At 40.9% G+C, this 550,000-nt stretch overlaps 12 protein-coding genes, 1 long non-coding RNA gene and 2 gene segments (V, D, J or C); 9 read left to right on the top strand and 6 right to left on the bottom strand.

Annotated features, from left to right (window-relative positions):
- The window catches only part of LOC120571546 (ectonucleotide pyrophosphatase/phosphodiesterase family member 2-like), an 84,702-nt gene extending 52,108 nt beyond the window's left edge, over positions 1-32,594 (top strand). The window contains exons 24-25 of the mRNA XM_039820549.1: positions 1-51; positions 31,928-32,594. The exon at positions 1-51 is cut by the window's left edge and continues 103 nt beyond it. Of these exons, the coding sequence (XP_039676483.1) occupies positions 1-51; positions 31,928-32,098 (222 nt within the window). The 3' untranslated portion in view covers positions 32,099-32,594. The remainder of the gene's footprint in view (positions 52-31,927) is intronic.
- An 11,074-nt stretch (positions 32,595-43,668) lies between these two features.
- On the top strand, positions 43,669-93,710 carry LOC120571122 (venom phosphodiesterase 1). Of its 2 annotated transcripts, XM_039819816.1 has the most exons (26): positions 43,669-43,755; positions 43,952-44,013; positions 46,489-46,576; positions 51,072-51,206; positions 52,121-52,246; positions 55,612-55,672; positions 56,429-56,526; positions 57,351-57,430; positions 58,250-58,369; positions 59,055-59,164; positions 61,507-61,572; positions 61,695-61,767; positions 69,568-69,676; positions 70,807-70,929; positions 72,437-72,468; positions 72,741-72,868; positions 73,505-73,574; positions 73,985-74,072; positions 75,221-75,393; positions 78,317-78,362; positions 78,707-78,861; positions 82,270-82,405; positions 88,240-88,317; positions 88,408-88,540; positions 90,762-90,918; positions 92,646-93,710. In XM_039819816.1, exons 2-26 carry the CDS (start codon positions 43,975-43,977, stop codon positions 92,817-92,819), a joined length of 2,598 nt encoding a protein of 865 aa, XP_039675750.1. In that variant the 5' UTR covers positions 43,669-43,755; positions 43,952-43,974; the 3' UTR covers positions 92,820-93,710. The 2 variants fall into 2 exon arrangements, with proteins under 2 accessions (XP_039675750.1, XP_039675749.1); XM_039819815.1 differs by lacking the exon at positions 43,669-43,755 and having other exon boundaries at positions 43,778-44,013.
- Positions 93,711-116,954: 23,244 nt separating this feature from the next.
- Positions 116,955-122,785, top strand: LOC120571123 (tumor necrosis factor receptor superfamily member 6B-like). 2 transcript variants are annotated; one of them, XM_039819817.1, is made up of 4 exons: positions 116,955-117,069; positions 117,502-117,898; positions 119,557-119,739; positions 120,935-122,785. In XM_039819817.1, exons 1-4 carry the CDS (start codon positions 117,058-117,060, stop codon positions 121,267-121,269), a joined length of 927 nt encoding a protein of 308 aa, XP_039675751.1. In that variant the 5' UTR covers positions 116,955-117,057; the 3' UTR covers positions 121,270-122,785. The 2 variants fall into 2 exon arrangements, with proteins under 2 accessions (XP_039675751.1, XP_039675752.1); XM_039819818.1 differs by having other exon boundaries at positions 117,029-117,175.
- Positions 122,786-208,246: 85,461 nt separating this feature from the next.
- LOC120571568 (F-actin-uncapping protein LRRC16A) lies at positions 208,247-271,576 on the top strand. The gene is made up of 39 exons (XM_039820584.1): positions 208,247-208,655; positions 217,392-217,489; positions 224,553-224,603; positions 231,888-231,947; positions 232,745-232,866; positions 234,732-234,829; positions 234,923-234,993; positions 236,367-236,440; positions 236,964-237,039; positions 237,624-237,712; positions 238,678-238,772; positions 240,077-240,163; positions 242,509-242,612; positions 242,755-242,832; positions 243,952-244,028; positions 246,262-246,366; positions 246,805-246,874; positions 249,143-249,224; positions 249,330-249,429; positions 250,815-250,869; positions 251,412-251,584; positions 254,154-254,222; positions 254,318-254,400; positions 255,276-255,286; positions 255,452-255,550; positions 257,046-257,174; positions 257,393-257,515; positions 257,681-257,856; positions 260,152-260,239; positions 260,332-260,481; positions 260,775-260,841; positions 261,906-262,156; positions 262,713-262,828; positions 263,042-263,567; positions 263,990-264,032; positions 264,314-264,511; positions 265,248-265,385; positions 269,171-269,326; positions 270,489-271,576. Exons 1-39 carry the CDS (start codon positions 208,619-208,621, stop codon positions 270,620-270,622), a joined length of 4,359 nt encoding a protein of 1,452 aa, XP_039676518.1. The 5' UTR covers positions 208,247-208,618; the 3' UTR covers positions 270,623-271,576.
- A 4,284-nt stretch (positions 271,577-275,860) lies between these two features.
- LOC120571638 (secretagogin-like) lies at positions 275,861-290,343 on the top strand. The gene is made up of 11 exons (XM_039820695.1): positions 275,861-275,930; positions 279,200-279,270; positions 280,525-280,620; positions 282,358-282,447; positions 284,540-284,596; positions 286,580-286,657; positions 286,753-286,808; positions 287,004-287,049; positions 288,191-288,250; positions 288,599-288,667; positions 289,747-290,343. Exons 1-11 carry the CDS (start codon positions 275,861-275,863, stop codon positions 289,870-289,872), a joined length of 819 nt encoding a protein of 272 aa, XP_039676629.1. The 3' UTR covers positions 289,873-290,343.
- Positions 290,344-299,116: 8,773 nt separating this feature from the next.
- LOC120571213 (protein MTSS 1-like) lies at positions 299,117-396,834 on the top strand. 5 transcript variants are annotated; one of them, XM_039820008.1, is made up of 16 exons: positions 299,117-299,568; positions 316,741-316,802; positions 321,339-321,412; positions 360,989-361,073; positions 361,708-361,799; positions 362,011-362,085; positions 363,697-363,708; positions 368,689-368,846; positions 371,075-371,182; positions 372,364-372,461; positions 373,518-373,743; positions 376,125-376,211; positions 378,418-378,672; positions 379,505-379,672; positions 380,235-380,391; positions 390,350-396,834. In XM_039820008.1, the coding sequence occupies exons 1-16, from the start codon at positions 299,497-299,499 to the stop codon at positions 391,003-391,005; spliced, it is 2,385 nt and encodes a 794-aa protein (XP_039675942.1). In that variant the 5' UTR covers positions 299,117-299,496; the 3' UTR covers positions 391,006-396,834. The 5 variants fall into 5 exon arrangements, with proteins under 5 accessions (XP_039675942.1, XP_039675944.1, XP_039675945.1 ...); XM_039820010.1 differs by lacking the exon at positions 363,697-363,708; XM_039820011.1 differs by lacking the exon at positions 376,125-376,211.
- Positions 396,835-402,868: 6,034 nt separating this feature from the next.
- On the bottom strand, positions 402,869-447,369 carry tmem65 (transmembrane protein 65). The gene is made up of 7 exons (XM_039820007.1): positions 446,721-447,369; positions 414,889-414,933; positions 414,103-414,170; positions 413,830-413,884; positions 407,647-407,689; positions 406,449-406,554; positions 402,869-404,278 (listed from the first exon to the last, which is right to left on the bottom strand). The coding sequence occupies exons 1-7, from the start codon at positions 446,974-446,976 to the stop codon at positions 404,153-404,155; spliced, it is 699 nt and encodes a 232-aa protein (XP_039675941.1). The 5' UTR covers positions 446,977-447,369; the 3' UTR covers positions 402,869-404,152.
- Positions 447,370-450,905: 3,536 nt separating this feature from the next.
- rnf139 (ring finger protein 139) lies at positions 450,906-467,379 on the bottom strand. Its single transcript, XM_039820702.1, is given in 7 exon segments — positions 450,906-452,135; positions 452,138-452,657; positions 454,780-455,031; positions 457,610-457,716; positions 457,830-457,977; positions 459,974-460,629; positions 466,842-467,379. Coding segments are annotated over 7 exon segments (2,103 nt in total). The 5' UTR covers positions 467,005-467,379; the 3' UTR covers positions 450,906-451,878.
- A 1,937-nt stretch (positions 467,380-469,316) lies between these two features.
- Positions 469,317-483,550, bottom strand: tatdn1 (TatD DNase domain containing 1). The gene is made up of 12 exons (XM_039820929.1): positions 483,446-483,550; positions 482,079-482,144; positions 479,550-479,599; positions 476,839-476,902; positions 474,470-474,613; positions 474,182-474,224; positions 473,227-473,312; positions 473,095-473,135; positions 472,229-472,305; positions 470,154-470,224; positions 469,695-469,821; positions 469,317-469,530 (listed from the first exon to the last, which is right to left on the bottom strand). Exons 1-12 carry the CDS (start codon positions 483,522-483,524, stop codon positions 469,428-469,430), a joined length of 951 nt encoding a protein of 316 aa, XP_039676863.1. The 5' UTR covers positions 483,525-483,550; the 3' UTR covers positions 469,317-469,427.
- Positions 483,551-483,780: 230 nt separating this feature from the next.
- Positions 483,781-489,611, top strand: ndufb9 (NADH:ubiquinone oxidoreductase subunit B9). The gene is made up of 4 exons (XM_039820930.1): positions 483,781-483,924; positions 486,073-486,265; positions 488,139-488,252; positions 489,193-489,611. The coding sequence occupies exons 1-4, from the start codon at positions 483,836-483,838 to the stop codon at positions 489,322-489,324; spliced, it is 528 nt and encodes a 175-aa protein (XP_039676864.1). The 5' UTR covers positions 483,781-483,835; the 3' UTR covers positions 489,325-489,611.
- On the bottom strand, positions 485,139-487,936 carry LOC120571837. 2 transcript variants are annotated; one of them, XR_005641309.1, is made up of 2 exons: positions 487,918-487,936; positions 485,139-485,362 (listed from the first exon to the last, which is right to left on the bottom strand). It is a non-coding gene; the product is annotated as an uncharacterized LOC120571837 (long non-coding RNA). The 2 variants fall into 2 exon arrangements; XR_005641308.1 differs by having other exon boundaries at positions 487,922-487,935.
- Positions 489,612-490,014: 403 nt separating the features above from the next.
- Positions 490,015-502,490, bottom strand: LOC120570731 (fibrinogen C domain-containing protein 1-like). 2 transcript variants are annotated; one of them, XM_039819221.1, is made up of 7 exons: positions 502,374-502,490; positions 500,984-501,496; positions 497,247-497,475; positions 496,065-496,199; positions 493,739-493,955; positions 490,796-490,991; positions 490,015-490,631 (listed from the first exon to the last, which is right to left on the bottom strand). In XM_039819221.1, exons 1-7 carry the CDS (start codon positions 502,434-502,436, stop codon positions 490,485-490,487), a joined length of 1,500 nt encoding a protein of 499 aa, XP_039675155.1. In that variant the 5' UTR covers positions 502,437-502,490; the 3' UTR covers positions 490,015-490,484. The 2 variants fall into 2 exon arrangements, with proteins under 2 accessions (XP_039675155.1, XP_039675154.1); XM_039819220.1 differs by having other exon boundaries at positions 500,984-502,055; positions 502,374-502,484.
- Positions 502,491-508,779: 6,289 nt separating this feature from the next.
- On the top strand, positions 508,780-514,994 carry LOC120570796 (pro-opiomelanocortin-like). The gene is made up of 3 exons (XM_039819349.1): positions 508,780-508,882; positions 511,263-511,383; positions 512,793-514,994. Exons 2-3 carry the CDS (start codon positions 511,267-511,269, stop codon positions 513,354-513,356), a joined length of 681 nt encoding a protein of 226 aa, XP_039675283.1. The 5' UTR covers positions 508,780-508,882; positions 511,263-511,266; the 3' UTR covers positions 513,357-514,994.
- A 5,957-nt stretch (positions 514,995-520,951) lies between these two features.
- LOC120570927 lies at positions 520,952-522,284 on the bottom strand (the record flags this gene model as incomplete). The annotated part of the segment is given in 2 exon segments: positions 520,952-521,456; positions 522,224-522,284. Coding segments are annotated over 2 exon segments (384 nt in total), but the record flags the coding sequence as incomplete, so codon positions are not given.
- A 16,735-nt stretch (positions 522,285-539,019) lies between these two features.
- Positions 539,020-539,536, top strand: LOC120571958. The segment is given in 2 exon segments: positions 539,020-539,071; positions 539,179-539,536. Coding segments are annotated over 2 exon segments (372 nt in total).
- The last annotated feature ends 10,464 nt before the right edge of the window (positions 539,537-550,000 follow it).

Here is a 550,000-nt window from a genome sequence, read left to right as displayed (position 1 = left end):
GTCTTTTCCTATCTGCTTCCACACAGACCGGACAACAGTGAGGCCTGCAACGTGAGTTCAAACCGTCCCCAGCAGGGGGCAGCGCTGTCCCAGCTGTCACTGCAGCTGGCTGCATGAATCGGTTCAGATCAGTCAGTGACTTAGGTACTTTAGGAATTAGGTACTTTAACCCTTGTGTTGTCCTTGGGTCAAATTTGACCCATTTCTATATGAGAATGATGGGTTTCTTTGAACTAAATTGCCCCAAAATAACATGAATGCGTGGCTGTTGCGTGCTTATGGAAGCCATGTAACATTCTTGGCAGGTAAAATTAATTAATTATTACAAATTAATTATTCATTCATTCATTCATTCATTGAATTGTGGGGGTGTTTTTATTTATTTTTTTTATTTTATAGCATTTGAAATAAACTGTGATCCACTCAACATCCTCTGATCTTAACTAGCAGTCAAAATAATCCACAATTTCAGTTTTTTTTAAACAAAAAATATAGGCATTATGTCATTTAAATTATGTTTATTGACCATGTATTTAAAAAAGCGTCGAAAAAAGTGACTAAAACGTTTCAAAAAGCGTCAAAAACGTTGGAAATAGCCCAAAAAAAGTTCAATACTTGAGTAAATGTACTTAGTTACATTCCACCACTGGTCTGTGATAAAATAAGATGAGCAAGAGGGGACACTGTGAGATGATCTCTGTCACATGTGGAAAGTAACTGTAAATACTGTAACTAACATCGCGTTTAAGGTACTTGTACTTTTCGTAGTACTACATTTCCGGGAGGCTCGGAATGAAGATCTTTTAAAATATGATGCATTTCATTTGAAATATGAAACTACTAACTGTATGTGAATGTCGGTTCGTCCATCAGTCAGTTATCAGAAAATGTATCTGCAACCCTTGCAACTTGATGACTGATTATTGATTTGAAGTGCATTAGGAAGGGATCTCGTAATGGCTGGTCTAAACAAGAGCGATAAAGACAGCAATCAGTATTCATATGCTCCTCTAACTACTTGAAAAATTGTCCTTTGACTCATTTTTCATGCAAACATTTCATGATTTCAGATCGTCAAATATGGGAGTTTGTCTGCTTTTCGTGGTCTTAAACTAAAGTAAACTTGATGGTTTGGAAGATCTGGACTGTTGGTTGGAAAAAAAAAACACTAGAAGGTTTCACTTTATGCTCTCTGTAATTTTATGTCGGTAATTTTATCGACATTTCTCGCAATGTTCACGTGTTTCACAAACAAAGCAATCCATGGTCAACAGTCAACTCCTGCTACATTAATGCGTGAGTAATAATAATCTAATGCTACAGTATAAGAGTCACACGGGACACTTTTCGGCATTAAATATTTGGTTACACTTTACTACTACAGAGTGACATGACACTGTTGTGAACGTGTCATAAACATTATAAACAAGTCCTAAACCTTTATGACATAACGCTTCTTTTAGTAAGTGTTATTGGGTTTTTGTCATGACAAGTTATGGTTAGAGTTAGGGTTAGGGTTAGAGTTCATGTGTCATGACAGTGTCATGTGTTCATGATAGTGTTATGTCACTCTTATGTAGATGCCTTCAAGTAAAGTGTCACCAAATATTTTGACTTTTGACCATGCCATTCAACTTCTAGGACTATTTCCAATGCAGGACTTTCACTTGTAACAAAGTCTATTCTCAGTGTTGTATCAGTACTTTTATTGAAGTAAAGGAACTGAATACTGCGCCCACCACTGATCTCTAGGAATATTAAACTCTGACAGCTGGTAAAATGTGTCTGAGGCGTGTTTCCTGTGAAAGTGGAAATTCATTGTGTCGCAGTAAAAAGGCTTTGATGTCAATAGTAATAAAAACAGGTCAAGGTCATGTTTTATTTTTGGTGAGGCGGTCGTTGGCAACTCAGCGGCTTGTGGTTAGAGACACCTTACCACTGTTTTCTTCTTTGAGTCAGATTTAAGCCTTGTGTTGTCTTCCATTGGATCATGCATCGTCCTCCCGGGTCAAAACTAAAAATCACTTTTACTAACGTTTTTGTCTCTTTTGGTGCTTTTTTTCAACGTCTTTTGGCAATTTTTGGACGTTATTATAGGAAATTATGCCTATTATACCTTTTTTAGACTAAAATTAAAGGAAGGATAATCACAGAATGGCATATGTCATTCAGTCAGGATACTGTTTTGAAAAATTTCAATTATTTTTTCAAATGCTAAAAAATTCAACAAAACACACAAAATTCAATGAAAGTATAGATTTTTGTTGTACTTGCGAAGCGCGTTGTATGGATTGATCCATGTTATTTTTGGGGTAATCAAAATTAGGTAGTTAAAAAGAAACCCATATTTTTGATATAGACATTTAAACAATGGGTCAGATTTGACCCCGAAGACAACACAAGGGTTGAAGATCACTGTAAGGCAAGGCAAGGCAGCTTTATTTAAATTATCATTAATGAAATGTCTTCAGCCTTGATTTAAAAGAGCTGAGAGTAAGGCCCCCGTACAGTTTACGACCAGTTGGTCTTTCAGTTCCAAGGTTTTTCAGTACATTCAGGAATCGTTGCATTATTGACATAATTTTTTGACATTTTAGTGGATTCTTTTGATGAGCACTGACAAAATGGACTTTTAAGCCAGGGTTGTTGGTCAACTGTCATAGTCTGTGTGTGAAAGTACATTTCCAGGATAAAGCCTGACATCCAGATGTTCAGTTTGGCCCCCCATATTCCGCTCTGTCCGTGTGTTGCCGTTCCCAAACTCCGTTCACTTCGGGAAACAACAACAAACTTGGAACCTAGCAAGCTGCACGCCAAAAATGTCAAGTTTTGAAGAAAATGTGGCCCGTGCAACTAGGCGGTCCTGCTTGGTTTTTTCGGGGAATGATTGTAAAGATCGACGGAGAATATGTTCACGGCATTTACTCTCGGGGAGATTTGTGTTGAAAGAAGTTCCCGCGCGCGATATTACTCTAACCATGTATCCTGCTCATTTAAATAGCTCACGTTACTGTCTTGTGTGAAGAGTTAACTTCATTTAATGTTGTATGTGGCGTTTTCTTTGGCGGGGTGCAAATGCTCCTCCCCGAGACGATTCAGCAGAGCCACCGTCGCGGCGTCCGGAGCTTAGCGCCGCCCCAAGACAATTGCGATTGGTTTAAAGAAATGCAAGCAACGCGTGCGTTGTTTTCTTCTATCCCAGAATGCACCTGTGGTGTAGCCACTCCACAGCGCTGTGGGCAGTGTGAGACTCTTGAAGCCAAAACATCTGGATCGCACCCTGGTGGCTGGCTGCAGTATGGGTCATAAACCCCGCCCCCTCCATTTTAGTGGATAGGACATGGGCCATGGGCCATGGGTTTATTACGGGGAGTGAGGCTTTCCTTGTGTAGAAAAGTACCGTAAGCGGCAGCTGCCGCTGACACAGTGATGCACATACTTTTCCATGGGTAGCGAAGCTACAGTAGTCAGTGTTTGATGTTCGCTGCAAAGACAAACTAAATCACCTGATTAATGCAACTTAATCACGGCGTCTCCCGGCCATTTTTCACCGCAGAAAGCTGCTACCAGCCAGGCTAAAGCTAATATAGTTAGCCTAAAGAAACAAAGGGTCTGTCCCAACCAACGTTACGGTTTGGAGCCGCGACGCTGGAAACGTAACGCTAATCTACAGGGATCATACGTTTTGAAAAAACTGGAAAAGTTATGGAATTTGAAAAATGCAAATTCCAGGCCTGGAAAGGTTTTGGAAACATAAAAAGACCCAGAAAGTTTTGGAAAAGTCATGGAATTTTTTTTTAACACAGCGTAATAATATGTCATTAATAAATGTATTTTCACGTCGTCTTAACCTCAACATTCTATTCGGGGAGCGATATTATGAATCCCACTATGAACCACATAAATTGTAATTCATTTTATAGTTAAACCTCTGAGGGTAAACTTTAACACAGATTTGTATTTTTGTATACTGTATGTTGACTGACATTTTCAGGAACACATAGTCATGGAAATTTGCCAAAAGTCGAGTCATGAAAATGTCATGGAAAAGTATTGCTTAAAATGCGTATGAACCCTGAATCTACAGCAGCAGTCTGTGTCTTACATAACGTCATTTACACTGATTTAAGTGTTCTTTCACAGTTTGTTGCTAGTGCGTGACATGCAGGCTCTGCATGCACAGCCAACCACCAATCACGATCGCTGTTAATCAATTTATCAAAACAACCAAAGCAGGCCCAGCTAATTAGGCCGCAACCTGAAAATTTAGAGGAAGCAGCATACGCATTTAGGGCTGTGCGCGATTGAAGAAATTCTTAGTCGACTAACACTCATTCAATTGTATCGACTAATCGATTAGTTGATTTCATCAACAGATCTGTAAATCTGAGTTTCATGCAAGAGTCATGCAAAAGCACCACTTTAATTCTTGTGTTTACCAGAGATGTGCTCATACGTTTCTTGGAAATAAGTCATTCAGCATGAAAACAGCATCAGACATGACTAATCGACTAAAGAAATCGAAGTTGACTAAGACCAAATCGACCGATTAGTCGACTAATCGACTAAGAGGGAGCAGCCCTACATGCATTATTACTATCATTCACTTCAGCCTGGATTGATAGTATTATATGAATACAGTGGTGTCATGTCATTCAGCCAGTGTATTTAACCATCTAATGTCCCTCTCCAAAATCACTCCAGAAGAGTAGTCACGGCGCTTACTTGCTTTGGTGTTTGTAAAGCATTAAATTTCAACAAAGACTAGTTCACATAATAAAAGTTCCTTTTTCATTTTTTTATTTTCTGTGTAGATGCACTCCCCTACAAAATCACCCCAGTCTTTTTTGTGTATCGCATGAAAAAAAGAAAAAGAAAAATAGCAATGTCAGTTTGTTTTCGATTATCGTGCAGGCCTACTGTCTTGGGGTTTATCACTGAAGTGGAGCGTGTGACCGTGCCATAAACACAGTCCAAACTGACGCATGCTGTCCAAGCATTGTTATTAACGACAGATAGTAACGGGACGGCTACAGTGAGTCATAGCGGGGTTCCTACATGCGTCAAACACCATGATGCCAAAAGTCGACCAAAGAAGGAAGAATTGGATCTGCATGGTTGGAATGGTTGTAGTACATCCTCGACAACAGTGACTCATAGATCATATAACTGGATCAAACTTAGAAAAAAAAAATATGAACATCATGATGAACTCGGACCTTGTTTTTTGGGATTGTTTAGGTCCATTTATCGTTCAGAGGTTGTTGTGAGGATTTGGCAATGGCAATTTTATTTCATAGCGCACCTTTCATTACACAGAAAACAAATAAGAAGATACAGTATAGGCATTTAGACTTTTAGCTTTCTTTGATTGTTAACAGACATTTATTTTGGCTCTGAAAGGAAAACACCGAGATCCTCCCTGCTTTTTACAGAAAGTAAAAACCTTTGGAACCCTAACCCTAACACTAGTCGTTGAAGTTTCCAGTTTCTTTTTGTAGAGCCCTCCATCAGTTACAAATATACGCTGCATGTTTATACCTGCTGCAAATATATACCCATTAAAGCTGGTTACATTTTAAGTGCACCCTTACGCTTAGCAAACAGAAAAGCCAGCACAGTGTAAATGTCACCATGGGAGGAATTATTTGAACCCAAACAGCCACCATACTTGTGCTCTGTTGAGTCATTCATACCCGCCCTTGTTTATAACATAAAAACTAGCCCTTACATGCGTGTTTTTTTTCTTTCTCAATATCCGATCACCTGAAAGGTTTCAGCATTTAGTTTTACGACTGTTTATTTCGATGAAGAGCTAATTCTCGGCATCTGTCTCTAGATACGGGCATGATGTGGACTGAGGCGTTCACTGTCTAAGTTTTACAAGTGGAAACTCCTTTATACAAATATTTAATGTGAACAGGCAGCTGTCACCAGCAGACATGTGATCTTAGTGGTTTTATATCAGGTGCGTCAAACTCCGTTTCCCAGAGGGCCACACTGGAAACTGAGAATCACATCAAGGGCCAGACATGTAGAGTTTATTGTCATGGCTTTTATTTAAGAGGAAAAAGTCAAATATTTTAACTGTATTATTGCATGTCTCATATACTGTAGTCTTCTCACTTACAGTTTGGGCCTCATAAAGCCCCCAAAAAGTTGAAAAAAACGCCCAAAAAGTTGGAAAAAGGCCGAAGAAATTGTCTGAAAAAGTGGCAAAAACATCCTTAAAAGTGCCAACAACTTCAGAAAAAGTGGGAAAACATTGAGTAAAGCGTCCAAAACGTTAAAACAAAGTGCCTATAGCATTGAGAAAAAAAACCCGCATAAACGAAAAGGCATCAAAAATGACCAAAAATGTAACAAAATAAAAAAAAGCACCAGAAATGTAACAAAATAAAAAATTTAAAAGCACCAAAAACTTTGGGAAAGCGACAAAAACTAGGTGGGCCTCAATTTATTGTGAAACTAAATTGAAATGCGGGCCGGATCGTGTGTTTTATATTATCTATCAGCGTATTAATGTAGGATTTCTTTCAAGAATAAGGATGGCATTATTCTGTATTTTTCTCAATGTCAACAAATCCCATGAAATAACCCCAAAAGCATCAACGTGTTAGTCGGTCTCTGGGTTTACCTTCCATCAGGTTTTCGGGTCGGGTATCGTTTCGATTTTGACGATTCCAATTCCGAACCGGTACTTTTTTAAACCGGTTAACTTTTTTTTCGGAAAATATTTCAGTCGACACGTTAAGTGGAACCGAAATGAGGAAACCGAAATTTGCGTTCTAATCTGGTCCGATTCCTACCGGCTGGGTACCCAACCCTAGTCAGGTTTCGGCCGCTTCGTGGCAGCGTGGGAGTACATGTGTAACTAAGGAGAACTCCCTTTCTTTTATGTCAACACAGATGTTTTACTTTTCCCATTGTGGGTTGAGGATAGCTCACTCAAACACACACAGGCTGCTTCCCTATTTGCCAAAAATAGAAAAGAAAGTAGAACGTGAACTTTTTGTTTCCCCCCAAATTTTGGGAAGTGGTTCTTTTTGGAGAGGCCTTTATCATTAATTGACCTTCTTAAAGAGAATGCATCAGATTGATTCATAATCACCCTCTGAGTCATTTTTTTTTTTTTTTTAAACAAAGCCCATCTGAAAAATGTTTCTCTGATTTATGCTGAAGAAAAGCCAAAACACACTCCCTTTTTGAATATGCTCTGGAGCATTGTTTGAGCCTTCAGCCAAGCAATAAACCCAGTGTTTATAGAAACCTTGTCGAAATGAGTCAAGCCTCGTTGTCGTTGTTGTGAAGCTGCTCGAAGATGGTCACGTTTCTGTGACCTAAACCATACCCTTGTGTGGGAGGGGCTTAGGAGACGGTTTGGGCTGCAGCAGAAAGGGGGGAGGGACTGAGAAGTTGTCGATGTTCAAATTTGTTAGCAAAGTCCTGGCTCTTCACAATCTTACCTACAGCAGCTTTAATACTTAATTTCTTCAGTGTTGTCCCATTAAAAGATACAATGAAATGTTTACTAAAATGTGAGGGGTGTACTCACTTTTGTGAGATACTGTATCTTTCTGTCACTACTTCACAGATCTATATGCTGAGGCCGGGATAGGTGTGTTAATGATGACGAGATCCAACGGTCTGCGTAGACATGATGTTGTCACTGCCTTCCGGATCAGCCCATATGAGCATTTTTTTGACTGAGTCTTATTAGACAGATAGATATTTTATTGTCCCATGAGGGAGATTTGTTTTCACAGTCTGTTTCATGCACGTGGCAATATACCCGGACAAATACATAAACAGATAACATAAAGACAGGTATATACGCATAGAAACAACCATATTTAAAAAAATGTCATATATCTCATTCAAATTTGGTAAGAAAAAACAACAGCACAATGTAAAAAGTCATTAGAAGACGTGTGAAATGGGTCTACAGTGTACAGCTAACACACACACACACTCACACACACACACACACTGTTGGGTTTAAAGGAGGACATTCCCCTGACCTACAACTGGCAAAGCCAAACCGTCCTTGATGTCCCAAATACTTTGACAAAAGCTGTCTCGAGGTTTCCACAGTGTGCTCGTAACCACTGCGCCAATGCCAGATACCCTGAGGATTATTTCTGAGGATTTATTTACACACACACACACACACACACACACACACACACACACACACACACACACACACACACACACATATACACACACACACACACACACAACACATATACACACACACACACACACACACACACACACACACACAAAAACAGACACACACACACACACACACACAGAGTTCACCTGGCAAGACATTTCCAGCAATGAGGCTTACTGTAATACTACTAATACCCCTAACCCTTTTCATATGGTGTGTGTGTGTGTGTGTGTGTGTTCACCTGTTTCCCGCCTGGTTTCCAAAGAAAACCTGAGCTACCCGCCCTTCAGTCTGCACCGAGGTCTAAGTCAGATTTAAAGAGCATCAATTTAGACGAACTGGGAACCCAAAAAAAACTCATAAAACCTTAAAATAAGCATGCAGCTTAGTTCATGGGGACAATATAAAGTTACAGTTTGCAATTAGATGAACAGCCAAACCAATCCAGCAGCTGTTATGTCTGTGTGCGTGCAGTGCATGGTGTCTTGAGTTAAGTTTGCTGAAGTTCTGCTCCCGCATTAATCGGAAGACTGATCATTTCCTCTGCAAGGAGAAGTCAAATCCTTTAACCAAAATTAATTTTTGTTTTGAAAAGACGTAGGATATTGAAAATATCCCTTACAAGTCCCCTACTAAGCCCCTGCAGCCTCAATAACCCTATACTGAAACAGAGAGGGGAAAAGATGCAGGAAATGAAAGCAATCCTGTCTTTAAGAGAGCTTCTCAACTGGAATATACGTGATGTGTTGGCAGCACAGATCCTCTGAAATATGGTCTTGTCTGAACAGTAAAAGCTGGCCTAGTGATTTTGAGATGAGGTAAAGTATAGGGCGTTTTTTCTCCGATTCAGGTAAAGTGGCTGACGGTGATTACAGACGCCAGGTTTCAGCTGCACTTTGTGGATAGAATGTCCTCTTACTGTATTACGTGTCATGTTTAGCGTAATGCTCACTGGAAAACAAACTTTAAAAAAATTGCTTGTGGTTTGTTTTCCAGTCAGCATGGTTTCGGCAACAAGTCCTCCAAAACCACACAATGATAAAGGTTATTTGTTCCTAATATGACCCGTAGGGAGCATTTGATAAATTAGGGGCCCCTAAGCGGTGGCAGGAAATGCGAATATCTAAACCAGAGAACGTAAGGTCACAGTTTTAAACACGTCATTAACCTTGTGAAACGGCCGCAGTTTTGGTAAGGTTTAGGCACCAAAACTACTTAAAGGAAACGCGCGACTTATTGGGACTTCAGCGTATTCACAGTATCCCCCAGAGTTAGACAAGTCCATACATACCCTTCTCATCTCCGTGTCGTGGACTCTGTCTGAAGTACCCAACGCTAGCCTAGCTTAGCCCAGATCCTGGAGGTAACCGGCTGCATCTAGCCTACCGCTCCCAATCGTGACAAAATAACGCCAACATTTTCCTATTTACATGTTTGATTTGTATAGTCACGCGTGCACAAATAACTAGCGGTGGTACCGAACCGGTTCCTTCGCAACCAGTAAGAATCGGACCAGATTAGTACAAAAATAAACGTAAAAATAGACGTAAAAATATCACACTTTCTCTGTAGTCTACCGTTAGCTAGCTACCGGAAATGCAAGCTACTTTTAAAATGCCATATTTTCCCCTCTGGTCTCACCCAAACGGATGTGAAAGCATATTATGGCGGTTCCAACATCTATCAAAGAGCCTTTCTTTGATGTAATTTTTCAGTTTTTCAAGAATCGTGTTTAGGAATCGGAATCGTTTTAAAAATTCCCAGTTCGGCATCAGGAAACGTAAAAATCCAAACGGTACCCAACCCACTATTAATAAGGAAACATACACACAGCCATGATTAACCATACATGTGAACTATATTCTCAGAAGGTGAAGCACTGCTACTTCTGCTACTTGGGCGGAGTGATTATCACTCCAACTCTGAGCGAACTCCAGGCGAACGCTCTGAACAGCCAACCACCGGGTTTGGCGGGAACAGCAAATCACCGCCCACGTAGTAGCGTGCTTTGCCTTTCTGATAATATAGTTCCCAGTATGTAGGTATACGGTTAGAAGATGGCTGTGTCTCTGGACCTTGTTGTTTGTGTAGCGGCTGTGACTATACAAATGATGGACGGTTACCTCCAGGATCTGTGCTAAGCTAGGCTAGCGCTGGGGCGTCAGACAGAGTTACGCACGCACAGATATGAGAAGGGTATGTATGGACTTATCTATAGATGTATGGATATGGTGAAAAGACAAAGTCCCAATAAGTCGCGTGTTCCTTTTAAGTTTATAGAAAAGGTCGTGGTTTGGGTTAAAATCGGGTTAGGGGTTAGGGTTAGGTTTGGGGTTAAAAAAAACTCCCCGTTTACTTTTATTTTGAAATGGGACTCGAAATCCCAGTCTCCTGGGGAAAGTCCTGTTTCTGTTTACTCAACCTATATTCATAGGAAGATCCTTGTACTCTTATACTTTGTCACCTTACTTCCCCTTTGCCCCCGTTGTAATTACTACAGCTATTAGAGGGCAACGGTAAATAAAAAGTGTAAATATGAGTCACGGTTGCTGTTTGAACTAAAGACTGGGTGTATTTTGCGGGGAGGACAGGTCTCGGTTTCTGAGTTTCGCAAGTGGAAAAATGTCTAGACGCCAGAGGATTTCCCTGCATGGTTCAGACTTAATTTATATGCCGTCGTAACAAATGAGTAACTTGTTTGCTCTCCCAGGCGTTAACTTAACATAAATCCCACTCTTGTCTTAAAGTGAGTAATTTCGGAGAATATGGTTAAGGATTTGTATTTGCTGTCAGTAATCCAAATAGTTTATTCCCAGGTAAAATAAACAGACTAGCTAGACAGACAGACAGCACACTTAAAGTGATGGTTCAGAGTAATTCACCCTAGGATCCTTTGCACCATGACCTCGAGCCAAACACCCCCCCAGAAGCTTTTTTCACCTGGGTCTAACATTGGGAGAGTTAGCGTAGAGTAGCGTTATAAGCTGAATAGCTTAGCGCAGGGGCTAATGGACCCACGTTTGTATCTCGTAAATGACCCCACTAATAATGCCCGAAATGATACCAAACTTCAACACTAGTACAAATAGGTTATGCACTCATAAAACGATGGATTGGAAAGATTGTAAGTACCTTAGTGGTCCCCTAATACTGTACCTGAAGTCTCTTTTATATAGGCCTTAGTGGTCCCCTAATACTGTATCTGAAGTCTCTTTTATATAGGCCTTAGTGGTCCCCTAATACTGTATCTGAAGTCTCTTTTATATAGACCTTAGTGGTCCCCTAATACTGTATCTGAAGTCTCTTTTATATAGGCCTTAGTGGTCCCTAATACTGTATCTGAAGTCTCTTTTATATAGGCCTTAGTGGTCCCTAATACTGTATCTGAAGTCTCTTTTATATAGACCTTAGTGGTCCCCTAATACTGTATCTGAAGTCTCTTTTATATAGGCCTTAGTGGTCCCCTAATACTGTATCTGAAGTCTCTTTTATATAGACCTTAGTGGTCCCCTAATACTGTATCTGAAGTCTCTTTTATATAGACCTTAGTGGTCCCCTAATACTGTATTTGAAGTCTCTTTCCCGAAATTCAGCCTTGGTGCAGAATTACAGCCACTAGAGCCAGTCCCACAATGAGCTTCCTTAGGATGGGCCATTTCTGTGTCTTTAGCTATTTAGGAGGAGAGAGGGGGGGGACAAGGTGGAGGGTGGGGGTGTGGCCTTGACCAACTGCCACTTTGCTCGTTTGAAAGCCATGATGTCTCTTTCTCATGGGTGGGCCAAATTCTCTGGGCGGGCAAAGCAGAGAAAGGGGAGGTAACCTTGCTTGTTATGACCTCATAAGGAGAAGATTCCAGATCGGCCCATCTGAGCTTTCATTTTCTCAAAGGCAGAGCAGGATACCCAGGGCTCGGTTTACACCTATCACCATTTCTAGCCACTGGGGGACCATAGGCTGGCTGGGGGAATGCATATTAATGTTAAAAAAAAAACTCATAAAGTGAAATGTTCATGCCACGGGACCTTTTAAAGAGAACAAGCTTGACAGTTTTCTTCTGAGAGAAATATAAGTTCACGCGTGAACTTATATTTGGTTTGTGGTTTCCATGGAAAATCAAAACATGTTATTGCATTTGTAGCTAGAACATCAAGGGTTTTCTTGGAAACCAAACTCTGTAAAACTCCTTATTTACAGGGGTTTCCCGTCCCACGCCTTCTATGGGGGTTGGAGATGCCAAAACATCAGCACTACAGCAAGCTGTGACATGTCCACAACATAAACACAGCACTCAGGCATGACTCATTGGAAAGCAAATTTCAACCTTGACCTTATGTTTCCTATGTTTATGTGTCAAAGTGACTGATGGGAACAGCAATCTCTGACATTGGTCCAGTATTAAGTGAGATGGCTGCAGTCGGCGGCGGCGAAACAATCAACAATGTAAGCTAACAGGGCAATTGTCCAGCTTGTATTTACCTTCACAAAAGTGCTCGTTTTGCCGCTGACAGGCTCAGATTAATATTCTAAGTGTGTGACAACATTATGGAAAGGATCCCTTCAGAGACAGACTTTTAAAACCTCTTTGAGACATTTCTGTTTCACCAGAAACAGCTCTGAGGTCGCAAGTGCTAAACCCACCAGACTCCATTTAAAAAAGCAATACCTTTAGCTTGTATAGAGCCAACATATTTTCACATGTAAATCAGTAAACTATGTGTTTTATTTCAACCAAAACTAGAGTTGTGATGGTTGGAAAAGTGGAAAGATGACCCTAAACGGCTTTTCACAGTTTTATTTTGTTTCTGTCGACTTTGAATGAAGTGTATTTTTACGATGCTAAAAGTATTGTTTATTTACATGGAGTCTGGTGGGTTTAGCGAAAAACTATTTCGCGGGGGGTTTTACGTTTAAAAAAAGGATCTTACTCTTTAACAGAAAGGTCGACCTCCTTAGAAGTCATTTCCAAAATGTTGTCAGACACTTAGAATATTTATCTGAGAAATAAGCAGCAAATAAAAACAGCACTTTGTGAAGGTACATTTATTACAAGCTGGACAATTGTCCTATTAACTTACATTGTAGCTTGTTTCGACTGCAGCCATCTCGCTCAATACTGGACCAATGTCAGAGATTGTTGTTCCCATCAGTCACTTACACACAAAGGCATAGGAAAATGGGGTCCAGGTTGGAAAAAAAAAACGTAGTTAGCCTTCAATAGCTTAAGTAACAAACGCAGGCTTCCTGTATGTTGAAGTTTCTTTATGAGGTCCGCCCCACACAGGCGATTTAAAGGAATCTTTTGCATAATTTAGTTGTGAAGCCTACTCGCCCCTTGTATAATCTCATTAAGATTAGGAACTTCTATGAAAAGAATTCAGCTAAAGGAAAGGCTGTTCTTTTTGTTGCATCACTGTGTCGTCAGAAAATGGGAAAGACAAGTCTTTAACGTTGTGAAACGGTCACATTTTGGTTCTGCCTAGGCAGCAAAACTACTTAAAGTTTAGAAAAAGATCGTAGTTTGGGTTAAAATCCAATGTTTCTTTAATTCCCTGAAGGTTATGCACTTGATACGGATTTAAGTAAAAAAAAAAAAAAAAACCTGGCTGAGAGTGTGTGTTTCTTTGACCCGTCTCCGCCACTAGAAACATACATATAGGTGGTAATTGCTGCTTGTACAAACAACATCTGTGAGCGTTATTTCGGGGAAGGACAGTCTCCTTCTGAAGAAGCCTACTGGCCCCTTTTATAATCTAATCGCTTTAAACAGAAATACTCCCTCCCCCCCCGCCTCCTCAGCCATAACCACAAGCTGGCCTTCTCTGCTCTTTGTTGAGAGCTTCCTGGTATTTGTATTTTTCTCTCATAAAGATTAAAGGCTTCTATTCAAAGTATGTAGCTATAGGGAAGGTTGAGTTCTTTGTTGCATCACTGTGTCTTGACGAAGTGAGAAGGAGAAGTCCCCATGTCATTTATCCGGGCTGTTTGAGGTCTCCTAAAATGAGCAGAAGTCGGGGCTTTCCCTGAAATGATAAGGTTTAAGTGCAGCCGAATGAACGTTCACTCAATATGGGCTTCAGAACTAACTAAATGGCTTTTCTTAGATTTTTAACCTAGACTTCTTTTAGCAAGTTTTGTCTTTTAGCTTTTTGAGTGTAATGTATGTATTATCTGCCTTTAGCTTTTCCAATGTTTTAGACAGATGTGGGAATAATAATGGTCACAAATGATGCGAAATAGCCAGGGTTATTATAGGTTTGCATTAGTTTTTATTTTCTTTTGACTTTTTGTGTTCAAATTCAGTTTGAGTTTGAATTAGTTTTTAAAGCGGGTTTGCCGGTTTAGTTTGGTTTTTATTTTTTTGAAAAAGCTTAGTTTTAGTTCAGTTTTTATTCGTTTTAGTCTTAGTTAAAGATACATCACGTTATTTGCTCTGTAAAAGTCATTGACAAAGACGAAAACCAAGGACATTTACTCCATTTTATTTTATTTTAGTTATTTTTGCAAACAGACGTTACAGTTTTTTTTTGTAATGCCTCGTTTTTATTTTTATTTCAGTTAACGACATTGGGCCTCATTCACCAATATCTTCCTAAGTTTTCTCTTAAATATGTTCTTAAGAAAGTCCCTAAGAGAAGTCTACGTCAGATTCATGATGTGTTCTCAAACAGCAGAATTGTTCGCACCTGCGTTCTTAGGATTGATCCCACGTCTTCGTAATTGAAAGCGTGTGCCAGTTGTTCCTAATTAGCTTAAGAAAACGCCCCGCAAATTCCCATATAAGGACATGACACTTCCTGTGCACCTCCTGGGAAGCGCTGAGATGGTTGTCTGAGTCACAGGTGACTTATACATTGCAGTGGTGTACTGAATCTCATGTACTTAAGTAAAAGTACAAATAAGCAGAGACATATTTACTTTAGTAAAAGTAGAAGTTCCACAATGACAACCCTACTTTTTAGATTTAATTTTGTTCTTAGCTAAGGACAAATCCAAGATAAGAACACATTGGTGAATGTCAGAATCTTCGTAAAATGTGCGTAAGTGGGGTTTAAGAACACATATCTTCGTAAGAATGTTTGGTGAATGTTTTTTTCCCTCCTAGTTTTCGTTATTTCCTTTTAAACAATTATAACCTTGGAAATAGCATTTTTTAATTGAAAAACGTCACATTTTGTCAAAGGGGAGCCCCTAAAAACCACCCGACAAATACACGCACCCAAGTCTTCCACAAACCTAGGGGAAACCGCTGCAAAGCGCTGGAACCTTCCCAAAACAACCATCTGCCTCATAAAAAAGTGAAACGCTACAGGGAAACACTGTTTTCCTTTGAAATGGAAGCTGCCTGATGACTTGGAGTCTGGGAGGTGAATGTGCTGCCAGGAAGCCTGCGGGCACTCTTACATTAATGTGAGGTCAAGCACAGCGGCTTATTTCCTGCCGGGTTGCTCTCAATGCGCAACTGACGGGATGTTCTGCAAGCTTTGCCCCTGTTTGCAACCTCTGCTTGTGAAAAAGGATTAATTACATTCCAAGAAGTCAGCGAACAGTAATGTCGAGGAGCTGTTTTTCACAGGAGCGGGATGTTGACACCAGTAAAGAAGTCCACTGCCAGCAGAACGGAGCCCTGGAACCTTTACTCACTCTAGTTAAAAACACATCACGATAAAAGTTACAGTTCGATGCTCATAGAAAGGCGATACAGTTTTTTTTTAAATTTATTTTGGGTGCACTGACCCTTTAAAGACCTATTTCGTTTGCAACTTTTAATCACAAATCATGACACATAATGCAACTCAGCCGTATACTTCACACTTTTAGTAACACTAGAATACTTCTGTTTTACCCCCCACCATGTCAACAAAATTCCAACGGAGTGTGTGGGAGTTTTGGGACCTCTGACACAGTGTGTGTGTAATAATCTGTCATTGGGAACAAAGATTAAAGTGTATGAGACACTGTCCCGAGGCCCAAAAGCAGTCCAGAGGTTTTGTTGAGGTTTGGATTAGTTAAATCTGAGTAAAGGCTGATTTTAAACTGAGTAGAAGAGTAGAAGCTTTGATATTAAAAGGTACCCCTGTGGGGGGGGGGTGATGCGCACTCAAAGAGGCACCGGACTTTCACCCAGGAGACCCAGGGGTTCGTGTCCCGTTTTGAAAATTGAAGTAAAAATGCAAGTTTGTCTTTTTACTTTGTGGAAACAAACTGAATCACGTCAGACACTATTGGCGTTTTTCCATTACATGGTACCTGCTCGACTCGGCTCGGCTCGGCTCGACTCGGCTCGGCTCGGCTCATTTTTGTACCGCCTCACGCCTCAAAACACCGCTGGCTAAACTATTTAAAATTGCCGGGTTTGTTCAGGACACTCCCCCTGTCTGTCGCTAGCAATGACGACGCAGCGATCAGTGACGATCCTCTCCGACCAATCGGTAGCCTTTCATGTCACCTTTTGGTATCGCCTCAGCTCGCTTGGAACCTCGACGGAGGTGATAAAAAATAAAAAATAAAAAAAATAAAAAGTACCTCTTAGCAGTTACCGGGGACTTTTTTTTGTAATGGAAAACCAAAAAAGGCGAGTAGAGGCGAGTCGAGCAGGTACCATGTAATGAAAAAAACACCATAAGAATATTAATCTGAGCCTTCCAGCGGCAAAACAAGCTCTCGTGTGAAGGTAAATACAAGCTGGATAATTGCTCTATTAACTTACATTGTAGCTTGTTTTGCCGCTGCCGACCGCAGCGATCTCGCTTAATATTGGACCGATGTCAGAGATTGTTGTTCCCATCAGTCACTTAGATACATAAACATTGGAACATAGGCTCCAGGGTTGAAAAAAAAACCCGGTAGTTATCCTTTAATTGCTGGATGTCTGCAGGCAACGTAAATAAGGACGGTGAACAAAGACGGCTGGTTGTGCTGAACTGCGTGGCGTGATTTGATGTCAGCTCTTCCAAACTGCTCTTTAATTAAAGGACATTATAACCTGCGCTGCTTGTACTTGCAGAACAGCTGGGCAATAAAAAAAAAAGCCAACGCTCGTGACAAATCAAAAGTAAGCTGTCTCATCCAGATAGGGGCCGCTTGTAAAGATAAGTGCGTTGGCTGCTTTTTTTTTTTTTTTTTTTAAATATATCCAGAATGCTTTTCCATTCATGGTGGCGTGCAAATGTGACGGGGCCGTTGCCGTGCGTGGGTGTGGAGCTGCACCTTTTGGAAAAAAACACTTTTGGTCTAAATGTCAATCCTGTTCTTTGAGCTTTTGTCTGAGGAGTCCAAAATCAAACAAACATAAAGCCACGAAAACAGAGGCGTAGGTCACGGAAGGTTTGTGTCACTTAGTAATCCCAGCTTTACAATTGATAAAGTCTTTGTAAACGTGAATGGGAAGTGATGAAGTACACTTTACAGCTGGATGAATTGAATGCCGTTAAAAGACCAACAACAAACACAAATGGGGAATGTACATTTGTATAAACACCACAGAAATAAAAAACATAAAAAAAAAAAAAAAAAATATGGTCCTTTTGCAACCCAGAGGGCAAGTCAGACATAGTGGTTACATGTAGTATCAAAATATATATGTAAAAATATTTTATTTCTTTGTTGTTTCTTTGAACATACAAAAAACAACAACTGTTAAAGCCTTTTTGGCACTAGTCATAAAAAGTTGGAGAAAGTCCTTGAAAGTAAATAAATTTTTTTGGGGGCAAGTTATGTGAATGATGAATTTAAATCAAACATGAAATGAGTCGTTTTTTTTCTGGTCGTCTTTTTGACAACGACACTAAATTGTGTATTTGACATTTTAATCCCCAAGCAGAAAATGTCCAGAAAAATGAATCACACCCCCCAAGTGTCTTCTTGCTTGTGTTGTCCTAACGACCAGTTTTACCGTCCAACATTAGAAGGGAGAAAAGAACTGACTGTTCTATTGCACCTTTCCTGTTTCTCATTCCAAAGAACCTATTGTCTTCTCTCACTGGAACTAACGTCATGACACTGTAATATAATAGTGCCAGTAGCTGCAGTTGGAAAACCACCTCTGTGAATCGGATACTGTTGGGATTTTGAACGACTGAACAAATAGTTTTCATTTCGAACGACATAAAAAATTAAAATAAAAAAAAAAAGCAAGAATGAGCAAAATAAATACTCTTATTCATAGTTCATTTTTTTTTTTATCAAATTTGACAATGTACATAGATTAAAGCACACCGCAAGAACAGCGAAACTCACTCGATTGATTGAGACTGGTTAATAGAGGAATGTGTAACGTAGTATGCAAAAAAAAAACATCGCAGTGTACGCAATGCCAAGGCAGCATACGCAAGGCGCTTTAGTATCGCACAGTGAAGGTGAGATATGAAAAGTCGTTAAGGCACAATAAGTGGTGAAACGGAGGCGGCACGTCTGGTCCCGGAATGTCAAAGGTCACACCCAATGTGCGTATTAAGGATCAGCCATGATCATTTGAACTTTTATTACTGTACAAGCGTGGAGGTCTTTTTTTTTTTTTTTCCAAAGTTCAGATTCGACAAAACATCCCTTACACAGTGGGAGACTGATACTTCAAAAGTATCAGGCGGCGTGCAAGAAGGGGTAGTCAAGGCCACTACTTTATGGCCCCCAGCAGGTATCTGTATCCCCCTCAGAAAACAATTCCAAACAGTGATAGAAGAGGGTCTGGATCAACTGGGACTGCTAGAACTGAGGAGAGAGCCTCGAAAATATCTCTCCAATACCCCTCAATGTTGGGGAAGAGCCAGAACATATAGGGGCCATACGTGTGGATATTTGAGATAGTTTGGCTTTGGAGAGACTCACTCGCTTTAAATAGAATCAGAGAGCGTCAAGCACACATGGATGAGGAGAATATATAATTACTCTTAAATAAATACTCTACTAATACGTTTTCATTATGTGTCATTTTGGAAGGTTGACCCCAGGTTAGCATTCATCTGTTAATTATCCAGCAATTATTTTTAGCACAAAATATCAACAAGTCCTCCAAAACCAGATTGTCAAACTAGCTCGCGGGATTTTACAGGACCCTTTGCACATTCTATGTCCTGTGTTTGGAGGACGCAGACTTGGCTGCCCAGGCTGCAGGACACAGAGGAGAAGGGCAACCTTTTGTCCCCAGGGCTGTCCAGCTTCTTATTCCCCCCCCCCCAACCTCCCTGATCCAGCATCAGAGACTATTCCAGCATCCATTATTCCATCCGCCCACCCCAGACTCAAAATGAAGAACTGCAAAACAACAGCTTTTTTAAATTATGGCTTCAATTACTTTATTACTGATTAGAACTTAAGATTGCACAGCGTTATGCAATGCATTACTATGTTTTATGTGTGTGTGTGTGTGTGTGTGTGTGTGTGTGTGTGTGTGTGTGTGTGTGTGTGTGTGTGTGTGTTGTAATATTCGTATTTGTACCTTGTCTGTGAATTGTCCTTTTATGTAAAATAATTTATAAATATTAATACATTTTATTTATGGGCGCCTTTAGCACTCAAGGTCACCTTCCAGTTAAAACAAGCAAAAATACAGTTACAAAGGCAAATATAACTAGAACTGCAAGCAGTTATGAAGGGGCCCAAGCCTCCGATGCCAGTCGTCCCCGACGCCCCGGGGAGCCGCGCCAGTCGCCCCCCGATGACCCGGGAAGCTGCGCCAATGCGGGACCTGAAGCATTACGTAGGGGGGGCAAACATTGGTGAATATCGAGAGGTTTGATGCACAAGGTCTGCGGTACTCTGCCGTTGCAAATGTAGTGGTTAACAGTTCATCTCCATGCATATACAGACTACCTTTAACAATTCTCTACTATAAACAAACTTCTTAACCCCCCTGACCACAGGGGACAGCAGAGAGAAATGAGAGAGTGACTGAGAGGGTGGAGAGGGGTAGGCAGGTGTGGTGGTTGAAGGAGCAGGGGAGGTGGTCAGGTTGCTGTAAATGGTGTCATAGGCGCCGATTGATGTTTTCCTCCGTGGGTGCTCACAGGCGCACGTCGTTTTAGAAAAAAAAAAAAGTAGTCAAAAGTTGTTACACGCGGTTCCCATGCCCCCTCGGGCTTGGACCCCTAATAATAATAATAATAATTCTTAGAAAAACAATAGGGTTCCACGCTCCGCTGGAGATGTGAACCGCGTTGCCTTGCAACTCGCGGTTCCCATGCCCCCTCGGGCTTGGACCCCTAATTAAATTAAAACAAAGGAATTTAAAAGATTGAGATAGCAGTTACTCCTCTCCCTTACTCGTAGAATTCCTTGATGAAAGACTCTGACATAGAAGGAGTTATCTGGCTTTGGCCCAGTTGTTTTCTGAACAGAATGTTTGTTTATGTTGCTCTCACGGCACATTGTCCCATTGTCTCCAGATCAGGTCATCCAAGAACATTGGGTCACAGTGGGCGGACAAGTGCTTTCAGCAGCATGACTGAGATTGTTACCGTTGCTGAACCCATTGAGCTGCAGTATATGTGGGAGGGGCAGGAATGTCAGTAGGGAAAATCTGATTGCGCCTGTGGCTTTTGGATATCCTTACATCATCACAACACAGACATTTAAGTCGTATCAGATTTTGCATCCAAAGAGGCTGATTGAGCGTGCTCGCTGTAGAGAATCAAGACCATAGACAGGGTTTCCCCCAGAAACCTTGTTCAGCCCGGTGGCAGTCGAGGGCCCGGCTGGGGCCAGTCACAGATTGATGGCAGCATTAAGGTAGAGCCCAATAGTTTCTGTGATAACAGAATCGCAAAAATGAGAATTTAAATAAGCTATAAGACAGATTCTATAGGGCCCTACATTTAGTCAGTGCTAAAAGCTAACTGGAGATTTGAAAATATGTTTACGTCGACGTTTTCAATCGCCGTTAAAAAAACTAGTTTTAAAGAACATCTTAAAATACATTAAAAAAATAATTCCCAGTGAAAGGGCAACTTAGGTCCGGTGGGCCATCCTGCTTGTAATACACTGGGGGAAACCCTGATATAGTTGTTAATTTACACTGTGTATACATATTTATTTATTCATCCTTTGTGTTTCATGACCTGAAAAGTCCCCGATTTAACCCTTATAAAAAAGTTGCTAAAAAATGTCTGTGAAAACACTGCCTTAAAACTATATATTAAAATGATTTTCCACTTTCACTGAGTAAATCTTTTAACCAACTTAAGTCCTCATCATACCTACCAAAATATTTATTTATTTTCAGAATTTTGACTCTTTAAAAGCCAGTTTGTGTTCATAATGCAATTATTGTTTTTTTATGGAGGAAAAAAATAAATATTTTTGTATACTTTTTTTTATTTCTCCGCAGTCTGGGATAAGTCAATGATTTGCTACAAAATTGATTCTGATGCATTAAACACTAAAGAGCTCCATGATACAGCAGCAATTAGAGCTGGGCAATATATCGATATTATATCGATATCGTGATGAGACTAGATATCGTCTTAGATTTTGGATATCGTAATATCGTATTATGACATAAGTCTTGTCTTTTCCTGGTTTTATAGGCTGCATTACAGTAAAGTGATGTCATTTTCTGAACTTACCAGACTGTTGTAACTGTTCTATTATTTGTCATTACCCACTTAGTCATTATATCCACATTACTGAAGATTATTCATCAAAAATCTCATTGTGTAAATATTTTGTGAAAGCACCAATATTCAATACTACAATATCGTTGTGGTATTGATATCGAGGTATTTGGTCATAAATGTTGTGATATTTGATTTTCTCCATATCGGCCAGCCCTAGCAGCAACGCCCTATTTCGGCAGCAGATTAATCCACATTTGGTAAAGGAACATGTCACCTCGTGGGACAGTGTGGCTCTTTTATGGGTTTTTAATAGTTTTTGGACGACGATGGAGCTTTATGGCTCAGAGGAAAAGGATATATTGGGTTTGTTACACCGGGCTATTCATTCTTACATATACAGTAGTTAAGAAAAGTAGAACACTGTAACTCATATGTATTCCATGTATTTTTTTGCTGCAACAGAGTGACTGCTGCTGTATAAGAATGCTCTGGACTAGGGCTGGGTACCAAATTTGCAGGTACAGACTGAATTGCCTCTAAAGTATTGAGTATATAATTTATAAATGCCTCGTCATTCAATACCCAATTTCAGTACCTAAGGAGTAAAATCTCATCAGCGTCAGTGAGCCAATAAGCATGAAGTATGCTTCTACCAAGATCTAACAATGCTTGTGATTGGCTGGCTAATTTTCCACATCGCAGAGACACGCAGGAAAAACTCTACGTTTCACAGTAACCTAGTAGGGCCGTAAAGTTTAATGGTGCAATTTCTTTTTGTTTTATAAAATTGGCATCGAAAAACGTATCGTTTAGGAACCAGTATCGAAGTCACGGTATTGATATCGCGTGTTCGTTCCTCTGGAGTGTTTTAATCCAAACCACAATCTTTGTCTTTAACTTAACTATTAGTTTTTGTGCCCAAACTGAACTGTCGCTGCCATGACGCTCACTTTCTGTCGGCTAAACTCAGCTACCACGGCACCTTTACAGCGTAACTCTCGCCAAAATGCAACCTAGGGTCTTTTTGTGAAAGTACCCGAGTCAAACTTTCAGAACAACAGCTACAGTGAGTTGTTGAAAACCTTTCTTTTTAGTAAACTCAAACAATGTTGTCAATGCTTTCATTAAGGTGTAGAGCCCCTGGTGATACTTCGAGCAAATTTTCGTGTTGTGTCGAGCCTTGTTAGTGTTTTAAAAATAGTGATTTTAATGCTGTCATAAAAGTGCCCCTAGCACTCCCATTCAAAAGGCTGTTTGACCGAAAAACGAAATTACGGTAAATCTTAAAAGTGGCGATTCCGTACTAATTATGCTTTTCAACTAAAGTTTGACTCGGGTACATTCACAAAAAGGACCCTAGGTTGCATTTTGGCGAGAGTTACACTTTAAGGACTGTCATCTGATGTGAGCAGCTTTAGTGAATAAGCTTCATTTCCCCCCCCCCCAATTTTTGCAATATCCAGTGACTAATACCACAATCCAAAAAAAAGGGGGAAAGTGTAAAGCTAGAAATAATATTTCCCTGACAACTTTTAAAAGTCAGAGGAAAGGCTGAATTGTTCTGATACCAGAAGCATGACACGCTGACCTTTGGCCTTCAGAAGCTAATCTCGCTGTCACTCCATATCGTTGTTGATCTTGTGACTGGTTTGCTCACCAAAGGCCATGACCTTTTGCTCTTACTACTGTGTGAACTGTACAAACTGTCAGGAGTCCTTGTGTAGTCGTTTGACGCCGATCAAGGTTTGTTCATTGGTTCCACTTTACTTGAAGGTAGCTACATAAGAGTGACATGACACTGTGATGAACGTGTCATACACATTATAAACAAGTCACAAACGTTTATGACATAATGCTTCTTTTAGTAAGTGTCATTCGGTTTTTGTCATGACAATTTGTGGTTAGGGTTAGAGTTAGGGTTATGGTTAGGTTTTGGGGTTAAAACGTAACGTCTATCCCAGGCACTGGCACAAGGAGATATATATTGCATGAATAAAAACACTTTAAGAACGTCTTTAAAAAAAAACATGTTCGGTTAAGTAAAAAACGGTTTAAAAGAGTACCAGAAATTAAAAGTCAGTTAAAAGGACCACTGGACAGGACAGACAGCAGGAAACTAAAACTTCAAATAAAAAGTTACCTCCACACAAGCCCTGGCGTCTCTCCCGTAGACATTTATAAAATAAATAAAATATATATATATATAATTATTTAAATAAGTAGCCCGGTATCATAATACTAAAATAAATTTTGTCCCAATATTTAAAAAGAATCTGTATTAATCAACTTCAAAATAATTACATAAAAGGATAGTGATTTAATTAAATTAAAAACCCATTTAAAAGATCTAAAATACTGTCAGAATTACTTACCCTTGAGTTTTAAAAGAATATATAAACATTCACCATTTAATATTAGTAAAAGTAAGTGCTTTTAAAAGAAAGTGCTTCATAAGTAAAAAGTGCCATGAACATTTAAAGTTAAAAATACATCATTGAATAAAATCAAACTGTTACATAAAACAAATGGCATGTGTTTTATCATGTTAAAATCTCAGGTCAGTAATTCCCGTTGTATCATCTTATAGAGTTAGGGTTCATGTGTCATGACAGTGTCATGTGTTCATAACAGTGTCATGTCACTCTTATGTAGATACCTTCAAGTAAAGTGTTACCCATTCATTTAACGATCATTTAACATTTGTGTTGCATCGGTCGGGAGCAGTAACAAAAGACTTCAAATAATAAACAAATAAAATCTGAATATAGATGGCGTGGATAGTAAAGAAAGAAAAATATAGAATATCAAGCCAAATATGTGCTACCTCATATATTCTAAGTTTCTAAGTCTGTCAGGTGGTTTTCTTCTAATTCTACGGCACGTTGCAGTTCTTTAGTATTTGGGAGCCTTCTTGATGTTCACATTAGCTGACATGTTATTACATTTACAACACGGTTAACAGCGGTTCTTAGAAGTGTGGAAATTCCTCCTCACATTATCACCAAATACAGTAAACATTTATAAAGCACTTAAGAAACTGCTGCTGCAGGTGATGAATTACAATAACAGTGCAGTTTAATTCAGGGTTCTTCAGAAGTATAAAGGCCAATTATGCAGCCTAATAACAATCATTTTTTTCTTATGATCTCTGCAAACCATTCCTGGTGGAATCACGGAGTCTGGCGAATTGGAGTAATCATCTGCTGTAAAAATAAAAATAAAATTACTATAAATAAATGACTAAGGAAGACAGACTTGTTTTACTTGTTGCCAAGGGCTGGCAAGCTACGAGACATTCTCTGGACAGACACTGGTGACTTGGTTTGAAAGTGCCGGCATCCAGGCAGTCTGGCGGTGCTTCTGTGGCGCAGGGCCTGTGTGCTAAAAAAGCAGTGATTACTACAAGCTGATGTACTTGGTTGGGGTAAGGTAAACGTGGGTAAATGCCGATCCCGGATCAGCAAAAAAAATGCTAAAATCTGCTTCGATCCGATACTGTGATCGGGACATCCCTAGTTTAAATGATCTGGTTTGGTCTCCGTTAGTCTACATCCACGACGTTCATCTTCTGGGATTGCTCCGGTGCCGCAGGAAATTCCGCCGGATGTCATTCTTTTTGACCGGATGTCCATCCCCTTCCTCTTTCTTTGGGTTGCCGCTCTAACCTCTGGTGGATTTCAGAGGACTATGGTTACCTGCTCCTCAGATCTCTGCAGGGTAAATCCAGACAGCTAGCCAGACTATCTGTCCAATCTGAGTTTTCAGTCGCACGACTAAAACAACTTTTGAACGTACACAAGTTCCACCAAAACAAGTTCCTTCCCGAGGCTATTTTGCAGAAACTCCGCCCGGCGCTTAGCGGCGCCCAAGGCAATTGTAATTGGTTTAAAGAAATGCCAATAGACCAGAGCACGTTTTTCTCCCATGTGTGGACTAGTCAAACCCTCCTCCGCAGTGCGGTCTGGCAATGCGAGAATAGGTCTCCATCAACATCACACTCAAACACTTGTTCGTTTTCCAACTGGACGAGGATCAGCCTCCAAACACAGGATGTGTCAAAATTCGAGACGTGACACACCCCAAGTGAATCACATTTCCCAGTTAAGACACAAATACATCCAAATTAAATGAGCAGAGAATGACAGACGACCATGAATGTTTTGGTTTTATAATTCGGGCATTGGTTCACATGATTCATTGCATTGAGAATAAATAAATTAGTTGTTCCCAAATGCATTCTTTCCTCAAAGCTTGTTATATTTGGTTTTCATCTCAGCGGTGTAAACTAAAAATGAGCAACAGCAGGAAACTAAAATCTTATGCAGAACTTTCTGTGCTGCAGGCAACATTTCTGAGAAGAAAGGTTTGTCATGTTTTACTGGTTATCATGATCCTGTTGGTTCTGGCCTCTGGTCGATAGTGATTTGTCTCATTTTATGTAGTTTTCGTGTACAGTCACAGTGGAGCAAACCATTACCTCATGAGTCTATTTAAACAGACTTTTGGTTACGTTACGAGATGTGTGCAGTTGCGAACACAAATGAAGAATGCTGATTTGCCTCCTGGTGGAAAGTTAGATGAGGAGATTGATACCACTTTCTCATCTGTCCGTTTAAAAATGAAGCGACAGCTAGCATTAAGTTAACCTAGCTTAGCACAAAGACTGGAAACCACTAGCCTTTATGATTAGTTTGGTTTATTTACGCATTATTTAAAAGAAAGGGGAGGTTATAAGCCAAGAAAAGGCTTCGGTTACACTTTACTTGAAGGTATCTACATAAGAGTGACATGACACTGTCATGACCGTGGTAGATTGTTGCCCTGCCCAAAGGTTACAAAATCCCCTTGTGTTTTTGTTTTACCTGGGAAACTTAACGAGGAGTGAATCCACAGCTGAACTTATTGCTCAGTTCTAAATAGCCTGAGGGCAGGGTGGTTTAAATTAGAACAGATGTGTACAGTCTTGTACATCTTTGTAATTGACAATAGACTGAAGGTCAAAACACCAGGGGGCGAATAACGCAACACAACATGCAGCTGTTCTTTTTTTAAAGTTAAGAGATACAAAGAAAGCACCTTAACTACTTCCTCTTAATGTTTGCGGTGTCTGTTGTGAGCTACGTGTGCCAAATGTACGCCACGTGAATGTACAGTACAATAGCTTCTTTGTGTTGCACCTAAGGGAGCTGCCAGTTGCAGAATCTGCTAGTGGTTAACAATAGTTTAGAGTCAAGTTCACTCAGCAGTCGGTCTGTACTCCCACCAAATTAAAATGCATGTGTTCATATCATGACATCAATAGGGCCATTCTCTAGCCTGACATCGCCAGACCAAAATCACAAATGGGACAAAAATACAACTGAACCGACACGCTCTACAGATGTCTTCTGCCCAGTCTGCCCGTTGTGCGCCAATGTGACGTCAAAATGACGTAGATCTCGCCGGCGCGCCAGGTTTTTAAGTGCGCGCCTGTAGGACGACCAGATGTCAGGACTCTCAGAGTGACTGCAAGTCTCTCTTACTGGTAAACTTACTGGGTTAAGATGAGTTATTTTATGGCGAATGAAAAGGCTCGATCCGACGAAGTAGTCATCGAATCAAATCGAGGCATTGACGTCAATGCTGCTGCCAGCTCTGCCGTCGTTTACCTTTGTCTTCTTCTTCTTCTAGTCCGTAGAAAGAGCAACGTCGGTAGCCTTTGCTCATTAGCGACACCTCTGTTCAGGAGAAGACTGCAACTAGTGTCGCGACCACCACGCGCGAGTTTAGTTAACGGCGCTCCCATGACGTCAAATTTGCGAGCGACAGGTCAGCTGCGGCGAGTATACCGCACGTTTTACCCTACAGGGGTGGAGCCAGATGTTCGGGGCTCAGCCAAAACCTGGACATGCATGCTCCTTGGGGATATTATTGTTCTTCCTATTTACAGCCGCTATATGCTACTTATCAAGCCGTTTTGATACTGGAATGGCTAAGAAACCGTTCATCATTTGGGAAAAACATGATAGTTCCCGAGGAAAAACTGCATCTGATTATCATAAAGTGAGCGTGTCTGTAAAGGGGAGACTCGTGGGTACCCATAGAACCATAGAACAATATCTAGCTTCACTGTAGCTTTATAAAGGAGCCCGCTACAGCCTCTGAAAGACAGTAAAGTTGGCCTAAACGATTCAGGGCTTTTGACTCCACCCCTGCCCACGTAGAAAACAGAATTAAGACATTTTACTGTAAATACAGGGTGTATTGTTGTGAATCAATGACACAGACCGTAAACACATGTATCATTCAATAATAGGTTTTAAATTGTGACACGCATAACCAGTAAGTTTTAATCATTTGGTTGGTGCTTGTAACGCTGTCCTGTTCTGGTTTGCTTGAATGATATTGAACCTCTAAATGAGTCAGAAAAAGTGCCCCATGTCTCAAGCAACTTACCTGGAAATGTAACAGTAATGCACATTCTCATGAAATCTTACCCCTGGCTCTTCATGACACAGCACGATTGCTTATATTGTATGGTTGAACCTAATAAATTTCTTAATTATTTCCGTTACCTACAGTACAGGCCAAAAGTTTGGACACACCTTCTCATTCAATGCGTTTCCTTTTTATTTTCATGACTATTTATGTTGTAGATTCTCACTGCAGGCATCAAAACTATGAATGAACACATATGGAATTATGTACTTAACAAAAAAGTGTGAAATAACTGAAAACATGTCTTATATTTCAGATTCTTCAAAGTAGCCATCCTTTTGCTTTTTTATTAATAATGGAAAACATTCCACTAATTAACCCTGACAAAGCACACCTGTGAAGGTAAAACCATTTCAGGTGACTACCTCATGAAGCTCATTGAGAGAACACCAAGGGTTTGCAGCGTTATCAAAAAAAGCAAAGGGTGGCTACTTTGAAGAATCTAAAATGTAAGACATGTTTTCAGTTATTTCACACTTTTTTGTTAAGTACATAATTCCATATGTTTTCATTCATAGTTTTGATGCCTTCAGTGAGAATCTACAATGTACATAGTCATGAAAATAAAGAAACACATTAAATGAGAAGGTGTGTCCAAACTTTTGGCCTGTACTGTATGTTGTAAATCTGTGCACAGCAGCTTTCCAAGGTATAAACCTCAGGTTTAGTATGCAGCCTGATGCCAGTTGCATAACATTTAATGAAGGTAAACAGTGTGTGAGCCATGTGTAGTTGTGCAAACATCTGCCTTCAGTTAGCAGAACCTGTTCTGCAGTTTAAGGGTTATCACAATCATTTGCTTCTCATTACAGTCAAACCTGCAGGGATGTATATAAATTACATTTTTGACAACCCCACCCATCGTGGGACTTGTTTAGTCCTGACAAGCAGTAGAAGGTAGAATGAGAGAAGAGAAATCTCCCCCTTAGCTAAGGAGACACTTAGCTGGAACATTTTTCATTGTCTCGTTGGTCCCTGCAGCAAAAAAAAACCTGTTCTCACTCCCAAATATTCAAATACTGAGGCTTGGTCAGTGTTACTCATGGTGTGCGTCCATTGTCAGCGTCATTTACCCGCTTCCCATTCATTTCTATAGAAGCAGGAATTGAGTCGCCCGCTCCTTATTCGAACAACTTTATGCAAATGAGACGTGGCCGGCTCGGCTCAACGCCTCTCAAAAGCTAACGAAAATCTTTTAACTGACCTTTGTCGATCTAAAGCAGGGGCATCAAACTCAGTTTCCCAGAGGGCCACACTGGAAACTGAGAATCACATCAAGGGCCAGACATGTAGAGTTTATTGTCATGCTTTTATTTAAGAGGAAAAAATCAAATATTTTCACTTTATTATTGCATGTCTCATATACTGTAGTCTTCTCACTTACAGTTTGGGCCTCATAAAGCCCCAAAAAAGTTCGGCAAAAAAGTTCCTCAGCCAGCGACAAATACGTTAAAAAAACTCGCCAAAAAAGTTGGAAAAAGGCATCAAAATTGTCTGAAAAAGTGGCAAAAACATTGTAAAAAGTGCCAAAAACGTCAGAAAAATTGGCAAAACATTGAGTAAAGCGTCCAAAACGTTAAAACAAAGTGCCTAAAGCATTGAAAAAAATGCATAAACTGCCGGAAAAGGCGTCAAAAATGTCAACAAAAGCACCAAAAACTTTGGAAAAAGCGACAAAAACTAGATGGGCCTAAATTTATTGCGAGCCTAAATTGAAATGCGGGCCGCATCAAAACCTGTGAGGGGCCGGATTTGGCCCTCGGGCCTTGAGTTTGACACGTAATTTTAAAGTGAAGGCAGATTCAGCAACTGCATAGCCTATATCTCGCTTAAAATGTGTTCAGAAACACATTGCGGTGAACTGTTTTCGTAAAATAAGAGATCGTATTTCGAGCGGGCCCCCACTATGGTAGCTTTTAAAACCCGGAGCAGCCAGACCCAGGTGAGGCGTTCGTCCAATCGTCTGCAGCCAATCACGGTTGTAGGAGGGTGTAGCCGGTTTTCTTTGCTTGTCACTGGTCAGTGAAGAAAAAACTGGTGGCAAGCCCACTAGTGTGCAATGCTGGGTAGCGGGGGCGATCCCATCATAGAAAACTACGCGTACTGTATATGGACACGTACTATCGGCGTGAGATAGCAACGCAAAAATCACCCTTTAGCGTCTGTATGGAACGCACCGGTCGCTGGAAGATGACGTAGTATGAAGAGCAACAACGATAGCGAGTAGTATGACATACCAAAAATCGGCGTAAGGACGCAGGTCGGGGTGGTGGATGGGTCAAACATCGCAGGACCTTCACCCAGGAGACCGGGGCTCATGTCCCGTTCTTTTCGAGCGTGTCACTGAAGCATCCATTTTATAACCCCGCCCACCATCTTTTCCTGAACCTAACTGTCCCATTCTTGTGCCGCGTGTCAGTTAAATGTACGTCCCGACCTAAAGCGTCAAAAAGTGACGCAAAAGGGCTAGACGCTAAAGAAGAACCTTTGGCATCAGTAACAAACTGCATTATGTATTAACTGGGCATTATTACATTATTTGAGTTGAATGCGAGGCTTGTTTTGGTCTCAACGTCCGTTTTACAGCTCGGAGCTAAAATGTGGCTCCTTTTCTAATCCACTGCTTCTACACAAAGGTCCAGTTAAACTGTACATTTGCGTTGATGCAGGTTTGTGGCAAATCAAATCGCTGGAGCGTCTGGACTCCATATCCAGTTTGGGTTTGGTTCGGCCCTGGGGGTGTTTAAGGAGCTTGAACAGCCTGAATTCTACTTTTTCGACACTCGTTTACCAGAGAAATTCGCGGGGCTGCTGTTTTTATATATTAGAGAGAGAGAGAGGGAAGACATGCACTAAATCGTCACAGGTCGGATTCGAACCCTGGACCTCTGCGACGAAGGCATAACCCTCTCGGTATATGTGCGCCTGCTCTACCCACTGAGCCAACCCAGCCACGGGGCTGCTGTTTGTATTAGAGCTCAATTAGTTAGTGGATTGACAAAAAGAAAAAAATCCCCCCCTCATGTCTACGTTCATTGCTACGTGAAAACCTGCAAACGATAAACGGAAATCGGCGGTTACGTCGGCGGCAGAGCCTGCAGCGGTTTCCATAACGCTATCCATGGTTACGCTTCCTCCTCTTCTTTAGTTTCGGCGCATGTCAACAAACGGTCATTATGTCACCAACTGGAATGGAGCATGCATTAGCTCGCAATATAGGAGCAATGATTCGCCAAACTGCTCTTTGCAGTCCAAACAAATTCAGGTTACACTTTACTTGAAGGTATCTACATAAGAGCGATTTAATTATGACATTATTATTAACATTATTACAAGTCAAAAACGTTTATGACATTCGGTTTGTAGCATGAAAAGTTATGGTTAGGGGTCATGGGTCATGACTGTGTCATGTGTTCATGACAGTGTCATGTCACTCTTATGTAGATACCTTCAAGTTCAGCGTTACCCAAATTTCTTCTGATATTATTTTTGCAGTAACGAGTAACAAAGATGCTTAAGGGAAAGGTACAAAGTAAAAGTATGCATTTTATTTAGGAAATGTAGTGGAGTAAAAGTTAAAGTTTCCAGAAATATAACTAACAAAATAAAGTACAGATACGTGAAAATTCTACTTAAGCACAGCACTGAAGTATTTGTACTTTGTTACATTACAGCACTGCTCCCACAGTGAGTAACCACTTCCTGTCTGTGTCTCCGCAGAGCGTGGAGGACGAGTCGCAGTGGGTGGAGGACCTGCTGAAGCTCCACACGGCCCGAGTGCGAGACGTGGAGATCCTGACGGGCCTGGACCTCTACCGGTCCACCAACCTCACCTCCACCAGCACGCTGAGCCTCAAAACCTACCTGCACACCTTCGAGAGTGACGACTAGACGCGCAGGGAGACAGACGCACACACAGAACAGGATGTAGCCCCCTTTTGTAGAAAAGTCCCGCGTTATTTGTTACTGCATGCTCGCTGGACAGCCGGCGCATCGTTGTTCCACTCCTGAGGAACTGCCCCAGAAGTGCTTGCAAAAAAAGGGAACGCATTTTTCGTAAAATTGAAAAGATTAAAAGAATGGCTTGGCAAGCAGTAGTTTGGAAGATTACAACAGGAACATGCAATACTATCACTAAATAAAATCTAGGAAGGAATAAGCTAGCACAGGGACTTTCTCGACAGCTGCCACCACCCAATCCAGTTCATACAGTACAGGACATCATCATGCACACATAAAGGACTATATTGGGCTTTTAGTTCCATAACTATAAACAATGTATACTTTATATTCCTACTGCCCATCCGTTGCATGCTGTAGATTTGAAACATTTTTGAATGTGTCTTTTCCTACTCATAAAAGACTCTTGAACCTTGCATCACTTGTATCAGCGGATCCGTCTGTAATTCTTTCAGCCAAAGGTGTAATATCATCGGGAGGATTTATCATAGCAAACTACAGATTACATTTGTATGCTATATGGAAATAAGTAGAAGCCAATGTCTGTTTAAAAAAAAACAACTGGAAAAATACATTCAAAAATCTGAAAGTCTACAGCATGGTTTGCATAATAGTCAGCAGTGAAGTAAAGTGCAGTTAATGGGCTTTGACTTGCAGCATTGCTGGTATGGAATAGTTTGATATTTTGATATTCTCTTTGGTTAGATGAGAAGATTGGTTAGCCTAGCTTAGCATAAAGACCGAAAACAAGGGGGGAAACAGCTAGCCCGGCTCTGTCCGATGGTAACTACATCTGCCCACCACACCTCTAACCTCTAACGCTCGCTAATTAACCTGTTATATCTTGTTTGTTTAATCCAAAATGTCAAACCTTTCCTTTGAAACAACATGCGGCAACTATAGGTTTAATGCCACATACTTTTTTCGGAACTCAAAAGTTCCGAAAAGTATGCGGCATTAAACCTATAGGAAGAAAAGAAAAAACTAAACCTGAACTATTAATATCTCATGATTACTAGAAATGGTTTCCAAACAGACATTACACAAATATACTTTTGCACAAAACTTTTTTTTTTTTATGGGTTACCACTAGGGCTAGGCAATATGGGAAAAAAATCAGATATTTTATATATATATATTCTCAGCAGCGATATTGCGACAATATTGTAGGGTTGACAATTGGTTGCTTTCACAAAATATAGTTTTTACAATGAGATTTTAGACCAAAAAATCATCAGTAGCATGACTTGAAAACAGTTTCAGGTATTATTATAGAGAAAAAAAAATGTATATTTTTTTTCCACCTATATACTGACCATGTTTACGTGCGTGCACAAAAAAAATGTGATGTTAAAAAAAATCCGCAGTTCTTCAAATGATATTCCCTCAAATTGTTTCACAACAGTATGTGCTTGTTATTATCAATTTAGACAACGTAATTGTATATCACGAGATATATATATATATATATATATATATAAAATATTATCATATTGAATTATTGCCCAGCTCTAGTTACAGTACCACAGGTGCTCAATGACTTTTTTTCATGTAAACAAACCACGGCATCAATACCATAAACCAAGCATTATTGTAAAAGAAAAATAGTCTCAGGAATGGAGGGCTGGCACAGCTCCTTTCTGTTTGGTTTTATGGTCTGCTGACAGTTTTCAGCAGTGGCTAAGATAAATGAGAATGTGGCAAATGGAAGGCTTACAAATTAAAATGTAATTGCCCCTAAAAATGCAGGAGTGACTGTTGAAAAGACAAAAAAACAAGAAAAGAAATAGCAGTTAATTTCTAACCCCGGTGCACACAAGAACACACACACACACACACACCAACTGCAACAATTTTCTCTCTGTTTTCACATCCTCCCTCTCATCTCTCTTTCCCTCCCTCTGTCTCAGCTGATCATCTAGGTGTATATTTTTATACAATTTGTCTCATATTTATTGCGTAGCATCATAATGATAACAGCACCTAGTGTTACAGTATTAAGTGTCAGTGTAAAAGATCTGTCCCCGTTTCCTGTAAGGAGATCGATCGCTGATGCAGTGACAAGACTGATGCTACCTTAAAAGGGAAAAAAAAAATCCTCCTTTGAATGCAATATTAACAACACGGCTCTCATTTTCAGTTTGTTACCTCAGCTCATTATTTGACCTCCTGCATTCACACGTTTAACTCTACACAGATAAAAGCAGTCAGAGCCTGTCTTTTTTTTCATGTTTAGTCTTTACTTTGGTAACACTACACTGATTAGTTCACATAGCTGTCTATCAGGGTAATCAGTAGAACGGGGACAATAATCAATAAAACGTCGATAAGATCACTTAAAGCGCTTGCCAAACGGTAGACGAAGCCATGTTTGTTGTGTAGTCTTTCAAATAAAAGCCGTAGAGAATTGGAAAAAAAAAAACCTGACTGGAACTGACTTCTTTTTCATTTAGCTGAGCCACGGTGAGATGTCATCTGCCGTGATTGCCCAATTAACCGCCAAACGCCATTCGCACATGTGTGTTTGTCTTTCGTCAGCCGCAGTTTCGGTGGTTACTCAAAGTCAACGCTGTGTGGGGAACAAACGGTTCCCTTGCTTAGGTTCCAGTTTGAATGCAGGAGCAGCATTACCTCATCAGCAACCAATGTTTACATATCTAGCTCATCACTGCCACTCGTTTGGCTTCTTCCAGTGTTTGCATAGACAGCGTGGCATGGTTGTTGGTGCCAGACGGGCTGGTCTGAGTATTTCACAATCTGCTCAGTTACTGGGATTTTCACGCATAATCATTTCTAGGGTTTACAAAGAATGGTCTGAAAAAGGAAAAACATCCAGTATGCGGCAGTCCTCTGGGTGAAAATGCCTTGTTGATGCTAGAGTTCAGAGGAGAATGGGCCGAGTGATTCCAGCTGATAGAAGATCAACTTTGACTCAAGGTGTGCAGCAAAGCATTTGTGATGCCACAACACGCACAACCTTGAGGCGGATGGGCTACACCAGCAGAAGACCCCACCGGGTACCACTCATCTCCACTAAAAATAGGAAAATGAGGCTACAATTTCACAAGCTCACCAAAATTGGACAGTTGAAGACTGTAAAAATGTTGCCTGGTCTGAGGAGTCTCGATTTCTGTTGAGACATTCAGATGGTAGAGTCAGAAAACAGGGGGGTCTGGGGGTCCTCCGCCAAGACAACGTTTCCTATTTGAATCCCATTTTCTGCATTTCTATGTAAGTTTAGGGACTATGATGACACTTAATCCAGAAAACAAGTTGATCGTAATGATAAATTCTTCCAGGAAAAATAGTACTAAACCAGGTATATGTAAAAAACAACAACGTCTTACTATCTTTATTGTTTAAAATATGGGCCAATTAACAAGACTTAGGCTGGCTGCAATAGTTTCTATTTAGCTATGGCGTGTCAGCTGTGTGGATTTTTCGGTGTCTTTACACACCAGAAACGTGTCTGACGCGGCGCTGCTGCTAGCCTTGTCTGGACACATGGATGTTTCCCATTGATAAAATGAAATTAAACATAAATATATACTGATTTCATTACAGCAAAAACAACGTCGGCAGCATTGACGGCAAAATAGACTCCAGAATATTTTGCTCTGTATTGACAGGTGCAATATTAGAAAATCGATTTTCTTTTTTATTACATTTATATCTGCATTTATATCAAAACGTGGAGACTTTCAAACATCAACATGTCATTTATTAATATGTATTTGTGTCAAAACGACATATAAACATCTTTTCCTATTCTATTTTGCCTGGAAACACTTCCTTCGCGTGAAAAATAGGCAAAACAGGATTTTGGAAAGTGGGGGGGACGTGTCCCCAGTGGAAATTACGCCCTAGTATTATATATATACACAGTATATACAGAAGTGTGACTCTGGGTGTTAGTTGAATGACCCCTTGGTGGCATTTTTCAACGTGCAAGGTAAAACCACTTAGGGAAAAGGAAAAGATTGTGGGCGGGGGTCACAAAATGGACGTTTAAGTGGCACGCGGGACATCAACGAGACGATCCCTTGGCGAAGGTCTTGTGTCGTTTTCACCCACCCGCCAACCCAACCTGTCTCCTTATGCGGATTTTCGGCCTTTTCGTGCTACCCGCTACGGCTTTTGCTCTTTATAAGTCATTTTATAGCGCGAGCAGTGGTCGAGCTGCTGCCCTGACCGGAGCGTCCCGTACAGACGCCGAAGGGGGGGCTTTGTGCATCGGTATCTGACGCTGAGAGACACCGACCATGCGTTGCTAGTCGACGAGTTGGGAACCAGATGTTGAATAGACTTTTGGTGCCTTATAGGGCTGCGCAATTAATCGCAACTTTTCGCTGGGTGGGGCGCAATATTTGTTAATGGCTAAATATGTATCAAACCATTCGGAATGTATTGCGGTGCTGCAGAGACGTCCCGGCCTACAAATCCTATCCTACAGACTTAAAGAAAAAAAATCTTTGTTTTGGTACAGATCTGTGCAAAAATCACACTATAATAATCATTTAAAAAAATATATATTTTCAATGAAAATGCTAGAAAAATTATCATTCCCTCCAATATCCTGAATCGTATCACACTCGCTATATCAGTCAAAAATTATTGCAATTAGATATTTTCCTCATATCATGCACCACTAGTGTCTTATATTTCCAGCCAATATGCAACATTCAGAATGAAATTCATTTGAATTTTGTCTAGAATTGGACCCAGTCCTCAGAACTTTGTGGACATAATCCCCCTTTTGAAATGTCTTTCTTTCTGTTTAACAGCGTGACATGTTTGGAAGCAACATTTCACTGAGTGATGACAGTCCAAGCCTTATACGTGTAATTCTTATAATCCTTACAAAGTCAATCAATCAATAGAAAACCAAACAAAGGTAATACCTAGTAGTATTTCTATGGGAACAGATACACAAACACTGCGTGCCTGAATGCGTCTGCAAACCTGAAGGCACCTTTGGCCTTTTATTTTGAGTAAAAGAAATTCCCAATGCGATCAAAAATGCAATTATATTTATTGAACTTGGTTTTCTTCCAAGTTTCAGAGGCAAGTTTGGGAAATACCCTTTCCCGTTCAAACAAGGCATCTCATTACCTAACCGCAAGCAGACTAATTAAGTAATACGTTTTGTGTAATATGTTTACATGGATCAGTTATTTATGGGATAGGGATATCCTGGGATGCGAGGATCAAAGGACATAGAGACACACGTTTTGGATTTGTCATATTGAGCTATAAATAAATATATAAAATTCAACGTAATTGCATGTTTACGGATGCTTCATTTGCTCACAACACCACCTGTTGGACAAAGAGTGTAAACCAGTCAGATATGATGTAACCGATGATCTAGTGATCTGTGATACACTGTAGCAGAGACAGTTTGGGACAGAATTTTGCACCAGTAAAGACTTAGAAATAACAAAGATTTTTTGTATAATAATAATAATAATAATAATAATCTGTATAATAAACTGATGCGGCTATCAAACGTGTGTAAACCAATGGGGTCATAATATAATAGCAGGAGGGCCAATATTAGTAGCTATTCTTAAACTGGTACAGTATGCGGCAATGGTTTAACTGGGCAGAGGGCAGTGAATGTGAGCGTGTAGCTCATGGCTGTACTGTGTAATAAAACCGTTGGTATTCCAACCACTTCATAAACCAAACACGTGGTATACGGACGGGCAGCGAGGCTTCGTCGGGTGTCCTCAATGAAGTCGTCTGTGGGCGCCTGGGTAGCTCACCTGGTAGAGCCACGGCGCCGTCGCAAAATAGCCGCGGGAAGGGAACTTGTTTTTGGTGGAACGCGTGTACGTTCAAAAAGTTGTTTTAGTCGTGCAACAGAAAACTCCGATTGGACAGATAGTCTAGCTAGCTGTCTGGATTTCCCCTGCAGAGATCTGAGGAGCAGTTAACCATAGTCCTCAGAAATCCACTGGAGGTTAGAACGCCAACACAAAGGAAGAGGAAGGTCACGGACATCCGGCCCGAAAAGAGGAACATCTGGCGGAATTTCCGGCGGCAGCAGAGCAATCCCGGGAGTGGAACGCCGTGGATATAGACTAAGCGGGAGTAACAGTCAAGGTGATGGATGGAAGTCTACTACAGGTACTTTAAATTATTCTTTTAAACCTGAGAGCCGAGATCTTTTTCAGAGAGACCCTGCTCAAACTCACACACATGCAGGCCTGTAACAATTATTGCATAATTGTCTAATTGTCAATTTTTATATAATAATAATAATCACCGTTTATTTAACCGCAAGTAATTGCTAACATTAGTTAAGGTCTTAAGGCGTATGACTGGTAATTGTTGATTTTGTTTACATAGGCCAAATTGTAATTACATAAGTGATTATTGGTCGGATTGTATATTTGTATTATTATTTCAATTGTTAGTTGTTGGCACTTGACCCTAAACACGTTCATAGCAACAACAATTATAAGAGGTTGGGGGATACAGTTAGAAAACATGTTTTATGAGAATAAAGAGCTGTTTACTTTTTTTTTTAAATAGTAAATATTTTCAAATTTTACTGAAAGAGACAATGATACTGTTAACACAGTTATTTCTGAGATAGCTCATTGTACAGCAAAATTTGCAGCTCTAACACGCGCACATCTGGATGCTGGCAATCTGTCGGCCACCGAGCTCCAGCAGTTGGGGGGAGGGGGGTTAAGTGTCTTGTTCAAGGGCACGTCGGTGGTAAAAATGAAGATAAGATAAAACTTTGTCTGTTCACACAGAAAATGTTCTTGCATCGTCTGCTCCAACAACGATCAACAGTTAAACATCTGAATGGTCAGCCAACAAACATCTGACACACCTTTCCGTCACACACACACACACACACACACACACACACACACACACACACACACACACAGTTGGGTTTTAAAGGAGGACATTCCCCTGACCTACAACTGGCAAAGCCAATCCGCCTTGATGTCCCAAGTACTAAAGCTGCTACTAAAAAAGCTGCCTTGAGGTTTCCACAGTGTGCAATATCATGACGCCCCTGAGGATTATTTCCGTTGTACGTGATTCACATTACGACGCTGCCGTTCCGCTAAACGTGTAGGTGATGATCTCACGTTGTAAGCTGCAGGCAACTGAATGCCAATGAACACTTCCATGTGAAAGCACTTGCTGACATGATTTAAATCATCTAACTGATTGGACCAAAGGTCTTTCATCACATTTGCCAATGTGGACCTCAGTGGGAATATTATGGTGGTGATGATCTCACGTTGTAAGCTGCGGGCAACAGAGTACGTAACTGCATGGCACGAAGATGACGCATTCACTGCAAATCAAACAACCTGAACGGCTTAGGACACAGATTGTTTCCCGGTCATGACTGAATGCCAATGAACACTTCATTGTGAAAGCACTTCCTGACACGATTTAAATCATCTAACTGATTGGACCAAAGGTCTTTCATCACATTTGCCAGTGTGGACCTCAGTGGGAATATTATTTCCACAGTAACTCGTTTGAGGCAGTAAAGCTGTCTGTAACCAATTTGCCAAGAGTTGAAGACAGCCAGACAACTAGCTTAGAGTCAAATTGGACCGTTTCAGCTGTATTATACTCCAAAGTCCTGGAAATGATTTACACTGTATATGCTGTCATTTCCAGAATATAATATTTATATATAGTGATGGTAATGTGAAGCAAACCACACAGCTTGTAGTGTGAATATGTTGGAAAGCACAGGAAGGCAGGATAAAGGAGCAAGGAGAAAGTGTCACCACTCAGGGAATTAGAGGACCCAAAGGCAGAGAGCAGACGAGGAAACGTTTGATCTTGGGGATTTATTTCACAAATAAAAAAAAAATTAATAAAGTACACACCAACAAAGAGAGTCCCGACTGCCGAGGGCAAAAACTTCTTCCAGAATGTTCGGCAAACGATAACAGGGAATCCAAAAAACAAAAGTAGTCCAAAAGCCAGGAACTTGAGACAAAAGGAACTCAAGGGAGCACAGAACTTGACTCAGGCCCCGTTTACACGAAGGGAAGACGCAGATATTTTCCTGCGGTTTGGCCTCTCATTTACACGTTTACATTTTTATCACAGAAAACGATTATTTCTATAAACTCCGGCCAAAGTGGAGTTTTTGGAAAACTTTGTTTGCATGTAAACTGAGACAAACGGAGCTTTAGGCAGCCGAGAGAGAGAAAGAGAACGTGATTGGTTTCTGTTGTTGCTATTGTTGGGATTCTGATTGGCTAACGTGGGCTTGAGCTTCTCGTTACACTGCCACCTACAGGTCTGGTGTGCTCTTAGCTGCATTGACGGCATATATACACAGGTACATATAAACAAACACTTTTCTGAAAACAGAGAGGTTGAAATGTCAGTTTATGAAAATAGCCGGCCACGTGTAAACGTAACATTAAACTGGCACAAGACAAGGGGAACCCAAAGACTAAATACACCAGGTAACGAGCAAACACGGGACAGGTGACACTAGGGCTGGGGAACAGGTGGAACACATTAGACAATCACACAGGCGGGAAAACTAAAAAGACAGAAAGTAAAACTAGACATGACAAGACAGAAAACAGACTATCAAAATAAAACAGGAAACAGACACATACACAGTCACAACAGAAAGTACTTTTATCCCAAAGGTGCACTCGTATGGTGTCCTTGAGGCACATAATTAGCTTTAAGTCCTTTTTTGTTAGGCATCCTGTGAATGTCTGCACACAGCTGGAGAGTCCATTGTGTCCATTCAGAACAGTTATAAACACTTGTTTCCAAATGTGGTTAGACAACATTTCATATTAAAGGTGCAGTAGGTAAGACTTCTAAAACTAACCTTCTGTCATATTTGCTGAAACTGACCATATGTTCCAGTAGAACTACATGAAGTTGGTAATTTATAACAAAATCCGGCTCCTCTGTAGTGCGATTTGCAAAAATCCACAGCTCCCTGTTCAGATGCACCAATCAAGGCCAGGGGGGGGTTCTAACTGCGTGTCAATCACTGCTCATGCACACGCATTCATTCTCCCTTGTGGGGGGAGGGGCTTAGGAGATCGTTTTGGGCTTTAGCGGAAAGGAGGAGGGACTGAGAAGTTGTCGATGTTCACATTTGTTGGCTAAGTCCTGGATCTTCGCAATCCTACCTACAGCACCTTTAAGACTAGGGACAATAATAAGGTTCAATGAAACTAATATTCATTTATTTATTTGGCTGTAAAAAAAAAAAGAATTCCCTTTACAACTATGGTTTCTGCACAGAAAAGTCACTACATATTTAGCTATATATAAAACATATCAAGAAAAATACATATGATTGGTCTATTTATTGATATTAATCCTGCAGGGTTATTTTACACAGGTTCACAGTTAACAGACACCCTGTTCTACATAACAATTTTTAACACATTTGTCCATTGACACTGTAACGTTACCAAATGAACTACAACAGCCATTGTCTAAGTTATCTCATAGCTATAGCTATAGTCTACTGTCAATGATTTTTACAGCCTGCACAGGTGGTGACAACTGTGCTTTCTAGACAGTTTAATCACACAGCTGCTGTGGGTGATTATTCTGTCCTCACAATTGCGTGTCTGGGCAAGGCCAGACAGATAGCGAACATAAACTCCAATAAAGCGTGTTTTAGAAGATGTGTGGATTTATTGATGGCTGTTTCTGTAAAACTGAAAGATACAATACAATTCATATATCAATATACTGCACACATATGAAAAAATAATGACATCTAAATAGGTCCATGTATGAAATGACAGTTAACTTAATGCAATTAACATTATACTTGAATGCCCATGCATTTTCCAGTACATGTATTTTAACTTCTCTCCTCAGGTAACATGGAAGGCAAGTATTTTTTATCTGATCTAGCATAAGTAGACAGCATGGTAAGTAACTCAAGTAAGTATTAACATAGGATCGTACAGCTAATTTAGCACAGACCTCAATAGAAATGCTCCTTCAAGCTAGCTGCTAAGCCGAAAAGTGAAGCAAAAAATACCATGCGTATTTTATATTCATCTAGCAACCGACAACGTTCCTTTTCACAGATTAATTTCACCATGAAAATACTCGTTCTAACATTTAGCATCTTTACTTAGGCTTAAATGAAAGGAGAGCACTGTTTCACATGCACACAGTAGCTTGCTATTTGTTCAACTGAAAACAAAATGGAGAATGGAAAGCTAATCTTAAGAATACTTGAGCTAGCTCTATCTAAAATGTCCATTAGAGGTCAGTATATGCAAAGCATAAACAGGGATAACAGATTTGGGGCATGTAAACGCTATCATTGAGTGTCATAATTTAGCTAATGTTTCACTTTAAATCACAGATAACGTTAGCTAGCTAAATATTAAACTGTGTTCAGATTCTCTTGAACACGTATTGTACCTTAGGCATTTTAAACTACATGAATTGTAATTCTGGAGAGCTAGTAACATTAGCCTACTTGCTTGTTTAGCTAACAAGCAAACGGCTGGACCAGGCTAATCCATCAATCGACTTTATCAATTTGCTTTAAAATTATGTTTTTGAAAATAATAAGTTTTTAATTTTTAGTCATTTACTGTAATTAAAACCAACACAATTAATGGCAGTCGGGGACAACTGCAGTTGGAGTTTGAAAAAACAAATATCTGACACATTTTGTTGTTGTTGTATTGACTGCTAAGGATTTAAAGCAATGTAGGGCCAGACTGATTGTTTGAGTCAGTTGAGAGCATAGAGGAAAGTGTTAAGACTACACTGTATATGCTATGCTGTTATATGCTAACTTTTTCATCTTAGGGTGGATGTAAACAATAGTTGAAGGTTAATATAATGGTATTTATCTTGCTAACATTAGCTGTCATGGTAAGCACACATTTGGATATATCACACATTATAGGCCTGTATGTAGCATTCAGATTTAACATGCTAGCACGTTTAGCATACAGTTAACATGGTGGCATGGTGTTTTACATAGCGTTAGCTAAACAGCAACATACAGCCTCAGATAAGTTGCTGGTAGCAGGCTAAAATAATATTAGATAGAAATACTTTGTATTCTGCCTGTTAAACAGTGTGTTGTCTTTGTCAACCTTCAAACATACACTGTGTTCAGAAAGTATTTAGTTTCCTTCCCCTTTTTCAGATATTGTGAGTTGGACCCTTATGCTAAAATAGTTTGAACTTAAACATGATTTTTAATCTCATTAGTCTACACTCAAAACCCAATCATGAAAACTTCGACGTCAAAGCAAAACAGGATTTTAGATTTAAATTATTAAAAAGAAAAAACCTGATGTATTCAGACTCTTTGCTATGGAACTTGAAATTCTGCTCAGGTGCCTCCCGTGTCTCTTAATCAACTTTAAGATGTTCACCTTGATTGGAGTCCACCTGTGGTCACTTCATTTGATTGGACATGTTTTGGAAAGGTACACACTTTTTTATATGATGCTAGAATTGTTTTTGTTGCTCTATTGTAGGTTTCCAGGAGTGGAGTGGCCTCCATACTTTTTCAATGGAAGACGTTTGGAACCACCAGGACTCTTCCTAGAGCTTATCAGGTGAGCTTCTGGAGTAACAGGTGTCAAAAGCATCTTCATCTGTTGTTTGACGGATTGAAAACACAGAAACGTGAGGTTATGTCTGCGTTTAATCAGTTACTTATCTATTGCTCACACCTAGTCCAGAGGTTACTTCTGTGAAACTTGATCTCCCCCTTTTTCTCTTCTCTTTCTGTCTGTGTGCTGTGTCATTGAGTGACTGCAACTTCCATTGGAACCATGGGTTTTGTAAAGGAGCTGCAGAAAAAGAAGATAATTGTGAGTATCGGCTTTGGTTTCTGAATTGATGGTAATGGGGAAAGCCACGACGCACAGTCAGAGACCTTTTTGTTTTGACAGTGATCCAAGTTTAGGAGTTTAATATAATCCAGAATCTGCTTTGGTAGATATAGTTTATTTAACCTTTACTTATCTTTGGAAGTTTTGGTGAGCGCTCTGCATTGGATATTACTATATAATGCAAAATGTGGTATCATAGGCACATTTGGGAAGAACACCAAACCTTGGCAGAGTGATTATAATGGACCATTCTTTGGATTCATGTTGGATCCACACTATCATAAGGAGGGATTGAAATGGGTTTCACCAATGTAGAGAATACTTTTAAATATAATAAGATGGCTTAAGGGAAATATAGCATATTATGAGATATGTATTTGTCACTCTTTTGCACACTGAGTCTGAAATTTTTGTATGCGTTTTTTCATATCGGTCTTCCTAAGAATTCGTCACGCACAGAAACCTTGCACACTGAGTCTCATGCATATTATTTTATCTGTTGCAAAAAAATCGTATTTATTTTTTTTATGTCCGGAAATCTTGGACTCAATGTGCAAGGACCTGACTGTAGTCTCTCCAGAGCGCTGTGTCAGCACTTGCAAAAATAGATAGTAGAGATAAGGGAAGGGATATCATGTGCCAGATATCAGGCTTTATCCCAGCACCCCTGTACATCCAGTACTCTTACAGTGATATCTAATAATGGTGAGTATTACTTGCAACCATCATGATACCATAATCATACCATAATCATGATATCATTAATAATATCACTTTAGGCATTAATATCTAACCCAGTTAGTGTATCACAAAGTGACTTAAATAACTTGTTTTGGTTGTTTTAATTTAACTTGACATTTTGGACATTATAAGCTCTTCACAGTAGGAGTGGGCATTATTAAAAACAAAATCCTCTGTCATGCTATATTATATTGCAACATGGATAAACAGTTACAGTCAATTTAGAAGAAATCAACAGAACAGAAATGTCTGTTTTGGGCTAATCCAAATGAAATATCTTCCAAATCAAAGAACTTCAGCACATTAATGTAAAATCCACGTACAAATTTCATTGGCATAATAAAACGGTATGGAAGACAAACGTTAACTGCTTGATGTGCATGCTAGAAAAGTATCAATTTCATCAGCGTCTACAGATGTATTCGGTAATTGCATACAGTCCTTTGTTGTGAAATGATTATTGGGCGAGGAACCATCTGTCCACCAGATTTGTTGATTGTTGCCTTTTTAAATTATATTGATGATAAACCCCTTTGAGAAAAACACCGATGTGAAAAACATGTGCTTCCATTTCTGTTGGTAAAACTGATGAATCAAGATGTATTTATTTTGTAATTTCTCCAAACAAAGCAAAATCAACCCAAGTCCTGGAAACTCAAATTTTAATTGCTCCCAACTGTGTTTCCACAACGTTCAACAATTCAAGAAAATTTAGATTTAGATTTTTTAGACATTGAGTCTGACCAAATGTGGATCATAAGTTCAAATCAGTGGTCTCAGTAATTCCTTTTGTGGACAGCCTTTTAAAGGGTAACAACAATCTCTGACATCGGTCCAGTATTAAGCGAGATCGCCAGACTCCAGCTAAATAAACTGTAATTTTAGCATCGTAAAATACACTTCATTTACATGTGAAAATATGTTGGCTCTATACACGCTAAAAGTATTGCTTTTATAAATGGAGTCTGGTGGGTTTAGCGCTAGCGACTTCAGAGCTGGTTCTGGTTAAACAGAAAGGTCTCAAAGAGGTTTTCGAGGTCTATCTCTGAAGGGATCCTTTCCATAATGTTGTCAGACACTTAGAATATTAATCTGAGTCTGTCAGCGGCAAAACGAGCACTTTTGTGAAGGTAAATACAAGCTGGACAATTGCCCTGTTAGCTTACATTGTAGATTGTTTCGCCGCTGCCGACTGCAGCGATCTCGCTCAATACTGGACCAATGTCAGAGATTGTTGTTCCCATCAGACATTTAGACAAAAACACAGGAAAATAGGGTCCAGGTTGAAAAAAAAATGGTAGTTACCCTTTAACCGTTTTATTGACTGGATCAGCTGAAGTTGAAACAGTCCATTGCATTTTTAAAATGGTTTGCATTTGTCAGTTCTATGTAAGAGCAACACAGAACCTGTAAACTGCAGTGGTATCGTGCTCTAACAGCAAAGGAATGTGAAGGGTATGCCACGGGTTTGAACAGCAGATTCACACATCTGTTATCTAACATGTCATCAAATGATGTCACTGATGGCGAATGCTTTGGCTGCCATTCAACTATTTGTAGAAAGACAGAGATTGACCTTTTTAGCTTCGGTTTTGGTTGTGCAAAAAGAAAACCGCTCTTAGGGTTATCAAACATGTCTCGTCTTGTAAGATGAGGATTTGTTCGTGTCAACACACACGCTCAAGAGAATCTGTTTGTGTTTGTGTGCCACAGATAGGGGCGTTGGCTGTATCGGTTGTGACCCTGATCCTCGGCCTGGGACTCGGTCTCGGATTGGACTTGCAGAAATGTCGAAACAAAGGTGCTGTCAGACACACACACACATGCATGCGTGCATTTCTCTGCACTCACAAAAGCATTTCCACTGAACTGAAAAATCTGCTGTCACCTCCTTGCTCAGACTCTCATATTCCACAGTAATAATTGTTTATCTTCACTACAGCATTTGGCAACCACGTATCACCCCCCTCAGCTCTCCCCTTTCACACTTACGCCACCTAACTTTATCATTTTCATGCCACGTCTTTCAGTAACGGTCATGACTAAGCATATTGGAATTAGAAAAAAGAGTTTCATGCCTAAGGAATTCATATTTATTTAGAGAGTCTTGTAACATGGTATGATAAAAGTTTCGGTCACATTAAACGAGCTCTTTGCAAAAAATGACCACATAGCGATATGTAAGAGTTGCTGATTGAAGCCAGTTGCTTGCCGTTACCTCAGATTGTTGAGATTTCTCTGTGTGTGTTCGGGAGAAAAATTCCACACTTCCAGGATCTCTGAACAAAGGCCAAAAGGCCATCCATAACAAAAGGCCATCCATCCATAACTAATTGTTATAGGGTAAACACTGGTCAGATTTCCAGTCCACGCTCCCTTCACAATGGCAATTTAACTGTATTTATATAGTGCTTTTCTAGTCTTAACGACTACTCAAAGCACTTTAACATAGTACAGGAACCATTCACCATTCACACACATTCATACACTGTGGCCGAGGTTACCGTACAAGGTGCCACCTGCTCATCAGATAAACATTCACACACATTTACACTCCGATGGCGCAGCAACTCGGGGTTCAGTGTCTTGCCCAAGGACACTTAAGCATGGAACTTCACCACCAGGGATCGAACCACCAACCTTCCGATTGGCAGGCGACCTCTCTACCACTGAGCCACAGCCGCCAGTTAACCTAACCTGCATGTCTTTGGACTGTGGGAGGAAGCAGCAGCAGCATCAACGGCGCCACGAGGAGAACATCCAAACCTACGGGCAATTTAGGAGGAAGAAGTGGAAGAAAGTCGGAGCGCCTGCTGTGAGACAACAGTGCTAACCACCGTGGTGCCGCCGAATCACAGAAGCCGTTGTGTAATGAAGGCCTAACTAGTAAAAAATACAATACTTATAAAACTGGAAGGGCACTCAGAGGGCGCAGAATATCGCCAAATGCCCCATCTTGCATTGTTCTAAAAAGTTAGAAATATGGTTTAGTATATGCCGCGGGATTCCGACCCGTTTTTAAAAATTCAATGGCTTCCTCCGTGGCCCATGCTACACCCTGGCACCAAGTTTCACGTAAATTGGGCCAGTAGTTCTCCTGTAATCCTGCTGAAGGACAGACCAACAAACAGAACCGTAAACATACCTCATTGGTGGAGGGAATACAATATTACCATTAAAGAATATAAAAGTACATTTCAAAGACATTACACAGCGAAGCCACATTTTACTTCTATTGATCATTACAAACGTGCCGGACTTACACATGGAAAACACCTCTAACTCTGGCACGAATAGCCTACATTCTTTTTTTGTTTTGTTTCTGAGCTGTGAACAGATAAGGAGCTATTTTTAAACTTCATGAAGAACAACATTCTTCAGAGATGCCGTCACATTTAAATGGCCACCTGACATTCCAAAAAGCAAGAAAAACCCCACCAACACTTTTTTACCTCTGCATTTGATTGCATTTTCTTTTCTATTTTTCATACCATTCTCAAGACCCACATCCTCTTTTCTCATCATGCAGTCTGGTTTGTCATAATAGCAGAGAGGTGAGTGACGTGCTTAGTCATCAGCCATGCATGTGGGTCAGCAACTATTTAGTAAGCACAGTATCGGACAAGGCAGCGCATACCCTGGGGGGGGTGGGGGGTTTACATTCACCTCAAAGCTCAGTAGACCATTTGTATCCGGTGGTCTGCTCACTCCTGTGACTTTAATTGGCACAGACAGTGCTGACTCACACGAGGAACAGTCATTCTGTTTATGACAAAATTCCTGAGGTTTTGGCTTTGCATACGTTTGTGATGACTAAGCAGCATTTTTTTTGTTGATTTCACACTTTGTTATTCTTATCATCAAGAGCTCTTCCTTTTCTGCTTATAATAATCACACGAGTGTGCTGAGTCAAAAGCTGATTGACGCTTTCCACTGTGGAAGTTAACCTGTAGGACAGTTTTCATTTGGTTTGGCCATTTTTTAGGAGTGTAGGAAAAAGCCTCGAGCTTACGCAGCCAAACATGATGACGCCGTGTCGTGAATCAAGGCGCAGCGCGCCAACGCGCAGCCCGGTGCACCCGCGCGCTGCTCACCGGAGGCGGTGGTGGACATGGACGGGCCAATTTGTAGCTCAAGGCGTGTTGTGGGGCTCCGGGAGCCAATGGAAACGGGGTGGTGTCACATGTCACAGGTCATCATTGTCGGTCTGTTGGCAGCAACAAACAAACAAACAAAGAGAGAAAAAAATACATGTACGGTATCAGAAAAAAAGGCATCAAGATCCGGCAATTATCCTCGGAAGTCAACGCAGAGCAAGAATGAAATTGGATATTAGTAATATGGGCTGTAGGGATGCACCTTGTGAGGAAAATATGCGATAACGGTGTTGAGTATTGCGCTATTACTTGTGAAAAACAAAAACGGATGTTAAAGTGTACTTAGTTCTGCATGTCTGCGGGTTTCAGTATTCTGCTAAAATACGACAGAATGCCCTTTTGTATTTAAAACACACGAAAGGAACTCATTTTCAAATTCTATTTCCAACAAATTGAAAAATGAGTTGAATATAAAAGGCACCGCTTAAAAAAGAATGCCAGACTTATAGAAGTGCAGTTTTCTACTGATGCTTTCTTTTAACTAACACAAAAAAAGAGTGTCTTTCGCAATATGTCGCAGCCTTTCGCGATTTGTTTATTGCGCCAGTTGATATCGCGATGACGATAAAAAAAAATATACAATTTATTGTGCAGCCCTAATGGGCAGTGGCAGTTACAGTGATATAGAGTTTGTTGTACAGGTGTTATAGACAGGTACAGTTGATTCTGTAGTAAGAAGACTGTTGTCTTGAGGGACAGGGTCGTCCTCCCTTTACTACAAACATTTTGACCTACTTGTCATTGCCTGTTCAGTCTAAAACCAGTTGAGACATGCATGATGGCTCCAGGTCTGTGTTTTTCTTTATTTTTTTTTTATTCCACACCAGTTTCATCTCAGTTGTTAAACCTGAATGTTGAACTCGTAGAGCACGTCTTGTGCTAGTCAGTCACGGCTTAGAGAAGTTGCTTTGTCACGGCGAGCCGGCGTCCACGAGGCTTTTTCTCAGTTTTGGCGGCTCGGCAGAATCCTGCGCATGATTCACACCTGGATGTCACATGGCAGTCACCGTCACACGAGCGCTGTGTGACTCAAAATGTGACACGATGAAGTGTCCCTCGTGACGAGGCAAGAAATGACGACTATTGAAATCCAGGACCATCCGTACTGAACTCATGATGTTGAGTCAGAAGATTATAAGATTATAAGTTTCATTTGTTTTTAAAAGTCCCATTATGGGTTAGGGAGGGTGTGATAAGCTCAGGCTTCAGCCTACACACTTTCAGTCCTGCTTTGTGTCGTGTTCATAAGTATTCATACCCATGCTAAAGTTGACTAAAAAGAGGAATAAAAAAAATTATCCTTTGGAAATTGATCTTAATGCCTTAATTAAAAAAAATGAGGAAAAATCTGACCGTTTAAGGACACCAATTTTTTTTTGTGAATGAATAATGTATTGTAAATAAATAAATGTTCTTCCTTAAAATACAGGGGGCATAAGTATACACACCCCTATGTTAAATTCCCATAGAGACAGGCAGAGGTTTATTTTTAAAGGCCAGTTATTTCATGGATCCAGGATACTATGCATCCTGATAAAGTTCCCTTGGCCTTTGGAATTAAAATAGCCCCCCCACATCATCACATAACCTTCACCATACCCCCCACATCATCACATACCCTTCACCATACCTAGAGATTGGCATGGGCTACTTTCCATAAAATCATCTCTCAATGCAAATCAAACCAGCTATTAGGGTAATTTTTTTTTTTTTAAAGCATTAATGTTATGTTTATTTGTTGTTTATTACCAGTGTATTGAATGTTGTAAGTTAGAAATGACCGGATTTTTTTTTAAAATAATTTTTGTTAATAATTCAAAAAAAAAATGTTTTCACTTACAGTATATTAACAGTCATTATTTTTCTAAGCATTTAATGTCTAAGTCATCACATTATCGCACTAAGGCTGTCATCTCAATGAAGTAGTATCATAGACTAGGTTGTTTCTAGAAATAGTCTGAGCTATTTTGAGAGCCTTACATTTATGTTAAATAACAAATACTTTTTGAAAATGTAAATCATATTATTACCAGAGTAAAGTTTGTATCCACGGCCGCCATTCACATGTGGATGATCTGTAGGAGAGCTGCCAAAATAACCAGATAAAATAACCCGTGTTGTCCCGTCTTCCTCTTCCAGTCGTCCCCCACACGTCCTGCAGGCATCGATGCTACGAGCCCTATGACGACCAGATCCCCGGCTGCAGATGTGACCACAGCTGCAACGCCAGCAACAGCTGCTGCTATGACTACCATGACATCTGCACTGTGCCCAGTGAGAAACTGTTTTTTTTCCGGTAACACGTTACGTGAAGGTATCCACATAAGAGGGACATGACACTGTCATGAGACATGAACCCTAACCCTAACTCTAACTCTAACCCTAACCTGTCATGACAAAAAACGAGTGACACTTAATGACAGAAGCGTTATGTTATAAACGTTTATGACTTGTTTATAATGTTTAGGACACGTTATTTTATCATTAGTTCAGTGTTTCTACATTAAGGAAGGTAGTTACTACTTTGTCAGTGGTAAATCATTGTTTTGTCAGCCATGTATAAACATTATTTGGATGGCTATTACAATATAAAGTTGTAACTAATGCTTATAATAATAAGTTAATGGATAATAAGTGGTTTGAAAAGCATCAAGTAGCATTCATTTGGCCCCAATTAAATCTTATGTTGGGAATCTATTTGATTATTTGCACACTGATCTTAATAACGGTTACGGATGCTGTACAAAGTCTTTAACTATTAACACAGTATTATATTCATGAGATGCAACCTTATAATAGCCATCCAAATAATTGATGGTAAGTTTATGAACAATTTCTTAATCATCAACAAATGCTTACATAATATATAACATGTTATGATGTGAGCAACAATAAACTGTAAAAATAGCCTACATTATAGCATAACTAATAATAACCCATGGAAAACCCCTCTAACTTTGTCGCCAATAGCCTACGTATTTTTTTATAGATAGGAGCTATTTTTAAACTTCGTGAAGAACAACATTCTTGATGCCGTCACATTTAAATGGGCACCTGACATTCCAGAAAGCAAGAAAATCCCCACAAACACTTTTCACCTCTGCATTTGGCTACAAGCCAAAAATGATTACACCGTCCGGGTTGCATAGTACGGTGTGGTGCACTAACTCCATGATTGTTCACCGCAGCTGAGCAGTGGGAGTGCACGAAGCTGCGTTGCGGGGAGAAGAGGCTAACCCAGAGCAGATGTCACTGCTCCGATGACTGTCCGTCTGCAGGGGACTGCTGCACAAACTACAAACATGTCTGCCACGGTGAGAATGGGAACAGAGGCCAGGAAAGAGGATGAGCGAGTGAGGTGATGGATAAAGATAAGATAAGGGGGGACAAAATAAAAGCAGTTTAACCATGAGAGACTAAAAAAACAAAGTTAGTGTTACATAAACCCCTAAATGCAACATATAGGAAACTGGGTGTACTTCGATCAGATAACAACTTACATTACATGTCATTTAGCTGACGCTTTTATCCAAAGCGACTTACAATTGCTATATATGTCCGAAGCTGCACGCCTCTGGAGCAACAAGGGGTTAAAGGTCCTATGCCATGCTGCTCTTTGGATGCTTTTATATAGGCCTTAGTGGTCCCCTAATACTGTATCTGAAGTCCCTTTTATATAGGCCTTAGTGGTCCACTAATACTGTATCTGAAGTTGCTTTTATATAGACCTTAGTGGTCCCCTAATACTGTATCTGAAGTCTCTTTCCCGAAATTCAGCCTTGGTGCAGAATTACAGCCACTAGAGCCAGTCCCACAATGAGCTTTCCTTAGGATGGGCCATTTCTGTGTCTGTAGCTTTAAATGCTATTGAGGAGGAGAGCCGGGGGGAGGTGGAGGGTGGGGGTGTGGCCTTGACCAACTGCCACTTTGCTCGTTTGACAGCCATAATGAATCTCTCTCTCTCATGGGTGGGCCAAGTTCTCTGGGCGGGCAAAGCAGAAAAAGGGGAGGTAACCTTTCCCTTTATGACATCATAAGGAGGAGATTCCAGATCGGTCCATCTGAGCTTTCATTTTCTCAAAGGCAGAGCAGGATACCCAGGGCTCGGTTTACACCTATCACCATTTCTAGCCACTGGGGACCATAGGCAGGCTGGGGGAACTCATATTAATGTTAAAGGGGTGATAGAATGCAAAACAGATTTTACCTTGTCATAGTTGAATAATGACAGTTTAGTGGGTAACTAGGACATACATAGAACCTCTAAATCCCATTGACACCTCTTTTCTCTGCAAATCTCACTATTTGAAACTGCCTCTGAAAACGGGCGAATCTCAACAAGCCCCATAGTTGACGTCAACTATTGCGGCTCCTCCTCATTTGGCTTTAGTCTTTCTCTTTGTCACGCCCCAACATTTGCATAGGCTACACAACTGACCTGAGATCAGTTAGTCTTCTGAATCTAGATCGTGCAGATCTCAGAAATTGTATACATTGTTCATATGCTATTTTACCATTAAATTGGCCTGGCCTGCCTTCTTTCACAGACCCCGGCCTGCTGTGAGGTAGATGGAGCTCAGTCACGGCTGGCAACCCACGGCACTCCATACCCGCGCAAAGTCACCGTTTTGGGCTAATGGACTACGAAACGCCGCTGCTCTGACAGAGCTCCAGGGCCTCCAACTCCCCTCTTCCTGCCAGCTAAATGCCCGGTGTATGGGAGCGCGGTCAGCGAGCTTGTTACGCCAGCATTCTCTTACCACAGGTTCCAGTTACTCTTTTAATGTGTGTAATTATAACGTGTTGCGTTATTTAAACAAACGATTGGGGAAATAAACGCCGCTTGTCCCTGAGTCTCATTGATAGAGCCTGCGGCTGGATGGAGCTCTATCAATGAGAGGTAGCTAGCCTCCTCTTAGAATTCCTCTGGAATTCACAAAAATTCATTAACTTGAAATCTGACACCGTTGTTAGCTTTATAAGACATTTAGTTAGATGTTGTGTAAGTGGCGTGACGAAATTCAAACTGTAAATATACTCGAATTAAGGCGAAAAGGAAGCTAACTATCCGTGATTTGTAGCTAGGATTGAACGGACAGTCACAGCTAACGAAACACTTTGTCTTCACAAATATTCATTAACTTGAAATCGGACACCGTTGTTAGCTTTATAAGACCTTTAGTTAGATGTTGTATAAGTGGCGTGACATGTGTGTAACATGTGGTAAGAGATTGCTGGCGTAACAAGCTCGCTGACGGCGCTCTCACTCTCACACAACGGGCCATTTAGCTAGCAGGAAGAGGGGAGTTGAAGGCCCTGGAGCTCTGTCAGGGCAGCGGTGTTGGTAGTCCATGCTGTGGGCTGCCAGCCGTGACGGAGCTCAAGTACCTGCTAGCACGGGGTACTGTAAGGAAGGCGGGCCGGGGCAGGCCGGCGAGGCAGGCCCGGGCGAGGCGGCGCGGGCGGGGCAGCACCAGCGGCTGAATTCCGACACACAGTCTTACCAAATTTGCAATTAGCCATCAATTTTCGTAAAACGGCCCATATTTGAGCTTTATATAGTTGATTTCTCACTTAAAAAAGTCTCAGAAGGGAATTTAATAACGAAATAGCCCGACAAACAATGTATTACTTTCCAGTGTTTGAAATATGAGGCCTGCTGCCGAGTCTCCCATGTGTTTCTATGTAGTTTGCTCAAACCAATCAGCGCGTAGCTCATTCTGAATATTCATTAGCATACCATATTTGGAAGAAAAGCTCTTGTTCCAAATAGAGCCATATTCACAGGGTAGTTAAGGGCCTAATAAAATAGCATTTGGGCAATTTTCAGCCCAACCAATGTTACATACCCCATTAGGAGACCTTAAGGAACAGTGTAAAATACCCTATATAATCATTCTATCACCCCTTTAAAAAACTTCATAAAGTGGAATTTTCATGCCATGGGACCTTTAAGAGTCTTGCTCAGGAACACATTGGTTGACATATCGCAGTGTGAATTGAACCCAGATCTCCCACACCAAAGGCATGTGTCATATCCACTGCCCCATCACCACTCACGCAAGTGGCCTCCCAAACTTTGAGAGACAGAAAAAGACTTGTGTGGGTCTGTTGTCTTATTTTAGGCCGTTAAGACTTTGGTCATAGTTCCTTTCAGCATCTAGCCTAAGTGCATCTTGCGATTTCAAGACAGTTTGTGCTTTAACAGGATTACGCTGGACGGGGCTCAGTGAGGGATTATTTTCATTGGCACAGCCTATTTACCGCCCGATTTCATTTCTGAGGCTTGTTTTTCCTAAGATATTGCAGTCTGGCTGCAGAGCTAGGCCTACTTAAACACAACTTTTATCAGCTGCTGCTATGAACACCTCATTTGATGTTTGGTATTTTGTTCACACCATTATGCTATAAAGATCAAAACAGCTGACTCTTTCAAAAAAGGGCACACAAATATTTCTCATTAAGAAAGCGTTAAACCTTGTATTTGTTTGCTCCTTGTTTTACTCAGAACAACTTTGGGATTACTTTTAATAATGAAAAGTCCTCCACAAATAAGGTGTAATTATGAAAGCGAATTATTATTATTATTATTATTATTATTATTGGGTACAATGGTTATATTCTGAAATGTAATGTAACTGTCTTTTATGCACCGTGTATGTTTGCCACCCTGCTGTAGGAGAGAAAGAGTGGGTGGAGGACAAGTGTGAGGACCTTTCAACCCCCACATGCCCAGCAGGGTAAGAATGTCATGTGAGAGATTCATAATCAGAAACGCAACAAGATTGTAGATCAGATGAAATTAGGTTGAAGTTATCATTAGTTTGAAGTTAAAGGTGCCCTGCCATACAAAACCGTTTTTACTTGCATTTTGTGAAATATGTTAGGTCCATATGTTTTGTGTTATGTGGTGAATGTGAAATTGAACTGCTACCTCATCTGTCAGCTCTAGCTACTGAACAGAAATCAGGCCAATTACAAAAGCTGGTCACTCTGACATCATGTTGCCTGAGCTCATTACTATTCATGGGCTGGGGAAAGCATGCTGATATCCAGGCTCTCACTGGCTGGCTGTTAGCCAGTCAGATTCAAACAGCTTAGCTCGTTGAATATTAATGAGAACTGGCACAAATCGAGCTGTGTCTTCCTGCAGGCTTTCTATACCAGGCTAGAATGGCTTGAAACAAGGTAACCAATGCATTTTTTCCACAACAAATGTTACAGAGTCCATGGTAGAACTTCAGACATTACCACAAAGTAATGAAATACGTGTGGCAGGGCACCTTTAAGAGTTATGAAACGTTATTTTTCTTGCACATTCAGCAGTTTTCTTTTTTTGTTGCTTTTGAGTTATCACATTTCCATTAATCACAGAATAAAGTTAAGATAACGAGATGCGTTTCCTTGTTTGTAACAGCAAGTGGGTGCTGTATCTCATCACTGTGTGTGTTTCTTTCTGATTACATCCCCCCCCTACCCCCCTCACTCCGTTACAGCTTTACGCAGCAGCCTCTGCTCCTCGTCTCTTTGGATGGACTGCGGGCTGAGTACCTGCAGACGTGGAGCGCTCTCATCCCTGTTCTGGACAAGCTCAGTTAGTCTTAACCACATTACGCTCTGTTCCACTTTTAATCTTCATGTCCCGTGGGCAAAACCAGACAAAGGCTTTTGGAAAACTAGGACACTCCTAAGCACATAGGTCTCTGACATAGGTCTGTTCACCGTGAGGAAGCTAAGAGTTTTTAATCGAGGACGGACAACACAGTACATTCACGTTCCCCTTACAAATTCAACTTGTATTCAGGCCAGTTCTGAGCATTGCAGATTTGCTTCCTTGGAAATGAAACTTCTCAAACAGGTAATCCATCACATCACATCGACTTCATTCTGCCACGCATCGACTATAAGTGTTTCTTCACGGTGCTTTCAAAACTGCTCGGTGATCTCATGATTATGGGCTCTCCGGTGACTGGTAAGCTTCTTCATTACCAGGACCTGGATCGTTTTTGAGAAACACTGGCCTTGATGATGTGTCATGTCTTCCAGACAAAACAAGTCTAGCTAAATCATAATTTTGTCAGGATTCATCTTCTAAATACCATGCGGAGCTCATGAATCATCCCGCTCTTAAATTGACTTCCTGTAATTAACGTGTACTCAATGTGGGTGCACATGTCTGGGTAAGTAAGGATTACTATGTTTCAGTCCATGGTTCAGTAATATGATGAATTTATCCAGACCACATGTACAGATGTTGCTGGTTTTATTAGATGCACTCCCTTCCCTTTAAACTGGGTAACGCCATGTCTAGTAGGGCATATTGGGCGGGTGACGCACATGCCCTTATAATAAAGATGGAAGATGTCTTCAGTGGAAGTGGCAGCTGATGCGGTTTGTCTTCCGTTCTTCCCGTCACAGAGGAGTGTGGAACCTCGGCACCGTACATGCAGGCAGCCTTTCCCAGCAAGACGTTCCCCAATCACTACACCATTGTTACGGTAAAGACACTCATACATCATAGATACAGCGCAAACAAATGTAGATGAGCTCGTACAGTATGCACATTCCACACGCATGTGGAAGCTCTTGTGAAAAACTCCCATGTCGATTTATTTATTTTTTTTGGTGGTTTTCATGTTTTCAAGTTATAGGACTGTGGCTTAAAAAAAAAACTTTCTACCCTCTAACCCTACCTGCATCATTTGTAGCTGAATTGCAAGTAAAAACATGACCGTTATTGTCGCAGACCTGCGAAGCTCAGCCGCTTTAATTTGCCTTTGTAAGTCTTCCCAGTGTGGCTTGAGGCAGTGGTTCTCAAACTTTTTTTTTCAACAATGTACTTTTGAGTTTTGAATTTGTTGGAAGGATAGCCCCTTCAGATGTAGCGTCTCATTTTCGGGGGGAACCGTCTCCAACAACAACGTGCTCCTCTAGAGGTTGATTCATGTTGAACCTTACAAGTGTTTTTCATGGATAGACATGAAGCATATGCACAAGCTAAGAAGGGCACGCACAGATGCTGCTGGGTGTCAAACTAAAGCTGTTTGTCAGACAGACAGTCTCTGTTTTCCAGGGAAGAAACCCTCAGAGAAACAACATCTTTACTTTTATAGAGTAACAGCTTGTTCACAGCTTTTTTTTCAGTTTTTTTTTTTCTTCATTGTGACTCCGACTTCAAATCGACTTCTACAGATTACATTGAGAAACTGGTTCATATCCAAATAACGGTCACACCCTCTCCTCTCCTCTCCTCTCCCATCCTCTCCTCTCCCATCCTCTCCTCTCCTCTCCTCTCCTCTCCTCTCCCATCCTCTCAGGGTCTCTATCCAGAGTCCAACGGTTTGATTGACAACACTATGTACGACCCCGTGTTTGACGCCACCTTCAGTCTGTCCGGTCCCGAGAAAGACAACCCGAACTGGTACCTCGGACAGCCTGTGAGTCTGGTTAGCTTTGAGTCAGAACCCCACCCGCCATCTTTTTCCTAAACCTACCTGTCCCGCTCTTGCGCCGCGTGTCAGTTAAAGGGTACGTCCCGACCCAGAACGTCAAAAAGTGACGCCAAGAGTCCCGACCAAGCGCGTCTAATCTTGACACCAAAGGGCTAGACGCTAAAGGAGACCCTTTGCGTCCGTAACAAACGGGAAGCCACCTGACCAAGCGTCTCTATTTGGCAACAATTTTCATTATCGTCACCTTCCTAAAATAATTGCCTAAGTCATTTTTTAACAAAAATGATTTTGTTGCCTAAATCATCTCCTCATGGTGCAGGCCACCTCTGGTAAAATTGCCTACATCCTCAGTTGAACAGGTCATGTGATTCTACACCTTTAGTAAAATTGCCTATGTCAAGCATGTAACTTAGGCCGTTTTATTTTTTGTGTTTTCTGAAAATCCTGAAAAAATGACGTAGACAATTATTTTAGGAAGGTGACGTTATGTACTTGGACCTTATTACTCTTGCGGAAAGGGACAAATTTGGAGTTGTTATTTTGCAATGGTTTCACTGGTCCGGCCCCATTTGAGTTCAAATTGGGCTGTGCCTGGCCCCTTAAACGAAAATGACTTTGACTGTATAATGAGAGCCTGGCCTGTGTTGAGCTGTCCTGTTTGTCTTTGTAGATTTGGCACACAGCGCAGCAGCAGGGCCTGAAGTCCGGGACTTTCTTTTGGCCGGGATCAGACGTCAAAATCAACGGAAGCTTTCCCAACATCTACCGACCTTACGACGGGTAAGACCGACGCCCGTGTGTTTTCAAAAGCATTCTGGGAAGCCAGAATAGGAGATCCTGCCAGATGATTACCTGGTCTCCAAAGTTACTGGCTGTGCACCATTACCAAAGAAATGGCAGTGCAATGTCCCATACAGTATAATGTGGGAATTTTAGATCTAATTATTTCAATTATCTTTTTCTTTTTTTTGAAGTCTGAGAAATTCTTGCGTGCAATTTATATAATAAAAGATAGATACTTGGTGTCCGTGTATCGATGTACCGCATTGCGACGGAAAGTGTTGCGATTTTATGCCCTCTGCCAAAGGCCAAACTTGGTGATGTAACACTATACCCTCAGTTCATTTTAGCACACACTTCTTTTTATTTTGCCATCGCTAAATAGCTGTTTTTTGTTTCTTTGTGGTCGAATGTTTAGTAATCCATCCATGGTCTCTGTAGCTCCACAGTCAACAATGAAATCTCTTTGCTTTTCAAACAGAACATTTTTATGACTGGCTTGCTGTTGGCAAATGCGTGAGAAAAAGGCATGTGAAATGTAATATTTCCTTAGAAAAATATTACCCAATTCACTGTCATTGTGAGAACTGGTATCTTGCGACACCGATGTCTTTCCATGTTAAAGGCGGGGGTTGGTAATGTGGTAAAAGCTAGCGATATTTGAAAGTGGCATCTCCTCTGGGCTCCGAGCACCGCTGCGTCAGAGCAGAGCGGAGAAAGGTCCGCAATTGCTCTCATCAAAACGACTTCCTGTCTCATATTATCATACTGAATGTTTAAAACAACTAACGTATGATCACTGTTTGCAACGTGCATTGAGCTCAGGCTCGCACACAGGATGGGGGTAGCGTACGCGCAGCGGGGCGCGCAGGCGTTTCATTGGTTCTTTCCAAGCGGACCGAGGGTGATTGGTGGGTGTTTTTTTTACAGGGTCACAGCGGCTACAGGTGACTGATCTTTTTTTTTTGCTCCTTTTTCAGAGCCCAGAAGTTATCAGGGTGTAAAGACCATCTCAAACAATATATATATATATAAAAAAAGTGTATATTGGAAATAGTTACCAACCCTGCCCTTAAGTAAGTAAGGCAGATGTTGCAATAGTTGGTCAGTTCATGATCACATCACTAACAGTAACAAAAATGGTTCAGAAACTATTTGTTTGAACTTCTATATAATAAGGCTTTAGATGTTTCTACTGTAAATAAAGAAAAGCTGGCTATGATTTAGCGTTCATAAAAAGCTGTAAATAAATTTCTAGCACAGTGTTTAACATTTTAAACATTGGTTTCAACTTTGATCCAAGTGAGATATTGACGCAATATCAATAAAAGAGCGATTCACCGATACAGGCCTGGGGATATTACATATAGTGCTATCAAAGCAATTCTAAGTAATCCAGTCATACCTGAATCTCTGGTGATCAAGTACTACACTATGCTGATTTCGCAACACAGTGGCACACTCTAACACAGTTAGTAGAGTATGTTTTTTATCAGTGTGGGATGAGGGACGTTGGTTTCATTGGGAGTACAGATGCTCTTTATCAGCCCATGCCCTAAGGTCAGCACATTGACACTCCTTCCTGCTGTAGTATCACTCAAATAAGGCATGTTTATCACCGTCTTTGATTCCAGTAAACAGCCATTTATATTGCATTCACATTCTGGAAGTTCTGAGAGCAATCATAACCACTTGCTGACACAGAGGAAAGTCTCTTAGTCTTCCTCCAAAAGAGCCCTGTAATCATTTGTCTGGGAATGAGAACTCTTAAGGTCTTCTATACTGGTATCAAACCAGAGGAAGTCCATCATTGCCGGAGAAAGGTCAGGATCAAATATCTGTACATTCATGGCTCCCGAAACAAAACCGAGCATGTTTTGATAACATGATTTTAGGGTGGCTTGAGAAAGCCACCCTAGCCCAGAGCAGAAAAAAAAATTGGGGAAACCACTGCACTAGTGTATTCATTGGTTGTCCCGCTTCCTATGTTTCTAAGCAACCGAACCACCAAAGCAGACAGTGTAAACAGTACGATAAGAGCGAGTGCGTGGGCAGTATGTATGGAAAAAAGTCGGTGATTCAAAAGCTACTTAATACGTTCATACGACAGGCTGCCCCCGGGACATACCGGACACTTAAAAAGAGTCATTCAAAAAGATTTGTCTGTTCATTTTTGCCCATCGATACTGTTCGGTGTGAACTTAAGCAAACCACAAAAATGCTGCAAAGTCACTTTTTTTCCATTTCGTTCAGGCAAAACGATGATGCCACTCTGCTACACTGCCTTTTAAAGATACGTTCACCACTGTTGCATCTCTCTCCCTCTGTCTTGTTATTTTTAGTAAAGTGCCATTCGAAGAACGAGTGTTCACTGTGCTTAAGTGGCTACAGCTGCCAGAGAACGAAAGGTTTGTATATTCAATGAAGTGCCCAGCAATTAAGCAAATGCCATAAAGTTTAGTTTTTCTGGTGGTGTTGGTGCTAAAGTAAAAAAAAATATATATATATGTGTGTGTGTGTTTTCCTCCAGACCAGATTTCTACACGTTGTATCTGGAGGAACCTGATAAATCTGGACACAGCTACGGACCTGTGAGTGGGGGGGTAAGTTCACCTGGTCACTGATCAGATCATGACTCGAAAGCTAAGAAAAGAAATGAATCGGTGAGTTAAACGATAGATAGTTACTGGTTTTATTGTTTTTTTAATTGCTTTTAATATGGGTTGGTTTTATTGCTTATCTGATTTAAATGTGCTATACATGCTGGTTTTACTGTAAAGTGTCTTTGAGCACCATGTAAAGCGCTATATAAATATAAAATGTATTATTATACAGCTCAGATTTTTTCATTTTTCTCTCTTGTCTTTTGTAGCATCCATGAAGACAAACCCAAGCTCACATTTTTGTTTTTCATTTCAATTTTTATCCATTCTGTAAATCTTTAATCACATCTTAGTGTTCACCTCACCTGACTTCCACCTTTTTTCAATAATGCGACTAAACCGCTGAAACACCAAAATCAAAATCATAGTAGACACATTAGCCTTGTTTATGTTGTCCATTACCGACGGTTATCACAGATATGTCTCGTTATAGCTCAATTAAAAAGGTCTGAAGTCCGTTCATGTACCACAGATAAAAGATTTCCATAAAGATTTAATGATAACGCTAATAAAACATTCAGACACGTGTCAGCAGTCATACTCTTTATGAGCCTTAATGAATAGCCATGCAGTGATACGGTATAGTAAACTTGGCACGGTTTTAGCCCTGATTTCTCACTCGCCGACAGTTTTCGGAGATCGCCGACAATGGCCCCAGATCAGAGGCAAATTGGCGCTGGCTCCCGTGAGCGGAGATCGCTATGTGTGAATTTCCAAAGACGCAATCTGAGAGATGAGCCGATGCGCATGTATCCCCAATCATTCTCTCATTCATATTATTTTCGTTTTTTCGCTGCAAATTAGCACAAAAAAACAACTTGGGATAGCTATCTTCTTGCAGACATCCGTTTTTGGAGGAAATAACTCCTGTCTCATGCCTGGTATTGCATATTTTGTGTGTTTTGTCGAGACCAGGCAGACTTGTCAGGGATTCCTCGGTAACGGTGCAGATCCATCTGTCCGTGCGACGCTTCTGTCGCGTCGCGCTCCACTCTATTCCTATGGGTGACGTCAAGCGACTTCAACGTGCACGCAAAGCAGCGGCGCTACATTTGAGAAAATGTAGCGCGCCGAAAAAGCTGGCCGATGCCCAGCTTTATGCAAATGAATCCGTTGAACGCGACGCGACTATCCAATAGAAGTAGAGCGCAGAGGAGACGGGGAGAACGTGGGATCCTTTTTCTGCTAGACGTTGCAAAAATGGAGGAAAAACTGATTGTACAAATGAGGGGAGGCGTCGCAACACCACGCAAAAGTGGATCTGTACCGTAAAAGGTCTTGTAATGTGTGACGCGTCCTGGCGCCGCCGCTCGTGCAATGTGCAAACCAGTGTTGTAGCACTCAAGATCGAGTCACTTTTTGAAAGTCTCGGTCTCGTCTCCAGCACGCAGTGCGGGACTCGCTCCAGTCTGGTCTTGGCCTTGACTCGGTCTCAACCCCTCAAAGTCTCGGCCTTTTCTCCATCTCGATACTCTCTGGTCTTGGTGATGACATGGTCTCGGTTTCGGTGGTCTTGAGTGCAACACTAGTGCAACCTACAACAACTTCAAGTTACCCTAAAAACATAGAGTATGTCTTTAAAGTACATGGAGTTTAGAGACCTCTGGTTATCCCCAACGTAGCACAGTTAGAAAACAGGTCTAATCACCTCTAGAAATTGAGGTGGGTCACGTTTTGTCAAGTGGAACTCCATTGAGCCAATCAAAACCTAAGGACTAAAGATAATCTCTTTCCACCACCAACTAATTGTGCGTACATGGAAAGGAAGATGACCTCTTCATGTAATCACAACGTGGGTTAATGGCTGATTCAGACATGACATCAAATAACATTTACAGTTGGAACTAAACATGACAAACATTGTTGACTGTACTGTGAGTGTCTATTCCTCTGTTTCTTTCAGCTGGTCATTACTAATCATTACTGTCGTTAATGGATCCAATTACCCAAACAGACTATTTCCAGTAACAATGACGTCATGTGTTGTCCACGTCTACCTGCTGCAATCGTTACCATTTTTGGAATCATGCACATCCAAATTTTAAAACTGACAAAGAACACTTGAAAATGCTTGTGAGCACATAAAAAAAAAAAATGCTAATTTGGAAAGTAGTGTTGATCCAAGTTCATCACGTCACAGGAATTAAGGACAACTTAACAAACCAAAAATCTGTCAAAGATCATCTGACACACTTATAGTTGGTGTGTCATACTCATTATATATTATTATATATATTTTTGGTGTATAAGTATTCTTTAATCCTATATAACTTTGGTTCAGTTGGGCGGAGTAGTGAGGCCTCTATTAGCAACATGTCCTCATACCTAAACGACAGAATAGGTTGATTGCCAGTGACTCCCAAAACGGCATATGTGACCGTTCTATACATTTCCGGACAGAAGGTCCGGTTCTAGCCCTTTGGTTGCCCTAGGCGAGATTGAGTTTTGTGTGCCCCCCCCCCAGTCTCGCATTGCCAGATGTCCACAGCGCTGTGTCAGCGATAGAGTAGCAATGTATGTTCATTTTAGTTTCTAGCTTCCATGTATGTTAGATGGCATCAACATTTGGTCTAATTATAACTGGTCGGGCAACCGAAAGGCCAGTGTTTTGTTTCCAGATTTGTGTGCATGGTGACTTATGATGGGGGGGGGTCTGGGGGTCCACCCCCTGAAAATGTTGAGCATTAAATACTTCATTTCCTGCATTCTGGTGAATATGTATGCACTTATTTTTCTTTAACTTTTTCTGAATCAGTTTATGCTGGAAATATCTTTATCTAAAGGGAAACATAGATTACAATCCAAATATAAAACCATAATGGAATATATTGCAGTAATGCTCTCAGGCATTCTGTATTGCTTTCATCTATTTATTCTCCTTTGGATCGATGTTTCTAATTATATCTGAGTCAGCACACATGTAGTCTAGGCATCATTTACTCTTCCCACTTTTGCTTTTTGTTGAGGAAGTAACCTCCTTAAATATGCATATGACAATGAATGATTCATGAATTCATTTTAATGGGTTAATAAACCCCTGGACTGTAATATTTTAGATGTGTTTGAGCAAGATTTCTGCTCATGTTCAAAACTTTGTGCACATTCAAAATATATCCCATCTGTGTTCTCTGAGGTATTACAAGAATAAAGTCACTATATTTCAGAAAATAATCCATCTGCACCATAGTCTGCCAGACACAGAGCCCCGTTTGAGACGCTGGTCTCTGAATGAGACGGTTTAGGGAGGTGGCTGTAGGCTACGCTGCTCTACATCGGAGGTGGAAACACAAAACAGAAATAGGGACACATGTTCCGCAGCATGGCCATTATAAACCTGAAGCTGCACAGACCAGGGAAGGCGCACTGCAGCAGCTCCGTGTCTGTGCCGGTGTGTTTGAGTCTGACCCATAGACTGGAAATGTTGCGTAATGAAAGGTTGAAAAGTAAACGTGTGGCTGAGGGGGCGCCCTTGGGTGATCATGTTTAATAAACACGTTTTATTTCGCTTGTCGTTAAAATTCTATTATCAATGGGAAGTAGACCTAAGGGCGTCACGGCGCCCCCAACACATTTGATGCCCTAGGCAATCGCCTAGGTCACCTATAACAATCGCCGGCCCTGCTGGACAGTGACCGTAACACGAAGCCGCGGTGGCAGTTTTAATAATAGTAATGTGACCGATCTATTTAACATAACAGTCGCAAATTTTAAACACATAGTTAACGTTGTTGAATGGAACTAGTTTACTTTAGGCAACAAAAATGCTTAGGGTTAGGAAAAGATCAGGGATTGGCTTAAAATTAGTCGCGTAAAACTACTAAAATGAGGAAGTAACTGCGTCTTGGACTAAGGTCCGTAAAAGTCCATAAATAAACCGATGACCGATGACTTTTTGTTTTCACACAGAACATGAACCCTGGTCTCCTGGGTTAGCAGAGCTAAAAGAAGACTAATGAGGAACAGTTTTTTTTATTTGCCGTAAGTAGCTCAGCAGGGTAGTTTAACAAATGATTGTACACACACACACACACATGTCACGGACAGTCACAAACCTATAATGCAGGTTTAGATGATGCATTTCTCATGGGTGGTTCAATCATATTTTGTTTGGGATTTGTTTGTTGGAAGTTTTAGCTTTAGTTTCTATACAACATCAAATCAAAACTGAAACTTGGAACATAAAGAGCTTCGAACACTAAAATAATTGTATTAGTTTGGAGTTGATTAGTGTAGTCCCATTGCCATTTTTATAACCATGATGAGAAAAGGGGAAACACTGAATAACTGAATTTCAAGCAGCTCTTTTGGAAACATCTTGGTATCGGAGTCAGCATTTGAAGGATGGAGAAGGAAGGGAACCAACCGATTAAGTGGAGGGGAAAGCCCCTCGACTTAAAACTTCAGATCGTCTTAATCTGTCCACCATCTGTTGCTTTCATTTCAGACTTAATGTCCTTCATTGTCTGTCTGTGCTACTTATCATGTGAACCGGATCAAAGAAATCTAAATCTAAATCAAAAGAACTTTATTTTTTTCCTGTGAGGGAACTTCGTTTGTGGTCAGGCACATTCAAACACAACATACAACAATACGTAGTCCGTTTTAATCATACCAGAGAATAAATAAATGCTAAATACTAAAATAAAATAAAAACAGGGGGTAGGAGTAGAGGGGTGGGTAGGGAGAATAGGTTGAAGTCTGGATTGATCGATGGGGGTGGGTTATTGTTTGTTCAACAGTCTGATGGATGCTGGCATAAAGGTGGACAGTGGCTCATTTCGATCATAGGGGAAGGGAACGGAATCTCCTCCCTGAAGGTAACCGATGGTACTGGTTGTTGAGGTTATGGGTGGGGTCCGATATGACGATTTTACTTTTCCCGATGGACTGTTTCTCAAATATGGTTGTGAGAGTGGTCTGGGGTTTTCCAGTGATGTTCCCGCTCATTTTTATGATTCTGCTGAGGGGACATTTGTTCAACTCAGTCAGGGAACCAAACTATGTATACTGAAGGTGAGGGTGGATTGGATGAAACGGTTATGAAATGACGGCAGTGCTGACTTGTTGACCTGCAGTCGTCGTAGCTTCCGAAGACAGTACAGGTGTTGTAAAAACAACATGGATAGCTATCTTCTTGCAGACATCCGTTTTTGGAGAAAATAACTCCTGTCTCATGCCTGGTATTGCATATTTTGTGCGTTTTGTCGAGACCAGGCAGACTTGTCAGGGATTCCTCGGTAAATGTCTTGTAATGTGTGACCCGTCTTGGCGCCGCCACGACGGGTCACACATTACAAGACACTCGTGCAATGTTGACATTTCTTGAAGATGCGGTCGGTGTTACTTTTAAAAGTCAGCTTGTGGTCAATAATTAGACCAAGGTATTTCTACTCTTCCAGTCTCTCTATTGTCTGGCCATCTACCTGAAGAGCAGTGGGGGTTGGTGGAGTTGGTGGCGGAGCGGCTGAAATCTATGACCATCTCCTTTTGGTTTTTAGAGATGTTCAGGGTTAGGTGGTTATCCCTGCACCAGAGAGAGAAGTTGTCCACCACAGACTGCAGTCGCTGCGCTGAGCCGGTGGTGTCCACGACGACTGTGTCATCCGAGTACTTCGGGTATACCATGTCGGGATTCTCACTTCTGCAGTCATTGGGGTATAGGGTGAGCAAAACTGGGGAGATCACAGAACCTTGAGGACAACCTGTGGAGATGGTTCTGACTGAGCTGCAGTGGCCGTTAAAGCTCACCAGCTGCCGTCTGTCTGTGAGGAAGGAGAGGACTCACATAGTCAGGTGTGGGCTGACACCCAGTTTCTGGAGCTTTTGGCCCACCGTATTAAATGCACTTGAGAAGTCAATAAACCCCAGCCCGGGCGAAGTTCCCTGGTTCCTCCAGGTGCATGTGGACGTTGTGCAGCAGCGTCATAACTGCGTCATCAACGCCTCTGTCCTTCCTGTAGGCAAATTGAGAAGTGAAAATGAGCTACTACTGGGCTAAAGTCATTATTGCAGGTGGGGTTGCTGTTCTTGGCTACGACAGCTGATGGAAGATTTCCAGAGGGGCAGGGACGGAGTGCTGTGCTAGTGAGCGATTAAAGAGCTCACAGAAAATTCCTGAGAGTTGCCTATAACAGGTATTCAGTAGGCGACCTGATATGTTGTCAGGGCCCGGTGCTTTGCTGGAGTTAACTCTCTTGAAAGCTTTCTCTACATCCTCCCTCTGAATTACAACTGCTGCTGCGGATAATGACTTAACTCAGAGCTCGTCCATAAGTGCTTTCCTCTCTGTGGAATGGCTGCTCTGTTGAAATCTGCAGTAGAAGTAGTTGAGTTCTTCAGCAAAGTCAGTTTGCCAGTATCTTAACACCCTTCCATGCTTCCCTGGCATGACCATTCGGGAAGAGATTTTCCACCTTTTCCTTATCCTGACACAGCATAGAGCTTTCCGTGAGAAATTATCTCATTTTTGGCATCCCCTTTTTTCAAATGCCTTTCTCACATTGCCTTAGTTTCAAATGGAAACTATGTGCCTGTAGGAATCAACCTCAACTCAGCCAATCTCCCCTCAGAGTCCCAAATTAAATGAAATGTGTTTCAGGGGGGAAAGAGAGGATAAGCAGGAAGACTAAGTCATATTCCTTCTGCTATGAGGCTGCTCAACACAAAATGCTCATCCTAAATGATGGCTATCACAGAGACTATATGACTTTTTTATATTGATTTACTGTATTATTGCCTTTATTTATTGTCTCTTATGTATTGCTTTAATTTTTGTTATTGTAACCTGACCCCCGTCATGGCATGAAAAGTTCACTTTATGAGTTTTTTTTAACATTAATATGAGTTCCCCCAGCCTGCCTATGGTCCCCCAGTGGCTAGTAATGGTGATAGGTGTAAACCGAGCCCTGGGTATCCTGCTCTGCCTTTGAGAAAATGAAAGCTCAGATGGACCGATCTGGAATCTTGCTCCTTATGAGGTCATAAGGGGAAAGGTTACCTCCCCTTTCTCTGCTTTGCCCATGGCAAGTCAGTCAAGGCCACACCCCCACCCTCCACCTTGCCCCCCCTCTCTCCTCCTCAATAGCTATAGACACAGAAATGGCACATCCTAAGGAAAGCTCATTGTGGGACTGGCTCTAGTGGCTGTAATTCTGCACCAAGGCTGAATTTTGGCAAAGAGACTTCAGATACAGTATTAGGGGACCACTAAGGTCTATATAAAAGAGACTTCAGATACAGAATTAGGGGACCACTAAGGCCTATATAAAAGACACTTCAGATACAGAATTAGGGGACCACTAAGGCCTATATAAAAGAGACTTCAGATACAGTATTAGGGGACCACTAAGGCCTATATAAAAGAAACTTCAGATACAGTATTAGGGGACCACTAAGGTCTATATAAAAGAGACTTCAGATACAGTATTAGGGGACAACTAAGGTCTATATAAAAGAGACTTCAGATACAGTATTAGGGGACCACTAAGGCCTATATAAAAGCATCCAAAAAGCAGCATGTCATTGGACCTTTTAATTTTGGCATCTTTAACATTTTTAACTACTGTTTGGTGAATGTTTGTTGGAACTGACTGGTAAGCTGCAAATGGCCATTGCACATTGGGATTAATAAAGTGTCTGACGTGAACTGAACTGAAGTTAATGGGAACTTTTTGTGGAAGGAAAGTTGAGCTTTTTAGCCAGCTATTGATTGTGTGTGTTTGTTTAATTTGTTTCACACAGCTGATTGAAGCAATCCAAGGGGTGGATAAGATCATTGGTCAGCTTATGAACGGCCTCAAGCAGATTGGCCTCCACCGCTGCGTCAACATCATCATCGTGGCAGATCATGGTAACACACAATGTTTGGCTTTTTTTTTTAAACGAATGAATACAATGTAGTCATGGATCAAATACAGGTACTGGTGTAATGTGTGAGTTAGAAAATGGATGCTGTGATACAATCCACCCGATCAATGCAATGATGTGACCGATCCAGTTTCACTTCCAAGGTGTTTTTTTTATTTATAGGCTCCACTTATTCAGTCATTGCCGGCTGCTGAGGCAGATATTGGTGCCACAGCAATCCCTGGCCTCACGTTACATAAAAATGATGAAATGGCAGAACATTACAAAGAACATTTAAATAAGAAGGGTATGACTTCTGACTGCTCTGAAAATAGTAGGCTTGAAACGTTCATTACATCGGGAATCCGTACAGTGAACTAGTGGTTCCCAAACTTTTTCACGTCAAGGACCCCTAAACTGACACTAATTAGACCACGGACCTATGTGATTTGAAGATTTCATCCCAGGGTCCCCCATCTGATTGCTTTAGCTGTTTTATTACAGGAAGTGTAGGAAACCCATGACCCATATAATCATGCGTTCTGTCACTTTGTTACTTATGGACGGAATTATACTAATAATAAATAAATACATACATTAATTTATTCCCCTTTGTGCTGAGGACCCCCCTGGAACCCTCCCAAAGAGCCCTGAGGATTCCCAGACCCCACTTTGGGAACCATTGCAGTGACCAACTGGTATTTTGAAAAGTCTTCCCTCATTCAGGAAGCTTCGACAGCACAGGCTTGAGGGGTTTTCGGCTGAAAAAGCATCTCATTTTCAAAATTCTAACTTGTTTCATCAATGTCTTTAGAACAAGATGAACCATTAGCGAACCTGGATCCGGTTAAAAAGAAATGTAGTTTCATAAAGTTTACAGGTTGATACTGTATTTAGCAGCTGACTCTCCAACCTTGTTTGTCTGATATCCCACGCACACATGTTTTCCTAGAGCACAACCAATAAAACCGACTTCTGGATGGAAATCAAAAAAACAACTGCAGTGTAATGGTGGAAAAACACACGCAAGTTCATGAGATAACATGTAAAACCGCTGGTATATTCTTTTAAGTCAACAGAGTGATGGAGCAGCATAGAAGAGAGATGAATAAAACAGCTGGTTTGCTGTTGCAGGTATGGAGGACACGAGCTGCGACAGGAAGGAAGTGCTGCAGGAGCTGGTCGGAGACATCCAGAACTACTGGGTCACAGAGGGACCATTCGGACGCATCAGAGCCAAAAACAAAGACACCGTGCGTGAGTAAACATGCTGAGGCTGCCTACGCAAATGCTGCCGACTGAGCGAGAATCCAGCCGATTGCGATTCGAGTCCCAGTTAGAAGTAGAAGTCTAAAGTAAACTAACCCAAACCTAACCCTAACCCTACGTCATGTTCAGCGTCAACATAATCAAACTGCAACCATTTCACAATAATAAAAGACGTGTTTAAAATTGCGACCTTTACGTTTAAAACCGCGACCAACGTTCTCTGGTTTAGATAGGTCATATTTCTGCCACTGCTAGGGTGCTATTTCATAAAAGGATCTTGAGAGTCGTATTAGAGGGTAGGGAACAAACGACCCATATTGTCGCGTGGTTTAGAGGACTTGTTGCTTTGACCCAAGGTGTTCTACCCACTGATGGTATAAAAGGGCTTCTGGAGAAACATGTGGTTACTTAGAACAAGCAAAAACATGAAAAACCTTATCGTAACACCTGTTGATAAATGACATGCACCAGCTCCTGTTTACATTTTTTTCCACTCATTCAATAGCACATTTTCCCACAAGACCACATATGGTGTACCCGCCGCAGACAAATGAAGCCAGTCGTGCATGAAGATCTGAGATAACATACAGTACTTGCAATCAATCAGGGAATCCTTGCTTTGTCTGGCACAAAATAAGATGTCTTTCAGTGATACGAACTGAGCCGTCACAGTGACAGGGCGCTGGATAAACAGGGTAGTCCCGATGATGCTGAAGGGGAGTTCTGTTTCGCAGCCGTCTCTTGGTGCCAAATTGCTATATGCCTCCCCACAGCCTCCCCTGAATTACAGTGCTTCACTTTTCATAGCGATATATCGTGAGAATAGCCTGCACAGTTAAATCCCGAGTAATTATCCATTGCATGGTAATCATGTTGAGCTCTTCTACACACAACAACAACAACAACAACCTGAGAAGTCTGCATATAAAAGATTCACACTGGATTTCACACGTGATCTGTTGTGTGTTCTATGTGTGCGCGACTTTCTGACTTGATGTTGACCCCAAAAAAATAAAAAATAAATCACACTTAATGACGCCGTGCTGAAACATCCGCATTTCAAACAACCTTTAGGTTATATTTGCACAAAGCAGCACTTTGCTAATTAATAACACGTGTATAAATATGTCTTGTTGGATATTCACAATAGCATTAGCATTTCATGGTATCACCACCACCCGATAGCTTTATTTTTTGTCTGTCTGGCCGAAGAATATCTTTAAAAAACATCTTATGAAAAGGTGTGTGTGTGTGTGTGTGTGTGTCTGTCCCCATCCCTAACGCATGAATCATTTTCTTCTGCTGAAGTAAAAAGTTCCGTGAGAGTAGATCATTTTCTCATCTTAAATGATGACAACTGCAGAGTTGATTCTATACCTTGCATGTGTATCAACATGGTTAAGGATAGGTGTTGTGTAACATTAAATTGGATCATTATTATTTTTGGCAAAGGTTTTGGCTTTAACAGAAATGTCCTTTTATTATTGCTTTCCAGTGGACTCAGCCGGACTCGTTGCTAACATGACTGTAAGTGTTCCATGTTCTCACATGTTTAACTTTGAACTGTATAGAGTGAAGTGGGAGAGCCAAGACAAATGAGATCCTTTCTTATGAAATGATGACCACACACACTTACATGGAAGTAAAAGCTACATTGAAAAGGACTTTATTGGTTGTTGTTTTTTCTTGAAATGCTGTCAAATTTCTTTGCCAAATATAAGAAATTAAGTTTTATAAAAAAAAATTAAAAAGTGTCTATTTAAAATAAAGATATTTGTCTGTGTTTCTGGGGATTTCAGTGTAAGAAGCCAGATCAAAAGATCAAGCCGTACCTGAAGGCCAACCTGCCAAAGCGCCTCCACTTTGCCAACAGCCGCCGCATCGAAGATGTCAACGTCCTGGTGGACCCTAAATGGCTGTTTGAGAGGTATCCATGTCCGCCCTCCATCGGTTGTTTAGTTGGTTGTTATTTGCAGTTGTAGTCTGGAGCTTTCAAAAAAACAATTTGAGAGCGGCCACCAATGGTAAAAAATAAAAGGCCAGGATAAAACTCACGATAACTGAAAGTAATAAAAGGCATTGCTTTGACATGACAACAAAAAGGACTGTGGACTGTGAGAAGAATACAACTTAATTTTCATAATGGTGATACATGGAAAACACGGGTACGGGCATTAAAGCTCTGGTAGGCACTTTATTTTTGGCGTACTTGGGCATAAATTCAATGATGATCTTTCAGCATATTGTAATTCAAGTGGTCTAAGAGAAAACTAGACTTCTGCTCCTCCACTTGGCTGGACCTGGGCTGACAGAGCCTCCTCCATAGCTGCCCCCTCCCTCTGGAACTCCCTGTGAGTTGTCTTTGAGTGTTGCAAAAAGCGCTATATAAATCAAATGCGTCATTATAATTAGACTGTGGTCAATCACCGGTCACTTCAGAGAGAGAGAGGGTGGTCCTTCACCTTCCTTCCTCCAGCTCGGCACACTCGGCATTTCAGTGTTTATCAGAGACTGATATGTTTATTTTTTTTTTACTAAAAAGCTCTTGCGTGTGTCCCCACAGATATCCCGGTTCTGTCACATTCTGCTCTGGCGGGGCTCACGGCTATGACAACGACGCTGAGAGCATGCACGTGAGCACAGAGGATTCCTATATTATTCCAATAGTCAGCAGTAATGTCTCTCAACTAAAAAATCTAAAATTTTAAGAAACCATGTCTCTATCATTGCAATTAAAGGTGCTCTAAGCGATGTCGGTTAGTGCGTGGAAGCACAGAAATGAGGGGGGAGGGGCCGGGATGAGGAGGAGGGAGGGGCGAGCTAGCCTCCGTTTTGTTTGAAAATACTTTGAACGTCAACAGGAAGTGGCGTCACCCAACATCGCCTAGAGCACCTTTTAATGGCAATAAACTTCCCGTATGTAGTTCTATTGCAATTATTCCTTAAGTTGTAATATTTTTTTTAACTATCTTGAGCCTAAACATGGCCACCATTGCCACTGTAGCACTGAAATCAATGTATCTTCCTCCCTCTTTTCTTGCAGGCCATGTTTGTCAGTTATGGACCCAAGTTTCACTACAAAACGGAAATCGAACCCTTTTCCAACATCGAGCTCTACAATCTCATGTGTGGTGAGTGGACGGGCGTTTCTTGGCAAGTTCCCACTTGCAGTAAGCGTCTCGTTAAACTGCAGGAGTCATTTGTCAGGGTTTGTTGCGATTCATCCAATCGGCGCTGTCGTCTATGGTTTAAATGGCGCTCAGCTAAACGCCAAAGAGGGGAACTTGCGGACCCGTACCCGCGTTCCCATACAATACCACGGGAGCGTGTCTATGTTCCCTGGGTCCTATGTTCCCTGAATGCTATGTTCCCCTCTTTGTATGAGACTGGGGAACATAGGACCCTTTTTCAAAAATAGGGTCCTATGTTACTGTTACTTTTTCCACCATTACTGCCAAATTCCATGGCAAATAGGCCTATGTAGGCCTACGGGCTGTTTGACGCGGATATGCAAACAGGCCTAGACGAGGAAAGATTAGGTCAGGGGTGGCAAACCTGCAGGTCGAGCTGCATGCGGCTCTTTGGCTGCTCTGTTAATTATGTCACTTTATCTAACCTTATGTCACTTTATCTAACCCTATGTCACTTTATCTAACCTTATGTCACTTTATCTAACCCTATGTCACTTTATCTAACCCTATGTCACTTTATCTAACCCTATGTCACTTTATCTAACCCTATGTCACTTTATCTAACCCTATGTCACTTTATCTAACCTTATGTCACTTTATCTAACCTTATGTCACTTTATCTAACCCTATGTCACTTTATCTAACCCTATGTCACTTTATCTAACCTTATGTCACTTTATCTAACCTTATGTCACTTTATCTAACCCTATGTCACTTTATCTAACCTTATGTCACTTTATCTAACCCTATGTCACTTTATCTAACCTTATGTCACTTTATCTAACCTTATGTCACTTTATCTAACCTTATGTCACTTTATCTAACCTTATGTCACTTTATCTAACCCTATGTCACTTTATCTAACCCTAACCCTAACCCTTTTTTTTTGGGAAAAACATAGGGATGACCCCCCAATACCACCCTAGCTAGCTACAGTAAAGCACGCTAAATGCAAACGGCGATTGATTACTTTTACTGTTGTCATGCAAGATTTCAGTCTGGAAAAAAAGTGAGCTTTGGGAAATGTTTTAACTACACACACCTGCCGCAAACGGGTGGACCACTAAACTACTCATTGCTCTGTGCAGACGTGATGCAGATCTCTCCCACTAACAACAACGGGACCCACGGCAGTATGAACCACGTCCTGAGGCGGCCCTACCACACGCCAGCGGCCCCCGCAGAGCAGAGCGTTCCGGTTCAGTGTCCGATGATCAGCCTCGACCCTGCAGACGACCTGGGATGCTCCTGTCCTGCCCTGGTGGGTACCTTCCATGACACCCTCACTTACTAAACGAGAGAATGACTCCCCCATGTCATAACATCTAATTTTTTTCCTCATACTAATGACACACGTACGTCTGTTTGTGTGGAAAAGCTTTTATTAAGCAACTGGAGGAAGGCATTCAGAAATGTCAACAGATGAGCGCATCAGTTAAATGATCATAAATATCTGTCCGAACACGATATCGATCCGATATCCATCCTCTAACACACAGACGTAACTGCATCACAGAAATCATTCATTCATTTTAAAAAGGCAGCTGTTGGCTTTTAGGGTTAGGGGTTTTTACTCAAAGTGAAAGTAATTGCAGAATGATGACTACCTTAACCGGCAATTACACTCCTGTTAACATCATGATTTAATACAGTGGCCATAAAAATAATCATGGTTAGTTTCTTCACTCGGTATGGACAAATTTCAGGTCATTATTTTTCAAAAAGAGGAACAAGGTTAGTGCTAATCAGGCTCTCTGACAATGCCATCACATTTAATAAACAAGAGTCTGACCTCATCGTGAACACAGACATAACAACAGCCTCGTCCTACCTTAAAAAGAACTGTTATTCTTCAAAGAATTCAAAGAATTTGAAGAATAACAGACCTAGAGCCAGTTTCACATTCACACAACTGACCCGAGAGCAGCATTTCCATGGTAAAAAAAAAGTCTGCCAGTTGGCCAGTGGCACCGACTGGCACCGACTAGTTTCTCTTTTGAATATATCTCTAAGCATCATTTACCACATTTGTATTACTTTTCTTAAAGCTACTGTCAACTGTGGGTTGCAAAGGGGGGACTCCAGTGATTTAGTATGCACGTTATGAGTCTTTTTATCATGCAAAAAGGTTAAGACATCCTGACTTTTAGTCCGCAGTACATATGGGTCAAGCTACAAAAATGCTGGATCTTCCAATTCCCAATCCCAATCTCTTCCCAACGAAACTCAACTGTGTCTTTCATCAAGTCCTCCCTACCTAATTATTTCCACATGTCTCACACAGCTCTTTGAGTGAAGCCAAGATATCTCTGCATGACCTGACCTGGCTTATTTCAGAGTCAGAGGAGATCTTACAACTGGTTTCACCAAATGCTGTTACTGTAGTTTTTATTTTTGTCCATATTATTCCTTCCTGGTACCGCTGCTTTAATTTCCCTGTAAAAATCCCTTGCAGCGGTTGTAATCTTGGAGGTTTTCTGCCGGATTAAATGAAGCTTGGTTAACCATGTTATGGAGAAGTCTTAATTGACCCAGAAACAAAAAACAGCCAACTAGCCAATGAAAGCCAAATTCTTGTGATTGTGAAATCAGCCTCTTGAATCTGCAGCATACTTGGAATTGTGCCTTTGTCAGCACCAAGACCGACAAGACATTACACAGGTCCGTTTCCTGTTTCATCTGCCCAAAAATAACAACCCCTTAATAATGGCATCCCACGTTACAGACTTCTCCTTGACACCCAGTGTGTCACAGAATACAATTGCTCTGACTGTTGGTCTACAAATGACTAAATGCCACATTGCTGACATATTACAAACTGAAGCTGCTACTGTTGACCTCTTAGATCTTAGATCATCTGTAAATGGATTAAAAGGCTGTTATTCTGCTCTTTAGTAGCTGTTTTTTCATGCACTCGAAGGGACATTTTCCCCAACCCCATCGCCATAAAAGTACGTCCAATATGTAGAGATTATGCAAAACCCCAGATTAGGGAAATAATTTGGCTGCTGGGATCATCTCCCACTAGAGCAGGGGTGTTCAACATTGTTTAGGCCAAGGACCCCTTAACTGAGACAGAAACAGAGCAGGGACCCACTACTACATATATTGCATACAATGTAGTATAAAGGTTGCATATTAAACTGGGCCTATATAGGTGGCCTAAAGCCTTTATACATACCTTTTTATAGTGCATAGAATACCAACCTATTAAATCATTGTTTGATCATGTTTTTATTGTTAAAAATACATGTGGCACAGTTCATTTTTAGGATTAAATTGGGCCAGTAAGCCTATCGTCAATGCGTGTTTGTTTTTTTTCACAAAAAGGTAGATTTCTATTTGCTAATAATATGGTGCCCCCCCCCCCCCTGCTGTAACTCTTTTAGTACAATATGAGCTCGTATTCTGAACGGCCGCCATGACAGTCTGGCTTTGAATTTCCGGAGAAAACAAACCCATGTGACGCGTTCGTCCAATCAGCTGCCGGTTTTCATTTCTTGGGCAACATTACAGATTAGCGCCGCCTGCTGTTAGAGAGATGTATTACGTCTCGTCTCCTCTGGTCTTTTGGTCTGTTCTGTGGCAGTTTTTTGGACCTCGGGGACGCGACTGATCATATCGACGGGGTATTCTGTCAACGGTCGGCCGTCGGCTATATGTGTCTACACATTTAGGATCCCCTGGGGGGGGGGGGCTGAACCCCGCTGTTGAAGATCTCTGCACTAGAGGCTAAATGTGCGGATCCAATCAATTTAACCTGGAAAATGTAGCGAACAGCAACCGATGGAAATAACCGACACCACATCTGGCGAACAATTCAGAAATCTCAATGAATCCATTACTCAGATGTGGAAACAAATGCTCTGACAGATGGAAAAAAAAACAAAAAAAAATTGGAAACCGAACAAGTTGTTCCTGATACTTTCCATAGGGAAAAACGGAATAAAGAAGTAGTGCAGTGGTAGTGTTAGTATATAATTATATAAGAATCAAGCCTTTTAATTTTAATTAATGACTTTTATAAATAAAAGCATCAGTTTTTTTAACTTTTCGAAGCATATTATGCTGTATTTTATCCCATTTAATTATGTAACTGTGTGCTGTGCTAGATTTAAAAGATATGACTTCCACTTATTTTCGTTAATAAACATATCTTTTGCTTTTTCTCTCTCTCTCTCTAGACTGGAAACGCTATCAACGCGCGTCTGAATCTGACAGCAGAAGAAGGTGAGGAAGTTCGCAGGCCCTTTGTGCTTTCAAGAAACTTCTTCTGTCCCTAAAATGCATGTCATTTGTCATTTTTATTTTCTAGATTTTTGGATTCCATATCAGCTCCTCAAAATCTTTGCCACTATTCTTTTCAATTATTACCCGCGATATCCCAACTGAATGCCTTTGAGGAAACCGCTGCGCAGGCATTCTCATGCGTGTGTTCTTTCATGCATTTCTCCACAATATTTGAAATGATTTTTTTGCCATTTGCATGGTTACCCCCCGCTGATTTCCAGCTTTGTCAAAATGCCACTGATTGGACAAAGTAAAAGGGAAGTGCTCTTTTTGGTTGCTTTCAGAGTCCGCGGCAGAGAAGAAGCACATGCTGTTTGGTCGTCCCCGGATGCTGCAGCGTGACCAGAGCTACTGCGTCCTCCACCAGGAGGGATTCATCCTCGCCTACGGCCACAAAGCGCTGATGCCTCTGTGGAGCTCCTTCACCATGGACAAGCCAGTACGTTTTATTTTTTTATTTTATTTTTTTTTAAATCAGCCAGAATGTCTTAACCACCCGAGGTAGACCCCGAGCTCCGAAGGTTGTGAAACGAACGTTTCTGCTCCTGTAGAAGCCAGAAGTCCGTATGCAATCAACCATGTTTTAAGAAAAACGTGTTTAAATCACAATTCTACACTACCCACAATCCATAAGGCCAAAGACACGAGGGCTCAGGAACAGGTGAAACACATCAGGGCGGGGCAGACAATCACAAACGCGGGAAAACACAAGGCAGGAAGTAAGACATGACACGGGAGAAAAACAGACTACCAAAATAAAACCGGAAACTGAAACATGCACAACCATGACGACTTTTTATACAAGCATTTTATTAAACGTTATTGGAGACAACAATAAAAAAATAAAAAAATAACTTCCGGAACCAGAGCCGTTGGAAAAAGTCGGCGATCACTATGGCAAAGAAGAAATACTTTGATTTTAGTAATTCAATTAAATTTATAGTTTTAAATTGGAATCCTATGAAACTACACATGGTGATATACATGTCCATTGTTAAAGGAATATCATGATGTCAGGGCTTTGTGCAAAGGATGACTCGTGCACAATCTCAAGTTAACCCGAATCCTGATCACTGATTTATGGCTTCTTTTTTATTTTAGCTGTAGCGCCAACTTTTGGTTGAAATGACCATCACATTTTGCAGGATCACCCAGACTTGTTGTTGGCATGTGTAATCTAAATTTGGAAAGAAGTTCTGTCAGTTTATGTATAATACGCCACACCTACAAGAATTTGGCAAAAATTTAAGGAATGCAGTAAAAAACTAAACAAAAAAATCTATTATGGTAAACTAAGGAAACCTTTTAATCTACCATTTCAGATAGATAGATAGATAGATAGATAGATAGATAGATAGATAGATAGATAGATAGATAGATAACATACTAGACTAGTGGACTGCTCGTCAGATTTCTTGTGACTCATGATGATTGGATGGTTCGGTATGGGTGACATTGAGATATAACAGGTGTCTCTGTCTTTAAAATGTAGTAGTAATGAGTGTTCATGCATCAACAGTTTGCTAGTTTCTGTTTGAATCATGGGATTTGGGAATCACAGTAGAGTATGTGGTGAGGCAACAGCTATGGCTACGGCGAGGAGATTGTCGGGCAAAGACACACATCTGTCAAATAGAGGAAAGAGAATAACCAGAGAAATAGAAATGCAGTAGAAATCTGTTATATGTCGTCAGGTTTGCTGTGCATTTAATTAAACATACATTTATTTTTTTTTCAAATTCACAAATTACACAAATTCACATTATACGATATTGGGGTGCCTGTGGCTAAGGAGCAGGGTTCAAATTTTACCAGCCACTCAAAAAGTTTACCATAGGGTGTTTTTGGGCTGGTAAGTGAACTTACCAGCATTTCAATCAGGAGAGACTTCGTTGCAGATATGCAAAGATTTATTGTACATTATCATAATATAAAATGTACAGAGTCTTTGGGGATTAGACTCCATCATTAAAAATATTTGAAAGGGGTAGAGAAGCCAGACATATTCCCCCCCCCCCCCCCCCGATGGAGCCTAGACACTGGTGATGGTGGAGAGGGAACCCTGAGACCAAACCAAGGACCTGGGTTGCACGTTTGCCTGAAAACACAGCTGATGGCAAGGAGAGAAGACATTTAAAGCAGGATGTCATCCTGTGATTGGATCATGAATTTCGTGGCCAATTCTGGTGTGTTTACTGAAAAGTGAACGCCTCTTAACAGCTGAATAGTTTTAGGGAGAGATAGTGGTATTTTAGAAGTCTTCCTGAAAGAATTGGGCTGGTAAGTGGTGCTCATTTTGAACCGTGCTCAGGAGGCGGAGCAGGTCATGGCTTTGCTCACATGGTTGGCGGTTCGATCCACGGCTCCTGGTGCCCGCACGTCGAAGTGTCTTTGAGCCAAACCCTGAACCCAAAGTAGCTTCCGACGGCCAGTGCCTTGCATGCCAGCCATCACCATCGGTGCGAACTAGAGCCCGACCGATAAAGGATTTTTAAGGCTGATATCGATACAAATATTTGGTGATTGAAAAATACGATATTCCGATAATATATATATATATATATATAAAAAAAAAAAAAATCCAGAAACGCGTAACAAAACATAAACAGATTTCCCTAACATTAGTTATTTGTAGTTATTTATGAGTCCTCACTAAAATAATATGATAACTTGTTTGTTTTCTTGTCACAACAGAATAGAGGGACATCTAAATATATTAAAGTTCTGATAAATAAAATGTATAAAAATACAAACTTAAGATATGAAACTTAAAGGGTTAAACACGAGTGTTGCCACCAGGATAGGAATATATAAAAAAATGTATCTGCCATTTTAAATGCCGACACCGATAGTTTGGAAAATGCCTCATATCAGCCGATAATATCGGCCCGCCGATATATCGGTGTGAATGAGAGGCAAATTGTAAAGCGCTTTGTCTAGTAAGGTAAAAATATATAAATGCAGGCCATTATTTTAGATTAAAAAACAATATATTAATGCATTGATTGAGTAAAAGACGACCATAAGTGATGCACCTAAAAACTGGACCAATACAACAGCCAATAGATTTGGGACAGACATGGAATAACGGGAAATAAACACCTTAAAGATCAAGAATCTGCAGTATATAAATAAAATATCAGTATCACTTTACTGTAAAAAAAATAGAAGAGTGGATATAGTATCTTAGTAATGATTGTTCCCAATTTCTACAGACTATAGTCAAGGTCCAATCACTAGCTTTCTGGTGCTTAAAAGGCGTTTCACACAGTCTTCATCAGCAGATGAAGTTTTCTCACTTGTCGTGGAGCTGGATCTGTTGACCTGCAAGCCCAGTAAATGTTGTTATGATTTTATCCGAATCAGTTTTAGGACTTTATTGGTCCTTGTTGTCTTAAACGTTCAATATCATGGAACTGATTGAATCCTTTGAAACATAAATTGTGTAGCCGCCCTGTGAGTCCGCACGAAAAAACGCAATCTGTTTTTACTCAGCCTGTGCTACACCCCTCCATAAAAAAAAAAAAGTTCTTAACCCTGCTGGCAAATAGTCAAACAAATGGACCAAGCCTGACAGTTTTGCACAAACAAATGTGGTTTCATGCATGTTTTCAGGGACATAGTTTCAGGGAAAAATAGGAAAATGGATCCCAATCAAGAGACCACAGCTTCTTCATAGTTGTGGCCTCTCAAAATGTTGGCATATAAAACCAAACTATAAATAAGGATAGACCTAAAAGATCGCTGGAAATGTTATGGAGTTAAAGGGCCAACTGTTGGTGTGAAATCGCGTCTGGAGCTTATCACTGCAATTATGACTAAAGCGTAGGTTTTCCCATTCTCGTAGATGAACATGGACCCCTTGCCACTAGTGACGCCAAACTGTTTGAGGGCTGATGTCAGACTCCCAGCATCCCAGAGTCCCAGATGTGACCAGTACAACACTGCTGAGAACCTGACGCACGCCTTCCTGTACTCTCCCAGTACGCCTCATCAGCTAACACCTCACACAAAACTAACATCCAGGTCCCCCTGCTTTACGTGCACACATGCCACACGTTATGACTTCAAAAAGAATGTTTTTTGTTTTGTTTCCTCACTTCCTCAATTCCTCTGTCCATCTATCTCTGTTTTTTTTTTTTTTATTAAATTATTAATATTTTTATATTTTTAAATTTTTTTTAACGGTCTGTCAATGTTTCCAGCATGCCAACACTGTTTTTTTACACCTCCTTTCTCTCATCATGTGTTCTTCTTCTCTTCTTTCTATATCTATATATATATATGTATATATATACATATATATGTATATATATATATATGTGTGTGTGATATATATATATATATATGTATATATATACATATATATATATGTATGTGTATATATATATATATATATATATATGTATGTATGTATGTATATATGTATGTATATATATATATATATATATATATATATGTGTGTATATATATATGTGTGTGTGTGTATATATATATATATATATATATATATGTGTGTGTATATATATATATGTGTGTGTGTGTGTATATATATATATATATATATATATGTGTGTGTGTATATATATATATGTGTGTATATATGTATATGTTTTTCTTGTATTTTTAGTTTTTTGGTATTTTTTGCTGTTCATTTTTCACATTATGTTGTAGAATGTGTCACCTTTTTTATATATATATGTTTTTTTATATATTTAATTGTAAATCCCTTTCCTAAATAACACAAACAGGAAAAACGCTGTCCTTACCTGTTGTGATGTTCAAGGACTCTATATTGAGATGCAGCCGTGGTCCGATGCTGTGATGGTGCCCTGGCTTTATCGCAGCACTGTACATCTTAGTAGCAAGACTATCACTAGCTTAACCTATCTGCTGCATGCAAGGTAGGACATTGGAAAAATGCATTGGTATGGTCGATTGGATTTTGGCCAGAGTTTCTCAGGAAATTAAAAGGCCGTTGCTATCTGCCTATCTCACCACCTCCATTTACACATCTTGACTTCATCTCCTGCTGGGAGAATACACTTCCACTTTGTTACATGGACCTTATCTGCGTTTTAGCAAAATTCCACACGATTCTCTACACCAGACATTTGCACTATGGCGACAAGAAATGGTTGCCTGGGTTCAATTCAGGAAGTCACTCTGCACAGTATCTGCAAATTCTAATGAACCCATTTTCACCAGTCTCGGGGGTGTAGGCTCACAATAATTGCATCCCATTCTTATAGCTATTGCGATGCAAATGAACAGACTCTACACTCACTACTTTTGATGTATTTTCAGTTTTTTGGCTGTAGTTCAAGTTCTTCTGCAGCGTCCAATACAAAATACAAAGTCTATAGAGTGTAGTTTAAAGTGATGTTTTGTGCGATGGTAACGTTGTTGCTCACTGAATAGAGAGAAAAATCACTTTATGTAAAGGCTCTGCTGATAAACGGGTTTGTATCCAGATGCACGACTCTGACAGGCAGGTTAAAGAGCCCCTATTATACTCCTTTTCAGCGTCATATCTGTACTCTTGGGGTCCACTGCAATTGGTTAAATGCTTTGAGGTTTCTCATACTGGCAATTGCTGCAGCGCCTCTGTCTGAAACGCTCTGTCTGAGCTCTTGGCCCAGAAAGCCCAGTCGGCTCTGATTAGTCCCACTCTGTTGTAATTGATCAAATTCAAACAATGGCTGGAAGGCTAATGCATCAAGACAATACATAAGCTGACACGGAGTGGCTGGCAGTAGGCCAGTATAATATTTAATGAACTTCAGGCCTTATGATGGGAAGAGAGAATTAATGAGTTGGCTGGAGTTGTTGTGCTTTCTCTTCTCTCGAAATGACCTGGATTCCTTTGCTACATATCTCACAGTTTGACATCAAGTAGCACAGGGACACATTGTGGGGGTGTAGTCGACCTTGTAGCCTGACTGAACTAAACTAAGCACTTCAACTGGTTCTCCCTTATTATCACTTATCACCAACTGTAGTCAGTTATTGGAAGGGAACTGTTGGTTTCTACAGAACTGAGGCTCTTGTTCTCTCTCTCTCTCTCTCTCTCTCTCTCTCTCTCTCTCTCTCTCTCATTAATGTCAAAGTGACAAAATGCAGCAGGTCACAATGATTGAAACAGACCTCAATAAGTCCTTTTTATAACCATGATTAGTGTATTTTCAGTAAAAGAGATAACCTATTTACTCCAACAGATAAAAAGAGGGAATGTCTGCTTCCTGTGTTGGACACACTGATAGAGGCACATGCATCCTGGGTCATTTTTTTAGTCCGGAAGCTTTAAGTGTCTTGTTTTTAAATAGAAAATGAACTATGACACTTGAAGGCCTAAACAAACATCTTGGACGCATTGTTTCCAAGCCCAGTGAGATGATGCAGCAGAGTGCTAGGTTTCTCAAAACTGAAGTTGAGGTTTACAATTGCAAAACATTTGCATGCAGATTTGGCAGTTGGAACCCTGTCTTTTTAGCAAGACGATTGCTCATATAAAAGTCCACAGATTGAAGTATTGTACTAGGCAGATATACTCCTGAGGTGATTTGAGGGGGGATAAGGAGGTAAAGCCATCCCCCTTGTTGGCAAAATGACCAAAATGCATGCCTGTTGTTAATCTGCCCCGCTCTCCATCCCCTATTAGGAGAGAGCGTGCAGAGGCTGAGGGGTTCTTTGGATGAATAAGTCGGTCCATTCCGCCTGAGTCATTGATCCTTTATCTGACTGAAGTTACAGTGCCTTGCGAAAGTATTCGGCCCCCTTGAACTTTTCGACCTTTTGCCACATTTCAGGCCTCAAACATAAAGATATAAAACTGTAATTTTTTGTGAAGAATCAACAACAAGTGGGACACAATCATGAAGTGGAACGAAATTTATTGGATATTTCAAACCTTTTAAACAAATAAAAACTGAAATATTGGGCGGCAAAATTATTCAGCCCCTTAAGAATACTTTGACCACCTTTTGCTGGTTACAGCTGTAAGTGCTTGGGGTAGTTCTATCGTTTTGCACATCGAACTGACATTTTTGCCCATTCTCCTTGCAAAACAGCTCGAGCTCAGTGAGGTTGGATGGAGAGCGTTTGTGAACAGCAGTTTTCGTTCTTTCCACAGATTCTCGATTGGATTCAGGTCTGTTTGACTTGGCATTCTAACACCTGGATATGTTTATTTGTGAACATTCCATTGTAGATTTTACTTTATGTTTGGATCATTGTTTGTTGAAGACAAATCGTCCCAGTTCAGGTTTTTGCAGACTCCATCAGGTTCTTCGAATGGTCTTGTATTTGGCTCCATCCATCTTCCATCAATTTTAACCATCTTCTGTCCCTGCTGAGAAAAGCAGGCCAAACCATATGCTGCCACCACCATGTTTGACAGTGGGGATGGTGTGTTCAGGGTGATGAGCTGTGTTGCTTTTAGCCAAACATAACGTTTGCATTGTTGCCAAAAGTTCGATTTTGGTTTATCTGACCACAGCACCTTCTTCCACATGTTTGGTGTGTCTCCCAGGTGGCTTTTGGCAAACTTTAAACGACAATTTTATGGGATATCTTTAAGAAATGGCTTTCTTCTTGCCACTCTTCCATAAAGGCCAGATTTGTGCAGTATACACTGATTGTTGTCCTAGACAGAGTCTCCCAGCTCAGCTGTAGATCTCTGCAGTTATCCAGAGTGATCATGGGCCTCTTGGCTGCATCTCTGATCGTCTTCTCATTGTATGAGCTGAAGTTTAGAGGGACGGCGGTCTTCGTAGATTTGTAGTGGTCTGATACTCCTTCCATTTCAATATTATCGCTTGCACAGTGCTCCTTGGGATGTTTAAAGCTTGGGAAATCTTTTGTATCCAACCGGCTTTAAACTTCCCACAACAGTATCCGGACCTGCCTGGTGTGTTCCTTGTTCTTCATGATGCTCTCTCGTTTACACGGACTCTGAGACTATCACAGAGCAGGTGCATTTATAATGAGACTTTGATTACACACAGCTGGATTCTATTTATCATCATTAGTATTTAGGCAACATTGGATATTCAGAGATCCTCACTGAACTTGAGAGAGTTTGCTGCACTGGTAAGGGCTGAATAATTTTGACGCCACTTTTTCAGTTTTTATTTGTTAAAAAGTTTGAAATAGCCAATGAATTTCGTTCCACTTCATAATTGGGACCCACTTGTTGTTGATTCTTCACAAAAAATTACAGTTTTATATCTTTATGTTTGAGGCCTGAAATGTGGCAAAAGGTCGAAACGTTCAAGGGGGCCGAATACTTTCGCAAGGCACTGTATCACGGTTCATGTCGGGAAAGCAAGGCTTGGACCCAGATGCAGTGGAGTCCAGTGTTTGAACTATACCGTGGCCTTCGGGGGAGCCCTTGCGACTTACAAAGATACATAACAGCTACAAGTGAATGCACTATACATTATTTACCTTATTAAACTTTATCGACAGGAATTGATAGGTCAAACAGCAAACAGCCAGCCACAAAATAGTCTATAAACAAAGCTGCAGGCTGTCTTTGAGATTTCACATACCGTCATCGAAGAATACCATAATTCCTCCGTTCAATTAGGCCTAAGCGACGGACCCCAAGCTTCATCCTTAATAAACAGCCATGTATATCGGCTCTTCCAGTCTCTCCACTGCTGGCTGTTCCAATTTAACGGGAGAGAGAGGACCAAGAGGGGTTAGGCTGGTGACCTGCCTCTGACTAGCTGTTATACCACCACCATCTTCAGGCAGAGAGGACATTATTTCTTCAGCTTCTTCTTGCGTTGTCACCCCGGGAGGTGTGCCAGCAGGGCTTGCAGCAGCTGAATCAGTCGTGCTATTAACGTCATCCCGACACAATTTCTTAGTAAATCCAAAATCAATTAAACTGTCTTTTCTTTTTGCCATGGCTATATGATGCTAACTGCAGAATGGATTTCGAGGACTTTGCGCGCCGATTAATGGCCTCCGACGTTTATATTTTGTCTGCGAATCTTTGAGTTAACGTGTAGCCTACTAAACACGAGTGGAATTTGTACCGCAGCGCCGCCACGCCGTGATGCTCATGGCAAGAATAGCATGTATAGTTATCTTTATTGAAGTGAATCAGGTTTCAATCCCCGTCATGCATGAATTAATGGTATCTTTGCAATTTTACACATAATAATCCACGATGATCACATTACACAAAACTGAAATTGCACGTCAAGATGACACATTGTAAATATTTTTAGAGACCCCCCCCCAAAATTTCACATATCATGTCTTATTAAGGGGAGCCGAGCTCCCCCTAGCTGCCCCGTAGCACCCTGGTGGAGACGAGAGCAGATTAGCGTTTAAAGATTTAATCCGCAAAGGGCGGGGCAGAACAATCAAACAGGCGGGAAGGAAAACCAGACAAGACCAGGGAGAAAAGACAGACTTCAAAATAAGACAGGAAACCGAGCATATACAGAACACTCACAAACGTGACAGAAGTTTGTGCAAGTTAGAATCTACGGCCCCGACCACAGCTCCGAAAATTCATATAGACGCATTTGTAATCCTGTCTTTTTTTCGCCCTCCTATCAGTTTCGTCTTGGATTTATTATATTCTCTAAACTATGTACAGTAGCTAGGGCGGGTGGTATTAAAAAATACGGAACCAAAAAAGATGTTCATGGGGTGAACGAAACAAACAAATCTGCCCCCCCCCCCCTGTTAAAAATGAACACATCACCTGCTGGTTATACCTTCTGTCTTTACACGTTCAGTTAGCACGTTACCACATCTAAAAAAAAAAAAACAATCACTGTCGTTGTTCTTGCAGATCTGAATGCGACAGCCGACCAGCAGTACGATGCTCTCATAATGAGTAATGTGGTGCCAATGTACCCCGAGTTCAAGAGTAAGTTGCTGGTTAATATCACGGCAAAAACTATACTATAGCACCACTTCCCCTTTTTCTCCTTGAATTTAATCTTCTCTCCTCTTTTAGAGATCTGGGACTATTTTCACAGCACACTGTTAAAGAAATATGCCTCTATCTACAACGGCGTTAACGTGGTGACGGGCCCTGCCTTCGATTACAACCATGACGGCCAATACGACGCTCCAGAGCAGATCCAGCAGTAAGTTTCATTTTCTTGTTCGACTGATAACATTACCATTACCCCTTGCTCCGGATTTCCACTGAATGCAGAGCGTCTGCGGACCGGCTCCGCTGCGTGTCTGCTGCGTGCGCCGCCGTCCCTCAATACCCACCAGGTCCGGATTTGTTGCGGCACGGCTGCGGCCATGACTGGAAACTGCAGTCACGAGGACCCACGAGTTCTCGCGAATTCACGTAGAATAGAACCACAAAAGCAACAACAGTTAGTTTCCATCCAGAGGAGTAGAGGGGAAACTACTCCGTGCCGTGTTTTCAAGGTGTAGTGCCAACACATTCTCACACCCAACTCGTAAAATAAGGACGTTCGGTCAGGAGCCTTTCTCGTTCTTATTTGACGTTAAAAGTCTCCTTTAGCGTCTCATGTAAACGTGCTTGGTCGCCACTATTGCCGTCCCTTTTTCGTCCCTTTTGACGCGCTTGGTCGGGACGGGTGAAGCGCGACAATAATGGAATCGCGGAGGTTGGGTTTAGGAGAAAAACAACGGGGAAAGGACGCCTCGAAGGCCGGGAAACACGCCGGATATGGGGAAACCAAACGCCACCGTCCTTACGCAACAATTTCCCCTTACATACCACTCGCTAAATCTCATCCAACTGCGGCTCTCCCCAGTACGTTCCACAAATACGCCGAAGGGTGCCTTTTTCGTCGCATCAGACGCTGAAGGACACTGCCCAAACGTACTTATTTTACGAGTTCGGAATGAGAACGGGTTGGTAGTGCAGGGAAATACGATGTATTTTATTTTGAAAATGAGCCGGATGTTTTATTTTGTTTCTGTGCTCGACTTCCTGTCCCGCACTATCTGCCGTGTGCTGAATTGCTGCGGAGCTCTCCGGCGTCCGGCAAAAACAGAAGCTCTGCGTATCTGCTCCGGAGGGCTGGGGACCGCCGGAGCTGTGCCGGAGTCGGAGCGCAGCCGTTCTGCAGTCGGTGGAAATTGGGGGTTATACTGCTTCTTCGTTTTCAATACAAACAGCCTTGATTTGTGCTCCACTGTGGTATTTTTACTTCTTCCACAGGGTTTCAAACGGTAAAAGGAATGTTTTCTATTCATCCCTGGAGCCCACTCAATACATTTCCTCATGAATTCCAATCATTTATTTGCTTTAACTTTCTACACAGTTCTATGGTTACTAGTCATCAAAGTCAGGTTTTGGCTCTTATTTAGTCTGAATCTGACTGCTGGTCTGAGTCAGGGTCTGACGGACGCTCTACCACGTAGGGCTGAATCTCTCCGATGTTTCTTGCCATCGTGATGCGCACCGCTATTTCCACCGGCCAACCAAGTGCGAGCTGCGGTTCTCAATAAGGGACAATTTTATGTTACACAAAATATTAAACATAGCATAGTGTTGCTTCCCTAATAACTCTACAGCATACAGGGCTATTTTAGACTATGCTATGCTATTAACTTTGTGTCAGCAGTCTGTGTTTGGCCCCTTTCCTGTTTCAACATGACAATGAGCCACATGCACAAAATGTGTTTCCCTGTTTGGTGTGGAAGAACATGACACGCCTGTTGAGATGAACTAGACCGTGAGCAGCGGTGGAAGAAGTATTCTGATCCTCTACCTAAGTAAAAGTACCAATACCACACTGTAAAAAGACTCTACTGAAAATGTTACTTAAGTAAAAGTATGTAAGTATCATCAGGAAAATGTACTTAAAGTATTAAAAGTTAAAGTACTCGATGCAGAAAAATCCTCCCATTTTAGAAACTGGAAACGATCCAAACCGGTTGTGTGTTTAATGGTCTAATCATGTCAGGTGGGCTTGTAGGCCGCTATATTGTCGGGTAGTTTAATTTATAATAAAACATCAGATTTTATAAACTACATGTATTTTGTAAAGTCACTAAAGCTGTCAGACGAATGTAGTGGAGGAAAAAGGACAATATTTCTCTCTGGAGTGTAGCGGAGTAGAAGTAGAGAGTGGCATGAAAAGAAAAGACAAAAGTACAAGTAGCTCAAATTTGTACTTAAGTAAATTAACTTAGTTAAATTACTCCACCGGCTGCGAGCCGGACCTTATCACTTGACATCTGTGTTGGACCTCACTAATGCTCCTAATGTTGAATCGGAGCAAACCCCTGTTCAACATCTGGAGGAAAACCTGAACTCTGAAGAAATGAGGCCGTTTGGAGCAGCATAAGACTGTGTTTGTTTTTGTGCGACTCCAGGTTTGTGTCCGGAACAAACATCCCGATCCCCACGCATTACTTTGCTGTGTTAACCAGCTGCGGGGACTCGGCCCAGCCGGTGACCACCTGTGCCAGCGGGCTGCAGACCGTGTCCTTCTTGCTGCCTCACAGACACGACAACTCAGAAAGCTGCAAGGTAAGAAACCACACCGTCAGACATTTCCAATTTAAGATGACTCTTCAGTGCCCTCTCACACTGGGCCATTCATTTATTAACCTGAACCTTTTTGTATGACTGAGCATGAAACTGCCTTTCCTGGCGACTGCTCCTGAACAAAGCAGCACTGTCTGCTGTTCCCCCCTGGGTGACGATCTTCCCATTTATTGACACTCACTGACGATAACACAAGAACCGTTGTTTCTGGCAGTCCTTTGTCCATTCTTGGTTGAGACTGCATTTCCTGCTAGTGCTACACTGGACTTTCCACGTTCATTTTACCACCAGACTTAGATTTCTAGAGCCTGTGTTGCTACACGATGACGAAGTTAGAGTTAATCAAATTCAGGAGGGTTCATCCCTTTTGGCAGCATGAATGTGCTTAGTGAATTGTAAATTGAATGGCAATTGTTCACATTAAAAAACACTTAAATCTACTTATACTCCCTCACGCATAAATTGAAAATCGACAGAAGCACCGTGCAAAAAGGATAAGAGGCTGACAGCTTCTGGCAAACTCTCATAACTCAAAGCCAAGGCAAAATAAACATTTTTTTTCTGCAGGACTCAGCCTACATGGGGCGAACGCTCCTACTGGGTGAGCTAGAGGCCGCCCCAAGATAAACATTTTTTACATTAATTATCAAGGGATAGGAAAGGTAGTAAGAAACAACAAAGAAAGAAAAAAGAATCTTCACTACTGGAACATCAAAGAACCTACGGATGCCTGGACTGCCCAGTACTGTATATTTCTAGAGATGAAGCGCAAAGTTTGGTTTGATGGCGGTCCTATAAGAAAGGTCAGGAGATTACCAACAATATTGAGATAAATCATCCGGGTATTCTGGGTCTACCTACGTGGAATCATCCTCTGGGGACCAAGAATATCTATGTGAGGGTTTCTGGTAATCCGGCCAGCACTTTTTTGAACAAAGTCAACGAAATCCAGAGCTTGGTGAGATGTTTAATTGGACAAAACCAGGTGGTGAAGAGACATTAGAACTGTAACGCCAAGGTGAGATGCAGCCATAGCAGGCAGGGGCGTAGCCGTAATTTCACAAGTGAGGGGGACGGACTCATTTTTAATGAAAGAGCCTCCACCATTTGTCCCCTAGCCTACATTCTCATTTATGATTGATGGAAACACTGATGTTTCCATAAACCGTTCCATACTGTTTTACTGCCGCATCTCACCCAATGGGAGACCTGCTAACATTGAACCAGTGTAGGGGTGTCCAGGGGCATGCCTCCCCGAAGAAATTTTTGCCCGTAATATACCACATTTGGTGGCCTCTGACACACCATTCTATCATATACACTGATCTAATTATTGCATATTTAAATGAGGTTTCCTCCCTATATTTTTGTAGATATTTTTATTATATATATTTTATTATTGCCTATAGCTATATGAGTCAATCCATTGACACAACCTGAGTAACGTGCACGTTGCCTACTTATGGTGCCTTCAAATCAACTCCGATGTGTTAGGGTTAGGGTTAGGGTAAATGCGGGGGACATGTCCCCCAGTGTACCCCGTGTCCGTTTCCCCCTTGCTTGCAGGTACTATATTCCAGTTCTTTTTTTTCCGAGAACAGGAAGCAACAGAAACGTAGCCCTAACTCGGGGACACGTCATCGCAAACAATTTGTCGACCTGTCCAATTTGAAATGTTGTTTTGGTCACTTTTTATTTTGCATTGACAGAGTTCACAAGCCGAATCCCATTGGGTCGAGGATCTCATGTGGTTCCACCAATCACGAGTCCGAGACATCGAGTGGATCACAGGGTTGGATTTTTACCAGGGCAGCAGTCGGCCAATCCCGGAGCTGCTGAGAATGAAGACCCGCCCCACAGCCGCCATTCACAGAAAACAATGAAACGGCTCTTTTCCACAAGAAATCGCCGAGATGAATACTCCATATCTGTAAAAGGGTTGAGTCCGTAGTCTCAAATTGTGTTATCACTTCGCCAACACTGGACTGGAGGGATCTACAGTATTTTCCAACATAGTGACATTGTTTATTAGCTTTTTAATTTTTAAACCATTTGTAATACTATTTCTTCTTATTATATTCCTATTGTCATGATTTGTATCCTGTATTTAAGGGGTTGATTCATGCATAACCCAAATGGACAGACTGGGTATTTAAGCAGAAAACTATTTACAAATGTTTGTTGACAGTACTGGACTTTTAGAGCTGTGGTGCTTTAAATAAAGTTGTTTGATGATACACTTTTTTTTTTTTTATCGGTTTGGGAATGTATTGGATACATTTTTTAGGCTGGTTTTGTCCGTCAACAAGAATTAGAACAAACAGTTTTGTGCAATATATTTTTCATAGCTCTGACCCAGCCCTGTCTTCTAAAACTTACCTTCTATACAACTAAACTGCATTTCTCAATTATGTTTCATGGGAAACTTATTTTGTCCCGGATTATGTTTGTCTTTGACGTATCACAAACGTGTTTCTAGTCAAAGTCCGGAAGAGAGGAGGGATAGGTAAAAAAATAGTTTGTGTTGGCAAAGATTTCACAATCTTTCACAATATTCTAATTCAAGCGGCACGGTGGTTAATGACGACGACGATCCTTCTTGACCACTAACACCCTCTGATGAAAATGAGTGACGACAGCATGCTCTGTGTTTAACCCTCATGCCCTCCTCTGTCATTTTTGTACATTTTTCTCAAGTTATTTTTTTTCATTTTGTGATCATTTTTGCTGTGTTACTGCTTATGGCATTAAAGTTTTCAGCCAAATTTTTTAAATCCAGTGTTTTTTACTCTTACATGTCTTTTATACTTAAATGATTCATTTTGTACCCTTTGGACACCTTCGTGGCAAAAATGTCCACACACACAAAAACTGTTATTAAATCACACACAGACATGCATACATGCACACACACACACACACACACACACACACACACGCATACATACACACACACACACACACACACAAACACACACACGCATACATACACACACACCCACCCACACACACATACACACATATACACACACCCACACATACACACGCACACACCCACACACACACACACACACACACACACACACACAGAGCTCCATAATATAACTATAATTTCATGCGACCGGCTACAAGCGGCAAAATGGTTGAATCTGGTGAAATACTGTAAAAATGTCAAATATGACTAGTTTTCTTCCAAATGAAATGCTGATATTACAGAATGCATGGTTTTATACTGTAAAGGCAGTGAGATCAAAACATGTGGTTATAATGGAAGTCAATGGGGCCATTTTTGCCTCGAAGGTGTCCAGAGGGAGTATCTGGAACTACATAAAAAGTACTAATGCAATCAAATCAGTTTTGTTGCTTATCTTTGACATATCCAAGCCTCTAATCCCCACCAAAGCCCCATTCCCCTATGATTTATTTTATGGAAAATAATTCATGTTTTGTCGGGTTTTTCATAAATAATTGTTACTTCAAAGATTTAAAACTGGCATTTAAAGGGTTAAAATTCAGAAAATGATTAAATGTTTGGTAGTTTTGAGCAATTTAGAAGTTGTTTAAGTGATTTATGAAAAAAAAGCAGAAAAGAATATTGATATATGATGATTTAATATCAGTTTTTTGGACATGTACATTGTTGCCTCGAAGGTGTCCAAAGGGAGTATCTGGAACTATGTAAAAAATACTAATGCAATCAAATTAATTTTGTTGCTTATCTTTGACATATCCAAGCCTCTAATCCCCACCAAAGCCCCATCTACATATTATTCATTATATGGAAAAAAAATAATTTTTTGTGTTTTTTTGTAATAAAAAATGAAATACTTCAAATAAATAAACTGGCATTTAAAGGGTTAAAATCCTGAAAATGATTGAATGTTTGGTAGTTTTGATTAGGTTACAAGTTGTTTAAGTGATTTATGACAAAAAAAAGCAGAAAAAAATATTGATATATGATGATTTAATAACCGTTTTTGTGTGCGTGGACATTTTTGCCACGAAGGTGTCGAGAGTAAGTTTTTTTAAGGAGGGCATGAGGGTTAAGAGGTCTAGAGAGATGTTCCGCCATTTCCGGTTTTCATATTTATGGCGACAATACAGATTAGCGCCGCCTGCTGTTATGGAGACGTATTACGTCTCGCGCACGCGCAGAACGTACGCTCAAGTCTGCGTCGCTTTCGGTGCGTTCGGAGGCACTTTTTGGACTCTTATGGAAGTTTCCTTTGCAGCAGGGGGGGAAATTTCAGAGTTTAGTAAATTGAAACAAATAAGACAGACTGAGACTAAACACCAAGTTGGGTTTATGTATTTTATTAAAGATATATTTGCAAATATAGGAGCAACATGATTTCACAAAAGGCCGCAGCCCAGTGTGAAGTCAGTTCCTCAAATGAGTGAACAGAACACTAAGCTTATATGCATCTTCAGAGTGACAGCACACACGCACTTGGCTTATTATGACGCTACAATTCTTACAGACAATCTGATACACATGACGACAATCAAGAAATACAAGAGACATCTTGGAGCCATTTCGCCTCCTCCTCCCTGTATGACTTTCACCCCCCCAGTTCCATCTTAACTGGCATGGGAAAACTAGAGATCGTTTTAGGGTGACCTTGTAGCCCCTATCGGTTCAGACAAACAGTGCTCACATTATGTTCCAGACTGGACGTCTCAGCAGTTAAGCAGAAACTGAGATAAACTGTCTTTCAATAATGTGAGAGAATTAAAGTAGAAATAAAACACACATGACGACAATCAGAGAAATACAAGAGACATCTTGGAGCCATTTCGCCTCCTCCTCCCGGTACGACTTTCACCCCCCCCAGTTACATCTTACATCTTACATCTGTTCAGACAAACCGTGCTTAAATTATGTTCCAGACTGGACGTCTCACAAGGTAAGAATCAAAATCTGCATGTGGGAATGAGAAACTCTTTCAGCATTTGTGAGAGAATTAAAGTAGAAATAAAACTTAAAAATATAAGGAATTATGCTTAAATGTAATTTTTGCCATTACAGGACCGACGGGAGCCGAACGATCAGTCCGACGGTCGGCCATCAGGTTGGTGTGTCAGGGCCTTACGAGAAAACTAGACTTCTGCTGTGATGGGAAACTTTGGCTGAAATTCAAAACGATCAGTCATCCCACATTAAAAAAAATTTTTTTTACCTTTTTAACAAAGGAGAAGATGTTAAGAGTGTAGGGTTACATTAACAAATAAGACCTCAGCCAGATTCTTTGTTTTCAAACCCCCCCCCCACCTGCTATGATTGGGGCTTGCTACCCACACTAGCTAACGGTCAAGTGCTGTTTTATTTGGCCTCCCCCCAATCACATTTGTTTGGATAAATCAGTGTAACTGCCCGCCTTCCCCAGTGGAAGAAGACCAATGTATAAGCGGTGGTATCTGACTTGACCAATGGCATCTCACTGAAGTAAATGGATTAGGGTTGGGGGTAGTGTGACGGCCCTACCAGCCGCTCGCATTTAAAGGGGTTCTTACAAATAACCACAAACACATTTTCTTTAGATATGTTTATTCTTTTCACAAATGATGTGAACATTTCCAATCTGAGTGCACGCATTTTGGTTAATAATAGCATTCATTTGATTAGAATTGTTAGTGATTTATACCCATCTTTGGTTTCCCCACATGATGCTGCTGCTGAGCCATCTGCCAATGGGAGAGCTGGAGTTTGAAACTGCCTTTTATACTATACTACACAGGAAGTGGAAGGAACCAACTCTTGGCAGTGGGCAGGGGGACTCTGAACTACAAAATACTTAACCCTTGTGTTGTCCTTCGGGTCCCAGTGACCCAAAGGACAACACAAGGATTATGTACTTCCCTTTACTTTGTTGAGAATTGCTCTCTAAACCCTGTTTCTTGTAAAGTAAGTAAGTAAAGTTTATTTCTAGAACACATTTAAACACAGTTTAAGCTGACCAAAATGCTGTATTAACCCTTGTTTAGAGAGCAATTCTCAACAAAGTAAACGGAAGTACATAATCCTTGTGTGGTCCTTCGGGTCACTGGGACCCGAAGGACCACACAAGGGTTAACAAGACAGCAGCATGTGGATGATTTATTTGGGTTGGATTAATATTGGGTATTTAGTAGTGTTTGTTTATTTAGTAATTTCTTATGGTTGGTTGTGGGGTTTAATAGGGGGCTTGGTAATTGTAGTAAATTAAATTTTGGGGTTAGGCTAGCCTTGGTGTATATATACCCCTCTCTCCAGTCTCCCTGGAGGTTGGGTTCTGTTATGTTAAGAGGGACCTGGTGGTATTGTTATGTTGACCTCAGTTTTGTTAAAGACCCACTTTTAAGTACTTTTGTTTGAAACTTTAATGGATATGGCTGGTGAAAATAAAGCCTTAACTTTTCTGAACAACAACCGTGTGTCCATGCCTATACTGCTTGGTCCCTGACAAGTAGTCTATATATATATATATATATATATATATATATATATATAAAAAAAAAATATAAATATATCTTGACGACGTTTCATTTCCGGGATTGGCATGTCCCGTCGCCTTCTGCTTTCTTATGCGACTGCGTTCTAAACTCCGGTGGATTTTTGAGGACTATGTTTAACTGCTCCTCAGATCTCTGCAGGGAGGGATCCTCAGATCTCTGCAGGAAGAGATCAGCAGGGCAGCTTTTATACTTCCCTCCCAAACCCTACTATGTGACCCCAGCTTTTAAACTTCAGCCAATTGGCTACATGCTCTGAGAAAACATGACATTTTTCAGTGCCCTTTGCAGCCGCATTGTTTTTTAACACAACAATCTATTGAAATGTGAGACTCTTTGCAAGCGCTTATTAGAATGTTGAACATCTCAAATTGTGAAATTATGAAAAGCTACTTTAAGGGTGTAGAGTGAACATGTTGCATGCAATAAAGCCAATATGTCTAGAATTCATTGTTTCGAATATTCCTGATGGCATACATTTTAAGTTTGTGCAAAAATGAGGAAAAAACCTCAGTAACTTTTGGTGCAGTCTGTCAATTTTACCTTTAACTTAGCACATTTGCAAATATAAACATTTATTTACAATTAGTGTGTTGTATTAAGATCTCAGCGACACCTGCAGCAAGATTGGACTCGTATGACCTCTGAGTCATGCACCAAGCCAAGATAAATCCTAAAACAGGTGAGTAGTCACTCAGCAGCTATTCGGCTATTTACACCCGCCTTGAAAAAAGTGTAAATTTGTTTTGGATTTTGCAGCAAACTTGTTCATTCATGATGGATGAGACCAAGATGAAGCGAATGTACAGTGTTGATGTCTGGATATTTACGACTCTACACAGGTTTGTGTCAGTGTCTCGTCGCTGGCTGATTCACTATTTTATACGGTATATGTATATATAGGCCCGTATCTAAACAACACTGTAGGTGGTCTGATGATACCAAAGACACACTGTGGTGATGAGACAGTAATAGATTCTTGTCTTTGTCAGTTTGTTTTAATAATAAAGACTTCTCTGGAAAAGGATCCAAGCTCTGGCATTCAGGAGGGGAAAGGGGATTTTCTGCTGAATAGACTGTCACAGGACACACTTTTAGTGTATATATATGCGGTTCAGTCAGTCTGGCACGCTGGATGATCCTCCTTATTTAACCCTTGTGTGGTTTTTGGGTCTGTGGGACCCATTTTCAATGTTTGCTAAAAGAAAATGATACTATTTATTATTTATTCTAACTCCAACTCATTGGCCTTGGCTCATTTTCTGTGAAGAACATGAAAAAATAACTTATTTCCAATGACTGCCCATGGTACACCCCCCCCCCCCTACACATACACATAAATATTACATATGAGTTGTATGAGTGTATTTAAATGCACCTGCTATTCCCACACAAAGTTACAAAATTGTTACATTTCAAGCACTTTCACCTGTTCTGATTAAGTTCTAAGAAATAAGCACCAATAATGATCAAAAATGATCATATGATCATAAATGTGATCTTGTAGTGGAAGTTTCCTTTGCAGCAGGGGGGAAGTTTTCAAAGTTTAGTATAATGAAACAAATAAGACAGTCTGAGACTAGAACCAAGTTGGGTTTTTGTATTTTATTAAAGATATATTTGCAAATAGGAGCAACATGATTTCACAAAAGGCCGCAGCCCAGTGTGGAGTCAGTTCCTCAAATGAGTGAACAAGAACACCAGGCTTATATGCATCTTCAGAGTGACAGCACACACGCACTTGGCTTATTATGACGCTACAATTCTTACAGACAATCTGATACACATGACGACAATCAAGAAATACAAGAGACATCTTGGAGCCATTTCGCCTCCTCCTCCCTGTACGACTTTCACCCCCCCAGTTCCATCTTAACTGGCATGGGAAAACTAGAGATCGTTTTAGGGTGACCTTGTAGCCCCTATCGGTTCAGACAAACAGTGCTCACATTATGTTCCAGACTGGACGTCTCAGCAGTTAAGCAGAAACTGAGATAAACTGTCTTTCAATAATGTGAGAGAATTAAAGTAGAAATAAAACATAAAAATATAAGGAATTATGCTGTATCGATTTAAAAGCCTAATAATGTGGTGGGTCCACCAGACCCCGGGGAACATTGGCTGTGGGACAAAAATATGAACACCACACAAGGGTTAACCTCAAGAAGTGCAAATGTTGTCATCTTTTCAAAGATGTTGGGTGGTGATGGCGCAGTGGATATGACACATTCCACTGTGATACATCAACCAATGTGTCCCTGAGCAAGATATTTAACCCCTAGTTGCTCCAGAGGCGTGTGACCTCTGACATATATAGCAATTGTAAGTCGCTTTGGATAAAAGCGGCAGCTAGATGACATGTAATGTCATGTAATGTCATGTAATTAGAAGGAGACGCCAAGTCAAGTTGCGACAAGTGTTCTAACCAATTAAACCTGGAGTTCACCCCACATGAGTTGGGAGAGGTTACAAAACACTACTTTTACCTCAACGCATTCTCATGAACGGGTTTGTACGATATAGTATGAATTCATTAGGCTGGATGCCAGCCGAACTTAGCCCCGCCCACAATCTTTGAGGTCGGGAAGTTCAGGTCTGGACTTGGTCCGTTGTGGAGCAGCTATGCTCGAACCAGAGCTGTTCGGACCAATCAAATTGTCAGGGCGGGCTTGGACAGATGATCAACAGTAACATAATCAACAACGTCGCCAAAGAGCGCTTGGGTTGAATTTGTTTACAACAGAGACGGCTGCCGCTGGAGAAATGAGATGTGTAGATTCCTCCATCGCGTCTGATACAGAAGATATCGACAGCGCGTTCATTTTAAAAGAGGACCCGAGAACCGCCATCGAGGCATTTGTCGATCGGGAAGATGTTTTTGCCGTCCTTCCTACTGGATTCGGCAAAAGTTTAATTTATCAGCTGGCACCGATGGTCGCTAAGAACATGGGGCGCATACATCACATACTCCGTTGCTCTGATTGGTTGTAGGTCTATCCGTTGCTCTTATTGGTTGTAGGTCTATCCGTTGCTCTGATTGGTTGTAGGTCTATCCGTTGCTCTGATTGGTTGTAGGTCTATCCGTTGCTCTTATTGGTTGTAGGTCTATCCGTTGCTCTGATTGGTTGTAGGTCTATCCGTTGCTCTGATTGGTTGTAGGTCTATCCGTTGCTCTGATTGGTTGTAGGTCTATCCAATTGAGTGCAGAGGCATTTTCTTTCCTGGTTTTCGGTTGGAACACGCCCCATAATCACAGCCCAATGGAGCAGCATCAGACTCCTATTCTGACTTGAATCTGGCTATGGCTATTATTCAGGCTATGAATTCATATGGTATCCTACAAAATTAGGCGATCAGGTGATGCCGGCTACAGAGCTCCGTGAGCGTTCACTCGTATCTGCGGCCATCGCTAGTTGAGTTCGGCTGACTAAAGGGTGGCAGCGAGCCGGGTATATGCACGTCAGGTCATGCGGTGGCGACCGTTAAGTTTAGGCACCAAAACGACCAGTGAAGGAAAAACATCGTGGTTTGGATTATAATATTAAGTAGACACTTATCATGTAGTCGAAACACGGCATTTAGCCCCTCTCTTTTACACCCATTCACCCGAAACACTCAACAGCTAATCCTAATACTTGCGGTCGGAACCGCTTCAAGGGTCGGGAGATTATTACCAAGATAAATAAACAAGAAAAAAAAAACCTTCATCTTTTCAAACCTCTTAAAGTGCTCATATTATGAAAAAAAAAAAAATTTTGTGTCTCTGGTGCTTCCACACGCATACAAACTTGAGAATTTTTTTTTAACCTTCCTTTAGTCTCCGAGTGAGATGTTCAAAATCTGCAGGGCTTTCTACGTCACTAGCTGAAACGAAGGGGCTAACCGTAGCATGCTAGCGCTAGCATGCTAGCTCGTTCTCAATGGCAAAGCATTGCTACAACACACACTAGTTCACCATAATCTACAAAAGAACTACTTCCATGTCCCTGTTCTGCAGGTATTCAACGCAAAGTTGGAAGCGCGCCCTCGTTTAGAAGAAGTCTCCCGGCTAATCCTGCCTTGTAACTGACCGAAGTTGTTTAAACAGCTAGCTAGCGGATATGATCCTTACCTAGCTACTGCGCATGTGCGACTGCCAACAAAGATGTTACAGCAGTGAGATGTCTCACTCTGTAGCTGAAACAGAGACCTGAACACACAGGGTGAAAAGAGGAGCTGCAGCAATGTGCAGTACAACAAAAAATATGGTGTTTTTTTCTAAATTAAACCATGTAAACCTATTCTGGTACAACCTCAAAATACAATTATGAACCTGATAATGAGCATAATATGGGCGCTTTAAACATTTTCAAATAAAACAGCCTTCAGAAGGAAATCAACTATAATATGAATAATCTTTTCCAGACCTAACGTATAAATAAGAGTGCAGATCCTGTATTTTAAGCCCCCTCCTTTTTTTTTTTTTTTTAAAAAAAAAATTTTTTTTTTTTTTTTTTTTTTTTTTTTTAAAACCCCCAAAAAAACCGAGGCCTAAAAGGCGACACGCTGCATAATGCGGTACTATGAATGTTTTGCAGTAAATGGTGATTTCCATAGTAACCCACTGTTTTTACAGGCCCATCCGATCAGCTGCAGGGACCAATCGATACCAAAGGGACATCCGGTGAAGGGCTGTGTGCCGTTTGAAAAACAGGATACACCTGTGTGTGAGGAAGACAAACAGAGAAGAGAGGAGGAGGGAGGGGGGAGCATTATTAGGCAAATGGAAAACACCCACAGGTTTCAGGACACTTTTCACCGCAGACCTTGTTCACGGGTGTTATTGATAACACTAACGATGGCTCCATTCTATTTAAAGGCTCTGAACAACCAGCACGCGTGCTTTCAGCTAACCCTTGCGTTGTCTTCCAGTTGACCATGTACTTGTCGTCCTGAAAATCAACGCTTTTTCTGACGTTTTCGTCTCTTTTATTGACACTTTTGTCTCTTTTTTTTTTTTTTTTCAAGGTTTTTTGGCTGTTTTTTTGACGTTTTCACGCTTCTTTTCACTACCATGTATGAACACCACTAACACCAACTTGTTACCAGTTCTACATTTACTACATTTTTGGAATTCATGGTCCATAAACCTCATTTATAGAAAAGTATACCTAATTCTTGAGTTAAAAAAGCAGAAATTATGAATTATTTAGATTCATATTGAAGGAAGGATAATTACAGAAGGGTAAATGTCAATGTCTGTTTGGTTTTGAAACTTTTTTAATTCTTTTATTTTTTTCAAATGCAATTTTTATAATACAACACCCAAAAGTCAATGAAAAGTAGAGATCCTATCTTTTGTTGTACTTGCGAAGCGCGATGTGTGGAATCATCCATGTTATTTTTTGGTAATTCAAATTAGGTAGTTAAAAGGAAACTCATATTTCTGATATAGACTGAGTCTCCTGATAGCATTGTTGCACCTGTTAGGGCGGGACAAATGAAAGATGTATCATTCTAATTGGTAGAGAAGATTTGTGACCTAATTTCCTAAATTCCCCATCTAAATTCCCATCCACCTTTAACATGAGCAGAGGTATAATCAGCCAGAATTACTAAAATAACCTGTATGGGGTGTTCAGAGGCTTTAGCCCTTGTGTTGTCCTTCAGGTCCCAGTGACAACACAAGGGATAAATGAAGTTTATTGACCATAAATTCCAAAATTGTTGTAAATATAGAACTGGTAACAAGTTGGTGTTAGTGGTGTTCATACATGGTAGTGAAAAGAAGCGTGAAAACGTCAAAAAAAGAGCCAAAAAACCTTTGTGTTGTCCTTCGGGTCACCGGGGCCCGAAGGACAAGGTCACACAAGGTTTTAAGTGTTCTGGTGAGCCAGCACGCACGGCACCAGACACCGGAGGTCAAAGCAGCCAAATGGATATGTATTTGCTTACCAATTTTAAAAGGATTGTAGATCGCAGCCAGCTGTCTAAAACAAACTCCCAATGTTTGCTGTCCTGAAGGTTGCAACTGGCAACCCTTCTTTCACAGGAAACTCACTACTGCACATGAAAAGAGAAAAAAAGCCTTTTTTCATCCAGAGCCCACTTCTTCTCCTGTACAAACTGCCAGGTCTGGTTAATACCCTATATACTGTAATAAGACATGTCTGGATTGCTGTGACATTTGGTGCATATATTGATGGTGTCCAGAGGAGGAATTGTAATAACTTTAGCGATCCCCCCTCACTCTTCTTCCAGCACCACCACCAGGTTAAAATTTCTTTGGTGTATGACCAAATACCTGCAACACTAATGCCATCTCTACCAGCCTCAGCTGTACTTTGTGTTTTGGGCTAACGTGCAAATGTTGCACATTTCTTTCTGCATTGAACCAAGTCTCACACGTTATTTAACCCAGGGCCTTAACATAACCATGACAATGTTGAATAATTCTGTAGTTGTAGCAGATTTCGTGTCGCACGAACGGATATTTTGGTAGGGAAAAGACTGAAAAATATTGTAGGTGAACATTCAAAAGCAAAAATGTTCGAGTTGCCAGATCTGTTAATTAAAGCTTATAAATAAACATTTCAAGAAGACGTCTCCACAGGCAGCTGTAGGGGAATAAGATGAATCAGTTGGTGATTTCATGCATCTTGCACACGTTCAACTTATGTTACCTTATAGGTTGTCACAATGCAGTCTTAACCAATTTCGTCTCAAAGCACAGGAGGCAGTGTTTTCCCCCTGATAAATTATATATAACCTGGTATATGTAGTCAGGAAATGAGGCTCTATTTATGGGCTGACATGTCTACTCCTCGCTGCTTTACCTCTTAATGCAAATCCAGCAGTAATAATGAGAAGTGGCTTCTCCTGAGATCTGCCTTCAATAAATTATGAACTCATTCAAGCAAAATGTACAAGTCATGAATAAATCAAGCCATATGTTCCATAAATAAGCAATATTTGTGCCATAAATAAGTCATACATTCTACTATCCTCAGCAGCAGCAAACCTCCTGGTATCTCACAAGCTGATGTCCATACAGTATAATTTCCTTTATCATCTCTGCCGTGCTTTTCATCAGTTTCTCTTAGTGACCTCTCCATTTGTAAAAGGAGCTGTGGTGATTGTATTCATGTGTTTGGCCCGAGGCGAGCCGAGAGACTGGCTCAGGAACAGTTAACGGATGTTCCGTATGTAAATACAGACATCAAGCAGGTAAATCATCTCCTACACGTGGTTAGTCTAACACTAATGCCATCTCTACCAGCCTCAGCTGTACTTTGTGTTTTGGGCTAACGTGCAAATGTTGCACATTTCTTTCTGCAATGAACCAAGTCTGACACGTTATTTAACCCAGGGCTTTAACATAACCATGACAATGTTGAATAATTCTGTAGTTGTAGCAGATTTCGTGTCGCACGAACGGATATTTTGGTAGGGAAAAGACTGAAAAATATTGTCGGTGAACGTTCAAAAGCAAAAATGTTTGAGTTGCCAGATCTGTTAATTAAAGCTTATAAATAAACATTTCAAGAAGACGTCTCCAGAGGCAGCTGTAGGGGAATAAGATGAATCAGTTGGTGATTTCATGTCCTGATGGGAAATGGCGATATAGGATACGAAACCACGAAACAGTCTTGATTTTTGATTCCTAACGCCGGTGCTAAAACGATACCGCTGCCTGATCCCAAACAGAAGAGCACAAAACCACAAATCGGCGACATTAAAGCTATAGTGCGTAGTTCTGTCTCTCTCTCCTCCCCCTCCCCCCCCCATGAGGAATTCTAAGTAATGACAACAAAACTGTCGGCGCGTCCACATGATACAAGCCTTCCGTGATCGCGCACCACTTCCACCCCTCCTCCATGCAGTCTCTAGTAGCCAAGGAGGACACGGAGGATTACAACAACATGACGGACTCTTCAGAAGAGGTCATTATCTTCACTCGAGTTTCTGCGCGGGAAAGTCGCCGGCCGCCACAATCTTCTGAACATAGTCCTACTGAGAAATCCAGAGAGTTGTGTGGAGCTGATAGTCTTAATTAGCTTTGTATCATCTCATTATGGCAACAGCTTGAATGTAACGGACGTTTATTAATATCAAAAAGTTACACACTAAAGCTTTAAGGAGCTGTTTCTGCAGACAGAACAGTTAGTTCTGGATGGATACTTGCTTAAATCGCTGGTATGAACCATGGACAGATTTCTGAACGGGGCCGACCAGCTACATGCCCAGGGTCCCAAAGTGTCAGGGGCCCCCTGGCCTTTACCTGGGACGCACATCCAGACCACAAAGAGATGCAAAATGACACAAAGAAACCCAAAACAACTACAAAGAGATGAGAAAAAACTACAAACAGGGGCAAAAAGGTTCCAAAAAACACAAAGTGACCACAAAGAAACACAAAACCGCAAAAAAAAAAGCTGCATACCGACAAAGAGACACATAACATTAACAAAAAGAGGCAAAAGCAAGTCTGTGTCTTTCTCCTACGTGGTGGGGACTGTTGCATGTCTGTCCCCAGGAGCCCACGGTCTCATAATCCACCCATGCTCTGAACTTCTATTGAAGTTGACTGGGGTTTTCAAGTTTGTTTGTTTATTTATTTATTTTTTTATTTTTTTTTTTCATTTTTTTTTTTAAATTGTTTTGGGATAACATGAGAATAGACTCAGTATTTTTATATTCTTGACATACATTTTTATTTTTTTATTTTTATCTCGAGCAATCAATATAAAATTAAATTAAATTAAAACCACAAAATAAAACAATCAGAATTTACCAGAAACCAAAAAAAAAAAAAGATTAGTTCGCAGGTGGAAGCAAATAGCTTATTTGGTCCTGCCCCTACTTCACAATATAATATTATTACAAAACAAATAGATATGCAAATACAACATACAATCTTTCAGTTCTTACAATAACTTACGCAATACAACGATATACAACCGTACCTTTTTACATTACAATTACAATTCCATTCCATTCCTATGTTTTGGTCTATTCTTTTCTGTATTGGTCAAGTAATGATTTCTTGGATGTATTTTTGAACTGAATGATCTTATGGCTCGTTATGCGTTTGCATAGGGGGATTTCAGAGTTTTAAAAAAAGTCTGCCAGACGGTTTATTTTAGTCTTCCCTTGATGTACTGTATGACTTGATGGCTGCAGCTGAGTGGGTTTCCTTATCAAGTATGACCAACATTGGTACTCTCATCCCACTACCTTTTTAGGGCAGCGTGGCTCATGTCGCTCCAGTAATAATGGTCACTTCGGACAAATCTCCTCAGGAAGCTTTGTTTTGACTGTACGCCTGTGTGTAGGTGTGGGACTGAGACAGCAAGTAAAACCAAAACTGACAGATCCTCCCTGTAGAAAAAGTGATTGACATGAGTGTCGGCATTCCCCCTTTTGATAAACCGAGAGGGAAAGCAGACAGCTTGTAAAAACAGCCACAGATCTTCTCATGAGAGTCCAGCTCCTTTGCTTGTTTTGGAGAAGTGGAAGTAAAAGTAGGTTGATGTTTTGTTAGCAAAACGTACTTGAAGCAAAAGTCCTCATTATGAACAATCCCTACTTATATGGTTTTAATATGGCATACTGACATAAATTTTATATATATATATATATATATATATATATATATATATATATATATATATATATATATATCTCATATTTATCTCTGTATTTACGCCCCCACATATTTTCCCAATGTATAATTTCCCAAATTTAATTAATTTAACTGTTTATTTACTTCGTTTATTTAACTTTTTTTTTCATTTGATACGGGAAATGAATACATTTTTTGGGACAAATGTGTAGGAACATAATTAAATGAATAAATGTGATTATACATAAACAATAAACTCGAAAGCACTCGGAGAGCGCAGCCCTCCCACAACGTAATGCCCGGTCTCACAACAGCTGATTCTGATGAGAGATTTCAAATGAACTGTTTACATGGACACTAGTCATGCTTTGCCAGACCCATTATTTAAAAAAATAATGGGTCAGGCCCGTAGACAGAGGGGGGAGGGGGGGGTTGGGGGGGTTTGAAAGATCGGGCTCACTGCCAAAGGTACATAATGAGTCTTTTTTCTTTTTTTGTTGTTGTTTATTTAAAGCTTTAGTGTGTAACTTTTTGATATTAATGAACATCCGTTACATTCCAGCCGTTGCCAAATGAGTTGCTACAAAGCTAATTAAGACCATCAGCTCCACACAACTCTCTGTGTTTCTCAGTATGACTATGTTCAGAAGATTGTGGCGTCCGGTGACTTTCCCGCACAGAAACTCGAGTGAAGATAATTTCCTCTTCTGAAGAGTCCATCATGTTTTTGTTAGAAACTTCCCACTTATAGCTTTAACAAGCGTCTTTTTAAATACCGACTGCCGATGATTTGAATCCCCCCGAAATAAATAATGATCTAAACCAAACCGAAGCACTAATCTTGTTAAAAGCACCTCTTCTGTTAACTGGCATGCGACTTGAAACAATCTAACGTCTAATGTATCAACAATCCACGCAGCTTACGTTATGCACTCGTGGCAAATCTGTAAGGCCAAGGACATCAAAATGAAGTATTTGAACCTAGAATTAAATACAAAATGAGGGAAAAACTGCAAAAAGGTCCACTTTTTGAAAATAAAGACCTTCCCACCAAGTTTAATGGGAATCGGGCCCGTAGTTTTTCCGTAATCCTACTGACAGACAGACAAACCGAGCCAAAACCCCAAATCCTTGGCAAAAGGTAATAAGGGTTCTTTTTCTCTCTTTCGGCTTCCCTAAATAAGGAATTGAAAGTAGAAAATACACAACAAAAATCATGTTCTTTACTTTTTATTCGTTTTATTTAGCCTTGTTTGGATGAAAGTGCATTTATGTATTTGCTCGCCATGTCTCCTTTTGGCCTCCATATTCACAGCTGTGAAGCATCAGCATCAACTCAGACCATTTAAAGTCCCTCTGATGTTTGCGTTTAGTCGTCATCCTTTCCCGGGAAATGGATGTTATCTCATGATTTCCCCGACAGTTTACACACATTAAGGTCATGTATAAATACGTATACTGTTAGATTTTTTCCCGTTTGCACACAATTCCTTTCATTGACGACAGCAAGTGCTGTTTGCTTTGACTGTACGTTTGCCATTACCGACCCTTTTTTAGCGTGCAGCAACAATAAACTACAGTAATTATGACTTACAAACCAAATAAAACCTGGCAGACTTCATTCAATCAGAGCTATTCTTAAAGGAAGTGCAAATATTTAAAAATGCAATTCAAAATTAGATGTTATATAGCTCTAAGATTAGACAAAATAACAAAATCAAGGATTCTAACTCTAATGCTGCGTTCCAGACAACATTTTTAGCCCGTAAGTTACGACTTCAAGTCACGACGACACAACAACAATTTAGGTTAACTAACTGCACACAAGCTGCTCACGCAACATCTATGAAAACACATCGGGCCAATAGTTTTTCCATAATCCTGCTGACAGACAAAAAAAGAAACAAAGAAACTGAAACAATTGGCAAAGGTAATAAAGGTTCTTTTCGTCCCTTTTGGGCTTCCCTAAATAAATCCCTAAAATTCATTCATCCTACTTTGGATGAAAGTAATGAAGATGAAGTATCTAATGGCCAGCATCATCACACAAGCTGCTCAGGCGACATCTATAAAAGGCCCACGCCATCAGTGATTACATGCCGAGGTTGACCACAGGTTGTTGCAGTGTCAGGGATCTAGCTTACTCATCCACATTTAAACTGTTTCTAAACTCCACTTATTTGGAGATGATTTCCCCAGACAGTTTAACCACATTTAGGTCATGTATAAATACGTATACTGTTAAAAACAGCAGGTGTTGTTTGCTTTGGCTCTACGTTTGCCATTTCCGAGACTTTTCTTAGCGTGCTGCAACAGTAAACTACAGTAATTACGACTTAAAAACCAAAGAAAACCTGGCAGACTTCATTCAGTCTGAGCTATTCTTAAAGGAAGTGCAAATATTTAAAAATGCAACTCAATATTAGCTGTTGTATAGCTCTAAGATTAGAGACAAACTTAAAACTTAAAACAAAAATAACTAAATCAAGGATTCTAACTCTAAATGCAGGAGGACAAGAAATGAACTGGTTTAAATTTGTAGCCAAAATAAACTCAAATGGTCGTTCCGCCCCTTTCAACTTGATCAATCCTAATTATGTTTGGTTTTGAGTAAAATATCTCAACAATATTGGACACATTTCCATGTAATTTGGTTCAGAGACCGAGGTCTCTAGAGGATGAAGCCTACTGATGTTGGCGATCCTCGTGACTTTTCCTCGAGCGCCGCCACAAGGTTGACATTTGTGGTTTTGAGTAAAATATTTGAACAAAAAAACGAATTACCATCAAATCTGGAGCACATTTGTGTTCCAGTCCGGATAAAAAGCCTCAGCTTTAGTGAGCCTCTGACTTTTCCTTGCTATCAGGTCGAAAATGAGTCTGGATCATAAAGGCCACCTAACGGTGTCCGTCCTCATATCTGAACCAGAGAACGTGACTGTCGCGGTTTTAAACACGTCGCTATACGTTGTGAAACGGTTGCAGTTCGGTTAGGTTTAGGCACCAAAACAACTTAGTTAAGTATAGACAAATAGTGTGGTTTGGGTTAAAATGATGGACATTTGTTACGTTGATTCCGTATAGTAAAAAAAACTTGCTATTTACTTTTGATTTTTCAAACGGGACTCGAACCCGGGCCTCCTGGGGGAAAGTCCTGTGCTTGTTTAATTCCTCACCACTTTGGTTAGCTTTTACTTCATCATCTTACTTCCTGCTTTGCTCCAGTCATAATCACTACGGCGCTGCCACTAGAAACGTACTCTACATCCACGACGTTCCACTTCCGGGATTGCTCCATTGCTGCCAGAAATTCCGCTGGATTTCCCTCTTTTCGGCCGGATGTCCGTCACCTTCCACTTTCTTTGTGTTAAATCCAGACAGCTAGCTAGACTATCTGTCCAATCTGAGTTTTCTCTCGCACGACTAAAACCACTTCTGAACGTACACACGTTCCACCAAAACAAGTTCCTTCCCGAGACTATTTAGCAGAGGCACCGTGGCTCCGCTCGCCGCTTAGCACCGCCCATGATGATTGGGATTGGTTTAAAGAAATGCCGATAAACCAGAGCGGGTTTTTCTCCCATTTTCTCCCAATGCTGTGTGGACTGGCCAGACCCTCCTGTGCAGCACTGTGGAGGAAGGTCTGGCAAAGCAAGACTGCTAGAAATGTAAATATAACGACAATCGTTTTTTTCAAAAGGAGGAAAGTCTCCAGTCATTAATCTTCACCTGCATCCTCATCCTCATCCTCGTCTATGGTTAGGATTGGGCATCGAGAACCGATTGCTATTTGGAATCGTTTCAAAGATTACGATTCCAGTAGAATTGTTTCTCTGTTGGAATCGTTTGGAATCTTTTGGAGGATTTGGTTTCAAATCCGATCATCGCTTCCCAATTTAATAAGTGCACGTTTTGGTTTTCCCAAGCGGCCAGGCGCTTGTTGTGTTGCAAAAAAACTGCAAACCGCCATTGAATCAAAATAAAACGTTCCTCTTATTTGTGAAAACAGGCATGTGAGAGTCAGAATCGATAAGAACCGGAATCGAAAGGAAGAATCGCAATTGGAATCAGAATTGTTAAAATCCAAACGATGCCCAACCCTACCTATGGTTCTGCTTTTGGGTTTGAGATGGCATTCACCATTCGTCTGTCCGTCCGCCAAACGTTAATCTAGTTGACTTCACACTTGGCTGGTGTATTGCTGAGCACTTGTGAAATGTGCAGCATTGGGAGGGAAGATATTCTGACGCCCTGTATAAACAGCGGCTAAGTTGTTTACCCACAAAGCACCAGTGTTCCCTCCAGACTACCACTGCTGTCAGCCAGCCAAGGAATGAGCTGGAAGAGTACGGCACAGACGAGAAGAGGGAAAAGATCGGCGCGAGAGGAAAAGACTAGTGTCATAAATCCATAGTAAAACAAAGTAATTTGTAAACATGATCAATGAAAATAATGCTGTTACCATGGCTACAGACACAGGCTTGCCTGAAGAGCGTAATTTTACGAAAACATGTTGCGGCATATCTCACGGTTTCCTCTTCACAATGCCGGATTATTTGTTTTGCCCTAGCTGTTACCATGGCAACAGCTCCTCTTCCTACGTTCACAGACATAATGGGCACCCGAAGTAAAACTGTGAATTAGTGATTCTTCCCAATGTAAAAATGCTTTCACAACACTATAAAATATATCATTGAGCACCGAATAGAACTTGTGTGGCAGGTTATAGTCTCGTAGAGTAGGGCTATTTACTGAAAGCACAGACTGTGAATTGGTGGACAGCGCATGTGTGACGTCACCCATTGGTTTGTGGAGATCTGCCATGAGTCGCGGTGCAGCCATCCTGGTTGTGATTGTGACAATATTAGATGAGAGGGAGGAGTGAGGGAGGAGCCCTTACACTCTACGTTATGTTAAACACGTTCACTGGCAATCACATCAGAGCCACACTCTAAAACACCCCCCGCTTTAGCGCCGATTTTAACCCCTGACGCCTGAATTTATTCACAATTATATAAACAAAATATTATGTGTTTCTGGCTCCAAGCTTTGCTAAATTAAGTTGAGATTGTTAATTTGTCTATAGCATATGGAATAGATATAAATTTAGGTATGATGCAAATTAGCGACAACAGGCATTATGGTAAAATTCTTTACAAACTGGTAAAATTAATAAAACACGTAGATTTCATTCATGTCACAAAGTTGTTAGAACTTCTAAACTGTAATTGACAAATACATGGATCTTGACAACGGCAAGAAAGAAAACACTCTCCTACTCCCTAACATTGACAGTAGTTTCTTTAGGGTTAGGGGTAGGGTTAGGTTTAGGGGTAGGGTTAGGGTTAATTTCGCTTCCGTGAACTGGATGTATCTCCCACTCCGACCGGTCCTACGAGAAACCAGTGCATGCAAAAGGTTCCGAGGTATGTATCGCATGTAAACAAACCGGCATTGGGGGAATACACACGCTATCTCGCCTGCAGTCGGAATGGAAGGGGTTTGATGCAAATTAGCGACAGTCGGCGTTAAGGGGTTAAAATCAACGAGACCATAATTCAGAAAATGAACCTCATTCTGTGTTGCAGAAGACTTCAAACTAGCGATTGAGACCATAAACTCATTATGATAAATGTTTACTGAGGTAATAAATCAAGTGAGAAGTGGGTCACTTTCTCATAGACCTCTACAGAAACTGACCTCATATTGCAACCGCACGTGTCGCCCCCAGCTGGAGTTCAGATAGAATGCAGGTTTAAGGCACTTCCGCATTTGCAGCACTTCGCCGAACCGGATGCTTTGTCCGTTAATGTTTAACAGTCCAAACCTAAGAATGCACTCTGCAGCTGTATTAAATGCTAACATGCACACAATGATGATGCTTTCATGCAGAAATAATAGTTCACCATGTTCACCATCTTAGTTTGGCATGTTGGTGTGCTAAAACTGGCACTTTACTTGCTTTTCTAAACGCCTTGACTTTGATTCTGGAGATATACAGCGTGGCAGACTATCAGTGTTTTCCAAACTTTTTACAGTACCCTACCCCCAAGCCCTGCAGTCTTATATGAATTTTATTTTTTGCGTTACCCCTACTGTACATCACTTGGTGTAACCCTGGGGGGTACATGTACCCGAGTCTAGGAACCAATGCGAAAGACACATGGTTTGCTGCATTTGTTTTTTTATTGGATTGCCTTTTTGATTGCACATTTCTCGTTTGATCACTGTGAGTATGTGATCAAGATGTTTAAAACATAATTCGGTTTTATAGATGTAACATTCCCAAAACATGAATTACACAACATCAGTACATTAAAACACAATAAAACCAAAGGCAGTTTTCTGAGCAATTAGTCTTCACATATGTTATATCATAACATATCGATCACTGGTATTGATCAGCTATAAACTCAGCAACTATACATATTTTAATCATTCAAAATGGTGGTGGGCTACATATCTGGCTTGTGGCACCTTTAAAACATTGAATCTATTCACGCAAATACATTTTTTGCTATTTTATAATGAACTAAAGTTACTGTATGTGCACCCATAGAATTAAAGCAGTGATGTCTTTCATCCACAAGATGTCATCAGCCAGTTTTTTTCCAACAGACATAAACGCACCTCAGTGTGAGGTCAATGGTGACAACCACCGACAGTGATGCTGATGGAGGTCATAAGGAAAGGACGAGTCACCATTACTAATGCTGACTGTTTTTGGGACACATGAAGTCATAGTCCCAACTTTGTTAAATTTAGATTGCAGGGTGAGTATTCTAACAGTGAGCAGTGAGCGTAGCAGACTCTTTATCAACCCAGTCATGGTGCATGCAGGGCTGCTATCTCAACACGTCCATGTCTCCCAAAAAGAAATGAGAATCCTAGAATTCCTTGCGGGTGATGTCTAAAGCCCCAAAGTGGAGAAAGGGTACAATACAGCGTTTCTCCACATTAACTCCGATGACCAGTTTGTTTGCTATAAAATGAGACAACTTTAAAGTGATGGAGTCACTTTAAAACTACCACTAGGAGTTGCCAAACGATGTGGAACCAAAATTGACCCACATTAACATTAACAGTTAAACAACAGCTTGAACACACTGTACGTAATGTGAAAGCACGCAGCCTCACAATTCAATCTGTTCGAACCATTTTAAGATCCCAATTTTACTTTGTAAACAATTCCATTTTTTTCCCCAGCAAATTTGAGACCATTTTAGATCATGCAAAGAGCACACAGCATCATTATAAGAGACCCAAACTGATTTCTCATTTTAATAACAATAACTAAACGCGCTACAATTCAAAGTATTAAAATAGGACAATATGTAGGGGAAAGTGGGGGAGGTTGTGCCAGTTTTTACTCAAAATGACTTTAAAGTGAAGCCATGACAGTAATGCCTTCAACTTAAGGATGTACATAGATTTCAGGATGTGGTGCATCCCTGAGAACAATAACTTTGGATCTGAAATAAATAAATTGTTGTGAAATATAGCTTTTGGGAAAAAAATGGTCTCGTGGCACAACTCGCCCCTGATGCTGGGTAAGTTGTGCTTTTGGGGGAATCCGTTGGGGTTAATTGTGCCAGTGATTTCTGAAGTAAAACAGAACATTTTAATGTTATGAACTGTAATGCAATATGAAAGCAAGACAAATGCAATACAAAATTTCTCATTTAAGGTTTATTTAGATATTGTCACCCTATTAAACTGTTGGAATAAGTCATATTTTGTAGTTTGGGAAAACACAAAAAATGTAAATACACAATATGTGATATTTGTGAATCATTTCAGGCAAAAAGGCTTTGGCAATAGATGCCTGTTTACATACATAGAATGCCGTCTGTCAATTATGTAACATATAAGAATAAAGTAAAAATAAAGTGACTAGGCTAATTTCTAAACATCCTATTATGACTTAGGCCACTTGAAAACTTAATAGAACTTCTCTTTAATAACATAGTGCAAACTCAAAACTGAAATCAGTGTTAGCTAAATTAAACAAATGGCAGGTAGGCCTAAATTAAAAAACTTAAACTTAAAACCTTAATCATAGAAATTTTACTTTGAAAGGAAAAAAAACTAAAATGTGCTTACTTCTCATGCCATGGGTCTCCCTTCTTTGGAGGATGAGTAAAATGGATGGCTTTTCAAAATGATGTGGTCACATGACCAATTTATTCTATTGTTTTCCAAAAACAAGGGGTGGCTCTTCCCCCCTGGCACAAATCACCACACTCTCCCCTACTACAGAGTACAATTATTTGATTTAGAGTACTGTAATTCATACAGTACTACCCCTTTCGGGACCGCTGCGCGTTAATAGTGCAATAACTACTAACTACTATTAAAACTGTAGAATAATAACAACTCTAGTACATTATATATTTTTGAAATGTGAGTTTCTATTTGATAAGTAGGTAAGGTTAATGCCCCGACGAGGTGTCCATTGTCCGGTATTAATGGACGACGGCGTAGGCGGCCGGTTGTCGCCGTCACGAAGTCCATTACTACCTGACAATGGACACCTCGAAGGGCATTAACCCGCTTATACCATGGTCACTTGCCAAATAACATATTTTTAAAAACATTAGTTCATATTTTAATTAGTTTTACAATCAAAATCTAAAGTTTATCCAAACAATAACTCCGTTTGCCTGTTGCGATGGTTTGACTAATACCTGGAACAATCATTCCCATCCATCAGGTTCTTATGCAATGCAAACGTGTGTTCTCTCCACCAGGAATTAGGAAGAACCTTGGTTACGTAATTTGCCCCCTTAGCAACCGGAGATATTTATATAGTCCGCTCAGCTGATAGAACCCTTCAGTTTAGCTACGAGCCAGAAAGCTAACGCTATGCTAGCAAGATCCAAAGTCAATAACATTGTGTACAGTTGGCAATCAGTAAAAATAATTTGACATTATGTTGAACAACAAGACAAGATAGCTATCCAGCCATGTCATTGTCCCCCAAACAATATAACGACTTTTACAAAGAATTAGATCCGCGATGTGTAACGTTACTGTCGGCTGCAGCGGCGCAGCCTGAAGCAGCGACCTGAACAGTGAACGGGATGTGAGATAACGTTATTCTCTGTGAAACAAAGTCAGTCCAGAGGGCCAGCAGAACTTACTTCTTGCAGCCTGTGTGTTTTAGTGCCATCCTGTGGTGTTCAGAGGACGAGTTGGAAATAATAAATCCACATTTCCTTTTTGATTTAATGTAGCGCATTCATTTAGATCAGTAAACAGTCAGTTTCACCGAACTCCTTTAGTAGGTGTCCTATATCACTTTTTAATGGACACCCTGCAGCCAATCAGAATCGAGTATTCACCCAGACCATGGTATAACGCACTTTAATGGCCACGTGTGTTTGACTCTCGCTCCGTGGATCTTAAATAGACTCACACAGAGAACACATTTACATGAGGATACAGATACACAAATTATATATATTATTAATAATATAATAATTATATATATTATATTATAAGCTAAATAGTAGATACAGGCAACAAACTGTAACTATATATACAGAACAGATATTGTACATGCTGCCAATCAGTGGTCTTTCCATCCAACTGATCAGGAAATGTGTTTTTTTTTATGCTTAATGCTTTATTAAACAATCTTATAATAACTCAAATCTTCTGCCCGACTGACAAAAAAAACAAACAAAAAAAACCCCCATCTCTTTAGTGAGATGGATGAAGTTTGACTTTTGGACATTTGGTCAATTGGGTCCAAAATCCATCATTTTTAAAATTAAATCAGTTGTTATTTGAGAGAGCTGGGTGACGCGGGGCCGTTGTCATATCTGTCTGACACGTTGAGAAACTATGACAGCCTCCGGACAATGCATTAGATTGAAAGTGGCATTACAATAAATGGGGATGAGTCATAAATACATCTAAGGGAACTCCCAGATTTGGACGCGCGGCTTTTTATAAATAGAGCATTGGGTGTGCGGTGAGAGCACACCTTCCTGCTGCAGCCTGCAAACAGCAGACACAACATGTTTACAATGGTAGGTGGAGAGAGACGCTTCTCACTGCACACATCCGTCAGGAGCTGTTGTTGATACAAGAATGACCTGATTTCTCGGAGGATTTCAATGCGTAGGCTATTTCATGGTTAGGCTATTTAGTGTTTTGTAATTTTATTATTGTTATTATTATTATTATTGTTATTATTATTGTGTGATTCAGGGCAAATTCTGAACAGCAAGAGTGAGTGAATTAGATGGACAATTTGGATTGACTAACCTGTTCCAGGTGTGACATCAGTTTGCGCGTGTTGTATTCCCTTGTTGTTTTGCCGTATTTCTCCATGTTTTCCTTTTGTTAAACTTCGCTGCATCTCGTCGTGTCTTCACATTCCCTGTGACTCCTCGTATAACACTGTGTTTCCAGAGGATTTCCTTCTCTCATTTCCTGTCTCTCCTCCTGTGACCTTCCAGATGTTGGCGTCGCTTTTCTCGCTGGCGCTGCTGTCGGCGCACGTTGCTCTGGTCATCGGCGTCGCCGCGCCGCTCCTCACCTTCAGGGTCACGGACCCGATCACCGGCGGCTCGCTGGAGTGCGACCGATGCCCGCCCGGTACCTTCATGCGCGCATCCTGCACGGCGACGCAGAAGACCCGGTGCGCGACGTGTCCGCCGGGCTCGTTCACGGAGCTGTGGAACTACATCGGGAAGTGTCTGCGCTGCGGCGTTTGCGGCCACAACGAGGTGGAGAAGACGGTGTGCACCGCGGACAGAAACTGCCAGTGTCAGTGTAAACAGGGATACCACAATAAGTACGACATGTGCGTCCGCCACAGCGAGTGTCCGTCCGGTCAACAGCCGCTGACCAAAGGTAGGCTATATGTCTATATATATTTATTATCAGAATACAGCATAGAAAATCTGCTTAGAAATATAGGAACTATTGGATAGGATAGAACAACACAATGTGATTCTGCTAAATACAGCATCACATTCATTATTAAGTTCACTTGTTTTCATTTCGAACAAATTGTATATGCGAATAGGAAACAACATTTTCTATAGGCTCAATCTGCCACTTTTTTTTAAAGAAACTATCCCAGTGCTGGTTCCATGGTATCCGAATTTTTGCATAGTTGTCATGGAAACATGAATTGGTTGATGTGACAAGGGCTGGGCGACATGGCAGAACAGGCAGCCAAGTGACAGAACTTTGATCCAAATGGAAATCACAATTGTGAGATTGACAGCACTCAAGCCCAATAGATTGGGGGGGGGGCTGTGCCTTCAAGCCCCGCCCCTGGTGTCAAGTAGCTTGGTTGTTACGGGGTACCCTTGTATGTATAAGTAATAAGCCTAGTAATTTATGCATAATGATAATGATTCAAATTGGATTCTTCCAACTACTCGTTGTAAAAATATATCCATTGATAAAAAAGATCTATCTATCTATCTATCTATCTATCTATCTATCTATCTATCTATCTATCTATCTATCTATCTATCTATCTTATATTCCTGTTAACCCAGACAAACAGACCCTGAACCACATAAATGATGCTCTAACAATCCATTTAGGCTTCAAAGAATTGACCATATGACGCTATTAAGACTTGTCAGAGAAACACATTATTACATCTCCTTACTGTCTGTTAACTGACTGACTTGACTCCATCACCCACAGTGCATTGCAGGACTCGAGTCTAGTGTATTCGCTGCCTACTGTGGCAACTCTGATTGCTGCTTGCAACATTATTTCAATAAAACTACTTTGACTCAATAACTTCTTTAATTTAGTTGAAAACTTGCTTTTCGACCTGTTTATTTAATAAGACTTCAGGTCTATTATGTTGTTAAGTTGTCCCAAAACACTAAAAACAAGCACCAAAACCTGCACGTTTTTTTTTTATTTGAATATAACGGATTCATGGATTTTATTCGTACCAGCTCATGAGCTCCACACTGAACTGAACTAAAGCTGGCGACCACAGCGACAGCAGCGTTGTGTTAATTTTGTTATTGTTATAACCAATTAGATGAGCCGTGCTATTGATTCATGTTCATTTTAAAAGGTTTTAGGAGAAAGAGCTCAACAGCATCATACAGTATACAGCAGGATGATTTTAAGACTGGCGTTTACTGCCCCACAGAGGCAAACAGCTGTAACTAGTATTACATTTACAAAAAAACCACACACAACAACAATGATATATATAACAGACATTAAGTAAAAAAAAGGACATGCAAAGGAAACACTCAAGGGGCTTGGCACTTTGGGTTCCCTACAATTATTTGTTGTATTTAGTTTATACATTTGCAGTGTTTACAAATTCTGTCATTACATAGAGAGAAAAATCTGTGGAAAGATGCTCGTTATCAAACCCACTTATGCACCAACAACTTTAAAAAAAAGTTTTTTTATGTGTGACGCATTGCAGGATAGTTTATATGCGCTACGTTGCTGTTGTCCTGTTGGTCAAGTTGATTAACATGTACATTTCTCACATATCTATTTCTTGTCTCCTCCAGGTACACCTGATGAGGACACAGTGTGCCAGATTTGTCCCGACGGCAGCTACTCCGACACCACCTCTGCTCTGCAGAACTGCACGCTACACCGAAGCTGCAATGCCCCGGGGCTGAAGCTGGTGCTGAAGGGCTCCATCTGGCACGACAGCGTGTGCACGAGCTGCGAAGAACTCAAATCAAGAGGTAAGATAACAACAAGTCTAGGGCTGCTCCCTCTTAGTCGATTAGTCAACTAATCGGTCGTTTTGGTCTCAGTCAACTTAGATTTCTTTAGTCGATTAGTCAGGTTTTATGCTTTTTTCATGCTGAATGACTTATTTTCAAGAAACGTACGAGCACATCTCTGGTAAACACAAGAATTAAAGTGGTGCTTTTGCATGACTCTTTGCGGAGAAACTCAGATTTACAGATCTGTCGATTAAATCAACTAATCGATTAGTCGATACAATTGAATAAGTGTTTGTTTGTTAGTCGACTAAGAATTTCTTCAATCGAACACAGCCCTAAACAAGTCCTCCAAACCATACGACCATATGGGTCGTTTATTCCTAGCTTCTTATACAACCCACGGGAGCATGTTTCTGTCATATCTAAACTAGAGATGGTCCGATACTATATATTTTTTTCCTTCCCGATATTGATTCCCGATACCAGAACTTGCGTATCGGCCGATAACGAGTACTGATCCGATACTAGTGTGTCATATCTTTTACGTTTTAACAGCTGTATACCACTATCCCTATCTATTATTATCCAGTTTGACAGTCAGTCATAACGGAAAAAGAACAGTAATATAAACTACTAATTAACTACCTAAATTACGCGGTATCGGTTTGATGCATAAACTCCAGTACTCGCCAATACCGATACCAGCATTTTAGGCAGGTATCGGGGGCTTTTTTTTCGATACTGCTACCTACTGGTATCTCTAACCTAAACCGGAGGACGTTGCGGCCGTGGTTTTAACGTTGTGAGACGGTTGCAGTTTGGTTAGGTTTAGGCACAAAAACGACTTAGTTAATGCCTGTAAAAAGGTTAAATGCAGGTTTTCAATGCAAGTCCAAACTATTAGAAAACAGCACAATTCTGCAGCACAAGTTTGTCAGTCTGTAAATAAAAATGATTACAACTATAAACATCTATGGGTCCTGACTTTGGACTTAAATGTTTAAAATTCCCACACAAAGAAAGCAGAAGGTAACGGACATCCGGCTGAAATGAGGGACATCCGGCGGAATTTCCGGCGGCACCTGAACAATCCCGAAAATGAAATGTCGTCAATATAGACTAGATGAAGGACAGCAATTTATTCTGTATCGATATTTTGTCCCACCCCTATTCCTCACCAGTTGCTGATTCTCTTCTTTATTCCTTGCAGACGGCGGGGACTACCTCAAAGAAATCATCCCGGCTTTCTTCGTCCACCATAAAATGACCCTCAGGCGGCTGCGTCAGGTCGTGCACAAGCTCCCGTCCGAGGATGGCAAAAAGCAGGCAGGAGCTTCAGGACTTAACCTCTCAGAGCTCCACGCGCGGATCAACACCTGGGTCGCTTCCGCCTCGGCCAATCAGATCCGGCAGCTTCCGGAGATACTGGCCAAAACCGGAGCGAACGGCGCCAGCGAGCGGCTAAAGAGCAAGCTGCAGAGAATCGACTCGAATCTAAAGCAGCTGTGTGCTTTGGGTAATGAGGTAGATGTACTGTCATTCTAATGCCGGGAAAGGCTTAAGTAGAAAACATTTATTTATACTGTAGCAACAAAAGAGGTCCAGTGTTCATTTGAAAAGCAACGACTTTTATTTTTGTCACGTAGTTCAAGAATTGCTGCCCTATTCGAGATGCTCTGTCAGTACAATACTTGTATTTACTATTAGTTCAAAAGAGAATACCGTTCAATTAGAGGAATGGTTAATTCACTTCTATCTGCATCAAGCTGATTAACATTCCCTCATTTTTTGGGGCATTTCAGTTTTTGTTGTTGTTGTTTTCTTCTTAAAATTGGCCAAACAACCTAAACCTGTTTGTGTCACCTCGCTTGAAATGACCTGCTCTGAGTACATTCCTCAAAGGTGTACCGATTAAAGAAACTTCATGAGAACACATGTGCATACTTTTGGTATCTGATTGAACCCTTTAAAACTGTGGTAGGCAAAAAATTCCGTAACAGCCTTTCAGCATATTGTGATTCGAGTGTTCTTCTGCCCCTCCTCTTGGCTCTGTTTTCAGACTTTAGAAAATCATGGCCCGAGACGGGAGCCAAAACTACGTCATAGAGCTCAACACTGTGGTTGTGGGGGTGAAAATCCCGTTGATTTTCTCCACGCGGGTTTTGATCGTTAACCGTAATGTCTTAACCATTCAATGTAGACCGACCACGAGTTACGGGATTGTGAAAGGAAGGTTTACGCTCCGGTAGAAGTCGCGAGTCCGTACGAAATCCACTCCTAAGCGTCTTGATTCCAGGCCTAAAAAAATTACTCATTATTCAACAGTTTTGTTGTCACTACTTAGAATTCCTCACGGGGGAGATAGAAACTACGCACTATAGCTTTAATGAAACGTCAATAGAGATACTGAATGGGGCAAAATCCCTTCTGGAACCAGAGCTAGTCAAAAAGTGGGCTGCCACTGTTGATCCCTATATCAGAGAGAGAGAGAAAGAGAGCATTCCTATTGGCTGTTCTTCACACACAGACAGAGGGTAGAGGCAGAGCTGCAGGATGAGGTCTCACTCTGCTTGAAACTCTGGCAGTTTTTGTGTGCTTTGTACCTACTGCAGCTTTAACAAGGTACACATTTTCTGCAAAGATACTACTCTACGTTTCACCTGGGTCCTTACAGCCACAAGCATTGTACTCTAAAACACACAGAAAAAATCTCCTATTCTTTTTTTCTGGGGGTGAAAACAGGGAGAGAACTTGCACGAATACAGAAGATAAAGTGTTGGCATTCAGTACATCTACCTCTTTCTATGTCTGCAGTTAAACACCGACCTGGCGCCGGTTTGTCATTTTGTGTAGTGGCTCAATGTGTGAACTTAATTTATTTTGCTATTTATAGAAAACGAAGTAAGCTGCATTGTGAGAGGAACGGGGATAGAGGAGCTCTTGTGTTTGCCGTTCACGGTTGACATATAAAGCAAGCGTAGAACTGTATGCAAGTGAATCTGGAGCATGTGTCGCTGCTTTGAATGACGCTTTGAATAAAAATGATCCCAAATGTAAAAAATAGTAATCGTTTTTTTTCTATATATATATATGTGTATATATACAGTACCAGTCAAAAGTTTGGAAATGCTTTTTCATTCACATGAATGGGAAAGCGTGTCCAAACTTTTGACTGTCATTTCTTATGATTTCTATCATAAACAGAAACAAATCAGATCAAGTCATGTTAGACGGATATTATTAAATCATCTTCGCATAAGTTCTTTTATTTAATTTTTTTGAAAATGCATAATAGCATTATCGCGTGACAGCAAAAACGCGAAAGGCAGACCAGTATGTCCTGTATGTCCCTTACCGGCTAATGTATTTCAAGATGGCGCATGAATATGGAGCGTCTACCCCAGTTCATGCGAATGCAAACGCAAAATTTCAATCCAAAAGGAATACTTGGAATTGATGGTGGAGGTAAATATACATGAAAAAGGACAAGTTTGTGAACAGGGAACACAGATTTTGATAAGGAACAACTAAAAACTGGGACTTTAACCTCTACAAGTCATTTTCTAGGAAGATACTTGTACTTGTACTCAAGTATTGCTTGCAAGTACTTTATGCAAGACTGCCTCTAAGTCCCTGTTTTTTTTTTATTTGAAAAGGCATAATAGGAGTTCCTATTCCAGAAGTGATTCCTTTTCGAATGGTAGAAAACATTTTAGATAATGATAGGTTTTAAAAAGTTAAAACAATGCTGATGTTATGAAAAAACAATGTACCTTTAGTTCAGATGCATTCAGTACACATTGCAGCCATGTTAGGAAAATATGATTGCATGCAATAACTGGTAAGGTCTAACCACATCTCTTGCTAATTACAGTTGTGTACAAAATAATAGCAGTCCAACATCTCTAACCTCATTAATCCAATTTTTTGGTAGAAGTGATATTTCTACATGGCAAATAATTTACTAGTAAGTGTTGTAGAGTCATAGAAAACCAACAGACTCAACAGTCATAACATGCATGCTGCTCATTCTGTGTAATTGAATCTGTAATTGAAAGGGGCATGTTCAAAATAATAGCAGTGTTGTGTTCACTTAGTGAGGTGATTGATTCTGTGAAGACACAGGCGTCAATTATGGCCCATATTTAAGGAAGGAAGGAAGCAAATGTTGTGGATGCTGGTGTAATGGGAAAAATTACATTTAAGCATAATTCCTTATATTTTTATGTTTTATTTCTACTTTAATTCTCTCACATTATTGAAAGACAGTTTATCTCAGTTTCTGCTTAACTGCTGAGACGTCCAGTCTGGAACATAAGGTGAGCATGTAACGGGAAAATTACATTTAAGCACAATTCCTTATATTTTTATGTTTAATTCGTACTTTACTGCTCTCACAAATGCTTAAAGAGTCTATCTCATTTCCCACATGCAGATTTATATTCTAACTTTGTGAGACATGCAGTCTGGAACATTATGTGAGCACTGTTAGCCTGAACCGATAAAGGTACAAGGTCACCCTAAAACTATCATGTTTTCCCATGCCAGTTTAGCTGTAACTGGGGGGATGACAGTCGTACAGGGAGGAGGAGGTGAGATGGCTCCAAGATGTCTCTTTTATTCCTCTGATTGTCTTCATGTGTATCAGATTGCCTGTCAAAATTGTAGCGTCATAATAATCCAAGTGCGTATGTGCTGTCACCTGAAGATGCATATAAGCCTGGTGTTCTTGTTCACTCATTTGAGAAACTGACTCCACACTGGGCTGCGGCATTTTGTGAAATCATGTTGATCCTATTTGCAAATATATCTTTTTTAAAGGGGTGATAGAATGCAAAACCGATTTTACCCTGTCATAGTTGAATAACGACATAGGACATACATAGAAGAATAACGACATAGGACATACATAGAAGCTCAAAGTCCCACTGACACCCCTTTACTATGAAAATCTCATATTTTGAAACTGCCGCTGAAAACGGGCGAATCCCAACAAAGCTGAGTTGCTTACGCAAGCATCTCAAAATCCGGAACCTTAAGAGAACAGTCACGCCCCAACATTTACATAGGCTACACAACTGACCTGAGATCAGGTAGTCTTCTGAATCTAGCTAGGTCACGCAGATCTCTGCTATTCCATTACAAAATTCACTTCTGAAACTTTTTTATGCGAGAAATCAACCATATAAAGCTCAAATATGGGCCGCTTTACGAAAAAGGATGGCTAATTGCAAATTTTCTCCGACTGTGTGTCGGAGTTTAGTGCCGGTGTTGGTGCTGCCTGGGTTGCTACATCGCCGCCCTGACCGCAGTGTCGGCGAGCTTGTTACGCCCGCAATCTTTTACCGCAGCCCGCAGGTTCCAGTTAATCTTATAATGGGTATGTGTGTTGAGTTATTTAAACAAACAATCGGGGAAATAAAGCCTCTTGTCCGCGAGTCTCATTGATAGAGCCGCGGTGAGATGGAGTCCATCAATGAGAGCTAGCTAGCCTCCTCCTAACTCTGACATTGACAAAAATACATTCAATTGAAATCCGAAATCGGGCAAGTGTTAGCTAAGCTTTGTAAGACCTTGAGGAACCTGTAATATTCATGCCGTGACGAAATTCAAACTGTAAATATAATTTAGTTATGCGAAAGTTAGCAAGCTGCGATATTTCCCCATTGTAGTGAATGGGACATATAGCAAGCAGCTGCTGGTCCTACAAAGACGCCTCGCGTTCATAAAAATGCCTTAAAATCAAATCGGACACAACGGTTAGCTTTATAAGACATTGGGGAATGATGTAATATAAGTGGCGTGACGAAATTCAAACTGTAAATATAATTTAGTTATGGCGACACTGTAGCTAGCTAGCTGCGGTATTTCCCCATTGTAATGAATGGGACATATAGCAAGCAGCTGCTGGTCCTACAAAGACGCCTCGCGTTCATAAAAATGCCTTAAAATCAAATCTGACACAACGGTTAGCTTTATAAGACATTGGGGAATGATGTTGTATAAGTGGCGTGACGAAATTCAAACTGTAAATATAATTTAGTTATGGCGACAGTGTAGCTAGCTAGCTGCGGTATTTCCCCATTGTAATGAATGGGACATATTGCAAGCAGCTGCTCGTCCTACAAAAACGCCTCACGTTCATAAAAATGCCTTAAAATCAAAGTGGCGTGACAAAATTCAAACCGTAAATATATTATAGTTATGCCGGCAGCTGGCCGCGGAGCCCCGTAGTGCAGTATCCACAAAGGGTGACTTTGCCCTGGGTATGGAGCCCAGCAGGCTGACGCTTTCTCGTCAGACTGTGTGGAGCTCCTAAAGTCCGACACGTCTTACCAAATTTGCAATTAGCCATCAAATCTTGTAAAACGGCCCATATTTCAGCTTTATATAGTTGATTTCTCGCTTAAAAAAGTCTCAGAAGTGAATTTGGTAATGAAACGTTGCATTTTCAGGAATATGAGATTCTGTCGCTTCTCTAATGTATGTGTATTGGGGATTCGCTCAACCAATCAGCGCGCGTCTCTAATATGTGCGTATGGCAAGTCGCTCAACCAATCAGCGCGCAGCTCATCTAAATATTCATGACCATACCATATTTGGAAGAAAAGCCATTGTTACAAATAGGGCCAAAACACAGGGATGCATAAGGGCCAGTAAAATATCAACCAGGCCATTTTCAGCCCAACCAATGTTACATACCCCATTAGGAGACCATAAGGAACAGTGTGAAATACCCTATATAATCATTCTATCACCCCTTTAATAAAATACAAAAACCCAACTTGGTTTTAGTCTCGGTCTGTCTTATTTGTTTCAATTTACTAAACTCTGACATTTCCCCCCCTGCTGCAAAGGAAACTTCCATAACAAGCACTGTTTGTCTGAACCGATAGGGGCTACAAGGTCACCCTAAAACTATCTCTAGTTTTCCCATGCCAGTTAAGATGTAACTGGGGGGGGTGAAAGTCGTACCGGGAGGAGGAGGCGAAATGGCTCCAAGATGTCTCTTGTATTTCTCTGATTGTCGTCATGTGTATCAGATTGCCTGTAAGAATTGTAGCGTCATACTAAGCCAAGTGCGTGTGTGCTGTCACTCTGAAGATGCATATAAGCTTAGTGTTCTTGTTCACTCATTTGAGGAACTGACTCCACACTGGGCTGCGGCCTTTTGTGAAATCATGTTGCTCCTATTTGCAAATGTATCTTTAATAAAATACATAAACCCAACTTGGTTTTAGTCTCAGTCTGTCTTATTTGTTTCAATTTACTAAACTCTGAAAACCTCTTTCCCTGCTGCAAAGGAAACTTCCACTACACTGGTTATAGTGCATTTCACACTGAAATACTCAGCAAAATGGGTCATTCCAGACATTGCTCTGAGGAACAGTAGACTTTGATTAAAAAGTTGATTTGAAAGGGGAAAACATATAAAGAAGTGCAAAAAACTATAGGCTGCTCAGCCAAAATTATTTCAAATGCCTTGCAATGGCATCCAAAGCCTGAACGAGGTGGGAAAAAACGGTCAACTACAATTCAAATGGATCGAAGAATAGCCAAAGTGGCAAAGGCTCAACCAATGATCAGCTCCAGGAAAATCAAAGAAGACTTAAAGTTACCTGTGAGCACGCCCGCCGATAGGGGGGGACAAACGGGTCTGTTGTCCCGGGCCCACAGTAGGGGGGGGCCCAGAACTGGGGGCCCAGAACTGGGCCCTCATTAAATTATGGAATAATTGAAAAACATTTTTTTAAATAGGCCTATTTGTGGAAAAAAATATGTAATATTTGAGTTACATAAAAGCTTTTTATTTGTTTTCTTCCTAATTGTCCTTGAAATAGTGGTCAAGAACCCCCCCACCCCCAACACAAAAATGGTTTGGCCACTTATCAAAACTTGATGTTGTTTTCAGTAGATTTGAAGTTCAGTACGCTCAAAATGTCCGGTCAGCACAAGTCCGGTGCTCAGAAAAGGAAGGAAAAGAGAAGAAGAAAATAGAGGCCTTAGAGATTTTCTAAACAAATATTTTTAAAAAAAGGTGGTGACGGTGAAGCTGGAACTGTCAACGTAGAGCAAGGTAAGAAACAGCGCGGCACGCGTTTCGAGAGCCTTGTAACGTAAGCTAACAGGCCAGCTCTCATGTTAACGTCCATTAGCTTGTATAAAAGCCTGAGACAACACGTTCTCTTTTACAGAAAGAGTTGAGTTTGGTAGCTCCATCAGAGAGGATGAGACAGAGAGGAGAGAGATCCAGCTGCTGTCAGGTGACAGAGAGAGTGATGCGGGAGGGGCCCGCTGCCTCGCAACGGAGGGACAGAGTCAGGCTACCGGTGAGAAGAGAGAGAGAGAGAGAGAGAGATGCGTGAGGGGCCCGCTGCCCTGTCGGAGATTCCGAGCAGGATGGATCAGAGACTGATTACATTAATTTCAGTGAGAGATGTGAGGAGAGGAGAGGAAGATCAGATTAGAGGAAGATCAGAGGAGAGGAAGAGCATAGGAGAGGAAGAGCATAGAAGAGGAGCAGGAGAGGAAGAGGAGAGGAGAGGACCAGGAGAGGAAGAGCAGAGGAGAGGTACAGGAGATGAACAGGAGAGGAACAGGAGAGGAAGAGCAGGGGAGAGGAAGAGCAAGGAAAAAGGAGAGATCTGGGCGCGGGGGGCCCATCTAAGCTTATCTCGTCCCGGTCCCAGGCAAGACTGTCAGCAGGCCTGCCCGTGAGTACTGTTACGATCAGAAGAAGGCTATGTGAAGCAAAGCTATCAGCTAGAAGCCCCCACAAAGTCCCATTGCTGAAAAAAAGACATGTACTGAGGTTGAAATTTGCCAAAGGACACATTGACTGGCCAAAGGAGAATTCTGTGGACTGATGAGAGCAAAATTGTTCTTTTTGGGTCTAGAGGCCGCAGACAGTTTGTCCGATGACCCCCATGCACTGAAATAAAACCACAGTACTGTGAAAACAGTAAGGCATGGTGGTGCAAAAATCATGTTAATGGGAAGTTTCTCATACTGTGATGTTTGGCCTATTTATCGCATACCAGGGATCATATTAGTTTCAATACATAATAATACAAAATACTTGGAGAGGTCATGTTGCCTTATGCTGAAGAGGAAATGCCTTTGAAATTGGTCTTTCAACAAGACAGTGACCCAAAACACACCAGTAAGCGAGCAAAGTCTTGGTTCCAGATGAACAAGATTGATGTTATGGAGTGGCCAGCCCAATCCCCAGACCTCAATCCCATATGTGACATAAAAAATGCTGTTTCTGAGGCAAAACCCAGTAATGCAGAGGAATTGTGGAATGTAGTTCAATCGTCCTGGGCTGGAACACCTGTTCACAGGTGCCAGAAGTTGGTCGACTCCATGCAACACAGATGTGAAGCAGTTTTCAGAAATAATGGTTATGCAACTAAATATTAGTGCAGTGATTCAAAGTCAAGCAAACCTTGAGGCATTTTTCAGTTTATACAGTAAATGTTTGAGTTTGTAAAGAAAAATGCAAATACTGCTATTTTTTTGAACAGCCTAATATTCCTTTTTCTTCACATTCTGTAAAGGTATAACACAAACATGATCAATTTTGGTCATGTTTTGATTTGGAATTGAATGTGCAGTGTTCCCAATGCATTATGCATTAATGATATTATGGAATTAAAAAGCTATTCTAAGGATTTTGAGCATTATTCACTTTTTTAAACACATTGCTATTATGAGAAACCCCCAGAGTGCATGTTAGAGGTATGACCATCTCACCTAAGGAAATTAAGAAAGCCAATGAGATGTGCCCAACCCATCACCATGCCAACGATGGGCCAATGGGAATAGAATCGCCCCCGAGTGCAGGGAAATATAATTCTGAAACCTACAATGATTCGAGAGTGATTGATGTAATTCCTGAAGGGGAAGCATGTCATTCAGTCCGCTGCTTGCAGTGTTTAAGTGTTCTTGTGTTTTATTGTTTTGTCATTTTCATCATGTTGTTTATTAAACCTTTTGTTAATTTTCAATTGGACCCAAGCCTTGCTCCTTCCTCATTAACCAAAGAAACACGTCTTAGAATAACCATCCATCTAAGACCTGCAAGTGTATAAGTGAATCATTTGTCTTTTGTTCTGCCAATATTCAGAACTGTTTTTACTCAGTCACTGATTAAACATTCGGAAACCTTTTGAAAGTTTGTAATCATTTCAACCATAACAAGTACAGCTGGGATGAAACATTTGAAAACAAGACTTTTTAGACGAGGGCGTAACGAACATAACATCCCGATAAGAAACATACATACATCACGAGTGCACTTGTGCATCAAAAAACATGATTGCGGTAAGAAAAGCAAGTAATGGATCAGAAGGACTGATGCTGTGTTTATAGGTTTTAGATTATCAAAGATCTTTGCTCGGTGAAGTATAAAACAAGTAGAAGAAGAGGAAATAAAGTCAGACTCGCTGTACCATACTGAATTCCTCTATTTTCTCTTTTCATTTTGCTGTGTTTGGGTAGTTTGTTCTCATTTGTGTTTCAATGTTTTGGCTGTATTGCCTGATTCATGTTTTAAATGCATTATGTAAAGCACTTTGAGGGGCATGTAATATACCTTCACACCAATTTTATTGTTTATCTTTTTGTGAGTTTCAAAAATTAGGACATATTACTTGTTTTTTTTCTTAAATGTGCCCTGCCACACAAAACCGTTTTTACTTTGTGAAATATGTTAGGTCCATATGTGTTTGTGTTATGTCGTGAATGTGAAAATGAACTGCTACCTCCTCTGTCAGCTCTAGCCACTGAAAAGAAATAAGCAGAGAAATCAGGCCAATTACAAAAGCTGGTCAGTCTGACATCATGTTGCCTGAGCTCATTACTATTCATGAGCTCGTCCAGTTGCGCTGGGTAAAGGATGCTGAAAGCCAGGCTCTTATTGGCTAGCTGTTAACCAATCAGAGTAAAGCAGCTTAGCTCATTGAATATTAATGTGAATTGGCAGAAATTGAGCTGATTTTTCCTGTAGGCTTTCTATACCACGCTAGAATAGCTTGAAACAAGGTAACCAAGGCATTTTTCCCACAAGAAATGTTACAGAGTCCATGGTAGAACTTCAGACATTACCAGAGAGTAATGAAATGCATGTAGCAGGGCACCTTTAGGATTATTTTTTGGGCATTTTAGGCCTTTATTTGTATAGGACAGCTGAAGACATACAAGGGGAGAGAGAGAGAAAGAGGGGAAATGACATGCAGCAAAGGGCCACAGGTCGGAGTCGAACCCACGGCCGCTGCGTCGTGTAGAAAACCTCTGTATACGGGCGCTGGCTCTACCATGTGAGCTAACCAGGCGTGTAGCAAAATGACTTCTTACGTTATTTTGAATCTGTGAATAATGCAAATGTTAATAAGGAAGACATCTTTTTAAATCATTGAGAGTGAATGTATTTTCACATTCGCATTCAGTTGTGTTGGGTATTTCGTAGGTACATATTCAATTATTAGCAATTAGCAAATATATTTTATCAATGGTAATAAAGTTATGAATATGTATATTCATAACTTTTTCAAATTGACCCAATAATAAGCGGGGGCACATCACCCTGGACTCAGGGGCCAATAACTGAAAATGTGGTGTTCTCCAAAAAATACAGATATTAATGGATTTAATTCAGTTATCTAATATTTATAAAGTGTGAAGGAGTGAAATGTGAGCACTGACCTGCACAACCGTCTGATATTACAACACTTACACCAATAAACAACTGCTCTTTAAAGGTCCAATGTGTGTTTTTTGTGAATTTCTCCCATCTAGTGTTGAGATCATATATCAATATGTGCAATATCTGTATACTGTGGAATATCATTACTCCACACTGCATATCACACTGTACATAAAACCATACTTATATATTTTATTTTATTTTTTGTATATGTTATGTATATAGCACCTTATAACGGTGCACCTTACCCCCCTTTTTCTTTCTTTTTGCACTACTTATTTTATTTTATTCCATGTTGTTAAATTTCTTTTACGTACATGTTGGCACTGGAAAAAGGAGTTGCTTTTAAACTTGTTGTACATGTGTATAATGACAATAAAAGGCATTCTATTCTACTCTATATCACAATCAACTCTCTCGCGCCACGCAGTTCAAAGTACGTATTCCAGCTACGGTAGCCTTCACCCTTCAAAAAGTCTGTCTCTTTTTCTTTTTCTGGGCGAAGAAGAAGACTCCTGTTCCTTTTGGATGTAGAATACGTGTGGTTCTCCATGATTCCTTCTTCAAACTTGCCGGGGCCGGGAAGCTATGATACCCATTAGCAGCATTAGCGGCACCTGTTAGTTTATCACGTGACGCCAAAGGCGGAGCAGTATGTCCTGTATGTCCCTTACCGGCTAACGTTTTTCAAGATGGTGCATGAATATGGAGCGTCTACCCCAGCTCACGCGGATGCAAATGTAAAATTTCAAGCCAAAAGGAATACTTGGAATTGATGGTGGAGGTAAATATATTCATGAAAAAGGACAAGTTTGTGAACGGGCAACACAGATTTTGATAATGAACAACTAAACACGTTACACACTGGGACTTTGAAGTATAATGCACACATGTTGTAGATGAAGCCATTTGAGAAATCAGTTAAAGTAGATGTCATTTCGCATTCAAATTCAGTTGTAAAACTGAAAACTTAAAAAAATAAAAAGCAGAAAGATTGAGTATGTATGGTGTTGGCGGAAATGCCTCAGTCATGGGAGTGTTTGTAACCCTGTAGATAAGTAATGGGTGGAAAAGCCCTTATTGCCAGTATTGTGTTACGTATGTTTGTCTTTCTGAGGTTAACACTCTGACTGACCTCCTGATGACTGACCGCGATTTGAAAGATTGTATTGTGTAATACTAAATAACTAGTAAACATCACATGTCTTTTATGGAATGAGGTGGTTTGAGGCCATGTGTAAAGTGGAAGATTATGTACTTTTCTAGAAATTAGAATGTTCAAACACCCAAACCTAGTTGGTTTTCTACACCATAGTCAAAAAAAAATCACTACAGAAATATCTTGAAGTAAGTTTATCAGTGTAAGAAACGTATTGTAATGTCACCCAGGTTTAACTGCTTGTTTTATTGAAGCTTAAGTGCGTAACTTTTTGATATTAATGAACATCTGTTACATTCGAGCCATTGCCATATGAGTTGCTACAAAGCTAATTAAGACTACCAGCCCCACACAACTCTCTCTGGATTTCTCAGTGTGGCTGTGTTCAGAAGACTGTGGCGTCCGGCGACTTTCCCGCGCAGAAACTCGAGTGAAGATAATGACCTCTTCTGAAGAGTCCATCATGTGTCCTCCTTGGCTACTAGCAACTGCATGGAGGAGGGGTGGGGGAGCATGCCCGATCACGGAAGGCTTGTACCATGTGGACGCACCGATAGCATTGTTGTCATTACTTAGAAATCCGCATGGGTTGGACAGAAACTACGCACTGTAGCTTTTAAAGTAAGAAAATCTGATTTTAAGATTCACTTCTTCCATTCATTTTCCATGATTTTAAGATGATTAAATTAGATTTTTGTATCATCAGGCAGGCATTTTAAGGTACCACTGGCTCGACAAAAACATCTACAAGAAATCCTTCATCCCCTCTGCAATAGCCATACTGAACAGCACAAAATGAACACCACAGTCAGCTAATACCTTAACACCCCCGTGTCTTATTATTAAACGTGTAAATGTCTCTTTGTGACTGGAGCCTTGTTAAAGCCAATTTTCTGTAACCCTTGTGTAACAGACAATAAAGTATTATCTATCTATCTATCTATCTATCTGTCTATCTATCTATCTATCTATCTAAGATGAATAATCTATTATATAGTCTATTCACAAACCTATTCACAAACCTGGTAATCCCATCTGACTGCTGACATTACGCCACGCGTAAGTTTGGCCTTGTACAGTTCAGGGAACTCTGAGACACAGAAGATGAGCTTTTCGTCCATTGTTTAGCTGTTTTCTGATATCGCATATGCGTCGCTTCTGGCTACGTCACGTACAGGCATTATCTCATTGGCAGCGCTTTCGAAAGGTCAGCGGCAACTAGTTAAAATATGAATGAAATGAAATAATTTGAACTTCGAGCGCAGCATCATGCGGCAAATCCGCATTGTACTCTCCCCATAGGAAATCAATGAAACGGCCGGCGCGAAGCGTTTTTGCCGCTTATCATGTGTTGGCGGCCTTACTTCCTGCTTTGCTCCCACAAACAACTTAAAGGTCCCATGGCATGAAAATTTCACTTTATGAGTTTTTTTAACATTAATATGAGGTCCCCCAGCCTGTCTATGGTCCCCCAATGGCTAGAAATGGTGATAGGTGTAAACCGAGCCCTGGGTATCCTGCTCTGCCTTTGAGAAAATGAAAGCTCAGATGAGCCGTTTTGGAATCTGCTTGTTATGAGGTCATAACAAGCCCGCCCAGAGAATTTGGCCAACCCATGAGAGAGAGACATCATGGCTTTCAAACGAGAAAAGTGGCAGTTGGTCAAGGCCACACCCACACCCTCCACCTTGCCACTCCCACTCTCCTCCTCAATAGCTTCAGACACAGAAATGGCACATCCTAAGGAAAGCTCATTGTAGGACTGGCTCTAGTGGCTGTAGTTCTGCACCAAAGCTGAATTTCGGGAAAGAGACTTCAGATACAGTATTAGGGGACCACTAAGGTCTATGTAAAAGCATCCAAAGAGCACCATGTCATGGGACCTTTAAAGCAACACTATGTAACTTTTAGCCCTACAGGTTGTCTGTTGGAACTACAACTCGCTCGACTATTATCGCCACTGTTCATCATATCCCCAACCGGCCCGTCAGACACCGCCTACCAAGAGCCTGGGTCTGTCCGAGGTTTCTTCCCAAGGAGTTTTTCCTCGCCACTGCCGCACTGCTTGCTCTTGAGGGAATTACTGGAATTGTTGGAATTGTTGGGGCTTTGTAAATTATAGAGTGTGGTCTAGACCTACTCTATCTGTAAAGTGTCTCGAGATAACTCTTGTTATGATTTGATACTATAAATAAAATTGAATTGAATTGAATTAATTAATTAATTAAACCTGTAGGGCTGTCCCCCTACAGGTTGTCTCATTGGAACTACAGCTGCAGCTAAAAGTTACACAGTGTTGCTTTAACTGTGAGTGTTTTTCATGGAGGACAGTGATGACTGATCTTAAAACTAGGAAAGATGAGACATTTGTTGGCAGATCACTGCACTAATATAAAGAACAATCCCTTGTTATTGAAACAAGCTCCTTGTATGTAATGGAATCCCGCAGTAGAGGCCTCAGACGTAAGACTTGATTTATAGCTTATAGTGTTGGAGTTCCCCCGTTGGTATCACCACAGTGACACTAGATGGATGTGTCATGCGTTATCAAGCCGTATTGGGCTTTAATTATACGCCATGGAAAGGTTTCACTGCCGTATGAGGGATAATTGCTGCTCAAACATAAATAAGGAAGTATGCATGTGTACATTTCTTTGATTTACTGTGACAATATTGACAGTATCGAGACAGTATCGGGCTATTGTGTCAGTAAATACAAGGTTTGCAGCGGAGGTGGCTTTGCTAGATGTATGGAACTTACAAGGACAAGATGACTGAGCCTCCTTTCCTATTTCTTGATGTTGTCTTTATGATCAACAATCTCCCTGGGATCAGAAACACAAGAAGCCCAAGCTGACCAATCACAGATCTTGCGGTCTCCATTTCCAGACCACCCTTAACCAGGAAACAGCCATATAGGTTGATTGTGCAAGTAGCTTATAACGGGAGGTTGGGGTGGTGGATGGGTCAAACTAACACAGGACGTTTACCCAGGGGTGTTCATGTCCCATATGAACCCAAACGTCTGACTTTTTTAAACCTTAACCCTAACCCTGACTTTTACGAACCTTAGTCCGTGATGCAGTTACATCCTCATTTTAGTAGTTTAACCTAACTCATGTTATGTCCATCCCGGATCTTTTCCTAACCCTAAGCATTTTTGTTGCCTAAACTTAACTAGTTCCATTTCACAACATTAAATAGAACGGTCATGTGTCATGGTCACATGATTATAGCTGCCACTGTGCGGCTGTTTAATAAAACCATCTCCTATGTCTTTTTCTGGTGTGATTGGCAATGGAGACAAAAATCACTTGCGGGTAAATGTCAGGTTCGCACACATTAAATAACAATATAATACAGAAAGTGACAAAGAATTCCTGAAAAAGACGAGAAACAAAATCATGACCTTAAGAGCAGGAGGTAGACATATATATATATATATATATATATATATATATATATATATATATATATATAACACAAGTTTATTTGATATAGCACCTTTTTCAGACAAAGTCACAAAGTGCTTCACGTGATAACAATTGCTGAAAATACAGTAAGACCAAAACAGAAAATACCAATGGAAATGAAAGACTAAAAGACTTAAAAAGTTATAAACATGGGACAAAAACGAGCATAAACAAGTGAGTCTTCAGCTGCTTTTTAAAAGCACCGTGACAGTAGACAACTGGCCGTTGGTTTGAATTGCGGCGATTTGTAAAATCGGCAAACTTTGTTTATTTCTGTTGTCATTATCAGCCCTAACTGTAACATTTTGAAGATATACAGTTAAACATGGATGTCCGACCTATCTGTCGTCTCTGCTGGGCTTATTTTCTGTCCAGTGTTGCTTTGATAAACCAAATCTAGCGTTATGAACAGCAACATCTCACTGTCGGTCGGACTGACTGTTAGTTTGGTTGGTGTCATTTTGTCTATTCTGTGGCCCTGTGACATCCACCCTTCATTTCTTTCTTTTGGTTTGCATCTTCAGCACCGCCAGAGCACACATCCCAGTCATCCATGCACTGCCTTCATTGTAGATCTATACACTCCACTGTTCATTTGAGTCAATGAATGACTGATTTTGCATGTCACATTCCCTGTCAAAAGCTCTCTTGTCCTAGTGAGAAATTAGTTTGTTTAATACCAGGAAAAGTCTCTAGAGCTAAAATAATCAGCTTAAAGGGAATGTCGTTGTGCCATAGACAAAATAATGTGTCACATTAAGATTGAAGGGGGGCACTCCAGAGATTATTAATCATGGTATCTAAGTCAACTGTAAATTGTAAAAGTAAACAAGATGGTCATTGTGCTACCTATAAATAGTGTCCAATGAATGTGATACTGCAAAGTACACACTGTAACCTTTTAATAGAAAAACAAATACATTATAAACCCACGTCTTTAAACTAAAGACCGGAAGTTAAAGGTTGTGGGCGAGATGTTATTGCTGTGAAGTTTGTTTATATGTGTTTCCCACATGAAAAAAAGGAAGAATACTATCTTGGCTTCTCTGTCATTTCTGATCATGTAAAAGTTGTGGGAGTATTTGATATCTGTGCTATAAAGGTGCTGTGACCTTTGACCCTAAGTTCCTCATAATTTTTGCCGCTGAAGGCCATTTTACTTTTGCTTTGAAAAAACCCCGCACCACAGTTCATTTTTGAATCTCACTCTCGAACATTTTCGAGAGCCGACAGACAACATGTCAGTCTTTGAGAGTATATTCAGTTTGTCTGAGGCAGTAGCAGAGTGGCAATCGGGAGAGTCTGGACTTTTCCCGGTGGGCCGGTAGTGTTTTCGAGGCCGCGAGGGCCGGTCTGAGAAGAGTTATACATTGCAGGTTCTTAGCAACACCATCCGGCGGCCTGGTGTGCGGCCGCTGCCCGCTGGTCAAACTGTGCAGCCTCTGCTCAACCCGTACGGCGGGCCGCAGCAGCCTCTTATTTCAACACAAACACAGGCTGATCAGAAAGCACTAACGAAGTGCAGGTCACAACCATGTCTAGGATTTTCAGAAATATAGGGGGATCAGTGAGCGGCCCCTCCCCAAATGACATAGCCCTCGTCACCCTATGACGTAAAGCCATCGAACACCTCCCTATGAAAAGGCATTCTTGGAAACCTCAGCCTGCATTCCTGCAAACGTACGCAAATCAGGTCCTTAAATTTCACCACATAATAACTCCTGGAACTCTTGATGTTTCACACGGCAGAGTGATGCTAAGTCTGTAGTTTCCACTTACACTTTCTCACACTTCTAACCCTTTCCTACCCTTTCCTAGGTAGAACACAAGTGCAGTGACCACGTTGGAAGGAAAGTTGCCCGTCTCTAGAAAACTATCGAAACGAAATTACTTTAATTGAAGGCAAATTGAAAATATTGTCACTGCACAGGCAGGGGTTTTTACTTAAAAAGGAAAAAAAGGAAATTTAATATTAGTATTTATTTTATTCATTGGTGACCCCTCGGCAACCCGTTTTAAAGTTCTCATATTATGCTCATTTTCAGGTTCATAATTGTATTCAGAGATTATATCAGCATAGGTTTACATGATTTAATTTTCAAAAAACATAATTTTTTTTGTTGTACTGCACATTGCTGCAGCTCCTCTTTTCACCCGGTGTGTTGAGCTCTCCGTTTTAGCTACAGAGTGAGGCATCGCACTTCTGTTCTTTGTTTGGAGTCGCACATGCGCAGTACCTAGGTAAGGACTACTAGCCAGTCAGAAGCAGAGTATGAGGGCGTGCCCTGACAGTACCTAGGTAAGGACTACTAGCCAGTCAGAAGCAGAGCATGAGGGCGTGCCACGCTAGCAGCTAGGCGAGCATTATAACGTGTGTTACAAAGTGACCACGTTTGTCTCTGAAGTAAAGGCTGGACTACAATAGAGCTGTTTGGAGCAGTTTGTGAACAGTGTTTTCTGTTGGAGATGGCAAGTCCCTTTGGGGTGGACTTTGGGCTTTTTTGGCCAACGTTTATTTTGGGGCTAAAGGAAAAAGCCAAACAGCATAATATGAGCACTTTAAAGTTTCCCACGACGCAAACTCTGACAACCACTTTTTTACAGTGAGTCAATATCAACCACAGAGACTGGAGTGTTTAAGTCAACCCAGGGCTTCATGGGAGGATCCAGGCCTTGAAACCTCCAACGTTCCAGGTCAAGGTTGCAGGTCAGAAACTGCTGACAAGAAGAAAAAACAACACCACCTACAGATAGGAAAATGTGGACATAATAACAAAATGACAGAGCGTTTGACGTAAGAGCCCCAAGGCTCTGGAACACATTGCCCAAAACCTGAGTCAGGCGAGTTTAATTGTGAAGCTCTCTTCTTACCAGTGATGGTAATGGCGTGACCAACTCCCCAGACGGGAAAGTTAGATTCATCAGGAAGTAGCTGTTGATTTTCTTCTCTGTGAACTCCATGATTGACACAGTATCAGCAAACACAACAGCTCCCTGTTTGTAACAGGAAATCTGATAATCTGATGGGGAATCCACCAACCAACAACTTCCCAGCTCATGTGAGCTCACAACACACGCCACACATGAGTCAGGAACTGCTCATAAACCTTTCTATTTCTTCACACCTCTGATAATAACATTGCTACTGAATTGTAAAGCTGAGATGAAGTATGAAAAGGATGCTGGTTGCTTTCGCAGTGACGAAGCAGCTGGTGAGTTACACATCTCTCTCATCAAGACTCAAGACTCATTTTTTACGATCATTCTCCAAAAGAACCAAGCAGGCCTGCCTTGTTGCACGATTTAAATTTTCTTCATAACCTGTCATTTTCAGCATGTAGCTTGCTAGCTCGAACTTTGCTGTTGTTTCCGAAGCGAACAGAGTTTTGCAAGGCAAGGGACGTCCGGTGGAAGTTCTGGCGGCGACGGATGTTCCGTCGATTATCCACTAAATGAATTGTCGTCAATCCAGACTGGAAGAAAAAGTCATTAAGCCTTGAAGGGACAAAATGTGAGAATGTAAGTGCACAATTGTTAAAAGAATACTACATTGTGCGACAAGCTATTCAGGACATCAGCTGTCAACATGGATTCCAACAGCTCCTCAGTTTCAAGGCAAAAACGTGGCAAAATGTCCATTCAAAACTACAATTCCTGCTACAAAAGTACTATTCCACGGTCTCAGCCTGGTTCCAAACAGTCAGAATCTGTGAAATTATTAAAGATAACATGTTAAAAAGGATCTAGCTGGAGAGAAATCTACAAACTGACTATAGTTTTTGATTCCTAAAATAGGTTTTGGTGGAACCATAGGAGACGGTCAGCACCCGAACATCAGTGTAGTCTTCTGTTGCGATGAAAGTTTTTCGGGGTGTTTACAGCTACTGTCATAATTTTTCAATTCGACTTTATTTCTAGTATCAAATCATAACAAGAGTTATCTCAAGACACTTTACAGATAGAGCAGGTCTAGACCACACTCTATAATTTAAATAATAATTAGAGGGTGGTGATGGAGCAGTGGATATGACACATGCCTTTGGCGTGGGAGATCTGGGTTCAATTCCCACTGCGATACATCAACCAATGTGTCCCTGAGAAAGACACTTAACCCCTAGTTGCTCCAGAGGTGTCTAACTGACGTATGTAGTAATTGTAAGTCACTTTGGATAAAAGTGTCAGCTAAATGACATGTAAGTAAGTAATTCCCCCAAGAGCAAGCATTTAGTGCGACGGTTGCGAGGAAAAAACTCCCTTTTAGGCAGAAACCTTGGACAGACCCAGGCTCTGGTTAGATGGTGTCTGATGGTGCAGAATGGGGCTGTTTAAAGTCCTCATGATTACTTAAATTGGACTTGTCATGTGAGACTGTCATGAGACCACAGACGGTGAAACACACTCCTAAAAACGTCATGTTCCCCCACATTCAGCCATTTATAACATCCTGCAGTGTGACACTTTTAAACCATATCCTCACACGAAAAGAGGCACTTAGACTGATTTAAAACAAGTCAGGGCCAAAATACTTAAAAAACCTACACACTGGAACCTGTCTAAGCTCTATCTCTCTAGGGAAACTATTAAAAATATTAAACCGGTTTATCAAAGCTAGAATTAAAAACAGGACTAAACCAGTTTAGCATTTCGAATTATGAATGTCAGAACTTAGTGTAGTGCTATTTATTCATTTAAAGCTATGTTAAACTGGTGTGTGACTTTAAAACAAGTCCGGCGTGACTTTGAGTGGTAATTTATTTTCATGATGTTTGTGATTGTTTAAAAAAAGGCAGATTGCATTGGATGTCCCTTATTCGTTCATTCGTAGGACTCGGGCCGTGCAATTCAGCAAATCTTGATCGCAAGGTTTTGATTTTGGCTCCTAGTGATTACAAAATCAATGTAATGAAGAAAAACAACAATTTAGCACATTACGTTTGGCAGGACAACTCTTATTTTGTAAAAAAAAAAAAAAAAAGAGTTTGGGAGAAGTATTAGGGATATTTCACAGTTCGAGGAGTTGTCACTGTTGATTTGTTTAACAGTTTTGCTGTTAATTGTGCAAGGATCTTTTTCATAATCCAGCCTCCCTAGTAGGACTTGACTCAACTTTACACATAGTGGGAAGGTTGACAACCAAACCAAAGGTGTTCCAGTAACTAATTTCAATTTAATTGAAACAGATCCACCCAGTAAAACTGCCGACTACCAATGGAAACTCACCTCTAGCAACGTGGATAATAACTTGATGACATCATTACCCCTGCCCGAATTCTTCCAAACCAGAAGCAGCTGTTGTTTAAAATTGCTCAACCCTTAAACACCGTGAGGTGTCTATTACTGACAGGTAAACTGAATGAGCGAGCTGCTGAACCTGCTGCACCTGCATACATCCATTCCCGCACGTGCAGTCATGTGCACACAACATTCTCCACGAAATCAGCTGATCAGATGATAGTGGCCTCTGGCCTAGTCCATGTCCTCTGACGTTCCGCTTCAGGGATTGCTCCGTTGCCGCCGGAAAATCTTCCGGATTCATTTAGGCCGGATATCTGTTGCCTTGGGCTTCCTTTGTGTTGGCGTTCTAACCTCCGGTGGATTTCTGAGGACTATGGTTAACTGCTCCTCAGATCTCTGCAGGGTAAATCCAGACAGCTAGCTAGACTATCTGTCCAATCGGAGTTTTCTGTTGCATGACTAAAACTACTTTTAAACGCAGATGGGGGTAGGTCCCACTCCCCTCCCTCCCCTGGGTAGCTCACCTGGTTGAGCATGCGCCCCCACGTGCAGAGGCTCAGTCCTTGCTGCAGCGGCTTCAATTCCCAACCTGCGGGCCTTTTGCAGTATGTCATTCCCCCTCTCTCTTCCCCTTTTCCTGTCTTCAGCTGTCCTATGTAATTAAGGCCTAAATTGCCCTAAACTGTTACTTCACTTCCTGTGACGTATAACGTATATAACGTATAACGTGACGTAGTTCCGTTTGGTCCGTAAAGTAAAGATAAAACCGTCCGTTTCCTTCTTTTTAAACGGGACATAAACGCCCGTCTCCTGGGTCTTCTACTGTACTTCCTGCTTTGCTTCCGTCATAATGACTACAGCCAATAGAGAGTGACGGCTATTGTAATTTAAAACGTAAATATGTGTTATAATTGCCGATTGTAGAAAGAACTTATGAAGTCGGCTTTTTCGGGGAGGACAGTCAGGGTTGTCGGTGGAGGTTGTTGGGACTCTAACAACCTCTGCAAATTTTTCTGATAGAATAGAATTTTTTTTTTTTATTTGGCAGCTTATTGCCGCCACCACGACAAAAGTTGCTCGCATTATTAGCAGCTATAACAAGCCATACAAGATTAGTTATTATGGCATGCAAAAAAAGTTTTTTTACACTATTTTTTACAAGAAACTTTTATATTGTTTCCATGATTTTATTCTGCATTTTGTGGCTAGTTAAATGTATTGGTGTCACTAAAGGTAACTGTTCAATTCGTTTTATCGAGAGAAATTAAAAGAAAGGCCTGAACGGTGATGTTTCCTTATTTGTGTGCACACAGGATTGGAGATATCATTGTATAGGACTCCGGGCACTCTGGAGATCTTGACTGTATTGTAGATAATCCACCAGCAGTGATGGTAATGATTTCACCACTTCCACAAAGAAAAGGTACAGATGTGTTGTATGAGACACTAATGCCAGGATGTTCTGTTAATTATTTCCTGTTTGCACTGTGTGTCAATGCTGAAGTCTGTTTCACACACACACACACACACACACACACACACACACACACACACACACACACACACACACACACACACACACAGTTCTGTGAAGTGTTTACTAGAGAAAGAGGAAGAAGTTTGAATGCAGAAAAGCTTACACATAACATAAAATAAACTTGTAGACTTCCTGCTGAGTAAACTTTGGCTCTTCCTCAAACGCCTGTAGTTTAAATAGGTAGCTAAAAGTAATGACTTCACTGCAGAAATAGTCAGCTTAAACTTATTAAACGGCAGAAATAGTTAATGATAAACTGTAGAGACATCCAGCTTCACTCCGAGTAGTAATAGTACTATTGCTGACCAAACTAACCTAAATATTCACAATATGATCAAATTAATAGCATCCACAAATACATAATGAACAGTGTTAAACATATGGAACAGGCTACATTGGGTATTGATGACAGGGCTGTGGGGGTACCTCAGACCAAAATGGCTGGGAACCACTGGATTAAAGGTTAATAATAACAATAATAATAATAATAATAACAACAACAACAATAATAATAATAATAATAATAATAATAATAATTATTATTATTATTATTATTATTATTATTATTATAGTAATAGTAATAAAACTAATAATAATAAAATAATAATAATAACTGTATATGTGTAGGACAAAGTGCACTTACAAAGTGCTTTGACAGAGGAAACAAAAGCACATACAAATCAACAGACATATGTACACATCACATTTTAAGATGCTATCTATGAACTGTGATATAGCCAGTGTTTGGCTACATCTTATAGTTCTTTTAAAAATTACAGGCTGTGAGATGAAAAAAAATCTCTTTACTTCACCATGGAGGGAACCCCCAAACCTATTCAAATAACCCCAGTTATTCTCTGAAGTCTCTTCAGATTGACTTGCCTTGTCATTAGGCAAACAAATGACCAACTGTTACTGTCTGATTCATTCATCATGTGTCCAGTAAAGTACCTTAGCCCTTTCTTACTGTAACATTTCCTCTCAGTTGACTGTCAACTGACTTCCACAGACAGTGGCTGACGCTCTCAATTTACGTCGAATCTGAACGGGAATGACCTTTCTTTCCATTTCATTCCTATGGTCTGGACCCAAGGAATCCTGGAAAATAAAGAGAAAAGAATTTGTTTGTTGTAGTGCCACCATCTTCCCAAATTGCACCAAATTCCACACTGCACTCCCTTGGATCCTGAGCAATACCACCACCAAGGGTGACGTATATCAGATGATCAGTTCTTAAGATATGTGAAGGACATCCACACTCACACACTTACAGAGATTCCTCGCTTGACAGGTCGATAAAATGACCAGTAATATTATTTTTAATAAGTTAAGTTCTTGACTGTGGAAAAGATGGGCGATGAACTCGTGCAAACAGTTGCTCTCAAACAGAGAATTTACTCGGTAGCTTTTGTTTTCAATGTCTTTGTACCTTGTGCGTGTGATAGAGAGAGTTGTGTTCCAAGTAGAGTGTGTCTAAGGAACATTATCAATCGGCAACATGACAGGCACTGACAAATATAGGCAAATAAAGCTAAACATAGATATATAATATTTGTTTTGTAAATACAGTATTATATTGGGCTCAAACAGTACGCACAGCAGCCCAGGAAGCTGAATGGAGCCCACTGTGTAACATTCACAATTCACAAGAAGCATATTATAAACAGCATGCAAATGAATTTCCTAAAGCAGGATACATGATGCAAGCTGATATGTAAATCGAAAATGAGAGCGATTTCCTGGAAAACCACGGCACGATGGTGAAAGCACAACTCTTTCCTCGTTCTCACTTTGAATTATGATGAGGTGTCAAAAAGGCCTCGGTAGCTCACCTGGTACAGAGCATGTGCCCATATACGGAGGGCTCAGTCCTCGACGCAGCGTGCCACAATTTCGGTTCCAACCTGCTGCCCTGTCTAAAGCTGTCATGTCAATAATAAAAAGGTCTAAAAAGTCTTTATTTGCCCCAACGAACCAAACTCAAACCCAAACTAGGTTATCTATTGTGGGATAAGGGGGAAAATGCTCTGGCTCGTTTCTACGTATAGTAGTATAAACCAATCACAACCCTCCTGGGTGGCGCTAACCCCCAACAACTGAGAAAGCGAGAGGGGGGGGGGGCGAGCAGGATGTACATCTGTTGCACCATCTGCAAAATGTCCCTAAAAGACGTGCAAACCAACGACAACAAAAAAACACATGACTAAATGAACACAATGACTACAGCGTGGGTGGCTTGTTCCTACATCTTTCAAGTACATACATTATGGCTTATAGGATTCTAGGTAGACCGGGCTGCTGACATTCCAACTTCAAAAGTGCCATGACCATAAATGAAAATGGAAGTCGTTGGCGGTTGCTATTTATCTTTTCATCATAGCTTCTCCTTCTCTGGAAGGCAGCGGGTAATCAAAAAAGCTTTAAAGTGGTTTCATTTTGAATCTCCCTAAAATAAATTGCTGTGTAGGAGATGCACGAGGCTCCCACTGTAACGATCAAGCCTTTTGAACGAGTTGTACAACATTTCAAAAACCTGCCTTCGAACCGGCCCGTTTGGTTCACTCAAGTTCACGTTCTTATTGCTCTGTGCAAATCGGGGGATTCGAGAAACTCACAAAAGTCTTTTAAAAACTGACCGCTGTCGATCTAAAGAGAAGACAGATTCGTCAACTGCATAGCCTATTGCTCGCAGGGACACATTTCGGTGAACTATTCCCAGAAAATAAGAGAAAGTTTCCAAAACGAGACGCCGAGTCCAATCAGGTCCAGCCATCCAGACGTAGGAGGGTGTAATCTGTTTGACTTTGCTAGTCAGTGGTCAGTGAAGATAATTTAATAACTGCTAGTGGCGAGCTACAAGTGACGTCAAGGCTATTATCTCCTCGTGAGTTTGCTCTCACAGCTGAATGACGAATATGCATGAAAATAACCAAACGCAGGAAGTGCATTTCGATACACATTGTATTGCTTTCTGTTGTAGAGCCTGCGTGCGTGCAGACTGCATCCTCTTTCCAGCACCTGGGAGGGCCTTATCTCCATGATAAGCAACCCAAATATATTTCTAGTGTACAGTCAATGGAAAGTGTACTTTTCACTGAAGCTAATGGCCAGTTTCCTTTACCAGATACCAGGTTTGTTTATACATAACTTTCTAGCTAGTTTCACTACCCTGTCTAAAGGGATGTCAGTGTGTTGTTTTATGGTATATATCGTAAAAAATCCTATCCTGGCATTTATAGCCTGAGCTAATTTGCATGACCCTGGCTTGTTAAACTGCTAAAGGCTATTTGTTTAGAGCCAGCAAAGTGCACGCTAACGGGCTAAATATGGATGCATTTATTATTTAGAGTTGTGCAGTGATGTGTTCCTCCTCTTTGATTGATCATACAGGTTTTAAACATTTTAGCAGGTTGAGAACAAACTTGAAACATCCATCACACCTCATAGGCATAGTTGGGCCCACCTACAGGTTTTCTGTGCAATAACAGTAGCGGTTATTAGCGATGTTACGAGTCCAACCAAACGGTCAGCTTGTTCTCAACATGTTTGATTGTCTGGCCACTCGTGTTTCTTGCCCAGTTGGACATATCAGGGATGTCGTGGCTTTCCAAAATCTCTTTTCAAAATCAAACAAAGGGATTTCCGCTCTACATCTAAATGTTAGACTTTCTTACATACAAAAATGTGGCCGTAATCCAACGTTACCGAACAGGTTAGAAACAATGTCTTTTCAACATGCAGAAGGCCCTCAGCTGCAGAGACAGAAAGATAGACCATATACTAAATTGAGCTTGTGTGCTTGTGCAAAATCAAACATGCTTTCAGGTTATTTGGAACCAAATTTGGCAACTGCCTAGAGCTGCACAAAATGAATCATAGTGCCGCCCATTTACCTCGGAACGCGGAGCCAGGGAATGACGTCACGCCACAGTTCAATGCGTCCCATTTACAAGTCAAATATTTCACTGCGGGGTTAGCTCTATCTAGGTTAGCCATTGTTAGCAATACCAGTCGATAACAACGCAGCCTAGCAAAATGTCCCCAGATGGAAGTTGGACAGTACTTGTGTGTACGACACGAATAAGACAGAAGTGCTAATAACTGTACGTTTCTACAGCTTTCACAATTGTTGATGCACGAGGAAGCCACCTTGGATTTTGAGCTCAGGGTACTCTGAGGTTATCTGAGTTCAGAGCTAGGAAATCTGAAATCACAGGGAGGCATGACCTCAGAAAATCCGTACAAATGGAACGCGCTATTATTCCCGGAAGCAGGTTTTACCTGAGGTGAATTTGATTCGACAGCTGCATTGGTACAAACAGCAGCTCTGTTTAATCAGGGTCTGCACACATGCACATTTTCCCACCATCTATTCTGCAGCTCTGTAGCAACTAATGAACATCTAGGCTTTTTCCCACTGCTTACACTGGCCTTTTCTTCTTGAACATGTTTGTTGTGTTTCATACAAAAGATAGTTTCAATTTTTATGACTCAAATCTGTGGGTTGAGTAACAGAAATGACGCTTTTGCTGCAACCGCTGTTTCACATTGCTTCACTCACCGTGACAGGCAAAGCTTGATTTTAGTCAGATCCTGTCATGAAAGAGTGACGCACTTTGTGATCAGTCCCATTGGCACGGCAGCATCTGTCCATCTGCCTCACTGCCAAAGGCCCATAGCTTAAGTTTTTTTTTTTTTTGTTAATGAAGGCCAATAACTCACACAAAGCCCTAATCTTGTTAAAAGCACCGCTTCTGTTAACTGGCACGCGAGATGTAACAATCAGGCAATTTACTTTATGCACTCATGACAAAATGTTTTTGGTGTGGGCGTGCGTGCAGGCTTTTGCTTGCATGTGTGCATGCTTGCGTGCTTGTGTGCGTGCGTTTGGACTTAAAAAGGCGGTACATTATCTCGGTAAGCATTTTGACAACATTGTAATAAATATTTACAGTGCATCAAAAAGTGTGCTCGTTAAGATACCAGCCGACAAGCTAATCCAGCACAAATTAGATGCATAAAAAGTCAACAAAATGAAGTATTTGAACCTCAAAATGAAATACAAAATGAAGGAAAACCTTCAAAAAAGGTCCATATTTATTAAAAAAAAAGAAGAAAAAAAAACTAACCACCCCCTCCCACCAGGCTGACTACGGGCCTGCCGAATTAAATCCAAATTTCCAGATACTCGTATTATAGATAACAACAAAAAAGAGCCACATTTTATTTTAGGATTGTTTGCGTGAATTCTTCTGTAAAACCACTCATCTTACAGAATAACTACTATGATGATCATTGTATGATTTATAATAGGGCTGTCAAAATGAACGCGACAATAACGAGTCAACGCATATTCCTTTTAATGCCACCAATTTGTTTAACGCGCGAATAACGTTGCCTTGTGCATTTAGTCTTTGTGCCATCTTTCTTTATTGTCGGTACATTATCTTCTCTCCCTGTCATCCCCTGTGTTGCTTCTTCTGGGTAGTTTTTTTTCCATTTTGTATCTTCTGGTTTTTGGATTTTTGTTTTTTTTCCTATTTTTTCCTTTTTTTTTGTGCTTGCCTGCCTGCCTGCCTTCTTCAGGTGTGTTCATTTAAATATAAGTACACCTACATGTAGGCCTAAGAGATTGCAATAGAAGCCTATATTACTATTAAGACTATAGAATACATATGTCAAGCATGTATAAATTAAATAAACTTCAGCTGGAGTCCGATTTACTACGGCAACACTGTTGACCGCATCAGTGATCTCTTTCCATTCCGTATTCTTTCTACAGCCTTTAATACCAGTTTTCAGGCTGCCAAAAAGTACACAAGTTAGTGCAAATGAACCGTAAATATCAGGGTTTCAATCTCCAACTCTGAAAAGTGAGCAAGAGATCACCGGAAAAGTGCTTCTAATAGCCTTCACTGGTCTCCATCCAGAGCAACGGGGTCTATTGGTCCATTATATATATGTCAATTGCTCAAAACCGACAATATATTGGGGCGTGATATTTAAATTACGATCGTTTCCAGCCGCTGCATTTATCAATGTACGACCATTCTTACGCTCTGATTGGTGTGATACGAACGTTTCATGAATCACACGTGAAGCCTGTCGTAAGAGGATTTCTGCGCTCATATCTGAGCTGGTTCCTACGTTAGGTTGATAAATGAGGGCCTTTAAACAAAGTCTTTTGTTTAAAGGGGTGATAGAATGCAAAACTGATTTTACCTAGGACATACATAGAACCTCTAAATCCCATTGACACCTCTTTTCTCTGCAAATCTCACTATTTGAAGCCTCTGAAAACGGGCGAATCTCAACGAGCCCCATAGTTGACGTCAACTATTGCGGCTCCTCCTCATTTGGCTCTAGTCTTTCTCTTTGTCACGCCCCAACATTTGCATAGGCTACACAACTGACCTGAGATCAGTTAGTCTTCTGAATCTAGGTCGTGCAGATCTCAGAAATTGTATACATTGTTCATATGCTATTTTACCATTAAATTCACTTCTGAGACGTTTTTATGCGAGAAATCAACTATGTAGAGGTCAAATATGGGCCGTTTTACGAAAATTGATGTCTAATTGCAAATTTTGTCCGACTGTGTGTCGGAGTTCAGAGGCTGGTGCTGCCTGTGTTGCTGCCTCGCCGCCTGGCCTGCCTTCCTTCACAGACCCCGGCCTGCTGTGAGGTAGATGGAGCTCAGTCACGGCTGGCAACCCACGGCACTTCATACCCGCGCAAAGTCACCGTTTTGGGCTAATGGACTACGAAACGCCGCTGCTCTGACAGAGCTCCAGGGCCTCCAACTCCCCTCTTCCTGCCAGCTAAATGCCCGGTGTATGTGAGTGAAAGCGCGGTCAGCGAGCTTGTTACGCCAGCAATCTCTTACCACAGGTTCCAGTTACTCTTTTAATGTGTGTAATTATAATGTGTTGCGTTATTTAAACAAACGATTGGGGAAATAAACACCGCTTGTCCGTGAGTCTCATTGATAGAGCCTGCGGCTGGATGGAGCTCTATCAATGAGAGCTAGCTAGCCTCCTCTTAGAATTCCTCTGGAATTCACAAAAATTCATTAACTTGAAATCTGACACAGTTGTTAGCTTTATAAAACATTTAGTTAGATGTTGTATACGTGGCGTGACGAAATTCAAACTGTAAATATACTCGAATTACGCCGAAAAGGAAGCTAACTATCCATGATTTGTAGCTAGGATTGAACGGACAGTCACAGCTAACGAAACACCTAGTCTTCACAAATATTCATTAACTTGAAATCTGACACCGTTGTCAGGTTTATAAGACATTTAGTTAGATGTTGTGTAAGTGGCGTGACAAAATTCAAACTGTAAATATACTCAAATTAAGGCGAAAAGGAAGCTAACTATCCGTGATTTGTAGCTACCCAGACAGCAAAATGTATTTAGGCCAGATTTGGACCAGGTCTTCATTAGCATTTGGCGGATCAGAGACAGATCTGGGCCAGAATTGGCCCAGTACAGTTATCAATGCCATGACGTGTGGTGCGGATCTGGCCCAGACTCATATTTTACATCTGGGGCTCATCTGGCCCTGATCTGTGATTCATATTTACAAATATCCACGCAATTTGAAATTTTCAAAATAGTTTTTATTTTAAAAAGGCAAAAGAGAAAACTACAGCATGAACAATCATCTGACGTGAATCCAGATGCACAAAACGAGAAAAAGCATATGATTAAAGATCATTGTTAATTATTCAAATTACAAAAAAAAATAAAAAATACGAAACCAAGTAACCTAATGTGAACACTGCACCTACTGTAGGTATATTTACTGCTCATTAGTTGGGTGAGACCGGGCACGGCGTCCACCCCCGCAGTCGCAAGGCAGATCTGATGGCTATTGATTGATCTCCGTGTCCGTGGCTTTGTCAGACATGCGATTCTTCCTCATTGCTCCTGTAAGACGTAGCCTACAAAAAGCACACAAAGCAAAGAAACAAACAGTATGTTAGATTAAGTATTCAAAGATTATTTATTACATGACATCATAGTAAAATCCTTGCACAAATAGGCTAAATGTGACGTGGTGTGTAGCCTAGTGAGTGAATGAGTGAGAGAGTGATTAAGTAAAGACTAACAAAACTAACAAAAGACGGTTTAGCCTAGTGGGTAGCGCTAACAAACGATTTTGCAGCTAACACACAATGGACACGATATTCAGTAATTTTGGTGAATAATAAGCAAAGATCGCTGATTCAGCCTTAAAGCCTGTTCACATTAGTTGTGGATGTTTAAAAGAACCTATAGCTACTACAAGCATAGCCTAGCTATAGGTCTAGCCTACCCAGCGTATTGTCTGACACGTCTCAGGTTGTCAGAATGTCAGTGTAAACTAAGTTTGTAAACGTTTATGTTTAGCCTATACATATTTAACAGATTAACATGACATCAACAGCAGTTTACTTTTACAATTTTACTTGTATAATGCACTTACCAATAATCACAAAGACGGTGCAGCCTGCAGTCTTCCTCTCTGCATTTCAAATAGAGTTGCGGGTTTATGCCGGAAAAAAGCGGTCCGTTAGTTGTGGCGCCGTGTCGCCGCGCGCAGCTCCTGCGGATCTGGCCCACACCGCCAGGCGGACTCAATTCAGTTGTGGCGCGTCCGGTCTGCGCAACTCCCGTGGATCTGGCCCACATCATGATGTATTAGAATGGGCCCACACCCGCCGAGCGGACTCAATTCAGCTGTGGCGTGTCCGGTCTGGCCCACACCCGCTGGGTGGACTCATTTCGGTTGTGACTGCTGCGCGAATCTGCTGATTCGAAAACGGATCTGGCACAGATGTAAATGCTGTCTGGGTAGGATTGACGGGACAGTCACAGCTAACGAAACACCTAGTCTTCACAAATATTAATTAACTTGAAATCTGACACCGTTGTTAGGTTTATAAGACCTTTAGTTAGATGTTGTGTAAGTGGCGTGACTAAATTCAAACTGTAAATATACTCGAATTAAGGCGAAAAGGAAGCTAACTATCCGTGATTTGTAGCTAGGATTGAAGGGACAGTCGCAGCTAACGAAACACTTTGTCTTCACAAATATTCATTAACTTGAAATCGGACACCGTTGTTAGCTTTATAAGACCTTTAGTTAGATGTTGTATAAGTGGCGTGACATGTGTGTAACATGTGGTAAGAGATTGCTGGCGTAACAAGCTCGCTGACCGCGCTCTCACTCTCACACAACGGGCCATTTAGCTAGCAGGAAGAGGGGAGTTGAAGGCCCTGGAGCTCTGTCAGGGCAGCGGTGTTGGTAGTCCATGCTGTGGGCTGCCAGCCTTGACGGAGCTCCAAGTACCTCATAGCAGGCCGGGGTCTGTGAAGGAAGGCAGGCCGGGCGGCGAGGCAGATTAGATTCAACTTTATTGTCATTGTGCAGAGAACAAGTACAAAGACAACGAAATGCAGTTTGCGTCAAACCAGAAGTGCAAAAAAAGCAGAAAAGTGCAGTGTGATATACATATATCCATTCATTTTTATCCATCCGGCCCAGTTTAACATGCAACTTAGTTTTATATAATATATTTAGAGTAGTAGGGGGCCCTTATACTCTATACTTCTCTCTTTCAGTTAAGGGGGCCTTGGCCTAAAAAATGTTAACAATCCCTGATTTAGGCAATTACAAAGTTGGGCTAATTTGTACCACATGGGCAGATGTAAACTAAAGGAGCTTCTACACAGTGTCTATTGGGCCTTATTTTGGATATGTCCTAATAAGACACATCTATGCTTCATTTTCCAGTAATGTTACACCAGAAGCACAGAAGCAGCCCAAAGCTGCCCAAGTCAGTCTCTGGTTTGAACCAAAAATGAAACCCCTTGAACTGGATTTCTAGTTGAAGGGATTCTACCTTATAATTATTATTAATATTATTGGCTTGGCATGTGTCTCCTCGAAGCTGTAACCACACGTCAGTGCTGGGATTGCTCATCCAGCTGCATGTGTTCTCTTTTACAATTTCATGCTGTACAGAAAAGGGTATTTTTAATGGCGAGTTCAGTTTGAAAGCCTGAAGTTTGCAGTTATCCTGGAGAATATTCTTTTTTTTGTCATTGTTTTGGATTGTTGCAGTACTAATAAACATTTGCATAAAGCACGCATATTTGCTTGCTCCCATGTTGATAAAACCATTAAAAACTTGAAAAATATCTCTTTTAAAGTACATTCAGAACAGATAAAAAAATGTGTGGTTAATCGCAAGTTAGCTATGGACAATCATGCAATTCATCGCAGTTGAATATTTAAATTGACAGGCCTAATTTATATATATTTTTATATATATATATATATACTTTCAACCTCTATAAACATGATTCAAATATCATCCAAATATCTGAAACATCTGCATCACTTTGTGACTCATTCACGACATCAGCAGTAAACCATCTCACTGTGTCATTTTCGGAAGAAACTAGCTGACCGGGGGCAGAGATGGGAAGTAACAAATACTTTGTTACTGTACGTACTGTAAGTACGTACTGTAAGTAGATTTTTCAGACATTTTTACTTTCCTATTCATTTTTGTGCCGACTTTTTAATTTTACACATTTTTAACACGAATATCAGTCCTTTCTACTTTTTACATTTTACAAAATTGGCTCGTTACTTTAGTTTCAAATAATTTCAGTGGAGTTACCGTTATTATTTTTCGCGTCAATACCGAATTCAATCTAATTGGATGGGAACATTTGACGCACCGCTACAAGATAACTCGACGGATTCGGCGGCATTGATTCGCGGCAAATCATAGCGACTCGATGGCGGTAACGTTAGCACTAGTAGTATGGACGGCGACATGATTGAAGATGAAGAAAACGGAGATCCCAGAGATTCGGCAGACAAGCAGCAAGACATTCCCAATCATCCTCGGCCTTATCTGAGAGAGATGTTTGAGCTAGTACGCATCCAGAATGGCTGTTAGTTGTAACTCTAAAAGTATGGGAAACTTTTCAATTAATGTCTGTTTAGTAATTCATATTTTATCCTATATTTTCTTTCCAGAAGACATATTTGAGCACACGCACATACATGTAGATTCCTTTAAATGTTAAGGGGAAGATTAAAAAAGGGAAACCGGATCTGTGAATTCTCACAGAATCGCAACTGAATTCATATCTCGCTACTCAGTCGGAATCTTATTAACGTGGAGTCCCAGTCTCTGTCACAATAATCATATATGGGATGTTTTAGGCCTATTGGCAGACACCCATTTAAAATGTAGACAAAGGCATATAAAGAGCCTTTTTTTCCATGGCCACTGAAGTTTCTCAGCTTGTACTCTAGTAACATTTGTGTGGTCCAGGTAGCTTTGCATAAAATCATGGTTTTCATTCACAAGGCTACTTTTACTTTTATACTTTAAGTAAATTTCCAAGCCTGTACTTTGTGACTTTTACTTGAGTAAAGCAGTTAAATCAGAACTTCTACTTTTACCAGAGTATTATTTTTTCAACACAAGTATCTGTACTTTTACTTGAGTACGGGAAGTGAGTACTTTTTCCGTCTCCTGACCGCGGAGTTGTGGTCACATACCGCGGTACTGGCAGCTTCTCTCGGTCACTTTCCAGAGAAAGTGAAATTCATCTGGAATGACCTCGGAGGAAGTTGAGTTACACTTGCTGCATTGTGCCAAATGCCGTAATGATGATGGGAACCACAGATTCAATCACAGACTGAGCTGGAATGTACATCTCTTGTCTGGGAATGTATACACAGCCCACTGTTTACTGCCACACTTCTGAACTATTGCATTCACAGGCAAATGAAGACTTGGCCTGTATCCAAAAGTGTACACACATGTTAGGGCACTGTGAATATGTAATATATGTAACAGTGCAAAACCAAAGGAGCTTTTTATTTAGCCAATTTATGTATAAAATGTTTTTGAAAGTTTCTTTTTTCAGAGATTCAAATGTGTGAAAATATCCAATAATACAAATCCAACATAATATTGGAAAGATACATTGGCATGTTTGTGAAAAACAAACCCAAAAAAATATATTTGAAAAATATTTATTCTCTGTTTCCTTGTTGATTGACGTCTCATGTCTTCTGTGTGTTTGATTTGTGCTTAGCTTCCTGTTTTATTGTGTAGTCTATCTGTTCTCCCATGTCACGTCTTGTTTTACTTCCTGCCTTGTGTTTTCCCGCCTTTGCGATTGTCTGCCCCGCCCTGATGTGTTCCACCTGTTCTTCAGCCCTCGGGTCACCTGTCCCTCGTTTTCCCCCCGTTGTGTATTTAGTCTTTGTGCTTTCTTTCTTTCTTGTCGGTACGTTGTCTTCTCTTCCTGTCATCCCCTGCGTCGCTTCTTCCTGGTTCCTGGTTCCTGGTTCCATTATCTTTATTGTGACCGTTATTGCCACTGTTAGTCATTCCCCCAACCGGCCCCGTCAGACACCGGCCACCAAGAGCCTGGGTCTGTCCCAGGTTTCTCCCTAAAAGTTTTCCTCACCACCCAAGGTTTCTCCCTAAAAAGGAGTTTCTCCTTGCCACCGTCGCACTGAATGCTTGCTCTTGGGGGGAATTACTGGAATTGTTGGGTCTTTGTAAATTAGAGAGTGTGGTCTAGACCTACTCTATCTGTAAAGTGTCTTGAGATAACTATTGTTATGATTTGATACTATTAATAAAATTGAATTGAATAGGTTTTTTTCTTGTGGTTTTTGGATTTGTGGTTTTTCTGCATTTGTGCTTGCCTGCCTGCCTTCCTCAGGACACCTTATGTTGTAAGTCTTTTGTTTAATAAAATTCCTCTACTCTGCATTTTGGGTCCAAACATTGAAAAAAAACGTACTATAGGAAAATAGCCATATGGTAGCCATACAGTTAAGTTTAAGGATTCACTGTGCCTTCCCCATGTATGTTTAACATAAAAATATGATATAAAAATAAAAATAGATTAGATTCAACTTTATTGTCATTGTGCAGAGAACAAGTACAAAGACAACAAAATGCAGTTTGCATCCAACCAGAAGTGCAAAAAAAGCAGAAAAGTGCAATGTGATATACATGTATTCATTCATTTTTATCCATCCGGCCCAGTTTAACATGCAACTTAGTTTTATACAATATATTTAGAGTAGTAGGGGGCCCCTATACTCTGTCTCTCTTTCAGTTAAGGGGGCCTTGGCCTAAAAAATTTTAACAATCCCTGATTTAGGCAATTACAAAGTTGGGCTAATTTGTACCACATGGGCAGAGGTAAACTAAAGGAGTTTCTACACAGTGTCTATTGGACCTTAATTTGGATATGTCCTAATAAGACACGTCTCCGCTTCATTTTCCCCTAATGTTACACCAGAAGCACAGAAGCAGCCCAAAGCTGCCCAAGTCAGTCTCTGGTTTGAACCAAAAATGAAACCCCTTGAACTGGATTTCTAGTTGAAGTTGAATGATACCTTGTACTGTAGTAACCTTGCCGGAGGCTTGGCTTGGCATGTGTCTCCTCGAAGCTGTGACCACACATCAGGGCTGGGATTGCTCAACCGGCTGCATGTGTTTTCTTTTACAATCTCATACCGTTTGAATGACGACAACAATTCAATCAGGAGAGACTTGTTTGCAGATATGCAAAAGGTTTTAATATACCACAGCATGTAGTGTACAATGTATTGGAGATTGGACTCCATCGTTATTAATACATTTAATATATTAATAAATTAATGTAGGGGTAGTGAACCAAGATGTAAATCCCCCAATGGAATCCAGACACCGGTGGTGGCGGAGAAGCCGGAAAACCAGACCTAGGAGGCATCGGAGCGACAGCCGGAGAACCACCAGGACGGGAGGTGGAAGGGGAGGAGGAGGGACAACGTCTTCCTGAAATGACAGCTGATAGCACAGGGAGAGAAGCAGCTTTTTAAACCAGTGATGAGACGCTGTGATTGGCCTATGGGATCCTTAGCCGTTCCTGATTGGTTTATCAGAAGGTGAACGCCTCCAGCGCTGATTCGCTTTAGGAGGGACTGATTACTTGTTAGGTCTTCCTGAAAGAATTTTCGCTGAGGTACATTAATGAAGTTCAGTAATTTGCTGCTTCTCAGTGACCCACATTTTGATTGCAAATCCTTCTGCTGTCCCCAAACACTATATTAAAAACAAACAACTGGTTCATTACTTTGTAACACGGGTAATTCTTTTTCTTTACCTCATGATTGTCAAGCAGGAGGATGAAATGAATCACCATGGTAACTTTCCAGAGTTGTACAATTCTGCCTCAAGGTATTTCTGTATAAAGCCATGTCATGTTTTAGTTTCTCATGTGCCTTTATTAGTGCAGTGCGGTTTCATTCTGACGTGCCTCTAATTAACTGTAATTCTTGGCCTCTCCTCTTAGGGTGTGTACACAAAGCAGGAAATTAGAAATTAAGCTTATGTTACGTGCTCATTCTCATTCCCCTCACTTGCCCTCTTATCAGAATCAGAAATCAGAAAACGGTTTATTGCCAACGAAAGTTATACTTGTGAGGAATTTGCCTTGGTGGTTGGTGCATGCATACATGAACAAACAAATAAACAAACAAACATATTGAACATGAATATGAAAAACACAGATAAAATACAACATAATAAATGAAAAATAGAATCCCGCTTCCCCTCATCCGCTGATTAAGGGTGTTTACTCTTTTAGTTTAAACAGTCAGATTTAGCAACAATCTCTTTCAGCCAACCACATCTTTTCTGTCAATGTTTTTCAAACCCCCCCCCACACACACACACACACACACACACACACACACACACACACCCTTTAAATAGGATCCCAATCACAGGATCACAATGGGAATTTGATGACTTCACAATGTGGTACCAAAGACTTTCCTCATTCCCCGTGATTACGTTGTTTTTCCGACTGCCAGTGTTCATGTGCTTTACTGTCTGTGGTTGGGAATGCATGTTCTTCTTCTTCCGTTATATTGCCGTTTGGCATACCAACTTGTTGCATGACTGCAAGCTTATGTCAGCCTAACTCCTGACTGTTTGCACAGCACTCTTCCCCATTACAGTTGTTGCTGGTATACTGCAAAGAAATCCAAAAGACTGTAAGGAGAAATATCCATTGAGTGATATCATTAGATCCCTTTGAGGTTTAATGGCCTGGGGACAAGAGAGGGGAGACATTACCTCATGTAAAGAAGAAACAGCTGCAGATATCGGCTGCAGATGTTTCCACAGCACGGACAGATCATCTCCCACAAACAGGATTTCAACTGTTCTGAAAACCTAAATCTTCCTAAATGTTGTAATCCAGTATCTTTGTAATGAAGCGTTGAAACTCTCCAGTTTTCAGCAAGATGAGATAAGATGAGAGTTTAAGGTCACATACAGTAAATACATTTCAAAAATGTGTCATACAGGATGACACCCCAGGTCTTAGTATCAGTGAACTGCATTTTGCACAGTTTCTCTAAAACTATACATCACCATCTATTGGCTGAAGTTAAGCATTGCAACATTTCAAGACAGTCAAATGAGTGTAGGAGTCATCACACGGACTGACTAATAAAACAGGCACAAATATTTAATATATTTTATTTTTGTTTATTTAATTAATAAATATTTGAAAATATTGGTACAGTATGTAAACATTAAAAGCCCTTCACAAGAATCAGTTTCAACCTCAGTTTGTTTTCAAGTTCATTCCAGTAGTAAAACACTTTTTAATCTCATAGCATTACATTTTACTGCAGGTTTGCTGATGCCTTCTCGTTCACAGTGGTCAGTGTGATAGCTGCTGTCTTGAGTAAGAATTAAATAGCACCCAGTGGTTTAAGAGAAGTGGCAGCAACATGAGTGAAGACATGTTATCTCCATAATCCAGTGTAGACCGTAGTAAAAAATATGGATATTGTTTTATCTGTTCTTTGTTACGGTTGTTAAGTTACAATGATCTAATTGAACTTTTTGCTTTTGAGTACGATGTTTAACGTGAGTTTTGTAGGACAGACTGCTGTCTTTATCTAACCAAACTCGGAAGTATTAATGATGCTGTACTGCATCTATAAGATGTCCATTATAAGAACAGACCAGAGTAGGAACATCAAAGATCTGTGCCTCTTGTAAAATGCATATATTTTGTCATATTGGAGTTTGGTACAATGTTTAAATGAATAAGAGAGGGCTCATCAAAAGCAATAAACAACAGGGGACCTAATGCTGATCCTTGTGGGACACCTTTATCTTCAACCATTTGGGGACATGATTTTTAACCATTGGCAATAGTCTGAACTACCAAAAGATCTGATTTGAACCAGATTTAAGTTTTAAAAAACTGCAGCTGGTATTGTGCTATGACGACAGTCTAATGTCTGACTGTTGGGGCTGATAGACATTATTTTCCTCCAGAAAGGCATGTATACGTTTCATGTGGTAACTCACCATGTTACTCAGGTGTTTCCAATTAGCCTACACAGAAGGGGAAATTGTTTGTCTGGGATGCACACCCTGAAGAAGGCTGTCTGTGCCGCTACGCGTGGGTTGCATCTCCCTATGTCTTTTAAACTTTCTATTATGAAATAGCCAGTAAAATAAAGGCTTTCTAAGTCATTTTGAAGAAGAGTGCCTTGTACGTTCCTTTTTTTTCTACACTTAATTGAATTCCCAACCCCAAAGAGCACCTTCAAACATTTGACTGAAATTCCTGAGCACCCTGGACTTTATTGTCTTTCCAGGCATGTACAGTAGTTGTGAGTTGACCAGTGAAAACATACCCCAGTGTGCATATAATACAGAGTGTGTTACTGGGTCCAGTAAGACAATATGTTTGGTTCAGGACTAAATCCAGGTCCAACAAACCAGCAGCTGGTCTACTTACTGGTTAGTGTTCACAGTGACACTGATGGCTAAATGGCTCCATCTAGTGATTGAACCAGATTCACACACTGAACCTGATTCAACCAGATCAGTGATCAGGCTCCTACTTGAACAACAGTACCTAAGCTGACTCAGGGAACACAAACTGTCACCACATTAAAGCCCCTATTTGTAGGATTTGAACAAAAATTGTCTTGGGTGTAAACTGCAATCCACATCTATACAACCCGAGACCAACAATGTCTCTTGAAATTAGTAGTGAATGTACACCTGATCCATGTGAAATATAACTATACAATTTGTAGAAAGTGAATTCTGAGAAAGAGCACAAAATGTAGCCCCTTACAGATCAAAGTTGTGCAATACAGATGTTGAGGCTCATCAGCAGGTACAATAGGGCTGCATGTATTTCGACAACAGTCCAGTCAGTAAATGGGTAGCGTCAGGGCCCCAATGTTTTTCTCTTGCAACACTTCCACCGTGAGGACATTGTCTGGTGAATGACGACAGTTGGAAGGGTTTCTTCATAGTAGTCAGCTTCATCTGCAATAAATTTAAAAAATTTTGATACTGAGCACAATACAGTCTGCGTGGAGTGCTGCTTGGGTGTGTAATAAATGTGTCCTCTGATTCTCTTCAGTTTGTGGATCCCACTTGAAGGAAGACTGAGGCAACTGAGACGTAACGTTTTATTTCCTGTAATTATTGCATCGGGATTATCTTTTAAAGAACTTTTAAGACAATTCTCTGTATTGTTAGATTTTTTTAACAATATAGTTCTCAGATGACAACTTTCTAATGGATTATCAAATGATAATCCATTCCTCTCAAAGATCCCTTTATTATGCATTTTTGGATTTTAATAAATAATTGTCAATTTTCGGGTTATGGTCGGGTTAAGGTCACTATTCGGGTTTCTGAAACATTCGAAATAACCCGTTTACATGCGGTGCGGAGAGAGTTACTCCTGTATACATGGAATTTGTAATCAATTGGCAATATCCCGATCATACCTGTCAAGTATCCCGTTTTGGCCGGAAAGTCTCGAGTATTTTACTCTTCTTCCCGCCGTCCTCCCGTATTAGTATTTTCCCCGTAACTTCTCCCGTATTTTAACCTGCGTTATTAAAAACTAATAAAACCCCGGGGCCCGAGCAGAGTAAAAAAATAAAAAAAATAAAACATTCCCAATCTGAGCTCTGTCACTAGCCTCGCGATAATTGCCCACCTGCAGTACGCCTACTACCAGGTACTGTAGGTGGCAGTTGTCGCGTGATTAGTGTGAGGTCAGATGATGAGTGGGGAAAAAAAAAAAAAAACAGAGACAGATGATGGACGCTACGACAGAGACGGTGCGCTGCCAAAAACTTCTGAAGGCTTTACTATGCATTCTCCATAGCAATGCAAGTTGAGAAAGGGTGTTTAGCATGGTACGAAAGATTGTTACAGAGAATAGGAAGACGTTAGACAACAGAACTGTCTGCGCTCTACTCTCATGTAACATGAACCAGTCTGTCCCAGCCCACCAATACACTCCTTCCTAAACAGTCTTAAAGAATGCAAAGTCTGCAACAAATTTGTACAATAACTCACTAAAAGAGCAAAGAAAATGTGAAATGAAAAGAAAAACTGTAAAAGAAAAGCAATATGAAATTAAAAGAATGTGTGGAATGAAATTAAATGTAAAGACAAGCAATGTTCTAAATTGTAAATGTTTTCAGCATTCTGCATCAAGTGGTGATTTTAGCTTTCTTGTACACCTGTCTTAAAATGTAAGGGACACTGGAGCTTGGTTGGGGTGGTGGAGTTTGCTCGCAGTGGGCGCCGGAAAAATGTCCTTATTATTTTCATATTCGGGTTTTGCCGGTGTTTACATGGCCGTGCGCGACCGGGTTATTGCTAATATTCCGGTTTTGAACGGGTTATTGGCTGCATGTAAACGTAGTCACTCTGGAGCCACTCTAGGGCCTATTTCCTGCAACACACATCTGTGCACACACACACACACACACACACACACCCCTCAAGATCGCTCAAACAGAAGTCCGGCGAAGAAACTTTTATCCATGCACTTAAATTTGGAACACGAGAACACATGCACTGATTCGCATCTTCATGCAAATAAGAGGACATTTAAAAAGTGTTACATTTCAGCATGGTCACAATCCACTACTGATGGAACAAGAGCTCTCAACCGTATTAACTAGATCCCACACACACACACACACACACACACACACACACACACACACACACACCTTTGGTCAGCGCCTGTTGTCCGTAACCGAGCCCGGCGGTGATCTGGTCCGTGTCCCTCAAAGTGAGAAGCGGAGTCTGCACTCCGGTCACCAGCAACAGCAGCATGATGAAGGCAAATATCTTCTGGAGACATAATGAGATAGGCTACCATTACATAAGCACAAAACAAAGAAATACAATTAACCACCGACAGGTCTCCAAACTTAGTCTATAGTCTCGCTTTGCCAGCCCCCTCCAAAGCCTGTACGCATCTAAATCCTCTGAGAAATCTGGTCCTTCTTGTATACAAAAATAACTCCTGACGGAGTAAAATATAGTTTGCTGTCCGCGGTGCACGCCGTCTTCCACCTCGTTGTGGCCGCACACGCCGCAGCGCAGACACTTCCCGATGTAGTTCCACAGCGCCTGTGAACGAGCCCGGTGGACACGGCGCGCACCGGGTCTTCTGCGCTCGCCGTGCAGGACGCGCGTATGAAGGTGCCGGCGCGGCACCGGTCGCACTCCAGCGGCAACGCCGCCGGTGATCGGGTCCGTGACCCTGAAGGTGAGGAGCGGCGCGAGCGACGTACGATAGCAGGAAATCCAATTTGCACTTTCGGTTTAAAATCATAATTTTCGTTCAGAATTTACCCCTGAATCACATTGTTCTTTCTTTAAAAACACTAAATAGCCTAACCATGAAATAGCATACGGATTGAAATCCTCCAAGAAATCAGGTCATTCTTGTATCAACAACGCCTCTTGACGGATGTTGCGGTGAAGCGTCTCTCACCTACCATTGTAAACATGTTGTGTCTGCTTCGGGTTTGCAGGCTGGCGCAGGAAGGTGTGCTCTCACCGCACAACCAATGCGCTCTATTTTATAAAAAGCACGTCCAAATTTGGGAGTTCCCTTTAGATGTATTTATGACTCATCCCCATTTATTGTAATGCCACTTTCAATCTAATGCATTGTCCGGAGGCTGTAATAGGCCTTAGTTCCTTAACGTGTCAGACAGATATGACAACGGGCCCCCGGTCACCCAGCTCTCTCAATAAACAACTGGTTTTAAAAATGATGGATTTTGGACCAAACTTCATCCATCCCACTAAAGAGGAGATGTTTTTTTTGTCAGTCGGGCAGAGGATTTGAGTTAGGCTATTCTAAGATTGTTTAATAAAGATTAAACAGTAAGCTATGAAAAAAACTCCATTTCTCTGATCAGTTGGATGGAGGGACCACTGATCGGTGTTACGTATGCAATGAGAAAATTATACTTTCGATTTATGTGAATATTTTAAACTTTTAATTCCATCCCGTTTTACTATAATGTGACATATGACCCAAATATGACCTGTAGTAAGTAGTAGCCTGCCATTGGCAAGTACTACAGCAATCAGAATGAGAAAATGTACTTTTTGTTGATTTTGGGATTTCTTTCCTGAAAGAATCCCAGCAGTCCATGTCACCAGCCTGAGTAATGTAATTTTGTAGACGGTCCTTAACTCAGCCAACAGCCGGAACATAGATTGAAGTGCTGTTTTCGCTTTGTAAATCGGTAGCGACAACAAATACCATTGTGATTTTTTTTGACAAAAGTGTCCTAAGTTGTCCTCAACATACACACTAGTAATGTAGTGGAATTTTATTGAAGACACTGAATGGGGTAGGTCGAAAACGAATATCCCAAGTAATATCAAACCTGCGCTAACTTATACCCGCGCAGTTTGTTGTCTAGCTGCCTGGCTGTATCTACTATTTATTACAGAGCGAGAGCAAATGGAACTCACATTTCAAAAAGAGAAATGTACTAGAGTTGTTATTATTCTACAGTTAAATTGTTGTTTTTTAGATAAAAGACGAGAGCCAACCTCTGTTGTCCTGATGAAAACATCTGTCCAAGATGAGTCATGCTTTGACTGTCAGTAAAAATAAAAAATAAAAAACTCTTTCTTTGCATCCAACAAATGAAATGCACTTTGGAAATAGATATGTGAGAAATGTACATCGTTAATCTAATTGACCAACAGGACAACAGCAACATAGCGCATATAAAAACATCCTGAAATGCGTCGAACATAATTTTTTTTTTTTAAAGTTGCTGGTGCATAAGCGGGTTTTGATAACGAGCATTTTTCCACAGATTTTTTGTGTCTATGTAATGACAGAATTTGTAAACACTGCAAATGTATAAACTACAAATAATTGTAATGAAAATGTAATGAACAGCAAGTTTTCAACTAAATTAAAGAAGTTATTGAGTCGAAGTAGTTTTTTGAAATAATGTTGCAAGCAGCAGTCAGAGTTGCCATAGGTAAAGCGAATACACTGGACTCCGAGTACTGCAATGCACTGTGGGTGATGGAGTCAAGTCAGTCAGTTAACAGACAGTAAGGAGATGTAATAATGTGTTTCTCTGACAGGTCTTAATGGCGTCATATGGTCAATTCTTTGATTGTTAGAGCATCATTTATGTGGTTCAGGGTCTGTTTGTCCGGGTTATCAGGAATATAAGATAGATAGATGGATAGATAGATAGATAGATAGATAGATAGATAGATAGATAGATAGATAGATATTTTTTATCAATGGATATATTTTTACAACACAATTTAGTTGAAGCAATCCAATTTGAAGCATAAAAATTGAGATATAAATTAAAATATATGTGCACACACACACACACACACACATAAAAATAAAGGTTAGATTCAACTTTATTGTCATTGTGCAGAGAACAAGTACAAAGACAACAAAATGCAGTTTCTATACCCAAACAGAAGTGCAAAAAGCAGAAAAGTGCAATGTGATATACATGTATTCATTCATTTTTATCCATCCGGCCCAGTTTAACATGCAACTTAGTTTTATATAATATATTTAGAGTAGAAGGGGCCCCTATACATTCTACGTCTCTTCTTTCAAGTTAAGGGGGCCTTGGCTCCAAAAGTTTTAACAATCCCTGATTTAGGCAATTACAAAGTTGGCCTAATTTGTACCACATGGGCAGAGGTAAACTGAAGGGAGCTTCTACACAGTGTCTATTGGACCTTGATTTCATTTTGGATATGTCCTAATAAGACATGTCTCCGCTTCATTTTCCCCTAATGTTACACCAGAAGCACAGAAGCAGCCCAAAAGCTGCCCAAGTCAGTCTCTGGTTTGAACCAAAAAATGAAACCCCTTGAACTGGATTTTAGTTGAAGTTGAATGATACCTTGTACTGTAGTAACTCTTGCCGGAGGCTTGGCTTGGCATGTGTCTCCTCAAGCTGTGACCACACATCAAGGCTGGGATTGCTCAACCGGCTGCATGTGTTTTCTTTACAATCTCATACCGTTTGAAATGACGACAACAATTCAATCAAGAGAGACTTGTTTGCAGATATGCACAAAGGTTTTAAATACCACAGCATGTAGTGTACAATGTATTGGAGATTGGACTCCATCGTTATTAATACATTTAATATATTAATAAATTAATGTAGGGTAGTGAACCAAGATGTAACCCCAATGCACACCTCTGCGCTACCCGTGTTTAAGGATTTGTCATAAATTATAGCAGGCAGCACACGGATTCTGAAACAATGGGTCTAAAACAACTGTTACCCTGGGCTGAAAACGTATGATCTCGTGGCTCTCAAACAGCTAAAATAGGCCACCTTGGATTTATGGAAAGAAGCAATAATTCTATTGACATGGTTCAGTGAAGTATCGGGTGCACTCATAAGACAAATCTTAACACCAATTTAAAAACTGATTTGCTGATATCCTGGTATAGGTGACATAATATAGCCTATGCTACAACACAAACAATTCAAAAGGTTGGGCACAACTATTATTCAAATTTCTTTAACAGAACTTTGTATTTGTAGGAGTTTCAAATGCGTATCTAACGTCAAACATAACATTGTAGGCTATTGGAAACGTAGATGTAGGCATTTGAACCATGTCAATAGAAATATTGCTTCTTTTCATAAATCCAAGGTGGCCTATTTTAGCTGTTTGAGAGCCTCGAGATCATACGTTTTCAGGACAAAGTAACCAGTTGTTTTAGGACCCATTGTTTCACAATCTGTGTGCTGCCTTGGTAGAATTTATAACAAATCCTTGCACATAGACAGCAGATGGTTAGAGTGCACGGTATCGCTACTGCTTTTAAGCCTAAATCAAGGTAACCAGTTGTTAGAGAAAAAGTCATGTTCAGAAACATTTCATAATTGATATCATAGTGTGGTGGACCAGCGCAATGGGCTGAAATCGTTGTTGTTTTGCGGGAGGAAGGTACGAATCCAGCGACAACGGATCATCCTAATTACTTTTAAACACATTTTTCCCGCTGTAATGAATGTAGTAGTGTCGTGAAACATGACGTTGTAGGCTACTGTAAACGTAGATGTAGGTATTTAAAGCCCATGTTGCAAGTTAACCACCACTGTTGATTAATAGGTACATATAGCACTTAATATATATATATATCATTGTTAAAAATGTCTCCAAATAGTGTTAAAGGCCAGTTTTGTCAGGTTTTTGCCGTTTTTGGTATTAGTGGGGTTTTTCCGCAATGCGGTGATGACGTCACATTGGGGAGACGGTATCAGCCTGGTACTAGAACTATGGTGACTGACTGGGATGAGGAAGAGGGTTTTTACTGTCCGTGAATAGCACCAAGTGAAAGTCAACGTTTTATTTATATCTAGTGACAGTGATCCGGTCGTTAGTTCAGATAAGTACCGGTAAACGTATCTAGATCTAGAAAATACAAGGCATCATGCTAGCTATGTGCTAACTTGCCAGTCCCACCTGTGAAATCCCCGGATGGTTGTAAACACATAGGCTATATGATTGATATCATGATTAGATATCCTACGCGTTTTTTGATGGTAGCCTACTAGCTCCAGTAACAACATATTTGCCTGGTGTTTATTTATAACTTGGACGGGGATGCTGTTCAGTTTTCAAAAGTTTAGACAGCTAGCTAACGCCACCGACGTTACGAACGTTAACGAATAGCGCTAGCTAGCCGCGGCTAGGTAAATATTACAACTGCCTTCGGAGTTTCCTACGTCCCTTCCACGCTGTCAACATAAGACTTGTGGCGTTAGTGCTCCTTTGTACTTGTTGAAGTTAAAAAGTTAAAACCCGGGCTTATGTCTTGAAAACAATGTACTTGCTAGATCTAATCAAATAACTACACTGATTAGCATTGGTCTGGCTCCAACTCAAGCTTCTAAAGAATTGATTAGGTCATGTCGGTTATTTAGCATGAAAGTAGAAGCTGTAGACGACTCATTGTCCCCAAAGGAAAGGTAACTGTTACCTGTCTCTTTTGGGGAGCCATCCCCTGTTGAGCTAGACGTGATTAGAAACAAAGGAAATGCATATTACTGTAGAATCAACACTTCCATGATAAAACAACTTTAGTCTGTGACTTGAAATTCAGAGGTGTGTCCTTATCCTGAGGAACAGGAATAAATGTGACATCCTGAGACGATCTCAAGACTGTTCTTCTGTGACTCCACAAGAGGAGCATGGATTCAGTCCGCTGTCAGCTGCAGTGTATTGTTTTGTCATGTCGCATGGCTGCAACCGTGTCCCGAACAAGGGGAAGCATGTTTGCAGTCTGCTGCTGACAGTGTTTTCATGTTTTATGTTTGATTGTGTTTTGAATTGTTTTCACCGTGTTGTTTTATTAAACCTTTTGCTTAATCTTTCAATTCGACCCCAGCCTCTCTCCTTCCTCCAGAAATCAGAACGAACACGTCTTTTGTATAATCTTAACAGTACTATAACTCTATTGAATGAAACGTTAAACTTCGCTCATACGAGATGGCTTTTGTTAGTTAGTTAGTTAGCTACACACAAGCTAACTGGCTATAGTTAGCCTGTAACGTTATGCTAGCGGACATAGCTAACGTTGCATAGCCAGCAAGCAGTTTCGGCGAAGCTAACCTCGACAGCTAACACATCCATGTGTCTCCATTTCAAAACATGACTGGAAATTGACTGCTTTTAGCAGCAGAGGTTGATTGTGGGCAACATACTGTCGCGCTAGCTCGCCCAAACTACTGCCGATTGCGGGTTGCTGGCTGGCTACGCTAACGTTAGCTAATCCCGCTAGCACGTACAGGCTAACTATAGCCAGTTAGCTTTGTGTGTAATGTTACAAAAACACCTATTTCGTAGGGAGCGAAGCTAATATTTCATTCAATAAAAGTATGATACAAAAGGAGCACTAACGCCTCATGTCTTGTGTTGACAACGTGGACGCAGCTCGAAGGCAGTTGTAATACCGGGTATTTAACTAGCAGTCTAAGATAACACTGTTTGCGCTTAACGTTAAGGAAACGTCGGTCATTAGCGTTAGCTAGCGGTTTAAACTTTTGAAAAGCCGAATAGCATCGCGCGTCAAGCTGCCTTTCACTACCCCCAATATTATTATACACATAATAAAGACACATTGACTTGGTTGGGACCAAAGCCATATTTTGCCAGATCAGTGGCAGAAACCGTGACCGGACAGTGAACCGAGACGGGGCTTTCGCGTATCGTCTCTCTAACGTGACGTCATGCAAATGCATTGTGGGGAAAGACAAACCGCTGTAAAATAGTACCTACTTACTGTTCGCCTTATATTCTGTCGTGTGGCCGGAAGTGCAATGCAACATTAGCAATGAAACACTTTTACAAAGCTCGAGACAAATTATACATTTTGGAAAACAAATTTTACATTTTGGAAAACAAATTTTACATTTTGGAAAACAAATTTACATTTTGGAAAACAAAATAACATTTTAGGAAAACAAATTTACATTTTGGAAAACAAATTTACATTTTGGAAAACAAATTTACATTTTGGAAAACAAAATAACATTTTAGAAAACAAATTTACATTTTGGAAAAAAAATAACATTTTAGAAAACAAATTTACATTTTGGAAAACAAAATAACATTTTCGAAAACAAATTTACATTTTAGAAAACAAATTTACATTTTGGAAAAACAAAATCATTTTAGAAAACAAATTTACATTTTCGAAAACAAATTTACATTTTAGAAAACAAATTAACAAGATGCAAAACACTTTTAGTCCAGCGAAACAAATTTTACAAATGACAGATTCTTCACGGAAAGGGAATGTACCACATACCGGAAGTGGTGAGGTGTTGTTGGTGAGCCCAGTCAATTTGTGTTGTTGTGATTATATGGCGTGAATGAAGTTTATGGTGACTTTCACGTTGTCGGTGTTTGGAGTTTTTTATATGAGCGGACCTGACGGAACACAGGAACGTGACAGCCGCGGCGGATCGAGCTACAGCAGGGGGGCAGCTGAGTCCGTCTGCAGCTGCAGGACCTGGAGCTCACTGCCCATTCCTGGGAGCCAAAACCACCACGCAGCTGGAGACCCAGGCCGATGCGGGCCCGCTGGAGGGAAGGGAAGCCCGGGAGAATCAGATCCAGGACTGAACGGAGCGGGACTGTCACAGCCTGCTGAAGTTTAAATCACAGGTTTCCTAAAGGGAGTCTGGCGGGGACTCGGATGTGGGCGAAACACGAAACACGACTTAAAGTCTCGTTAAATAAATAAATACATGCAGAAATAAATGAATCATTAGTGTTTAAACTTCACTTTGAAGCAGAACCTCTTAGTTCAGAAGGGTGAAGTTTCCGTTTGTACTCATCTGTGAACTGATTATAATAAATATTCTTTGTATTAACACATTAATTAGTCTCTTTGTCTTTTTGTTTAAAAAAAACTAGAACATCGCGTGAGATTTTGACGATTTATAGTGATTTTATTTCCGTTAGACCTTTGCCTACATTGACGCTGATGCATTAAGGACGGCCCATAGACAGTATATAAAGGGGAGTGCCTCCCTGTTCCAAGATGGCGCTCTATTGACGCATCGATCCATAACTACCGTAGTCAAGGCGACATGTATACAACACCTCATCACTTCCGGTGTGGTACATTCCCTTTCCGAGAATGTGGTATATGTGTAAAATTTGTTTCGGGACTGGTAAAAGTGTTTTTGCATCTTGTTAATTTGTTTTCCTAAAATGTAAATTTGTTTTCTAAAATGTAAATTTGTTTTCTAAAATGTTATTTTGTTTTCCAAAATGTAAATTTTTTGTTTCTAAAATGTAAATTTGTTTTCTAAAATGTTATTTTGTTTTCCAAAATGTAAATTTGTTTTCTAAAATGTAAATTTGTTTTCAAAAATGTTATTTTGTTTTCCAAAATGATTGTTTTCTAAAATGTTATTTTGTTTTCCAAAATGTAAATTTGTTTTTCTAAAATGTTATTTTGTTTTCCAAAGTATGTAAATTTGTTTTCAAAATGTCATTTTGTTTTCCCAAAATGTAAATTTGTTTTCTAAAAATGTTATTTTGTTTTCCAAAATGTAAATTTGTTTTCTAAAATGTTATTTTTTTTTCCAAAATGTAAATTTGTTTTTCTAAAATGTTATTTTGTTTTCCAAAATGTAAATTTGTTTTCCAAAATGTAAAAGTGTTTCATTCTTTGTAATGTTGCATTGCACTTCCGGCCACCGTAGTTTTGTGATACCTAACAACATCAAATACATGAATAACAGTTTAAATGTTTATTACCAACAAGCAATTACCACAAATTTGTTGCATAAACTTGCAACATGGTAGCTATGTCGAATAGAAAAAATCGCTGATCATTTCATAAATCCAAGGAACTTGTTATTGTAGCTGTTTGAGAGCCACGAGATCATACGTTTCCAGCCCAGGGTAACAGTTGTTTTAGACCCATTGTTTCAGAATCCGTGTGCTGCCTGCTATAATTTATGACAAATCCTTAAACACGGGGTAGCGCAGAGGTGTAGCAGGAGGTTATTGTGCATGATATAGTTATGTTTTTAAGCCTAAATCAAGGTAACCTGTTTCGGATTACTCAGATAAAGTATTTAGTGGCCTACTGACTAGTGTGTATTGACGTGATAGTGTAGTGGACTTGTGTGTGTTTTATTTTTGCGGAGGAAGGTAACGAATCCAGCGGACACGGATCATCTTAATTACTTTTAAAACACTTTTTTTCCCCCGCTGTACAATGTAGTAATGTAGGGCTCAGATATTCAGTTCAGTTCAGTATATACGACGCATCTGGACAGGTTCGGAAACCAGTAGGTGGAAAAACCAGAAGGCACATAACACCGGTGTCTGGATTCCATTGGGGGGTTACATCTTTGTTCACTACCCCTACATTAATTTATTAATATATTAAATGTATTAATAACGATGGAGTCGACTGGGTAGGTTGATAGGTTTACACGGCATCTGGACAGGCTCGAGAAACCAGTAGGTGGAAAAACCACCGAAAGAGATGCAACAAAAATATTTATTAATTTAACTTATTTTTTTAAAGTAAGTGCTGTCGTATAACTAGCAGGAGACAAGTAATAATTGAGGTAAGTTTGGAGACATTACCTTATTTAATCATTGAATTAATAAATATTTTTGTTGTAACTCTTTTCGGTGTAGTAATTTGTAGACGGCCCTAAGCACTCGTCTAACTGCAGGTAGCAGCAGCAGCAACAGAGAGCTGAAGAGAGCAGGCAAGTGTTCATAAACTTCTGGTGTACTTACAAACTTTCCAATCCATCGTTTTATGAGAGCATAACTTATTTGTACTACTTGTAGACGTTTGGTATCATTTCGGGCATTATTAGTGGGGTAATTTACGAGATACAAACGTGGGTCCGTTAGCCCCTGCGCTAAGCTATTCAGCTGATAACGCTACTCTAGTTAACTCTCCCAATGTTCGACCCAGGTGAAAAAAGCTTCTGGGGGGGTGTTTGGCTCGAGGTCATGGTGCAAAGGACCCTAGGATGAAATTACTCCGAACCATCACTTTAATGAAGTTCAGTAATGTGCTGCTTCTCAGTGACCCACATTTTGATTGCAAATCCTTCTGCTGTCCCCAAACTCTATATAAAAAAAAACAACTGGTTCATTACTTTGTAACACGGGTAATTCTTTTTCTTTACCTCATGATTGTCAAGCAGGAGGATGAAATGAATCACCATGGTAACTTTCCAGAGTTGTACAATTCTGCGTCATGGTATTTCTGTATAAAGCCATGTCATGTTTTAGTTTCTTATGTGCCTTTTATTAGTGCAGTGCGGTTTCATTCTGACGTGCCTCTAATTAACTGTAATTCTTGGCCTCTCCTCTTAGGGTGTGTACACAAAGCAGGAAATTAGAAATTAAGCTTATGTTACGTGCTCATTCTCATTCCCCTCACTTTCCCTCTTCTCAGAATCAGAAATCAGAAAACGGTTTATTGCCAACGAAAGTTATACTTGTGAGGAATTTGCCTTGGTGGTTGGTGCATACATACATGAACAAACAAATAAACAAACAAACATATTGAACATGAATATGAAAAACACAGATAAAATACAACATAATAAATGAAAAATAGAATCCGCTTCCCTCATCCGGCTGATTAAGGGTGTTTACTCTTTTAGTTTAAACAGTCAGATTTAGCAACAATCTCTTTCAGCCAACCACATCTTTTCTGTCAATGTTTCTCAACCCCCACACTCCCCCCTCCCTCCACACACACACACACACACACACCCTTTAAATAGGATCCCAATTCACCTGGGTCGAACATTGGGAGATATTAGAGTAGTAAGCGTTATCAGCTGAATAGCTTAGCGCGAGGCTAATGGACCCACGTTTGTATCTTGTAAGTTACCCCAATAATAATGGCCGAAATGATACCAAACGTCTACAAGTAGTACAAATAGGTTATGCTCTCATAAAACGATGGATTGGAAAGTTTGTAAGTACACCAGAAGTTTATGAACACTTGCCTGCTGGCTTCTGCTCTCTGTTGCTGCTGCTGCTACCTGCAGTTAGACGAGTGCTTAGGGTCGTCTACAAATTACTACACCGAAAAGAGTTACAACAAAAATATTTATTAATTCAATGATTAAATAAGGTAATGTCTCCAAACTTACCTCAATTATTACTTATTATTCTTATTACTCGCTGTAGAAATAGAGACGAGCAGCGGCACAGACCACGGAGCTGCTGCAGCGCGCCTTCTCTGGTCTGTGCAGCTCCAGGTTTATAATGGGCGCGCTCTGCTGTGGCCATGCTGCGGAACATGTGTCCCTATTTCTGCGTAGTTCTGTGTTTCTACCTCCGATGTAGAGCAGCGTAGCCTACAGCCACTTCCCTAAACTGTCTCATTCAGAGACCAGCGTCTCAAACAGGGTCCAGTCTGTCAGGAGGTCTGAGATCTACCGTATCAGCAGAGCAATCACGTAATGCACAGCAGACTATGGTGCAGGTGGATTATTTTCTGAAATAGAGTGACTTTATTCTTGTAATAGTCTATTGTATTATCACTTTATTTTTCTCACAATATAACAACTCCTCCAAACCTCAGAGAACACAGATGAGATACCTACTGTATTTTGAATGTGCACAAAGTTTTGAACATGAGCAGAAATCTTGCTTTTATTAATTCATTAAAATGAATTCATGTATCATTCAGGTGAATCATTTTAATATGCACATTTAAGGAGGTTACTTCCTCAACAAAAGAAGCAAAAGTGGGAAGAGTAAATGATGCCTAGGCTACATGTGTGCTGACTCAGATATAATTAGAAACATCGATCCAAAGGAGACTAAATAGATGAAAGCAATACAGAATGCCTGAGAGCCTTACTGCAAAATATTCCATTGTTTTATATTTGGATTGTAATCTCTGTTTCCCTTTAGATAAAGATATTTCCAGCATAAATTGATTCAGAAAAAGGAAAAAAAAAAAAAATGCATAAAAACTCACCAGAATGCAGGAAATGAAGTATTTAATGCTCAAAACTCAATCTCGTCTAGGACAACCAAAGGGCTAGAACCGGCCCTGGCCCCTATTATGCATTTTTTGATTTTTCCCCACCTATAAGTGTGTTATATAGTTTGTGTATGTAATAGATGTATAAATTAAAAAAAATAAATAGACTAATTTCACTTCAAATGGAGCTCTCTGCCACAGACAGCACTTTTTATTAACTGTCTGAAAACGACTCCCCCACATTCCTGTTTGAAATTCCCTTGCAAGAGCTTGTTTGAATTTGGTTGACCAATCACAACAGAGTGGGCCAGCTGACCAATCAGAGCAGACTGGGCTTTCCGACACAATAACTTTTGTTGCTGCTATATCACTTCATATTTTATCAATATAACTTTAAAAAAAAATTTATATAGTTTGAACTGTTCAATTAATTTCATCGAGAGATTTATAAAAAAAAAAATTGTAGCAGCTCCGCTACTGCAGACCTCTGTTCACAGATACACACAAACACTTGGAGAGGAATATTTTCCATAGCTCTTTATTTAATGGCCGTATCAGCAGTGAATTGTCCCACAGTTCATCTGGAGCTCCCTCACTCCCACCTGGCCCGAGGATCTCGGTCGCGAGGGTAAGAATTAACTCTGTCCAGCTCATCCCACAGTGTCCACGTCTTCTCACACAGTCGGCCAAAGGAGTCCTGTTTTTAAAAAGGGAGAGCATGATTAGACAACTCGCTACAGCTGTGACAATCAGTCCCTCCCTGCCTGCTCACCTGAGCCACCACCTCCTCCCCACACTCTCTCTCCCCCCACACCTCCACAACAATTAAACAAATTAAAGTTTGGACCTTTAACCTCATCCACCCATTCTTTAAGCTCTGCATGTGTTTAAATAGAAAAGCTGTGGCATAGCACAATAAGATCACACATTCTACTGCGTTTACCTAATTAGTACTGTAATACAAGTAGCCTACATTATACCCTCTTCAAATGTCGAGGATCCATCACTCTTGTAGCTGCAAAGAGCCAGGACAGACAAATCAGCCACCTCTATTTCCTATTTCCCTGCAACACACATCTGTGTGCACACAAACACCTCAAGCTCGCCAAACCAAAGTCTGGCGAAGAAACTTTTATCCATGCATTAAATTTAGACACATGCACTGATTCGCATCTTCATGCAAATACGAGGACATTTAAAAAGTGTTACATTTCAGCATGGGCACAGTCCACTACTGATGGAACAAGAGCTCTCAACCGTATTAACTAGAACACACACACACACACGCGCGCGGCAGTCTACCTTCGGTCAGCGCCTGGTCCGTGTCCCTGGAAGTGACAAGGGCAGTCTGCACTCCGGTCACGAGCAACAGCAGCATGATGAAGGCAAATATCTTCTGGAGACATAATGAGATAGGCTACCATTAAATAAGCACAAAACAAAGAAATACAATGAGCCACGAGGTCTCCAAACTCGCTTTGTCAGACCCTCCTCCAAAGCATTTAAATCCTCTGAGAAATCTGGTCTGACAGTGCACGCCGTCTTCTCCACCTCGTTGTGGCCGCACACGCCGCAGCGCAGACACTTCCCGATGTAGTTCCACAGCTCCGTGAACGAGCCCGGCGGACACGGCGCGTACTGGCTCTTCTGCGTCGCCGTGCAGGACGCGCGCATGAAGGTACCGCGCGGACAGCGGTCGCACTCCAGCGAGCCGCCGGTGATCGGGTCCGTGTCCCTGAAGGTGAGGAGCGGCGCGGCGACGCATGATAGAAGGAAATCCAATTTGCAGTTTCGGGTTAAAAATCAACGTTTTTCTTCAGAATTTCCCCTGAATCACATTGTTTTCCTTTAAAAACACTAAATAGCCTAACCATGAAATAGCTTAAGCATTGAAATCCGAGATGTGTGTCTGCTGTTTGCAGGCTGCAGCAGGAAGGTGTGCTCTCACCGCACACCCAATGCTCTATTTATAAAAAGCCGCGCGTCCAAATGTGGGAGTTCCCTTAGATGTATTTATGACTCATCCCATTTATTGTAATGCCACTTTCAATCTAATGCATTGTCCGGAGGCTGTAATAGTTCCTTAACGTGTCAGACAGATATGACAACGGCCCCGCGTCACCCAGCTCTCTCAAATAACAACTGATTTAATTTAAAAATGATGGATTTTGGACCCAATTGACCAAATGTCCAAAAGTCAAACTTCATCCATCTCACTAAAGAGATGAGGTTTTTTTTTGTTTTTTTTTGTCAGTCGGGCAGAAGATTTGAGTTATTATAAGATTGTTTAATAAAGCATTAAGCATAAAAAAAACACATTTCCTGATCAGTTGGATGGAAAGACCACTGATTGGCAGCATGTACAATATCTGTTCTGTATATATAGTTACAGTTTGTTGCCTGTATCTACTATTTAGCTTATAATATAATATATATAATTATTATATTATTAATAATATATATAATTTGTGTATCTGTATCCTCATGTAAATGTGTTCTCTGTGTGAGTCTATTTAAGATCCACGGAGCGAGAGTCAAACACACGTGGCCCCATTAAAGTAAAGAGCCACCCCTTGTTTTTGGAAAACATGTGACCACATCATTTTGAAAAGCCATCCATTTTACTCATCCTCCAAAGAAGGGAGACCCATGGCATGAGAAGTAAGCACATTTCAGCTCATAAAACTGTTTTCTTTCCTTTCAAAGTGAAATTTCTATGATTAAGGTTTTTGATTGTAGTGTCCGAACAATTATAGACAAGTTTGAAAAACATTTCACACATGTTTTAGTGCGCTTTAGCAGGCTACACAATGAGTCTATAGAGTTAGCATGATGTTAGCTCTTAACTGCTGGATCTGCTGCTAGTTTCTCAAACTTGTGGGTCTGGGGTCATTTGTGCCAAAGGGCCTGGGTTAAGTTGTGCCAGTGATGAAGGAGTCATCCCTAGAGGTGATGTGCTCAAGAAACTACCCACACCCCCAAAAACTTGGTGGTACAGCCAGAAGGGAGCAGAAGTGTATATTCCCGTGCAGCATTGACAAGTGGGATGTTAAGTAGTAGGCCAGATCCAGACCACCTAGACCTACATACTCATAGGGGATAATCTGGAGAAGTGAGGAGATGGGCATGCCTTGTCAGTGTTTGATTTAGGCCTACCTGCCATTTGTTTAATTTAGCTAACACTGATTTCAGCTTTGAGTTTGCACTATGTTATTAAAGAGAAGTTCTATTAAGTTTTCAAGTGGCCTAAGTCATAATAGGATGTTTAGAAATTAGCCTAGTCACTTTATTTTTACTTTATTCTTATATGTTACATAATTGACAGACGGCATTCTATGTATGTAAACAGGCATCTATTGCCAAAGCCTTTTTGCCTGAAATGATTCACAAATATCACATATTGTGTATTTAAGTTTTTTTGTGTTTTCCCAAACTACAAAATATGACTTATTCCAACAGTTTAATAGGGTGACAATATCTAAATAAACCTTAAATGAGTAATTTTGTATTGCATTTGTCTTGCTTTCATATAGCATTACAGTTCATAACATTAAAATGTTCTGTTTTACTTCAGAAATCACTGGCACAATTAACCCCAACGGATTCCCCCAAAGGCACAACTTACCCAGCATCAGGGGCGAGTTGTGCCACGAGACCACTTTTTTCCCAAAAGCTATATTTCACAACAATGTATTTATTTCAGATCCAAAGTTATTGTTCTCAGGGATGCACCACATCCTGAAATCTATGTACATCCTTAAGTTGAAGGCATTACTGTCATGGCTTCACTTTAAAGTCACTTTGAGTAAAAACTGGCACAACCCCCCCCCACTTTCCCCTACATATTGTCCTATTTTAATACTTTGAATTGTAGCCGTGTTTTAGTTATTGTTATTAAAATGAGAAATCAGTTTGGGTCTCTTATAATGATGCTGGTGCTCTTTGCATGATCTGAAATGGTCTCAAATTTGATTTGCGGGGGAAAAAAATGGAATTGTTTACAAAGTAAAATTGGGATCTTAAAATGGTTCGAACAGATTGAATTGTGAGGCTGCGTGCTTTCACATTACGTACAGTGTGTTCAAGCTGTTGTTTAACTGTTAATGTTAATGTGGGTCAATTTTGGTTCCACATCGTTTGGCAACTCCTAGTGGTAGTTTTAAAATGACTCCATCGTCCCCTTTGTCTCATTTTATAGCAGACAAACTGGTCATCGGATTAATGTGAGAGAGGCGCTGTATTGTACCCTTTCTCCACTTTGGGGCTTTAGACATCACCGCAAGGAATTCTAGGATTCTCATTTCTTTTTGGGGAGACATGGACGTGTTGAGATAGCAGCCCTGCATGCACCATGACTGGGTTGATAAAAAGTCTGCTTAACAGCATGTACAATATCTGTTCTGTATATATAGTTACAGTTTGTTGCCTGTATCTACTATTTAGCTTATAATATAATATATATAATTATTATATTATTAATAATATATATAATATGTGTATCTGTATCCTCATGTAAATGTGTTCTCTGTGTGAGTCTATTTAAGATCCACGGAGCGAAGAGTCAAACACGTGGCCATTAAAGTGCGTTATACCATGGTCTGGGTGAATACTCCGATTCTGATTGGCTGCAGGGTGTCCATTAAAAAGTGATATAGGACACCTACTAAAGGAGTTCGTGAAACTGACTGTTTACTGTTCTAAATGAATGCGCTACATTAAATCAAAAAGGAAATGTGGATTTATTATTTCCAACTCGTCCTCTGAACACCACAGGATGGCCTAAAACCCACAGGCTGCAAAAGTAAGTTCTGCTGGCCCTCTGGACTGACTTTGTTTCACAGAGAATAACGTTATCTCACATCCCGTTCACTGTTCAGCTCGCCGCTTCCGGCGCGCCCGCTGCAGCCGACGTAACGTTACACATCGCGGATCTAATTCTTGTAAAAGTCGTTATATTGTTTGGGGGACAATGGCATGGATAGCTATCTTGTCTTGTTGTTCAATATAATGTCAAATTATTTTTACTGATTGCCAACTGTACACAATGTTATTGACTTTGGATCTTGCTAGCATAGCGTTAGCTTTCTGGCTCGTAGCTAAACTGAAGGGTTCTATCAGCTGAGCGGACTATATAAATATCTCCGGTTGCTAAGGGAGGCAAACGTGCATCTAAGGTTCTTCCTAATTCCTGGTTGAGAGAACAACGTTTGCATTGCATAAGAACCTGATGGATGGGAATGATTGTTCCAGGTATTAGTCAAACCGTCAGGCGTAACCAGGGAAACGGAGTTATTGTTTGGATAAACTTTAGATTTCGATTGTAAAACCAATTAAAATATGAACTAATGTTTTTAAAAATATGTTATTTGGCAAGTGACCATGGTATAAGTGGGTTAATGCCCCGCGGGTGTCCATTGTCAGGTAGTAATGGACCCTGGCGGGGGCGACCCGACCCGCCGCGCCTCGCCGTCGTCCATTAATACCTGACAATGGACACCTCGTCGGGCATTAACCCTTACTTATCAGCAAATGGAACTCACATTTCAAAAATATATAATGTACTAGAGTTGTTATTATTCTACAGTTTTAATAGTAGTTAGTAGTTATTGCACTATTAACACGTGGCGTCCACGAAAAGGGGTAGTACTGTATGAATTACAGTACTCTAAATCAAATAATTGTACTCTGTGGGGGGAGAGTGTGGTGATTTGTGCCAGGGGGAGTAGAGCCACCCCTTGTTTTGGAAAACAATAGAATAAATTGGTCATGTGACCACATCATTTTGAAAAGCCATCCATTTTACTCATCCTCCAAAGACGGGAGACCCATGGCATGAGAAGTAAGCACATTTTAGTTTTTTTTCCTTTCAAAGTAAAATTTCTATGATTAAGGTTTTAAGTTTAAGTTTTTTGATTTAGGCCTACCTGCCATTTGTTTAATTTAGCTAACACTGATTTCAGTTTTGAGTTTGCACTATGTTATTAAAGAGAAGTTCTATTAAGTTTTCAAGTGGCCTAAGTCATAATAGGATGTTTAGAAATTAGCCTAGTCACTTTATTTTTACTTTATTCTTATATGTTACATAATTGACAGACGGCATTCTATGTATGTAAACAGGCATCTATTGCCAAAGCCTTTTTGCCTGAAATGATTCACAAATATCACATATTGTGTATTTAAGTTTTTGTGTTTTCCCAAACTACAAAATGACTTATTCCAACAGTTTAATAGGGTGACAATATCTAAATAAACCTTAAATGAGAAATTTTGTATTGCATTTGTCTCGCTTTCATATTGCATTACAGTTCATAACATTAAAATGTTCTGTTTTACTTCAGAAATCACTGGCACAATTAACCCCAACGGATTCCCCAAAAGCACAACTTACCCAGCATCAGGGCGAGTTGTGCCCGCAGAGACCATTTTTTCCCAAAGCTATATTTCACAACAATGTATTTATTTCAGATCCAAAGTTATTGTTCTCAGGGATGCACCACATCCTGAAATCTATGTACATCCTTAAGTTGAAGGCATTACTGTCATGGCTTCACTTTAAAGTCACTTTGAGTAAAAACTGGCACAACCCCCCCCCACTTTCCCCTACATATTGTCCTATTTTAATACTTTGAATTGTAGCGCGTTTAGTTATTGTTATTAAAATGAGAAATCAGTTTGGGTCTCTTATAATGATGCTGTGTGCTCTTTGCATGATCTGAAATGGTCTCAAATTTGCTGGGGAAAAAAATTGAATTGTTTACAAAGTAAAATTGGGATCTTAAAATGGTTCGAACAGATTGAATTGTGAGGCTGCGCTTTCACATTACGTACAGTGTGTTCAAGCTGTTGTTTAACTGTTAATGTTAATGTGGGTCAATTTTGGTTCCACATCGTTTGGCAACTCCTAGTGGTAGTTTTAAAGTGACTCCATCACTTTAAAGTTGTCTCATTTTATAGCAGACAAACTGGTCATCGGAGTAATGTGAGAGACGCTGTATTGTACCCTTTCTCCACTTTGGGGCTTTAGACATCACCGCAAGGAATTCTAGGATTCTCATTTCTTTTTGGGAGACATGGACGTGTTGAGATAGCAGCCCTGCATGCACCATGACTGGGTTGATAAAAAGTCTGCTTAACAGCATGTACAATATCTGTTCTGTATATATAGTTACAGTTTGTTGCCTGTATCTACTATTTAGCTTATAATATAATATATATAATTATTATATTATTAATAATATATATAATATGTGTATCTGTATCCTCATGTAAATGTGTTCTCTGTGTGAGTCTATTTAAGATCCACGGAGCGAGAGTCAAACACACGTGGCCATTAAAGTGCGTTATACCATGGTCTGGGTGAATACTCGATTCTGATTGGCTGCAGGGTGTCCATTAAAAAGTGATATAGGACACCTACTAAAGGAGTTCGGCGAAACTGACTGTTTACTGTTCTAAATGAATGCGCTACATTAAATCAAAAAGGAAATGTGGATTTATTATTTCCAACTCGTCCTCTGAACACCACAGGATGGCGCTAAAACCCACAGGCTGCAAGAAGTAAGTTCTGCTGGCCCTCTGGACTGACTTTGTTTCACAGAGAATAACGTTATCTCACATCCCGTTCACTGTTCAGCTCGCCGCTTCAGGCTGCGCCGCTGCAGCCGACGGTAACGTTACACATCGCGGATCTAATTCTTCGTAAAAGTCGTTATATTGTTTGGGGGACAATGACATGGCTGGATAGCTATCTTGTCTTGTTGTTCAACATAATGTCAAATTATTTTTACTGATTGCCAACTGTACACAATGTTATTGACTTTGGATCTTGCTAGCATAGCGTTAGCTTTCTGGCTCGTAGCTAAACTGAAGGGTTCTATCAGCTGAGCGGACTATATAAATATCTCCGGTTGCTAAGGGAGGCAAGTCGTATCTAAGGTTCTTCCTAATTCCTGGTGGAGAGAACAACGTTTGCATTGCATAAGAACCTGATGGATGGGAATGATTGTTCCAGGTATTAGTCAAACCGTCAGGCGTAACCAGGGAAACGGAGTTATTGTTTGGATAAACTTTAGATTTCGATTGTAAAACTAATTAAAATATGAACTAATGTTTTAAAAATATGTTATTTGGCAAGTGACCATGGTATAAGAGGGTTAATGCCGCCGGGTGTCCATTGTCAGGTAGTAATGGACTTCGGTGAGGCAACCGATCCGGCCGACGCTCCGCCTCGTCCATTAATACCTGACAATGGACACCTCGACGGCATTAACCCTTACTTATCAGCAAATGGAACTCACATTTCAAAAATATATAATGTACTAGAGTTGTTATTATTCTACAGTTTTAATAGTAGTTAGTAGTTATTGCACTATTAACACGCGGTCCGTCACGAAAGGGGTAGTAACTGTATGAATTACAGTACTCTAAATCAAATAATTGTACTCTGTTAGTAGAGTAAAGTGGTGATTTGTGCCGGGGAGGGGGAGTAGAGCCACCCCTTGTTTTTGGAAAACATGTGACCACATCATTTTGAAAAGCCATCCATTTTACTCATCCTCCAAAGAAGGGAAACCCATGGCATGAGAAGTAAGCACATTTCAGCTCATAAAACTGTTTTCTTTCCTTTCAAAGTGAAATTTCTATGATTAAGGTTTTTGATTGTAGTGTCCGAACAATTATAGACAAGTTTGAAAAACATTTCACACATGTTTTAGTGCTTTAGCAGGCTACACAATGAGTCTATAGAGTTAGCATGATGTTAGCTCTTAACTGCTGGATCTGCTGCTAGTTTCTCAAACTTGTGGGTCTGGGGTGATTTGTGCCAAAGGGCCTGGGTTAAGTTGTGCCAGTGATGAAGGAGTCATCCCTAGAGGTGATGTGCTCAAAGAAACTACCCACACCCCCAAAAACTTGGTGGTACAGCCAGAAGGGAGCAGAAGTGTATATTCCCGTGCAGCATTGACAAGTGGGATGTTAAGTAGTAGGCCAGATCCAGACCACCTAGACCTACATACTCATAAGGGATAATCTGGAGAAGTGAGGAGATGGGCATGCCTTGTCAGTGTTTGATTTGGGCCTACCTGCCATTTGTTTAATTTAGCTAACACTGATTTCAGTTTTGAGTTTGCACTATGTTATTAAAGAGAAGTTCTATTAAGTTTTCAAGTGGCCTAAGTCATAATAGGATATTTAGAAATTAGCCTAGTCACTTTATTTTTACTTTATTCTTATATGTTACATAATTGCGACGCGCATTCTATGTATGTAAACAGGCATCTATTGCCAAAGCCTTTTTGCCTGAAATGATTCACAAATATCACATATTGTGTATTTAAGTTTTTTTGTGTTTTCCCAAACTACAAAATATGACTTATTCCAACAGTTTAATAGGGTGACAATATCTAAATAAACCTTAAATGAGTAATTTTGTATTGCATTTGTCTTGCTTTCATATAGCATTACAGTTCATAACATTAAAATGTTCTGTTTTACTTCAGAAATCACTGGCACAAATAACCCTAACGGATTCCCCAAAGGCACAACTTACCCAGCATCAGGGGCGAAGTTGTGCCTTGCAAGACTCACTTTTTTCCCCAAAAGCTATATTTCACAACAATGTATTTATTTCAGATCCAAAGTTATTGTTCTCAGGGATGCACCACATCCTGAAATCTATGTACATCCTTAAGTTGAAGGCATTACTGTCATGGCTTCACTTTAAAGTCACTTTGAGTAAAACTGGCACAACCCCCCACTTTCCCCTACATATTGTCCCTATTTTAATACTTTGAATTGTAGCGCGTTAGTTATTGTTATTAAAATGAGAAATCAGTTTGGGTCTCTTATAATGATGCTGTGTGCTCTTTGCATGATCTGAAATGGTCTCAAATTTGCTGGGGAAAAATGGAATTGTTTACAAAGTAAAATTGGGATCTTAAAATGGTTCGAACAGATTGAATTGTGAGGCTGAGTGCTTTCACACGTACTGTGTGTTCAAGCTGTTGTTTAACTGTTAATGTTAATGTGGGTCAATTTTGGTTCCACATCGTTTGGTAACTCCTAGTGGTAGTTTTAAAATGACTCCATGCGCCCCTTTGTCTCATTTTACAGCAGACAAACTGGTCATCGGAGTAATGTGAGAGACGCTGTATTGTACCCTTTCTCCACTTTGGGGCTTTAGACATCACCGCAAGGAATTCTAGGATTCTCATTTCTTTTGGGAGACATGGACGTGTTGAGATAGCAGCCCTGCATGCACCATGACTGGGTTGATAAAAGTCTGCTTAACAGCATGTACAATATCTGTTCTGTATATATAGTTACAGTTTGTTGCCTGTATCTACTATTTAGCTTATAATATAATATATATAATTATTATATTATTAATAATATATATAATATGTGTATCTGTATCCTCATGTAAATGTGTTCTCTGTGTGAGTCTATTTAAGATCCACGGGAGCAGAGTCAAACACGCCCACGGTTAAAGTGTCGTGTTATACCATGGTCTGGGTGAATACTCGATTCTGATTGGCTGCAGGGTGTCCATTAAAAGTGATATAGGACACCTACTAAAGGAGTTCGGCGAAACTGACTGTTTACTGTTCTAAATGAATGCGCTACATTAAATCAAAAAGGAAATGTGGATTTATTATTTCCAACTCGTCCTCTGAACACCACAGGATGGCGCTAAAACCCACAGGCTGCAAGAAGTAAGTTCTGCTGGCCCTCTGGACTGACTTTGTTTCACAGAGAATAACGTTATCTCACATCCCGTTCACTGTTCAGCTCGCCGCTTCAGGCTGCGCCGCTGCAGCCGACGGTAACGTTACACATCGCGGATCTAATTCTTCGTAAAAGTCGTTATATTGTTTGGGGGACAATGACATGGCTGGATAGCTATCTTGTCTTGTTGTTCAACATAATGTCAAATTATTTTTACTGATTGCCAACTGTACACAATATTATTGACTTTGGATCTTGCTAGCATAGCGTTAGCTTTCTGGCGTAAGCTAAACTGAAGGGTTCTATCAGCTGAGCGACTATAAATATTCCTCGTTGCTAAGGGAGGCAAGTCGTATCTAAGGTTCTTCCTAATTCCTGGTGGAGAGAACAACGTTTGCATTGTATAAGAACCTGATGGATGGGAATGATTGTTCCAGGTATTAGTCAAACCGTCAGGCAAACCAGGGAAACGGAGTTGTTGTTGGATAAACTTTAGATTTCGATTGTAAAACTAATTAAAATATGAACTAATGTTTTAAAAATTATGTTATTTGGCAAGTGACCATGGTATAAGTGGGTTAATGCCCTCGAGGTGTCCATTGTCAGGTAGTAATGGACTTCGGCGGAAAGGCAACCGTCCGACGCGCCACGGTCCATTAATACCTGACAATGGACACCTCCGTCGGGCATTAACCCTTACTTATCAGCAAATGGAACTCACATTTCAAAAATATATAATGTACTAGAGTTGTTATTATTCTACAGTTTTAATAGTAGTTAGTAGTTATTGCACTATTAACACGCGTGCCCAAGCGAAGGGGGGTAGTACTGTATGAATTACAGTACTCTAAATCAAATAATTGTACTCTGTAGTAGGGAGAGTGGGGTGATTTGTGCCAGGGGAGTAGAGCCACCCCTTGTTTTGGAAAACAATAGAATAAATTGGTCATGTGACCACATCATTTTGAAAAGCCATCCATTTTACTCATCCTCCAAAGACGGAGACCCATGGCATGAGAAGTAAGCGCACTTATTTTAGTTTTTTTTCCTTTCAAAGTAAAATTTCTATGATTAGGTTTTAAGTTTAAGTTTTGATTTAGGCCTACCTGCCATTTGTTTAATTTAGCTAACACTGATTTCAGTTTTGAGTTTGCACTATGTTATTAAAGAGAAGTTCTATTAAGTTTGCAAGTGGCCTAAGTCATAATAGGATGTTTAGAAATTAGCCTAGTCACTTTATTTTTACTTTATTCTTATATGTTACATAATTGACAGACGGCATTCTATGTATGTAAACAGGCATCTATTGCCAACGCTTTTTGCCTGAAATGATTCACAAATATCACATATTGTGTATTTAAGTTTTTGTGTTTTCCCAAACTACAAAATGACTTATTCCAACAGTTTAATAGGGTGACAATATCTAAATAAACCTTAAATGAGAATTTTGTATTGCATTTGTCTTGCTTTCATATTGCATTACAGTTCATAACATTAAAATGTTCTGTTTTACTTCAGAAATCACTGGCACAAATTAACCCCAACGGATTCCCCTAAAAAAGCACAACTTACCCAGCATCAGGGGCGAAGTTGTGCTACGGTGACCATTTTTTTTCCCAAAAGCTATATTTCACAACAATGTATTTATTTCAGATCCAAAGTTATTGTTCTCAGGGATGCACCACATCCTGAAATCTATGTACATCCTTAAGTTGAAGGCATTACTGTCATGGCTTCACTTTTAAAGTCACTTTGAGTAAAAATGGGCCCAACCCCCACTTTCCCCTACATATTGTCCTATTTTAATACTTTGAATTGTAGCTCGTTTAGTTATTGTTATTAAAATGAGAAATCAGTTTGGGTCTCTTATAATGATGCTGTGTGCTCTTTGCATGATCTGAAATGGTCTCAAATTTGCTGGGGAAAAAAATGAATTGTTTACAAAGTAAAATTGGGATCTTAAAATGGTTCGAACAGATTGAATTGTGAGGCTGCTTGCTTTCACTTAATTACGTACAGTGTTCAAGCTGTTGTTTAACTGTTAATGTTAATGTGGGTCAATTTTGGTTCCACATCGTTTGGCAACTCCTAGTGGTAGTTTTAAAGTGACTCCATCACTTTAAAGTTGTCTCATTTTATAGCAAATAAACTGGTCATCGGAGTAATGTGAGAGAGCTATATCGTTGTACGTACCCTTTCTCCACTTTGGGGCTTTAGACATCACCGCAAGGAATTCTAGGATTCTCATTTCTTTTGGGAGACATGGACGTGTTGAGATAGCAGCCCTGCATGCACCATGACTGGGTTGATAAAAAGTCTGCTTAACAGCATGTACAATATCTGTTCTGTATATATAGTTACAGTTTGTTGCCTGTATCTACTATTTAGCTTATAATATAATATATATAATTATTATATTATTAATAATATATATAATTTGTGTATCTGTATCCTCATGTAAATGTGTTCTCTGTGTGAGTCTATTTAAGATCCACGGAGCGAGAGTCAAACACACGTGGCCATTAAAGTGCGTTATACCATGGTCTGGGTGAATACTCGATTCTGATTGGCTGCAGGGTGTCCATTAAAAAGTGATATAGGACACCTACTAAAGGAGTTCGGCGAAACTGACTGTTTACTGTTCTAAATGAATGCGCTACATTAAATCAAAAAGGAAATGTGGATTTATTATTTCCAACTCGTCCTCTGAACACCACAGGATGGCGCTAAAACCCACAGGCTGCAAGAAGTAAGTTCTGCTGGCCCTCTGGACTGACTTTGTTTCACAGAGAATAACGTTATCTCACATCCCGTTCACTGTTCAGCTCGCCGCTTCAGGCTGCGGCGCTGCAGCCGACGTAACGTAACTACACATCGCGGATCTAATTCTTCGTAAAAGTCGTTATATTGTTTGGGGACAATGACATGGCTGGAAAGCTATCTTGTCTTGTTGTTCAATATAATGTCAAATTATTTTTACTGATTGCCAACTGTACACAATGTTATTGACTTTGGATCTTGCTAGCATAGCGTTAGCTTTCTGGCTCGTAGCTAAACTGAAGGGTTCTATCAGCTGAGCGGACTATATAAATATCTCCGGTGCTAAGGGGAGGCAAGTCGTATCTAAGGTTCTTCCTAATTCCTGGTGGAGAGAACAACGTTTGCATTGCATAAGAACCTGATGGATGGGAATGATTGTTCCAGGTATTAGTCAAACCGTCAGGCGTAACCAGGGAAACGGAGTTATTGTTTGGATAAACTTTAGATTTCGATTGTAAAACTAATTAAAATATGAACTAATGTTTTAAAAATATGTTATTTGGCAAGTGACCATGGTATAAGTGGGTTAATGCCCTTCGAGGTGTCCATTGTCAGGTAGTAATGGACTTCGGCGGAGGCAACCGTCCGACGCGCCTCGCCGTCGTCCATTAATACCTGACAATGGACACCTCGTCGGGCATTAACCCTTACTTATCAGCAAATGGAACTCACATTTCAAAAATATATAATGTACTAGAGTTGTTATTATTCTACAGTTTTAATAGTAGTTAGTAGTTATTGCACTATTAACACGTGGCGTCCACGAAAAGGGGTAGTACTGTATGAATTACAGTACTCTAAATCAAATAATTGTACTCTGTAGTAGGGGAGAGTGTGGTGATTTGTGCCAGGGAGTAGAGCCACCCTTGTTTTTGGAAAACAATAGAATAAATTGGTCATGTGACCACATCATTTTGAAAAGCCATCCATTTTACTCATCCTCCAAAGACGGGAGACCCATGGCATGAGAAGTAAGCACATTTTAGTTTTTTTTCCTTTCAAAGTAAAATTTCTATGATTAAGGTTTTAAGTTTAAGTTTTTTGATTTAGGCCTACCTGCCATTTGTTTAATTTAGCTAACACTGATTTCAGTTTTGAGTTTGCACTATGTTATTAAAGAGAAGTTCTATTAAGTTTTCAAGTGGCCTAAGTCATAATAGGATATTTAGAAATTAGCCTAGTCACTTTATTTTTACTTTATTCTTATATGTTACATAATTGACAGACGGCATTCTATATATGTAAACAGGCATCTATTGCCAAAGCCTTTTTGCCTGAAATGATTCACAAATATCACATATTGTGTATTTAAGTTTTTTGTGTTTTCCCAAACTACAAAATATGACTTATTCCAACAGTTTAATAGGGTGACAATATCTAAATAAACCTTAAATGAGAAATTTTGTATTGCATTTGTCTTGCTTTCATATTGCATTACAGTTCATAACATTAAAATGTTCTGTTTTACTTCAGAAATCACTGGCACAATTAACCCCAACGGATTCCCCCAAAAGCACAACTTACCCAGCATCAGGGGCGTAGCAGCGGGTGACCATTTTTTTTCCCAAAAGCTATATTTCACAACAATGTATTTATTTCAGATCCAAAGTTATTGTTCTCAGGGATGCACCACATCCTGAAATCTATGTACATCCTTAAGTTGAAGGCATTACTGTCATGGCTTCACTTTAAAGTCACTTTGAGTAAAAACTGGCACAACCCCCCCCACACTTTCCCCTACATATTGTCCTATTTTAATACTTTGAATTGTAGCTCGTTTAGTTATTGTTATTAAAATGAGAAATCAGTTTGGGTCTCTTATAATGATGCTGTGTGCTCTTTGCATGATCTGAAATGGTCTCAAATTTGCTGGGGAAAAAAATGGAATTGTTTACAAAGTAAAATTGGGATCTTAAAATGGTTCGAACAGATTGAATTGTGAGGCTGCGTGCTTTCACATTACGTACAGTGTGTTCAAGCTGTTGTTTAACTGTTAATGTTAATGTGGGTCAATTTTGGTTCCACATCGTTTGGCAACTCCTAGTGGTAGTTTTAAAGTGACTCCATCACTTTAAAGTTGTCTCATTTTATAGCAAACAAACTGGTCATCGGAGTAATGTGAGAGACGCTGTATTGTACCCTTTCTCCACTTTGGGGCTTTAGACATCACCGCAAGGAATTCTAGGATTCTCATTTCTTTTTGGGAGACATGGACGTGTTGAGATAGCAGCCCTGCATGCACCATGACTGGGTTGATAAAGAGTCTGCTTAACTGCTCACTGTTAGAACTCACCCCTGCAATCTAAATTTAACAAAGTTGGGACTATGAATTCATGTGTCCCAAAAACAGTCAGCATTAGTAATGGTGACTCGTCCTTTCTGTTATGACCTCCATCAGCATCACTGTCAGTGGTTGTCACCATTGACCTCACACTGAGGTGCGTTTATGTCTGTTGGAAAAAAACTGGCTGATGACATCTTGTGGATGAAAGACATCACTGCTTTAATTCTATGGGTGCACATACAGTAACTTTAGTTCATTATAAAATAGCAAAAAATGTATTTGCGTGAATAGATTCAATGTTTTAAAGGTGCCACAAGCCAGATATGTAGCCCCCCCCCCCCGCCACCACCATTTTGAATGATTAAAATATGTATAGTTGCTGAGTTTATAGCTGATCAATACCAGTGATCGATAGGTGAATGTGCCTCATATGTGAAGACTAATTGCTCAGAAAACTGCCTTTGGTTTTATTGTGGTTTAATGTACTGATGTTGTGTAATTCATGTTTTGGGAATGTTACATCTATAAAACCGAATTATGTTTTAAACATCTTGATCACATACTCACAGTGATCAAACGAGAAATGTGCAATCAAAAAGGCAATCCAATAAAAAAACAAATGCAGCAAACCATGTGTCTTTCGCATTGGTTCCTAGACTCGGGTACATGTACCCCCCAGGGTTACACCAAGTGATGTACAGGGGGGTGTTAACGCAAAAAATAAAATTCATATAAGACTGCAGGGCTTGGGGGTAGGGTACTGTAAAAAGTTTGGAAAACACTGATAGTCTGCCACGCTGTATATCTCCAGAATCAAAGTCAAGGCGTTTAGAAAAGCAAGTAAAGTGCCAGTTTTAGCACACCAACATGCCAAACTAAGATGGTGAACATGGTGAACTATTATTTCTGCATGAAAGCATCATCATTGTGTGCATGTTAGCATTTAATACAGCTGCAGAGTGCATTCTTAGGTTTCAGTCATAGACTGTTAAATATTAACGGACAAAGCATCCGGTTCAGCGAAGTGCTGCAAATGCAGAAGTGCCTTAAACCTGCATTCTATCCAGGGCCGGATTGGGACTCATTTTCAGCCCTGGATTTTCATGCCTTAGACCGGCCCACTTTACTTCCAAATGACTATATTAAAGAAATTTAATCAAAACCTTAGTATATAAGTCTGCAATAGCGCCCTGTCCTCTACATCCTTGTAATTCGGTGTATTTTGTAAAATATCACTATTTCCAAGTGTTGCCTCACAATGTAGATTTATTAGAAAAGTTAACATCTTAACAACAACCCAATGATGTTGAACAATATCAGAATCTGTTTCTGTGCAAATAAGTAATCACAGATTAAATAAAGAACAAGATACATTGCAGGCCCGGATTGGCTAATCGGGAGCACCGGGAGAATTCCCGGTGGGCCGGTCTGGTTGTTTGGTTGTGAGGGCCGGTGTTCAGGTGTGGCACTGGGTTGAAATCATAGTTGAATATTATGAATGCTGTCCATATGCTGCCTGCACTCACAGCCCACTTTTTGTATTTACAGTAGGCTATTTATTTTTTCTTGCAGCCCACCGTTCTCTTCATTCATGCAGCCCACTCGCTGAGTGTAGCCTGGTTAATGATGACCTATTTATGTTCGGAGTCCTCCGACGGCAGCACCTTGCTAAAAAACAACAACAAACCGTCATCGTACACAAGTCACTGGTGCTTGTTGGAGGATGCCACCGCGAGCAAAAAGAAGCTGTTTTAAACAGGTAATAGAAAGCGCAAAACGGCACTGAAAAGGCGTCAATTTAAAAAGTAGAGCTCTAGAAAGTGACGCGGCCAGATGACCTTTTTCTATTTTTAGCAAAACGCCAAATGAAGACGTTGAGACGGGTAAGCTAAGTTAGTTAGGAGAAGTGCCTGCAAACCAGCGTTTATGTTTATGAATCAAACTTGTTCTTGTAGCTCCGCAGCAGCAGCTAGTAGGCCTACTAGTCCAGTTTGCTGCTAACAGTGACAATGAAGAGCCAGTAAGGTTACCAAGCAGCAGCTATATGAGCCCAGAACTCCAGTTTGGGCAGGTAGGGTTGCTCATTGACTGAGTATTATAAGAATTAATAAGAGTGTGGTGTTGACCTGCTCTATATGAAAAATGCCCTGGGATAATTAATGATGCCAGATGATTCGGCACTACCATAATGACACTGACTTGACTTGATCAGAAAGCTTTGTACAAAGGAGAGATTTGTGCTGAGAATTATGACAATTTATAAAATGTGATATAGTGTCAGAAGCAGAGCCAGTAGTGTGCATTAGGGATAGCTGCTGTCAGTGTGGATGGCACATCTACTGTAAGCTGTTGTATCACAGTGTGTGAACAAGCAAACATGATCAGATTAGCTACAATACAATCACTTTTTATGACCAAATATTACTTGTGACCCATTATGAAGCTCAGCGCAAATTCTTTCAGGAAGACGTCATTACCCCAATCACTACTCCATTCTGAAATCAAATCAGCTGTTCAAGAAGTGACGTGTCAGTTAAACCAATCAGACTCGACCACGAGATTCAAGGGCCAATCACAGCCTTACAACTCTGCTTTAAATCTGTTCTCTCCTTGTGCTGTCAGCTGTCGTTTCAGGCAAAGCGCTCGTCCCTCCTCCTCCCCTGCCGCCTCCGGTCGTTGTGTTTCTCCCGGCTGACCGCTCCGTTGCCTCTTCGGTCCGGTCTCTGGTCTCTTCACCGCCGCCACCAGTGTCTGGACTCCATCGGGGGTTATGTTCCTATTCCCTACCCCTTTAAGAAGATTAATTCGATGGAGTCCAATCTCCAAAAGACTTTGTACATTCAATATCATACGGTTGTACGATAAATAATTTTGCATATCTGCAAACGAAGTCTCTCCTGATTGAAATGAAAGTTGTAAGAAATATTCAAAGGAAAAAATAGATTATGGTGTCATTAGAAAGTGCAATACAATGTATCTTGTTCTTTATTTAATCTGTGATTACTTATTTGCACAGAAACAGATTCTGATATTGTTCAACATCATTGGGTTGTTGTTAAGATGTTAACTTTTCTAATAAATCTACATTGTGAGGCAACACTTGGAAATAGTGATATTTTACAAAATACACAGAATTACAAGGATGTAGAGGACAGGGCGCTATTGCAGACTTATATACTAAGGTTTTGATTAAATTTCTTTAATATAGTCATTTGGAAGTAAAGTGGGCCGGTCTAAGGCATGAAAATCCAGGGCTGAAAATGAGTCCCAATCCGGCCCTGAATAAGAATAACAACATGTGATATCAACAAAAGAAATCTTGCCAGCTGCTTCATTCAGAAACTTACACAGAGCCAAAACCTCAGGCCTTTTGTCGAAAACAGAATGACTGTTCCTCATGTGAGTCAGCACTGTCTGTGCCAATTAAAGTCACAGGAGTGAGCAGACCACCGGCATTTTACCAGTTGTTTCAAAAATTAGCAACTCTTTTTCTGATTCCGATATGCTTAGTCACGACTGTTACTGTAAGACGTGGCATAAAAATGATAAAGTTAGGTGGCGTAAGTGTGAAAGGGGAGAGCTGAGGTGGGGGTGATACGTGGTTGCCAAATGTTGTAGTGAAGATAAACAATTATTACTGTGGAATATGGGAGTCTGAGCAAGGAAGTGACAGCTTGTTTTAAGACGTGGAAGAGGAAGAGGAAACCTTCATCCCTTATCAATAAGCAACTAAACCTAATTTATCAAAAAGTTGAATGTGCCTTAAATCCCTTTGGATTATTTATTTGCATAATTTGCATTTATTGCATGTTTTATCAGTCCTGGTGTAGAAAGTGTCTGTAAAACTGAATTAAATGATCATGCTAAATTTCATTTTTATACTTGTAATAATGTAATAAAGTAATAATGTCCTGCTGTATGTCAAAGATGACAAACAGGATTTTCACTTATTTTCCTAAAATGTATTCATTGCAGTTTAAGGGTGAACCTTTCAGCTTTACAGCAGAGGGGAACTCCCAAACTTAACTGTATACAAAGGACATTATCTTTCCATTCAATTGGGTTACCATCGTCTGAGTAGACACACACTTTCAAAATGTGTTTTGCAGATATTGTTATGTAGAACAGGCTGTCTGTTAACTGTGAACCTGTGTAAAACAACCCTGCAGGATTAATATCAATAAATAGACCAATCATATGTGGATAGTTGATATGTTTTATACATAGCTAAATGTAGTGGCTTTTCTGTGCAGAAACCATAGTTGTAAAGGGAATTCTATTTTTGTGTTCCCATATTACCCAAACAACCAGTTTCTGACCATTTTGATGACCCCGATATCTACTGGCGCTTCTGAAGTGATCTTTTTTTTTTTTTTTTACAGCCAAATAAATAAGGCGAATGTAACCCCCCTCCCCCAGGGTATGCGCTGCCTTGTCCGATACTGTGCTTACTAAACAGTTGCTGACCCACATGCATGGCTGATGACTAAGCACGTCACTCACCTCTCTGTTCTTATGACAAACCAGACTGCATGATGAGAAAAGAGGATGTGGGTCTTGAGAACCAAATGCAGAGGTGAAAAAGTGTTTGTGGGGATTTTCTGGCTTTTTGGAATGTCGGGTGCCCATTGAAATGTGACGGCATCTCTAAAGGAAAAAGTTAGGTGTTTTCCATGTGTAAGTCCGGCACGTTTGTAATGATCAATAGAAGTAAAATGTGGCTTCGCTGTGTAATGTCTTTGAAATGTACTTTTATATTCTTTAATGGTAATATTGTATTCCCTCCACCAATGAGGTATGTTTACGGTTCTGTTTGTTGGTCTGTCTTTCAGCAGGATTACAGGAGAACTACTGGCCCAATTTACGTGAAACTTGGTGCCAGGGTGTAGCATGGGCCACGGAGGAAGCCATTGAATTTTGAAACGGGTCGGAATCCCGCGGCATATACTAAACCATATTTCTAACTTTTTAGAACAATGCAAGATGGGGCATTTGGCGATATTCTGCGCCCTCTGAGTTCCCTTCCAGTTTTATAAGTATTGTATTTTTTACTAGTTAGGCCTTCATTACACAACGGCCGGTCCCTTCTGCGTGGCGTTTGCGTGTTCTCCCAGTGTCAGTCAGCGTGGGCGCTCCGACTTTCTTCCACTTCTTCCTCCTAAATTGCCCGTAAGTGTGAATGGGCTGTCTGTCTCTTGACAGGCGATCTGTCCAGCGTGTACAACCTCTAAGGATAAGTCCCTCCACTTTTTCAAATTTACCTCCCCCCCCCCCCAGCCTCACAGCAAGAGGTGTTCCGCGTTCGAATCCCTTCCGTGTGGAGTTTGCATGGATGCTGCTGCTTCCTCCCACAGTCCAAAGACATGCAGGTTAGGTTAACTGGCGACTCTAAATTGCCGTGAAGTGTGAAGTGAGCGTGAAAGACTGGAAATCTGTCCAGTGTTTACCCTATAACAATGAGTTATGGATGGATGGATGGATGGAGGGATTCTGTGTCCCTCCACCTTTTAAATTTACTTCCCTTTGGCCTTTGAGAAGTTCAGAGATCCAGAGATGGGAAGTAACGAAGTACAAATACTTCGTTACTGTACTTAAGTAGATTTTTCGGATATTTCTACTTTACTTTACTATTTTTTTTTGTGGCGACTTTTTACTTTTACTCCTTACATTTTAACACGAATATCGGTACTTTCTACTCCTTACATTTTAAAAATTGGCTCGTTACTTTAGTTTTGTACAAGAGGTCGTAATCCGGCTGCATGTGTTTTCTTTTACAATCTCATACCGTTTTGAGTGACGACAACAATAATGAAGTTCAGTAATGTGCTGCTTCTCAGTGACACACATTTTGATTGCAAATCCTTCTGCTGTCCCCAAATACTATATTAATCCCCAAATAATAATTAAGCTGACACAGTGAACACAAACCGTCTCCACATTAAAGCCCTTATTTGTAGGATTTGAACAAAAATTGTCTTGGGTGTAAACTGCAATCCACATCTATACAACCCCAGATCAACACTGTCTCTTAGAAATTAGTAGTGAATGTACACCTGATCCATGTGAAATCTAACTATACAATTTGTAGAAAATGAATTCCTGAGAAAGAGCACAAAATGTAGCCCTAACAAATCAAAGTTGTACAATACAGATGTTGAGGCTCCTCAGCAGGCTGTATGTCTGACAACAGTCCAGTCAGTAAATGAGAATGCGTCAGGCCCCCAATGTTTCCTCTTGCAACACGGCCGCCGTGTGGACATTTTCTGGTGAATGGCGACAGTTGGAAGGGTTTCTTTCAAGTAGTCAGCTTCATCTGCAATAAATAAAACATGATACTGAGTCACAATACATTCTGCATGGAGTGCTGCTTGGGTGTGTAAATAAATAGTGTCCCTCTGGTTCTCTTCAGATTGGGGATCCTACTAGCTTAAAAAGGTTGAAGGAAACTAAGAGCACCTGAGAGGGTAATGTTTATTTCCTGCAATTAATGCATCAGGGATTAGATTTTTTTTTTTAACAATATATAGTTCTCAGATGACAAATTTCTAATGGATTATCATTTTTATTTTAAAAAGGTTTAAAGGAAATTGAGGCACTTAGAGGGTAAAGTTTTAAAACTCAACCATTAAGGCCTTCATCAGGGCAAGTACAAAATGGTGACCCTTGGGCTGTGTGTACTTCATTGAAAAGTGATCAATATGCATAAGAAGTCACATGATCAGTGTAAACAGGGCCACGTTCAGCCGTGACAAAATGTAGCAAACCGTTTATTTAAATTGAAACAGGGGGGTGTTGAACACCCTGCTGTGTGCGCAAGCTGCACTGCCTTTTTATTCGGTCCCTCCAGAAAAACGCGATTATGCGATCACATAATTCAATGCAAAATATGCGGGGCTCGCACTATTTCAGGGGTCCGAAGTTTTCCCGCATTCAGATCAACGCTAAAGATGCCGGACGTTTGTACTGCTTAATGATGTTCGATAGAGGAAATGAAAAGAACAAACAGCAATGGATAACATTTAACAGGTGGCAATGTGTTTTATGATATACAGGCCGCCTTCGACCAGCAATCTGAGCTCCGGGACGACCTGTATGTCGATATCGGCGGGAAGTTCCACTAAGTTTGCCGGCGGCAGGCGGACGGAGAGAAGCTACAGCGGGGCAACAGAGACCGTCTGCGGCTGCAGGATCTGGAGCTCAGTGCCCGTTAAAATTACATGTAGCGCATAAATACATACAGAAATAAATAGTGGAGGAGTGAGCCTGGACATTTCGGTCTGTTTTAACTTCACTTTGAAGCAGAAACTCTTAGTTCAGAAGGGTGAAGTTTCCGTTTGGACTCAGATCTGTGAACCGATCATAATAAGTATTAACACATTAATTAGTTTCTTTGTTTTGTAGTCGATAGTTCATCTTTTAGTTTACTTAAGTGGAAGCAGTATCAAGTGGAAGAATGGGACTATAAACATAGGCTTACAGGCACTAGGCATTATATTTTGAATAAAGTAGATATTAATATCAAAAGCTTAATTTTTCTCTGGACTCGATCATGAATACATGTCTGACCTTTGGAACGAATCACAAAAACTAGAAAATCGCATTCATGACGATTTATGTTGATTTTATTTCCGTTAGCCCTTTACCTACATTGACGCTGATGCCTTAAAGAGGAGTGACTCCCCTGTTCCAAGATGGCGGCTCTGTTGACGCATTCGTTCCAATGAACTGCCGTAGTCAAGGCAACATCTTACCCTTTCATCCAGCCATGTGTTCCCAATGTGTGTTCCACTGTAGAGTTTCTGTTGCTATGGTTACTAAGTACACAAACCGAAAACAATGATCCCAGGATTCTATTTTGTACAGCGTGGTGGAAATGACAGTGACCCCAAGGGACAAGGGTTCTGCTTATGAAATTTTTTTTCATATATAGGCTATTGCGATATTTATTCATACCTATATTTTTCAGAAAAATATAGGTGTGAATAAATATCGCAATATATATGATGTATAATTGAAATAGACACTATTTTATCATTTGTACTTGAAATCTACATTATTTAAGTATTTAATTTAAAATTAAGCGAGGTTGAAGATGCAGCCCGAGCCCGTGCACGTTGTGTCCGAGCCCGGCCCGACACATTAACTGGAATTATGAGCCCGAGCCCGATTTCAACCCGACACTTTTTTAATCCGTGGGCCGTCATAACTGACGTTCAGAGTTGTTTGAACTGCAGAAATCTGTTTAAAATGATCTTAATGAATAATGCAACAAGAGCGAAGCATGTAAACTGCGTTGTTCGTTTGTTCGAAGTCGGGCGGGCTCGGGCTCGGGCAGAGAATCTAAACTCTAGCAAAGTCTGGCTTAGGGACAAAGGGAAAACAGTCAAAACCATGCATAAAAGGCCTCATATTATATAATAAAAAGAATAATTGAGCCATGATACATTTTTTATAAGTTACCGTTAGGGTGAGGTAAGTGTGACAAAAACAAAAAAGAAGAAATGTTTTTTAGTTTTTATTATTTCACCCAGGGACATGAAAAGTACCATAGTTAAAGAATCACCCATATATTTTTGTATCTTATTTGTTTAGGCCTACTTATGACTGAAAATCTGTAAATGCAATTTCATCGCATAAAATTGCATAAATATCCCGCATATTCCATGCATTTTTTAAGAAAACGTGCCGCATAATCAAGGATTTTTGCCCGCAACAATCACAAAAAAAACTTAACTAAACAATAACTTTTGTTGCTGCTATATCACTTTATATTTTATATTTTCTCAATATAACTTTTAAATAATTTCTATTCGACATGTTGTGGCTAGATAAAGTTGTTTTTATATTTTTAACTGTTCAATTCATTTCATCGAGAGATTTATAAACAATTAAAACAAATTAAAGTTTGGACCTTTAACCTCATCCACCCATTCTTTAAGCTCTGTATGCAACACACATCTGTGCGCGCACACACACAACACACACACACAACTCAAGATCGCCAAACAGAAGTCCGGCGAAGAAACTTTTATCCATGCACTTAAATTTAGACACGAGAACACATGCACTGATTCGCATCTTCATGCAAATAAGAGGACATTTAAAAAAAGGAACAAGAGCTCTCAACCGTATTAACTAGATCCTACACACACACACACACACACACACACACACACACACACACACACACACACACACACACACACACACCTTTGGTCAGCGCCTGTTGTCCGTAACCGAGCCCGGCGGTGATCTGGTCCGTGTCCCTCAAAGTGAGAAGCGGAGTCTGCACTCCGGTCACCAGCAACAGCAGCATGATGAAGGCAAATATCTTCTGGAGACATAATGAGATAGGCTACCATTACATAAGCACAAAACAAAGAAATACAATGAGCCACGAGGTCTCCAAACTCGCTTTGTCAGACCCTCCTCCAAAGCCTCCAAAGCATTTAAATCCTCTGAGAAATCTGGTCCTTCTTGTATAAAAAAAAAAACTCCTGATGGAGAAAAAAAATAGAGTTTACTGTCAGTCTCGTGGTGTGCGCGCACCGGGTCTTCTGCGTCGCCGTGCAGGACGCGCGCGCATGAAGGTGCCGGGCGGGCATCGGTCGCACTCCAGCGAGCCGCCGGTGATCGGGTCCGTAACCCTGAAGGTGAGGAGCGACGCCGACGACCAGAGATAGCGCATGATAGAAGGAAATCCAATTTGCACTTTCGGGTTAAAAATCATCATTTTCGTTCAGAATTTACCCCTGAATCACATTGTTTTCCTTTAAAAACACTAAATAGCCTAACCATGAAATAGCATACGCAGATGTCTGCAGACATCCGTCTGTTCCATTATCTTTATTATGACTATTATTGCCACTGTTCATCACACCCCTTCAGACACCGCCTATCAACAGTCTGTCGCAACAGCCACTGCTAATGCTTGCTCTTGAGGGAATTAGACCTACTGTAATTGTTTTTGGAATTTATAGAGTGTGGTCTAGACCTACTCTATCTGTATAGTGTCTCGAGATAACTCTTGATTTGATACTATAAATAAAATTGAATTGCCTGCACTGCCTCTCTCCACCTACCATTGTAAACATGTTGTGTCTGCTGTTTGCAGGCTGCAGCAGGAAGGTGTGCTCTCACCGCACGTGCTCTATTTATAAAAAGCTGCGGGTCCAAATTTGGGAGTTCCCTTAGATGTATTTATGAGTCAGTCATCCTGTGGGTAATTAATGTCCTGAATCCCGAATGCAGTATGTCAAAGATGACAAACAGGATTTTCACTTATTTTCCTAAAATGTATTCATTGCAGTTTAAGGGTGAACCTTTCAATCAGTCAACTTTTATTTATATACAGTGCCTTGCGAAAGTATTCGGCCCCCTTGAACTTTTCGACCTTTTGCCACATTTCAGGCTTCAAACATAAAGACATAAAACTGTAATTTTTTGTGAAGAATCAACAACAAGCGGGACACAATCATGAAGTGGAACGAAATTTATTGGATATTTCAAACCGTTTTAACAAAGAAGAAACTGAAATATTGGGCGTGCAAAATTATTCAGCCCCCTTAAGTTAATACTTTGTAGCGCCACCTTTACTGCGATTACAGCTGTAAGTCGCTTGGGGTATGTCTATCAGTTTTGCACATCGAGAGACTGACATTTTTGCCCATTCCTCCTTGCAAAACAGCTCGAGCTCAGTGAGGTTGGATGGAGAGCGTTTGTGAACAGCAGTTTTCAGTTCTTTCCACAGATTCTCGATTGGATTCAGGTCTGGACTTTGACTTGGCCATTCTAACACCTGGATATGTTTATTTGTGAACCATTCCATTGTAGATTTTGCTTTATGTTTTGGATCATTGTCTTGTTGGAAGACAAATCTCCGTCCCAGTCTCAGGTCTTTTGCAGACTCCATCAGGTTTTCTTCCAGAATGGTCCTGTATTTGGCTCCATCCATCTTCCCATCAATTTTAACCATCTTCCCTGTCCCTGCTGAGGAAAAGCAGGCCCAAACCATGATGCTGCCACCACCATGTTTGACAGTGGGGATGGTGTGTTCAGGGTGATGAGCTGTGTTGCTTTTACGCCAAACATATCGTTTTGCATTGTTGCCAAAAAGTTCGATTTTGGTTTCATCTGACCAGAGCACCTTCTTCCACATGTTTGGTGTGTCTCCCAGGTGGCTTGTGGCAAACTATAAACGAAACTTTTTATGGATATCTTTAAGAAATGGCTTTCTTCTTGCCACTCTTCCATAAAGGCCAGATTTGTGCAGTATACGACTGATTGTTGTCCTATGGACAGAGTCTCCCACCTCAGCTGTAGATCTCTGCAGTTCATCCAGAGTGATCATGGGCCTCTTGGCTTCATCTCTGATCAGTCTTCTCCTTGTATGAGCTGAAAGTTTAGAGGGACGGCCGGGTCTTCGTAGATTTGCAGTGGTCTGATACTCCTTCCATTTCAATATTATCGCTTGCACAGTGCTCCTTGGGATTTTTAAAGCTTGAAAATTGTCACACCACTACTATGTATTAAAAGCCTTTCTAAACAGATACGTTTTAAGTCTAGACCTAAAAAGTGCTACATCTGTAGTCGTCCGAATTTCAGGGGGTAACTTGTTCCAGAGTCTCGGGGCAGCAACTGCAAAAGCCCGATCGCCCCACCGTTTATACTTTGACCTTGGGACTTCTAAAACCAGCTGATTTGAGGACCGCAAGGACCGGTTGTGCTCACGCAGTGTTAAGATATCGGACAAATACTCCGGGGCCATGCCGTTTAAGGCCTTAAAAACAAACGATAATAATAATTCAGCTTTACAGCAGAGGGGAACTCCCAAACTTGACTGTATACAAAGGACATTATCTTTCCATTCATTTGGGTTACCATCATCTGAGTACGCACACCTTAAAAATGTGTTGGGTGGATATTGTTATGTAGTCAGAACAAGCTGTCTGTTAACTGTGAACCTGTGTAAAATAACTTAAAAACCACCACATTGGACCAGGTCCAGATCCCAAACCACAATACCTAGACTTGTCAAATCTGGACTAAATTATCCCAGAGAGGCTACAGGATCTGGACCTGGTCCAATATGAAAAAAAAACTGTAAAATCTTCCTTAATTGCATTTTCACAAATATAATAAAGCTTTCACAAATCTGAAACTGTATTTTTAAGACTCTGTAGCCTCTCTGGGATAATGTAGTCCAGATTTGACAAGTCTAGGTATTGTGGTTTTGGATCTGGACCTGGTCCAAATGTGGTCTACATGTGAAAAAGACAGTAACATCTCCTTTTATTGCATTTTCACAAATAGAATAAAGCTTTCACAAATCTGAAACAGGGTTTTTAAGACTCTTTAGCCTCTGTGGGATAATTTAGTCCAGATTTATGTGTCCAAAAAACAGTCAGCATAATGCAGCGCTGACTCATCCTGTCTGTTATGACCTGCATCAGCAACACTGTCCTTGGGCGTCACCATTGACCACACACTGAGGTGTGTTTATGTCCGTTTGAAGAAAACTGGCTGGTGACATCTTGTTGAGGAAAGACATCACTGCTTTTATTCTATGGGTGCACATACAGTAACTTTAGTTCATTATAAAATAACAAATGTATTTGTGTGAATAGATTCAATGTTCAATTTGAATGATTAAAATATATATATATTTGCTGAGTTTATAGCTGATCAATACCAGTGATCGATAGGTTAATGTGCTTCATATATGAAGACTAATTGCTCAGCAAACTGCCTTTGGTTTTATTGTGGTTTAATGTATTAATGTTATGTAATTCATGTTTTGGAAATGTTACATCTATAAAACCAAATTATGTTTTAAACATCTTGATCACATACTCGCAGTGATCAAACGAGAAATGTCAATCAAAGCAAAGAATTTCCGTAGACCGGCTGGCTTTGACGTGAGTTCATTCAGAGCCTGTCTATGGAGAGCCTGTTCACTCCCTATCTCACTCCCTATTAGCCCCATTGTACCAACCCGGAATTTTCCCAAGAGTGGAAGTTCTCCCCTTATTAGACATTCTCTGGTTCATTTCACATCAGCAATACTGGTAAGTACCAGGAGCAGGAAACATTATAGGCTGCCTTTATCCCTATCTTAGCGAATTGTATAGTCAGCTCAACATGAGTGTGCATCATGATTATGAAAATGATCGTGCCATTTAGTGCTGTCAAACTTAACGTAGGCTATTTAATAATTTCTGTTAGGTTAATTTGAAACATTAAACGCGTTAGAAATGAATCGCGGGTTGACCGCGATTTCACTCCGTTGTATATGAGAGATTATTGAGATTGATGAGAGGTATTGAGCTCAGTTTTGCTGCTATAGGATGAAGACTATGGTATTAAATTAAACTGGAAAACATCAGGCATGCATTGGTACCACTCTAAACGTGCTAACTAACAGGGAAGGGGGCTAAATAATTCACCAAATGTAACCAAAAGTTCAACCATAAAAATCCTAGCTTGCACTTTCTGTCTGTCTTCCATCAGAGTGCAGTTTTTCCTCGTCTTTCATATTTGCGTTTACTATTGTGGAACTGGCAAAGACCTGGGGGTTGGTTGTGAAAGCTTCACAGACAACATTGATAGGGCCTAGTCATTTTCATCATTTCACAGCCTTAATATGAGTTTAATATGACATTGAGAAAATATTAAATAGGTTATTCAATGCTAATAATTTAACACAAACACATTTGCATGCAACACATGTTATATACATTTATATTTGAATAGTTATAGTATATAATAACTAACACTCTCAGTGTAGTTTTGGTCTAGGCCTACATAATATCTAATCCCCATGTTCAGGTACAAGTAGCCTACTTTATCTCTGAAAGTGTTGTCAGTAATGCTCTGTACTGTTTACTGTGTAATTTGGGGTTTCTGTAGCCAGTGACATTTCATTATTTGTATTTTAATTTCAATGCAGATGTAATGAAATTGTACATTTTTAGTTTTTATTTGAAGGCTGAGGCTTCATTAATAAACACACAACCCCAGTTATCATCATTGGTTTTGAGATGTTACTTGCTGTGAATACCTTGTCTGATAGGCAGTATTGTGGCATAGTATCAGGACTCCCTGACTAGTGTCTGTCGCGCACGGCTACGGGGCGAATGGCCGGATGATGGGCCTATTTGGGAGAAAGTCCAGGGCTGTTTTTTAGCCCAAGTCCGTCCCTGGTTTTACCAAGTGAAGTACAGTAGATTGGGGGTAGGCAAAAAATAAAATTCATAAAAGACTGCAGGGCTTGGGGGTACTTAGCTGGAGTACGGGACTGTAAAAAGTTTGGGAAACACTGATAGTCTGCCACGCTGTATATCTCCAGAATCAAAGTCAAGGTGTTTAGAAAAGCAGATAAAGTGCCAGTTTTAGCACACCAACATGCCAAACTAAGATGGTGAACATGGCGAAATATTAATTCTGCATGAAAGCATTTCAATCAGGAGAGACTTTGTTTGCAGATATGCAAAAATTATTTATTGTACAACTGTATAATATGAAATGTACAAAGTCTTTTGGAGATTAGACTCCATCGAATCAATAATATATTTCAATGGGGTAGAGAACAGGAACATAACCCCCTGATGGAGTCTAGACACTGGTGGCGGCGGCGAAGAGACCAGAGACCGGACCGAAGAGGCAACAGAGGAGGGACGAGCGCTTTGCCTGAAACGACAGCTGACAGCACAGGGAGAGAACAGATTTAAAGCAGAGTGTAAGGCGTTGATTGGCCCATGAATTTCGGGGCCAAGTCTGATTGGTTTAAATGAAAGCGTCACTTCTAACAGCTGATTTGATTTAAGAATGAGTAGTGCTTGGGTTAATGACGTCTTCCTGAAAGAATTTGCGCTGAGCTTCATCATCATTGTGTGCATGTTAGCATTTAATACAGCTGCAGAGTGCATTCTTAGGTTTTCAGTAAATAGCTCTACTCTAAGAGGATATAACCTGTCACACAAGCTCAATAATATATTTGAATGACATTGGAACATACATTGGAAATGACATTTGTTCAAAAAACACCAATTTGGCTTGTAACGTTAGCGCGTTCTCTTATGGATCATCAAACTAGACTAGTTATATTTACCTGTTATTAGACTGTAACAATTTTGATTGGAACACTTTTTTTCCCCCTCAAGTTCACAAGGCCAAAAGTGCCTGTAGTTGAAGAAACACCCATTAATCACAAATTCACATTTTTACTTCGGGTTCCCATTGAGTCTGTGAATGTAGGAAGAGGAGCTGTTGCCATGGTAACAGCTTGGGCGAAACAAATAAACAAAGGTTTGAGGTTTGTGAGGTTTGTGAGGGTGGTGATGGCGCAGTGGATATGACACGTGCCTTTGGTGCGAGAGATCAGGGTTCAATTCCCACTGCGATACATCAACCAATGTGTCCCTGAGGAAGACACTTAACCCCTAGCTGCTCCAGAGGCGTGCGACCTCTGATATACATAGCAATCGTAAGTCGCTTTGGATAAAAGCGTCAGCTAAATGAAATGTAACGTAAAAGAGGAAACCGTGAGATATGCAAGGGGGTAAGACTCTCCTCGGAACGCGTAGCTTCTATGGCGCCATTCAGCCCGGTCTTATGGCAGTTTGTGATATGGTCACGTTATTGAATCTATTGAGTCGTGGACAGGACACGATAATGTTGTTTTTTTTATGTGGAATTTTAAAGCAATGTTTTTAATTGGGAAGTATATTTCGTGATCACAGAACGATGACGGTAGCGAGTAGTATTGATAAGGTGAAAGTCCGCGCTGGGAGGTCGGTCGGGGTGGTGGATGGGTCAAGACCGGGGATCGCATCCCTCGCGTGTTGCACTTCCTTTCCTTCCTAACCACAACCGTCCCGTTGTTGTCGGCGTGTCCCGCGTGTGACGGTTCCTTTCCCCGTTCTGCTTTTCCTAACAACCGTCCCGTTGTTGTGGCGTTTCGTTTCCCCGTTGTTGCGTCCCCCAGAACACGCGTTCAAAATTCGTGATGTGTACACAAAATAAACGTCAAAATCGTGACCTGTACACGTTCAAAATTCGTTGGCGTGTGCGCGAAATAAACGTCAAAATCGTGACCTGTAAACCTATCAATAAATCAAAATAACGTGACTATTTCACGACCTGGCGTGAGACCGGGTCGCGCCATTTTGATGCATCACCTCCCATTAGCATCCCATTGACTCCCATTCATTTTGGCGTCACTTTGACAGCGAATAACTTTCCATCTGAAGCGTTTAAAGACTATTTGTCCATTGTTCATTTCTAAAGAAACACAACAATGTATAAAAGGCTCCATTACCTTGTAGCTCACGTTATGGCTCCGTAGCAGACGCTTTTGTAAAAATAGGCTAACGATTGTGTCATAACCACGCGACTTACTGTCGCACAGTAGAGGAATTACCGTATAGTACAGGAGAAGCTCACAGGCAGTTTCGACTTACATTAGCTGTTTAGGTTTAATTACTAATGTTAACTAGCATGTTAGTTAGCAGTAATTAGCCTGTGCCTATGTTATCTCCTTACATATACCTACGCTCTCCTTCTCTGTAAGATTGGAAATGATTGAGATTTCTTTCGGCACAGCTACCAGAAGACTTCACACTTTCAGACAGGTTGCTCACGTCACATCGATCTACGTCTTCAAGCTCAGTTGGAAGCTGCGGAGTAACGCTCAGCCATCACCGGAAAAGTGACTTCTAATATCCTTCACTGGTCTCTGTCCAGAGCAAAGGGATCTGTTGGTCCATTTTATATATGTCAATGGAGATATGTTGCAACATGTTTTCGAAAAGATGCTCTTCAGGCAAGACTGTGTCTATAGCTATGGTAACAGCATTATTTTCATTGACCATTTTTGTTTTGTAAGATAAACATACATTATTAATAACGTGTTTATGACACTAGTCTGTTCTCTGACACTGACCTCCTCTCCCCTTCGTCTGTGCCGTACTCTTCCAGCTCATTCCTTGGCTGGCTGACAGCAGTGGTAGCCTGGAGGGAACACTGGTGCTTTGTGGGTAAACAACTTAGCCGCTGTTTATACAGGGCGTCAGAATATCTTCCCTCCCAATGCTGCACATTTCACAAGTGCTCAGCAATACACCAGCCAAGTGTGAAGTGTGAATGAATGTGTTTTTTGTGTTGTTGTTGTTTGTTGTACTTCCAACTGCAAATCAAGTTTCCCCTCAAGGGGCAATAAAGAACTCCGAACCGAACCAAACCGAACCGAACCAAGACAACTGAACATTGGAACATGTTTTAAAATTTTAAATATCACACCATTTGATGCCCAACAAATTCTAATATACAAAGATAATCTCTCAAAGGAAGTATCGGATATGAAATTAAGTAACTATCTTTCACGCTTTAGATACTGGCTGATTCAAATGAGCTGATTAAAAAAAACTTGAGTTTTTCTGAAAAAGTGTTTGTTTTCTGTTAGGAAAAAGTCCGATGTATTGATAGGGTCCTAAAATTATTTTAAAAAATGTGATACATTAATAGCTGTAACTGCTGCCATTATCATGCCTTGCCTTAGGTATTTTCTTTACTTCACTATGTTTCTACTATGAAGGCTACTTTATTTTATTTATTTATTTATGTATGTACCTTTGTACATGTGTTGTCAGCCAATGTACGATAATTTGTAATGTTTTATTTTTATTTGTACTGAATTATTTGAAATAAAGTAAAAAAATAAAAAAAAGCCTGCCTCCAAAACAACGTATCTGTGGTGTAGCTCACAACACCTTTGGGGCTAGAGAGAGGGGAAGTCCCGCCCCTTCCAGTGGACCCCATGGGACCATATATGATGTTCGTCAATTTAAAACAAAAGTTTGCAAGTGAAGAAAGGACGTGTTTTTTTTATTGACAAAAAAAAACTACACACTAATACAAAACTCTCGTAGGGGAAAGAGAAAATACATGTGTATATACAATACATACATGTGTATATACAATACAAATGTTGTCAATGTACAAGAAAGAATTACCCAAGCAAAAAAAAGGGGGAACTACTTAAAAATACACAAATCAAAGGCAAAAAGTCTAGAGAAAAGAATTATTTTATCCGGCCCGCATATCAATTTAGCTTCACAATACATTTTGGCCCAACTAAATTCTGACATTTTTGTCACTTTTTCCGACATTTTTGTTACTTTTTCCGACGTTTTTGTACTTTTTCCGACATTTTTGTCACTTTTTCCGACGTTTTTGGGCGCTTCTTTTCCTATGATGGCTGAGGAACTTTTCCCTGACTTCTTTAGGACTTTATGTGGACTGAACTGTGAGTGAGAGGACTATATGACACGTGCAATAATACAGTCAAAGATATTTGACTTTTTCGATTAAATAAACACATAATAAACTAAACATGTCTGGCCCTTGATGTGATTCTTATTTTCCAGCGTGGCCCTCTGGGAAATTGAGTTTGACACCCCTGGCCTAGAGTCTTTTTAAACGGTCTGTGATTGCCTACTAATTACAGTAAGTTGCTATACATGTAAATGCCCACCAGGGGTCGCGGTTGTCCTTTTTTTAGCAGCAAAAACAACCATTTCAACTCACGGAAAGGAGGGATCGAGGAGGGAAGTGTGTGAGTGAAAAAAAAAAAAAATGTGCCTCCCTGATTTGTTGACATGCACACGCCGACTGTCTTCACTTTTCGGATCTGCGTCTCGTACTGAAATCACCTTTTTTAATCAAAGTGTGTGCTTCTCCTGTCACTCCCAGCCAAGCGTAATGCAGAAGTTATGCGTATTTAACTTTACAGACGTTAGGAATGGATGCGGACAGTAACAGTTAGGGAAGCCAGGGTGTCGACAGGTGACCGACTCAAGAAAACGGGACTACACCTTTTGCCGTATTTTTTTTTTTTTATCCCTTTCTTCGGTTAAACCTCTCCCCCCGGTCGCAGGCGCTTCTCCTCTCGGGTTCACCCGCCTCTCCTTGTCCCTCTCCCCGCACTCCTCTTCGGTGTTTAGCCTACCTCGGCAGAAGGCATGGAGGAAAAACCGGATTTTCCCAACGAACTGCTCGGTAAGATAACGTTTAAGTTACTAACTGTCGCTGAGGTAGCCCCAATTTAACTTTTAGCTAACTGACGAATACACAGGCGTTGCTGCTGTTGTTGCTCTCAACCAAGTTAATAAGTTAGTTAAACTTGTATTGTCAGATAAAATCTTTTATTTAACAAAAAAAAATCACCGAAAACAACATTAAACTCACAAATAACTCACGTTAGGGGTATTAAAAATAGCTACATCGTAGCACGCACTACTGTAAAGCATGAATAAGTTGTCACAAACTCACTATTAAAGCCACTTATTTAGGAATAAAATGTATCATGGAGCTACAGTTACACATAAGAATTGTGTAGGAATACTGGAGGAATAAAAGCACATTGGAGGTTAAAACGCCACATCAATAATTAAACGAGATAATATCTCACTGGAGTAGCCTACTGTAGAAATGCTAAAGTGATACCACAGAAGGTAAAAAATGACATTTACATAAATACCACGGACACCACTATCCTCACTATTATAGGAGCATACTGCCGTGTTTCCCTTTTAATAAACTTGTAGGCTACAATTGCCATTGTTATTCATATGTATGTGTTTCTGTATTGTTGCATTTCAGTAACAAGTTATTTTCGTGGCTTGAGGGCAAGGCGGTACACCTGAGAGCTTCTCCTCTGCCACTTCCTTATCTGAAGTGGGGGAGAGAGAGAGAGGGGGAGAGAAAGCTTTGGGAAAGGGGTGTGTCCTGTGAAATTCCTTTGGATTGTGAGATATTATCAACACAGACTTGCCTGGATGACTGAGTGTCAAAAAGGAAAGGGGGGGGGGAGAGGGGAAGAAAACTGTAAATCACTGCAGTTTCTGCTGGAGAGAGAAGCCTTTAACTGTTGGCTTTAAGTTCAACATGGCACTCACACAGCCAGGATTTGTTAAAAATCTGCCCCTCTTAACCCTCCTGTTGTCCTCGGGTTAAATTTGACCCATTTTCAAGAAGTTTCGACTGTATATCAGAAATTTGGGTTTTCTCCCAACTACTACAAATTTTCATAAAAAGGTAACGCGGATGGTTCCCTACAACGCTCCTCACAAGTAAAATGAATGATGAGTTCATTACTTTCATTGAATTTGGGTGTTTTATTCAGTTTTATAGCATTTGGAGAAAAAAGAATTGTTGAAAAAAAGTGACAAAAGTGTAAAAAGATTTAAAAAATCTGGATCGAAAAAAGGCGCAGAAAAAAGTGACAAAAACGTGGGGGGGGAAGCGACAAAAGTGTCAAAAAGACAAGCTAAACATTGAAAAAAAAGTTTTCATTTTTTAAATTTTGACCCAGAAAAACAAAAAGTTGCATGGTCGACAACACAAGGGTTAACTAAGTTATGCGTAGAGCTGCAAACATTATTCAGTTAATCGGTTAGTTGTCAACTATTCAATTAATCACCAACTATTTTTTTTTTTTTTAACCTTTATGGTTGGGTATTCATCCCAGGTAAGTTGATTGAGAACAACCTGACATTCCTACCTGGAAGCTGCCCAGTACAACCACAGTCTGATCTGCTGAGCAGCTCCACTGGAGCGGTTGGAGGTTAAGGTTGAGTTAAGTTGCTTAAGGGCACCTCAGTGGTGGTAATGAGGGAGGGGACAAGCGCTGCTCTTTCACTTTCCCCACCCAGATTTTATCCTGTCGGGCTGGGGATTGAACCGACGACCTCCCGGTCACAAGCTCCTTTAGACCACCACTGACTGCATTTTCATACTCCATTGATCAGTTTGAGTTTGTGATGTGAGGTTCTTGAATGTGAATATGTTCTAGTTCTTCACTCCTCTGTGACAGTAAAGTGAATATCTTTGAGTTGTGGACAAAACGAGACATTTGAAAAGAAGAACGGGACGGTTGGGTTTAGGAAAAGAAGAACGGGACAGAAGAACGGGACAGTTGGGTTTAGGAAAAGAAGAACGGGACAGAAGAACGGGACGGTTGGGTTTAGGTAAAGAAGAACGGGACGGTTGGGTTTAGGAAAGAGATAGTTGGTTTGGTAAGAAGACGGAGGTTTAAAAATTAGAGGTATTTAGGATAAGGACAATTGTTTAGGAAAGAAGAACGGGACAGTTGGGTTTAGGAAAAGAAGAACGGACAGTTGGGTTTAGGAAAAGAAGAACCGGACGTTGGATTTAGGAAAAGAAGAACGGACAGTTGGGTTTAGGAAAAGAAGAACGGACGGTTGATTTAGGAAAAGAAGAACGGACAGTTGGGTTTAGGAAAAGAAGAACCCGTAGGTTATTGGATTTAGGAAAAGAAGAACGGGACGGTTGGATTTAGGAAAAGAAGAACGGGACGGTTGGATTTAGGAAAAGAAGAACGGGACGGTTGGATTTAGGAAAAGAAGAACGGGACAGTTGGGTTTAGGAAAAGAAGAACGGGACGTTTGGATTTAGGAAAAGAAGAACGGGACGGTTGGGTTTAGGAAAAGAAGAACGGACGCTTGGTTTAGGAAAAGAAGAACGGACGGTTGGATTTAGGAAAAGAAGAACGGGAAGTTGCTGGGTTTAGGAAAAGAAGAACGGACAGTTGGGTTTAGGAAAAGAAGAACGGGACGGTTGGTTTAGGAAAAGAAGAACGGACGCAGGGTTTAGGAAAAGAAGAACGGGACAGTTGGGTTTGGGAAAAGAAGAACGGACAGTTGGGTTTTAGGAAAAGAAGAGGACACAGTTGGGTTTAGGAAAAAAAAACGGATGGTTGGATTTAGGAAAAGAAGAACGGGGATTTGCTAGTTGTTAGGAAAAGAAGAACGGACGTGTTGATTTAGGAAAAGAAGAACGGACGGTTGGGTTTAGGAAAAGAAGAACGGACGCTTGGTTTAGGAAAAGAAGAAACGGACGCTTGTTTTAGGAAAAGAAGAACGGGACAGTTGGATTTAGGAAAAGAAGAACGGGACAGTTGGATTTAGGAAAAGAAGAACGGGACAGTTGGGTTTAGGAAAAGAAGAACGGACAGTTGGATTTAGGAAAAGAAGAACGGACGGTTGGGTTTAGGAAAAGAAGAACGGACGGTTGGGTTTAGGAAAAGAAGAACGGACGGTTGGGTTTAGGAAAAGAAGAACGGGACCGTTGGGTTTAGGAAAAGAAGAACGGACGTTGGGTTTAGGAAAAGAAGAACGGACGTTGGATTTAGGAAAAGAAACGGGACGGTTGGTTTAGGAAAAGAAGAACGGAGCGCTTGGTTTAGGAAAAGAAGAACGGGACGGTTAATTAGGAAAAAGAAGAACGGGACAGTATGGTTTTAGGAAAAGAAGAACGGACAGTAGGGTTTAGGAAAAGAAGAACGGGACGCTTTGGTTTAGGAAAAGAAGAACGGACCGCAAGTGGATTTAGGAAAAGAAGAACGGGACAGTTGGGTTTAGGAAAAGAAGAACGGACGGTTGTTAGGAAAAGAAGAACGGGACGGTTGGGTTTAGGAAAAGAAGAACGGACGGTTGGGTTTAGGAAAAGAAGAACGGACGGTTGGTTTAGGAAAAGAAGAACGGACGGTTGGGTTTAGGAAAAAGAAGAACGGACAGTTGGGTTTAGGAAAAGAAGAACGGGACAGTTGGGTTTAGATAAAGAAGAACGGACAGTTGGGTTTAGGAAAAAAAGAACGGGACAGTTGGGTTTAGGAAAAGAAGAACGGGACATTTGGTTTAGGAAAAGAAGAACGGACGGTTGGGTTTAGGAAAAGAAGAACGGACAGTTGGGTTTAGGAAAAGAAGAACGGACAGTTGGGTTTAGGAAAAGAAGAACGGGACATTTGGTTTAGGAAAAGAAGAACGGACGGTTGGGTTTAGGAAAAGAAGAACGGGACGGTTGGGTTTAGGAAAAGAAGAACGGGACAGTTGGGTTTAGGAAAAGAAGAACGGGACAGTTGGTTTTAGGAAAAGAAGAACGGGACATTTGGTTTAGGAAAAGAAGAACGGACGGTTGGGTTTAAAGCAAAGAAGAACGGACGGTTGGTTTAGGAAAAAGAAGAACGGGACAAAGTAGCGGTTTAGGAAAAGAAGAACGGACAGTTGGGTTTAGGAAAAGAAGAACGGGACAGTTGGGTTTAGGAAAAGAAGAACGGGACAGTTGGGTTTAGGAAAAGAAGAACGGGACGGTTGGGTTTAGGAAAAGAAGAACGGGACAGTTGGGTTTAGGAAAAGAAGAACGGGACAGTTGGGTTTAGGAAAGGTGACACGGGGGACACGATCCCCGGTCTCCTGGGTGAAAGTCCTCTGTTGTTTGACCCATCCTCCCCCCCAACCAACCTTCCTATGCGGATTTTCGGCCTTTCATACCTCTCGCTACCGTACTCGCTCTTAGTGCAACATCATCTTCAAACGGCGTGTAGCTGCTGCTCTCCCCGGTGCGTTCTACACACACGCTGAAGGGCGCTTTTTGCGTCGTTTCTGACGCTGGCAGCCACTGGCCAAACGTCCATATTTTACGAGTTCGGCGTGAGAACGGGTTGGGACAGGAGGCCGAGCCGTGGTTTTCAGACTTTTTATACACCAAATTAGGGCTGGGCAATAAATCGATATTATATCGATATCGTGATATGAGACTAGATATCGTCTTAGATTTTGGATGTCGTAGTATCGTGATATAACATAAGTGTTGTCTTTTCCTGGTTTTAAAGGCTGCATTACAGTAAAGTGATGTCATTTTCTGAACTTTCCAGACTGTTGTAACTGTTCTATTATTTGCCTTTACCCACTTAGTCATTATATCCACATTACTGATGATTATTTATCTAAAATCTCATTGTGTAAATATTTTGTGAAAGCACCAGTAGTCAACACTGCGATATCATTGCGTTATCGATATCGAGGTATTTGGTCAAAAATATCGTGATATTTGATTATCTTCATATCGCCCAGCCCTAGACCACACATCTAATCGGTTAATCGACAAAATGATCGACAAAATGAATCTACAAATAAATAATCGGTAGTCGCAACCCTGGTTAGGAGTACTTGGAGTTTGACCTACATTGACTTTTGCAGGGTGATATTTCTGGACCGAAGCGGTTGGCATCTGGTATTTTGGACCAATGGCCCAATGCCTTGATATTTGAGTAGTTAAATGGACCAAATAGCACAAATAACAAGGTAACGACAGGGAATTAACATACCTGGGTGTAACTGCTGTGTTCACATAGACTGCTCTCTCTCTCTCTCTCTCTCTCTCTCTCTCTCTCTCTCTCACCGGACTCGCTGATGAATGGGGCTTTTGTTGCTTTTCAAAAGGGCAGGCCGACCTGACGCTGCTCATCAGCAGCATTTGAAAAAAAAAAAAACCCCGAAAAGAAAGACCTTATCGAGGGTTTGTCCTTCATGTGCACAGAGGCACAGCTGGTAACGAAAAGTTACGATGGTCAGAGAGGGTGGGGTGGGGTGGGGGGAGGGGGTGCCTTTGAATCTGACCTTTGGCAGAGTGGTGAAATACTGAAAACTAGAAAATATTCATATTTAAGAAAATAACTTAAACTCCAATCAATGATCAAAATAGTTGGCGATGTAATGTAATAGTCGACAACTAATGGATTCATCTAGTATTAATGACTTAAACGTATGTCAAAGGGATTGCTTCCACACTGCTTTATAGCAGCAGGTCATCTTTACAGGACAAACACTTGTTGTATGAGAAAGCTGGCGTTGGAATCCACATTTTGTGATTTGGACAGTTCACTCGGTCAGAGTAAAAGGAAAAGGTCCCTGCGGGGTCGTGAAGCTGCTGAAGCGTCGGAGCGGTCAGCCAGACGTTTTAAATGAGACGTGTCGCGCGGTTCTTACAGGACAGTAATTAGTCGGCTGGGAACTCCTTGTTTTCTTATGCGAGCGAGTTGGACGCAGGGAGAGCTCCATGTGTTTCTGATCAGCCTGCACGCCGCTTCCTGCTCCAATGTTTTCATCCTCCACATGACCTCATCATGTGCCTGGGCACAGCGCGGAGGACGGCATGATGTCATGGAGGGCGGCCTCTCCTACTCGTTAAGTCTGTCTTTGCCGCAGCACGCACACACACACACACACTCTCTCGCACTTTTTGTGCCTCAAAGGGTCTTAAAAGTCTTCAAAATGTATTGGATTTAATATTCCAAAAGGAAGGCCTTAACCCTTTGTGTTGTCTTCTTGGTCGACCATGCAGCTTTTTGTTTTTTCTGGGTCAGAATTTGAAAATGAAGAGTTTTGTTTTTTTAGGTTGTCTTTTTCGACACTTTTGTCGCTCGACCCCCCCCGATATTTTTATCACTTTTTTATTTTGATTTTATTTATTTTTTAAGATTATTTGGGCATTTTAGACCTTTATTTATATAGGACAGCTGTAGAAATGAAAGGGGAGAGAGAGAGGGGGGAAATGACGTGCAACAAAGGGGCGCAGGTCGGAGGCGAACCTGCGGCCCGCTGCGTCGAGGAGTAAACCTCTATATATGGGCGCGCACTCTACCAGGTGAGCTACCCAGGCGCCCATTTTTATCACTTTTTTTCAACGTTTTTGGTCCCTTTTTCCAGACATTTCGAAGGTTTTTTCCCAAGTTGTTTTTTGTCACTTTTCCCGATGTTTTTGTCGGTTTTTTTCATGGATCTTTTGATGTTTTTGTGGGTTTTTTTTCCTCCACTATTTCCCCCACAATTTGACCCGACAGGACGACAGGAGGGTTAGAGGTCTTAAAATTCTGTAGAAAGTCTTAAATTTAGTTCACAAAGGTCCTAACTCCTTCATTGCTTCATCCCAAAGCGTGTATGTATTGAGTACTTCAATAAAATGTTGTATTAAATTGAATCCTTTCTGAATGCCGTAACATCCTCTATACGTTTGCCAGTATGGCCGTGAAGTTGGTGTTGAATTTCATTACTAAAAAGGTCTTGGAAAAAGTCTTAAATTGAACTTGTGGAAACCTGGTGGTACCTTGTCTACCTCCTTTCCTTCATCTCAATGCCTTCTTGTTTTTCCGTCTCTTCCTCCTTCTCCTCTCCCTCTCATGCTCGGTTTCTCTCTGTCTGTTACTTCATCTTACTTCTCCATCCTCCCCCTCTGTCTCCATCTGTTCCTGGGTTTAAAAAAACCCGAACAGCTTCACGATACATCCAGCAGACCTTTTGCTCGGAGCAAAGAGAACGCGGGAAGATTCAAATCGCTCTGTGCAGAAACACGTCATGTTTGATGTTCCGTGTCGGTGTTTGGAATGGAAAGGATACTCCCTACGATACAAGGGGTTGTAAAAATGCAGGACGCGCTAGAGACAGTAGGCGATACTTTCCGCACTGCATTCAGACTGTTTATTATAGAGGCTTTACAGTTTCATGTCAGACCACCGAGGAACCACAGCTGGCTCCATCGTGGGGATAACACCAGGATTCAAATGGGTATTTATTTCTAATGTTTAAAGGTCCCATGGCATGAACATGTCACTTTATGAGGCTTTTTTTTTAACATTAATATGAGTTCCCCCAGCCTGCCTATGGTCCCCCAGTGGCTAGAAATGGTGATAGGTGTAAACCGAGCCCTGGGTATCCTGCTCTGCCTTTGAGAAAATGAAAGCTCAGATGGACCGATCTGGAATCTTCTCCTTATGATGTCATAAGGGGAAAGGTTACCTCCCCTTTCTCTGCTCTGCCCGCCCAGAGAATTTGGCCCACCCATGAGAGAGAGAGACATCATGGCTTTCAAACGAGCAAAGTGTCAGTTTGGTCAAGGCCAAGGCCGAATGTGTCTCTAGCTTGAAACAAGATTGTAAAGACAGTAGCGTTCACGTATACAAGCAGGCGCCATCTTGGGAAAACAGTCAAGATCAGACGAACGCCGTGCTTGAGCCATGTTATTGGTTACTGGTTGTACGGCATTCTTCGTTCAACTGTTCGTGACTGAGGAACTTGTTTTTGTGGAACGTGTACGTTCAAAAGTTGCTAGTCGTGCAACAGAAAACTCCGATTGGACAGATAGTCTAGCTAGCTGTCTGGATTTCCCCTGCAGAGATCTGAGGAGCAGTTAACCATAGTCCTCACAAATCCACCGGAGGTTAGAACGCCAACACAAAGAAAGAGGAAGGTAACGGACATCCGGCCCAAATGAGTGAAATCCAGTGGAATTTCCCTCGGAAACGGAGAAATCCCGGAAGTGGAACGTCAAAGATATAGCCTAAATTTAATCAAGCATAAAATACATATACATAATATATATTTAACTGTCCTGTACCCATTCCAGGGTTTTCCCTGCCACTGTAAGGTTTAGGTCCAGCCCCCGAGCCGTTTTTGGCCAGCACCTAAGCCGTATGAATGTAACTAAAAGGCTTTTCTCAGATCAAATGATTGTATTCCAACTTCTTTAACTTTTAAGTTTTGCTGTTAAGTTCTTTGAGTGTTATTCATTTGTTATCCGCTCTAGCTTTTCCAACCTTTTAGACACAGATATGGTGATAATAAAGAGACGCAAAACTACCACAAAAAGGGACACAAACCGACTACAAAGACGGCAAATGACCACAGAGACCCAAAACAACCCCAAAGAAAAGAAAAATGACCAAAAAGAGGCACAACATGATTTCAATGAGACGCAAAAACCCACAAGGAGACACAAAATGCATTTTTGTTTTTTTTTATTGAAAATTCTAAGTCTTCCTCAGAGCTAGGGAAAACCCCTGCATTGTGTAATATGTTGCAACGTGACCCATCCAGCTGTTGTGGCGTTAACTGTCAGGTGTCGTGTAACCTTGTTCCCCCCCCCCCCCATGTGTTGTAGAGAGTGTGCGCGAGGCGGTGGGCCCAAGGGTGAAGCTGACCCTGAGGCGCAAAGTCCAGCTGGAGGTCAAAGGTGACAAGGTGGAGAACAGAGTGCTGGTAAGTGACAGATGTTGAGTTGTCTTCTAAATACCACAAATACAGTGTGAGTGTGAATACATGTGGACTCGAGTGAATCCGTTCCGCTTTCGGTTGGTGTGGGAGTTGGCGCTGAAATGCTCGGTGCGACTGTGAGCGTTAACGCCTCTTGAATAAATGTTACAGGAACAAACAAGTCTGGTTCAGAGGATCGTACAGTGAGTCCCTGAAAAAATGGCTGCCCAGCTTCCACAGGAAAGTTAGTCGGCTGGTTGATTTATTACACAAATGAATCATTTGATTGCTCCTTAAGGGGATAGAAATCCAAGAGGCTGCTTTTGCCACAGAAGTATACAGTTACAGGTGAGAAGATCAAATATTAAACCAGGAAGTGAAGGTTTATTAGACGCCAAGACTTACAGAACAGAATAAACTTCTTAGAGGCAGATTTTATTACCCTAAAGATACATACAGTCACTGATAGATAGATAGTTGTAAAACAAACCGCAATAGAGGGAACAGGCGCACATATTTTGTACTTTGCTCAGCAATTCAGGCGTTCTGGCAAAAAGTAATGAGCGATATTCAACCTATAGCTGACATCACAGTTCCACTCACACCTGGACATCTTTTGGGTATTAATACAAACCTTTAGATCAATGCTAGGGACAGATGTCAGTCCCTCCAGAAAAAACGTGGTTATGCGATTGCATCATTCAATGCATAATCAGCCAAAGTCTGCATATTTATGAGGGGGCCGAATTTTTTCAAATACGCCGCACTTTTGCCGGGTAAATTGCCGATTTCCGTGCAAAATATGCGGTGCTTGCATGATTTCATAATCCCCGCATTTTCGTGGGCAAAAAAAGTCACATATCTCTTAGCAGAAAGTTGAAAAATGTTGCGTTTACTTCACACAAGAGCAGTCATTTTCCCCTGTTGCCATGGGAACGTTACAAGGTGACGTAATTGAACATCGTCGAAAAGCAGGGTTTTTTTTCTTCTCTTTTTCATCAAACTGCAGTTTTTGCAAGTTCCCGCAATTTTTGCAAGTTCCCGCAATTTCATCGCATAAAAATGCATAAATATCTCGCATATTACATCGCATTTTTTAGGAAAACGTGCCGCATAATCAAGGATTTTTGCCCGCAACAATCACAAAAAAACTTAACGGCACTGAAGCAAGTGACCAGGCTTTTGGAAACAAGCCACATCCCCAGCTCTCAAGCATGGTACAAGGCAATAGAACAAACACTGGGAATGGAAAACCTCACTCTAACAGTCAGAAATGAAATAGAAAAATTGAATAAATTGTATCCAGAGCATATAGTTAGAAGAATAATTACACTTTCTAATAAGTGCATACTGTAGATCAGGGGGTGTCAAACTCAGTTTCCCAGAGGGCCAGACTGGAAAATGAGAATCACACCAAGGGCCAGACATGTAGAGATTATTGACATTGTGTTTATGTAAGAGAAAAAGTCAAATATTGAAATCTTATTATTGCGTGTCTCACATACTGTAGTCTTCTCGCTTACATTTTGCGCCTCATAAAGCCCCAAAAAAGTTCGTCAAAAAAGTTTCTCAGCCGGCGACGAATACTTTGAGAAAAGCGCCAAAAAAGTTGAAAAAAAGCTGAAAAAAAAGCATCAAAATTGTCTGAAAAAGTGACCAAAACATCCTAAAATGCGTCAAAAACTTCCGAAAAACTGGCAAAACCTTGAGTAAAGCGTCCTAAACGTTAAAAAAAGTGCCTAAAGCATTGAAAAAAGTGCATAAACCGCTGGAAAAAGGCGTCAAAAATGAGGGGAAAAAAGCACAAAAAATTTAAAAGAATTATAAAATAAAAGCACCAAAAACTTTGGAAAAGGCGACAAAAACTAGGTGGATCCTGCATTTTGGCACGGTGCTGTTGGTCTGAAAATAGCCTTAAGTCTTTAAGGCCGTTTTAGCACCAGCAACAGTGTGTGTGTAACAAGCATAGTGTGAGCGTGCTGTGCACGAGCCTAAACACATTTTACTAATGCGCTGTTACAATAACAATGAAATGCTGCGCTATTGACTTTAGACCAGGTTATTGTTGGTCAATGGCACGATCACTTCCCGCTGCCCAGAATGCACCTGAACACACCTCCCTGTAAGACCGGCACGCCCATGGGCGCACAGATAGGCGCAGGTGCATTTGCTATTTAACCCCTCCTGTTGTCCTCGGGTCAAATTTGACCCCTTTTAAAAAAAATGTCTATATCAGAAATATGGGTTTCTTTTTAACCAAATTACCACAAAAAAGGATGGATTCCATACAACGCTCTCTTTGCAAATACAATTGATCACTTTCATTGAGTTTCGGGTGAAAATTGAAATGGTTTCAAATCAGTAGCCTGACTAAACTCATCCACTCCACATACTGTACGTTCCTCTGATCTTAGCTGTTAGTCAAAATAATTCATAATTTCTGCTTTTTTAGCTGAAATATCAGGCATAAGTCTATATAAATGACTTGGAATTCCGGGGTTAGGTTAGGCTCCTTATTTTCGTTCCGATGTGTGGCCTGTGATTTCTGCTGAGCTAGGCACGGAGTCTTTGGTCGACCCACAGAAACGCTGCACGTGGTTGTTAAATATTTCGAATGACTGCGGCTACAGTAGCCGAGTCTGAGAGGAGCTGCTGCTGCTGCTGTGAGTCACTGTCTGATGCTCGGTGTGTGTGTGTGTGTGTGTGTGTGTGTGTGTGTGTGTGTGTGTGTGTGTGTGTGTGTGTGTGTGTGTGTGTGGGTGCGTGTCACACACCAGTGCTTCCTTGTTTTCCTCTGCAGCTGTACAGATGCAAAGCTTTACAAAACCAGCTGACTCACAGTGTCTACATTTTCATCCCTTCTTCCCCCCCCCACCCACACACACAAGATTTCGGAACCTGGCTCCCTCCCATTCATCCTCTGGCATTATTGAGCACTGACGCTGGGTGACAAAAGGGATTTGCAAGCACTGTTTTAATGCAGATCACTTCTAGCAGCAGCAGCAGCAGCAAATTGCAGAGAAAATAGTGAGTCCTACAGGACTCTTGTATGGGTCAAAAGTGTAGCATTTCTTTACTGAAACATATCAAAAAAATCTCATCCAACTATAAATTGAGGAACCTCTGTGCGTGCGTGCGTGTGTGTCCTGCCAAGACTCATCCGTTAGAATAAAAGGATGAGTATATTTTCAAGACAACGTCGCGGATACAATTGAATGCATCATTGTGTTTGTGTCTCATCTGTGAGTTGTTCAGAGACACTGGGCTTTAATGCAGCGGCACGCAGTTGGGAAAGAGGTGGGTGTTTCTGTGGTAGCGTATCTGGTTTCATGTAACTGCAGGTATGTGAACTCAGATCTCTCTGTGTGAGCGTGTGAATGACACGAAAGAGAAGAGAGGTTTCCGACTTCAACCTGAGACCTTCTGTCTGCGCTGAACCCTCCTGTCAGCCCCGGATGTGCCGTGAAACACATTCGTTGATTTCAGATTTTTCGCATTTCTTTCCTTTGACCACATACCACGGCTCTGCAGAATGGGACTGCAACTCCTGTCAGGACTTGACTGAGGCAACCCCCTCACAGCCGCAGGGTGTTGAGACACACACACACACACACACACACACACACACACACACACACACACACACACACACACACACACAGGTTTGTGGCACTATCTTTGTGGGGACCCGCCATTGACATAATGCATTCCCTAGCCCCTAGTTGCACCATCACAACTAAATGCCTAACCTTAACCCTTACCCTAACCATAACCTAATTCTATCCCTAACCCTACAACCAAGTCTTAACCCTCAAACAGTGCTTTAAAGTTGTGGGGTCCAGCATTTTGGCCCCACAAAGCTGTCGGGACCCCACAAATATAGTTAAACAAGCACACACAAACACACACACACACACACACACACACACACACACACTGGGGCGTGCGCACGCGACATTCCACAGCTGTAGACCAGCAGATTAAAAACCCATGTCATCATTTCTGAAAATGAGGCGAAACCCACTAAAACGTTTCATGGCGATGTGTCAGGCAGATTTGTTTTCATTTAGTTTTTAAAAGAAAATGAAGTACAGATTGTTTCCTGGACCGCGTCACAAGAAAAACCGAGGGAGGAAAACTGCTGAAAAGCAAAGTGTCTCGAGCTAACTCAGCGGACACCTATGTCAAATAATAAAAAAAAAAAAGCACTCCAATATGAGGAATACGGATTCATCGCGACTCGGCCCTTTTCGCCATCGTTTATTAGGCTCGGTCTGATCCAAACAGCGACCACCACACCTGAATGTTGAAGCTAGTGATGGAGCACCTTAGGCCATGATCACACCTGGTGTCTTCTCTGACAGGAAGACATCAGGGAGCGCCGCTACTGCTAATGCTATATAAAACACTAGCACAAGTCCCCTATAGTCCTCTATCGGCACCTTCTCCCTTTATTTGCTCGTTGTTATGGGGGTGGCAATAGCTCGGTCAGTAGGGAGTTGGGTTGGGAACCGGAGGGTTGCTGGTAGCTGGAGAGGTGCCAGTTCACCTCCTGGTGCTCTTGAGCAAGACACCGAACCCCCACCACCACCACCACCTGCTCAGGGCGCCTGTCCATAGGCAGCCCCCTCACTCTGTCATCTCTCCTAGTGAATGTAGAGGTACTGAGCATGTGTGTGTAATGCATGCCTGTGCGTAATGTGTATAATAATAACAACAATAAAGTGAAAACATTGTTATTTTCCTTGCGGGATTAATAATTTCTTTTTATGGAAACGACAGGTCTCACTGCTCCGCTTGTCATTGGTCAGATGTCAAAACAGCGTAGCATGTAGGGCGTTTTTGAACTCTTTCTTCAAAACGTCAGAAAGACGTCGGCGGTGGCGTTTAAAAAGCGACGTGACACGTGTTAACCCCAGCGAGGTCGCATTATTTCGTTAAGAAAAATATTTGGGGGTCATGAAATTGTATATTTCTGGCTACAATATTTGACAAAAATGATGATGAGCGGTAAACCTGAACTCCAGGCTTTCAAAAGTCCCTTCAGAAACCTAAAGTCTTATCATTACCAGTGTTTCCCACAGTATCAAAAACTGAGGAGGACACGCTGTTGGCTGCTCTCCTCCTCTCCTCCTCTCCTCCTCTCCTCCTCTCCTCCTCTTTCTTCAGTGCCTAACAAATCTATCTCTTTCTCTCTCTCTCCCCCTGTCTTTCTGCTTGAGCAGCACTGGTTGAAGCCTGAAAATATTGTAAACAAATTAATAACCTAACTTATTCCACTGGTCTGGGACTGTTGAGCTCTGTTTCAGACGGATACCTCCGGTTCAGGCTGGTCCTCATCCTCAACACACTTTTTCAGTGTAAGAGTAAAAAAGAAAATGACATAACATTATTTATAATAAGTGTATTTGATTCACAGCTGCCACATATAGTGTTTTGACCTCGACAACCCAACTGCATTTTACCGCAAACTTGCGACTAGTTAACTTTCTAAAGCGGGCGCAATCGCTGGTTTGCTAAAGGTCGGGTCGGGACTCCAACATTAACACGCTGACAACATTTTATTCAGAATATAAAATATTTTTTATAGCACTTTTTAATGTGTGATTGTGTAAAGGTGTTCACGAGATACCAACCTTTCGTGAACTTGTGAATTTCGCCAGCCGTCTTCTCTCCTTTATGGACACAGATGCTGTGTGCACGGTGGGAGGGGGGTTGTGTGTGTGTGTGTGTGTGTGTGTGTGTGTGTGTGTGTGTGTGTGTGTGTGTGTGTGTGTGTGTGTGTGTGTGTGTGTGTGTGTGTGTGTGTGTGTGTGTGTGTCTGTCTGTCTGTGTGTGTCCTATGTGAGAGAGAGACGGAGGAGAGCAGGGAAAGGAAATGCAGCTGAACGAATATGTGGTGGCCGGTGTTGATTGTGCGGCGCGCCGCCACACAATTAGTCTACGCGCGGGGAAACACCGATTCCATCGCCTGAATCGAGACAGTCGGCAGTACATCAAACGCTGCCAGCAGTGCATCGTGGTCCAGATATCTCACCGTTACGCGTCTGTTTTCGATCCCGACGTCTGCCAAAGTGGACTCAGTCCCAGCTCGCTCACACAAATCAGCCTGCACTCCCATCTGTAAGACACCTGAGCCGGGATGTTTCCAGACTTCATAAAGAACTGTAGAACTAGTTTTATACGGAGGACGGCGAGTTTTTGAAGCAATGGTGGCACGGAATTCATGTTTTGATAAAAAAGTAAAATTTTTATTTATTTACACAAGAAATGGTATATAGAATACTAAAGGTTACACATATTTATTGAATGAGCGTGAATATAGGGAATGAGTCCTAACCCCAAGTGAAGGACTTTAAATACCTTGGGGGGTCTTGTTCGCGAGTGAGTGGACAACGGAGCGGTTTGATTGGTCGGAGAATCGGCGCGGGGGGGGGGGTATTCCATTCAGTTTATCGCACCGTTGTGACGAAAAGAGAGCCGAGCCAGAAGGCAACGCTCTCGATCTACCGATCAGTTTTCGTTCCTGTACCCTCACCTATGGTCATGAAGGCTGGGTCATGACCGAAAGAACGAGATCCAGGGTACAAGCGGCCGAGATGGGTTTCCTCAGGAGGGGGGCTGGCGTCTCCCTTAGAGAGAGGGTGAGAAGCTCAGTCATCTGTGAGGACCTCGGAGTAGAGCCGCTGCTCCTTCGTGTCGAAAGAAGCCAGTTGAGGTGGTTTGGGCATCTGGTAAGGATGCCCCCCGGGGCGCCTCCCTAGGGAGGTGTTCCAGGCACGTCCAGCTTGGGAGGAGGCCTCGGGGAAGACCCAGGACTAGGTGGAGGGATTCTATCTCCAACCTGGCCTGGGAACGCCTCGGGATCCCCCAGTCGGAGCTGGTTAATGTGGCCCGGGAAAGGGAAGTTTGGGGTCCCCTGCTGGAGCTGGTCCCCCCCCCCGCCCCGTTTGTCTATCCATCGAGTTTGTCTCAAGTCTAGGGCTGTGTTGTCGATTGAGGTCATCCTTCTGTCTGTCTGTCTGCCTGTCTGTCTGTCTGTCTAATATGTGTCCTCCTCTGTCCTCAGGCCCTGGCATCACATCGAGCCTATCTGCTGACAGCACGGGTCCCTTCCAAGGTTAGTAAATCTAATCTTCGTTCTTTCCCTCCCTCCCTCCCTAACTAACTCCAGAAAGAAAAGTTCATGTTTCCTTCTCATCCAATTCCACCACATGTTTCTCTAATCTCTATATTTCTCTTCTCCTTCCTCCTCATTCCCTTCCTTTCTTCCTCTCCTCTTCTTCCTCCTTTTCTTTCTCCTCGTTGGGAATGCCTCTTTGGTCATGTCAGACATGCAGCTGCTTGTTCCTCCAGAGTCGAGTTATATATTTTTTTCTTCTTCTCTTTTCGTCTTGTTTTCTACATTACCACAACAAGTTTCCCTCCTCCCTTTGCCGACACCTAAACTCTCTTAAACGTGGAAAATCCGGTGAATAAGGTGTTTCGGCATAGGCCTAGGGTTGGCTACTGACTTTGCTGATCAGTTAATTATTACTTTTGCGCCAACATGAGTTTCATGTTTGTGGGTTTGGGTGGAATATCCCGATAGCTCTGGCTGCGTATCGGTACTGGTATCGACCGAAACAATGGAAAGTAGCAGCACGCAAAGCTGCAAATCTCGAACGGTGTATCGGGTGCACAGTAACGGCAAGGACTACAGGAAGAAAACACAGGCACTCAAATAGTCTTAGCCTATTTATTGCAGGCAATATCAAATGCATTTCAGCTAGAAGCTGTTTCTTTGATCGACCGAAATAACCCAGTACCAAGTAGCATCTTCAGTAAAAACTTTTCCAGTCAAACGATACTAATTTTTGTACCCAGATCTAGAAAAAAAACCCAATTTGTATGAGTTTTCTTTCAGCCAATCACTGCACGCGTTCTTTGATTTTAATGCAACACGTGATTGGCCCACTACTGCAGCTGCTACAACCCACCCAGTCTGTGGAGTGGTGAAGTCGAGTGCGGCGTATTTGACGGAGTTGGCCGGTCAGCGTGCCGAGAGGCTTCCATTCACAGGACAGGTGTCGAATAGTCTCGCATTGCCAGACCTTCCTCCACAGCGCTGCGGAGGAGGGTCTGGCGAGTCCACACAGCATTCCGGGATGGGAGAAAAACGTGGTTTATTGGCATTTCTTTAAACCAATCACAATCTACTTGGGGGGCGCTAAGCTAAGCGCCGGATGGAGCCGCGGTGCTGCTGCAACATAGTCTCGGCAAGGAACTTATTTTGGTGGAACGCGTGTACGTTCAAAAAGTAGTTTTACAGAAAACTCCGATTGGACAGATAGTCTAGCTAGCTGTCTGGATCTGAGGAGCAGTTAACCATAGTCCTCAGAAGTCCACCAGATTATAGAATTACAACACAAAGAAAGAGGAAGGTAACGGACATCCGGCCCTAAATTATGGACAGCCAACGGAATTTCGGGCGGCACCGGAGCAATCCCAGAAGTGGAACGTCGTGGATATAGAAAATAAATAGAGGTATCAAATGATATATATACTCTATGGCTATCGGTATCACTTTAAGAGTACTGGTATCGTCATTGTTTTTAAACGATACCCAGTAGTGCTGCACAATACATCACCGCACAATATTGTCATCGCGATGTCAACTGGCGCAATAAGCTGCTACTTTTTTGCTTCAGTTGAAAGAAAATATCAGCAGAAAAATTGCACTTTTAGTAAAATTTCCTTTCATTTGTTTTAAATTATGGTTTTTTTTTTTAAACAGAATGCTGAAAGCAGCAGAAATGCTGAACTGAGTACACTTTAATATCTGTTTATTTATCGCGATTAATCACATTAATCGTTATGGCATATCGCATATTTTCCTCACATTGTGCAGCCCCGATACCCAGACCTATCAATAACTATTGGATGGATTGCCATGAGGTTTGGTACACCCATTAAAATCCCCCCCCCAGGGTGACTTGTTATCACTTGGGTGACCCTCTGACTTCACATATAGCACCACCAGCGGGTCAACGTTTTGGTTTTCGGGTCAAAAAGGTTTGTCCGTTACTTGGGTTTGTGACCAGATAGCTGCAAAAACCGGTGTCGTTCACTTCCCCCAACTTGTGCTGTCACTTGCATTTTCATTTGAACGTATTTAGCCTTTTAACCTCCTTTCTTTTTCTTACTTTTCAGAATGCTTTTTACGCTTCATCTCTTCCTTTATCCCTGCACTTTGTAAACCCACATTGGTGCTGTGTCCGTATTTATTCCCCTACTTCTTCCTAGTTCTCCATTTGTCTGACTTAATAATGAAGTGTCTCTTTCCCCTTCTCTCTCTCTCTATCTCTCTCTCTCTCTCTCTCTCTCTCTCTCTCTCTCTCTCTCTCTCTCTCTCTCTACGTCTCTCTACCCACATGCGAAAACACATCCCACCATATGGAGACATCTGATAGTTTTACCCACAATGCAGCTGTGAGAACACAGCCTGTGGGAAAGGAAAACAGTGAGAGGAAGAAAAGTTCAACCTGGAGGGCGAGCGACCGAGACGGAGAGACAAACACGCTTGAAATAGTAAATAAATGAAGACGAGGAGGGCCCTTATAGAAACTTATAAACTCATAAAACTCAGTGTAACAGTTAATCTTTCCACACTTTCAAGGGTTAGTGAGTGGGACGATAACCCAGCTCTAGATTTCTGTGTTACAGAAGAGCTAAGAGACTAATTACAAACACCTCCGATTTAGGGGTGTAAGAAAAAAACCGATCCACTTGAGTATCGCAATATGTTATTTTGCAATACTGTAATACTTTGCAAACGATTTTCAAAAATGCAATATGGACTTTTTTGGGGGTTTTTAGTTTACATGCAAAAATATTCATGTAAGACAGTGGTTCACGTTTATGTTGTGTTTAAACCCCCTACCGCTAGATGGCTATGCTGAGACACCCCACTAGTTAGCTCACTAAGAACCTGGGAACCACAATCCCAAACTGGCAGTTAGATTTTCAGTGTACTGAATTGTTTACCTAAAGTAAACTTCTTTGACTTTTATGCACATCGTGTCTTTTTTTTAAATATTAGTTTTTCTAAAGTTATACTTTCAAAAAATCCCAATATATCACCTTAAGCACAGTATTGAAATATATTGAATCGTGACCCATGTATCGTGATACGTATCGTATCGCCAGCCCTACTCAGATTACAAGTCACAAAAAACAGCGAATACTGCAGTAAACTTCCCGGTTAAGCTTTATAAACTGCTTTATAAATGAAGTGTCATCGGAGTCCTGTGTTATTAATGGAGAAGTACACCCATGGCTAAACGCGGCTCTAAAATTACTCGCGCTGTTTGCTTTTTTTCTGAGCCTCTGTTTTTAATGGCTCTCTGGTAACCCTCCAGGTTTTTGGCGTCTGACTAATGAGTTTGTGAATCAGGCCAGACCACTTGTAAAGAAGCGTGATGCAGAATGAAACCGGGCTCTGGAGTTTGCTCATAAGGAAACTAAAGCTGTGATTAGTTTCCTTATGAGCAAACTCCACTTCTGTTGCCTCATTCACTCACTCACTATTCCCTATATAGTGTTTATTAAATAGTGAACTATACTGTCTAACAGGGGTGTCAAACTCATTTTCACTAAGGGCCACACTGGAAAAAGAGAATAGATAGATAGATAGATAGATAGATAGATAGATAGATAGATAGATAGATAGATAGATAGATAGATAGATAGATAGATAGATTTTTATTGATCCCAAAAAATGGGAAATAACGGTGTTGCAGCAGCAAAATATCAGACGCACAGCTCACATACAGAGTATACATTAAATAATAGGAAACAATATACATTAAATAATTGAATACTACACGAGCAATATTTAAAATATATACAATTTGTAAGTAAAATGTACAACTGTTTGTACAACTGTTTCCCTAGTAACACTAAGGGCCAGACATGTAGAGTTTATTGACGTGCTTTTGTCACTTTTTTTTGTTCCGACTTTTTTTGTGGCTCTCTCAGACATTTGTCACCTTTTTTGTAAATTTGTTGCTTTTTGTCGCATTTTTGTTGACATGAAGCCCTACAAAAGTCATCAAAAGAGTTCCTCGGCCATCATAGAATTTAGCAAATCAAGCAAAACAATGATACATTTATTACATCAACAACAACAACCTGTTTCACAGCCTGAATATGAAAACTCTCTGCTTCTGCAGGAATTTCGGAGTCATATTCTGCTTTGAATGTCCATTAATTGCAGTTTACAAAACTCTTGCCTGTCTTGTTGCTTTGGCGCACAACTAGGCGGGCCAAAATTTATTGTGAACCCATATTGATATACGGGCCGGATGGATTTGGCCCGCAGGCCTTGAGTTTGACACATGTGCTGTATAGGGAACGGCCAAACGAGATTACGGACGCTCACTGAACATCGTTACCTCCCCTTCCTCTGCTTTGCCCACCCAGAGAATTTGGCCCACCCATGAGAGAGAGACATCATGGCTTTCAAACAAGCAAAGTGGCAGTTGGTCGAGACCACACCCCCACCCTCCACCTTGCCCCCCCTCTCCTCCTCAATAGCTACAGACACAGAAATGGCTCATCCTAAGACTTCAGACTTCAGATACAGTATTAGGGGACCACTAAGGCCTACATAAAAGAGACTTCAGATACAGTATTAAGGGACCACTAAGGCCTACATAAAAGAGACTTCAGATACAGTATTAGGGGACCACTAAGGTCTACATAAAAGAGACTTCAGATACAGTATTAGGGGTCCACTAAGGCCTATATAAAAGAGACTTCAGATACAGTATTAGGGGACCACTAAGGTCTATATAAAAGAGACTTCAGATACAGTATTAGGGGACCACTAAGGTCTATATAAAAGAGACTTCAGATACAGTATTAGGGGACCACTAAGGTCTATATAAAAGAGACTTCAGATACAGTATTAGGGGACCACTAAGGTCTATATAAAAGAGACTTCAGATACAGTATTAGGGGACCACTAAGGTCTATATAAAAGAGACTTCAGATACAGTATTAGGGGACCACTAAGGTCTATATAAACATCCAAAGAGCACCATGTCATGGGACCTTTAAGGCAATAAAGTCTGGAAGGTTCATTACACAGAAATTAAATTTTTAAGTTAGCAAAATTATTGAATTCTAAATTCCTGCTTTATATGTCTGTACGTCTATCCATCCATTTGCTTAACTGATGTATAAAAGTTGAATTGCTTCCAGTAGTTTGTTGTTAACGAGTTGATCAAAATAACTCTTTATACTGTTAAGAAATGATTGATAGACTTTAGATAATGGCTAAAGTTTCACTGTTCCCAGATGCTAACAACCTTGCGTGTCAACGGCCTGCAGGCCTCTTACTGTGTATTTAAAAACGTTAAACGATATAATAATGAGTACAGTTCCCAACAGAAATACTCACACATGAAATTTACATAACCCCGTGGATAAAAATCTGGTAAACCTCGCTCTGCCAGCTGACCCCTGATCTGTTGTTTCAGAGTGCGCCAGCGGTTTTTCTAGTGTGTGTGCGTGTGCGTGTGCGTGCGAGAAACAGAGGGTGGTTTGTTCCTCAGTGTGTACTGTCCCGGCAGAGGGAGAAAAAAAAAAAAAAAGACAATGGAGGAATTTAACAGCTGGCAAGGAAAAGGAGGGGAGGCGGCACACTTCTCTCTCTCTGCCCTCTCGTCCTCTCTCTCTCTCTCTCTCTCTTTCTGTGTTTTCCGTGGATAAAAGTCCCCAACCATATTCCCCGTTTCTTCCTTCTCTATCTCTTCTTTTATCCCTCCTACATTTTGACTCTCTCATTTCTATCTCACAGTGTTATTCATCTTTCACTTTCTTTTTAATAACTTATTAATCTTTCACTTTCTTTTTAGTAACTCCCCCTTTTGTTGCCCCCCTCCCACTCTCCTTATCTCTTCCCGTCTCTGTTCATTTCCCGGTTTTCTTTTCTTGGCAGCGAGTTTAATAAGTTTCTTATTCTTTCTCTTTCCCCTTCTCTCTGGATTCAAAGGGAAATGCGCCCAAGGCTGTGACTCCACACATTTGTTCTGCATCTCGTGTTTTCACATTCCTATTGTCTCTGCGATTTCGTTCCTTTTCGCCAGTTCCTGTTGTCATAATATCCAGCTCCGTATCATTATACGTGTCTCTGTTTCCGACTCATTTAGTAAAAAGAATTCAGCAGCCCCGCACAGCGTTGCCTCCCGACCCACACCATTTTCTCGCGAAAGGAGCATCGGACAGATTTCTGTCTTTCCAGCAGATGTTGTAACCTGGCTGTTACCTGTAAAGTCTTATTTTCTTCCACCCAGCAACAACAGCCATTAGATAGGTCCAACACAGGTTGCACTTCCGGTATTGCTCCGGTGCCGCCAGAAATTCCCCCCGGATGTGCTTCTTTTCCGCCGGACGGACGCTACGTTCAAAGGTTGTTTTAGTCGTGCGACAGAAAACTCCGATTGGACAGATAGTCTAGCTAGCTGTCTGGATTCACCCTGCAGAGATCTGAGGAGCAGTTAACCATAGTCCTCACAAATCCACCTAGAGATTGGCATGGGGTACTTCTCATAAGATCATCTCTCAATGCAAATCAAACCAGCTATTAGGGTTACTGAAATAAAACCATGCCAATCTCTATGTATGGTGAAGGGTATGTGATGATGGGGGGGGGGCTATTTTAATTCCAAAGGCAAAGTGAACTTTATCAGGATGCATAGTATCCTGGATCCATGAAATAACTGGCCTTTCAAAATAAACATCTGCCTGCCTTTATGGGAATTTAACATAGGGGTGTCTATACTTATGCCCCCTGTATTTTAAGGAAGAACATTTATTTCGTTACGATAAATTATTCATTCACAAAGAAAATTGGTGTCCTTAAAGGTCGGATTTTTCCTCATTTTTTTAATTAAGGCATTAAGATTAATGCCTTAACATTTTTTTATTCCTCTTTTTAGTCAACTCTAGCATGGGTTCCTATACTCATAAACAGCACTGTACGACACCTGAGATCTCTCTGCATCCAGTTATTGAATGATTTGACCTGCACTCTGTCTGTGTCCGGGAGCTAAACGTTTTCCTGGGAAAATCCTCCGGTTCTCAGGAGGAGGCAAATTAACCAGTTTTAGATTATTATTTTAATCTTCCAGAGAAGTGTTCACACTGTGGAGAGCGAGTTCTCCTTTGGGACACAGAACTTTCCATTCGTAATTTGTTGAAGCAAAAATAAAAGCCAACATGCTTTCCCAGAACTCAACATTTTGCCCTGGCAAATGCCTCTGTGAATAATGTAATATGTTGAAATCCAAGATTAACTTGATATATTTACTGCTGAATTTCATAATCTGTCTCCTCCTTATTTTTTTTGCTTATTTAGGTTGAACACTCCTTCAGCTACTTGGATATCCAGGGAATCAGCAGCAACAAGCCCACTCAGGTACACAGACACGCAAACAATCATGCAACGCTTACTGTTCATTACATTTATGACATACAGACACACCTGGATCGCAGCTTAAACGTTACACAAACCCAGATAACACTGACATCTCTCAACACCGTCTATGTTCAAGGGAGGATACCGTAAGGAGGGATATTAAAGACTGACTGACTGGCTAAATTCTAGGGCTGCACAATGTATCTGGCGGATGGGTCAAACAACACAGGACTTTCACCCATGAGACTGAGGGATCGTGTCCCGCGTGTCACGTTTCCTAAACCCAACCATCCCGTTCTTCTTTTCCTAAACCCAACCATCCGAAAAGCGATTATGCGTCTTGATAACACGCCAAAATGGCATACCAATTGGCATGTCACACATCCGCCACTTATTGAGGTCAGTCCGCAACCCGTCCGCTGTATACGGCGTAGACAGACGCGCGGATAGCTCAAAATGCGTACAGATAACACCCCTAGACACCTAGACATAAACTTAAAGGCCGTAACAGACACTCAGAGATTTTTTCGGTGTTAGATGAAAGACAATATCAGTAGAAAACTGCACTTCATAATGTAACTGTCATTCTTTTTTCTTTTTTTTTTAGTGCTGCCTTTTATATTTAATTCAATGTTCAATGTGTTCAATCAAAGAATGTTGGAAATGAATTTGTTTTATTTTAGCAGAAGGCTGCAGAACGGAGTACACTACTCTTTATTTATCGCAAGTAATATCTTTATCGTGTTTTGAGTCCTTACATTTGGCGTTGCTTTGTGTGTATGTGTCGCCCCCTGCAGCTGGTGTTGGAGTATGAGCGCGGCCCATGGAGCCTCCGGTTGGGCTCGGTGGAGGAAGTGGACGAGGTGATCGCTCACATCGGCTGCTGTCTGAACCGGATCTGCCCCACCAGCTCCCCTGTGTAGGTAGCAGACAGGGAGCCCTTCAGGGGCTCCCAGAGGGCTTGGGCCGGAAAGGAAACTGTTTACGCTGTAGGTTTTACATTATATCTCGCGAGCGCGATAAAACATGCTCCACGGGCAAATTATTATTAATTTACACGCGCAGATATCTGTCTTCGCGCACCAATTCAACACCCGAGAGATGTACAGGCAGCTGTATATATGACATAATCCTGACGCCATAAGAATGTGTTTGGACTGTTGGTCAGACAAAACCACCAATTTGAAGACGTCACCTACCTTTGGCTCTGGGAACTTACGATGGCCATTTTAACAGTTTTCACGCATTTCGTAGACTTTTTAGATTCTTAATCGATCATTAAAATGAGCTTGGGTAAGTTGTCGTTTGTCAATTGCAGTCCATTGCATTTAAAGCTATAGTGCGTAGTTTCTGTCGCCCCCATGAGGAATTGTAAGTAATGACAACAAAACTGTCGGCGCGTCCACGTGATACAAGCCTTCCGTGATCGCGCACCGCCCACCCCCACCCCTCCTCCACGCAGTTGCTAGTAGCCAAGGAGGACACGGAGGATTAAAAAAACATGACGGACTCTTCAGAAGAGGTCATTATCTTCACTCGACTTTCTGCGCGGGAAAGTCGCCGGACGCCACAATCTTCGTTTATTAAAGAACAATTCCGGTGCAAAATTAACCTAGGGGTTAATAACACAGTCGACCGTTCTCTGGGATCTGTTTTCATGCTAATCAAATGCGTCTCTAGCTTTAAACAACCTACCGCAAAACCGGTGGTTAGCTGCTAACGCTAGCTTTCGGGACACTTGTTAATTTACTATTTCTACACCACTAACAAGGCTCAAAATAGCACCACACTTAAACAGTAGCATAATGAGGGTCCCTACATGTAAACCGAAGCATTGAGAACTTTGTAAGTGTACAGACAGTTTATTAAAATGATAGATTAGAAAGACTGTAGCGGAAAACAGTCATGAGCAGTCGAACCACGAACGCTGTGCAACCAGTAACCAGTAACATGGCTCAAACACAGCGTTCGTGATTCGACTGATCGTGACTGTTTTCCCAAGATGGCGCCCGCATGTAAACATGAACGCTACAGTCTTTCTAAACTATCTTTTTAATAAACTGTCTGTACACTTACAAAGTTCTCAGTGCCTCGGTTTACATGTAGGGACCCTCCTTATGCTACCGTTTAAGTGTGGTGCTATTTTGAGCCTTGTTAGTGGTATTAAATAGTGATTTACCAAGTGCCCCGAAAGCTAGCGTTAGCAGCTAACCACCGGTTTTGCGGTAGCTTGTTAAAAGCTAGAGACACATTCGATTAGCATGAAAACAGATCCCAGAGACCTCCACTCGGTACATATGTTATTAACCCCTAGGTTCATTTTGCGCCGGAATTGTCCTTTAATTTCAAAAAGTTATGCACTAAAGTTTTAATATAATTAATAATTCGCTTCTCGGACACTGATCCCCTGCTTCTTTTGTCTCTTCGGTTACACTTCACTTGCTCGGTCCCACTTTACTTGAAGGTATCTACATAAGAGTGACATGACACTGTCATGACCGTGTCATAAACATTATAAACAAGTCATAAACATTTATGACATAACGCTTCTTTTAGTAAGTGTGATTCGGTTTTTGTCATGACAAGTTATGGTTAGAGTTAGGGTTCATGTGTCATGACAGTGTCATGTCACTCTTATGTAGATACCTTCAAGTAAAGTGTTAGCCTCTCTTCTCTGTGAAACACCCAGTTTCTCTTTCGGAGATTTAAGAAGTTCTTTTTTTTTGGTGTGTGTCTTCATCCCTCTTCTTCTTCTTCTTCTTCCTCCCCCTCTCTGTAAGGAAGGAAGGTGATGAAGAAGCTGAGCCTGAAGCCTCCGGAGAGGACGGCGTCCCTCCAGGCCATCTGGGACGAACACAGCTCAGCCGATCAGGGACCGTGCGGTAAATCAGCCTCAAAGAGGAAAAAAAATACATCCTGTCAAATGTTTAAAAGTGCATTTAAGCGCTCAAAGGTGTTGTTTTGACTCTTTGCAGGCGGGTTTTCTCATCAGTACTGGTGTGTGTGTGACTACCTGGGCCTGCCGTACAGAGAGGAGGTCCAATGGGTCGGTGCTGTTGACTGAAATCATCATTTTTAATTTTTTTTTGCTGCGTCTCTTTTCTCTTAAATCTGTTCTTTATCGTCTTTATACAAGTTGTTCTGTTTTCTGCCTTTTTGTTAATAATAATAACATTTTTTTTATCTGCTGCTGTTATGGTCACTTTTTGTGGTTTTTATTCTTCTGCCTTTCTTTGCTCCTACCACTTCTTCTTTGTCTGCTAAATGTGTGCTTGTTTTTCATATAATTATTCAATATTAATATGTCATTGTTTGGCCCTCTGCTGCTTCCTCTTGATAGTCTTTCTTAATTTTGTCCTCCTGTGTTCCCTCTGCTTCTTGTTTCTTCTTCTGCTTTTTCTTTTCTCATCTGTGATGGTACGTGTCCATATACGCGTTGTTTTCACGGCACCCCCACTTCCCAGCATTGCACGCTAGTGGGCTTGCCCCCAGTTTCTCCTCACTGACCACAGACGAGCAAAGAAAACTACAGGGCCACACCCTCCTGCAACCGCGAAGGCTGCACCCGATTGGACGAACGCATCACGTGGGTCTGTCTGCTCCTGGATTTTCAAAACCGACCATAATGGCGGCTCGTTTGCAATACGATCTCTTATTTTATAAAAATAGTTCACCGAGAAATGAGCTATGCAGTTGCAACAACAAAGGTCAGTTTAAAGCTACAGTGCGTAGTTTCTGCCGCCCCCATGAGGAATTCTAAGTAATGACAACAACACTGTCGTCGCGTCCACATGATACAAGCCTGCCGTGATCGCGCACCACCCCCACCCCTCCTCCACGTAGTTGCTAGTAGCCAAGGAGGATACGGAGGATAAAAAACAAACATGATGGACTCTTCAGAAGATCTTCATTTGAGTTTCTGCGCAGGAAAGTCACCGGACGCCACAATCTTCTGAACATAGCCACACTGAGAAACACAGAGAGAGTTGTGTGGAGCTGATAGTCTTAATTAGCTTTGTAGCAACTCATTTGGCGACGGCTTGAATGTAACGGACGCTCAAAGATTTTCGTCAGCTTTTGAGAGGCGTCGAGCCGGCCGCTCCTCGTTTGCATAAAGCTGCCTGGATTCTCCAAAGTCCCCGCGTGACGCTACCAGAATGCATTGCACGGCCGCTTCCATGGAAATGAACGGGAAGCGTTGAAATGACGCTGACAGTGGACGCACACCATGACTGTTTTGATTTTATTACTGCTAAGTTGTACCCTCCTATCTTCCTCTGCTTTTCAAGCTGCATCGGTTTACCTCCATTTGCGTTTCAATTGTCTTTGTCCATCAGAACGTTTCTGTTTTGAGTTTAGCTCTGTAATGTACCTGAACACGCCGTCGTGAAAAGCATTTCCTCTCATGTTTAACCACAGGACGTAGACACCATCTATCTCACTCAGGACACCAGAGAGCTCAACCTGCAGGACTTCATTCACCTGGAGAACAGGTATGTACACTGCTATCGCCCAGAGCTCATCACGGAAAGTTTGTGGGACTCTGACTAGGCCTGCACAATATGTCGTTTATCGTCATCGCAAAATTAACTGCCGCAATAAACGTATCGCGAAAAACACGCAAGACTTATTTTTTTTATCAGTAGAAAACTGCACTTTAAAATGTAAATGACATTCCTTTTTTTTTTTAGTGGTGTTTTTTTTATTCAATTCAATGTTCACACACACAATGTGCACAATCACAGAAGGCTTGTGTCATGTGGACGCACCGACAGTTTTGTTGTCATTACTTAGAATTCCTCATGGGGGCGACAGAAACTACGCACTATACAGCTTTAACGAGAGGAAACATTTTATTAGTGATTTTAATCAGCGTTGTGTTTTATGGTTTATATTTTTATTTGTTTATGACATCACTTAGTGGCAATTTTTTGAAGAAAAATGAAGTTCATTCTTATTATCACTCCGTGACGGCTGTATCTGTAAGGTTGATTTAGTTCTGTCTTTTCTCTGCAGGGACCTGGTGGCGATCATCGCAGCTCTGGAGTACAACCAGTGGTTCACCAAACTCTGCACCAAAGACTTCAAACTGGTAACCCAAGTCCTAATCACCATTATGTTGGTCAATGTTGAAATCGCGTTAATTTAACACGATTACTCGTTGACTTTTGGAAAGATTTTGCATTTATTGAAGTTAAAAATCTGTTTATATATCCTTTGCGTTCCACTTCCGGGATTGCTGTATTATTATGTATTTTCCGTTTCCTTCCGCTTTCTTTGTTTTGGAATTTAAAATTCTGTGGATTTATGCATATATACTGTATATATATATATATATATATATATATATATATATATATGACAGAATGTAATCACTCCAACAAAAAAACACTGCCATACAAAATACGTTAAGCTAGTTTTGTTTTTGCTTCTTAAAAATCTCACTCAATTCAAATAAAATTAAAGGCCCTGGCGCCTGGGTAGCTCACCTGGTGGAGCGCGCACCCATATACAGAGGCTTAGTCCTCGACGCAGTGGCCGCAGGTTTCAGTTCCGACCTTTGCTGCATGTCATTCCCATTCTCTCTCCCCTTTCATGTCTAAGCTGTCCTGTCAAAATAAAGGCCTCAACTGCCAAAAAAATAAATAAATCTGTGTGTGTGTTTCTGCGCTCCAGGCGACAGATGTGTGCGACCAGATCCTCAGAGTGGTGGCTCGGTCCGGCCGGCTGGAGGAGCTTGTGCTCGACAACACTGGACTCAGAAGGTCAGAAGACAAATAGTCTACATCCGCGACGTTCCACTTCCGGCATTGCTCCGTTGCCACCGGAAAATCCGCCGGATTTCACTCGTTTAGGCCGGATATCCGTTGCCTTGGGCTTCCTTTTGTGTTGGCGTTCTAAACTCCGGTGGATTTGTGAGGACTATGGTTAACTGCTCCTCAGATCTCTGCAGGGGAAATCCAGACAGCTAGCTAGACTATCTGTCCAATCAGAGATTTGTGTTGCACGACTAAAACTACTTTTAAACCAACATGACATCATGACTTCGCGTAAACATACACGCCCGCTTTCTTGAGCCAAGTGGCGTGTTATCTGTAAACTAAAAAGCTAAAAAGTGAGTATGCGTCTTGATAACACGCCAATAATGGCATACAAATTGGCGTGTCATACGTACACCACTTCATGAGATCAGTCTGTTTAAACGTACACATGTTCCACCAAAACGATTTCCTTCCAAGCCTATTTTGCAGCAGCACCGTTGCTTTTCTCCGGTGCTTAGCGCCGCCCAAGACGATTGTGATTGGTGTAAATAAATGCCAATAAACCCGAGCACGTTTTCCTCCCATCCCCGAATGCTATGTGGACTAGCCAGACCCTCCTCCAGCGCGCTTTGGAAGAGGGTCTAGCGAGACTAGAGGACAAATAATAGAACCGATGTCCCGTGATTTTCAACTGATCAGCGCATACTAACGTTTGCATATTTATTTTTCCTGATTTGATTCCTACTACTCTTCGTCAAATGAGAGCAAATAAACTTTGTTTGCGACCAGGACACAAAGTCCATGTGGGATCTTGAATGCATGTGTGTTTGGTTTATCGATTGTGCGTGATGAAAGGTGAGAGGTTAGCGCGTTTTGATCACATCACATAACTCGCTAAACCCCCCCCCCCACCCCCCGGCGGTCACTGAACGTGTCACTGTGTTTCACGCTCTTTCTCTCCTCTTCAGTGATTTTGCTCAGAAACTGGCCAGCGCTCTGTCACACAACCCCGCCTGCACGCTGCACACACTCAGCCTGAGCAACAACTCACTGGAGGACAAAGGTTAGAACACATGCCCCACCCACACACACACACACACACACACATCCGGTACACTGTTTTTATTGTGTGGACAGGTTTTGGCGTGCAAATATGAGTCATATACATGTTCCTAAATAGAAACTGGGGGGATTTATTTTTCTTGATATGGCATATCATGTTTCTTCTACAATGTGTACAAAATATAATTGATTTTATTAATTGATATTTATATAAATATGAATTGATTCTCATTCACATCCTCTGTACTACAGACTGGACATCCTTCCCGTTTTATATGCTTGTAGTTGTCGCTATCCGCCAAAGGGGTGTCACAGAGCGCGCGGGCAGGAGCGCCCCCTGGTCAGTTCGGCGCTCGGTCTGGAGCCGGTGATGAGATAGACTTTATTGATCTCACACTGGGGGAAATTCCCTCGTTACACCAAAAACAAAACAAAATAAAAATCGATACAGCATAGTATCGCAATATTTTCTGTGGCAATACTGTATTGACACACAGACGTCAAGTATCGGTCTTTTATGATATACGTGTTGGTCAGTTTGTCTGCTTGACAATCTGATTTTGCAGCAATACAATTGAAGTGAGGTAATTCAAAAGGTAATGAATTGCAATGTATCGCAGAATGTTGCAATATGTTTGAAATCGCAATAATATCGTATCGTGACGTAAGTATCGTGATGATATCGTAGGCCTCTGGTGATTCCCACCCCTAATGCTCACTATCCTTATTCATATTTTTTTATAAGAACGTTATCTTAAAGCACTTTATCTTATCATATTTTACCTCTTTTAACAGCTATTTTGGATTGTAATGTATGAGTATGTGAATGTGTGAATTAGAATAGATTTTCTTTTATGAGAGACAGGAAAATGTCGTTGTGTAGGGTTAGGGGTTAGGGTTAGGGTCGTGAATATTTGGTCTAAACTGGGCGTTAAAGGGTTACTACCCTTTTTTTCAACCTGGACCCCTATGTGCCTATGTTTATGTGTCTAAGTGACTGATGGGAACAACAATCTTTGACATTGATCCAGTATTAAGCGAGATTGGTGCAGTTGGCTATCATACAAAAACCTTGAGGAAACCTTTAGGAAACGCCAGAAGGCCGAACCGAAAGGATCTAAGGATCTAGAAGTACCTAAGGATTAATTATCGTCATCGTCAGTGAGCCAATCAGCACGCAGCACGCTTCTACCAAGATCTAATCATGTCTGTCTTAACGTTAAACGTCGTAGAAAAACTCAACGTTAAGCACAGATGGTACATTGGATACCCGATACCCAGCGCTAACAGTGCTACTTTCTGCAGGTGTTGCTGCTCTGAGTGCCCAACTTGCCAAACTGCCCATGGGCCTAAAGCACCTGAACCTCTCCAGGACCTCCATGTCTCCTAAAGGTGAGCGCAGATAAAGCAAAGATGTCACAAATCGTCATCATGATACTGAATTGTTGTTTCAGGAGATTATGTTCAGGGGGTTTCCTCCCGGTGTATTGCAAGCCTGGTGGCCCACCGGGACTAAAGGCCCAAAACGCACTGGACGCGATATTTGACGCCCCCTCAATTGTGCTTCTATTGCGCACCGCGGGCATCAGATTTGAAGTGCCAACACCGCAGAACCGGCAGTGTTTTAGAAAAGGCAAATGTTTTGTACGTCACATATACACCTACCGGTGTAGGACTTAAAACGTAAAACCTCTGTCAACCCTGCACACTTTTTTATCACGAAACAGATGATTGATTTTTTTTTACAGCGCAGGTCACTAAAAACATTATAAATATGTAGTTATAATATCAATTTTGATCCGGATCACATTATTACATAGCGTGTAACTGTTGCTCTCTCCAAACATGTACTGCGGCTGCAGAAAAAAACAAAACCGCTTTGGTCACGCTGGCTCCTCATTTTGACGCTCCAAAATCGTCAATGACGCGTAAAAACGCATGCGTCAGACGCTTTCAGTGCATTTTGGGCCTTAAAGGGTAACTACCGTTTTTTTCAACCCTGTGTTCCTATGTGTTTGTGTGTAAGTGACTGATGGGAACAACAATCTCTGACATTGGTCCAGTGTTAAGCGAGATCGCTGCAGGCGGCAGCGGCGAAACAAGATACAATGTAAGTTAATAGGGCAATTGTCCAGCTTGTATTAAATATTCAAATTGTGTGACAACATTATGGAAAGGATTTCTAAGGAGGTCGACCTTTCTGTTGAAGAGTAAGATCCTTTTATTTAAACGTAAAAACATCTGCGAAATTGCGTTCGCTAAACCCACCAGACTCCATGTAAATAAACATTAATTTTAGCATCTTAAAATACACTTCATTTAAAGTCGACAGAAAAAAAATAAAACTATTAAATGCCGTTTTGGGTCATCTTTCCACTTTTCCAACCATCACAACTCTAGTTTTGATTGAAATAAACACATAGTTTACTGATTTACATGTGAAATGTTGGCTCTATACACGCTAAAGGTATCGCTTTTTTAAATGGAGTCTGGTGGGTTTAGCGCTAGTGACTTCAGAGCTGTTTCTGGTTCAACAGAAAGGTCTCAAAGAGGTTTTAAAGGTCTATCTCTGAAGGGATCCTTTCCATAATGTTGTCACACACTTAGAATATTAATCTGAGTCTGTCAGCGGCAAAACAAGCACTTTTGTGAAGGTAAATACAAGCTGGAAAATTGCTCTATTAACTTACACTGTAGCTTGTTTCGCCGATGCCGCCTGCAGCCATCTTGCTTAATACTGGACCAATGTCAGAGAATGTTGTTCCCATCATTCACTTAGATACAAAAAACATAGGAACATAGGGTTGAAAAAAACAGTAGTTACCCTTTAAGTCTCTGGGATTTTTTAAACTACAGTTACAGTGGGGCGGCCCGGTTGGACACTTAGGGCTAGATATTATTATTATTAGCGCCTGTTTCCAGGTCTAAACCAGTCGCAATCGAGTTTCCTCGTAGACCTTTATGCCGCTGGTGAAATGGCAACAGTAATTTGAGCAAGACGAAGACGTAGGCGAGACTGAAAATATTTTTAACACAAGAATCACACTTTGTCAGTGAACACAACATCATTTAGCGTTACAGATCAAGCAGCCGTGCAATATTAGAGTTACTGGAAGAAATCAAAGATGAAATTGAATCTCCCACTCAGCGTTCACATCCCATTCCAGCAGTTGTTAAACTCCTCGCTACATTACAAATATTGGCATCAGGATCATTTCAGACAGTCATAGCATCAGCAGTGGGAATATCGCAGTCTGCACTCGGCCATATCATAGCACAAGTACCGCTTTGCTACAGCGCAATTTACGGTATAGTGGGCGGAGAAAGACGCTGATTGCCTGATGGGTGTCAGGGTTGATAAATACTACGCAAAATGTGGAAGCATAGCGTGCGCTATTACTGAACTTGCATAAATAGATGCAGCGCAAACTGCGCTAGTGTTAGTAAATTAGGCCCTTAGACGTAATCATATTTTCAAATCTCCAGTTAGCTTTTAGCACTGACTTAATGTAGGGCCCTATGGAATCTGTGTTTTAGCTTTTTTTAAATTCACATTTTCGCGATTCAGTCCATGATTCTGTTATCACAGAAACTATTGGGCTCTACCTTAATGCTGCCATCAGACTGGGACTGGCCCCAGCCGGGCCCTCGTCGAAAAAAAATATTAAAAAAGACACTTGCTATGGGGCTGAACACCTTTTCTGGGGGGGAACCCTGATCTCTGTCATTTCTTGCAGGCGTGAACAGCCTCTGTCAGGCTCTGTGTGCCAACCCGGCCGTCGCCACCGCCCTCACACACCTCGACCTGTCGGGCAACTCGCTCCGAGGGGACGACATGCCGGTACGCTTTCCACCCTCCACTGCCGTCCCGTGCAACTTCAAGACAAACTCTGCAACCCCCACAGCTTATTAAAGCTTCTAACAGTACAAAACCTTCTTTTTGAAATGACAGCAGCGATGTGTTTGTGTGTTTTTTGTTTTAGAACCTGCACAGCTTCCTGAGTCACCCAAACTGCCTGGAGACTCTGGATCTGTCCAACAGCGACTGCTCTCTGGAGCAGGTACTGTAAAAGCAGCTCATACACAAAACTAGAGCTCCAAAGATAAATCGATCACTTGATTAGTTGTCAACTATTAAAAATGAAATTCGGTTTAAGTGACAATTCTCCGATTGCAGCTTTTTAAATGTGAATATTTTCTAGTTTCTTAACTCCTCTGTGACAGTAACCGGAATATATTTAAGTTGTGGACAAAACTAGTGCTGTCAGTTAAACGCGTTATTAACAGCGTTAACGCAAACCCATTTTAACGGCGTACATTGGTTTTTATCGCGAGATTAACGTTCTCTTTGGCCTAGCACACTTTGTAGTTTTTTTTCGCATGCTGTTGCAACAACTAGTAACGTTAGAAAAACTACAACACCACACCTGATCTAGCCAGACCGGAAACTAAACAACAGGCACGCCGCACAAAAGAGTAGTAGGCTAACGTTACGTTTTGAGTGGATGGCGAGCGCGGGACGCCGAAATGGATGCCAATAAGATTCTGAATGGAAAGTTTACTTTCAAAAAGTTGCCAAATGGTTCCATTGACAAGACCAAAGCGATCTGTGTGTTTTGTCGTTGGGAACTGAGCAATCGTCGCAGCACGTCCAGTCTGAAATACCACTTGATGGCCGAGCACACAGCTGATGCCAATTCTCCACCCCTCCCCCCTCGTCAAAGCCAGGCGACAAAAGCACAAAGCAAGCCGATCCACTGTTCCATGTTGATAAGAGCATTAAAATGAGAAAAAATAATGGGACAAAAAGAAATCAGGGCACATTTAGAATAGATAAAAATGTGCGATTAATTGAGATAAATTAAAATAACTATGACATTAATGCGATTAATGCGACATTTTAGAGACCGCACAACTAATCGGTGAATCCAGAAAACAATCCACAGATTAATTGACTTTGATGTTGGCTGAAGTTAAGAACTTTCAAAAATATAAAATACAATTTGCATAATACAGCCTCTTTCCAATAACCAATGCAAGTTTTCTGTGTCTGCACTTCTAACCTAGATCAGAGTAAAGTAAATAATACCGTGTTTGTATTTCTATGAATGTTTTTGTACAGTTTGTTACAGCCTTTTTATTTTTATTTTTTTGCTGAAGTTGAGTCTTCTGTTTTTCAGGTGTGTGCGTCTCTGCTCAGAGGATCTCTGAAGCATCTCTCCGTCCTTAACCTGTCAAAGTCGGTCTTCTCTCACAGGTCAGAGATTAGACATCCCGCCCATCCTTCTAACCACAGACAACTCCTGAACAGATATATTACAGACTACGTTACAGTATGTCTGATTTTGGACTGGCAGATTACTTCTCCCAACAAATGCCACTATTAAATAAGTTTAAAGGTACACCGTGTAGGAATTTCTCCCATCTAGCGGTGAAATTGTATTTTGCATTCAAACGAATAGTGCGCTCTAGCGCCTCGCTTTTTCAAATGCGTGTTGCAACTACGGTACCTTTTAATTCGCTTTTTTTAGCGACGAGGATTCCTTCTCCTGTGGCTCGGCATAAGTGCGACCCTCCGTTATGAACTGAAGTGCAGGCTTTCAAATTTGCCGGAGCGGCGACAAGCGCCACTCTCGCTGATCTCCTTCTCCGTTTCAGCTGGTTTCAGTCACGTGATGCTGGCTCTGAACCAAAACACGTCGTGGATTAGCTAGACAGGTAGGCTAGTGCTTCATGTCCCTCTCAGCCATTATTGTTTTTAGCCTTCTTTGACTTGCCCGTCCAATGTAAATACAGATAAGAAATTCTTCACTTACGAGGATAGGTCAGATCATTGGCAGAGGTCGTTTTACACCAATGAGGACATATTTATGAACGAAGACATTGATTTTAGCTACTAAAATACTTAAAAACTGCACAGTGTACCTTTAAATGTACATTTAACATCAATTACAATTTGCAATATACAGTAGTCATTGTGAACAGGGCTTGAAATTAACGCCTGCCAACCCAACCCAAGTGACTAGCCAATTTGGCCGGTGATGAATGAAAAACAAACTTCGTCAGTTTGAATCGGCCGGCTGCAGGAACGATGTGACGGGTCAGCGTTGCCCGATTAGTCTGTTTTCTGCCAAGAAATCTGGGCGGGCTTTAATCTTTATCTGGCAACACCATGTCATGACGTGTCAAACAACCATTGGCTACGTGTTTTGGGATCGATTGCGAGCTAAACGGTAAAACAGAGAAAATAAACCACGAAATAAACCAGAGGGGCTGAAATAAAGTAGTGAAGTGAGTTAGGGAAAAAAAACGAAACGAACGTGGAGTTATTTTTCGGGGGTTAAGAAACCAAAAGAGGAAGGCTGCAGACACAGGGGGCGATGAAGAGTTTTTACGCAAAGACAGAGCAGCCGACCTTTTAAGGCACGTGTGTCAAACTCAAGGCCCGAGGGCCAAATCCAGCCCCTCGCCGGTTTTGATCCCGGCCCGGGTTTCAATTTAGGTTCACAATAAATTGAGGCCCATCTAGTTTTTGTCATTTTTTCCAAGGTGCTTTTTTTGTTTGGTTACATTTTTGGTGCTTTTTTTTGACATTTTTGACGCATTTTCCGGCGGTTTATGCATTTTTTTTTCAATGCTTTAGGCACTTTGTTTTAATGTTTTGGACGCTTTATTCAATGTTTTGCCACTTTTTCAGACCATTTTTGGGCGTTTTTTTTCAACGTATTTGTCGTTGGCTGAGGAACTTTTTTGCCAAACTTTTTTGGGGCTTTATGAGGCCCAAACTGTAAGTGAGAAGACTACAGTATATGAGACATGCAATAATACAGTCAAAATATTTGACTTTTTCTTCTTAAATAAAAGCATGACAATAAACTCTACTGTCTGGCCCTTGATGTGATTCTCAGTTTCCAGTGTGTCCCTCTGGGAAACTGAGTTTGACGCCCCTGTTTTAAGGTGTTTCAACATGATTGTTTAGAAAATAAATGTTTTTTTAAACATTTTAATGTAAATCTGCCGCCCAAATAAAAACAATTTAAAGAAACATTGATGTTTAAAGATGCTGACAAAATTTGAACATCGACAACTTCTAAGTCACTCCCCCCTTTCCGCTAAAGCCCAAAACGGTCTCCTAAGCCCCTCCCCCCACAAGGGAGAATGAATGCGTGTGCATGAGCAGTGATTGACACGCAGTCAGGCACCCCCCCCTGCCCCTGATTGGTGCATCTGAACAGGGAGTTCTACTGGAACATAGTGTCAGTTTCAGCAAATATGACAGAAAGTTAGTTTTATAAGGCTTACCTACTGCACCTTTAATATGTATTTGTAATCTGTTTTATTTTCCCTGGGAAAAAAATTGTGGCTAGTGGAAAATCTGATCCGGCTGGTAACTTTGAAACTCTACTTGCCATGTCGGCCGGTTCAATTTAAAGCCCTGATTGTGAATGCATATAACTGATTTGAACACGTCTCTCCTCACATCCACACAGGAAGTGTAAAGAAATCCCATCGTCCTTTAAGCAGTTCTTCAGCAGCGCTCTGGCTCTGAGCTCAGTCAGTCTGTCGGGAACCAGGCTGCCTCTGGAGGCTCTGAAGTAAGGAAATAGCCACCGAAACCTGCAGACGTACAGCAGTTCACTTCCTGTAGTCCAACAACACAATCAGAGAAAGAGTCGGTGTGATGGATGCTGTCCTTTGCTGCATTCATAACTGGTTATATTTATAGCATGCAGATAGTACATCAGATGGCTGCTAGCAGAACATGTTCAATAGAGAGAGAGGGCTTCTTTAAGGAGTTGCCTTCTTGAATTGCGTTGTTCAAGTCTTACGTGGAGAAATCCATTAAAGACGAGGACACAGACTCATTTTTCTACTTAAGTTGGAGGAGAGAGACATGAAAAACAACGCAGCCACAGTCTGAGTAACAGGAATTACGTTTTGTTCTACCTTTTTAGTTTTTAAAAATATCAAGCTCAAGCAATGCCACTGCTTTCTGTAAGCTGCTGTTGAACTGACTTCTTTTGTGTCTGCAGAGCGTTGTTGTTGGGACTCGGCTGCAACCCGAACCTCAGTGACGTGTCTCTGGATCTCAGCTGCTGTGAGGTAGAACTGTTTTCAACCTTAAAAGGTAACTACCATTTTTTTTTTTCAACCTGGACCCTATTTTCCTATGTATTTGCGTCAGGAACACAATCTCTGACATTGGTCCAGTATTAAGCGAGATCGCTGCAGTCGGCAGCGGCGAAACAAGCTACAATGTAAGTTAACAGGGCAATTGTCCAGGTTGTAATATATTTACCTTCACAAAAGTGGTCGTTTTGCCGCTGACAGACTCAGATTAATATTCTAAGTGTGTGACAACATTATGGAAAGGATCCTTTCAGAGATAGACCTTAAAACCTCTTTGAGACCTTTCTGTTTAACCAGAAACAGCTCTGAGGTCGCTAGTGCTAAACCCACCAGACTCCATTTAAAAAAGCAATACTTTTAGCGTGTATAGAGCCAACATATTTTCACATGTAAATCAGTAAACTGTGTGTTTATTTCAACCAAAACTAGAGTTGTGATGGTTGGAAAAGTGGAAAGACGACCCAAAACTGCTTTTCACAGTTTTATTTTGTTTCTGTCGACTATGAACGAAGTGTATTTTACGATGTTAAAATTACTATTTATTTACATGGAGTCTGGTGGGTTTTTTATGTTTAAAAAAAGGATCTTACTCTTTAACAGAAAGGTCGACCTCCTTAGAAATCCTTTCCACAATGTTGTCAGACACTTAGAATATTAATCTGAGCCTGTCAGTGGCCAAACGAGCACTTTTGTGAAGGTAAATACAAGCTGGACATTGTCCTATTAACTTAACATTGTAGCTTGTTTCGCCGCTGCCGACTGCAGCCATCTCGCTTAATACTGGACCAATGTCAGAGAATGTTGTTCCCATCAGTCACTTAGACACAGAAACATAGGAACATAGTGTCCAGGTTGAAAAAAAAAGGGGTAGTAACCCTTTAACGCCCAGTTTAGACTAAAGATTTGAGACAAATTGAAACTTGCAACTACTTGGAATGCGCTGGTCTGCAATGTTCTGAAACCGGACAGTTTTACACCAATGCGAGGACACAAGACGGCGTATCATCTTCATAGAAACTTTTTTATTCTAACTGTATTATACTTTTAAGTCTTAAATATAATAGAATTATTGTCGCATTTTCCTATCTCTCATAAAAGAAAATCTGTTCTAATTCACACATTCACATACTCACACATTACAATTAGGGCTGGGCAATATATCGATATATCGTTATCGTGATATGAGACTGGATATCTTCTTAGTGTTATCTGTCCCTAGTTTTAAAGGCTGCATTACAGTAAAGTGATGTAATTTTTTGAACTTACCAGACTGTTCTAGCTTTTCTATTATTTGCCTTTACCAACTTAGTTATTATATACACATTAATGATGATTATTTATCAAAAATCTCACTGTGTAAATATTTTTTTGTAAGCACCAATTGTTAACCCTACAAGATCGACGCAATATCGATATCGAGGTATTTGGTCAACAATATTGTGATATTTGATTTTTTTCCATATCGCCCAGCTCTGATTACAATACAAAAATAGCTGTTAAAAGAGGTAAAAATATAAGATAAAGAGCTTTAAGATAAAGTTCTTATGTGAAAATATGAATAAGGATAGTGAGAGTGAGATACCTGCTACACTTTGCATCGCCAGACCTTCCCCCACAGTGCTGTGGAGGAGGGTCTGGCTAGTCCACACAGCGTTCAGGGATGGGAGAAAAACGTGCTCTGGTTTATTGGCATTTCTTTAAACCAATCATAATCGTCTTGGGCGGTGCTAAGCGCCGGACAGAGCCAAATAGTCTCGGGAAGGAACTTGTTTTTGTGAAACTTGTGTAACGTTCAAAAGTAGTTTTAGTTGTGCAACAGAAAACTCCGATTGGACAGATAGTCTAGCTAGCTGTCTGGATTTACCCTGCAGAGATCTGAGGAGCAGTTTACCATAGTCCTCACAAATCCACCGGAGGTTAGAACGCCAACACAAAGAAAGAGGAAGGTAACAGACATCCGGCCTAAAAGAGAGCATCCAGCGGGTTTTTTCGACAGCACTGGAGCAATCCCGGAAGTGGAACATCGTGGATATAGACTAAGACCGCTGCAACTTTTCCTTGCAGTGTTTTAAAACAGTTTTGTCTATTTGCAAATCTTCGGTTCTAAACTGGGCGTTACACAATTTAACCCAGTTTTTGAACACACTGTAAGTTTAAATTGGGCATGTGCCCAAACGTGCAAAACACCGACAGATTATCGAGCAGCATATTGAGATCTGACCCTTTTTTTTTTACTCTCAGCTGCGTTCAGGAGGCTCTCAGATCCTGGAGGGTTGTGTGGCTGAGATTCCCAACATCTCCAGTCTGGACATCTCTGACAACGGTGAGGACTAGTTTTACATTTGGGAACATTTACGAATGGCGCTCTGTTGACTTTGATTGCAAGCCCGTTCAACGTTTGTGTGCTGGTTCCCCCCCCCCCCCTCAGGTCTGGACATGGATCTGACCACCCTGCTGGTCTGGCTGGCCAAGAACCGCTCCATCAGACACCTTGCACTGGGCAAAAACTTCAACAACATCAAGTCCAAGTGGGTGACAAACGAACCAGGGCTGCACAACATATCGTTTATTTATCGTCATCGCGAGATCAGCTGGCCCAAAGGCTGCGATATATCGTAAAAGACACTCATAGCCCGACCCAAGCCCACGGCGTGATGCGCCTGGCGCAGGTGCGTTTAGGGGCGTGTACGAATCCACTTTTTCTAGTTTAACGGCAGAAAAAAGGGTCCGGGCGCATGGTTCAAAAGGGTTGTACTTGTGTGTAGTGTCTTAATTAATCATAGGTGTGTTTTGTGCGTAACGTGCAATAAACCAATCAGAGATCATCTCCCATTCCCTTTTAAAAGCCAGGCATGTTTGGACCATGGAGCATTGCCATTATGATGGCGGATTTGCTGAGCAGGAAGGAGAGATTTTCCGGAGAAGGAACTGATCTGCTCGTGCGTGAAATGAAAGCGCGCGAGCAGATCATATCGTAATACTATTTCACATTGTAATATTTTTATTTTTGGTCTTTTGCATGTTTGTGTGTTGCTGCCCGTCCCTGTGTGTGTAACAAGCACAGTGTGCGCACATTTTACTAATGCGCTGTTATAACAATGAATTGTTATTTCATTGTTATAACAATAACAATGAAATAACAATGAAATGCTGCGTTATTGACTTTAGACCAGGTTTTTGTTGGTCAATGGCGCGATCACTTCCCGCTGCCTCAAGATAGCAATACGCCCAGAATGCACCTGAACACACCTCCCTGAAAGACCAGCACGCCTATTTAAACAACAACATATTTAAACAACAACATATTTAAACAACAACATATTTAAACAACGTGGGCGCTGGACGGGAAATTGACTACTGTGTCGGTCTTAAACTAGCAAATGGGCTAGCTTTTTAACTAGCAAAAAAAACACCTGCGTCGGGCTTTGCGCTGCGCCGGGTGCAAGACAGGGCCATAAGAGATTGTTTGCGTTAGTTGAAAGAAAATAACAGCAGAAAACTGCACTTTATAATGTCATTCTTTTTTTTATTGATGCCAATTTTATTTTAAATTCAGTGTGCGTTTTGTTTAATAAAAGAATGTTGGAAATGATTTCATTTGTTTTAAATCCAATTTGTTGTATTTTAGCAGAATACTGAAAGCAGCAGAAATGCAGAGCTGAGCGCACTTTAATATCTGTTTGTTTATCGCGAGTAATATGGTTATCGCCGTGTTCAACAACGTTATTACATATTATCCTGATGTCGTGCAGCCCTAAAACAAAGGAACAAAAGTCTTCCAGCTTTAATGAATGACATAATCTTAATCATGCAGTCGTTTGGTGCCATATACATTTAAACATTGAATTACTCAATACATTGGTTTGTCACTTAATCACATTGTTAAGTGTCCGTTGACTATTTCTTTCTCCAGAAATGTGTCTCAGGTCCTGGACAACCTGGTTCACATGATTCAAGAGGAGGAATCAGTGAGTGAAACTTAAAAACATCCCATCATGTCAAAAAAATAAATGTCTTTTAAGGTTCTTTCTCGTAACTTTTTTTCTTTCCTACCCGTCTCTTTCCGTGTGCGTCTTCTTCCTTCTTTCACCTCTCTTACCCATGATTTCCGGGCATTTATTTTACACTGAAGCGTTCATTTGACACTTTGTTTAAAAGGATCCAATCGGCACTTCATCATATTACTATAGTCCGTTAAAACACACTTTAGGCAGGCAACAGAAGACCCGTTTTTACTCCTCAGGGCAAACCCTAATGTCTTTAAAACGCAGAACTACACACTACAGCTTTAAAAAGGAAATAAAAAAAATAACAAAACACATCTTGGAGCATCATATTTGTAGAATGCCATGGCTTTGGGAATCCTATGTTTTTCTTTTTATTTAGACTCATGTTTAACGTCTGTTTTAAATGTGGACCCCCAGGAAGAGTAATGCCAATGGTGGATCCTAAAATAAATTAAACTGAACAACCTGCCTGTAAAAAATGGTTTCCACCCCCCCCTTTGCAGCCGCTGACCTCACTGTCCCTGGCTGACGCCAAGCTGAAGACAGACCTCTCCATCGTCCTCAACGCTCTGGGCAGCAACACCTCTCTGACCAAACTGGACATCAGTGGGAATGCCATGGGAGACATGGGGGCCAAGATGCTGGCCAAAGCCCTGCAGATCAACACCAAACTCAGGTGAGCAAGGAAACAGGATTGTCTTGCACGGAAAAGTGCTCATATTATGCTTTTTGGCTTTTCCCCTTTCCTTTATAGTGTTATATATCTTTTTTGTGCATGTAATAGGCTTCCAAAGTGAGAAAGCCCAAAGTCTCCCCCAAAGGGACTTACCATCTCCAACAGAAAACACTGTTCACAAACTGCTCCAAACAGCTCTGTTGTAGTCCAGCCTTTACTTCAGAGACAAACGAGGTCACTTTGTAACACACGTTATAATGCTCGCCTAGCTGCTAGCGTGGCACGCCCTCGTACTCTGCTTCTGACTGGCTAGTAGTCCTTCATAGGTACTGTCAGGGCACGCCCTCATACTCTGCTTCTGACTGGCTAGTAGTCCTTCATAGGTACTGTCAGGACCGCCTATACACGCTTCTGACGGCTAGTAGTTTACTGTCGGGGCCGCCCTCATACTCTGCTTCTGACTGGTTAGTAGTCCTTACCTAGGTACTGTCAGGGCACTCCCTCATACTCTGCTTCTGACTGGCTAGTAGTCCTTACCTAGGTACTGTCAGGGCACGCCCTCATACTCTGCATCTGACTGGCTAGTAGTCCTTACTAGGGCTGGGCGATATGGAGAAAATCAAATATCACGATATTTTGGACCAAATACCTCGATATCGATACCACAACGATATTGTAGTGTTGACTATTGGTGCTTTCACAAAATATTTACACAATGAGATTTTTGATAAATAATCAGCAGTAATGGAGATCTAATAACTAAGTGGGGAAAGGCAAATAATATAACAGTTACAACAGTCTGGTAAGTTGAGAAAATGACTTCACTTTACTGTAATGCAGCCTTTAAAACCAGGAAAAGACAAGACTTATGCCACATTACGATATAACGATATCCAAAATCTAAGACAATATCTAGTCTCATATCACGATATCGATAGGATATTCGATATATTGCCCAGATCTAGTCCTTACCTAGGTACTGAGCATGTGCGACTCCCAACAAAGATGGAACAGAAGTGCGATGTCTCACTCTGTAGCTAAAACGGAGAGCTCAACACAGGGTGAAAAGAGGAGCTGCAGCAACGTGCAGTACAACAAAAATATGGTGTTCTGATATAACCCCTAAATATAATTATGAACCTGAAAAGGAGCGTAATATGAGCACTTTAAGAAACCTTCATTTTGGGAGATGTTAAAGCCGTGGGCCTTTCAGAGGTAACTGTTAGAAAACGTCTGCAAAGTGATCTCTGTCTGGATCTGAGACAAGTATTTACTTATGTATTCTGTTCGCTTGCAATGTCAGCATGTACTGCATGTAATTTACTTGTTGTTTCCTCTTATTTCACTACTGCTATTATTGCTCTCAACAGCGGCATGTTGTCTAATTGTTGTGCTCCGTGCTCTGTTGTTTTATCTCGTAACTTGTTCTTCTTTGTGCTACGTTTTGTTGCTAATCTTTTTGCTTCTGTGCTATGTCCTGTTGTGTGCTAAGTTTTGCTCTGCTTGTGTTGTCTTTCTTGTTGATTTATATTTGAAAAATACTTTTTTTTTAACATTTAGGCCAGGGATCTACAGATGAAAAATAGCCTTTTGGCTAATTCTGGCATTTTTAACCCTTATACATCACGCGTTTTTATTAATTTGCACTTTCCCCTTCTATGAAGAAAGTGAATCCGAACAGAAGAGAAGAAACATCGGTCCAGCTCCCTCTGGATAAAGTCCTCCATTACTGATTTTAGGGATGATGGGTAGAAAGAGGACTACAATATGCTTCTCAAGTTAATGTAGCGTGAACGGATTTCAAAATTTTAATAAATAGGAAGTGGTACAGAAAAATACTTTGCACATCTACAACGTGACACAGGTGCGTCGGAGGGGGACAAACAAAAAATGAATAAAGTTTAATAGTAGGCAATGTTTCGGTACTAGACCACGTTGCCTCTATAAAACTTTATGTATTTTTTGCAAGTTAGACAATGTGGGGAGTTTCTTTGCAATAAATAAGAAGTAAGAACGCTTAGTTTCATGGTCACTAAGCACCAAAGGGAAACATTTGAGCATGAATTTGCAGGTCAGTGACGATTTGAAAATACGTAACTATCTTTTCCTTTCTTTTAAGTTTCTGACAGATCATGCTATGAGTAACACACTAAAAGGAAAAGGGAAAAAAAGGAACAAAATGTGTCTAATTTAACCCTCCTGTTGTCCTCGGGTCAAATTTTACCCGTTCTCAAAAAGTTTCTGTATCAGAAATTTGGGTTTTCTTTCAACAAATTTGTCAAAAGAAATAACTTGGATGGTTCCTTAAAACGCTCTTCACAAGTAAATTAAATGATCAGCTCACTACTTTCATTGAATTTGGGTGTTTTAGTCAATTGTATAGCATTTGGAAAAACAATTGATAAAAGAACCAGCAAAAACATCAGAAAACGTCTAAACAGTGTCAAAAAAGACATTGAAAAAAGTTACAATTTTTACACAGAAAAGCAAAGTTGCACGGTCAACGGGAAGACAACACACGGGTTAAATGTTTTGTTTTTTTATCTCTTTGGTTTGTGCCTGTGTGCAGGACGATAGTGTGGGACAGAAACAACATCAGCCCTCAGGGTCTGCAAGACGTCGCTGCTGCTTTGGAGAAGTAAGTATGAGGCAGTCCGGTAAGGTAGCATGTCGAAGGCGGGGGTTGTTGCATGCTGACTCTGTACTATTGATTCTCATTTACCATTTTCTCAGGAACTACACCATTCGTTTCATGCCCATACCCATCATGGATGCTGCTCAGGCACTGAAGGGGGCCCAGCCCAGAGACGAAGACGGCCCTTACTAAAGGTTGTCATCCGTTTTTTTTACTGTTTTTTTTTTTGTAGTTTTCAGTCTTTCCTCCATGTTGTTTGTTTATAGTGGCATGACAAATATATCGCCAGCCACTCGGTATCCGAAATAGGGCAGGCGCACAATGTACTGTAGTTGTTGTTCAGACAGACCTGCCCCCACTGCTAAAAAAAAATCCTAAAGGAAACACCGGTACTCCATAGCCTCCACTGTATTGCATTAAAAGTAGGGCTGTCAATTGAATATAATATTTAGTTGCAACTAACTCGCACATTTTTATTTGTTCTATCTGTACTTTAAAAGGGATATTTTTCAATTTTGAAATGCTAAAGTTGTATTTGAGACTGGACATGCTCCAGTGGTAACTCCGTTCACATCGACAGTACACTTTATTCCCGTGGAGAGAACCATCTGGAAAGGCTTTGAAGCTCAACTTGCCATTCAAAAGACCCTTTCCTTTTATCCATTTCTGCTCAAGAAGGTTTCTTTTTCTTTCTTTTTTGGGGTCTTGAGCTGCTTTTTAATGATCACTGATATAAATCAAAATGTAAGTAATAAAGCCTGTTTCAGAATGGGAAGTCTGTCTTCAGATTAAGTACGTGGCCCTTAAAACAAACCGCCTTTTATTTGAGTCAGTATCAGGTTTAACCTCCAAAGCGTTCATAAAGGCGCATCATTTGTTGTTACCGCTGCGCTTATTATCAGCCTATTTTGTGCTAATTGCAATGTGAAATATTATTCAAAATCCGTTACTGAAAGTCAGTTTTGAGAGGTGTTGAGGTTTGGGGTGTTTTGGTGGGATTGCTGTCGAGGCATTTTGCCGTGATATATCTAAGTACTAACCACCTAATTTAAATAGCTCTAATTACTGTATTGTGTGAATAGTACGTACTCTTTTAATATTGTATGAGGCTCTTTCCGCTAGCAAACCTGTTCCTTCAGAAAACTTCATTTGGCGAGCGCCCCGCTGCGCTCCTGAAGCTTAGGCCCACCCACCACTGTGATTGGTTTAAAGAAATGTGTTTTGTGACACAGATGGAGCAGTACCTGCTGAGGAACCATGAGACGCGTAAATACCTCCAGGAGCAGGCGTACAGGCTGCAGCAGGGGATAGTCACCACCACCACGCAGCAGGCAGGCGCACACACACACACACACACACACACACACACACACCCCCACCACAAGGTGATAGTCACCACCACCACGGGCAGGCACGCCCCCCCCCCACACACACACACACACACACACACACACACACACACACACAGGTGATAGTCACCCCCCCACACCCCGCAGGCAGGACACAACACACACACACACACAGGAAAAGTCACCACCACCACAGGTAGCAGGCGGCTCCACACACACACGACACACAGAACACACACACACACAAGGAATAGTCACCACCACCACAACGCGAGGCAGGCGAACACATACACACACACACACACACAAAGGAATGGTAACCACCACCACGCGCGCAGACGGCACACACACACACACACACACACACACACAGATTGATAGTCACCACCACCACGCAGCCAACAGGCGACACACACACACACACACACACACACACACACACACACAGGTGATAGTCACCACCACCACGCAAGCAGCACACACACACACACACACAAAAAGGGATAGTCACCACCACCACGCAGTAGGCAGGCGCACACAACACACACACACACACACACACACACAGGGAATAGTCACCACCACCACGCAGCAGGCAGAGGCGCACACACACACACACACACACACACACACAGGGAATAGTCACCACCACCACAGAGTAGGCAGGCGCGCTCACACACACACACAGACACACACACACACACACACACACAGGGAATAGTCACCACCACCACCACGCAGCAGGCAGGCACACACACACACACACACACACACAAAGGAATAGTAACCACCACCACGCAGCAGGCAGGCACACACACACACACACACACACACCACACACAGGGAATAGTCACCACCACCACGAAACAGGCAGGCGCACTCACACACACACACACACACACACACACAGGGAATAGTCACCACCACCACGCAACAGGCAGGCGCTCTCACACACACACACACAAACACACACACACAGGGAATAGTCACCACCACCACGCAGCAGGCAGGACACACACACACACTCACACACACACACTCTCTCTCTCTCTCACTCTCTCTCTCTTCACTCTCACACTCACACACACACACACACACAGGGGATAGTCACCACCACCACGCAGCAGGCAGGCACACACACACACACACACACACACACACACACACACACACACAGGGGATAGTCACCACCACCACGCAGCAGGCAGGACACACACAACACAAGATGTACACCACGCAGCACACACACACACACGCACACACACACACAGGGGAATAGTCACCACCACCACGCAGCAGGCAGGCACACACACACTCACTCACACACATACACACAATCTCTCTCTCTCTCACTCACTCACTCACACACACACAGGGAATAGTCTCCACCACCACGCAGCAAGCAAGCGCGCACACACACAGACACACACACAGTCTTGTTGTTTGTCGGCTGACCCCTAACCTCTCTGTGACGCAGATGATGGACAGGATGTGTGTAAAGGTGCAGGACCACCTGAACTCTCTGAGGTTCACAGAGACCAGCTCCATCCAGGAGGACATGAAGGCCGCAGGGAACCTAATGAAAGACGCCAGGAACTCCAAGAGAGTAAGAAGACGTGACTCGCGGAAACGAGACCGTGTTTACAGTGGAACTTTTATGCTTTTCCGTAAATGTCACCCGGCGTCTTCTGATATAAAGTTTAAATATGCAAATTGATTTAAAGCTGAGCAAAGATTAGGCCACAAAAAATGCCTAGGATAAAAAAAAAAAGTCTTTCTCCCTTTTTCCCCCCCATTATCTCTGTACCTCACTCATCTCTCCAGCTGCTCCCCAACCTGTACCACCTGAAGAGTGGGGGCTCCAGTGGAGCGTACATCGAAGCCATTCAGGACAAACTGGAGTCGATGGCTGGAGAGGTGTCCCAGGTGATGGACGGACAGCTGCAGGTACTGAACTGAACGCACTGAGCTGCTTTTTTTACCTCGACGCTAACGGGAACGTGCAGTCTTCTGTGCAACCATTGTTTGGAGTAATCGTATACGTAGGTGCAGTCTCGATCAACGGAAGTACATTTGCAGGATACTAAACTGTACTAAATCGTCTTCCCCAAGACGATGCTGGTGTCCATGGTGGAGGCTGCTGAGAGTCTGTGTCCTCACGTGATGAAGAGGAGCAACCTTCGCCAGGAGCTGCTGAAGGCCGGAGCCGGGAGGATGACTGTTCCCCGCAGCTTCGTCACCAACACGCTGCTGGAGCAGTCCGGGGTCGACATCGTCAACAAGATCAGGTGGGGGGGTGTGTGTGTGTGTGTGTGTGTGTGTGTGTGTGTGTGTGTGTGTGTGTGTGTGTTCTTGTTTGACTTCATTCGTGGGGTCCTAAAACCGGGAATACAGTATACTTGTGGGGTCCGGACAGCTTTGTGGGACCAAAATGCTGGACCCCACAAGTTTAAAGGGCTGTTTGAGGGTTAAGACTTGGTTTTAGGATTAGGGTTAGAATTATGTTATGGTTAGGGTGAGGGTAAGGGTTAAGGTTAGGCATTTAGTTGTGATGGTTAAGGTTAGGGTAAGAGGCTAGGGAATACATTAGGTCAATGGCGGGTCCCCACAAAGATAGTGCCACAAACTTGTGTGTGTGCTTGTTTAACTATATCCATGGGGTCCAAATCCGGGAGTCCAGTATACTTTTGGGGGTCCCGACAGCTTTGTGGGGCCAAAATGCTGGACCCCACAAGTTTAAAGGGCTGTTTGAGGGTTAAGACTTGGTTGTAGGATTAGGGATAGAATTAGGTTATGGTTAGGGTGAGGGTAAGGGCAATAGCTAGAATGATAAAAATGCAGGTCTGTCAATAGGTAAAGAACCAGCTGGTGGGTACACAATTTTTGTTCTAAAAATTAAAATGATTGCTTTCACTTTCCTCCTTTAGTAAAAGCTGCCAATGCGCCCCTGAGCGAGGCACTTAACTGGTGTATGCCCCAGTGTGTAGTGATGGCAGTTTGCTGCTGAGATGGCTTATCTGCTCTCTGTCGACCTTCATGAATAAATGAGGGTTTAAAAAAGTGTGTGATGGGTCAGAAAACATAATTATGTATCTTACTGAAACCAGAAGATTTCTTTGACTGCATGAAATTTTCTTTTACAGTAGAGACCCCGGACCGCAAATGTCTGTGAAAATCAGTTTGCTGTGACGAAATTGAATTCCATCTGACTGTGTGTGTGTGTGTGTTTGTGAGCTTGTTAGCTTGTTTACCTATATTGGTCGGGTCCAAAAACCGGGAGTCCAGTATACTTGTGGGGTCCCGACAGTTTTGTGAGGCCAAAATGCTGGACCCCACGAGTTTAAAGGGCTGTTTGAGGGTTAAGACTTGGTTTTAGGATTAGGGACAGAATTAGGTTATGGTTAGGGTGAGGGTAAGGGTTAAGGTTAGGCATTTAGTTGTGATGGTTAAGGTGAGGGTAAGAGGCTAGGGAATGACGGGTCCCCACAAAGATAGTGCCACAAACCTTTTGTGTGTGTGTGTGTGTGTGTGTGTGTGTGTGTTGTGTGTTTGTTTACAGGGTTAGCTTAGTTTAACCTTCATCAAGTGTTTGGTTATTGAGTTGTAAAGTCCTTCCAGACATCTGTCATGTGCTTCCATAACAAACTGGTTTTCTGTGACGTCCCCGTGTGCTGATTACTGTGACATTACAGGAGTCAAAGATGTTATTCTCCTTTTTTTTTTTTTTTTCATGGTCCCGCTGACTCAAAACCTGCTTTTGGGTTCACACAGAACTGATCTGGGATCAGTTAGTGGCACTAATCTTTTAATCGTCGATCTAAACCTTCTTTGTTGATGTTATTTCTTGTTTTGTAAAGTTGTTGGCCTTGTGTTGTACAATCCTGCTTGTTTGAATCCTGCTTTTATTGTGAAGCAGTTTGTAACTTTGGCTAACTAAATAATCAAGCAAGCACTGTACTTGCATGCCATGTATAAGTAGGGCTGGATATCGTTCGATCCAGTGCCAATTTCGATACCTCAGTTTCGATACCGATTCCTAACGATACGTTTTTCGATACCATGTGTTTTAAAATCCATTTCAACATCAACAAAATACATTAAACACAAAGCTGTTATTTTCCACCTTAATTGTGAATCAAAACAGTTATCAAAATAAAAAAATTCTGGTAAAACTGCTCACTCAGAGTAACATTAATAAAAGTGCCTTGCCTTGCAAGCTCAGCCTGTCAGTCAGTCATCAGGGCAGAGAAACTACCGTTGTGGCTGCTTGTCTAGTAAGAGGAAGTGTAACATCAACAGCACCGCGAAATTTGGCACCGAAAGATGAAGAATTTTTCTACAGCGGTCTTGCTATACTAGACCAATTTAGACAGAATAAAATGAAAAATAGGGTCCAGGTCGAAAAAAAGTTACCCTTTAACACTGAACACTCAAGACACAGAGCACCTGTAAACGAGACTCACACAGCCGACAAGCAGACCATTATTTTGTAACATCATTTTGGTCAAATGGAGATTTTGAAAACTAAATGTGATTTTCTGTTCTGTGTTTTATTTGTGTGTGTGCGTGTGTGTGTGTAACAGTGAACTGAAGCTGAGCATGGCGTCCTTTCTGTCTGATCGCATCGTGGATGAGATCCTGGAATCTCTGTCCGGATCACAGCATACTCTGGTTGGTGTCCTCTCTGCCTGTCTGTCTGTCTTTGCTTTCTGTCTGTTTTTCGGTCCATTCATCCCTCCCTGCTTCCTCCTTTCTGTCTCCAGGGCGACCATCTGATCAGAAAGAGTCAGCCTCTGCTGCATCACGAGCCCCACATGGAGACGGAAGTTCTGGATGAGACGGTTCTGCAGCCAGAGAAACACCACCAGGAACAAAAACACAGCCAAGGGCTGGAGGATATGGACACCTGCATGGTAAGAAAACACAAAACACCACAAACTCCTTTACACCAGTCGCTGCGTATCAGCCAGGATAAAACGGGTTATGAATAGTCTTACATATATGAATAGTCCCCCTGACAAGGGTTCAGTTTGGTAAAAACAAATATATATATTATCATTGTCTTAGCAGCTTTGCAGAGTGGAGCGCACATTGATATGGAAACATCCAGAAGCACTATACAGTTGTTTTAAAAGTCTGCTGGAAAACCGATACATCTTCATGTACTTGTTTAAAAACTGAGATAACAACCTCTTTTGGTTTTTAGATGACTCCTAAATCCAAGAGGAAGAGTATAATGGTACGGATGCTGCGCCCAGTCTCTGTGGCGTTTGGTGAGTCTCTCAACATGTTATAAATTTACTTCACGTAGCTAACTATAGTGTATGCAGATGATGTGGTAATCATTTGCCCATATAATGCTGGGTTACAATAATTTTTGAAGGTTTGTTCTCAGTACAGTGTGGATTTCGATATCAAATATAATGCAAATAAGAGCAATATTATGATTGTTAGAAGTAAAGAAGACAGGAAATTAGTATTTCCTGATTTCTTTTTATCTGGTAATGCCCTTTAAAGTATGTGATGAGATTAAATATCTTGGCCAACATATTGTTAATGATTGATCAGATGATAAGGACATCAACAGACAGTGTCGCAAGATGTATGCTCAGGCTAATGTGCTTGAACGTAAATTTGGCATGCATTCTGCTAATGTTAAGGTAGCTTTATTAAAAGCATTCTGTACACCACTATACTGTATACTGCCCACTTGTGGCGGTCTTACAGAAAAAAGAACATGCAGAGACTAAATGTAGCATACAATGATGGCATGAGACTGATTCTAAAACAACCGAGATGGTGTAGTGCTAGTCAAAGGTTTGTTAGTGTTGGTGGGCCTACATGTTCTGCCTTAATAAGAAACTTTATTTATCGATACATGTGTAGAATGTCTGTCTCAGAAAGCCCTTCATCATTTCTTGCTCAAAAATCTGACATTATGGTGTCTACTGTACAGTATATATATATATATATATATATATATATATATATATATATATATATATATATATATATAAGTTATAAGTTATATATATATAAGTTACCTTACTCTCTGATGTTTACACTCATTCTACAGCTAAATGGCTGTGAAAGTTTTTTAAGTAAACCAAGTGTCTGATAAGATAATATTGCACCAAGAAATAACCTTTTCATTTGTTATTTATAAAGTCAGAAATACACAGCCACAACCACTGGTCCAGTTGGTAACAGCGGGGGAGAAACATGGATTCCATTTCCCTGTGCAAAGGCCAATGATACAGTATAGCCATGATATTTGATATTGTGGTAATTGATTGTTAACTTTCCCACATGCCTTTGCCTTCTGTTTCACTATCAGAGATGGAGTTTGACCTGGACAAGGCTCTGGAGGAGGTTCCCATCCATGTTGAGGACCCTCCTCTTCCTCCTCCTCCACAGCCATTGGACAGAATGTCAGCCTACTATGCAGACCTCCCCGCTCCCCCTACTCCGCTGGATACAAAGTCAGTCATTTTGGGCGAGCTGCCGCCTGTGGAGCACAAGATGCTGGAGCATCACACCAAACTCCGCCCAAAACCCATGAAGAGGACAAAACCCAGCCGACCACCAGTAGGTTTCCTCAGGGATTAATCTCCAAATCATCAATGATACCAATCATTCTCTTGTGTTGTCTTTTGTTTGTTTGTTGTCTTCTGTTCACCACCAGCATAGATTTATCATTTATTTATTCACATTCACTATATAATCTCTATATAATGTAACTGTGCTAACATAAGTGGTCATGGCAAAGCTGATAGAAAGTGAATTATTGTTTCAGTTATTGTGAAAAATGTATCAGTGTTTATCGATCATGAGGTTGTATTGCAGTGCTTTTCATGTTTAACCTATTAACGCTTGATTTCATTACAAATGTTGAAAAATATTTGTATCAATACTGGTGATCATGACCTTGGTAATGATGGGTAATAAAAAGACAAATCAGGGTTAGGGTCCCTTTCTCTGGAATCTATACTGTGACCCTTGTCCACAAGACATTTCAAAAACATTCAATGATAAAGATAGTACCGCTTATTCTTCTGTCATAGTCGTTAAAACCTGATAAGATTACTGACTAAATACCTCAAATATAATTGAATAACATCTCTCTGTCTCTGCCTCTGTTCAGCTCAAGGCCACCAGCAGCTCGGCGCTACATGAGGCAGAGCAGAACAGCATCATGGGAAAGCTGGACGAGGGCCTGGATGACTTCTTCTCCAAGAAAGTCATTAAACTCAGCTTCAAGTGAGAGTCAAACTTTAAACTGAAACCATTTTCTGCAAGATGTTGACTTGCACAAAACAAAAAAGTTTTCATTGAACCATCCTTTGACAATGATTTGTGTTAAAGACAACTCTGTACAGTTGTGTGTCATCAGCATAAAAAGAAACCAGATGCTTTCTGACAATGTAATTTGGGATTTGGTTGCCAAATATATTGTTTATTATTTTTCTCTAGACTTCCCACTGTGAGAGGTCCGACCTCCAGCCCGCCGGAAGCTACAGATAAGAAACGGGAATCCAGGAAGAGCGGTTTTTTTAACCTCATCAAATCCCGGACGTCCCGCTCCGAGAAGAGCCATGGAGCCCCCTCCATCACGCCACCCCACCATGCCTCCTCCAACACTGCTTCACCTTCTCAGTCTTTTACAACAGTAATTGAGGAAACGTCTCCAACACTTCCGACTCCGCCCGCGAAAAACTCTGGCACTGTGTCAGAGCCTCATCAGGAGCTCCACAGGGCTCAATCCTCGGACCACACGGATTCTAAAATGGAGGCCCCTCCGACCACTGCCGAACCTCCTAAGAAGGAGGAGAAGAAAGAGGAGAAGAAGAATGTGGAGAACAACGAGAACCTGGGGAAAAAGGAGAACCTGGAGAAGAAGGAGAACCCCCACATTCCCCGCCATATTGGGGTCCCTATGATGGGCATGGACCTGCTGGCTGAGATGAAGGCCAGACAGGGGAGAATGGCTGGAAAGAAGGTGGGTGGAGCCCAAACTGGGTCAACATTTATAATAGTATTTAATACCATCATCAACCCAATATGTTGGTATCAGTATGCTTTATTACAAGTGGGAGAACGTACAGTAGGATGAAAGAACATTTCCAACAAAAGAAAAAAAGTGTCGTCGTTGTCTGGCTAGCTATAGTTGCTGTTTTTCCAGACAGTCTAAGTTCCCATGGCAACAACCAGAAACTGGGTGTTGACAAGGGCCCATCTCAACATTTATATTTCAGATAATGAAACAGCTTTAATGTGACAATGTGTCATGATACCTTTTATAGTGAAGATGAACACTTCTTGCTGCAGTTAATACATGGAAATTGAGGATTGATGTATATGAAATCATATCAGTTAAAGTTTACATGAAGTCTTACGTTCAGTGACGTTCTCTGTTTTCAGACTGAGACGCAATCCTTGCTGGACAAGGTGGCTGATGACAAAGGTGAGTTTCGTGTAACCCGTGGACCTATGTCGGATTTTCTAGCCGAAGTTAGAAGGTTAAATGTCGCAGTTTCATTATATATACAATGCAAAGACTATGTAAAAATGTTTAAGTAACATTTCCTCAGTAATAAGTTCACAGTTCATAACCCGCAGTAATTTACACCTCAGTAGTGGGATTAATACGTCCATAGTAGCTCTTCCAAAGTGCGACCATGAACAAACCTGTCATCATAACTCTTCGTGACTCCTAAACTGTCTTTGTCTGTCATTTTCCTGTAGCCAAGTCAGACGCCCATCCCGTTGTCCCAGCAGACGCTGATGAGTCCAGACCAGAGCTGATTCCCAGGTCAAAACCACCTGGCGTCAACCTCAAACCCCCACCCCAGCCCACCAAACCCCCACTGGGGCGCCGCACCTCTGGGCCCCTCAGTCCTGCCAGTCCAACCAGTCCCAGGCCGAGCAGCACCTACAGCTTCGGTAGGCCATGATTGGCAAGGTTCCCGCAGGGTCTTAAAAGTATTAAAAAAAAGTCTTGAATTTAATAAATTTAATAAATTTTTATTTTTTTAATTAGGCTCTAAAAGTATTACATTTCAAATTTTCATAAGTCTAGGATTAAATAAATAACGTAAAGTCATGAATAACTATTTTGTGCAACATTTAAATTGTATTTATTTTGTATTTTTGGTTTCATAGTATAAGAGCTCTAAATGCGACATATATTTTGTACATTTTACGTTATAAGAGTACAAGCACACTTTACAAAAATGTTTTATTCAACTCAGGTAATGTTGGTAAATACTTAGTTTCTATGGCTTTAAATTCACACTTACTTTCCATGATATGGCCCTACAGTTGGCATTCAACGGTATCCTAGGTGGTAATAAAAAGGTCTTAAAAACCTGGAGAACCATGGGGGGGGGGGGAGACCCTGGATTGGGATCAACAGGGATTCAAAAAAATAACAAGTCAAGTCAATTTATGTATAGAGCACATTTAAAACCAACCTAGGCTGAACAAAGTGCTGTACAAAGTAACAGGGTATCAAAGACAAACACCACTAGATCAGATAGACATGAGAAGCTGTTTCAAAATATCCTAATTACCACAAGCAGAAGTAATCCCTTTTAATTCCAATAATGTGTGTATTTTATTTTTATTTTTTACTGAAAATCAATTCATGATCAATGTTTCATTGATCTCTGTTTCTCAGATGACTCTGCTGTAGCTCCAGCAGGAAGCGCTTCTGCCAAAGGACCACTTCCTGCCCCTCGCCTGAAGAGGGCGTCGTCAGAGCAGGAGAGAGGGAGCGCCAGCAGCAGCCCTGCAGGACCCCTGTCTCCACTCGACGGTTGGTATCTCCTAGAGAAAAGTTCTCAACTTGTGTCTTTTCCGACGAGGGCCCGGCTCGGCACCAGTCCCAGTCTGATGGCAGCATTAACGTGGAGCCCAATAGTTTCTGTGATAACAGAATCATAGAAGAAATTGAGAATTTAAAAAACCTATAAGACAGATTCCATAGGGCCCTACATTAAGTCAGTGCTAAATGCTAACTGGAGATTTGAGAATATGACTACGTCTAAGTTTCCAACCGAGCCATTCCACTGTAACTGTACTTTTAAAAAACATCTGAAAAAAATACATTTAAAAAAGATTCCCAGACACTTAGGCCCGATGGGCCACCGGGCTTACAATACACTGGGGAAAACCCTGTTCTTCATATGCCTTTTAAACACAAACAATATAATTTTAGTTGCTTATTTGTTGCTTATACGTTGCTGAGGATCTCTTTTTTTATTGCTTATAAGTTTTACTTTGTGTTTGTATTTTTATTATTTTTTGTATGTTCAATACATTGACTAAATAAATAAAAACATTAGTAGTGATAGTGACAGGAGTTAGACATTGAGAATATTTTGAAGAAAAAATACACTTGAAAGAATCGGATGATGACTTTTGATCAGTTTTAGCTAAAACCGGTACTTGAAGAATTTGATAGTAGTAACACTGGTCTTATATCGGTAGTATCTTATTAAAATGTGTTACATTTTGGGGCGTCCTGGTGGCGTAGTGCTTAAGATGCACGCCATACAGTAACAGAATACCCACGTCGTCTCCAGGGGGCCTTTGCATCTCCAGTGTCACTATTAAATAAAGGCAAATATCTACTAAAATCTTCACAAAAATCCTCATTTTCAATCAATCAATCAATCAAAATGTATTTATATTGCACTTTACAGCAACCAGCAGGTATCCAAAGTGCTTAACATCAGAAACCAAGAGTAAAAACACATATCATACAATAGAAAGAACGAACATAGAAAACAGTAAAATCAGAAAAGGTTACAAAGAAACGGAAGAATGAAATTCTCACACCACTGTACGTATTAAAAGCCAGACTAAACAGATACGTGTTGAGTTTGGACCTAAAAAGAGCTACATCTGTAATAGTGCGAATATCAGGGGGTAACTTGTTCCAGAGTCATTTTATGCCACTAAATGATTAAAAGTACTTACATTTTAGTGAAGAATGGACCAGACTTCTATTAAATTAACTTTTCAGATTACAAACTGATCTGAATGTTGCCCCTGTTTATTTTGGCTGCAGGGATGAACATCATGACAACTGATTGATTAGAGTCCTGATATAATAATCCGTCTCTCTGGGGCTTTTTGCAGCACGTTTAAACACGACTTAGGTCATTTTGGCGTTGCGCTTAAGTCATTGGATCTTCCATAAATATTAACTTCTGATCTGTCTTCTTTATATGTGACCGTTTGCTGTATATGTATGCAGATATGTGGTGTGTTTACTGTATATAGGCTGTGTTCTCTCGAATGCCCAAGACAAATATATCCTAAGAGAGACAATAAAGGCTTATCTTACATTCATTCCAAAAATCTGTTAAGCATTGAGCTTATTTTCACAAATTTAAGAAGATAGATCATTTCGTGAGCCAAAGCAGTTTTAGCATGCTCTGATGAAGGTCACCCTAAGACTCTGTAATATGTTTCTTTTATTTTTGCATTATTCACCTGATTAATATACAAATCATATACCCCAAAAACACTGTAGGGTTAGGCGGGATATTCCCCTCTTATATGTTCTTTCCTTAATGACGAAGGTTGCATGACTCAGCGCTCCGTGCGAGCCGGAGCATAGCTGAAAATATAACACTCGATTTAAAAGGTGACAACTTGTTTAATGAATGCTTTCAAGGCCATATTTGACGCCTCCACACACACCACACACACACGTACATAGAACATCTGAAGCTAAGGTCCTAGCCTGTACTTGGCATGTCCAAGTGTCAGTGTGCGTGTGTGATTTTGTAGTCGGACTCTCGACTTGTGTAATTAACGCTTACAGGGCCTCAGTATTTTTCCTTAAAACAGCATTTCTTCTATGTAATCAAAAAGGCGAGTCGTCTTTTGCGATTGTCGTGCAAAGGGATGTGTTTTTAAAATCAAAGAGACAAGAAGAAAAAGGTCTTTTTCACATTGTTTATTGCACACTTCACTCCGAATAGCCGTGGCTAAGTTATTTCAGTTTACAGATCGTTAAGAATATCCTACACTGCAGTTACATGGTCACATCTTCAACAGGAAACCTAACATTTTATTGGAAGAAACTGTTGGAATCAGCCTGGTCGACGGCATGGATTCTGGACTAGTTTTTTAAACCTACTTCACAATGTTGTACGTATTCATGTAACAAAATAATACAAAATGAAGGATAAACATTCAAATCGGACCACAAAAAAACATAATTTCATGATTGTAACAGACAGAAGATCCGGTCCTTATATCTTAAGACGGTCATCATTTTGTCACCCAGAGACGTCACTTGTTCTACCTTTCATTTTCTGCTTTCCATCATTTCAAGTCGGAATCTTTCCTTAATTTCGTACATAAATCCTATAACTGAATCGGTGTAAACTCTCTCTTCAACACCCGTTTTTGCATTACAACCTTTACGTAATGCACGTTTATGTATTTATTACTCTGTGTCACCTCCAACTGTGCGATATCTCATCTCTATTCGTTCGCACCTTACTCATCTGTATATCTGTGTTTATATACGGCCTGTTTCTATAAGGTTGTTTATTGTGTAAATACGGTTGTTGTATTACTATTATTAATTAATTATATTCTATTTTTCCAGTTCCAATAGTTTATGTATATTTTTTCTCCTATGTCTAATTAATGTGTATTTATGTTATTCTAATGTGTGTACATTTCTCTTTTGAGCTGCTGTAGCACAGAATCTTCCCCAGTGTGGGATTAATAAAGTCTATCTTATCTTATCATATCATATCATCACATTAATATACTTGTATGAATGTATTGTTCTGTGTTGTTTTATTACCTACTTTCTAGGGCTGCACAATATATCGATATAAATCGATATCGTGATATGAGACTAGATATCGTCTTAGATGTTGGATGTGGTAATATGACGGAAGTGTTGTCTTTTCCAGACTGTTCTAGCTGTTCTGTTATTTGCCTTTACCCACTTAATCATTATATCCCCATTACTGATGATTATTTATCACAAATCTCATTGTGTAAATATTTTGCGAAAGCACCAATTGTCAACTCAACAATATCGCCACAATATCGATATCGAGGTATTTCGTCAAAAATATTGTGATATTTGATTTTCCCCAAATCGCCCAGCCCTACTACTTTCTGACTCAAGGAAACAAAGTGATGGTTATCAGTTTAAAATAAGTGTGTGTGTGTGTGTGTGTGTGTGTGTGTGTGTGTGTTGTGTGTGTGTGTGTGTGTGTGTGTGTGTGTGTGTGTTGGATGTAAATTATCAATTACTACGTTTACATCCACATAATATTCCGTTTTTTGCCCTTATTCCGAAAAAGACGATATTCACACCAAGCTGTTTACGTGGCTAATGAAAGGGAATATTCCACTAATATTTCCGGACTTGTTGGACCGTGCGAACACGGTGTCCCTCTTTCATTCCTTCAACCGGCTTCGGGAATATCCAAACGGAACAAAACTGCTCTTTACATGACCCGTATCAAATTTGGAATATTGCCATATTCGGAATACTAGTGAAATATGGGTGTGCGTGTAAAACATACTCAAGTGTTTCCGTTTCTTCTCTCCCTGCAGTGGAGTTTCACGCGGACGGCGATGCGTTCATGCCGCCGAGTCCAGCTGTTGAACCCGGCGCCGGTGGCAGACAGTGGTCGTCTCTGAAGAGGTCGACCAGTCCTCCGGCGGCGACGGAGGACGAGCGAGAGCGAACCAAGTCCCTCCCCGCCTACGGTTCGACCAATCACAGTCCTGTCCATCTAATACATCCTGTTTCAAATGTAGCAAGGATTACATTTCAGAATGTCTGCTCTGCTTACTCACTTTATTTACACATTTTTATGTCAAGCTCAAAGAAATAGTTCATTATACAGGGTTTCCGCGGGGTCTTAAAAAGTCTAATATTTCAAAATCTAAATTTTAAGCCTTAAAAAGTATTAATGTTCTAGGTCTTAAATCATTTTAAACAGGTCTTAATTTCCCTACGTCCATGCAACTCCGCTACATTTCAGAGAGAAATATTGTACTTTTTATTCCACTACATTCATCTGACAGCTTTAGTTACTTTACAAATATTTTTTTCTACACACAAAACACATGTAATTTATAAAATCTGATGTTTTATTATAAATTAAACTAGCCAACAGTATAACGGCCTACAAGTCCAGCTGACATGATCAGACCATTAAACACACAACTGGTTGGATCCTTTACACTTTCTACAATAGGAGGATTTTTCCACATTGAGTACTTTTACTTTTAATACTTAAAGTACTTCTTCCACCACTGCCTGTTTTCTAATCTATATTATCTCTCTCTCTGTCTGTCTGTCTGTCTGTCTGTCTGTCGCTCTCTCTCTGTCTCTCTCTCTGTCTGTCTCTCTCTCTATCTGTCTCTGTCTTTCTCTCTCTCTCTCTCTCTGTCTGTCTCTCTCTCTCTGTCTTTCTCTCTCTCTATCTGTCTCTGTCTTTCTCTCTCTCTTGTCTGTCTGTCTGTCTCTCTATCTATCTCTCTCTGTCTGTCTGTCTGTCTCTCTATCTGTCTCTGTCTTTCTCACTCACTCTCTCTGTCTGTCTGTCTTTCTCTCTTTCTCTCTGTCTTTCTCTCTCTCCTGTCTGTCTGTCTCTCTCTATCTATCTCTCTCTCTCTCTGTCTGTCTGTCTCTCTATCTATCTCTCTGTCTTTCTCTCTCTCTCTGTCTGTCTCTCTCTCTATCTGTCTCTCTCTCAATTCAATTCAGTTCAAGGGGCTTTATTGGCATGAACGTTTTAATAACAATGTTGCCAAAGCATCAGACAAAACACAATAAACTGTTATATGTATATTAACACAATATTATAGGACGGGTTTATATCTCTCTCTCTCTCTCTCTCTCTCTCTCTCTCTCTCTCTCCAGTGAGGCCTCCCTCTCCGGCAGACTCTGATCACAGTCCAGCTGAGGAGGAGGCGGACATTCCATCTCCGACCGCTGATCTCAAGTCTGACAGCGTATCAGAGGACGAGTCCGACGACGCCGGCGCTCCAGTCTGACGCCAACCCGATGTTTACACTCTCTAAAATCCTGCTCGGCTGTCCTCTCTGCGCCGGGGAGACGTTAAGCAGCTCAATCACAAGAATACATACAGTCCAGAGCAGAGACAGTGGACACTTTTATTTTATTTTTTTTTTACAATTCCTGGAGAGGCACATGTAAGCAGAGGGGACACTGTACAGCATTTTGCACGTGTCACGCTGTTACCAGAGCAGTTTTCAGACCTTGGGTCAGTCCCAAGCTGTCCTGCCAAAACGGACACCAAAACAGCTCCATTACCGTGTCTGTCAACAGCTCTAATGGGACCATAAAGAGCAGGCCAGATGCTCTGGTTACAGAGACAATCTGGAGTTGCTTAGATAACCAGGTCCAGCTATAAAAAAAATAAATGAAAAAAAGGTCAGTTAGTCCAAAGCACTGAGAGAGAGGAGTCTGGAGTCTGAGCTTCTGAGTAGGTCCAGACTGAAGCAGGTTTTTTCTGTTCTGTTGGTGAACTATTGCTGGTGTGTCAGTGACTTCTACCAGCAGGTCTTCTGGAGATAAGACTCTAAATATAAACAAGTTCCAAAAGATTTTTTGTTTTGTTTTTATCCTGTAAACTGTCCATAAATTAGAAAATTAGGTGCAGCTGGGAGAGAGGAACAACAAGAAAGTGTCCAAAAACCAAAGATAATTCTGCTGCTAGAGCCAAATGTTTTATTTTTAGTTTTTTTTGATATCTCAGAAGCTCAAACTGACATTGAGACTGGTTAAAACTGAAACAAATGAGTCCATTTTTTTGTCTTTTGGGAATGGGAGATGACGTTTGTCTAATTTTAATGGAGCATCCGTCTTGTCCATGACTGCTAAAGCTTGATTCATGCTTCTGCGTAAAATCTACAACCCTACGCCGTAGCCTGACGTGCACCTCTCGAAAAATGAAAAAAAAAAAACGCTTGGTAGCGTTGCATTTCCCCCTCTTCTCATTTCCTGGTTCTCCTTCTCCATGAACAACATGAAATCAAGGAGGAGGGTTAACTTTTCCTGCTCCAGATTTCCCACCGTGGTCAGAAAGAACAGGGGAGACCCTTTGTTCCTCTCACTAGGACTCTAGAGTCGCTACACGCTCCGAAGCTAATCGCACACCCACAGTCCCCACACACACACACACACACACACACACACACACACACACACACACACACCCATGCCGGTCCTGCTATTAGATCGATGCGCACACCAACGCACAGGTATAAACCTCAGGCCACTTACGTAGGCTACTGCGAAAGCTCTGTGGAGCCTCCGCACGACCATAAGTCACCCTTTATGATGCTAATGATGCTAACCAGACTAGTTAAGAGCTGCTGAAGGATTTTATTCCATTTCAAGGAAACCCAGATGATGGGGAAACGTCACCTTGAACATGCATCGGAGTTGGCTATGTAAAACTACAAAAAGAAAGGCCATAGGTTTATACTAGGGGTGGGACATAATATCGATACGGCAATATATCGCTGTCCTCCTTCGTGCGATACGCGAATCGATACGCTGGCCACAAATATCAATATTTTAACGAGTAAAAGAAGGCGCTCTGAATAGATTTCCCCGCTCCCAGCGGTGCTACTTCACGGCTCCTTCGAGGTGGCGCCCGACACGTGAACGAGGGAAACTTGAACAGAAGTTAACTAGCCGTAGAGGAAGAGGTTTTCAACGGGATGGTGGACAGCAGTTTGAGGGAAATAAAAGATGCCCCAACCACGTTTAGGTCCAAAGTCTGGACCAAGAGTTGCTCTTAAGTTCTGTAATTTTAATTTACAGACTGACAATTTTTTTGCCGCAGAATTGTGCTGTTTTCTAACAGTTTGGACTTGCAGTAAGGGCTCCTGCACACTGGCTGCGTGGCGTGAGCGTGTCGGCTGCGTGGCGTGTCGGTTTTTATTTCGGCTCCCATGGTAACAGGTTAGAGCTTACACACTGCCTGCGTGGCAACGCACGTCTCAGGCGCAGAAATAGGACCGGAACGCAAGCGTGTTGGAAGCATATCCAGGCAAAATCGAATACAAAAAGATGTTTATATGTCATTTTGACACATATACATTTCATAAATGACATGTTGTTTGAAAGTCTCTAGGTTTTGACAAGAACTCCTTTTTAAATTGTATTTCAATTGGATTCTGATAAAAGAATAACATGGACTTATTATCTCAGGAAAGGGAATTGAAATTTAAAAATATACTGTATATATCGAAATATGTGCAAACAAAAATATTGAGAAAATAATTGTCATTTTATCAACGGGTGTGTACAGACAAGGCTAGCAGCAGCAGCAGCAGCAGCGCCGCGTCAGCCAGTGTGCAGAAGCCCTAAATAAGGAGAGAACAACTGCACTCAACCTTTTCAAAGGGCATTTTGTAGGGCTGAATGGAAAAAAAATCTTAATTGCGATTTTTTCCTGCCATATATTGCGATTTAGGATACAATTTGCGAATTTTTTATTTATTTTTTTAGCTACATCTTGCACCTTCGATGATCATGTAATCAAATATAAATGAACCATCTACTGAAAATAGGACATTTCTGTAAACAATCGTACATACAATTCGTATGTAAATGCTTCCAGCAATTATCTTGTGAAAAAAACATAAACTATAATAATGAAAAGAGGAATAAAAAAATGTTAAATCAAATGTTACACAGAGCATTGAACAAAACCTTTCGCGTTCGATTAATCGCGGTCTTCGCGATTATGTAATCGCACTCTTTCAAATTGCGATTTGAAAACGATTAATGGATCGACCCTAGCCTTTTGTATTCATAGTTGGAACGATATCCTGATGTTTCGTTATAGGATTGTCCAGCAACATATTGATTATCGAAGAATTGCTGTATCGCGAAATTATCCGTATCGTGAGCCGTGTATCATATCAAGAGGTACGCTGTGATTCCCACCCCAATTTTATAATTGTTATAAAATATGAAGCAGTATGAAACCAATTCTTGAAAAATGACATCAAAGAAAAGCTTTCACGTCCGTTTTGGTGAGCCCAGAGAGGAAAACATGGCATTTTAAAAGTAGCCTACATTTACGGTAGCTAGCTAACGGTAGACTACAGAGAAAGTGTGAAATTTTTACGTCCGTTTCGGAGCGAATGAAATATTTCAGTCGACACGTTAAGAGGAACCGAAATTTGCGTTGTAATCCGGTCCGATTCCTACCGGTTGCGTACCCAACCCTAGTAATGGTACTACAAGCATACACACACAAAAGCTAATAAGTGGGCATTGATTTGAGATTATTTTGCCAAATTAATACTTCTAAAATCAAGACGCTCATAAACAATTTTTCAGTTCAACATATATTTCGAAAAAGCTAGTAAGTGGGCCTTGATTTGAGATTTATTTCATGATTTTAGTTCGAAAATTCAAGATGCTCAATAACGTAGTATATCTTCAGTTCTACAGATATTTATACACTGTAAAAAAAAAATTATTTTCGATTTGACGGTGTAGATTCAGAGCGGCAAAAAACCAACTCGCTTGGTTGAGTAAATGCAGCGTTCATGTCACGTCTGAAATACCGTCATTAACAGTTTCTGACGTGTAAACGTTATAACGACAGGGAGACTAAGAGAAATCGGTGCCTTTATAGTGCCTCGAGAGGCAAATACTGCAGTCGCCTCACATCAGAAAAGAGCCAAAAAGCTAAAACCTGCAATAAAATACTGTAGTTTTCTTTCCCACGGAAGACATTTTGACATTTATTTCGTCAAAACGTCCACAGTAACAAAAATAAATTAAATAAAACTCCTATGATAGTTATTTAACATGGAACTCGCCTCTCAACACTGCTGCTGTATCCTCGCCATATCACACGGCTTATTACGTTCTGATTTCTGTTAATCATGTACTGCTGCACTTACCGATGCGTGTGTTATGTATCCATGTAAATATGTACTAACCTTTCCTATGCGCGTATGGTTCTGTGGATAAATATATGGGGTTGAAATCGAGAGTTAAATGCACAAACTCTGGGGGGGGTTTATATTGTATTATGAGCAGAAAGAAATCAGGATTTATTATCACATAATCGTGCTGTTGAATCTGCATGGATTTCCATTTAGGAAACGCGGTGATGGTTTTTATTGTATTGGGAAATATTGTTTTAGATTCTGTTAAATAATGTGTTTTATTGTGTATGTGCCAGTGGACCTACAAGCCTGGAAATGTGACATAAAGCTGTCAGATATATCTGTATTTGTATGTTCATACCAATAAATTCTGTTTTACCGTTCAGACTGTCTCTCTCTCTTTCTTTCTCTCCCTCTTTCCCTCGCTCCCTCTTTTTCTATCTCTTTCCCTCTCTCTCTCCTCTGTCTTTCTCTCTCCCTCTCTCTTTCCTTCTCTCTCTTTCTCCCTCTCTCCCTCTCTTTCTCTCCCTCTCTTTCCTTCTCTCTCTCTCTCTCTCCATCTCTTTCCTTCTCTCTCTCCATCGCTCTCTCATCTCTTTCCCTCCCTCCTTCCCTCTCTATTTCTCTCTCTCTCTCCCTCCCTCTCCCTCTTTCCCTCTCTCTCTCCCTCTCTTTCCTTCTCTCTCTTTCTCCCTCTCTCTCTCCCTCTCTCTTCCTCTCCCTCTCTTTCCTTTTATTTTTCTCTCTCTCTCCATCTCTTTCCTTCTCTCTCTCTCCATCTCTTTCCTTCTCTCTCTCTCATCTCTTTCCCTCCCTCCTTCCCTCTCTATTCTCTCTCTCACTCCCTCTCTCTTTCTCTCCCTCTTTCCCTCACTCTCTTTTTCTATCTCTCTTTCCCTCTCTCTCTCCTCTGTCTTTCTCCCTCTCTCTTTTCTTCTCTCTTTCTCCCCTCTCTCTCTTTCCCTCTCTCTCTCCCTCTCTGTCTTTCTATCTCCCCCTCTCTCTTTCTCTCCCTCTTTCTCTCTCCATCTCTCTCTCCATCTCTTTCCCTCTCTCTTGCCTTCTCTCTCCATCTCTCTCCATCTCTTTCCCTCTCTCCCTCCTTCCCTCTCTCTCTCCCCATCTCTCTCCCTCTCTCTCATCTATCTCTCTCTCCCTCCCTCCTTCATATACAAGCTGTTGAATCCCTCTTTAGTCTCATTTCGCTGACTTCAGGAGACGCCTGAAGGAGAATTCCGAGTAACCTTTCTTTCAGTGGATAACGCGTCGTCTCCCTGTGCGTCTGTGGAAGAAGCGTTTTCCTTTTCTTCCTCCGTCCCCAGCTCGACCTCTGCTCTGGTCTCCGGCACCATGGACAGCGCCTTGGACAGCCTGGACGCTGCACGCTTCTTACAGATCTGGCAACATTTCGACGTGGACGGTAAGAAGAGTTTTAATGACTCTGGTGTCGATGTGTGAGTCAGTTAAGTGGACGTAAATCATGTGATCAGATTTACATAGAAATGTGTCAAAGATATGGACACTTTATGGCATTATGAACTGGCAGCTGTGAGTTCAGAGAGGACGTTGTTTGATTGTTTATGGATAATTCTGGTAATTGTACGACAAATACAGTACAGGCCAAAAGTTTGGACACACCTCATTCAATGAGTTTCCTTTTTATTTTCATGACTATTTACATTGTAGATTCTCACTGAAGGCATCAAAACTATGAATGAACACATATGGAATTATGTACTTAACAAAAAGGTGTGAAATAACTGAAAACATGTCTTATATTTTAGATTCTTCAAATTAGCCACCCTTTGCTTTTTTTATTAATAAGGGAAACAATTCCACTAATTAACCCTGACAAAGCACACCTGTGAAGTGAAAACCATTTCAGGTGACTACCTCATGAAGCTCATTGAGAGAACACCAAGGGTTTGCAGAGTTATCAAAAAAAGCAAAGGGTGGCTACTTTGAAGAATCTAAAATATAAAACATGTTTTCAGTTATTTCACACTTTTTTGTTAAGTACATAATTCCATATGTGTTCATTCATAGTTTTGATGCCTTCAGTGAGAATCTACAATGTAAATAGTCATGAAAATAAAGAAACACATTGAATGAGAAGGTGTGTCCAAACTTTTGGCCTGTACTGTATATACGTCATGACATCAAATGACAGCTGTTTTTTTTTTTTTTAAGATTATTTTTTGGGGCATTTCTGCCTTTAATGGACCGGACAGCTAGGTGAGAAAGGAGAGAGAGAGTGGGGGAAGACATGCAGGAAATCGTCACAGGTCGGACTCGAACCCCGGACCTCTGCGTCGAGGTATAAACCTCTATGTATATGTGCGCCTGCTCTACCCACTGAGCCAACCCGGCCACGAGGGTCTTTTTGCAATCTTGAAGTTTAACTTTTGGAGAATTAAAGGCAGTAAATATGTGAACTACAGGAAATAAAGAGGGTTGAACATTGCTCATTGGGTTTTGTAGTTCATTCCCCACCTCTTCAAGTCCAGACATTATTTATCAAGACCCTGAACTCCTAAATTGCTCCCGATGGACTGTATGCGGGGACATAGGCGTAGATTTACCACCCCCCCAAAAAAAATATATAGAAGAGGTAGATTTATACCCCTCAAAACCCACTCCCCAAAAGAAGTAAAAATAACTGTTCAGTGGGCCTGAAACATGAATATGTCCTTCTTACCTGTAAATCTATATCCCAACAGTTTTAGGCACAGGAATTCAGGGGTTTTCCTGACTGAGAATGGGCTTCTTTTTGGGGGGGGGGGGCGACTACACACAACAGTAAGCATGAACGGTTGGCGCACAGTAAAGGCTATGAGTCTGTGTAACCTTGTTATTTCTGACAATTTGATAAACGAAATTGTCTAATATGCTTGAGTAAATGAAACCCCAGGCAATAAGATATATTATATTATATATATATATGTGTGTATATATATATATATATATATATATATATATATATATATATATATATATATATATGTGTGTGTATATATATATATATATATATATATATATATATATATATATGTATATATGTGTGTGTGTTGGTTGTTGTGTATATATATATATATATATATATATTTTATGTGTATTATATATATATATATATATATATATATATATGTATATATATATATATGTATGTATATATATATGTGTATATATATATATATGTATGTATATATATATGTGTATGTATATATATGTATGTATGTATATATATATGTATGTATGTATGTATATGTATGTATGTATGTATGTATGTATATATGTATATATATATATATATATGTATATATATATATATATATGTATATGTATATATATATATATATATATATATGTGTGTGTGTGTAGTGATTTTCCGTTGGTGCTGGCTAAAACCTCTTTTGTGGGAGCGCCAAAATTCCAGACCCCAGACCCCCAATGTTGAAACAAAACCTACAACCCTTGTCTGGGGAGGTGACTTGGAAGTTGCTTTGTACACCACCCCACCCCCCTAAAAATAATAAAATATAATCTAAGGAGGATTTCTATGCATTTTGAATACATGTATTTCCCCAGTAGTCCAAACTCACGACTGCCTCTACAGTGATTGTTGAGGGGGTTTATCACATGATGACTCAAGCAGCCAAAAAGGATAAACTGAGATATGAGATTATATCGCCAAAGTCTACTTTCAATCAGAATCGCATAATGTGATTCATGAGACCCCCAGGTGAAATATTAAACATTTATATGGTTTAATTTAAAAATGTAATTTCTAATAATTTTTTTATTTAACTTCATTTATTTTTATCCAACCAGGTAAAAGTCCCATTGAGATTAAAATCTCTTGTGACCTGGTCAAGACGGCGTTGTTACAACAATAAAAATAAAAAATAAAAACTGTCACACACCACAAATGAGCAGAATATGCAGTTAATATGCGATTATATAAAGAAAAGAAGGAGTAATGCATAAATAGGTATCATTTTTGGTATTTGCTTTGATATCAGTCCTGTTGTAGCAGTTGATATTATGTTTGGATAATGGTGCTGTTTGAAACCACACACATTTTAGAAGAGACCAAAACTATGTGAATGTTTAAAGGTCGTGTATTGTAAAAAGTGAGATTTCCATGTGTTTTATTTATTTATTTATTATGAATCAAAGTCGAAGGGCTATATAAATACCGTGAAAGTATCAAAACGTTCAATCCACAGAGAAATGCACACGGCCCTTATTAAAAAACCTGTGCCTTTAAACGAGCCGTCAGGACTTCCTGTACGGTTGTGATGTCACAACTATACTATATATAGGTCAAAAAGTGCAACAGTCATTCCCAGGCTGAAATGACGCTGCAGAGACTCAGAGAGTGCAGATGCAGGAGACCCGGAAACGCGGACCAATCAGGCAAAATTGGGCTTTTTCTAGTATAACCATACATACCTGTATGAACCTGAAAATGAGCATGAAATGGGACCTTTAAAGATTTCTACTTGACAGTAGCGGCGATAATGAGTTCCAAACTCAACCATCCAGTTTGCTAGCATCACTTGCTAGCCAGAAGCAAACGTTTACATTTTTTACATTATTATTTTATTTTCCATTATAAAGTCCAAAAAAATGAAATGATCTGCATCCAGTTAATTTGACCAGATGCCTGGTTGTGTTTTTTTTTAGATAACGGTTACATCGAAGGAAAGGAGCTGGACGCCTTCTTCCAACACATGCTGGAAAAATTTGGGATGAAGGTAAAAGAGATTAAAAAAAATATACATGGCTGCATTTTAAGTTGATCATCTTTCTACCCAAATGGTGAAAGGCTGCTTCTCCAGGGGCAAGAAAATACAAAAGGAAGCCGACACCTCAACTTTTCCATTTCATCTTCATCAAGTTCTTGTGCAGCAGTATTCTCATAGCACAAGTTTGTATAAAAATCAGAGTCTGTATGCAGCTTTCAGCCTTTCATTTTCAGATCTACAGCTATGTTTCCATCCACTTGTCAGTAGAATTATCTGAAGTTCGCTAAAAACTTTAACGAGAATAAAGCCGGTGAAAGTGTGTTTCCATCCAACGGCTTTGAAGCCAATAAAAACCTGTGGTTAGTGACGTCACGTGCTGTTTTGCGATCAAGTTGGTTTATCGGATAGATTTGAGACATTTTAAGACGTTTCCATTTATTACGCACTTAATCGCACAACATTCAAGCTAACGTTTCCGAGCAAAGTTTGCTAGCCAAAATGGATCGCGCCGTCTACCTACAAATGGTTGTAAAAGCGCTAATGAGCCAGCTGATGGCGACATATCAAGCTATAATATGACAACGACGCTATCAAAACATCGCTATGATGACGCAGACGCACGTAAATGCCAGACGACAATGACTGTTGCTATCTAAAATAGCCGTTATATTTCGCTCGTAAATAAAATGTTAAAAGTCTCTCGTCTCCTCTTTTCGTCCACTTTTATCCGTCTTTGTTGACATCCTTCGTGTCTGCAAAGAAAGCGGAAATACGTGGCGGAAATGAATACATCCTTGTTTTAAGGCGGGTTGCAACCATAAAATGAGCTAAAACGTTATCGCAATTCATTATTTATTCGACAAATAACATTTCCATCAGGGGTTTTTTGCGAGAAAACGAGAAAATCCGAGAAAGAAAATCCGATGAGATTCATGAAGTTCAATCGAATTTCACCGTTTCCATAAAGCATTTTTCATGCGATACTACTTCATTCGCATTAAAAACGTGTTGATGGAAACACGGCTTGTATCAATGTTCATTGCTCTCTGCACAGTGTTATATTTGTTACTACCACGGGGGGGTGCACTAGAGTCAGAAAATGTCAAAATGTACACATGGTGGCTTTAAAAGGTTTTTTAGTGCGCACCATCGCAGTAAGTATCAAACTACACTCACATCCATTCATTATTCAGTTTTTTGGGAAATGTCAACACATTACACGCTGCCTAATAGGAACTCACCATGGAGTCGGTGTTGTTTCAGAGGGAGGAGATGAATGAGGACAAAATCACAAGACTGAGAGAAAGATTCATGTCTGCGTGTGACACCACAGCGGACGGACGTCTGCAGATACAAGAGGTATCTGAGGTTTTATAATTTATTGTCATAATTGATCCCCAGTGTGGAAATTACAATTTACACTCTGTTAGAACACCCTACACACAGACCTGAAATACACACACACACACACACACACATGCGGTAATGGAGAGATGTCAGAGTGAGTGGGCTACGACTGCTGGACAGGTGCTCTGAGCGGTTAGGGGTGGGGGGGGTTCTTTGCCTTGCTCAAGGAGGTGAACTGGCATCTCTCCAGCTACCAGTCCACACTCCGTACTTTGGTCCGTACGAGGACTTGAACCAGCGACCCTCCGGTAGGATGGGCATCAAGAACCGGTTCCAGCTTGGAATCGAATTATGATTCCAATGGAATCGTTGTTTTTTTTTATTGGAACCGTTTGGAATCGTTTGGAAAATTTGGTTTCAAATCCGATCAGCGGTTCCAAATATAACACGCGCAGGTTTTGGTTTCAATAGTGGCCGCCATGCTTCCAGGCACTTGTTGTGTTGCAGTGATGGAGCGCAGTAAGCGGCGCTCTAAAGTGTGGCTTAAAAACTGTAAATCACCATTGAATCGAAATAAAAGTTTCCTCTTATCTGTGGAATAAGCATGTGACCCTTTTCAACTCCAAACCTTAAATAATTGAAATCGATACCGGTTTCAAGGTATACCATGGTTTAAAAAAAAAAAGAAATTCACGGTTTCAAAACCCCTAAAATGTTTCCGTCATACAGTTCCTGCGGTATGAGCTCGTCAAGTGGAGAAAAGTGCAGTTTAGAAATCCCTTCTCCCTGCCAGAGTGCAGTGTGTTTAAAAATAAAATACATTGTGTTCAATGGAGAAAACAAAGTTGTATTTTTACCCAGACATACATGTACTGTATGACACAACTTTACAACAGAAATGTTGCGGTCAGTTTTCCATTTATAATCAAGAAATCCATGTAACATAAGATGTCTTTAGCTTTTAACCATTGTGTTGTCCACCCAGGTCAAAATTAATACTTTTTTAGAGACTGTTTCGATATTTTTAATCGCTTTTTTCAAAGTTTATGGCACAGAAATTTGACCCGAGGACAACAGGAGGGTTAAAAGCAAGGTTTTGTGTATACAGAATCAAGTTTTTTTTTTAGTAAGAAGTTGAAATCAACTTTGTTTAATGCATTGTTTCTTCTAGCGCTAAAAAAAAAAAATCTTCAGCAGGTGGGGTCCTGTGTTTGGGGAGATTTTGTTCCCAAACAGAGTTCAGGTCTGAAATTCTCGAAGTCATGGTGGGGTTCAGCAGGACAACCCTAGTTATTGTACACATAACACAAACTTTTTCATACTGACATTTACAGGTTTGCCCGTGAAACGGCTTTAATTGATGACACATTGAACATAAATAAAAAAATGCATATTTCATGTGAAACTTGCACATGGCCGCCCACCAAGAGCCAGGTTCTGTCTGAGGTTTCTGTCTGTTAAAAGGACATTTTTCTTCGCCAAATGCATGCTCTTAAAGGGATACGCCACCGTTTGTTGAAATAGGGCTCATCACGGTCCCCCCTAGCTGTAGATAGGTGGGCCAACGCCCACATGATTGTTGGGTCTTTGTAAATTATAGAGTACGGTCTAGATCTACTCGATCTGTAAACTGTCCTGAGATAACTCCTGTTATGATTTGACAATATATATGAAATTGAATTGAAAGATGCTTTCAGTGAGTCACAATGGATGTAAATGTGTTTGTTTGTTTTTTCTCCCCCCCCCAAGTTGGCCACCATAATGCTGCCAGAGGAGGAGAACTTCCTGCTTCTGTTTCGCAGAGAGACGCCGCTGGACAACAGCGTGGAGTTCATGAGGGTGAGGGTCAAAGGTCGATAAATAATGCAGACATGTCACGATTGTGGGTGTCTGTTATAGTTTTTTCCTGTTTCTTGTGTATGTTTATGCTTCAGTTTCCTGTTTTATTTTGGTAGTCTGTTTTTCTCCCGTGTCATGTCTTGTCTTACTTCCTGCCTCGTGTTTTCCCGCCTTTGGGATTGTCTGCCCCGCCCTGATGTGTTTCACCTGTTCCTGAGCCCTCGTGTCACCTGTCCCTCGTTTCACCCTCGTTACCTCGTGTATTTAGTCTCTGTGTGGTCTCTGTCTGTTGTCAGGTCATTGTATGGGATGGTGTTAGCGTGTGTGTCTAAGTCTGCCCCCCTTTGTCTCGGTGGTCAAATTTTTGTGATTCCTGTTCTTTTGGCTTCCTCTACGTTTTGGAACTGTTTTTGCCTGCCGTCTTCAGGACTGTATGTATGTTGTTGTTGTATTGATTTTTTTTTATTTTTATTAAATCATCAAGCTCACCACTGCCCTGCTGTCTCTGCATTTGGGTCCGCCAATTCTCTGACTCCCGTTACCAGAAAGTTCAGTATTTGAATTAAAGTAAAGCTACGCAAGACGTTACAGGTTTGGCATTTACCTCTATTTGTCATTAGGACCACCAACATGCAAATGTGCTTCATTTATTAAACCCTTTTATTATAGGGATAGACCGATTATCGGCCCTGGCTGATTATCGTCCCGTTTTGTTAAAGTTAATGAATTAAAAAGTGCTCTACTTTGGCTCGGCTACAGCTCTGTGTCTGTCCTTCTGCTTCCGTTTCACTCACCACCGAGTCTGACTTAATGTCCCACCCACAACACTATCTAACTATCTCTTACTGTGTATTATGTTGAAAGTTTCTCATTTATTAAATAATAGCTTAATGCAGTTAAACAAAGTTTTGTGTTAGAGTTTGTAACATTCCAAATTCTCAATTTTGACTTAGTTTTTCATTTTCTCTGTAAATGCACATCGGTTCCAAATATCGGTTATCGGTTTTATTAATTGATAGTCTATATCCACGATGTTCCACTTCCGGGATTGCTCCGGTGCCGCCAGATATTCCGCCCGATGTCACTCTTTTCGGCCTAGACTATCTGTCCAATCTGAGTTTTCTGTCGCACGACTAAAACTACTTTTGAACGTACACATGTTCCACCAAAACAAGTTCCTTCCCGAGGCTATTTAGCAGCTACGCCGTCGCTCTGTACTGCGCTTAGCGCCGCCCAAGACGATTGTGATTGGTTTAAAGAAATGCCGATAAACCAGAGCACGTTTTTCTCCCATTCCGGAATGCTGTGTGGGCTAGCCAGACCCTCCTACGCAGCGCTGTGGAGGAGAGTCTGGCAATGCGTGACTAGAATTAAAGTAAAGCTACACAAGACATTACAGGTTTGGCATTCACCTCTCTTTGTCATTAGGACCACCAAACATGCTAATGTACTTAATGTATTAAACCCTTCCGTTTTTTCGCGATGCCAGATGGAGGGTGACTCGCACGGTCAACCTTAGAAAACTGGTTTCGATGCTCACGAAATTCGCTGTGAACATTCGTCTCCGGAGAAAGCTCCCTAATGTTTTTGGGGCGAAAAAGTCCGCCAAAATGTCCGCAAAACAAATATCATGATTTAATAGCCAGATTGTTACAAACCCTTTTGACTCCACTGAGTACCTTTTTTGGTCCCACTTTACTTGAAGGTATCTACATAAGAGTGACATGACACTGTCATGAACGTGTCATAAACATTATAAACTGTCATAAACGTTTATGACATAACACTTCTTTTAGTAAGTGTCATTCGGTTTTTGTCATGACAAGTTAGGGTTAGAGTTAGAGTTAGAGTTAGGGTTCATGTGTCATGACAGTGTCATGTCACTCTTATGTAGATACCTTCAAGTAAAGTGTTACCCATTTTTTTCAATTTGGACATTGTATATGTCTTTTAACCCCAACGTCAGACCAAACGTTAGAACAATTCATTAGCGTATTGATATATATTCTGTTGTAATAAACATTGCTCAAACTACCTTCTATTTAGTGAAATATTTATTGCTTTTTTGATGATTTGTGTCTTATTTGCGCAGATCTGGAGAAGCTACGACACGGACAGCAGCGGCTACATCTCAGCGATTGAGCTCAAGGTAACGGCTGAGATCACGTTGTGTCGCTGGAACAGATTGTCACGTCAAAGAAAAACAATTTAGCTAGATTCTGTTCTGGTCATGATGAGGATTTCCTCTGGGCGGAGAGTGGCTGATTAGATCACAGTGGCGGCGCTTCAGCTTGGAACTTAGTGCAAAAGTACCGTACTCAAGTCCAAATGTTGAGGTACTTGTCCTTTCCTTGAGTCTTTTCTTTTCATGCCACTTTCTACTTCTACTCCGCTACATTTCAGAGGGAAATATTGTACTTTTTTACTCCACTACATTCATCTGACCGCTTTAGTTACTTTACAAATTCAGATTTTTGCACACAAAACACATGAAGTTTATAAAATACGATTTTTTTATTATAAATCAAACTACCCAACAATGTAATGGTCCAGCTGAAATGATTAGACCATTAAACACAGAATTTGCTGCTTCTTCTTTCTTTTTTTACGCTTTCAACCCTTTCTTCATTTCCAGTTTCTAAAATGGGAGGATTTTTCTGCCTTGAGTACTTTTACTTTTACATACTTTTATTTAACCCTTGTGTTGTCCTTCGGGTCCCAGTGACCCAAAGGACAACACAAGGATTATGTACTTCAGTTTACTTTGTTGAGAATTGCTCTCTAAACAAGGGTTAATACAGCACCTTAGTTCTTGTTTGTACAGCATTTTGGTCAGCTTAAACTGTGTTTACATGTGTTCTAGAAATAAACTTTACTTACTTACTTTACACAAACAGGGTTTAGAGAGCAATTCTCAACAAAGTAAAGGGAAGTACATCATCCTTGTGTGGTCCTTCGGGTCAATGGGACCCAAAGGACCACACAAGGGTTAAGTAACATTTTCGATGCAGGATTTATTTATTTTTTAAAGTGTGGTATTAGTACAATTCAGGGACGTTTTTGAATAATTTACAATCCCATCTGTTAAAGCCCAACCGAGTGTGACTGGCGTTATACCCCGTCGTCTTTCACTTTCCCTTTCCCTTTTTGTCTATTAGTTGTTCTTCGTTTAATTTCCTTCTTTCCTGTGATGGCCCTGCCCCAGAATCAGCCATAACTACTAGCAGATAATTTCTAAAATAACATTAAAATACAATTAGGCCTCTATAAAGAAATCTCCTGCAACCTTTTACCTGGCTCAACTGGCTGGATACACTAACACAGGCTTTTCTGGTGTAACAAAGAAATCTGTGACCCGTCAGAATGTGTGACTGTAGCGCCGTCTACCTGCCGCAAATCATTCTGTGACTGCGCGGAAAAAACCGGCAGAGGCCTTACTTAACACTATATAAAAATAGTCTTCTTTTCACTGTTACAGGTCATTTAAGACCATTGTATGAAAAATGACAGAGCTTCAGAAACATTAAAAACTTACGTACAGTATAGTCACTTTAAAATGGAACTATGCATTTTTCTTTTTAGCTTAATTTACCTTAAAGGTGCTGTGGTTGGATTGAGCAAAGAAATTTGAACATCAACAACTTCTCAGTCCCTCCCCCCTTTCCGCTAAAGGCCAAAATGGTCTCCTAAGCCCCTCCCCCCCACAAGGGAGAATTAATGCGTGTGCATGAGCAGTGATTGACACGCATTTAGACACCCTTCCATAGATAAATCGGCCTTTTCCTGGAAAAACAACAACCACAAGATAGCCATCCACAGAGATAGTTAAGCTTAAGGATTCACTGCGCATTCCACATGTATGTTTACCGTTTCAACATGATGCATGAATATGTCAATATGTATTATTATGTTAATGGTGGGGGTGTAAGGTAATGTAATGTAATAGTTTGAAGGTAATCAACAGGATCTCATATTTTATTCTGAATTTTACCGGAAGCCAATGAAGGGATGCTAGGATAGGTGTGATTATGAGACAGACATGTGACTCCAAATGGCAATGCCTCCAGCAATTCTTGGTCATTTTAAGTTTAGTGTCTTTTTGTTGTTGTTGTTGTTGTTGTTGTCCCTTCAGGGCTTCCTCCATGACCTCTTCCTCCAACACAGGAAGTCCATCACCCCTGAAAAACTGGAGACCTACACTGACACCATGGTAACAGGAGGGGGAGAGGGTTCTAGTGTTCAGATGTTATCATTGACAGAATAATTCCAATCTGATGGGGGTTTTTTTTCCTCCTTTTTTCCTAGATGAAGATGTTTGACAAAAACAGGGATGGCCGACTGGACTTAAATGACCTGGCCAGGTACTGTCGAACTGTGATGTGACCTTTAGGAGAATCATTAGATTTAAAAAAAATAAAATAAAATACATAGGCTATATATATATATATATATATATATATTATAAAATACCTGATCTTCTCATGGCTGTGTAATCAGAAAAAATACAAACATCTGATAGCATTTGAATCATATTGACATTCTTTTCTTGTCTCAAGAATCTTGTCCCTGAAAGAGAACTTCCTACTGAAGTTTAAGATGGATGTAAGTTTAAAGAGTTTATTGAGGTGTTTTATTTTTTTTTTATTTTTTTTTTTTTTTAATACTTAACCCTTGTGTTGTCTTCCCGTCCATCATGAACTTGTCCTTCCAGGTCAAAATTGAAAAATGAACTTCTTTTGGTGTTTTTCCCGCCGTTTTTGTTGCTTTTTCTTTCCCCAATGCTTTTGACATTTCTTTTAAACATTTTTGTCAATTTTTTCAAGCTTTTTTATTATTATTATTCATGTTAATAAAGATTAATACATCTAACTTATATGCCATTATACCTTTTTATTTATTTTTTAAAAAGCAGAAATTATGAATTATTTTGACTAATAGTTAAGATCAGAGGATGTTGAGTAGATCACAGACTGGTGTATGTTAAAGGTTAGTCCGGAAACAGTTTTGAAACCATTTAAACAAATTTTTCAAATGCTATTAAAATTGAATAAAACACCCCAAATTGAATGAAAGTAATCATTCATTTGACCTGCTAAGACATCATGCATCCATGTTATTTTGGGTCAATTTGGTTGAAAGAAACCCATATTTGTGATAGAAAGAACTTTGAAAAAGAAGGCTTAATACTTACTAACCCCTCCCTTTCACCTCGATCTCCCTATTTATTAAGGGATTGTGGGGGGGGAAATATCGATACAGCATAGTATTGCGATATTTTCCGTGGCGACACTGTATCGGTACACAGACGCCAAGTATCGATGTATGATTATATATGTGTTGGTCAGTTTGTCTGCTTGACAATCCCATTTTGCAGCAATAAAATTTAAGTGAAATGAACAAACAGAGATACAGTCTTTTTAGATGAACCAGATGTTGACACTGTTTTCCTTTTGGGTACATCATTTGAAATTGGGAATAATTTTAAGTTGGGGGGGGGGAGTGGAAAGGTAATACGTTGCAATATATCACAGAATATCGCGATATGTTTAAAATCGCAATAACATCGTATCGTGACATACTGTAAGTATCGCGATGATATTGTATCGCGAGGCCCTCTGGTGGTTCCCACCCCTACTATTTATGACTGAAGATGATTATATGCTGGTCATGGTCATGTTTTTGTGTAAATATGTAATGCCAAATTCTCACTGTTCATTTTTCTCCTTGCTTTATTTGGCGCCAGGCTTGCAGTCAAGAGGACAGGAAGAGAGACTTTGAGAAGATATTTGCTCACTATGACGTCGTAAGTTTGAATTTAGGTCCATGTTGGTTGTTTACGGTCTGACCGAAGGGAGACCAAAGGGAAGACGTACTGTAGCTATCCGTTAAAATAACGCTTGAATATTAGCTTTAAGAATATGTTTTCATATTGAACGCTGATTGAATGCCAATAGACTTGATTGTAATTTTTAACTGAATTAGGTAGACGTACAATGAAGTTAATAGTGTAGTTTAGTTTTTCCTCCCTCCTGATAATCATACAAGCTTATTCACTGTGTGTGTGTGTGTGTGTGTGTGTGTGTGTGTGTGTGTGTGTGTGTGTGTGTGTGTGTGTGTGTGTGTGTGTGTGTGTGTGTGTGTGTGTGTGTAGAGTAAGACGGGCGAGTTAGAGGGCCCTGAAGTGGATGGATTTGTCAAGGATATGATGGAGCTGGTGAAGGTAAAAACCATGGAACTTTTAGTTTCTCTGGGTCAAAATTTTAAATGAAAACTTTTTTCAATGTTTAGGTCGTCTATTCCGACACTTCTGTCACTTTTCCGCCGATGTTTTTGTCACTTATTTCAACGTTTTTGTCACTTTTTTTCTGCGCCTTTTGACGTTTTTGTGTTTTTTCGTCCCACATTTTTGAATCTTTTTGGGACAACGTTCTTTTATAAATTTTTTTTCTCCAAATGCTATCAAATTGAATAAAACACCCAAATTCAATGAAAGTAGTGAACTCATCATTCATTTTACTTGTGAAGAGCGTTATAGGGAACCTACGGAGGAGGATCAGGACCACTGGTGCAAAAATGTATTTGAGTTCTGACTTAATTCTCAGAATTCTGACTTTAAACTCTGAATTCTGACTTAATTCTTAAAATTCTGACTTTAAAGTCAGAATTCTGAGTTTAAAGTCAGAATAAAGTCAGAATTCTCAGAATTAAGTCAGAACTCAAATACATTTTTCACCAGTGGTCATAATCCTCTTCCGTAGGAACCATCCACGTTACCTTTTTATGAAAATTTGGTTGAAAGAAACCTAAAATTTCTGATTATAGAAACTTTTTGAAAATGGGTCCAATTTAACCCGAGGACAACAGGGGAGTTAAACATTGTGATACCACTGCCGTGACATACTTTAACTTACATGCAGAGCTGATCCAGGATAAACTTTTTAACACTTCATCATCACTGAGTGATAGAAAAGACTCATACACATCACAAGTGCAACTTGCACAAACATACTGTAGGTTATACTTATATCTTTATAAATACAATTTTAGTAGGTTGTACATTTTTATATGCCACCTGTGTATGCGTTTGTACATTCTTTCCTTTTGTATTTTTGTATCCTTATTTTTGAATAGTTCTTGTATTCTATCCTATTGACTATTTCTTGCATATTCAGTATGTGTGCTGTTTGCTTATATTTTGCTGCTGTGGCACTGACATTTCCCAATTTGGGGATCGATAAAGTCTAATCATAATCTAACCTCTCTGTTAAAATCTTCCGAACCCCGACCCCTGTCCTCCAGCCCAGCATCAGTGGCACGGACCTGGACAAGTTCAGGAAAGCCCTGATGAGTCACTGTGACATCAACGGAGACGGAAAGATCCAGAAGAACGAGCTGGCTCTGTGTCTCGGCCTCAAACTCAGCTAGTGGACCCTCACAAGATGTCCCACTCGTGGCTTTCTTTCCTCCATCGCTATTTACTTTCAACCCCCCACTCTTCCATCTTCCTGCTTCTTATTTAAACTTCTGTTTTCCTTCTCCCCCCACCCTTACAATTTTGATGTTTGTCTTTTACTTTTTCCACCCGTCTTAATTTCTGGAAGTGTATTCTCCTCCTTTACTGGCTCTCACTTTGGTGTTTAAAAAGGCCAACTTATCTCCATGTTTTATGCTCGTTAATATAAGCACACTACGTTTCCATAATTTTATATATATATTTTCTGTATTCAAATTCCCAGCCGAAGTTAGAGTTGTTAAGACTCCAAAAATATCTAGTTGCTGTTTTCATGACTGCATGGCTTACTTCTTTGTAATGTGGTATTATAGGACATGCTGTTTGCATGACGTTATTGTGAAACCAGTAACATGAATGATGGTAAATAAAAAGTATTAAATCTTTGTCACTGGCATCTTTCTGTTTTGACTGAACAAATACGCAACAAAACCTGCGTTATTAAGTCACTGCAAGTGGCTTTCATTGTCCTTAAAGGTGCCCTGCCACGCGTATTTCATTACTTTGTACTAATGTCCGAAGTTGTACCATGGACTCTGTAAAAGTTTTTGTTGAAAAAATGCCTTGGTTACCTTGTTTAAAGCCATTCTAGCGCGGTATAGAAAGCCTGCAGGAAGACTCGGCTCGATTTGTGCCAGTTATATTGTGCCAGTACTCAACAAGCTAAGCTGTTTGAATCTGATTGGCTAACAGCTAGCCAATGAGAGCCTGGTTGTCATCCTTTACCCAGCCCAACTGGGCGAGCTCATGAATAGTAATGAGCTCAGGCAACATGATGTCAGACTGACCAGCTTTTGTAATTGGCCTGATTTCTCTGCTTATTTCTTTTCAGTGGCTAGAGCAGTTCATTTTCACATTCACAACATAACACAAACACATATGATGGAACTAACATATTTTAAAAAATGCAAGTAAAAAACGGTTTTGTATGGCAGGGCACCTTTAAATCAATGGCTGCCTGGTTGTTATAATTATATGCTTTGGAAAATTATCAGCTGATATATATATATATATATGTATATGTATACACACACATACAATAAACACATAAAAAAACCTAGTGAAGGCTCTTTTCTGAACTACCAACGTCAAGTTTGTTTTAATACAACTGGCAATTTCATAGTGTTGTTCGTAGATGAAGAGCTAAATAGGAGAGCTGCAACCTTCTTCTGCTACTGTCTAGTTCCGTTGTTACCTCTGTTGCATTTAGGTTGAGGCAGAAATCCCAGAAGTGGAAATCTTAAAACCTCAAGAAATAAAACCAAAACCACTTCAAATTTGAACTGTAAGGGGACATTTGTTTTGCGTGTGGTGAAGTTTGTAATTTGGGTGAATTGACCTATAAAGCAGAGATACAAACTAAATGATTCTTCGCTGACAGAAGTGAAACCTATACATGTGTGAAATTAGCAGTGCGAAGTGCAAACACCTGCCCAAGTATGTCAGAGGGGACTGACATCCCAACCTGATGCCAATTACTTCATCAGTGTGAGACGTGATTGGTCGACTCAGGTACCTTGAACACTTGAAAAAGGGCCAATGTCTTTGTGATATGCAAAGCGGTTTGTTTCAGAGGTTGTTGGCATCCTGCTCAGCGCTTGTCTTTAAGGTTGTTGGGCCTCATCTGGAAAAGAAATGTCTTCTGGATTTTGTGTGAGGTAACATTGCTTTTCTTTATTTCTGCAGATACTGTATGTTATTGTGCTAACCTTCTGTTTTGTTCACGTAATCATCATTTTTCAGAGTGCTTGTGCTTTTGCTGTTGACTTTTGGCCAGCACGCAAAGGGTAAGAATTCATGCTACACAAATTGCAGTTCGATATAGTATCTGTAACAAGCTGACCTTTTTTTTTTAATTAAAATTTTTTTTTTCTAGCACTCAGCTACTTTGATTTTCAAAGAAGCCTTGAACCTGCTTCATCTGAGAACCTGGAGCCAGTTGCTGCAGCGAGTGCAGGAGGTCCTCGTGGTTCTTCTGGTAGGCAAGTAGATGGATACAGTCCAGAGGGAAGTGTTTCTAGTTACAGGCCCGGCCCACTGTTGATTCCGAAATCCAGACAAAAACTCCAGCAGCCACTTCAAAATGACCCTAATGCAGGAGTCCTTCAGACGGAAGCTGAAATTCCACAGACTGAATACCGCAAGTCGGGTATCTCGTCAAGTTATGGCATTACGCTGTATTTTCCCGACCAGAGTCCACTTGGCAGGCCAAGCCCGAGCAGCGCTCCTACCCAGCCAAGTCCCAGCAGCCCCCCTACCCAGCCTACCCATCCAAGCCCCAGCAACCCGCCTACCCAGACTACCCAGCCAAGTCCCAGCAGCCCCCCTACCCATCCAAGCCCCAGCAACCCGCCTACCCAGACTACCCAGCCAAGTCCCAGCAGCCCCCCTACCCAGCCTACCCATCCAAGCCCCAGCAACCTGCCTACCCAGACCACCCAGCCAAGTCCCAGCAGCCCCCCTATCCATCAAAGCCCCAGCTACCCGCCTACCCGGTTAGGCCCCAGCAACGTGACTACCCATCAAGGCCCCAGCAACCCGCTGACCCGTCTAGGCCCCAGCAACGTGCCTACCCAGACTACCCATCAAGGCCCCAGCAACCCGCTGACCCGTCTAGGCCCCAGCAACGTGCCTACCCAGACTACCCATCAAGGCCCCAGCTACCCGTTGACACGTTTAGGCCCCAGCAAGGCGCCTACCCAGACTACCCATCAAGGCCCCAGCAACCCGCTGACCCGTCTAGGCCCCAGCAACGTGCCTACCCAGACTACCCATCAAGGCCCCAGCAACCCGCTGACCCGTCTAGGCCCCAGCAAGGCGCCTACCCAGACTACCCATCCAAGCCCACTGAGTCGAACCCAAAAATGAATCTTGGTCCAAGAAGTTTAATTCCAATGGCATCCCCGTACCATCCTAGGTGGAAGCAGCCCCGAATCCCGGTGCCTGTGCACTGCAGATATCCTTACCCTTTGGTATCCTAACTGTAAATTGGTTTAACTTGATGTTGTAACGGATTAAAATCTTTTAGATTATGATCATTGTGTTATGCTCATTGTGTTTTTGTTCTCAGGTTCCCAACTCTTTCTGGAAGCTGTCTAGTACTTTTTTCAATAAAGTACTAAAACTGCACTACCAGCCAATGGTTTGTCACTTGCAATTTATGAGTACTGTAAGTGATGGTGCTGCACACTATTATGACCGAATGGTAATGTTTTTTGTTTAAACCCCAAATACCAGATGTTCGGTTGAACTCTGGGGTTCTTCCTAGTTATTGGGCCTACACTCTCGGTACAAGATGACCTTTTGAAGGGGTACAGGTTTGTACTATATGTTGCTTGCGGGCTTGATGCATACAAAAACTGACAAGTAAATGAGGAACCTCAAGATTCTTGTGTTAAAATCTCCTCTAGAATGCCACAACAAGAGGGTACATATGAACTGATTGATACACTATAGTTAACAGTGCCAGACAAGGTCAAATAGACAGAACTAAAACCTGTTTTTTTTAAATTGGAACTACAGCCAACTGGAAATGTGGTCGGTTGGTTGGTCTAAGGCAGTGGTTCCCATCCTGGGGTCTGGGCACCCCTCAGGGAGGGTGGCAAAGATCGCAGGGGGTGCGCAAGTCTTTATTAGGTTTGAGGTAAAACATTTCTTTTTTGCAAAAGTTCAACGAATTTTGACACACTAGAATTATGTGTACAAAAGTCTGTATTTAAAAACTATATTTTGTTCTCACTTAAAAGGTGGGGTTGCCAAGGAAAGAAGGTTGGGACCACTGGTCTAAGGAAAATTAGACGATGGCCATCAAGAGTCTGAATCCCTGCCCTATGCTGCTAAGAGTTCTGCAAACTAAGCTTGTATCACGGCCATTGACTGTGCTTTCTGATTACAGCGGCTTTATTTTCTAAGGGCTTTCTACACTGCTATTGGTATTGTAAGATTGGTGGAGCTAGGTACATTTGACAGGGTTGGAGTTTTGATACCTCCCACCCCCACCACCACTGTGAGTAAGCCATTATGGACAAGGGCCTGGTATTCAATGCATATCAAATAAAATATGTATGTATTCATGAAATGTCATAATCCTCATGAGACTCAAAAAATACCTTGTGAACTTGATTTAACTTGCTGTGAATCATGAGTCTCCAGCTCATCTTTATACTTTCACCTCTCTCTCTCTCTCTTCTTCCTTCCCTTGTTCCCCTCTGGTTGTGCGAAGTTTTTCCTTTCCAAATATAGAAACTAAGACTTATAGTGACAACTATATTTTAAAATAAAAGCGCTTTTTCCACGCCATAATGAAATTTGACCAAAATTCAAAGGTCAATGAAATTGTTGTGCAGACGAAGACAGTTTTTGTTCATGTGGGCTTTCGTACTGGTATTGTGTATTATTTTACTGTCCAACAAAATTTTTTTTGTCATTATTCCAGATTTCGTTGTGTGGGCTTTACTAAGAAACCAGCCTTTTACGAATAGTAAAGGGTTTAAGGTTGAAAATGAAATAAGATCACTAATTACATCAAATCAATAGGGTTTCAGGCTGAGATTAGATCACCAATTACAACAAAGTGTGAATTTCAACTTTCAACATGAGATCAACTAATCACGATCTAATTACAAAAAAATGTGAATTTCAACCAAAAGGGTTTTTGCAAAGTTTTTTTCCAAAGAAAGAAACAAAGACTTACAGTGACAGCTATATTTTAAAATAACAGCACTTTCTCCACGCCAAGATGGGTGGCAAGCAGAGTAAACCACACTATAATAGTGGATATGAGGACGGAAAAGGAAAGGAGAGTAAAAGTAATGTCGTATTTCATCTGCTTTTATATGTTTAACTGTTTTTAACTGCTCTTTAATGTTTAAATTCTTATTCTGCACTGTAACTTTTAATTTATTTTTTTTTTATCGTTTTTATGTAAAGCACTTTGAATTGCCTTGTTGCTGAAATGTGCTATAGAAATAAAGCTGCCTTGCCTTGCCTCTCTCTGATAGCTGTTATTAGTTAAGTATTCTCCTGTTTGGGGGAGATAATGACAGTGCTGCTTTTTGTGCACTGACTGTGTGTGTGTGTGTGTGTGTGTGTGTGTGTGTGTGTGTGTGTGTGTGTGTGTGTGTGTGTGTGTGTGTGTCTTGTTGCTCCCTGTCATTAAGCAGCAAGTCTTTGTGGTTAAAATGACACAGCTTTGACTGTTTGAAGCTCTGCCAGCTTCACCATCTGATCCCAGATCTTCCTCCAGCAAACCGGCCCGCTGGCCTCGGTCCAGCCTCCAAAGCTTCAGTTTAGGGCCAACAGTCTGCACTCTGAGCTGCTATAGTGGCTGTTCAGCACTGCTGTAGAGGGAGGGACACCAGCAATTTTCTTTGACTTGAAATAAACAGTGATATTTGATTTATCGTGCTAACTAACTAACTAACTAACTAACTAACAAAGGAAAAACAGATCCAAACACATGACCTCCTAGCCTGGTCCTATCAGACTCTGGTCCATTTCATTTGTACAGAGAGTCTGGCCTCTCTCCATTGACAAGTATTAACTTCTTTGAAGGGCGGGTACTCTGTTGAAGACAGAGACGGTGCGCTAAAGGAAAATGAAAATTGAGCGGAAGTACGTAGGAGGGCGGAGCCAGGCTACTAACCTCCTGCGTAAGCAAAAAAAATAGGACACAACAGTTCAGGCATTTTGTGTTTTTTAGTTTGATGGATTTCCTGTTGAGGCAAAAATGTCTGGGATAGATCATTTAAACTGAACTTACACATCAACAGAAATCTGAGTGGCAGGCATTTTGTGTTTTTTAGTTTGATGGATTTCCTGTTGAGGCAAAAATGTCTGGGATAGATCATTTAAACTCAACTTACACATCAACAGAAATCTGAGTGGATCCAGTGAGATTATTAGTCTCTGTGGCGGCAACTGGTGGCTCATGTCATTCACAAGTACCAACAGAGTCCTCAGTCTTAGACCTAGATAGGCGGGCCAACGCATTTTTTGTGCATGCATCGTTTTAGTCCGGTGCAACACCGGCAGCGCCGCCGCTAGTTAGCTTAGCGTAGTGAATGGAATCCTATGTTGCCGGTTAGCATGTTGTGAGTAAAAGTGAGCCAACAAAAGACAAAAAAAACAACCTAATTACTTGCACTGAGACAAAACAATGCGTCGGCCCACCTATGTACAGCCAGGGGAGACCGTGATAAGCCCTATTTCAACAAACGGTGGCGTATCCCTTTAAACAGAAACAGAGTCGCTTGCTCCCTTCCTGTTTGCTCTGATGCTCACTTATTTACACATATACAGTACAGACAAAATAAAATCAATAATCACATAAGGAACGTATGACCGTTACCTCTGCTAGTTTAGAAAGAAGGTTTAGAGCTGACAAGGTCAATCAATAAGTCGATGAGTTGTCAACTAGTAAATGAATCGCCAACTATTTTGATAATCGATTAATCCATTTGTTTTCTCAGACTCCAGCTTGTTAAATGTGAATATTTTCTAGTTTTTTAACCCGTCTGTGACAGTAAACTGAACATCTTTGAGAAGTGGACAAAACACAGCCCTATGAAGGTCGCATTTTGTAGATATGTCGTCTGATATTTTTGATACAACGGAGATTTTGAAAAGAGTAAGAGGGCGTGTACCCGTGGGAGAATGAGAGGCACCCTGAAGGTCTTTGGGTGGAAGAGGGTTTATGGTCAGTGTAACGCTTATCAGTTCAATTTTCTAAGCACAAACGGACATTTGGAAAAACAGAAAAATGGGTTCCAATATCCAATTTTTCATTTTTTTCCGCCTTGACAAATTCAAAAAATTGGATCTTTAACCTGTTTTTCCAGTTTTCTGTTTTTTATTCAGAGGATCAGAAATTTAGAAAATTACAAAATTGCATCTGGACTCCAGTTATTCAATACTGCCATGGTATTCTCTCCCTCTTTCCGCCTAGCTACGCCCCCACACTCGAAACCATCAGTTGTAAACACCTCTGACCCCAAAGTCTATCAGTTTTTCATTTTGGCCCATATGCAGTTAATGACCTGCATATTCCGCAAAGTAGAGGGAGAGAATACCATCACAGTATTGAATAATTGGAAATCAGACGCAATTTTGTAATTTTTTCAATTTCTGATCCTCTGAATAAAAAACTGAAAATTGGAAAAACAGGTTAAAGATCAAATTTTTTTATTTGTCAAGGTGGAAAAAAAATGAAAAATTGGATATTGGAACCCATTTTTCTGTTTTTCCAAATGTCCATTTGTGCTTAGAATAGCTCCTTTCATATTATACCATCCAAGGCCGTAAGCAGGAAATTTAGTTATGATTATCATGCAAATTTGCTAATGATTATTCTGGACAGCGGTACATAGTTGCCTGTCGTAAGAATAGCAATATACAGTGCTCAGCATAAGTGAATACACCCATGCTAAAGTTGACTAAAAAGAGGAATAAAAAAAATCATCTTTTGGAAATTGATCTTAATGCCTTAATTAAAAAAATGAGGAAAAATCCAACCTTTTAAGGACACCAATTTTCTTTGTGAATGCATAATGTATCGTAAATAAATAAATGTTCTTCCTTAAAATACAGGGGGCATAAGTATAGACACACCCCTATGTTAAATTCCCATAGAGACAGGCAGATGTTTATTTTTAAAAGACAATTATTTCATGGATCCAGGATACTATGCATCCTGATAAAGTTCACTTGGCCTTTGGAAGTAAAATATGCTCTTGGATGTGGACACTCGTCTTCATAAAAGGGTTGGACTTCCCCCTTTTTTTAATTCTCATCGTCCTTCTTTGTTATCTCCTTCCTGCCTCACTCTTATCCTCGACTTGTTTTCACCTTGTCCAGTTACTGTTACAGTTCAGTAAAAGGCTCACTAGGCGGCGATGTAGTTTTAAATATGTGAGGGAGTCTGACGGTCAAGGGCTGTGCCATAAATCCAAATTTGAATCGTGATTATGGATTCCGGCTCCTAATGATCACAAAAACAGAATAATGGAGGAAAAACAATTATTTTTAGCACATTACATATTGCAATTAAACTCTTATTTTCAGGGGTTTCCCTGGCTCAGAATGGGCCTTGTGGGGGTCTTCCTCCTCCCCCAGGAAATTTTGAGAGAAAGACATCTTTAGGAAATGATTCATTATGTCTTTTTTTAAAGATTATTTTTGGGCATTTCTGCCTATGAAAGGGGAGAGAAGACATGCAGGAAACCGTCACAGATCGGACTCAAACCCTGGACCTTCTGCATCGAGGAACAAATCTCTACATATGTGCGCCTGCTCTATCAACTGAGCTAACCAGCCACAGGAAATAATTCATTCTGATAAATTTGTACGCACCAATTTATGGTGGAAACGTCTTTATTTATGGGAAAGAAAACACAAAATTCAGAAGGCAGGTGACAATTCAAAAAAACAAAAAATATATAAGGGAATATAATGCAGTAAGGGGCATTTCACATCAGGGACCTGGGCCCGGACCACGAGTACACTTGACCCCCATAGCACCGTTTGTGTGATTAGTGTGAACATTGCATTCTGTACCTTGGCTTGGCTTGTTAAAACCAAAATGTTTGGCATTTTAGGCCTTTATTTATAGGACAGCTGCAGATGAAAAGGGGAGAGAGAGAGAGGGGTGAATGACATGCAGCAAAGGGAAACAGGTTGGAGTCGAACCCGCGGCCGCTGCGTCGAGCAGTAAAAGCTCTGTCTGTAGACGCTCGCTCTACCAGGTGAGCTACTCAGCTGCACATCACACCGTCAATTTATCTTATTATACATTATTAGCATTATTTTTTTATATAACGCCACTTTTTTATTAGCATGGATGAATAAGTTTTTGTGCTTTTATTTTTTAGGACTTCTATTCCTTCTATTTCACTGTCCATCACTTTATTTATATATTTTTTTATTTCACCCTTTATTTGTATGACTTGTTCTGACTATTCCTAATTACAAGTATTGTATCTAGCCTACTTTAATGTATTTTTTATCTTACATTTTTATTTTGTAATTTTAAGCGGCTTTTTTTTTATGAATTACATTTCACCCTTATGGATTTTATTTCATCTTCTCTTTCCATTAACAAAACCTTCCTCAGCTGAAGGCGGGGCCAAGCGGACGCGCGTTCACGTCCCCTCCTCCGCGCGCTCCCGTGCCAAGCGTCTCCTTCAGCAGAGCCAGCCACAGTGCGGAGCCCGCTCGCGGTGGAAAGTTGAGCCTCTTTGCCCGGTAGTGTCGTGCTGTTTCCCCGCTGTCAGTTCCTCTCTCTCCCCCGCAACGCTCCAACATGCTTCTCCGCCTGCGGACAACAACGTGGGATGTATCCGCTCCGAGTGGAAACTAACCGCCGGCTCCGCTGCTGCTGCTGCTTGTGTCCGTGTTCAGGTCTCCTTCAGCCGGGGAAACTGAGCGTCTTTATCCGCCGCCGCCACTTGAATCCATTTGTCCCACCGCCGCTGTCATTTATGGACCGCGGGAGCTCCGAGTGACCGTTTGGAGCCCAATTCCCGTTCACGCACCAGCCGAAGATGGAGACGGTGATGGAGAGGGAGTGCAGCGCGCTGGGGGGGCTTTTCCAGACTGTCATAGGAGACATGAAGGTAACATTATAATTCCATCTGTAGCCTATGATTAAAAAAAAAAAAATCAATGTTACACCGCAAGGAATTTTTTTATTAACGCAGGGGGGAGCCTTTGAAAACCTCCCTCCGTACACCCTGTTGCATCAAACCAAGTGAAAGCAGACATTTGAGATTTCAAGACGTCATTATTAATTTGCTAAAGAATGGGGGAAGGGTAAAGGGGGGGAAGTAGAAGAAGTGGGTGTGTCCAGGCCCTGGTGCCTTGATATATATTTTTTTCATTATGTGACCGCCTGCAGCCTTCTTCAAGAACAAAACACAGCCAGTAGAGCCAGGTTGATCCTGGTAATCACACACAGGTTAGGGGGGGCTGAATGACAGGGTTGCAGAGAAGTCTTCCCTGAACTTCTCACACACACACACACACACACACACACACACACACACACACACACACACACACACACACACACACACACACACACAAGGGTGGATTGATTTGGATCGTCTGATTCAGATGTACCTGAAATCTGGGCTGTACTATTTGCTAATCTCTGAATATATAAAAAAAAGAGACAAAAATGCTGCAATAGAACAGGAAGCATGACTTTGTCATAAACAATAGAAAAGGTTGCACTACTTTGTTCCAGCTTCTGAAATGTTATTTTTTTTTAAATATTATTTTTTGAGGCATTTTATTTGACAGGAGAAGGGATAGAGAGAGGGGGGGAATGACATGCAGCAAAGGGCCACAGGTCAGAGTCAAACCCCGGGCGTCAAGGAGTAAACCTCTATATATGGGCGCCCCGCTCTACCAACGGAGCTATCCGGGCACCCCAACAGCAACCCGGCTTCTGAAATGTGAGGATTTGCTGCTTTTTCTTTGTGTGATAGGGACTGAATATTTTTGGGCTGTAGGAAATTGTGATTCAGATTTTTTTCACCATTCTCTGACTTCATCACATCAATTTAGAAAGATAAGTGGCAGATGAATTAAAGGTCCCCCCCCCCCCTAAAGCTACAGACACAGAAATGGCACATCCTAAGGAGAGCTCATTGTGGGACTGGCTCTAGGGGCTGTAATTCTGCACCAAGGCTGAATTTCGGGAAATAGACTTCAGATACAGTATTAGGGGACCACTAAGGTCTATATAAAAGAGACTTCAGATACAGTATTAGGGGACCACTAAGGTCTATATAAAAGAGACTTCAGATACAGTATTAGGGGACCACTAAGGTCTATATAAAAGAGACTTCAGATACAGTATTAGGGGACCACTAAGGCCTATATAAAAGAGACTTCAGATACAGTATTAGGGGACCACTAATGCCTATATAAAAGCATCCAAAAATACATGTCATGGGACCTTTTTAATACTAAAAAAATAACCATTTGTTGTGTAACTGTGGTTATAGTTATATGGCTCTAAATCCCCAGCCAGATCAGATGATACCTCGTCTCGCATTGCCAGAGCTATCTCCACAGCGCTGTGGAGTAAAGTCTGGCTACACCACAGATGCATTCTGGGATAGCATTTCTTTAAACCAATCACAGTTGTCTTGGGTCGGCGCTAAGCTCCGGACGCAGCGACGGTGGCTCTGCTAAATAGTCTCTTGTTGGAACTTGTTTTAGGTGGAACATTTGCACCCGGCAAAAGAAAAAGGCACGTACAATATTAAATGAAGTTAACTGTTCACACAATACAGTAATGTGAGCTATTTAAATTAGCTGATACATGGTTAAACCTCATTTGCTCTTACCATTTTGTCCATAGAAATCCCCACCGATCGTTCCAAAAACGTCCCAGTTAGAGAGCAAATGCCCTAAACATATTCTTTGTAAATCTTTCCAATCATTCCCCCCGAGAGAACCTAGCAGGCCTGCCTTGTTGCACCATCCAACTTTTCTTCAAAACTTGACATTTTCAGCGTGCAGCTCGCTGGCTTGAAGTTTGTTGCTGTTCGGCGAAAGGGAGTTTGGGAACGGCAGCGCACACACACACACACACACACACACACACACACACACACACACACACACACACACACACACACACACACACACACACACACACACACACACACAGAGGGAAGGTGAGGGGAGGACAACCGGCGCGGTGTCAGGCAGTTATCTTGGAAACGTACTTCCGTGGATCCAGACTACTACTAGATAATTTGGCCTTTTTTTCTTCTTGTAAGATGGTAACTTCTGTTGCTCTCCAGTGTTTGTACAGTACACATGTCAATACATATTTTTTTTTGTTTTGGTGGTGGTTTTGGGTTGTTGGTGTAGGAGTTTTGGTAAAAAAAAAATAAATATATAAAGAGTATTATAAGAAAAAAAGAGGGGAATAAAAAAAAAAAAAAAAAAAAAAAAAAAAAAAAAAAAAAAAGAGTAAGGTAAGTTAAGTAATTTAAAAATGAAAGTAAGAAGGTAAAAAGGAAAAAAAAAAAAAGAAAAAAAAACAAAAAAAAAAAAAAAAAACAGGGTAGCAAGGAAAAAAAAAAAAGGAAAAAAAAGGTAAAGCAGATAACGTAACTGGAACTGTAGCTTTGGCCACATGTAGACACACACACACACACAACACACACACACACACACACACACACACACACACACACCTGTTTTATTGGTGACGTAATAACACGGTAACAGGTGTGGTGGGGTTGGTTCACAAAGGGAGGTCTGGGAAATCTGCCACTCCCTCTTCCTTCCTGTCTTCCTCCTCCTCCTCTTCTTTTTCTTGCTACTCCTCCTGGTCCTGGCTCTGATGCTTCTCTTCTTCCTTCACTTCCCTTTCCTCTTTTACTTCATCTTCTGTCGTTTTTCTCTCTCTCTACCAAACGCTCCGCCTCGCGTCCTCTCCTTTTCTCCCTCTTCCCTCATGTCATCATTCAGTCCTCCTGCTCTTCTCTTTCCTCTCCTTTTTTTTCCTGTCGGCCTGCTTCTCCCTCTTTTCCCCCTTCTCCCTTTTCTCCCTCTCCCTCATTTTTTTTTCCTCTTCTTTTCAGCATTTTGGGCGTCCTTCCTTCCTGCTCTTCTGTCCATTTTTTCAATCTCCTTCAGTTTGCTCTCCTTTCCTCTTCTTCCTTTTTATTTCATTCATCCTCCCCCATTGGCCTCCTCCACCTCATTCTCTCCCTCCTCTTTCTCTCCCCTCTCTTCCGTCCTGTCCCTGCCTCTCCCTTTTTCCACCTTTTCAAGTGAGTCTTCATCTCTTATGCATGTTTCAGAGGTCTTCTGTTTTACCTCCTTCGTCTTCTTGTGAAACATGACAGCGTGTGCTCTTAACGATGCCCGTGGATCCCAAAATGAATGGAATGCTTCAACGCTGGCACACTTTCTCAAAATATGCAAGACTCACACCTGTTTTTCTAACCTGTTGTGTTCACTGCCGCAGCTGAGATTGATTCTGTCACATGAATGTGAACAAATAGACTTATGTTTAAAGGTCCTATGGCATGAAAAATTCACTTTATGAGGTTTTTTAACATTAATATGAGTTCCCCCCACCAGCCTGCCTATGGTCCCCCAGTGGCTAGAAATGGTGATAGGTGTAAACCGAGCCCTGGGTATCCTGCTCTGCCTTTGAGAAAATGAAAGCTCAGATGGGCCGAAATGGAATCTTCTCCTTATGAGGTCAATGATTTTCAGGAAAAAGACTTCAGATACAGTATTAGGGGACCACTAAGGCCTATATAAAAGAGACTTCAGATACAGTATTAGGGGACCACTAAGGTCTATATAAAAGAGACTTCAGATACAGTATTAGGGGACCACTAAGGTCTATATAAAAGAGACTTCAGATACAGTATTAGGGGACCACTAAGGTCTATATAAAAGAGACTTCAGATACAGTATTAGGGGACCACTAAGGTCTATATAAAAGAGACTTCAGATACAGTATTAGGGGACCACTAAGGCCTATATAAAAGAGACTTCAGATACAGTATTAGGGGACCACTAAGGCCTATATAAAAGAGACTTCAGATACAGTATTAGGGGACCACTAAGGTCTATATAAAAGAGATTTCAGATACAGTATTAGGGGACCACTAAGGTCTATATAAAAGAGACTTCAGATACAGTATTAGGGGACCACTAAGGTCTATATAAAAGAGACTTCAGATACAGTATTAGGGGACCACTAAGGTCTATATAAAAGAGACTTCAGATACAGTATTAGGGGACCACTAAGGCCTATATAAAAGGATCCAAAAAGCAGCATGTCATAGGACCTTTAACAAAAACAAAAGTTGAATAATACACGTCATGAGACTAATTGTTTTCTAAGAAGAATGCTCATAATATCAGTCAGTCAGTCTGACATTTATTTATTTTGTAAAGAATAGCATAACTTAGATTTTCTGCACTTTTTGCTTTCGCTCTGTTTTGGTGGAAACGGATAAGATGTAGATGCTGTCGGCGGTACCGTATAAACGGTATAAAATCAAATTTCTGGTTGGTCCAGAACGAGCCAATTTGAACTACTTTTATACTTTTGGGTAGTTTAATCTAAAATGAATGTGACTCTTGCTTTCAACTTAAATTGCAAACGTCATCATCTAGGTTGAGTCAAATGCACCCCGCTGTAGGTCGGCCTGATGCCTGATGGTTAATTCATACACGTGACTCGCAGACAGCCAGATGCAGGTTTTCCCTTGTTAGCATGTTACATTACATTACATGTCATTAGCTGACGCTTTTATCCAAAGCGACTTACAATTGCTATATATCAGAGAAAGAAGAGAAAGACCTTGTGTGTCACTGTGGAGGCGACTCCAGTCTGCTGCTTCTAACCTCTGTTTTCCACCGGGCGCGTCTGCGCTGCATTCCGGAGGCGCCGCGGGCCCCACGAGCAATCGCGGGCCATTCAAGTCAGTGCTTGATAATCTACCAGCCGCGCCACGGCGCGTTCCAGAAGCGCGCGTGAAGCGGCTCTCCGCTCCGCTAAAGATGCGCGCCAGGTCTATTTTCACAGGAGCCGCGGAGACGGTTCAGTTCAATTTATTCATATAGCACGTTTAAAAACAACCATAGTTAACGAAGTGCTGAAAAAGCTAAAAAAAAAAACAATATACACAAACAATACACAATACAAAATAACCAACAGTAGAAAAAAAGGACAAGGTGTCAAAGCTCAACTTAAACTGAAAGCCAACGAATAGTAGTGGGTCTTCAGCAAAGACTTGAATGTTTCAGCGGTAAGTCCCCTACAACACCATGGACGGCCACAGATCCATCTTTGAGGTGGAAAAACATAAGACCTCACAGATCTCTTTCATCAGGACAACGCCAGAAACGAGAAGGCATGGAGTTTAACCGTAGGAGTGCTTGGAGTGGAAGGTAGATACCAGGGATGCACCGAATCTGAGATTTGGCTTCGGATTCTGCCGATAATTGGGCTTTTTGACGGGGTTCGGTTTCTGCAGAACCTTACAATTTTTTTCCACCGAACCCTAAGCTTGCGCTACGCTGTTCGATGTAATTACGGCGCCTTTGATTACGGGAAGGTGTTTACGTAGGTGGAGCGTTCAATGCAGTAGGCTGTGAGAAAGTGGAAATGGAACTCGGGAGCAGAAAAAGTTGTTGTTCGGCAGCACTTTCAGTCAAAAGAAGGCCGTTCAAGTTGAACTACATGTTCAATCTGCAATGCCGATTTGTCTCGTGGTGGCGAGGACCCTAAACGATACACAACTTCGCCGACGTTAAAACATCTGCGTATGAAACATCCGAAAGAATACGAGTTGTGCAATGAAGGAATCTACAGACAGCAGCCAGAATGCAGCAACTTCAGGTATGGCAAAGGAAGGTCAGTCCCAGCTGAAAACTTGCATTAACATTAATGTGTTTACTGTGTTAATGGACTGAGGATGGGAGTAGGATTCGGTTTTCGGTTTTGGATTCGGCAGAATCTTCACCAGTGGATTCGGCAGAATCTTCACCAGTGGATTCGGTATTTGGCCGAACCGCAAAAATCTGGTTGATTCGGTGCATCCCTAGTAGATACTAGCTTAGTAAACATGTGATTGTTCTGTAAAGTACTTGTAGAGACAATAAAATCTGTGAGTTAGGCAGCAAGACGCTCCGCTTCTGAGATGCTCCCGGTGTGGTATGGCGCGTGGCGGAGGATGGAAAACAAAACCGGAACGCACCACAGTGGAAAATGGATGTAATTGTCTTCTTCAGCAAACCAGGGCTCTGAAGCCCTGCAGCATTCATCTGTTTTATTTTGAAAATCCCACAAAGCAAGCTTACAAGCGTATGACCATAAAATCCTTGTTGTCCACCTGCCACATACACATTCATTTCCTCTCTGCAGGTCACTGTGTGGTGCATCCGTGTGTGTGTTCATGTGAGCGTGTCGGGCTGTGTGCTGTTCAGCATCCACACATCACTGTGCTGGGTGAATTGAAGACCCATTACTGTTGATCCGTTTAAGTGGAACCGATCTGCATGTTTTTCCCTGGAGGAGGAACTGGCTCATCCTTTAAAAACAGCGAGCTGCCTCACATCTGCCTTTTTAAACTGTCTTTTATATATATATATATATATATATATATATATATATATATATATATATATATATATATATACACACACTGAACTGAAGGTTTAATGTTGCTGCTGTGGATTATTTGGAACATGACCATATTAATATCTTTAGCAGACTGATCTCACAAAGTGGCGTACGTGTGATACGCCAATTTGTATGCCATTTTGGCGTGTTATCAAGACGCGTAATCGCTTTTTAGCGTGTTTATCAACGCCGTTCGGCCGCCATTGACCTACATTACGTGTGAATTTTTGCTGTAGCGAGGAGTATGAAGGGACGTAAGTCTGCAGAGGGAGGTTGGATGGGTAAAACACAGGACTTTCACCCAGGAGAGCCGGGATCGCATCCTGCGTGTGGCATTTTTCAGCCGTTTTTTTTGTTTTTATTAATTTTTTTTTTAAGCCTTCGCCAATGTGTCTTTCCTAAACCAAACCGTTTGTTTTCCTAAGCGTGTTTTGGTCTTTTTTTGTGTGCTACTAAAGCCTTTCCCAATGTTCTTTTCCTAAACCCAACCTTTTTTTTTTTTTTCTTTTTACACGCGTGTGACATTGTTTTCGCGATAGTACGTCACGTTCTCGCGATAACACGCAACGTGGCGACGCCACGTGGTACTTATGTTTACATCCGCTGTATACAGCGTAGACGTACACGTGGATAGCCCAAAATGTGTACAGATAACACGCCGTTTGGCTTTAGGAAAGTGGCGTGTATGTTTACGTAAAGTCATGATGCCACGTCGTCTTCAGAATGTGACTTTCGGCCATAGTGATCAGAAACGCCCTCAATCAATCAAACTCAGAAACTCAGACCTTTTGAGATAACAACATCATCGTTAAATCAAAGTTTTACACTCAATCTGTTAACGCAGTGTCTGATTGATTGGACAACAATAGGAAGAGGATCTTTTAGAATAGTTTGCATTTTTGCTTAAAAAATAACTTTAAATGTACAATATGTAATTTTCTAGAGGGTCTCTCAATCTAAACATTAACACAAGACGGAGCAATAGCCGTCATAGCAGTCAGCTTCTCCCGGTTAGGATTCCTTCAGTGTTCCTCGTTCAGGGAAACGGCCCCTGCAGCTCATTCAGAATAGCCCGACAAGCAAGACCCACATCCAGATGTTGGGAACTCACCATTGACAGGGCTCAATCCGAGGGGCGGGATAAACGGTTGTCTTTCAAATTCCCTCTGCACGCAATAGGATAGCGCCACAACCAACCAGAGCAACGCTAGTTGATAGATTAATAGCTGCCGCTAGGGTGCGTCTAGATTTCTAGGCTACATTCAGAACGCAGCAGCTCAACTTGTCTTCGAACCTCCCCCAAGTTCTCTCACACACTGCACCGCTCCTCCGCTCTCTTCACTGGTTACCAGTTGCTGCCCGCATCCGCTTCAAGACACTAGTACTTGCATACAGGGCCACGAACGGCTCAGCCCCCCAGCTTACATCCAGGACATAGTCAAACCCTATACCCCAACCAGCCCACTCCGCTCTGCATCAGCCAACCTGCTTGCTGCCCCCTCACAGCGAGGGACAACTAATCACTCAATGAAATCCCGACTGTTCTCTGTCCTGGCTCCTAAATGGTGGAATGAGCTCCCTATTGACATCAGGACGGCCGAAAGCCTACGCATCTTCTGCCGAAGATATATATATATATATATATATATATATAATATTCTTAAAGCTGCACTTTCATATAGCTCTTTGTAGTTTTGCTTATTTAAAGCTGATGTACTTGCACTTACTACTTGTTGTCTGGAGTTTGCACCTTCAGGGTTGAAAGCACTTAAATGGAAGTCACTTTGGATAAAAGCGGCAGCTAAATGACATTTTGAGGATTTGGTTTCGAATTCGATTACCTTACTTACTTACTTTATCCCATATTTTCCGATTTTTTTTTTTTTTTTTTTTTTTTTTTTTTTTTTTTTTTTTTTTTTTTTTTTTTTTTTTTTTTTTTTTTTTTTTTTTTTTACCAATTACCTCTTCGATACCGGTTCCTAAACGATTCTTTTTACGATACCAATTTTATAAAACAAAACGGAATTCCAACATTACGGCACAGTTCTTTTGATAAATGTTTTGGCTCTTACTCTAACTACTCCTCCTCTCCATCAGCCGTATGCTTGGCCAGCAAGTTGTTTTTGAGACTGGACGTACTCTGGTGGTAACACAAGTCACATCGACAGTACATGCAAATTACTTTAGTCGTGTGGAGAGAACCATCTGGAAGGGCGTTGAAACTCAACTTGCCATTCGAAAGACCCTTTCCTTTATCCGTTTCTGCTCTGCGTTCTTATCTGCTAGCCATCCACAACATTACTGCTGCATAGCTTCCTAAATTCCCAAACTATGCAGTGGCCCAAGCCCAAAAAGCACTGGGATAATGTTACCTAACAAGGATTAGTTTGTGACAGAACTTCCCCACTTTTGTTCATTAACATATACATATATATATATATATATATATATATATATATATATATATATATATATATATATATATATATATATATATATATATATGTGTATATGTGTATATATATATATGTGTATATATATATATATATATATATATAAATATATTGTTTTTTATTTTCATTTTACTACTTACCCTGTATGGATGTGATATGGTTGCTATCATTGGCCTGGCTCATGCTAAACTCTTTGTAAAACATGAACAAATGCATACAGCAGGGTTTCCTACTTAGGGCTGCACGTTATGAGGAAAATATCTAATTGCGAATTATTTTTACTGATATTGTGATATGATTCACGATATTGGAGGGAATGATCATTTTTGCGAGGATCTGTACCAAACAAAGATTTTTTTCTGTAGTTTGTAGGATACGATTTGTAGGCCGGGACGTCTCTGTAGCACCACTATACTTTATTTTAGAATGGTTTGAACCATATTTTTCCCTTCAGTACTCCGTCTGGGTTCGCGGTATATTCTTGGGTTTTCTCCGGCCAAATATTTGGCGGTCCAATCAGAAGAGCAGAGGGAGTGGCTGAGAACGATGACGTTAGGACGTGCGCGAGAGAGATGCGAGTGAAGCCATTCTGTCCGATGTGGCAACGCTGCCGAATATCCAGAAGTTAAAGCCCGAGCAAGAACAATCTTTGCTGAGTTGTGTTGGTGGCCATGATGTCGTGGCCCTCCTCCCCACGGGGGTTCGGGAAAAGTTAGATTTTCCAGCTCGCTCCGTTAGTGGTGAAGGAGTTAGCTAAGGCTAACGCTAGCGATGCTAATGCTAAAAGCAGATCCAATAGTTTTAAACTTCAACCCGCCTTCAAGGAAGTTAACACATGTCAATGGAGAGTGGCCAGACTCTGTACAAATGAAATGGACCAGAGTCTGGTAGGACCAGGCTAAAATAACATGGTATCAGGTCGTTGCATGGACGTTACCGATACCAGCGTGTTAGGTAGTATCGGAGGTATTTCCGATACTGGTATCGGAATGATATCGTGACCTTTTAGAGAAGGTAGATGCTTGAAAATCCTCACAGAAGAAAATGAAGTCTGGACTGAAAATTTAGGCTTTTTTTGTCTTGGCTTTAACACCACAGGAGCACACTGAAGATGCTGAAGTTTGAGGAATCCGATGAGAGTTATTTTCTCACCGGATCAGTGATAAAGAAGAAGCAAACCGGGGATGTCTTGTTTTAAAGCGTGAGCCAAACAAACCGAGCAGAGGATTCCTGAAGGACCTGCAGGCTGCTGCTGCCTCCGGTTGTTGCCACGGTGACAATTTATGTCCTCAGTGACTGATTGATGCAGCGGCCCTGCCCTCGCCTCGGTGTGTGTTATACAGAGAGAGAGAGGATGTAATGAGATGTGGGTATATATATATACAGTGTATCAGAGAAGAAATGATGAACAGGCCCAAACAGAATCTGCAGATTTCTTTTTATTTTACAGTTTTCAACGTGGATTCACAATGAAAATCTGTGAAAAATGTTTTTACCGCTTGGGGTGGAGATGTGTTTACGCTCCGATTTTTATTTTCTTCATTTGTTTAAAACCTGGGGGGAAATTTGCGGGAAATGTTTGCGGAAACATTGTGCGTCTGCAGATTTTGTGTTGCCCTGATGATGAATGAGTAACAAAGGGCAGAGGATGAAACGACATGATAAAAATGCATAAAGTGTGTGTGTGTGTGTGTGTGTGTGTGTGTGTGTGTGTGTGTGTGTGTGTGAAAGCAAGAGGAGAACAAATATACCCGTGTTGAATATGAGAGAGAGAGAGAGCGAGAGAAACGAAGAAAGCTAAATGTGTGACACAAGGGAAAAACGTCGTCTGTGTGTGTGTTTGGGTGAGAATGCATGCACGTGTGACCCACCCCCACTCCCCACAATATCCCCCCTCTGTCTGAAGCCCCTCTGCAGCTGCGTAACCATAGCGACGGTAGCCAGGCGATGACTCCGAGCATCACTCTCACCAGCAGAACAAGGCTGAACACACCCAGCCCAGTTAGAAAGGGATGATGTTGATGCCGCTGACGCAATACGCTTTAATAATTGTTGAGCGAGTTATTAGTCGCTGTAATTGTCCCTCATTTTCATACTGGAAGTGAAGAAATTCGCTCTTAGCACGGCTACAATATAAAAAAAAAAAAAGGGACAAAATCATAAACTGTAAAAATAATGGACGTAGCAGCAGTGACGTCACCCATTGGTCTGTGGACTGCCGTTTTTGAAGCATAGCCCTGTTCATTTCTATGAGAGTTGCTCAGTGGCACATGAAGCCCAAAAAAATTGTGCGGCCCCTAGAGCAGGCGACACTAGTGACCACCGCCGGCCAAGCCGGCTTCTTCCGGTTTAGCGCTCCCGCTAATTTGGACGGGGATTAAATTCAATCGTGCGTCTCTTCTGGACTTTTCAAGTGTTGTCGGACCAAATGGATCAAATTCTGAAAGTTAAACTATTCATTTCAGGTTTGGTTATGACGCTCAAAAAAAAAAATGTGTCCACTGATTTACAGACTTCTCTTTTGCCATGTAAGCCGAAGGTGGAAAAAAAGTATTTTTGGGCCAGAGGGCATCACGTTTATTGGCGTTTTAAGCCCCCAACGTCTCCCCAACGGCACTAGGATTAGGCAACGGTTATGGTTAGGGTTAGGCTTAAGGTTAGGGTTACGTGCCTTGAAGTCAACGGATGCAGCGCTGCCTGGAAAGAGACGTTGGGGGCTTAAAACACCACAGAGCGGGCATCACGTGATGGACACTGACGTTGTAACTCCACCGTTTGGCTGCTATGTCAAATTGGCTTCAAAGCCCGGCGCACTTTCTTAGGAGCCTGTTTTGAAGCCTCGAGTTTGGCAATTTGGCTGTTGCCGTCCCACTGACGAGAGCTGGGGAGGATGACACGGCCAAGCCAGCGTTGTTTATGGTTGCAGTGGCGCAGCGCTAAGCTAAACGCTAAAGAGGGAAAGTTGCCGATTTATTTTCAACCCTCCTGAGTCATAACCTGACTCCGCCAGATGGATTGCTTCGCATTTGCTCGGCATATCCATCTGGGAACTTTCCGTTGGAGAACTTTTGGGAAGGGGCGAAAATACTGGTTAGCTGATTGGATGAACCATCTGTCTATCACCTATGTTGGTGATAGACGGGCCAAATCAACCAATCAGATCCACGAAGCGTATGAAAATACAACCACAAGCCCGCCCCTGCTGCTGCAGGCAAAGCATAGCTCGTTAGCTCCTGCAAGCAAGCAACATGTCGGTAAAGGATATTTGTCGTTTGTGTAACGAGAATTTAGGAATAAAAGACACCATTTCAGGTTCCTGGACCATATTCCAAAAGAAGGATCCAAGAGAAAAACAGAATTGGGGCTACCGCTGTCTGAAAATACTGGTTAGCTGATTGGATAAACCATCTGTCTATCACCACCTAACCCACCTCAAAACCAACGCTGATTGGCCCGGTCGTTTGGCTAACGGCTCCAAATGTTCTCTATCTCAAGATGCCAGACTGATCTGCGAGTGGAAAACTGGAGCTCGCGAGATCAGGACGGTCTCACGAGGCTACCTGAGTCATCCATCGGAGTTTTACCGGAGGGTAAACATGGACATCTGGGCACCGCTGCCATTTATCTGCACGGCAGTACAGAAAATCTGCAAACTTTCCCCTAAGTTACCAGCTAACGCTAGCTTGGTTAGCAGAACGCTGAACAAGACATTTGTAGGGCGACTAAAATGTTCCATCAACTTTTGAGGGAAGTGAAAATGCACAGTGAGAGGATCAAAGTTTAGGATGAATTCATGGATAATGACAATGGACAATGCTTTACAAGCACAAATAGAAATACAATGCCATAAAACACCATAAATACCATATAACGCAAAAAAAATCTCTTATAATGGCCATTTTTGGCAGAGATGTTGATTCCTCTCCATTATCTTTGTTTCAGGCTGTAGCTTTAGTAATCCTGTCGTTCCCCTTTTATATTTTAAGTATAATATATCCATACACAAGGCATGAGATTTTAAAAGTGAGTTTTAATTCTAGCATTCTTGTAGTATTTTATTTAAATAAGTGTCTACACTACAGAAACTACTGTAGAAGCCTCAGATGTTTCACTGCAGTGAATAGAAGAAGCCCCACCCACCCCCAAAACTCCTGCTGACATGAGAAGCGTACCCCAGTTTCATCTGTCTTTGTGTGTCTGGCTGCGGCGGCTCAGTGTTTCCATCTTCGCAGCCTAGTTTCTGAACACAGATCCAGCAGTACCGCACTGCAGCGCTCAGCTCGGTCTCATGTTAGACCCAGTCAGTGGACCCAAACTGTATTTGTATGCCTGGGGGGCGCTTGTTTGGCTTCCTCTATACGTGCCGGGGGGTCGGTGAGGCGTATGGATCGGTGTATTGATCTGTCTCCTTGTTGTCTGTTGGCTCACTGCTGCATCTGATGCTCAACGTTTGTGTGTTTTGGCGAACTTTCCATGAGGGATTTGTTTGGCTGTTTTGTATTTGAGCGTGAATATATTTAATGTAAATTATATGAAAAGAAATGGGGAAAACCCAAACAGTGTGTCTGTTTTGAGTATTGGTAGTAGAGCTGAAACGATTAATCGATTAGTTGTCAACTATTAAATTAATCGCCAATTATTTTGATCAAGGGACTGTTCGTTATTTATTTCAGGGGCCACCGGAGGAGTTTTGGGATCTTTAGTGAAAATAGACCTGACCCTTCCTTCACCAGCAATACATTTTGGATGACCCTCCAAAATGATATTCAAAGAAGGGATGACCCTCATGATGATGATGCCTCATTTTATTTAACGTTAAACAGAAACATTACTAAAGTGTATGCTACGACTGAATAGATATGCATGAATAAAGGTTAAATGCACTGCTTCCACTGGTTTGATTATTTACCGTTTCATGTCAAGGAAAAGCTCCACGTTTACCAGCTCGCTCGGAGCGTTCAATGTCAGTTCTATATAAGCTACTGTGAAACTTCAATTAATGTTAATAATAGTATTTGTTTCAATCACTGAATGAAGCCTGCTATATTTGGGACAATAATCGTAACCTTAAATTGCTTGCACAAAACTCTTGATCAGCACTCAAAATGTGTTTATTGTTGTTCATTTTAAACCGTTATGCGCACAGCCGCACATTGCGCAGAGACCGTGAGGGCGAGAGAGAGAAAGTGCTTGAGTGAGTGAGCGAGCGAGCGTGAGGTCTGCGCTCTTGGTCATCATTTGATTTACTTGTTTTTGTGTAGGTAATACGTTGTCAAATATGTTTAAACTTAAATAGACTACCTATACAAGTAGTTATGTCTCTTTGTATTAATTTGTCCTGTTATTGACGTAATGCGCGTCATTGACAAAATGCGCATGCGCAACCAGATGTTCGAATAGTTCGAATATTATGTGTTTTTTTAGAGGGAATATTCAAATGTCATTTTTGAGCAATTTTGACAGCCCTACTTCAGTACTGGTTTGCGCTTGGTAAAGACCTACAGATAGCCATTGTTTTTCTACAGCCATGACATACGTGACTAAACCTCTGCATTCTCATCTTACGCATCACACTCCATAACCTCTGTTATGGTGTGGTGTCCATTTCAGTAGATTTACTCACTGACATTGTTGTGGAAACACAATAAGCATGGAAACTAATGCACACTTCCTGCATTACTTCAAATACTAAGTTACTCCTCTAGTAAACTAGTATTCACATGAAATAAAACAATAAAACATTGAGACCACTGGATAATAACAAATTCAACACTGGTTGCTATGGACTCGTCACTAGGCTTCCTCAGTCATTGTATGTTTTAGCATAGGTAAAGCTGTCAAAGCTGAACATTATCCAAAACTCCATTTCTCAGATGAGAAATGTTGGTAGCTTGCATGCTACCACTCCTTCCTTCTCAAAAGACTTGAAAATGCTGTTGTGTTTATATGTGCGAGCAGGATTTATTCAGTTTTGGAAATCCCATGGTCTCTAAAGCTACAGCTCAAATTGTCTGGCTGACTAAACAGGGAGGGACCCATCTGCTAGCGATAGGGGCTGAGACTGAGAGAGCTACATGGAGCAACATGGAAAAATATGCACCAAGCAAGCCACTTTGAAATGTTGCTGTTTTCATGAATACAAAAGTTGGGTGACCCTCCCCCCTACACAAAAAAAACGGATGACCCTCCCATCAACAAAGAATAAAAAGACATGACCCTCCCCTATTTTCCTCCGATGGTCCATCCCATAAATACCAAACGGTCCCTAATTGGTTAGTCATATTTTATTAAAAAAGTAAAAGATCTCTGATTCCAGCATCTTAAATGTAAATGTTTTCTAGCTTCATCACTTTCAGAGTGATATAATATTAGTCAAACACCAAAATGTTTTATCATTCTAGTCTAGACCTGCAATGATCGACCGATTACTTGATTAGTTGTCAACTAATAAATTAATCTCAAACTATTTTATTACTCAATCGGTTTGAGTCATTTTTTTCTCTTTAAAAATTCTCTGATTCCAGCTTCTTAAATGTGAATATTTTCTAGTTTGTTCACTGCTCTGTGACAGTAAAACTGAATATCTTTGAGTTGTGGACGCAACAAGACACTTCAGGACGTGATGTTGGGCTTTGGGAAAAACTGATCGACATTTTTCACAATTTTCCGACATTTTATCAGTCCCTCCAGAAAAACGAGATTATGCGATTGCATAATTCAATGCATAATCAGCCAAAGTCCGCATATTTATGTGGGGGCCGCATTTTTTCAAATACGCCGCACTTTCGCCGCATAAATGGCCGATTTCCGCGAAAAATATGCGGGGCTTGCATGATTTCATAATCCCCGCATTTTCGTTGCAAAAAAGTCATCTTAGCAGAAAGTTGAAAAATGTTGCGTTTACTTCACACAAGAGCAGCCATTTTCCCGTGTTGCCATGGGAACGTTATGAAGTGACGTAATTACGCGACGTGAACATCATCGAAAGCAGGGTGTTGGGGTTGGGGAATCACTTTTTTTTTCTCTTTTTCATCAAACCGCAGTTTTTGCAAGTTCCCGCAGTTTTTGCAATTTCCCACAATTCTTTTGCAAGTTCTCACAATTTCATTGCATACAATTGCATAAATATCATACAGCATATTCCATTGCATTTTTTAAGAAAACGTGCCGCATAATCAAGGATTTTTGCCCGCAACAATCACAAAAAAACTCCGCATTTTTCTGGAAGGACTGTTTTATAGACCAAACAACTAATGGATTAATCGAGAAAATAATCGACGATGAATATAAAGTAGAGCTGGGCAAAATATCGATATAATATATCGATCTCGTGATATGAGACTAGATATTGTTTTAGATTTTGGATAGCGTAATATCGTAATATGGCATCGTGATATTTGATTTTCTCCATATCGCCCAGCCCTAATATAAAGGTTAGCCCTAATTGGTAGTCTGATACCACTACGTAGTGTTGTGTTCCCATACGTAACTCCCAGTGACACGCTGACCTGATAACAGTTCTATCAGCACAGACACTGACCTTATTAAAGGGTTTTTATCAGACATGATCAATCCACAGTGAAAACTGTTTTTTGGTCACAGAAACAATATGAAATCATAGCAACACTATTGTATAAACCTTTCGTAATAATAAGATTAACTCCAAATTTGTATGTTCTCTGCTGTACAGCTCTGCGTGTGATTCAAGCTTTAAAGATATACGTCGAACAGTTGTTCTGATGTAAATTCGATCATTCCCTTTTTTTTTTTAAGCTGGGATTTGTCTGTGGTCTGTCAGCAGGATTACACAAAAACTACTGGGCCGATTTTCATGAAAATTGGTGGAAGGGTCTTGCATGGGCGAAGGAAGAACCCATTACATTTTGGGCTGGATCCAAATCACAGAGCGGATACACCAATTATTTTCCACTTTCATTAACATTAAGAGATAGGGCATTAGTGCTGCATTTACGTGGTGTCAAAATTGGAAAAATCTGTTTCACGACTGGGGAAATTCACGTTAACGCCCCCTCAAGTCGGAACATTAACATTGTGAGATGGGGCACGCCTTGGCGGAGGTCTGTGCTGTGTCCGAGTGATCATCCAGTTCTGATATGATTTTATTTATTTATTTTTTTTCCTCTTTTCTCTTTCAGGGCAGTTCTCCAGTCTGGGACGACTTCATCAGCAAGGCCAGCAAGCTACAGTCACAGCTCAGGTAATGATAAGTCATCTCCACCACTCTGACAACACACGAGTCACATTTGTAAAACACAACACACAAAAGAAGAAAACCACACAGACTGTAAAGAAACGTGCTGAAAACATAGAAAACACATGTTTTTTTTATGGGACATGCAAACAATGTATTAGTAAAAGGCTAATGCTAGCAGTACACACAATTAGGGGTGGGACTAAATATCGCTATGGCAATATGTCCTTATCCTTCGTGCGATACAAGAATCGATACGCTGGTGCCAAATATCAATATTTTAATGAGTAAAATAAGGCACTCTGAAAGGAACACGCCAACTTATTGGGATTTTAGCTTATTAACCCCCAGAGTTAGACAAGTCCATACATACCCTTCTCATCTTCGTGCGTGTTGTAACTCTGTCTGACGCTCCCAGCGCTAGCTTAGCCTAGCACAGATCCTGGAGGTAACCGGTTCCAACTAGCCTATTGCTCCCGAATAAGTGACAAAATAATGCCAACATGTTCCTATTTACATGTTGTGATTTGTATAGTCACAGGGTGTACAAATAACAAGGTCACATGAGACACAGCCATCTTCTAACCGTATACATACTGGGAACTATATTCTCAGAAAGGCGAAGCACTGCTACTTGTGCTACTTGGGCGGAGTGATTTGCTAGCAGCACCTGATGCCCTGTGGTGAGGAGCAGAGAGTTCGCCTGGAGTTCGCTCAGAGTTGGAGTAATAGAGTCAACTATTACTACCTAGTAAAAGCATAGTGACCTTGTTATTTGTACACCCTGTGACTATACAATTCACAACATGTAAACAGGAACATGTTCGCATTATTTTGTCACTTATTGGGAGCAGTAGGCTAGTTGGAACCGGTTACCTCCAGGATCCGCGCTAGGCTTAGCTAGCGCTGGGGGGCGTCAGACAGAGTTACAAGACGCACGGAGATGAGAAGGGTATGTATGGACTTGTCTAACTCTGGGGGATACAGTGAATAAGTTGAAGTCCCAATAAGTCGGCGTGTTCCTTTTTAATAGATTACCCTGCTCTCAGTGTCACTACTTCACGGCTCCTTCGAGGTGGCGCTCAGCACATGAACGAGGGAAACTTGAACAGAAGTTAACTAGCCAAGGGGGAAGAGGTTTTCAACGGGATGGTGGACAGCAGTTTGAGGGAAATAACCGATGCCCCAGTCACGTTTAGGTCCAAAGTCTGGACCCATAGTTGTAATTTTAATTTACAGACTGACAAACTTGTGCTGCAGAATTGTGCTGTTTTCTAACAGTTTGGACTGAATAAAGGGAGAACACCTGCAGTTAAACTGCACTTAACCTTTTCACGGGCAGTTTGCATTCATAGTTAGAACGATATCGTAATGTTTTATTATAGGATTCTCTAGCAATATATTGATTGTCGCAGAATTGTTGTGCGCTAATTTTTTTTTTCGTTTAGGGAAATGTGTGCACAGGTAGTACACACACACACACACACACACACACATGGAGAGTCTGTACAACTTGAGCTCATGAAAATCCAATCAGTCGGCTTCATTAAGTGTTTAAATGTCAGGCTCACCTCACCTGTTCTGTCTGCTCGGCCCCGACACACACACACGCGCACACACACCCACACACGCACAGACACACACACACACACACACACACACACCAATGAAGGTCGTGTACACACACACACGTAGAGAGACATGCACATAGAAAACGCAAACGTACACTTAAACATGAATTCATCATGAACAAAAACACACATACACGCACACACGCACTCACACACACACTCACAACTCAATTAACCTTCTGTGGCTGGCAGAGATTAATGATGCCACCATAAAGCCATTATCAGTGAGACAGATCAGCAGCCACCTCCAGAGATTCTACACGGGGCCAGAGATCAGCAGAGGCTACAGCTGATTACAAACACTGACACACACAAACAGACAGACAGACAGACAGACCACAGCATCTTATAGGCATCACTTCTGTGTCTGGGGTTAGGGTTAATTAGTTAGTTAGTTAGGGTTTATCCTGACAACTAACTGCAGACCATCTAACATAACACGGCACATTTTTAGTGCAGTTCCCTACGAACAGTCCCCTTTTTTTACTTGCACAGACTTAAAACTACTGTAGGGGTGGGAAGCACCGAAATGAGGTACCAAAATCTAGTATCTACTGGACCGAATGACAACGTAGATTTTGGTTTCAATTAAAAAAAAATATATATAAAAAAAATAAAAAATCTGTATTTATCGTGATGTGTGATTGCAACGGTTTTTATTGAATTTTTTTTACCAATGATTCACCTAAATATTTTCTGTTCATACAGTACCGCAGACGCGATTACATCATAAATCATAATGTAATCAATCAAATCGTAGAAAAACGTAGCTCACAAAATAACACAAAAATAAATTGACTACTTTACAAGCAGCATTTCACAATAACAGCTAGGGGGCAGTAGTAGTACCATACGCTAGCAGGCTCTATTTTTGGCTATCTATGGCTGTAACATACCAAAGAATAAGATGCAGTGACGCGGTCATCTTTACGACAGCAGGATGCTAACAAACGGTGACAACTGAGACTCTACGTGTTGCGTCTAACAACAATTAAAACACAAGAAGAGACCTCAAAAATAAGCACCTTAACAGTAAAGGGGAAAGGAAGAGCCAGTTTATTGGACTGTCATACTGTTCAGTTAGTCTTGTGCGAGACGTGCTTTTAGCTGCAGCCTCAATCAACAGCCTCAAGTCAAGTCGAAGGGGACATGGAAGGTAGCTTCAGCTCCTTTTGTAGCAGCTGAAACGCCGCTGTTTGCCATCAACAATGACGCACAGCGTGCGAGGATAACGGAGGACATACTTCCTATCGAGTTCACGAAGCTTGCGTTTTGACAGGATCAAAGTTCCGGCGCCTTCTCCGTCGGGTCAGCACTGAAGTCAGGGTAGATGGAGATGCTGGACCCGTTGTACTCCAGCTTCTTTTTCATCCGGGCAAGGCGAAGGATTTTCACCTTCTCCTGGAAGTTGATAAGACAGTCGGAGAGCGATGGGCCCCCTCTCAACGACCGGCGGAGTGGGCGGGGGGGGAAGTGGTCTCGCCCCCAAGAAGCTATGAAATCAGCCCAGCCGTGAAACCAACGATATCGCTGCCTTCAGCGGACTCTGGAACACCAACGAAGCGGAGATTAGAGCGTCGCGATGACGAGGAAACGTGGTTGGACAGATAAAAATGACGAAAATACACAAATCGTATGAAAACATGGGGATTAACAGCAGCACTGACGTGTGATATATCAGCCCGGTCTCACGGCAGTTTGTGAAATGGTCATGTTTTTAAATTTTGTTTAAAGGAATACGCCACCGTTTGTTGAAATAGGGCTTATCACGGTCTCCCCTGGCTGTAGATAGGTGGGCCAACGCATTTTTTGTCTCCGTGCAAGTAATTAGGTTGTTTTTTTGTCTTTTGTTGGCTCACTTTTACTCACAACATGCTAACCGGCAACATAGGATTCCATTCACTACGCTAAGCTAACTAGCACCGGACTAAAACGATGCATGCACAAAAAATGCGTTGGCCCGCCTATCTACAGCTAGGGGGGACCGTGATAAGCCCTATTTCAACAAACAGTGGCGTATCCCTTTAAATCTATTGATTCGTGTACCGGACACGATTTATGTTGTTTTCTTTCCGTTGTGCTCAGCACGAAATGGGAATGGGAAGCCTAATGGGACGCATCTATACGGAGGTCGGGTTTAGAAGCACGACACGACCTGCGGTCTCTGGGAGACGCGCGGCAACAACGGGACGGTTGTGTTTAGGAAAAGAAGAACGGGGGAAAGGAACCATCAACCGTCAACAACGGGGGAAATAAAAAGCCACACGCGGGACGCCATCCCCGGTCTCCTGGGTGAAAGTGCTGTGCTGTTTGACCCATCAACTAGGGCTGCTCTCTCTTAGTCGATTAGTCGACTAATCGGTCGTTTTGGTCTTAGTCAACTTAGATTTCTTTAGTCCATTAGTCATGTTTTATGCTTTTTTCATGCTGAATGACTTATTTCCAAGAAACGTATGAGCACATCTCTGGTAAACACAAGAATTAAAGTGGTGCTTTTGCATGACTCTTTGCGGAGAAACTCAGATTTACAGATCTGTCGATTAAATCAACTAATCGATTAGTCGATACAATTGAATGAGTGTTAGTCGACTAAGAATTTCTTCAATCGAGCACAGCCCTACCATCAACCACCCCGACCAACCTTGAAATGAAATCGGCTTTTCAGACTACTCCCTACCGTTGTCGTGCTTTGATCACGAAATATGCATCCCATTTAAATACATTACGTTAAAATTCGTGCTCAGCACCACGAAAAAAAACGACCTAATCGACCATTTCACGACGTGCCGTGAGACTGGGTTGAATATATTGATCGTAAAACATTTTCTAAAGATATTACATAGAAACTGTATATACTATTTTATAGCATATTCTCCTCCCTGACCAAACTTTCCCCTTTCATGTCTCCCAGGACGACGGTCGTCGCGGTAGCAGCCTTCCTGGATGCCTTTCAGAAGGTGGCCGACATGGCGACCAACAGCCGAGGTAGGCTGGAGACATGTCCGTCTGTGTGGTGGTTTCCTTCTGTTCGGTGTCTCATCTTGTGTATATGTTGGATAGGGCTGCTCCCTCTTAGTTGATTAGTCGACTAATCGGTCGTTTTGGTCTATTCTTTTTTCATGCTGAATGACTTATTTCCGAGAAACGTACGAGCACATCTCTGGTAAACACAAGAATTAAGGGTTGACATTTTACCTAATAGATATCACTGTGAAACCTACTTTGATTACTTTCATTAAGGCAATTATTTGTTGTATTACACGTTTTCTGAATGTTGTGTTTAAATATGCAAAGGAGGCATCATCTTATTCAATATATGCATCCTTTTGCATGACTCTTTGCGGAGAAACTCAGATTTACAGATCTGTCGATTAAATCAACTAATCGATTAGTTGATACAATTGAATGAGTGTTAGTCGACTAAGAATTTCTTCAATCGAACACAGCCCTAATATTGGAAGATTTCAGATTGTTGTACTTTTTATGATCCAAAATCAACGCGTCTCCAAACTTTTGGGAAATTTTACTTTGTTACGCATTCGTGCAACGCGTTTTTTTTTTTATTTGACTGACTTCATGAAAGTGTGTGTTAGGTAAACAAGAGTTGTTTGTCAAGTCAAGCCAAGCAGTAACTTTTTTTTTTTATTTTGTTTTTGAAAGAACTTTTGCTTGTAAATAGGATTGGGCATCGAGAACCAATGGGATCGTTAGTAGTTTGGAAAATTTGGTTTTGAATCCGATCACCGGTTCCCAAATTCCAACGTGCGAAAGTTTTGGTCCCCGTAGCGGCCACCGTATACGCACCCTAGTGGCAGCAAATTTAATTTGCAGCCGGGGAGGGGTCTAGGGGCTATTCGAACGGATACGGCTAAAGTTTAATCTATTAACTAGCTTCGCTACCTTCTTCGTTGCTCTGCCTGGTTGTAGCGCTAGCCTATTACGTGCAGAGGGAATTTGAAAAACAACCGTTTATCCCGCCACTCGGATTGAGCCCTGCCAATGGTGAGTTCCCAGACCCAACATCTTGATGCTTGTCAGGCTAGCCACCGTACGTCCAGGCGCTTGTTGCGTGTCGCAGGACTGGAGCTCAGTTAGCAGCGCTCTAAGGTGTGGCTTTATTTTACATTGGAAAAAGCCCGGTAAAACTGTAAATCATCATTCAATAAAAAAAGGCATGTGACCCGTTTCAACTCCACCCCTCAAAGCATCGGAATCGAGAATCGATAAGAACCGGAATCGAAAGGAAGAATCGGAATTGGAATCGGAATTGTTAAAATCAAAATGATGCCCAACCCTACTCACGAACGCTCCACGCAGTGGTGTTGTCTGCCATGCCACCGAAAAGTTAGAGGGGGAGGATGACTATGTTTCTCTAGCTCTCTCTAGTCCGTGAGCTCATGGAACAACAGAAATGTTTTTTTAAGGGTGTGTTGGACCAACGGGAGCGTAACTATCACAGCTTTTTAAAGATCGAAAGATGATTGAAGCGAACAATAAGAGATTGGGACGAAATCAGGAGAGAAGTCAGTGGATTAGGCGAGAGCCTTCATTATACACAAAAGTGGTCGTCAGCTAATACGGATTCCGTTTAACCTATTTGTCATACATACCTGTAGTGCTCAAAGCTGAAATTATGAATTATAAGTTGTTTTTTAGTTTCTGCGCCACCTTGTTGCCTCCCCCGCCTGCTGTGAGAGAGAGGGATGGATGGATGGATGGACGGATGGATGGATGGATGGATTCAGACGTGAATACTAATAATGGACTCGTTCTTTTGTGATCCGTGGCCGTCGGTCACAGAAACAGCAGGAGGTCTTGTTGTCATGTTGGTGAAAGCAGTTTGCACGTTTCCTCTATCGGTTTGTACTTTTCCGTTATTGACAAATGATCAGCTGGGGGGGGGGAGGCTGTAGCGGGGCTGAACTGGCATGCGAATCGAGGTCGCTTCCTGGATTGAATAGATGAAGCAGGAAGTCTTGATGGGCAGCTCGGTTTGCTTGTGTGTTCTCTGCTCGTTTCGGTGTTGATTCCTCTGCTTTTCTAGGAAACTGCAGTTTGTGGTGGGCTCTGTGTATTTTGTTTTGGGAAGGATGTGTGTGTTTGTGCATTCGTGCGTGTGTGCGTGTGTGTCCACAGTGGGATGTAGGCCAACTTCCTGTCTAGGCGACTCACTGTCACAATGACAACAGTAGCCGAGGAAACAATCAGTCAACGCTGCGATGATTCTAGGGCTCTGGGTCACAGCCGCTCTGTAATTGACGTGTGTGTGCGCGTGTTTGTGTGTTTGTGTGTGTGTGTGTGTGTGTGTGTGTGTGTGTGTGTGTGTAGCTGTTACACCTGGAGCAGAGCAGTGTGTACAATTATTGGTTTCTTTCAGCAACTGTTGGGACAATTAGAGGTTAGTGGCGCCCCACCCAGTTCCTCTTCGGAACACGAGACAAAAATAGGAGCTTACTTGCAAAATGGAACGTGTGCAAAATGATCGTTTTTTCTCGATTACATTGTTTTGTGACCTGCGATTTAAATTCGGATTAATTGCACATTTGTAGAACATAAGCATATTGTTTTGCAAGCTTGGATACTTTGGCGAAAAAAACAATAAAAGATGTTCATATTAATGTATATAAACATTTTACAGATTTGTTCCATATCAGCATTATTGCAACTTTCCAGCTACTTTGATCAACATGGTGAAACTATGATCCCATCTGCATTACGTTTCCCTCAATACATATACTATGCTGTTGCAAGCGTTAGCTTCCCCCCACCTCTGACCCATGGAATCAAACCATACATGCTACTTTTTGCTGATTTTAAAATATAAAAAAAAATGTAAATAGTTCAAAAAAAAAGAGAAAAAAAATTCAAATAGTTCAAAAAATCAATACTATTCGAATGCTAAAATTACTACTCTTACATACTTGAATGTGATTTTTTTTTTTTAAAGCTAATCTCCCTCTTCTAATGTCTGATGAACAATAAGTTACGAGAGTGAAAAACACAAAAGTATTTTAAGTGCAAACTTTTGATTTGATATGTGCCTCATCTTCAGAACGCAGGTTACAAGTGAAATATATATATATATATATATATATATATATATATATATATATAAACTGGAGAGTTTTTAAGTAGAAATTGCTACACTTTTTGGTTCTAAAAGTGTGTGACATTTTATGCCAAAACGGATAAAAAGGCAGATTAGAAGGCGTCCGAAAGAGTCGCTGATTTGCAGTAGAGGAATAAATGGCAAATGGGAGAGAGGAAGAGCAGGTAGAGGAGAAAGACAGAGGGCAGATGGCGATGGAGAGAGAGAGAGAGATGATGGATGGAGGGGGGAGGGAGGCTGTTGGCTGTCATGTCCAGTCGGCTGCTGCTGGTGCCCATGGCAACAAGATGGAAATCACTGCAGGCTTCAGTCCCAGAAAAAGAACCAATATCTTATCTTAACTCACATTATCTTATTTCATCTAAACTTATTTCATCTAATCTTATTTCTTCTAATGTTATTTCTTCTAAACTTATTTCATCTAAACTTATTTCTTCTTATTTTAATCTATCTCTTATCTTATTTCTGATTTATTTTATGTCATCTTATTTCATCTAATCTTATCTAAATGCTCAAATGGAGGCCAAGGCCTTTTTAACTAATGATTGTCACTTTGCCATTACGTGATCATTCTGTAGATTAAGTGATTCATCACTCAGAAAAATAATCCATAAACTTTGATCATATATGTGAAATTCAACCCAAAAGTTCAGGTAAACCACGACATTCAGTCACGTTGTCATGCTGTCCAACAAACCATCACCATGTTAAAAAAAAAAACATCTCTCGCTTAAACACAAATGACAAAAAGTAAAAAGCAAAAACCCCTCCCAGGTGGGTTTATTCATAACTATATTCATGTATTTTATGTAGGGCTGGACGAGTAACCGAAAATGTATCGACATTGAAATTCTGAAGCTGTTATCGACGTATTTTTCCCATGAGGGTCATTTCGAAAATGTATTCCTGTTGATAGGCCTACTTTCTCCTTAAAAACATTCTACCGCGTGTGCAGTCACGTGACTTCGCCCCGGAACCAGTTGGCCGCATGGAAAACATAACGGAGGATAAGTCAAACACAGAGTCCGAGGCAACTGAGCAACTTGTGCCCCCCCCAAAAAAAATAAAACCCACAGTGTCCGTCGTATGGAAACATTGTGTAAACACAACGTGATTAATTATCGTTCATTTATCGTTATCGAGATAAAATGTGCAATAAGTCGTGATTTTGATTGGTCCTATCGTGCAGCCCTAGCTTTATGACCCTCCTACTTCAGGAACTCTCCACTTTGATGAGAGTTGACAGCTGGGGATTCAAACATGGTTTCTTAATTGGACAATGGACAATCTCCATCTGATCTCATCCAACGCAGAAGCAACACAAACACTATGGAGATAAGACGCGGCCTATCCTGCTCCTCTCTACCTGCTCCTCTCTACCTGGTATTGTGTGTGTGTGTGTGTGTGTGTGTGTGTGTGTGTGTGTGTGTGTTTGTCCTTGGTTACCACAGCAACCTGATGCCGAGGAGGATTGCATCCTTAAAGGGCCGGTGAGCGCCGGCGCTTTGTCAGGGGCCACGTCAATGTGTCAACACCTGGTTACTGGGTCGGACTAGAGGAGGGAGGAAGGGAGGAAGGGAGGAAGGAAGGAAGGAAGGAAGGAAGGAAGGAGAGATTAGAGAGGGTGAGGAGATAGAAAATGAAAGAGAGGAGGAGAGATAACAAGGAATGAGAAGAGGGGAAAAGGAGAAGAGGCAGATAGGAAAGGAGGGAGAATGGCGAGAGGCTTCATTTATGCCGACCTTACACCAAACGGCTTCAAGCGATTCAAATATCGGAAGGAAATCATGAGTGTCTTGCTAGAGTCGGGGTGCTCCCGTCGTCTCAATCGTTTGGTGTAAGGTCATAAAGCTCAGTCCCAGTCAGACTTTTTCAAAGTTTCAAAGCCTGCCAGCGAAGTAAAAACACGTGAACGTTGTCAACGACCAATGGGGGGGCGCTCCCTGCAGCACCAAACAGGAAGCAGCAAACTGCTACAGCCAGTGCTGTTTATGGTTGCTGTGGTGCCACGCTAAGCTAAACACTAAAGAGGGAAAGTTGACGATTTTTAACCCTTCAGAAGTGAGTCATCCAACAGGAGTGTTACCGGTAGATAAACACAGACCTCCGGGTACTGGAGACATTCATCTACATGTACGGCAGGACTGAATATCTGCAAACTTTCCCTTAAAGGTCCCATAGCATGAAAATTTCACTTTATGAGGTTTTTTAACATTAATACAGTGCCTTGCGAAAGTATTCGGCCCCCTTGAACTTTTCGACCTTTTGCCACATTTCAGGCCTCAAACATAAAGATATAAAACTAATTTTTTGTGAAGAATAAACAACAAGTGGGACACAATCATGAAGTGGAACGAAATTTATTGGATATTTCAAACGTTTTAAACAAATAAAAAACTGAAATATTGGGCGTGCAAAATTATTCAGCCCCCTTAAGTTAATACTTTGTAGCGCCACCTTTTGCTGCGATTACAGCTGTAAGTCGCTTGGGGTATGTCTCTATCAGTTTTGCACATCGAGAGACTGACATTTTTGCCCATTCCTCCTTGCAAAACAGCTCGAGCTCAGTGAGGTTGGATGGAGAGCGTTTGTGAACAGCAGTTTTCAGTTCTTTCCACACATTCTCGATTGGATTCAGGTCTGGACTTTGACTTGGCCATTCTAACACCTGGATATGTTAATTTGTGAACCATTCCATTGTAGATTTTGCTTTATGTTTTGGATCATTGTCTTGTTGGAAGACAAATCTCCGTCCCAGTCTCAGGTCTTTTGCAGACTCCATCAGGTTTTCTTCCAGAATGGTCCTGTATTTGGCTCCATCCATCTTCCCATCAATTTTAACCATCTTCCCTGTCCCTGCTGAAGAAAAGCAGGCCCAAACCATGATGCTGCCACCACCATGTTTGACAGTGGGGATGGTGTGTTCAGGGTGATGAGCTGTGTTGCTTTTACGCCAAACATAACGTTTTGCATTGTTGCCAAAAAGTTTGATTTTGGTTTCATCTGACCACAGCACCTTCTTCCACATGTTTGGTGTGTCTCCCAGGTGGCTTTTGGCAAACTTTAAACAACACTTTTTATGGATATCTTTAAGAAATGGCTTTCTTCTTGCCACTCTTCCATAAAGGCCAGATTTGTGCAGTATACGACTGATTGTTGTCCTATGGACAGAGTCTCCCACCTCAGCTGTAGATCTCTGCAGTTCATCCAGAGTGATCATGGGCCTCTTGGCTGCATCTCTGATCAGTCTTCTCATTGTATGAGCTGAAAGTTTAGAGGGACGGCCGGGTCTTCGTAGATTTGTAGTGGTCTGATACTCCTTCCATTTCAATATTATCGCTCGCACAGTGCTCCTTGGGATGTTTAAAGCTTGGGAAATCTTTTTGTATCCAAATCCGGCTTTAAACTTCTCCACAACAGTATCTCGGACCTGCCTGGTGTGTTCCTTGTTCTTCATGATGCTCTCTGCGCTTTACACGGACCTCTGAGACTATCACAGAGCAGGTGCATTTATACGGAGACTTGATTACACACAGCTGGATTCTATTTATCATCATTAGTCATTTAGGTCAACATTGGATCATTCAGAGATCCTCACTGAACTTCTGGAGAGAGTTTGCTGCACTGAAAGTAAAAGGGGCTGAATAATTTTGCACGCCCACTTTTTTATTTGTTAAAAAAGTTTGAAATAGCCAATGAATTTCGTTCCACTTCATAATTGGGACCCACTTGTTGTTGATTCTTCACAAAAAATTACAGTTTTATATATTTATGTTTGAGGCCTGAAATGTGGCAAAAGGTCGAAACGTTCAAGGGGGCCGAATACTTTCGCAAGGCACTGTATGAGTTCCCCAGCCTGCCTATGGTCCCCCAGTGGCTAGAAACCGAGCCCTGAGTATCCTGCTCTGCCTTTGAGAAAAAGAAAGCTCAGATGGGCCGATCTGGAATCTTCCCTTTATGTCGTCATAAGGGGAAAGGTTACCTCCCCTTTTTCTGAGAAAGAGAGACTTCATGGCTTGCAAACAAGCGAAGCATGGCAGTTGGTCAAGGCCACACCCCCACCCTCCACCTTGCCCCACCCTCTCTCCTCCTCAATAGCTGCAGACACAGAAATGGCACATCCTAAGGAAAGCTCATTGTGGGACTGGCTCTAGTGGCTGTAATTCTGCACCAAGGCTGAATTTCGGGAAATAGACTTCAGATAAAATGTTAGGGGACCACTAAGGTCTATATAAAAGAGACTTCAGATACAGTATTAGGGGACCACTGAGGTCTATATAAAAGAGACTTCAGATACAGTATTAGGGGACCACTGAGGTCTATATAAAAGGGACTTCAGATACAGTATTAGGGGACCACTAAGGTCTATATAAAAGAGACTTCAGATACAGTATTAGGGGACCACTAAGGTCTATATAAAAGAGACTTCAGATACAGTATTAGGGGACCACTAAGGTCTATATAAAAGCATCCAAAAAGCAGCATGTCATGGGACCTTTTAAGTTACCAGCTAACGCTAGCGGTAGCTAGCTAGCTTGGTTAAAATTTTCAAAATTAATCTACTACTTTCTGCATTGTGTGACCCTGCAAGATCCCCAAGGTCTTTACAAATTATGACAGTCTTTAACGTTAGATATGAGATTATTGTCTGTGAGCGCGGCTTAAAACATACAATAATATCAAACACATTTGATTTTGTCGGAACAAGAAGACGGGAAAAAGACTGACTCGGACCGAGTATTATGACCACCTTACGCCAAACGATTGAGACGACGGGAGCGCCCCCCCGCTGATGTATGAAATACGTAAAATGCGTACAAATTACAGCGCGTTCCTTTTCCGTGGCTATATGTACGAATGGTTCATGAGAACAACTTGCCTTGAGCAAGACACTGAACCCCAAGTTGCTCCCGGTGGGCAGACCTGCGCCGTGCCTGGCAGTCCATTTACCATTTCATATAAATCATTGAGAGTTACAGCCCTAGTCTAATGTAAATGTTTGTTTTCTATTGTATCACCTTGAAAAAGTCTTGGAATGCCATTAAAAAAACTCATCTGGAAAGTGACTTCCATTTTTTTTATGTCATTTACCTGCAGGGAACAAAAATGGACCCTTGATATATTCCCAGGTTAGTCATGTGCTGTCACAGCTTCTGTACCCAATCAACAGCCTAACTGCTGGCTGTAAAAAAAAAAGCCAGCTTATGAGCCACAAAAGGCCTGTAAAGGCCAGATGTTGTTTTTGGGGTTTAAACATTCCCACCATGTTGCGGTGAATCTGTGTGAGCAAAGCACATGGAGCTGATACGAAGCTGCGGGTTAAATCCTCCTGCTGGTCCTCCTCGGTCGCAAATTATAGCGCTCAAACTGGCGTCCAGCACTCTTTCAGCTCCCAGTAAGGGCATATACCAGCATCAGCTAGAGCTACAGCAGCATACTCTAACATTAATCGACCATAACTCTAAAACTGCGACACAAACTTTATTTATTCACGTGTGATGGTTAAACATATCGCTCCAAAACCATAATTCTGCAGCTCCAACCGCCTCCACTCTTGTGGTTTCAGTCTTTCTTTCATCTTTCCACCAGATGTTGAACTGTGCTGCAGTTTGAAAGATTTTTCGCTCCCATTCAGCCACAATGTTCCAATCTATTTTGTTATGTTGAATGGCACTACAGCACCCATAAGCCTCAGCAGCTGCAACTCAAAGCTGTAAGTAATACTGCTGCGTTCCAGGCAACCCGTAACCCGTGTTTTCACAACCTTCTACCCCTGAAAGCGCCCTGGAACGGCAGCCAAACCCATAACTCACTACCCGTGAACTGGTACCAGATCGGACCAGTTCCAGTTTTTGACGTCACACACACGTAAACAACAATGGCGACCCCCCCCTGTTGATGCTGTACAGACACTGGCGATTAACGGTGAGAAATGGAAATAAATAGACATAAATAGGCAACGTAAAGTCATTCCGCACATTGCAATCAAAACAATACACATACGATTGTGTACTACTACAGGTTAGGTTTATTAAATGAAGCCCTAAATACGTCGCCGACTAGAAACCGCCAGTATCAGCCAGCGCTAGCTAACGTCAACGTTAGGTTAGCCGCTAGCTAACGCCTAGCTAGAAGGGTCAGTCGTGACTCTGCCTGGAACGCTACCAGGTCGTGAGTCGTGACTTGAAGTCGTGACTTACGGGCTAAAAACTGGGTCTGGAAACGCAGCGTGAATCGCTACATCCACAAAATGCGTGTGTACTCCAAATCTGATCCAAAGCCTCTCCTCCATTAGTGGTACAGACAAAAACTAAGCTTGTTCAGATGACATGACACATAGCTTTTTAAGTGTTGTTAACTGAGCAAAAAGTGTGTGTGTGTGTGTGTGTGTGTGGGCGGCTCCCAGATGACCTCCTTTGGCAGCTCGTCATTTAGTGATATCATCTCAGTCGAAGGTAAGTGATGTCATATCTGCATGGCAGCGTTTTTAACATTTTCATCAAGGTCAGAAAGACGCTCAAAGTGACGGGAAACCCTGTTGCAGTCTTTCTTACACAAACTGATGAACCATTTCCTGAAATGAATGTCCCGATGCAGGCAGTCACGGTGTTTTTTTTTTTCTGTGCTTTTCAAAATAAATTTCCGAAAATGCTGTGGACTACCATGAAGCAACCTGTTTTTAGTTCGCTTTTTTTCTGTGCTTTTGATGCTTTTTTGAAAGGTTTTTGACACTTATTTTAACGCTTGTATTTATTCATTGGTTAATAAACCTAATTTATATGACATTATACCTCATTTTTGAATTAAAACAAAGCAGACTGTGGGTATGTCAAAGTCTAGTCAGGATACTGTTTTGAAACCATTTTATTTTCCAATGCTGTAAAATTGTAACCTAGAAATCTAGACGCACCCTAGCGGCAGCAAATGTAATTTGCAGCCAGGGTCAGTCTAGCAACTCTCCGTTGGCTTGCGAGCTGGAAAAACCAAACTCTGGCCGGGCCAATCACATTGTGTATAGAGTCGGTGGGCGGGCTTATAGCTGCTGCTGCTGGCGGTTTTTTTGAAAAAAAAAAAAAAGAAGAGAAAAAAAAGGGGGGTTTGGTGGTGCGGTTTTTTTTTTGGAGAGAAGAAAGGAGGGGGCAGGGAAGGCATTTTTAAAAAGGAAGATGTGTTCGGAGTTTTTGCCGACCGGATACGGCAAAAGTTGAATCTATTAGCTAGCGTTGCTCTGGTTGGTTGTAGCGCTATCCTATTGCGTGCAGAGGGAATTTGAAAGACAACCGTTTATCCCGCCCCTCGGATTGAGCCCTGCCAATGGGGAGTTCCAAAAATGAGACCCAAAATGCACTGAAAGTGATCCTTAATTTTACCTGCGAAGAATGTTGTATGGGTTCCATAGAGCGTACGTCCATGAAGCCATGTTATTTTTGGGCAATTTAGTTTAAATAAACCCATATTTCTGATATAAAACAAACTTTGCAAACAGGACAACAGGAGGGTTAAGACATTATTTATTGTACACTTACATACCTGACTCGGTCAAATATAATCCTCCAGCCGACCTTCATGATGGCGCCAGCCAGCCGAGGGTTCTGGGAGATTTGTAACGCTGCATCAAAGCCTCTCTTACAGGGTCACATGTAAACATAGTAAAGAAATATGAGATGTAGTGAACGTCCTTCTTCCTCGCCAAGACTGCGTTCACGTCACATGATTGTTTAATTTAACATTAGATGCTCGCTCTTGTCTACTCTTTTTTTTTTCTTCTTCTTTTTTTACCTCTTTCATTTTCATCATGCTTGTTATCTTTGCTGTATTATGTCATGTAGTTAATGCTCACGGCCCCACGTTACTGCAAACCACTCGCACACCAGCAATGTGCTCGCATACTTCAGGGTCCAGTAGGAAACCGGAGCTTCGCTGTCAGTTTCTGCTTTACTTCACACCATCTCACATTTTCTTCTGAGCCGCACACGGAGCTCTTCACTCCACGTTCACGTTGATCAGACGCAGTAGCCTTGTTTTAAATGTTTTACATGGTTTTGCATTCAGCTGTCTCTCCTCTGGGTTAGCAGGAGCAAAATAAGTTTGACAAGCAGCCAGTAATGGAGACATCTGGGGTGAATGTCTGTGACCTTCACATTAATTTAATAAGAGGGGGAGGGTGTTACATTTAAGTTTTTCATCATAGATCAAATTAAACCTGCGAGGATCAATAATTAACAGGGTTCAGGACCAGATCATGAAATATCTGTGGAATCAAAAACTAATGCATAAATTAGAGTGAACTTGGACTTTTATCCAGTTTCTTCATATATTATTTCTTGATTTGACGTATATTCACATGTTAATGTGACTAATGTCATTTGCACCAGACAGAAATATATATATAAAAAAAAAACTAGGAGGAAAAATCTGTGGTGTAAGTGTAACTTTGGTATTTTTCAACCTGGACCATATTTTCCCATGTTTTTGTGTCTAATGGCGCTTACCCACTGCTAGTACCAGCTCTGCTGGGCTCGACTCGGCCGCGCTGCCCCGTCCTCCTTTTTACATTGCAGATTTAGTACCGCCTCATGCGTGAGGCAAGCGTGGCTGGTCGTCGTAGCGACGCCACAGGAAACTGCCGTGGCCTAACACGACGCACACACGTAATGCCGACGGTGTGTTGTTTTTGATTCTCGGCGTGTGGCCGTTGCCGCGGCCAGAAGACAAATTTTGTTTCAAAAGAAGTTGGAGGCAGCAAAAAAATAACACCGCTGGCTAAACTATTTAAAAATGTTGGGTTTGTTCAGGACGCAAAATTCCGAGTCCCACTATGGCCGCGCCCAGACCCGCCCTACGAAGCCGCTCGATTGGTTGGGGTTAGGCATTTGACCTGGAGTGGTTAAGGTTAGGGTTAGGGGATTGGTCAGGGGATGGGACCTGTACATGTAAGCATGGACGCCTGGCCAATAGTAGTGTGTGACTCTTGGGGGGGAAAAAAAAAATATCGCGTTCAGGACACTCCCCGTCTGTCGCTAGCAATGACGACGCAGTGATTAGTGACGATTCTCTTCGACCAATCAGTAGTCTGCAGGTTTTTTCACGTCACCTTTTGGTATCGCCTCAGCTCGCTTGCATCCTCGACGGAGGTGATACTAAATAAGTTAGCTAGTAGCAGGGACATTTTTTCATAATGGAAAACCAAAAAAGACGAGTTGAGTCGAGGCGAGCCGAGCAGGTACCATGTCATGGAAAAACGGCATAAGTGACTGATGGGAAGAACAATTTATGAAATTGGTCCAGTATTAAGCAAGACCGCTGCAGTCGGCAGCGGCGAAACAAGCTGCAATGTAACATCATTGGACAATAGAGCACCTTTCATTTCCGTCCGCTAGAAGGGCTGTTTTTTGCCACTGACAGGCTCTAATTATTATTCTAAGTGTCTGACAACATTAAGGAAAGGATCCCAACAGAGATAGACCTTTTTGTTAAAAAGTAAGATGCTTTTTGTTTAACATGAAACAGCCCTGAAATCCAAAATCCAAAACAGATTTTCTTTAATCAGAAAACACACTCCATTCAAAGTAAGCACTAACAAAATAAAACTAATAAAAAGCCGCCTTGGTTCATTTTTTCACTGTCCCGAGAATCACCGCTCTGGTTTGGTTCACGTAGAACCTTAATTCATCCGTTTACGTACATGTGAACACACGCTGGCTCTATACACGCTGAAGATGGTGTTTATTTCATTGGAGTCTGGTGAGTTTTGCAATGGCTCTTTCTGTTTCTGGTTAAACAAATAGGTTTATCTGTTTGGGGATCCTTTCCATAATGTTGTTAGAGCGTTCTTGCTCAATACTGGACCAATTTTAAAGATTTTTGTTTACATTGGTAACTTAGACACCAATGCGTGGGAAAATAGCATCCAGTTTAAAAAAAAAAAATTAAATTACCCATGTAGTTAAAGGACAAATCCGGCGCAAAATGAACCTAGGGGTTAATAACACGTGTACAGAGTCGACCGTTCTCTGGGATATGTTTTCATGCTAATCGAATGTGACCAGTTTTAGCGCAAACCGCTAATTAGCTTATAAAGCTAGTCGTCGGGGCACGGGTAAAGTAAAAAGTACAAATGTGTTATTAACCCCTAGGTTGATTTACCAACATGTAATTCATTTCACAGTTCAGAAACATTGTTTAAAATCAGATGAAAGGAGCCAGAAACAGTCAGTTAAAAGGAAATGTTGTTGCTGGATCAGACTTTAATCAACAGTCATCACAGGAAATGTTCTACGAAGTGGGATGATGTCAGGAGTGTGAAGTGACTGGGAAACCAAACTCTCCGTTCTTCTGATCCAGCTCCAAAACTCGAGCTACGCCAGTCTCCTATATCCTCCGCTGGTTGGTTTCTGCACCACCGAAGTCAATCATTCACAAACCCAGGTCATGACATGTAACTAGTTATAACAGCACCAGCTATTTTGATATACAACTGTTGCTGCTGTAGCCTGCCTGCTAACTCGGAGGACTCTGGGAATTCAGAAGAACACAGCTTTGAATGCTTGGACACTTCTGAACCATTTCTTTGATTTAGAATATTCTTCTGTGGATGACCGGTCAAATGTAGAGACCTTTCCAGTAGTACAGATAATGGTGCTTTTGCATGATTCTTTGTGGAGAAACTCAGTTTTACAGATCTGTCGATTAAATCAACTAATCGATTAATCGACAAAGTCATATGAGTCCCTACCATACACTAGAAGACTACAGTCTGACACCATCTCACATCTAAAGACAGTCATATCTCATCTAACGTTAAATACTGTCATAATATGAGAAGACTTGGGGGATCTTGCAGGGTCACACATTGCAAGACGACAACTAGATTTGTTATGAAAAATGTAACCAAGCTAGCTAGCCACCGCTAGCGTTAGCTGGTACATGCAGATGAATGGTGGCAGTACCTGGAGCTCCGTGTTTATTTACCCCTGTTGGATGACACGCTTCAGAAGGGTTGAAAATCGGCAACCTTATCGTTTAGCTTAGCGCGGCGCCATAGTAGGCCTGTAACCATTCCAAATTTTGCTGGACAATTAATTGTCTCAGAATTTTTTTTTTTTTTAACGTTCGAAAGCCGACTTGGACTTGCAACTGTGGGCGGGGCGTCCTCTGGTAGGAATCCATAGCATCATAGGCTAGCTAACGTTACTGTTAGGTGACGCTACGCCGGTGTTGCAAAAACGCGTCTGATGGATCTAAACAATAGTGTGACCAATCTCATTTAAAAAATGCTTTAATCGCTGTTATACAAAGTAACCGTCAGTATGTAAAATAAAATTTGCGGTTAGACAATTATTTAATAATTGTTACAGGCCTACGCCACAGCAACCATGAACAACAACTGTCTCTAGCCATTCGCTGCTTCCTGTTTGGTGCTGGAGGGAGCGCACCCATTGGTTGTTGACAATGTTCACATAATTTAACTTCACTACCAAGACTTAAAACTTATGAAAATATCAAACACGTTTGATTTTGTCGGAACGTTAAGACTGGGGAAAAAAGACCACCTCACACCGACGACTGAGGCGACGGGAGCGCCCCCACCCCAACTCTAGCAGGACTCTCAGGATTTCGTTCAGATATTGGGAATTAGTCTGCGACAGTTGGAATCGCTTGAAAAGTCGTGTGGCGTAAGGTCGGCATTAGTCGACTAAGAATTTCTTTAGTCAAGGACGGCCCTAGTTTCTGCAGAACTCATCGTGGCTAAAGGTGAAACTGATCGTAAGTCAGTTTTTATAATCAAGTCTCCAGGTGTTTCTCATCACATTGTGCTGTTTTATGTTAGAGCAGAACTGGACTGCAGCAGCAGTGTGTGTTGAAGGGCCTCATTATGGTATGGAATCGCCACGGCAAGAGCAGCCGCTGCCTGGTTTGACGTCACAGAGAATGTGATCCTCTGTAAGAAGCGCGCACACACACACACACACACACACACACACACACACACACACACACACACACACACACACACACACACACACACACACACACACACACGTAGAGCATATGGAGTGAATGCAGGCAACCATGTAGGCTTACTGTACATCCAATTAATGCAAATGAATGGAGACATTATTCTACTGGGACAGTTTATCCACCTGTGTTACACCTGTTCACACTCGGCTGGGCCAATGTTTCATCACTGTCTGACGTTTGGAGCGGTGATTAAACTGGGCATGCAGCACTCAGCTGCTTCAGAGGACGTTAGATTTCCATCACCCTGAGGACTGTTACCTTTTTAGTGCCGACGCTTTTATAATGAATGCAGGTGCAGAAATAGAAAAGCTGCTAGCAGGAATGTAGATTTCTGCTAACACCTACACTGCACACCTTTTGATGCAAATTCACAGCTAGAATCTCACAGTATCTTAACTGTGTTAATGGTATACAGGATCCTACTGTAAATGGCAATACCATCTGGGAGAAACTAATATTACAGCACTATCTGCGAATGTTACAATTACAAGTATTTACTGTTAATACCAATGCATCTTGGGAAAATAAAGGAAAAGGCAGGAATTAGACTGCAGCCAGTATATTACTGTGAATTAAAATAACACAGTAGGAAACTTTTGTCTATTTACAGTAAAATATCTTTAAAACAGTATACATAATGTATATAAACAGTAGTGTACTGGCAAAGCTGCTGCCAGTATATTACTGTAAATTTACGGTAAAAAGTTGTACATTGTTAAAAAAAAAAAAAAAAAGTACTTTGTTCATAAATAATTGTACAAAGCCCTACAAGTTTTTAAATTGCGAAAATGTGAGTATTTTTTTTTATAAAGGATTAGTACCGATTGTACCTTCAGCTCGATATTTGCCCAAGTTTAGCTTCCAAATGCTGCATGTTTTAGGGCTGAACAATTAATCGAAAGGTTATCGAAATTAGCAATCTACGCTAAAGGCGAAATGTGTGTCAAAATACCTTTTTTAAATTTGTTATTGACACGCTGCGGAGATGTTCTGGCCTACACATCTTATTCCACATACTTAAGAAAACATCTTTGTTTGGTACAGATCTGTACAAAAATCACACCATAATGATTTTAAGGGTTTTCATGAAAATGAGACTTAATGATGAGGTAGAAAAAATATTTTGTATCGCAAATCATATTGCAATATAATTAAAAGATTATTGCAATTAGATGTTTTTTTATTTTTAAAATTGACATTTTGGAATAAACAAGTGTTTATCTTTATTTTACGAGAGCGCTATAACCGCATCCTTTGTGAGTTTTATGTAAAAACATCTTAAAAAAAAGACTAAGTGGAAAAGAAACGATCGGCCGGATGTTGGATTAAAAACATCTGAAGAATGTATTGTTGCCAAAAAGTGGATTTCTTAATGACTGACACATAATAAATCAAACTTTAAAATAAAAAAAATTTATCATTTGAGTTTGTCAATTAAGGACAAAAAAATGTATTGCCAGAAATTAAGGAAAATATTCCTAATTGATGATCATTAATTACTCCAGTAAATTAGACCATTGAACTGGGATAATGTGCTAATCGTCTAACAGTCAGAGTAAAAACAAGAAAATAGGAAGATTAAATAATAAAAAATAATATTTTTACCTGGAAATTACAAAAAAATTGAATTTGTTTTATTGCCAGAAAAAAATATATCTTAATGTATGATAATTTATTACTATACCAGACCATTGAACTGGGATAATCTTCTCATAGTCTTGTGCGTCTATTTTTCTCCTGTCTGCACACAGTACCTTTTACAAGAATATAACTGGTGTGTGTGTGGGGATGTGTGTGTGTGTGTGTGTGTGTGTGTGTGTTTGTGTGAGAGAAAGAGTCAGCCAGCCAGAGGGTGTGTTTGAATTATTAACTAGGGTCGCCCAGTGGGTGAAGCTGTGTGTGTTCTTTTCATCCCCTGTACAAACTGCTGCTAATTAGTTATGAAGCCCACCCGTCTGAGGGAGCATGAGAGAGAATAATTAAGCGCTCCCTCTGCAGGCCTGGACCCGGCTGTGTGCAGTTCGCTGTGGAGAAAGACGATAAAGGAGGGACGGGTTCCCTTCAGCAGATGACCTATGGTCGTAATACAAGGTTTTTAGGGGTGTCACGATTTTTCAAATCCACGAATCGATTTTACTTTGGATTTTAAGGTCACGATCCGATTCAGTTTTCGATTTAAACTTTTTTTTACTAGATAGCAAAAGGATACTTTGCAACAACCGTTGCAGGTTTCTCAGAGTTTACAGGTGCAATTGAATGCACCATTAGTTTAACGAGGTGCACATGAAGGCACCCATGGAATGCCGTCGGAGCCCACATGCTTTACCTCCGTTGTTTGTTTCCAAAACTCACTCACGAGAAAGGCAAAATGTTGCCAAACGGTGACTTCATGGAAGCTACCGCTAAGCTAACATTATCCTGTGTCTTTAGCTGCATGCTACCAGCAGGTAAGCTATGCTGTGTCTATTTTTTGACACTCCCAAGTAGCAGGTGTGACGAGAGAAAGAAATACTGCAAGAATTGCCGATCCTTCTTTTGATTTTGATAGATGAAGGGTCATTTTGATCGATTTTCAATTTAAAATGAAAATCGTCACAACCCTAAAGGTTTGAAATAATATTTTAGTTTATCATCCAAATAAAAAAAATGTTGTGTCTTTATTTTAATGCTTCTTTTGAGAAAACTGGTTGTAAAATCAGAGTCAATTCTGAAAATGAAAGCGATGGAGAGAACAAGAAGTAAAAGTAGGGCTGGGCAATATATCAATATTATATCGACATCGATGTATGAGGCTAGATATCGTCTTAAATTGTGCATTTAGTGATATAACACAAGTGTTTTTTTAAAGGCTGCATAACAGTTAAGGGATGTAATTTTCTGAACATACCAGACTTACTAGCTGTTCTGCTATTTTGCCTTTACCCACCTAGTCTTTCTATCCACATTATTGGGGATTATCTATCACATCTCTCATTGTGTTAACATTTTGTGAAAGCATACAACTGTCTTGTCAACTCTACAATATCGCCGCATTATCGACATTGATTTATTTGGTCAAAAATATTGTGACAATTGATTTTTCTCCATATCGCCCAGCTCTAAGTAAAGGATGAGAAGATACATTTTGATTACTCTGAAGTAAAGTGAAAAAGAGGAAACTCGGTCCCAGTGGCAGGAGACTCCGAGTGTCTGTCCGTCCTGCTAGTGTTGGTGGTGTTGGTGGTGGAGGTTACCAGCAGGAGGTCAGAGCCATTATGTAAAGGTTGAGCGGCTGATAAATAATTCACCGCTACACAGTCACGCTGCAGCGATGAACTCTCTGCTTTACTCTGTCCGTTTCATACCCCTTCACTTTATTCCTCCGGCTACGTGTGCTTTTACACTTTGTGGTGTTAGCCCCTCTTACATGTATCTGACACTCCCCTAATTCGTATATATTTTTAATGTTATATTGAATCAAATGAATACAGAGCATGCCATGTAACATAGCAGCCAGCTAAGTGAAGAAAGCGGAACATTAAGAGCCAGGTGTTTTCTCGATAGTTGGAGCAGACCAAACCAGAGCTAAAAGAGAATACAGATTGAACTTCCATTCATGGATCGCAACTTCTTTCTAACATCACTATGGAGTTCTTCTAGCCCCAGATATACAGAAAAATCAGTTAGGGCAACTTTAAAAACCTTTGATATGCTAAGTTATGTTAGCTTGCCTTTTTGGTCAACTTAAATGATGAGAACATTGCCGAAACAATCACTTTCATATAATAGCTGCTGTGCTAAACTCTTTAGTAAAATGACCATAAAGCAGTTCAATGTAGCTTTAAAAATGCGAATAGTTTTCTTTCATAGACATGGAGAGAGAGGAAACCCCCTTTGTCTGGTGTGTTTGTGTGTAACAATAACTCTAACTTGTTGCCTGAGCTGTGATACTAAAACAAAACTGTGTTAGTTCAAAGACATTGTGTGTGTGTGTGTGTGTGTGTGTGGCGATGGGAGGATCAAAGTGTGTCTGGTTTTTAACAGACAGCCAATCACAGAGGAGAGAGAACTGCCTGAACAAGCTTTTGGTAATGAACCCACACCTGAGTACACTAACAAAACCACTACCATCACATAGACCTCCCACACAGTTCATTACTGACACAACACACACACACACACACACACACACACACACACACACACACACACACACACACACACACACACACACAAAGCTACAGTATCATTAGATCATCATGCTCAGCATCACAAAACAGAAATAACTTCTATAATTAAAGATCGTATAATAGTAAGGCCTGAGGTTCCTTCAAATCGTTTCATTCTTTTTTGGTTCTTTGACTTTTTCGCTATCTTTCTATGTTTTGCAGAGTTGAACTTGGTGACTTTAGACGCTACCTTTCAAAATCGAAAAAGACTTGCAACTCAACTTTGACTTTAACACCGACTTCTAACTTTGCGTGGAGCCAAATGTACAGTAAACATGATGCATGCATACACATACAAAACCACGCTCCGTTTCCCCACACACATACTGGTGTTTATAAGACTTCTAAAGTCTTTACGTAACACAGAGTTTGAAATGTGACCCTACACACATTTCCACTTGAGTCTTTTGACTTGGAAGGACTTGATATCTAGGGCTGCGTACCGAACTTTAATACTTTTTAGGAACCGACTAGTGTTTGTGGGGAAAAAAAAAGACGGTGCTCTTTGTTAGGGTGCATGAACAAATCCAAAAGGTATCAATGAAAAACCCAAGGTATCTGTCTTAAGAAGAATTTAAAATGCCTTTAATACATCTGGCACATTCTCAGTAGAATCCGATTAAAAACAACTGCAACTCGTTTCGGCGTTTTTAATCTGATTCTATTAAGAATGTGCCAGATGTATTAAAGGCATTTTAAATTTTTTTCTTAAGACAGGTGCCTTTTGCGTTTTATCTTAATGCCTGTTTCCTTGGATAAGCAAGTACCAAGTTCTAATAATGCTGATGATTGGCTGTCTATATGTCATAGAGGCAGGACAAACTCTAGGTTACGCACAGGAGACTCACGTGTGCGTCACTGTATTTTGAGAGACTTGACCATAGTGTGCGTCACATAGGTGTTAAGGAGCTGAAATAAAAGATTTGTACCGTAATACTGTAATTTCTAACTGGATTTTTATATAATTAGCATCGAGAAATGTATCGTTCATGAACCGGTATCGAAGTCACGGTATCGGTATCGCCACAGGTATCGCAGATTTTTGAATGAGACCTAGCTCTATTGATATCCTCCCCAAGTCCAAAGATTAAGCTTAAAGGACAATTCCGGAGCAAAATAAACCTAGGGGTTAATAACCTATGGGTACCGAGTCGACCGTTCTCTGCAGGGCTTAATTTCAGCCGGAACCTTTTTTATTGGATCCGGCACCTCCTGTTTCACTATGAAAAATCTCCTAAATGAAAAAAAAGAATTGTTTGTGTAGTGTTCAGTGTTGTTATCTGTCTTGTTAGTCTTTATTCCCCATTGAAGTTCCACAAAGATCTTGTGTTTGCATTTTCGATGCGTTTTGAGGTGAATTTTCAAGGTAAGACGGAGGGGGGAGAGGGACGGAGGGAGGGGAGGCACTTCAACAGCGCGGCGCTGCACTTCAAGTGACACAAGCGCTTGTGCTGCTTGAGATTGCTGTTATAGCTTCATTTCACTCAGGGGGAAATGTCAAAAAGACAACAAAGTTTGCTGAGCTTGTTCAAATACGCTGGCCAGTCGGATCCCAAACAATAACAACAAACCGTTTCTGCCGATCAAGAATGTGGAGACCACGGTGGGTTTTTATGGTTAATTTAATAGTCCGATAGAGAGACCTCCCACTTTACAAATTAAGCACTGGTTCTCTTAGAAAGACTGTACCTTCACGTATACAGGCAGGCGCCATCTTGGGAAAACAGTCGCGACCAGTCGAACGACGAAGCCGTGCAACCAGTAACCAGTAACATGGCTCAAGCACGGCGTTTCGTCGTTCAACTGATCGGTTTACATGTAGGGACCCTCATTATGCTAGCGTGGAAGTACCTTACGTCCATGTACACAAGCAGAGCACTTAACGTTCATCTCACACACACACACACACACACACACACACACACACACACACACACACACACACACACACACACACACACACATACATACATACATACATACATACATACACACACACACACACACACACACACACACACACACACACACACACACACACACACACACACACACAGAGTTTTTTATCAAAGTGGATCATAAGGAAGGTAAAGTGAACCGAGTCGACCGTTCTCTGGGATATGTTTTCATGCTAATCGAATGTGACCAGTTTTAGGGCAAACCGCTAATTAGCTTAAAATGCTAGTTGTCGGGGCCACGCAAAAGTAAAAAGAAATCGCTATTTCTACACCACTAACAAGGCTCAAAATAGCACCACACTTCCACGCTAGCATAATGAGGGTCCCTACATGTAAACCGATCAGTTGAACGACGAAACGCCGTGCTTGAGCCATGTTACTGGTTACTGGTTGCACGGCTTCGTCGTTCGACTGGTTGCAACTGTTTTCCCAAGATGGCGCCTGTCTGTATTCGTGAAGGTTCTGTCTTTCTAAACTATCTTTTTAATAAACTCTCTGGACACTTACAAAGCTTTGGTTTACATGTAGTGACCCTCATTATGCTAGCGTGGAAGTGTGGTGCTATTTTGAGCCTTGTTAGTGGTGTAGAAATAGCGATTTCTTTTTACTTTTGCGTGGCCCCGACAACTAGCATTTTAAGCTAATTAGCGGTTTGCCCTAAAACTGGTCACATTCGATTAGCATGAAAACATATCCCAGAGAACGGTCGACTCGGTTCACTTTACCTTCCTTATGATCCACTTTGATAAAAACTCTGTGTGTGTGTGTGTGTGTGTGTGTGTGTGTGTGTGTGTGTGTGTGTGTGTGTGTGTGTGTGTGTGTGTGTGTGTGTGTTGAGATGTGAAAACGTTAAGTGCTCTGCTTGTGTACATGGACGTAAGGTAGAGCTACAAAGAGACACTTTGCCCACTCTACTCTCCCAACACACTGTTATTACCTTAGTCTGTTTAAATCTCCTCTCTTTCTTCTTCTTTCTCTCTTCCACGCTGACAGAAAGCTTTTCTTCTTCTCTTCTCTGCGCTCCGGTAGCTGCTGTTTACTGTCAACATGTCGCCGCGGTTTCGCCGCTGCATGCTGTTGATAATTACAGCCGAGTCTGTTAAACAGCGACACTTTTTTAAGTTTGAACGGCTGCAAGAAGATTCATGTCGACCCTTCTTTCTTCCTTTTGATTTTATTTCGAACAAAAAATATAACAATAAAGAGAAATATAAAAACACAATAAGTGCGTATCAACACACCAAGAGGAAAACAATATTTATAAGATAATATGGCCAATCTGTCGGATAAGGAGCGCGATGAAGCCGAAGCTTGTTATTTTTCCCCATCCCTCATTCAACTTTAAATAGTTCCTGCATATATTATATATTTTGTATATGAAGGTAGCATATCTTTTATATTATATAACCATAGCATGATAACAAATGTACATGTAAAACAATTTTGGCATTTTGCACCAAACAACCCATTACCCTAATCAGTCATTCTAATAACTCGCCCTGCTTTAATACCCCCCACTATGAATTCTTTAGTCGATTAGTCTTTTTTTTTCATGCTCCATGACTTATTTCCATAAAGCTTGTTATGAGCAAGATGTAAAGTGGTGCTTTCACATGATTCTTTGTGGAGAAACTCAGGTTTGACAGATCTTTCGATTCAATCGGCTAATAGTCGACAAAATGGTAGGAGTCATAGTCGACTAAGAATTGTCTTTAGTCGAGGACGGCCCGGTAAAAACAAAGCTCAGGACTTGGAAAGAGCTGGAAGTTATATTAATAATAATAATAATAATACCTTTATTTCTATAGCAACTTTGAAAACAAAGTTTACAAAGTGCTTTGACAGACAAGCAAGGCAAATGAGGTCAGTGAAAAAACAGACAGCTAAACAGTGAGGCCAAACAATGCAAAACAAGGTAATGAGAGGACTAAATAATCATATATACTGTATATTGAATAGAGATCAATACTGGATGTATTTGAACATGAACGAGAATTTTTTTTTTCTCCCTGTTTTGAAGGGTTCCCCCCCCCCACCCCCTTGTTTATCAATTAGCCGACTAATCGGTCGTTTTGGTCTTAGTCGACAGAGAATTCTTTAGCTTTTTTTATGCTTTTTTTTATGCTGAATGACTTCTTTCCAAGAAACTTATGAGCACAACAACAAGATTTAAAGTGGTGCTTTCGTGTGATTTTTTTTTATTTAAATTTTTTTGCGCAGAAACTCAGCTTTACAGATCTTCCGAATAAATCAACTAATTGCTTAGTCGAAAAAAAATCGCGTGAGTTAGTCCGGTGACAATTAACGACTGGAATGACATTGAGATTGCAGCAAGCCGAGCAGCATCTTTGTGCCACACACACACACACACTGACACACACACACACAGGGGGCAGGGGGTGTACGCAGTCAGCCTACTAATGTTTTTCAGACTACAGATTAGCGGTGAAATAGGAGCTCTGGTTTCGCTCGGGGGGCTGGCAGCAGCTCGGGTCAAACAAATCAAACGCTCACTTTACTTTGTTTTAGTCTCAGTTCAAAGAGTGTGTGTGTGTGTGTGTGTGTGTTGGCTGAAACTCGTCAAGGCTGCGGACGATACCGCTGGCCGTCGTGTTTAAACACTGGGATTAAAGAACGTCTGATATCAGCGGGGTCGTGTTTCTGCGTTCCAGTTTCTCTGTAGATCATAACGTGTTTCCACTCCTTCCTGTCGCCGGGGCTGTTTTCTCAGCTGCCAAGAGGAGGAGAAATAACTCAACTGTTCATCTCAACCCACGAACATCTCCCCAAATATTCCTCCCGAGCTCCACAGAGGCTGATTAATAAGCCGCCGCATGTGCAAAGGTTCAGATAACGATAGGCGAGTGATACTGTTTATATACTGTGTGTGTGTGTGTGTGTGTGTGTGTGTGCGTGCGTGTGCGTGTGCGTGTGCGTGTGTGTGTGTGTGTGTGTGTGTGTGTGTGTGTGTGTGTGTGCAAGCAAACACAGTTTACAACACATGAGGGTAACAAGTCCATGTAGCCAGTTTCTGCAACATGGTTGTGTTAGTAGTTCAAGCACTGTGTGCAGTGGGCTGATGTATAGTCCAGGATGGAGGTTAGTGCAAAGAAGATCTAATCTGTGTCCTCTACCTGTGTCTTTTTATTTAATTATTTTTTTTTTTTTGAGCAGCAGCTGACGGGACCGCAGCTGTCCCATCAGCTGATGATTGACAGTCATCACTGTCTGTGAAAACCCCTCCGCTCCCACCGGGATACCAGCTGTAACAGGAACCAGAGCGTCCGCTGGAACCACACCGACTATCATAGGCGTAGATTTACATTTTCGATTTCTTTATTTTTGAAAGGGGACAGTGAACATTAATCAACATTAAAACAATGTAAATGTGCCCGAGTTAGCTAAAAAGTGCTCATTTTCATCGGTAGTCCCCCATAATAATAATTTGAATAATAATAAGTAATATTTAGAAGAGGTAGATTTGTCCCCCTTAAAGGGATACGCCACCGTTTGTTGAAATAGGGCTCATCACGGTCTACCCTGGCTGTAGATAGGTGGGCCAACGCATTTTTTGTCTCAGTGCAAGTAATTAGGTTGTTTTTTTTGTTGGCTCACTTCTACTCACAACATGCTAACCGGCAACATAGGATTCCATTCACTACGCTAAGCTAACTAGCGGCGGCGCTGCCGGTGTTGCACCGGACTAAAACGATGCATGCACAAAAAATGCGTTGGCCCGCCTATCTACAGCTAGGGGGGACCGTGATAAGCCCTATTTCAACAAACGGTGGCGTATCCCTTTAACAAAAGTTACTCCCCAAAAGAGGTACAAAAAATAACCGTTAAGGGGGCTCAAAACGCTCGATGGTGTTTTAAGCCCCCAACGTCGACTTCAAGGCACCTAACCCTAACCCTAACTAGAGATGGCCCGATACCATCTTTTGCTTCCCGATACCGATTCTGATACCTGAACTTGCGTATCGAGTCATATCCCGACCACAGCGAACTGATACATCGCTCTAACTCCTGGACGTAATCAGAGAGGGAAGATATTTCCCAGGGCGCCTATTTAAAGAATCCTAAGACTCTACTGTAAACCCCCCCCCCCCCACCAAACACACACACACACACTCCTGCAGAAGGCATCCCGAGACTGCCAGGCATCTCTGGACTGCTCCCCTCCCTGGTTCGGTGGGTGGTATCCCAGGAATCGTAGCGCACGACCCCGTCAACCTCAAGACGAGCTGCGAGGAATTCTGGACTCGCCATAACCTCCCTGCTCACATGTACCGCAACCCGCTTAAAGGAGAATGCCAACAAGTTTTTTTTTTCTTTAGAAAGCTATTCTCCACACTGTTTGGCACCGTCAACAAGGCACTGAAACGGTTGACGCCTTTTGCATTAGTTCTGAAGTGTAAATCACACTGTGGGTGCAGCGCCACGGCACCGATATCTGCATATAAATGCTGATTTAAAAAAATAAAATATATACAGTATATATATATATATATATATATATATATATATATATATTAGGGCTGGGCAAGTTATCGTGTTAACTCATTAATTAATTAACACCGACAAATATTTTATCGCGCATTAACGCCGTTTTTATTATTTCTTTTATTATCGTAAAAGTCTTTGCAGAACAAATGTTCCTGTGACACAGCCGATCAACGAGGGACACACCCACCAAACGAGAGAAGACGTAACTCAAGGCCCCCCCCCCCCCTGGTTAAAGGTTGTAAAGATGGCTAAGGCAACTATTTCTGTGCAAAGTATTTGATGTGAAATAGGAGCTGGGGGGTGCAGCTTGGTCCCTCCAGCTGAGCTCCCGGTGACCTTTCCGACGTGTCGCTAATCAGCTGTAACTCGGTATTTGGGGCCTCGGCATTAAAGAGACACGGAGACACTGCTGCTGCTTGTTGACATGAGAGATGCGCTGAGGTGGTGAAGTGACCTTGTGAGAGAGAGAGGGAGGGAGAGGGGGAGGGAGAGAGAGAGGGAGAAGGAAAGGGGGAGAGAGAGAGAGGGAGAAGGAAAGGAAGAGGGAGGAGAATGAGAGAGGGAGATAGAGAGGGAGGAGAATGAGAGAGAGAGGGAGGAGAATGAGAGAGAGAGGGAGGAGAATGAGAGAGAGGGAGATAGAGAGGGAGGAGAATGAGAGAGAAAGAGGGGTTGAGGGAGAAGGACAGGGAGAGAGAGAGCGGGAGGGAGAAGGAAAGAGAGAGAGGGAGAAGGAGAGAGAGAGAGGGAGAAGGAGAGAGGGAGGGAGAGGGAGATGAGAGAGAGAAAGAGAGAGAAAGAGAGGGAGTGGGAGGGAAAGGGAGAGAGAAGGAGAGAAGGAGGGAGATGGAGAGAGAGAGAGAGAGAAAGAGGGAGGAGAATGAGAGAGAGAAAGAGGGAGAAGGAGAGACAGGGAGAGAGAGTGTGTGTGTGAGAGAGAGGGGAGAGAGAGAGAGAGAGAGAGAAAGAAAGAAAGAAAGAAAGAAAGAAAGAGGGAGAGAGGGATGCTGTGACTGATGCAACCACCTGGCAACCCTATGCAGCTGTTTGACCATTACCTGATTGGTTACTTTTGCCTGCAGATCAGCCAATCAGCAATGCAGCACACTGTGACATCAAAACTGAGAGTTTTCGTGGAACTTTGACACGTTTTATTTTCTTCTTCTTCTTCTTCTTCTTCTTCTTCTTCTTCTTCCTCTTCGTCGTGGGGACTGTGCCGCTTTTCGATTGGGTCCCAGCGATGATGGTGTCACCGGGAGACGGCACAGTGTCAACCTGACAATAAGAATGCATTGTGCCGTCTAATGTAAAGCTTGAAGTGAACTTTTAAAACAGAAATACATTTTTTCCACCATCACTGATATACTCAAAAACTTTGTTACATATTTTTTTTTAAGTTATATGACATTTGGACATACTTTTTAACAGTGACACACACATGTAACATATCTGTTATCTGGTGTTTAGATGTTCATGTTATGATAACAGAACATTAAAGGGATAGTTCAGATGTTTAGAAGTGTGGTTGTATGAGGTGAGAAGGAACTAGTAAATATTCACATTTAAGAAGCTGGAATCAGAGACTTTTTTACTTTTTCTTCATAAAAAAAAAAAAAAAGACTTAAATCTCTTCCTATGTCCTCTGTGTCTCCTTCATCTTATTCCTCGACTCTCCTCTTCCCTCATGCTCTAGTTCTCCAAAATAGCTCTCCAGTCGTAACCCCCCCCGTAGCAACAAGGCAAGAAATATCATCTGTACAGGAACAGGACAGTGATTTACTGTGTGTGTGTGTGTGTGTGTGTGTGTGTGTGTGTGTGTGTGTGTGTGTGTGTGTGTGTGTGTGTGTGTGTGTGTGTGTGTGTGTGTGTGTGTGTGTGTGAGTGAGAGAGTTAATGTGTGTGTGTGTGTGTGTCTGTCTGTCTGTCTGTCTGTGTATGTGTGTGTGTGTGTGTGTGTGAGAATGTGTGTGTGTGTGCATGCATGCTTGTGTCTGTATGTAGGGGTGTGTGTGTGAGTGAGTGAATGTGTGTGCGTGCGTGCGTGCGTGTGTCTGTATGTTGGCGTGTGTGTGTGTGAGAGAGAGTTAATGGTCGTGTGTGTGTGTGTGTGTGTGTGTGTATGTGTGTGTGTGAGGATTAATGTGTGCGTGCATGCATGCTTGTGTCTGTATGTAGGGGTGTGTGTGTGAGTGAGTGAATGTGTATGCGTGTGTCTGTATGTTGGTGCGTGTGTGTCTGTCTGTGTTTGTGTGTGTGTGTGTGTGTGTGTGTGTGTGCATGTGTGTGTGTGTGTGTGTGTGTCTTCAGCTGCTCCCGTTCCTCAGCCCAGTTCCACCAGTGTTTTGTGTGGCGATGTGACGGCTGAGTTCACATCCCACTGGGCCTGATGGAGGGAGACAGGCTTTGATTTCGGGCCTTTTTAAGATTCCAGGTCAGGACCGTTTCACCGTAAAGCTCAGCACCCTCCGCTGGTTACAGTGTCAAGAGCGCCGCAGTGACGCTGTCGTCTCGGGGAAAAATTCGGTCAGGATACTCGGTGCGGCTTTTAAATTAAGGTTACATTCCGCCTGTATCTGCTGCCCTGCTGGAAGCTCATGTTTCTTTAGTAGTGGGACCTGTAATGTCATCTGTAGTTCAACCTTTTAATCTTTTCATGCTGAGAATTTAAGAAAAGTAAGTAAGTAAGTTAGGAAGTAAGTAGGTACTTCCAAGTGAACTGGAGTTTGGTTCACTTCAAGTGACAACACAATCCAACCCAAAAACAGGAAGTGAATCAAAAACTGAGCATTTACTAGCCGGCAATTTCAACCTTACACCCAATTCACGGACTTATATATGATTTAAGGGATGATAACTTTCCGATCCATAACCTAATATGACCACACATCGTTGGTTTCGTTGACTGTGTGACATCATCATCATCTCTCTCGTCTCCTTCGCTCGCTGTCCGTCAGCTGCGCCTTATCGCCTTCCTTTAAAATATTAATAACACTAAAGCAGAACCAGAAAGTCCGAGATGTGTGTTGCTCCACTGTTACTGAGACCAGTGCCGGCGAGTTTTTTGGGGGTTTTCTCTCCAATAAACGAGCGGCCGCCTCGATCGCGCGACGTGTGTTTACAGTGTTCGGTGCGTTAGACAAAGTGCAGTGTGAACGCAAGCCGAAACCAAATGAAAAATGCGACAATGTTGCAACTTCAACTCACCCCCCCAACAGCGTGCAACAGCGTGCTGCGTCTGATGTCATTGTGCTTTTGCGCATGCGGGTCAGTTCGAAACCGCAAACAGTTGACACTGGAATCTGACATAGGCCACATAAAAGGTAAAAAAGGTCAAATGTGAACAGCCAGACGAATAATTGAATGTGAATTAAGCATTAAAAGGTCCAAATGTGTGGGAGTTTCTCCCAACTAGCGTTGAGATCATATATCGCAATCAACTCTCTGGCGCCACGCAGTTTAAAGGTACGTATTGCAGCTTACGGTAGCCTTCACGCTTCAGAAAGCGAAGGCGTACAAAAAGGCCGTCTGGAGGATAATCTAATAGAACTAGTTTGGGATTTGGTGTGTGCGTCCAAAAGTCTTTTTTTTTCTGATGATGCCTGTCTCTTGCTCTTTTCAATATCTGTTTTCTTATTCTGGGCGAAGAAGAAGAAGAATTTTTTGGATTTTGAATACGTGCGGTCCTACATGTTTCCTTCTTCAAACTTGCTGGGGGCCGGGAAGCGACGATACCCATGAGCAGCAGCTGTGAGTCGAAAAATGCGAAAGGCGGAGCTTTATGTATCCTCTATGTCCCTTACTGGCTAACGTATTTCAAGATGGCGCAGTTCCCAGTTCATGCAAGCGCAAATGTAAAATTCCAAGCCAATAGGAATACTTAGAATTGATGGTGATGGTCAATATTCATGGAAAAAGGACACGTTTGTGAACGGGCAACACAGATTTGTGATAACGAACAACTACAAACGTTACACACTGGGCCCTTTTTAAGACTTGCGGTGTGAACGTAGCCTTAGAGTGTAAGAAGGGTTCGAGGTGTCACAAATCCATCGGGACACTTATCCTGATCATCCGTTGTTCCTGCGGGGCGCCATGACCGGGACTTCCTCTGAGCGTTTGAACGGGTCGAGTCTCGCATGCAGACGAGCTGCTGTGGAGCCTCGAGGCCGTCGAGTCTGCAGCTGCAGCCGAGACAGAGGCGCTGCTCTGTCCCACTCAATTGGGTCAATAGGGTCTCACACACACACACACACACACACACACACACACACACACACACACACACACACACACACACACACACACACACACACACTCCGGCTCAGCATGAGTCCACAGTCGGGTCAGTCAGCTGAATTGACCAGGAACTAATCGACTGACTGAGCCTACAGGAGAAGAAAGTCTGACAACACCAGGATGGGTAAAAAAAAAAAGTCCCTTTTCTATTTTTACGTGCAAAATATTTCAAGAGTTTATTAGCGTGTCCAGATTCCTAAGTAAATGTATTTTTTTTTTTACAAATATGTTTTTAATTGGAATGTAAACCAAACCTTGCACAACTTTTTTTTAAACTGACTGAACTGATTTATTAAAGGTGCAGTAGGTAAAACTTATTAAACTAACTTCCTGTCATATCTGCTGACACTGACCCTATGTTAGAGGAGAACTACATGAAGCAGCTCATTAAAAAAAGAAACAAGTCAATTCATAAGTCAAAAGTTTCCATTTTTAAACAAGCTAAAGACGGTGGTTATGAACTGCTGGAGTTTTATTTGCAATATTCAAAAGACATTGCGTCCAAGCCACATACATGTGAACAGTTTAAAATGTATCCTGTCCAAATCAGTTTTCATATGTATTAGGAGTCAAAGAGGGAAAAAAATAAACATAACTTATACAGTGGACAAAATATCTAAATTTATTCTAAAAAAAAAAGTCCAGACGCTTTATCCCTCATGACATTCACTTATGCCAATGCTCAAAATAATAATAATAATGTCATATTTATTGATATCACACACACAGCAATGCTGTTTGTCTAAAACAGTCATCCAATCCATAACACTTTGTTTGAAGGTATCTACATGAGAGTGACATGACACTGTCATGAACACATGACCCAGTCATGACACTGTCATGACTGGGTCATGACACAGGAACCCTAACCCTAACCCTAAGTTGTCATGACAAAAACCGAATGACACTTACTAAAAGAAGCGTTATGTCATAAACGTTTATGACTTGTTTATAATGTTCATGACACATTCATGACAGTGACAAATGTCACTCTTATGTAGATACCTTCGAGTAAAGTGCAAACGGACATTATCCTATAAACTGCGTCGATTTTGATAAAAGTGCATACGCTGATGTGCTTTTTTTTTTTTTTACACATAGCATCAACATGAGACTCAAAGCACAAGCTAGTGTTAGTGAAAGGCTTGTCCAGGCAGCTTCTTGGCACAGGGAGGAATCCCATCACGGTGAATCACATTACCTTTACACTTCACTCAGCAGATTTAGTTAAAATGATCATCTTGCCTTTTGTTCTCGGCTCGGTTTAAAGCTCAGGTATCAGGGCTGGGACCCGACGTGGAGTCTCCACCAACACAGAAGCAGTCCTAACATTGGTAGCGTGTTACGGTCTCTAAACAGGATTTGATTTGATGAAGTGAAAGTAGCTGGAGATGTTCTTGATTGATGATTTTTAGGACGTTTTAAACTACAGTCACAGTGGGATGGCTTGGTTGGACACTTAAAGGTAGATATATATATATATATATATTTTTCAAATCTCCAGTTAGCTTTTCGGACTGACTTATTGTAGGGCCCTATGGAATCTGTGTTAGGCTTTTTGAAATTCTCAATTTCACCGAGTCTGTTGGGCTTTACATTAACGCTGCCGTCTGTGACTGGACACTTTTCACCTGGCTAAACAACTTTTCTGGGGGAAAAGTCCTAAAAGCCTTTCATTTTTTAAATTATGAATTCTTGAAAGTAAGAAAAAAAACAGTGTTCCACACTAGAGTGCGGATCGGGCCGCTTTTTTTTTTTTGTCCGAGCCCGGCCCGCGTCCGACAGAGCAGTAACCGAGCCCGGCCCGAGCCCGACAGGCATTAAGATATTTCTGTCCGAGCTCGACACAGTTAAAATCTCATTTTTTTCCTCATACTAATGACACATGTACGTTTGTTTGTGTGGAAAGCTTTTATTAAGCAACTGGAGGAAGGCATTCGGAAATGTCAACAGATGAGCGCATCAGCGCACACGGTGGCAACAAGCGCACGTTAATAAGCTGATTTAAATTTAAAGAGCCGACCCGAACATCATTTCTACATATCTGTCCGAACCCGGCCCGGTCCGTCGGGTACTGTCGGGTCCCGTCGGGCTCGGGTATCCATCCCCTATTCCACACTCTGGCTTCATATGCATTTCTCTTTGTTTCCGATGATGTCCCCGCACCCTCAGGCCTTTTTCAAATCAACAAACAAGTCCACTTCCAGTGGTCAGCACCTCACAGCGGCCCTTGGTGTGCGTTACCTTTCTTTATTACTAATTATGAATTCTAACACTCGGTATTATTGGCCCTGGAGAACTGTTCACACTCCTTCTAACGGTAAAAAAAGGGTTGTGGAAGGTGGAGAAAACCGGGCTTCCAGCTTCTGTGGAGACCTGCCCGGGCAACACCGGGGCCAAACTGTTTGAATAATGCACGTCTGGGAAACTAATTTTCCTTTTGAGAGCTGCTGTAACCCGATGAAAGCATAGGCGCCTATTTATCTTTTCCTCCGTGGGTGCTCACCGGCACACGCCCTTTTAAAAAGAAAAAAGTAGTCAAAAAATGTTTGCGTTTCAGAACCTTCGACAGCGGCCGACACGAACACACACGCCTATTAACTCGATAGTAAAGCCGTAAAGTAGGCTATCTTTCAACTCAGGACAGCGCCACGTCTCACAGATACAGACAGGATCGGAGATGAGAAGTTTAACTGACGCGTAACCGCGATCAGCTTCGTGGGAAATTAAGAATCAATGCCACCTGTCCAGACACCTGTCTAGTAGCCTAGGCACACTAGGACAGACGCTCCACTTAGCACCAACTGCAATGTTTCATTTTAAATGAAGGTAGCCTACTGGCAGTCTGGCACTGGGTGCTCAGTATTTTTTAGGTATCAGCGCCTATGGATGAAAGTGCACATTTTCCCTGCACCTTGGTTCTTTTCATGATGTCCTGCAACTGAAAATAAGATACACTCTAACAAATAAATCTGTAAAATAACAGAAACAGTTCTGGCAGCTCATTACCCGTACTTTTCCCCCTTAAATAAAAAACGGAAATTTTGTGTAGCCACTGTTAAAATACAGAACATTTTCTGTATATATATATATATATATTTACACTTTTTTGCATGGTACCAGTTTTTTTGTGTCTCATTTTCTTTTATTTACCTTGTATAATCCTTTTCTATTTTAGTCGGTGTGCTTTTCTTTGCTCTTGACTCTTTACGTGACTCAAAAAGCCTGCACAAGAATTCCTATGCGCCTGGACTGTTTGGTGTTTGCACAAATGCCAAATAAAAAATACTGAATCTTGAACCATTCTGAATAATATCAGCCTTTGAAAAGCCCACTGCAGCTCTGCGGTGCGTCGGCGAGATGGTAGTTTTGGTCTGCAGTGTATTTCATGTCGCGCTGCTGGCTGATGGGGAATTTAGCCGGGGACCGATACAGAGAGATGTGTGACACCTTGTGTTCTCAGAGGAGCGCAGCGGAGAGGAGCAGACGAGGTGAGAAGAGAGGATACAACACCTCGTCTGAAGGTGAGGAGAGAAGGGGAAGAGAGGAGGGAAAGGATAAGCAGGGTCGACAGAAATGGTGGGGAGGAGGAGAGGGCAAAGGATGATGTGTGAAGACAGAGAGGTAGGGATGATGGAGAGAGAAGGTGTGAAGGAGGAGTAGAGGAAAACGGGGGGAGGAGGAGTTGTTTGGAGTGAGAAGAGATTACGCCCAGATGTTCAACTGGAAAATAAGTAGAAGCACGGATGCATTAATGACAAAGCGTCCGCGATCCGAGCGATCAGGAGCCAGAACAGTCAGTACATCCGCCCCAAAATGTCCTCCTAAGAAACCTGACGGAATCCATAAACATTTCGTGTGGATTCTCCAGTTAAAAAAAAGCCTCCATACAAGGGTGTAAAAACGTGGGAAAAAACGCCAACAATGTCAAAAGGCGGAAAAGTGATACAAAAATTGTCAACCACCCCGAAAAAGGCGAAAGAAACTCTGAAAGAAGCAACAATATCTTAAAAAAAAAAAAAAAACTCCAGAAAGGTGACCAAAAACGTCAAAAATGTCATTTGTCTATTCTTTTTCACCATCAAAAACGTCAAAAATATAAAGTAAAACTGTCAAAAATGTCTAAAAAACTGTCAAACTGTCAAAACAAATGTCAAAAAACTTTAAAACCGCCAAATGCGTAATTCAAAAACTTCAAAAAATTAAAACAAAAAGTGTAAATAAATGTCAAAAGAATTTCAAAAAAATTTCAAATAAATTCAAGAAAATTCTAAAGAAATTCTAAAAAAACTTTAAAACTGACAAATGCTTATTATTATTTTTTTTAAACCCATCAAAAGCACTTAGCACCGACTTCATTCTTGATTGGCCAACTACACATTAAAATGAATTCATTCAACAAGCGTTCCCCGACGGGAGCAAGAGAACGATAACGTCATTTATGAAATGATGATGCCCGAACGGGCAAGTATAGGATTATTATATTTACTGGCCCTACGTAACGTATGACTTGCCCCGGGCCATTGGTCTTTTCTTGCTGTGAGGAAGGGTTGCTGTTAGTTTCTGGACCTTTTTTTAAGGCTTCAGGGAGGCTGAAGAGAAGAGAGGAGAGGAAAGAGAGCGATTGGGTGAGAGGAAGATGTGTAGGGGAGAGAGAGAGAGGAAGAGGACATGTGGAGAGAGGGAAGAGAGGAGAGAAAGAGAGAAAGAGGTGTCAGTGGTGCAATGCAGTGCTCACTACCCCACCCCAGACACACACACACTCACTTGTATACTACACTTGTAAGGACCCATGTTTTATATCTGTGTAAGGACCCTTCATTGACGTAATACACTCCCTCGCCTACAAAGTAAAAAAAAAGAGTGGCTGAGTATACATGTTTTAATATAATATATTGATAGAATAAGACGTACTGACATATTAATCGATTAGTTGTCAACCTATGACTTAATCCCCAACTATTTTGATAATCTATTTATCGGTTTAAGCCTTTTTTAAATGAAAAAAGAAGTAAAAATGATCTGATTCCAGCTTGTTAAACGCAGCACGCTTACAGCAAATCGCTAGATTAATCGACTATGAAAATAAAATAATCCTTAAGCCGCCTACACGTGATAAGTGATTTGCTCTCTCAGCAAATTAACAAAGCGCAGCGCAGGTATTCGTCATCGAGGGTGGCAAGGAAGCTATTTCCCGTTGCCGGGTCAGGACAGCTGTTATCTCGTTGGTTGCGCTTTCGAAGGGTCAGCGGCAACTAGGTCAAAGTGGAAATAATTTGACCGCAACGCAAATCGAAGCGCCCTCCCCATAGGAAATCAATGGAACAGCCCGCGCAAAGCGGTTTTGCCGCCTATCGTGTGTGAGCGGCTTTAGTTGCGGCCCTACGGACAGATATTAATTAGAGAATGTACGAAATCAAAGATGTAATAACTTAATAATAGAAAGGTATTTTTCTTTGAAACTGAAGTGTAAAGTTTAGATGTGGTTATCGGCGGTCTGCGCGTGTTTGCTAACACAAGCATTAGCGTGATGCGAGCGTGGTGGCTGACAGGCTGAGGTCTGGCGACCTTCCCCTCAGAAGGGAGTGTTCTGTCGGGGAGAGAGAGGACGACCATCTGGCCCCTCCGGCTGCCCGTGGAGCTTCTTCTGCTGCACTGACTCTCCACCCGCTTGAGTGTCCTTAAGCATGACACACACACACACACACACACATACATACACACACACACACACACACACACCCACACACTCACTCACTCACTCAGAAGTCCCTGCTGCTGTTCTGGGGACGACCTCCGACCTCTGCGTCTTTATTTCAACAGAAAGTTTTCCTAGACCTCTTTTGGTTACTCTCTCCCTCTCTGTTGTTGCCGTAAGGATGACGTGTTTTTGTAGGCCGACCCAGAAGTTAGCATCGTCCTGGTTACGTCAACGGAAATCCAGTGGGATTTTTTTTTCGGGAGCTCCGTGGCATAAACAATAGTTTATGGTACTTACACGTTTTTGTTCAGCAAGATAATCTTCACAAATGAACACCGCTTTTAAAGGTCCCATGGCATGAACATTTCACTTTATGAGGTTTTTTAACATTAATATGAGTTCCCCCCCCAGCCTGCCTATGGTCCCCCAGTGGCTAGAAATGGTGATAGGTGTAAACCGAGCCCTGGGTATCCTGCTCTGCCTTTGAGAAAATGAAAGCTCAGATGGGCCGATCTGGAATCTTCTCCTTATGATGTCATAAGGGGAAAGGTTACCTCCCCTTTCTCTGCTTTGCCAGCCCAGAGAATTTGGCCCACCCATGAGAGAGAGATCATGGCTTTCAAACGAGCAAAGTAGCAGTTGGTCTCTAACGTTAGGCTATCTACGAAAAACACCGCGGTCGCATGGCCTTTGTACGTCACAACCATTAACCTGAAGGGGACATTTAACATCCCCAACAATATCTGTAGTCTCGTTTAGCCACTAGTTAGCAACTGCCCTTCTTAAAGACCCGTAACGTTTTATGACGTAGAACAAAACGTGAAATTATCCTAAGCTTGTGTTAACCGTAGACCTTATTTCAGGCATATATAACCCCCCCAAAAAAACCCGCATTTAAAACACCCATCGACTATCGGGAACCGGATATGTAAAAATGCTGCAAACTGATTTAAGGATTTTGGACTCATTGTCTGCACCCAAAGTCTCAGATGGTGGATCAGATTTTTGACAGTTTGAGTTACACTTCAGGCAATCAAAAACACATGTCTGATCTAATTTGTTATCAAAAGAATCTCCTTAAAAACCTTTGACGGTTGGGCTCAGGAGGTAGAGCGCTCGTCTACCAGTTGGAAAGTCGTGGGTTTGATCCCTGGCCCCTGGACTCTACACGTGTCTCTCCAACAGCATCTCTTCTGACTTCATGCATGTTTTTAAATTATGAATACCAAACTTCTGCCTTCTAACGGGCGATTTAGAGTCCCTTCGTTTAGATACAACAGGCTCAAGAACTCTTTTATACATCGGTCTATCCTGTTGCTAAGCCAAAATCAATCTGCTGCCAATTAAGATCTGGATCCGAAGATATCATGACAAATGTTTCTTTGTCATGGCTGTTGATACGTCTTCATCTTTGTACTTTATGTGTAATTGTTGTCTAGCTCTGCGTGTAATTTTCTTTCTATTTCTTCTTTTGAGCGGAGCTGCTTCGGGAACGCAAAACTCATTTCGACGTGAACTGACAATAAAGTCGTATCCTATCGTACGTGTTTCCTGCTGTTCTGAGTTGGTACCTAAACGGTTGAATGCGCTCATTGGAAGTCGCTTTGGATAAAAGCGCCAGCTAAAATGTAATGTAATGTCGAAGTGTCTTTAAGCCCCCAAATTGCTCCCGATGCTGAACCATGGGTGTGCGTGAATGTTTATCTGATGAGCAGCTGGCACCTTGGTATGGCTTCCTTGGCCACAGTGTGTGAATGTGTGTGTGTGTGTGTGTGTGAACGCGGTGAATAGTGCCTGTAGTGTGTGAGAAGTGGTTTCAGTAGTCGCTGAAAAGCGCTATATATAAATGCAATCCATTGACTGTATTTTGTGTTTAAGCCAGCTGATTTACGTTGATTAAGTAGCTGACAGAGAGTAAGAGACACATGGAACCGTTTGCTGCCGCAGCCTTGACATTAATGTGATTCTGGTGGAAGTGAATGAATGCATATTAATCTTCAGATCGAGTTGACTCGGAGGCTTATTCATAAATAGAGAGTGTATAAATGGCAGTGCAGTCACGTAACAAAATGCATCTCTAGGGGCGTCGACCCATTAAAGCTGGGCGAAATGGAGAATATAAAATATCACGATATTTTTGACCAAATACATCGATGTTGATATTGTGGTGATGATGCAGGGTTGACTACTGGTGTAATAATAATAATAATAATAATAATAATAATCACCAATAACATGGATACAATGACTAAGTGGGTAAAGCCAAACAGTAAGTATGTTAAATTAAGAAAATTAGAACGATTTACTACAATGCAGCCTTTAAAACTAGCAAAAGACGACACTTGGGCCCTATTTTAACGATCTGAAACGCAAGTATGAAACGCAAGTAGCTTTGTGGGCGGATCTCGGGCGCTGTTGCTATTATACCGGCGAGATAAATTAATCTTAAATGGGTTCGTCTGAAGTAGCTAGGTGTGGTTTGGGCGTAATATGAAAATAACCAATCAGAGCGTCATCTAACATTCCCTTTGAGAGCAGGCGTGCTTTTTCCATTGCAGATTGCTATTATAACGGTGGATTTGCCTGGCGCACGCAAGCGGGAGCTGTCCGGGATGCGGCAAAGTAATAAATGCCCGTCTTGGTCGGGTGGCGATGTTGCTGCGGCCTCTCGGGCGCATCTCCTCAAGTCTGGAGAGGATTGCTGCAGCCATGGAGCGTGGGCCTCCAAACGCACCACCTGCTCCTGTTGTGCCCCTTCCTCCTCCCCCCACTCCATCTCCGTCCACCCGCTCCATCAGGAGCGCATCGCGCATTACTCCCGGACCAGATTCCGCTGGAGTGTGCAATCCCGCCGTAGTTCAACATCACGTCTCCTTAAGTCCTCTAATATTTCCTCATTTATGTCATCAGCACATCCATGATTCATGGAAATGTTGTGTAAAACACAACAAGCCACAAAGAATGCTGCGACTTTTTGAGGACTGTACTGTAAAGTGCCTCTGGTGACCTTTCCAAACACCTGAAGCGCATTTTCAGTAATATTTTTCTTTGTAATTAGGTATGGTTTGCAAAAATGGGAACTGCTGCGTCCGTGTAGATGAGAGAAGTGTATGCGCGTTGTGCACACGCTACATTATGGCCAAGCATTCGTCCCTAAAATAGCATCTGAATAACGCGCCACTGACTTTAGACCAGGTTTTTCCTGGTCAAAGGCAGAATTGTTTTATGAAACTGCAAAATAGCACCAGGGAACGTTTGCGCCGGAACACGCCTCCTCTTTTCGCTGAACCGCCCCCGGCTGCGCAAATACATTCCCTAATTTACTGACGTGCATCTGTGGAGGGAAAGGTCTGCTGTGCGTCGGGTGTAAAATAGGAATGATACATGCGTCGGTGTACAAAGGCAATTGCGCTGAGTGCAAGATAGGGCCCCTTCTGTCCTATCACGATATCCAAAATTTAAGACGATATGTAGCCTCATAATCGATATCGAATATATTGCCGATATTGCCCTACTACCCATTGGGACTGAGATGTTCTAGTTACGTCTAGGCTTCATCTGTCGTTTTTCACCCCAGTGAGTGAGTTTGTTTCATGGATTTCAGAGGGAAGAATGCAAACTAAAAGGTATTTAGAGTCGTGGAAGTTTTATCCACTTCAGTTTAAAATGTGTTTTTAATCCGACTCTTCAAAGAGCTTGCAGTAAATCTGCGGCCACATTTTGACAAATGGGACTGACAGCTTGTCTCTCTCCTGTTTGCAGGAGGGACCAGGGACATCGGTTCAGCCCTCACCAGGATGTGCATGAGGCACCGCAGCATCGAGGCCAAACTCCGCCAGTTCTCCATGTGAGTTAATCTGTGTGTGTGTGTGTGTGTGTGTGTGTGTCTGTGTGTGTGTGTGTTTGCGCGCGTATGTGTGTAGATATGCGTGTGTAGATCTACGTGTGTGTGTGTGTGTGTGGAGATTTACGCGTGTGTGTGTGTGTGTGTGTGTGTGTGTGTGTGCGTGTTGAACAGGTGTAGCATCTCCTCCCAGTTCTCCATGGCAACCTGCTCCTCCTCTTCCTCCTGCTTCAGCTTCCCATCCACCATCCGGCTCTCTCCTTGTTCAGTCTTTGATTCCATTTAACCACATTATTAGAGTCCGATTCAGAAAACGTTATGAATCCCCAAGGGGCAACAACGCACGTACGTAGGTACGTGGAGACACAGACCCCACGCAGGACCCTACGCTGTAGCCTGACGTGCACCTCTCGTGAAAATGTTTTACTACACGTCGTAGCGAAAGCTCTGCGTGGAGCCTCCGCACGACCATAAATCACGCTTTACCCCTAACCTACATGTCGGACCCCAACCCTTACTCTCACCCTAAACCGAGTGTTAACCCGAACATTTATGTTGTGGGGACTTTGTTTTTGCTGTAACTGTGTGTGTGTGTGTGTGTGTGTGTGTGTGTGTGTGTGTGTGTGTGTGTTGGCAGGGTGTTTCTGGACTGCCTGATCAACCCTCTCCAGGAGCAGATGGAGGAGTGGAAGAGAGTCGCCAACACTCTGGACAAAGACCATGCCAAAGGTAACACAAACGCAGAAACGCACACGAAGTAAAGAGAGACGCCATCGGCATGCAGTTAATGTCTGTCATAATGTATGTCTGTGTGGTGTTCATGGACCTCTCTGTTTACATATGTATGTGTGCATATGTCACATTTATCTTTGTGAATCTAACCTAAAATATGTCCATACTGTTTCACACTGCGTGTGTGTTTGTGTGTGTGTGTCTACAGAGTACAAGAAGGCCCGTCAGGAGATCAAGAAGAGATCCTCAGACACTTTGAAGCTGCAGAAGAAAGCAAAGAAAGGTTTGCAACTCTCTTCCCGGTTTGGTCACTTGTGAGCAGACCCAAACCAAATGTCCAGATTTTTTTTTCTCTTTTGCAGTTTTAGCGTTGATGAAAAGGATGAAAAGCTTTGTAATTTGGAGGACTGCTTTTCTGCTTTGGGGTGGAGAAGTGTTAACATTCAGAGTTTTATTTTTTTATTTGTGGAAAATCGGTGGAAAATTCTGCTTCCGCAGATTCTGCGTAGCCCTGCTTAGGAGATGCCTAAACATCACGTTGACAGTTGTAATAACGAGTTGGAAAGCTTAATTTACTTTTTACCTTAAGTGACTTAGGTATTTCCATTTCCAGCTATTTTATACTTCTACTTCGCTACAATCATCTGACAGCTTTATACTTTGCAGATTCAGAATATTAATACAAACTATACATCGACTAATAACATCAGATTTGATTAGATGAGACCTACCTTTTTAGACAGGCTTTTGGCTGACCTGTCTGCATGTTTCATTAAGTCATTTTAATTCTGTATTATGTTTTTAATATTCATTATGTTCTTTTGTATGCCTTCTTTTGGTTATTGTAAAGCACTTTTTTTATTTTATCTGTGAAAAGCGCTTCATAAATACATTTTACTTATTAACTTTTACATACTTAAAATGAGCTCCACCTTTATCAGCTGCAACATGAAAGTGATGAACACATTTATGCATTAAGATTATAATGCAATAATATAATATATATTATTCTGCATAATGAGTACTATTTTTTTTATGCTGATTCATTTGTACTTTTACTTAAAGGACAATTCCGGCGCAAAATGAACCTAGGGGTTAATAAATGTCTACCCACTCAGTCGTTCTCTGGGACATGTTTTCATGCTAACTGAATGTGTTTGTAGCTTGAAACAAGCTGGCGCGGACCGCTGATTAGCGTACAACGCTAGTATTCAACAAATCGCTTTTTTATACCACTAAAAAGGCTCAAAATATCACCACACTTCAACGGTAGCATAATGAGGGTCCCTTAATGTAAACCGAAGCATTGAGAACTTTGTAAGTGTACAGACAGTTTATTAAAAAGATAGATTAGAAAGACTGCAGCTCCCAAGATGGTGGCCGCCTGTATACGAGAATGCGACTGTCTTTATAATCTAACTTTTTACTAACTGTACACTTACAAAAAGCTTCGGTTAACATTTGGGGACCCTCATTATGCTACCGTTGTAGTGGTGATATTTTGAGCCTTTTTAGTGGTATTAATAGTAATTTCTTTTTACTTTCCCTGTGCCCGGAATACTAGCGTTGTAAGCTAATCAGCGGTCCGCGCTAGCTTATTTCAAGCTACAAACACATTTGATTAGCATGAAAACATGTCCCAGAGAACGATCGAGTGGGTACACATCTGTTATTAAGCCCTAGGTTCGTTTTGCGCCGGAATTGTCCTTTAAATATGGTTTTGAATGCAGGCGTTTAACTTTTTGGTGGTATTACTACTTTTACTTAAAACACCTGAGTATTTTTTTTTCCAGAGAAAGAGATTTAAAAGTTAATATGTTAATGTTTCATTTTCTGTTCCAATCGGCCTACTTCCCTTCCCTTCCCGTGCCCCATCATGCTCTGCTCTGTCCAGCTGATGTTTTTGGTAAGTCGCTTTCTTAATTCGTGCACGATTATTCTGGAGACACGGAGAGGTACTTTATTATCTGCTGTCACATCTTTCTTGCTTTTTTCCAAAATCTTATCCATCCCACTTTGGTGTGCTGGGAAATGTCCCAGCGTGATTTAGATATTTGTGTGACTCCCATAACCAGAGCCTGAACACAACAAAGAGCAGAGTCACGCTAAACAAGAGTCTTCAAGGAAAACAATTTCTCCAGCTTGTTTTGTAAAACATGATGTGTCATGTGATGTGACCACAATAAAACACAGCGGGGTCACTGACACACTACACAACTATCTGGAATAACATTACGAATGACTAATAATATAATCTTCATCACAGATATATCAGTATTGTTTTATGTGGTGGCCGACAAATAACAAAGAATGTCAGTATTGCTAAATATACTAAGTGTCCACTGGCGTAATTTCCACACTTCCCAATTATTGTCAATGTAAGCAGCCGGGCAATGCATTCTGGTAGCGTTGATGCGGCTTTCGAGAAGCAGAGCACCGAGTTGCCTGCTCCTCATTTGCATAAAGTGGAGGTCCAGGCTACTTTATGCAAATTAGGGCCTCTCTTCAACTGACCATTGTCGATCTAAAATGAAGACGGATTCAGCAACTGCATAGCTTATTTCTCGCATTAAATGTTTTCAGAAACACATTTCGGTGAACTATGTTTGAAAAAAAATGGAAAGTTTTCAAACGAGCCGCGATGTTGGTCTGTTTTGAAATCCGGATGCGGACAGCCCCACGTGAAGCGTTCGTCCAATCAGGTGCAGCCGTCGCGGTTGTAGAAGGGTGTAGCCTGTTTTCTTTGCTTTTCATTGGTCAGTGAAGAGAAACTGATAACTACTAGTGGCGAGCCCACCAACCGTCCAATGCTGGGAAGCGGGGCGATTCCTGCCGTCAAACAACGCCACTGTGGACACGTACCATTAGCCGTGTTGCTCGAATAAAAATGATCAAATTTTCTGTTGATCCAGTAACTGACTAATCAATATTAATTTGCCAATCATTTAAGCTTTAGGATAACAGCATAACATCTCATAGGTTAAGAAATATGTTTTAGAATAGATTAGCCCAGAGATCTTCAACAGGGGGTGCGTTACTGCAGGGGGGGCGCCAAATTACTGTTTAGTATTTATTTTTTCAAAATGTCTGAAAATATATATTAACATGAATCCAACATATTATTAACAAAGATGAATCGGCCTGTTAGTACAAAAAAAAAACATTTACACAACATTGACGATACGCTTACTAAGTAAGGTATGCCATTATGGTAGCCAGCCACACGTACATACGTACAAGTAAGTTTATGGATTTAATGTGCCTTCCACATGTATGTTTGACATTAAAACAAGTCTAGATAATAAACTTTATATATATCCATCCATCTGTTTGGCTCATGTTAATATGGAACTACATTTGTATACAATATATGTGGTGGGGGGGGGGTCCCTGCTCTGCGTCTTGTTCAGCTAAGGGGTCCTTGCACTAATAAATGTTGAAGACCCCTGGCTTAGTCTACCATGCTGTCTACAGTTATGTTGGTAGGAAAGCATACCATAACATACAGTAGGACAGTTGCGACGATTTTTAAAATCGATTCTTTTCCCAAGAATTTTTCTTACCAATGATTCACCTAAATATTTTCTGCTTATACGGTACCGCTGACGGCGACTACGTCATATCCGTTTTCTGACCGAAAGCAGAAATTGCAGAAAATACACATTGTCTACTTATTTACAAATGAAATAAATGTCACACTGACTGACTGACATGTGATGTGCATATTGTTTAAAAACAATTAGTTTTTATAAATGTCTCTTGTCTCTTGAAGTGTATTATTCAACTTCTGTTTTTGTTAAAGAAGGAAAAGAAAATTGCATTACTCAATACTATCGAATCGCGATACTTCTAGAATCGCAATAAATGAAAAGCGCAATACAAATTGAATCGGCACCCATGTATCGTGAACGAATCGAAATTGGACAAAAGCATATCGTCCCAGTCCTATAGGATAGTATAACATGTTCTAACACAGAATAATGTGTAAACCAGCCTGACGTGTCACATTTATGCATCACATTAAGAGTGACTAGCAGCTGGGGAACGGGTATATGTGAGAGTCATTGCTTAACTCTACCCACGGAGCTCCAAAGAACCACAAGTAAAAACCAAAACATGTCCTCTGATTTTAGAACAAGTAGTTCCAGTCTGATTCATCGAGCTAAAACGAGCCTTATTATGAGTGGAAACAAGAGCTTGTTGTTCCCGCCAACAAAGGACTCAATGGCGTCCAGCTTTGAATCAAGCCTTTAAGACAAAATAAACAGGACCCGGTATTGACCCCAGAGGAACCTCAGATGTGGTTGAGCTGCTTCGGCCGTCGTCGGGCGTTTCCAGCCTGTTTTTATTACTGCACAAGAGGAAACTGCCTCTGCAGGGGAATGAACGTTACGTGGGAAGAAGGGATTCAAAGAGGGAAAATAGGAGGAAGAGCTTGTGTTGGAATGAAACGAATGTAATGAGAGAGGGAGGGAGTTCAAAAGAAGGAAAAGTGAAGGGAAATGAATGTAATGGGAAAGTTATGTAGGGAAGAGTTCCCTTTGCATCAGTCTCAAAGTGATGGCTTTCTGAAGTGATTTCTTAAAAAGAAAGTTTGTAATTGTCTGTAATTGTAGTCATGGATTAGAGAAATCTGATGTCCCGAGCTAAACATCTCCCAGTGAACGCCGATTTCTTTTGGCCTTGTGCTGTAACTGGGTACATGTAACTGGGTTTGTAATCAGCTCTTTTACGCGCACACACCTGCACGACAAAGACTTGAGACGGGAAAGTGAAGCTTCTCAAAGTATCATTTTGTAGCAGACAGAAAGAGGAGGAAGAAGAAGACAAATGAACGAGATTTAGAGTTCGACACAGACAAAGAAGCAAGAGGGATGTGGAGAGACAGAGGAAAAGAGTCTCTGGATCGTGTCGCCTGAAATTCTGTGGTATACTAGAAATTACATTCCCCGTCCGTCGAGAAGAATCTCTCGGCCGTCTCTGTCCTCTCTGTGTCCCTGAAGCGTCTGCCCTGGAAAAGTTCGTCTCTCTCCCATCTATCAGGCCGACCACAGAGCCTGGCCTCGGATCTCACTGGAGGAATGAAGAACTTTAATTACATGTTTACGTCGGTCCTGAAGGACAGACAATGGGATTACCAAAAGGATCGTATTGAAAGAGGAAAAATACCAACTTTTTGTGGTATTTTTTGACAATTTGTACAAAAACATAGACAAAAGCAGACTTTTCTCCCCCCCCCCCCCCCCCTTCTGAGTCCATTGAGGTCCGATGGAGAAAAGATTAGTTAAACCATTAGATCAGGGTTAAAAACACAACAGAATCCTCTTACTAAACATCTCTCCAACTTCAACCGAGTATTTTGTAATCAGATAGTTAATGACCCGACTAATAATGTGTGGTTTGTGTTAGCTGGATGCCAGCGGTTGTTTGTTTCCAGGCGGGACACCCTGACGGATCGCTGGTGTTGGAGAGAAAACGCCTTTTCATTCTAGGTTTTTAAGGATTTTGGGAGGCTCAAGCTATTGTTATGAAGCAATCAGTCCCAGAACAGGCTGTTCCCTCTGGAACTGAAGTGAATATACGATTTCACAGCTAATAGTCTGAAGCCTGAACCTCTTTAATTCTCTTTTGGTGCTTACCCCCTGCTAGTACCGGCTCTGCTCTGCTCGGCTCGACTCCACTTGGCGCCCCGTCCTCCTTTTTCCGTTGCAGATTTAGTACCGCCTCATGCGCGAGGTGAGCGTGGCTGGTTGTCATAGCGACGCCGCAGGAAACTGCCGTGACCTAACGCGACTCACACAAAAAACGTCGAAGGTGTGTTTTTTTTTTATTCTCGGCACGTGGCTGTATCCACAGCCAGAAGACAAAACACTATATGTCCCCCGTCTGTCGCTAGCAATGACGACGCAGTGATTAGTGACGATTCTCTCCGACCAATCAGTAGCCTGCAGGTTTTCACGTCACCTTTTGGACTTTGGTACTTTTTTTCCTAATGGAAAACCAAAAAAGGCGAGTCGAGCAGGTACCGTGTACTGGAAAAACGCCCTTTGTGTATGGACTTTTAATACCTGGATGATGTTGTGCCGCATTGCATTATTCCATTTCTTTAATATCACACATAAAGTCTGTTTGCTCACCTTACGGTCAAGTCTTTGTTAATGAAGAAGATATGAAATAACTGACATTTAATGTATTGGCGCCAATTTCAGTGTTTTAAAGGAGCACTTTGTGCTTTCACTTGCTTTTAAGAACTTTTTTTGCTTCTTTTTGTATTATTTTCCAGTTCTTTTTTTGTCTTAGCACTTTTTATAGTCCTGTTTTATGCAACTCGACTGTTTTGTTCTGTTTTTATGCTTTCTTTTCCCTCTGTGGTTCTCTGACTGACAGTGAATTAATTGGCAACATTAATGTATTTTGTAATTGAATTCTCATTTCCCAAGCTAAAAGGGCCACGTATTCTCTGGTTTTAGCTTTTCGAATGTAAACATTTGCTTGTTTTTGTTGTTGTCATACATCTTACATAATATCTTCGGGATTTGGTCGGACAAAACAAGGAATTTGATTTTGCCTTTGGCTCTGGGAAATTGTGAATAACATTTTTATTAACAAAACTTCTTATTGGAGCTTATTAAAAATGTTAACATTTTTCTCTGAGAATGTTCTCTCAGTTATTTGAAAAACATGATATTGTAAGTAAATGGATGATAAAAATAAGTGTTTGTCGCAGCAATGTCTTTAGCGCTTCTTTCACTTTTATGTGTTTGTGACAGCTTTCCATTTATCCAGTGTGGTTTCTTAGATTTTATGTAATTATAGTGTGTGTGTGTGTGTGTGTGTGTGTTGTGTGTGTGTGTGTGTGTGTGTGTGTGTGTGTGTGTGTGTGTAGGCCGCGGGGACCTCCAGCCTCAGCTGGACAGCGCCATGCAGGACGTCAGTGATAAATACCTGCTGCTGGAGGAGACGGAGAAGCAGGCGGTGCGGAAGGCGCTGGTGGAGGAGAGGAGTCGCTTCTGCTGCTTTGTCTCCATGCTGAAGCCTGTCGTGGTCAGTCACACATCCAGACCACACTGGTTACTAAAAAGAATAAAACGGCAGCTGTGTGAAATGGACTGACTGTTAAGAGGAAAAGCGTGATTTGTCCTTCCGCGTTAAATCTACGCCGTGGCAACGTACGTAGGTACGCGGAGGCGAGAGGTGCCTCCCTTCATCGAAATCATCGGAGGAGAGAGGAAACGAGCAAATGTGTTTTTAGAGGGATGAGACGTCCTTTCCTCTGAAGCGTCACATGAATACGTCAGCTGTTTGGGGCGGAGTTAGCAACTCCTTCAGCTGCACGGCTTGCGGGAAGGCTGCTCTCGTGTGTCCTCGGCTATAGCAGCTCGATGATCCCCCGCCTCGATGCTCGCGCCACGGTGCAGAAATAAGAGCTTTGAGACGGCCTTCACCGAGGAGGGACAGAACAACTTCCGGTTCAGCTGAGGACCGAGAAGTCGAGAAGATATCAAATAAGTGACATGAGATGCAGCTAGAGACCCTACGCTGTAGCCTGAGGTGTTTGGTGTTTTAAGCCCCCAACAGCGTCTTCCAGGCAGCGCTGCCTGGAAGGCACTAGAATTAGGCAATGGTTAGGGTTAAGGTTAGGGTTAGGTGCCTTGAAGTTGACGGTCGCAGCGCTGCCTTGAAGTCGACATTGGGGGCTTAAAACACCATTGAGCGTAGCCTGACGTGCACCTCTCGAAAAATGTAACTACACGTTGCGCGATGCACGTCGCTAGGCAGTGTCTTGGTAGCGTTGCATTTCCCCCTCTTCTCATTTCCTGGTTCTCCTTGTCCATAAACAACATGAAATCAAGGAGAGGGTTAACTTCTCCTGCTCCAGATTTCCCACCGTGGTCAGAAAGCAGCGCGGGAGACACTTTGTTTCTCTCACTATGACTCTAGAGTCGCTACTCGCTCCAAAGCTAATCGCCGTCACTTTCTCACTCGCTCTACCACGCACTCTACCACACACTCCCCACACACTCACACACATGCCGGCCCTGCTATTCTCTTAAAGAGATCGACGCACACACCGACGCACAAGTATAAATTTCAGGTTACGTAGGCTACGGCGAAAGCTCTGCGTGGAGCCTCCGCAGAACCGTAAATCCCGCTTAACGCTCCGACAACAATTTATTTTTCGACCCCTCGACTCTGCAGCGTGCAGAGTAATATTGCAGCGGTCAGGTCGAAACTCTTTGAACACATCGTGATCCAAACACTGAATACACAACTTCAAACTTTAACTTCTGTGCTGTAACCATAAACTGTAAACATAATGGACGTAGCATCTGTTATGTCATCCCCATTAGTTTGTGGACTACCGTTTTGAAGCCTTGAGTTTGGCTCTGTGGCCCTCGCCAGCTTGGTTTTTTTAAGCCGGACGTGATGATTTTTATTAGGGGATGGAGCTGGGGAGGATGATGCGGCCAAGCCAGTGTTGTTGTGGTTGTAATGGCGCTGCGCTAAGCTAAACGCTAAAGAGGGAAAGTTGCCAATTTTCAACCCTTCTGAAGCGAGTCCTCCAGATGAGAGGTATCTGCCGCCGTTCATCTGCATGTACGGCAGAACAGAACATCAGCAAACTTTCCCTCAAGTTACCAGCTAGCGGTAGGTAGCTAGCTAGCTTGGCTGGCAAAATGCTGAACAGGACATTTTTAGGTGACCAAATGCTCCAATTAACTTTTGATGAAGTGAAAACACACGGTGAGAGGGTCAAAGTTTAAGCTAAAAACATGGACAACTCCCAAAAATAAGGTCTATTTTAATGTCCACAGTGTCATGGTTAGCATTGCTAAGCCTCTGTCCTGGTCCTGACAGACCACGCCCTAAAGCATGAGACCATAATTGACAAAATGAACATCATGCTGTGTTGAAGAAGACTTGAAACTAGCGATTGAGACCATAAACTCATTATTAAAATGTTTATTGAGGTAATGAATCAAGTGAGAAGTAGTTTCATTTTCTCATAGACTCGCCCCCTGCTGGAATTTAGATAGACTGCAGCTTTAAAACACTTCTGCATTGGCTTCACTTTACAGACCCGGAAGCTTATTATTATTATTATTATTATTATTATTATTATTATTATTATATTATATTATATTATTATATATATACCATTATTATTCACTCTATAGCTGTAACTCAGTCTGCACTGGAGCTACTGTAGCCACTGTAGTGAAGTAGTTTGGTTGTAGACTTGTGTGCTTGTCTGTGTTTGTGTGTGTCAGGAGGAAGAGATGTCCATGCTGGGAGAGATCACTCACCTCCAGACTCTGACAGACGACTTAAAGACGCTGACGATGGATCCACACAAGCTGCCGGCCTCCAGCGAGCAGGTACAGCTGACCTGTACCCGTCTGTCTGCTGGTCCAGGATACAGACAGCTAGGCCTGTAACAATTATTACATCATTTTTTACGTAATCACCGTTTCTTTGTTTAACCGCAACTAATTGCTAACATTAGCTAAGGTCCTAAGGGGTACGATTGTTGATGGTACTTGTTGATTTTGTTTAGACATGCCAAATTGTAATTATATAAGTGATTATTGGTCGGACCGTTGAGCTTTGCTATGCTAGCAGCAGCTTTCACTTGTTGCCAAAGCAACTCCAAACTAACATCCCGGTCTGTAGCTGACTCAAGCCAGAGAAATTGAACGTTCTCGTGTTTCTGGCTCGAAATCTGCCCGACAAACTCGCTGATTGAATAAGCTTTTTTTATTTATTTATTTTTTACCATCAACAATATGGCGATATGGAGAAAATCAGATGTCACGATATTCTTGACCAGATACCTCGATATCGATATTCCGGCGATATTCTAGGGTTGACAATTGGTGCTTTAACAATCTAAATATCTTCGCACTTAGATTTTAGATAAATAATCATCAGTAATGTGGACATAATGTCTAAGTGGCGACTCGCTCGTATGTATTCTGAATGTCAGACTCTACGCTTATGAGAGTACTTTGATTAGTTGGTGGAAGTTATTACACATGAATGAAAACATATATTTGTGAAAGAACAAAGTTTGTTTTTGCTAAGAATCAACTCAAAAATTACACAATGTAGGTTTAAGAAAAAATTATAATGTTTTATGTATGTTTTATGATAATAATGAGGCATGGTTTACTTCACAGGCTGTGTAATTACATTAGCTGGGTCACATAACAGTGATATAACCAAAAGATGAAGCCTGGAATTGATTCGAAACTTTGTTTGAAAAAGTAATAAATAAATATTTTTTTAAATTTGACTGAAAGAGACAATTATATTGTTAATTGCAATGATTACTGAGACAATTAATTGTACAGCAAAATGTGGAATTGTTACAGCTCTACAGACAGCTGCCCAAAGATTTCCTGACGCCTTCCCTCTCTCTCTTTCTCTCTCTCTCTCTCTCTCTCTCTCTCTCTCTCTCTCTCTCTCTCTCTCGCTCTCTCTCTCTCTCTCTCTCTCTGTGTGTGTGTGTGTCTCTCTCTCTCTCTCTCTCTCTCTCTCTCTCTCTGTCTCTCTGCAGGTCATCGTAGACCTGAAGGGCTCCGAGTGCACCTGGTCCTATCAAACTCCGCCCTCGTCACCGAGCACCACCGTATCCAGGAAATCAAGCATGTGCAGGTTGGTTACCATGGCTACAGAAACATCCCATTATCTCAACCAACCTCCCCAACAGGCTGAAACATGTAGTCGTAGACCCTGGCTGTACTCTGCTGCCCCCCTCTGGTCCTTAGGTGGAGCTGCTGTGGCTTCTAATGGAACATGAATGGGATCACGTCATCCTCATTTCTGATTGGTTCAATACATTACAGTCCTTCTCCTCTCCTCTCCTCTCCTCTCCTCTCCTCTCCTCTCCTCTCCTCTCCTCTCCTCTCCTCTCCTCTCCTGGGGGGTGAGGATGGAGAGTTAGTGCTTCGTTTTTAATTAAGAAAGTACATTTTTATTTGTTGGACAGGTTTTGTTGTGTTTTTTATTTTATTCAAGATTTTCTTTTCTTAACTTGCTTTTACATTTTTGTGATTGAGTTTCTTCTTTGAAATGGTCCAACACAGGGACTTTGAAAACCAAACTTCTCCTCTCTTGCTTCCTCTCCTTTCCTCTCTTGTTTCCTTTACTCTCCTCTCTTGTTTCCTCTCCTCTGTTCTCTTGTTTTCTCTACTCTCTTGTTTCCTCTCCTCTCTTGTTTCCTCTCCTTTTCTCTTGTTTCCTCTCCTTTCCTCTCTTGTTTCCTCTCCTCTGTTCTCTTGTTTGCTCTCCTCTCTTGTTTCCTCTCCTCTCTTGTTTCCTCTCTTCTCTTGTTTCCTCTCCTCTCTTTTCTTGTTTCCTCTCCTCTCTTCTCTTGTTTCCTCTTTTCTTGTTTCCTCTCCTCTCTTCTCTTGTTTCCTCTCCTCTCTTCTTGTTTCCTCTCCTCTCTTCTCTTGTTTCCTCTCCTCTTTTGTTTCCTCTCCTCTCTTCTTTTCTCTCCTCTTTTCTCTTGTTTTCTCTCCTTTCTTCTCTTGTTTCCTCTCCTCTCTTCTCATTTCCTCTCCTCTCTCCTCTCTTCCCTTGTTTCCTCTCCTCTCTTCCCTTGTTTCCTCTCCTCTCTTCCCTTGTTTCCTCTCCTCTCTTCTCTTGTTCCCTCTCCTCTCTTCCCTTGTTTCCTCTCCTCTCTTCTATTGTTTCCTCTCTGTCCTACAGCAGCCTGAACAGTGTGAACAGCAGCGACTCTCGCTCCAGCGGCTCCCACTGCCACTCCCCCACCTCCCATTTCCGTTACCGAGCCTCCTCCTCCTCCTCTTCCTCGGTGCTCCCCCAGCAGACGCCGGCCCGCCTCTCCTCCATCTCCTCCCACGACTCTGGCTTCATCTCCCAGGACGCCTTCCAGTCCAAATCCCCATCGCCCATGCCGCCGGAGAGCTCACAGGTAAGGAACGTGGAAAAACACTGAAATATGTAAATGAAATATATATAAAACTAAGTTATAGGCTGACAGAGACGAACACACACTCCGTCCTCTCCATTATATTCTGCTCCACTCTTCTTTCCACCAGTGAGGTCAGAAAATCCCTACAGGTTGCCAGGATACTCTACGTTCATTAGCTCGAGGCTGCAGCTTGTGTGTGTGTGTGTGTGTGTGTGTGTGTGTGTGTGTGTGCGTGTGCGTGTGTGTGTGTGTGTGTGTGTGTGTGCGTGTGTGTGTGCGTGTGTGTGTGTGTGTGTGTGTGTGGTGAGTCACCCCAGCAGCCACATAGCATGTTCACTGAACAATTATTTTTATTATTGATGAATGTGTCCTTTTAAAAAAAAAAGTAAAGTATCATGAAATTCAATTTCAATTCAATTTTATTTATAGTATGAAATCATAACAGGAGTTATCTCAGGACACTTTACAGATAGAGTAGGTCTAGACCACACTCTATAATTTACAAAGACCCAACAATTGTCGGTTGGGACACAGAGACACTGATACAGATATAAAGAAATATGGAGAAATATGATTCATAATATAGCAGTTGGTATGATAAACAGTGGCAGTTATACTACCAATGAAGATAATAGAACTATGACTAGTACTATTAGTAGTAGCAACGCAGGGTGTCGAGCAGGACCACAGCATCGTGGTATCGTGACTTAGAGTTTTTCATTCGAAACAAAAGTCTAAAGCCCAAAAATATTCACTTTACAGGAATATAAGAGAAAGAACTGCGGACAATCCTCACATTGGAGAAGTTGGAACTACAAAACATTTCATTCATTTTTTTTTAAGCAAATTAATTTTAGATTCAATCGAAATAGATGCTGATTCATTTTCTGGCATATCCACTAACCAAAACCTTCCCCATATCCACTACTACAAGCTCAATAGTAGATCAACCAAAAACCATAAAATGACATGTATAACTTTACTATCACTAACCTATTTGGATTTAGTAAAGTTTAGTGCGTAAATAGAAGTGTAAAACTACTCACAACTTTATCAAAACATACTTAACGTTAGGGCTGCAGAGATGTCCAGGCCTACAAATCGTATCCTACAGACTTATGCTACGTTTACACGTGGCCGGCTATTTTCATAAACGAACATTTCAACCTATCGGTTTTCAATAATAACATCGTGCACAGCTGTTGGTTTTCAGAAAAGTGTTCGTTAACACGCATATGCCGTCAAGAGCACGCCAAACCTGTAGGTGGCGGTGTGACGAGAAGCTCAAGCCCACGTTAGCCAGACAGAATCCCGCAAATAGCAACAACAGCAACCAATCACTTCCTCTCTCTTCTCTTCCTCACTTCCTCGGCTGCCCAAACCTCCGTTTGTCTCCGTTTACGTGCAAACGTGCAAACAAAGTTTTCCAAAATCTCCACTCTGGCCGGAGGTTTTTTAGAAAGAATCGTTTTCAGAGGCGAAGTCTCCGAAGGGCACAGACGAAGGGAAAGGAGAAAACACTTGTTTGGTACAGATCCTCGCATAAAAAAATCACATTTTAATCATTTTAATTTATTTTATTCTACATAAGAGTGACATGACACTGTCATGAACACATGATCCTGTCATGAACACATGACACTGTCATGACAACAGTAATGACACATGGACTCTAACTCTAACCCTAACTCTAACCCTAACTCTAACCCTAACTCTAACCCTAACTCTAACCCTAACTCTAACTCTAACCCTAACTCTAACTCTAACTCTAACTCTAACCCTAACTTGTCATGACAAAAACAGAATCACACTTACTAAAAGAAGCGTTATGTCATAAACGTTTATGACTTGTTTACAATGTTTATGACACGTTCATGACAGTGTCATGTCACTCTTATGTAGATACCTAGTGTGTAACCAATAATTTTCAATGAAAATGAGAATAATGATACAAAAATTATCATTCCCTCCAATGTATCCCTTAGATATTTTCCACATATCATGCAGACGTACTTAGAGTCTTATGAAATACTTATGAAATACTTACTAAACTGCAATTAATCACAGTGTGTTTGACTGAATGAAAACACCGCTCCAGACTGGATATTCAGCGTGTTGTTTATGGTTTATATATTTGTGCAGACACTTCCCACAGTTGTTAGCTTTTCATTCCCCCTGCTAAACCTGCTCCTGCTTCATTTACCACTCCTCCTTCTTGCTTCCTGTTCTCTCGCTCTGTTCCTTCACTTCACAATTATTCTGCTGAGTTCTTGTGCTGCTGGACTTACTAACACTGAGATTCTGCTTATTTTTTTCTGTCTGTTTATCTGTGGTTTTCTTGGCCGCCTTCTGTGTGTGTGCTTTGCATGGCTCTGCTGCAGTCGTGTGTCTCTCCCTTACCCGAGGAGCCTTCCTCTTCCTCCTCTTCCTCACCCTCTCACAGCGAGCCCCGCTCTGGGCTACAACAGGTGAACAGCTACACATGAAAAGACACACACACACACGCACGCGCGCGCGCGCGCGCGCGCGTCTGTAAGGTTTTTGGGTCTGTGGCGCCAGCGTCACACACTGTTCTGTTTTTAAAATTTTGGGTTTAAAGGGGCCACATGGAGCTTTTGAGCATTCGTTGCCACAGTGATGTTGATTGCTTGATCTAATCTTTTAATTGCTAAGTCGTTTTTAGGCAGTGTATATCCAAAGAAAGGCTACGGTTGGGGTTCAATGCCATGTATCAGATCCATTTATTTACCCGTGCCCCGCCGACTAGCGCTATAAGCTAATTAGCGGTTTGGGCTAAAACTGGTCACATTAGATTAGCATGAAAACATATCCCAGAGAACGGTCGACTCGGTACACACGTGTTATTAACCCCTGGGTTCATTTTGCGCCGGAATTGTCCTTTAACCACTCGAGGTCAACGCCTAACCCCAACCAATCAAACTGCTTCGTAGGGCGGGCCTTTCCTAGAAGTTACGTAGGTTCTATAATAGCACGTCTCTGACACATCTGACAAGGCTTCTTCATCATCTTTATATAGTTTAACTGTGGTTGGAATCCATAAATGTTGCATTAGCGCCATCTACTGGAGAGCGCTGGGATCGTCACTCTGACACAAGTTGTTTGTGACCAGACAGAGCGCTGAAAAACAGTCTTAAAGTGATGGTTCGGAGTAATTCACCCTAGGGTCCTTTGCACCATGACCTGGAGCCAAACACCCCCCCAGAAGCTTTTTTCACCTGGGTCTAACATTGGGAGAGTTAGCGTAGAGTAGCGTTATCAGCTGAATAGCTTAGCGCAGAGGCTAATGGACCCATGTTTGTATCTTGTAAGTTACCCGACCAATAATGCCCGAAATGATACCAAACGTCTACAAGTAGTACAAATAGGTTATGCTCTCATAAAACGATGGATTGGAAAGTTTGTAAGTACACCAGAAGTTTATGAACACTTGCCTGCTCTCTTCAGCTCTCTGTTGCTGCTGCTGCTACCTGCAGTTAGACGAGTGCTTAGGGTCGTCTACAAATTACTACACCGAAAAGAGTTACAACAAAAATATTTATTAATTCAATGATTAAATAAGGTAATGTCTCCAAACTTACCTCAATTATTACTTGTCTCCTGCTAGTTATATTACAGCACTTACTTTAAAAAATAAGTTAAATTAATAAATATTTTTGTTGCATCTTTTCGGTGTTGTAATTTGTAGAGCGTCCTAAGCCTTCGTCTCACAGCGCAACAACAACCACCAGAGAGCAGAAGCCAGCAGGCAAGTGTTATTTACATAAACTTCTGCGTTGTTACAACTTTCAATCCATCGTTTTATGAGAGCTATAACCTATTTGTACTACTAGTAGACCTTATTTGTATCATTTTGGGCATTATTAGTGGGGTCATTTACGAGATACAAACATGGGTCCATTAGCCCCTGCACTAAGCTATTCAGCTGATAACGCTCAACGTAACTCTATCTGAAAGGTGATTAACCGAATCATCAATTGAACTCCTGTCATATTTTTCTTCCTGTTGACCATGCAACTTTTAATTTTTCTGGGTCAAAATTCAAAATCAAAAAGGTTGTTTGTTTGTTTTTTTTACACTTTTGTCACTTTTCCCTGCGTTTTTCTAGCTTCTATGACGTTTTTGTTACTTTTTTCCAAGTATTTTGTCACTTTTTTCGATATCTTTGTCGATTTCTTCTGCACTTTATTTAAAGTTTTTGTTTTTTTCCCACGTTTCTGTCACTTTTTTCAACGTTCTTTTATCTTTTTTTTTTTTTTAAATGCTATAAAGTTCAATAAAACACCCAAATTCGATGAAAGTAGTGAACTGGTCATTTACTTAACTTGTGAAGAGCGTTGTATGGAACCATCCACGTTACTTTTTTTGACCATTTGGTTGAAAGAAACCCACATTTTTGATACAGAAACTTTTTGAAAATGGGTCAAATCTGCACAAATTCACAATGGAATGCAGAGCAATTTGTATCTATAAATGCGTATAACTTGTATTTCATCATATAGATCAGCTTAGTATTGTTTAATGGACTTATATTTGTAAATCTTCTATGTCTTATGAGACTTTTAGCACCATATGATCACATCCTCAACAGTCATAACCGCCATCTTTAATTTGTCAAATTGTGTTTCTACCTCTCCCTCATCCACTCACCTTCAGTTGTCGAATGGTTTTGACCATCACGCTGCCCTCTGTCTGCACGGAGTTGTACTGCAGGCCCAGGACCCCCATCTCCACTCTCCATTCTTCACCTCCTCCACCACTACCACCACCACCACCACCACCTCTCCCATCTCTTCGCCCTCCTATTCGTCTGTTTCCCCCACGTGGCCGTGGTCTCGTTCAGGCTCCGGCCAATCGGGAGAGTTCCCGCCTCTCGGATTGATCCCGTCATCCAGAGTCCCGTCCTGGAAGGTTTGATCCTCGTTCTCCCCGATGTCTTCCTCCTTCACCTCTTTTTAATCCTCCTTTCATCTTCCACTCTTTTTTTGCTTTTAATGATTTAATTGAATTGTATTTTCTTTCTGTGCTCACTTTGAAAGCAAACACTGAAAGGAGAACTTTCTGTCGGCTTCAAACAACCCTAACAGCACTTTACAGAAAGCTTTGCTTTGCTGGTCTTAATTTCTGTCCTTATTTCATCATTTTTTTGTAACTTATTTTTGATAATTCTGTGGTCAGATTTCGGTAGTAGTTCAGATGAAAGCGGCTGCTTTTTTAAACCAGGGTTTCGATTGATGAGCGGTCTGTAAAAAATAAGTTCAACTCACAGAAAAATGAAGTGGATGCTAATATTGATAAACATTTATTGTTACAGTAAATTATGTAAAAAAAAAAAAAATCCCAAATAGTTGCTCGCTAAAGCTTCAAATCGTATCATATGCTTACTTTTGTTGCTCGTATTGCTATTTGAAAAAAACCTGCTGAAACCTTACTTAAATCAAATTTGGGTGATAACTGTACCAATTTGGGAAACTTTTGTCATTATTTTCTAAATTGTATAAATAAATAGTATAAAGTTTAAGTAGAAAATCTCCAAGTCTCTTGGACGAGAGACGAAAGTCTTCGAAGCATCTTTAAGCTAGTCCAGTTGCCCTTTTTTTTTTGGACATTTAGTCTATAAAATGTTGACAATTTATGAGAAATTCCAATCAAAAGTTACAAAACCCAGACAAAGTGATTCCGTAACTGTGAAAAGCAGCAAAGTGTAACGCTGCATTGTCTGGGATCTTGTCTGTCTGTGTAGGACTGGGCCAAACCGGGCCCTTATGACCAGTCAATGGTCAACACCCTGAAGAGGAGCAGGGACAGGAGAGAGACTACAGATCCCAGCAGCCACCACGGCGCCGACATCTCCACATCAGGGGATGAGCCGCAAGGGGTTAAAGGAAGCCACTCTATGACATCGCCCAGAGTAAGATGGGGTTTTAAAACATGTTGATGTTGTATTCCTTAAAACAGAAGTCATGTTACTGGCAGCTTTCTGATTGGACGGACATTTAAAGAGTTTTAAAACAAATCCATTTTTTTTTTTTTTATTTATTTAGTTTATTATGAACATGTAAAAAAACAACACAAACAAAATCAGCAAACATATCTTTCAAACTTCCAGTTAACTGATTCAAAGGATTTCAATGTTCAAAAAGGAGTAGGAAGAAGTAAAAAAAACCTTTCCACTCCTAACCACTTTTTCTATTTTTATACTTTACTGATTCTTTATTACTTTAGTAATTTTCTTTTTTAATTGATTTATTTGAACTCATTATTTTTTATTACTTTAGAGATTTTTAACAAATCCACACTGATAGTTTAGTGACATTTCAGGTTTCTTTGTGCTGTCAAATTAGTGAACCAAAGAAAAGCATGTCAAACTAATAATGTCATATACTGTGTGTGTGTGTGTGTGTGTGTGTGTGTGTGTGTGTGTGTGTGTGTGTGTGTGTGTGTGTGTGTGTGTGTTTTCTTGACCCCGGCAGGAGGACAGGGAGGCCCACGAGGAGTTGGCCCGAGCGCTGGCCCGAGGCCTCCAGCTGGACATCCACGGCTCCAGCAGAGACTCCCTGCAGGGCTCCAGCGGCTACAGCAGCCAGACCAACACACCCTGCTGCTCAGAGGACACCATCCCATCACAAGGTACTCACACACACACACACACGCACACACGCACGCACTATACTATGACAAGATACAAACTAAATATGACATTTTTCGACATACTATACTATGACCTTTTTATGACTTTTTTCGACATGCTATAACATGACTTTTTTTCGACATAATATACTATGACTTTTTTATGAATTTTTTCGACATACAGTACTATACTATGACTGTTTTTATGAAATATTTCGACATCTATGGCTTTTTAAAGAATTTTTTTTGACATAATATACTTTGACTTTTTAATGAATTTTTTTCGACTTACTACTATGAGTTTTTTCGAAATACTATAATATGACTTTTTATGCTGTACTATACTATGGCTTTTTAATGAATTTTTTCAACATACTATACTATGGCTTTTTAATGAATTTTTTCAACATACTATACTATGACTTTTTAATGAATTTTTTCGACATAATATACTATGACTTTTTAATGAATTTTTTCGACATAATATACTATGACTTTATGACATACTATACTATGACTTTTTTATGAATTATTTCGACATACTATACTATGGCTTTTTTATGAATTTTTTCGACATACTATACTATGGCTTTTTAATAAAAAAATTTCGACTTACTATACTATGAGTTTTTTCGAAATACTATAATATGACTTTTTATGCTATACTATACTATGGCTTTTTAATGAATTTTTTCAACATACTATAACATTACTTTTTTTCGACATACTATACTATGACTTTTTAATGAATTTTTTCGACATACTATACTATGACTTTTTAATGAATTTTTTCGACATACTATACTATGACTTTTTTATGATTTTTTTTCGACATACTATACTATGACTTTTTTATGAATTATTTCGACATACTATACTATGGCTTTTTAATTAATTTTTTCGACATACTATACTATGACGTTTTTATGAATTTTTTCAACATACTATACTATGGCTTTTTAATTAATTTTTTCAACATACTATACTATGGCTTTTTTAGGAATTATTTCGACATACTATACTATGGCTTTTTAATAAATGTTTTCGACATACTATACTATGACTTTTTTATGACTTTATGAAATACTATACTATGACTTTTTTAATGAATTTTTTTCAACATACTCTACTATGGCTTTTTAATGAATTTTTGTCAACATACTATACTATATATGCACTTTTTCTTTCATTACTATAACATGCCTTTTTGTCCTTTACTTTCCATTATTTTTTTATTCTTTTTTTTTTTTTTATAATTTTTTTTTTCTATATTTTTTATTTTTTTTTTTTTTTTTTTTTTTTATACTTTTTTTTTGATTTTCAACATACTATGTTTTTTTGAATTTTTTCAACATACTATACTTTTTAATTTTGACTATGTTTTTTTATGAACTTTTTTTCGACATACTATACTATGACTGTTTTATGAAATATTTCGACATACTATACTATGACTTTTTTAATGAATTTTTTCACGACTATACTATTACTTTTTTATGAATTTTTTTTGACATACTATACTATGACTTTTTTATAATTTTTTCGACATACTATACTATGATTTTTTTATGAATTATTTACGACTATACTATACTATGACTTTTTATGAATTATTTCCAACATACTATACTATGGCTTTTTATGAATTTTTTCAACATACTATACTATGAGCTTTTTTTATGATTTTTACTATACTATGACTTTTATGATTTTTTTGACATACTAACTATGACTTTTTTATGAATTATTTCGACATACTATACTATGACTTTTTTCTGACTTTATGACATACTATACTATGACTTTTTTATGAATTTTTTTCGACATACTGTACTATACTATGGCTTTTTAATGACATTTTTTCAACATACTATACTATGGCTTTTTAATGAATTTTTTCAACATACTATACTATGGCTTTTTTAATGAATTTTTTCGACATAATATACTATGATTTTTGACTTTTTTGGACATACTATACTATGACTTTTGGGTTATTTAGACATTTTTTTTACATACTATGACTTTTTAATTAATTTTTTGACATAATATACTATGACTTTTTTCATGAATTTTTTTCGACATACTATACTATGACTTTTTTATGAATTATTTCGATATACTATACTATGGCTTTTTAATAAATTTTTTTCGACATACTATACTATGACTTTTTTATGAATTATTTCGACATACTATACTATGGCTTTTTAATTAATTTTTTCGACATACTATACTATGACTTTTGTAGGAATTATTTCGACATACTATACTATGACTTTTTAATTAATTTTTTCGACATAATATACTATGACTTCTTTTATGACTTTTTTTCGACATACTATACTATGACTGTTTTTATGAAATATTTCGACATACTATACTATGGCTTTTTAATGAATTTTTTCGACTATACTATGACTTTTTTTATGAATTTTTTTCGACATACTATACTATGGCTTTTTTATGAATTATTTCGACATACTATACTATGACTTTTTTATGAATTATTTCAACATACTATACTATGGCTTTTTATGAATTATTTCAACATACTATACTATGGCTTTTTTATGAATTATTTCGACATACTATACTATGGCTTTTTTATGATTTTTCGACTATACTATGACTTTTTTTATGAATTTTTTTCGACATACTATACTATGACTTTTTTATGAATTATTTCGACATACTATACTATGACTTTTTTCTGACTTTATGACATACTATACTATGACTTTTTTATGAATTTTTTTCGACATACTGTACTATACTATGGCTTTTTAATGACATTTTTTCAACATACTATACTATGGCTTTTTAATGAATTTTTTCAACATACTATACTATGGCTTTTTAATGAGTTTTTTCGACATAATATACTATGACTTTTTTGACTTTTTTGGACATACTATACTATGACTTTTGTAGGAATTATTTCGACATACTATACTATGACTTTTTAATTAATTTTTTCGACATAATATACTATGACTTTTTTTATGAATTTTTTTCGACATACTATACTATGACTTTTTTATGAATTATTTAGACATACTATACTATGGCTTTTTAATAAATTTTTTCAATACTATACTATGGATTTTTATTAATTTTTGACATTTTACTATACTATGACTTTTTTATGAATTTTTTTCGACATACTATACTATGACTTTTAATTAATTTTTTTTGACGATACTATATGACTTCTTTTTATGACTTTTTTGACACTATAATATGACTTTTTATGATATGACACTATACAATGGCTTTTTAATGAATTTTTCAACTATACTATAACTGAACTTTTTTAGACATCAACTATACTATGACTTTTTTATGAATTTTCGACATACTATACTATGACTTTGTTGAATTATTTCAGCATACTATACTATGACTTTTTTATGATTATTTCGACATACTATACTATGACTTTTTTATGAATTTTTGCACATACTATACTATGCTTTTTATGAATTATTTCACATACTATACTATGACTTTTTATGAATTATTTTGACATACTATACTATGACTTTTTTATAAATTTTTTGACGTACATATGTACTATACTATGGCTTTTTATGAGCATTTTTCAACATACTATACTATGGCTTTTTAATTAATTTTTTTCAACATACTATACTATGGCTTTTTAATGAGTTTTTCGACATAATATACTATGACTTTATGACTTTTTTGGACATACTATACTATGACTTTTTAATGACTTTTTGGACATTTTTTATTTTTCATACTATACTATGACTTTTTAATTAATTTTTTCGACATAATATACTATGACTTCTTTTATGACTTTTTTTCGACATACTATACTATGACTGTTTTTATGAAATATTTCGACATACTATACTATGGGTTTTTAATGAATTTTTTCTACTATACTATGAATTTTTTAAGACTTTATGACATACTATACTATGACTTTTTTTATGAATTTTTTTCGACATACTCTACTATACTATGGCTTTTAAATTAATTTTTTTGACATACTATATGACATTTTTATGACTTTTTAGACGTACTATAACATGACTTTTTATGCTATACTATACAATGGCTTTTTAATGAATTTTTTCAACATACTATAACATGACTTTTTTTCGACATACTATACTATGACTTTTTTTATGAATTTTTTCGACATAATATACTATGACTTTATGACTTTTTTTCGACATACTATACTATGACTTTTTTTATGAATTTTTTTCGACATACTATACTATGGCTTTTTTATGAATTATTTCGACATACTATACTATGACTTTTTTATGAATTATTTCGACATACTATACTATGACTTTTTTATGAATTATTTCGACATACTATACTATGACTTTTTTATGAATTTTTTTCGACATACTGTACTATACTATGGCTTTTTAATGAAATTTTTTCAACATACTATACTATGGCTTTTTAATTAATTTTTTCAACATACTATACTATGGCTTTTTAATGAGTTTGTTCGACATAATATACTATGACTTTATGGACTTTTTTGGACATACTATGCTATTACTTATGATTTTTGGACATTTCTACTACGGACTTTTTAATGAATTTTTTTCAACATACTATACTATGGCTTTTTAATTAATTTTTCAACATACTATACTCACTTTTTATATAATTATTTCGACATACTATACTATGACTTTTTTTTTATGAATTATTTTTACATACTTATATGACTTTTTTATGACTTTATGACATACTATACTATGACTTCTTTGATCTTCGACATACTATACTATGACTTTTTTTTGACATACTATACTATGACTTTTTTGACATATTATACTATGACTTTTCAATGGATTGTTTTCGAATACTATACTATGACTTTTTAATTAATTTTTTCCGCCATAATATACTATGACTTTTTGCTTTTTTTCGACATACTATACTATGACTTTTTTATATTTTTTTTACGACATACTATACTATGACTTTTTTTATGATTATTCGACATACTATACTATGACTTTTTGATCTGAGGACATACTATACTATGACTTTTTTATTAATTTTTTGACATTCTATACTCATGACTTTTTATGACTTTATGACATAATATATTACGACTCCTTTTCTATGACTTTTTTTTAGACGTACTATACTTTTTTTTTTATGAATTTTTTTCGCTATACTATACTATGAATTTTTTAATACTATACTAGGCTTTTAATGGATTATTCGACATACTATACTATGACTCCTTTTATGACTTTTTTTCAACATACTATACTATGCTTTTTATAATTTTTTCAACATACTATACTATGACTTTTTTATGAATTGTTTTGACATACTATACTATGACTTTTTTATGAATTTTTTCGACCTACTATACTATGGCTTTTTAATTACTTTTTTTGACATACTATACTATGATTTTTTTATGACTTTATGACATACTATACTATGACTATGACTTTTTATGATTTTTTTTCGACATACTCTACTATACTATGGCTTTTTAATGAATTTTTTTCAACATACTATACTATGGCTTTTTAATGAATTTCTGCGACATACTATACTATGACATTTTTATGACTTTTTTCGACGTACTATAACATGACTTTTTATGCTATACTATACAATGGCTTTTTAATAAATTTTTTCAACATACTATACTATGACTTTTTTTATGAATTTTTTCGACATACTATACTATGGCTTTTTTATGATTTTTTTCGACATACTATACTATGACTTTTTAATGAATTTTTTCGACATAATATACTATGACTTTATGACTTTTTTTCGACATACTATGCTATGACTTTACGACTTTTTTTCGACATACTATACTATGGATTTTTTATGAATTATTTCGACATACTATACTATGACTTTTTTATGAATTATTTCGACATACTATACTATGACTTTTTCTGACTTTATGACATACTATACTATGAATTTTTTATGAATTTTGTTCGACATACTGTACTATACTATGGCTTTTTAATGAATTTTTTCGACATTCTATACTACGGCTTTTTAATGAATTTTTTTCAACATACTATACTATGGCTTTTTAATTATTTTTTTCAACATACTATACTATGGCTTTTTTATTAATTATTTCGACATACTATACTATGACTTTTTTATGAATTATTTCGACATACTATACTATGGCTTTTTTATGAATTATTTCGACATACTATACTATGGCTTTTTTATGAATTATTTCGACAAACTATACTATGACTTTTTTATGACTTTATGACATACTATACTATGACTTCTTTGACTTTTTTCGACATACTATACTATGACTTTTTTGACATACTATACTATGACTTTTTTTTGACATATTATACTATGACTTTTCAATGAATTGTTTTCGACATACTATACTATGACTTTTTAATGAATTATTTCGACATACTATACTATGACTTTTTTATGAATTATTTCGACATACTATACTATGACTTTTTTATGACTTTATGACATACTATACTATGGCTTTTTTTATTAATTTTTTTCGACATACTATACTATGACTTTTTTATGAATTATTTCGACATACTATACTATGGCTTTTTTATGAATTTTTTCGACATACTATACTATGGCTTTTTAATTAATATTTTCGACATACTATACTATGACTTTTTTATGACTTTATGACATACTATACTATGACTTTTTTTATTAATTTTTTTCGACATACTATACTATGACTTTTTTATGAATTATTTCGACATACTATACTATGGCTTTTTTATGAATTTTTTCGACATACTATACTATGGCTTTTTAATTAATATTTTCGACATACTATACTATGACTTTTTTATGACATACTATATTATGATTCCTTTTATGACTTTTTTTTCGACATACTATACTATGACTTTTTTATGAATTTTTTTCGACATACTATACTATGAATTTTTTTATACTATACTATGGCTTTTTAATGAATTATTTCGACATACTATACTATGACTTTTTTATGAATTATTTCGACATACTATACTATGGCTTTTTTATGAATTTTTTCGACATACTATACTATGGCTTTTTAATTAATATTTTCGACATACTATACTATGACTTTTTTATGACTGTATGACATACTATACTATGACTCCTTTTATGACTTTTTTTCAACATACTATACTATGGCTTTTTAATAAATGTTTTCAACATACTATACTATGACTTTTTTATGAATTGTTTTGACATACTATACTATGACTTTTTTATGACTTTATGACATACTATACTATGACTCCTTTTATGACTTTTTTTCGACATACTATACTATGACTTTTTTATGAATTTTTTTGACATACTATACTATGGCTTTTTAATAAATTTTTTCGACATACTATGACTTTTTTATGACTTTATGACATACTATACTATGACTTTTTTATGAATTTTTTTCGACATACTGTACTACGGCTTTTTAATGAATTTTTTCGACATTCTATACTACGGCTTTTTAATGAATTTTTTTCAACATACTATACTATGGCTTTTTAATAAATTTTTTCGACATACTATACTATGACTTTTTTAGGAATTTTTTCGACATACTATACTATGGCTTTTTTATGACTTTATGACATACTATACTATGACTTTTTTCGACATACTATACTATGACCTATTTTGACATACTATACTATGACTTTTTAATGAATTGTTTTCGACATACTATACTATGACTTTTTTTATGAATATTTTCGACATACTATACTATGACTTTTTATGAATTTTTTCGACATACTATAGTATGACTTTTTTATGAATTCTTTCGACATACTATGGCTTTTTAATTATTTTTTTCAACATACTATACTATGGCTTTTTAATTAATTTTTTTCAACATACTATACTATGACTTTTTTGGCATACTATACTTTGACCTTTTTTGAATTTTTTCGACATATAGAGTATGTCGAAAAATTTTAATGAATTTCTTTCAGAATTCTATACTATGACTTAATGACATACTATACTATGACTATTTTTGGACAAACTAGTCTATGACTTTTTTATGATTTTTTTTTAACATACTATACTACGACTTTTTTATAAATTTTTTCAACATACTATACTATGGCTTTTTTATGTATTTTTTTCGACATACTATACTATGACTTTTTTTATGAATTTTTTCGACATACTATACTATTGCTTTTTAATGAATTTTTTCGACTATACTATGACTTTTTTTATGAATTTTTTCGACATACTATAGTATGACTTTTTTATGATTTTTTTCGACATACTGCTGTGACTTTTTTAATGACTTCATGATATAATATATTATGACTTTTATGCCATACTATTTGGCTTATTGCTTTTGTAAAACCGTTACTACATATATCTGGTAATGTTTCATTAAATAAACACAGAGAAACAAAAAATACAATAGTTTTATTGATTACAAATAGTCATTCTTCACCAAGCAATGTAGTTCCACGGCGACATTCGACATGTCAAAGTGTAGCTGAGCAAATCACTGAACCCCAAGTTGTCCATTTCTCCTAATACCTAGTAGGGTTAAAATGCATGAAAAGAAGAAGAAACATTACTGTCATTTGAAGAAACTGTATCCTGTGACTTTTTTTGACATACTATACTATGAATTTTTAATTTTTTTCGAAATACCATACTATGACTTTGACATTTTTATGATTTTTTTCGACATACTAAACTTGACTTTTTATGACATACTATGACTTTTTTCGACATTATACTATTAGACTTTTTTTTGAATTTTTATGACATCATATTTGGCTAATTGCTTTTGTAAAACCGTTACTACATTTATCTGGTAATTTTTCATTAAATAAACACAGAGAAACAAAAAATACAATGTTTTTTTTTAAAGATTTTTTTGGGGCATTTTAGGCCTTTATTTGTATAGGACAGCTTAGATTTGAAAGTTGAGAGAGAAGGGGAATGACATGCAGCAAAGGGCCGCAGTTCGGAGTCGAACCTGTGGCCGCTGAGTCAAGGAGTAAACCTCTATACATGGGCGCCCGCTCTACCAGGTGAGCTAACCAGGCGCCCAAAATAATATGTTTTATTGATTACAAATAGTCATTTTTCACCAAGCAATTAAGCAGAATGGTTACCAGGCAACACACAGACGCAGTTCAAAGCATCGTTTTCAACATATTGTACTATGACTTTTTTATGAATATTTTCAACATACTATACTATGACTTGTTTTGACATACTATACTATGACTTGTTTCGACATACTGTATTATGAATTTTATGAATTTACAGATGCTATTTCCTCCTCTGCATTTTATTAATTGCAGCACTAAACAAGGAAGTAGGCTACTCTCGTATCAATTCATGACCATTATATAATGACGGGAGAACATTTCTCTTTGTTTAATATCATTAAAAGTAAAGGGTTTTCTTCAAAACGGTTTTGCTGCCTGCTTTCCGACTCATTTTAAAAAGGAAAGAGAAAGGGCATGGTCTGCGCGAGACAGCGCCACAGTGAACTGCACGCTGTGGATGCTTGTGTGTCTCGGCCGAGAGAGAGAGAGAGAGAGAGAGAGAGAGAGAGAGAGAGAGAGAGAGAGAGAGAGAGAGAGAGAGAGAGAGAGAGAGACGGTGGTACTCTCTAATGTTCTAACAATGGGTTTTACAGACAGCTTTTTTTCTTCTTCCGCTATCGCTCTGCAAAAGTAAACTCAGAGTCAACTTTGGAGAACAGCCGGGGGATTTTCTCTGCTAATTTCAAGGCTGCTGCTCTGCACCTGTGTACTGATATCGCGAGACACTTTTTTTACCTCGACGAGAAATCTTGTCACGTTTAATATAATACTTATACAAGACACACCTCTAATTAGAAGCGTAAATATATGCTTTCGGTTGCGTTTACGACAGCTAGTGTGATAGGACTGTTCTCTGTTCCCTACAGTATCCGACTGTGACTACTACTCCATGGGAGTGGATCAGGAAGGCGAGCATCAGCAGTCTTCCGACTTTGATAAGTCCTCCACCATCCCCAGAAACAGCGACATCGGTCAGTCTTACCGCCGCATGTTCCAGTCCAAACGCCCGGCCTCCACTGCTGGGCTGCCCTCCAACCCCTCTGCCGTAATCACCCCGGGGGTCGCCACCATCCGACGGACGCCGTCCTCCAAACCGAACCTGCGACGGCCCTCCGGGGGCCTTAGTTTGGGCCCCATCCCCATCAAGCCCCCCATGATCCCAGTCAAGACTCCCACTGTGCCTGAGCATCCCGGTTTCCCCAGCAGGGCAGCATCGGAGGATGGCAACACACCGCGAACCCTGCTCAGCCCCGCAAACACCCCTTTGTCGCCAGGCAGCAGCGGGCCGCTGTCACCGAGGTCTGGCTCCTGGGAGACCCAGCACCAGAGCGAGGGCTCGGATCCTCCCACCCCACCACCGCAGCCCGGTGGTCGCGTGTCAGAGTGGGAGCGCCAGCCGCTCCCGGAGCTCCTGGAGGAGACCGAATACAGCGAGGTGGAGGATTTTCTGGTGGCTATCCGAAGAGGCGTCCGGCTCAAGAGAACGTCGACCAATGACCGATCGGCGCCGAGCATTCACTGAGACTAAAAGGGTTTGGTTTGACTCAAGCCATTTTGCGTCCCTGTCTGCATTTCACCTAATATGCTCTTGAGGGGACACAAAATGGTCATTCACAAGTCAACGCCGGTGACATCAAATGGATGCCGAGGATAGGAAGAAGTTGCCCGGAGACTGATACAGGATCAGTTTTAAAATTACCTAACACGACTTTGAAGGGATATTTGATCATGGTCATTACAGAAATGCTAAATTAAACCTTTTTGGCCAAAGAGAAATTGTTTAAATGAGGGATGACAATCCCTCCATTTGTGGTTTTGACAGTTTGTGAATGTTGGTAGAGTTTTGGGTATCACAGCCAAGTATGTACATAGTTTGAAAAGCTCTTTTCTGAACTGATACAAAGTAAAGCGAATCTATCAAACTTTTTGTCCAGATATAAAAGTCATCCAACAACAATGTATATCGTTCGTAAAGTGTCATGGACTTGTTCAGGCCAAGAATTTCTCACAGTGCCACATGTATCGCTTGGGAAACTGGCGAAAGAAACCTGCAGCCCCTTACAAGTTGAAAACTGTCAGTATTGCACTTGAACAAGGCCAGTTAAGTTCCCTTCGGAGGTTACTACTGGGAGCACTGGTGCTGATCCGAGATGAGTTCACCTGGGCAACTTCAGTATATAGAGAAGAGAAAAGGTGTGAAAGGACATCCTTGGTAAACACGTTGTACAAGGTCACTCTTGTAGCAGAAACAAGTCAAATGAAAGACGAATTCAATGTTAATGTGTGTAGTATTGGGAAGAAGTAACAATAGATGACATAGGGGGAAATTCTGGAAGGATTGATGGAGTATTTTCAAAAGATCAAATCATTATTTCTATGTACATATTTATATTTTGATGTGTTTGTACGTTTTGTTTGTCATACGGTCCTTTTACATCCCCGTAGTCTCCCATTTCCACTCAAAAGGTGCCAAAAGCCTGTGTGCTGAATTTAACTTAAATATTCTCTATTTAATTGAAATTATGCTGGATTTTAGTTTTTTTTTCTCTGTGAAAACATAGACGGGGTGTGTGATTAAGACTAACTGAAAGAAAAACTGAGCTTCTACGCAAACTGAAAGAGTATTTGTTTGGGCAGCGTATAGAAGGTCGGCATTTACGACTAAGTAGGTAAAGTTATTAATACCACATAAAAGTAGATTGACCTGCATGTTCTTAAAGTTTGCCCCAATATAAACAATCGTTTTGGCTGTTCCATGTATAACACAGTTAGGCCCATAATATCCCAGCAGTGGACATTAACAGTGTCAACAGTAGTGGACCAGGAACTGTGGATGCCTACAACGTGTTAAATGAAGTCTGCTGTTAGCTGTACCAAAAAACAATACCCTGTCGTCTATCCTCCAAACTGAAAATCAAAGATATTTTAGGGATCAATTGGATCAATATTTATTTATTTAATCATTTTGTAATTTGGTTTTTATTGTTACATTATTTTTCACAGCCTTTATTTTCTGTAAAGCACTTTAAATGTTTTGAAAAAAACATCTAAAATGGATGAATATTAAAACGAGACAAAGAAACAATCAATGACAGATATTACAACTAGAAGGGCACTCGTACAGTGCAGACCTCCGCCAAGGTATGCCCTATGTCGCAATGTTAACGAAAGTGAATAATGGTTTGTGTTTCTGCCCCATGATTCGGATCCACTCCGAAATGTAATGGGTTCTTTCCTTGCCCCATGCTACACCCTTCTACCAAGATTCAGGAAAATTGGGGCAGTAGTTTTTCTGTAATTCTGTTGACAGACAGACAAACTGAGCTGAAACTTAACCTGCTTCGCGGACTATTAACGTTTGTTAAGTACTCCTGCAGACAGACATTATTTTGACTTTGTTGGCCTCCAGGTTCACTTAACCCTCTGTCCCGGTTCATTGTTCAACTTCTAACATGTTGCTAATCTACCAACTATGTAGCAACTGCGTGTTAGCATACACTTCCAAATCCATGGTAGTAATAGAGGTTGTTATTACAGGTTCCGTGTTACTACTTAGCTATAGTAATTGGAGTAACGTGGATTAGTGCATTGGTCTGTTGTAGTGAAGCCAGTGTGCTGATGGTGAGTTGTATTTAGTTAGCACAGATGTAAACGGTTGTGGACGAGTCACAGCTTCAGTGTTGGGACTGTGTGCTGCAGTTAATCTGATTACTTTAATGAATTAAACGGACTAAAACAAGCGGTATGAATGTTCTAAAAATAATGATTAAGAAAAGAAACGTCATATTAATTGATAATGAAAATCATTTTTAGCATACTAAAATGAAAAGCCAGAGACTGTTAGTTCACTTTCCCAATACAGGCACAACTAAAAAGTGTAATTTTTTTGGAAAGGGAACAGTATGTAAACTGGTCCAAAATCGAGCTTGATTTAGTCCTAACCTGTCTGTGCTCACGAGCCGTCAAACACCAACTGTTCAGTATTTAGAGTTTTTCAGGTGGTTTAACACTCTGGCAGCCATGTTGGAGGTCTTCAGCTCTCTAGCATGACTACATTTGGTTGTCTCACAACAATTCAAAGGACGTTTCATAAGTTTAAAAAGTTTAGCTTAACATCAATTTAGCTTAAATTTATCATTTGGACACTAGCTAATGTACAGCCCTTAGTACATTTACTCAAGTATCTATATTTAAAGAGATATTTTGCTGATTTAAATTCAGCTCTGTGTCATGGCAGTGTGTGCAGATGAACTGTGTTAAACACACTGCTCACACAAACATGACACAGAGCTGGAAAATTGTTAAAGTATATGTTTACGTAAAGTACAAGTACAGGAAAAATTGTACTTGTATTTCCATTTTATCCAACTTTTTACTTCTACTGCACTAGAATTTGGAAGCCTATATATTGTACTTTGTTACTTCATTACATTTATCTGACAACATTAGGTACTTTGCTGATTCAGATCAATAATACAAAAATAGTATCATATCATCAGTATATAAATATTTCTGCCCGGCGGCGACAATCGATCTAAATTTGTCAGACTGACAACGTTTCTGAACATTTCTACAGCTGTTTAACAACCAGGTTTTTCAGCTAGCGGAGAGCCAAATCTCAACTATATGGACCTCTATTATGGCGCCAGATTTGTGACCCAACTGAAAATCCTCTATTAGCTGCATTCCCTGCTGTGCACTGATATTCATGTACAACTGCGACAAATATATAACACTGTAATGGCTTGTAATTACTAAATGTCGAATAGCCCGATGAGTTAAAAATCAAACTTGTGTCTGCGGGTAATTAGCGTAACAAGCTGAAATAGACAAACTTCCCTGTTGCTACTAAATAATAACTGTTAATAGGGTGTCATCACAAGTTAAATTATTTCTGTATTTACTCAATTAACCCATTTAATTTGTGGCTTTACGCATTTCTAAACTCCCAACTGTCCTGTTGAGCGCTAAAAACATATTAACAAATATATTTATTATGCATGTTGGCTTTTCTTAGTTGAACAACACATTTAATAGTCTTTTTTTTCTACTGGAACTAAAAACATTTCCTCAGTTGGTCTGCCTCTAGTGGACCAGAATGCATTTTAGATGCCGTCCACGATCTAATGTGTTTCCCCACAGGGGTCATTAATGTTTCTGAATTTGTGTGACAGCAGTTTGACACCCTGTATGATGACTAAAGCCTGTCTGTTTTATATCTGTTCATTCATTTTCCAATGCAGGTTAACAAATACCATCGTGTAGCTGATGCGATAACAAGCGTATGAAGCTGAATGTTCGAGCCTGTGAGGACTCGGTGCGTGTCATGCGAACACACACACACTTAGGATTAGGAAAGTGATTATTAGGAGTCACATCTTTTAGTAACAGAAAATCATTTGCTCAATTATGTCGAACATTTTAAAGAACATCTGGTCAGAAAACTCAAGTCATTCTACACACAAGAATCACTAGTCCAGTCCTCAGTGTGTGTGAAAGCCATTTCTGTCTCTGAGCTGTAGGTAAAGCAGCTGTCAGTGTGTCCCTGCCCTTTAACATTTAGGCTTTACTTTGAGACAAGTTGCCAAATGTCCTACAGTACTACTAAATTATGCCGTGTTTTTTTCTTTCTTTCTTTTATTGTATTTTATTCTCATTAAGGTGTTTTTTCCAATCTGGTTGAAGTTGTCACCTGATGCAGCTACTTTATCTCCATGTAAATCTTTAAAATAAAAAGAACTAAAATGACACTTGCAACTTATTCTATACCTTTTTAAAGTGGGGAATATCTAAACTTGGAATTAAGGTAGCCTTGACCCGGGACTGATATTACACACTGAAACGTGATCCTGGATGGCCTTTTTATGGAAATTGGATATTTTGGTTACTCAGCAGCTCAGGAAATCTGTTACAGGAGGAATGTTGGAAAAAATATATATGATGCCAGTCAGTTTCATAGTTTAAAAAAAAGCATGTTTTGATATGACCAAGAAAGGTCTCATTTCAGTTTTAAATGGGGAGATCTTTCGTGGTTGCAGGTGTTGTCAGTTTACACCCTCCTGACGTTATTCTTTTTCAAAAGTCACTACAAAGATTGCCTAATATCTGGTCAGATTGTATTTTCAACTTCCTTTCTGTAATGCATTTTAAAAGCCTATGAATAAGTGTCCAGGTTCCAATAGATGGCCATCCAGGACCATCATACTGTGTGGGATGGTATTATGGTTCTGGATCAGAGCTAGAATTAGAGGCTTTTACTCCTTAGATTTCATTAACTCCTTTTCCCACAGCTGAGCCAAGACAAATATTATTAAAACCTGAGAGCCACAGAGAGTTTGGAGGATGGAAGCAAAACTCAATAACCAGCCTAGACTTGCCCTAGTTTGCAGAAGGGATTAAGGGAAAACTTTTGAGAATAAGAGTAAGTACAGTATTAAGGCCCCAGAGAACCAAAAATGTTCTCAATTAAATATATGCACATGATGCTCCTTTTAGTTTATTGACCTTCTGAAAAAGTATTGTAATGTTTTTCTTCATTTGATCCTCTAAAGTGCGTGGCCATAAGGTTGAAAAATTAAAATCAAGGAAACTTGGATTAACAGTTTGCTTTGAGCAGGACCTGCCCTGATCATGATTTTGATAGTTGAATGCATCATTATTTATTAATGGAGACATACAATCTAGCTGCTGAGAATATCAAAAATATTATCAAATATTCCTCAAAATTAGTAAAGCCTTTTTATCCGATTCCTGGTTCTTGGGTAATAATTTGGACGATGAAAGCATTTTTAAATTTGGTTATAATCACCGCTCAACTACATTAATGACTGAATGAATAAGTGACTTTTTTTGTAATTTTTAGCCAATATACAAATAAAGTACCCTTTGTTTTTCTTGATTTTATCAAAATGGCACACGAATGTAATTTTTTTTTAACGCCAACTCAGACAATAACATTTCCATAAAAAGTTTAAGCTAAGAAAACAGAAATGTTTCCACATTTAATTTCAGTCATTTTTGCCCAGAAACTTTTCCTGAAAAACATCACCAGATATGATGTTCATCACTTCCCCTATCCATTAATAACAGAGTTTATTAAATTTTTAAACAGAGGATATTTTAGGACTCGTTACCCGGAAGGTATCCAACATATTTATTTCTGTGGTACTAGAAGTTACGGCAAAATGTTTTTTTTATGTTATTACTGGGCCGACCTGTTTCTTTACCTCAGGCTCTGAGAATCTTGTACCTTATGTTTAATGTTCAGTTTCAGAATATACCAACTGTCTCCTATTTTCTGTGTATACCAGCCGTTTAGGCTAAATAATAAAATCATAGCATAAGATGTGCATAAGATGACTAAGGACATTTTTTTCTTACTCTACGATACCATATCATTTGTGTTTTATGTGAAAGTTTAAGAATTGGTAAAAGAAATTAGTTTAACTTTGGAAAAAATACATTTTGACTGTCCCCTAATAAACTTATTGAATAGTTAAAATTACCGAAAACACAACTATGTTCTGCGTTATTATATTCTAAACTAAAACCTGTTGCATCAGGTAATATAAAATGATATTTAGGGTTTAAAATAGTGCCATGGTTAGTTACATATGCTCGATATGTATTTACTTAACTTTAAAGTTCCCTTCTACTCAAAACTGTGTTTAGCTTATCGTTACTTCAGTTGGATGTTTTCACTGAGCAGAATGATGTGAGGCTCGGAAAGTATCTCTTTGTAAACGGTACCAAAATATCAGCACTACTATCATAAAAACATCTTAAGATTGGTCTAAAGCTTCTGAAAACGTGGTTTCAAATATGTCTCCATAACACTATATGTACTTATGATTAAATAAGCAACAATACATATTTAAAGGGATGGTTTGGATGTTTTAAAGTGTGGTTGTATGAGCTTCTTCTCCACAGTCAGTGTGTTAGCTATAGTAGATGGGGGTCGGCATGCCCCCAGTTTGGAGAAGTGGGTAGGAGTACCGAGTCAGTAATATCAATAAGTGTACGCTATATTTAATTGGTTATTAGCGGTAGTTGCCAAAGGAGTCTGGTGGCTTTGAAGAGAGTAAATACGCATATAAACAGCTTTAGTTCCCTATTAAAAAGTGCTGTCTGGGCAAGATAAGGTTGAGGTTGTTGAAAGAAATTGTATTTGCAATGAAAATTTATAAAAATATTGTAAAAAAAAAAACAAAAAAAGGTCTGCCTGACAGCAAGGTAAGGTAAAGCGGGGGAAAATATAACCAAAACCGTTCTGACTTCTGCTGAAGGTAGAGCTTTCATTTAGGATCCCATCATTCAAAAGTACAAAACAGCTTGAGAAACCATGTTTTCAGAGCCTTTAAGATGCATTTTGTACCGAATGTGTCTTCAGTTGAGTGGTGATTGATGTTTGTGAGATACACAATCTGACCTGAGAGCTGCTCAGACCAACCTCAGCCTTCCTCAGCCAGGAGTGACTGAAGTTTTCCGCTGCCTTGCTCGAGGGCACTTCAGCCGCATCCGCGATGGACGAGAAGACAAAAAAAAAAAGAGCTTCGGCACCACCTGCAGAGCCAGAGGTAAACACTCCCAAATTTATTATGTTAGTGTAAATTGCACATTTTTGGTAAAACGCATACGCTATTTAATCAATCCTTCCACATCACTGGTTTTATACTACATACATGTATCAGTGCACAACAGCTGCTGCTGCTGTTTCAGACAGTCCACAAGATGGCAGCACAACACAGCATTCCTTTAACTGACAGACTGAAATAGATTATACTTTTGTTCATATTCTTCAAAAATCTCTTTTTTCCTTCAGAAAAGGAAATGATGCAAAATATCATGAAGAAAATTAAAACATACAAAAATCAGCTGGACACACCTTGGAAAACCTTCATCCTCTAAAAGAAACAAAATACACACAAACGTGATATAAACATGAGATGATACAAAAACATACAAGTTCAGTTTGTCCGCGGTAACAAACGGCATTGGGAAAACAACATATCATTTATGTTATGCATTTACGTAATGAGTTACTCCTTATCGAACACATGATTCAAACAGATGGCATATTGCTTTTGTGTCATCATTCTCCCCCACAATGAATCTCTCTTCCAATGAGACAAAATTCCCTCGAGGCTTTTACCGTTAAATCCAACGACAAACTTAAATTTCTTCTGCAGCAGAAATCCAAACACTCATTAAAATATTGTTCAAACATTTCTGTCACCAGTGAGTCTGAACTCAAGAGGTTTGACTGTTTACTTTCTCTTTTTTTTCTCTCCATCCAGTCCATAATTCCTTTTGATATGAGGATTTGTGTCCCCATCCCTCTACGGATGAACATTTCTCCTCCCTGGAGCAACTGTCACAATCTGTTAAATAACCGCAGGCAGTGGTGTAGTCTACGTGACACGCAGGTGTACCCGCTAAGAAAGCTCCAGGATTTCCATATACCCACTTAAAAATACCCAATGACACGCAACAACATACTTTCCATTATATTTTTGATATATTTTGAATTGTCATCTGTGTTTTTCGTCTTCGCATAGGCTAAATAAAGGTATTTCCACTGTAAATTGGTGCATAAAAGTGTTTCCGAATGCAGGAAATGAAGTCTTTGATGCTCAAAATTTCCCTTGGGGAGGGCACCCAGACCCAGACCCCCCCCCCCCACACACACACACACACACACACACTATGATATGCCCCCACTCCCCTCTCCCCCAAAGGCAGATTCTGGCCCATATATATAGGCCAATATATTTATATACAGTACAGTATGTCCACTAAAATACATTAGACTACACCACTGACCGCAGGGTTTAAAACCAGCTAAATCACAATCATTGTTGCAATATTTTACTAAAGTTTTGGCAATTTTCAAACTTTTCAAGGCATGGAAATGCCCCAGTTCTCCTTCCACACATTGTATGACCTGTAGTAGTAAATAAACATGGACATGCTCTTGTGAAAACCATTTGAGGGTTAATGGAAAACAGAATGATGTGTGATCCATCGGCCGTGTCTGAAATCACTCCCTCAGACACTCTGTCGCTCAATACAAACAGACACTCTTCCTGTCACACGCAGAGAGAACAAGAGGTTCACTTTTTATGATTATTTTCATAGTCCATTATTTTCTCGCTTTATCGATTAGTTGTTTGGTCTATAACATTCCAAAGAGCGGTGAAACCTGTAGATCAGTGGTCAACAACGCAAAGATATTTAGTTTACTGTCACAGAGGAGTGAAGAAACTAGAAAATATTAACATTTAAGAAGATATAATTATAGAATTTTTACTTTTTCATAAAAACAAATGACTGAAACCGATTAATCGATTGTTTGTTTTTTTGGCGATTAAAACAACTAAGCGATTAATCAATTCATTACAGTTTCATTTCCAACTTTCACTGTCCGTAGACGAGTGTGTAACAATATAACCGCAGTTTGTTTAAATATGGAGGCTAATTAACTGCAGCCTTGGTCTCCCTATTGATAAACTTATGTATTATGCAAATCCAATCACACCTAACCCTATTACAAAAAGGCTTCGCATGAAATCCCATTATCAGAACATAACAATATGCTAATGTTCTCGTTTACCGGCCAATAGGATATTCCTCGTCTATGGAGATAGTAGTGTGCTACGGCTGTAATTTCTGCATCTATCAATGGGTTTGTTAGCAGCGAGAAGTGCCATGGACACGACTTTGTTTGTTGCATTGTGGGAGCACATATAAATGTTACGTGGAGAATTCAGACTATTGCTGAGACGTTAAATCAACAAACAGGAAAATAATTGTGTAATTTTGAACTTAAAAAAGCAATCATTCTCCAGTTCCAACTTCTAAAATGGGAGGATTTACCATTTAAAATTCATTGTTAAGTTGAACATTTCTCAACTTTGGTCAGAAAAAAACAAGTCCTTTTTAAGAATTCACCTAGGCTTACTCACAACTTTCGGTTACACTTTACTTGAAGGTATCTACATAAGTGTGACATGACACAGTCATGAACGTGTGAACATTATAAACAAGTCATAAACGTTTATGACATAATGCGTCTTTTATTAAGTGTCATTCGGTTTTGTCATGACAAGTTATGGTTAGGGTTAGGGTTAGAGTTAGGGGACAGTGTCATGTCACTCTTATGTAGATACCTTCAAGTAAAGTGTTACCCAACTTTCTTTTGTTTTCTGACATTTTATAGACTAAACAATTGATCAATTAAAAAAAGTCTGTAATAAAAAAAAAAATTATATATATATATATATATATATAGTTTGTTGCAGCTTGAAAATGTGGACACTCAAATAAGTAGTGAATAGAGAGTGATATCAGATGGGGCCAGTAGCGGTGAACAGGAGAAAAATGGATCACCTTGATTTATCGTAATTACAAAAAGCACCTTTGTTATTACGTGTGCTGAGAGATGGAGTGTGTGAGAGAGAGGCACAAAAGAGAGGGAGAGAAAGAATTAATGAAGGAAAAAAAACAAAAAAAGACGAATGTGGAGTCACAGAAATCACTGAAAACTACTGTAATGACTTGTGATGGCAGCAACATGTTTAGGACTGCACGGCCTTTTTTTTGGAAACTCCCAACCATCTGGAGCTTCAAGTCTGATGAAGCAAAACCTAAAAAAAAACTAAATACACGGACGGCCGGATCCAAGTCAAGTGTCAGTGAGAAAGAGAGAGGAGAAAAGATGGAGCGGACAGAAGCCTGCAGAAAAAAGACCTTTGAAAGCAAACATCGGCGTACAGTAAAGGCCCTTCGGTTTCCAAGTAGTGTGCATCACCACCGAGCGCCTCTTTCAACCCGCGCAAAACATGTGAAGACTTTCCAGCATATTAAAAACCATCTGACGAGGAAAGAAAAAGTCTGACTATAGAGCTATAGTTCTTCATGCAAAACATCTAAAAATATTCCCATCGAGGTAGCAGCAGACACTGTTACTCTTCTTTTAAATATTAGTTTGGTTTTTTTGGTAAAAGTTTAAAAGATGCACGAGAACCAAACTGCCGATACTCAAGTGCAGGGACTGTAATTTGTCACTGAAAAGTCTGCTCAGTTTCAGCTCAAGTAATGAGTCCCGTTTGCTTTCTGACCCTAAATGGAGATGAAGCCTTCAGATGTATAAAGTGTCTGGTGAAGAAAAATAACCAAATATAAATCAGATCTTAGTAAAAAAAAAAAAAAATAATAATAATAAAAAGGACAGTTTAAAATGTGAAATAGTGTTCCAGTATATACTTTTGAGTTTCTACCGTCAGGATGGGAAACGACCACCGGTCACACCTGGACCTTTTCTGTTCTGCCCTCAGGTGGCACCTGTTATTTTTTTTGGGGGGGGGGGATTCACACCTTCTCTGTGGGAAAGCAGAGGGTCGTCTAATACCCTGTAGGAATCAGCACCTGCAGCTGGTACTTGAATCCAAATTTGACAGCAGTTGGTCTGAAGGTGTTGACACAGGTGAGCACTTCGCATCCTGGGAGCTACTCAGGCAGCGTTCACAGCAGCCATTCGCTCTGTGTCAAAAACAGAGATGGAAATTCAAGATTGGTTTCCACCGACATAATAATAATAATAATAATAATAATAATAATAATATAGCTTCAACACCATTGATTCCTCTCATCAACGCCCAGGACCCAGCAGAAAGGAAAAGACGTTTAAACACGTGTTCACATTTTTGACATCTGACTTTAGGCAAGAGCGGTAAAAGCACCAGTGATGTTCCGCTAATTGGTTAGGGTTGTAATAATCCAACTTTTTCCCCCCTGGATAGCGATCCAGATGCCTACCCTCAGGCAATCAGCCAATACTGAGCACTAATAAAATAACTTCACCTCGCTTGTCCCCCCATTACATTTCATAGTGACAAAGAAACTGTAATTAATGTGGATTAGCCACGCCTGGCCCGTATTGGAGAGCAGTACGACCATCCAGCATATCGGATTTGTTTGCGGTAATTAAAGGACGTGCTGACATTCTGGGAAAAATCTTTTTGCTTGTCAAACACGTAGATCCAGAAATGATACTGATATTAGTCTAACGGTAGGGTTCCACACAACGAAATACCTCGCGAATTTCGGCCAACGAAAGTTTGCCTCGGGGGCGTGGTTGCGAAAACAATACGCAAGTCCGCAACATTTTTTTAAATGTCCCGGGCTGTCAGAAGACAGGGCGGTAAAAATGCACAGCAGCAAACCATCGGTAAAATGCATTGACATATAAAAAAGGTAAAATGTTAGCTCATAAATGCTCTGGTAACTTGGCTATATAGCCTAGCTGCCTTGCTATGCTTACAATGAAATGCAATGTCCGAACATGCAAGCAGTTGACCTGTCGGCTAGCTGAATCATTTTGAGTGTTTAAACGATCATGTACAGTGATCTATCTAGTGGTGTATGTGCCCTAACTAATTTTGTGTGTCATATAAAACACAATTTGTGTTGATAGAAGTACCAATGTTCGTGTAGAAACATTTTAATCACATCAAAATATTCATGATACGGCGCTGATAACCTCCACCATCTTTGTCAGACTTTTTTTGTAACTCCCGCCTCCAAACACAAACACACGGACCTGATTGGTTCTCGAGTGGTCCTCATTTGAATAAAGTTAAACTTTCGTCAACTTTATTTCGCTCCCCTCGGCAATTCGCTCTCATCTCGCTCAATCAGGGCGAATTTCGTCTCTATTCAACCTCAATGAGAGCAAAGCGAAATTTCGCTGTGTGGAAACCTACCGTAAGGGTAGGGATACGCTCGGTTGTGGCAGCCTGTTCTCACGAGCTATTTGTTCAAGAAGCTACGCAAAGTTAAGCTCTGTAATTCGTAAGCATTCCATTCCATGAGTAAAATCTAACAACTTAAAGTGCTCCTATTATGCTCATTTTCAGATTCATAATTGTATTTAGAAGTTATATCAGAATAGGTTTACATGGTTTAATTTTCAAAAAACACCATATTTTTTGTTGTACTGCACAATGCTGCAGCTCCTCTTTTCACCCTGTGTGTTGAGCTCTCTGTTTTAGCTACAGACAGGGGCGTGACGTTGATCAAATATGGAGAGAACAGTCTCTCCTGGAAGACATTCTTAGTGTTGCCCTCAGTTTGTTCCCATTAATGTGACAGAAATAGTTGCGTGAGAAATGAAAAAGCAGAGACTCTTTTCTCACTTCCACGCAGCGGACCAACAGCAGCGCGAAATGGGCGTGAATGTCGGACCGTCGGTTTTTGGAAAATTACAGGAATGGCCGGACTGGGTCGGTCGGACAGACTCCAAAAAGAACGGGATTGATAAGAGGAATCAGAACTGATAAGATCCCTCCAGCAGCCATCCCTCGTGACAAACTGAAACGAGTGAATCCCCATAAACTTGACATACTGAATGAACAGATGGCATGTCTTGATGGAGCAGACCGTGTGGAATTACCGCAGCTTGGTGCGTCGGAGGAAGCCACAGAGAGCTGAAGCTGTGATGGAGCTAAATACGGTCAGCTGACACAAACCGCTTTAGAGGGTTCGGAGACCGAAGAAGTGTGAACGCCGCCTGAACAGAGAAACATCCGACTGTAAAATACTTCAAAAGTTGACATCAGCAGTATCCAGTCAGTAGGTGTGACGGTGTTGTGTGTGACTGTAGTGGCTTGTTAGGAAGACGAGGTGTCACCGCAGGGCTGTGCTTCTTTCTCTTTGTCCTTCTCCTTCTCGTCATCCAGGAAAAACAGCGGGAACATCCCCAAAATGCAGCCAATGGTCACTCCGATGGCTTTGCCCTGCAGGAGGAGAAGAAATGATATAGTGTTAAAATTAGAAATCCTTCACGTGTCCTCCTTCTCATGAACTCTAGAATAAAACCCATTAATTATATTCTTTGGACTTAAAAATATTAAAATAAGGTCGCTCTCACACCTGAGCTGTTTGGTCTGTTTTAACAGACCCTTGGAGTGCTTCGTTGGGTAGTTGCGGTTCGTTTGGGGTAATGTGAAAGCTTATTCGAACTCTGGTGCGGACCAGACACGCATCGCATCGGTGTATCTGATAGAGGCGAGCCAGAGGCGAGCTAAAATGTTGCAAGACGGCTACGGATGAACACCAGTTGTTTGAAAACAAACGAGTTAGACTTGGCTTTTTATCTAAAAGAGGAACAGAAGATGGCGCTCGAATCGGTCCTTTGCAAGAACAACGTTTTTGCTGTTTTGCCGACCGGATACGGCAAGAGTTTAATCTACGAGTTAGCTCCGCTGGTAGCTAAGAGTTTAATCTACCAGTTAGCGAGTTTAATCTACCAGTTAGCTCCGCTGGTAGCTAATAGTTTAATCTACCAGTTAGCTCCGCTGGTAGCTAAGAGTTTAATCTACCAGTTAGCTCCGCTGGTAGATAAGAGTTTAATTTACCAGTTAGCTCCGCCGGTAGCTAAGAGTTTAATCTACCAGTTAGCGAGTTTAATCTACCAGTTAGCTCCGCTGGTAGATAAGAGTTTAATCTACCAGTTAGCGAGTTTGATCTAGCTAAGAGTTTAATCTACCAGTTAGTCCCGCTGGTAGCTAAGAGTTTAATCTACCATTTAGCTCCACTGGTAGCTAACAGTTTAATCTACCAGTTAGCTCTGCTGGTAGCTAAGAGTTTAATCTACCAGTTAGCGCTGCTGGTAGCTAAGAGTTTAATCTACCAGTTAGCTCTGCTGGTAACTAAGAGTTTAATCTACCAGTTAGCTCCGCTGGTAGCTAAACGTATGGGGTTTAGTGCCACCCCGTGTATTGTTGTGATTGGTCGTAGTGTTATCCAATTGCGTGCAGTGAGATTTTCAAATGCATGCTTGGTGCTGCCCCTCGAGTTGGGCCATTTTCATTACTTTTCTGGTAGCCTGGATTTCCAGGCTACCAGAGCTTGGTGATCCGACCCAAATGCAGGAAGTGAACCAAAAAACAGTTCCATTTACTAGCCTGCAATTTCAACCTTGCACACAATTTACGGACTTATATATGATTTAAGGCATGATAACTTTTAAATCCATAACCTATTAATTAGACGCTGGTCGTCTGTGTGACATCATCATCTCTCTCTCATCGTCGGTCTGCTGCTCCTTATCGCCTTCCTCTAAAATATTAGAAACACTAAAAGCAGAACCAGAAAACCCGAGACGTTATAAATTTGGTGTTGCTCCACTTCCCAAAATGTCGGCGAGTCTCACTCAGATATTCTGTCCAATAAACAAGCGGCCGTTTCCGACCGTGTGACGTGTGTTCACAGCGTTTGGTGCATTTGATAAAGTGCAGTGTGAACGCTAACCGAACCAAATGAAAAATGAAACAATGCTGCGACAATGTGGCAATCGCCCCAAGTCTACAGAACTATAGGTGTGAAAGTGCCCTAAGAGTAGCCTGTTAGGGTCCTAGATGGCTGCGATACACAGGAGACAAACCTCTTCAGAGACAGGTTGTTTCAGTTCACCAGTTGCTTCTTCCTTTTAAGCTTTTAAGTGTGTGTGCCTTTGATAGATTTGATCTTACACCTATTTGTGCACTCCTCAGGCAAGAAAATGACAAGAATAAAGCTGAGAGTGATTTTTTTTTGGCAATCTCTTTCTCCTTCAATCTTTGCCTCTTCTTTGTGTCTGTGGATTCTCTTCTTGTAATGCGTTATCAGCAGCAGACTTTCCTTCCAGCACCGCTTAAGCTTTTTTCTTTTTATATTTTGCAAATGTCCTAGTTTTGTGCCTACCTTTATTGTTGAAGGTTACTTGTTGTTATTGTAATGCCAATTGCTACTTGGAGACTAAAACATGTCACACAAATAAAATCGGGGGCAGCCTGTCTTAAACTGCAATATCGGCCGTTAAACTACAGCTGTTGCATGTAATTACCATCCCTCTCTCCTCTCATTTTCATTATTGTCATCTCCCTACTGTCGGCTATATAATAAAAACAAATGTCCAAATCTTACCATGTGAGAGCTGAACTTGGTCTGCCACATGTGCACCTGTTCGGGCGTCAGATCTGGACCCTGCATGCCCAGTTTGGAAGCCAGAGCCTCCACATAACCTGCAAGACTACATACACACATCTGGGTAATTATACTTGTGTGGACGTTCATTGACAATGATCATTTAGCACACATCTTGATTTAATGACCCCGCGATCCTTGCCCTAATCATTAGCCTAAAGCAGCAGGTAGAGTTGCTTTTACACTCACAAGGATGTCAAGATAAAGCAAACGCGCGTCTCTATTAGCTATGAGTTTGCTTTATGCAACTTTCCACACTGATCATTTACTAGATGTCCTCAGGTTGAAGATGTGAAATGAACTGGTTCTCCCAGAGATAAAAGAATAAAGCACACAAACAGGCACTAAAATAAAACGGTAACACTTTACTTAATACATACATAATCGTGACATGACACTGTCATAGCTATGACATGACACTGTCATGAACGTGTCACAAACGTTATAAACAAGTCATGTGACTTCTGTCATTAAGTGTCATTCGGATTTTGTCATGACAAGTTAACATCGTTTGGATTGTCTTGATTATGACAACTTGACATTAATCAAAGGGACATGACCAGAAGTTACTTAACATTACATTTCTTTGGAGTGTCCTTCTTAAGACAACTTGAAAGTAAACAGGATGACATTATGTCAAGTTGTCATGACAAAGACATCCTCTGGTAATGTCATCCTGGTTAATGTCAAGTTGTCATTACAAAGACATCCCAAACTAATTTAATTTCAACTTGCCATGACCAAGACAACCTCTGGTAATGTCACTTTGATTAACATCAAGTTGTCATAATCAAGACAACCCAAACAATGTTGACTTGTCATGACAAAAACTGAATGACACTTAATGACAGAAGTCATAGGACTTGTTTATAACGTTTGTGACTACTATTTAGTTATGAGAGTGTCATGTCACGATTATGTCGATACCTTCAAGTAAAGTGTTAACCAAATAAACTACAAGTAGGAGTATGTGTGAAAGCCTGAGAGGGAAACAGAAGGTATAATAAGTCAAAGTAATTGCAATTATTAATTTACCATTTTTAATTTGAAAATGAAGGAAACACTGACTGTAATAGACATCACACATCAACCTTAAAATAAAACAGAACCCTCAGAGACCGTTTATAATACTACTTACCCGAGACCTGCCAAATCTGAAACCAGGTTCCCCAGCGCCGCAGCTGCATAAACACAAAGAAGGAAACACTTTGATTTCTGCCGTTCTCTGATCACACACACACACACACACACACACACACACACACACACACACACACACACACACACAGAAATAGGTATCTTATATAATGAAGGATTTGACGGATTTCTTTTTAGCAGGTCAAGGTTGAAATTCAAGGACTCAAATTGGCATTTTTTGGGGTTACCTAAGAGAGCCAAAGCACATGTCTTGAGTCATGTTTTCAAGTTAGGTGTATTCAAAAGTACTTTCAAGGTTATCCATTCATTTTCAAATTTCAGAAGTTTTAGGGAATAAAAGAAACTTTCAGGGTTATTTAAGGCCTGTGGGAACGCTCTTCTCATCTCTCTGGTAAATCTGAGACTTTCCTTTTTTAACATTTCAGATAAAGGGAGCCTATTGAGATGGGTTCAGACATCTGATCAGAAATGAAAACATAGTGGTGTGGATGTAGCGAGGAGACCTCGGGGCAGACCCAGAACACGCTGGCGGTGTTTCATATTGCATCTGGCCTATAAAAGCCTCACATTCCCACAGGAAGAGCTGCTCGAGAGCAGGTTATGTTCGAGACATAGACTGTATAATATTAATGGACAGCGCGAGTGTGACGTCACCCATTGGTTTGTGGAGATCTGCTATGAGTCGTGGCGCAGCCATCCTGGTTGCGATTGTGACAAGATTAGATGAGTGGGAGGAGTTTGGAAGAAGCCCTTACACTCTAAGTTACATTACACACGTTCACTGGCAATCGCATCATAGCCACACCCTAAAACACCCCCCGCTTTATCGCCGATTTTAAAATCAACGAGACCATGATTAAAAAAAATGAACCTCATTCTGTGTTGCGGAAGACTTCAAACTAGCGATTGAGACCATAAACTCATTATGATAAATGTTTACGGAGGTAATAAATCAAGTGAGAAGTGGGTCACTTTCTCATAGACCTCTACAGAAACTGACCTCCTATTGCAACCGCACGTGTCGCCCCCTGCTGGAGTTCAGATAGAATGCAGGTTTAAGGCACTCCCGCATTTGCAGCACTTCGCTGAACCGGATGCTTTGTCCGTTAATATTTAACAGTCTATGGTTCAAGATTAGAGATCAACCGGTATTAAAGCACCGCATACTGACCAATCAATACTCCATTGAGCGTTGTTCTTGTTGGCCTTAAAAGGCTACTTACCGGTTTAAATTATGTTTTATTTTTTGCACCCACAATCACTTACCACTGCCAGGGTTGCAACTTAAAGAATATAGCAACAAAAGGTCATGGAACGCACAAGTGTAATTATGGTCAGATCGTGTTGTTTTTTGACAGCTTTTCTTCCTGGATTTAGCAGCAGTGATGGTATTGCTTTTTGCCTGTATTACATGTCTGTGTTCTTCATACTTGTGTAGGATTATCGTTTGTTCTTCTCGTGTCAAATATGCGGCTCCGGTACACATGTCCATGTTCACGATTGGTCATATGGAGCAAACACCGCCCCCTTTTATGTGAACTAGATTTGGAAAACTCGGGTTGACTGAACAAGATGATAACGACCTTTGTGTCACACCTTGTGCGCGACTGCTGTAGTTAGGTTTGGTGAACGGAAATAAATCGGAAATAAATCCAGGGCATATTGACCTTGCTTCGTAGTACAGGCCTCTGGTGCACATGGCTGGGGAGAAAGATTTTGGGGCTACCTTGCCTAGCGTCCAAAAAATAGATGGATGGATGCTTGAAGTTAAAATATAACAGGACAAATAAAATCGGCTGATGTTGATGCTGTAATCCAGCCTTTGTCATCCCTCCAACATGCCCCCCTTTCAGGAAAACTTAAGAAATTCACCCACACACGGCAACCAGAACGAATAAGTGAATATACTTAAACTCGGCAGTGCCAAGTGGCCCACATAAAACTCTCCTGAAATATGTAGGCAGAGATAGGAGTCCAAACAATAGATCAAAGCAGCACAATCGGAGATGAGTTGGTAGGAGTGAGAGAAGGTGTGAAACTTTTTACAGATCAAAGAGCACCTTTGGAAAACCACCAAGACACTAGTCAGCTTCTTTCTTCATCTGCCTTCATGGTCTAACTGTCAGCAGAATTAGCTTCTAAGCAATTCCTGTTAATGTACTACATCAAAAACACTTGGCAGCTATGAATAATTCACGCTGTGGCTCCGATTTGCACAGGGGATTGCTGACAGTGTGGTAGAAAATACATTTGTGCACAGCCATTAAAACTGTAAAGGTGCTAAGTACTATATGTGTTTGTTTTGCCTTCAGCAGATCTCTGGAGGCATTAAGAGCAAAGATGCTCGAAGCTGAATGCAGAGAGACTAAAGCTGCAGACACACCGACCAGACGGCCGACCCTCGGCAGAAAAGCCAGTCGGGCTGATCAGTCTCCCCGAGTTAGTCAAAAAAATGCATCGGAACACACCGAAGCGACGAGACGCAACACGTCTCCATAACAGCAGGCGGCGCAAATCTGTATTGTCGGCCAAAAATGAAAACCGGCAGCTGATTGGACGAACGCGTCATGTGGGTCTGGTTTCTCCGGAAATTCAAAGACAGACCATTGTGGCGGCTCGTTCAGAATACGATCTCATATTGGACTAAAATAGTTCACCGAAACGTGTTTCTGAAAACATTTTAAGAGAGAAATAGGCCGTGCAGTTGCTGAATCCGTCTTCATTTCAGGTCGACAAAGGTCAGTTTAAAAGATTTTCGTCAGATTTTGAGAGACTCTAGTCATGCTCATTCTCCTCCCCGTTTCCTGGTTAGCTCTCCACCAATCAGATGGGTCATTTGAGTCCGACTGCCGGCAGTGCCCGCCCCCGCCGATTATACATGTTGAAATGGCCAAAATGAAGGCAGACGGCCCCTCGGACGGACGACGGCACGGGACACACCGAAGAGACTCGAGTCACCGACCTCGCCAGACTGTCCGACGGCCGATTATCGGCTCGGTGCGTCAGCGCCTTTAAGCTGCGTTCAGACTCCAGAAAACAAAACTTCCCAATGTGGCACAAGTAAACTTTATATTTCACAGTTACCGTTTTCCCGTCAGATCGTTTATAGATCTTGACGTTTCCGACCGCACTTGAAGGAAGCTTCGTTTCATGGAGAGAGAGAAAGAGAGAAAGCAAAGAGACGGAGGGAGCGAGGAAACGGTCAGCTGTTACTCAAACTCCCGGGCAGTTCAGTGCTTGCGTTTGGTGTTTTACAACGTTCTTGTGGCAGCGATAGAGGCAGTGACGTTTCCGGTTTCCTGCACGGGACTCTCACACCGGCTCAAAACACTCTGACGAGTCGCCAGTTACATAATTGGCCACCGCAGTGTGACGTGGGGTTGCGTTTCTCCAAAAGTTGAGTCGGTCTCAACTTTTCGCCGCAGGCCGCTTTGTTTTTTTTCCCGTCACCACCCCTTTGCGGCAACCACCTGCAGCAGCCTAAACGCGCTACCCTCATTCAAAGTTAATGGAAAGACTGTTTTGGCTGCATCGTCTGACGGCCGACTCAGGCTGTGAGAATGCAGACTAAACCGCCAGATGGACGGCTTCAGTCCGAGTTTCCTTCAAAGAAAAACTCCTCGCTGAAAGACGCCGATACAATCTTGGCTCATTTCACCAGCGCCTCTGACACCAATTGTGTGTGAGAGCTGCGCGATGAAAAGTGTCAGCAACAAAAGCTGGAAAAGGTCCCTCGCTCAAATAAAAGAGAAAAAAAAAAAATAAAAGAAAAGAAAAGAGAAATAAAGATATGGACTCGGTAAACTGGCTGAGCATCGCTGCAGGCCGGATGAGGATGACACAGATATAAAGCAGCGCCTGGATGGATGAAGACATGAGAGCAGCGCTATTGATCTCGAGCTTCTCTCATTTACACTTTGCAGGAGAAATTGGAGCCAAGTATCCATGGAAACGGAATGATCTAGTGTTGAGGAGAGGGAGAAGGCAAGCTCCAGTGCCTTTATGGTTTTCACAGCGTAATAAAGACCCAGAAGAGCAGCAGCTATGATGACAGCAGGCTGTGGTGCAAGAAACTGCAACATTATTCTAATGGGCTGCGAGTGTGAAGAAGATATTTCAGTGCTTTATACAAGCGGTGGCATCACCTGAGCTATCCCAATAATAATAAAGTCTTCCAGGTGATGGCTGATGGAAGAGGAGGCATTGACTTCAGATGATATTATGCGACTTCCAGCCTGAAAGAAAAGCAATAACACCACGAGAGCTTTATGTGGCCATAAGTTAGGCACGCTGGCCTCTTGACAGGATCCTTTATAAAGGACACCGTCATCGCCTAGTTTTGGAGATAAGGAACGTCATCGTTCTCAGACACTCCCTCTGTTCGCTGATTGAACTGGTAAAGATTTGAACGGAGAAAAGCCAAGAATATACCGCAAACCCACACGGGGTGCTGAAAGAAAATGAAAATTGAGCGGAAGTACGTAGGAGGGAGCAGCCAGGCTACAAACTATGTGGATTGTGACCAATAAATTCACTTTTTTTACTTTTAATTATTACTTCCTGTGAATATACACATCACTCTTTTCTCTGAAAAATGGGATTTCTGTTCATGAATTAAGTTTATTTTAAAGGAAAGGGATTCCAACAACGGGAGTCCCTGACCGGGACGTGCAGCGGTCCGTAGCTAAAGAGACACCGTAGTTTACCGGTAGCCTGCAGCTGCACTTTTCCAGACACCATGGCCACTGTCAGAGTCGGAGAAAACACAACAGAACTGGAAAATCCTCCTGCTTCCTTGAAGCTAGATTTTTCTGGCTCCGCTCTCCTACGTACTTCCGCTCAATTTTCATTTCCCTTCAGTACTACGTCTGGGTTCGCGGTATAGTCTTGGGTTTTCTCCAGCCAAATTTTTGACGGTCCAATCAGCGAGCAGAGGGAGCGGCTGAGAACGATGACGTTGAGGCCGTGCGCTAGTTTGAGTTGTAGTTCCGTAATGGCGGCAGAGAAAGATGCAAGCGAAGCCATTCGGTCCGTTGTGGCAACGCTGCCGAATATCCAGAAGGTAAAGCCCGAGAGAGAACAATCTTTGCTGAGTTGTGTTGGTGGTCATGATGTTGTGGCCCTCCTCCCCACGGGGTTCAGGAACAGTTAGATTTTCCAGCTCGCTCCGTTAGTGGTGAAGGAGTTGGCTAAGGCTAACACTAGCAATGCCATTGCCAAATATAAGCCTTGTCGGTCTCCCCTCTTGTTGCACATGCGCATGATATACGTCACGACCAAACGTTAGCGATTGGTTAGATCCAGAGTGGCTCTGGGCAGATCCAATAGTTTTAAACTCCAACAGAGTACCCGCCTTCAAGGAAGTTAACACTTGTCAATGGAGAGTGGCCAGACTCTCTGGACACATGAAATGCACCAGAGTCTGGTAGGACCAGGCTAATTATTAAGTACTCATATCGGTACTCTGTATCGGCGCGGTACCCAAATGTAAGTACTTGTACTAAAAAGTGGTATCGGTGCATTACTAGATTGAGCTCATAATAATTACTGTTTTGACAGTACTTTTAGCTAACTATTTTAACTGTTTAGTCAGTACTTTTAGCTAACTATTTTAACTGTTTAGTCAGTACTTTTAGCTATTTCAACTGTTTAATCAGTACTTTTAGCTAACTATTTCAACTGTTTAATCAGTACTTTTAGCTAACTATTTCAACTGTTTAGTCAGTACTTTTAGCTAAATATTTCAACCGTTTAGTCAGTACTTTTAGCTAACTATTTCAGCTGTTTAGACAGTACTTTTAGCTAACTAAGTCACATATTTAGAAAATGAGGTTTATATGAATTTTCCTGATGAACGAGGTCATACTTTAGTAAAATAATTTCTATTTAAAATATTTCTTTTAAATCTTCAAAAGTAGAAAAAACGCAGATAAAATAAGGAAATCATTGTATTTGAGAAGATGGAAGCTGATAATGTTTGGAGTTTTTCTTGATTGATTGACATAAATGGCTATCAAAACTGTTGACGCTTGATTTTTCTGTTGATCAACTCGCTTATCAATTGACTGATAATCAATGGAATTAGCCAACAGGATGATGAAGTAAAAATTAGATTTCATTGTGACTCGACCACAGACTGCAGGTCCGTTTTTGTTCTTCTTACCAGCCATGGTGGAGATCCCCAGAGTGACTCCGATGGAGAGTTCAATCTGTGTTCCCTGGACAGGCAGGGGCAGAAGAGAATGAGGTGAGACGTTCATCCGGACTCAGTGAAAATGTTATCACAAGAAGAATATGTAGACAAAAGAAAATGTGATCTTTGACGGAGATTTATATCTGTTTCGGATTCTATTTCCTTTCACAAAACTTGTTTTTCTTTCAGGCGAGTATTTCCAGTCAAACCACGCCTCATCGCTGTTTAAATACATTCACTTACTGCTGCGATCATGATGGCATTATCAAGGAAACCAAATCCAACAAAGGGGATGCCGTTGTGGAACAAAACTGCAGACAAACACAAAGAAAATAGTAAATTAACACACAATCTGACTGATTTAGATTTAATTCCCGCACTTTGACATCAGTGAACTACACAGCGCAGGTTTATCAGCCTGGCTGGTAAAATGAATAGATTAAATGCACCAAAATGTATTTTCTTTAACTGCGTTCTTTTTAACATTCACACGTGTGCTCTCCGTCACAAATTCATTTCACATATGTTAGGTACATATTTCCATAGATGTAAGGGAAAATCTGTTAAGATGACTTTCAAATCAAGAAGATTATGTGTAGAAACTTTTTGCATCAAACAATTTGCATCAAGTATGCAAGAGCTGAAAGTTGTAAATTGAAGTGCTGAAGCATACAGTATATGGAAATACATCCAAACATATTTATACTCAGAGTGAACAGACTTGTCCAAATATTAGTGCAAACTTTATAAGAGAGGATAAGGTGGAGTTTTGATGTACAACTTAAAACTTAAAACTTTAGTGGGCGACTATTTTGTATTAATGAGCGTCTGCTGCATTTCAAGCCATCACAGAAATGATGATGGAGGAATGTCGGGTTGCTTTCTAAAATATAGAGGTTTTGTGTGTGTGTGTGTGTGTGTGTGTGTGTGTGTGTGTGTGTGTGTGTGTGTGTGTGTGTGTGTGTGTGTGTGTGTGTGTGTGTGTGTGTGTCAGAGTGTGAGAGAGAGAGAGATTTAATCATCACTCACCATATCTAATCTGGGCTGCAGTCGGCGGCGAGGGCTCCAGGGTCTCTGAGAAGAAAAACATCAAAACACGTCAGAAGTTCGCTCATTAACTGCTGAGGTTTGACTTAAAGCGTCTGCAGCAACATCGAGATACAGTTTGCTCACCCCAAAACTCATCACAGTCTCTCTTATATTCAACAATTTACACTTTCAGTCAAACCTCCGCGGTAACTTCTGACAGCTCGTCTCTCGCTCTCACACTCACACACACACACACACACACACACACACACACACACACACACACACACACACACACACACAGTGTTGTGTAATGGTAGAAAACGACCACCTTTTGAATGCAAAAGTGCCAAAATGTATCATCCCATTAGGTTTCTCCAGAATCAGACCAGATGTGTGTTGTTTCAGATGGAGATTTTGACCTTTAATTATAAACTCCCCCATGATGCCAATCAGTGCCGTTTTTTAATGCCAGGGGACAGTTTAAAGATCATCTTTTCAGATTTCATTCAAATTAGAAGTGTTTAAAACACCAAAGACATCTTAATCGTCAGACAAACAAACGTAATTAAATATGTTGCATGAGACACAAACACACTTTTGGCTGGATTTTAAAATTACTCCCAGTTTCCAAAACCTATCAAGCATCAAAAGTTGGTCAGATTCTTAGTCTTGTTTATGAACTCTGTTCCTTATGAGTGTTTGAAATAGGCAAAGTTATTGTGGGAGCTGTTTTTGTGTTCAGACGATTAAACACGGATGCATTTGAGAAGTTTGGCTTCTGTTGCTTAATTTAACTAATAGAGTTGCAGAAAACCAGGTATTTCTCAAAGTTTAATTGTGGGGCGACCTCTAGCTCACCCAGTAAGAGCGTTCGCCCCATGTTGGCTGAGTCCTGCAGTGGCGCTGGGTTCAAATCCGACCTGCTGCGTGTCATTCCCTGTCTCTCTTCCCCTTTCATGTCTATCCACTTTCTAAATAAAAAGGGAAAAAGCCCCAAAAAATAATCTTAAAAAAAAAAAAAAAAAAAGTTTAATTGTAAAAGTATTGCTTTTGCTATCAGTATGGAAACTCAGGTGTTGTTTTGGCTCCGGCAGTGTTCACCACACAGACTAATGTGTGGTGGTGCGCCGCACAATCAACACCTGCCGCCGCACATTGCGTTTCGTTTTTTTTTTAACAGTATTTAAAAAGAAATTCACAAATTCACGAAAGGTTGAAGGGTGAAGGGTGAAGACCTTTGCACAATCACACATTAAAAAGTGCTATACAAATATTTTATATTCTGAATAAAATGTTGTCAGTGTGTTAATGTTGGAGTCCCGACCCGACCTTTAGCAAACAAGCGATTTCGCCTGCTTTAGAAAGTTAACTAGTCGCAAGTTTGCGGTAAAATGCAGTTGGGTTGTCGATATGAATGTGTGAATCAAATACATTTATTATAAATAATGTTATGTCATTTATTTTTACTCTTACACTGAAAAAGGCACGTGTTGAGGATGAGGACCAGCCTGAAATTAGTGGAATTAGTTAGGTTATTAAATTGTTTACAATATTTTCAGGCTTCAACCAGTGCTGCTCAAGCAGAAAGACAGGGGGAGAGAGAGAGAAAGAGATAGATTTGTTAGGCATTGCAGAAAGAGTAGGAGAGGAGGACAGCATCCAACAGCCCCCCCCACCACAAATTGCTTTCTAATCTGTGGGAAACACTGCACTGGTATCAAATTATTTCAAGCAATACCCAGCCCCACAAGCTAGAAGGTATTGTAGCCAGAAGGTGTATTTGTGACCGTCTGACTTTAATTGGCAAGAGAGAAGAGGAGACGCTGGGGACTGGAGTTGGTTTTGTCGAGCACCCTGGGGAGACACCGAGCCACTCTAGAGAAGTGAGTCACTGGAGCAGAGTGCATTCTGGGGAATGGAGAGACCAATTGCAGGAATAGGTCAATTACAGTCGTCCACTTTTTGACCTCCCTGTGTGTTTTTGCAGTTATGTGCTCGTCTCGCGCAAGTTTTGCCAACTTTTCTGCCAACAGAGAGATGCCAAGAGCACAAAACTAACGTGTGTGTGTGTGTGTGTGTGTGTGTGTGTGTGTGTGTGTGTGTGTGTGTGTGTGTGTGTGTGTGGATTCATATTTCAAAACAAACAGGCAGCAGCACCGTCAACAGATTCACACCTCTCTGACGGACCAGTTGCTCTGAAAGGTCAGGGTCTATTTCAGGATACAGGAGTGGACGGTTCCTTTCAAACCAGGACAGGAATATCTCCTGCTCTTCATTGATCACAGCGCCGGGTGCAACTCGAAATGCGCCTGTTACTTTTACTACTACTACTACTACTACTACTACTACTAACGACCAGGAATTACATTTTGTTAAATACAACAAAGAACTCCAAATACTGGCCCGACCGTCTCTGAATGATGCCAACAGAAAAAGACCAGGGCTGCAACTAAAAATTATTTTCATTATCGAAAAAAAAACAATCCTGCGTCCCGTAGGTACAATTTAAAGTAACACTAAAGCACTTTTTCCGCTTCGGTCCCCCCAACAGGTTGAAAACGAAATAGTCCATTACCACGGTCGTAATGTCTCATTATGTCTCAATCGAACTACAGATCCGCTACCCGATCTGGCAAACTTGCACAGTGCAGTTATAGCAGATAGAGGGCCGATTAGCGAATGCAGAAGTGGCGTTAACCCAGTTATAGGTTGATGAACCACTGAAAGGATTTTGGAAACATTATTTTAAGGTACATTATTTGGGTGCAAGTTTGCCAGATCGGGTAGCAGAACTGTAGCTCGAATGAGACATATGAATAATGGCAATGGTAACGGTAATGGACAACTCCGCTTCCAACCTGTAGGGGGGACCGAAGCGGAAAAAAAGTGCTTTAGTGTTGCTTTAACGTTGCTGAGCAAACGGGGACGACGAGGAACAACTGGAAGTACACTCAACTCCCTCATCTAAAATGGCATGTCCGATGCTTTCACATGTCAACACTTTAACTAACGATAGCTTGGAGAGCTGATGTACTTTTTGGGCCGCAGACTCAAGAAAATGACACCACCCGAACTAATCTTGCAGTTGGTCCGACCTGCGGTGAGATGTTGCGGTTCGTGGCGCTTATTGATTTGGTTTATCAAAGACGCTAGCAAAGCAACACAGTACAGAAAATAAGCCCAGCAGAGACGACAGATTGGTCGGACCTCCATGTTCAACTATAGGCCTATATCTTTAGATGTTACAGTTACAGTCAAAAATGCCCAGCACAAGGTGATGTCATCAAGTCAAATATATGTTGGTTTGCCCAAGCCTAAAACAATGAGTTATTATGTACAATTATTGACCAATCATTGCAGCCTTAAAGGACAACATTCCAAACTTAAGATAAAAACTTTGTGCCATCTCTTTCTTTCAACCCGACTTCACTTACTCCCAAAGTCCCATCCCCTCTCTTTGCTCCGAACGAGTTACTTTCTTGCTATAAAAAACAAACACACATCCACATCAAAAGTTTAAGCATCCTTCCGGTTTACAGATCAAAGCCTCTGCCAGACCAGAGCCCGACTATCTGAGAGATTTGGGATTTAAGATTGCTATCACTTAGCAACAACATTCATCCAGTGAAGTGACGGCGGAGGGTCTGCGGGAATTTTATGTATGACAACTTTTGCTTTTTTTATTCATTACTTAAACTAACAGCACGCCCCTCTGTTGTGCACCCAAGCATCAATGTTGCGCACTTACTCAAAAACAGCAGTGGCTAGCTGCATTGCTCAAAAGGCACTTGTACTTTGTGTTGAGAAAAAACAAAGTGAGTATTTCAGACTTTTATTTTGGAAATTCCTGGAGTCAGAGTTTATTTGTCATTTTGCTAAAAGGACAATTCCGGCACAAAATGAACTGAAAGTGAAATGAAAGGGTTAATAACATGTGTACAGAGTTTACCGTTCTCTTGGATATGTTTTCATGCTAATCGAATGTGTCTCTAGCTTGAAACAAGCTAGCGCAAACCGCTGATTAGCTTATAAAGCTAATCTTCGGGGCAGAGGGTAAAGTAAAAACAAATCGCTATTTCTACACCACTAACCAGGCTAAAAATAGCACCACAGTTCCACGGTAGCATAATGAGGGTCCCTACATGTAAACTGAAGCATTGAGAACTTTGTAAGTGTACAGACAGTTTATTAAAAAGATAGAATATAAAGACAGTATCGTTCACGAACGCCGTCCTTGAGCTATGTTGCTATGTTGCTAGTTGCACGCCATTCGTCGTTCGACTGGTCATAACCGTTTTCCCAAGATGGCGCCTGCATGTATACGTGAACGCTACTGTTTTTTTTAGCCTCGTTAGTGTTGTAGAAATTGCAATTTATTTTTACTTTACCCTCTGCCCTGAATACTAGCGTTATAAGCTAAATCAGCGGTTTGCGCTAGCTTGTTTCAAGCTAGAGACACATTAGATTAGCATGAAAACAGATCCCAGAGAACGGTCGACTCGGTACACATGTTATTAACCCCCAGGTTCATTTTGCGCCGGAATTGTCCTTTAACTTATTGAGAGTAGTCACATTTTATTAACAGTTTAAACAGAAAGTATTTAGTGTTGTAATACTGCAACGACAGCAGACAGCTTCATCTCCGTAATGAGCTGCACAATCTTTAAACTCAATGCATCATGAATTGCAGATTTAATGTGATGGCAGCATTAAACACCCCTGGCAGAACAGCTATCTTTTTTAAATAAACGTTGATCCAAGTCTAATTATAAAGCACTGATAGATCCCCACAGATGGCCAAAACATTATACCACCTCTGTCCATTCATATTTTTTTTTTTTAGAGCTGGGCAGGTCCAATAAGAGCAGAGCTTAAGACCCTTCTGGAGCTGGACAATGAACCCATGAAGACACGTAAATTAAAGCCATTTGCCAGTGAAATGATCCATCCATCCCCAAAATACCGGAACCGTCGGCTCACTAAACCTCCTTTCTCTGTGAAAAGCTCATTTCATTTCATTTATTATACAAGAAAATTTAAAAGCAACAATTAAGTTGATGCTGTTGCATGTTTCTGCAGGGTGCTAGGAGTGTGACACTTTGGTCCAGAGGGAAATTGCACCAGAACAACGTAAGAATGTATTACCATCATATTTAGTAAAAACATTAATGTTTCTCAGAGGATGAATGCTACTAACTCTGGTGATCCTAAACCGTCTCACTACAGATCACAGTCCTGAACCTTTTACAGAGCTAGAGTGTTTCAGTCACTGAAAGGATGGTAAAATTAGGGAAATCAAGAGAAGAATGTACAAAAATATAGACTCACTGGGTGGTACAAAATCTTCCAACTGTGAATTTTCCTGTGAAATGATGTCAGGCGTGCGTAAAGTAACATGATTAATATGACCGACAGAGGACCTAAAGGTTAACTTCAGCAAAAATAGATAAGATTGTGGTTGGACTGTGAACTGTGAACAGGGCTTTCTTAAAAAAGAGAAGAGAGCATTAGTCTCAGTAAGTGCGTTTCTATCCACCTCTGCATAGTTTCAATTTGCACATAAAAAAGAAGGGAAAACTCTGGGAATTCGGGGGGAAAAATGCTGAAATATCGCTTGGCTCGTGGAAACGTTGGTGCATCAATAAAAAAATAATTGAAAAAATGTGACAAAGCCCAATATAAACTAACCTGACGCGCCAGATGGTTTGTCACACAGAACCATCTGAGAATCCGCAGTGTTTCCTCTATGTTGATTTTGTAGTGGTGGCCCGCCACAGCAACATTAAAAAATTAAAATAGGTAATTGAATGAACCATCTGTCCATCAAACTCTTGACCAAGCCTGTTGGTAGAGGTGCGAAAACATCTTTTCCATTGAGAAAAGCCTTTAGTGCCCTTCCTTGCTCTTCAGTTTGGATATAACTGATGCTATTGCATAGGGGTGTAAGAAAAAAAAAATCGATACACTTGATTATCGCGATATTTTATTTTGCAATTTCTTTTTTTTTCGTTCACAAATATTCATGTAAGACAGTTTATGTTGTGTTTAAACCCCCTACCGCTAGATGGCTATGCTGAGACGCGCCACTAGTGTCCTTGCCTAACAGTGCCTGACTTTTTGCTAGAAGCTAACAACGTAGCTATGGCTGAACTTTGGCCTACTTTAGCATATAAAAATTTGCTCACTAAGAACCTGGGAACCACAATCACAAACTGGCAGTCTGATTTTCTGTGTACTGAATTGTTTACCTAAAGTAATCTTTGACTTTTATGAACATCATGTCTTTTTTTAAATATTAGTTTTTCTAATTTATACTTAAAAAAAATCCCAATATATCGCTTTACGCACAGTATCGAAATATATTGCAATATATTGAATCGTGACCCATGTATCGCGATACGTATCGTATCGCCAGATTCTTGCCAATACACAGCCGTACTATTGCAGCATCTACGCTGACCTCTTTAGGAGCCGCCATTTGTCGTTTTGAACAAACGGTCGCCTCTCGGTGTCGTCACACACACCTAAACCACCTGCCCGTAGCAGCCAGTAGCTCCTCATGGGACTCCGGAGAATCTAGCTGACGTGCACGCAAAGGAAGAATAAATCATGATGTTAATGAAGCGTGAAACTGAAAATGTCACTCAAGTTTCCGCTGAAGAGATAAAAACATCAGATCTGTGTGGACTGATGAGGAGACTTAAAAACATTCCTCAAATTATTAGACAAAATGTCATACTTCCATCACATTTTCTACACGGTTTCCCATCGTTTGAGCCTTGACTGGCGCTCTTTTAATCTTGTTTTGCCCTCTTCTTCTGCAATGTTTTGTTAGCACTCGACTGGATCCACCAGCCGTTTATCTTGGCACGCTCAACACCTGGCCTAATATTCCCACAACAGCAGTGGAGGGAAACACATTCATTTGCATTTTCTTTTGCCAATATTCCAGAAATTGGGTTAAAATGTGCGGTACATTTGAATGGATCCATTTCTAGTGACTCTACCCTGGTTAAATACGGTAAAAACAACAACTGAAACCGTGTCAGATGAGAAACGGCATAGAATTCCTTTGTCATCCCCGACCGGAGCACACTGCTGTGCTGCTTTTATCTACGCCAAGCGATACGGTTCTGATTGCATAACTGCAAACTCAGAAGGGCTGAAAAAGGTGACACATCCAAACTTGTGTCTCCATTTTTCATGCACCCAAGAGATTTGTTTTCTGGTGTGTAAAGCAGCCTCGCAGGGCTGCTGGAAGTGGCTTTTTTTTTTTTGTCTTGTTGACAGAAGAATATTCATTTCAAATGCGCTGCTGAAAATGTCAGGCCACACGGTGGGAATGACCCACTTTCACCCTTTCGGATTTCCACTTCCTAATGACTGCAGCGAGTACAAAGACTGTGACTCTTGGGAAAATGAGTCCAGAAATAGGTCTGACTGATGCTGGCAAAAATTATATATATATATATATATATATATATATATATAATTTTTGCCAGCATCACTGCACAATCTGCCAATAGCAGCAGATATGGAGTCCGATGAGTAAATGCAGAAGAGTTGTAGCTCTCGGGGGATCTCGGTCCGCTGCAGAATATCTCATAAAGAACATAATGACAGCAGTGTGAGTTTAACACAATCCATATGTCAGTGTGTGATTAAATCAAACATAAGCCTGTGTATAACTTACGTAATTAGACATCAGCAGATGCTGTATCCTCTGTCTGCTGTCAGACTGACTTCTACAGAGTGAAACTGCTTCCTGCAACACACTGCACACTAGGGCTGCGCAATTAATGGCAATTTTTTTCGAAATCACAATATGGACTAGTGCAATGTCCAAATCGTAGGGGGGCAAAATATTTGGTTAAAGGCAAACTGTCAAACCATTCGGAATAAAGTACTGTGGTGCTGCAGAGACGTCCCAGTCTACAAATCATATCCCACAGACTAAAAGGAAAAAAATCTTTGTTGTTTGGTACAGATCATAGCATATCGCAATTGCAATATCAGTCAAAAGAATCGCAATGAGATAGTTTCCTCACATCGTGCAGCCCTACGGCACACCTGACAAGAGTTTCAGACTCTGAGGTAAGATAGTTGGTGCAGCTTTGAAGCCCAAAAACAACATTCCTTTGTGAGATTTATTAATGAACACTATGCCAGTTTGGACGACTAAAGGATTTGAGAGCTAATTAAATGTATTCAAATGTGGGAAACGTGACATTTACAGATTTGACATTTACATTTTGGAAGATCTTTTGTGTTCTTGCATTGTTTTGGCAGTAGGTTGATCTTTGCCCTTGGAAAAGTTCAGAGTATGTGAAAACAGCCACACTCTTTCCTCAAATGAAAACAAATTCAAACTGAGGAGAGGGACTGAGGAGAGGAACTACTTACTGTCACGTTTGACATTTCACAAACAGAAATGGTGTTTTCGTTCAGTCCAAAATTAAATGAAAATGCAGACCCATTTTTAAAATCTAATCTCTCTTTTTCAGCGACTTGAATGTGTCGGGTCCTCAGACCGGTGCTGATAACAACCAACCAATCAGAGCTTCGTAGGCGGGGATTAAAAGATAAGGTTTACAATACTTCTGTTGTTGTCAACAAATTCCGTGAAAAGTCCAAAACCAATTCTTTCTGACTTTCTGTCTGTGGCACTCGGCCCAAAGTCCATCGGTTTCTACTGAAGACGTAAATCTTTAAATATGGGACCCAAATATATAAAGAAAAACATAGAATTATCACCAGACTTAGGGCTCTATTTCAATGATCTAAGGGCACGGCGTGAAGCGGGTCCATGCGCCGGGCGCATGGTTCAAAACGGTTGTACTTAGTGTCTTCATTAATTCATAGGTGTGTTTCGGTCGTAACTTGCAATGAACCAATCAGAGATCATCTCCCATTCCCTTTAAAAGCCAGGCGCGTTTGGACCTTGGAGCATTGATATTATGATGGCGGATTTGCTGAGCAGGAAGGAGAGATTTTCAGGAGAAGAAACTGAGCTGCTCGTGCAGATCATATCGTAATACTATTTCACATTATAATATTTTTATTTTCTAATCTCGTGCATGTTTGTGTGCTGCTGCGCGTCCCTGTGTGTGTAACAAGCACAGTGTACGCATGCTGTGCACGAGCCTAGGCGCATTTTACTAATGTGTTGTAAAAATAACAATGAAATGCTGCGTTATGGACTTTGACTATTGACCAGGTTTTTGTTGGTCAATGGCACCATCACATTCCGCTGCCTCAAGATTAGGATTGCAAAGGGGCGAAAATTTTCCGGTAAATTTCCGGAAACCTTCCATGGAAAGTTAAGCTGGGGAATTTTGGAAACATTGCAATTTGGAAACTTTCATGGGAATAAATGGAAATTATCGGAATGAATGGGAATTTACGAGAATAAACTGGAAATGTTGGGTAATTCATATAAACTCCATCTTATACAAACATGAATATAAACATTTTGTTTTCTAATAAGCAGACAGGCATGTACAGTGAATACAATTGTTGAGTTACTCGTCAGTAGACCTTTAATAGATTCTTTCATTGAACAACAATAAGCAGATAGGCATGCAAGTGAATACTTTTGAGTTATTCGTCAGTAGAACTTAGATATTCTTTTCCAGCCTATCAAGAACAAGTGGGCTATACAATTAACACACATAAGGTGAATAGCAATGGGTTATGTATTAAAGAAGAATGCACCCGAACACACCTCCCTGTAAGACCAGCACACCCATGGGCGCATGTGCATTTGGTATCTAAACGACACGGGCACTGGACGGGAATTTGACAACTGCGTTGGTCTTAAACTAGCAAAGACACTTGCATCGGGCTTTGCGCTGCGCCGGGTGCAAGATAGGGCCCTTTTTCTTCAAGAATGCAAATGTCACCTTTCTGTGGCCGAGCGACAGACCCAAATAACAACGCTGAAATCCGCAGACTTCTTCAATCAACATGACAACTGTTAACTCTGATTCCGGTAAATCTGCTTTTAGTTTCAATGCACCAAAAGCATGGAGAACTACCTACAATGTTTACTTAAGCTGGACACTCCTACTGCCCCTGGACATTTCAAGGTGGTTATTTCAAATCATTTTACCATAATGTGCAGTTGTTTTCATTGTATTAATCATGTGTTTGATTATTTTTTAGTGTGTCTTTATACAGTATGTGTTTCTTGCTAGTATCTCAGCATCATTGAAATGAGGGAGACCTCAATGATTTTTAAGATTTTAAATGAAGGTTGATGATGAACTGTTAACTACTAGTTAAATACTTGATTTTTTTTTTTTGCGTCGGGGTCTTAAATCAGCCTGAAGGGGTTGACCAGCTCGCTCTACATTATCTCTTACATAGGGGCCGCTTCTGCAACTTCTGTGTCGACTGAAAATGGGATTGATACAGAGTATCAGCTGCTGATGATTGGCCTAGGACCGATCGACAAACGTCAGACTGAATAATGAATCGGCAATCCAGTCTCATCAACGGGCTACAAACTAAACCATTCTTTGGCATTTTGTTTTCTCATCTTTGTGAGAATGAAATCAATCTTCTGAAAGAGCGGTGCATGATCGTGCTGCTGTCTGGTAGCTGCGCTTATGAATCCTCCGATATACACTCCTTGCTAAAAAGGGTTATGGATCCTCTAAAATGGCGGATCGCTAATGAAATCAACCTCACACTTTTTGAGAAATGTTTCCAAAGTGTTCCATAACCGTGATTAATAGTACCTAAAGCAGATTATGCTTTAATTGAAGAAAAATCAGGGAATGGCAGGAGGCAGACTGTCTGTGGTGTCACGCTGCTCCCATCACACACACACGCGCGCCAACACACGCACACGCGCACGCGCGGAAATTAACATCGACCACCGGCCAAATGCTTCTCCTCCTCTACCTGCCAACCTTCTGATTAGTTTCCACGCAGACTTCACACATCAAACCTCCAGATGTCAGATTCTTCAGTTCAGATGAGTTTAGTGTGATAAATGTTGAGACTAAAACAGAACTTAGTGCGATTAGATCGGTCACTGACAATGAGGGTATGCTGAGAGATGTGCTCAGAACACAAGTTAGACTTTTTGATGGATAACGTGGAGGCAAAACAACACCAAACTGCCAATCAAATTAAAAAAATATATTACATGGACAAAAGTACGTGTACCACGAGCAGACCCCCCGTATGTGGTTGCTGATCAATCCGAAACCACGGCCAATAATCTGCTACTATAACAGCCTGGTCTCTTTTTCTATTCAGATTTAGCCATTCAGCCTGAAGAGCATGTCTCGCGGTCAGCGGTTGATCCCAAAAAGGTGTTGGATTGCAGGCTCTATGCAGGCCAGCCAAGTTCTCCCAGAGCAGACTGGGAAAACCATTTCTTTAAAAAAGAGGGACTGCCGTGTTGAAACAAGAAAGGGCCGTCACACCGTTGTCTAAGTTCCGTACGTACTTTCGGCCGCGGTTGTTAATTTACTGACGTAACTACTTTTTGATCGCACATTTTGTACGTTAGACTTCTGTCTGCTTGCGTTTCTGCCTGAACCGCTTATAGCATCTACCGCTACAGCTGGGTTTCTTTCACTGACATACAGGCATTGCAGTGTGTTGCCCTAATATGTATCTCTCTCACACACACACACACACACACACACACACACACACCTGCTCGACTCTCCTCAACTCTACTGGCCTTTTTTGGTTTTCCACTATGAAAAAAGTCCCTGGTACTGTACCTGAACGCAACATTTTTTTTCCCACTATGGCCACGCCAAGACCCGCCCTTCAAAAGCATTCACACACACACTACTATTGGCCAGGCGTCCACGCTTACATGTACAGGTCCTATCCCCTGACCAATCCCCTAACCTTTCGAGGTCAAATGCCTAACCCCAACCAATCGAGCGGCTTCGTGTCTTGGCGTGGCCATAGTGGGATTCGGAATTTTGCGTCCTGAACGAACCCAACATTTTTAAATAGTTTAGCCAGCGGTGTTATTTTTTTGCTGCCTACAGCTGCTTTTGAAACAAAATGTGTCTTCTGGCTGTGGCCAACGGCCACACGCCGAGAATCAAAAACAACACACCTTTGGCGTCGCTACGACGACCAGCCACGCTCGCCTCACGCATGAGGCGGTACTAAATCTGCAATGGAACGAGGAGGACGGGGCACCGCGGCCGAGCCGAGTAGAGCTGGTACTAGCAGTGGGTAAGCGCCATAACTCTCTTTCCACCACGCTGTCTGTCTCTCTCTCGCTCACTCTCTCAGGCAGCGTTCAAAAACAACAAAAAACGCTGTGTCACAAAATGCACCTTCTTCATTTCAGTGAGATCAGCGGAGGTTGCAGAGGGCTCCAGGAAAAAAAAAGAAAGAAAGATCTTCCAGGATTTGTTTTTTTCTTTTTTAAACTTGGCTCGCAATCTGGCAACATGCTGCGTTGGACAGTTAAATACGTACAAGTGCACAATCCTTGTAGAGTTGTAAAAGCCTTTGTAAAGCAAAAAATGAAAATGAAAATGAAATGAAAATGAGCGGCGATAGGTCTTCAAAGTTAGGGACCTATTACTGAAGCCAGCTTTCATTTGAACCAGTCAGACAATACAGACATTTCACTCTCGTCCTTTCTCTCACACAAATTACACCAATGATGGAGACATAAAATCAATGACAACAATGTTTGTTACTTTAAACAACAGTGTGTACACTTACTTTCCACTCACATACACAGTACTTCCTTAATGCTCTGTGTGACTGTGCTGTCGATGCAAAAGCCTCAACAGTAAAAAGCCACCCAGTGAAGAGAACTGGTCACGGCTGGAGGGTGGTCTAAATCTTCATTTGGGGGGATTTGTGTACCCCTAGTTTGTCCGGTTTACCAAAGTGAATGGGTGACGAGCTGTCTATGGTGAAGAGCTGCTGACAAGTACTTTTAAAAGTCTGGAGCTTTTACAGTCTACTTTCAAACCCTTCAGACGTGTGCAGGAACGCTGACATTTCCATTTGATTGAAAGTTCAATTTGGGGGAACAGGCTCTTAGGATATCGGTGCTGAGAGCAGGCCTCTGCAGACATGCGGGAGCGAGAGCACAAAAAGATAGCGTAGCTCCGCTGGGTGACTGCAGGACAGCAGACGCGCGCTGCACACAACAAAGGAGCGTGGAGGCGAGACGCGTTTTCTGCGGAGTTCAAACACAAAGCCGATACCTCGGGCAGACTTCGGCTCGGCTGTGGATTTTCCTGCCTGACGGCCCTTTGAGACAACACTTGACTTGGTGGAATCACAGGAGGCTAACATACAGAGCCTACATAGCTATATAGTGTATATTTAGCAAAGCATATTGACTGTTGGGTCTCATAGAAAAACAGAGAGATGAAGAGGCAGAATAACTTAATAATAATCAATAAATTGATTGACTCTGAAAAAAACTAAATGCTGTAATAAAGAAGTCAGTTCAAATGAATGACAACTGCAGTCGAACGCCGTGCAACCAGTATCCAGTAACATAGCTCGAACACGGCGTTCGTCGTTCGACTGGTCGTGACCGTTTCCCCAAGATGGCGCCCGCATGTTAACATGAACACTACTGTCTTTATAATCTATCTTTTTTATAAACTGTCTGTACACTTTCAAAGTTCTCAATGCTTCGGTTTACATGTAGGGACCCTCATTATGCTACCGTGGAAGTGTGGTGCTATTTTGAGCCTTGTTAGTGGTGTAGAAATAGAGATTTACCCTCTTCCCTGAAAGCTAGCGTTAGCAGCTAATCAGCGGTTTGCGGGTAGCTCGTTTAAAGCTAGAGACACATTCGATTAGCATGAAAACAGATCCCAGAGAACGGTCGACTCGGTACACATGTTATTAACCCCTAGGTTCATTTTGCGCCGGAATTGTCCTTTAAAGAAGCACCATGAAACCATACAAAACACCGGCTAGGCTCGTCATCCTCCCCACGTTATTTTTTACAGTCTACGGGAGATAATTACTGAATTGCAGAAAAAAATGCAGACCAAAAATGGCATCGATTGGGTTCGACTTCATGAAAATCTTCAGAGGACACAATATAATAATATGTCCATGTGTACAAACAGCAGAGTCTTTCCATATATCTCTCTCGTCAACGTGGCATCATGACTTTGTGTAAACACACACGCCACTTTCCTAAAGCCAAGTGGCGTGTTATCTGTACGCATTTTGAGCTATCTGCGTGTATCGCTGTATACGGCGGATGTAAACATACACACCCGTCGCCACGCGGTGCGTTATCGCGAGAACGTGCCGTACTATCGCGAGAACGTGCCGTACTATCGCAAGAACAACGTCAGAAAAAGGTTGGGTTTAGGAAAAGAACATTGGGAAAGGCTTTAGTAACACAAAAACACAAAAACACGACAAAAACACGACAAAAACACGACAAAAACACGACAAAAACACGACAAAAACACGACAAAAACACGACGGTCACCAACGTCACACGCTTAGGAAAACAAACGGTTGGGTTTAGAAAAGAAACACTGGGGAAGGCTTAAAAAACTTACGGACTTACGCCCTTTCATACTACTCCCTACGGCGAAAATTCACACGTAATGTAGGTCAATGGCGGCCGAACAGCGTTGAAAAACACTCTGAAAAGCGATTATGCGTCTTGATAACGCGCCTAAATGTCATACGAATTGGCGTGTCATACATACGCCACCTCATGAGATCAGTCTGCTCTCGTTCTGTATCTTTCTCTTTACCCCACTGTGTAGCTTTGAGATGTGGATATGTCTCAACCTCTCTACATGAGGCAGCACTTGCTGCTCAGTTCAAAGAGATATTACGCTGCCGTTGGTGACCTGGCAGGCTCCGGCCGGCGGCGCCGACTTAAAGGAGGCCGCTCAAGTTGTGAAGCGAAGGCCTAATGTACGTGTCAGTCAGACAGCACCGTCTTTAATCTTACTCCGACATCCGTTGGTGCTGCGGAGCGCCTCAGACCACGTCCTCGGCAGATTGGGCTCAGGTCTCAGAGGAAATGAACCGCATCGTTCCAACCTCTCTTCCAGGAAGCCCTCGATGAGATTGACGTGTTGGGGGAGGTGTGTTGGCACGCGGCGGCGAGCGTACTGAGCGGATGACTGAAGGGCTCCCACTGTGCCGTGGTGTGGCAGCAGGATTTTTATTCCATGTATTTATATTTACATTTATATGGAAGATGAACGCCTGTCTCGTTCTCTATGCCGACAACGCGAGGACAGACAGGCTTTAAAAAAGTGCTCTACGGTTGGGGTTTGACAGCATTTTCTGTCTGAAATCTGAATTATTTATTTCATTTATTATTTATCAATCACTTTTCCCATTACGTGGGATTTGTCTTCTGGCTAGTGGCGACAGCCGCATGCCGAGTATCGAAAACAACACACTAGGGCTGGGCGATATGGCCTAAGGAAAAAAATCCCCGATTTTTTTCACAAAAAAAAAAAAAATCTTATTTTTTTTTCCTACTTAAAAATCAATCTGCAGATGACAAAGAAATTGTTCAAAACAAGTTTTAACTTTATTTTGACTCATACACACGCGCGCACACACGGGATGGCATGTATACCATTATGACTATTCATGCCAATTTTGGGGAAATATAACAACAAAACGGATGCGCGAGATAGAGCTGTTTTCACACATACAGGTAATTCACTTCAACTCATTTTGACTTTAGTCGCGCAACCTTGCCCCTATTTTCACCTGTCGCTGAGTAACGTACATTAACATCCCATGGTCTCTTGAATGTACCAAACCTGTAGCAAGCCCCTTTGTAGTAACTAGCGGTAAAAACAATACGTGGAAGAGGAGTTCCGTGCTACAGAGCGGCGATTGCTAGTTGTTTAAGCCGCTATAGACCTACGTCACAGCTCGGCCGTATCAGCGGCATTTAGTAGATGTGTTGAGCCGCAACAGAGTTCCTCAACACCGCCTCTGTCGAAATCGATTCATAGAATTCCAAAAATCTATTCATATTTTATCTTCTTCTTCTTCTTCTTTTTTTTTTTAATTGTATGTCTACTGCAATCACATGGGAAAAGTAACTACATTTACATATTGTAAATATTTTTTCTTTTAAGATTATGTTTTGGGGCATTTTCAGCCCGCTCTACCAACTGAGCTATCTGGGCGCCCGTAAATCGAAAGTTGATTTTGAATCTAATCTTGAGCCTAAAAATCAATATTTAATTGAATCGTGACATTTTCTGAATCGAGCACCCCTAAAGAGGCGGTACTAAATATGCAATGGAAAAAGGAGTCAAGTAGAGTAGAGCTGGTACTAGCAGTGGATAAGCGCTACAACTGAACACAAAACTGAATGTTATTAAGTTTAACTTCTCTCTTTCTAGCTATGTAACATTTACTCCCATGCTTTCATCTGTTGGAAGCCTGCAGTTCTTCCTTTATAATGCGGAGCTGCCCAACCGCAGAGTGAATAATTCACAGAACAAGTCTATCACCATCCAGTCAAAACTTCCATCTGCACTTAGATTAGCACTCGACGGCATTTATATGCAAACAAACTAAAAAAAAAATGCAACCGTGTCTGCTTTGGCACAGGGAAGTGTCCTATTCCCACTAATTAATTACCTGTAGATTTGTTCTATTTGTCTGAATAAATTCTGGGCGCCTATCATTGTCGCTGGTGGGCTATGTTCTCTGAAACAGAGACACACGTCAAACCTGAAAAGAAAAGAGGGAAAACCTTCACCAAATAAGAAGAAACACCTGCAGAGGGGCCAAGAAAAAATACATTCAGATCTACTGCCATCATGTTATTTCATTTCGTAGGATATCAAATGAAAACACGTGCATCAGTTTAGTCTTGGGCTACATTTCCACCACTACGTTTTCATTTTCAAGTAGCTTTTTGAGACAAAAACATTTTGTTTTGGAATTAAAGAAAATCAACTGCCATTGGCTCATTTTCACGTTGCCAACATTAACAACTTTCAATAGTGTTTTTTTATCTGCAACTTTGGTTTAGTGCAAATGTTAAAAGCTAAACCTGATTTTTTTTTATTTTTTTGGTTTAAAAAAATGTCAATAAAACCCTAGACTCTACAAAACAAGATAATCTAATGGATCCCACAGCAGAGACATTGCCAGTATCACTGCAGCAAAAAAGGGACAGTGTAAAAACAACAATAAATCATCCAATACATAGCCACTAAGCTTCGGCTAAATACTCTATCAATATCCCAAAGTCTTTTTTCTGAAAAGCTGCCCGGATCCGTGTTCAGACGCTCACAGCTGATGTACAATAATATCTCAAACAGAGTGGTCCTCGCACATTCTGCTGCTGCACACACATCCTGCACAAACGTCTACTGATGTGGGAGGGAGGGGTGTTAAAGTGCTCATATTATGCTTTATGTCTTCTTCCCCTTTCCTTTATTGTGTTATATATCTTTTTTAACAGTGAAAAAGCCCACAGTCCATCCCAAAAGGCACTTACCATCACCAACAGAAAACACTGTTCACAGAAAACACTGTTCACGTGTGGCCGGGTTGCTGCAGATGTTGTTTCTGGAAGGCCACATTTTCAATTTCACGACCCGTTACTGACATTTCAACGTTTCACTCTAGTGATTACAGTGCGGGCAGCCTCATTTAGGTCAGTGATCTTAAAGATTGTGGCCCATTTCCACGCAGCGTGCCTTGCTTGGCAGTGACTTGGAAAGTTATTCGGAACACAAAATATCTGGTAAGTCAGGGCTCGACAGTAACGGTTGCCAGGTTGCCCTTGGCAACCAGATTGAGTCAATTGGCAACCGTTTCGTGGTCTCTGGTTGTCCCCTTTGGCAATCACCTGTTTAATATTTGTGTTTTTTTTAATATATGTAATATATAAAAACAAATCAAAACTTAAAAATCTGGATTCTTTATTTCAAAAGAAGTCAATGTTGTATTTGGTTGTCTCCGTAAATTCCGCAACACAACATTTCAACGGTTTCCACACGCGCGTTTGTCGTGAAAAGATACAGGTGACGCAATTTTCTGTTCACGTTAACGCCGCATGTTAAAATCCGGTGCTAATATGGCACCGGTGCCCTGTATCTACCGGACAGAATAGCATTAGCTACAGTAGTAATTGGATTCAACACGGCTAGAACGCTGAAAGCCAAACGGTGTAAAAGTGTGACTGTATCGTAGAGGATTCCAACAGCGGGACGTACAACCGTCTGCCGCTAACGCTACGAGCTAAAAGACACAAACTAGCACTTGGTCACCGCTGTTGGCTGAAAAACAAAACGGACGGGACTAAATGTTGCGTTTACTTAAAACTGGTAAAACTCGTGGTGCATTCAAAGTTATTGTAAAAGACCCTTTTCTCATTGTTTTTTGTGCCCATATTATATATGATGAAAACCAAAAACTTTTTCTGGGATTTGGGGTGTAAGTTTGTGTCTCTGGTGCTTCTGGGTTTCTGAATGTGTCCTGCCTTCAGTCTCCGGGTGAGCTGTTCAAAATCTGCTGGCGCTAGCGTGCTAGCTCGTTCTCAATGGCAAAACACTGCTACAACACACACGAATTCACACTAATCTACAAAATAAATTGTATAGAACTGCTTCCATGTCCCTGTTCTGCAGGTATTCAACGCAAAGTTGGAAGTGCGCCCTCGTTTAGAAGAAGTCTCCCGGCTAACCCTGCCTTGTACAGGCCGAAGTTGCAGAAACAGCTAGCTAGCTCATGTAGTCCTTACCTAGCTACTGCGCATGTGCGACTGACAACAAAGATAATAATAATAAATTGAATTTATATAGCGCTTTTCATGGACTCAAAGTCGCTTTACAGGGCAGGGTAGATTATAAAAACATAACAAAACAAGTAGAACAAAACAAGATACAGATGAAAAAGGGAGGGGGGCAGGTGGACTATGGGTAGGCTGAGGTGAAGAGATGGGTCTTGAGGCGGGACTGGAAGATGGTGAGGGACTCAGAGGTGCGGATCTCTTGGGGGAGGGAGTTCCAGAGCCTGGGAGCTGCTCTGGAGAAGGCTCTGTCCCCAAAACAGCGCAGATTGGACTTTTGGATGGAGAGGAGACCGGCTGAGGTGGATCTGAGGGACCGTGAGGGTTGGTAAGGGGAGAGGAGGTCAGTGAGGTATGAGGGGGCCAGATGGTGGAGGGCTTTATAGGTGAGGACCAGGATTTTGTAGGTGATCCGGTGGGAAATGGGAAGCCAGTGGAGTTGTTTTAGGACTGGAGTGATGTGGTGCCAGGATTTGGAGCAGGTAATGAGGCGGGCGGCTGAGTTCTGGACCAGTTGGAGTCGGTTGATGTTGGTAGAGCTGATGCCGAGGAGAAGTGAGTTGCAGTAGTCCAGTCGGGAGGAGATGAAGGCGTGAATGAGTCTTTCAGCAGCGGGGGGTGTGAGAGAGGGTCTGATTTTGGCGATGCTGCGGAGGGTGAAAGAAGGAGGTTTTAATGACTTGACGGATGTGAGGCTAAGGGAGAGGGTGGAATCAAAGATAACGTTTGTAAAAACGATGGTGAGAGTGGGGTTTGGTTTTGCTGAGTGTGGATTTGGAGCCGATCAGAAGGAATTCTGTTTTGTCGCTGTTGAGTTTGAGGAAGTTGTGTTGCATCCAGGTTTTAATAGCTGACAGACAGGAGTTGATGTGGGAGAGGGGAGGATTGTGGGGGATTTGGTGCTGAGGTAGATCTGGGTGTCGTCAGCATAGCAGTGGAAGTCCAGGTTGAAGTGGCGGAGTATCTGACCAAGAGGGAGGATGTAGATGATGAAGAGGAGGGGGGCAGGCACGGAGCCTTGGGGAACACCTTGAGTGACTGTGGCTGTGGCAGAGGTGTGGTTGTGGAGAGAGATGAAATGGGATCTGTTGGAAAGGTAGGGTGGAGCCAGCTGAGTGCAGTACCGTCGATCACCGATGTCTTTGAGTCTGGTGAGCAGGATGTTATGGCTCACAGTATCGGCGGGCTGCACTCAGGTTGAGGAGGATGAGGATGTTGAGGGAACCGGTGTCAGCAAAGGTGAGGAGGTCGTTGAGGACTTTGAGGAGAGCGGTTTCTGTTGCTGTGTAGGGGGCGGAAAACCAGATTGGAGAGGTTCGAATAGGTTATTGGCAAGAAGATGGGTTTGTAGTTGTGAGGCGACTGTCGTTCCAGGGTTTTAGACAGAAAGGGAGGTTGGATATTGGGCGGTAGTTGTTGAGAGAGGAGGGGATCCAGACCAGGTTTTTTAAGGATTGGGGTGACAGCGGCAGTTTTGAAAGCAGAGGGACAGTTCCAAGGGACAGTGAGGAGTTGAAGAGGTTAGTGAGGTAGGGGCATAGGACCGGGAGGCAGGACTTCAGAAGTGGGTAGGGAGGGGGTCAAGGGAGCAGGTAGTGGGTTTGGAAGAGCTGATGAGTTTGGAGATTTCGGGAGGAGTGACTGGGTTAAACTGGGAAAGGAGGAAGTGTGGAGGAGGGGTCGGGGAGGTCTGGAGGGATGGAGAGAGGAGGGTCCAAGGTAGGTGCTGGAGTAGATCCTGGAAGGTCAGATACCGGGGATAGGGATTTGTAAATGAGATTGATTTTGTCAGTGAAAAAGTGGAGGAATGAGTTGCAGAGATCCGGAGTAGAGGTAAGGAGGCTGTTGGTCCGAGGCTTGATGAGGTTGTTCAATGTGGAGAAGAGGGTTCTGGGGTTTTGGCAGGGGTCGGTGAGGATGGTGGAGAGGTAGGCAGATTTGGCAGCAATGAGGGCATCTTTGTAGGCGATGAGATGGGATTTATAGGCTTCATGATGGACTGTGAGGGATGATTTCTTTGTCAGACGTTCAAGTTGGCGGCCAGTTTGTTTCATTTTCCGGAGTGCAGGTGTGTACCAGGGTGAAGAGGTGTTAAAAGGGACGAGTTTTGTTTTGAGGGGGCCAGGGTGTTGAGGGAGGTAGACAAGGTGGAGTTGAGGTGGTCTGTGAGGTCATCGGGTGAGGTGAGGTTGAGTCCAGGTGGAGAGTGGTGGAGAGCAGGTCAGAGAGATGGTGGGGATTGATAGATTTGAGGTTGCGGGAAGGTGAAGGTTTTCTCTGAGGAGGCGGGGCGGGTTGGAGAAGGGATGGTGAACCGTATCAGTTTGTGATCAGAGAGGGGAAAGAGGCATGGATGGAGGTCGAGCACTGGTTGGTTGGTGGAGCAGACCAGGTCGAGGATGTGACCTTTTCATGGGTGGGGAATGTGACATGTTGGGTGAGAGAGAAGTTATCCAGTAAAATTTTTAATTCTGATGAGAGCTTGCATGTGGGGGAGTCCATGTGGATGTTTAAGTCACCGAGTAGCAGCAGACGTAGAGAGAGATGAGGCTAGTGTGAGGAGTTCAGTAAAATCAGAGAGGAAGGAGGGATTTGGTTTAGGTGGCCGGTAAATGAGGATGACTGTCATGGAGGAAAGAGTTTTGGCAAGGCGAGATATTCAAACGATGATACTGAGGGGAGGTTGTGAGTTCGTGATCCGGAAGTTCTGATTGAAAATGCGCGAGGCCACCTCCACGGTGGGAGGGGCGGGGTTTGCAGATGTAGTTGTAGCCAGGGGGATGCTTGGTTGAGGGAGAAGAAGTCGTTTGGTTGTTGCCAGGTTTCGGTGAGCAGAAGGAAGTCAAGAGTGTTGTCGAGGATTAGTTCATGGAGGGCAGGGGCTTTATTGTTGAGCGATCGGGTGTTGAGGAGGGCAAAGTTGGCATGGTGAGAGGGTGGTGGGATGGGGGCAGGCTGGAGAGATCTGAGGTTGTCCGGTTAGCAGTGCGTGGTCGTTGGGGTGTGGGGGTATTGCAGTTGAGGGGGACAGTGAGGCGATTAGCAAATGATTGGAGAGTATGATTGAGTGTATGTGAAGTGGGGAAAGTACTGTAGTCCGGTCCGGGTTTTCTGTGTAGCCTGATGATGCGTTCAGCCCTATGTGAACCAGTGGGTGAAGCATTCAGATGACGTGGGACAGGTGCAACAGAGCGTGCAGGTGACCAGATGGATGGAATGGATTGTCCGTGGTGGAAGAAAACAAACTTGCGGCGAGAGCTTCTGTGGATGTAACGGCGTCGCGTAGAAGTCCGAGCTGTTTGATGACTGGGATGCAGGATGGAATGGAGTAGGTAATGGTTGGACCAATTGTAGAACCGTTGAAGTATTAGTTGATCATGATGCCGAGCGGAGGGACGGAGAGCTCCGTGATAGTGGTTGGCCGTGGGCTAGGAGCACAGAGGTGGAGGTGGAGATGAATGAATGAGGTGATTGCCAAAATGATCCACAGCATGACCGGAAGGAGAGGAATGTCTAATCTTGGTGCGCGGCTCGCATCTGGTGGAGGTTGCCTATGAGGAGGAGGTCAGCACGGGTTAGCCGCCGAAGCAGCTAGGATTTGCCGCCACGCGTTTGGTGAACGGGGGCAGCTAGCTAGCGGCTAACCGGCAGAGGCAAGAGTCCGGTCAAGGAGCGCCCAAGCGGCCGGGAACCAGCAGAGAGACTGTCCAGAGGTACAGAGGCTGTCCAGAGGTAGGGGGTACAGCGAACACAAACACAAGAGAATAGCAGACGAATAGCAGACGAATAGCAGACGGAGAAGCGGCGAATAACCAGCGCCAGCGTCCTCTCACGTCGGTATGATATTAATATATATGATATGAAGATGTTACAGAAGTTGTGAGGTCTCACTCTGTAGCTGAAACAGAGACCTGACACAGGGTGAAAAGAGGAGCTGCAGCAATGGACAGTACAACAAAAAAATGGTGTTTTTTGAAAATTTAATCATGCAACCTATTCTGGTATAATCTCATTACAATTATGAACCTGAAAATTTGCATAATATGGGCGCTTTAACAGCAATTTACTGGTGAAAGAAGTAATTATTGTTAAAAGATATTGTTATTACATTTTTATTAATTTAAATTTCCCCCTTTTTTTGTGCTGATCCAAAAATATATCCGCACCATGAATTTTATGATCCGTGGCACCCCTATTTGAGAGAGATAGGACATTATATTGCAAGCCATCATCTCAATGTTTCATTATTAAAATGTGTAGATAGTTACATAAGAAATGCATTGCTCCAAATATAGGCAGTTTAAAACATTGCAACCGTATTGTCAATTTCGGCAACCAAAAGCTGATGACTGGTTGCCAAGCCTGGCAACCACTTTCAAAAGTTTAGCTACCACTATTTTAAGGGAACCAATTTAATCTTAACAGCTAAATGGATACCAACAAAACCTTTTTAGACAGCACTGCTATTATCTAAATTACAGCCATTTGCTTTTCTGTCAAACTGACAAATGAGAACGGGCAGATTCACACCGTCTCGCTCCAATGGGAGAAGTGTGAAAAACTATTTCACATGATGAATATCACAGAAATAACTTGGTATGGATAAAATGAAGGTAGAGCCCGAGGAAACGGGTGTGGTGGTAAATACAGCGCGACACTGTTTATAGACAGTCCTCGTTTTAGGACTCAGGAATCAGTCTCAAGGTGCAGGCCTGCTAAATTAGCGGTGCGGTGCAACTGATTAAAAGGGAAAGCATATGGGGTCTTTCATGCACAGAGAGGTTTGCATTGCCAAGTGGCGTCATGAAACTCGTTTAAAATCCCTTTGTTTCCATGCTTCAAAGACCTTGGGAGTTCCAGCCAAGAGTTTCTCAACACTGTGCATTACTGTTTTCCTCTTCTTAAAAGTCCCATGACATGCTGCTTTTTGGATGCTTTTATATAGACCTTAGTGGTCCCCTAATACTGTATCTGAAGTCTCTTTTATATAGACCTTAGTGGTCCCCTAATACTGTATCTGAAGTCTCTTTTATATAGACCTTAGTGGTCCCCTAATACTGTATCTGAAGTCTATTTTATATAGGCCTTAGTGGTCCCCTAATACTGTATCTGAAGTCTCTTTTATATAGGCCTTAGTGGTCCCCTAATACTGTATCTGAAGTCTCTTTTATATAGGCCTTAGTGGTCCCCTAATACTGTATCTGAAGTCTATTTTATATAGACCTTAGTGATACCCTAATACTGTATCTGAAGTCTCTTTTATATAGGCCTTAGTGGTCCCCTAATACTGTATCTGAAGTCTCTTTTATATAGGCCTTAGTGGTCCCCTAATACTGTATCTGAAGTCTCTTTTATATAGACCTTAGTGATCCCCCCCTAAAATATTTATGGAGCTTTTTTTTTTTTTGGGTTTGTGGTGTTTCTATAATATTTTTTGGGCTTTTTTTTTTTGGGGGGGGGGGGGTGCCCTAATATTTTATTTGAAGTTTTTTTCCAAAATTCAGCCTTGGTGCAGAATTACAGCCACTAGAGCCAGTCCCACAATGAGCTTTCCTTAGGATGTGCCATTTCTGTGTCTGTAGCTATTGAGGAGGAGAGAGAGGGGGGGGCAAGGTGGAGGGTGGGGGTGTGGTCTTGACCAACTGCCACTTTGCTCGTTTGAAAGCCATGATGTCTCTCTCTCTTTCATGGATGGGCCAAATTCTCTGGCCGGGCAAAGCAGAAAAAGGGGAGGTAACATTGCTCCTTATGACCTCATAAGGAGAAGATTCCAGATCGGCCCATCTGAGCTTTCATTTTCTCAAAGGCAGAGTACGATACCCAGGGCTCAGTTTACACCTATCACCATTTCTAGCCACTCGGGGACCATAGGCAGGCTGGGGAAACGCATATTAATGTAATGTAAAAAACCTCATAAAGTGAAATTTTCATGCCATGGGACCTTTAAAAGCCACATCACAGCCAAGTGACAAAACGTTCTGAGCTTATTAGTCCGCAAATAAAAGTGAATAATATACTCACGACTGAATGTTGTCTTTCTCAAATGTTTTTTGGGAGGTAAATACCTTCTAAAAGAACCAAGAGGCGACCCTAAAATGTAACTGCAACTAACGATTAGTTTCAGTCGATTAATCTGTGGATTATTTTCTCGATTAATATAAAAATGTCAAAACATGGTGAAAAATGTGGATCAGTGTTTCCTAAAGCCTAAGGTGACGTCGTCAAATGTCTCGTTTTGTCCAAAACTCAAAGATATTCAGTTTACTTTCACAGAGGAGAGAAGAAACTAGAAAATAGTCACATTTAAGAAGCAATTTAAGAAATCCTTTTTTTTTTTTTAAACCAATTATGAAAATAGTTGGCGATAAATTTAATAGTTGACAACTAATCGCTAAATGGATTCATCGTTGCACTTCTATTGTAGATATTGCGTCACTTTACATGCACTTCTCCTGGCAGATACAAATAGTCTTTCCGAGGGAAGAGAGGAAGAAAGAATGCTATTCAGAAATACATTTCCCCTGGTGGGTCTTCTTCCTGGAGCTCTATGTCTACCCTTCTGTTCACTTGTCAGCACATGATGACAACATCAATAACCAATTCAATTGTATGATAATAGAGCCGATCTCTAGAGCCTCATTAGCGATAACAATGTATAAAGCAGGGAGACATTTCAGACAAATTACTGCGGAGAGTAAGAAAAAAAAAGAAAAACTGCTACCACTTAATACTGGCCTGAGAGCGTAGAGTGTAGACAGTGGGATGGTAATGATACAGGTTCTGAGGATTAAATGCACCCAACTCAATGAACACATTTCGAAAACATCAACATTTTAAACAACTATGAAAAGATATGTCCTGGTGTATCACACCATGACTTGTAGTGGTGTAAGAAAGAAATCGATACACTTGAGTATCACGATATTTTATTTCGATATTTTTATATCGATATTCTATATCGATTTTCAAAAACGCAATATCTTTTTTTTTTTTTTTTAAGTTTACGTTCAAAAATATTCATGTAAGACAATGGTTCATGTTAATGTTGTGTTTAAACCCCCTACCGCTAGATGGCTCATCCAGCGAGGCTACTTTGCAGAGGCACCGGGGCTCCGCTCGGCGCTTAGCGCCGCCCAAGACGATTTGTGATTGGTTTAAAGAAGTGCCAATAAACCAGAGCACGTTTTTCTCCCATCCCGGGAATGCTGTGTGGACGAGCCAGACCCTCCTCCGCAGCGCTGGGAAGGAAGGTCTGGCGAGGCGAGACTACAATCACGGTGACTCCATACTATTTAGGAATGTTGCCATGCGAGTCAGTCCTGGGACAGACACGTCTAAATGAAACACTGTCATTTTGAACTAGGGCTGGGTGATACAGAGAAAATCAAATATCACGATATTTTTGACCACATACCTCGATATCGATACTGCAACGATGTTGTAGTACTGGTGCTTTCACAAAATATTTACACAACGAGATTTTTGATGAATAATCATCAGTAATGTGGATATAATGACTAAGTGGGTAAAAGCAAATAATAGAACAGCTAGAACAGTCTACACTTTACTGTAATGCAGCCTTTAATACCAGGAAAAGACAACACTTATGCCATATTACGATATCCAAAATCTAAGACGATATCTAGTCTCATATCACGATATCGATATGATATCAATATATTGCCCAGCTCTATTTTGAATGTTAAGTTCCACCCGTCCGTCAAGATGTCCGCTGTGACAAAGTCCTTTACAACATGTCATACAATCTCAGCTAAATGTCACCAAGCGTTCTCTACTTTTACCGTCACCATTAGCTTCTGGAGTTGAGAGCGTCTGCTGGAAATGTTTTTAATGAGCCTGCAGCTCAGCTCGGTGTCAGACTAATGCCCGGGGCAGAAAATGTTTCACAGCTCAAGAGTAAACGCTTCCGATTCTCTCACCGTTCCTATTTGGTATTTAGCTCATTAGTAGTTAAAAGTAAAGGGCGTAGGGGTTCAGATATGTAAGACAGTTGCTTATTAGTGAGGACTTTCACAGCCAAAACTCATTCCTACACTGGATGGCCTAATATATATAAATGCTGGACAAATGCTACAGGAAGAGAGATGGTGCTTTGGTGACTGACTCTGCACTGTACCACTTCAAAAATACACAACATACTTGCATTAGTTTACCAAGTAAAAGCTTTCTATCACAGCTAATGCAGGGATCTTGAACGTCTATGAAAATAATAAAGGATAATGAAAAGGGGGTCGACCGACACTGGTTTTCAAGGGCTGATATCGATACGAATTATTAGTTAGTTAATGAAACTGATAACAGATATTGGATCCAATATGCATTTACAGTAAAAATGATACATCTTTTAGTCTAAATTAACATTTTTAAATGGTACAAACTCCAACACAACAGTTTGATGAAATGCTTTGAGCAATTATGTAATACAACTGGAATTTAGAAAGTAATACACAGTAAGAAAATCAAGAAATAAAAACAAAAATAGCTTCCTGAAGTTTTTGACGTGCTAACAGTTTGTTTGCAGACTGCTAACAGAGCCGTAGCGGAGACAAAGTAGCGCACTTTTTTAAATAATTAACTTTATCGGTTACCAGTAAAATAAAAAAATGATGCAGATAATCTGCAAATTGCCAAATATTGGCCCCAATAATAGGGCTGGTGGGTCAAATCGATTCATATTTTCAAAAAATCGATTTTTTGTCTCCCCCTCTTCAGTATAGCGTACATACATTTTGCATTTGCCAAATCTTCCTTCAGGGTTTCCGTAGCACGCTCCCTGCTCCCTTGTTTTATTAGCTCAATCCAAATACAGTATAAATAATTTGGATGTTTAACAATCTTTGTTGCACACTGCACAGTGACTTTTCAGTTAGAGAAAGGGTTTGCCTTTGCAATTTTGTTTATGTTGAAGCACTTTAATTAAATACAATAAATATATATTTTTAAAATATATTTACAGTTCGCAGTTATTTTGTTTTAAATGGAAGGGGCCGGGAAAATCGAATCGTAAATCGAGTTTTTTATTAAAAAAAAAATCGCCCAGCTCTACCCAATAATCAGCCTGGCCAATAATAGGTTGATCCCTAATAATACAATTCAACTGTGATGCATACCTGGAATATAGTGAAAATTGGGAAATATATAGTAGTTATTTGGCTCAAAGCTCTCTGCCGCCATGCTGATATTATCTGTTTTACGGGATTTAAAAGATTTTTTTTTTAAACGCATTTTTGTGAGCTTTAACTTTCTGGGGGCTCAAAGAATCTGAACTCTCACACTCACCAGATTATTACCCGTCGTTTCCCACAGCAGCTCAACAGTCCTCACAACTAAAGGCCAAAAAATAAGCCAAAACTTGTGTTGTCTTTTCTGTGGAAAGTTTCTGGTTTGAGGGGATACTAGTTATTTATTAATAAAGATGTTCAATGAATCAATCAGGTTTCCATACTCTTCAAAATCTTTTTTTTAAGGCTGGCTTATCGGCAATACGATTCCAAAATTTCAATTCCAATACCAATTTAGCTTGGATATAAAAGAGATTCTCAGAGGACGTATGCTGTAAATTGTACAAGCAAGAAGCAACCCTCCAATATTTGTTTTTATATAATGCACTGTTGCAATGTTTACATTAGGAATTGAGCCCCAAAAAGTTTGTTTAAAGTATGTTTTACTTACTAGTACTTTACTAATACATCCATTGTTAAAAGGCATATATAAAAAATGGGTAAATGAAGCTCTGTAAATCTTAATAAAAATGCCTGCGAATAAATTATTAAATAGATCACTCTGAGAAAAAAAAAAATCAATTTCTGGATTTTATTATCAGATCACTCAAAGATTTTAATTTGGAGAATTGAGTACTTTAACCCAGCCCTATACTGCAGTTGTGTAGAGCCCATGGAAGACACATTCCTACATAAAACATCTTAAGGCCCAGACACACCGACCAGACGGCCGACCATCGGCAGAAAAGCCAGTCGGGCTGATCAGTCTCCCCGAGTTGGTCCAAAAAGGAACACACCGAAGCGACGAGACTTGATACGTCTCTATAACAGCAGGCGGCGCTAATCTGTATTGTTGCCCAAAAAATAAAAACCGGCAGCTGATTGGACGAACGAGTCACGTGGGTTTGTTTTCTCCGGAAATTCAAAGCCAAGCTGTCATGGCGGCTCGTTCAGAATACAATCTCATATTGGACTAAAATAGTTCACTGAAACGTGTTTCTGAAAACATTTTAAGCGAGAAATAGGCCATGCAGTTGCTGAATCTGTCTTCATTTCAGCTCAACAAAGGTCAGTTTAAAAGATTTTCGTCAGATTTTTAGAGACTCTAGTCACGCTCACTCCGCTCGCCATTTCCGGGTGAGTCCCGACTGCCCTGCCGCCGACTGAACACGTCAGGTCGGCCAAAATGAACGCCGACGGCCCCTCGGACGGATGACGGCACGGGACACACCGAACAGACTCGAGTCACCGACCTCGCCAGACTGTCCAACGGCTGATTATCGGGTTGGTGTGTCAGAGCCTTTACCCAACTAGCTGCCAAGAGGTGTATGGGGAGGGTGGGTGAGGGTAATCTTGTTCCTGTTTACAAAAAAAAAAAGAAAAACTGGAGGAAAATGTACCGTTTGATGTAACCTGTATTGTGCAATTCCTTCAATAAATAAAAAAATGTAATAAAAATAAAAACCTCTTACCCAATGTCTCTCTCTCTAAAGAAATGTTTTCTAACGACTGGGTGTAGACTCTAAGCTGGGTCTCAGGTAGGGTTTTTTTCTTCATTTTGCGTTAAACTACAGGCTATGCAATGCTGCAAAATACATTTCTAAATCCATTTGAGTAATTTAAAAGCTGAAAAAAAATGCTGTAACATGGTAGGCAGATAGATTAGCCGGCAGAAAAGGGGTAAAAATGCCCCTTAAAACCAGCTTACATATCATCTTACATAATATCCTGAAAAAGCAGTTTGGGTGCACAGTGAGCGACAAGCAGAGGGGAAAACGGCGTGATACCGCGGAGACGAGAAGGACAATGAACGCACCGTGAGACACCGAGGAAGCACAGCACCTGGTGAGCTGCCTCCAGGTGCCGAATGTAAACGGGATTTGTGGGGGGAAGTGGTCTTCCTGCAACACTTATTTTAAATCCGAGCTGAAAACTATTTATTTATTGTGAAAGGTTTCCCCCAATTTCCTGGCCCTCGCTACGCAGGAATTGGGAGATTCCGCAAGACGCTCGGAGTGAAGCCATTACTCAGATCTCTGTACTCCTTCTGACCAGGCAGCTGATTTTACTATTTTAGTCCTAAGATGAGTCACTCTGCTAGAAAGTGGAAAAAAAAATGCCTAAACACAGATCAAAACCAAACAGGCAATACCCTCTGGTGACTCAAAAGAGGAAGTATATGTACACACATGCACACACACACTCGCCTGCCTGTTTATACCCACTGACTGTACACACACACACACACACACACACACACACACACACACACACACACACACACCAAGGTTAATTATTTGTAATTAAAAGGTGGAATTAGTAGAACTTCACTGGCACAAAATAACCCTCATATTTCAGCTGGGGTTTCTAAGTGCTGAACATGTCCCTCACTCTGCTATTAAATGATGTTTTTAAGATTTCCAGACCATTGGTGCTGCATATCAAAGCCGGAGGCAGCTTTACATTGTGTTAAAACATATTCTGATGTGGAGCTGTCATTCTATTTGTTGGCCGGGTAAAACAAACTACGGCATCCACACATTACATTGGGAGTTCCCATAATGACTATAATTTCCATCAGCAGTTATTTATTCACAAAAATAAATAGAAAAAGGGCAAATTATTAACATGTTAAACTGTGGTCTGAATGCAACGTATGCAAATGTCACAGCAGACAAAATCTTCCATTTGAAACATAATATAACATTATTATTTATTGTATTATTACTATGTTGTAGGTATATGTGGTATTGTGTTTACTTGCTGCATTTGCAGAATTGAAATGGACAGGCTTAGAGAACCACAATCAAACAACCAAGCTTGGTCATTTTCAGACTCAACTGTATGAGGTTAACTAACTATGGTTATATATCGCTTACATAGCGTATCAAGGCGACAACACTATTCCAATGTTGTTTAGTTTATGCAGCTGCCACATGATGTTACATGTTTTACACAATAATACACCTTTACTTAATCCAGGTGTGGCTAATAATTTGTCTGCAGGTTTTAATTCAAAGACTCCCCCCCCCCCCCATTGATGAGCAACACTTGACGATGACAGATGCTGGCTAGGGCTGGGCGATATGGAGAAAATCAGATATCACAATATTCTTGATCAAATACGTTGATATCGATATTGCGGCAATATTGTGGTGGTGGTGATGGCGCAGTGGATATGACACATGCCTTTGATGCGGGAGATCCGGGTTCAATTCCCACTGCGATACATCAACTAATGTGTCCCTGAGGCGTGCGACCTCTGACATATATAGCAAATGTAAGTCGCTTTGGATAAAAGCGTCAGCTAAATGACATGTAATGTATTGTAGGGTTGACAATTGGGGCTTTAACAAAATATCTTCACACTTACATTTTAGATAAATAATCATCAGTAATGTGGATAGAATGTGTCAAAGTGGGGGAAAAAAAGCTAATCATTATCAACAGTCTGGTAAGTTCAGTAAAGTACATCACTTTACTATAATGCAGCCTTTAAAACCAGTGAAAGACAACACTTATGTCGATATTACGATATCCAAAATCTAAGATATCATCTAGTCTCATATCACGATATCGATATAATATCGATATATTGCCCATCCCTAATGCTGGCCGCCCCCAAGTTAAAGCCCTTTAGACAGCAGTTTGCAATTTCCACTTGCATATCAGTATCGGTAAATATGAGGGCGGGAAAATATCGGTGCCCGTCTCGTACATGGGGTCTCGTACCTGTGACTTCTCATTCAATCTCTCTCAGAGCTTCCTATGGAAGCTGTCACCTTTGGCCTGCGCTGTTTATTTCTTACCTTGAGCGACGGCTACGGACTCGAAACTCTGCAGCTCCTTCAGTAAACAAGTCCTCTCCGTCGGCTGGAGGCGGTAAATAAAGTCTTTGGCTCTCTTGGGTGAGTTGAGCGTCTCCCTCGGCTCGTTCCTCCCGTGTGTTCCCATCCAGCAGCTCGGTGTGTGACGCCCTATCCCCGGCAGCCTCGGCACTATCCCCGCCGCCGGTAACTTCTGTACAACCGGTCGGAAAGCTCCCTGTAGGCAAAGCCTGAGCATCGTGGCGAAAATAAATAACTACTAACGTTACTCTAAAGTCTTTACAATGTAATAAACTGCTGTTTTTTTGTTTTTTTAACGCTTATTTGAGAGCGCAGATAGCGGTCGTTGTCTCCCCCGCTCCAGCAGCGGCCACTCGGGCAGAAGTTGTTTCTCGTTTCGGTCCTAGTAACGCTAGCTAGGTTCGACCCTCAATGGGAAAGAAACCGACGACTTTTGATTACCGTTTCTCTTAAACTCGAGTTAACTTTCAAGCAGGCGCACATATCTTCTTTTCGTGTCGTCCGCCGACCAAAACGTCTCATGATCCCTTAAGTGCGGTCATGGGCATGGCACATGAAGTTTCAGCTAAAGCCGAACAAGAACTACTGTCAAGTCGGGCGGAGAAGCTAATTTCCGGCGGCAGCTTTTCAAAATAAAACGTGTTGCTTCCGGTAATACCTTTCATATTAAAACCTACTTGTAAAAAGAAATGTTGCAACGTGAGTTCAGGGGACAAAAAAAATTAGCAATCTGAAAATGCTTTCATTTATCTTTCCTTGACATTCAGGAGAATGACTAATAACCAGTCCATGCTACTAACCCTACCAGCCAATTTACCTTAATTACTGTTTTACTACCTGTTTAAATCCCTGCTGTATAGTATATGTTTATTACATCTCATTATGCAAATACATATAGTATTACATCCCAGTTAAAAATGCTTTTTCAATTACTGTCTCCGACAAATATTATACAATCATTTTATTTCATATTTATATGTTATCCCTAGATTCTCATTTTTGTACTTGCATGATTTTCTTTTTACACACCTACATATTTAATGAGCATTGTTGGAGGGAGCCTGATATCTAATATTTTCATTGCCGACACCTGCTTTTTCACCTCTTTAATTTCTGTGCATATGACAATAAATAACTTTAACCATGAAACAGAGTCCCTTTCCTTTATTGTGTTATTTATCTTTTTTGTGCATGTAATAGGCTTCCAAAGTGAAAAAGCCCAAAGTCCACCCCAAAGGGACTTACCATCTCCAACAGAAAACACTGTTCACCAACTGCTCCAAACAGCTCTATTGTAGTCCAGCCTTTACTTCAGAGACAAACGTGGGTCACTTTGTAACACACGTTACAAAGCTGTCAGGGCACGCCCTCATACTCTGCTTCTGACTGGCTAGTAGTCCTTACCTAGGTACTGTCAGGGCACGCCCTCATGCTCTGCTTCTGACTGGCTAGTAGTTCTTACCTAGGTACTGTCAGGGCACGCCCTCATACTCTGCTTCTGACTGGCTAGCAGTCCTTACCTAGCTACTGAGCATGTGCGACTCCCAACAAACATGGGACAGAAGTGCGATGCCTCACTAAAACAGTAGCTAAAACAGAGAGCTCAACACACAGGGTTTTAATTAACCTATTCTGATATAACCTCTAAATGCAATTATGAACCTGAAAATGAGCATAATATGAGCACTTTAACACACACCTTGGTTACCATATTAACAAAGTAATGAAGGTAACTACTGCATAGCATCACATTTTTAAACTGTGTTGCTGTGACCTAAATGGCCCAAAATTAAGCAAAACTTCTCTCTCTTTGCTGCTTTCTTAAGAGTTTGAAAGCTTCAAGCCAAACTGTAACTAAAAATGTATCAGCTGAGAAATCCTACCCAACTCAAAATGGTGAAATAGTCCCATCTACTGGTCCAATGACTTAACTGCATTTTCACATAATGAAAGTTGTAGTGTGCGTTTTATTGCAATTCGGCAGCTTCATTGGATTGCCACGTGTGCCAAATGTGTGCCTGCCAACAAGTCCTTTAAAAATAAAAATAAAAAGGGATGTTCAAGATATTTGAGACACAGTTCAAAATGCAATATCAAAGATGATTTTATTTACATAAATCTCCTTTTAAAACAAAAGGCAAAATAAAACAGCTTTTACCTTTTTTTAAAAAAAAGCTTTCAGAACAATCAAGCTAATTATCAAATTCCTTCATAGCTGAAACATGTCAAAAAATCCCTCACCCCCCCAGCTTTCTCATCATCAACAAGAACTTCATGGATTCCTTGCAGCTTATTTTCTGCGACCATTAATTACAACAGTAATGAACATTTGAGTTTGCAGTCAAACCCTTTAAGGACGTTCAGGCTGTGGAAGTCTAAACAATGTAATACTCAAAAGAGGAGTTGTGCTCGAAAAGCGTTTTTAAATTCACTTTTTTTTTTACTCGCGATGAAAAACCGGAGGGATCTGTATTGGCCGAGCTATATACGGTCTTAATAAAAAAAAAAATTTAAAAAATGTGAAAACGTGGCTTCTGGATATTTTTCAGGGTCTTTCTTTTCGTTCCGAGTGGTTAAAAGATTTTTGGATCAGTGTTCAGTCGGGGAGCTCAACAGGACGATAAATAATCACAGAATTGTCACGCCACGACAGGGTCTTGGCCACTTCAGGAACAGTTCAAGTCGGAGTTTACCGCAACAAAACATATCTGTAAAATTCAAGACTTTTCTGCAGCTCCGTAAGATTTTTTATTTTTTTTTTTAATTATGAAATGTATTCATCTCATCAATTCCAAAAACACAGTTTGAGACTTGAGAAAAGGTTGCGGTCGTTTTAGTTTGTTGCCAAAAGTCGAACAGAACGAGAACGTTTCCGTCTGTACCAGTGACTAGAAACCAAAAAAAGGTCTGTTATGGGAACAAAAATGACATCTGCTCTTAAAACATGACCAATAACCAAAACGTGAAAGCAAATATGGTACTTTTTTTTTTTTTTGAAAGAAATGCAAGTACTTAAAGTCCATAGTTGACTAAATAAGTGGAACCTTTTCATGCTGTACCTTTGTGACTTTTACTGAGGAGCATCGAGGAATAATCTTTTCACCCAAAACATGCTATTTTTGTTGTTGAATACCAGCCAATACCATTATAAGCAACAATTTCTGGGTTTTGAAACAAGAATTTAAGCAAACTAAATACTGATTTATGCGAGAGAAAATCTGAAATTTGCATAATTGAAAAAACAAAAAGAAACCGAAAACAAACTTCTCTCGTCCTAAGGGAGAACGTGTGCACAGGTTTGTTTTATTATATGTACAATAACGTACACAATTGTAAGTGAGGTCACACAAGAGACCAGTAGTAAGTAATGATAGAGGTATATCAGTGATTACAGTAGCAAGTCACCTTTCTTTTGTTTTTTCTTTTTTTAAATCAGACCTCTCAGTTTTTCTCAGAGTTGATAGAAAACTGCTTCACTCTCCTGCCCCCCCTCTCTCTCTCTCTCTCTCTGGACAAGTTCACAAAAATACTCTGTTTAAGTTAGTTGGGGACAAAAATGAGTGAATCGCAAACTTGAGCTGTGATCAATCTGAAAGTCAGGATTTTGAGAGCAGTCGAGGCTGGTTTAGTAAGAGCGTAAGAGTGTAATCTATGTTTTGAGTGCGCTACGGACAAATAAGTGTATGTTGACCAATCACATTTGGCAAAAAGCTGGAGGAAAGTAACGACAGCAGGTTTTCAAACGGAAGCAAACTAGAATGTGTTTTTACGCTCAAATGGGGGCCCTACTAAAAACTCCTCCATCCTGACTTGCAGATTAAAGCTTGAATTTGTTTATGCGCTCCACAGTTTTGCCGTTTATGCACAAACACACTTCAGCATTTCCCTTATAAACACACTGCTAGGGAACAGGAACTGCATCTTTAAGACATCGTCTACGCACATTACACGACACGCACGCACACACACACACGTTTGTGGCACTATCTTTGTGGGGACCCGCCATTAACATAATGCATTCCCTAGCCTCTTACCCTAACTATCACAACTAAATGCTTAACCTTAACCATAACCTAATTCTGTCCCTAATCCTACAACCAAATCCTAACCCTCAAACAGCCCTTTCAACTTGTGGGGTCCAGCATTTTGGCCCCACAAAGCTGTCGGGACCCCACAAGTATACTGGACTCCCGGTTATTGGACCCCCGAAATATAGTTAAACAAGCCTCACATGCAAACACACTGGTTTGTGGCACTATCATTGTGGGGACCTGCCATTGACAAAATGCATTCCCTAGCCCCTTACCCTAACCTTAACCATCACAACTAAATGCCTAACCTTAACCCTTACCCTCACCCTAACCATAACCTAATTCTAACCCTAATCCTAAAACCAAGTCTTAACCCTCAAACAGCCCTTTAAACTCGTGGGGTCCAGCATTTTGGCCTCACAAAGCTGTTGGGAACCCACAGGTATACTGGACTCCCGGTTTTTGGACCCCACAAATATAGTTAAACAAGCACGCACACAGGCTGCATAAGTGACAAAATCTAAACCAAGTCATGATCTTTTTTCTTTTCTTTGGAAGAAGAACTTTCAACAGCGCGCTCGCTCAACAAGGGAGACTTGTGCTGTGCAGAATATATGTCGCAGAAAAATCGGATAAAATAACTTACTGATGAGTGTCAGCTTTGAGGCGTTGGGAAATAAACAGTGTAGAGACAGCTGTGGCCACATCGCAACATTTGTTATCAGGAGCTCCAATAATTCTGGGATAAAATAACAACAGTAGGAGTTTTTGGTCTACATCGTGCAGCCCCAGCGCACAAACACACTCACACACACACTCGCACGCACACACACACAACAACACACACACACACACACACACACACACACACACACACAGAGCAGCAGTTACTCTTTCCACAAGCCCTTTTAGAGTAAAAACCCCAAACTCAAAAATCAATCAAAAAGAAACTAACAAGAAAAAAAAAAAGAGAATGACAATCCCTGACATTTTTTTTTCAAGAACAAATTAAGATGCTGTTTGTGTTTTAGAATTCTTTTTAACTTAAATATAATAAAGATATATGTATATTTCTTTCTATAGATCTTTCAGTCCTCGGTGGAGTCTGTGTCATCGTTGATATAGTCTTCTTCTATTGGCGTGCAGCCATTCTGAGTCCCCCACTCGTCTTCGTCGTACTCTATGCTGTCGTTGTCCTCCAGCAGCTCGTTGTCGAGCTCCGCGCCCGTCCTGCCGGCCTGACGCCGCGGCCGCCCTCCGTTCGCGGCTCGGCGGCGCCGGCCCGCGTGCGTTGTCTCGGCGGGCGCCGGCGGGGCGAGCGACGTCCTGCGCGCGTCCGCGTCGTCGCCCCGTTGTTGTTGGAGAAGGCGGCTCGGTCTCGGCTCTCGTCCTCGATGTAAACCCTCTGGTGGCACATGGGACACGTGTCCTGGATGTAGAGCCACTTCCTCAGGCACAGCGCGTGAAAGTAGTGGTGGCAGGGCGTGATGCGCGCCGAGGTGGCGAACTCCTGGTAGCAGATGGCGCACACGTCCTCGATGTCGCTCAGCTGGTCGCCGCGGACCTCCGGCAGGGAGTTGATCTTCTTGACGGCCGTGCGGCGGTTGATGAAGGTCTTCCAGCCGTTGCGCGCCTGCAGGTAGATGTTGAAGTAGGCGTGCAGGCACATCATGCAGGCGCGGATCTTGCTGCCCGTCTCGAACATCATGGTGTAGGCGCCGTTACCGAACATGATGACGCCGAACAGGAACTCGATGACGTTGCCCGTGGAGCGCACGTAGTAGACGTAGTCGTCCAGCTTCTCCCACAGGACGTTGGAGAGGCCGTCCGCCATGAAGAGGCCGTAGACCGTCAGGGACACCACCACCTGGAAGGGAGGGAGGCAGGGAGGGAGGGAGGGAGGGTAAGACACCGTATACTGTGTGCTGTACAGAGGATAAAACAGACACCAGCAAGAGATCACACTGCTGATCAGGTGAAGGGAAGGGAACTGATGACAAAGGCCAATGCATTCTGGGTCAATTTAATAGTTCTTCCTTTAGATAACTACGCCTACAGAAAAGAAAAACATAAATTGGGTCTTTTGCTCTTACAATACTATTACAGTTTCTGTCTCCACCTACACATGTGATCCACAAGAAGTTTATTTGTATATATTTGTATATATGTATACCTTTCACCGATAAAAAAAATCACAAAGTGCTTCATGATAAAATGTAATACAATACAACAAATTTAAATACACCATTTAAACACAAATGGAAAACATAAACAACCATAAAAAAAAAAATAAAAAAAAACTTTACTAACTGACGTGTAAAAAAGGAAAGAAAGGTCGGAGAGAAGAGTCAACCGGTCCATCTTCTATCACAGAATAACAAACACTGAACCTCAGGACTCACTGTGTACATTTTCAAAACATTCGGTACCGAAACCCGTTCCTTAACGACCGCTATCTACCGGACCGAAATGACAACGCGGTGCCACTTGAACGCCCGCGCTGCTGTCTGGTGCTCTGAAATGAGACGCTAGTTAACACTAGGGCTGGGCAATATATCGCTATTATATCGATATCGTGATATGAGACTGGATATTGTCTTAGATTTTGGATATCGTGGTATGACATAAGTGTTACCTGTCTCTGGTTTTAATGGCTGGATTACAGTGAAGTGTAGGGCTGTGTATTGGCAAGAATCTGGCGATACGATACGTATCACGATACATGAGTCACGATTCAATATATTGCAATATATTGCGATACTGTGCATAGGGAGATATATTGGTATAGTGGTAAGTATAATTTTAGAAAAACTAATATTTAAAAAAAAAAGACATTATGTTCATAAAAGTCAAAGAAGTTTACTTTAGGTAAACAATTCAGTACACAGAAAATCAAACTGCCAGTTTGGGATTGTGGTTCCCAGGTTCTTAGTGAGCTAATGTTTATATGCTAAAGTAGGCCAAAGTTCAGCCATAGCTACGTTGTTAGCTTCTAGCAAAAAGTCAGATAGACACTGCTAGGCAAGGACACTAGTGGTGCGTCTCAGCATAGCCATCTAGCGGTAGGGGGTTTAAACACAACATAAACGTGAACCACTGTCTTACATGAATATTTTTGAACGTGAAAAAAAAAAAAAAAGAAATTTTGTCCTTTTTGAAAATCGATACATATTGCAAAATAAAATATTGCGATATTCAAGTGTATCGATTTTTTTCTTATACCCCTAGTAAAATGATGTAATTTTTTGACTGTTCTACCTTTTCTATCATTTGCCTTTACCCACTTAGTTATTATATACAAATTAATGATGATTATTTATCAAAAATCTCATTGTGTAAATATTTTCTTGCAAGCACCAATTGTCAACCCTACGATATCGCTGCAATATCCATATCGAGGTATTTGGTCAACGTTATCGTGATATTATATTTTTTTCCTCATCGCCCAGCTCTAGTTAACGTTACACTTGGCAGCAGGTAACGCTAGCCTACGGTTAGCTGGTAGCTAGCTCAAACATGCTTAAAATGCTGACAGCTAAACGGCCCAACGTGTGTCTGTATATCACTGGGAAGGATTCCAACACCGGGACGTAGAACAGTCTGCAGCTAAAGACACAGAGGAGACCAGCTGCACTGTGAAACACCGTGGTCACTGCCGGAGTTGTAGGAGAAACCACACCGACGGGACTTAATGGTGTGTTCAATTGCACCTCGTAGGCTCATGGTGCATTCAATGTTGTTGTAAAGTACCCTTCTACCATCTAGAGTTGAGATTGACTTACTTAAGCAATTACACTTAAATAAATTATTCAAATATGACCATATATAGCAATTAACAAGCCATTCTTTAAATGTTGTTTTGTGCTCTTCTATTTTTTTAATTATTGGTTTAGGCAACGAAAATTTTTAAAAGTATAATTTTAGCACCAGTATTGAAAAAAAACAACCAAAAAAACCCTAAAATGTAACCGTAGATACCCCGTCCTCACCTTGAGGCAGAGCTCCACGCAGAAGGCGGTGACGGCGAATAGCCAGGTGTTGAGGTCATAGGAGTGCCAGAGGGCGTAGCTGAGCGCCACGGGCAGCACGAAGAGCGCCAGGGACACCAGCAGGACCGGGAAATGGCGGCGAAAGGAGGAGACGTGGGAGGCGCTCAGGGACATCAGGACAGGGTCCGTCATGCCGTGGATGAAGTGCAGGATGGCCGTCAGCAGAAGGCACATGTTCCGGCTCAGGCGGACCTTCAAATCAAAGCGAGAGAGGCTCAGTCACCGATACGCGATGCTAAATTAGAACCTCTGCTCAAAGTGTTCGCTCAGTAAATCAACAGGATGTTTTCCACATAATCAGTTCAAGGTGCATGCAAGTTTCGTCAACTCTTGCCAAACACTAGAAGACTGAAAAGACATGTCACTGAGTTTTTAGTTACCGACTATAGATTTTGCAAAGACTGGGGATCTCGCAGGGCCACAGTTTCGTTATGACAAAATTAACAAAGGTTGGGTTAGCTGCTATCTTGAGAGAAAGTTTGCCGATTTTCTGTTCTGCCATACAGATGAATGGCGGCCGTACAGAGAGGTGTGCTATTACCCGCCAAAAAATCTCCGTTGGATGACTCGCTTCAGAAGGGGTTGAAAATCGGCAACTTGTGGCCGGTTAGCTCAGTCGGTAGAGCGGGCGCACATATGTAGAGGTTCTTTCCTCGACGCAGAATGTCCAGGGTTCGAGTCCGACCTGTGACAGTTTCCTGCATGTCTTCCCCCCCTCTCTCTCCCCTTTCATGGCTCAGCTTTCCTATCCAATAAAGGCAGAAATGCCCAAAAATCTTTAAATAAAAAAAAATCTTTAGCATTTAGCTTAGCACAGCGCCATGAAACCATAAACGGCACCGGCTCTAGCCGTTTGCTGCTTCACGTTTGGCGCTGGAGGGAGCCCACCCATTGGTTGTTGACAACGTTCACGCGATTTAACTTCACTCCAACACGTTTGATTTTGTCGAAACGTCAAGACGGGGAAAAGTAACTGACTCGGACTGAGTCTTATGACCACCTTACACCAAGCGATTGAGACAACGGGAGCGCGCCCCGACCCTAGCAAGACTCGTAGATATTTGGAAATTTGTCTGCAACGGTGGAATCGCTTGAAAAGTCGTTTTGGTGTGAGGTCGGCATTAGACCTAAGAAAGTTTAATGCCAATTAGAAGTTAAAATAAGACTTTAAGTCCCTGTAGCTTAGGGGTGACGATGTCAAGCATGAACTGCTCCAACTGTCTAGTTAGAGGGCAGGGACCTTTGCTGCGTCTCTCTCTCCCTTGTTTCCCGTCACCTCTTTACACTCTATAATAAAGGCTGAAATATGCAAACACTGTTTATAGTAATGAGCAATGGCATACAAGGGTGCAAAATAGGCTTGACCCCCTTATTCAATTATATTATAAAATTATACAATTATTCAAAAAGTATTGGTAAAAAACTAAAAAAAATACCTCTGGAAATAATTAAACAAAACTATAACATAATAATTACATGATAATAAATCAACATGGCACAAAATAAGGTTACTGTGTTGTATGAAACTGGTATTTAAGAGGCTTTAAGGAGCCCTTGTTAATTGTGCTTTGGAGGGAAAGGTGGAGAAAGCCGCACAGAAAGTCAACATGTCAACAATGGAAGAAAGCAAAAAGAAAAGAATAATCAAAGAAGGTAAAACGTTCAGAAACACATTCGGCATAAAATTGTGGGCATCCGCTGTCTGCTTCCTCAACAGTTGTGTGTCCAAGATCCCTTTCTACATTCACTAATCATACTCAAATATGCTGCCATAACACAGAATAATGTGTCTGTTTTTATTGCTATAGTGGTGTCTCTGTGTGTGCTTATGTGTTGATGATGCGTTCTAATGTGTGTCTATGCACTTTTACCTGTGTCTACTGTGTATGATACTTGTGTTATGTTCTTCTCATGCCATCCACCTGCCAGCTGTCATGATCTGGAATAGTGGTTGTGTCATTTTCCTTGTCTATGCCTACGCCTTTCACGTTTTATGTGTATTTGTTGTATTGTTGTAGCGTATCTATTGTTTTAAGCCATCAACCTGCTAGGGACTGCAGATGAAAATTAGCCTGTGTGGCTAAATATGGCACATTTACATGTTGGACTCCGTACTCATGTTGATTAAAGTGTCCATATTATGAACAAAAATCACTTTTTCTGGGATTTGGGGTGTTATTTTGTGTCTCTGGTGCTTCCACTACATACAAACTTTGAAAAAAACAAACATCCATGCTGTTTTGAGTGAGATACGGGTTTCTGAATGTGTCCTGCCTTCAGTCTCCGGGCGAGCTGTTCAAAATCTGCAGGGCTTTCTAACGATACACCATAATCTACAAAAGAACTAATTACAAGTGTGCCCTTGTTTAGAAGAAGTCTCCCAGCTAACCCTGCCTTGTAACTGACCCAAGTTGGAGAAACAGCCTTTCTTTTACTGTCTATGGAAACAGCTAGCTAACATGATCCTTACCTAGCTACTGCGCATGTGCGACTACAAACAAAGATAGTACAGAAGAAGAGATGTCTCACTCTGTAGCTGAAACAGAGACCTGAACACAGGGTGAAAAGAGGAGCTGCAGCAATGTGCAGTACAACAAAAATATGGTGTTTTTTGAAAATTAAACCATGTAAACCTATTCCGGTACAACCTTAAAATACAATTATGAACCTGAAAATGAGCATTAACATGGCAGCTTAAATGTGCGTTGTCCCTTTTAAATAAATAAAAAAAGAGAAAGAACTGGAGGCCGTGCATCCTGCAGGGACATACCAGGCGTTCCTCGGGGTTCAGGCTGCTGAGGCCGGTCTGCAGAGCCAGGATGAAGAACAGAACAGGAGCCACGAAGCCTAAACGCTTATCCTCCTCCTCGGTCGAACCTGAGGGGTCAAAATGAGCCAAAAACACTCAACTCCAGGAGCATTCTTATAGCTTGTATGTATGGCAGAGTATTAGATGTTTGTATAACACACACACACACTAAGACACGCACCTATGAAGGCCAGGATGCTGAGGCCTAGGTAGTGTGCGACGGAGGAGATAACAGCACTCATCCCCAGCACGGTGAGCGTAGAGTCACAGCCAGAGATGATCAGGTTACTGGTCAGATCCCAGAACACGTCCCAGCTCAGCAGGTAACCCTGAACGCAGCAGAGCAGTAACACAGCTACGCATGTCACCATGGCTTAGAACTCCGTTTCCTCGTTATATTCAGACATTCAGACAACGCATTCTCGAGGTTTCTGCCTAAAGCCCCCGACACACCAACCAGACGGCCGACCGTCGGACCAGTCGGACTGATCGGTCGGCTCCCCGGGGTCCAAAAAGTGCCTCGGAACACACCGAAAGCGACTCCGACTTGAGCGTGCGTTCAGCGCGTGCGCGAGACGTAATGCGTCTCCGTAAGAGCAGGCGGCGCTAATCTGTATTGTCACCCAGGCAGCTGATTGGACGAACGCGTCACGTGGGTCTGGCTGCTCCCGGATTTTACAACCGAGCACAATGGCGGCTTCGTTCGGAATACGATCTCGTATTTTACGAAGATAGTTCACTGTGTTGAACTATCTGAAAACATTTTAAGCGAGAAATAGGCCGTGCAGTTGCTTAATCGGTCTTCGGTTCAGATCGATAAAGGTCAGTTTAAAAGATTTTCGTCGGATTCTGAGAAGCTCTAGGCACGCTCATCCCGCTCGTCATTTCCGGGTTAGCTCTCCACCAATCAGATTGGCCATTAAGTCCGACTGCCCGCCTTCCGATTCAACATGTCAAATCGGCCCAAATGAACGCCGACGGCCCCTCCAACGGACCACAGCACGGAACACAGCGAACAGACTCGAGTCACCGACCTCGCCAGACTGTCCGACTTGCCGATTATCGGGTTGGTGTGTCAGCGCCTTAAAAAAAGGGACATTCACAGTCAAACTGGTAAAGAACGATGAAAAAAAACAAAAAACAGTAGGGACGACAAGGCTTATAATTATTCATTGAAGTACATTAATTTAGAGACATTTAAAAAACATTTTTGTCAGTACTAACAAGGACTTCTATTTGATTAAGGAATCCTGCAGTCACAATCCACAGTTGCCACAATCCCATTTTTACCTAGACATGTCCTGATCGCAAGTATGGCGCTGATATGGGCCTTTATTTTTTTTTAACTGATCTGGGATCAGCAGTCACCCCGATCATTTACATTAGCTGAGCACAATGAATAAGCTATTACACCATTTCAAGTAGATGTCTAGATTTTATATGAGAGTTTTGCAAAAATGCTAGCTGCACTAAGTTAGATGTATTAAGCTGAAGACATATTTTAGTTACTTAGATTTTTGTATTTTATTTTAGACATAAAAACGGTGTGCAGCGCTATTATCTAGGCAAATACAAGTATAAGACCGGGACTCAGTATCGGCAGATGTTCAATATTTTAAAAAAGGATTGGGATCAGGGGTCAAAAAGGTAATGGACATCCCTACTTTTAGTTTATAGATTCGTATCGTCTCCCACAGCAGCTTTCAACCACATACAAAATATTTAGAAATAACGTTAACGGTCTACAGCAGACAAAAAACTAATATTCAGGACCTTTGTAAATGAGATCCCCTCTAAGGCCTTTTTGGAGGAACTGAATTCAGTGCTTTCCAACCTTTTTTAAGACCTGCAGATATTCGTTCGAGTTCAGATATTCGTTCGAGTTTGAGTGGTTCTGGTGAGGGCTGGGCAATATATCGATATTACATCGATATCAAGATTTGAGACTAGTATCATCTTAGATTTTGGATATTGTAATTAGGATTGTAATACCATAATCCAAAAGTAGGGCCTTGCTTACCCAACGTAATATCATAATAGGGCATGTGTTGTCTTTTTGGTTTAAAGGCTACATTACAGTAAAGTGATGTCATTTTCTGACTTTACGAGACTGTTTTAGCTTTCTATTATTTGCCTTCAACCACTTACTCATTATGTCCACATTATTGAGGACTATTTATCTTAAATCTAAGTGTGAGGATATTTTGTTAAAGCACCATTTGTCAACCCTACAATATCATCACAATGTCGACATCGAGGTATTTGTTTTACAATATCGTGATATTTGATTTTCTCCATATCGCCCAGCTCTAGTTCTGATCTTACCTGCGAGTCGGAGATCCCGTCTGCGACGCCACCCGTGGCGTCTCCGCTCTCCCTCCTCACCGCCCGCACCACGTAGACCAGGATCAGCGCCTGGGCGGTGACCCGGGTCAGCCAGAACACCCGCAGCACGTCAGGGAATCGGATCCTCTTCCACGTGTCCTCGAGCAGCAGCTGGAGCCCGTAGATCCGGTACATGTGCCGCACGAGCAGGTAGACGTACCGGCACGAGTAGTAGAACCATTTGAGCCGCATGGCCAGACACACGGCCGTGTTGAGAGCCAGCGCCAGGCCCGAGAACACAGCCAGCAGCTGCCGGACGTCGGTGGGCAGCTCAATCATCAGCCCCCACAGAGGGATCATGATGTCCAGGACCACCAGCGCGGCAAACACCGACTGGAGGTTGAGCAGGAACACGTAGCCCACGCCGAATACGAGCTGGACGGCGGCCATGCCCAGCCACAGCGTCGGCCCGTTTCTGGGCAACAGCCTGAACCCCAGTGCAGCTTTGTAGTACGCGCTGTAGAAGTCTATGTGCGAGGTGGCGTAGTAGTTGATGAGGACCGCCGCCATGCCGAGGAGGACGGCGAAGAAGAGGGTGTAGAACTTGAACAAGGCTTTCTGGGAGAGCAGCAGCACCATGCTGGAGATGAGGACACCTGCGACACACAAGAGACGCAGTTAGCAAAGATGTCACATTGATGAAAAAGGATGAAAAGAGTAGGTCTGCTCTCTCTTAGTCGATTAGTCGACTAATCGGTCGTTTTGGTCTTAGTCGTCTTAGATTTCTTTAGTCCATTAGTCATGTTTTATGCTTTTTTCATGCTGAGTGACTTATTTCCAAGAACTGTACGAGCACATCTCTGGTAAACACAAGAATTAAAGTGGTGCTTTTGCATGACTCTTTGCGGAGAAACTCAGATTTACAGATCTGTCGATTAAATCAACTAATCGATTAGTCGATACAATTGAATGAGTGTTGGCCGACTAAGAATTTCTTTAAATCGAGCACAGCCCTAGAAAAGAGTGACGGAACCATTTCCCATCACAGAGACTAATCTGTCCGCTAAAACAATATTAAGTGTTGTGGATTATCAGGCGAAAGAATGGCACGAATGCCCGAAACACAAATGAGATTAGGAAAACAATCAGTTTGCAGCCAGGATACAAAGTTAGCACCATCCGCTAGCCAAATGCTGGTAATGCCAGATTTTACTGTAGAGCGGTGAAGATGAAACGATAAGTTGTCGACTATTAAATTCATCTGCAACTATTTTGATAACTCATTCATCTATTTGAGTCATCTGTTGTGAAAAAGGGTCAAAAGTCTCAGATTCCAGCTTCCTAAATGTCAATATTTGAGTTCTTTCCCTCCTCTGTGACTGTAAAGTGAATATCTTTGAGTTGTGGACAAAACGAGACATTTGAGGAAGTCATCTCGGGCTTTGGGAAACACTGGTCGACATTTGTCACCATTTTCTGACACTTTATAGACCAAACGATCGATTAAAATCGATTAATCTTAAAAAATGATTGAAAATGAAAATGATTGTTTGTTGCAGCCCGGCCACATTTGCTTCACTCGCCAGCCAAACAAACAATGGTAACCTATTGAGTGGCTGGTAAAGTTTGAACACTCACTAGCCATTTCGCCATTGGACAAAAAAGTTAATTTTGCACCCTGTTTGCAGCGCTTTAACTCTGTCAAGTCAAAGGCACTTCATATAGCCTTCTTTTAATTTTCTATCTACATTTTTTAAATGGGTTTGTTTAAATTATATTTGCCTTTTTAACTGTATTGTTGCTTGTTTTAACAGTGAGGTGTCCTTGAGTGCTATGAAAGGCTCTCATAAATAAAATGTATTATTATTACGTCCAGCTATGCTCTGCTGTGCCATGCTTCATCCTGTAGCACCCTGCAGTGCCTTGCTATGCCTATCTTTATTGTGACTGTCGCAGTAAATGCTTGCTCTTGGGGGAATCACTGAAATTGTTGGGTCTTTGTAAATTATAGAGTGTGGTCTAGACCTACTCTATCTGTAAAGTGTCTTGAGATAACTCTTGTTATGATTTGATACTATAAATAAAATTGAATTGTTAGAACAAGCAACAGGGCAAAGCAACAAAGAAAAACGATAGCGAAATAGTCAAACATTTCATCAAACGAACCATTTCTTAAAGCTTTAGTGCGTAACTTTCGCGATCACGGAAGGCTTGTATCACGTGGACGCGCCAACAGTTTTGTTGTCATTATTTAGAATTCCTCACGGGGGCGACAGAAACTTTAAGGCATAATAACTCAGATGTTTCATAGTTGTTGACGTATTGTACGAATCACATATACAATTATCACAAAAAAAACTTGGCATATCCCGGGTGCACAAGTGAAAAAAAATAACCTGTCATTAGGGCTGCACGATATGAGGAAAATATCTAATTGCGATTATTTTGACCCGACACCGGATAAGCGGAAGAAGATGGATGGATGGATGGATTATTTTGACTGATATTCCGACGATATTGTGGGCAATGATCATTTTTGTACCGTTGTTCTCATTTTCATTGAAAAATATTCGAATTTCAAAAACTGAATTCATTATAGCGCGATTTCTGCGAGGATCCGCACCAAACAAAAGATGTGTTTCTTTAGTCTGTAGGATAGGATTTGTAAGTGTCTCAGCAGGTAAACAAGTTTCAAAAGAAAACTCCTGCACACTGTCTAACTTGCAGAACATAGATCAAGTTTAATAATAGGCAACGTTCCGGTAAAGATGGTCTAGTTTTTTATATTTTATTGCAAGTTAGACAGTAGGGCTGAGTATTGGCAAGAATCTGGCGATACGATACGTATCACGATACATGGGTCACGATTCAATATATTGCAATATATTTCGATACTGTGCGTAAGGCGATATATTGGGATTTTTTGAAAGTATAATTTTAGAAAAACTAATGTTTAAAAAAAAAGACATGATGTTCATAAAAATCTAAGAAGTTTACTTTAGGTATCAATTCAGTACACAGAAAATCAAACTGCCAGTTTGGGATTGTGGTTTCCAGGTTCTTAGTGAGCTAATGTTTATATGCTAAAGTAGGCCAAAGTTCAGCCATAGCTACGCCATTAGCATAGAAGCCATTAGCTTCTAGAAAAAAGTCCGGTCCTGCTAGGACACTAGTGGTGCGTCTCAGCATAGCCATCTAGCAGTAGGGGGTTTAAACACAACATAAACCACTATGAATATTTAACGAAAAAAAAAATTAGATACTGCCTTTTATAGATACTGCCTTTTTGAAAATCGATACAGTATTGCAAAACAAAATATTGTGGTACTCAAGTGTATCGATATTTTCTTACACCCCTATTATACAGTAAGGGGGAGTTTTATTTGCAGCAAATATTTCTGACCCCCCCGCGATTTGGATATTGCACTAGTCCATATTGCGATTTCCATAAAATTGCGATTAATTGTGCAGCCCCACCGGTCATGTGATGACAAATGGAAGCATACAAAACTAAATAAAGGAAATGGACACCCGAGTCCTCCATGTGAAAGGAATGCGGTCCACAATACACATAATTACAGTGTGTAGCATAGCATACTTTGACTGTACAGGTGTGCACTGTTATGGTATGACCATGATGACATGTCGGTTTCGACTGTCACAGCGCGTACAGCACACCGACTGGCTGAGGAGGAGTCAAACACGTCAGACTGCCCCTTGCCGTTCCACACCATTGCTATCACTATGGCATCTCAGCGATGACTTCTGTCAACTGTTGTTCATTTAGTGCGTTTTCTTTTGCACAGTATGGGACGGCCCCTGTCCTGCACCATGTGGATTCTGTCGTTTATCGCTGCACGTTGCTTTTCTTCAGACTTTCACAAAAGGTCAATAAAGTGGGTCATCGTGACACCCCCTGCTGAGGGGTTATCAGTTTAGTTTTACAGGGGATAGGCTGTTTTTCAGGGAAGGATTAAAAGAGTTCAAAAGGCATGTTTTCTATACTAGAGATGTTCCAATACCATTTCTTCCCCTTCCTTTAAATATGTTTATGTATGCACCATCCACCACGGCAAACTCCATAAGTGTTACTTACATGGCAATAAATCCTTTCTAAAGTCACGTATACTGGCGTGTGGGGCTGCACAATAGATCGCTTTTATATGGTTATCGCAAATCTCACCAGGCGCAATAAACACATCACGAAAGGCTGCGACATATCGCAAAAGACACTGAGATTTTTTTGTGTTAGTTGAAAGAAAATATCAGCAGGAAAGTGCACTTTGGTTTTACATTCAACAAGCAATTTGTTGTGTTTTAGCAGAATACCGAAAGCAGCAGAACTAAGAACACTTTAACATCTGATTTGTTTATCGCAAGTAATATTGCTATCGCCGTATTCAACAACGTTATCGCGTAGGTCATATTTTCCTCATAGCGTGCAGCCATAGTGACATAGGTCTTTATCACCTGACTATTTCCACAACGCTTGTTGCCACCTTGACCTTAGGTCCCCTTACAACGTTCCCCTCTAGCTGAGCAGCTTCGTTCATGGGCAACGTTAAAGTTGGATCAGCTTCGTAAAGAGTTCCTTGACTAAATGGACTTAGGGCACTGAACTTAGTCGGTGAAGAGGCGTTTGTGGAGGTCAACATTTGAATGCATTAATATTTATGTTTTGATTTGTATCGCTTTTGCGGACTTTTCCAAACTCTTGTTTTCCTTATAATTGTGGTAAACACTCCTAGGCTTATGTGCTGATACTAAACACAAAAACATTGTGGGCTGGAGAACGATGAGACTGTTGGCTGACCCACATTAAAAAAAATATTTGGCGCCTTGCCTCTCCAAACCCAGACAGCTCTTGGCCAACGCCAAAATGACTTGGGGCCATGGTATGGGGCCTAGGCGGTTCAAAGGTCTACAAACTGGACAAACGTGAAGTTGTGTAACCTGGTGGGTGTTTGTCTGTGCACAGGGCTTTCTGCTAATGACGAAAAACTTAGAGAGAAGCTTAACAACATTGATCTTTGTCGGAAGAACAAAAAACAGCCGCAAGTGATTCACGTCGACTAGTTTCAGGGCACTGAAAAGCTTCAGCTATGCCTGACACATGCCACAAAACATGAAAATGTATATGTCATGAATTATGTAATATACAATAATTTAAATGTTATTTCAGATGAGGTGATTTATGAGTTATGACAGGGTAGTCTGTAAAAGAAAAGTGTAAAGTGCACCAGACTTCAAAAAATGCAAACAAGGCTCAAGCATTTTCCATTTGATATCGTGATTTCTTCCATTTTGCCATTAGATTATGAATACATTACAAAAATGAGATATGTGGCAATTAGAGGTGAAATTATTAGTCAATTGACAAAATTAATCTGCAGCTTTTTAGATAATCCGTTAACTGCTTCAATCATATTTAAAGCAAAACAATAGAATAATTCAAAAGGTTCTCCCAGGGTTGGAAATGAACTTTTCATAACCGGGACATGACACTGTCATAACTATGACATGACACGGTCATGAACGTGTTATAAACAAGTCATAAACAAGTCATAAACGTTTATGACTTCTGTCATTAAGTGTCATTCGGTTTTTGTCATGACAAGTTGACATATTGTTTGGGTTGTCTTGATTATGCCAACTTGACATTATTCAAAGTGACATTACCAGAAGTTGTCTTGGTCATGACAAGTTGACATTAAATTAGTTTGGGATGTCTTTGTAATGAATAAAAATTTTTTTTGGGTGTACAACTTGACATTAACCAGGATGACATTTATTTTTTTTAATTTTTTTTTTTGTGTGTTTTTTTTTAAATTACCTTAAACAGGATGACATTATGTCAAGTTGTCATGACAAGACATCAAGACATCCTCTGGTAATGTCATCCTGGTTAATGTCAAGTTGTCATTACAAAGACATCCCAAACTAATTTAATGTCAACTTGTCATGACCAATACAACTTCTGGTTGCTGGACAAAGTCTGGTGCACTTTCACTTTGCTTTTACAGACTACCCTGTCATAACTCATAAATCACAATCATGTCGATACCTTCAAGTGAAGTGTTACTATAAAGATTACTATTGTGTTTTTTGGCTGGTTAGTGAAGCAAAACTAGCAGCCACTTGCATATTTTACCAGCATTTGGCTGGTGCTAACTTCCAACCAAGGTTCTAACTCTGTTTGTCTTATGATAGTGACCTGAATATATTTGAGTTTGGGACTGTTGGTCAGACAAAACAAGACATTTAAAATAAGTGAACTTGGGACCTGGGAAATTGTAATGGCATTTGTCACTGTTTTCCGACATTTTATGGGCCATTGATGAATCGAGAATGAAATAAAAATAATAGTTAGTTGCAGCCCTAGTGGTTATTACTGCAATATTAACTTGATTCATATCCCCCCAGGACTACACCAAGTCATATACAGAGTTCAGACCATGGTTTAGATAAGGTTCCAGGGGATAAAGTAGTATATTTTGACAGGCAGAATGACAGGCTGCCTAAACGTCCCCCTGGCAGTTTCTTTAAGGACACAGAATTTGACACGACACCTGTGATTAAAATACCGGACTTTAGCGGTTAGCTAGATGGATAGCGAGTTTCTAGCGTCACATCAGCCTAAATTAGGTTTGATACAAACTAATTAAACACTGTGGCAGACAAAACACTTGTATTTTTTTGTTACTGCCGGTGGCTTAATCGGCTTTAGTCTGTGTGACAGGTGACATAGCTTCACACTGCTGACCAACGTCACGGTAACGCAGCGTCAGTAAGCTAGCGTTAGCTGTCAGTTCGCCGGCTGTTGTTGACACAGTTCGGAGGCTTTAAAATAAGACTTTAAAACACTCACCCATGACTCTGACGAACACCTTCCCCATCACCCCGACCCATCCCGAACCAGGGTCGTAGTAAGAGTTAAAAATGGCGTCGATAATAAAGATACAGGGAACTCGCAGAGCCACATCAAGCACCGCTAAGGCCTGCTGGCCTAGCCGGGCTTGAGAGGACGCCATGCAGGCTTCAGTGGAGGGCTGACAGTCCTGGGGAGCCCCGGCTATCCGTGCAACATTAAAATAAATTAAAGTCCCTCAGCAGCAACCTCTCGCTTTCGGCTTTGCCTGGCGTTTATTTAATAGCCGTGAACCTGCTGCCGTCCGCCATGTCCGCCCAGCTCAACCTCCTGTTGCTTCTTATTTTCTCTTTAATGTCGGGTTGCTCCCATCCGGAGTGTCACCGCCAACAACATAAGTTCCCCTCAGAATCCTGTCTCGTCTAGTCTGCTGTAAACTATTAGCATATCTTTGAAATTGAGTTGCTTTGAGAACACGGCAGAAGTTGCCAGTTGCCACCACAGGCTGTTGGTTGGTTCCGACGTAAAGTGACGTCACTTCCAGCGTCAGAGGGTGTGGCAGCTGACGTAGCATTTAGCTAAAACAACAAATAAATGCAAAACAACAAACGTTACTCCCAATTTCACTGCTTTTCTATTTGAATTCAAGGAGTATATTAAGTCTCTCAAACATATAGACACAGACAAAGCTGATTGTTTATTCATCCCCTTCTACATACATTTTTTTTATTTTATTTACACTATTTGTATTTATTTGAAGTCATATTATTTTTTCTCTGGATCATTATTTTGAGTACATTTGTATTTATTATAAGGATCCCCATTAGCTGACGCCTAGACGACCAGCTAGTCTTCCTGGGGTCCAAAACAACATTTAATCAGACAATATTAAAACATTTAATAACGTACTGAAAAAAAAGAAAGGTTTATTAATGTTTGTGTTTTTCTGAAGTTAAGCTAGCTGCTATATATCTGCTTCGAAGATTTTAAGGATTCTTTATGTTTGAAAAAAAATGTTAAATTATGAGTGTAAATGTGTTTAAGGAGTCAAAGCACCTGTTAAATTCAAATATTCAAATAACATGGAGAGAGTGAGGCAGAACTTATGATCACGGTTTAATTTCTAAGGCCAAAAGTAAACTTTTCGAAGAAACAATTCGCACATGCAACAATTTTTCTGTGCTGTGCAGGTGTGTTGGGAAATATTAAACTTGAAAAAACTTGAAAAATCTGCTTTTGCTACATGCATCACCATTTATTGAAAAAACATACAGGTACATGAAACACAAGGAAATTACAAATAATTTCAGAATTAAGGCAAACCCCTTGAAACTGTAATTCTTAAGTGCTCATATTATGCTTTTTGGCTTTTTCCCTTTCCTTTATTGTTATATATCTTTCTTTGTGCACGTTATAGGTTTACAAAGTGAGAAAGCCCAAAGTCCCCCCCAAAGGGACTTACCATCTCCAACAGAAAACACTGTTCACCAACTGCTCTAAACAGCTCTATTGTAGTCCAGCCTTTACTTCAGAGACAAACGTGGGTTGTTACACACGTTATAATGCTCGCCTAGCTGCTAGCGTGGTACGCCCTCATACTCTGCTTCTGACTGGCTAGTAGTCCTTACCTAGGTACTGTCAGGGCACGCCCTCATACTCTGCTTCTGACTGGCTAGTAGTCCTTACCTAGGTACTGTCAGGGTACGCCCTCATACTCTGCTTCTGACTGGCTAGTAGTCCTTACCTAGGTACTGTCGGGGCACGCCCTCATACTCTGCTTCTGACTGGCTAGTAGTCCTTACCTAGGTACTGTCGAGTGCGCCCTCATACTCTGCTTCTGACTGGCTAGTAGTCCTTACCTAGGTACTGTCAGGGCACGCCCTCATACTCTGCTTCTGACTGGCTAGTAGTCCTTACCTAGGTACTGTCAGGGCACGCCCTCATACTCTGCTTCTGACTGGCTAGTAGTCCTTACCTAGGTACTGTCAGGGTACGCCCTCATACTCTGCTTCTGACTGGCTAGTAGTCCTTACCTAGGTACTGTCAGGGTACGCCCTCATACTCTGCTTCTGACTGGCTAGTAGTCCTTACCGAGGTACTGTCAGGGCACGCCCTCATACTCTGCTTCTGACTGGCTAGTAGTCCTTACCGAGGTACTGTCAGGGCACGCCCTCATACTCTGCTTCTGACTGGCTAGTAGTCCTTACCTAGGTACTGTGCATGTGCGACTCCCAACAAAGATAGAACAGAATTGTGATGCCTCACTCTGTAGCTAAAACAGAGAGCTCAACACACAGGGTGAAAAGAAGAGTTTGTTGAAAATTAAACCATGTGAACCTATTCTGATATAACCTCTAAACACAATTATGAACCTGAAAATGAGCATAATATGAGCACTTTAAAGAAGACAGATCAGAAGCTATTTGACTTTTAAAAATTGGCAAGGGAAAAGTTATCATCATTCAGACACACACACACACACACACACACACACACACACACACACACACACACACACACACACACACACACACACACACACAATTTCAATCAGTCTGTCTGCTGAAGGTTTAATCTGGTTCATCATCAGCTCGAGCTGAAGAACATTTTGATGGTGTTGTTGTAGACTGTGTGGGCCAGCTCGAGCGGGTCCTCTTCCCTCGCTGCTGCCATCACCTCTAGAACTTGTCTGGAACAGACAGATAAGATATTGAACCTGTTTTTTTTTCAATTTTAATTAAGACTGCTATTAAAATTGCTTGACGAATTGAAAAACGATGTTTGCTCGCTTGCAAACTTGGATGAATTTATCCGACGAGTTCTTCCCTCTGACTTGACGCCGACATTACTCACGTGATGTGACAGGGCTCATTCCTGTCCTTCAGACAGTGACCCGCCTCCCACTTTTTCTTTGTGGGAAATGTAGTTTTTACATATTTGGAGCCTGCATGAGTGTTCTTCACGCCACACCACGGAGCATCTGGGGAAGGAAGTGTGACGGTTTCCACGCATAAATAAATGTCAACAGTTTAATAGTCACACTTACAACAGCCATGTGAATCACCAAACATCTCGATTTTCTGTTTACTTCATGTAATGATGAAGCCATAAAACGTGGCATGTTGGATTAGCTTCAATGACATGCTGAAAATAATTTCTATTGGTGTAAAACAATAACTCTGGAGCTGTGTAACTTGAAAATCAGAAACCTTTGGCTTTATGCTACTAAATCTACTTTTCTTGAACCTTTCGATGGCCAAACATTCATTTTTTAAATACCTTTTTTATTACAGTAAACTGGCTGCAACTCACCTGTTTCTATCATGAGTCGCTCAGTGGGGATAGACTTCATGGCTTCAATATTGGCCTCTGTTTTCAAGGAACTGAAAAATAGCAAGTACAGTTTAAGTTGCAGTACTGTTATTATGTACGTTTTTTTAAATAAAATGAGTGTAAAAACCTCCTAAAAGCTTCATATTGTCTTCATATGTCATGTCAAGCTCCTTCAATACAGAAGATTTCGAAATACAGAATACATTCAAACACTTGCCTTCATTAAAGATTGGGCTGACTGAATTACATGTTTCTCCTCCACATTACAAAAGTTAGCAGCTACAGAGTTTGGTCTTTTTGATATAGAATAGAATAGAACTTTATTGTACGGCCAAGGCCAGAAAATCCTCTTTGGTCTCACCAAACAGATCTTATTACATTAATGCAAACATACACACAACACACAGTACACACAGTGTACTATATGTTTTCTCTGTAGAAAGGTGCAGATTAGCGCAGTTCTTTTATTAAAGATTTAGTGCGTAACTTTTTGATATTAATGAACGTCTGTTACATTCAAGCCGTTGCCATATGAGTTGCTACAAAGCTAATTAGCTCTAATTAATCAGCATCAGCATCAATCAGCTCTACACAACTCTCTCTGTATTTCTCAGTATGGCTATGTTCGGTGACTTTCCCGCGCAGAAGCTCAAATGAAGCTAGTGACCTCTTCTGAAGAGTCCATCATGTTTTTTTAATCCTCCATGTCCTCCTTGGCTACTAGCAACTGAGTGGAGGATTGATAGGGGGATGTATCGATTTATTATCATTCCATTGTTTCCCTATGGGGAAAGCGGTGCTGCCCAACTATGCGCTCCGCTACCCTCGGCGTCGCACACACGCTTAGAATTGCCGCCGTGCGCTGCGCTCAAAGTTCAAATTATTTCAACTTTGATCTAGTTGCCGCTTAGCCTGGCTCTGCCCTCCTACGTACTTCCGCTCAATTTCCATTTCCCTTCAGTACTCCGTCTGGATTCGTGGTTATAGTCTTGGGTTTTTTCGACCAAAGTTTTTGACAGTCCAATCAGCAAACAGAGGGAGTGGCTGAGGACAATGACGTTGTGGAAGTGCGCTAGAAAGATGCGAGCGAACGCTGCCGAATATCCAGAAGTTTAAGCCCGAGCAAGAACGATCTTTGCTGAGTTGTGTTGGGGGCCATGATGTCGTGGCCCTCCTCTCCACGGGGGTTTGGGAAAAGTTTGATTTTCCAGCACGCTCCGTTAGCGGTGAAGGAGTTGGCTAAGGCTATCGCCAGCGGTGCTAATGCTAATAGCCTTGACGGTCTCCCCTCTTGTTGCACATGCGCATGACATAAGTCACGACCAAACGTTAGCGATTGGTTACGGCAGATCCAGAGTGGCTCTGGGCAGATCCAATAGTTTTAAACTTCAACAGAGTACCCGCCTTCAAGGAGGTTAATACTTGTCAATGGAGAGAGGCCAGACTCTCTGTACAAATTAAATATATCAGTCTTGCCGCTGACCTCTCAAGGCGCAACCATGGGTGCAACCAATTCAAGAGCGTTCCTGTGCTGCACTTTGCCTCTCTGCTCTGCCTACCTTGCAGTTTTGCCGCTTATCATGTGTAGGCGGCTGTAGTGTTATTGCACTAGGTATGAAACATCTCTTATAGATATCCTTGTTTGCCAGAGGTGCTCTGTATCGTCACCCTGAACGGAGCAGCCTAATAAACTCAGTATGGAGGGGATGTTTAGTGTCATCAATGATGGACAGAGCTTTCCTGTGCAGAGCTGAACTGTAAAGGTCCTCTATGTTGCCTGCCTACAATCCTGGACAGCTTGAGTTTTGTTAACCAGACAGAGATAGAAATGGTTTGAAGTCTTAATAAGTTTCAAGCCAAGAATTTGTTGCAACTTGTTGGGTTGACCAAACATTCAACAGGCGTCGTCCTGTCTGTAAGTGGGTCTGATCAAACATTTTGCTCGTGTTTAGACCCGTCGCAAGTGAAGTTGGAGCGGATGTGTGGCTGAGCCCAGATGTGGTTCATGTCGGGTCAAGTCTTTGGGTGGAGTTGGGAAAACAAAATCCTCTCACCATCCGTTTATCCCAATGTAGAGGTCCAGGCCAATGAGGGAAGCAGCGTCCTCTGCCGTCCCATCAAATGAGTGGACCTGAACGGAAAAGTTACAGGTAGTCAGCTGCGTCAAGATTTAATTTCCCATCTGAAACTCTAATGCATTCATTTTATGTGTTAATAATGTTGATGTTTTAAAGTGTGGTTGTATGGGCTACTTCTCCATAGTCAGTGTGTTAGCTACAGTAGATGGCGGTCGGCATGCCCACCAGTTTACTTTCTAGCTGTTAAGTGTATTACTTTCTTTGAAACTGTTCTCTTCAGATACACAGTGTGTATACTTGAGAGTAATAGTATAAAGCAGGGATCTTCAACAGGGGGTCCGGGTCCCCCACGTGGTCCTCAGAGTTAATGCAGGGGGGGTGGGGACGGGACTCCAAATTATTGTTAATTTTTGTGTTGTGTTGTTATGTTTTTTTCAAAAATTAAAAAGTCTTAACATGAATCTAACATTTTCAGCAATTATGACTCCCCTCTGATGATAGGCTTACTGGCCCATAGGTAAGGTAGTCACTAAGGCCATCCACAGATAGAGTTCATCCTAAGGACTCACTGTGCCACATGTATGTTTAACATTAAAACATGATTTATAAAATCATGCCAACAATTAGGCTATTTTCATAGCTTAGTATTCTATGCAAAAAAGGTATGTATAAAGGTTTTAGGCCGCCCTACACGTTATTGTAGGCCCAGTTTATTATGCAACTTCATTTTATACAATATATGTAGAAGGGGTCCCTGCTCTATCTCTCTCTCAGTTAAGGGGTCCTTGGCTTAAAAAAACATTGAAGTCCCCTGGTATAAAGTATAAAACAAATGTCCTCACCACTCCTCCAACACATCGCTCTCGATTTCTCCTCATGATGTCTGTCAAAGCAAAGACAAAGAAACCGTCAAAAGCTTTGCATACAGAATCGCTCTCGTGAAACCAGACTAGTTCCTGGGTGCACACACCTACCAATGAACTCCTGATGGGAGTTCCTGCAGTGGAGGAACATGGGCAGCTTGGTCTCCTCTGCCAGGTCAAACTGCTTCTCAAAGTATCTGTCACAGACCAGAAAGACCAAAGACTTTTTCAGGACTCTACCTCCTGTCATAGTTGTGATGTATGGACGAAAGCAGCAGCAATGCATATGTTATGTATTTATTTCCAACTAGAGCTGAAAAAGTTAGCTGAATAATCGAATAGTGGATCAACAAAAATGAGAGATGACTGATTTATCATTTAATAATAACAATAATAACAACAATAATAATGTATACTTTATTAAAGCTTTAGTGCGTAACTTTTTGATAAATAATGAACGTCTGTTACATTCAAGCCATTGCCAAATGAGTTGCTACAATTAAGACTATCAGCTCTATCAGACTATCAGATTTTTAATCCTCCGTGTCCTCCTTGGCTACTAGCAACTGTGTGGAGGGGGGGTGGGGGTGGTGCGCGGTCACTTAAGGCTTGTATCATGTGGACGCGCCGACAGTGACAGTTTGTTGTCATTACTTAAAATTCCTCATGGGGGCGACACAAACTTCGCACTATAGCTTTAATTCTGCAAGGGAAATTATAATGTTTTCACTCTACACACAGGCCTGAAATACACACACACACGCTCAGTAAATATATACATGCACAAATGGAGAGATGTCAGAGTGAGGGGGCTGCAGCTGTCGATGGACAGGCGCCCTGAGCAGTTGGGGGTTCGGTGCCTTGGTCCATAGCACCTTGGCAGTGCCCAGGAGGTAAACTGGCAAGGTTATGACAATTATCAAACAAAAAAATCTCACCCAAGCCGCTCACAGCTCATTGACATACACAATCAGTGATGAGGCAAAGGTACATTTTAAACGGGCAAAAGCCAACATGTAGCCAATTAGAGCAGCTTTTAATACTCAATTAAGACAAATAAACTTACTTGAGTTGAGTCTCTTTTGGGCAAAATTCCAACCTGTCGAAATCTCGAACAAGTAGAAATACACACAGTACAGTATCAACATATCACTTAACAATGGAAATACTTATTACTGCGTACTAAATACTTTATGATATTATATGTATACATATTTACACTGGCATAGTAGTATAGAAGCAAAGAACCGTAAGTGACTCATTTCTTGTGGATACAAATTGAAATCGTTTCTGTTTTCATCACTATCGTTTTTCTTTACTACTGCACAAATGCAACACAGTTGCCAGCGCTCACCGAGTCCGCACTCTCCGATGGCCACCACCTTTCCTCTGTGTGCTGCAGCCAGCTCCCTCAGCCCGGAGAAGTACTCAGATTCTCCATTCTGCTCAAACTCACTGCAGCGGGTGGGATGGCAGCCGACCGTGCAGTAGAACTCATCTGTAATGGTTGAATATGAAGGTATAAAGTAGGGCTGGGCAATTTATCGATATTATATCGACATCGATATATGACACTAGATATCGTCTTAGATTTTGGATATCGTGATATGGCAATATGACATACAGTGCCTTGCGAAAGTATTCGGCCCCCTTGAACTTTTCGACCTTTTGCCACATTTCAGGCCTCAAACATAAAGATATAAAACTGTAAATTTTTGTGAAGAATCAACAACAAGTGGGACACAATCATGAAGTGGAACGAAATTTATTGGATATTTCAAACCTTTTAAACAAATAAAAAACTGAAATATTGGGCGTGCAAAATTATTCAGCCCCCTTAAGTTAATACTTTGTAGCGCCACCTTTTGCTGCGATTACAGCTGTAAGTCGCTTGGGGTATGTCTCTATCAGTTTTGCACATCGAGAGACTGACATTTTTGCCCATTCCTCCTTGCTAAACAGCTCGAGCTCAGTGAGGTTGGATGGAGAGCGTTTGTGAACAGCAGTTTTCAGTTCTTTCCACAGATTCTCGATTGGATTCAGGTCTGGACTTTGACTTGGCCATTCTAACACCTGGATATGTTTATTTGTGAACCATTCCATTGTAGATTTTGCTTTATGTTTTGGATCATTTTCTTGTTGGAAGACAAATCTCCGTCCCAGTCTCAGGTCTTTTGCAGACTCCATCAGGTTTTCTTCCAGAATGGTCCTGTATTTGGCTCCATCCATCTTCCCATCAATTTTAACCATCTTCCCTGTCCCTGCTGAAGAAAAGCAGGCCCAAACCATGATGCTGCCACCACCATGTTTGACAGTGGGGATGGTGTGTTCAGGGTGATGAGCTGTGTTGCTTTTACGCCAAACATAACGTTTTGCATTGTTGCCAAAAGTTCGATTTTGGTTTCATTTGACCACAGCACCTTCTTCCACGTTTGGTGTGTCTCCCAGGTGGCTTTTGGCAAACTTTAAGCGACACTTTTATGGATATCTTTAAGAAATGGCTTTCTTCTTGCCACTCTTCCATAAAGGCCAGATTTGTGCAGTATACGACTGATTGTTGTCCTATGGACAGAGTCTCCCCCCCTCAGCTGTAGATCTCTGCAGTTCATCCAGAGTGATCATGGGCCTCTTGGCTGCATCTCTGATCAGTCTTCTCATTGTATGAGGCTGAAAGTTTAGAGGGACGGCCGGGTCTTCGTAGATTTGTAGTGGTCTGATACTCCTTCCATTTCAATATTATCGCTTGCACAGTGCTCCTTGGGATGTTTAAAGCTTGGGAAATCTTTTTGTATCCAAATCCGCCTTTAAACTTCTCCACAACAGTATCTCGGACCTGCCTGGTGTGTTCCTTGTTCTTCATGATGCTCTCTGTGCTTTACACGGACCTCTGAGACTATCACAGAGCAGGTGCATTTATAACGGAGACTTGATTACACACAGCTGGATTCTATTTATCATCATTAGTCATTTAGGTCAACATTGGATCATTCAGAGATCCTCACTGAACTTCTGAAGAGTTTGCTGCACTGAAAGTAAAGGGGCTGAATAATTTTGCACGCCCACTTTTTCAGTTTTTTATTTGTTAAAAAAGTTTGAAATAGCCAATGAATTTCGTTTCACTTCATAATTGGGACCCACTTGTTGTTGATTCTTCACAAAAAATTACAGTTTTATATCTTTATGTTTGAGGCCTGAAATGTGGCAAAAGGTCGAAACGTTCAAGGGGGCCGAATACTTTCGCAAGGCACTGTAAGTGTTGTCTTTTTCTGGTTGTAAAGGCTGCGTTACAGTAGAGTGATGTCATTTTCTGAACGTACCAGACTGTTCTAGCTGTTTTATTTGCCTTTACCCACTCAGTATAGTAGTCAGTATACCCACGGTATTGGTGATTATTTATTAAAACTCTCATTGGGTTAATATTTTCTGAAAGCACAAATTGTCAACCCTACAATATCGACATTGATGTATTTGGTGAAAAATATTGTGATATTTGATTTTCTCCATATCGCCCAGCTCTAGTATAAAGGTCCAGCATAGAGGAAAGCATTCGACTGATTCTGCTCATGAAGAAATGGACTTACGGATGTTTTAATAAAGACCTCATGAATTCACATTTTAGCTCGTGCCTCTGGCTCTGCAATACAATCATAAAAAGGCCCATGGATGCTGAGAATCGACCAAAAACCATTTGGTCACTTTTGTTGTTGTAGTTGTTATAGATACCTCTGGTCTGGGCTAGTTTCAGGGCCTCTTTGCTGTCTTCAAGGTTTCCGCCGGTGATCATAAACTGAAACAAAGCCACAGGTATTACATTACTCTTGAGCAGGGCCCCACAGAATCTGCAGACGCAAATTTTTCGCTGAATTTTTCGTCGATTTTAAACAAAATAAAAAAAATCTAAAATAATACTCAGAATGTTGACACATCTCTGCCAGAAAAAACTGTCTGCTAAATTCAGCAGATTTTCATTCTAGATCAACGCTAAAGAAAACAATAAAATATATATAAATAAATAAATCTGCAGATTCCATTTGGGTGTGCTTATGAGACAAAATTTTAAAATTTGTAATGGCTTTTCAGTGTTCAATTACAAGACCCCGATCACCAAAGTTATAACAATTCATGCTGAGGGGAACACCAAATTTCCTTCTAGTCCATTTAATGGTTGTTAAAACATTTTACTCAAAACCACAAATAGAAGCCTCGTGGTGGCACTAGAAGAAAAGTCAGAGGATCACCAAAGTCATTAAAGTCATAAACCTACTACCCTGCCTGACTTTGTTAATGCTAAAGCTGATCTAGTGCAGAGTTTTAATAATCATTTTGCTTCAATAGGTGTAAATTTGGCTAAGAAGATTAATCAACCCCAGGGTGTTAACTTTAAGCATTTTCTCTCTGGTAGCTACATTAACTCATTTTTTATGGTACCAACAGATAGTACCGAGCTCCTCAAGATCATTTTGGACTTGAGGAGCTCATACACGCACGGTGTAGATGGAATATGTAGTAAGATCATGAAGGCCATTGCAAATGTCATTGTAGAGCCATTGGCTCACTGCATCAACCTTTCTTTATTTACTGGCACTGTACCAAAAATACAAAAATTGCTAAAATAATTCCAATTTTCAAATCGGGTGACAGAAATGATTTGAGCAATTACCGGCCCATATCTATTCTACCCACCTTCTCCAAAGTACTGGAGAAGGTGGTATACACTCAGACTCAGTGGCTATCTTGAAAAGCTGGATATTCTTGTCCCCTCTCAATGCGGTTTCAGAAAAAGATTACAACCTCTATGGCAATACTCGATTTAATAGAACAAATACATGACTGCATTGAAGAGGGAAACTGTGGTGTTGGTATTTTCTTGGACCTTTCAAAAGCCTTTGATACAATTGACTTTGATATTTTACTGCACAAAATGCATCACTACGGTATCAGAGGTCAAACACTTAAATGGTTCAGAAGTTATTTATACGAGAGGGAACAGTATGTCCATGTCGATGACCATAACTCTACTTGTCAGTCTATAACCTCTGGGGTCCCCCAGGGTTCTATTTTAGGGCCACTCTTATTCATTTTGTATATAAATGATTTTATAAATTCCTCTAAAATATTTCATAAAATTATGTTTGCAGATGACACAAATGTGTTTACATCACACAGGAACCCACTTATTCTACAAGATATAGTAAACTCAGAATTAACTAAAGTGGACTCCTGGTTTAAATGTAATAAACTGTCATTAAATATGAGCAAAACTAATTACATTTTATTTAAATCATGTAAAAAATTTAAAAAGACTGATCACTGCCTGATAAATAGGGCAGGAGATAAAAAGAGTATATTCCACTAAATTCCTGGGGGTCCTCATTGATGACTCTCTCAGCTTTAAATGTCATATTGACTATCTTGTAAATAAATTGTCCAAGTATGTTGGCTTGTTTTATAAGATCAGACACTTTCTTCCGCTGTCTGCCCTTCTCACATTGTATAAATCTCTCTTTGAACCGCCGCTTAACTATTGCAATGTGATATGGTGTAACACTTTCACCAGCCATCTTAAAAAACTTATATCTTTGCAAAGAAAGTCATACGGGCTCTCTCCTGGTCAAGAGATAAATTCCCCCCACCAAACCTCTATTTCACCGTTTTGAGTTACTAAGACTGACTGAGCTAAATGAATACCATAATGCCTGCCTTATGTTTCAAATTGTCAACAGGATGAACTCTAGATTGAGTAGTCTTGTTCCTATCTCCAGCCCCCAGCACACCTACCAAAACGAGAATCAAACCACTTATATCAGGAAAATGTCGCAGCTAGTAATGCGCAAGTATGAGTGTTGTTTGTAGGGGGGCGCGAATTTGGAACAGGATTGATAGATGGCCTCAAGGTGTTGCCCTTTATCTCCAACTTTAAAAGACAACTAAAAAAATATTTCTTATTAACCTATATCTAATTTAAAACTATTTTTTCATGGACTACTGGGATGTATGTATGATTGTATGTATATGTAATGTCATGTATGTACTAGAGCCTTTGCGTGCATCTAGTCATCATCATTTGTGGAAATTGTGTATTCTATACTTTGTTCCACTACTTTCTATTGAATCATGGGCCCCCACCTATAAGCTTTTCTAGCTTCTTTGGGGGACCCATTCACTTTACCCAATTAATCTTGTACCCCCCCAACTGTATTATTGTAATGTTTCAAGTGGTATTTGTGAATAAATAAATAAAAAAAAATAAAAAAATTAGGATACATCCTCTAGGGACCATGAATGTCCGTACCAGATTTCATGGCAATCCATCCAATAGTTCTTGAGATATTTATGTCTGGGCCAACATTGCAATCCCCCAAAAAAATGTTGATTGTGAGGCTCCAACTCGAACAAAGTGCATTTATATTTAAGTGATGGGACACATGGCTTACCTTTTCAACTCCTGTTTTGAGAGCTCGGTCAATGATCTGATTGAAGTCATCTGTCGAAAAAAAAATACGGAATACAGCATAGAAAGTCGGCTTAGAAATATATAAAAAATATTGGATGGGATAGAACAACACAATGTAACTCTGCTAAATAAAACATCACATTCATTATTAGATTCACTTGTTTTCATTTGAAACTAATTGTATGTCCGAATACAATACACATTTTCTATAGCAGAGTCATTCTCAGAGTCCGGACCAAACAGCGAATCAATCCGAAAGCCAAATGCATGCTCTTGGGGGGAATTGTTGGGTCGCTGTAAATTATAGGGTGTGGTCCAGACCAATGATCTTCAACAGGGGGTCCTCAGAGTTAATGCAGGGGTGCCCCCAAATTATTGTTAATTTTTGAAAGTTTTTTCCTGGCCTATAAGTAAGGTAGTCACTAAGGCCATCCACAGATACAGTTAATCCTAAAGATTCTCTGTATCACATAACATTAAAACATGATTTATAAAATCATTCCAACATCTATTAGGCTATTTGAATAGCTTAGTATTCTATGCAAAAAAAGGTATGTATAAAGGCTTTAGGGCACCCTACACGTTATGTTGGCCCAGTTTAATATGCAACTTTCCAGAGTCTGAAACTCACGTAGCAGTATCTCAGCCTGTCTGACTGACATTTCTTCTTGGATGTCCACACACCATCTTTTTTCCCATGGCACATCCAAGCATATGGTTATAAAACACAAAGTGACCAATCACAGCAGAGGAGCAAAAGGTTTAACCCTTGGGTCTGTCATTTACTCGCACGGCTTTTCTTATCACAGCTACGCAGATGACACCCAACTAATTCTTTCCTTACCAGAGTCTGAAACTCAAGTAGCAGCATGTATCTCGGCCTGTCTGACTGACATTTCTTCTTGGATGTCCACACACCATCTGAAACTCAACCTCGACAAGACTCCTTTTCCTTCTAGGGAAGGGCTCTCATACCAAGACCTGACTATAACAATTGACAACTCTGTGGTAGTCCCCACCCAGACCGCTAGAAACCTGTGTGTGACACTTGATGACCAACTCTCCTTCACTGCCAACATTGCTGCAACCACCTGATCGTGTAGATACATGCTGCACAACATCAGAAGGATACGTCCCCTTCTAACGCAGAAGGCGGCTCAGGTTCTGGTTCAGGCTCTAGTCATCTCACGTCTAGACTACTGCAACTCCCTCCTGATTGGCCTGTCTGCATGTGCCGTCCGGCCCCTGCAGCTCATTCAGAACGCAGCAGCTCGGCTTGTCTTCAACCTTTTACCAGTTGCTGCCCGCATCTGCTTCAAGACACTAGTACTTGCATACAGGGCCACGAACGGATCAGCCCCCAGCTTACATCCAGGACATGGTCAAACCCTATACCCCCACAAGCCCACTCCGCTCTGCATCAGCCATCCTGCTTGCTGCCCCCTCACAGCGGGGGGCAACTAATCACTCAACGAAATCCCGACTGTTCTCTGTCCTGGCTCCTAAATGGTGGAATGAGCTCCCTATCGACATCGGGACGGTCGAAAGCCTACGCATCTTCCGCCGAAGGCTAAAAACACATCTCTTCCGACTACACCTCAGATAAACATGAAATTTATATATATATATATATATATATATATATAGAAGCTGCACTTTCATATGGCTCTTTGTAGTTTTGCTTATTTAAAGCTGATGTAGGCCTACTTGCACTTACTACTTGTTGTCTGGAGTTTGCACCTTCAAGGTTGAAAGCACTTAATTGGAAGTCGCTTTGGATAAAAGCGTCAGCTAAATGACATGTAATGTAATGTAACTCAATTTTATAAAATATATTCCGTAGACTGTACTGGAGCAGGGACCCTCTACTGAGTAGTCTCTCTTTCACTTAAGGGGTCCTTGGCTTAAAAAAACGTTTATGACCCTTGGTCTAGACCTACTCTATCTGTAAAGTGTCCTGAGATAACGTTTGTTATGATTTGACATAGAGCTGCACGATGTATTGTTTTTTTATCACAATATCAACTTGCGCAATAAACATATCGCAAAAGGCTGCGACATTTCGCAAATGATTTTTTTGTGTCAGTTGATAAAGAGAATCTCAGTACAAAATTACATTTTAAAATGTAACTGTCATTTTATTTCCGTGCTGCCTTTTATATTCAATACATTGATCGATAAAATAATGTTGGAAATATTTTTTTTCATTTGCTTTAAATTTCAACGTGTTGCATTTTAGCAGAATACTGAAAGCAGCAGAAAGGCAGAACTGAGTACACTTTAATATATATGTTTATTTATCGCGAGCAATGTCGTTATTGGGATATTCAACAACGTTATCGCATATTTTAATCGTATCGTGCAGCCCTAATATGACACTATAATTAAAATTGAATTGAACAGCCCATAAGTCAAGTAACGTGTCCTGAGATAATGTCTGTTATGATTGGACACTATAAATGAAGTTGAATTTAATAGCCCACATGTCAAAAGGGAATCAGTAGCTCACCGTCGTGTTTCTGCTTCCCTCTGTAGACTCCTCTAAACATGGGATCTGTCAGGTTCACCCCGATATCTGGAGAGGGAGAGGATGGAAGATCTAAACTGCAATATCTCACCAAACATTCGGTTGTGACTCACTGTTGATATGCTGGAACAATAACATAAAGTACTGCGATACTGGTACCAACATCCTGCCGGGATATCTCATCTTTCCATGCCTAAAACTATGTTGTTGACACAGTGGTATGAAAGAAATACATTCTGAAGTGATAGGTATTGCTGGCACCGGCACCAAAAAATACATGATACAACAATAGTGGTAGGCTACATGATTTAGACAAAATGAATATGGTTGTAATCAACAACTGCTTTTATTTGGGGTGCAACTAATGCATTTATTTCATTATGGATTAGTCTAAGGATTAGGTCTACAACAAATCAGAAGATAGTAAAAAAAATAAAATTAAAATGCAAATCACAATTTTCTAACAATCAAATTGCTTGTTTCCTTTTAAAACCTTAAAATACGTAGTTCACTATCAAATAAGACAACTACTATTATTTTCATTATAAATTCATGTGTAAGTGTTTTCATTAGAACCTAAGGTGACGCCTTCAAAATGCTCGCATTGTCTGACAGTCAAAACTACATTTGGGCTACTGCCCGGTAACTTGTGAATTAATTCATAATAATACTTAATAATAATAATTAATACTTTATTAATCCCGCAAGGGAAATTACAATGTTTTCACTCTGTTGTTATTATTATACACATTACACACAGGCCTGAATTACACACACATGCTCAGTACCTATACAGGCACTAATGGAGAGATGTCAGAGTGAGGGGGCTGCCCATGGACAGGCGCCCCGAGCAGTTGGGGGGTTCAGTGCCTTGCTCAAGAGCAACTTGGCAGTGCCCAGGAGGTGAACTGGCACATCTCCAGCTACCAGTCCACCACCATACTTTGATTGATACATAATAACACGTCATAATTTACTTGTGGATTATGTATAATTCATAAAAATTCAGTAACTAACTGTATGTAGTGGAGTAAAAAGCACAGTATGTGCATCTGAGATGTAGTGGAGTAGAAGAGAAGTACAAAGAAAATGGAAATATAGCTGTGTACAAAGAAAATGGAAATATAGTTGTGAACTGCTATGAACCGAAAACAGACCATCTGACATTTCTCTGTGACTGCTATGTTTTTTTTAGCAGCGCTAACTCAAACTAGCTCGCATGCTAACTGAAAACATGCAGGCTTGTCTGTTTACAGCAAACACCAGCATGCGGTGACACCGACACACTCAAAGTCTTCTGTCGTCTCTTTATGTTTTATTAATCTAACCATTCAACACAAGTGTCTTACCAATGAATTTGTGCTGAGCCATGGTTGTAAGAGCAATACTTCTGAAAAGAACCACACATGCAGCTCTCACCAATCCCATAATGCCGCAATACCGTAAGTAACATAGAAAAGAGAAGCCACATTACTGGCATAGCTAGACATTCGGTTACTTTGTTTAACTTTAATCATTTCAAAATACTTTATTCGTCCATGCAGTTCAAGAAAAAAGATCGTGCAAACAGAAATACACGTAAACGATTCTTTACACACATAAGAAACAGACCAAACAAGCGACGAGACACTAAATACCTTTGCGCATTTTAGAGGTAATTACGGTCATAACGTCCACACGCCACAAAGTCCCAGAATCCTCCGCGCCGCTCGCCGAGAAGGTGACAGGGGACGGTGAAAATGGCCACTGCCTATCTCACTCACCACCAAAAAGTGTTGCGACTTTACAAGAAATCGCTGAGACACCTCGAGTCATGGTGCATCTTTAGGTAAGATGAGCTCGTTTAAGCTCTGCGGTGAAAAGTGAATAATGCAGAACGTCGCTGCTGTCCTCGGGTCTGTCTGCTCTGCTGCTAAGCTAACAGCTAAGCTAACTGCTAGCCAGGTCACTCATTACTTAGCTAAGTCGGTCAGTCCCACTGCAAAATACCGATCCTCGTCAGCTCATCAACCTTTCATTAAACCACTAATACATCCCTGAAACTGTCCTGCTAATTTAAAACAGTATATTGTTTGAAGCTAAGTTAATTTACACGTTTACGGGGCGGTAGCTAGCGTCGAAATCAGTGAATAGTCGAGTTATAGCAATACAAACTTGACTCTGTCTCATGGCAGACAGCCTAATACATGGTAATGTAGCTATATAACCAGAAATCTCCATACATAATATTAATTAAGCTCGTTTAAAGGATAGGTAATCCTTTGTGTTTTTGCTGTTCTATTTGTTTTTTTATCTTTAATTGTCCACCACTTTGGTCGACTGTTGTTTTTAAAATGTGCTTTATACATAAATTTGGATTGCATTTGCTCACAACTCCAAACACTGTTCACTGTAAAAGTTATTGTTATTATTAAATGAATAATTCAGCTTTACCTCTGTTCCCTATGATGAACTGAATAATATGACGTTTGTTGCTGTTCAGGCTTAGGAATAGTAAAGGAGGAGCAGTAGTAGTAGTAGTAGTAGTAGTAGTAGTAGTAGTAGTAGTAGTAGTAATAGAGATTTAATAAAGTAATTCACTCTAGACGTTATAGGGATTTGTTATACATATGATTTTACATTTCTTCTGCTGACGTACAAACTTAAGCTGGTCAACCATTGTGAATATTGTTATTGGGATAATAATGTTTTTTGTTTAAAAAAAAAAATCCAGAACTTGAGTTATAAAGAAGAATTTGACATTGTTTATGTCAACCATCTCATTTCTTACAGTGCAAGCTATGGCTGAAACCCACTGTAGTGGTTTTCTCAAGAGGAAGAAATGCTGTTTGTTAGCCCAAATGATAAGCACACGTAATGTTTTTGTCCGTGTCAAGTTGACACTGTCCTCCTTACTAGACGGCTTACAGTTTGTAGCTGCAAAGAGGAATCGATTAGTCGATTAGTTGTCAACTATTAAACTAATTGCCAACTATTTTGATAATCATTTAATTGGTTTGAGTCATTTTTTTTATAAAAAATAAAAAGTCAGGAGTTTTTTTTATTTTTATTATTATTCATTTTATTTGTTAGGGACCATGTACAATTTGATGCAATTTACCAGACTTAGCCATGGGGCTACTTTACATCTGCAGTCCCTAGGCAGGGCACAATTTAAATCCAACAGTAAAAACATGACAACATCTAACAAAACAACAAGAAAGGTCACAAATCCTACATCAATATAATACATTGTGTGTGACACACACACACACACACACACACACCTGTTCAGCACCATGTTGTGCTGTTGATTCTGATTCCAGCTTCTTAAATGTCAATATGTTCTAGTTTGTTCTGTCCTCTGTGACCATAAACTGAATATTTTTGAGTTGTGGACAAAACAAGACATTTGAGGACGTCATCTTGGGCTTTTGGGAAACACTGGACCGTCGTGCTGAGCAATATATCGATGTTATATCGATATCTTGATATGAGACTAGATACCGTCTTAGATTTTGGATATTGTAATATTGTGATATTACATAAGTGTTGTCTTTTCCTGGTTTTAAAGGCTACATTACAGCAAAGTTATGAGCTTCTCTGAACTTACCAGACTGTTCTAGCTGTTCTATTATTTGCATTTTCCCCACTTAGACATTATATCCACATTACTGATGATTATTTATCTAAAATCTAAGTGTGAAGATATTTTGTGTAAGCACCAATTGTCAACCCTACAATATCGCCGCAATATCGATATCGAGGTATTTGGTCAAGAATATCGTGACATCTGACTTTCTCCCTATCGCCCAGCCCTACTGGACCATTTTTCACCATTTTCTGACATTTTACAGCCCAAACAACTAATCGATTAATGGAGAAAATAATCAACAGATGAATTGACGATGAATATAATCGTTAGTTGCAGCCCTGTTACAGTTACTAGATCAGGATTCAAGCTATTTAACTGTTGTTGTCGTTTTCCCCGTCACAGAGACAAATACCGGTTCTACGCCTGCATGCTGCGGGCTCGCTTCGATGAGAACAAGGACGAGAAGGACATGGTGAAGGCCACCAAGATGCTGAAGGCGGGGGAGGAGGAGTTCTGGTCCAACCAGCACCCCCAGCCCTACATCTTCCCCGACTCTCCCGGAGGAACGTCCTACGAGAGATACGAGTGCTACAAGGTGAGGCAGGGCTTCCATGTTCTTCATCTGGACAGTGACCATGAAATCATTTCCATACTCAAAATATATTTCTTAGTAGAGCCCGACCGATATGTCGGCGGGCTGATATTATCAGCCAATACTGGGCATTTCCAAACTATCGGTATTTATAATGGCCGATAAATTATTTTTTAATTAACATTTTTTATATTAATTTATCAGAATCTAGTTTGTCCACCAGAGGGCTCTCTACAATGTCCCTGTTGGCAACACTCTTTGATTTTTGTTGTTGTTATTGTCTTTTTGTTCAAAAGGACTTTAACTTTCATATCTTAAGTTTGAATTTTTATACATTTTATTTATCAGAAGTTTATTTTTAAACTGCATTGTCATATTATTTTAGTGAGGACTCATAAATAACTACAAATAACTAATGTTAGGGAAATCTTTTCCGCGTTTCTGGATTATTTTTCAAAAATATGTATTGCCCGATATATCGGATTTTTAAATCACCAAATATTTTTATCGATATTGGCCTTAAAAATCCTTTAATGGTCGGGCTCTATTTCTTAATTATTATCTCTCTTACAATTCTAAGAAAAAAGGTTATATAGCTCTGGAGTTTTTCCACAATTTGTGACACAAAATGATTTAAAAGCAAACTTATGGTTTGAGACCTTTTCTGTACCAGAAAACAAAACAAATTTAGGGATGTGGCTTTGTGTGACTACAATACATTTGAAGCTGTTTCTCCACAGTGGTTTCTTTGTGTTCAAATACCACCTATTAATCATTTTTGTAACCTAAAGCTATTGATCAAACTATGAATAAAAAATGTGACTGATTATTGACGTGCAGGTGTGTGAGAAAGTGTGTTGCCCTGTCTGTCAAATTGCTCCTGCCCCTCTGCTGGAGATGTAAGGGCATCTGGACTGTGTCAACATCTCCCATCACATATTCTGAGATATTCTATCCTCTGATAGATAAAATAAGATTTCAATAAGATTTCACATTGTTTACTGTCAAAGAGTGTGCTTGTTCTTTTGAATTCTCAAAACCTTGTACTTATTTATCAGGTTGCTTATTTTAGATTAGTCTCGCATTGCCAGGGCTATCTCCACAGCGTTAGGAGGGGGATTGTTTGCATTTCTTTAAACCAATCACAGTCGTCCCGGGGCGGCGCTAAGCTCCGGACGCAGCGGCGGTGGCTCTGCTAAATAGTCTCGGGAAGGAACTTGTTTTAGGTGGAACATTTGCACCCGGCAAAAGAAAAAGGCACGTACAATATTAAATGAAGTTAACTGTTCACACAATACAGTAATGTGAGCTATTTAAATTAGCTGATACGTGGTTAAACCTAATTTGCTCTTACCAGTGTACGGCAGTGTGAATGTCCACAGCAATCCGCCAGTCGGTCCGAAAACCTCCCAGTTAGAGAGGAAAAGACGTCAACATATTCTTTGTAAATCTTTACAATCATTCCCCCGAGAGAACCGAGCAGGCCTGCCTCGTTGCACCATCCAACTTTTCTTCAAAACTTGACATTTTCAGCGTGCAGTTCGCTGGCTCGAAGTTCGTTGTTTCCCGTTGAGTTTGGGAATGGCGACACACACACACACACACACACACACACACACACACACACACACACACACACACACACACACACACACACACACACACACACACACAGAGCGGAAGGTGAGGGATAAAGTCTGAGATGCCGGCTGTCAGGCTCTATCCTGCAAATGTACTTCTGTTGATCTAGACTAATTTAGCCAATTAGGAACACTTATATCATTTTATTTGAGGTCAAAAAGATGACGTGGGAAAACGCTGACATTCCTAATGTGACATGATGAAAAGTCCTGAGCTCCTGTTTTGTTTCCCACAGGTCCCCGAGTGGGCGCTGGACCACTGGCACCCCTCAGAGAAGGCCATGTACCCGGACTACTTCTCCAAGAGAGAGCAGTGGAAGAAACTGAGAATGCAGAGCTGGGACAAAGAGGTGGGCAGTTCAGACGCGTTTTACAGTACATACCACCAGGGCGCGTGTCGCCTCCTCTTTTGTGGGTTAACTCTGCTCAAAGAACCTGGCTTTAAGACTTAAATAACTCACCTTTCACAAGGTGAATTCACAGTACTGTTACAGTTACCACAAGGCCGCGTGAGACCGTGGTACTAACGTTTTTGATTATGACCCCTTAAAACAAATCAACGTCTATTTGCGACTAATGCACGATATGAGGAAAATGTCAAATTGCGATTATTTTTGACTGATGTTTCGATTGCGATATGATTCAAGATATTGGAGGGAATGATTAATTTTTTTGGATCATCATTTTCATTGACACACAAATGAAAATGTACTATAGTCATATAGTAGTGTGATTTTTAGCAAGAATCTGTACCAAACAAAGATGTTTTCCTTTAGTCTGTAAGATAGGATTTGTAGGCCCAGGACGTCTCTGCAGCCCCACAATACTTCATTCAGAATGGTTAGACACATATTTTGCACCCCACCCTGCGATTTGGATATTGCACTAGTCCATATTGCGATTTGGATAACGTTGCGATTAATTGTGCAGCCCTATTTGCGAGCCCTTGTTACAGGTCGCGTGTCTGAGTTATACAGTCCACCAAAAGATAGATTTTTCCTTTATCACCTTTTCAAATTGACTACTTTTAATGTTTCCAAAGATGTAAAAACTATCCAGCATTTCACAAGAAAAAGGCAAAGATCAGAGGAACATGAAAAGATGAATGCAATTTTGTGCAAGAGTCCTCTTTAAGTCATTTTCTTCTCATTTCGGCCTGTTGATCAGACAAAATGCACCCCTTAAAAAAGACGCCCTTTGGCTCCTAGTATTTGCAATTGAACCTTTCCACTATGCTCTCATTTGATGGTGAAAATAACTTCCACTTGCCGCCCCTTGTTGTGGTTTCAGGTCGCCCAGCTGCAGACCGAGACTCAACCCGGCGGCCCCAAGACTGAAGCCCTCCCTCCAGCCCGCAAGGAGGGAGACCTCCCCCCTCTGTGGTGGCAGTACGTCACCCGCCCCAGGGAGCGCCCCACATAAACAACCTCCACCTCCTGGGGGTTGGTCACCCCCCCCCCCTCTCAGTCTGAGAGGAAACAACAGCAGAAGCAGCACGAAGGCTGGCTGACCTTCATGAATTACCACCTGTCTGTAAAGAATCAGTCATTCACCTGTGCAGGTTGCATGGCTGAGAAATCAACCTGCCTGAATTCACACGGATCCTTTTAGTAGTCAGTTTAAGGAGGTTGGTGACTTTGAAAAGTCCTGTACATGTTTCAAATAATACCTGTAACTGTTCCGATAAATAAATATATGATGTAAATTGAGTTTGTGTGTTGTGTGTTATGACCCATTGCATGCTTTAAAGGGGGTCAGCCCTATGTTCCCACATTTCTAAGAATTTCTTCTTTTTTTTCACTGAATATTAGGCCCTATGTTCCCACATTTTTAAGACATTTTCAAAATTAGGTTCCTACATTTTCCCTTCAATTTAAGCCCTATCCTCCCACAAAAAAAAGCAAACCGCTAATTAGCTTATAAAGCTAGTCGTCGGGGCCACGCAAAAGTAAAAAGAAATTGCTATTTCTACACCACTAACAAGGCTCAAAATAGCACCACACTTCCACGGTAGCATAATGAGGGTCCCTACATGTAAACCGAAGCATTGAGAACTTTGTAAGTGTACAGACAGTTTATTAAAAAGATAGTTTAGAAAGACAGAACCCTTAACGTATACATGCAGGCGCCATCTTGGCATGACCAGTCGAACGACGAACGCCATGCTTGAGCCATGTTACTGGTTACTGGTTGCACGGAGTTTGTCATTCGACTGGTCCTGTTGGTTTACCCGTGCCTCGACGACTAGCTTTATAAGCTAATTAGCGGTTTGTGCTAAAACTGGTCACATTCGATTAGCATGAAAACATATCCCAGAGAACAGTCGACTCGGTACACTTGTTATTAACCCCTAGGGTCATTTTGTACCAGAATTGTCCTTTATGGCTCAGAGATTTCTTAAAACAGATGATAACTTGTTTTTAGCAAAAGTTACTCAAACATGCAGAAAAGTGCATTTGTTGGAGACTATTTTCAGCAGCGGATTAATATATATTTGGCGCTTTTGTGAGCATTTCTGGCGGCCCCTCGAGGCAGCTAGCAGTCCTAAGAAGCTGCTAGTCGGGCTTCAGACTGGTACGTCTCTATGGCGACAAGCGTGGCCTGAAGTTGCGTGGTCGTATCATCATTGTGACCGCCTTCAGAGAGTAGAAGTCTGAGTCCTTCCAGGAGAACCAGACGATGCCGTCCGGCCCGAGCAAGTTCTGAGCTTTCAGAGAGTAGCGCCCACCCTGGTCGAAAACATAATTTCAACAGTAACACATTTAGAGATCACCATTAAACTTCCGCAGTTGACTACTGGCATGAAGACAATCATCTTTTGTATTACAAGTTTTCAGAAATTCCATGTTTAAATATGCAAATGAGGTATTATTATTTTTACACACAGTCCTACCCTGTAGTAGACGCCGTTGAGGTTGGCGTAGAAACACTGGTGGAACCACCAGCCGGCGTGGCTGATCTCGGCACAGATGTTGCCCGTGTCTGGCGTGCTGAAGCCCTGCTGGTCGTGGTACCAACCGAACGAATCCTCCACCGTTCCGCTGAAACCAGACACATGGAGGCGGTAATGGTTCTCCTCATTCTCTATCCTGCACGAGGAGGAGAAGAAACCAGAATCCCGTAGTGTTATTAGTAGGGTTGGGCATTGTTTGGACATTATCGATTCTCGATTCCGATTTTTGGAGGGGTGGAGTTGAAACAGGTCACATGCTTATTTCACAGATAAGAGAAACGACTAAAACAACTTTTGAACGTACACGTTCCACCAAAACAAGTTTCTTCCCCCCCATTTGCAGCTGCTCAGCGCCGCCCATGACGATTGTGATTGTTTTTTTTTTCCCCCCATTCTAGAATACTATGTGGACTAGCCAGACCCTCCTCCACAGCATGTGGAGGAAGGTATAGCAAAGCGAGACTAAAATGGACCAAACTCCGGTTTGAAAGCAACAGTTCCGCACTGGTACCAACATTATCTTTCCTTTCTTCCACAGTTTGTCTCTCTCATAGACAGTGAAAGAAATGAAAGTGTAGACTTCGACAGAGACCAGTGAAGTCAATTAGAAGCACTTTTCCGGTTATGGCTGAGCGTTACTGCGCAGCCTCCAACTGAGCTTGACGACGTAAATGTGACGTGAGCAACCTGTCTGAAAGTTGTAAGTCTTCTGGTAGCTGCGCCAAGAGAAATCTCAATCATTCCCAATCATTCCCAATCATTCCCAATCTTGCAGAGATGGAGAGCGTGAGTAGGAGCTGTCCATGAGTGTAGGAGCAGGAGCAAAACGTTGCTGAAATATTTTGTTCCGATGCTTTCATGGACTCTCTATGGGCTTCTCCCTTGACTTTATGCCTCCACGTCCCCCCGATTGCGAGCTTCTCCTGACTGTACGGTAATTTCTCTATTGTGCGACAGAAAGTCGCGTGGTCATGACAATTGTTAGCTTATTTTTATAAAAACGGCTGCTACGGGGCCATAACGTGAGATACGAGGTAATGGAGCCTTTTATACAGTGCCTTGCGAAAGTATTCGGCCCCCTTGAACGTTTCGACCTTTTGCCACATTTCAGGCCTCAAACATAAAGATATAAAACTGTAATTTTTTGTGAAGAATCAACAACAAGTGGGACACAATCATGAAGTGGAACGAAATTTATTGGATATTTCAAACCTTTTAAACAAATAAAAAACTGAAATATTGGGCGTGCAAAATTATTCAGCCCCCTTAAGTTAATACTTTGTAGCGCCACCTTTGCTGCGATTACAGCTGTAAGTCGCTTGGGGTATGTCTTTATCAGTTTTGCACCTCGAGAGACTGACATTTTTGCCCATTCCTCCTTGCAAAACAGCTCGAGCTCAGTGAGGTTGGATGGAGAGCGTTTGTGAACAGCAGTTTTCAGTTCTTTCCACAGATTCTCGATTGGATTCAGGTCTGGACTTTGACTTGGCCATTCTAACACCTGGATATGTTTATTTGTGAACCATTCCATTGTAGATTTTGCTTTATGTTTTGGATCATTGTCTTGTTGGAAGACAAATCTCCGTCCCAGTCTCAGGTCTTTTGCAGACTCCATCAGGTTTTCTTCCAGAATGGTCCTGTATTTGGCTCCATCCATCTTCCCATCAATTTTAACCATCTTCCCTGTCCCTGCTGAAGAAAAGCAGGCCCAAACCATGATGCTGCCACCACCATGTTTGACAGTGGGGATGGTGTGTTCAGGGTGATGAGCTGTGTTGCTTTTACGCCAAACATAATGTTTTGCATTGTTGCCAAAAAGTTCGATTTTGGTTTCATCTGACCACAGCACCTTCTTCCACATGTTTGGTGTGTCTCCCAGGTGGCTTTTGGCAAACTTTAAACGACACTTTTTATGGATATCTTTAAGAAATGGCTTTCTTCTTGCCACTCTTCCATAAAGGCCAGATTTGTGCAGTATACGACTGATTGTTGTCCTATGGACAGAGTCTCCCACCTCAGCTGTAGATCTCTGCAGTTCATCCAGAGTGATCATGGGCCCTCTTGGCTGCATCTCTGATCAGTCTTCTCATTGTATGAGCTGAAAGTTTAGAGGGACGGCCGGTTCTTCGTAGATATTTGTGGTCTGATACTCCTTCCATTTCAATATTATCGCTGCACAGTGCTCCTTGGGATGTTTAAAGCTTGGGAAATCTTTTTGTATCCAAATCCGGCTTTAAACTTCTCCAAACAGTATCTCGGACCTGCCTGGTGTGTTCCTTGTTCTTCATGATGCTCTCTGCGCTTTACACGGACCTCTGAGACTATCACAGAGCAGGTGCATTTATACGGAGACTTGATTACACACAGCTGGATTCTATTTATCATCATTAGTCATTTAGGTCAACATTGGATCATTCAGAGATCCTCACTGAACTTCTGGAGAGAGTTTGCTGCACTGAAAGTAAAGGGCTGAATAATTTTGCACGCCCACTTTTTCAGTTTTTTATTTGTTAAAAAAGTTTGAAATAGCCAATGAATTTCGTTCCACTTCATAATTGGGACCCACTTGTTGTTGATTCTTCACAAAAAATAACAGTTTTATATCTTTATGTTTGAGGCCTGAAATGTGGCAAAAGGTCGAAACGTTCAAGGGGGCCGAATACTTTCGCAAGGCACTGTACATTGTTGTGTTTCTTTTGAAATAAATAATGGACAAATAGAGTCTTTAAAGGCTTCAGATGTAAAGTTATTCACTGTCAAAGTGAAGCCAAAATGAATGGGAGTCAATGGAATGCTAGCTTAAGGTGATGGCTTGTTAGCCTGAGAAATTCCCCACAGGAGGTACGCTTTCCGGATGCTCGCTTACCCCCTTGGTCTCTCTACCTGAAGCTGTGGTACAGGGCGTGTCTTTGGACGTGGCTCCAGTCCTGCAGCTCAATGCGGAGGCTGTAGTGGCCCTGGTTGGACAGCAGGTGGAGCTGTTGGTTGCCCAGCCAGTGTTCCCCCCGTGGCTCGCCAAAGCCGTCGCGATACTCCGACCAGCCGCGGTTAAAACTCACCAAGCCGTCCCGCCGCCGCTGAAACACCGTCCAGCCCCCGCCTGCAGCACACACACGTACACACAAAGACATAGATTATGTCTAAATACACACTTTTGGTGGACAACCAAATTTGTAGGTACGCCTATATAAAGAAACACTGTAGTAGGCCCTACACCATGGCCAGCTACTTCCAGTTTAGAGTTTTGTCAGTGGTCATGATGTTGTGGCCCTCCTCCCCACGAGGTTCAGGAACAGTTTGATTTTCCAGATCGCTCCGTTAGCGTTGAAGGAGTTGGCTAAGGCGAATGCTAGCGATTCTAAGCTGACATCACGACCAAACGTTAGCGATTGGTTACGGCAGGATCCAGAGTGGCTCTGGGCAGATCCAATAGTTTTAAACTTCAACAGAGTACCTGCCTTCAAAGAAGTTAACACTTGTCAATGGAGATTGGCCAGACTCTCTCTACAAATGAAATGGACCAGAGTCTGGTAGGACCAGGCTATAGAAATGCAGCTGTAGAAGCATCTCACTATCACTAACGTTATCCACATTCATATATATACATTAGATGCAACAAATGATATCCAGCTACAAAAACAAAGCCGGAAGTTAGGACGGAAGTACAAAGAGTCGTTGCTATGAAGAGGATTCACCATCTCGTCTCGTCTCATTGGTGTAAACTGGCAGGTTTCAGAACGTTGCAGACCGGTGCGTTGCAAGTTTACTCTCGTCAAGAATCGTTGGTCTGGGGCGCCTGGGTGGCTGACGTGGTGGAGCAGGCGCCACGTATAGGGGTTTACTCGTCGGCGCAGCGGCCGCGGGTTCGGCTCCGACCTGCGGCCCTTTGCTCCATGTCGTTCCTCCCCCTCTCTCCCCTTTCGTGTCTTCAGCTGTCCTATACAAATAACCAGAGGTGTATAGTCCAGGTCCCAGAAAGTAGAAATCCTGTCCAGCAGCTGTCCCAACCATCACTAAACCAGCTCCTCTACCAGGTAGATGAGCTCGTTAGTGAAAACACCTGTTCTAGATGTAGAGGCAGATCCAAAAACATGGCAGGATTTTTTCTTTCTGGCACCTGGACTATACACCTCTGCAAATAACGGCCTGAAATGTCTTTGGTCTGAACTGGACTTTACGGTGAAGATTTTACTGTGAGACTGGCAGTCGAATCAGGCTCTTTCCATCGAAGCATCGAATATTCGACTATTTGGGATCACCCCTATAACCGACCGCGTTTGCGGTTCTGGGTGGTTGCCTACCGGGAAAATCCTCCGCATGGAGATTTTCTGTTGCAATACCGTGAGTGGGTACTGGAAGAAAATGGCTGCCAGGGTGAGCCTCTTCCTGCGGGGGATATTACGAATCCCACTATGGCCACACCAAGACCCGCCCTTCAATAGCATTTATTGGCCAGACGTCCATGCTTACACAAGGTAACGTAACCCCATTTGTTCAGGTCCTATCCCCTGACCAATCGGCTATCCTAACCTTAACCACTCGAGGTCAAATGCCTAACCCCAACCAATCGAGCTGCTTCGTAGGGCGGGTCTTGCCGTGGCCATAGTGGGATTCATAATTTCGCTTCCTGGGGGCCTGGTGTATGCACATGTTTAGTAGATTTTATGAGCGATGTTGTACACTGACACAGACAGCTGTAGCCCTAAAAAGTAGACTGACCACGAGCTACGAGGTTGTGAAATGAGGGTTTCTGCTCCTGTAAAAGCCAGAAGTCCTTTTGAAATCAACCTTGTTTTAATAAAACGTGTTTTATTCGCAATGTGATGGAGCAATACTACACTACCCACAATCCTTAGTGTAACCGCGACATCTCTGATTAGTGGAGCGGCTAGAGCGAGCATCTTCCAGTGAAGTCTATGACAGTTTATGTACACAGACTCGTACCTTTGCCTTTTTTTGCCGTTTTTAAAATGTTCTTTTGCGCTAAATCAAATGTTTTAGGGTAACAATTAATCTCACAGCTGGTTGGCCTGGTTTCAGGATTTAAATTCTTTACAAAAGCATTTTCTGAAACATCAATGAAGATATTGAATGGGGGGAAATCACTTCTGGAACCAGAGCCGTTTAAAAAAGTGGGCGGTCACTGTTGAGCTCTATTGCACACGCTGCATATATGCGTGTGAACAGATAATGTGTGTGTGTGTCTCACCCTCCGTCTCCATGTCGCAGTAGACTGGCAGGACGGTGCCTGGCGACAGGATGATGTTGTAAACCCCAGAATGACGAACACCATTGTGATACAGAGACGCACAGTCGGATGAACAGAAAGACAGGTGCTGTCTCTCTAATGGAGAGAGAGAGAGAGGGAGAGAGAGAGAGAAACACAGCATAATCAAACACAAACTACACATAAACTAAACTTTCTTTAAACTGCAAAGGTGATAATGTGAATGTCCCTGCGTGTAAACACTTTGTTTTGTTACTTCCCTCACTTCAATTGTTATTGTACTGTATATTTCTTGTAAAATTGTAAATTCTACTGTATACTTAACAGTATTTTTTTTTTTAAATATATTTCTTACTGTCCTTTCTGTTTTTTATATGCAAAGTGAGTGTTGTACTTTGAGAGCAAAGATTAACCGGAGTCAAATTCCTTGTTTGTTTATGCAAACATGGCCAATAAAGCGGATTCTGATTCCGATTGCTATATAAATGTTAGTGACATGGGGGCGGAACTTGAAGGGTCTTGCGGCCTGCAAACGGACTCACTTGCAATAATTTGAATCTAAATGCTGACCCCATATGAGCCTGTTGGCAGCCTTATCTGGGACTTCCACAACAGGTACAAAGCAACAATAGTGGTTATTAAGGCCATCGTTGATGACGGGGAAAAAAAATGGCGCAAAGAAACGTTGGGTATCTACGTGATGCCCCTACCCCTCTCCGCCGCATCTCGCGCAAGTGACACAAATAAACATGAATGATCCCGCGGTCAAACTCGCGAGAGGAAAATTCGCTTTGCGTTTTGTGTGAACAAAGCATCAGGGTACACAGTATTCTGTCTATTCTACAGGAACATCGTGAGATAAAAAAAAAATAACACAAATACAAACACAATACAAACAGTGGGTGGATAGTTAGTGACATGCAAAACCAATATGTGACCGGTGGCATTTTAAAACTGTTAATAAAACATTGGCTGAGTTTTGGTATTGCAGCTTTGTAAAGTCAAATAAAATAACTGTGGTATGCGCTGGGGGAAGAACTGCTGCTGGGTGTAATTTTGATGTGTGTCCACATGTTCCACGTGGCGGTAAGGTTGAACATCGTGAACATCGTGCAACATGAAATTCACGCAACTCACCACTGCGTTGGTTGCATACGTGTGTACCTGGTGTGTCTCGCATGCCGAGCAGCGGTGGAGTTCTGACGTCGTTGATCTTGCAGCCTGTTTTGCGGCTCATGCGCTGCACGGCTGCTGACAGGTTGCGCAGCTGCGCCTGCAGCTCGTACAGCAGCGTCGCATGCACGTGGAAAAGCGTGTCGACCTCGGCGTGCTGCAACTCCAGACACCTCAACCGCTGGTCAAAGGTCAAGTTTAAACCAACACTTTCTACACCCTGAGAGATTAAAAAAAAAAATTAAAAGAAAGAAGAGAGAAGACAGGTGGTTTAGTGAGGTTTGTCTTTGTTAACAATGCTGGCTGTAAATGCAGAATCTGTGGTACTAACAAAGTTTATTTTTTTATCTTTTAAAACTAATCTATGGTTTAATATGTGAAATCAGTAGCTCAATCAAAAGGGAAAGCATGGTCTACTTTCATCAGCAAAAAACAAATGTCACAAAGTCAGACTGCAGTCTTAAAGCGTAACTCTCGCCAAAATGTATCCTAGGGTATTTTTGTGAATGTACGTGAGTCAAGCTTTAGTTTAAAAGCATATTTAGGACCGAATCGCCACTTTTAAGATTCACCAGGGCTGGACTGGCCATCTGGCATACCGGGCATTTTCCTGGTGGGCCGACGCACTTTTGGGCCGAATCGCCGATAAATTGGCCTTTTTTTTGTTCGTTTTTTTGGCCGCACCGGCCCATAAAGAACTCACAGCGGCCCATTGGTTAATTTTCTTTATTGGCACTGGCCTGACCCAATCCAGGAACCCCCTTCCCCACTCCGGGCCGCAAATTTACGAATCCCACTATGGCCACGCCTCCCGACCCTGAGACACGAGCTCTAATAGTTTTGCTGGAAGTTAAGCAACCACGTTAAAATGGACAAACGACCACCAAAGCGCAAGGGAGGTGCAGAGTGAGTGGGAGCGAGTGAGGAAAAGATGGAAGAGAGAGTAGATGACGATGTGGTAAGGAGTAGGCAAATTAACAGGGACTCTCAGGAAGGGAGGGAGGGTGTGTGTGTGTGTGTGTGTGCGCGCCCGAATGTTGTCAATGCTTTCCTTCATGTGTAGAGCCCCTGGTGATACTTCGAGCATAGTTTCATGTTGTGTCGAGCCTTCTTAGTATTTCGAAAATAGCTATTTTAAGACTAGCATAAAAGTGCCCCTAGCACTCCCATTCAAAAGGCCATTTGACCCAAAAACGAGAATACGGTGAATCTTAAAAGTGGCGATTCGGTCCTAAATATGCTTTTAAACTAAACTTTGGCTCACGTACATTCACAAAAATACCCTAGGATGCATTTTGGTGAGAGTTATGCTTTAACTCGATTTTGACCACGGGTGGCCCAGAGACGCTCCAGCCCAGAAGAAATGCTCTATGGGTCAGGCAGACGCAGAAGGATTGCAGGGCCCCGGGCAAGAGGCCAGCAACTAATCCTGTTAGCTTTTCGGGTTAATGAAGACTTAGTATGTGAAGACAGAGAGATAATAAACAGAGAGATAAAGACAGAGATAAATAGAGAGAAACAGAGGAGGGTGTTGTGTTTTATACCTGCCCGGATAATCTTTTCTTCTATAAAATACAAATTGCTTTTAATAGAGTTTTCTTTTTTTTTTTTTTAGCATTGCCTGTATTGTATCATTCAGTTTCAACATTTAAGTTAGTATGTTTTTATTATGTTAGCTGTTTCCTCTGTCTCCTGCATGCGCTAAAATGCTAACAGTTAGCTTGTGAACCTGCTATGTTAGCCCAAATATCAAAGTACAACTGAGGCCAACTGGTAATTTGACCTGCTGTTGAGATTAAAAGTCAGAGGATCATCAAAGTCATTCGTATTCATCTCTTAGGAAACATGAATATCTTCTAAAAATAAATGTTTGTTTCGAATTCTATAAGAATAAGAAAAAAGGTCACTTATGTCTGAAAAACTAAGATGGCAAACTAAAGGCTTCAAAATGTAGTCCACAAAGAAAAGGGTGGCATAACTTTTGCTACATCCACTTCTTTTATACAGGATATATTTGTGTGCCACTGCACCACCGCTAAAATTGTCTGAAATCACAGTAAGCGTGAAACTATTCCCCTTCCGGTGGACCCCATGGGACCTTATTTTAGACAAACAATATGTACAGTAGTGAACGGGGAGAGACAAATAATGATTTCTGTTTATGTTGAGCCATGAATTACACATATGATGTTTGTCTCCGGAGTAATTCCACTGCACGTTGCGGGTGGGCTGTAAACTGAAGCGTTACCGAAGAAAGTTCCACAACACACGTAACGTTATTTTACCTGTTTTTCATCCAGCATCTTCTAAAAACCAGGAAGCGAAAGGACTTCTTTCAACTTCTTTCTTTCAACTTTATTTTTGTCTCCAGAGGGCAGTTGGTTTTGCAGCAAGGTACAATACATGAAAAACAACATAGTCATACAATTCAGAAGGAGATGGGGGCTGTACCAGTGGGCTAGAAGATCAACAATTGTTACTGGTGACTGACTTTGACATTTCCAAGTGTACAAAGCACAGCATCAATAACATCTAAAAAAAAGTGGCAGAATGAGGACACAGCCACAAATACCCACAGTATTTGGCGTTTTTCCATTACATGGTACCTGCTCGACTCGCCTCAACTCTACTCGCCTTTTTTGTTTTTCCTTTATGAAAAAAAGTCCCTGGAACTAACTGACAGGTACTTTTTTTTAGTATCACCTCCGTCAACGTCCCAAGCGAGCTGAGGTGATACCAAAAGGTGACGTGAAAACCTGCAGACTACTGATTGGTCGGAGAGAATCGTCACTAATCACTGCGTCATCATTGCTAGCGACAGACGGGGGTGTTCTGAACAAACCCGCCATTTTTAATAGTTGAGCCAGCTGTGTTTTAGATTTTTTGCTGCCTCCAGCTTCTTTTGAAACAAAATTTGTCTTCTGGCAAACAGCCACATGCCGAGAATCAAAAACAACACACCTTTGATGTTCTGTGTGTGTGTCGCGTCAGGTCACTGCAGTTTCCTGCCGTGTCACTATGACGACCAGCCTCGCTCGACTCACGCATGAGGCGGTACTAAATCTGCGATGGAAAATGGAGGACGGGGCACCACGGCCGAGTCGAAGCCGAGCAGAGCTGGAACTAGCAGTGGGTAAGCACCATAAAGTGCAAAGTGAAGTTTGAATACATGATCAACATCTCTTCCATCGTAACACAAATTGGCCCCATCAGCAGCATAGACATCATCATCATCATCATCATCACCACCACCACCATTGTCACCGTCCACACAAACCACATCATATCAACTAAACTACACACTTTGCCAAGTGAATAGAGGGGTTACTACCTCCTCCCCCGGGCCGAGTTTACAAGTGAAATGGCTGTGGGAATGAAGGAGGGCTTGTACCTTTTACCGTCCATTGCTTGTATAGTAACGTAACATCCCAGTACAAAACACACAGGCATCGTAGCTTCATCGAGACATATCTTGTGCGCCTTTGGGCCGAGTAGTCTTTTTAATTACGTATTTTCACAGGCTTATACTTTTTGTGACTTGCAAAATTACCTTTTAAATTGACGAACATCATATTTGTAATTCATGGCTCAAATCAAGCGGGGATCAAATCATTATTTGTCTCTCCCTCTTCACTACTTTACATATTCTTTCCGAAAAAAAGGTCCCAATGTGGTCCACATGAAGAGGACTTCTCCTCTCTATAGAAAACTACCACCAACAGTTGTACCTGCTCCTCCAGGGTTGCGATTCGATGGCCGTGGTTCCTCAGCTCTTCCTGCAGCTCTGACATTGTTTCCGTCAAGTCGTCCAGCTGCTCTTTTCTGTTCTGGTTCTCGTGGAGCCAATTTGAGATGTCGTCTGTGCAGCGGAACATATCCGGGCAGCGTTTCTGCGAGGTTCCCACTGGCACCGGAGGGAGCGTTGCCATCAGTCGGCAATGGCCGCTTGACGTCAGATGGCTGCTGTACTCACCGCACTGCGCTGACAAAGGACCAATCTCTGGGGACAGGTCGGAGTGTGTTTCCAGGAGGGAGGAAGGAGGATGCCAGTCTGCGTCCTCAAAGTTGTCCTTGTTTATATCCCAGTTTGTTTCAAAGTTTGTGTTCGGTACATCCCTGCTTGTTTGGATGTTCATGTCCAGTACATCTCCGTTTGTTTCTGTGAGGGTGTTGGGGTGTACATCCTCATCGTGTCCAACGTCTGGACGTTCATCAGAGGGCGCAAAGTCACCGGTGACAGGCTGGTGTAACCGGCGAGTCAGAAAGACAAAAGTTAGTAAAATGAATCGCCACTTCATCATGAACATTCAGTAACTCACCCTCCCTGGTTATTGTTGACTTTTGTCCATGGCAACTTCAAGTGAAGTCGCCATTAGGCTCACTTTCAATTAGCGGATCAACATCAGGGTCACACGTCATAGCAGAAAGATGAGGTCCAGACTCCGCCCAAAGTTAGACTTGAGTTGTAGGCTTTGATTCAGGTTTGGAAAGAACTGCCAAAAACAAAGTCGGGATAAAGTTCATGGACCGACTGGACTGTTCTCAAACTCTGCAACATCCCGGCCAGGTTTCTGTAAAGTTGATCACCCTGGTCCAAGGGCAGGAGGGCTGGTGACCATTTATTGGATTGAAAGTGGAAGAGATCACTGAAGTTCTTGTGAACGTTTAACCTAGAAAACTTCTGAAGTTCTGAAAAAAATAAACTTGCTGGACTTTTACAACCAGCCCATCCTTGCCAAGGTCCCAGCCAGGAAAGTTTCAGACCTTCTGGTTGGATCTACCATTTGGTTGGAAACAAAGCTGAAAACAAAGTCCAGATGATGTTTACACAAACTTTTGTCCACTTTTCAGAAAAATTCCATATAAACATCTTCTCTGGCAATATTGTTTTCACAATGTTTACGTCTTTTGTTCCTTATCTTTTAATGCGCCTTCAACAGTCCCTGCTTTCCAATGTATCACCACACGATGGCAATGCAACAAAACTAAAAAGGTGATTAAGTGTCTAGCACTGGCAATGAAACCAATGAGCTAAGACATTAAAAACGATCCTTTGCTTAACATAATTTTAAATTCAAGTTGAAACACACAGGGTATATTTGAATCATACATTCCTACCTGTCGCCCGGATGTTCCATCATCACAGCGCTTAATCGCCTCAATGGAAAAGCATCGGGACATCCAGGAGCATGTTTGTTTGTGTGTATGTGAGTGTGTGTGTGTGTGTTCAGCACCGGTTATGACATCTTATCCTGATAATCCTCTAATGGGATTGGCAGCCTTTGGCCTGGAACGTAATAGATTACATATATTGGGATTACAATAATGTGTCCAAGTTACAGTAACTGAAATAACACGGCAGATGAAAGAGACAGAATGAATAACGATATGATTTTAACAATGTGTCTGAAGGTAATCACCACCTGAAGCACTAATCTGTTGATTTCATGATCAAATAGTAAATCAGGTTTAATAATATAAAATATGTATGTCAAAACTGTGGTAGACCTGTGGATTCCGGGATACAACAATGGATTTAAGCAGAGATAGCAGTAAAATTAGCGGTTCACAAGATAATGTAAGAGTTAGCAATTAGCATAAGCAATATACAGGCTAATCAAAGTGTTAACAGATGCAATTTACGGTCAGTTAGAGTCAGTTAAGCCCAATAAAATGTTATAATAATGTAGTCCAACTCCAGCATCATATGGTGTTATTTTATAGTTTTTACTGTGACTTATTATCAGTGTTGTTAACATGCTAACAGACAGGAAGCTAGATGCTACCTGCATCAAAACAGAAAGGAAGTGGTAAAGCCCGCTTCTTGAACGTTTACTTGAACGTGCAATGGACTAAGAAGCGCATATAAAAAAAAAAAAAAAATTTCATAAGAAAAAAAAAAAAAAAAAAAAAAGTCAATGGTTTTGCTGGCAATGCATTACTAATGACTCTTCTCGGTTTAATCGGCCCTTAGTCTCACAGCTGTGGAGGAGGGTCTGGCTAGTCCACACAACATTCTGTGATGGGAGAAAAACGTGCTCTGGTTTATTGGCATTTCTTTGAAACCAAACACAATCATCTTGGGCGGCGCTAAGCCCCTGATACAATGACGGTGCCTCTGCAAGATAGCCTCGGGAAGGAACTTGTTTTGGTGGAACATGTGTACGTTGTTTTAGTCGTGCAACAGAAATCTCAGATTGGACAGATAGTCTAGCTAGCTGTCTGGATTTACCCTGCAGAGATCTGAGGAGCAGTTAACCGTAGTCCTCATGAATCTACCGGAGTTTAAAATGCCAACACAAAGAAAGCGGAAAGGCGACGGACATCCGGCCTAAGAAGAGGGACATCCGGCAGAATTTCAGGCGGCACCAGAACAATCCCGACGGTGGAACGATATGAATATGGACTAATCGGGCCTTAACAGTAACTTGTAACTTGTTGTAGGATTAGCATCAATACTAATCCTCTGCCATGTTTATTACACCCTATATTGTGAAAATGTTGAACAGAACAAACCACATACTTATGAAATTGTTGAAATGTAAAGTTTGTCAAAAAGTTGGCGCAAATAAAGTCATTAAATCAAAGCGTTCTTTGAATTTACATATGTGGAACACTTGGCCTGATCGTAAAGGGAAACTGTGAATCTGTGAGTATTTATTCCAGGTAATTAAACTTAATATAAAACATTATTTTTGTTCAGTGTAGACAAAAAAAACAGAGACTGTGAATTTAATTGCAGGAGTTGGGGAATAAAGTGCCTCCAGTTCTACGGTGACAATAATGTTTGGCTCGTCTGACTCTTGTGTCATTGGGCCATAACCTCTTTGTATTCTTCCCGAACATACAAGAGGAAGAGTGTGTCTGTAATGGGCTGAATGGAGGCTCAAGGCTGTGTGAGTGCTCTAATGGGTTTATATTTACCTGCCTGCCTCCACAAGCTGCTCTGTTTGTTCCATTAGAAAAACAGAAAAAAACAGACGCAGTCAAGTCTTTGTCGAGAGTATGAAACAGGCTTGAGACCAATAACCGACATTACTTGAGTTCTTCCTCAAGAACAACCTTATAATTTGAAACAAAAATGAATGTCCTGCAACTAAGTTCTTTAGCTGTTTTCACATCTCTTCACATTTTGAGAACAAGGGAAATATGAATACTTGTGTCAGTTGGTCCTGGTATATTGACAGAATAATGTACCTGGAAACAAAGACACAAGAAATGTTTTTTAGTTTTAATACAGAAGTAACAAAAGGCTCCTGGTGGATCAGCCTGTCCTCATTTGTTTTAAATTTTTTTAAACTGCGACTCCGCTGTATCTGTGATGTGCAGCGGACTCCAAGCGAAATTGTGTCACCACAACATGATGCCAACGATGTACACGTTTTGCTAACAATATGTTGTTGGTGTTTATATATGTTTCTCTTTGCTGCTTTAAAAGTTGTGTTTAGTTTAGTTCAAATAACGTGATGTACTGGTAGCAACCACCTAAATATATATAAAAATATATATAAAAAATTCAACAGGTATACCAACTGCCTGGGAAACCTTCCGCCAAGCTAGCGGTTAACATCCCTATAGTCACACGACGTATCATAAAGTAGGCTGTAGGAAGATCGCAATCTTTTAATTTGCATGGGATTTTAAATATAGCATGCGTGTGTACACAGGAGAATATATTGGAGGCATGTTTGCAAGTCTGCCCCCTCATTGGCTACTGCTCTGGAAACCCAGCGTTACCTCTTGTGGCTCTACTAATTATCACCAGAGAAAGCAAAGAAGTGAGGTGACAAAGTATAAGAGTGCACAAACGGTCTTTAAAATTGTGCTTCTGGTGGACGTTGAATCTGAAATGAGGGTACCAGAAGTCTAAGAGTCTAAGGTCGCTTTCACACATGAGCGGTTTGGTTTGTTTTAACCGAATCTGGAGCATTTTGTCGTGTAGCCCAGTTCGTTTGGGGCGGTGTGAAAGCTCATCGAACTCTGGTGCGAGTACCAAAACAACCAAACTCTGGTCCGCTTGAACACGGGGGTCACTGGTGAACTGGAGTTTGGTTCACTTCAGGTGAGAACGCGATCCGACCCAAATACAGGAAGTGAATCAAAAACAGTGAATTTACTAGCCTGCAATTTCAACTTTTCACACAATTCACAGACTTATATATGATTTAAGGGATGATAACTTTCAGATCCATAACCTAATATGCCCATACATTGCTGATCGTCCGTGGGACAACACATCGTCATCATCTCTCTCCTTCACTCGCTGTCTGTCAGCTGCTCATATTGTTCGCCTTCCTTTAAAATATTAGAAACACTAAAGCAGAACCAGAAAACCCAAGACGTTGTTTCTGAGACCAGAAATGTCGGAGAGTTCCACTCGGATATTCTGTCCAATAGACCAGCGACCGTTTCAACCGCGTGACATTTGTTTTTACAATATTTGGCGTGTTTGACAAAGTGCAGTGTGAACGCTAACCGAAACAAATGAAAAATGCAACAATGCTGCAGCTGCACCACTGAACCGCACCGAGTCCACCAAACTATAGGTGTGAAAGCGCCCTTAACGAGAGGCCCCGGGTGGACACAGTGCTTTACAAAATGAAGTTCATCCTCATCAGCCATTTCCCCGGCGGCCCGTTAAACATGTCAATCCCCTTCAGCTTCATCATTAGTCACACAGAGGGCTCAGTCAATGGAAAGATGCTGCAGCAGGTGATTGTGTGTAACTGTAGACTCTGACCCACAGGTTTGAATCCCCTCTTTCCCCCCTGTGACGACATGTCGGTTTGGTGTTAATCTGCCAGATAGGTTGGCTGACATTTAACACTCGGCTGCAGCAAGATGGATGAATGGAGAGTTGCATGGCGTTTCTTTCTGTTGACTACGTTTTTTTGCCCTTGTTTTTGTCGTCTTGTTTCTGTCGTTGAGTCTCCAGTTTGACAGCTAATATGAACCTGCTGTGGTCACAAGGTGAAAACAGACTAATAAGATAAAACTATTCTACATGCTAAGGAGACTGCCACATAAGATGTTTGTTCAAGCAGCAATTACGACTTATATTTACATTTATAGTGGCAGCGCCCTCTAGTGGCTGTAGTAATTTTGACGGTAAGTAAGGTGACAAAGTATAAGAGCGCAAATCAAACAAGCACAGGACTTTCACCCAGGAGACCAGGGTTCATGTCCCAATTGTACATAAAAGTAAATGGCAAGGTATTTTTTTAACGGAAGAATCTGAGCTGTGCGTCAAGTGCATAACAACAAGTAATGTCGGCTTTGAACCCAAACCACGATCTTTTTCTAAACTTAACCAAGTAGTTTTGATGCCTGAACGTCGTTTCACAACGTTAACGTGTTTAAAACTGCGTTCTCGGTCTACTGTCCTGCTAGTGTTCAACAAAATGTTTGCTGTCCTGGCTCCTAAATGGTGGAACGAGCTCTCCATTGACATCAGGACAGCTGAAAGACTACTCATCTCCTGCCTTATGTTAAAAATATTTTCCGGCTGCACCTTGGTTAAGAAGCTGATGTTTCTAAAAAATAATAATAATAATAATAATTGCAGTAGTTTGTCTTTTAAAGCTAATGTACTTCTTCTATATGATTCTTGCTGTTCCGAAAGTGTACCTTCAAGTTGCTTTGGATAAAATTCAATGTAATGTTATGTAATGGCACTGCAAGACATTGAGCTAAATGCTCACAATGATAAGGCTTGACTATTGATGTTTAGCAGGAACACATTTCACTATGTTCACCATCCATCATGGAGGTGAGTGCCAGGCAACAGGGAGTGGACAAGCAAGTACAGGTTTCAGGGTAAAGGATTTAGGGTTTTAGGGGTTCCTGTGCAGTTTGCAGACGGCTGGAAAGCAAGGCACGTCCAGGAGCAATGGGAGGCTAGGTGGAGATGGGCTGGTATAAATACTGTGGCACTAATGAGGTCAATGGAGAGGGAAAAAGTAGGGATGGGGTGGGTATAAGTTATATTATGTGGGTTGGTTGTTGTATTGAGGGGGGGGGGCCGGCCCGCCCCCCCAAACAAACCACATTTTTTTTTAAGTATAAAATTTTAAAAAATTTTTTTATGGCGGTCGCTGTTTTTTTTATATATTTAACGCTTTTGTTTAAATTTCAAATAACTCATTCTTTATTAACCATTGAGCCCTGTGCCGCCCAAAATGTCTGTGCATGTTCCCTGCCAGTGAATACTAAAGAAGACCATGGTCTTTCTGTGAACTGATTATTTTTATAGAAAGAGTATTAAACAATTTCATGATTGTGAGGGAATTAAAATAAATTGGCAAGGTAGTCAGATTTGTGTTAATATATTTAAGGTTTCGTTTAAATTCTTTTAAAAATTAATAATAATTTATAAATTATTTGCCCTTCACTTGAGCCCCTGCCCTCCAAAATGTCAATGCACGTCCCTGGTTGTAAGATGGATAGATGTCAGGCTCGATGGTGAACAATACAACTTCCTCACAATTTAGAACGACCAAACTCAAACAGATCGCAGTAATAAAAATGTCTGTCTTATATGTATATGTATTGGAACTGAAACAGGGGGTCGTTGAACAGCCTGTAATGTGTGCAAGCGCACTCCCTTTTCAATATCACAAGTTTACATATAGACACAGCTGATGGGGTATCACCTCTGATACACCCACCAAACGAGAGAAAACATACCCCAATATCTGTTGTCACACCGCTTCCCACCGTTCTGTGGAACGATGCACACTGTGGAACGATGCACACTGTTTGAGATTGAACGTGCCCCAGGTGACTGGGACAGGTGGAAAGGTTATTAAGTAAAGCTTTAATTATATAGCACTTTTCAAACACAGAGTTACAAAGTGCTTCACAGACGCACAATCATATAAATGAATAAACAAATGAGTAGATTTGAAATTTGAGTGAAAGTTGGCCCATAAACTGAAGTGCAGAGGTCTTATTAAAAGAATTCAGGAGGGAATTAAGAGACAGATCAAGTCTGCAAAGGATCTGGTGTGCAAGTGGGAATGTGGCAGACAGGAGGGAAAGAGCGGCAGAATGAGCCAGAAAAAACAACAACACATTTTCGTTGCCTCACAGCCGGCCGGCCTTGTTTTTATAAAGAGTTATAAACAATTTGCACAAAAATGTACATGCCTGCAGTAAAAACTAGGGTTTGTGAGAATGTATTTTACAGACATTTGTATTGTCCCTCAGACAGCCAGTTTGTGTGTGTGTGTGTGTGTGTGTGTGTGTGTGTGTGTGTGTGTGTGTGTGTGTGTGTGTGTGTGTGTGTGTGCGCGCATGTATGTGTGTGCGCATGTATGTGTGTAACAGGGGATGATATTTCATTGAATGTCCATTTTCATGCAGCTTTGTGTTTACAAGCATGAATGGAGAATGATGGGGAGATTTCAGGTAAAGACGTCATCATCTCTGTGTGTGTGTGTGTGTGTGTGTGTGTGTGTGTGTGTGTGTGTGTGTGTGTGTGTGTGTGTGTGTTTTTGTCCTTGGCTGACAGGCTATAAAGTCGTCTGGGTCAGTTGGAGGAACAAAAGTGGAGAGGAACAACAGAAAGCTCTGTCCAACGGCCAAACAACAAGAAAACAGCTGAGAGAAAGAGACAAGACAGTGTGGTGAGTTATCTGTTTTATTATTATTAATATTAATATTATTATTATTTAAATGAGGCTATATTACAGATGTCTTGCCTGTGTTCTACTTGTTAAAAATAATATTAATTGATTTCGTACTCATACAAAAAAGTGCTTTATAAAAGGCAAATATAAGATAATAACTAAAAAGCAAGAAAGCAAAGATGGAATGATGAAAATGAAAACATTCAAAGAATTAAAACCTTGAGATGAGACACGACAATGTAGGTGTGAATACGTGAACTATAAAATAAATAAAAGAAGTAAATACTTATTGCTAAATAAGTCAAACTTAAATGATAAAAAAGAAACATATATGCAAATAACATCATCTTCACAAAAGAAGACCCTAAAACAGTTTTTCCTTGTTTAAAATATTAATATTGTCAACCCAACGTACCGTATCAGATGTTCGCCATCTTTTCTATTCGATTCACTTTTGTATATTTTTCCATATACTTCTATCTATTATCATTATCTTAAATCTATCATTTTTTTGTCGTTATTAAGTCTATAAAATGTTTAAGCGGTGGGCCTTTGTTTGTTTGAGAAGTGCTTTACAAATAAAGATACATTATTCTCATGATTATTATTGTAGTTGTAGGTCTAATGGTAGAATTTGTAGAATATTTTGGATGATTCATTTCTGCACATAACTTTTAAAACCATTGTTTTGGGGCTTGGCTATGCAAATGAAAGCCAAAGAACTCATGTTATTTCTGCAGCAGTGATAAAAATATATTTTGTGTGTTGCATTAATTTGCTATTGAATCATATTACTCTCAAATTCATTGGGCAAAATCCCTTCACACAAAATAGAGCAAGCAACAATCTCAATAACCTGTCACACATACATTAGATAGATAACAGTTATGGGGTATTGTTGTAAACAGGCATGTGCACTAGAGCTGCAAAGATGAATCGATTAATCAATTAGTTGTCAACTCTTAAATTAATCGCCAACTATTTTGATAATCGATTAGTCGGTTTGAGTAATTTTTTAAGACAAAAGTAAAAATTCTCTGATTCTAGCTTCTTAAATGTGAATATGTTCTAGTTTCTTCTCTCCTCTGTTACAGTAAAGTGAATATCTTTGAGTTAGGGACAAAACGAGACATTTTGAGGACGTCATCTTGGGCTTTTGGGAAACATTGGTCGACATTTTTCACCATTTTTCGAACATTTTATAAACCAGAATACTAGGGCTGGGTATCATTCAAACATTTTCGCTACCTGTACCGATACCAATACCTTGACTTCGATACCGGTTCCTGAACAGTCAATACTCATTTTATAGAATCCATTTAAACAGAAAGAAATGTCAACATTACAGTAGAAATCTTTTTATTTCATAGACCAAACAACTAATAGAATAATCGAGAAAACAATCAACAGATGAATCGACTATGAAAATAATCGTCAGTTGCAGCCCTAACGTGCACACATAGACATGAAACGGGGCTTGAGCACCTGCCCTTTTCTTCCTTGAGAAAAAGTGCCCTTTCTTTCTGCTGGGCTTAGACCAAAATCTCTGAATTGATCACAACATGAAAAAAGTGTCCAGCCTTACACAGGCTCCTCATCTAATGACAATGTTTTTTCCTTATTGGTGCAATGGGTTTTCCTGTAAAATTAACAAAATTGCAGCAATGCCCTTTCTTTTAGTTTAGTGTGAAGATTTCTGTTGAGATTTTTCAACAAGATTTTTGGAAGTGTTATTTATTCCAATAACACCATAACAATTAAAATCCTGTATTTCCACTGGCAAAATAAACCAAACTATGTCCCTCTCCTTGATGCAGTCACTTATGCTAAATATATACTTGAAACTAGTAGCATAGAAAACATGCACATTGTGGCAGAGTTTCCTTTGCTGTTTGTGATTATCCTGTTGAACACTAAGAAGCATCTGTGTGTGTGAACTGATTATTTTGTTGAGTACTATTGAGTATTAAATTGAGTATTAAATCTGTTGAACAAACGGTAAGGGAATTGAAATAAATTGGTAAGGTAGTCAGAGTTGTGTTCATATATTTAACATTTGGTTTAAATTTCAAATAACTCATTCTTTATTAACTATTGAGCCCCGTGCCGCCCAAAATGTCTGTGCACGTCCCCTGCCAGTGAATACTAAAGAAGACCACGGTCTTTCTGTGAACTGATTATTTTTATAGAAAGAGTATTAAACAATTTCATGAGGGAATTTTCATGTGTACGCCCCTGGTTGTTAAAGTTGTCAGATGGATAGGCTCGATGGTGAACAATACAACTTCCTCACAATCTAGAGAGACCAACCTCAAACAGATCGCAGTAATAAAAATGTCTGTTGTATATGTGTCGCTGTCTCTGATTGGCCCGGCAGGAGAATGTGTCCTGCGTGGCTATTGGTCGCCGTGGCGATGGTGGGCGTGGCCAGAGGAGCTGCCAGCCAGTGCTGGGAACATCCGAGCTGTCAGGAGGTGAACTCTGAGAGCAGCATACTGGTAACACACACACACACACACACACACACACACACACACACACACACACACACACACACACACACACACACAGATGATGACGTCTTTACCTGAAATCTCCCCATCATTCATGTTTGTAAAGCTGCATGAAAATGGACATTCAATGAACTATCTTCCCCTGTTACACACAAACATGCGCGCACACGAAGTGTTGAAATATATTGTTTTAATTTTAATTATTATATTATAAATGTATTTATTTTTCAGCTCCTACTACATGAGCCCCCGTCTCTGTGTAACGTAGAGTATTTCCTGCATGTCTCTACGACGTGTAACGTTAGACAGCCAATCACAGACATTATGAGATCTTGGTAGAGCATGCTGCATGCTGATTGGCTCACTGATGCTGATAGGGATTTACTCCTTAGGTATTGAAATTGGGTATTGAATGACAACTATTCTTTTCGATACTCAACCCTAACCCTAACCCTTTAGAGGCAATTCAGTCGGTGCCTAAAAAGTATCAAATTCAATATCCAGCCCTAGATATCAGTGTCGGAAAAGCCTCCGATAATGCCTGAAATAGGCTACTGGTATCGGCAAGTACTGGAGTTTATGCACACATCCTATACGTAATTCAGCCCAGACAAAAATCTACTAAAAGTAGTTTATTTCTGTTCTTTTTCCTGACAAAACTGGATAATAAAAGAAAGTTCTGTGGCGTCATTGTTTATTTTTGTTCATGTTTCACAAAGAGTTTAACTTTAGCCAGGCCGACAACAACGATAGGAATCATATCGCATCCATACAGGGATAGTGGTACGCTTGCGGCCGATACACAAGTTCAGGTATTGGATTCGGTATCGGGAAGCAAAAAATTATATGCAGGTATACGCAGTATACCCACTAAGAAAGCTCCAGGATTTCCATATACCCACTTAAAAATGCCAAATGACACGCAACAACATACTTTCTATTATATTTTTGATATATTTTGCATTGTCACCTCTGTTTTTCTTCTTCGCAAAGGCTTAATAAAAGGTATTTCCAACGTAATTTGGTGCATAAAAAGTGTATCCGAATGCAGGAAATGAAGTCTTTGATGCTCAAAATAACCATGGGGGAGGACACCCAGACCTCCCACTATGATATGCCCCCCCGCTCTCCCCCAAAGGCAGATTCTGGCCCATATATATAGGCCAATATATTTATATACAGTACAGTATACCCACTACAATACACTAGACTACACCACTGACTTTATGTACATTTTCCTGATGATACTTACATCATTTTACTTAAGTAACATTTTCAATGCAGGACTTTTTCTTGTAACAGAGTATTTTTTACAGTGTGGTATTAGTACTTTTACTAAAGTAAAGGACCTGAAAACTACTTCCACCTCTGACATCTTCTGTCTCCCCCTGCAGGAGTGTATCCAGCTCTGTCGCTCCGCCCTCACCGCCGAGAGGCCTGTCATCCCGGGCGATGCCCACCTCCAGCCTCCTCCTCCAGACACCGAGTCTCTGCCTCCCCTCTCTCTTTTATCCCCCTCCTCCTCCTTCCTCTCCTCTCCTCAGGCCAAGCGCTCCTACTCCATGGAGCACTTCCGCTGGGGGAAGCCCGTTGGGCGGAAGCGCCGCCCGGTCAAAGTCTTCGCCTCCAACGGCGTGGAGGAAGAGTCCGCCGAGCTGTTCCCCGAAGAGATGATGAGGCGGGAACTCGCCGGCAAGATGACAGCGACAGAGGAGGAGGGAGAGGAGGAGAGGGTGCAGGAGGTGGCGGAAGAGGAGCAGGACCAGCTGCCGGGCAACGTCCACGAGAAGAAAGACGGCACGTACAAGATGAAGCACTTCCGCTGGGGCAGCCCGCCGACCAGCAAGCGCTACGGCGGCTTCATGAAGAGCTGGGACGAGCGCAGCCAGAGGCCGCTGCTCACGCTCTTCAAAAACGTCATCAACAAAGACGGACGGCAGCAGGAGAGCGAGCAGTGAGGGAGGACAGAAGAGAGAGAGAGGGAGGAGACAGACAGAAGAGGAGCACACGGATTGGCCAACAAGTCCTCCAAACTGAATACAAAGTCGTTTATCATTGCCTTCAAAGTATGACCCATGTGAGCGTTTTCAGCTCGATGGTATTTTAAGCCCACCAACGTCGACTTCAAGGCAGCGCTGCGACTGTCGACTTCAAGGCACCTAACCCTAACCTTAACCCTAACCATTGCCTAATCCTAGTGCCTTCCAGGGAGCGCTGCCTGGAAGACGACGTTGGGGGCTTAAAACAGCAAACACCACGCTTTCTGACTCCCCTATCGGCAGGCAACCCTGTCTCCTAGAGATTACATTTATATTTTATGCATCAATTATTGTCATTATGATTAATTGGCAGATTATTGCCTTAATTGTTTCCCATTTTTTTCCAGAGCCTTAATTGAGCCTAAGGTCTTTTTTTCTGTTCAACTAACTGTCCAAAACCGAAAGATATCCAGTTTGCAATGATTAAAGCAGTGATATTAGCAGTGAAATTAGGTTTAGGCAAAAGAAAGTATTATGGTCAAGTTTATAGGAAAAGATCATAGTTTGAGTTGAGTGAGTCTCACGGTCATGTCCCTAAACCCCTACGGGCCCTCTCAACCAGCTTCTTACTAGGAGTGAAGGGGGGTGGGTCCCCTATATGAAAACACACTTTTCTACTTCTCACTAGTTTGAAGTGGACAGGGTTCAATTGGAAAAAAATAGGTGATGTCATATACATCTTTGCACTAATCACAATTAAGCAGTGGAGTGTTAAACTCAATAAGTAACACCTATGCTACAAGTACAAAAAGTTAATATCTCATGAACGGCTCATCCGATTTTTATGGAATTTGGAGGGTACCATCTAGGGCCACTCCTGAGGCCACCCCTACAGTGGGGGTACTGATTGGTCAAAGTGGGTGTGGCCTATGGGACCTACGTTTGGATTCACCACTTATACTAATGAGAGCAACTTTCAATTCATGTCTTTAACTTTGATTGTTGCTTATTTATGAATATACTGTAAAGTTACAAAGGCACACTTCAGATTTGGGCTTTGACTGTGTGCGCCAATAAACATAATAAAAAAAAAATGTTTGAGCATGCTCTAATTGCTATGAATTTAGAGTGTAAAATTGTCAGTGAAAGTTTTGCAGATGCACTATCAGCAACGTTTTCTCATTATTTTGGCATAAAATGTAATCCAGGCGCCATTCTGTCACTTTTACAACATATTTTCTGTTATAATAAACTGTATAAAAGTCATTTCTAAGAGACAGGGTTAGAGCAGGGCGGCATTGTTTGTCAGTGTCTTCCAGAAACAGTTGTCATATATGAGTGTTTTCTTACTCTGCCACCTCTAAGGTTGAGGTTTGGTTAGTTTTAGGCAACTACTGTAAAACTCACAAATTTTTAAATGTTTACCGTCAGAAGGAAACAGTATTTTTAATGACCAATACAAAGCTCCATTCTTCTGCCTGTCTGAACTACCTAACCTGAGAGAAAAAGACATAGAGAGATATACAGAGAGAGAAAAGATGAAAGAACTTTTTTTTTCATATTGATTCATGTAAATAACTGTAAATGACAAGAAAACAAAGTTATTTGCAAGCAAAAGACATGAGTGTTGGTTCTTTTTACCATCCATCCATCCATCCTGCAAACCTTTGATGTAAATTCACAGCTAGAATCTCACAGTATCTTACTGTATTAATGTTATACAGCATCCTACTGTAAATGGCAATGCATTCTAGGTGAAAATAATAAGGTTACAGGACTTTCTGTTAATACCAATGCATCTTAGGAAAATAAAGGAAAAGGTGGAAATTACACTGCAGCCAGTATATTACTGTAAATTCAAATAATACAGTAAGAAACGGTAAAATACAAAAAAGAACAGTAACTGTACAGTATGCTTACTGTAAATAAACAGTAGTTTACTGGTGAAGCTGCTGCCAGTTTAAAAAAGTTGTACAGTCTATCTATCTATCTATCTATCTATCTATCTATCTATCTATCTATCTATCTATCTATCTATCTATCTATCTATCTATCTATAATCACTGAGTCTTTTTCTGCTCTGCAGGAGGAAAGAGCCTACATTAGTGACTCTAAAACTGGAAACGTGTGCTACTATAACTATTCCACAAGAGAGCAGCACTGTTACATCTGTAAGGACACTACACAGAGGGACATCCAAAAGGTGCCCATTGTTTTAGTTCTAAGTCTGTCATAAGTGTGTGAAAAAAAACTCTGTCTTTGTGGAGTATAAAAATATTTTTGGGGCTTATTTTGGCCTTTATTTTATAGGACAGCTGCAGACAGGAAAGGGGGGAGAGAGAGGTGGGGGGTGACATTCGCATGCACATGCTGTAAGGTGTTAAGCCAGGGTTGTCAAACTCAACTTCACTAAGGGCCACCATTGAAAATGAGAACCACATCAAGAGCCAGACGTTTGACGTTTGTTGCATTCTTCGCGTTATTTTGTTGCTTTCTCCAGCTTTTGTCTCGCATATTTGTTGATATTAAAGCCCTAGGAATGTCAGCAAAAAGTTCCTTTGACGTCATGGAGCTTAGCAAACCAAGCAAAACAATGACTACATTTTTAAAAGCAGGCTACCACACATCTGACACACAGCCACCTGCTTCACAGCCTGAATATGAAAACTCTCTCCTCCTTCTGGGGAATTTCTGAGCCCTAAAGTCAGATCATCTGCCAAATTCTGCTTTGAGAGTTGTGCGTAATTGCAGTTTAAAAAAAAAGTTCCCGTCCATTTCGTTTGGCGCACAACTAGATTAAATTTATTGTGAACCTAAATTAATATGCGGGCCACATTAAAACATGCGAGGGGCCGGGTTCAGCCCGCGGGCCTTGAGTTTGACACGTGCAGGTTAATAAGCCACAGTAGATGGGGCGCACGCTCAACCAGGTTAGGCCAAGTCTTTGTGGATTTAATGAATCTTTTGTTTTTCAATTAAAGAACAAATCTGGCACAAAATGAACCAAGGGGTTAATAACATGTCTACCGAGTTGACCGTTCTCTGAGATTTGCTTTCATGATCGAATGTGACCAGTTTTAGCGCAAACCTAATTAACCTAATATATATAGATATATATATAAACCTAATTAGCTTATAACGCTAGTTGTCGGAGCATGGGTAAAGTAAAAAAATCGCTCGAACGACGAACAGCGTGCAACCAGTAACATAGCTCAAGCACGGCGTTCATCGTTCGTCTGGTCGTGACTGTTTTCCCAAGATGGCGCCTGCCTGTATACGTGAACGCTACTGTCTTTCTAATCTATCTTTTTAATAAACTGTCTGTACACTTACAAAGTTCTCAATGCTTCGGTTTACATGTAGGGACCCTCATTATGCTACCGTGGAAGTGTGGTGATATTTTGAGCCTTGTTAGTGGTGTAGAAATAGAGATTTCTTTTTACTTTACCCGTGCCCTGACGACTAGCGTTATAAGGTAATTAGCGGTTTGCGCTAAAACTGGTCACATTCGATTAGCATGAAAACATATCCCAGAGAACGGTTGACTTGGTACACGTGTTATTGACCCCTAGGTTCATTTTGCGCCAGATTTGTCCATTAAGACAGCAACATATCACATCAGTTATTTGATGTTTCTTATTATGTTATTTATAGAAGATTGTCCGATACCATTTTTTACTTCCCGCTATCGATTCCGAGCTCTGAACTTGCGTATCGGCCGACTGAGTACTGATCCGATACCCATGTGTCATATCTTTTATGTTTTAAAGCAACATTATGTAACTTTTAGCTGCAGCTGTAGTTCCAATGAGACAACCTATAGGGGGACCGAAGCGGGAAAGGTTACATAGTGTTGCTTTAACAGCTGTATACTACTATCCCTGAATGGATTTGATATGTTTGCTTTCATTGTTGTACGGCCTGACTCAGGTTAAACTTTTTGTGAAACATGAACAAACACAAACAACGAATGCCATAGAACAGAGGTCTTCAACGCTTTTTAGGCCATGGACCCCTTAGCTGAAAGAGAGATGATGTAGGGACCCCCTACTACATATACTGTTTAAAATATAGTTGCATAATAAACCGGGCCAGATTAATGAAGATTAATAGATATCGTTTATACATCATGTTTTAATGTTCAACATACGTGTGGAAAGCACGGTGGATCCCTTAGCTGAACTGTGTGGCTACCTAGCTACCTTACCTATAGTAAGTGTATCTTCAATGTGTAAATCACATTTTTTTTATTATTATTATTAATAAATTGAATTCATATTGATGTATATGTTCAGACATTTTAATTCTTGAAAAAAAACAACTATTAAAAACATGTTTTTTGACATAATTTGGCACCCCCTGTACTAACTCTGAGGACCTCCTAGGGGTCACGGACCCCCTGTTGAAGATCTCTACTGTTGAGCTTTCTTTTAATATCCAATTTGACAGTGAGTTATAATGGAAAAATAACACCAATAAACTACTTTAAAGTAAATTTTCTTCAGGGCTACATTGCGTGGTATTCAGTGGTGTAGTCTACGTGATAAGTAGGTTTACACAGTATACCCACTAAGAAAGTTCCAGGATTTCCATATACCCACTTATAAATGCCCAATGACATGCAACAACATACTTTCTATTATATTTTTGATATATTTTTAATCATCATCTGTGTTTTTATTCATCACATATGCTAAATAAAAGGTATTTCCACTACAATACATTAGAATACACCACTGTTGGTATTGGATTGGTGCATAAACTCCAGTACTCTCCAATACAAGCATCTTAGGCGGTATACATCTCTAGTTTATTGTTTTGGTATACAGAGAATATCTGCATTTCTACAAGCAACGCAAAATGAACTTTCAAATTGTGATGAATCTGAGAAAAAGAAAAGTTGCAGAGTGCAGACTGAGATCAGGATCAGAGTGAAAGCAGTGAGTCAGGTCAGGACTGGGAAACACTCAGTGTCAGATTGGATGAAACTGGTTTTTAAACATTTCACTTCCCTCTCTCGGCTCAGTGACCATGGCAACAGATATGCATCACTGCTTAACCATGACAACTGACAGGTTTCAGTACTAAAGATAAAGATATATAAAAATGGCATTTTGTCACTGTGATGTGTTAACGTTTAATCCGCAACATTACAAGTGATCAGTTTTTAGTTTTTTTTTCACATTTTAGGAAAAATGTCAGGTTTGTTTTTACAGTAGGCCTTTCTTAGGCTACTGAGACAAACGTACAACATAACTGACTTTCTTCACTTGCAAAATTATCTTTTAAATTGACACCATGTATGTGTAATCCATGGTTTAATTCAAACAGGATAAAAAAAGATAAAAGAAAAATGTTTTTTGTCTCTCCCCATTCACAACCGTATGCTACATGTTTGTTTTCTGAAATAAGGGCCCATGGGGACACAACCCTCGCGAAATGACTTTCACTATCAGAATTTGATCTATATTGTCCGATAACATTTGAAAAGTCTAGAAGAGCTCTGCTGCTGCTTCACAGGTAAAGTCCAGAGAATCAAACTCCTCTCCTCTATCAACATCCGTCCCTCTGAAAGTGACTCAGCCTGGAGCAGTGAGCTCTGCTCTGGGAGGCTCCGTCTCCATCAGCTGTAGGACCAGTGAGAAGGTTTATTTTGAACGCACCTACCACTTTTTAGCCTGGTACCAACAGAGAGACAGAGAAACTCCTAAAGTGCTCATTTACTCTGCTACTTTTTGACAATCAGGGATTCCAGGTCGTTTTACAGGCAGTGGATCAAACTCTGACTTCACTCTGACCATCAGTGGAGTACAGACTGAAGATGCAGCAGTTTACTACTGTCAGAATGATCATGAAATCAACAGTCAGTGTGTGTTCACACAGTGAAAAAGCGTCGTAATTTTAAGCCAAATTAAAGGGTTAACTGTGATGTACAGTGCAGAGTAGAGAACTAAATCAGACGGGAGAGGAGCAAAGCTGCAGCAGAGTGGGAGAGTCAGCCAGAGATAGGGCTGCACTGCATCCAGACTTAAATAATCTCCTGCAACTGGGAACATCCTCAGCTGTTCCCAGTTGCTCTAACCATCACCTGCAGAGAGAGCACAGACAGCTGAATCACACAGCTAACTCAAGATGACACCATCCATTCATATCACATTAGAATCTCATGTTCTTATCGGATTCATGCCAAAGAATCAACAGGAGCCAATTTGGAATTCATAAAAAAAATCAAAAAAAAAATCTTATAACTGCCTCTATATAAAGTATGCAAAAACACAATTTCTCTTACATGCAAATCAACAACCCAACAAATACATTGAGATCATTCTTGACTTTGGAAAAAGCAAAACAATCTCTTCACAACATCCATCCAGTAGCTTTTAATCATATCATATACTTTTCCTCAGCATATGTTATTAAAATGTGGATTTTCAAATTCCCATTCTTCTCAGCATTTGTGAGAATTCTTGTCCACGTTGGCTTAGAAGTTAATATATTGCATGAGAACTGGGTGAACTCCGTCTGGTGAAGTTGCAGCAGTTAGCTACCGTCAGCAATATCAAAGCTATCCAGTCACACAGTGATACGTCATACAAAAACCTGTCTTAGCTGGAGAGGAACTGATCTGACTCAACAGCTGCACTGAAACTAAAACACAACTTTGACTTAACAAAAATATATTTAATAATAATCGACTTTAACACTAAATATACTTTATCTAACTACAAGTTATACTTTAAAGTCTTTCATTAAACAGGTTTTGACAATCTGCTGCACATCAAAGCTGACTTCTGTTAAAGTATAACATCAATTATTTGATAGGTTTAATCCACAGAGTATGATAACACATGAACACTAAAACTGTAAATATGATTTGATTACTTCATATCTAACCACATTTCATAGAAACTCAAACATACTCATAGTTGAAATACATTACAAAATGTAATTTCATTCATGTTGTAAAGTTACTAATCACATCTATCACATATTTTAGTCATTGTGTTTTGTATTTTTTAGCGAACAAATGTATTTTATGATTGAAACCAAACATGATTCATGGAGTGTGTAAATCAGAAACGTTTAAATTATTTCCTTTTCTCGTCTCTTTATTTGTCTTCGTGGCTCTTCAGCAGAAACACAATGAAAATATTTCCAGAGTTTGAACTGAAGATCATAGTCATTTTATTTCTCTATATGCTGATGATATTGTGCTTTTTATTTCAGATTTAGCAAATATTGTTCAGACTTTTGTATTTTTTTCTAATAATATTGACAATTTTTACTTAACTTAAAGCATTTCCAATATAATAGTCCTTACTTTAAACACACTTTAGTAATAAGAGATGATTGGATGATGTATCATTGAAATGCTCTGACCATGAGTTTTGTTCCAAAGGTTTATTATTACAGACATTGTTTTATATAATCCTAAACTGTGTTTCGACAGTCATCATTGGAGAGCTTACAACATTTTTGTTAGATCAGTTACTCCTCAGGAATTCAAAAAGTCACTTACTCACTTAAGAAAAGATGTAAAGAGACACTTTGATAATAACAAACATGAAAACAACTGATTTGATGAACACATCTTTATTGTCTTTAAACACTGAAATAATATAGAAATATTGCAACAAGCTGGTAAATATCGCTATTGAAAGATATCAAATTAATTAAAAACAGAGATAATTGCAGAGCACAGACTGAGACTTTCAGAGTGAAACCAGTAGCAGAGTTCCAGTGAGTCAGGTCAGGACTAGGAACACTGGTCTCTCCTCAGTGTCTCTGAGAGCGGAATCTGGGAGCCCTGGGTGGCCTCACAGGTCACAGAGCCCACCTTCCTCCATTGGTCTGCAGGGAGCCTCAGGGTGCTGGTCCAGCTGTAGTGGCCATCATTCTCCAGCACCCCCGGGCTCCTGCTCTCCTCCCAGCTGCTGCTGATGCTGCTGCCGTCCATCTTCCAGGCCAGACTCCAGTCTGAGGGGAAGCCCTTGTTGGCCAGACACATGAGCGTGGCCTCCCCCTTCAGCAACTCCTCACTGGAGGGGGGCAGCACCGTCAGGGTGGGACGGACATCACCTAGGAAACACCAATCAGCTTAGAGGACATGGACCACACAGCTGTCAATCAGCCAGCAGACACTTGGACACCTTGACTGTGTGAGAGTTGGTTTTCTCCTTTAAGGAGTTTCTGTCAGATGGTTTTTCGGCTCCACCAGTCACTCACTCACACATTGTTTCACTTCCCTTTAAGAAGCCTCTCATGCAAATCAGCACAGAGAGAATCATCTACACAATGAGCTGATATATATCAAACTATACACTGGAAATAAAATGTCATCTTTTGGACAAATCTTTAAGCCTCCAAATCAAGATCATCAAAACCGATAACTATACATTACTTTAAAGTATTTAGTGTAATAGAAACAAATCCAGAAAATGAGCTGACAACATCAAATGTTCTTCATGTGGATTTCGATCATCATTACCAAACTGTTCAAATAGTTTTCAAACTTTCAAACAATACATGACACAGTAAAGAGATGTTGCACATTTTCAAATACCAATCTTCATCTTTGCTCTGTTCAATTGTTTGAATATTTGAATCTTCATTTGATTTAAACAGTTATCATTGATGTGGAAACTTAAAATGAATCTTGTAGAACAGGTTTCCAGTTCTAATGTTTAGTGAAGCTGCTCTGAGTTATTCTCCATGATAAAGGTGGAGAAATAAAAACATGAATACTAAAAGTAAATAAAAAGGTATTTCATCGACTGTAAACTCAATTTAAAACATTACTTTACAATATTTACAATATAGTTTTTAATATTTGTGCAGAAACTTACTTCCAACATTCAGTCTGGTTCCTCCACCGAACGTGTTCCACAGTGATACAAAGTCATTGAGCCGCCGTACAAAAACCTCTCACTGTAGAGAGACACGGCTCTCTGACTTTGACACAAACAAACTCACAAAAATGAATCTATTTGTAAAATCTTGTCACATGAAATGAAAACACAGTGCTGCAAATGTCCTTAATGCTTGTTTGGGGTATATGTTAAATGTATGTAATTTCTTCTCTTGCAATTAATTTAAATAAGACTGAAGACATTAAATTGGAATGACTTTATTGTCCACCTCAGTGGAAATTTGTTTTTGGCTTCTCTCAAAGTACAGCAAATGTAAATACAATGCACATAACACATCACACCATTAAAAATATACAGAATATAATATAAAATAGTGTAAATGGGCAGGTAGCAGCAGATATGTTCTATAAATAATACAAGAAAGCAAACCTTATTAAATAACAAGTGTTCCCTTATGGAGTCATTCTGTGTTATGGCATAGGAAATAAAACACTTCTTGTAAATGTTCCAGCAGGTCCATGGGACCCTAAATCTGACATTTACTATACTCTGATAAAGTGAATGATCCATTGATGAACAGCATCATCAGAGTAATCCAAGTCCCTGTTGGAGTCAGTCAGAGCATTTCCATAGAGAGCCACTTTGCATCAGCAGCACCATGCTCCAGTGCTCTGGGAGAGTTTATAGTCCTGAGAGTTGAACACTGGATGACTGACAGCTGTCCTTCATGACAACAGAAGACACAGAAATCCTCCTCATCAAAAACATGACTTTGATCTCCGTCCTCATCTGGACTCTCCTCTGCTGCTGCTTCACAGGTAAAGTCCAGAGAATCAAACTCCTCTCCTCTATCAACATCCATCCCTCTGAAATGAAGCCGACTAAATCTTGACGCTGCTTTATGTTTTTGTCTCTGTATCCTCAGAGTCCAGAGGCCAGGTCACATTGAGCAGTGAGCTCTGCTCTGGGAGGCTCCGTGTCCATCAGCTGTAGGACCAGTCAGAAGGTTTATGTAGGTAGCAACTTCCCCATGTTAGCCTGGTACCAGCAGAGAGATGGAGAAACTCCTAAACTGCTCATTTACTATGCTAGCTATCGACAATCAGGGACTCCAGATCGTTTTACAGGCAGTGGATCAAACTCTGACTTCACTCTGACCATCAGTGGAGTCCAGACTGAAGATGCAGCAGTTTACTACTGTCAGAGTTTTCACTATATCAGTCAGGATGTGATCACACAGTGAAAAAGCGTCATACAAAAGTATACCCTCAGTCAGACTGAACAGAAACTGAACTGACTGCTGCAGCTGGAAGCTACTGCAGAGACTGATACACTTCACTGAGGACACACACACACACACACACACACACACACACACACACACACACACACACACACACACACACACACACACACACACACACACTGTGAATGAGTGGAAATTATGTGTGTGCTGGTGTTGTAAAGGTTGATAGGAGCAGAGTAGAGAACTAAAGCAGACGGGAGAGGAGCAAAGCTGCAGCAGAGTGGAGAGTCAGCCGGAGAGAGGGCTGCACTGCATCCAGACTTAAATAACCTCCTGCTACTGGGAACATCCTCAGCTGTTCCCAGTTGCTCTAACCATCACCTGCAGAGAGAGCACAGACAGCTGAATCACACACCTAACTCAAGATGACACCATCCATTCATATCACATTAGAATCTCATGTTCTTATTGGATTCATGCCAGAGAATCAACAGGAGTCAACTTGGAACTCATAAAAATAATAAAAAAGAAATCCTATAACTGCATCTATATAAAGTATATGCAAAAACACAATTTCTCCTACATGCAACTCAACAACCCACCAAATACATTGAGATCATTCTTGACTTTGGAAACAGCAAAACAATCTCTTCACAACGTCCATCCAGTAGCTGTTGAGCTTTCAATCATACCACATGATCTTCAGAGGTGGGACCAAGTCACTGTTTTGCAAGTCACAAGTAAGTCTCAAGTCTTTGCACTGAAGTTCCAAATCCAGACTAACAAATCCCAAGTCAAGTCCCAAGTCAAGTCCCAAGTCATACACTTTGTATTTAGAATTCTTTAACAAGTCATAATATAATCTTCAAATGTAGACAACAGAAAAATTTAACATTTAAATTGCACAAATCATGAATGCCTTTTTAAAAGAAGTTTTATCACGTGCTACTGAACATAATAACACTGACACAGCAGTTTAATCCTTTCATAATGTATTATATCTAAATGAAATAAAAAGATAAATGTAAAAGAAAAAAACACAAACATAGTGTGGCAGTCTGCCAGAAATAGGTCCTAGAGTTCTATAGTGAAGTTATTCACTTTATGAAGGAATAATCTGTGCCTGCATGTGTGTGAGAGAGAACGGAACAGTTTGCATAAAACAACATCAACGAAGGAATAAACGGTTTCATTCACCCACAAGGTTGTGCTTTTTCTGTTACTAAGGGTTACCCCAAGATTTCTCTGCTGTAACGTTAGCATTTACTTTTCTTATGTTTCAGGTTAACAGAAGCTTCAAATGTCGAAAAAGAACTTGGAAGATGTTGCATCTCCATCTGTAATTTTCGACCCAAATATTTTGCATATTGCCATCCATTTTTTTTTTTTGGACCACCATGTAGTCTTTATACGCAAACAAAATTATCTTTTGTGTCATCATTTACAACTGGCACTCAGCAACATAACTTCACTTCTTCATGTTTGTCTCCGGCATATGCTGTCCGGTCTGCAGTCTGTCAGATCGGCTAAAATGGATCTAGGTAATGATGCATTCATGAAGTATCGACTTGCTGGGAATTAATAGCATTGATTCAGGAGAAGAACGGAAATTTATTTTTAATGTCAAAAACTTCTGGTTGGAGTTTCTCATGCATGTCATCTGAGATGCTCGGCCTCAGCCTTCTCTAAAGACTCATCACTGCTTAACTTTGTGAAATCTTCACATTACAAACACCCAAACTTGTCAATCCTGCATTAATATTAATATAACTAATCGTTTAAAAAAAAAAACAATATTACAATAAACTTGAACTGACCTAAAAAAGAAAGAAATAAACATCTTTTTCAAAACCAAGTTCTTTTTTGACATTTGGCATCCCAGCTAAGGAGTGGCTCTGGCTTTGCAACGCACTGAAACTTTTTCATTAAAAATACGGAAATGACCAAGATGGATGTTGACAACACTGGCCTCAGCTTTCTATAAAGACTCATTACTACTTCACTTCGTGAAATCTTCACATTACAAACACCCAAACTTGTCCAACCTGCATAAATAATATCACGAATCATTACAAACATATTACCAAACTGGAAAAAAAGAAGAAAACTGTCTACAAGTCACTGGATCAGTTTACTACCAGACTTTTCAATATCGCTGTCCAGGACTTTCAGAGACACTAGGCTTGTTCGAGATGAACTGCACCTCGCCTGTAAAGTGGATGAGAGCAGGCGGCAGCAGCAGGGGGCGGGGACAAAAAGGCGCAGTCGGACACATTTTCCATCAGCCTTCAAAGCACATAAAGGGATTCACAAACATGTTTACATCATATTTGATCATCTGTAGGCTACCTGTAGTTTGCAGAAATGCTTGAGGAAATTGCATATGCGTTTTTGATGGCTGAGGATATTCAATATGAGGAGATGCCCCTTCTTATCCACGAAGATGGACTTCAACAGAGAAGATGATTTAACGCTAAATATTTCAAAGAACAGTGCACACATGGCCACAGTTCATTTAACCTAACGTTAGTGGTTTAATTTTTCTGATCACGTTCGGTAAAAGCACTTATCAGTTTTGATGATGCTCCAAAATGATCAGGTAATAATGAGTTTAGAAATTTTCCTACATTTTTGGCAAATTGAAACACTCATAAAAATGATTGAATAATAGAGGAATATATTATATATAATATATAATAATTTGTATTGTTACGCTGTTTAAGACAGCGTTTGGTATTAAATAGATGATTATCATTTGTCAGCAAACCATATTGATTCAATAACTGCTCCAGAAAGCACAATGACTTCTTAATAACTCTGTATAAAATCAGCTTCATTATTCTTCTCCTAGGTTGGTTCCAAAAATACCACATTTTGTTGAGGAAGTTGTACCTTTGTACACCGTGACTGACTTTAAAAGTAATTTCAGACTGTCGAGATGACAAGTAGAGGTAAGTAGAGGTAGATTATCTGACGCATTTTAATAGGCTATTATCACTGATATTTGTATTATCACTGATATTTGTAGCCTACGTCAATCTGATAATTATTTCTTCTTGGCTATCTAGGATGTTATGACAATGTTGGGACCATTCTATACAAACAGACAGCATACCAAGTTGCCTGTAACCCATGCTGTTCTTGCCTGCCTGTGGTCTCTAGCCCCCCCAGGAGTCATATAGGGGTGTTGCAGACAGATGTAACATTTCAAAATCCACCATGTCAACCCATCTCCATCACTTCTGTTCCCTGGTCAACACACATCTGTCACATCACATTGCATGGCCTACAGGGGAAGCAGTTCACACATCGCAATTACATTTTCAAACAGCCGGCTTTCCAAATACAGTCTGTGCTCTTGATGGATGTCACATTCCCATTGCCTATTATAACAGGAAACAATTTTACTCCATCATACTCACCGGATTCTGTGACAGCGAGCGCCACTTTTGTCATGTTAATGCCGGTCACCCTGGAAGTTGGCATGATGCAAGAGCATTTCGAAACACAGATGTAACACGGCTACTGGAATTAAATCCTCAGGCCCTGGGTACCAGAGGGAATGCACATCATTGCTGAGTCAGCCTACCCTTTGTCGCTACATTTGATGAAGCCCTACAGGGACAATGGCCACCTTACTCTACAGCAGAGGCGCTTTAACAGAAAGTTCAATGTAGCTTGTGTGGCCATTGAGCATTGCATGGCATCTTCTCTCAAAGTCCAGGAGGCTCAAGTGTCTGCACATGAAGGAAGTGGCAAACATCAGTGCAGCAGTCACAACATGTTGCATTCTACACAACATTTGGTTAGATTCTGGTGACTGGGTTGATGAAGATGATCAGGGTCTTCATCAACAGGACTTTGAGGATCCACACCAACCACAGCCCAACAACCAGGATGCCTCTCATTACAGAGACATGATTTGTGCCCACCTTTAAGGATAAAATACACTTTAGTTTACAGTCATATCCCCTTTTCTCCCCTCTTTCATTTACACGTTTTTGTGAGCTGGTGTGCAGTATGTGACAGGGTGATGTGAGGCACCTTGGGTCAAATGCCAAGTTTAAAATACGTAAGTACGTAAGTAATACGATGTTGCAATGTTTTAAAAGGCTCTAAGGAGGCTTGCAACAAATGTGTAAGGGTCATTATAATCAATGTAATGACTTTTGAGACAGTTACCTTACAGTTTTAACCCTAAGGCATTTTGATTTGAAGTGCCTCTACATTATCAAGACTTCTGCTGTTCCTTGGCAACTCATGGTAACTGGGTGGTAAGAACCCAGGCTAAATCAGCAGGGGATCGTGGGAGTATTTCACCATTGTGAATGTGAACCATCAAACCACTGCTCATTTTCTGGTGTTTAAGTTTCTTTATGTATCAATAAGACAGCCACATAATATCATTTAACATCTTTATTTTTAGTGATTTCCTTTCAGCAACCCAATAATTTCTTGTTGCTGCTTTCCTGTTTCTTTCAGTTGGGTTAAGATTTGACCCATGCAGGTCATCATTTTCTTTTCATGTGACCTTCTTTTTCCTTTTAGGCGTCTCCACCTTGTCACTTCTGGCCTCACCAGTGACTCCAACGCAGCCGTCCTCCTCTCAGCATGGGACTGGTATGTGTCATGGAACGATGTGGTGCTCTTTTACTGTGCGGTACGTTTTCTAGTGGGGATGGCAGTTGAGGGACCAGGCTGGTGATCTTCGTTGTCGGAGGGATGAATAACTTCTGAGAGAGTTTGACTGGGGAGGAGTGGTGATGGATTTTGACTGGGGAAGAGTGGTGTGGAAATAATGGTGTCGGGTGGTGCACTCCCCACCCCGGAGCCACCAAATATTTCATCCATTTGCTGTAAAAAAGGACACAGAATTTTAGCCAAAATCAAGACAGGCACAAATTGGTATTTTAACATTCCTTGCTGTGGTAATTCCCCCCCTTCCAGAGTGTGCTGATGAAACCCTATAGCTGTGGGTGGAAAAATACTGAGAAAGAATTATGGAAGACTGATAACCTTTCAGAAAGTCCCCCTTTAACATTTAAGATGTACACACAGAGCAGGCACTTATCAGGTAATATTCCCAGCTGATTTTGCCCTCTCCTGTTGCTCGAGATCTGTCCTTAGCTCTTTTATAAGTGGTAAGCATGTTTCTTCCTTATCTTATCCAGTGTGAATGTGTATCCTCTTTCTGTGAAGGCATGTTCCAGTTTTTTTGTAAAAAGCTGTTTTGTTGTTGTTGATGTTTTGGTATGGTCTGGTCAGCTCCAGTAGCAGCAATGTAGTTCTGTGTGTGTGAATTCTGTAAAAACATTGCAGTATTGTGAAAAGCCATTAATATTATATTGTAATCCTTAGATTACAAACAAATTCACTGTACCTGTCTGGGATTCTGGCTGTTCAGATGAAAATGGATGGAAGCTGCCTGAAGAGGAGGACTGCTGTGGTGGGTTGGTTTCAGGAGTAGGAGCTGCGTGATGGTGCTGGCTGTGTATGGACCGGAGGTGTTGGGTGGGGGAACTATAGGCTGGAGAGGAGGAGTAGAAGTGGGGCCCTGGGTGAATAGAGGTTGAGGAAGACAGGAGGTTGGGTCACAACCCTTGCTGTTTGTGGGTTTACTGCAGAGAAAGAACATTGAAAAGAATTGTCTACATGCATTTTAGTATTCATGTTTGGCATAGTAAAAACAGAATGTACCTTGATTTGTTTTCTACAGCTCTACCATGATCCAGTATGTTACTGGCATATCTGCTGTCTGAAAAAAACAAAACAGACTTCAATCATTTCAATAATTGCCACCCACTTGTATAATGGTATTAAGGTAACTGACTTTTCTTTTTTATACTCACCAGTTGTCAGTCTTTCAGCTGTTTCTCTGCTCACTCTAAGCATCACAGCACCTTGGTTATCCCTCACGGTGACGCTGATTTTTTCCTCCATTGTTGGTGATCAAAACCAGGTTCTGCAGGTGCCTTTTATACCTACCTAATTATCTGACAAGAAATCTCCACACACTTGCTCTATTGTGTGGGAACCCCATTATATTTGCCAACAGGTTTTGCCTATCTGAGTAGTAATTGCATAGTGTTTTGACAGTTTTACTGATGATGTTGTACTGCAATTGTCAAATTAACCCAGTACATTTATTGAAACTGAACTGAATTTGTTTTATGTATATATGTAGCCACAAAATAATTTGTTACACAAATTTCACAGTATTAATGATCTTAATACACACGTAAGATGTGGTTTGTGTTTTGATGTTATTCTCACAAACCCAACAGAAAAACAAAAACTTTGTATGAGTTAATTGATTATTCTGATTAGTGTTAATGCCATCAAATTACTTTTTACAGTGGTCAAGATAATTCGATATTCCAACCTGTGGGATTCTTGAACTAAAAATATTACATTATAATTGACTGTGTTTATATGTTTATATATATATATATATATATATATATATATATATATATAAACATATAAACACAGTATATATGTTTATATATATATATATATGTGTGTGTGTGTGTGTGTCTGTTTGTGTGTAATTGTAGTTCCTTCTTATTTTGATCAGTGCTGAATAATCTTTATCATGATCAACCACACAAGATGAAGCCTCTTAATGCACAACATGAGACCTATAGCCTACAAAGTAATAATGTTAAATTTGGATGGGATGGGATGAAGTCGGACAAAAATCTAACCGGCACGCATTGGTGAGGGGGGCAGCACCGTCAGGGTGGGGCCGGCTCGACCCACTGCAGAGAGAGAGAGATTAATAAAGTTGATATGAGGTCAACTAAACTCTAGCCTGTTGGCTGCAGCAGAGGAGGCTACTAGTTCTGCTGCTCTTCCTCAGATTGGATCAAACTGGTCTTAAAATGTTTCACTTCCCTCTCTGAGCTCGGTAACCATGGCAACAGACAGGCATCACTGCTGAACCGTGACAACAGACAGGTTTCAGTACTAAAGATAAAAAGTTCAAACTGGCTCTCTTTTACTAAACTTTCAGAGTTTAATAGTTCAAAATAATCCACATAAGATGGAGATTGTGAGGCTTTTACTGTTTTTCTTTTACTTTCTTACACATTTCTTGTCCTAAACGAAAACCTCATTAATGATATTTCTTTGTTCTGTTCATGTAAGCAGGAATCATCACTGAACAGTCAGCCTTCATTACTGAAAACATCCAAATGGATATTGTCAACTACTTAATTCGTTTTTGAAACTCATAAAAATATGTCCAATAGCTTCAAAATCATTATTGTGGGAGAAAGATGGAGTAATACGTATTCACATCAAACACTGAACCAAAGACTATTGGCAGAGTTCTTGAGCCAGATTATAAAAACTACAAATATTCTCTTCAGAGTAATGAGTAGTTTTCTACAACGAACTGACTTTAGAAAGTTAAAGGGGAACAATGCAGCTTTTTTAGCTTAAATTACTGAACAGCTTCGGAGTCATTGGAATGGTTATAGGACTTTTTTCGAGTTGAATGGTGGTCGTCTCGCTCCCCCCTAGCGCCTGTGAGTGGAAAACCCACCCTTGCAACTTTCGGCCTCAGCGTCAGGACGTATGGCGTGATATCAGGTCTCCGCAATGTAACGAATTGCTTCATGGCACTGCACACATACGCCCATTCAGGAGCCGGCTAACAAGGTAGTGATGGAGTTTTTCACACTATCGTCATAGCTGAGCCGGCAAAAAAGAAGCAGAAAGCTAGGAAAGCATTGTCGGAGGAACAGAGAAAGAGGAAACGGCAGACTGACCGAGTGAGGAGTCAGACACGAGTAAACATCGGAGCTGCCAAATATCTATTCTGAAGATGTAGGGGGAGGTCTATAGAGAAAGCTACCAGCAAAAAGCGAAATGGCCAAAACTGCACAGCGCCTTTAAGTTTTAGTGCAACAAGATCATTCATTGTAGTGGTTATTAGGCGGGTTAACAACGCTGTAAAGCCATTACGAATTGCTGCAAATATATGAAATTTTAGATATCTGACTAAATGTTGTAGTAAGGTTGATGAGGCTGTTTGTAAAATCTTGTTATATGAAAAGAAAACTGACAATAACACAGTGCTGCAGATTTCCTTAATGCATGTTTTGATATACTAAATGTATATTATTTATTGTCTTGCAATTAATTTAAATGAGACAGAAGACATGAGATTAGATTGATTTTATTGTCTACCTCAGTGGAAATTTGTCTTTGGTTTCACCCAAAGTACAGCAAAAGTAAATGCAATGCACATAAAGAACACCATTAAAAACATACAGAATATACAGAATACAATATACAATAGTGTAAATGGGCAGGTAGCAGCAGATAAGTTCTATAAATAATACAAGAAAGCAAATCTTATAAAATATCAAGTGTTCCCTGATGGAGGAATTCTGTGTGTAATGGCTGTATGGAATAAGGAATAAAATACTTCTTGTAAAAGTTCCATCACGGTCCATGGGCCCCTATTTAAAATTTACTATACTCTGAAAGAAATTAATGCTTCATACACTTGTAAACAGCATCATCAGAGTAATCAAAGTCCCCTGTTGGGGTCAGTCAAGAGCATTTCCATAGAGAGCCACTTTGCATCAGCAGCACCATGCTCCAGTGCTCTGGGAGAGTTTATAGTCCTGAGAGTTGAACACTGGATGACTGACAGCTGTCCTTCATGACAACAGAAGACACAGAAATCCTCCTCATCAAAAACATGACTTTGATCTCCGTCCTCATCTGGACTCTCCTCTGCTGCTGCTTTACAGGTAAAGTCCAGAGAATCAAACTCCTCTCCTCTATCAACATGCGTCCCTCTGAAATGAAGCCGACTAAACCGGTGCGCTGCTTTATGTTTTGTCTCTGTATCCTCAGAGTCCAGCGGTCAGTACACAGTGACTCAGCCTGGAGCAGTGAGCTCTGCTCTGGGAGGCTCCGTCTCCATCAGCTGTAAGACCAGTCATAGGGTAGATGATGGGACCGGCCGTATCTTGGTATCAACAAAAGATGGAGGAAACTCCTAAACTGCTCATTTTACTACGCTAGCACTCGACAATCAGGGGATTTCAGATCGTTTTACAGGCAGTGGATCAAACTCTGACTTCACTCTGACCATCAGTGGAGTCCAGACTGAAGATGCAGCAGTTTACTACTGTCTGGGGGAATTCTATTACAACAGTCGGTATACGTTCACACAGTGAAAAAGCGTCGTACAAAAACCTCCCTCAGTCAGACTGAACAGAAACTGAACTGACTGCTGCAGCTGGAAGCTACTGCAGAGACTGATACACTTCACTGAGGACACACACACACACACACACACACACACACACACACACACACTATCAAACATGACATACTACACCTTCCATCTTTGAAAATACATTTACTTTAATGCTGTGACGTGCAAAGACGTTAATGTCCTTTACCTCTTTATATTTCTCACTGATCCCTCAGATGAATGGATAAATACATCCTCAGCGTCAGTAACAATCATGTGTTCAGAGTCCACCACAATACAATCTGTTTGTATGCAGATTACATTTGATTTAACAATATAATATAATTAGTTTCCCCTCTTCTAGACCATAATTGTATCAGGAATAAAAGCATGTTTTTTTACTCCTATCACTTCCCTCTTAAATGTACAGAAAAGTCTATTGCACACTTTGTAATGCAGGCGCATAATCACAGTGAGGGACTTCCCCAAATATATGAAATATAGAAATCCCCATCTTAACATTTGTAAATGATCAGACAGCTCATCAGATCCCTCCTGTGCACCGTGCACAGATCTCTGATCAACAAGTAAAACAAAGTCTGTTTCAATCCCAGCATCACTGATACACATGTTGAATAGAAACCAGTGTGTTGATTCTCTTGTAGATTACCACATCTGGACAGATGTGTTTTAGTGTAACAGACTGGAGGATGATCTGGGCTTCTCTCCCTCTGTCTCTTACCTTTTAAAATCTGGGTCTGTTGCTGATTTGTCATTCATATGTGTATATATATCTACATATCTATATCTCTTTTTTCTTGTTTTCTAATCCTTTACTGACTGACTTGATATTTCACCTTTGTTGGAATGCACTAAACTAATGTTTGTAAACTATTATAACAATTGCACCATTTTTCTATCATGTATAAATGCATGATGGAGAAACAGAATCCTTTTTATATGTATGGCTGAGATTTAAAAATAGAAGAATTTCCATCCTTCTTAAAACTATTACATTTTTTTACCATGACTCATCACCTCAGCTGAAAAGTGGCTTTACTCTCTTTACAAAGCACTGATAACATTTTAATGAAAAAATAACAAAATGCATTTAAACCTGCACACCCTTAAACCTCAACCTTTCTTTTACATGTTTCCACAATAAGTGTTTTACGTGAAACCCCCTGTCCCTGTTGGAGTCAGTCAGAGCATTTCCATAGAGAGCCACTTTGCATCAGCAGCACCATGCTCCAGTGCTCTGGGAGAGTTTATAGTCCTGAGAGTTGAACACTGGATGACTGACAGCTGTCCTTCATGACAACAGAAGACACAGAAATCCTCCTCATCAAAAACATGACTTTGATCTCCGTCCTCATCTCTGCCCTACAAAGCAAAAAGGCAGTAACTACGCAGAGTGCAGAACTGAGAAAAATGACTTTAAAGTTATCCTGTCATGCAGCTAAGTAGTTGTAGGTAGATTATTGAACATGTGGCTGTTTTTGTTACTTTATATTAGCTTATTCTTTGTACATATTTAATTTGATATTTTACCCCTATTTTGCAGTTACTGTATTCTTGCTTTGTATTACTTACCAAACACGTGGCACCATACAAAGGAAAAAGGCAGTAACTACAGATTCTCCAAAAACTATTTTGCCACAACTTGGGCTCTGGGTGTGTTAGATACACTGTATTTGAAATAATTGGAACCATTTGTTTTCCTGAACATGGATATACCAAAACCAAAACTAATTTGACCATTTTAGGTCAATATTTTCCACCTGGAAGCTGTTATGGTGCTGAAACGGCTGCTTAAAGTCTCACATTGCTAAGCTGTATCAATGGCCAAATGGGGACAATTTATTTTGAATAGGACCACATTATTATGTATCGCCTGTTAGCATAATGCTATCTGAATGGAACTGTGAGAGGAAGTCCCGCCCTGGCGGCTGACAGGTGTTTATATTGTGATAGCCTAGCCTCTAAATGTTTAATCTGTCACTGTTACTTATCATTCTCCGGGTATTTTCTTTTCAACGCCAGTTCGCAGGGCCGGCGATTGCCATATGCGACCAAGGCGATTGCCTAGGGCGTCTAATGTGTTGAGGGCGCCGTGTCGCCCTTAGGTTTACTTCCCATTAATAATAGAATTAGATCGACAAGCGAAATAAAACGTGTTTATTAAACATGATCATCCTAGGGCGCCCCCTCAGCCACACGTTTACTTGTCAACCTTTCATTACACAACGTTTCCAGTCTACGGGTCAGACTCAGACACACGGAGCTCTGAAGCAGACCTGTGCGTCGCTTAGTGTCCACTCTCGCTGTAAAAATGGAGACGAGCAGCGGCACAGACACCGGGGGCGTCGGACTGGGGGTAAACCCAATACTGATTACCAGGGCCCAAGGGGAGAGAGGTCCCTTGAAAAGTCTGGAATATATTTTATTTTACCTGGATAATTTTATTTCATAAAAAAATGTCATAATGCATATCAGATCAAATGTAAAGTAAGTGTATTGGCTGAATAACTATGTTGATTGACTGACTACATTTTGTATACAAAAAAGACTAGCTAAGGTCTCAATCACCCCTTGCTAATGCGCCAAATGGTTTAGTCCATCTGCACACATTTTGTTTATGTTAGTTCAGTTGAGCGTCTGGTGGAGCACAAACTTGTGCTGTAGAAATGTCTTTCTCAAAGAAAGCCAAATCATGCTACCAAAAAGAAAGGAAAGACAGGAGAAGGAGAGAAAACAGAACGAGGGGAAACAATTGGTAACTGACTTCTTTTCAAAGAAAGGTGAGCACAAACTAGAAAACGAAATCCATGGTGCTAAACTGCTTGAATATCTCAGAGACAACCCATTGAAAGAGCAGAACATACACTTTCAAATGATAATTTGGTTATACATGTAATCTGAGGTAAAATAAATAAACTACACTAACAACGCTGCTTGCATCCAATACACCATTGTAATAGCCTATTTAAAACATGTTTAATTTAAAATGAATAGGCTATATAATGTCTATAATTAGCAATAAAAGGCTAATCAGTGTCATAGGTAGGTTGGTAGTTCATCAGTAGATATATATCATGTCAACATTATAGTTATGTCAGATTTATTAGAAGCAGATCTTCACATTGTGAAACACATGGCCCTCAGTTTCAGAAACCGTCCCACCAGGGAGTGGAGTAGCAACAGACCCCTCATCCTCCTCTTTGGATTTGAGACAAGGGGAGCTTATATCAAAATTAAAGCAAACCATGTTTAGCCATTTTGTCTGAAAGGTGTTAAGTAACACTAACATCTTAGTGTTTTGGCCCAGGGTCTTGTGCTACGCCCCTGACAGACACGGAGCTGCTGCAGCGCACCTTCCGTGGGCGCGCTCTGCTGTGGGCATGCTGCAGCAGATGTGTCCCTATTTCTGCGTAGTTCTGTGTTTCCACCTCCGATGTAGAGCAGCGTAGCCTACAGCCACCTCCCTAAACTGTCTCATTCAGAGACCAGCGTCCCAAACGAGGCTCTGAGTCTGGCAGGAGGTCTGAGATCTACCGTATCAGCAGAGCAATCACGTAATGCACAGCAGACTATGGTGCAGGTGGATTATTTTCTGAAATAGAGTGACTTTATTCTTGTAATAGCTTATTGTATTATCACTTTATTTTTCTCAAAATATCACGACTCCTCCAAACCTCAGAGAACACAGATGAGATATACTGTATTTTGAATGTGCACAAAGTTTTGAACATGAGCAGAAATCTTGCTTAAACACATCTGAAATATTACAGTCCAGGGGTTTATTAACTCATTAAAATGAATTCATGTATCATTCAGGTGAATCATTTTAATATGCACATTTAAGGAGGTTACTTCCTCAACAAAACAAGCAAAAGTGGGAAGAGTAAATGATGCCTAGGCTACATGTGTTGTGACTCAGATATAATTAGAAAAGTCAATCTACGGGAGAATAAATAGTTGAAAGCAATACAGAATGTCTGAGAGCCTTACTGCAATATATTCCATTATGTTTTTATATTTGGATTGTAATCTTTAGATATAAAGATATTTCTAGTATAAATTGTTTCAGAAAAAGGTAAAAAAGTAAAAATTCACCAGAATGCAGGAAATGAAGTATTTAATGCTAAAAATGTTCAGGGGGTGGACCCCCAGACCCCCCCCATCATAAGTCAACATGCACACAAATCTGTAAACAAAACACTGGCCTCTGGGTTGCCAGACCAGTTATGATTAGACCAAATGTTGGTGCCATCTAACTTACATGGAAGCTAGAAACTAAAATGAACATACATTGCTACTCTATCGCTGACACAGCGCTGTGGAGATCAGCGCAAAACTCGATCTTGCCTAGGGCAACCAAAGGGCTAGAACCGGCCCTGTTTGGACGTCTCATGTGTATGACCCTCTTCAAGACCATCCAGATCATCTCTATTGGGGTGAGGTCTGGGCTCTGACTTGGCCACTCCAAAAGGTGGATTTAGTTTTTCTGAAGCCATTCTGTTGTGAACTTGCTCCGGGGGTCTTGGGTCGTTGTCCTTTTAAAAATAAAATAAAAAATATATAACCATAATAATAAATAAATATGAAAATAAAAAAATAAAAATCACCCACCTTCTACACAGTTTCAGCTGATGTACAGACATTCTCACATTTTACTGAAGAATTGTCTGATATATTTGGGAATTCATCTTCATCTCAATGATTCCAAGCTGGCCAGGCCCTGATGCAGCAAAGCAGGCCCAAATCATGAGGTTTGCTCCACCATACTTTACAGTTGGGATGATGTTTTCATGATATGCCGCGCCCTTTCTACACCAGGTGTAGTGCTGTGGGTTTTTTCCAAATAGTTCAATCTTAGTTTCATCAGTCCACAAAACATTTGTGCTCTTTTGAAAACTTCAGGCTAGAAATGTTCTTTTTAGTAAGCAGTGGCTTCCATCGTGGTGCCCTGCCGTAGATACCCTGCTTGTTCAATGTTTTACGTATTGTAGACTAATGAACAGAGATGTCAGCCAGTTCCAATGATGCCTTCAAATCTTTGGCTGTCATTCGGGATTGTTTCTTGACCTCATTGATGAGTCTTCGTTGTGCTCTTGGTGTCATTTTGACTGGGCGCCCACTTCTTGGTAGAGTAGCAATAGTCCCAAAGTGTCTCCATTTGTAGATTGTTTGCCTAACTGTAGACAGATGGATTTCTAAAGTCTTTGAAATAACTTTGTAACCTTTGCCAGCTTCATGTAAATCAACAATTCTTGATCATAGATCCTCTGAAAGCTCTTTTTGGTGAGGCATGGCTCACATAAGTGTGTTCTTCTTGTGCAGCACAAACTCTAAAAGTTTGAGGGGTTTTTATCAGTCAAAGTAGCTGTAGTCCACACCTCCAAACTCATTATCTTAACGAGACTCCACGTGTGCTAAAAGCTGACTCCAATTAGCTTTTTGGAGGTCATTAACTCAAGGGTTCACGTACTTTTTCCACAAGCACGATGCAGTTTTTTTAGTTGTTATTAATAAAGACATGGAAGATCAAAAAACTTTTGTGTTATTATTTTGGACACATTATATGTGTCAATTCCCTTGACTTAGATGAAGATCAGATCACAGTTTATGACAAAGTTATTCAGAAAACCATTAAATTCCAAAAGCTTCACGTACTTTTTCTTGCCACTGTATGTAGGTCCATGCTCTCAGCACTGAGGGGGAAACAGCATGACATGTTGAGGACAGCTACAGTTCACTGACTCTGTGTGTTTGCATATGTGTCCTGCCTCTCTGCTCCCAGCCGTTAAGAGGCCAGTGTTGATCATTTAAAACATGCAGAGTATACAAAATACAATATAAAATAGTGCAAATGGGCAGGTGGCAGGAAATAAGTCTATTAAAAAATACGAGAGCAAGTATTAAAAAATTGCAAAAAAAATGCAGTTATTCTGTGTTCAATGCCTGTTTGGCATAGGGAATAAAAGACTTATTTTATATGTTCCTGCTGGTCCTGGGAAGCCTAAATCAAACATTTTGAAAGATTTGTCAAGAAGTCAAAGTGTTATTGAAAGATCCTAATCAATACTCTGATAAAGTGATTGATCCATTGATGAACAGCATCATCAGAGTAATCCAAGTCCCTGTTGGAGTCAGTCAGAGCATTTCCATAGAGAGCCACTTTGCATCAGCAGCACCATGCTCCAGTGCTCTGGGAGAGTTTATAGTCCTGAGAGTTGAACACTGGATGACTGACAGCTGTCCTTCATGACAACAGAAGACACAGAAATCCTCCTCATCAGAAACATGACTTTGATCTCCGTCCTCATCTGGACTCTCCTCTGCTGCTGCTTCACAGGTAAAGTCCAGAGAATCAAACTCCTCTCCTCTATCAACATCCGTCCCTCTGAAATGAAGCCGACTAAACCGTGACGCTGCTTTATGTTTTTGTCTCTGTATCCTCAGAGTCCAGCGGTCAGTACACAGTGACTCAGCCTGGAGCAGTGAGCTCTGCTCTGGGAGGCTCCGTCTCCATCAGCTGTAGGATTAGTCAGAGTGTTTATTCTAACTGGTTAGCCTGGTACCAACAGAGAGATGGAGAAACTCCTAAACTGCTCATTTACGATACTAGCACTCGACAATCAGGGATTCCAGATCGTTTTACAGGCAGTGGATCAAACTCTGACTTCACTCTGACCATCAGTGGAGTCCAGACTGAAGATGCAGCAGTTTACTACTGTCAGAGTGGTCACTATCCCAACAGTCAGTATGTGTTCACACAGTGAAAAAGCGTCGTACAAAAACCTCCCTCAGTCAGACTGAACAGAAACTGAACTGACTGCTGCAGCTGGAAGCTACTGCAGAGACTGATACACTTCACTGAGGACACACACACACACACACACACACACACACACACACACACACACTTTTACAACAAAATGTAGACACACCACGATCAAGTTTTTACAAAAGATATTTATTTAAACAAATCAACCTAAATTAAAGGGTTAACTTAAGTAATTAAAGTATGGGCTGTGGATATTAGTAAAGTGTCAGCGTGTAATGTGCATGAGTGGTAAATATGTGTGTGCGGGTGTTACAAAGGTTGATAGGAGCAGAGTAGAGAACTAAAGCAGACGGGAGAGTCAGCCAGAGAGAGGGCTGCACTGCATCCAGACTTAAATAACCTCCTGCTACTGGGAACATCTAGCCTGACAAGCCAGACCCACATCCAGATGTTGGGTCTGGGAACTCACCATTGACAGGGCTCAATCCGAGGGGCGGGATAAACGGTTGTCTTTCAAATTCCCTCTGCACATAATAGGATAGCGCTACAACCAAGCAGAGCAACGAAGAAGGTAGCAAAGTTTTTGCCGTATCCGGTCGGCAAAACTCTGAACACATCTTCCTTTTTTAAGAATGACTTCAGTGCCGTTCTTTGTTCTTTTCTCAAAGAAAAGCTGAACTCCAAGTCTTCCAGAAGACCTCTGTTCCCAGCAGCAGCAGCCATAAGCCCGCCCACCGAGTCTATACATGATGTGATTGGCCTGACCAAGTGCCTAGACCCCCCTGGCTGCAAAATAAATTTGCTGCCTCTAGGGTGCGTCTAGATTTCTAGGCTAGGGAACATCCTCAGCTGTTCCCTGTTGCTCTAACCATCACCTGCAGAGAGAGCACAGACAGCTGAATCACACAGCTAACTCCAGGATGACACCATCCATTCATACAGTAGCGGTTCTAAATTTAATTACACCCTGGGCGAGACCCCCTTCGAGCACATAGTAGTTTTTAAAAGACAGAAAATACAGATTATTTCGTTGCTGCATTATGACATCACTATCACTCCATTTGATTTCAATATCCCTAAAAGCACGTTCTGAGTGTATTTATATCAATATGGTTGTTAATACTCAGGTGTCCACTTATATATAAATTATGTGAAAATGTACCCCAGCGCATACAGTAAGGCTATGCGACGTCCCATACTGTAACTTTTTTCATGTAAAATGTGAATATGTCAATGGATATTCCAAATATATTTAAAACTTAGCCTATAATGAACTATGTGTGGAGCTAATTCTCTGCTTTGGTAGGACTGGCGCTCACACTGACACACACACACACACACACACACACACACACACACACACACTTCCGTGGCCGTGCACGCCGCTCCTCCTTGTGAATCCTAAATATAAGTATAACAGCGTCTTTTTTTTTTTTGACAAGTTGGATTGCTTTCGTGACCTTCTACTATCTAGTCTACTTTTAGTTTTTTTTTTTTTTTTGAAGTGCTCGTGCCGCCCCCCATGTGTCATGAAAAATGCCGCCCCAGGTGGCTGCCCGCTTCGCCCGTGCCAAAAACAGCTACTGCATTCATATCATCATTCATTACAGCGAGGTGTTCTTTCTGCTGGGCTTTTGGCCTGTTGCATCTCCAACGGTGCCTGAGGTGGACTGTGCATGGGAGGGGCGTCCTCTTCCCTGAGGCAGGCCTAAACCTGACCGCATACCGCGAGGTTTTGCCTCAGGGTCTTCAGCTGGGGACCACCGCTCATTGACGTTTCGCCCTTTAACCCAGAACATCTCCTGGTGGCGGGGCAGTGAACAGGGACGTCTCCCTGACACCACCTGCAGCAAAACCTAATTAGATGTTACTCCCCAGGTCTTGTCTCATCGTTTCAGCCAGAGCCAGTGGCTTGCTTTCTCCGCTTCCTCAGAGACCTCTTTGGTGGATCTGCTCAGTGTGGCTCCACGTAGTCCCAGGTCCTTGAGCAGACGTGATGTTGATCTGCCCACAAAGCCTCTGGCTCCCACCTCCGCCGGGTACAGCCTCACACTCCATCCACTTTCTCTGCACTCCGCCACCAGATCTGCATACTTCGCCTCACATAATAATCTCATGTTCTTATGCGATTCTTGCCAAAGAATCAACAGGAGCCATTTTGGAACTTATACAAATAAGAAATAAGAAATCCTATAACTGCATCCATATAAAGTATATGCAAAAACACAATTTCTCCTACATGCAACTCAACAACCCAACAAATACATTGAGATCATTCTTGACTTTGGAAACAGCAAAACAATCTCTTCACAACGTCCATCCAGTAGCTGTTGAGCTTTCAATCATACCACATGATCTTCAGAGGGGGGACCAAGTCACTGTTTTGCAAGTCACAAGTAAGTCTGAAGTCTTTGCACTGAAGTTCCAAGTCAAGACTACCAAATCCCAAGTCAAGTCCCAAGTCATACACTTTGTATTTAGAGTCCTTTAACAAGTCATAATGCAATCTTCAAATGTAGTGTAGTATCTGGACTTCTAATGGACCTTTTACAAACTTTGTCTTAAGTTTTTGGTAACAAAAAGAAACTCGTATGAACTTTAGCCTACATTCGCTGGACACTTCTCTGGAAACATCTGGAAAGAATTAGGGATGCCCTTGTTGGCTTGGTTCCAAAAGGATGATAGCCATTGGTCAAAGTATTGTTTCCTCCCCCAGCTATGTTACACATATTATAGATATATACCATGTTCAAACAAAGAAAAGGCAGAGTGACTTCTGAGAATCTGAGAAGCGGTCCTCTAAAAGCTTTATTTTTTTTTTTTTTTAAAAAATAAACATTAAAAAAAAAAACCATCGTTCTTTTTTTCCACCACCCCCACCCACCACCAATACAACCAACAAACCAAAAATAATATTACATCTTCATGCACAAATCATGAATGCCTTTTAAAAAGTTTCATCACGTGCTACTGAACATAATAACACTGACACAGCAGTTTAATACTTTCATAATGTATTATGTCTAAATGAAATAAAAAGATAAATGTAAAAGAAAAAAAAACACAAACATAGTGTGGCAGTCTGCCAGAAATAGGTCCTAGAGTTCTATAGTGAAGTTACTCACTTTATGGAGGAATAATCTGTGCCTGCATGTGTGTGAGAGAGAACGGAACAGTTTGCATGAAACAACATCAACGAAGGAATCAACGGTTTCATTCACCCACAAGGTTGAGCTTTTTCTGTTACTAAGGGTTACCCCAAGATTTCTCTGCTATAACGTTAGCCATTTACTTGCCGTTTTCAGGATAACAGCAGCTTCCAATGTCGAAAAGGAAACTGGAAGATGTTGCATCTTCATGTGTAATTTTCCGAAGTGGATCTAGGTAATTATGCATTCATGAAGTACTGACTTGCTGGGAATAAATAGCATTGATTCAGGAGATGAACGGAAATTTATTTTTAATGTCAGAAACTTCTGGTTGGAGTTTCTCATGCATGTCATCTGAGATCCTCGGCCTCAGCCTTCTCTAAAGACTCATCACTGCTTCACTTGGTGAAATCTTCACATTACAAGCATCCAAAAATGTCAAACCTGCATTAATATTAATATAACTAATCATTTTCAAAAAAAGACCATATTACCAACTAGTAAAAACAGAACAAGACTGTCCACAAGTCCCTGGATCAGTTTACTACCAGACTTTTCAATCTCCTCTCCATGTGAATATGTAAATATGTAGGTCCATGCTCTCAGCACTGAGGGGGAAACAGCATGACATGTTGAGGACAGCTACAGTTCACTGACTCTGTGTGTTTGCATATGTGTCCTGCCTCTCTGCTCCCAGCCGTTAAGAGGCCAGTGTTGACCATTTAAAACATACAGAATACAATATAAAATAGTGCAAATGGGCACGTAGCAGGAAATAAGTCCTATAAAAATACAAGAGAGTAAATCCCACAAAAAGTGTTCTCTGATGCAGTCATTATGTGTTCAATACCTGTGTGGCATAGGGAATAAAATACTTCTTTTATATGTTCCAGCTGGTCCTGGGAAGTCTAAATCAAACATATGGAAGATTTGTTATTGAAAGATCCTAATCAATACTCTGATAAAGTGATTGATCCATTGATGAACAGCATCATCAGAGTAATCCAAGTCCCTGTTGGAGTCAGTCAGAGCATTTCCATAGAGAGCCACTTTGCATCAGCAGCACCATGCTCCAGTGCTCTGGGAGAGTTTATAGTCCTGAGAGTTGAACACTGGATGACTGACAGCTGTCCTTCATGACAACAGAAGACACAGAAATCCTCCTCATCAAAAACATGACTTTGATCTCCGTCCTCATCTGGACTCTCCTCTGCTGCTGCTTCACAGGTAAAGTCCAGAGAATCAAACTCCTCTCCTCTATCAACATCCGTCCCTCTGAAATGAAGCCGACTAAACCGTGACGCTGCTTTATGTTTTTGTCTCTGTATCCTCAGAGTCCAGAGGCCAGGTCACAGTGACTCAGCCTGGAGCAGTGAGCTCTGCTCTGAGGACTCCGTCTCCATCAGCTGTAGGACCAGTCAGAGTGTTTATGGTGGGAGCTATCTGCACTGGTACCAACAGAGAGATGGAGAAACTCCTAAACTGCTCATTTATGGTGCTAGCACTCGACAATCAGGGATTCCAGATCGTTTTACAGGCAGTGGATCAAACTCTGACTTCACTCTGACCATCAGTGGAGTCCAGACTGAAGATGCAGCAGTTTACTACTGTCAGAGTTATCACAGTGGGGGTGTGTTCACACAGTGAAAAAGCGTTGTACAAAAACCTCCCTCAGTCAGACTGAACAGAAACTGAACTGACTGCTGCAGCTGGAAGGTACTGCAGAGACTGATACACTTCACTGAGGACACACACACACACACACACACACACACACACACACACACACACACACACACACACAGAACAACCACAGTTATGACCAGGTTGCTGCACAACAAAAGGGAGAAACACCAATAATAATAATAATAATAATAATTTACAAATTTACAAAATGTATTTATTATAACAAATTAAACCAAATTAAAGGGTTAACTTTAACTAATGTATGGGCTGTGGATATCAGTAAAGTCAGCTGGTGTGATGTGCATGAGTGGTATGTAAAAGTAAAAGGTTGACAGGAGCAGAGTAGAGAACTAAAGCAGACTGGAGAGGAGCAAAGCTGCAGCAGAGTGGAGAGTGAGCCAGAGAGAGGGCTGCACTGCATCCAGACTTAAATAACCTCCTGCTACTGGGAACATCCTCAGCTGTTCCCAGTTGCTCTAACCATCACCTGCAGAGAGAGCACAGACAGCTGAATCACACAGCTAACTCAAGATGACACCATCCATTCAGATCACATTAGAATCTCATGTTCTTATCTGCTTCACTGCCAAAGATCAACAAGAGCAGGGCCAATTAGGAACTCATACAAATAATTAAAAAAGAAATCCTATAACTGTCTTTATATAAAATTTTCCAAAAAACACAATTTCTCCTACATGCAAATCAACAACCCAACAAATACATTGAGATTATTATTGACTTTCAATAATCTCTTCACAACGTCCATCCAGTAGCTGTTGTTGAGCTTTTAATCATATCACATACTTTTCCTCAGCAGATGTCATTAAAATGTGGATTTTCAAATTCCCATTCCTCTCAGCATTTGTGAGACTTCTTGTCCACGTTGGCTTAGAAGTTAAAATATTCCATGAGAACTGGGTGAACTCCGTCTGCTGAGGAAGATCATGGAATTGGATCCAAAGATCTGAGACAAGACAAGACCGAGGAAAAATGCCCGAATTCTGAGAGACGAGACCAAAAACCTTCAAAGAGGGGTCTGGAGACCAAGACTGATATTGAGAACTACAACACTGGCCTCAGCCTTCTATAAAGACTCATCACTGCTTTACCGTGTGAAATCTTCACATTACAAACTCCCAAACTTGTCAGTTTACTACCAGACTTTTCAAATATCCTCTATATGGGAATATGTAAATAGTGTCAAGAAATAGTATGTGAACCTTTTGGAATTTCATGGTTTTCTGAATAAATTTGACATAAAATGTGATCTGATATTCATCTAAATCAAGGGTATTGACAAACAATGTGTCTAAAATACACAAATTTTTATCTTTCATGTCTTTATTGAACACACTTATTCAACATTGAAAATGGCAATGGAAAAAGGTAAGTAACCCTTAGAATTAATAACTTTATTTACTTTGGCAGCAATAACTTCAACCAGGGCGCTCCTGTTAGCTGTGGATAGAGACCTGCACATCGTTGAGGAATTTTGTAATTTTACCCCATTCTTCCTGGCAGACCAGAGGCCTGGACTACGAAGCAAGATGTGGCGTTAACGAGCTAACTTCAGGTTCAACCCAGGGTTTTCTGGACCACGAAGGTGGATTAGTTGTTATCGGGTTCAATCGCCATGGTAACTCATGCTGAACACCTAACCTGGTCGGGAGCAGGTTATGTTGGAGATCAGAGATCAACCGGTGTAAAAGCACCGCCTACTGACCAATCAATACTCGATTGATAACGGCGTCACCGTAGAAGATAAGGCAAAGCTCGGTGCGCAGAGAGAGAGAGAGAGAGAGAGAGAGAGAGAGAGAGTTAAAACATTTGGAGACCGACAACCCCGTTAACATTCACTGATGGGTATCTTTATGAAAGATATAGATTTTAAGAGGAGGGAATTACGTATAGAATATTTGTCGGCTTCTTCAGCCGTGTGTTACCAATACGCACATCGGTTAGAATTATGTTTTGATATTTCTTTATTTTCTCTCTCTTACCACTGCCAGGGTTTCAGCTGAAATAAAAGGCTAAAGCAACGACAGTTCATGGAAAGCAAAAGTGTAATTATGGTCAGATCTTGTGCCTGACTGATGGGGAAGTGACCAGTGTAGTCTAATGCAGGCTATGGACCTTTTCAAGGCAGACATGTTGACTTGTCATAGTAGGAAGAAGCACAGCTGAAATTGATAATCTTAACAATGGCTCAATTCCATCAAGTGTCCCAGTGAGCTATTTCAGTGAGTCAGCATGCACAATACCAGGACCAGCAGGAATGCAGCCATCATTAATGGTTTAATACCAGGGCCTCTCCTATCACGGTGGCCGACAGGCAAACAGCCGCAACTTCAGGAAACACATGCAAATAGACAAAACACAAGCAAATTAAGAAAACAACTTCATTAATTTGACAACACATGCACAGCATTCAGCAAACGCAGTGCACACCCCAACACAACCAAATATACAAACGGCTGCAATTAAAAACGATGCAAAGAAAAGCAAGCCCCCAAAAAGAAGCGATGCAAAAGAAAAACAACTTAATTTGACAACACAAAAGCGCGCATTCAGCAAACGCTGATGCAAATACACACAACACAACCAAATACATAAACGATGACGATAATAAAAACGATGCAAAAGAAAAGCACACAAACCCCGAAACCAATGCAACAAAAACCGGCTGCATCCAGATTCCACAACGGAAGTTCTCCAGACCTCTAGAGGAGCAGCTAATCAGCTGGATTTATGACCCCTTTTCTGCCTTTTATTAGAGTCGGGTGTAGCGCATAAGTAAAAAGAGAAACTCCTGTCTCATGCCCTTATTAATAACATAATATATTAGTAATATACAGTCTGCTGTATGCTCCGTCTCAGTCGGGAGGCTGGTGCGGTCTCAGCGAGCCGACTTTTCAAAATAAAAGCTCACGGCGTTTGGTGGCTCCTCTTCCTTTGGTGTTTTTACGACATCATGCTAATGAATACAATAACTTTTTCAGCAGATGTCTTACTTACAAAACGATGGAGCAAGCAAAGCAGTTTTGTCTATGTGCAGGCGGGATTTATTCAGTTTGATATAATCACAATATTACACTTGTAGCAGTGGAACAGCTGATTTTTTTTTTTTGGGCTGGGGGGAGAGCAGACTTATGAGAGAGAGAGAGAGAGAGAGAGAGAGAGATCGAGATCGAGAGAGAGACAACGTTGAGATCATAGACTGTAAATATTAAGTCCCTGTTTGAGATATCTTTTCTCTCGTTTGGTGGGTGTGTCTGGGCTCAGGTCGCAGGTGGAACTCAATCAGCAGAGACGTCTGTAAACTCGTGGTAATAAAACATTTAAAACTGCATCAGCGTTTAACGTTGACGTTTGTTTAAGCCACATTAAATAAGAGGGTTTAATTTCCAGGTCCGAAAGCACATCACTGAAGTGTAGGCCTCCTCAAGTGTAATATTGTGATTATACAACAAAATAAATGACCAATCTGTATTCTTATTGTGGAGCAATTCGCTCTTGAAATACAAAAAACACACTATGTATAATCCCTCCCTGTTTAGTAAACCAGCCAATTTACCGTGGGATTTATCAAACTGAATAAATCACCGATGCAATAATACAAGACAAAACTGCTTTGCTTTGTTGTGTGTGCATCGGTTTACGTGAATGCTGCGCTTGTGTTTGTCAAATTTATGAAGTTGTTGTTTCTTTTGCATTGCTTCTTTTTTCGGGGGTTTGCTTTTCTTTTTGCATCGTTTTTTAATTGCAGCGCGTTGGTGTATTTGGTTGTGTTGTGTGCAGCACGCGTTTGTATATTTAGTTGTGTTGTGTGTATATGCAGCGCGTTTGCTGAATGCTGCACATGTGTTGTCAAATTAATGAAGTTGTTTTATTAATTTGCTTGTGTTTTGTCTATTTGCATGTGTTTTCTGAAGTTGCGGGGTTGGCCTATGACGTTACACCCGTACTCCTAGATTGGAATGCAGCCATCATTGAATGGGTTTGAATACTAACTTGTGCTTTTACTACTATGACATGTCAACATGTCTGCTGTGAAAAAGGTCTATTATAGTGGGTGTACTGTAGCCTACTGTATATTGGCCAGAATCAGATTTTTGGGGAGGAGGGGGCATAGCATAGTGGTTGTCATCCCCAAAGGGAAGTTTTAAGCATCAACGACTTCATTTACTGCATTCCGATACTCTTTAATGCACCAATTTACTGTTCAATTTTATTCAGCCTATGTAAAAAATAAAAAATATATATATAAAATATAATGGAAAGTAGCCTGTGTTGTTACCGGTCATTGGGCATTTTAAGTGGGTAGTCTATATAGAAATCCTGGAGCTTACTATCACGTGACTACACCACTGGAAGTGATATTGATAGGATAAGCGTTGTGATTTATGTAAAAACGTTTTTTTTGGTCAGCTTCTTCATATTTATGTAGAATTATAGTTTGCTCTTCTTGTTTAAAATATGCGCTTCCTGGTAGATGTTTACATTGGTCATGGTGCCAACACAAACGCCTCTCTTTATGTGAACATGGCCGTTGCTGGATTGGGAAACCCTGGGTTGATTGAACTAGTTGTTAACCAATCGTTTGACACAGGTTGTAAGGGACCGGTGGCTGTTAGGTTAGGTGAAGCCGGTAACTGAAAGAAATCCAGGACATGCTGATCTGCATTGTAGTGCAGGCCTCTTCTTTAGTTCGGTTATATTCTTTGATCGTCTCAGTATTAATCTACCATTTCAAGTCAATTTTATTTATAGTATCAAATCATAACAAGAGTTATCTCGAGACATTCTTACAGATAGAGTAGGTCTAGACCACACTCTATAATTTACAAAGCCCCATTAATTCTTATAATTCACCCAAGTCCATCCATAACATCTCTATTGGGTTGGGAGTCTGAACCGGACCGCCACTCAAAAGGTGGATTTTGTTTTCTGAATCCATTCTGTTGTGGACTTGCTCGGGGTCTTGGAGTTTTTCCTTTGAAACACCCACCTTCTACACAGTTTCAGCTGGCGTACAGGCGTTTTCACGGCTATACTGAAGAATTGTCGGCATGCCAGGGAATTCATCTTCATCTCTCAATGATTCCAAGCTGGCCAGGCCTGATGCAGCAAAGCAGGCCAAATCATGAGCTTTGCTCCACCATACCTACGGTTGATGATGATGTTTCATGATATGCAGCCCTTTCGCCAGGTGTAGTGTTGTGGTTTTTTCAAATGGTTCAATCTTAGTTTCATCGGTCCACAAAACATTTGTGCTCTTTTTGCAAACTTCGGGTTTTAAGCAATGTTGTTCTTTTTTATTAGCAGTGGCTTCCATCGTGGTGTCCTGCCGTATTAGATACCCTGCTTGTTCAATGTTTCACATTATTGTAGACTAATGAACAGAGATGTCAGCCAATTTCCAATGATGCCTTCTAAAATCTTTGGCTGTCATTCAGGATTGTTTTCTCGGCCTCATTGATGACTCTTCGTTTTGCTCTTGGTGTCATTTTGACTGGGAAAAATGACCCACTTCTTGAGTAGAGTAGCAATAGTCCCCAAAGTGTCTCCATTTTGTAGATTGTTTGCCTAACTTGTGAACAGATGAATTTCTGAAGTCTTTGAAATAATTTTGCTTAACCCTTGCCAGCTTCGTATGGAAATC

This window comes from Perca fluviatilis, chromosome 13 (genome assembly GCF_010015445.1).
Source record: "Perca fluviatilis chromosome 13, GENO_Pfluv_1.0, whole genome shotgun sequence".
Classification (NCBI taxonomy): Eukaryota; Metazoa; Chordata; class Actinopteri; order Perciformes; family Percidae; genus Perca; species Perca fluviatilis.
Note: the sequence above shows the minus strand (reverse complement) of the source record. Positions and strands in the feature narration are given on the sequence as shown.

Excerpts from the sequence above, each read along its gene's own strand:
- LOC120571568 (XM_039820584.1), top strand. The coding sequence starts at position 208,619 with ATGGAGGAAAAACCGGATTTTCCCAACGAACTGCTCG. Across the intron at positions 224,604-231,887 it reads CAGCACGGGTCCCTTCCAAG|GTTGAACACTCCTTCAGCTA; the intron begins GTTAGTAAATCT and ends TTGCTTATTTAG. Across the intron at positions 246,875-249,142 it reads TGGATCTCAGCTGCTGTGAG|CTGCGTTCAGGAGGCTCTCA; the intron begins GTAGAACTGTTT and ends TTTTACTCTCAG.
- tatdn1 (XM_039820929.1), bottom strand. The coding sequence starts at position 483,524 with ATGGGATTGGTGAGAGCTGCATGTGTGGTTCTTTTCAGAAGTATTGCT. Across the intron at positions 473,136-473,226 it reads CTCCCATCAGGAGTTCATTG|ACATCATGAGGAGAAATCGA; the intron begins GTAGGTGTGTGC and ends TTGCTTTGACAG. Across the intron at positions 469,531-469,694 it reads AATGAGCCCTGTCACATCAC|ACAAGTTCTAGAGGTGATGG; the intron begins GTGAGTAATGTC and ends TGTCTGTTCCAG.
- tmem65 (XM_039820007.1), bottom strand. The coding sequence starts at position 446,976 with ATGCTCAGGCTTTGCCTACAGGGAGCTTTCCGACCGGTTGTACAGAAG. Across the intron at positions 413,885-414,102 it reads ATGCCATCATGATCGCAGCA|GGAACACAGATTGAACTCTC; the intron begins GTAAGTGAATGT and ends CTGCCTGTCCAG. Across the intron at positions 404,279-406,448 it reads CCAAGTTCAGCTCTCACATG|GGCAAAGCCATCGGAGTGAC; the intron begins GTAAGATTTGGA and ends CTCCTCCTGCAG.
- LOC120571638 (XM_039820695.1), top strand. The coding sequence starts at position 275,861 with ATGGACAGCGCCTTGGACAGCCTGGACGCTGCACGCTTCTTACAGATC. Across the intron at positions 275,931-279,199 it reads GCAACATTTCGACGTGGACG|ATAACGGTTACATCGAAGGA; the intron begins GTAAGAAGAGTT and ends GTTTTTTTTTAG. Across the intron at positions 286,658-286,752 it reads AGACCTACACTGACACCATG|ATGAAGATGTTTGACAAAAA; the intron begins GTAACAGGAGGG and ends CTTTTTTCCTAG.
- LOC120570796 (XM_039819349.1), top strand. The coding sequence starts at position 511,267 with ATGTGTCCTGCGTGGCTATTGGTCGCCGTGGCGATGGTGGGCGTGGCC. Across the intron at positions 511,384-512,792 it reads ACTCTGAGAGCAGCATACTG|GAGTGTATCCAGCTCTGTCG; the intron begins GTAACACACACA and ends CTCCCCCTGCAG.
- LOC120570731 (XM_039819220.1), bottom strand. The coding sequence starts at position 501,562 with ATGTTCATGATGAAGTGGCGATTCATTTTACTAACTTTTGTCTTTCTG. Across the intron at positions 496,200-497,246 it reads CGGCATGCGAGACACACCAG|AGAGACAGCACCTGTCTTTC; the intron begins GTACACACGTAT and ends TCTCTCCATTAG. Across the intron at positions 493,956-496,064 it reads CTGCGACATGGAGACGGAGG|GCGGGGGCTGGACGGTGTTT; the intron begins GTGAGACACACA and ends TGTGTGCTGCAG.
- LOC120571123 (XM_039819817.1), top strand. Across the intron at positions 117,899-119,556 it reads TCAACAGCCGCTGACCAAAG|GTACACCTGATGAGGACACA; the intron begins GTAGGCTATATG and ends TGTCTCCTCCAG. Across the intron at positions 119,740-120,934 it reads CGAAGAACTCAAATCAAGAG|ACGGCGGGGACTACCTCAAA; the intron begins GTAAGATAACAA and ends TATTCCTTGCAG.
- LOC120571122 (XM_039819816.1), top strand. The coding sequence starts at position 43,975 with ATGGGTTTTGTAAAGGAGCTGCAGAAAAAGAAGATAATT. Across the intron at positions 69,677-70,806 it reads CATCATCGTGGCAGATCATG|GTATGGAGGACACGAGCTGC; the intron begins GTAACACACAAT and ends TTGCTGTTGCAG. Across the intron at positions 72,469-72,740 it reads GACTCGTTGCTAACATGACT|TGTAAGAAGCCAGATCAAAA; the intron begins GTAAGTGTTCCA and ends TGGGGATTTCAG.
- LOC120571213 (XM_039820008.1), top strand. The coding sequence starts at position 299,497 with ATGGAGACGGTGATGGAGAGGGAGTGCAGCGCGCTGGGGGGGCTTTTC. Across the intron at positions 316,803-321,338 it reads AAGCTACAGTCACAGCTCAG|GACGACGGTCGTCGCGGTAG; the intron begins GTAATGATAAGT and ends CATGTCTCCCAG. Across the intron at positions 372,462-373,517 it reads AGGAAATCAAGCATGTGCAG|CAGCCTGAACAGTGTGAACA; the intron begins GTTGGTTACCAT and ends TCTGTCCTACAG.
- ndufb9 (XM_039820930.1), top strand. The coding sequence starts at position 483,836 with ATGGCCACTGCCTATCTCACTCACCACCAAAAAGTGTTGCGACTTTAC. Across the intron at positions 486,266-488,138 it reads AGAGATACGAGTGCTACAAG|GTCCCCGAGTGGGCGCTGGA; the intron begins GTGAGGCAGGGC and ends TGTTTCCCACAG. Across the intron at positions 488,253-489,192 it reads TGCAGAGCTGGGACAAAGAG|GTCGCCCAGCTGCAGACCGA; the intron begins GTGGGCAGTTCA and ends TTGTGGTTTCAG.